Source organism: Lissotriton vulgaris, chromosome 7 (assembly GCF_964263255.1).
Source record: "Lissotriton vulgaris chromosome 7, aLisVul1.2, whole genome shotgun sequence".
Classification (NCBI taxonomy): Eukaryota; Metazoa; Chordata; class Amphibia; order Caudata; family Salamandridae; genus Lissotriton; species Lissotriton vulgaris.
The window spans coordinates 335,391,683-335,968,398 of NC_141695.1; the positions used below are offsets into that span (position 1 = coordinate 335,391,683).

General features: G+C 46.4%; 1 protein-coding gene across 4 annotated transcripts; it reads left to right on the forward strand.

The window, feature by feature from the left end:
• Positions 1-88,042: 88,042 nt before the first annotated feature.
• Positions 88,043-461,299, forward strand: LOC147701515 (kinesin-like protein KIF18B). 4 transcript variants are annotated; one of them, XM_086930193.1, is made up of 17 exons: positions 88,043-88,230; positions 124,630-124,982; positions 183,794-183,951; positions 184,436-184,540; positions 189,255-189,365; positions 189,881-190,078; positions 194,009-194,185; positions 194,817-194,891; positions 238,868-238,983; positions 240,278-240,440; positions 249,902-250,023; positions 289,609-289,895; positions 337,367-337,486; positions 370,033-370,642; positions 371,332-371,445; positions 424,503-424,597; positions 458,023-459,446. In XM_086930193.1, the coding sequence occupies exons 1-17, from the start codon at positions 88,139-88,141 to the stop codon at positions 458,151-458,153; spliced, it is 3,027 nt and encodes a 1,008-aa protein (XP_086786319.1). In that variant the 5' UTR covers positions 88,043-88,138; the 3' UTR covers positions 458,154-459,446. The 4 variants fall into 4 exon arrangements, with proteins under 4 accessions (XP_086786319.1, XP_086786320.1, XP_086786321.1 ...); XM_086930194.1 differs by lacking the exon at positions 88,043-88,230 and adding an exon at positions 88,255-88,362 and having other exon boundaries at positions 458,023-461,299; XM_086930195.1 differs by lacking the exon at positions 88,043-88,230 and adding an exon at positions 88,295-88,362 and having other exon boundaries at positions 124,633-124,982.
• The last annotated feature ends 115,417 nt before the right edge of the window (positions 461,300-576,716 follow it).

Genomic DNA, 576,716 nt, shown 5'->3' on the forward strand with positions numbered 1-576,716 from the left:
AGGATGGATGGATGATTGACAAGATTTCTGGGCAAATGGGTGTATAGATGAGTGAAAAGGAGGATGTTAAGATGGATGAGTGAAAGAATACATAGGTGAGTGAAAGGAAGGGTGAAGAGCAGGAAGAAAGGACGGTGGAAATGGTGAAAGGATAGACGAATGGACAGATGAGTGACTGGCTGAATGAAAGAGTAAGTGAAAGGATGGTTGAGAGGGTGAATGGTTGGATGGTTGAGTAAATGGATGGATGGTTGAAAGGATAAATGAGTGAGAGGGTAGATGGAGGGAGGGATGAGTGAAATGATGGATGGAAGGATAGATGATGAACAGGTTTGGAAATGGTTTAATTGGTTTGGGTATGGATGGGCACAGAGATTAAAGGACAGAATGAATGGTGAAAGACTGAATAATAGATGAAAGAATGAATGGGTACCACACACCTGGGTGACTCAAACCGAAACATGACGTCAGGCAGCAAGCGCAGAACTCGAAATTGAAATGCTCCGTCTGCCTCTCAAAAAGCAGTAACAAATTCCTTGTACAACGCCGTGGTACCACAAGAGACGTTTCACTGTTGTGCCACTGAGCGGCGCTGCTCTCATGCCACAGGGAAACTGCATGAGCAGCTCCCACCTGATGCATGAGGGCACAGCTCTGTGCAGACCTTCTGCAGGGAAAGGCGGGCAAGACAACATAACCTGAACTTGCAGACAACAGCCCCGACGTAACTCGAGTCACTTCGACCACAAATGTTTTTTCCTTTAAAATGTTGCACCTCTAAGAATATTGCGCCCGGGGCAACCACCCCTGTGGACCCATCCACTGTACGCCACTGCCTACCAGTATGGATGACATCTGACTCTTAAACCTTGTAGCTCTCAATGTCTTAAGTAACATTTCCTATACATTGACTTTAACATTTGTGAGTCATTGTCTCTATACAATATGTGTGTGATGTAACACACTTCGACAACCTGACATACATACTTCGGATGAGTAACTCTCAATTCAATTTAGATGCCATGCAAAGCCGCTTTGCATGGCTTTGAGTGACCTGAGTGGCCTCATAAATCATGACTAAGGCGATGCAGTACAAATCGCTGCGTCGCCTTACTCTGCACCCCGGAGGCATTCTATGGGCACTACAGTGGGTTTTCCGACGCTACATTAATGGAATTTAACACTGCCCCAGATTTTCAAAATCATGTAAACCTGGGGAAGCGCCAAAACCATATGCTTCACAAGATGACTCGTATTGAGGAGAAATATTTTCATTTCTCTTCATTATTTCCACTTTGAATCACATAGACAAAGGAAAACACTTATTACAATGTTTTTTTGCAGGAAGGTGCCCCTTCCTGCCCAAAACCAATCCTGCATGCACCATGGTGCAAGGTTGCATGCATTGACGTTAGGCTGAAGAAACAGCACCAGCGCAGGGTGACAGGCCAGGAATACCACATATTGCAAAAATATGATGCATTCCTACCCTTTCACTTTGGCATGGGGTAGCAAGGTGTCTTGTTGCACTGCCCTATGACAAAATCCCGTAAATAAGCTACCAAGAGGCAAGACAGTTGTCCTGTGCACCTCAAATTTGGGCTAGATTCTTAATAATTGTAACAGAGGAGGGAGGGAGAGAAAAGTGGATTCAGTCTCCCCGAATGCGTTTCTTAAACAAAGTGGAATCCACTTGGATAGTGATGGTGATCCCTACAGTGGTGGGGAGCACACAGTGTTGTTAAAATACCCCTCATACACCAACAGGCCCCTTGGTGTCATGCTTCATCATCGGGTCCTTCGCACCCCTCTACAGGATGCGGCGTGCTACGACTGACGGCTACGTGAGAGCACTATTCTTGGACTATGTGTGGGTGGGTGTGGGGAATTGAATGTACGTGAGTGGTGGGTTAAGTGATGGTTAAAAAATACCTGGCTCGTGGGGTGAAAAATAGACTTTGATTAAGCCCCCGGCTGGTATCATTAAAAGGGGTGCAGTGGGAGGTTGTTAGTGTATAATTATGTACATCAACCTCATATGTACGTCTACATAAACATGTTTTGGAGTGAAAAACTCCTTCTTCAGGACAGGGTTTGCACAAAGATCCCCATCTTACTCACATGGATGTAAATGTAAAAGTGTATTATACAAAAAGGAAGTGAACTATAGGTGATATGTACCTAATATGTAGTTCAAAGTCGTAGTCTCTCCTCACACAATTGGCGTATATTAAAGACCTGGAGGGAGAAAAAGCACATTAGATACTTGTTCTCACAATAATCAATTGCTATCTTGCAGGTTGCGGTGACCTTAGGAAAAAGTGAAAGGTTGCGGGTTCCTACATACATATATTATGCCTTAAGTGGTCGTGCACCCTGTAAAGTAAAGTGACAAAGACTGGACGAAACAGACATATAACATTAAAAAAAACACGTATTCGTTTTTTCCATTTCTGTGATATGTGGAGGGAAAAAAAAAAGGAAAGCGATTGCCTTACTTTTTTATATTGATTACAATGCTCCATGAGCCTTTTACGTGTATTGGGGGGTTTCCATCTGGCCCAATTTGTAGCGATCTGAAAATGTGAAAATAGGCCGTTTGAGTTCTCCTACTTACATAGTCCATCTTTTGCCCTCCTCTTTCAGGGTTTAGTTAACTCACGGTTATTCAGGAGACGATCTGTCCTCTTCCCCTCAACGCGGCTCCGCTGATAATGCCGCTGTGGGGAGAGGTGTGCCCTTATATACTGTCACAATGCACTTAAAATTGCCAATTGATTCGTAAATTGAAGGCGGATATATGCCCAAACAAGGGCTGCTCGGTACACTTGTGTCAATGTGTGCCGGTAATGCGCAAGTGCTCACTGTTTCAGTTCTGCGCATGCGCGGTAACAGTGTCCCGTGCAAGCGGTTGAGCGCATGTGCCGGACTGAGAAATTATTCTGAGCATGCGCGGCATGTGCGAAAACACTGTTTTCAGTTTTTCTGCAAGCGAGCATAGCTTTCTAATGCTAAATTGGATCGGGATAGTTGTGATCCAGCTAGGGAGGGTCCTACAAACTGGTGTGGCATCCGCAGTATTTGAAAATTGGTATCGATAGACTAGTTAACAAACTGAAGGATGTTATAATGGTTGTGGCCGAGTAAAAACTGGCCAAATAGGGTACTCATTAACATCAGCATGGATTAGTACATAAAAGAGGTATATTAAGAGTGTGATATAGATTCTGATTATTTGCTCCTCATTGCATTTTTAGTTAGAAATTTAGCGTAGTTGGCCCCATGGTATGGCATCATTGAGGCCTATTAAGTGTGTTCCCAAATGGAACACCCATCTCTGCTCTTTTTCAAGGAGGCCTGCTTCTGATGGTAACTGCTCAATAATGGTCCATTGTATGTCATTAGCGCAGTGTTGCTCCTTTAGGTAATGGGCTGCCATCTTTGTCTTAGTTTTTTTACTCCTGACATTGCTCTTGTGTTTGTTAATTCTCACTTTCACAGCCCTTGTGGTCATGCCCACATATTTCAAATTGCATGGGCAGGTAATTAGGTATGCTACGTTTTTACTGTTGCAATTCGTGAAATTGTGTTGCTCCCACTTACTACCATTCCTGAAAGTAAGGTCCTGGCTCTTTTTTGTGAGGTGGCAGTTGTTGCAGTTGCCAAAGGGATGGTGCCCTTGTATCCCCTGCAACCTAGGCTGTTGGCATGGTGTTATTTTTGGTCTGGTATGCACAAGGATGTCTTTGAGATTCTTTCCTCGTCTATGGGCAAAAAGTGGTTTCTCTAGATCGCGAGCCCCACTTGTCAGTATTCTCCAATGTTTATTTATCATTTTTGACACCTGGTCTGAGTGTGTGCTATATGTGGTGACACACACTGGCCTCTCGTGAATGTTTTATTTGGGTACCTTGTCTTCCAGGAGGGCCTCACGATTGTTATTTCATGCCCTCTTCATTGCGGCATTTATTACTCTGTCTGGACACTGTCTCTGTTGTAATTTTATCTTGAGATCTTGGGCTTGTGTCTTGTATTTGCCTATGTCGCTGCAATTACGGCGTAGGTGCAGGAACTGCCCATATGGTAGGTTTTCTCTGAGGTGGCGAGGGTGGAAACTGTCGAAACGCAATAGACAGTTCCTTGCCGTTGGTTTGAAGTGTGTCTCTGTTTTTAGGAACCCTGAGTCATGATAGATGTTCAGGTCGAGGAAGACCATTGGTTCATTGGACATAGAATGTGTGAACTTCAGGTATGCATTCTGATTATTCAGCCATGTTAGACAATCCCCAACTGTCTGGCTGTCCCCATTCCAGATGACCAAGACGTCATATATATATATCTTTTCCATGTTTTTATTCTGTTCCTGAAGGGGTTATTTTGATGGAGGATCATGGTGGACTCTAGATGATGGACATACTGTCCGGCCAGGCCACCGTTCTTGGTCAGTGCGGTGGAAATGCATTCCATGACTACCCCTTGCGGAGTTTGGTATCTCCCTGTTTTTGAATGGAGTACTTCCTCTATGATGAGGAGAGTCTCGTCGTGAGGCAAGCTGGTATAAAGACTCTCCACATCTAAACTAAGTAGCATTTGGGAGTCTGTATCAAAAGGATGGTCCCTCAGTAGCTGGAGTACAGCTTTGGTATCTTTCAGATACGTGTCTGTGGCCTGGACTAGTGGACGCAGAAAAGCGTCGGCAAACTTAGACAACGGTTCGAGGGTTGACATAATACCCGAGACAATCGGTCTACCAGGTGGGTTTTCAAGGTTCTTGTGTACTTTTGGTATGCTATAGAAGTAGGGTGTTCAAGGGTCCTTCTGTGTAAGGAATTTGGCCTCTTTTCTAGTAAGCCAATCATGTGCTAAAGCCTCTTCAACAATGGCCCCTATCTTGTTTCATATGTCATTTGCTTCACACAAGAATTCAATAGAAATTTGTAAACATTGTTTTTTTTAACTTTATTGAGCATTTTACACTTCATACAGTGGTACAAAGGATTATATGCAGTTAGCTTGGAGCAGAACATTAGGGATACTACAGTTTTAACAGGTATGTATGATCAATTACTAAGTCAGGTTATCAAATCAAATACGTGTAGTCGCTCCTTGCCCAAGTCATTTTATAGCGCAGGGTTGTTAGTACTTTCTGAACAAGTGGACCATCACCTGGTATTATCTTGTATAATCCAGCCATGCACGGATCGCACCAGTGTGCTCTATAATAACAAGCAGCATAAGCATTGGTCACATTTACCCAATGCCAATTGACACTATACCTCATGATTGCTGTGTGGGGGGACCTGTTGCTTCGTGGCCGAATAAGTTCTGAAAGGGCCCCATATATCCCTGTGCCTGGAGGAAGGAGGGGTGTGGTAGCATATAGTTCACTCTTCATGAACAGGAAGCCAGACTGCTAAGCCATTCCTTTGTCGAGGGCCAAGATTTCCCACCCCAATGAATAGCAACTTCTCTTTTGGCTAGCAATAGACTAATAGCAACACATTTTCAAATCTTGGGGGGAAATTGAGCAACGTACCATAAAAGGGCTATTTCTGGTAGGGGAACCTTAGGTACACTCACCATGCTGCTAATTGTGGAATGCACCGTCACCCAGTATGTGTGTATGCACATACAGGTCCATGCTAGGTGGGCGAAGTCTGCATGTGGGGCATTGCACTTTGGACAGTAATGGGGTGTGGTTGGATCTATTCTGTGGACCCTGGATGGGGTTATATATACCCTGAGCAAAAAGATAGATTGTTCATCACTGAACAACAGTAGGCCCATTGTTCATCTGTAATGGGGTTGCCTAAATCTGTCTCCCATGCACTTCGTATCTGGTTGTCCGCAACTGGAATAATTGCAGCACATGCCTTGTAGAGCTTTGATATAAGGTGTGCTCCTCATTCGCTCTCTATCACCATCGTTAGTGGAGGAAAGGATGGGGGCTCTAATGGAAAGGCAGGGATTATAGCTCGCATTGTTGAGCGTAGCCACAGAAGAACAAATCTGTCCATGAATGTTGTGTCAGGGAATTGGGATAGGTTGTCCTGATCAAAAACATGGCCTTCTGGAAACAAATCATCCATTTTGACAATATTGAATTTAACGCACGTTCGCTGTACAAGTTTTTCGCTCATGAGTGCGGAGGAATAAAGAAATGTGGTGTCAGTGAGTCGTCTTAGTTTCTCCCAAGCCCAACTGGTTGTCGACACCGTTTGGATGTCTTTGGGGCTCTGGGGAAGCCCCTGGGTAAGAAAGCAGCTAACGATTCTGGACTAACCAGATCCGATTCTGGGCATAGAAAGGGAATCCTGGCATCTGGGTGGTACCATGTTTGTGCAAAGTTACATTGGGCGACCAGGTAATATAGCCTCAAATCTGGGACACCATATCCTCCCCTTTCGCATGGAAGTGTCATAATTTGCCAATGAACCAGGGCCCCCTTGTCACCCCATACCAACCCTATTAGATGCAAACATAGAAGCAAAAAGAACCTATTGGTAAGGAGAATCAGGATATTATGGAATAAATATAAAAATTTAGGGAGAATGACCATCTTAATAAGTGCAACTCTCCCAGCCAAGGACAGAAGAACAGGGCCGGACTGGGAACCACAACCGGCCCTGGCAAATTGCTCGGCCCGCCCCCCTCCCCACTGGGGGGGTTGGAGGTGCCGCTGAGCTCTTTGCCGGGGCCGGTTTTCGGCCGATTTTGGTACAGGGCCGATTTTGCAGCTTTGCTGCAAAAACGGCCCTGTAACAAAAACGGCCCCCCAGGGGCCTAAAACCGGCCCCCACCTGAGCGGCGCACCGGGGGATTGCTCGGTGCCCGCTATGGCCAGTCCCGCCCTGCAGAAGAAGTTTGAGCCATTTGTCTACTTGAGCTTCGAGTGCATGAATCGCCTGCCCATAGTTGCAACAGATAATTTGGTCAGTGTCAAGATGTATATGAATTCCCAAATATTTGACCGAATCTGTGCACCACTCTAACGGGAACTCTAGATCCCAACGGACTGTACTTTCCGTAAGGGGGAAAATCACAGATTTGTGCCAGTTTATACCCAACCCAGAATATGCACCAAAACGCAATATCTCTCTTTTGAGAAGTTCTAGATTAACCTATGGGTTGCGGACATAGAGTATAGTGTTGTCCGCATATAACGACACTAACAGCAGACCGGTGCTGAACCCGCACCCTATATGTAGATGTTTTTCCTGGAAGTGCCGCATCAGCGGGTCCATAGCCAGAATAAATAACAGGGACGGCACCGGGCAGCCCTGCCTTGTCCCCCTTGAAAGGTTGAATGGACCCGACAGAGTGCTGTTCAGTCTTAGTCCGTTGGTGGGGTGGATGTACAATAGGGCTGTAGTGGCTATGAAACAGGCCGGCATCCCCATGTGTTGCATAATAGAGATAATGAAGGACCATTCGAGGGAGGCGAATGCCTTTTCGATGTCTAATAGAATTGCAGCTGCGGGGACCTCTGGGTTTTTTTTCTAGAAAAGTGGTAAATAAAGTACGCAAATTGAAAGGGGTAGAATGGTGGGGAATGAAACCCGACTGTGCTGGTGATAATATGGATTCCATTAATAGAGAGAGTCGACAGGAGAGCACCTTGGCCAGTATTTTGTAATCTAAGTTCAAGAGTGAAAGAGGACGATATGAGCCACAGAGGAGGAGGTCTTTCCCAGGCTTGGGGAGAAGAATGATAACCGCCTCCCCCAAAGTAAGAGGCAAGATCTGCGTTTCCAAGGCCTTGGTGTATACCTCCAGAAGTTGTGGAATTAGCAAATCTTTGAAGGCCTTATAGAAGGTCCCGTGAAGCCGTCTAGGCCAGCGGCCGATCTGGAGCGCAAGGCAGAGATTGCTTTGTCAATGTCAGCCTCCGCAATAGGTTTTGCGAGGAAGTCCTGCATGTACTTTTCCAGGTAGACAAGAGCGATCTCAGATAGGTAGCCTTCCTGCTCTGTCTGATCCCGTCCCAGTCTAGTGGTATATAATTGCTTAAAGTGCGTGAGAAACATCTTTTGTATGTCTAGCGTGTCTGTAACTAATTGCCTCAACTCTGTTTGCAACTTAGAGATATATGCATTGTGGTAGGGGGGTCTGATCATTTGGGCCAGTACCCTTCCCGGGCGTTCGCCCTCTCCATATTGTAAGGCATTTTGGTATTTCTCCATGAACAGGATCTCCCTCTCGGCCGTGTCTATGTAGTCGACAAGTAGTGTTATTTGTTGTTTATCTATTTCTGGGTCTGACCCTTGGAGCTGTGTGGAGTCCAGTGTCTTAAGTTCTTGTTCTAACCGGGCCAAGGTTCTACGCAAGTCACGAAGCACACCTGCATGTTTGGATATACATATTCCTCTTATATAGGCCTTAACGTCCTCCCACAGCTTTGCTGAGGTGTTAGCAGAGCCGGTATTTATTTCAAAATAGTCCTCTATCGCCTTTCGTAGATCGTGTTGAAATGCCTCATCATCTAACGCCCGACTAGGAAATCGCCACTGTCTCTCAAAGCCCTCAGGTCGTGGGACTTTTAACTGTAAGAGCACTGGGGAGTGGTCTGAATATGTTCGTGGGAGCATCTGAAGTGTTTGGTACCAACTAAGTACATCTGGGGATGCCAGCCAGTAGTCTATTTGGGTCCATGTGTCATGGGAGCTGGTGTAGTAAGTGTAATCGGCCTGATGGGGAGTGTGGGCGCGGAGGACATCTATTAAGGATAGCTGCTCTTTCAGTGTGGTCAGAGCCCTGCGAGTGCGCGGTTTGGGGTCTGGCGCTTTAGAAGTGCTATCTAGGGTTGGATCTGGAGCTATATTGAAATCCCCTCCTAATAGCAGTGTTACCAGGCCAAGTTGTACCAGCAGCGTAATCAAGGAGTAATAAAAATCAGGAGAGTCAATATTCGGACCATATATGCAGACCAATGCAATTTTGTGTCCCATCAACGCACCCAGCACAATTGTATACCTGCATTCGTTGTCGCATATCTCAGAATGTTTACTAAAGGGGATTCTCTTATGTATAAGAATGGCTGTTCCTCTGGCATAATTACTATAGTTAGCGAAATATCTATGTGTTCCCCAACGTGCAGCGCAGCGGGATTGATCACTTCTGGATAGGTGCGTTTCGTGCAGGAAAGCTATGTCCACCCCATGTCAGAGCAAATAATGTAGTACCTGTCTTCTTTTTCGAGTTTTATTTAGGCCCCGAATATTCCATGTCATCAAAGACAAGGCTGAGGGGCCGGAGTTGTGTCCTACCTGTGCCATAGTAGTACTAAAGGGAAGAACCGTCACTGGAATAATCGAGAATACCTATATCTTCTGACTGTATTGGACTGTGTAACTGCCACAATAACACTAAACAATAAATAATCCCCCCCGCGCCACCCCACCCACCCTCCCCTTCCAGAGAGGCAATACCCTAGCTATCAATTAATAGAAATGCACTAGTTAGAACACCAAGAATATGAACAGACCCCTTACAAAGTGCATTAAACTTTTGCTAAACATTTGCACGGTGATCACCACTTGGGGGGTGGCAACGCCCATGCCGCCATTAGGCAACTAAATGTAGAGTAGTATAAACTGTATCCCATTATCATCAATGAGCCACTTGTAGCAAGACCTGTATGAGAAATCAACCGTGTCCTTATCCTGAAAAAAGTTCCATGCTTGCGTCTGAGCCACTTTGCGGTGGAGAGAGCCTGTTGTCATCTTTAGAGCGGGAGTTGTTACCCTTGTACGTGCGACAGAACTCTAGCACCTCTTTGGGATTATCGAAGACACAGGTCCGACCATTTATTTCAACTCTTAACATGGCAGGGTATAACATGCCATATTTTAGTCCAAGGTTCCTCGGGGTTGCTTTGACTCCATTGTACTTCCGTCTGGCTTCCTGGACCATGATGGTGAAATCTGGGAAAAGCGATAGTTTTGAGCCCTGCCATATTGTTTCGCAATGTTCTCGCGACAGACGGAGCATCTCGTCTCGATCCCTAAAGTCACGATAGAGGCTATAATTGGTCTAGGTGGGCACCTCGGTTTGGGCCGAGGTCCCAACGATCGGTGCACGCGTTCAACCACAAAGCCCGATGTGAAGGAGTCTCTACCAAACAAATCTATTAATATTGATTCCACAAAAGTGTCCATGCGGCCAGTGGCTGTGGTTTTCGGGACCCCTAAAATGCGCATATTTTTTCGGTGACTGCGTGCCTCCAAATCCTAGTTCTTTATTGTGACATCTTTGAGGATAATTTAGACGCATTCTAGCTTCTTAAGCATTTGTGCTGTGCCATCTTCAAGGTCCGAAGTGAGGGATTCCACCAAGTCAAGCCGCCTATCGTGCACCTGCATCTTAGCTCCCATATCAGCTATATGTTTGTCCAGTGAGTCAAAGCGGACATCTAGCGCCTTAAAGCCCGCCCTCACCTCTAGTAGAACAGAGGCCATCTGGTTGGCGGGATTGTCAGGCGCGGCTGCCTTTTGCCCCCCTTCTGTCATGGTACCAGGGTCTTCTTGGGCAGACTCAGTGACGTTCTCGAAAGGGAGTAGACGTTGTTTTGGGTCTTTGCGGCCCATGCCGCAGTAGCGCCGCTGGAATGTGATGAAAAAAGGAAGGGGGACTAGTAGCAGGAGTGTAAAATAGTGCAGTCAGGCTAATCTCTGCAATTTAACAGGCTTTAGTAGTGTCCCTGCCACGCACACTGTGTCTGGAGTCACTGTAGGAGGCAGGATGACGCCATGCTGGTTTGAGGCCTAGTTGCAGAGGTCAGCACACAAGGTTGCAAATTTATCTTACTGGCATAGACACCTCCACTAAGCCAACGGTCTACAAGCTCCAGGATCGCAGGGCTGCCTTTGGGATGCTAATGCAGGAGCCACCGTGACTGTCACAGTTGAAGAGGCACAGAGAGACTGCATCAGATCTCAGGAGCTGTTGTGGAGTGTGGCGCCAACGTGGAGTGCACCTTCGAGAGGGGGGAGTATGGCTGGGGCATGGGCAGGCGCGGACTTAATATCATTCCGAGTGCCCCTACGGGCACTTGCTGCTATATCGAACTAGGCACCTCTAGACGGAAACACACTTTCCCTGTGCGCATCTGTGCAACGCTCGGGGGCAGCCCTCCACTGCTACCGCGGGAGGCTGACGGACTCGCGCCAGCACCCCGCCAACTCGTCTGCCGGTATGTTGCGGCCTAGCACCCTAACCCGCACCCCGCAAACTCACCGCTCTTCGCCGACCAGGGATCGCGCTGTGTTCGCCACTGCTCCTACGCCACACCCGGTCTTCCTCCGATGGTCAGGCTGCCGCCATGATGGATTACCCAGCCGGGCCGCCTCGGTATCACATCTGGTGTTTCCTTGATGCGTTTTCAGCGCTTTTGGGCTGTGTCGATTCAGGCACTTCTCCCATTCATTAAGCAGTCGAAGACATGGCCATTTGGTTGCACTGGATAGCGGGATAATGGTCGATAGCCTAGACAGTCGGTGGAGCTTCAGAGCCACATGGTCATCTTGGACTGCGGCTTGGCCACGCCCCTAATTTGTAAACATTGATATCAGTAAATAGATTCTCATTCTTCGAGCACTGTTGCAAATTATTTTCACAAATGTTATTGCTATTTAATACTCGGCTCAGCCCTGAACTGCCATGGCATTTATTCACTAAAATGGCAGCAATCGCTGTAGTGGCATCAAAGGTTGATCCCTTTGCCCATGCTAAGCTCCACAACAGCTACTTATTTGCTGCCCAGTGGCTAGGTAGAGGGACTGTAATACAAGAAATACATAAGACTTTTAAAGCTCTGTTTATTTTATGATCCTTTCACTTAGGTATGGGCTACTGAGTGCAGTTCGATGAGTGCCAAATGGAAAACTAGGTCAACAGCTCTTACCCTTGGTAATCCCAGATTAACACCCATCTGTGATGTGGGGGTATCATCTATAATCAAACCTGTGTGCTCAGTTACAATCCTTAATGTATGTTATTATAGCAAATCTTATCAAACATGGGTTGTGTTTCTTGCTAAATGACTATCCAAGCACTTCAAATTCAGAAATATTTGGTGGGAGTTGTCACAAAGAACCAAATAATATATATTCAACTTTCTTTGTGCTGTAGAGCTAGGATACGTGGCAGCTTCCCCCAAAGAGCTACAAAGCTGTTTACTATACTAACATCATATTCAGAAAATAACATAAAAGTATTGTGTGCAGGTAAATGCAGCATGAATAGAGCAGTAACTAAATAAATGTGCTTAAACTGCATTCTTTGCTTCCAACTTTCAAAATCTTCCTTTGGTAAAAGGATGGTGAAATATCTTGCAAAAGATTTTTTTAAGACTAGATAGGTTGACACAACTGTCCCAGAGAGTTTGGAGAGTACGATTTGCCAGAGATTGTGATGTAAAATAAAATCTGGTGTTTCACACTGCACCAGGTTTACTGGCCTAATGTGTATTAAAATAGAACATTTGTCATTCACTGTGATAAAATTCCTTGAGAGCCCCAAAATCATGTTATGCCGAGAATTATGTTACTGACCCTGTTTGCTTTAAAATGCACTATTTGCCACATGTAGTCTCAAAGAATGACTCCGTTTTTTACACACTACATCGAAAAAGCAGAGGAAGCCCCCCACAAATAACTTTGATTTAGCTCTTATGATGTCTCTGTCTCCACTAGTCCATGTGTTAGTCCCCCCGAAGTTTAAGTCTTGTTGCGCCCCTGTTGGTGGCCAATGATGTAATCTTGTATGATGAGATCATTGTTACAACACTAATATTAGTAACTCCCCATGATTTTCACTGAGTAGCTCTTATTACACAAATGGTTTGTGACCCCTGTTCAGGATAAACTCTATTTTCAGGGCTTAAGTTCAAGTATGCCTCTGATATCTAACGATGGAGAGGCGTTTCTTAAGTAATCAATATGGCTACCAGATGAGTTCTTCCAGTTACAGCGACATATAATGTGCAAAGTGATGATCTTGATATTCTTGATCGGGAACATGCCAAGAGACCTCATATAGATGCTGAAAATGAGAGTGACAGAATGGAACTATGACGTATGCTGTAGGTCGCTGAAATGCACTCTGATCTTCGAGTGCGCATTTGGACTACGTAGCTTCTGTTGGCGAAGAGGCAGACGACTCAGTTCAGGATAGTGTCACTTATTCCTATTTGTGAAGATAGAGCAGTTCAGTAGGGACAAATGATTGATCATATTAAATGTTATAAAGAAGGCAAGAACAAGGAGAGTGGTGTCATAGTTTTTAGTGAAGAGAATAGTGCCAGCTGCAATTTACGTGGTAGCTGTTTCTGTGCTACATGGTTAACCAGAACAGTCATTTAAGAGGGTGTTGGGCTTTGTTTGATCATGTTGATAACTAATGACTGCCTTCTGTTGGGACGGGAAGTCTCCTGCATGTCTCTGGAGAGAGTGTTTCCCCTGCCTTATGCTAATCTCCAAGCAAGTCACTCAAAAGCTACTGTATGGTTTCTAGATCCCTACCTCAGTGAGCATGACAATCATACATGTCCACTGAGGGTATCCCTGTTTACATGGATTGAGACCCCAGAGCTTGGCTCTGAGGACGAGGGGGCATGTCTAGTGCACCCCTATTTTTCAGAGAGTGGCTACTGCCCTCTTTATTAAGGCTGTGGTAGACTGACCGTGGTGGCAGCAATAAATCTCTAGTCAGGAGGGGTGAGTCCCTAGGCACCCTCCTTTCCAAGTCTGTGCAGTTTGCCATGCCTCTGGGCCTGTTACCTTTATCTACTTGATGTGTGTTTGAGAGTCCGTGGGTGTACTGGGGAAGAATGGTGATTTGAGTCAGTGTGAGGAATGCAAACTGTTCTGCTGGACATCCCAACTCCCCCGTGCCCCTCCCTATTTCCTTGGAAAGGCCTGGTGGGCTGGGGTAGACACTCAGCTCTTATCTGGATTTAGCTGCACTAACTCTGCGAAGAGGACCCTTCCCCACTGGTCAGGGCCTCCTGGGCTGGAGTTAATTAAAATTCCTCTTTAGGGAGTTGCACAGCCTGATACCAGGAAAGGAACTTGTGCATGCTTTACCCATGCATTGAACACGCCATGAATGGTTCGTGATTGGATGTGTATTCAGGATGCAAAAGTAGCAGACCCTCTGATTGGATGAGCCTATCAATCAGAGGTGATAAAAGTCTGACCTGAGTGGTCAGCTGTTGTTCAAGACTATGACTATGACTGAAGAGACGGCCACACCAGGTCCGTCTGAATATAGCCAGGCGCGACCCGCAGTGTGAAGGCTGGAGATAAGACTCTGTTCACTGCGTCTGGAACTAAGGCATCAGCAGCATGGGAAAAGATCAGCTGTTTCTGTGAGGCTTGGGGGAGCGTGCGCTTTTGACCAAGGAAATTACAGACAGCTGCCCAATGTGTGGAAAGGAAGCTTACAGCACATCAAAGGATTTGGTGTGGGAAGGAAGCTTGCAGCACATCAAGAAAAGCTGGTGGAAGGAAGCTTGTAGCACATCAAGAGAGCCAGAGAGGAGGAAGCTTGATTCTAGTCTTTGAAGGTGAGATCAAATCCCCTCTAAGCTCCTCCCTTGCGCTGTGGGAGCCAGTAAGAGCAATAGCTGGGAATAGAGGCCAGTAAAACAGGCACCCACATTTCTTTTTGTGATCTCTGAGGGTATCAGGGTGAACTGGCACTCTGTCCAGCCACTACCCTCCTACAGCTAAGCCAGTGGCTACTGGACTAGTGGGACTCCAGTTAACTGTTCCAAGACATCAGGCACCTATGGTTAGATCCCTGATACCACTAGAGCAGTGTCCTCACTCACGATGGGAGGGACTTCTGTTGCTTTGGGTGGGGGGCTATGGGGCTGATCAGGAACATTTGACTTCACATCACATGCTGAAACTATATCCTTTCAATCCAAAGATTGGTATCAAGGCTCTAGTGAATGAGAGCAGCCCTGTGTAATATGGTCTGTAATATGCAATGCTTATTGTGTGTTTTCATGATAACTGTGTTTTATAGTGCTTGGTGTCTAGGCGCTATAATACTGTTTGGGGTCCGAACTCTGTCCCAGAGGGTTGTAGAGACATCTGGTTTTCACTGTTTATCCTAGTTTCATGTGTAGCATAATTATCTTGTGTGTATTAAAGTACTTTTATTTTATAAAAAGTAAAGCACTGACTGGACATTGATTTTATCAGCTGGTGGTACGGTTTACACTGTATTCGGAATGTCTAACCCCACCTCATCTCCTTGAGTAAGCCTTGAACTGCTCTGTCTCGCTACCCTGAGAGAGTCAAGTGCTGGAGAGGAGTACTTGGTTATCCAGTTTTAGGTCCACTAGTACTGAGGCCCCAGGACACCAATGGGGGAACACTCCAGTTGATGCGATTGGAGCGCAGTTTCCCCTGAGTGCCCTGGTGCCCAGGCAGCCGGGTCTAACAACTACTAAATGATCTTGTATAGGAATAAGAATTGGGTAGTCCGAATTTTTACGGTACTTAAGAGGTTGAGATTGGCTTTCTTCAGTAAGGGGAGGATCTGGCTATTCTAGAGTGAATTGAGTGCCCCAAAGATTCAATAGACCATAAAGGTACAGGAAGAAAGCAAGTGAGATTCCTACTGTTGAAATCAGACATTCTCTCATGTAAAACAAAATACACTTCAGCCACTGATGCGCTGCATGCATTAAATAACATAATAATAATCCAGGACCAAAGAGACAGTCTTGCTATACTTAAAGCCAACTGGCAAACTCAGACAGAGAAGTATTATAGTTAGCAGAAGGCTGACTTACAACAGAGACTTCTTTGAAAAATAAAAGTCAAGCCGACAGACAGTTGCACCAACAGGAGCACCATGAAATTATCCAATCCATGTAGGAAAAGAGGGAGGAAACGGATGGCTTAAAGAGTCCAGCAGAGATCATAGAGCCAGATCCAGGCTTGGGCTGGACCCAGTGAAATATGCTGCATTTGTCCTGGTGTAGTTTGCTGACACTGCAATAAATCCAGCAGCACCTGCATGTTGTCTGCTTTCCATTCAGAACAACCTGAATGCGGTGAGGGGCTTTCTAATTTTCACTCCCAGCTGAGCTGAAAACAAATTCCTGATTTAAAGGTCCATCAGGCCTTCTTTTGTTGGAGCATCGTCTTGACTGGGAACTATCTGGAGTCTTACACATAGGTGCCATTACTATGGAGGGAAACAAAAGCAGACAGTTTATCAGTTCAAACCTACTTAAGAAAAACTTTAATTTGCAGGTAAGTTTTTGACTTTGTACAACCCCTGTATGTAAGAGATCTGCCTGCACTAAAAGAATTTTAGATGTATCTGTTTAATCACACAAGTAACAATTTTAACAGCACTTACTAATTTATATTTTCTTCACATTTTTCATACCTCTACTTGTCCCAATGTAGGGTATCAGAGCGCTTAACATCATATGCACACAATATAGAGATGTAATATCATACAAGTGTGTTAATGTCCAGTACTTTTACATAGAACAATGAGAGCGGTAAGTTGTAGGAGTTACAAATAATCCTTACCAGTAGGGATTATATGTAAAAAGTACCCAAAATCAGGATTTAAAATGTATGCAGTGGTTGGGAGTGACAGTACTAATAAGACTTTGGGCCCGAATTAGAGTCCTGAGTATGTGTTTTACTACGTCACAATGACAGACTAAAATACTCCATCACCCTGACGGAGTAACCATACTCCAAATTTAGAGCAGTCTTTTAACATTGGCAGCAACCGCCGTCACTGCAAGTCCTGTCTGTATTAAAAGTTTGATAGGTGCACTATCAAAACGACAGTACAGCCCATCAAAGTTTTAACACGTTGTTGTGTTTTTAAAACTTTTAACACATTTTGGGATTTTAGTTTTGAAAAAACAAATGACTCCTACCATGGTGTGGGAGTTATTTAAACGTTGTTACTGTCCCTTACCACTGCGTTTTTCATTGTGGTGATGGAAGAGGAAAAACTGGCCATTCGGCCTCCCATTCTAAACCGGGCGAATGGTCAAATTGCCAAACCTCCGATGGCCCTACTCCATGAACTTGTCTGAGGAGCATGTCAGTGGCGGAGACATCTGTAAAATCAGGTGGGTGGGTCTTCAGTTTTACAAAGAGGGTACTCCGTTGTGATTAAGTACCCTTTCCTGCTAAACTCTAAATCAGCTCCTTTATTACCACCCAAAGCGATTCTTTTTAGGAACTTTAGAATAAGAACAGATTGAGAAAAGAAAACCCAAAAAGATGCATGAAGCTTCCTTATTCCAGTTTGTAACTCACATTAGGATTGTAAATTATGAACTGCATCAAAAGGATGTGTCAAAAGCAGTAATCCATGAACTAGTTGAATAAATACAAATCTGTCATATGTAAGTTCATAATAAGCTTTGCAGCAGACACATTAACCTGCTATGCTGCTTTAGGAGTCCGAACTGTGACAAAACAAAACACAGATCTCTGCAGCAAGCACAATAGCCAGCAGAGTTATCTTACCTTTCTTCGGATTCCCTCAAAATGGTGGGTGCATAACAATCCCTGCAGCAAATGGATATTTAAAAATGCAGCCTCTTAGTGACAATGTGAATAAGCCAGAACAGATTACTTTGTCGTTTCTCTTTGTTGCTAATTTCTATATGGCGGGGTTAAAAAAATTATAAGTTGAGTGCCAGCCTCTGCTTATGAGGACTATGATGACTCAACCCCCCTTCCTGCCACACCTCAAACCCCAATTTATGGGTTTCCACTTCCCGTTCTATATTCTTAGGTCAAGCCTAGCGCAGCACATGCGCTGCTCTAGGAGAGGGCCTCTTGGAATCACTCCAGAATTTTAGAAAAGACGGCCTACAGCTTGCGGGAGTAAGCAGTGGTGGCGCGCAGGGTGCCATCTGTTTCCAATTAGCGCTGTCGCTTTCACTTTCGCGTGTCCCTTGTTTTATTAGTTATTTACCTCATCCGGGTCTAATGGTATTTATCAGGTGTGATAATTGCCCCCCCACACACACACATTCCTGTCCACTCATAATAATGGTCTTAGTTAATCTCCAAGTGAAGCACACGATCGTGTTCTCCCTCTGTCTGCTTCTCCTCCCAGTGGCCAATGAACGTTTAAAAGACTTAATTAAATCAAGTCAAAGTGCAAAAAGCAAGTAGAAAATGTTCTGTGGCTTTAAAGGAGGTAGAAATAAGCAAACCAGACAGGTCCCCCTGTTTCCTGTCTTCCAATGTGTCTCAATCTGTCAATGCCAGCACTACATAGGGATTTCATTCCCCTGACTCACCTGTCTGTGCGCCTTTGGTGAAATCCTCTAAGCTCACCGCTAGGGCTGCTCCCTCGATGGTGCCCGTGCCATGGTCTTCTGGCCTCGCCTCTCCGAGTGCCAAGGAAATGTTATTCCAGCTCCCGATGCAGCGCTTTGCCCTCCACAGCGCTAGGCAGATGCTCAAGCATGCGTCAGCTGAAGAGCCACAATAACAGCTGAGCCAGGCAGGCCAGCACCCTGGTGATGCCTGGGGAGTCCGAAAGCCTCCCGCGCCCTTTCCACTGCTTGGAATCACCCGTTGAAGGTCATGGCTCGCCCCACCTACCGCACTCTGCCCCAGCTGCTCGGTCCTCAGGCCTCCGTCTGCAAGAAATGGAAGAACCACCCTCGCACCGGGAGTGTTTGCTTAAGGAGCAACAGTGCAACATGGGCCCTGTTAACCATTAACCACTGGCATGGAGATCAAATTATGCTTGCCATGCCTGCTCGTTAAAATGCTTTTAACATAGGGTTGCAAATATTAATTAATTCTCCTGCACCTATTTTTTTCTTTTCTACCTCTTCTTTTCACCCCATTATAATTTTTTCAACCAAAAGGTCGATTCTCTTGAACTACTACATAAGGCCTGTTCGCTGGTACTTCTATTATTTTCAATCCCAGCACTGGGCAATTCGTTTGCAAAATGCAGAATTGTCTTACAAGACAGAAGTCTCTATTATGAATACAGCAGCAAACAGAACATCATTCCATAAAAACAGGAGGCAATGACCTTGTCTTTCTGAATGTCCATGTATACCATGAGCAAAAACAACAATTGATGGACAGAATGCAGAACAATGTCATACATTCACCCCAGTACAGAGATCTGGGCCTAAATCCATCGTTTTTTTGCACTTCACACCACCCCAGTTCAGACATGGCCATATGCAAATCAGCCTTGACCCTGTGCCTCATGGGAACAGTCCAGCCCGAACTGCCAAGCCATGTCTTTCCTGGACCGGAATCAAGCATCCTAGGACCGGTTTCTGGCTATCAGCCGTCTTCAGCCAGGATAGCTTGACTTCAGTGGTGTGGAGAGCATGGGGATCAGGTCTGAGCATACCCATCCCACTCGGGGTGACAAATGTAAGATCAACAATTGATGCACGGAATGCAGAACAATGTCATACATTCACCCCAGTACAGAGATCTGGGCCTAAATCCATCGTTTTTTGGCACTTCACACCACCCCAGTTCAGACATGGCCATATGCAAATCAGCCTTGACCCTGTGCCTCATGGGAACAGTCCAGCCTGAACTGCCAAGCCATGTCTTTCCTGGACCGGAATCAAGCATCCTAGGGACGGTTTCTGGCTATCAGCTGTCTTCAGCCAGGAAAGCTTGACTCCAGTGGTGTGGAGAGCATGGGACTCACATCTGAGCATACCCATCCCACTTGGGGTGGCAAATGCAAAAACAACAATTGATGGACAGAATGCAGAACAATGTCATACATTCACCCCAGTACAGAGATCTGGGCCTAAATCCATTGTTTTTTTGCACTCAACACCACCCCAGTTCAGACATGGCGATATGCAAATCAGCCTTGACCCTGTGATTCATGGGAACAGTCCAGCCCGAACTGCCAAGCCATGTCTTTCCTGGACCGGAATCAAGCATCCTAGGGACGGTTTCTGGATGTCAGCCGTCTTCAGCTAGGATAGCTTGACGCCAGAGGTGTGGAGAGCATGGGACTCACGTCTGAGCATTCCCATTCCACTCGGGGTGACAAATGCAAAAACAACAATTGATCGTCCAAATGCAGAACAATGTCATACATGCACCCCAGTACAGAGATCTGGGCCTAAATCCATCGTTTTTTGACCTCCACACCACCCCAATACAAACATTGCCATATGAAAATCAGCATTGACCCTGTGCCGCATGGGAACAGTCCAGCTCGAACTGCCAAGCCATGTCTTTCCTTGACCGGATTCAAGCCTCCTAGGGCCGGTTTCTGGCTATCAGCCGACTTCAGCCAGGATAGAGTGACTCCAGTGGTGTGCAGAGCATGGGGATCAGGTCTGAGCATACCCATCCCACTCCGGGTGACAAATGCAAAAACAACAATTGATGGACGGAATGCAGAACAATGTCATACATTCACCCCAGTACAGATATCTGGGCCTAAATCCATCGTTTTTTGCACTCCATACCACCCCAGTTCAGACATGGCCATATGCAAATCAGCCCTAACCCTGTGCCTCATGGGAACAGTCCAGCCGGAACTGCAAAGCCATGTCTTTCCTGGACCGGAATCAAGCATCCTAGTGACGGTTTCTGGCTAGCAGCCGTCTTCAGCCATGATAGCTTGACTCCAGTGGTGTGGAGAGCATGGGACTCATGTCTGAGCATACCCATCCCACTCGGGGTGACAAATGCAAAAACAACAATTGATGGACAGAATGCAGAATAATGTCATACATTCACCCCAGTACAGAGATCTGGGCCTAAATCCATTGTTTTTTTGCACTCCACACCACCCCAGTTCAGACATGGCGATATGCAAATCAGCCTTGACCCTGTGACTCATGGGAACAGTCCAGCCGGAACTGCCAAGCCATGTCTTTCCTGGACCGGAATCAAGCATCCTAGGACCGGTTTCTGGATATCAGCTGTCTTCAGCCAGGATAGCTTGACTCCAGAGGTGTGGAGAGCATGGGACTCACGTCTGAGCATACCCATTCCACTCGGGGTGACAAATGCAAAAACAACAATTGATCGTCCAAATGCAGAACAATGTCATACATTCATCACAGTACAGAGATTTGGGACTAAATCCATCGTTTTTTGCACTCCATACCACCCCAGTTCAGACATGGCCATATGCAAATCAGCCCTAACCCTGTGCCTCATGGGAACAGTCCAGCCGGAACTGCCAAGCCATGTCTTTCCTGGACCGGAATCAAACATCCTAGGACCGGTTTCTGGCTATCAGCCGTCTACAGCCAGGATAGCTTGACTCCAGTGGTGTGGAGAGCATGGGACTCACGTCTGAGCATACCCATCCCACTTGGGGTGACAAATGCAAAAACAACAATTGATGGACAGAATGTGGAGAGCATTGGACTCGAGTCTGAGCATACCCATCCCACTCGGGGTGACAAATGCTAAAACAACAATTGATGGACAGAATGCAGAACAAAGTCATACATTCACCCCAGTATAGAGATCTGGGTCTAAATCCATCGTTTTTTTGCACTCCACACCACCCCAGTTCAGACATGGCCATATGCAAATCAGCCTTGACCCTGTGCCTCATGGTAACAGTCCAGCCCGAACTGCCAAGCCATGTCTTTCCTGGACCGGAATCAAGCATCCCAGGACCGGTTTCTGGCTATGAGCCGTCTTTAGCCAGGATGGCTTGACTCCAGTGGTGTGGTGAGCATGGGACTCACGTCTGAGCATACCCATCCCGTTCGGGGGTGACAAATGCAAAAACAACAATTGATGAACGGAATGCAGAACAATCTCATACATTCACCTCAGTACAGAGACCTGGGCCTAAATCCATTGTTTTTTTGCACTCCACACCACCCCAGTTCAGACATGGCCATATACAAATCAGACTTGACCCTGTGCCTCATGGAAACAGTCCAGCCCGAACTGCAAAGCCATGTCTTTCATGGACCGGAATCAAGCATACTAGGACCGGTTTCTGGCTATCGGCTGTCTTCAGCCAGGATAGCTTGACTCCAGTGGTGTGGAGAGCATGGTACTCACGTCTGAGCATACCCATCCCACTCGGGGTGACAAATGCAAAAACAACAATTGATGGACAGAATGCAGAACAATGTCATACATGCACTCCAGTACAGAGATCAGGACCTATATCCATCGTTTTATTGCACTCCACACCACCCCAGTTCAGACATGGCCTTATGCAAATCAGCCTTGACCCTGTGCCTCATGGAAACAGTCCAGCCCGAACTGCCAAGCAATGTCTTTCCTGGACCAGAATCAAGCATCCTAGGACCAGTTTCTGGCTATCAGCCATCTCCAGCAAGAATAGCTTGACTCCAGTGGTGTGGAGAGCATGGGACTCACGTCTGAGCATACCCATCCCACTCGGGGTGACAAATTCAAAAACAACAATTGATGGACAGAATGTGGAGAGCATTGGACTCACGTCTGAGCATACCCATCCCACTCGGGGTGACAAATTCAAAAACAACAATTGATGGACAGAATGTGGAGAGCAAAGGACTCACGTCTGAGCATACCCATCCCACTCGGGGTGACAAATGCAAAAACAATTGATGGACAGAATGCAGAACAATGTCATACATTCACCCCAGTACAGAGACCTGGGCCTAAATCCATCGTTTTTTTGCACTCCACACCACCCCAGTTCACACATGACCATTTTCAAATCAGCCTTGACCCTGTGCCTCATGGGAACAGTCCAGCCCGAACTGCCAAGCCATGTCTTTCCTGGACCGGAATCAAGCATCCTAGGGCCGGTTTCTGGCGATCAGCCGTCTTCAGCCAGGATAGCTTGACTCCAGTGGTGTGGAGAGCATGGGACTCACGTCTGAGCATACCCGTCCCACTCGGGTTGACAAATGACGATGGCCATGTCTGAACTGGGGTGGTGAGAAGTGCAAAAAAACAATGGATTTAGGCCCAGATTTCTGTATTGAGTGCTGTGTTCTCCAAACCACTGGAGTCAAGCTATCCTGGCTGATGACGGCTGATAGCCAGAAACCGGTCCTAGGATGCTTGATTCCGGTCCAGGGAAGACATGGCTTGGCAGTTCGGGCTGGACTGTTCCCATGAGGCACAGGGTCAAGGCTGATTTGCATATGGTCATGTCTGAACTGGGGTGGTGTGGAGTGCAAAAAAACGATGGATTTAGGCCCAGATCTCTGTACTGGGGTGAATGTATGACATTGTTCTGCATTCTGTCCATCAACTGTTGTTTTTGCATATGTCACCCCGAGTGCGACGGGTATGCTCAGACGTGAATCCCGTGCTCTCCACACCACTGGAGTCAAGCTATCCTGGCTGATGACGGCTGATAGCCAGAAACCGGTCCTAGGATGCTTGATTCCGGTCCAGGGAAGACATGGCTTGGCAGTTCGGCTGGACTGTTCCCATGAGGCACAGGGTCAAGGCTGATTTGCATATGGCCATGTCTGAACTGGGGTGGTGTGGAGTGCAAAAAAACGATGGATTTAGGCCCAAACCTTTGTACTGGGGTGAATGTATGACATTGTTTTGCATTCTATCCACCAACTGTTGTTTTTGCATTTGTCACCAGAGTGGGACTGGTATGCTCAGACGTGAGTCCTGTGCGCTCCACACCACTGGAGTCAAGCTATCCTGGCTGATGACTACTGATAGCCAGAAACCAGTCCTAGGATGCTTGATTCCTGTCCAGGGAAGACATGGCTTGGCAGTTCGGGCTGGACTGTTCCCATGAGGCACAGGGTCAAGGCTGATTTGCATATGGCCATGTCTGAACTGGGGTGGTGTGGAGTGCAAAAAACAATGGATTTAGGTCTAGATCTCTGTACTGGGGTGAATGTATGACATTGTTCTGCATTATGTCCATCAACTGTTGTTTTTGCACATGTATACCATGAGTCACCAGCCAACGACCAATCATCTCTCCGTCCACTCATGAAGGCCCTCCTGCCTGCCGGCACTCTAATGCTTTTATGGAAATCCTAGGCTTCCTCCATTATTGTCAGCTGGCTGATATGTAGTTATATTGTTGTTTATGCTGTTGACTTCCTCGCAATATACATCCATGATGCCCGTAGGAGCACCTGCTGCTATGTGTTTCATATGATGCGTGTTGGAGTGGATGTGTTGTGCAGGAAGACAGTGTCCGCAACTGCGACTGAATTTTGGTGCACATTTTGAATAATTCCAATTCCAATTGCTGGAGTTTCCATGCTGGGTGCCACTAGATTTACAAGACATTAAATGTCTCCTTATTTTTATCTGTCAGTTGGTTCCCCTAGTCTTTCAGTGGTGTGTTATATGTAATATGCTTAAAGAAGCTTTCAGCCGACTCTCTTCATTCATTGGTCTGTTAGTGTGTCACGGCCACTTTTGTTCTGTCTACCAGGGCATGCAGCATTGGGATCAGGGTCAGCCCACTTTAGCCATTGGCTTACCTCTCTCTAAGCGATGACATTCTGCTCTTTCACATTCTGCACTTACGCACAAAAGTAATGCCCCTGTACAGTTTTGCCAAGTACATTCTCAAACATAAGAAAAGCCAAACGTCAGTAGCCGACTGGCTTTGCCAGTGCTTGTTTCAAGATGCCTCCAGCTGCAAGTCTTGGAGTTTCAGTCCAGTGCAATGATGTAAGGTGCTTGCTTGTCCACTCCGTGTCTGCGTGAAATTCTCCCAACTGCTGGTTTATAAGAGTTAGAATAGGCAATTGTGGTTGTAGGTTTCTAGTGCAGACAAAAAAAGCATGATGACAAGCAAACAATGTTATTTGGGGTTTTAAGACAGCAGGAGTTTTACAATATGCCTGTTCAAGCTCTAGATTGCATCAGTGGCACCAGGGCAGACCTCAAGTGGAATACTGTTATCCAGCAGAAGGTTCCAGTGGTGTAACGCAAAATGATGGGACGTCCCTGAAGAATGAGACGAGGGACCCTGCCATTTCCCGGATCGCACGGATATTCATTGGTCTTGGGCTCAATGGTGGCCCCCTAAATGGTTGTGCCCCTCTTAAGCTGCATGGGCCTGCTTGGGAAAGCAGCGTGGCTTCCCCAAGCGTTTAACTATTTCTTATTCTAAGCCATTGCATGCATTCTGAAAGGCATGCAATGGCATGGGTTAGTGGGTGAGGGGGCCCTCTCCAAAATAAGAAACCTTGGGCCATCCCCAGCACAGCATGGGCTGCAAGGGCCATCGTTACATCCCTGGAAGGTTCAGATATTTCCTCTCTCAAGATGAACAGTGGTTGTATGTTGTTTCAGAAGCAGAAAACAGATCTGAGCTGTTGCATTCTGTACAAAAGGGGCAGCTGAGGGCAAAAAGCAGCAGCGGCTCCTCTGCTATGGCGTAGGAGCGTCACCCCACTGCCTGCTATCAGTGCGCATGTGGGTTTAGCCGACCATCTCAGGCTGGCCAAACCCTCATGTGCACTGAGCTGGCTCTAACCTAAGCAGCATTCCCGGGTTGGAGACAGTAGGCAGAGGCTCCCAGTCTCCCTGGGAGCACACATCGAGGGGGCTCAGGCCAATCCTGAAGTTGCTCTCATGCATGAGAGCAGCTTCATAATTGGCTGCAGGGGAGGCTGGGAGCCTCTGCCTGCAGTGGAGCCACAAGAGGAGAAGAAGACCAGCGATGCTGCTGGCTGCAGGTAAGTTCTTTTTTGAGGTCGAGCCTAGAGCCAGGGCGCATGCGCTGCTCTGCGAAACTTATTGAAGCGGAGTAGGGAATAGAAGCCCCGCCCACTCTTCGCCAATATTTGCCATTGGCTTGTGTCGTTGTTCGTCCTAAATGCTGGCTTCTAATTCGTCAATAGGCTTGTTAGTTCCTCCTTAGTACCGCCTCCTCTTTATTTGTCACCTCCCATGGCGACTGGCCCCTGCACTTAAGTTGTTACACAGTACGTGTTATTTAGACTGTGAGCCCTATTTTCTTTAATGAGGTTCTCATACTACAGGCACGACATGCTTTGGTGCCTTCTTTACTCCCTCACTCCCTCCGGTTGTCGTGCCTTCTTCCCCCCGTCCTCCTTCCTGTTGTGCGTGCCTTCTCCCCGGCCCACCCTCCCGTTGTCTGTGTATTCTCCCCCTGCCCTCCCGTCGTCCGTTCCTTCCTGCCCCCGCCTGCTCTCCCGTTGTCCGTGCATTCTCCCCCCTGCCCTCCCTCGCTTCTGTTGTCTGTGCCTTCTCCCCCACCAGCCCTCCCAGCCATTGTCCGTGATGCCTACCATTTGCAATGGTATAGGTCCCACGTAAATGCAAGACCTATTGCATGGCAAATGCTTGTTTTTAGGTTGAAGTCTACCGGACAGCGCAGCTGCCTGGTTTGCTAAAAACATCTGGTGTCATTCAGAAAGGTTTCATGGGAATGTATTACGCCTGTTGCTTATCAATGACTTTCTGGTTTGTAACACATATTTTCTGGCTTATTATTTGTAGGCTCTATTTGTTTTAGGCTGTACAGGGGGAGTTTGTCTCTCCCAAGGAGCAGACTTTTCACATCAACTCCCCTTGCATTCCTCCTTTCTGTAAACAGACCTGTAAAGCTTGTTTCCATCTTGTCACATTTGCTGTGCATTCAAAGACAGAGGTCAAAGGCAGGCTCTGTCTTTGAGGGAGATTGGTGTTTACTTTTCTTTCTCCGACTTCAAAGTGAGAGGATTTATGTGACAGTCTTGCTTGATAATGGGGGTAGAAAAGTTTCTTTTTCTCTAGCACATAACATTTCAATCAATCAATCAATCATAGCACTACTTACCTTTGAGGGTCTCAAGGCGCTGTGGGAGGGGGGATGCTGCTACTGCTCGAGGTCTTGAGGAGTCTTCTGAAGGTGAGCAGGTCCTGGGTCAGTCGTAGGTGGGTGGGGAGGGTGTTCCAGGTCTTGGCGGTGAGGAAGGAGAAGGATCTGCCGCCGGAGGTTGTACGTTGGATGCGGGGGACAGCGGCAAGGCCGAGGTTGGCTGAGCGGAGCTGTCAGGTGGGGGTGTAGAAGCTGAGTCGGCCGTTGAGGTAGGCTGGTCCGGTGTTGTGTCTGCATGGGTGAGTAGCTTGAAGGTGATCCTCTTTTCGACGGGGAGCCAGTGTAGGTCTTTCAGGTGGGGGTTGATGTGGCTGTAGCGGGGGACATTGAGGATCAGTCGGGCAGATGCGTTTTGAATGTGTTGCAGTCGTCATAGGGGTTTGGCTGGGATACCTGCGTAGAGCTTGTTGCCTTAGTCCAGCCTGCTACTGACGAGGGCCGGGGTTACCGTTTTTCTTGTTTTGGTGGGGATCCACTTGTAGATTCTGCGGAGCATGTGGAGGGTGTTGTAGAAGGAGGAGGAGACTGCGTTGACCTGCTTTCACATGGAGAGGGTGGAGTTGAGGATGACCCCTAGGTTGCCTGAGTGGTCGGTGGATGTCGGTGATGTTCCCAGCACGGTTGACCACCAGGAGTCGTCCCAGGCCGAGGGGGTGGATCCGAGAATGAGGACCTCCGTTTTTTCTGAGTTCAGCTTCAGTCGGCTGTTCTTTATCCATTCGGCGACGGCCTTCTTTCCCTCGTGGAGGTTGGTTTTGGCGGTGTGCGGGTCTTTGGTGAGGGAGAGGAGGAGCTGGGTGTTGTCGGCGTATGATATGATGTTGAGATAGTGCTTGTGGGCGACATGGGTGAGGGGGGCCATGTAGACGTTGAACAGTGTCGGGCTGAGGGATGAGCCCTGGGGAACACCGCAGATGATGTCCGTGGCTTTGGAGCGGATGGGCGAGGAGGCGTACGCTTTGTTTACTGCCGCAGAGGAAGGAGGTGGTCCAGTTCAGGGCCTTCTCTTGGATTCCGGCTTCTTGGAGGCGTGTCTTTAGTGTGCGGTGGCAGACTGTGTCAAAGGCGGCTGACAGGTCCAGGAGGATGAGGGCTGATGTTTCACCGTTGTCTGATGTCTTCCGTGGTGGCGATGAGGGCTGTCTCGTTGCTGTAGTTTCTTCGGAATCCGGACTGGGATAAGTCTAGGATGTTGTTGTCCTCACGGTAGTGGGTCACTTGTGTGTTGACGACTTTCTCTATGATCTTCGTCGGGAACGGGAGCAGGGAGCTGGGCTGGAAGTTCTTGAGGTCCTTGGGGTCCGCCTTGGGTTTCTTGAGAAGGGCGTTGATCTCGGCGTGCTTCCAGCTTTCCGGGAATGTGGCTGTCTCGAGGGAGATGTTGATTACTTTCCGTAGTTGGGGTGCAATGGCTGCATCTGCTTTGTTGAGTATATGGTGTGGGCAGGGGTCTGAAGGGGATCCTGAGTGGATGGAGTTCATGATCTTGCGTGTTTCGTCGTCGTTGACGTTGGCCCAGGAGGTCAGGCGGTTGGTGCGGGAGATGTTTGCAGGGTTGGTGGAGTCTGGCGTTGTTGCAGCGGTCGTGGTGTTGAAGCTGTCGTGGATGTCAGCGATCTTACGGTGGAAGAAGGTGGCCAGCGAGTCGCAGTTCTTGTGAGGGAGGTATGTCGTTGGCGAGTTCATTCACGAAGCTAAAGAGCTCTTTGCTGTTGTGTGCATTGTTGTCCAGGTGATTTTTAAAGGAAGATCTCTTGGCTAATCTGTTGAGGTGGTGATGTCTGTGAGTGGCGACCTTCTGGGCTTTGTGGCTGTCCGGTGTTCGTTCATGTAGCCAGTTCTTCTCCAGTTTCCGGCATGCTCTCTTGGAGGTTTGGAGCTCTTCGCTGAACCAGTTTGCCTTTTTGCTGGTGCGGTTGTTGGACGGTTTCTTGAGCGGGGCGAGGGCGCAGTCGTTGATCCATTGTCTGAAGTTGCGGGTAGCGGAGTTCGGGTCGCAGGGGTCAGTGGGTGGGTTCTGAGCGAGGGTGGTTGTGGTAAATTTAAATTACCTATACTTAATTTATGCGGTAAAGTTCAATAAGAATAACTCAGTCAAAAATAAGAGGCAGAATCCGTGGCATCTGAGTTTTGTAAGGGTTTTATTCCTTAAAAAGGAATTGGTTCGAACCAGGTATCATGTTCCATCACCACAAGGGTTCAGGAAGGGAATGGACATGGACATGTACATGTACAATGCTTTAATAACAGAACATCATATATATAGTCAATGCATTACAGTAGAAATTGATGCAGAAGGCGTAACAGCTGAGAGAAACGAGATAAGAACACATGTACGTAACAGAAGGCGTGCATGAGGGCGTACACGGAGGTGTGTGCTAGACAACGTCACTTGAAACGTATCACAGGTGGGTGGATCCATAGAAGAATCCTGCAGTGTCAGCAGAAATATGTGGCAGAGATGCGCGCGCAGCAGCATGACGTGTGACTGACGTGGAACTGGAGGGTGAAGGGGACTTGACATTTAGCCCTACATGAGGAGACAGAAGTCTGGGGTGTCAGAACAACCTAATCCCAAATCATATCTAATATCTTGTGTTTGAGGAACTGCATTATCTAGAAGGAAAGGTCTCTCGGGCAGAGGCTATTCTATACTGACTGCTAGTGCGTGCATATGCAACTACGTGTCTACATGAGATGCGAGGGGCCATGGGCCTACCATGGTAACAGGAGGTATGAATTACTTGCATGGAGACAGTGAGGCCGGGCCCTTTGCTCTGCAGCTGGGAAGGATGTTTTCCTAAACTACTAGACAGGAATGTATTTTCGAGGAGCGGAGCAGATAACTTGAAGGCTGAATACAGTCTTGGCAGGCAAGCAGGCCGAGCCATGCACCGCTCACCGCCCAGGGAGTAAGGCAGAGGTCAGGAAGCAGCAGACTGTAGCTTTCAGAAACAGAAGTCAGAAAGGGCTCGATGGCAGGAATCAGGGCCTAACTCACCAGAGCTAGAAAACATGAAAAGTGCACCATGTAAAGACGTTGGCAAGGCACACTTAGGAACCGAATATCCGACCCATTCATGGTGGATCTGAAAGAGGACATGTTAACGTTGGACGCAAATGTATTTGCGTCTTCATAGCTGGAAGTGGAGGGAACATACATGTACTTGAAGCACGTACATGGAGTCGTTGGGGTCTACGATAGGGGACACAATTGATCATGAAAATTCATATTACCTCATTCCCTCCTTGTCCCCTACGGACCCTTCATGATATATCAATCCTCATTAATCTATCAATCTGTTCATGTAACATCATTTGCTCTTCTTTCTTCTTACGGTGTTTTGAATGAGGACTTGAATGAGGAATACATGATGTGGCGCACAAGCCGCAAATCGCTGGCCCACATTGCAGACATAGACAACAACTGAATACTATAAGAAGGGCAATACCTAGGAAGGATAGGACCTTCCATCCCCAGGCTGACAACACGCTCCAGAACCAACCGGACCAAGTCCAGGTGCCTGGGTTCTGGTGTATCTGACTTGCAATCTTGTGAAGACGGGTTATGGCTCTATAGACTGATGGCGCGTTTTCTGGAATGAAAACACAGCAGCTCGATCCGATGACTCTACAGGCTCCGCCCCTATCGGCCAGGATGACGTCAAGGACAAGACGATTTTGAAGAACAACAATCCGCATAGCAGACTGCTCCTCTGTTAAGTTACCTAGGGCGGAAGTAGTTTCCTTCACTACTGCTTCGAGGGTTCTGGTTAATTTACGTATCAATTTACTATTAAAGACAGCACCTAAGTAGGGAAAGAAACCTTTATTGAAGTCTGTGTATTGCTCCCATGCCGTTTCAGTGTAGTCGACAATCGGGAGATCTCTCTGTGGTCTATTGTGTACTAGATGGGTATCCCTATGATAATCAGGAGGGGCTAGGAAGACAAGTGGCAGAAGGAATGCAATGTAACAGGTGCCATCCCAATCTAGAGGTAAGCGTATATATGCGGTATGACCACAAATGAAGTAGGAATGACGGGAAGCTTTAAACGCAGACTTGCCCTTATCACTGAATTCGATCACAGTAGTACATTTACTATGACCCAGGTGTACTGAACCATTCTTTCTGACACATAATTCACCTTTGACTGGTAGTACGGACATAGCAGGCAAGACTGGTTCGGTTGCGGATTCAACATTCAGAATCATGAGGTTAAGTGTAAAGTTACCTAATCCATATACTTCATTTTCTAGATCAGTCACTGTCCTTTTTGGTAGACCCTCCTTGTCAGGGAAACATACTTTATGCAGAACTGTGTTCAGATTTCCCCATACCCAGTTGCCCTGGTAAACTACGGAATTGGAATCTAAAGAGTTCATTAAACTAAACCATGCCCCACAGGAACCATTGTGTGTGAACGGGTACGGGAAGAGGGGCAGAACTCCCTTGTATTTCTGATAGGGAGGGAGTCGGCCACATATCCAACAATTTGTAGCATTGCTGGTCTGATGGGAATGATGTAACATACTAATGAATGTGTTGTTGCGCAGCGCAAGTCGGTAAGATAACTCATGCGGGGGCAGTTCACTGAAAGAGTGCTCGGCAGTGACATTGAAAGAAGAATGTGCACGCTTGAGAATAGGGTAATATATATGCAACAGTACACTTGCAGCAATAATCAAAAGACTTAGAAAAAACATAATCAAAAGTGTCACTATACAATGGCTGCGAAGAGATTTACAATATTCACGTTTCTTGAGCTGTTTCTGTCTATCTCTCTCTCTGTTGGGGTCTAGGGGATACATGTCAGAAACTCGTCTAACCGATTCACCTAGGGGAGGACTTAAACAATTAAACTGTCTGACTTGCTAGACCTCAATTTTAATTTATATTCTTGAGAAGAAGTTTTCTCGGCCAAGGGGAGTTTTGAGTCAGTCTGTGGAGGAGGACAGGGCTGGGAGTTTAGATCTGGCGGTAGTCCATGGTATTTTTTGATATGACTCGAGTGAAGCCAGCCCTTGCGGCCCTCCACTTTTATCACTTGTCCTTGTGGTTAGAAGTACTAGTTTCGGTGCTTGCCAGCGGGGCTCCAGCGGACTTCTCCTGTCAAAGTTCCTTATAAAGACGAGGTCTCCCGGAACAACTTCGTGCGGTTTCACCTCGGTGTTGTCGGGAAAGGCTGCAGCAACCTGTGAACGACATGATTGTAGTGCAGACATCAAAGAAGCAAGGTAATCTGTCAGCATATTACAGTCAACATCAGTGATTTTGCGAGGCAGAGGCGTCCCCCACATATTCGGTGGCCTACCAAAGACCACCTCATACGTGGATAGCCCTGTTCTGGAGTGTGCAACCATTCTCATGTAAAAGAGTGCGACTGGCAAAGCTACTATCCAGTCGACACCTTTCTCTCTACAAATCTTGGCAAGACGAATCTTCAGAGTCTGATTATGACGCTCCACGAGGCCTGCTGCCTCGGGATGTCGGACACAATGGAACTTCCATTGAAAGCCGAGCAGGAGAGATACCTGCTTCATAAGCTCGGACGAGAATGGCTGACCGTTATCGGAGTATACGATGCGGGGCAAACCATATCTGGGGAAGAATTCACGAACCAGCTGCTTGGCAGTGGTCGGAGCAGTGTAATCTGGGACTGGATATGCTTCTGTCCAACGGGAGAGTGCACATACAACTACGAGGACATATTTGAATCCTCGACAACGTTCCATCTGGATATAATCCATCTGGAGGACTTCAAAAGGGTGATCGGGAGGATGAAATCCACCTTGCTCTACGGGAATGCTTTTACCTGGGTTGAACTGACAACAAATCATGCAAGTACGCACTTTCTGTTTGGCTGCTGCTCGTAAATGTTTATTGAACCAGAGGTGTTGAATACTGTCTAACATGGCTTTTTCTCCTAAATGTGCAGGACTGTGTACTGTGTTAATGATTACTTGGACCATAGAGTCAGGGAGAAACCATGTAGATTTTCCCTTCGTCATCCATCCCTGTTCTGTCTGGACCCCTCCTAGTTCAATCCATCTCTTGATTTCGTCTGGTGTAGCATGTGTCTGTATGTCAATTACATCTAGGGCGGGATCATTAACTGTCATGCAATGTGTCGGTGTCTGAACTATTGTCTTTGTCAGATCAGTTGCGTGAGTCTGAGTCTGAGCTGTAAACTTGGCTGTTCGGTCTGCCAGGTCGTTACCCTGGGAAATTGTATCAGTGACTTTCGTATGTGCCTTGCACTTCATGATGGATATTGCTGTAGGCAGATGTATTGCATCTAACAGAGTTTGAATGAGGGGGCCGTGTTGAATTTTGGCTCCGTGAGAGGTCAAGAAACCTCTCTCTCGCCACAGGACACCGAAGTCGTGTACGACTCCGAATGCATAACGTGAATCTGTGTATATGTTAACTCTCTTGTTCTTTGCTTGAATACAGGCTTGAGTCAGAGCGATGAGCTCTGCTGCTTGGGCTGACAGGGTGTCAATACAATTTGTTTCTATGACTTCAGTTTCTGTCGTGACTGCGTAGGCGGCCACTAATTCTCCTGTACTTGTTCTCATGCATGAACCATCCACATAAAGTGTCAGGTCGGGATCTGGTAATGCGGTATCTGTCAAGTCTTGTCTGGGTTTCGTCGTAATGGTAATAACTTCAATACAATCATGTGCCAATGGGTCTGTCTCACTTAATGGCAAAAGTGTAGCAGGGTTCAATGCATTGCAATGTCTGAGTTCTATGTGTGGTTGAAACAATGTCAATTCATAACCTGTCAGTCTTGTTATAGTCAAGTGCTGGGTCTGTGTTCGGTTTAAAAGAACTTCCACGGAGTGTGGAACTTGTACTGTCAATTGGTGTCCTAACACTATGGAATCACTTTGTCTGATTGCTAGAGCTGTTGCTGCTACTGATTTCAAGCACGCAGGCAGAGCCTGGGCTACTGGATCCAATGTACTAGAAAAATAAGCACACGGTTTGTGTGAACCTGCTTGATCTTGAGTATGTACTGACAATGCGGTACCTTCCCGTTCTGTGACAAAAAGTGTAAAAGGCTTGCTGTAACATGGTGTTGCTAAAACTGGTGCTTGGCATAAGGCTTTCTTTAAGTCGTCAAAAGCTTGTGTGTGTTCCTGAGTCCAAGGGAGGGCAGTTGATGTCGCTGCCTCCTGGGTTGTCAACTGTATGAGTGGTTTTGCTAGAAATGCATACTGAGGGATCCATTGTCTACAGTAAGAAGTGAGGCCTATAAAGGCTCGTACCTCCTTTTGTGTCTTGGGTTGTGACATGTTTACAATTAACTGGATGCGGTCAGGTGTTAGCTGTCTCCCCCCTTTGGACAGCAAGTGCCCAAGGTAAACCACTTGCTGAACACAGAATTGCAGCTTCGAAGGGGACACCTTGTGTCCCTTGTCAGCCAGGAAATGCAAAACCGTCAGTGACGCTTGCTCACATTCAGGTTCGCTGCGGGCGGTGATCAGTAGATCATCGACGTACTGTAACAGGGCAGTGTTGTCAGGCATGTGTATACTGTCTAGTTGTCTTTTCAGTGCTTGGCTGTAGATGCTGGGGCTTTCTGTGAATCCTTGAGGTGCGCGTGCAAATTTGAAGCTTCGACCATTTAAACAGAATCCGAAAAGGTATTGGCTTTCCGAATCAATGGGGACGCTAAAGAAGGCGTTCTTCAGATCAATTACAGTAAAGAACGTTGCTTCGGAATCAATGGCAGTCAATAGAGACGAGATATCTGGGACCACGGTATACTGTGGTACGATGCATTTATTCAATTCACGCGAATCGATAACTAATCGATAAACTGGGGGTGCATTTGGATCAGTACGTTTAAGAATTGGAATGATGGGGGAGTTACATAGATTCGAGTCGGTTTCTACAACCACTCCTTGTGCAATGAGCTCGTCAATGATTTTCAGTAAAGCCGCTACAGCATCTGGAGGTAACTTGTATTGTCGGATTCGTGGTAAGACTACTCCTGGCCTGAGTGTGACTCGATATGGTGTAATGTGCATACAACCTACATCAGTGGGGCCTTGGGCCCATAAATGTGCAGGAACATTCTGTAATCTGCGGTCAATATCTCTCAACACATAGTGACCCTTAAAGTCACGTAAGAACAATCTTACTCCTTCCGGAGAACAGCAAATAACAGCTCCTAGAGCTTTCAGTGTCTTGATACCTAACAAGTTTTCTGGACATGATTTCGTTAATAACAAATCTGTAGTGCGAGACAACGGACCAACTAAAAGAGGTACTGGTTTTGATACTTCATTTACAATAGGTTTGCCTGAAAATCCAACGGAAACATTCTGGGAGCCTGAGAGGGGTGCCCCTGGAACCTCGTCATGACTTATCATTGTTCTGCTTGCCCCTGTATCAATCAAAAACTTTCTATCTTTTCCTAACACTTGGCTATGTACGTAAGGACCCTCTTGATCTACAGGAACCTCAATAAGAGGCAAGCCAACTTTCCTCTCTAGGCTGTTTCATGTGTATCGCTGATAATCGGGATAATCTGTTTGTGCATACTGGTACATCTGTTGCGTTGCATGTTGTGTTGCGGCAATGGGCTGTGGCTGTGGTACTGCTACGGTCTGTACTGTCTGTTGCGGAGCTTGCATAGGCTGGATATTCGGTGATACTTGTTGTTGGACCTGGTCCTGTCTAGGAGGACGCGGTCTTTCTTTAGTTTTACCTGTAGCTATATTGTGTTTCAAAACTGCACAATCGTTTATATAGTGACCTGGCTGTTTACAATAGTTGCATATCCCTTTAACAGGAGCTGCTGAATTATTGGACTGTGTGATACCCTTTTTCTGACCGTCAGCTGGAACTGACTGAGCAACTAACATTTTCATTTTCGTGTCTTTCATACGTCTTTGTTCGTGATCATGTTCTTCTCTAATTCTGTTCTGGTGGTACTGTAACATTTGTAACATTTGTGAAGGCGTGTTTGCTTGCCATGTGCTCTCGACTTTCAGAACACGATTCTTAACTTGGGGCAGAGAATTTTCAACCAATTTGGATACAAAAAGGTGTGGATATGACTCACTACTTGGTTTCAGGCCACTATTAATAACAAAACATTTCTCAAATCGGGAATAAAAATCACTAGTGTCTTCATCGGGTTTCTGTTTACAGGCTGAGATTGCATCCCAGTCCTCCTTTTTCGTGGCTAACAAACGTGACAATACTTGTACTAGCAATCCTGGTAACGCTTTAGTTTTGTCCCCAAGCCCTAGGCCTGGGGTTCGAGTATTTTCTTCGTTTTCTAATGCAGCCCACTCAATCTTTTGCTCTCCCACCTCCCATTCTTTTTCTTTCAGTTTCTCGTAAATACCGGCAGGCAATAATACTTTCAGTATTTTCATAATGTCGGGATAGGTATAATCACCCATGAGTAACATGTCTTTTATTTCACGGTGGAAACCTGCTGGGTCTTTGTCATGACTAGGCACTAGTTTCTTCATTTCTAACAGTTCCATTTTAGTTATGGGCGTGTACACAAACACACGTCTAAAGGTATTATCATCATTCCTAACTGGATGCACTTCTCGCAAAGGATTCTGTCTGTCTATGTAATACATTTTTCTTTCTACGGGTGGAGCTGGAACAAACTGTGTATTCAGAAAAACACTATACCTGTGTCGATGTTCTAGAATTACTTTAATTAAGTCGGTACCTAGACCTCTCCATCTATTCGAGAGTAGCTCTATTAAAATATCGGGTAAGGGACCTGGATCGGAATGTTGGCCTTTAAACAGCGTAATGAGATGCTGAATCATGTATATTCCAGCTAATTTCTGTTCATCAGGGGAAAGATTCAGAAAGGTCTGCGCTAAGCCGTCATCACTATATTTATCAGAATTGTCAGCCCATTGTACTGCTGACCTGGCCAATTCTTGTTCATCCATGGAATCGAGTACATGGTACCCCATTCGTTCTTGAAGTATTTTATCGGTAGCCTGAAATAGATGTTCAGGGGTCTTTGAATTTGACATGGCAGCTTGAAAAAGTCTCTTACTTTCTGGACGTACCGGACGTATTGAATTATTAAAAGGTCTTCCCTTGCCTACATATGCTATCGTTTCTCTAGCTGGTAATTGTAATGCTCCTGTTGTCGTTTCTGGTTGTTCCTCCTCCTCCGAGGATTCATTTTTGTCTGTATCTATTTCTCTTTCAGGCTGTCTTCTTTCGTGTATTTTTAATACTGCTTTTCGGATCCTTCGGTACATGTTGTCTATACAACTCTGTTTATCATGTTTTCCGTCTGCTATATTCTGACCCCATTTATTAAGTGCAATCATTTCTTCCTTGTCTACACCAGGCCTATCTTGGTCTCTTATCAAGCAGTTTATGAAGAACCGTAATATCATACCTTGAGTGTCAACTTTCTGGTATGCCATGGCCTCGCCAATACTTTCAGGACCTTCCCCCGTTTGGACAAAATGATATATTCTGTCTAGATGATCAATCATTCCTGGTAGTAACATTAAATAGTTTGCAACTCGTCGTAGACGTACTGATGCTAGCATCATTCTGTCGTCTTTACCGGGTACTGGATCATATCTACAGTCTGTAAGAGGCTCTTTAAGTATGTCGTAACTCGCTGTTTGAGGTGTACGTTGTTGTGCTAAATCCCTATAAGTCAATCGATGTGTTTGTGGCGGCGTTTGAAAACCTCCTGCCGCACCTCCCGAGGTGCCAGGTCCAAAAGGATTTAGTGAGTGAATGCCAGGGATAATAGGTGCAGGAAGGGCTGGGGGAATAGGCGCAGGATGTGGAACGGGAGGAGTTTGTTGTTGCGGAAGTGGGTGTAGATTATCTCGGGGTGGGGTGCCGTCAGCGGGTGGTGCAGGGACACGTGGATTTGTATATGCGGGAGCTACGTCGTCTAAATAGGAAGAAAGGAATATGTCTTTTGTGGTCTTGTGACGTAATTTAGTCGGGAGCAATGGAGGGGGCAGATCCTTCGGTATTTCCGGAGTGGCTTTAGGTAAACCCTCGGCCAGGAGAGGATACATACCATTCATAAGAGTGTTTCGTTGTCGGTCTACTTGTTCTGCTTTTACTCGTATCCCCTCTTCAACTAATACGTTTTCTCGGGCTTTGTCTGAATCCTCTCTACTTTTCTCTGCTTTTCTGAGTGCTTTCTCCGTCCGTCTGTGTGCTTCCTTACGCCATAATTCAATGGCATCTTTCTGTGACTGTCTGGCTTTCTTTTTCCATAATGCTTCTTCTACTCTCATGATGCAATCGGCATCCCATGTCCCAGTAGCGGGCCATCTCTGATTCTCTGCTAAATCTTTGGTGTAATCCACCCACAAGTCGAGATATAATACAGCATCTAAGCCGTGTTTGTGGTACATAAAATGCCCTGGAGTGTCCCTAGGTGGAATGGGAACAGCTTCCTCTAGTATCCCTTTTCTAGTTCCTATCTGTCTTAGTTTAGAGAACAGCGGCATGTTTCAGCCGTGCTACTTGGTACTTGATACTTACTCGGACTTGGACACAATTAACACAATAAACACAATAATGTAGATCGAACAATCACTCATACCACGACATTAAAACACATTTAAACATTTTGAAAAACGAACAACAATAATTAGAATAAAACTAGCTACCTGCATACTCGATATACTGCTAAACAGTACAGATACACCGCTAAACAGTGCAGATCGGGTCTGTGTACCCAAACCCGTCTTGACCGGGCACAAACTAATGCACCCGTCTAGATGCGTCCCCAGCAACGGTACTCACCGGGAAGCACAGAACGGAAGGCCTCGGAAACTTGATACTGGACTGGACCGGACTAGACTCGACTCGACTCGTGACGTAGGTACTTCGGAACTTCGGAACTGGTGGGCCTCTGAACACCTCGGACTCTGCTCTCTCAGCTAGGCTCTGGTCGGGATCCTCCGCACTCCTCACCGCCTCGTCTGGGTGTCAATCGCAGCCTCAGTCACCTCCGTTGGCCTGAGGGAGATACAGGAAATCCTGCGGGTACGCGTAGTTGTCCGTCCGGCTGTGGCAGGGGACCGGGCCTGCAACGCACCGCCGGCGCGTGGGGTGGGGGAGGGGTCCCTGTTCGGGCGCCAATTATGTGGTAAATTTAAATTACCTATACTTAATTTATGCGGTAAAGTTCAATAAGAATAACTCATGTACAATGCTTTAATAACAGAACATCATATATATAGTCAATGCATTACAGTAGAAATTGATGCAGAAGGCGTAACAGCTGAGAGAAACGAGATAAGAACACATGTACGTAACAGAAGGCGTGCATGAGGGCGTACACGGAGGTGTGTGCTAGACAACGTCACTTGAAATGTATCACAGGTGGGTGGATCCATAGAAGAATCCTGCAGTGTCAGCAGAAATATGTGGCAGAGATGCGCGCGCAGCAGCATGACGTGTGACTGACGTGGAACTGGAGGGTGAAGGGGACTTGACATTTAGCCCTACATGAGGAGACAGAAGTCTGGGGTGTCAGAACAACCTAATCCCAAATCATATCTAATATCTTGTGTTTGAGGAACTGCATTATCTAGAAGGAAAGGTCTCTCGGGCAGAGGCTATTCTATACTGACTGCTAGTGCGTGCATATGCGACTACGTGTCTACATGAGATGCGAGAGGCCATGGGCCTACCATGGTAACAGGAGGTATGAATTACTTGCATGGAGACAGTGAGGCCGGGCCCTTTGCTCTGCAGCTGGGAAGGATGTTTTCCTAAACTACTAGACAGGAATGTATTTTCGAGGAGCGGAGCAGATAACTTGAAGGCTGAATACAGTCTTGGCAGGCAAGCAGGCCAAGCCATGCACCGCTCGCCGCCCAGGGAGTAAGGCAGAGGTCAGGAAGCAGCAGACTCTAGCTTTCAGAAACAGAAGTCAGAAAGGGCTCGATGGCAGGAATCAGGGCCTAACTCACCAGAGCTAGAAAACATGAAAAGTGCACCATGTAAAGACGTTGGCAAGGCACACTTAGGAACCGAATATCCGACCCATTCATGGTGGATCTGAAAGAGGACATGTTAACGTTGGACGCAAATGTATTTGCGTCTTCATAGCTGGAAGTGGAGGGAACATACGTGTACTTGAAGCACGTACATGGAGTCATTGGGGTCTACGATAGGGGACACAATTGATCATGAAAATTCATATTACCTCATGGTGACCAGCTGGTCTGCAGTGATTTTGCTCCAGTTGCGGCGGAGCAGCTGTTGGGTGCGGTGGTGCATGGTGGGCTTCTCGTAGGTGAAGTGGATGCAGCGGTGGTCGGTCCAGTGGAGTTCGGTGGTGTGGTCGAAGGAGACGTGGGGGCTAGCTGAGAAGATGGGGTCAAGCGTGTGTTTGGCAGCGTGGGTGGATGTGGTGACGAGTTGTCTGAGGCCGAGGTTGTCAATCGGGTGGCGGAGTTGGTGTCGTTGTTGTTCTCGAGGTGGAAGTTCAGGTCCCCGCGGAGGTGCAGTCCGTGGAGGCAAGAGCGTGGGTGCTGACGAGGTCAGCGATGGAGTCGCTGAACTTTGGTCGGGGTCTGTAGACAAGAGTTCCTCTGAGGGTGGTGTTGGGGTCAGTGTGGATCCGGAAGTGCAGGTGTTCCGCGGTGTCTTCGTCTGAGTGGGTGGAGACCTTGAGGGAGGATTTGTTAACAATGGCTATTCCTCCTCCAATTCTGTTGGTGCGGTCTCTGCGGGAGATCTTGAAGCCGTCCGGGATGGCTATGGCGATGTCAGGCGCTGAGCAGTCTCTCCACCAGGTCTCGGTCAGGAAGGCGACGTCTGGGGTAGAGGTGTCGAGCAGGTTCCAGAGCTCGATGGCGTGTCTGCGTGTGGAGCAGGTGTTCAGGAGTATGCAGCGGAGGTGGTTGTGTCCAGTCCTTGGTGGTTTGGTGGGTCTGTTGCAGGTGAAGCTGCAATTGTGGTAGGAGAAAGGTCCATAGGTGCATTTTGGGGCGGCCTGGAAGCGGGTGTGGGCTCGACCGGCGTTGAGTGTGTGGATAGTGCTGGCATCGTAGTGGAGTCTGGCGTTGTGGTGTTCGCGGGGGCCAGGGGTTCTGGGGCTGGGCGTGGACGGGCGCAGACGGGCTTGCCTCTGACGGGTACAGACGGGCTTGCCTTTGGCGCCCCAGCAGCGCGGCCGCGCAGCGGCAGGCATTTAAGGCGGGGAGGGAGGGAGGAGCAGCTGGGAGGCGGGGCGGCGAATGGATGGCGAGGGGGCGGGGCCGAAGGGGAGCAGCGGTGGGAGCGGGCAGCGGGGTACAGAAGAAGAAAAGGGGGGATGGGGAGGAGGCGAGTACGCAAGGGCAAAACAAGGGTCAAAATACACAAGACAGTGGGAACAGTAGAGCACAATCAATGGGGCACAGAACTGAAAAAATTATCTGTGCAAGTATTTCAGAATTAACAACACAAATTAAGCACATTTCTTATTGTTTTGGAAGTGTGCTGGAAACAAAAACTTTAACATGATCAAAACAAATCATTACACTAGGTGATACCATTTCCACACTTTATGGTATGTGCACTGTATAGTTTTATTAGTAGAACTGTATGTCTGCGCAAATGTAATGATCATTTAAATTGAAAATGCGTTGTCTGCGACACTCCTGCGGCACAGCCGGGAGCTTTGTTTGTGTGTGTGTTACAGAACGCTTTTATTTTAACTTTGAGCAAATTGCTTTTTAAAAATACCTAATCCTACCTCGTCTTGTGCTCCCTTGGGCATCTCTCTTCATCTTCTGACCCCGCGCAGCCGAGGTAAACGCTGCAGCGGGTGACCGATTATTCACATTTGCCGCCATTACCCAGCCTGACCTCAGGCCACGCCCACTCGCACTAGGCCACGCCCCCTTCGCCTACTTAAACGGACTGACTACGAGCCCGCCAGTAGATTGCGACACTCCTGAGGCACAGCCGGGAGCTTTGTTTGTGTGTGTGTTACAAAACGCTGTTATTTTAACTTTGAGCAAATTGCTTTTTAAAAATACCTAATCCTACCTCGTCTTGTGCTCCCTGGGCATCTCTCTTCATCTTCTCACCCCGCGCAGCCGAGGTAAACGCTGCCGCGGGTGACCGATTATTCACATTTGCCGCCATTACCCAGCCTGACCTCAGGCCACGCCCACTCGCACTAGGCCACGCCCCTAACACCGCCTATAAGTAATATGCTCTCCACGTACGCGCAGCGGACGGGCGCAGCGGGCGCGCCGTATGCGCGCCGAAGGCGCGCCTAAGGCAAGCCCGTCTGGGCCCAGCCGGCCCCAGGCCCAGTCACTATGCCCATTTCTCCAGCTGGCCGACTTACCTACCCCAGAGACAGGCTCCTTGCACTTAACCCCTCGAAAAACTCTAAGTGTAACTACACCTATTCAGGAGAAAAACCCTTTATTAACTGTGACCACTGCAATCCGGCGCCTACCGTTGCAGAATATCACGGCCTACAGCTCGGCCTTCTTAACTGCAGGTCCCTTCCTAAACACTCCCACGAAATTAACCTTCTGGTACACAACCATGCCATCGATATTCTGTTCCTCACGGAAACGTGGCTCACCCCCTGCTCTGATTCTGACATTGTCAACGCTCTACCACCTGGCTACCAAATACACTCTCAGAATAGACCCCTCGGCAGAGGAGGTGGCCTGGCAATAATCTACAGAGAGCGATTCTCCTGCAGAACCGATGACGGTAATATAGACGACTGCGAAAGTTGCCACTTTGCCCTACAGATATCCCCTGCAACCTCCCTTTCTGGTCTACTGATATACCGCCCGCCGGGAGCCCCAGCCAAATTCCCTAGCGCTCTTGCTGACACAGTCACCCAGATGGCAACCACTACTTCCAACTTTCTAATCCTGGGGGACTTGAACCTCCACCTACTAGACCCCAAGGACATAAATGCTTCCGAACTTCTCCTTGACCTCATGGCCTATGGCATCCGACTAGTGAATTCAGAGCCCACCCATGACAAAGGACACCTCCTGGACCCCATTTTCACCAACATCCCTGACCTCAAAACCCACACTCCTCTTCCCCTACCCTGGACAGACCATTTCCTTATACCCATTCACTGGCATCTCTTTGTCCCACCTACCCTTCCGTCTAAAACCCGGGTCACCGATCGTCGTTGGCACAAACTTTCGCCAGAAGAATGGGCCGCTACACTCAGGGCTACTCCTCCCCATCCGGCCTCCGACCCAGTCACTGCGGACAGTCAGTTCAACACCTGGCTCACCCACTCACTGGACGATCTCCTCCCTAAAACCACCAGTTTAAAACGAGTCAAAAGAGTGAACCCGGCTCCCTGGTACACTCCTGATCTTAACCATTTACGTAAGGAGTGCAAAAGAACAGAGCGCTCATGGAGAAAGGACAAATCCATAGGTAAAAAAGCTGCGTTTCGCACCTCCTTAAAAAACTACAAACTCGCCCTTCGCAATACCAAAAGCACATTCTTTGATGAAAGGATAAAAAACTCCTCCTGCTCCGCCAGGGAAACCTTTATCATTTTAAAAGAATTACTCAAAGTCCCAGAGCCGCAACCAGAGATACTTTAGACTCCAACACCTCTGAAGAGAAATGCCTCAATTTGGCCAAATTCTTTGACGAGAAAATTCAGAAAATTCTCGCCTCCCTACCTCCTGTCGACCTCAGTCTCATCGATGAGGGCTGCCCTAATTCGGACCCAGCCACTACCCACCTAAACTCTCTCGGCCCGGTAACTAGTGAAGAGGTTCTAACGACGCTAGCTACAATCAAAAGCGGCTCCCCTAGCGACCCGGTGCCCTTACGCATTCTAAAAAAAGTGGCCCCTACGATCGGCCCTCCTCTAACGGACCTCATTAATTCATCACTGCTCCAGGGAATAGTCCCCCCCAGCCGGAAAGCGGCCGTTGTAAAGGCGCTCCTTAAAAAACCTTCACTTGACCCCCTGGACATGGCCAACTATAGGCCAATCTCCCTCCTCCCTGGAATCAGTAAAATCACTGAAAAGCTAGTCAACAAAAAGCTTTCGCAGTTTCTAGAGTCCAACAACTTGCTCAGAAACTCGCAAACCGGATTCCACCCAGGTCAGGGCACGGACATTGCCCTGCTTGCGGCAGTGGAGGAGGCCAGAGTCATTTTGGACGCAGGAGGATCAGTGGCAGTGATCCTCCTGGACCTCAGTGCGGCCTTCGACACTGTTAACCACCAGGTCTTAATCCAGCGACTCAAAAACATCGGTGTGGATGGCACTGCCCTGGCCTGGTTCGCATCATTCCTAGACAATCGCTCTTTCTAGGTCTTGGAGAACGACTCCCGCTCTTCCGCAACCCCCCTCCAGTGTGGAGTGCCCCAGGGCTCGTCATTAAGCCCGACATTATTTAATGTCTACATGTCCCCACTGGAGGAGGTGGTCATCCCGTTCAGAATACAAATCATCAGCTATGCGGATGACACGCAATTAGTGGTGTCTCTATCACATCCCAACCAGGAACCATCTAACCTCCATAGCTGCCTATCAGAAATTCAGGGATGGATGAACTGTTCGTCGTTGAAACTCAACGGATCAAAAACAGATATCCTACTCCTTGGCCAAAAGGGCCTCTCCCTTCCCCCTAACATCTGGCCTCCCTGTTTGGGTGAACCTCCAGTCCCCAAAACCGAGATCAAGAGCCTGGGAATCTGGATAGAAAAAGATCTGTCCTTCAAGACCCAAGCCCAAAAAATCGCCGGGACTTGCTTCGGGCTCCTTAAATCTATCAGGAAAATTCTGCCCCTGCTCCCTCCTGTCTCCCAGAAATTGCTCATCCAAGGCCTCATCCTTTCTAGGCTGGACTATAGCAATGCCATCTATCTGGGTGCCCCCGAAGCAACCCTCAACAAACTGCAAAGGATCCAAAACGCAGCGGCCCGGATTCTTACCAAGACTCCGGCCAGATCATCGGCCAAGCCAGCTCTGAAGCATCTTCACTGGCTCCCAGTGAGAGAGCGAGTCAAATTTAAGGCTCTCTGCCTGTCCCACAAACTCTTGCAGGATAAAGGCCCCCCCATCCTCAAGAAATTCATCAGGCCCTACAAAGCCACAAGATCCCTTCGATCTGACCACAAACACCTTATCACCACTTTCAGAGTGAAGAGGGCACGCACTGGCGGAAGGCGTTTTTCTGTGAACGCAGCCCGCCTGTGGAATGCCCTCCCCCGTAATCTCAGGATGGAACCAGACTACCTCCGGTTCAGAAAACTTCTGAAAACTCACCTGTTCCCCTAATCTCCTCCCTTACGTCATCCTCTCGACTGTCCTGATCTTAGCGCTGGGATGCTTACGGGTTACTACGCGCTTTACAAAACCCTAAATAATAATAATAAATAAATAATGGTGCGCTACCACACCACGCATACTTCACTCAACATCACTCCACTCTACTCTGCACCACTCCACATCACTGCACTCTACCCTGTACCACACTGCTACAGTCTGCAGCACTGCACTCCACTGTGCACCACTCCACTCTATTCCACTTCACTCTACGCCTCTTGTATCATTACCACTCTACTCTATGCCAATGCACTCTAAGCCACTCTACTCTGCACCACAGTACTCTTCTCCACTGCCCTCTACACCAATCCAGTCTAGGCCACTCCACACTAATCTGCACAGCTGCCTTCAATACTACTCTATGCCACTCTGCAACACTAGACTCTTTGCCACTGCACTCTATCCCAAGGCTCTAAGCCAATGCGCTTTACTCACCCAACTCTACACCCCTTCACCCTATGACAATTCACTGTATGCCACTCTAATCTACTCTGCACCACTGCACTCTACACCACTTGGCTCTATGCCACTGCACTCTACCCTGCACCACTCCACTCTATGCCACTTGACTCTACTCTGGAACAATCTATTCTACGTCCCTGCAATCTACTCCATTACTTCAAATCACTATGTCAATGCACTCTATACAACTGCACTCTACATCACTGCAGTCTACTCCACACCACTCCCTCTACGCCACTCCTGTACTCTATGTTGAAGCACTCTAAGCCACTGCACTCTGCATCACTCCATTCTACTCCACTGCACTGTACTCCACTGTACGCTTCTGCACTCTCTGCTACTCTGATCTATGCCCTTCTACTCTGCAACACTCCACTCCACTATGCATCGCTCTAATCTATGCCACCGTATTCTAAACTCTGCATTGTCCGCCGCTAAATTCTATGCTTCTGCACACTATGCCATTGCACTGGCACTATACTCTGCAACATTCTACACCAATGGACCCTACATCAGTCCACTCTACTCTACACTACTTCACGCCACATACTCTACTCTGCAGCACTGCACACTATGCCACTGCTCTCTAATCTGCACAGCTGTACTTAATGCCATTGCACTCTACGCAACATCACTCACGGCCACTGCACACCACCACAGTCTACAACATTCTACTCTGCAACACTGCACTCTACGCCACTCTACTCTGCATCCCTTTCCTCTACGCCACCACACTCTGCAGCAGTATATTCTACTCTGCACCACTCTATGCCACTGCACCACTCCATTCTACGCCATTGCCACTGCACTCTACCATGCAACACTCTAATTCAGGGGTCACCAACCAGTAGCTTGTGAGCTACTGTAGCTCTCCAGCTACCTCAGAGTAGCTCACCTGTGTGCAGCCCAGCTTATTAAATTAGCAAGCTTTTGCTTGGTTGAATTAATATCCATATAAAAAAATTGAGATTATACAACACTAATAATATTATTAGCTCTCAATGCATTTCATTGAACATACGTTCTCAGTACAGAAAGGGTGGGAGACCCCCAGCTGCGGCCTGTGCAGGTAAGAGCGGTGGGGGCGGTTGGGAGTATTATCGACAGACGATGGCGAGGGAAAATTATATAATAAATACATTTTCACTCATCATCATCCATCAAAATCCCCCCCCCACCCTAGTCCCACCACTCTTACCTGCAAGAGCTGCGGCTGGAGACCCCTGCATCTAATGTACGCCACTGCATTCTACGATGCTGCATTGTACATCGCTGAATTCTGACGACGCACTTTATGCCATTGCACACTGCAATTCCACACCAATGCATTCAACACCAGTCCACTCTACTCAATGCCACTCCAATACACACCACTCACTGCCACTCCACTCAACAACACTTTACTCCACTCTTCGCCATTCCGTTCTACGACACTCCACGCCAATATCCTCTACGCTGCTAACTTGTAGCCATACTGAATAGCAGCCACATTGGTGTACAACATGACTAAACACACCGGCAAAGCCAATAGCTTTTTCAGAAGCGAGATTTCTTAGCTTTGCCAGTACTTGTTCAGTATTACAGCCACTCGCCCAGTGGATTTCTCCCTTTTTAGGTCTCGGTCTAGCGTACACTGCGCAGCAGTATCGCGCAGCCGAGATTTAATGTTTTCCTAGAGTGGCGCTTGAACCCGTCCCTCTTCTCCATTGGCTGGTTTCCTAAACGGAGGTCAGCCATTGGAGGAGAGGGGCGTCACTCCGTTGAAGTCTCGTCTTTTTGGGATAGAGGGGTGTGTTTTTTGTGTTCTTTCTCTCCCTGACGTCATAGGTCAAAAATGCACCCCATCACGCTGCCTGCACGCACAAGTCAGCTCTCTGATTGGTTGACAACTACCAAAAGACACTACCATTGGTGTTCGTGATTAACCAATCAGAGGGCCGACTGGCGCATGCAGGCAGCGTGAGCAGCTCTCCTCTCTTGTTTATGTTAAGACTTTCTATTCACAAGAACTATATGACACAAGTTTAGCAACCTTTTAAAGCTTCAGGGCACGACGCAATGATCGTAATTGGTGCGCGCACCCTAATGGAGCCGTGAAAAACTTTCATTTTCAATGATTTCATCTGTTCGGAAATGCCGAAAAATCAATATCGAGGCACGCGCTGGAACACAATGTCTTGCAAGTTTGCAGCCTATAATACGTATTGTTTTCTTTTGTTGGTTCTGCATGCAGTAGAGGTAGGGCGCTGTTTGCATCAGTAACGTAATCCATTAAAAACCGAACAGTGAGCAGAATCGGGCAGCGCGCATGAATTAGCACAGCTAAATTCATTAGCTACAAGCAGGCGGCGTTCATGCGTCACAGTGACTGTGCATGCGCCCTTTAAAATTAAGCTTGTGTCCAGTTAAGCGCTAGGAAGTTATGTACGTTTTCACTTGGGAACAAAAAAAATCATTTGTGCTTCTGAATGTAAAATGGACATCAACGGCGGTTAATGGGTATCCTGAAAACGATGGCAGGGAAGTAGTCCACTCCCACTGTACTGTGAATACACCTGGTGCTTAGCTGCCGAGGTTTTTGATTGCTAAGTGTGACATTTTCATTGCGACATTTTCATAGCGTAATTGTAACTATGAGTAACATTTCAACGACTTAGTGACACTTTTAGCACAGTCTATCCCTCATCTGGCACATGAGAGGGGGTGCACAGGGTCCCCTATTCACAAGAACTATATGACACAAGTCTAGCTAGTATTGCTGTAAATTTAATTTAACAAAAATGCTTCTATAGGAAGGGGCGGTTCTCTGGAGGGCAGGAGTAACTACCCCTGACCACCCAGGGACCCACCTTCTTCCGGAACGTTGCCGAGTGTTTGGAGGCCGACCCTCAGAGGGGAGGGTTAGGCATTTGTAGTTATACACAGCGAGTTCCCACCACCCCACAAGGAGACACCACACAGTTGTTTGATATCCAAAAGGGATCTTTATATCGCACTTAAACTCAGTTTATCAGTACACACAAGTCAATATACACTAAACGGATAGGGGGTGAGGATTTTCCTAGGTTCGTAGGGACAGTTCAGTCGGGATTGGCCTGGTAAGGAGGGGACAGTACTCACGATCCCTCAGGATAAGAGGAAAGTCTTCAGGGTCCTTAGCACAGGCTCTCAATCCTCGAACAACGGAGGAAGTCGGGGGTGATTGAATCAATGCGCTCCCCGGGTGAGGCTCTCAATCCTCGAGCCGGACACTACGCGGGGACCGACAGTTCGTGGCGGAGAAGGCTCCACCCTGAGCCCCGGCCTCCGATGCTATCCTTGTGCGAGGTTTGCCCCGGGTACGGTCCGCACTCCTTGGCCGGGGGAATACTTCTTGGCGAAGTGTGGCTGGGGGAATACTTCTTGGAGAAGTGTGGCTCAATGGTTAGAGCGGCATACTCTGATGCAGAGATCTAGCCCGGGACCAGGGTACAATTCCCCGCCTCAGCGGGTCTTGGGCTCAAACATTCCACAGACCTGATAATTCTGGCCTCGGTGCCTATTCCAATCATGGAGTCCCACTCTGCAACTCTGGGCAATAGCTTTCTTAATCTCCACAACGGCCCCCTCAACGCTAAGGATGCCTGGCCTCCACCTTGGGGGTGCCCAGGAGTGGACTCCTCACAGGGAAACCAGGATGGGCTCCACAGCGGTATTCGTACAAGCGCCTTGAGACCCTTGCGGGTGAGTAGTGCGCTATACAAGTATCAATTTACATTTTACATTTACATTTTTACCCTGAACGGCACGCAGTACACCAGAGGGTGCGTGCCGGAGTCCGCGGCGTACTCACTCCTGCTGAAGGGCCCTGAAGCGCACCAGCGGGTGCGTGCCGGAGTCCGCGGCGTACTCACTGCTGTTGAAGGGCCCTGAAGCGCACCAGCGGGTGCGTGCCGGAGTCTGTGACGTACTCACTGCTGTTGAAGGGCCCTAAGCGCACCAGCGGGTGCGTATCGGAGTATGCAGCGTACTTGCTGTTAAAGTGGGTTGAAGCGCACCAGCAGGTGCGGACCGGAGTACGTAGCGTACTTGCTGATAAAGCGGGTTGAAGCGCACCAGTAGGTGCGGACCGGAGTACGCAGCGTACTTTCCTTGGGGGTTCCAGGAGCCGCGACAGTGTCAGCAGGACTCTGAGGGTCCGTGTAGGGGCACACTCGTAGTGCCTGATGTAGGAGCCGTGACAGCATCAGCAGGGCTCTGCGTGTTCGTGTGGAGATTAAGCATGGGCGAATTTTGCGAATCTGGCGTTTGGGAATTTTGCGAATTTGTGAACTCGCAATCCGCAAAATCCGAGAATTCTCGCGAATTTTATTTTTTTTGTGTTCGCAAGGATTTCTGCCAGTTCGCAAGGATTTCAGACAGTTCGCGAGGGTTTTGTAACAGTTCGCAATCGCGAACTTACATGTCGGCTCGCAACGGTCACGATTATGTTGTTTCTACGTCTGGTTCATCATCATAGGTTCCCAGCACCCTCTGTTTCACCCCTGCCACCCTCTGTTTTACCCATGCCACCCTATGGTACATCAATGCCTTATGCCACCCTCTGGTTCATCATCACTGTAGATTATGGGGGGAAAAAGCAAGCACACCTGCCTGCTTCAACTGACATGAATTAATTTGGGGTTGATTTATTAATGTGTCACTATTTTAAAATTCCAGTCTGGCACCTGCATCCTTATCTGTAATTTGCTTTCTGTTGCAGTGCAATTTTTTTTCTCCAGGACCTTTGTGGCCTACTTGTAGCTATTCTATGAGCCTGCTGTGAGGGTCAGAGCAGGGTCATACAATTGTTGCAACTAGCAACTGAACAATTGTTGCAACTAGCAACTGAACTTTGGAGGGGCCCTTGTCAGGAAGCACTACAGGGAACGGTTACTAATGATGAGTTTGAACTTTTGAACCTGCTTTCACTTTTGCAAAACTCGTTTTTCTGCAGAGCAGCATTACAGCAACTTTAATGCCCCACCAAGCTTATATGAGAAAGTTGATTTCTAATCCAAAAGTTATCCAAAGAAAATCAAAAGGCCTCAAATCTAAAAAAGTGCAGGCAAATGTCAACCTGAGGAGTTATTCTGATAAAAATAATCATTTTCAGAAGGTCTATGCTGCTTGCTAGTAGATTTCTTGTGCGGAATTGCAATTTTTGTAATTTCGCGAGTGCGAGATTGTTGCTGCCCGCCGCACCTACATGTTCGCAATTGCGAACTTACACCGCAAAGAAAAAAAATCCGCTGCGTGCAAATTTGTGGATTTTGCGGGAAATTTGCGAATCTCGCGGATTGCAAATTTACCAAAAATCCGCAAAATCCGCGAGCGTAGCGGATTTTCCACCCATGCTTAGTGGAGATCTGCTGCCGCGTTGGGAAGGGCCCTCCAGTTATAGGGCTTCTCCTCTTTGAAGTCCTTTGATTAGCCGGTGGCTGCCTTGATGTCCTCCCCTCTTGGTCCGGGCTTGCTGCCAGATGGCCTCTGGCTCCTCTTCAGCTGGGGCAGGTTCCTCACACGGCCAGTGGGGAGCAGGGCCGGCCTCGGGGGAGACAGGACATTTGGCCGAAACTACTCCACCCCCCTTCATTAGCGCCGGTAGGCTAACACCGGCCCAGGAGATGACTTAGCCGGGGGTTTCTGGCCCTATGTTTCTGATGACCCGGGGCACGGTGGGGGTGAACGGGGGGTCAGGGGTCCTACAGGCTCAGGCTTTCCTCTGCTGGGGGGTGCTGTAGGTCTATGCTGCAGGGGTGAGGCCCGAAGGAGTTTGGCTGAGGGGAGGCAATTGATCCAGGGGCAAAGAGTGTAAGGCGACCCACGCCAAGGCTGCGAGGTCTAACACGCGTTCCCACCAGCTGAAAGGCAGGGAGATTTACCCATCCCCTTGGGGTTTCTCTTCACTGAGGCGGAAGAATCTAGACTGACCATCCGCGTTGGCGTGGTCGGTACCAGGGCGGTGCTTATGGTGAAGTCCATCCCCTGGAGGGTAATGGACCATCGCAACAGCTTTGGATTTTCTCCCCTCATCTGCATCAACCATCTGAGGGGGCGGTGGTCGGTTTGGACTCGGAAGTGAGTCCCGAACAGGTAGGGTCTCAGTTTCTTCAGGGCCCAAACCACCGCAAAGGCCTCCCGCTCGATGGTGCTCCATCTTTGTTCTCTGGGTAGAAGCCTCCGGCTAATGAAGGCGACTGGCTGGTCTATGCCCTCCTCATTCAGTTGGGAGAGAACTGCCCCTATGCTGTGCTCGGAGGCGTCAGTCTGGACAACAAATTCCCGGGAGTAGTCGGGGCCTGGAGTACTGGGGCGGTGCACATGGCTGACTTCAAGCGTCAAAAGCTTCCTGACAAGGGGGGGTCCAGTGCACCTTCTTAGGCTGTCTCTTAGAGGTCAATTATGTTAGGGGTCCCACTATGCTGCCATATCCTTTGATGAATCTCCGGTAGTAACCGGTGAGGCAGAGGAAGGCCCTCACCCCGGTCTGGGTCGTGGGGGGTTCCCAAGCCAAGATGGCGTCGACCTTGGGTTGGAGGGGCGCCACCTGGCCGCTCCCTACCTGATGCCCTAGGTAGACCACCGATCCTTGCCCAATCTGGCACTTACTGGCCTTGATGGTGAGCCCGGCCCAGCCCGGCGCAGGGCCATCAACACCTCCTAGAGGTGTCGCAAGGGTTCTCCCCAGTGGATGCTAAACACCGCAATGTCATCCAGGTAGGCGGCGCTGAACTCTTCCAGTCTCGCCAGTACCCGGTTGACCAGTCTCTGGAAGGTGGCAGGTGCGTTCTTCATCCCGAAGGGCATCACCTAGAATTGGTAGTGCCCATCAGGGTAGAGAAGGCGGATCTCTCCTTGGCCCCTTCTGTGAGGGCAATTTGCCAGTATCCGGAGGTGAGGTCGAAGGTGCTGAGGTAGCGGGCTGCTCCCAGGCGGTCAATTAGTTCATCCGCTCAGGGAATGGGGTGTGCATCTGTTCTAGTAACAGCACTGAGTCCACGGTAATCCACAGAGAACCTTAGTTCGGGAGTGGTACCGGGGGCGGCTGCTTTCGAGACCAGGACCACGGGGATGGCCCATGGGCTGTCAGAGGACTCCACTACCCCTAGGGCAAACATTTTGGAGACTTCCTCCTTGATGCAGGACCAGACTCTGTCTGGGACGCGGTAAGCTTTGTGCAGCACAGGGGGGCTGTCCCCTGTGTCTACATCATGGACACACCAATCAGTGACACGGGGGACCAGGGAAAATAGGTCTGCGAACTGCCGCAATAACTGGCGACAGTCTTCGTGCTGTTCCGAGGTCAGGGACAGGGAGAGGACCACTCCCTCTACGGAGCCATCCTTTTCCTTGGCACACAGGAGATCGGGTAGAGGCTCAGTCTCCTCTTCCACTCCATCAACGGTGGCTGGGAGCATGCTCACCTCGGACCGCTCAAAGTGGGGCTTGAGGCGGTTCACATGGAGGACCCTGAGAGGGTTCCTTGGGGACTGTACGTCGACGAGGTAGGTGACCTGTCTCTTGCGCTCCACTACCTTGAAGGGACCGGTCCATTTGTCCTGGAGAGCGCAAGGTTCTACTGGGGCCATCACCCATACCTGCTGACCAGGCTGAAACTCTACCAGAGTGGCATTCTGGTCATACCAGCGTTTCATTTCTTCCTGGCTAGCCTCTAGGTTGGCCTCCGCGAGTTCCCTGAATCTCCGAGTCTGATTCCTTAGGGTCAGAATGTATCGGAATACATCCTGGGGAGGGTTCCGGGGGGCGGTCTCCCAGCCCTCTTTGACCAGGCTTAGAGGTCCTCGGACGGGGTGCCCATAGAGCAGTTCGAAAGGGCTGAACCCCAAGGACTTCTGGGGAACTTCCCAGTAAGCGAACAGGAGACAGGGCAGGAGGATGTCCCACTTGCATCTGCGGGGCTCTTCGAGGCCCATGATCATTCCCTTGAGGGTCCGATTGAACCTCTCGACCAAACCATTGCCCTGGGGGTGGTATGGGGTAGTGAATTTGTAAGCGACCCCACACTCCTGCCACAGGGACTTCATGTATTTGAAAATTAAGTTGGTCCCCCTGTCGCTCACGACCTCCAGGGGGAATCCGACCCGGGAGAATATTCCCATCAGGGCCTACCCCACCACGGGGGCCATCACTGTTCGGAGGGGGATGGCCTCGGGGTACCTGATTGTGTAAATATTTATCAAGGACCCCCTGAGTACATGGAAATGAAGTTCCTAGACCAGGGAAAAGCAAATAATTTGATATGTATCAATCTAGGCAACAGAACGTAATAAGTGGTCGAAATGAACTGAGCTAAAACATAGGTTGTTTGTAAAAAAGGGGTAGTTCAATTTTATTCATAAATTCTTTTTAAAAAACACATTAAAATAATAATACATATTCACAAATTGTATGCGACATAATAAATCAACAATACACAGCAACACTTTAAGAGAGAAGGACAAATAATCCAACAAATGAAGGTTATATAAAATGAACACAGTTTTTAAGAGAGAAAGGTGTGGTTAAAATAATCTCTACGCGCGTTTCGGCGAACCAGCGCCTTCTTCTGGAGCAGCCACGATAGTATTTAAAAAACACGGAGTATATTAATGCTATTTGATGTTCTCAATCTGGATTATCTGTATAATGACTTTCTTTTCTTTGGTTAGGTGACGAAGATATTCTAGACCCTATTTTAGTTAAGGTTTGCAGATAGATATTCCATAGTCACACGATGTAATTTGTTTGTCTTGATTGTTGATTTTTGAATTTCTATATTTCCTTAAGTGAGGAGTGGGATTTCAGTTAGACCCGCCTGCCGGAGTTAAAATTTATGGCCACGATAATGAATATTTTTGTGGATCCCAAAAGATATAGTCCTCCTGATGTGGAGATAACAAATGGCGAGATTGCCTTTTTACTTGTGCTCAAGGAGCGATGGATTTCCTGTCCAATAGATATCAACAGGGCTCAGAGATTCCGGCGGCGGGACACGGGGGTTCTATGCTCCTTCCACGAAAGGTCTTTCGTGGAAGGAGCATAGAACCCCCGTGTCCCGCCGCCGGAATCTCTGAGCCCTGTTGATATCTATTGGACAGGGAGTTATTTTAAACCACTTTGAAATCCATCGCTCCTTGAGCACAAGTAAAAAGGCAATCTCGCCATTTGTTATCTCCACATCAGGAGGACTATATCTTTTGGGATCCACAAAAATATTCATTATCGTGGCCATAAATTTTAACTCCGGCAGGCGGGTCTAACTGAAATCCCACTCCTCACTTAAGGAAATATAGAAATTCAAAAATCAACAATCAAGACAAACAAATTACATCGTGTGACTATGGAATATCTATCTGCAAACCTTAACTAAAATAGGGTCTAGAATATCTTCGTCACCTAACCAAAGAAAAGAAAGTCATTATACAGATAATCCAGATTGAGAACATCAAATAGCATTAATATACTCCGTGTTTTTTAAATACTATCGTGGCTGCTCCAGAAGAAGGCGCTGGTTCGCCGAAACGCGCGTAGAGATTATTTTAACCACACCTTTCTCTCTTAAAAACTGTGTTCATTTTATATAACCTTCATTTGTTGGATTATTTGTCCTTCTCTCTTAAAGTGTTGCTGTGTATTGTTGATTTATTATGTCGCATACAATTTGTGAATATGTATTATTATTTTAATGTGTTTTTTAAAAAGAATTTATGAATAAAATTGAACTACCCCTTTTTTACAAACAACCTATGTTTTAGCTCAGTTCATTTCGACCACTTATTACGTTCTGTTGCCTAGATTGATACATATCAAATTAATTACTCGGGGTACCTGATGGCATGGTCCACCAAGACTAGGATAAATCTGTGGCCCAGGGCGGTCCGGGAATCCAGAGTTCCCACAATGTTGATCCCCACCCGTTCAAAGGGGGTACTGGCCACTGGGAAGTCCTGGAGGGGGGCCTTGCGCCTTCCTCCACTCTTCCCACTTGCCTGGCTGGTCTGGCAGGACTTGCAGTAGGTTTCTATGTTGTGGCGCATCCGGGGCCAAAAGAAATGGGTGACCAGCCGGTGGTAGGTTTTATCTTGCCCCAAGTGTCCTGCTAGTGGCACGTCATGAGCCAGACCCAGTATGAAGTCTCTGAAGCATAGGGGTACCACCAGCACACGGGCTGACCCTAGCTCAGCCGAGTTAGGCTCACTATAGAGGAGGCCATTTTCCCAGTAGATCCAGTGGGACCCGGACTGGTCGCAGGCCGCCTGGGCGGCGGCCTGCTGTCGCGCGCCTATGAGGGTGGGGCAGGTGGTCTGTTCCTGGCAGAAGGCCCACCCTCTTGTCGCCACTGGGTCAATACCGGTAGGTCCCCCAGTTCTGCAATCTGCTCGCCGGTAGGGCCCAAGGCATCCCCTTCAGTGTTGGCCTTCTCTAGGGGGGGTTGGACTGGGGGGGTCTGGTTACCCGTATTCCCCTTCTTCCCCACCTAAGGCGGGGCCCAGGCCGCTCTCTCGGCCTCTAACTCCTCGTGAGCACTCATCCTGGCGGCCATGGACCGCGTAGTGACGCGCACCCACTCGGGCAGTCCCATCATTTTCAGGTGAGCCTTCTCCTCCACCTGTCTCCACGGCGAATGCTCCAGATCGTTGCCCAGTACGCAATCGACAGGGATGGTGGGTCGGACTGCTACTTGCAAGGTGCCTGAAACTCCCCCCCACTCAAAGGGAATTTGGGCCATTTTGCAGAGACTCTCAAAATTGTCTGCCGAAAGGACGGGACAGATGACGTGAGGTACAATCTGCTCTGTATCCCTCCCTTCGCTCAGGAACCTCCCCCGCAACCCTGCCCTCCAATCCTTCTCGGGGACCCGGTGGGAGGTCATGGCTACCTCATAGGCTTTAAACCATTGTTGGATGTCATCGTTCCTATAGTATTCCTTTACTATGTCTTGGGGATGTGTACCTTGGCTTCTACAGGGGAAGGGGCCTCTCTGTTCCCTGGGGTCCAGGCTTCTTCACTCCTAGCCTTGAGCTCAATCTCCTTCAAGCTCCATTCATGCTCTAACTGGAGTTTCCTGCCCTCATGTTCCCGCTGTAGCTTCTTCTCTTCCAACTCCCCTTGTAACCTCAATTTCTCCATAGCTAACTTCCTCTTGGCTAGTTTGAGTTCCCCTTCAATTTTCAGCTTAGCTAGTTCTAACTCATGGGCTCTGCTTCTCTCTCAGTCTGTTAGCTCATCGGGGGTCAGGCCTCTCTCTGATGCGCTGTTACACGCAGGGGAGACAGCTCTCTCCTTCTCGGGGGCCCGGGTTTGTTCTGCTGCCCATCCCCAGCACTGTTCCCTTCTGCCTGGGGGGGGAACCCGGGACTCTACCCAGGCCCTTAGGGCCTTCTGTAAATCTTCTTTGGTGCTTAGGGCCATGGTCGGGGTTTGTAAGTCCTTGCAGAATTGTTTTAACTGCCTATGGGTGTAGTGTTCTAAGCGGTCTTCCTGGAAGGTCGGGTTCTCTGGGTGCCCGGTAAGACTCATAGTTGTCGAGGGGGGAGACGCTCCGTCCGTCAGTTTTGGAGCACGGGGGACAACTGAGGGTAGGCTCTCAACCTAAAGGCTATGTTCGGGTCTGTCCTTGCGGAGTAGTAGATCGGTCACTACTTGGGTGGACATTATGAAGGCTGCTGATTGGTCAACAGATTCTGTGTTTAAGACTTTTTACTTTAAGCCTGTTGCTACCGTTGCTTCTGTGGTGTTGAATGAGCTTTGAACAAGCATAATCGGAGCCTCCTGTCCTGAAATAGAATTCGAAATTTGCAAACATTCGTGACAAGAATTTTCAATTCCATTAAGGACTAGGAGGCGAGGATTATCCCACCCGTGGTTTATACATTGTGTTTTCTGACAAATGTTTATGCATTATTCTGTTACAACAGTATCTATTGCCTTGTCTTCTTTCCCACCCTTGTTTCGACATGTTCCTGTTTATACTGGACGTGTATTACGGCTTTGTGTCTTTTTTCAGGCTCTGACCCCAAATGATGTGTCTCCGGTGCGGCGTGGAAGTGCCTGTTTTCTTCTTTGAAGATGGTTCCTGTATTCTGCCTTCGGCTGTTGTGGTTTTGCACCTTCCGTCAATTTCCCTGGACTGGGGTTTGCTGTTGCATTGACTGTCTTGAACTGTTTGCTGTTTCCTGGATTCTCCTCACCAAAGAAAGAGGAAGTGGGATTGTCTACATGTTCATTTATAGTGCAGGACTCTATGGTTATCACCCAAGTGTTTCTGGGTAATGTGGTTTTTTACTTGGCTGCTGGGCATTTCAATAAAGAAATGAGACTGGCATAATCGGAGCCTCCTGTCCTGAAATAGAATTAGGTGGCGGCCATCTTAATAAGAGTGATAGATGTGATGGTGAGAAGAAAAAGGGGTAAACTATGCAACTGAACAATAGTGACGATCGCTGTTATGAACTTCAGTGTTACAATAAACAATCACATCGAGGTTAGCCCAGCGGTTCATAAATTTAAACAAGAGTACTTATATGCAGAGAATACATAAAATGTCCAACACAGTAAGAGTGAATTGTACAGTTAATTGTACTAATAACAGTAACATGAAAGGTAACGCTGTTAGTGACTCTCACAGTGCCCATAGGGACGTGAGATCATAAAAAACATGCTAGTTCAAATTTATCATTGAGCCCAAGTGGGGTCAGTGATTGCATGAACCATATCCAGTGAGTCTCGCGCTGGGATAAGAATTTACTCATGTCGCGAACCTGACGATGCTCAACTACTTCAAGCACACCGCATTTCAATTGAGCAATGTTGTGTCTCATGTTTCGCCAGTGTTGGGCAATGGGAGAAGAGGCAGTATTGGTTCTGATGAGGCTTTTGTGCTCAGTGATACAGGTTCGTAGAGCCCGTTCGGTTTTCCCTATATAGAACAAATCGTAGGGACATTTGATGAAATACACTATATGTTGACTATTCCATGTAGCATTAAATCTCAGGGGAATAGGTTTCCCCGACCTAGGGTGGTGGATGACTTTACCTGTGATAACGTTATTGCAGTTTGAGCAGTTCATGCAAGTCATCATTCCTTTGTGGACCATTGACATTTTGGGTGCTGGTTTGTTAAGTATTTCTTTCAAATTATGTGATCTTTTGTAAGCAAACATGGGGGGTTCAAGGAACATCCCTTTGAAGTCGGGTTCAGATTGTAATAATGCCCATCTCTCGAGTATAATGGACTTCATCATTTTGGACTGAGTGGAGTATGTAGAGACAAAAACCTCTCTTTGGGGTGAGTTAGGTTTGGTACGTTTTTTTTAAAAGGTCTTCTCGTTTCAAGGCCGAAGCTCTGGTGACTGTGTGGTCTATCACAGTGCTGGGGTACCCTCTTTGAAGATATTTCTGCTTGAAAGCATCAGTGGTCTGAATGCCAAGTGAAGGATTAGAGTTATTCCGCTTAATACGCAAAAATTGCAAAAAAGGCAAATGTTTACCATAACGCTTTGTGTGTGTTTTAATCATACAGAGCGTTCCGTAATTTTGAATTTACCAGAGCGTCCCGCTTTGCTCGATTGATGTACTCCATCTACTTTATCTCGAACACCATATGAATCCCAATCCTGGTCGGTAAGTTAGTCATGCACGATCAGACCCCCCACCTTATTCCTAAGCTTTTAACCCCTTCGATGCTGGTGACAAAGCCAGCTCATCATGGGCGTTACCTGCGCTGCGCGCATGACGAGCTGGCTTTGTCACATAAGGCTCTTTTTTGAAATTTCAGCGCACAGCGGGAAAACCCCATAGCGCTCATGTAGTTAAACAGCCACTATAGCATGTGTTAATTTTCTTCACAGTCACACCGACTAGCCCTTATGCGGCTGAGACTCCTCGTGAACTTCACCTTTTCACCCATTGTAATTTTGTGCCTTTGATTTAATATGGTAAGAACTCTTTTCATCCCAAACCACGTGCCATCATTTTTGACTCAACTCACCTGGTCATTTTCCACTTGGGGAACTTGGTTTCTTTTTTTCAAATACACATGCTTTCCTTAAAACTGCTTTCTCTTCTTTAGTTAAATCGGCTGTTTATCATGATCGCATGCATACTTGTTTTAAAACAGTTTATAAGTCTTCCAGCATCTCTGCTCTAAGTTTTTAGTTTTTTCGCTATAATAGGTATACACATTATATTGTTTATCATTGTTCTTTACAGATTCCCCCAAAGAAGGGCAATTGTTAATGCCCGAAATGCATTGGGATTTTTAATTTATATCGTGATGTCTACAGAACCTGTATACATTTGGAATTTGTGAAACCTTTAACAACTTCCATGAACTTTAAATTTTAATTAAACAAACATCAAACCAACGATTGAAGACTTCAGATTACAAGTTTTTCTAAATGTGTATTGGTATTTTGAGAATGAATGGCATTGATTATGTGTCACAATATGTTTTTGCGTAGTACACTCGTTTGAGTGACTTTAGCAGTGCACTAGGTTTCCCAGATATTTGTCTGGTAATTTACTTTTTGTATGTCTAAAGGCACGCAGGGCCTTTTTCCTGGTGCACTCAATTGATTACTTTACTTAACACCATCTCTGCTTATGGTTTCCCCTCCTGTGCTGGGTCCCGAGTTATTCCATTGTTCATGACGAGCTCAGCTCGTCATGAGCACAGCTCAACCGTGCCTCATGAGCTCGTCATGAGCATCGAAGGGGTTAAACTGTTTAACTTCAGGTAGAATTGATTCTTGTGTTAAAATTGAGTGCATTAAGGCTGTCTCTTCCTATTGTTCCTCTCCAGCTGGGGCAGGGTCCTCAGACGGCCAGCGGAAAGCGGGGGCGGCCTCGGGGGAGACAGGACATTTGGCCGAAACTACTCCACCCCCCTTCATTAGCGCCGGCAGGCTACCACCGGCCCAGGAGATGACTTATGTTTCTGATGGCCCGGGGCACGGTGGAGGTGGCCAGGGGTCCTACAGGCTCGGGCTTCCCTCCGCTGGGGGGTGCTGTAGGTCTATGCTGCGGGGGTGAGGCCCGAAGGAGTTTAGGTGGGGGGAGGGAGCTGATCCGGGGGCTTTAGGGGGAAAGAGTGTAAGGCGACCCACGCCAAGGCTGCGAGGTCTAACAGCTTCCCTAGCTCGTAGGGATTCGAGAGCTAATTCCTGCTTAGAACAAAGGCTATTAAGTGTCTCCGATTTCTCCACTTAATGAGGTTTTTTAATTGGCTTTCATTTTAATGCAGCTTTAAAGATCAAACCTCGTAAACCTTTTAATGCTTCAGGGCACGACGCAGAGATGGTAATGGGCGCGTGCGCCCTAATGGAGCAGTGAAAAACTTTCATTTTCAATTACTTCATCTGTTCGGAAATACCGAAAAATCAATATCGAGGCACGCGCTGGGACCCGATGTCTTGCAAGTTTGCAGCCTACAATACGTATTGTTTTCTTTCGTTGGCTCTGCATGCAGTAGAGGTGGGGCGCCGTTTGCAACTGTAACGTAATCCATTAAAAACCCAACAGTGAGCAGAATCGGGCAGCGCGCATGAATTAGCACAGCCAAATTCATGAGCTACAAGCAGGCGGCGTTCGCGCGTCACAGTGGTTGTACATGCGCCCTTTAAAATTAAGCTTGTGTCCAGTTGAGCGCTAGGAAGTAATGTACGTTTTCACTTGGGAACAAAAAAAATCATTTGTGCTTGTGAATGTAAAATGGACATCGACGGCGGTTAATGGGGATCCTGAAAACGATAGCAGGGAAGTAGTCCACTCCCACTGTTCTGTGAATACCCCTGGTGTTTAGCTGCTGACGATTGAAATTGCTATGTGTGACATTTTCATAGCGTAAGTGTAACTATGAGTGACATTTCAACGACTAAGTGACACTTTTAGCACCGTCTATCCCTCATCTGGTGCGTGAGAGGGTGTGCACAGGGTGCCCTACGGTGAGTTGTACCCCAGGTCTAGTGTGCGCGCAAAGTGCACTTGATATTGTGAGCTGGGCACGCACGAGGTTCTGAAGGCTGTATCCCTTGTTGGGTATGTAAGAGGGTGTGCACAGGGCACTGGAAGGTGTGAGGGGCTGTACACAAGCTTCTGGGGGGCTGTACTCCTCCTCTGGTGATGGGGAGGGTATGCACATAGCTTTAGATGGTGTGAGGAGGTTTTGCAGAAAGTCCTGGATGGCGTGTTGCTCACCTGTTGATTTGATTTGGGTGTTAAGTTGGTACTGGTTCCTTATTCAGTCCATGCCCCCTCGTTGGTTTGTTCCTTATCCAGTCCATCCCCCTTGTTGGTTTGCTCCTTTTTAGGTCGAGGGACCGGAAGTCCGGAGAATTATTGTTGTTTAGTGTGGCAGCTTAAACCTGCCTCTGTCCTCGTCTCTCGTCTCTCCTCCATTGGCTGGCTTCCTAAACGGAGGCCAGCCATTGGAGGAGAGAGCCGTCCCTCCAAAGAAGCTCCGTCTTTTTCGGATTTGGGGGCGTAAGTTTTGCTGTTCTTTAGACAGTGACGCTGTCTGCCACTCAAAACAGCAAAACACGTCCCCGAATCCGAAAATGGTCGGAAGCTTGTGGCCGCCATTTTGCTGTTCGTTAAAGATGAGGTAGGTCGCCTGCTCCCGCTGTCCTCGTTCCCGCCCCCTCCCGTTGTTCACTGCTCCCGCTGTCCTCGTTCCCGCCCCCTCCCGCTGTCCTCGTTCCCGCCCCCTCCCGCTGTTCGTGGCTCCCGCTGTCCTCGTGCCCACATCTTCTTGTGCTTTACTTTCATTCACTCATCATAATCATTTTACTATGTTCATATCTCATAATGTTACCTGTGGAAACTTTTCATGTATCTAGTTTTCGGTTTTTTCCAGGTGCTGTATTATATAGAACCTAAAAAAACGAAAACGAGATAATGTTGATGCCCGCGTTTCCTGTGACTCAGCTGTGCCTCGCGCTGCCTGCAGGGACAACTTCACTCCAATAACAAAGGAGCTCGCGGGACACCAGCACGCACGGGCTTCAAGGGGACGCTGCAAAACTACGGACAAAATGCAAACATGACCATCAAAGAGGTCCGCAGAGGCAGCGCGGCGTCCCCAGCCTCCCTGCGAGGAAACCTTTGAACTTCCATGAAAAGGGCACCCTCTGGTGCTGGCCATGCCGTGCTGAGGAGGGGTGTCCCGGCGAGAGCAGCATGTCCGTCCACTGGAAGAGCTGGCTTTCCAACGAGGGGGCAAAGCATCTGTTTTTGGTAAAGTGGTTTGTGAGTGGAGTTAAATTGGGCGAAGTTTCGGTTGTCTTGCTAGCTGCTTTATTTAAATAACTTGGGTGGCTGTGCTGGGGCACGCGCACCATTACACGGGGCGAAAATCTGAAATCTGCAAGTTTGCATTTGTGTCCGCTTTTCTGGTGCAGAGGTATCCATCCTCCTGCACGTCTAACATGCATTGTTGCCTGAGGCAACATACATGTTAGAGGCAACTTGCCTCTCCTCTGCCATGTACATCGGCATGGTTTTGTTTGGAAGTGGCCACTTCTTGAAACGTCGTATTTTTGGAAACTAGGATGATCACTTACATTTCAGCTTTGGTTGTCCAAACTGGGTACGAGTATACAAACAAATTAAGTGCCCCTGTCCTTTCTCTCAGTTGCCAAATGCTCCCGCATCAGGTCAGACCATAAGCATACTCTGAAAATGTAGCGCATCATCACGCATTTTATGTTGGTTCTTTTATTTGCCTAAACTAACAGTTAAACGCGAAACTACAAGCCCCAGAATGCATCTTTATCAGGGTTGTTATTTCGCTTTTAAGAGAGTGGCATTTCTTTAATACGCGTCTACAATGATGTAAGCAAATCCCCTAATACAAATATCTGGTTTGCTGCATTTTGGGACTTGAAGTTTCGTCCAACATTATAAGTACTGATCAACAGTCTCAAATTGCAAACTGTAGTGAATAAAAAATCCATAACTAGCAGAATGTGCCACTTGTAGCTTAACATTTAAATGGCTGATGTTAGTTATAAAATAAATGTGTTTTTTCATTTCCCCCTGGACACACTAGGGCTTGTTTTTTTTAATTGAACTGGATTAAGTTGCTTGCGCAGTTAAATGCTGTGCTTTATTTGGCCTCTTGTCACTTTTGTGGAACCGAAGAGTGAAACACGGTAAATTACCCCCTCCCCCTACTTCCTACCCCAAAACCAACTATTTGGGATTGTTGTATCTTCGCCACCTACTTTTCGGAGGCAGTTTGTATGGTCTTCGATTAAATTGCCAAGTTTGCATTTCTGAGCGTTCGATCCAATCTAGAACATTGCTGTTTGAAGAATAGTGCACGCTGGTGTAAATGTCTCAATAAACCGACTGCAACTGCCCAGCATTATAAAGGGTAGGAAACTGCTTAAAATATGTATTTTTTCTGTTCAGATTTCGTGTGACAAGACGTAGAACCTCGTAAAAACGAATCTTTTTCTGAGTGTAGAATGAATCACTAGAGCTGAGCTGAGCCGCTGGGGTCGGCTATAAGAGTTCGGCCCCCACCCCCATGTAAACTCGGCCTTCAACCCTTAGGAGGTTGTTAAATCCAGTACCTTTACATTGGAGCAAATAGTACCAATTGTTATTTAGCGCTTAGAAAAGGCACCGCTCGGTGTTTACCGCTATGTAAATAACACCCCATTGTTATGTGAAGGTTATTTGTCTGCAAATATGAACATATTGCGGATTCCTTGTGCTCTTTAACGATGCTGCATAGGAAGCACCGTTTAACACGACGCTGGTTCATCCAGCCGCGCCGCCTTTGAAGGAAGGACTCCAAACAAAAATGCGAGCAGTTGCATGTTTTTGATGTCTCTAATTCCTGGCTTTCCCGCTGTCTGTGAGAAAGGCAGGCCCGACCCCCTGCCTGGCTTGATTTAAACAGACCGGTGTGTTTTCTCCCCTTCATCCTCCCGTGAATAAAAGATAACCTGACAATTCCGTCAGGCGGAGCAGCCAGACGACGCCCAAGCAAACCAGCAGCACAGAAAGGAAAAAAGCTATAAAAAGAGAAGCTGTGCACAAAAAAGCTATTCTACTCGCCGAGCAGTCTGTGGATTTCTATTTGTGACTACCTTTTTTTTTATTAACAAAAAAATCTTTTTCTGCTCCTTTTGCGTGCGAATGATGGTGGATTTCGTTTAAGACATTTTTTGCAAGGCACACAATCACTCTCTATCTCACAACTTCACTCTCTCTCTCTAACTCGCTACATCACTACCTCACTCTCTCTCTTTCTATCTCACTAACTCACTTTCACTCTCTTTCACTACCTCACTCTCTCTCTGCTAATGCAATAGGTCTCGCATATGCAAGCAATTAAGCTATTGCCAATAGAAATGACAATGCCATTTATTTAGGGATACAAAAAAAAATGAGCAATGCCAATAGCTCTACCTATAATATTGCCGAGACCATTGCATTGTAAATGCTTGTTCCTTATTCAGTCCATGCCCCCTTGTTGGTTTGTTCCTTTTTCCTTATTCAGTCCATGCCCCCTTGTTGGTTTGTTCCTTTTTAGGTCTTGGACCATAGGCTGCGCTTGCGCAGTCTCGCTCCGAGATTTAATGTTTTTTAGTATAGGGGCTTGAACCCGCCCCTCTTCTCCATTGGCTGGCTTCCTAAACGGAGGCCAGTTATTGGAGGAGAGGGGCGTCACTCCGTTCAAGCCCCGTCTTTTTCGGATTCGGGGCGTGTTTTTTGCAGTTTTTAACTCTGTGACGTCATACGTCACTCAACAGCAAAAACCACGCCCCGAATGCGAAAATGTCGGCGCTTTTCTGACGCCATTTCTGCCCGACCGCCGCCGGAAGAAGTCGAGAAGCTGCTGAGTCCTCCGGTGAGCGCTTGCTGCCCTCCCCCCTCGTAGCTCATGCTTGCTGTCCTGCACCCCCCTTGTTGCTTGTGCTTGCTGTCCTGACCCCCCTCGTGGTTTGTGCTTGCTGTCCTGCCCCCCCCCTCGTTGCTTCTGCTTGATGTCCTGCCCCCTCCTCGTTGTTTGTGCTTGCTGTCCTTCCCCCTCGTTGATTGTGCTTGCTCCCCTGCCACCACCGTTGCTCATGCTTGCAGTCCTGCCCCCCCTCGTTGCTTGTGCTTGCTGCCCTGCCCCCTCTTGTTGCTTGTGCTTGCTCTCCTGCCCCCCTCGCTGCTTGTGCTTGCTGTCATGCCCCCTCGTTGCTCGTGCTTTGTGTCCTGCCCCCCCTCATTGCTTGTGCCTGCTCTCCTGCCCCCCACTCGCTGCTTGTGCTTGCTCTCCTGCCCCTCTCGTTGCTTGTGCTTGCTCTCCTGCCCCCCCTCGTTGCTTGTGCTTGCTGTCCTGTCCCCTTGTTGCTTGTGCTTGCTGTCCTGCCCCCTTGTTGCTTGCTCTCCTACCCCCTCGTTGCTTGTGCTTGCTGTCCTGCCCCCTCGTTGCTTGTGCTTGCTGTTCTTCCCCTTTGTTGCTTGTGCTTGCTCTCCTGCCCCCCCTCCCTGGTTGTGCTTGCTCTCCTGCCCCCCCTCGTTGTTTGTGCTTGCAGTCCTGCCCCCTCGTGCTTTCTGTCCTGCCCCCTCGTTGCTTGTGCTTGCAGTCCTGCCCCCCCCTCGTTGCTTGTGCTTGCTCTCCTGCCCCCCCCCCCACTTCCCCTCGTTGCTTGTGCTTGCTGTCCTGCCCCCTCGTAGTTTGTGCTTGTTGGAGCAGGTGATCTACCCGAGCAAACAAAGGGAAGTTACAGTGCGAGGGCAAAGAAGACCGGGCTGGAGACAAATCAGTGTTTACGACAGAGCAAAGCAGGCTGAAGGATATGAAGATTTTATGGGTTTCTGGCTTGATTGTGCCATACAGTTCAAAGCATCTATGACTTTGTGAAAGCACTTTAACTTTCTGGCATTGGGGTAAGTCAGCCATTAAAAGCCACACTTCTCACTCAGAGAAACACAAAAGTGTTGCTTTTTAGGTCGAAGCCTGCATTGCAGGGCATGGCCCTGCTGCAGGCAAAGAGATATTGTGAGCAGGGGATTTCAGTATGGCATGAAGCCACGCCCCTTTTTTCCATTGGCAGGCCTTTTGAAAACGGAGGCCTGCCATTGGAAAAAGCTCCTGTTTAGCAGATTTGTCTGCTCTGGATCCCACCTCTCGAGGACTCCATGGCCTGCCTTACGGTAGCACGGCAATATTTTCAGAAATATTGCCTTGGCAACCATGAGGCAGGTCAGGGAGTCCTGGAGGGGCGGGAATCAGTATCATGCGCTGCAAGTAACAATTATCACAGCATGAGACCCCACTTATCACAGCAGGTCAACAGGCGCCCCAGGCTGCTGGAGCACTCAACTATAATTAATGTGCAGTTGAGTGCTCCAGCAGTGTGGGGCGCCTCTCTGCATGCTGTGATAATTATCACTTTGGGGCCTCATGCTGTGATAATTAGGGCGGCATGCTCTATTTGCAGCACTGAACATTTTCAAAGAAGGCGAAGCAGCGACATTCATTGGAGACACTCACCCTCACGCCCTCACCCCCCTCACTCGCCCTCACCCCCTCACACCCCCTGACCCCTCACACACCTCCTCACCCTCACACCCCCTCACTCTCACACACCCTCACACACCCTCACCCTCCCACACCCTCTCACCCTCACACCCCCTCACCTTCACACACCCTCTCACCCTCACACCGCCTCACCCTCACACCCTCTCACCCTCACACCGCCTCACTCTCACACCCCCTCACCCTCACACCGCCTCACCCTCACACACCCTCACACACTCTCACCCTCACACCCCTCACATACCCTCACACACCCTCACTCACCCTCACACCCCCTCACCCTCACTCACCCTCACCCTCACACCCCTCACTCTCACATACCCTCACCCCCTCACCCTCACAGCCCCTCACCCCCTCTCACCCTCACACACCCTCACTCACTCTCACACCCTCACTCACTCACACCCTCACCCCCCCTCACCCTCACACCCCTCACCCTCTCACCCTCACACACCATCACCCTCAAAAACCCTCACCCTCACACACCCTCACCCCCCTCACCCTCACTTCCCTCACTCACACACACCCTCACATAACCTCACCCGCATAGCATAACAAAACATAGCATAGCATAACGAAACACAGCATAGCATAGCATAACAAACAAAAGCATAGGATAGCAAAAGCACAGCATAACATAACAAAGCATAGGATAGCAAAACAAAACATAGCATAACAAAACAAAACATAGCATAGCAAAACACAACAAAGCATAGCGTAGCATAACAAAACACAACAAAACATAGCATAGCATAACAAAATATAGCATAACAAAACAAAGCATAACATAACAAAGCATAGCAAAACAAAACATATCATAGGAAAACATAGCATAGCATAACATAACACAACAAAACATAGCAGAACAAAACATAGCATAACATAACATAAAACAAAGCATAGCATAACAAAACATAGCAAAACACAGCAAAACATAGCATAGCATAACAAAACAAACCATAGCATTACATAACAAAGAATAGCAAAACAAAACATAGCATAGTAAAGCAAAACATATCATAGCATATCATAACACAACAAAACAGCATAACATAACAAAACATAGCATAACATAACATAAAACAAAGCATAGCATAACAAAGCATAGCATAACAAAACATAGCAAAACACAACAAAATATAGCATAGCATAACTAAACACAACAAAACATAGCATACATAACACAGCATTGCAAAGCATAGCAAAACATAGCATAGCATACGAAAACACAACAAAACATAGCATAGCATAACAAAACAAAGCTTAGCATAACAAAACATAGTATAACAAAGCATAGCATAGCATAACAAAACATAGCATAGCAAAACAAAGCATAGCATAATAAAACACAACAAAACATAGCATAGCATAACAAATCATAGCAAAACACAACAAAACATAGCATAGCATAACAAAGCATAGGATAGCAAAACTAATCATAGCATAGCATAACATAACAAAACAAAGCATAGGAGAGCAAATCAAAGCATAGCATAGCATAACAAAACATAGCATAACATAACAAAACATAGCATAACAAAACACAACAACACATAGCAGAACAAAACATAGCATAACACAACAAAGCATAGCATAACAAAACAAAGCATAGCATAACAAAACAACAAAACACAACAAAACATAGCATAGCAGAACAACACACAACAAAACATAGCATACATAACAAAACATAGCATTGCAAAGCATAGCAAAACCTAGCATAGAATAACAAAACACAACAAAACATAGCATAGCATAACAAAATACAACATAGCATAGCATAACAAAACACAAGATAGGATAGCCTAACAAAACAACGCTTGGCATAGCATAACAAAACATAGCATAACAAAGCATAGCATAAAAAAGCATAGCATAACAAAGCATAGCATAAAAAAGCATAGCATAACAAAACATAGCATAGCACAACAAAGCATAGCATAATAAAACAAATCACAACAAACCATAGCATAGCATAACAAAACAAAGCATAGGATAGCAAAACTAAATGGAGCATAGCATAACAAAACAAAGCATAGGATAGCAAAACACACATAGCATAACATGACAAAACATAGCATAACAAAACACAACACATAGCATAACAAAACAGCAAAACACAACAAAACATAGCATAGCTTAACAAAACACAACAAAACATAGCACAGCAAAACAAAACATATAATAGCATAGCAAAACATAGCATATCAAACACAACAAAACATAGCATAGCATAACAAAACATAGCATAGCAAAACAAAGCATAGCATAATAAAACACAACATATAGCATAGCATAACAAAACATAGCATAGCATAACAAAACATAGCATAGCAAAACATAGCATAGCATAACAAAGCATAGCATAACAAAACATAGCATAGCAAAACAAAGCATAGCATAGCAAAACACAACAAAACATAGCATAGCATAACAAAGCATAGCATAGCAAAACACAACAAAACATAGCATAGCATAACAAAACAAAGCATAGGATAGCAAAGCATAGCATAATAAAACAAAGCATAACAAAACATTGCATAGCATAACAAAACATAGCATAGCAAAACAAAACACAACAACACATAGCATAACAAAACATAGCAAAACACAACAAAACATAGCATAGTATAACAAATCATAGCAAAACACAACAAAGCATTGCATAGCATAACAAAACAAAGCATAGGATAGCAAAACAAAGCATAGCATAGCATAACAAAACATAGCATAACATAACAAAACATAGCATAACACAACACAACAACACATAGCAGAACAAAACATAGCATAACATAAAGCATAGCATAACAAAACAAAGCATAGCATAACAAAACAACAAAACACAACAAAACATAGCATAGCATAACAACACACAACAAAACATAGCATACATAACAAAACATAGCATTGCAAAGCATAGCAAAACCTAGCATAGCATAACAAAACACAACAAAACATAGCATAGCATACCAAAATACAACATAACATAGCATAGCATAACAAAACACAAGATAGCATAGTCTAACAAAACAACGCTTGGCATAACATAACAAAACATAGCATAACAAAGCATAGCATAAAAAAGCATAGCATAACAAAGCATAGCATAACAAAGCATAGCATAACAAAACATAGCATAGCATAACACAAAATAGCATAACAAAGCATAGCATATCAAAACACAACAAAGCATAGCATAGCATAGCATAACAAAACACAACAAACCATAGCATAACAAAACAAAGCATAGGATAGCAAAACTAAACGGAGCACAGCATAACAAAACAAAGCATAGGATAGCAAAACAAACATAGCATAGCATAACAAAACATTGCATAACATGACAAAACAAAGCATAACAAAACACAACACATAGCATAACAAAACAGCAAAACACAACAAAACATAGCACAGCTTAACAAAACATAGCACAGCAAAACAAAACATATAATAGCATAGCAAAACATAGCATATCAAACACAACAAAACATAGCATAGCATAACAAAACATAGCATCGCAAAACAAAGCATAGCATAATAAAACACAACATATAGCATAGCATAACAAAACATAGCATAGCATAACAAAGCATAGCATAGCAAAACATAGCATAGCATAACAAAGCATAGCATAGCATAACAAAACATAGCATAGCAAAACAAAGCATAGCAAAACACAACAAAACTTAGCATAGCATAACAAAGCATAGCATAGCAAAACACAACAAAACATAGCATAGCATAACAAAACAAAGCATTGGATAGCAAAACATAGCATAGCATAGCATAACAAAACATAGCATAACATAACAAAACATAGCATAACAAAACACAACAACACATAGCAGAACAAAACATAGCATAACATAACAAAGCATAGCATAACAAAACAAAGCATAGCATAACAAAACAACAAAACACAACAAAACATAGCATAGCATAACACACAACAAAACATAGCATACATAACAAAACATAGCATTGCAAAGCATAGCAAAACCTAGCATAGCATAACAAAACACAACAAAACATAGCATAGCATACCAAAATACAACATAACATAGCATAGCATAACAAAACACAAGATAGCATAGTCTAACAAAACAACGCTTGGCATAGCATAACAAAACATAGCATAACAAAGCATAGCATAAAAAAGCATAGCATAACAAAGCATAGCATAACAAAGCATAGCATAACAAAACATAGCATAGCATAACACAAAATAGCATAACAAAGCATAGCATATCAAAACACAACAAAGCATAGCATAGCATAACAAAACACAACAAACCATAGCATAGCATAACAAAACAAAGCATAGGATAGCAAAACTAAACGGAGCACAGCATAACAAAACAAAGCATAGGATAGCAAAACAAACATAGCATAGCATAACAAAACATTGCATAACATGACAAAACATAGCATAACAAAACACAACACATAGCATAACAAAACAGCAAAACACAACAAAACATAGCACTGCTTAACAAAACACAACAAAACATAGCACAGCAAAACAAAACATATAATAGCATAGCAAAACATAGCATATCAAACACAACAAAACATAGCATAGCATAACAAAACATAGCATAGCAAAACAAAGCATAGCATAATAAAACACAACATATAGCATAGCATAACAAAACATAGCATAGCATAGCAAAACATAGCATAGCATAACAAAGCATAGCATAACAAAGCATAGCATAGCATAACAAAACATAGCATAGCAAAACAAAGCATAGCATAGCAAAACACAACAAAACATAGCATAGCATAACAAAGCATAGCATAGCAAAACACAACAAAACATAGCATAGCATAACAAAACAAAGCATAGGATAGCAAAACATAGCATAGCATAGCATAACAAAACATAGCATAGCAAAACACAACAACACATAGCAGAACAAAACATAGCATAACATAACAAAGCATAGCATAACAAAACAAAGCATAGCATAACAAAACAACAAAACATAGTATAGCATAACAACACACAACAAAACATAGCATACATAACAAAACATAGCATTGCAAAGCATAGCAAAACCTAGCATAGCATAACAAAACACAACAAAACATAGCATAGCATACCAAAATACAACATAACATAGCATAGCAAAACAAAACACAAGATAGCATAGTCTAACAAAACAACGCTTGGCATAGCATAACAAAGCATAGCATAAAAAAGCATAGCATAACAAAGCATAGCATAACAAAGCATAGCATAACAAAACATAGCATAGCATAACACAAAATAGCATAACAAAGCATAGCATATCAAAACACAACAAAGCATAGCATAGCATAGCATAACAAAACACAACAAACCATAGCATAGCATAACAAAACAAAGCATAGGATAGCAAAACTAAACGGAGCATAGCATAACAAAAGAAAGCATAGGATAGCAAAACAAGCATAGCATAGCATAACAAAACATTGCATAACATGACAAAACATAGCATAACAAAACACAATACATAGCATAACAAAACAGCAAAACACAACAAAACATAGCACAGCTTAACAAAACACAACAAAACATAGCATAGCAAAACATATAATAGCATAGCAAAACATAGCATATCAAACACAACAAAACATAGCATAGCATAGCATAACAAAACATAGCATAGCAAAACAAAGCATAGCATAATAAAACACAACATATAGCATAGCATAACAAAACATAGCATAGCATAACAAAGCATAGCATAGCAAAACATAGCATAGCATAACAAAGCATAGCATAACAAAGCATAGCATAGCATAACAAAACATAGCATAGCAAAACAAAGCATAGCATAGCAAAACAAAGCATAGCATAGCAAAACACAACAAAACATAGCATAGCATAACAAAGCATAGCATAGCAAAACACAACAAAACATAGCATAGCATAACAAAACAAAGCATAGGATAGCAAAACATAGCATAGCATAATAAAACAAAGCATAACAAAACATAGCATAGCAAAACAAAACACAACAACACATAGCATAACAAAACATAGCAAAACACAACAAAACATAGAATAGCATAACAAATCATAGCAAAACACAACAAAGCATTGCATAGCATAACAAAACAAAGCATAGGATAGCAAAAAGAATAGCATAGCATAACAAAACAAAGCATAGAATAGCAAAACAAAGCATAGAATAGCAAAACAAAGCATAGAATAGCAAAACAAAACATTGCATAGCATAACAAAACATAGCATAACATAACAAAACCTAGCATAGCATAACACAACACAACAACACATAGCATAACAAAACATAGCTAAACACAAGAAAACACAGCATAGCTTAACAAAACACAACAAAACATAGCATAACAAAACAAAACATATCATAGCCTAGCAAAACATAGCATAGCATACCAAACACAACAAAACATAGCATAGCATACCAAAATACAACATAACATAGCATAGCAAAACAAAACACAAGATAGCATAGTCTAACAAAACAACGCTTGGCATAGCATAACAAAGCATAGCATAAAAAAGCATAGCATAACAAAGCATAGCATAACAAACCATAGCATAGCATAACAAAACAAAGCATAGGATAGCAAAACTAAATGGAGCATAGCATAACAAAACAAAGCATAGGATAGCAAAACACACATAGCATAACATGACAAAACATAGCATAACAAAACACAACACATAGCATAACAAAACAGCAAAACACAACAAAACATAGCATAGCTTAACAAAACACAACAAAACATAGCACAGCAAAACAAAACATATAATAGCATAGCAAAACATAGCATATCAAACACAACAAAACATAGCATAGCATAACAAAACATAGCATAGCAAAACAAAGCATAGCATAATAAAACACAACATATAGCATAGCATAACAAAACATAGCATAGCATAACAAAACATAGCATAGCAAAACATAGCATAGCATAACAAAGCATAGCATAACAAAACATAGCATAGCAAAACAAAGCATAGCATAGCAAAACACAACAAAACATAGCATAGCATAACAAAGCATAGCATAGCAAAACACAACAAAACATAGCATAGCATAAGAAAACAAAGCATAGGATAGCAAAGCATAGCATATTAAAACAAAGCATAACAAAACATTGCATAGCATAACAAAACATAGCATAGCAAAACAAAACACAACAACACATAGCATAACAAAACATAGCAAAACACAACAAAACATAGCATAGTATAACAAATCATAGCAAAACACAACAAAGCATTGCATAGCATAACAAAACAAAGCATAGGATAGCAAAACAAAGCATAGCATAGCATAACAAAACATAGCATAACATAACAAAACATAGCATAACACAACACAACAACACATAGCAGAACAAAACATAGCATAACATAAAGCATAGCATAACAAAACAAAGCATAGCATAACAAAACAACAAAACACAACAAAACATAGCATAGCATAACAACACACAACAAAACATAGCATACATAACAAAACATAGCATTGCAAAGCATAGCAAAACCTAGCATAGCATAACAAAACACAACAAAACATAGCATAGCATACCAAAATACAACATAACATAGCATAGCATAACAAAACACAAGATAGCATAGTCTAACAAAACAACGCTTGGCATAACATAACAAAACATAGCATAACAAAGCATAGCATAAAAAAGCATAGCATAACAAAGCATAGCATAACAAAGCATAGCATAACAAAACATAGCATAGCATAACACAAAATAGCATAACAAAGCATAGCATATCAAAACACAACAAAGCATAGCATAGCATAGCATAACAAAACACAACAAACCATAGCATAACAAAACAAAGCATAGGATAGCAAAACTAAACGGAGCACTGCATAACAAAACAAAGCATAGGATAGCAAAACAAACATAGCATAGCATAACAAAACATTGCATAACATGACAAAACATAGCATAACAAAACACAACACATAGCATAACAAAACAGCAAAACACAACAAAACATAGCACAGCTTAACAAAACACAACAAAACATAGCACAGCAAAACAAAACATATAATAGCATAGCAAAACATAGCATATCAAACACAACAAAACATAGCATAGCATAACAAAACATAGCATCGCAAAACAAAGCATAGCATAATAAAACACAACATATAGCATAGCATAACAAAACATAGCATAGCATAACAAAGCATAGCATAGCAAAACATAGCATAGCATAACAAAGCATAGCATAGCATAACAAAACATAGCATAGCAAAACAAAGCATAGCAAAACACAACAAAACTTAGCATAGCATAACAAAGCATAGCATAGCAAAACACAACAAAACATAGCATAGCATAACAAAACAAAGCATTGGATAGCAAAACATAGCATAGCATAGCATAACAAAACATAGCATAACATAACAAAACATAGCATAACAAAACACAACAACACATAGCAGAACAAAACATAGCATAACATAACAAAGCATAGCATAACAAAACAAAGCATAGCATAACAAAACAACAAAACACAACAAAACATAGCATAGCATAACACACAACAAAACATAGCATACATAACAAAACATAGCATTGCAAAGCATAGCAAAACCTAGCATAGCATAACAAAACACAACAAAACATAGCATAGCATACCAAAATACAACATAACATAGCATAGCATAACAAAACACAAGATAGCATAGTCTAACAAAACAACGCTTGGCATAGCATAACAAAACATAGCATAACAAAGCATAGCATAAAAAAGCATAGCATAACAAAGCATAGCATAACAAAGCATAGCATAACAAAACATAGCATAGCATAACACAAAATAGCATAACAAAGCATAGCATATCAAAACACAACAAAGCATAGCATAGCATAACAAAACACAACAAACCATAGCATAGCATAACAAAACAAAGCATAGGATAGCAAAACTAAACGGAGCACAGCATAACAAAACAAAGCATAGGATAGCAAAACAAACATAGCATAGCATAACAAAACATTGCATAACATGACAAAACATAGCATAACAAAACACAACACATAGCATAACAAAACAGCAAAACACAACAAAACATAGCACTGCTTAACAAAACACAACAAAACATAGCACAGCAAAACAAAACATATAATAGCATAGCAAAACATAGCATATCAAACACAACAAAACATAGCATAGCATAACAAAACATAGCATAGCAAAACAAAGCATAGCATAATAAAACACAACATATAGCATAGCATAACAAAACATAGCATAGCATAGCAATACATAGCATAGCATAACAAAGCATAGCATAACAAAGCATAGCATAGCATAACAAAACATAGCATAGCAAAACAAAGCATAGCATAGCAAAACACAACAAAACATAGCATAGCATAACAAAGCATAGCATAGCAAAACACAACAAAACATAGCATAGCATAACAAAACAAAGCATAGGATAGCAAAACATAGCATAGCATAGCATAACAAAACATAGCATAGCAAAACACAACAACACATAGCAGAACAAAACATAGCATAACATAACAAAGCATAGCATAACAAAACAAAGCATAGCATAACAAAACAACAAAACATAGTATAGCATAACAACACACAACAAAACATAGCATACATAACAAAACATAGCATTGCAAAGCATAGCAAAACCTAGCATAGCATAACAAAACACAACAAAACATAGCATAGCATACCAAAATACAACATAACATAGCATAGCAAAACAAAACACAAGATAGCATAGTCTAACAAAACAACGCTTGGCATAGCATAACAAAGCATAGCATAAAAAAGCATAGCATAACAAAGCATAGCATAACAAAGCATAGCATAACAAAACATAGCATAGCATAACACAAAATAGCATAACAAAGCATAGCATATCAAAACACAACAAAGCATAGCATAGCATAGCATAACAAAACACAACAAACCATAGCATAGCATAACAAAACAAAGCATAGGATAGCAAAACTAAACGGAGCATAGCATAACAAAAGAAAGCATAGGATAGCAAAACAAGCATAGCATAGCATAACAAAACATTGCATAACATGACAAAACATAGCATAACAAAACACAATACATAGCATAACAAAACAGCAAAACACAACAAAACATAGCACAGCTTAACAAAACACAACAAAACATAGCATAGCAAAACATATAATAGCATAGCAAAACATAGCATATCAAACACAACAAAACATAGCATAGCATAGCATAACAAAACATAGCATAGCAAAACAAAGCATAGCATAATAAAACACAACATATAGCATAGCATAACAAAACATAGCATAGCATAACAAAGCATAGCATAGCAAAACATAGCATAGCATAACAAAGCATAGCATAACAAAGCATAGCATAGCATAACAAAACATAGCATAGCAAAACAAAGCATAGCATAGCAAAACAAAGCATAGCATAGCAAAACACAACAAAACATAGCATAGCATAACAAAGCATAGCATAGCAAAACACAACAAAACATAGCATAGCATAACAAAACAAAGCATAGGATAGCAAAACATAGCATAGCATAATAAAACAAAGCATAACAAAACATAGCATAGCAAAACAAAACACAACAACACATAGCATAACAAAACATAGCAAAACACAACAAAACATAGAATAGCATAACAAATCATAGCAAAACACAACAAAGCATTGCATAGCATAACAAAACAAAGCATAGGATAGCAAAAAGAATAGCATAGCATAACAAAACAAAGCATAGAATAGCAAAACAAAGCATAGAATAGCAAAACAAAGCATAGAATAGCAAAACAAAACATTGCATAGCATAACAAAACATAGCATAACATAACAAAACCTAGCATAGCATAACACAACACAACAACACATAGCATAACAAAACATAGCTAAACACAAGAAAACACAGCATAGCTTAACAAAACACAACAAAACATAGCATAACAAAACAAAACATATCATAGCCTAGCAAAACATAGCATAGCATACCAAACACAACAAAACATAGCATAGCATACCAAAATACAACATAACATAGCATAGCAAAACAAAACACAAGATAGCATAGTCTAACAAAACAACGCTTGGCATAGCATAACAAAGCATAGCATAAAAAAGCATAGCATAACAAAGCATAGCATAACAAAGCATAGCATAACAAAACATAGCATAGCATAACACAAAATAGCATAACAAAGCATAGCATATCAAAACACAACAAAGCATAGCATAGCATAGCATAACAAAACACAACAAACCATAGCATAGCATAACAAAACAAAGCATAGGATAGCAAAACTAAACGGAGCATAGCATAACACAACAAAACATAGCATAGCAAAACATATAATAGCATAAGAAAACATAGCATATCAAACACAACAAAACATAGCATAGCATAGCATAACAAAACATAGCATAGCAAAACAAAGCATAGCATAATAAAACACAACATATAGCATAGCATAACAAAACATAGCATAGCATAACAAAGCATAGCATAGCAAAACATAGCATAGCATAACAAAGCATAGCATAACAAAGCATAGCATAGCATAACAAAACATAGCATAGCAAAACAAAGCATAGCATAGCAAAACAAAGCATAGCATAGCAAAACACAACAAAACATAGCATAGCATAACAAAGCATAGCATAGCAAAACACAACAAAACATAGCATAGCATAACAAAACAAAGCATAGGATAGCAAAACATAGCATAGCATAATAAAACAAAGCATAACAAAACATAGCATAGCAAAACAAAACACAACAACACATAGCATAACAAAACATAGCAAAACACAACAAAACATAGAATAGCATAACAAATCATAGCAAAACACAACAAAGCATTGCATAGCATAACAAAACAAAGCATAGGATAGCAAAAAGAATAGCATAGCATAACAAAACAAAGCATAGAATAGCAAAACAAAGCATAGAATAGCAAAACAAAGCATAGAATAGCAAAACAAAGCATAGAATAGCAAAACAAAACATTGCATAGCATAACAAAACATAGCATAACATAACAAAACCTAGCATAGCATAACACAACACAACAACACATAGCATAACAAAACATAGCTAAACACAAGAAAACACAGCATAGCTTAACAAAACACAACAAAACATAGCATAACAAAACAAAACATATCATAGCCTAGCAAAACATAGCATAGCATACCAAACACAACAAAACATAGCATAGCATAACAAAATATAGCATAGCAAAACAAAGCATAACACACACAACCACAACCACACACACAACCGCACACACAACTATCTATTTATTTATCCATCTATCTATCTATCTATCTATCTATCTATCTATCTATCTCCCTCACTCTATCTGTCTATCGATCTATCACCCTCACTCTATCTGTCTATCGATCTATCGCCCTTACTCTATCTGTCTATCTATCTATCGCCCTCACTCTGTCTATCTATCGCCCTCACTCTATCTATCGCCCTCACTAAGATGGCCGCAGAACAGGAGCTCTAGGAAAGAGCTCCGGGATTAGGGATCACCAAATCTGGTATTAATCCCCGAAAAATCCCTGCAAAAAACCCTCTCTGCGACCTGGAACAGAACGTGTATAGAGCGTGTACATTACTGAGCGGGAGAAGGAAAGAAAACTACGAGATACGACTTGCAGACGACTAGCTCTCCATGACTGCAGGACTGCAGGACAGAGGTATATGGTGGACAGGAGCTGGACACGAAGAGTCCACAGCCAGCAACGGACACGAGAGAGACATCAGCAGCACCAACAATACAGCGCTTGGCACAGTGAGCTGCGCGGATCTGCCCCGCTACAGGAGAAGCTAGAAGCAGCGTCAGGAGCTTCGAGAGGACTACGGGCATGGTCTGGACACGGCAGACGGGGAGAGCAGATCGAGGCAGGAAGAGCGGGCTTGCGCAAATAAAGGTAGGGGCATCCTAACCCCTCCGCGTATCCCCCCCAGCCCCCCCCGCTCCCCCTCCTTTGGATCTTCCAAGCACAAGTAACGGGAGATAGGAAAAGTCTGATTTGGTCCGTCCCGCCTGATCTAACAATGGCGGCGAAAAACAGACAAATGAAATAAATACAGACCGCAATTATCGGAATTGTCATAAGGGACTAGATGCTACCAACCCCAACCAAGCAGCGCATGACTGGATGATCTAAATAGGAAAGACTCACCAATTATATAATCGGAGGAAAATAAGGTCTGGCTTGCCTGACCTTAAAATGGCGGACGTTTCTGACATCGTCAGGCATGAAACAAAGACTGCACCCAAATAAATACATCAGGCATAAGGAAAACACAAGAGGACAAAGAGGTGAAAGCGAAAAGGGACTTTGATTGCAACAACAACAAAGAAAGTCAATTGAGAGAGGACTACAAGCAAGCGAAAGAGAGAAGTGACTTCAGCTCTCACTGTGAAAGAGAGAAGAGACTTTCAGCTCTCACTCAGACAGAGTAACAAACGGCCATCTTGGAACTGGGAGCAACCTCATCAATAACAAAACATCCTCACACAAGATTCACATGCAAACAAGGAAAGAAAAAGAGGACAAAATGTGGTAATAAAGAAAAAAAAAGGGCTAAGATAGTAGCAGTTGGCAAAGAGAAATGAAAGAGATCAGGCAAAACAGTGGAAAGAGTAATGAGATCACAGCTATAATTTAAGAAAGATAATAAGGAGGTCTCAGAGAAACCTGGAAGGACAGAAACGAGAAACACTTAAAGATCTACACGAATGAAAGAACCATTATGTCGGTCAGGTACACAGAGCGTGAAGACATGAACGCGCAAGTAATAACATACCCACCCAAGATTTCTAAGAACGCGGCAAAAAAGGTCAAACACAACTTACTGAAGAAACATCCTGAACAACTGTTCTTGGACCCCTCGTTTAACACAGATAGGGGCATTATCATAAATGACCTGATATTCTTCACTAGAAGAACGGCGACCTGGCGTAATGTCGTGACAAAAAGACTAAATATTGAAAATATAACCAACATCCCACACGGCACAAAAATTAGGAGCAAACCTTCAGCATGGTGTAGAGCTGTCCTAAACATAACTATATACAAAAATGGAATTGTACTCATCCAAGCAGCTGACAGAGAGCTAGTAAAATTTGACAAAGTATTCTCATCGTGAAAAACAGAAGCAGAAAACTCAAGATCCCAGACACCTCGAACCCAACGAGTAGTCAATATAGTCCAGAACAGTTCTTCCAATACTGATGGCACACCAAACATAAACCTTCAAGATCCACCACAACCAACTCGCCAAGGAGAAAGACCTAATCATCAACAAAACATGACCCCACCTGATATCACGAATGACATAAACAACTCTGTCACCAGAGAAGCCAACCAAACGGGCTGCCGGAACGATCTAATCCCTAACACCGGAGATTTACCTGAAACTACGATGGCCATACCGGAGAAGGAGATTAAAAGGATAGGGTTATCTCCTAACCCTCGAAACAATGAGAAGAGCAAGGCACAAATAGAAATGCCGGTGCCGATACCGCATGACGCCACAACACCTGAAGAGGGGGGCTCAGTTCCGAGTGAGATCGCCTGTGAAGATAACTACAAAAAGAACAGGGCAGAGGTTATCAACATTCCCCAATCTCCCTCGAATGCGAATCTAGAGTCCATTAGACCTTTATCCACTAAAACACCCTCCTCAACTAATATCATAGGAAACAATGGAGACACCCCTAATAAAGTCAAGAATCATATCAAAAATAAGGATACAGCGGTAAGACCGGTAGCAATGAGAAGAGACCTGTCATGGAGGAGGGAAAAATGTAGAACGAATACAGCCAGGTCTATTTCACATAAGAAATCTGCCCGAACATTGAAAGAAGTCAATCAGCTCAAGAAACTAATATGCAACCTAGCACAAGACTCGATGAATGTCGCAAAGACAATTGAAAAAATCTGGGAGATGACGATGAATACGCACACGAAGGTCGGACAAATCCAGAATCTTATACTCCGACCCAACAGACCAAACAGGACCAATCCCTTAACAAATAAAGAAGCCCTGGCCTTACTTCAATCTTATGAACAACCGGCTCAGGGAAAGGAGGAGTATATCGAAATTGTACCTATTGACTCGAATAGAACGTCCAGAAACAATGACAGGAAAGCAATCCACCACAACTTACAACATATTCAGGTAACTACAATCGACACTGAAAATGAAAACCCTGTTAACTCACAGAAAGCCTTGAAATGCCTACTTCTTAACTGTTGTTCGGCAACTAAACATGCGTCAGATATAGCCGCCCTCATCATCAACAAGGAAATCGACTTGGCCATCCTTACGGAAACATGGCTCAATGAATCATCATCTCCTACCATTGATCTCCTAGTACCACCTCAATATAACATTGTCAGGTTAGACAGACCAAGGAAAGTGGGAGGAGGTATAGCGTGCATTCACCGGTCCGAGATTAAGGTCAACCAATTCCAATCTGACCCCATTGAATCCTGTGAATACCTTGGTCTTAACATAAGATCACTAAATAATCAAAGCTATAACCTGCATGCGTTCTACCACCCACCGGGAGAGAACACTAAGTTCACAGAGCAACTAATAGAGATTATAACTGCCGATTCTAACTCGGATGCCAACAACATATTCCTAGGAGACTTTACCCTCCACTGGGACGACGGCAATGATAAAATGGTGAACTCGATTAAAGACTTCCTCAATGAGCTAAACCTTACGCAAGCATGCACCCAGCCCACTCACTCACAAGGAGCGACTCTTGACTGGATTATTTCAAGAAACAAAGAGACTGCAATCCTTGCTATAGACCCGTGTGATTGGTCTGACCATCACGCCATAACATTCGCGATACTCACAATGAAAAAGGGTAAGACCGTGCAACCCCGCAGGTGCAAAAAACTGATTCGAGACACAAAAGAAGCCAATATTGAATTACTGGTGGAAAGATGTGAGAAAGACCTGAAGCCTCGTAACAACAGGCAGAATGTCAATGTCAACGAGCTGACGGATCATTACATAACCTCGATCAGTAATATAGTCAACGACACCTTGCCTCAAAAACTGAAAAATGTCTCAGAAAAACCAAAAAATCCTTGGTTTAATGAATCATTGAACGAAGACAGGCGAAAACTGAGAATGGCTGAAAGGAAATGGAGACAACATCCCTCCTCCCCTGAGCTGAAAGACCTCAGAAAAACGAGAAAACAATATAACAAAAAGATAATCAACACCAAAAAAGAATTTATAAGGGCTGAACTTGACAATGCCACAAACAGACCAAGAAAACTCTTCGAGATCCTAAAACAACAGTCTAATAAACTAGCCAAAACGTCTCAAGAGAGCTCGAAAACTCCCATAAGCTGCGAGGAGTTCTCTTCATTTTTCACAGAAAAAAACAAACTACTAGAAGGTGAGCTCACAAGTGCAGCAGCTAACCTCATGACCCTTCCCTCACCTATAAATGAGGCCAAGGCGACAACTGAAGGTCCTCATACAAAAAATAAGGCAAATTGGGACACATTTGAACTATACGACCAGGGAAAGATCGCCAAAACGCTAGCAGAACTCAGACCGAACAACCACTATCAAGACCCTCTACCAGCAAAATGTGTAAGAGAAATCAGCCACACCCTAATTCCTATCTGGACTGAGATAATAAATGCTTCACTTGCACAAGGGACCCTCCCTGACTGCCTAAAAACTGGGCAGGTAGTTCCCATCATCAAAAAACCGACAGCGGATGCAACAGACCCGAAGAACTATCGACCAGTGACCAACATCCCTCTACTTGCCAAACTTATTGAGAAATGCGTACAGGGCCAACTGAGTCAGCACATCGCTAAGTTCTCATTACTAGATGACTGCCAATCAGGCTTCAGAACTGGGCATAGTACTGAAACGGCGATCCTGCATATTGTTGATGATGCCTTACAAGCCCTAGACCAAAATCATGCGTGCCTACTGATCCTATTAGACTTATCATCAGCATTTGACACTGTAAATCACGAATTATTGATGACCAGGCTACGTGACAGGATGGGCTTATCTGGAAACGTACTGAATTGGTTTAACTCCTTCCTACAGAACAGGACACAACTATTCCTGGTCAACCAAGTAATCTCCTCCCCGTGCCCTAACGTAATAGGGGTCCCACAAGGCTCAACGTTATCCCCAGATCTATTCAACTTGTATGTTGAACCTCTCACGGAGATTCTTCGTAAATCACAGATCTCCTATCACATGTACGCAGACGACACGCAAATTTATATGAAGATCGCCTGTCGGGATGACATTGACCTAATGAATGAAACATTAAAGCGAGCGTTACAATGGCTAACAGCTAATCATCTAAAACTTAATGCCGACAAAACAGAATTCCTACTAATATCACCTGCAAGGAGTCAACCAGAGGTAAAAGATTGGACTAAATTGGTAACTGCTCTGAACTGTACTCCGACCCTAATTAACTCAGCTAAATCACTAGGAATTACGTTAGACGAGAACCTTGACATGAAAGACCACATCAACACAATGGCCAAGAGCGCCCGTCTCCACCTGAACTATCTAAGAAAACTGAAACCCTTTATCTCAGAAGCAGATCTAAAACTGGCTATCCAATCTCTAGTGATCTCGAGAATTGAATATGGCTGCACCACGTTAGCTGGCCTACCAAAAACATCCACTGCACCACTAAAAGCCTGTCTCAACGCTGCGGCAAAACTCATCACGGGAACGAGGAAATTCGATCACATATCTCCCCACTTAAAGGCACTAAACTGGCTACCCTACGAAGCGAGAATTAAAATGAAGATGGCCTGTATTACCCACAAAGCGGTTCACTACAGCACGCCTAGATATCTAGCCAAGAAAATTACGCTATCGGGAGGCAACAGACCAACGAGAAGCGCTAAGGAGTTGCTACTACGACCGGCCTTCTTCCGGAAGAAAAAGACCTATGACCGAGCATTCTCCGGAGCCGCCCCCAGAGTCTGGAATTCACTCCCCCCCAACATCAGGGTGATTCAAAACACTGTAAAATTCAAACGGGAACTTAAGAACCACTGGTGATGAGTAAATACCCTACATAGAGATACATACCGACCATTAATTTGAACACTCAAGACAAAGAAGATCGGACTCATCATGAATATTCTGAAGATCAATTAGACAATGACAATGAATCGATCAAACAGCGGCTACACACCTTAAGGTCACCTCATATATACGTAATCTCTACACTATATCTCACATCCATAATGATGTAATTCTCTACCCTACTTGGTTTATCTATTTAATCCTTGTCACAAGCCATACCTAGCCAACTCTTATTGCTGATTACTCAGGGAATTGCACTGATAATACTATGTAACCCTACCTCACCGAACCTGACGATATGACTGTGACACAAGCCAAGCCTATGCACCTCCTATGGCTAATATCACAGGCGTTAGGAATATATTTATTTAATCACCCCTGATAGCATATCGCCTACTACCTCATATATGTGTGTTTATCATAATTTACGACTATAATGACAATCTGTAATTTGTAATCTTTTTATGTTTCTATGTCAAGCGCTCTGATACCCACGGGTCTTGTCCGCGCTATACAAAACTCTATAAATAAATAAATAAAACTCTATCTATCTAATCGCCCTCACTCTATCTATCTGTCTATCTATCTATCGGCCTCACTCTATCTATCGCCCTCACTCTATCTATCGCTCTCACTCTATCTATCTATCGCCCTCACTCTATCTTGCTATTGCCCTCACTCTATCTATCTATCTATTGCCCTCACTATCTATCGCCCTCACTCTATCTATCTCCCTCACTCTATCTATCTATCTATCTATCTATCTATCTATCACCTTCACTCTATCGCCCTCACTCTATCTATCGCCCTCACTCTATCTATCTATCTATCTATCTATCTATCTATCCATCTATTTATCTTTTGCCCTCACTCTATCTATCGCCCTCACTCTATCTATCTATCGCCCTCACTCTATCTTGCTATCGCCCTCACTCTATCTTGCTATCGCCTTCACTCTATCTATCTATCTATTGCCCTCACTATCTATCACCCTCACTCTATCTATCTATCTATCGCCCTCACTATCTATCGCCCTCACTCTATCTATCTATCTATCATTCTATCTATCTATCATTCTATCTATCTAGATACTGATCGCCATCACTCTATCTATCTTTCTATCTATCGCCCACACTCTATCTATAGCCCTCCCTCTATCTATCTATCGCCCTCACTCTATCTATCGCCCTCACTCTATCTATCTATCTATCTATCTATCTATCTATCTATCTATCGCCCTCACTCTATCTATCTATCCCACTCACTCTATCTATCGCATCACCACAGCATTACTCAGCACCACTACAGCATCACTAAGGGGTACAACAACATCCCTATGCGCTACCACAGGATCATTGAATGCCACAGCATCACTAGTCGCCACCACAACATCACTCAGCGCCACCACAGCATCAATCTGTGCAACCATTCAACAACAACTGGGTCAAATATGTTCTCTCAATGTTTCAAGCTTTATTACAAATGTCACAAAAAGAGGTTAGTATTTCACTTCTGTTCTTGGATTTTCGTCACAATAAAATACACTAAACATATTCTTCACAAAAGTTATTTACAAAAGTTTAAGCTATTGCCATAGTAAATTACAATAACTTTTATTTAAGTATTAATTATTTAAAAAATTAAAAGCCATTGTTATTTGTAATATCAATACATCTAAGTCAGGTGAATACAACACATATTGCATTACAAATGCTATAGGTGTCACAAGTTATAACTATTGGCACTGTAAATGACAAAGCTATTATTTTTTCTATTTTCAAAAACAACACATAAATAAAAAATGTGTCATTTACAATACCAATAGCTCAAACTTTCCTAATGCGAGACCTTATGCATTGCAAATGCTTGTTCTCAACATTGAAAGCTGCAGAAGACCCAAATGTTTTTCTTGCTCGTGTACATACTGCTTTTGATCCATTTAATCAGTCGCTCGTTAAACATAAAATTATATTTTTTTTATATACATAGGAGGTTTGGTTGCAGTCTGCACTGTTGAAAATGGTGAATTCAGAAAAAAATCAACTGGTCTCTAGCTGTGAGAGACTACGGTGATTGCTTCTCACAACCCAACTATATAAATGGAGTACCGGGCTTCTAGTTTCCATCACCAGGGCAAAAATCGGCAAAGATCCGTATGCAACATACAACAAAGTCACTGCAACCTGTGTCAGTTTTGATCCAAAAAGAAACACGAACATGAGGCCATGTCGGCAAATACCATGATGAAGCTACCACGTGGCTAAGGAGGCTTGAGCTGCAGAGATTCATTTTAGCCCTTCTTAAAATGAAAAAGAAAAAAAAGCATTGGCATAGCCAATAGTTCTCGCCTTTGGGACCTTATAAGTGTTTTGCCTGCAACAGTTGATGTTATTGCACGAAGTATATTGTGCAGGATAACTAAACACTTATAAGGTCCCAAAGGCGAGACCTATTGGCTATGCCAATGCTTGTTATAAAGGAAGAAAGAGGGACGCCATTATCAGGCCCTACATCATTGCTTGTCAACACTGCGAGCCCCTGCAGAGTCCGCGATGAAGGTTCTCTTTCCTCTACGGCAGCGGGCACGGGGACATGACTCAAGCCAGCAATGAGAGAATGCTCTGCTACTAACCAAGTCGCAGGTTTGAAGGACTTGGCACAGCCTTAGATTACTCCAGGGAACGGCCCAAGAAAAACACAAAAATCGAGGGATAAATGCAACGCGTGAAAGAAGGTTACGCGTGGGAAAGCTGAACGCTCCCACAGACTGGGGGCGAACCTGTCCGGTACCACAATTGCCGATGATGGAAACTGTCGTAAAAGGCGGTAACGCACGGCTCCTCGCGGTGGACTCCGTATCCCGGCGTGCTGTTCGATGCATGTACAACCAATGGTAGGCGCGCGCCGCGAAGCCGCTGTGTTTTGAACCTTGGTAACCGGAAGAGACTGTGGCGGAGGGGAGCCGGGGCAAGGGGTGCTCCACGAAGTGTTAAGGCACTGCTGGGGAGGGAGGAACGACAGAACGGTAAGGGAACGTTTCAACATTGGAAGTAAAGGGTTAAAAAAGTCGAGTTAATAAAAAACCGGTGCGGGTAGTGGTAGGAGGGGACAGAAGAATATCAACAGAGTAAATGAGGTCTTTCGATTTTATAGTTGTCTGTCCTATTTAGACTATTCAACCAACTATATTGTTTATCTCGATAGGAGATCCCCATTCGACATTTGAGCGCAGCTCGATCTTCTGCCTAACAAGTGGCTCTGTGTCATATGTGACAGCCGGTTAATTACAGTACTAGCTTCTCCAGCAGAACAATGTTGAGGCCATATCTGGATCTATTTATGTCGCCTCTTACTGGGAACATTTAGTCTTAAAAGTCCTAGAAATAGGCAGACATATTCGCCCAAACACAAAACAAGCAACGGCATTATCCTTATGTCTGACTTACAGCTGAAAGCGTTTGGATGCTGCCATCCAGGCAGCCACTCATTGATCAGTGCATGCACCTAATAGGTTAGCATTACATCCATTCATCAACTCAATCTTGTATTTATCCATTTGGCCGGCCAGCCACCTCACCGGAAACACAAGTTTACCTAACAGTGATGGAGCATTTTTAGTTATTTACCAGATATATGGTTATTCCTTCTAGTCTATAAAGAGCGTGACAATAGGGTGACCAGATTCTCAAAACAACAAGCATTTGCAATGCAATAGGTCTCGCATTAGGCAAGTTTGAGCTATTGGTATTGTAAATGACACATTTTTTATTTTTGTGTTGGTTTTGAAAATAGCAAATTTAATAGCTTTGTCATTTACAATGCCAATAGTTCTAACGTTTGCAAATGTGACACCTATAGCATTTGTAATGCAATATGTGTTGTATTTATGTGACTTAGATGTATTGATATTTTAAATAACAATGGCTTTTACATTTTTTAATAATTAATACTTAAATAAAAGTTATTGTAATTTATAATAGCAATAGCTTAAACTTTTGTAAAAAAAATTGTGAAGATTATGTTAATTGTATTTTATTTTGACGAAAATCCAAGAACAGAAGTGAAATATTAACATCTTTTTATGACATTTGTAATAAAGCTTGAAACATTGAGAGAACATATTTGAACCAGTTATTGAATGGTTGCACAGATTGATGCGGTGGTGGCGCTGAGTGATATTGTGGTGGCAATGAGTGATGCTGTGGTGTTCATTGATGCTGTGGTAGCGCCTAGTGATGTTGTATTTCCCATGAGTGATGCTGTGGTGGTGCTGAGTGATACTGTGGCGAAGTGATAGATAGAGTGAAGGCGATAGATATATAGAGTGATGGCGATAGATAGATAGAGTGATGGTGATAGATAGAGTAAGTGCGCTAGATAGATAGAGTGTATTTATGTTGCATTGAGTAGTGTAAGTATGAGGTGTGTAATTATACGGCACTGAGTGGTATTATGTGAAGTGTATTTACGTTGCATTGAGAAGAGTAATTATATGGGGTGTTATTCGTGGCACTGAGTGGTAATATGGGGAGTGTATGTTGTATTCAGTAGAGTAATTATGTGGCACTGAGTGGTATTTGGAGTGTATGTTGCATTGAGTGCAGTGTAATTATGTAGCATATTATACGGCACTGAGTGGTATTATGTGAAGTGTATTTACGTTGCATTGAGAAGAGTAATTATATGGGGTGTAATTACGTGGCAGTGAGTGGTAATATGGGGAGTGTATGTTGCATTCAGTAGAGTGTACTTATGTGGCACTGAGTGGGATTTGGAGTGAATGTTGCATTGAGTGCAGTGTAATTATGTGGTGTGTAATTATGTGGCACTCAGTAGTATTTGGAGTGTATGTTGCATGGAGTGCAGTGTAAATATGTAATATGTAATTTTGTGGCACTGAGTCGTATTGTTTGGAGTGTATATGGCATTGAGTGCAGTGTAACTATGTAGCATATAATTATGTGGCACTGAGTGGTATTTGGAGTGTATGTTGCATTGAGAGCTGGGTAATTATGTGACAGCGCAGTGTGTGAGGCAACGCAGTGTGTGTGTGTGTGTGTGAGGCAGCGCAGTGTGTGTGTGTGAGGCAGTGCAGTGTGTGTGTGTGAGGCAGAGCAGTGTGTGTGAGGGAGGGCAGCGCAGTGTGTGTGAGGGAGGGCAGCGCAGTGTGTGTGAGGGAGGGCAGCGCAGTGTGTGTGAGGGAGGGCAGCGCAGTATGTGTGAGGCAGTGCAGTGTGTGTGAGGCAGCACAGTGTGTGTGAGGCAGCGCAGTGTGTGTGTAAGGCAGCGCAGTGTGTGTGTGAGGCAGCGCAGTGTGTGTGAGGCAGCGCAGTGTGTGTGAGGCAGCGCAGTGTGTGTGAGGCAGCGCAGTGTGTGTGTGAGGCAGCGCAGTGTGTGTGTGAGGCAGCGCAGTGTGTGTGTGAGGCAGCGCAGTGTGTGTGTGAGGCAGCGCAGTGTGTGTGTGAGGCAGCGCAGTGTGTGTGTGAGGCAGCGCAGTGTGTGTGTGAGGCAGCGCAGTGTGTGTGTGAGGCAGCGCAGTGTGTGTGTGAGGCAGCGCAGTGTGTGTGTGTGTGAGGCAGCGCAGTGTGTGTGTGTGTGAGGCAGCGCAGTGTGTGAGGCAGTGCAGTGTGTGTGTGTGTGTGAGGCAGCGCAGTGTGTGTCTGTGAGGCAGCGCAGTGTGTGTGTGAGGCAGCGCAGTGTGTGTGTGTGTGAGGCAGCGCAGTGTGTGTGAGGCAGCGCAGTGTGTGTGAGGCAGCGCAGTGTGTGTGAGGCAGGGCAGTGTGTGTGTGAGGCAGCGTAGTGTGTGTGTGTGAGGCAGCGCAGTTTGTGTGAGGCAGCGCAGTGTCCAATGTGTGGAAGGCCCTGGTTACTTCAGCATGAATGACGCATTTGCACTTCATAACAGCTAGATTTAGACTGGCACTGCAGGATTATAAACCCCTTGGAAGCCCTTGAATCGTCTGTACATCCAGTTCTAGGGTTACAAGACTCATTCTGTTGTTTTATTTATTTCCAATGCACGTGGCTGTTTTTAAATGTGATGGTGTTCTGCTTGGCCCAAAACATGGGCTTCAAACGTCTGGTCGCAGAGCGGTGCAGCCGCCTGCAGGCTGGAAGCACACGGCTTGACATGGAATGATTTACATTTAAACAAAAATAAAATTAATGAGTTTACATAAGTTACGACTGCCCTATATGAACACGGTGACAGAGACTGGAAAACAACTGCTTGATTGCTGGTAGGTAGAGAAATGCATTTATAGGAAAACGTGTTTATTTTCGATTTTTTGACAACATAATATATCAAAGTAATATAGATACACCTAGAAAACTGATTCTGCGCGAGCCACTGCCGCCGATTTTGCAGTTTCCTACCTAACCTTCGTAAATAGTGTATAGCCACCGGTTTTACCAATCAACGCAGTAGTGCTTATTTTATCAACTGAGGTAAGATGAAACTTTGCTTTACACATGTATACACACATATTGAGCTGCTTTCTATATATACATTGCATTACTTTAAATATTAGTTGTGATGTTTAACATATATATTGTGCTGCATTATATATACATACATAATATATTGCATCACATATAGTTTTGCAAAGCGTTTTGTAACACGTGCGACGCCTACACATTTTAGTGAGATAATGTTTATTATCGCATTGAAATGTAACGTTATGCAATTTTATAACGAAGCCTGTCATTGTGCCGTTATGGTGTGGCTTTCTTACTGCTGTGGGTGCTGACCGCCTGAATCCCAGCAGCAAACAGTTAACACCCGTGTTCAGCTTTTTGGGAGGCTACACAACGCTACAATATATCGAATATATGAACATCCGGATGTGTGGCATGCCGCGTCACATGATATCCGGCCGCCAGCAACTGACAGGAAGTTAGCAAGCCGTGTTACGTGAGTGAGCTGCAGGCTGCTTTAATTAGTGCTCACTATTCCTGATATAATGGCACCAGACGGTCGGACTGGCAGCAGGGAGATATCACAATTGTTTGGCCGCATAATGTGCATAATGCAGCTAAGTCAGGGTGAGTGAAAAAAGACAAATTGCCAGCAGCGTAACTTAGGTGTTACTATATGAAAGTTATTGCACGTAGACTTAATATGGCGCTTTACTTTTATTATTAAATACGGGCCTTTTTTACTAAACTGATTGTAACGCATGAGGCAACACAGCCTATTTGCCTGTAAGGGATTGTGTTTTAAGGCAAATATTGCATTTTTTTGTATTGTAACTATGCCGCATTTGACTTTAACTGGTGTTTTATTGAAGTACGGCTTTAACAAAGTGCGGGGTGAAGTGAAGAGAGAGGCTGTTTTTTAGTGTGGTAGCATTAAGTGTGTCAAATATCATAATTAGAAAACAATATTTAACAGCAAATGGGAGAGTATGCCGAGTAATATTAGATAGCAGCGCAGAGCTTTGCAGAAAGTCGCGCAATTTGAAAGAATTGATACGTTTTGTACATTTAAAGCGAACTGGGTTGGCAGCGGATAAGGATAGGGGGAGGGGGCAGTGTTGTGTAACAGTTGGTAAAAGAAAACAGCCTTCACTATTGCAAACTTATATTATTTTGAGCAAATGTGAGGCTTTTTGTAGGAGTAAATAAGTGTGGTATTTGGAGCCGGTGTGTTATTAATTACTGGAGGATGACAGTGAATAGTTAAAAAAGCAGGGACTAATTCTATGCAATAAAATGTTTAAGGCAGAAAATGGAAGTACAATAAGGACGATTAGCTAAAGCAAAGAGATATTCGGGAAAAATTGGTGAGTTTGTGCAAATCTAAAGCGTATTGTGTTAGCAGCGGAATCGTAGGAGAGAGAGAATGTTGCGTGACAGCAGTTAGTAAAGAAGAGCTTTTACTATTGCAGATTTATGTTATTTGAGCATATGTGAGGCTTTTTGTAGCAGTAAGTTAATGCTATGTGAGGAGTTTGGTGTTTTATATAATAACTGGAGAGCAAAAGCGAAGCGCCAAAAAGCGTGTAGTAATACGATGCAAAATAATGTTAAAAGCGGAGACATACATGGATATTATTTAAAACGCATTTGTATTTATATTTGCATTACAAATACATTATATCACCTAACAATACTTAAATGTTATTTCCAGTATTTTTATTTGCATAATGCAATGCACATATTTATTTATTTTAAAAATTTATAAAGCGCGGCGTATACCCGTGGGTGTCTTGGCGCTATACACCGCAAAGCGATTTGTAAAACAGCAGAGCGTGACAGGGAAGAAAGCATGTAATTGGACTTGAGAGTAAATAGCGGGCGCAACAAAAATAATATTTAAATATTTGCAAATGAATATAGAGTGTACAGGCCATGGCGACAAGAATGAGGAGAGGGTGGGGAGGATAGGAATGATTAGCTGTAGCGGAGAGCGAGTAAAAAAAGCGCAGTATTAAGTGGGAATTTAGAGTGAACAGAGTTCGCAGCGAAAGGGGTGTTGGAAAGGGGGGAGGGTAGGAATAGTAGCTTGAGGAGAAGAGCGGTGTGCAAAAAAAGGGATATAATTATTTGCAAGTATATATAGACTAGTAAGGTGTTATATGTTTACTACTGTAGAGTTATCATATATTTTACCAAATGCGAGGCTGTGTGCAAAAGTAATAAAGTTGTATGTAAAGTGTTGGTGTATTATATAGAATAAGTCCGTAGTGGAAATTAGGAGTGGAAAGCAGCTCAACGAAAATAGTATTTAATGCTTTGTAAATGTACATGTAACGGACCGGTGATGCGAACTGTGAAGAAAAGGGAGGGGGGGGGGGAGGGAGCAGGAGACGTTAGGTACAGCAGAGATGTTTGGGCAAAAGCGCTATATAGTTTTAAAAGTAAACATTGTCATGTATATTATTTAAAATGCATACACTTGTAAATTTGCATTACGTTACATAGCAATACATTAACATATTAAAAAATAATGTGTATGTTATTTTGTAGTATTTATTTTACATAATGCTTTGCACATACACTATGAAGATATGAGTAGTAAAATGGCAGTGAATAACAGAGATTGAAGGCTATGTACTGGTAGCTAGAGATAAAGAGATAGGCGCAAATAAAAGAATGTTAATATTTAGCAAATGTATATGTAGTGCACAGGGGGTGGCAACTGTGATAAAGAAGAAGTAGTAAAATGACAGTGTTTATAAGTAGTGGCAGCTGGAAGTAAAGAGAATGCGTAAATAATAGTATGTAATAGTTTCGTAATGGATGTATACGAAATAGGGTAGCAACAGGGAAGAAAAGAAGGGGAGAAGTGCAAGGTTAGTTGGAGCACGGTGCGAGAGGAAAAAAGAGCTATATAATGCGTTATTTTGAAGCGGAGAGGGGCCGGTGGGGAAGGGGGGGGGGGAGGGGAAAGGCGGAGCGGGAAGAAGTTAATGTAAAAATATATAAATAAGCTTACCTATTGCAATTGAAAAATCCCAAAACGCGAACGTCCAAATGCAGCTGAAAAATCCCTAAGAACTGTAAAGTACGAGGCAAAAGCTTGTTCTGGAAGACGGCAAGTAGCATGTGTTTAACATGGAGACAAGCTTGATGTTTAAGTACCTTTTGTTTACCATCAGATAGGAACGTTTAGGGCAATAAAATGCAAGATGCGCAGAGAGAAGAAACACATAGGGTTAGTGTGAAAATAGCTACAAGTGTGAAAAGGACTTGTCTGCTAAACGTCAATGGAAAGCAAAGGTTAAAGGTTAGCTATACAATAGATCTCCACATTTGCATGGCAAAATCTCCCCATCTGCATGGGGCCTACTTTACAAACGCAGACAACACGCCGGCAAGGTAATTTACTGTTTAACATGCAAACTTTACCATTTCAAGCATGTCGTCAAATAAAAGAAGCCACATTTATTCCCAGCAAGCGTTTTTCATTGACAGACAACACGCAGCAAGTTAATTTACTGTTTAACATGCAAACTTTACCATTTCAAGCATGTCATTAAATAAAAGAAGCCACATTTATTCCCAGCAAGCGTTCTTCATTGAAAGCCAGCCTTGACAAAAACAACACGACGTCTAGGTTAAACGTTAATACAAAAAAAAAGTTAAGGGGAAGCTTTAAAATAGGAGTTTCGTTTCTTCAAAATCTACCCAGTTACTGGGAAATGTATTGCAGACAACACGGCGGCGAGGACAGTGATTCAAAAGCACACCTTGTAACACAGCACCAGTATTACTCGAAAAAGATCTCCACATTTGCTTGGCAAAATCTCCACATTTGCATGGGGCCTACTTTACAAACGCAGACAAAACGACGGCAAGGTAATTTACTGTTTAACATGCAAACTTTACCATTTCAAGCATGTTGTTAAATAAAAGAAGCCACATTTATTCCCAGCAAGCGTTTTTCATTGACAGCCAGCCTAGACAAAAACAACACGACGTCTAAACTTTTATTAGTGATAATATGAAAATATGCACTCGGCATGGCAAGATCTCCACATTTGCATGGCGCCTACTTTACAAACACAGACAACACGCAGCAAGTTAATTTACTGTTTAACATGCAAACTTTACCATTTCAAGCATGTCATTAAATAAAAGAAGCCACATTTATTCCCAGCAAGCGTTCTTCATTGAAAGCCAGCCTAGACAAAAACAACACGACGTCTAGGTTAAACGTTAATACAAAAAAAAAGTTAAGGGGAAGCTTTAAAATAGGAGTTTCGTTTCTTCAAAATCTACCCAGTTACTGGGAAATGTATTGCAGACAACACGGCGGCGAGGACAGTGATTCAAAAGCACACCTTGTAACACAGCACCAGTATTACTCGAAAAAGATCTCCACATTTGCTTGGCAAAATCTCCACATTTGCATGGGGCCTACTTTACAAACGCAGACAAAACGACGGCAAGGTAATTTACTGTTTAACATGCAAACTTTACCATTTTAAGCATGTTGTTAAATAAAAGAAGCCACATTTATTCCCAGCAAGCGTTTTTCATTGACAGCCAGCCTAGACCAAAAGTATTGCAAGTTAATTTACTGTTTAACATGCAAATTTTACCATTTGAAGCATGTCGTTAAATAAAAGAAGCCACATTTATTAACAGCAAGCATTCTTCATTAAAAGCCAGCCTAGACAAAAACAACACGCCGACTTTAAAAACTTATGCATTTTATTACCAGTTAAAGATAGCATATTAAATAGTCACATGCTGAACTGTTATCACATTGCCGGCATTAATATTGCGCATTAAAAATAAAGCTAAACACAAGCATGTTATTAAATAAAATAAAACAACATTTATTTGCAGCAAGCGTTCTTCATTGAGAGCCAGGCTAGGCAAAAACGAAAGTAATGAAAAGTGAAACTGACACGAAGACTCCACACACGGCAAGCAGCGCGCTCCCGAGGTGAAATCTGACAGCCTCAAAGCGCGTGTCTGGTAACTGTCCACATTCCTAGGTACAGGCCCATACGGGCCACAATAGGTCTGAAGCAGACACCTTCAATGCTCACGCATTGAGGGTAGGTCTGCTCGACCTAAAAACGGGGACAGGTAATAGACATAGAAGTAGTACTATGTTTTGCAGTAACCATCAACATAATTGATTAGCTGCCAGACATAGAAAAAGGACTACGACAGCTCCCTCCACAGACCGAGATGAAGCATTACAGATAAATCTGAGGTCTATTATTGGCACCCCACCTTTATGCAGCAGCATTATTACTTTTTATTACAGTTACACTTTTAAGGACTATAGCATATAGTTGCAAAAAAAGAGAGCAAGGGTGCGCATGCTCAACCGGAACAATGACAAACAGGGACATTTCTGTGTTTAACAGGGACACTGTTTGAAAACAGGGACATTTGAGTCACTTGGAGAAAAGTGTCGGGACACGGGGACAATTCTCCAAAAAAGGGGACCGTCCTGGGAAAACGGGGACGTCTGGTCACCCTACGTGACAATACTGTTCTTAATGTATGATATTTAGTTTGTGAGGGCCGTGAGTGCTAATAATGTATGACTTCTAGTCTATGACGTGTGTAATACTGCTTCTGACAGTGTATGCCTGCAACTCTGATTGGTAGTGGAGTGTTGATAGTGCACCATGCTTCTACATGAGGGGTGTAAGAATGCTTCCAGTAATGTGTAACTGAATACTTATTTATTTAGTGCATTTTTATGGAGCGCGGACATTACCCCAAGGTATAAGAGCGCAGTACAATAGAGCCAGTTACGTTACAAGAGAACAGTGGAAACACAATAAAACATTACAAAGAAAAACAGGAGACTAAAAATGAAGGTTACATAGACACAATATCCAACAAAGCACGCAGGAGTGAGGAATGGCCAGGAAAAAAATGCAAATTTACAATGAGGAGTGAACTTCCAAGAGGAGCCTGAGCATGAAAGTATTCGTTCTGAATGTGTCTTTGAAAGAGGAGCGATTTGAGATCGGCTTTGACGATCCGGGTAGAGGAGGTGGCACGGAGCAATGGAGGAAGTGAGTTCCAGATTCTCACCGCATTGCCTGAGAAGGATTGTACAATCGATCTTTCCCTTTTGAAGACGGGGGGGAGAGGGGTTCAAGCATAAGCTTTTCCGCATTACGCGAGGATCGCGAGCCTCCGGACAATTTCAGTTTGTTTGCCAGGTAATGAAGGGAGGACGTGTGCAAGGCTTTATGCGTGATGCAGGCAGTTTTGTAGATCGATCTTGCCTCGGTCAGAAGCCATCGAAGAGAGGACAGGATAGGAGTGATGTGGTCACTTTGTATAGACCCTGTAATGAAGCGAGCTGCTGAATGGAGGATGGATTTGAGAGGGGCGAGGTGAGATTTAGGTAGGCCCGTCAGAAAAGAATTGCAATAATCCAGTCTTGAGAGAACCAGCGATTGTACCAAGGTTTTTATGTCTTTCTCCTGGAAAAACTGACGGATCCCCCACAGAAGTCGCAACTGGTATCGTGCCGTCTTGGCAATAGAGTTGCTGTGGGAGATTAGGTTAAGTCTTTTGTCGAGAATGACATCTAGGGATTTCGCGCTGTCGACAATGATGGGTTTGTTGTTGAGTAAGTTCAGCTGATCCATTCACGATTGAATGGGAGGAGGTGAGAGAGAGGTAGAAAGGAGTAGGAATTCAGTTTTGGCTGGATTTAAAATGAGTTGGTGAGCTAACAACCAGTTGGGAATGGAGTTGAGAGTAGAGTGGAAAAGTGAGAGATCGTGTGCGGAAGACACCTTGAGGTAGATTTAAGTGTCATCCTCATAAAGATGGTAATGGATCCCAGATTTGCTTAAGAGGTTCCCCAATGGTTCCAGGTAGAGATTAAACAAGGTGGGGGACAGGATAGAACCTTGAGGGACTCCTTGACTTACAGCCAATGGAGATGAAAGACTGTTCGCTATCTCAATCATATGGAATCTGTCCGAGAGGAAAGAGGCAAACCATTTCAGCACTGTACCATCCAATCCCATTCTCAGTTTAAGAGTGTTAAGGCGGGTGCTATGATTAACAGTGTCAATGGCTGCAGAGAGGACTAGAAGAATCAGAAGACGCGATTCCCCAGAGTCGAGTATATGCAGCGCATCATCAATCACTTGCAGCAGGGCTGTTTCAGTGCTGCAATTTTGGATGAAGCCAGATTGGAAAAACGTTGAGGAGATTATTGTCCGAAATATGTAGGACAAGTTGTTTCGCAACACATTTTTCGGTGATTTTTTAAAGAAAAGGGAGGTTGGTGATAGGGCGGAAGTTGTTGAGGTCGTTCGCATCAGAGGAGGTTTTTTTTTTAGAAGAGGGGTAACCTGACCTGATTTAAGGGCGACTGGGAGGGAGCCTTGACTAAGGAAGAGATTAACAAGCCTGCTCCAGTAAGAGAGAGTATGGGTGTAGAAATCGATGGCGAAGACGCTAGGGATGGGGTCAGAAGAATGTTTGGATGGTTTGATTTCGAGGATGCATTTGAGGAGTTCATCTTCCGAGATGACGTCAAAATGTTGCCAGGTGACTAAAGATTTCCGCTCCTCAAAGGGGCGACCTGATTCACCAGGGCTTTGACTTTTTCATCAAAGAAAATAGTGAAATCGTCTACTCTCTTTGTGGAGTCCTCTGGCTTAGTCGTTAGGGGAGAACAGTTAGAGTTTTTGATGAGGTCAAAATATTTTTTGGGTCTGTTTTTGGCTGAGTCGAGGAGGGATCTGAAATGTGATGCTTTTTATCGTGGAAGATGTGGTTGTGGTATTTAGAACTTGCTGAACGTAACAGAGAGAGATTGGAGGTGGAAGGAGATTTTCTCCAATGTTTCTCCAGGCTTTTAAGGTTTTTCCTTTTTATTGTAGAGAGCTTTATTGAACCAAGGTGATGAGGGTGTGGGTCTTTTCCTTTTGCTTTGGAGTGGAGCTACCCTGTCAATTTCGACAGCTAGGACTGAGAGGCACTCAGAAGTGACAACGTTGACATCCATGTTAGGGTGAATTCTAGGAAGTGACCGCATAGCAGAGTCACCACAAGTGTCAAGATCAATGTTTTTAGTGTTGCAGAACCAGGAAGTAGCTCTTTTAGGTTGATCTAGCGCTATAACATGCGAAAGATGGAATCGGAAGGGAACAAGGAAGTGGTCAGACCAGTCTACATGGATAGGGCGGCTGTAGTCAGCAGGTCTGCTTTGGATATAACAAGATCCAAAATTGAGCCTTTGGAAAGAGTGGTTTCCGAGCAATGTTGGAAGAGATCGTTAGCTGAGAGACAGGTGGGAAGCTTGTTGGCAGCCAAGTCTTCCAAAGAGCCCCAATGGAGATTAAGATCACCCAGGAAGATCTGCCTGTCACTTTGAAGAAATTGGTCTTGATGAAGTCAGTGAGTTCCTCCACAAAGGCAGAGCTGTTACCGGGCGGGTGGTAGATGGCATGGAATCTAAAGGGTGAGCCATGATGTATTTGCAGTTCTAGGGATAGGCATTCAAATGTACGTAAAAGGATGGTAGGGAAGGCTTTCATTTGAAGGGAATTCCTGAAGATGATAGCAACACCGCCCCCAATTTTGTCTGATCTGTCGTTTCTGAGGATAGAGTAGTCAGTGGGTACCAGAAGATCAAACAGAGTATGAGAGGAGTCATTAAACCAGGTCTCAGTGAGGAAGAACATGTCAAGATTCTGGAGTGTGATAATGTCCGAAATTTCCAATTTGTGTTTGATTGCAGATCTGCAGTTGTGGAGCAAGCAGTGTAGTTCTGATGCAACAGTTTTGGTGACAGGGTTGTTAGGGCTGTTAAGGGAGATCGGGATGAGATTCTTGAATGAGTGTGACCGGTACGAGGGAGGCTGGTAGGACAGAGGAGATGGTCTGAATAGTGAACTGGGTGGAATTCTTAGGAGAGGAAGGAGGAGGGGGGGTGACGCTGGTGGTCTTGTAGCTGGCTAGTAAGTTGGAGATGTCTGTAGAGGACAGACTGTGGTTGGCTTTATTGGGGCGAGGAAGCATGGAACTCCTCGGTAGGATATTAGGGAAGGGGGACAACTTGGTGCTTAAAAGAGAGATGGATGCTACAAGCTGAGAAATAGAAGAGATGAGAGAATCAAGTTTGTTTTCCAGGGAGAGGAGAGCTGAGCTGGGAGTGTTGGGTGGGACGATGGATAAGGGCGGGAGTGCAGAGGGTGAGAAGGGACAGGGAGGGCTAGGGGAACGGGATCAGGGAAGTGGTGCAGAGGGTGATTGAGGACGGGGAGGGATGGAGGAGTGGGAAACTGGAGGGAGAGCAGGGAGTGAGGGAGGACGGGGCAAGGTGGGGGAACGGGATAAGGGAGAAAGTGCAGAGAGAGGGAAGGGAGGGGTGGGGATTTGGGGAGCAAGAGCCGAAGGTGGGGGAAGGTGGTGAGCAATAGGAGTGGATGGTAAAACAGTGGTGGGAAGAGAAACATTTGTACTGGTGTTGAACAGAGGGGAGGAGTAGAGATCATCAATAGGAGTTGAAAGTTGAGGAGTAGGAGGGGGGTCGGATGAAGGCCAAAGGTAAGGGGATACGAGAGGAGAAGAGGCTGAACAGGGAGGGAGGACAGGTGTTAGATGAATGCCAAAGGTACGTGGAGAAGAGAGAAGGGTCTGAACAGGCAGGGGAAGGAGGGTGGTCCCAGGAAAGCAAGGAGTATGGGGAGAAGAGAGAGGATGGTGCTGGACAGGTACTGTAGGTTAAGAACGGCAGATAAAGGGGGACAGGGAACAGGTGGAATGGGGGATTGGGCTAGATGGAAACTGAGGGAATAAGGGACTGCAAGGTCAGAGGGAGAAACAAGGAAGGAATTGTCGAGGAGGGAGACATGGTTCGGTAGCAAAGGAAGAGGGAGGGGAGGTTGAAGAGAGAAAGAAGGTAGAAGAGAAGAATTTAGGGGACAAGGGACGGGGAAGAGCGGAAAGGGATGAGATGAGAGAGGTGAGGCATGGTTGGGAAGCAGAGAAAGAGGGAGGGGAGGTTGAAGAGAGAAGGAAGGTGTTTGAGAATGCTCCCATTAGTATGTGACTACTTGTCAGTGACTGGCACAAGAGTAAAGTCCGCATTTAGGGTGTTTCTCTTTTTCAGCATAAGGTCTTTAACAGTTCCTCATGTGCTTTCGTTAGAGCCGTGGCTAAAGAAGTTGTGTACTTATTTAACAATTTTTTACTCTTGAAACAATGCCACAACAATGCTTCTTAAGTGGAGTTCTCTTCGTCCACTTGATGGTCTGTTTACACTATGGTTGCCTAAAGAGTGCGGTGGGTATTTATGATCATGGTCTTCCTTTTTATTTACTTTTGAGAATGCTTGACCAGTGACCGATGGTCCCACTCACTCTCCTCCCCAATCCCTTTGTACGGAACGCTGCCCACACATCTTGTGCTAAACAAGTTGTATTTAATGTCATTACTTAACACTGGTTGTACCAGTGAACAGCCTCACCCTTCTCCAGACTTTCTGGTGCTTGCAGACTACACAGGGCCAACCTTCCTCTGCTCCCTGTGGGGCCTGAGAGTACCCCCTCCTACGGAAGTCTACATGGCCATCATATATCACGTTAGTTGTATGCAGCCCACGAGTCACCTGACTGCAAGGCATGTTCTGGAACACTACTGTAAATAACTTTATATGTATGTGTTCTAGATTGATCTCAAATCTGTGACACTAATGTATGTAAAACATTGCATTTACCAAACAGGAATGTAATATTTGTATGACACCTGCACTAACTTTGAATGCAGGTTCTGTGTAATCGAAGCACATGAGTTGATATTCATACAAGGCTGGATCTGTGTGTGATAACATGAACTCAATTTTGCGAATTCGTGATCCGCGGATTTGCGAATTCGCGATCCACAAATTCGCAAATTTTGCGGATTTTTGTTTTTTGCGTGTTCGCTGGGTTTTTTGCGTGTTCGCAGGGTTTTTTGCGTGTTCGCGGGGATTTTTGCATCTTCGCGAGCCGCTTGCATAGCGAAGTTACCCATGCAGTCGTTTATGGGAGAGGGAGAGAGAGATAGATAGATAGAAAGAGAGGGAAAGAGAGAGGGAGAGAGAGAACGAGAGAAAGAAAGAGAGGCCGGATCTCTGAAGGGCCAGATTCCTGAGTTGCCCCTACAGAACATACAGCTTTTTATTTTTAGCAAAATGCATATGAAAATTGTGCTGTAAAGGTCTCTTTTAGTTTAACCCCTCCTGACAACTCAAAATGGGTGTATTTGCCATCTTCTCCCTTCTTCCTGTTTTTAGGTCGAGCTAGCGAAGCGTAGCGATTGACCTTTTGCTGGCGTGTTAGGAGGAATGTGAGACAGCGTTCAGGCACGAGCCTCGCTGTCTCAGATTCCTCCTCGAGGGCGCGCACGGCACCACACACGCATGCGCATACACAGAGACACACAAGCGCCCATGCACGCACATACAGAGAACCCACCCCCGCCATCGCATACACACACGCGCGCACACACACACACACACACACTGCATACACACACGCTCCCCCCCTTACCTCACCAGAGACACACACACGTGCGCACACACACACACACACACGTGCGCACACATCCCCCTCACACCCCACTCACCAGGTTCTTCTTGCGTGTCCCTCGGCAGCCAGCGGGTCATTCCGGTTAACAGGCGGGGGCCGCGGGGCTCTCCACGAGCACGGGAGCCCCGCTAGCTAACACGGAAATCCTCCGGCGGGCACAGGAGCGCCTGCTTCCTGTTTTTGTCCGGCCCCGCCCCCGTCCCAACAAAGGTTGCCTGGCTTCCTGTTAAAGCCGGGCTGTGGCGGTGAGTTTGCTTGTTTTCTCATTGCGGACCTTTAATTTGAGGATGCAACGCGCAGGGGTGGGGAATTCATATCGCCCGACGCCCGAGACTTGTTGATTTCTGTCAAGGGCAAGAAGATTTAATGCCTATTTTGTCCCACGGACAACTAGACATTAAATCAAAGTAAACCGAGATTGCCCCATACTCTGTCACGCCCCACAGCTATCTGCTCCGTGTGTGGCCGGCAGTGTTCCATCAGATGCAACTCTCTCTGCAATTGTTTTTTTAGCTTCTGTATGCAGGCATAGATTTTGCGTATTACGAGTTCACACAAGAACAATCGTCTGCCTATGAGTGCTCAAGTCTCTCACTTGATTTCCTAATGCCATAGTTAGTAAGCGTGATAGCATGGGATGCCGAATACAGAATGCCCAATTTATTTTCCTTGTAGGCAAGCATTTTAAAAACATGCTTTTGTATTCTCCTAGCAGCTAATGTCGGTGTAGCTAGTGCCCTTTTGCTCTGCAAGTTTATGAAGTAGGGGAAAGAGGCGGTAAAAAGAGAACGAAACCGGGATGAGCAAGGAGCGGGATCTTTGAGAGCTTACTATCTGCCAGTATGTATGTATTTCTATTTTTTTACTAATTCAGGCACGAATCGCCCCCGAATGGTCCCTCACCCCTGCCTTTCCCTACCCTGTCGTGTGTGTCAGCCCGGGCTGATACTGCTTCTCGGGCACACAGTCTTTGAGCTTATCTCAGCCGCACCCGAGTACTTCGCAGGTCTTTAAAAAGACCGTTAACGAGGCTTAGTTGTTTTTTCACCCCTTCATGTGCACCTGCCTATTGCTAGAAGAATGATCCTCCGCCCCCCTCCCCTCCCCTCCCCTCGGAAATATAGCGCTAGTTGTGCCTCTGTACTAATCGCCACAATAATACAAGAGGCAATATAAAATGGGCTGAGGCACGGTAACTCATTTCCTCTGTGCATTTTGTTGTCCTTTTCCTCTTTCTCCTGTGATACTGCTGTCTAAAGAAATCGAAAGTGTGGTGAAGATTGCTCATGCAGGATAGTAAGTAAGTATTTACAAGCCTTATCTACTATTGTGCCTGGAAGCAGTCCTGTGCCAGTGGCACTGGAGAGGGCTGTCTCATCTGGCGTGCCGGGTCCCATTTGGCTCAGATTCTCTCCTTTTCCAGCCATGGGGGCCCTGCCAGGGTTGAAGCAGAGGCCTGTGGCTGTGCTTAAGGGGGCAGTGGAGTTAGACAGCGGCTCCATGTTCCAAGAGACCCAGATTTGCTGCCAGGAGGGCATAGACCTTCTAATTCAGGTGCTGAAAGGTGAGCTTGTGTTTGTGAGAGGCGCTGCCACGTTTTCAGTGTACCTAGGTATTACAGTTTCATATTTTCAGGGTATTTATATTTGACATTGTCTTCGTTTGTTTGAGTTATTCTTTTGGCTCTTTAAGCGACACACTTAGCCCAACATTTTGAAGGCCTTTTGCGTGATGTGGTGCTCATAGCTGCCGATTTTTCATGGTTTGTGTGACGTTTCAGTGTACTTATGAATGACAGTCTACTGACAAATGTTGGACACCTCGAGTGACATTTTATTGTGAGTAAACCGAATAACGAAGACCAAGTAACGAAATGCATATCCTAAATTACCCCTTTGGAGCAATTTACTTCAAAACACTGAAGTTGACAGTCTAGCCTACTAGGCATGTGTTGAAAAGAAAACAAGTAAAGAAAGTGAGGCTGTCTGACAGAGAAACGAATGCAGAATATTAGAATTGTATATAATTTACCATAATCAATGTATGAATATATTCAATTAAATTCGCAAAAATACTTTGCCATGATAAGGGTCAGGGCAGGATATTCTTTTTAGATCGGATTAGCATGATTCTTCAATGGTGTGAAAGAATACTTTAAAAAAAAAAAAAAAAGAAGCAACAATGTTTCATATAGTGCTTCATCTCACACTTTTGCCATTTCTAAGCACTGACAAAACACACAGCTGCTTTCTACAGGAGAATCATTGCTCCAGACTGTATCATTTAATTAACATACTTCCGAGTCAACACATGTAGTTTGCCCAACAGTAATACGGTCTCGCCTTTTCTCCATGCTCAGGGAAATGAGCTACAAAGGAAGCAGTAAGACCTTTTCCTACAATCCCACCTAAAATTAGGTGGTGTTTTCTTTCCACTTTCACCCAGGACACAGTTTTTGTCCGATCTTTGATATGAGCAAATATTTGGCTATGTACATGATGAGAATGGGCAGTGGAAAAAATTGTGAATACTCTTAAATGCATTATTTTGTGGATGTACACATACTTCCAAGGGCATTCCGACCCTGAAACACCCACAAAATATTCATTCACAAAAAAAGGTAGGAGTAAGTGAATCTTTTTTGAAGTGCACATATACACTTTGGGCCTAACAAACTGAAAAGCTGTGCTATTTGTGAACCGAAGTTGAAATAAGCATTGGCAAACTAGAGATCCTAAACAGCCAGAGACTAGGGGTATCCACTGTGTATCAAGGAGGACCAAACCCATGCTAGATTTTCAGAATTATCATAACATAAATAAATATTAATTTAATCTCCTGGGAACTAATTTAAAAAGTCAGTGGAAATGTTGAAAGTCTGGCCATGGAGTCTGGCCTCCCCTCACTGACCTATGCTGGACATCATTGCCCCCTAATCCAAAACTTCCTTGGAATCCTTCTCTCCTTCTGCAACATACATTTGTATTTCATGTACATTTGTAGAATGTCCTTCCTTGGAATAGGAAAGGAGTGGCTTCTTCCAACCTTTTTGGAAATCCGTGGATATCTTTGCAGGCTGTATCTCTGATACAGTTAGGATCAAGTTAGACAGATGTTATGCAAACCTTTCATGTTGGGAACTGCTTGTCAATAGGAAGTGCTTGGGTCTTTCTATAGTGGGTGTCTTTGTCTTCGCAGGGGTAGGTCTTCGGGGTGTGGTAGATTGTAAGTCTATACTTTAAGTGAGGTATGAGCCTATGCATCTGTAGCGTAGTAGGTTTCTGTGCAGTGGGTGTGTTTGTCTGTCCAGAAGTGTGTCCCAGCAGTTGGGTTGTGTGTATGTGCAGTGAGCATGTCAGTGAGGCAAGATGAAAGAGGACAAACCAATTAGACTGGAAACAGGCCAGACGTCTCGTGACAGACAACACCTCCCCAACTGCACAGAATTTCTCATCAATTTCTTTTTTACTGCAACACTGAGGTATTCCACCTTAATTTTGACTTCAGAATATCGTGCTACCAGATTATTATATACCAGATATTGAGGGTCAAATTTTGAGAAGATTATTGGTAAGTAAAGATTTACTATTCTTAACTCCAGACACTATATTTTGGTCCTCAATATTTTGGCAGCATGATGTTTCTGGAGTAGATATTTCCACATACAACCAACATGGATGGATGTGCAAATATGGTTCAGCTTGCGTTTTGGACCAGTATATCCAAACTGCCATACCTTAAGTCAGTGCAGCGTTTCACAATTTTAAAGAATGTTTTAGAGCAGTCGCAACTTGGATGGGTAAAAATTGATTAAAACTAAATTCTGACAAAACAGAATTTTGGTTTTTACCAAAATGGCCCCCATCAACTTCTATGTGGTGGCATGCCTAGCCTATCCTAATCATACCAGGTATGCTAGAAATTTGTGCATTATCTTTTACTCTACCCTCTCTTTTACATCGCAAATTAAACAGATTTCGTCTGTCTGTCTTTTGAAGATGAAAATGGTAAAGAAGTTTCTTGATCTGGTTCCTGAAGAGACTAGGAAAAAATTACGTCCCATCTGGACTACTTTAAATGTCTCTACCTTGGTCTTCCTGCATATTTGATACAGACTTTAGCTAATTCAAAATGCAGTGGCACAACTAATCAGGAGCGTTCTGAGGCGCCATCATATCTCTTCACATTTGAGACATCTGCACTTGCTTCCTATAGAATAGCATATCAACTTCAAAGCTCTAACGTGGTCTTTCAGAGCTTATCATGGTGAGGCCCCATGTTATCTGCTGAATAGACTGTCTCGGTATCATCCAAAGAGGGCACTTAGATCCAACAATAGTCATCTTCTACGGATTCCAAAATTTCTGAAGTCTCGTCGTGGTGGCAACCCCTTTACTGTGCACTCTGCAAAATTAAGGACAGTCTTCCTTTTCTGTTACGATTAATTGACACTGTCAGCTTTCATATGACAACTTAAAACCTGGCTATTTGACTCAGTTTAGTTTCTTGTTACTTTGGCCTGCCTTTACTGTCTGCTAGAGTGATGGGACGCTACCTTTAAAGCAGCTGTGCGCTTTAACAAGTGTCATTTGATTGATTTATTGAAGATAAATTATTGTTGTGTTTCAGTACTTAAGGAGAATTTCACTTTTCTCAGCAATAATGTTAAGTTTTCACTGTTCAGTTTTATTAAAACATAATTTCATCAATGGCTTTATGTCATCCCACAATATTGATTTGCGAATAGGTGGGACAAGTGGACTGTCTTACAGGACATGTAGATTTATTTAGCATTTTGCCCCATGGACAAGTAGATTATTTGAAAATGTCCACACCCCTGTTACGCGGGCCAGACACTGGCACTCATCAGATCCCTTCTGACTTTGCGGCAGCCTGCTCTCATGCCACGTGTTTTCCTGTGTTTGTCACAGCACGTCCTGTTCTCTGGGGCGAATGCCAATATTTCATATTACCGGAAGGTGCAGCAAGCGAAGCGAAATCTAAGCCAGGTCTCTTGGCAAAACTGCGGTTTTCTCTTAGGTCTAATGCCTTCTTAATGTGTCAGGTTTCATAAGTCAAAAATAATGATGTTTCCTCGCAAGGGGTCGTGTCTTCGTCGATCGTGATAGTCGGTGCTCACTGTACGTGGTGTTATTTCCTCTGCGACATCCCTCAACGCTCTGGGTCAGATTCTTTCTGCTTTAAAATGTGTGTCTGCCTTAGTTGAAGCATACTTTTTGCCCCACCGCATCTGTCATTTGCACAACATCACTGTAGGTCACGTGCTTGCTGCACTTTTAAAACAATGACCCAAAGAAGTCCTCCCACGAAGACAAGACGCTCCTGAAGAACAGCTACTTCACAGAAAGGTGGTGCAGTCATGGCATTGTGTCTGCTGTAAGAATCGAGCGCCCTCATTCAAAATAAACCATTTCATGTCCAAAAAGACATCATCTCACAAAACACTAACCCCATTACATGTAGGACAAGGCCGCACATGCTTTTATCGGTATGATAGGTGCAACATATTCCTACATGCATTATATCTAACCTTCGCACTTCTGTTTTCTTCCCATCTCACTCGCATTCATATTCATGCAAATCTACTTTCTCCGTCCTTTTTTTGTGACACTACAACATCCTGGCCTTTGTCACTTGCATCAGGTTGAGATTACTGTTTTCAAATTTAGGTAAATCCCTTTAATTATTTAGTGTTATAAATCTCTTCTTTGATCCGCTCAATTGATATTTGGTCATCTTCACTCAGGTTTCTGTTCTCAATATGTGTCACATTGCGTATCTTAGTTTTGCATTTTGTATCCTCCACAGTTAAAACCAAATCGATGAGTTCACCTAAAACGTTTCTCATTTGTTTTTATAGGTGCCTTGGTTTGGTCTTCTTTTTTACTGTCTACCACAAATGTTATTTTGGAATTATTTTACCGCTGTCATATTCCTGGACGGCCTATGCAGAATGTGTTTGAACACAGCTGCAGCCGAGACCAGACCAAAAGGCATTCTTTTAAACTGATAACATCCAAAGGGTGTAATTAATCCCTTAAATGGTCTGAACTCTTAGTGCAGTGGAACCACTCAATAGTGCTAAACAGAGTTGGACATTTTACCTATGATAACTTTTTGTTGTTGTAGGAAGGCACCTAGAGACCTGTATTTTATTATTAAATTCACTCAGGTCTATGCACAAACAACGCATCACTTTTATGGCTTCAGCATGGGTTGACATATAGAAGTTTATACGGGCTCAATGATATACAGCTTTTCAAATTTGGAAAACTCTTTGCCCACTTATATAAATAGAAATCTGTCTTTATAAACCATTCATACTAGCTCATTCTTAAGTGCTATTTCGTTAACAAATCCTTTTAATTTTGTCAATATTCCTCTTAGCACATACAGAAAAATCATTTGTTTCCACACTCATTTGGTTCTTCTTCAGTTTTACCATGTTCTTACATTTCCCCATTTGGATACAAGTAGGGGCCTGAGTGAAGGTGCTATTTATCACAGCTCATAAATAATGATATACCAGGTTACGTTAATTTACACGTGAGATGATTGTTGCCTATTACGAGTTTTGGGGGAATAACTCATGGATTTTGTGCCTTCACATCACTTAATGATGTGTGCGCTTCCCGGCTCAAGAGGTCCCAGTTGGTGTTCGTGACGGCGCCTCGCTCTTCGGGCTTTTAGATACTGCTCGTACCATGGAAACCGTAGAGGTAGACTAGAGGAATATACCAGCTGCGGCTTAAAGCCGGTCAGTCCCTCGGTTAAAGAGCAAGAACCGCAGATGCGACCTCCGAGACTTAAGAAGTGACAAGACAACCATGTCCTGGGTCCGGTAAGTAACTTCCGCCAGCCGCACAAGTGTATGGCCGGGATACCCGTCACCCCCTCCCAACACAATCCCCAAGGATGGGAAGACGGACACAGTTCTTGAACTTTTGGAAGGCGGGAGGGAGTTACCCTCCCGGCCGTATTTATTAAAATATGAAACAAAATTAAAACATTAAATTAACAGTTTCATATTATGTACAATTTTTCATTTACACATTACGATGCTTATTGGCTAACCTTAACACATCTCTAATACAAAGGTTCTCCTAGCCGATTCTAAAACATCCTGCAAATGCATATTCTCAAATTAAAATTGTACATCCTAACATTACGGGCCAACGGCAAGGTCGTAACCGGTGTCAGATCCCTAATACCAGAACTCCCCCCTCACTTGTGAGGGGCGGGCGCACAGAGGACTGTACCTCTGTGCCAACTTCCAATTTCCCTTGTCTTAGCGGGGGCCCCCTTACTTAACTCGACGCCATCGTAGTGGTCGTCCGAGGACTCGTGTGAGGTGTCTAGAAGGTAGCGTAGACCCCCCTCCCACCCCACACTGCTTACCACATCCGCCGTCGCGGATGTCCTGGCCCCGGGAAATTCCTAGGAGGGGCCAGTAGCCCCTCCTCCCCAGGGAGGGGCCTGTGACTGCCTTCCCTTTCGGCGGGCCCAACCTTAGAGGGTCCCGCCTCCCCGTGTGAGGGGCCAATGGCCGCCTCCCCCCGGGCGCTCCCATCCATAATGGGTGGCGCCCTACCTCTAGGGATCTTCCAATTACTGCTCACCGATCATGACCTTACCGCCCGACCAAAAATAAATACGACAGTTTTTGACCTAATGAGGCGGAATAAATGGTTATACTGGGGATTACACAATATAAACCTTTATCTACACAAATAACACATCTTTCACTAGGCTGTGATACTTCGCCTAAGAACATGCTAAACAGCAACCGTTTTATTGTCATAAGAAACAATCCAAACTTTATTAAGACAACCTGTAAAGAGATAATATCATCGTTAATCGACTTTATTGCAATACTAATCGTTGCCATAAGGGGCTGGTGGGTGGGTCAAAATTGGCTCCTTGTTCCGTCTAGGGCTCACGTGCAACAAGGAGGTGCAGCTTCCAAGCACAGGAACAAGGGGATGCTTCCTTGGATTGTTGCTCCTTTTATTCTTCCTCGGGAGGGCGTGTACTCTCCCCTTATCCGCCCACCGGGCGTGGCCAGCGGTGTAGGTGTCTAGGACAACCCCTCTTGGGCGGGAAAAAGGCGCGCCCCGGCTACGCCGCTTCGGGCATACCAGCCGAGACACGCCCCCCGCCCAAAATGGTTTCCCGGGGGGGTCAGGGCACCCTACCATACGTTCGGGGGGACCGAGTGGTCGCCCCTTTCCATATGGCCGGGATACCCGTCACCCCCTCCCAACACAATCCCCAAGGATGGGAAGACGGACACAGTTCTTTAACTTTTGGAAGGCGGGAGGGAGTTACCCTCCCGGCCGTATTTATTAAAATATGAAACAAAATTAAAACATTAAATTAACAGTTTCATATTATGTACAATTTTTCATTTACACATTACGATGCTTATTGGCTAACCTTAACACATCTCTAATACAAAGGTTCTCCTAGCCGATTCTAAAACATCCTGCAAATGCATATTCTCAAATTAAAATTGTACATCCTAACATTACGGGCCAACGGCAAGGTCGTAACCGGTGTCAGATCCCTAATACCAGAACTCCCCCCTCACTTGTGAGGGGCGGGCGCACAGAGGACTGTACCTCTGTGCCAACTTCCAATTTCCCTTTTCTTAGCGGGGGCCCCTTACTTAACTCGACGCCATCGTAGTGGTCGTCCGAGGACTCGTATGAGGTGTCTAGAAGGTAGCGTAGACCCCCCTCCCACCCCACACTGCTTACCACATCCGCCGTCGCGGATGTCCTGGCCCCGGGAAATTCCTAGGAGGGGCCCGTAGCCCCTCCTCCCCAGGGAGGGGCCTGTGACTGCCTTCCCTTTCGGCGGGCCCAACCTTAGAGGGTCCCGCCTCCCCGTGTGAGGGGCCAATGGCTGCCTCCCCCCGGGCGCTCCCATCCATAATGGGTGGCGCCCTACCTCTAGGGATCTTCCAATTACTGCTCACCGATCATGACCTTGCCGCCACAGGCCGGATAGTTGACCGGCTATCCGGACCCCCCACAACTCCTACTGAAGGTCATGGCTACTCAAACTCTTTAACCACGCTACGAAGTCTCCTATGAGTAAGACATTCCCCACCCGGGACAAATGAACCCCATCTTCAAGATACATGTCGTCCCCCTGAATACATCCATGTGGGATACAATGCAACTGGTTTGAACGAAACAACCTACTAAGTTTGTTATTGACTTTCTTTACCGATTTATTCAAAGCTGACACAGAGATGGCCCCCCGCCACACCTTCCGAGGAATCATGTGTGACCATGCAATCGTGCACCCCGCAACCCTTCTCGCCAGCCAACTCACGGTGGATAAAATTAACTCGAGCAGTACTCGTCGACCAGTGGTCACCAAATCATTGCCCCCAAGATGCACTATGATTACAGACGGCGGTGACCTCGTCCGCCCTAAAAGTCCCTCAATAAAACTTTGAAACTGGTCAATACAGAGCCCGCCCCTTCCGTGGAAGGTCACCCTGTACCCGTATTCCCCAGCCATGTGAATCATGTCACCTGCTTTGAATACGTCCGCGGCACGCCTCACGTATGAGTGGCCAACGACCCACACCACTCTTCCCTCAGCCGGTGATCTCTGACCGCTGGTCCCCAGGTGTCGGGTCAACTGCACAGTCCGCCCCGCAAAGCCTGCTCGCGAAACTGTAAACCAAACAGAAAACAAGAAGCGTGAGTGCATTACATTAGCTTCACAACATGTGCAACCGCACATACCTTTTATAACAATTCGAGGACCAACGTCCCAACTGTTTCACCTTTTCAACACTCAGACCCCTGGCTGTAGCCTCTGTAGCAGCCCCTATCCGGAAGGAATGGGTCCCAAAATCGCTCGGGTTCAAGCCCGCTGCCGCGATTGCCATTGCTAACACCCGCTGAAACTGAAACCTCGTCAGTGGGGTGGCGTCGGTGTGTCTCAGCAAGCTTCCCCCCCATGATGCCGCCCTCTGTGCTAAATATTCCTCCACACATTTTACCGGGCACCTGGGGGACCCTGGAATGCGCTGGACTACCACCCCGTCCCCGATCGCTCCCTGATCGGTTTTGGACCTAGCTATCGTGATTACCATGGTATCACCCTTGATTTGAATGTGTTCTCGACACAGTCCTCCCCCCGTATCCTGCTTGTTCCTCGCTACCAGTTCGCTTACCCGCATAGCCCCGTGGAATGCTAATGCAAAAGCGGCCCGGAACAGCACCGTCTCTGACTGAGATGAACATGTCGCAGGGAGTACGGTCATTAATAGGGACAACCTTGCTAGCCCAATCGGGCGCCTCTCGTCCACTCTACGACCCTCAAGGCGTCGCCACCCACGCAGTGCCTTCTTTACGAGAAAGGACGATGTGGGGTCCTGGATGCCATGCGCCTGCGCCATGAACGCAATGGCGGCCCGGTGTCTATTGGCTGTTGCCACTGAGCGGCCTGCCTGATGTAGTGATACCAGAAACTTCAGGACATACTCCTCCCGCCCCCAATGCTCCCCCCTAGCTGGACCCAAAAATGACCAATAGGAACGGAACGCTCCTTCGTATGCCGTCCTTGTCCTGGGTGCTAGACTCGCTCCCACGAGGTCTTGTAATCCGGGGCACCGAGTGACCAAAGAGCTTCGGGAAATGGTGCCGCCACCAAGTCCGCCGAGGGTAGATAACCCCTGAAAGCCTGCATATGGGAACGAGAGAGTGCATCAGCCGCCTGGTTCAATACACCAGGCACGTGTCTTGCCCTAAAATGGACGTTTAGTCTCATACACAGTAGGACAATTTCTTTCAGCAATCTCAAAATCAATCTGCAGCGTGCTGCCTGATTATTGATACATTCAACCACGGTCATGTTATCAGACCAGAACACCACTGTGCGATCACGAAACCAGCCCGGCCATGTTCTTAAGGCCACAAGAATGGGGAACAGCTCAAGAAACCCAATGTTCTCTGTGAGCCTACTATCGTGCCACCACGTCGGCCATGTTCGCGCCGACCATTGATTACCAAAGATGGCGCCAAATCCCACACTCCCCGCCGAGTCGGTCCATAAGCCCAGCTCCTCAGAGGAAGCTGGCGGCTTATTCCACATGACCCGGCCGTTGAAATCCGCCAGAAATGCCAACCATATGCGCATGTCCTGGCGAACCTCTGCGGACAGCCGTGTGCGGTGGTGCCCCTCTTTGAGACCAACCATGGCTAGTGCAATAGAGCGGGAAAAGGGGCGAGCCATCGGTATCACTCTAAGGGCAAAGTTAAGCTGACCCACTGATTGTTGCAACTGATGCTTCCCTGGTGCCAGTGGCACGCCAAATCGTTTCATGAGATTGCAAAATGCCATTAAAGCCAGCGCACAATCTGTGTCCCCGGCTGCCCCCAGAAACAGAAAATCATCAAGGTAATGCATAACCTGCGTAAAGCCTGTGGCTCTGGTGAACGCCCATTGCAAAAAGCTACTGAACTTCTCAAAATACGCACAAGCGATGGAGCAACCCATTGGCATACATTTATCCATGTAGTAACGTCCTTGAAACACAAAACCTAACAGACGCTGATCCTGTGGGTGTACCGGGAGCAACCGGAACGCTGACTCAATATCCGATTTAGCCATCAGCGCTCCGGGCCCCAGGCGATTCAACATGGCGACGGCATCATCGAAGGATGCGTATCGCACTGTACAAACTCCCGGGTCAATTGCATCATTCACCGAAAGACCCTTGGGAGCGGACAAGTTATGAATTAACCTAAACTCACCTGGGTCCTTCTTGGGGACTACTCCCAACGGTGAACAAATGAAGTTATTAACAGGCGGATGCCCATATGGTCCTGCAACACGGCCTCGGGCCACCTCCTTTGCAATCTTTGCCTGTACTACCGCCGTATTCTGTTGAACAGACAGTTGGTTCTTACACTGTGATTCCCCCCGAAAATCCCCCGCCGGGATGCGGAAACCATATGAGAAACCGTCTCGCAGCACCCCAGCGGAGACATGATCAGGGTACTCGTTCAGCCAAGGGATCATTGCCATGATGTCTACGGGAGTAGGTAGCGGTGCCCCTCGGCCGATATTAGACCTGTTTGGCACCTCCTCTACCCCCTGTATCACCGTTCCTGGCTCTGCATGAACTCTCGGGGTGTGAAGGTTGTCCGCACCCTGCACACTCATGCCTGAACTTGCATGTCCCTTGTGGCCTGGTGCACTTGCCTCTGTTAAAGCTCCAACAGACCCCTTTTCTACCCGAATTCCCATTACTCCTTGTGTGTTGATCACTGCTGGCGCCCGCTCGAAAGGGCGCCGCTGAATAATGGCGGGCGGACTCCGCCCCATTCCCGCCAAACGAAGACGACTTCGTCGTGTTCGGCATGACTTGCTTTTGCCAGGAAATGGAGTCGAAACAATCCCACGTCAGAGATGAGTCGTGCTCCTTAGCCTTGCGAAATTTGCTATCATAACCCAACCATTGATTACCTTCATACGTTTCATAAAATTCCATTATACGTGTCTGGTAACAAGCCAATTCAGGCAACAGTTCGGGCCTACATTCCCCCATGATTGCAGTGAACATTCCAAACGCCCTGGCCCAATTAGCGATCGTCTCATCCACCCTGAAACCCGCCATTTTTGCACGCCATACACTCGGGTGCAACAACTCCTTCTGACTTCGAATGTGCTCTATCTCATGGTGGTCAGTCAACAGGGAAAACATGTTTACGTATTTATCAGCCCAGATCGTTTCTTTCGTGGCCAACGGTATATGTTGGACTACCCTTTCCCTCCTTGAGGGTAACGATCCCTCCCTCGCCATTGGCAACGGCTGCTTACCCGAATTAGAAGCTGGTCCTGCTGTTGCAGTTGTCCCAACGCCAGACGCCGATTGTCCCGAGGGAACCTGAGGGGAAACAAGAGGACAAGGTGCCTTCGCAGCATCTCTCGATTGCCGCAACTGCTTCATTAGTAACCTGGCCTCCTCGGCCGTGTCTCCTGGCGCCACAGCACCTTCGGTGTTCTTGCCTAACCATGCCGCTAACTGGGCGGCCAACTCGGGAGGCATATCCCCCTCGTTAACGGGTGTAACTACCACAGGGATCGGCTGTCCCGCGTTCGGGATCGGAACTGGGGCCTCCACTGGACTGACCGGGCTCGCTGGAGGTGACTCTGGAACCGGAGCCTCCCCTCCTGTCGCCCTATTCCTGGCCCTTTTACTTCTCCCGGCAGGGACTACTCCTGGCAATGCTGGTCCGATGACTTTCTTCGGTCTGCCCGTACCATTCATTGCCGCCATCTGCTTTTTCATGTTCGCCATGTCTTTCACCAGCATGCGAAGTATCTGTTCGGTCCCGACCTTCTTTCCGACCCTTTTGCCAGGCATCGTTCTCCTATATCCGACACTTGCTGCTCTACGAGGCCCTGGATCCAAAGGTTCGGGGTCACTGAAAAGAGAAGCACAAAATTAAAAAGTTCTCAAAATTGGCTCCTTGTTCCGTCTAGGGCTCATGTGCAACGAGGAGGTGCAGCTTCCAAGCACAGGAACAAGAGGATGCTTCCTTGGATTGTTGCTCCTTTTATTCTTCCTTGGGAGGGCGTGTACTCTCCCCTTATCCGCCCACCGGGCGTGGCCAGCGGTGTAGGTGTCTAGGACAACCCCTCTTGGGCGGCCGCTTCGGGCATACCAGCCGAGACCCGCCCCCGCCCAAAATGGTTTCCCGGGGGGGTCAGGGCACCCTACCATACGTTCGGGGGGACCGAGTGGTCGCCCCTTTCCATATGACTGCTTAGAAAAGATTGGGGACAAAATAATATTTAACATTTCCAAGTGAACGTAATGATTTTCAGAATGTGTATGAATGAGTCCTTGTGTAATGTAACTGGTGCTTATGTAAAGCGCTCCAAACCCTCTGGGTCAAGTTAGCGCTGTACAAAACTGCAAAACAGACAATTGTATATAGTTTAGGTAATCAACCATAGCTGTCATGGTTACAGGGTCAATGCGTGATGTTATGTTAGTTTGTATGGTGTTATGTTATTTTATATGCCGAGTTATGTTGCATTACGCGCCATAGTACTCTGGGTTACGAAAAGGGCAATTTTGACGGATCTAAATAATTCCACAAAATACCTAAAGACTCAAAAAATCGAAATAAATCCTAATGTTAATTTGTTTTCCGGGCGGGTCTGAAAAGGACGTTGTCTTTAAAGCTGCCTGTCTTTTTTTATATTGTTTCATTAAGGGATTTATTCCATTCTAGCCCATACCATTAGACTTTAAAATTAACAGTAGCTTTCCGTTTTACCGATTTGTATTTGCCCTAACACTGGCAGCAAAAGCCAAAAGCAGCTTCCTGTAGCCCCCCCCTCCCCCACCACCTTCCTTTCTATGCCCTCTTGTGCCTACTCCCAGTGCCCCGTTCACCTGCTCTGCCCAGGTCCTTGCTCTCTCCAATGTTTTCCCCCCACCCTCTCCTCTGTCTCCCCCCCGCCCCCATTCCGGTTTTCCCATATAGGAGTGTGCCCGAAAATATTATTTTTTCCAAACTTATCGCTGCCTGGAAACCACTCTTGCCAGGGGCTATGGAGCAGGACTCACTAATACCCTCGGCCCGTGTGTGTTGTGGTGGAGGATCAGGCTCATTGGGTGTCTCTGTCGCAGCGAACTCTTTTCTTGTCTTTCTCTCTAACTTTCGTGAAGGAGGTGTGTCATTACTTAATGGTGTCTGCTGAGTTATAACTGCTCTCAATTGTGGAAAAGTGGTACTGTATGTGCGAGAACATGGGCTTAAGTTAAATGAAGTTGAGCAGCTGAAAGGGAGAGCAGGAGGTGCCCTGGCCAGTGATACCTAGCTATATGGTATATTGCATCTGAGTTTGATATGTTTTCAGTGTTCTGTTTAATGTGTTCTGTTAGTGGTGTTTGCTGCCTAAAAGAAAATTTGTGCCAGCCTCAACTTAAAAGTAATAGTAACAACCCTAACATCTTGAAAAGGGCATTGTCATTTACAATGCGAGAGTTTAAGCTATCGGCAGTGTAAATGACAATGCCATTGATTTATCTGTTTTCAAAACCAACACATAGATAAAAGGTTTGTCATTTACAATGCCAATAGCTCAAACATTTGCAAATGCGAGACCTATTGCATTGCAAATGCTTGTTTATATCTGTAAGTGCTTCCTGATGAGGTTTAATTCCTTGGACAGGTGGCTCGTTGCCTACTTGTAACTATTCTCTGACCCTGCTTCAAGGGTCAGAGCATGGTCAGAGAATAGTTGCAAGTAGGCAACGAGGCTCCAAGAAGCAATTAGCAGCAGGTGTCCAAGTTGAAGTTAATTTGTTTGTAACCCTTTTGTAAAAGGTTACAAAGAAATTAGGTTCAACTTTTGCACCTGCTGCTGTAACCCTTGCTTGGCTGAAAATTCGTCCCCGCTTATTCGCGGATTTTACCGCGATTTCGCGAGATTCGAGGATCGCGAAATCGCGGAAAATCCGCAAATTCGCCCGCGAAACGGATTTTACGCCCACCCTTAGTCAGGATGTCAGAAGGAAAGTTAATTGCATAAGATAGAGAGATAGGTGCAGTAGAGGAATACAAGTAGTAGACCTCAATTTTGTATGAGTTGGCATAAGCGGTCCTATTGCCATGAATTGGTGATTTGGGCTTGCAACAATCCAGCATGTTTAACTGCAGGTGGGGGTGAGAAATGGAAAAGTGAAACGTGTTTGGCTGCCATTGGTGTAGAGATTAGCAGATTTCCTTAAAGCAAGGAGCTCTTCAGTGGTGAATTCTAGGAGAAAAAAGTAGAGTAAGCAAAGGAGAGACAGACCCTGGGAGTAGATCGGGTGGCAGAGGTTGGAGGTAGAGTTGGGATTAATGCAGCAAGTAGCTGGTGAATTAGGATGAGTAGTATGAAGCAAAGTCATTCACAGAAAGCAATCACTGACAGGAGTGTATGGAGGAAACACTACCCCCAGCACGACCCCCTAAACTACCCAAACAACACTGCACTACCCTAAAACACTATCCGCAGCACGACCCCCCTACCCTACACAAACACCACTGAACTACCCTAAAACACTACCCCCTACACTACCCAAACACCACTGCACCACCCTAAACCAATACCCCCAGCACGACCCCCTACACTACCCAAACACCACTGCAATACCCTAAACCCTAACACTCCCCCCCTGCATGATGCCCTACACTACCCAAACACCACTGCACTATCCTATACCCTAAAACACTACCCCCAGCACGACCCCAAACATCACTGCACTACCCTAAACCCAGCACGACCACCTACACTACCCAAACACCACTGCACTACCCTAAAACACTACCACCAGCACGACCGCCTACACTACCCAAACACCGCTGCATTACCCTAAAACACTACCCCTGCATGATCCCCCTACACTACCCAAACACCACTGCACTACCCTAAACCCACCCCCAGCACGACCCCCTACACTACCCAAACACCACTGCACTACCCTAAACCACTATCCGCAGCACGATCCCCTACCCTACACAAACACCACTGCACTACCCTAAAACACTACCCCCTACACTACCCAAACACCGCTGCACTACCCTAAACCCTAACACCACTGCACGATCCTAAACCCTAAAACACTACCCCCAGCACGACCCCAAACATCACTGCACTACCCTAAACCCAGCACGACCGCCTACACTACCCAAACACCACTGCACTACCCTAAAACACTACCCCCAGCATGATCCCCTACACTACCCAAATACCACTGCACTACCCTAAACCCAGCCCCAGCACGACCCCCTACACTACCCAAACACCAGTGCACTACCCTGTTGTTGGACGGGGCCGGCGCGACATATCATCAGAAAACACAGCTAATGAAAAGCATCCTCCCGAAGTGTGGAGCAGTGCCATGAGAGGTCAACGAGTGTGTGTCCCACCGCAGTATGACCGTACCGTGCTTCACTATCTACAGGAGGACATTTACCGCTGCGGCGTGACCCATGTGCCGTCACCAGGGTACGGAGGCAGAAGCAGCATCCTTCGCAGGTCTTCTTGAATACCGTTGTGGCACTAATTGTACATTTTGGATCTAGGGAAATTTAACCTCGTTCCTGCCAGATATAAAGAGAAAATCCGATGTTATTCAGTGCCCTCGTTACCTTTTTTGTGGGTAGTGGTGCTTGTCACTTCGCTGCCTCACCGGTGCAGACGACTGGGCTCCCCCACCTTGTGTGCCATCTGCAGGGCCTCTGCCCTCAGATTACCGGTCCTGCCCTCAGATTACCGGTCCTGCCCTCAGATTACCGGTCCTGCCCTCAGATTACCGGTTCTGTTTCTGAACATAAACAGTTGCTTCCAAAGGACTTGAACACTTAGGTGGCAAAAATATTTGAGTGAATCTGTAAGAAGGAATGTGAAGCAAAATTAAACCTTACTCTAGCAATCAATGCAGAATTAATCCAAAGTCCTATATTAATAAATAAATGTATGGCCTATGTGCATGTTATAAAAAATGAATGTAATTAATTATCAGTTATGTTATTGCAGTACTTGAAACAATAGCGATTCAATTGTGTGTGTTAATCCACTGTTGCATAGTATAATGTCCATAAAGTGTCCATTTGCTTGTTTGAGTTGTTAGCAAGATGACACGTGGTTGCGGGTGGAGAAAAAAGCAGAGGGTGTCAAAAACAAGCTACACAGTACCAGTTTTAAAAGTCCCACAGATCAGGAAAGTCGGACAGAGTCATGACCTTGTGGCGGCCAAGGCTTCCTCAACGCAAGCCGGTATACTTTTGTTCGGATTTAAGCTGGGGTCTACCTTTTTGCCCAAGCATACAGTCTTGAGGTTGCACTTGCTCATCCATTAAATCAGAGCTTGACAAGCTGTGCTCTGACATCAGTGTGCTCTTTTGTGGAACAGCCATGGGCGTTACAGATGCTGTTATGCCAACAACTAGGCTCCTCTGAGGGCTCCCTCCCAAGCATGAAGTTCTCTTCCTAGCCCCGGAGACCACACACACCCTACCTCTTGTGATTTATCAAACTGCCATGTACTGCAGAAGCTGAAGGCTATGGACGTGGGAGCGCCTAAGTGACAAGGACATATCCCCTCCAGCCTGGGAACCAATAAAAGCTGCACTTTGTCACCACCAGGGTCGGACTGGGAATGCGGCAATCGGGCACTGGCCAAAACTCTAGTGTCTAAGGGTGATACGTGGGTCGTATTTTTTCAGGGCCCCTGCTTTTTTCCTGCCCTGCCAGGCCATAGCACTTCAGGCTATGGTGGGCAGGCGAGGGTGGTAACTGGTAAGTGTCATCATCGGCCTTACTGGGGGCCAAGTTTTGCTCCATTTGTTGGGCTATTCTTACTTCTGCCCCCATGGGGACGGCTAAACCCAGAAGCAGTGTCTTTCCCCGGCCCCTCCCCTGCCAGGCCATCACATTCAGGCAATGGTGGACCAGGGAGGATTGGAGTATGCAGGGGCCCCGCTTAGGTCCGCAATTCTCTGACTATGGGCCATATACATCTCATCCCCCCTTGGAGCAGGAGCAGCTGTGTCCTATTTCTTGACCCCTCCAATGCAAGGCCTTCACCCTGAGGCTATGGAGGGATCAGGAGGTTGTGAAGTAAGAGAATCCTTCCTGGAGGGTGTGTGCACTTGCATATGTGAAGCAACCTTTATTAAGCTTTTATTAACCTAAAAAGGAGGTGGCATTACAGCCAAACCTGCTAACTTGAAAGTGGGAAACCATCCTGTGATTCAGGGCGAATCACTTAATCTCCTAACACCGGAAGTAACAAGCATTTGCAATGCAATAGGTCTCGCATTTATGCGAGTTTGAGCTATTGACATTGCAAATAATGCCTTTTATTTTTGTTTTTGTTTCAAAAACATAAATAAAAGGCATTGTCATTTACAATGCCATTAGCTTAAACTCGGGTAACTGCGAGACCTATTGCATTACACATGCTTGTTGTTATATATGTTTTACAAGATCAGCCTTTCAGTTGCATGGTAGGACAGAAATCTATATATTATAGTACCAGTCCCTTACTGTAAAAGCAAGGAAGACAAAGCTTCTGGAGGGTTTGAGAGTGAGGTTCTTGCAAAAAGCAGCTCGAAAAGATGGTGACAAGCACTTCTTTATTTCACTGACTGTTCCTGTACGTCTGTGTATTATTCCTGTTCAGTGGCATAACCCGGTCACCTTGTAATATCCCTTTGAAAAATCATCTGCCTTATATGTGCCCTAGTCAAGTATTTTTTTACAGCAAAGTTATCTCAGAGATTACAGATTTTATAGGCTTATGCCAAAAGGGGTGCAGATATTTTTCATGTTTTTCTGTAGAGTTATTCATCAGGTTACAAGTATTTTATAGGCTGAGGTATCCTTCTGTTCCAGATACGTTCCATGAACTAGCTTCTGAGAGCATAATTATCATTTAGTATAAAAATATCTTACAGGCTAAGGTCTCAGTCTTAATAAGAAATGCTTTTGGAAAGCAAAGTAATGAAGACATTTACAGATAATCTTAGAGGATCAGAAATCTGGTAGCGAACCTGTCCTTTGGGTTACACAGATTTCACAAACTCTAACCTCTGATAGCTCACATACCCTCTGGTTCTGCAGATCCTCGGGTCATATAGGTCTTCGAAACTGAGGTCTCTGAACTAGCTACTAGGATTATCGAGCTCTTACAAATTAGGACTTTTGGCAGTAATGTTATATCTGTCACACAACACATATTAAACAATCCCTGGAATTCACACCTGGACAGTGTTTTAGATTGCTGACAGCCTTCGATGGTATGAGTAGATTTGGGTATACCCACCTATCCATTGAGGAGGTGATGGTGACTTTGAGAGCTAGGGTATCTATCCTGAACATGGACCTTGACTGAAAATTGTTAGATTTTGGTTAAATCACAGTGTTTCTATGAATAAAAGTGTAATTATGTGAAATGCATTGTAAATGTTGGATACACTTATGTAATTAAAACATGTAACATGCCCATTTCATTTTCGCTTGCCGTAAACACTCCTCTCGCCCCCTCATAATGTAAAGTGCTCCATTGCTACCCAGCTAGGTCTGTACTATTTAAATACTCATTGATACCTTGCCGTAAGCGTCTTCCACTGTATAAAATATGATGAAAATATCTCCTCTTTTCAGATGTTCAAGGGATCTGTTTCATGGTCTCTTCGACCCTTAATACGTCTACATAGGAGTGTTCTTGGCAATTTGGTCACCCTATATAAATAATGTACAAAGTTGTTTTATTCTTCGCTGATTCTCAGTGAATCTTTCCTATATTCCGAATTCATACTGTCTTCAATCTTACTCCTAATTATTGGAACTCCTTTCCACGTGTTTCACATATTCTAGGTTCCGAAGGCAATTGTTGATTAGACATTTGTGCACTAAATGTTGTATTTCATCTTGTAACCAGCTCCTAGTAAAGTGTTCTTATAGCACTCATTTTGGTCTTCTTTGCCTGCACGAAACTGCTGCATTAATAAGTAAAGCTGTAAAGAATTAGAGGCTCCCTCGAAGAATTCATAATATGACCATCTGCTCTTCCATCCAGATGTTCTTGAAAGAATCAACAAATGAGTAAAATGAAAAGTGGCTGCAGGCAACCAACATTCTGCAATAGAATAATTGAACAATTAAGTCGCAACTAAATGGAAACCCTAATCTACAGCTCAATTCAGACTAACTGAAACATCTTATATGCTACAGTCCTCCACACGACAACCAGATGTGGCTATGCTGGGCATAAATGGTAGCTCAAGAAGAGTGGGAAAAGTGCAGATTGCAAAACATCTCAAGATGATTTGTCCGTGTCAAAATCTGAAATCGTGCCGCTTACACCACATTGCCATCTGCCACTTCTCCAAGAAGTGCTTTGTAGTATGCTTAGAAAAGCCTGACAGCCCTACTTTGTGGTTAAGAAATGTTTCATTAAAAGTATTTGTTACTGCACAGAGGTACAGTGCTCTACCATGAGTAATTTAGCTTTAACTCTGGTGTCACCCAATTATTAATACTGCTCCGTGGATGTGCTGGTTGGCCAAAGTATGTATTTATCAATTTATCAGTACTGGAAGGGAATGCGCTTTAGAGACACTCAAGCCAAAATTGCTGTTGTGGTGCTTTAGTGGATTTGTAGATGGCATGTGACTAATTTTGCATTTGTCTCCCTCTCCTTTTCCCAGCAGCCGCAAAGTGTGTGGCTGTGTCATGGAGGCTCCTGAAGACTTGAACCCCTCAGAGGGAAACGTCTCTGTGGTGGTAAGGGTGCGGCCTCCTAATCATCGAGAGCAGGAGAGCAGTCAGCAGGCGGTGGTGCAAGTGGTGGATCGCAGCATGCTGGTGTTTGACCCAGAGGAGCCTGATCAAGCTTCAGTCTTTGCAGGACTGCGTAACCACGAAGGCCCAAAGCGCAAGTGCAAGGATTTGAAGTTCATGTTTGACCATGTATTTGGAGAGACATCCAGGCAGCAGGAGGTGTTCCAGCATACCACCCGGAATATTTTAGATGGAGTGTTGAATGGCTATAACTGCTCCGGTAGGTCCACTCTTTTATGTGACTTTATATGCAGATTATTTTATTACCTGGTGCGTGGGCCCTTGTGTGTTGCACTCTTCTGTGTGACTTGTAAACAGATTTTTTTTTTGTCCAGTGTTGGGACCTCTATAATTGATGGCTTATCCTTTAAATCTTATCACCATAGCGCTTAGTGTCCCGCTGTTTTTTCCTATTGTCCTATCCTTGTCTGTCTCTTAGCATTTCTCTTGTTTTGCACCCCTAACTACTCAACCGCATTATTGTCTGTGGTTTTGTATATGCCTTTTCTTCCTATGTTCCTCAGTGCATATACTATTTTCTTAAATATCTCTATATTAGGACTTTACAGGCGTTTTTTCCCAAAGAGATGAGACCAATCAGAAACTTAAAATATACACTGAAGTATTATGCACTAAAGATCATGTTAGAATATATTTTCTTCAAAATTCAACAAAATGTTTTTCTTTTATTATGCGCAAGAATTTCATCCTTGCACACAAGATGACTTCATTGCAGTGAGAATATTTATTAATAGAGTTTTGAACATGAACTGAAAAACATTCCTGCCCCTGCCCTGATGACAATACTATTGTAAACTAAGATGCAAAGCGGGAGTAATGCGTACCCTATGTCTGTGATTGATTCTTATTATACCTGGAGCAACTGTTTAGTCCATTAGATCAAACAAATGTGTTTTTTTACGCAGTACACATGATGAACTCGCACATTTCAAAGAAGTCTCCAATGTCGTAATGAAGAAAAAGGTGGTTCTATAGAAAACATTGTCCTAGAATTCAACAATTTGAGACAAGTCGATTGGTCATGAGCATTACAGTTAGGTTTATTAGACTATTCGAATCTCTAGACCTATAATTATGAATTTTTAAGTCCTGCTCCAGTTTTGTTCTGAAATCCTCTTGTTGGCATAACTGCACCACGAGTAGTCTTCTGGCCTCCCTCCCCCACACAGTCAAGAATACTTGTGGGTGCTAATGGGCATTCTATTGTGATTACTTGGATTTAGAAGAGGTACTCTAGGAGGTTCCTAGAGATCCAGTGAGGCCGCCAACCCTCCTCGCTGTCAAATCGGCAGAATTCCGGAGTTCAGATGAAGGGGATGACTTGTTTATATTCCAGAGAACCGTCCCATGCCTGAAATGAAGATGCTAGAAGGGGTGCCCCACTAGATCCAGAAAAGTGGTGTAAAGTGTATTAGGAAACTATGGAAAAATTGGTTGCAAGATCAACTTTAAAGACAAGTTCCCTGTGCACAATCACCAATCTATATAGACCGGTTGAACAACCTCTCAACTCTGGTTGCTCCATTGGCTGCTGTCTTCCAGCAGAAAATTTAAAGTCCTTGCTATTTCAAAGGTGTGTACATTTGTGGTAATCAGGTAGCCTTCTAAGGATTCCTACCTGTATGGTTTCTGGTTAATTTTTCCTGGCTATTATCGTTTGAATATGTTTATGGAAGTCGGGGAGTGCTGACTTATCTTTCACTGGGATGGTTATGGTTTGTGCGGGATGTTCGACCAGGCTGATCTCGATCAGAGTGTATGAAAAACCCAGTCCATGGGTAATATAGGAGTTTAAGGTTTAGAACAGTCAGTGAGGTGTAGAAGAAAAACAACACTTTACTCTGGTAATACCAGAATACATATTTATTTAAATATGGCTAGGAAGTGTGTTGATAGATGGAGAATATCACCCACCAGACTCCTCCAGAGACTGAAAACACAGGATATCTATTGATCGATATATATATATATATATATATATATATATATATATATATATATATATATCTCGATCGATCGATATCCACACAGAAAGATTACCCGTACGGAGGAGCCCAAAACAAGGTGAGTGATGCTTAAATCCATTTATTAGCTCAGAGGCTGCCAGCACGGAGTGTGAAAGCATTGCAGCAAAATGTACAGCCTTACGCGTTTCGGGCCAACGCTCTTTGTCAAAGGCTCAATCCACTATCACCCCCCAGCGTAATATCCATTAAATAATCAGCAGTACTTGTCCAAGTGGGCGTGGCCGTTTCGCACAGCCTTCTGGTACCTGTAGTTATGTTCCCCAAGTGAGGCGCTGTAAGATGAAAAAATACGGAACATTAAAGCCACAGTGGGTGCTCTGACTGTTTTCAAAACCACCATGTCAGCATGTGATAGTCTCTGGCAATCTCCTTGTTCCTGTTCACTAGCGCACGCTGGTTAGCGTTGCCTCAGGTCCGCTACTGCAGCTGGGCCTCCTCCACGACCGGGTCGGCCGTAATAATATCCACACAGAAAGGTTACCCATACGGAGGAGCCCAAAACAAGGTGAGTGATGCTTAAATCCATTTATTAGCTCAGAGGCTGCCAGCACGGAGTGTGACATGCTGACATGGTGGTTTTGAAAACAGTCCGAGCACCCACTGTGGCTTTAACTTTCTGTATTTTTTCATCTTGCATACTATTGTTTGGGCACATCTTCCAATTAGATTCGCATCGATTGCTGTGTAATTTAAGAAACATCATACAAAATTTAATTTCAGTTCTTCACATTAATCCCATAATGGGTCCTTCCAATTATGTATTTCATTACAGAAGAGTAATTCATTGCATAAATGCTAATTGTGCCATTGTATACCACCATGAATTGAAAGTAAACTTATTCAAGTGCCTAGTAAATAATAATAATAGTGCAATACCATAAAGTGAATAAGCAATAAATAACAATCATTTCATTATTCAGTTTGCCAGCAAAGCAACGTATCTTATGTGCAAAGTATTGTATGAATATAAAGTGCAAAGTGCAATCAGGGCAGTCAATTTAACATGTATATAATAACCAGGGTCAATCCTTAGATAAAACAATCATAAATATCAGAAGTATCAAAAATATATATATAAGTTCTATATAATGATTCTAAAACCCTATCCCTAATCTTAATAAATGTCAACAAAATTTTACTATCCTTAAATACATTTACACTATAAAATTCATAAGCTTTCATTTAATGGAACAGACAAATGTCCGAATGCATTTCTCCAAAACCATATCATTCATGTCATGTCAGGTCCTTCCTTAGTAATTATTTCATTCTAGTATTGCATCATTTAACCTATAAGTCTTAAAATGTGTTAGAGGAAGGTATGTAGGTCTTCACTAATATTAAGACCATTCGGATGTTTCGAATCAAATCTAAGAATATAAGATGTTTCCAACCTTCTTAGTTTGCATTCTTAATCCCCCCCCCCTCTTTGGGGATTGAGCCTTTGACAAAGAGCGTTGGCCCGAAACACGTAAGGCTGTACTTTTTGCTGCGATGCTTTAACACTCAGTGCTGGCAGCCTCTGAGCTAATAAATGGATTTAAGCATCACTCACCTTGTTTTGGGCTCCTCCGTAAGGGTAACCTTTCTGTGTGGATATATTTATATGTATATCTATCTATCTATCTATATCTCTATACTGTCAGACTCTGTAAAAACCGAGAATGCCATCTCCTTATCGCTTATGATGGTGGTCCGTGGAAAAGGGGGCGAGCCTTAGTACCAATACAAACGCTGACCCACTCCCAAGGATTCCAATGGAAACAGCAACTACGGACTCTCATATGCTTGAAAAGCAGTATTTTATTAAGCAAAAATACAGGCAACTCAACGCGTTTCGGGACCTAGTCCCTTGGTTTCGAGTGCCGTTAGTGCAATTACATTTGTTTAAATAAACAAACAGTTGAAATCGATGAGTTTGGTGGGAGTGTTCGACGTAGTTGCTGATCTCATCCTTGCAAACGTGAAGGGAGATGCAGTGAACTTTCAAGTAGCTAATGCTTTGGCTCTCGTTCCAGAGGGTGAGAAGCCACACAAATTGCCAAAGATGATTGCACAGGCTTCTAAAACCATTGGCCGCAATTGTTTTGGTGTTTAGCCGTTTCCTAAAATACCTCCACAAACGCAAACACAACAGAAGTTTCAGTCTGATAAAGACAAGTGTCCATTCTTTAAAAAAAAAAAAAATTGGAAAACTAAGAAACGGGGAAAGCAACAACAGAAACGAGAGTCACGTGCTACGTCACCAACACCCGAGTCTTCTCAGCACACTTATGATTTACGCGACTGTGCGAGAATTAGGTCTCCTGACAAGTTTCAGGTTCCTGATCAGTGTTCTCCTCGTTCTTTACAGGAAACCTCAGGCTTTCAAGCCGGTGGAGGTGAACGCCAGGATCACTGCAGAGGTCGGGGTACACCACTAGTACGTAATCAGCCTCGTTGGTCTGACAGCAAGGGAAAAGAAGACGACTTTCCTCGTCAACGTCCTCAGTTTCAGAAAAAGAAACTTGCAGGTTTAACAACGAGAGATGCAACAGGCGGTGAGAACCTGGCTCCTGAATAGAACATGGGCGGTGGCTCTGCTCGACAGAGCGGCAGAGGTTACCATAGTTCGGCAAGCACTGCTTTCATTTCTTGATGCGCAGCAACTGACACCTCAATTACAGTTGAAACGGCAGACACTCGAGTGGCTCCCCCTGACAGATTATATGATATACTTTTTCTTATTGAAGGTGACAAGGTGACATACAATGTGGTGTTAAAGGGATTTTTTAGGAAAATCTAACTTCTTCGGAGGACATTTTATTGGCGGAGGCAAATTGGCCCCCAAAGGGGAGGAGGTAATACTTCAAAGTTTTTCACATAGCGTTTCCAAGGAGCATGCAGATTCTTTTGCAGTAGAGTGGGCTTTGGTGCTTGCACCAGCACTGTACCGTACTCGTGGGCTGGGATAAAGATTGTCCACCGCATGAGATACCATTGCGGTCAATGCCACAGCCTCAACCCCAATATCCCCTCCGGCGGGAAGCTAAAGGCCCCATTTCTGACTCAGAGTATCAAGGAGTGATTGAGACCTGTGTGTCACCAATGAATGACCCTCTTTTTACCGTAACCAAACCCGATGGGTCTTACCACTTGGTATTGGATTACCGGCATGTGAACTCACATTGTTGCACTTTTGCGGTACAAAATACCCATAGTTCCGCTCTTGTAGACCGTCTTGTTAGTAAAAAATATAAAACTACACTTGCCATTTCCAATGGCTTTTTCAGTCACAATCTGTCCCCTGCATGAAATCAATGGGCCGCATTCACAGCCAGCGGAACACAAACACAATTTAGGCGATTAGCTATGGCAGTGGTTCCCAAACTTTTTTGACCTGTGGCTCCCTTAACCTGATCAGCAGTTGGCTGTGGCTCCCCACCATTTTTATACCGGTGGGAGGGTGGTATGTACCTCCTGTTATCTTCCTTAAAGTAATTGGGACGCATTCTTTCACTCATCCAACCATCCGTTCACTCATCCAGCCATCCGTTCTCTCATCCATCCACCCTTTCACTTCACTCATCTATCCATCCTTTTGTTCATCTACCCCTTTCACTAACTCATCAATCCTTACATTCACCCTTTCACTCATCCATTCACCATTTCACTTATCAATTCATCCATCCACCCATTCACTTGCCCATCATCTATCCTTTCACACACCCATCCACCAATTCACTCCCCCATCAGCTGCCCTTTCACTCATCCATCCATCCTTTCACACACCCATACACACTTTTACCCATCCATCTACCTTTCCACCCATACATCCATCTACTTACCTTTTCTCTCATCAGTAATCCATCCAGCCATTCAGACATTTCTTCACTTATTTAATCACCCACCTTTCCACATTATGAGCTGAGCCTTTGTCTGCAGAGTTGCAGGCAGACGAGGCCTATCAAGAACGAACTACAGCAAGGAGTGGGGTGCGGTGGGGGAGACTTCACTATGCCCCTGCACATAGGCAGACTGAAAACGTAGAAGTCATGAGTCATGCATGACGCACAGTGCCAGGGTGTGAGGTGACTGTAACATGGTGTTGTTTCCAGGGCTTTAAGCGGTGTAAAAAAAATGGGGGGTCTCTTCAAATGGGGTGTTGGATGTAATTAAGAGCGCAGTTTAAAACACCTAGGCTAAAAATCTGCGCTTAGCGTAGTGTTGCGCTCGACTGGTATTATGTTGTTTATTTAATTGCATCCAGATACATAATACAGCAAGTATCATTGCACCTCAACAAGCCAGGGCTATTGGCTTTGTCAATGGTTGCTAGTTCCTTAAAATAAAAAAGCAGCAACCATGGCATTGTTGAATATAATATTGAAAATACTTCAGTTCAAAAATCATGAGACAGTGAAAGAACGTTAACCTGTTCTTTCAAACTTATTTCACAGGCTTCTTTAAATGAAGTGTTCTCTAACATTGCAGCATGGGCGTTTTACTTTTTTTATCCAACAGAATGCCCTTCTGTACACTGAGGTAAGGAGGAGGCCACCACATGCTTGAACACCCCTGACTGCCCCATTGTCATTCAGTAAGTGGCAATCAGCCCCGTACAGAATTTTAATGGGCGGGAGGGGGTGCTCCTGGAGGAGTGCGAGGCGGCTCCAGCAGCGGGGGTGAGGCCTCTCACAGGGAGCAGCGCTGCTCTCTGTGATGGCCACAATTACAGATAAAAGGCGTAGGGCCGTTCGTGGAATTTACGGACAGTTGGTCACCCTAGCCGCGCGGCGCACCTGGCACCTCATTACGGCGCACTGGGGAGCGGCGGCGCACAGTTTGGGAACCATAGAGCTATGGGCTAGAAAAACAGCCCCGGAGTTTTCGCCACCCGTATTATATTTTTCTCACGGATGACGAATTATGGCCACTTCTTTGCCGCGTGGACCGCATCGTTATTTTGTTTGCGGACTACGGATACAAATTTAACTTTGCACAATCACACATTGCATGGTACACAGTATTGTTTCTGGGCTATAAGCTTAATACTGAAGGTAGAGGCTTGGCTTCTCACTTCCTGGAGAAATACGCACATTTGCGACCTCCTACAACCCTGAAAAAACTACAGTCTTTGCTGGGATTTTTTAAACTTCGGTCGTACATATATTCCTGAATATGTCCAGCGTCTCACAGCTTTTTATGCTTTGATACAACCTACTTTTTCAAAAGCCTGCTGGCTTCCAGAACATTCAGCTAATCTGCAATCATTACAGTCTGATCTTCTTGAATCTAAATACTTGTTAACACACACATCTGGTGATAAGAATTGTACCAGGCGTGGTGGGTTTCACTTACTTGACCTTTAATGAAGGTAACACAGTACCTATTGCTTACAAGTCACATTTGTACACTTCTGCCGAGTTGCGTTTTTCCATAGTTGAAAGTTGACAGCTGTGCAAATGGTGATCCTGAAGGAATGCGCACTGGCACAGGGGACACAAATTTTGGTGGTGACACCATACCCTGCACTTGAAGCAGTGACACAGGCGAGTGTACCTTACTCTAAAAGCTTTGCATCCATGTTGCATCCAATGGGCTACTACTCTGACGTCTCCAAATATCACGTATATCTTTGGCTCGTCTCATCAGACACAGGAGTTTTTGCAGGATGAATTTGTTGATCCTCCTCCACTTTCTTTACACCCGCCTGAGGAGTAAGATTGTATCATTTACATCGATGGTTCAGCGCAACCGGCCAACGGGTCTTAGCATGCTTATTCCGGGGCCTATTGTGGCAGGTTCTATAGTGAACGTTGAATTCAAGTTCAATGTTGTTCATACGCAGACACTAGGTGACTGTATCGCCCAATTGGCCGAGCTTCGCTCTTTGGTGCTAGCCCTTGAGTTAGCAGATCCTAATGTGAATTCTCTAATTGTAAGTGATTCCTATTACTGTGTTCAGTCTTTACATGACAACTTAATCTTTTGGTCTCAGAATGACTATCATGATTCCAAAGGCAACGCATTTAAGCATAAGATTTTTTGGGTTCAAGTGGCAGATCTTAAAGAACGCCTGCCTCTCACACAGGTGATTCACACTCTTGGCCACACGCGCGTGGGAGCACACGCTGTCGGTAACAGTTTGGCTGATGAAGCAGCTAAATCTGCAGTAGCCACGTGTTCAGTTGCAGCCGTTACAAGATCCGTGACTCAGATGGATAATGAAATTTTGGCAGCCATTGCTGCTACTGAGAAGGGTGGTAAGTACCCGCAAGGGTACCCTTCGAAGTGCTCTTATCATTTAAGTCCTGATCAAGTACCTTATGTAAGAATTGACTTTGGTGACAGGTTGATTCCGAACGCCGACCGCAGACTTTCTTTGATAACAGCCGTGCACGAAGGCGTGGCTTCGGCCCTTGCTGGCGTGTCTGCGGCTGTTTCAGTTTTGCAACAGCGTTACTGGAGCCGAGGTTTATATAAACAGACCCGTAATTGTGTACATTCTTGTGACATTTGTCAGCAGATCAAACCATCTACGGTTACACGTCCACCACAAAGTCAGCTCTGCATCTCTAATTAGCTTTTGGTTGTGTATATCTTTACCACTGCTGTCCTTTTTCTTCAGATACTGCTTATAAATACATCTTAGTTGCAGTTGGTTCGTGCACACACTTCGTGTGGGTTTGGCCACAACGCATTGCTGACGCTCGAAATGTCATCAGGGATTTGTGTGTCTTTGTGGGAATTTTCTCGTGGGGCACCTTCCATTCTGACCAAGGTCGGGCGTTCGCCTCTAGGGCGTACAAGGATTTAATGCGGTCTTTGGTGGTGCTGGTGAAATTTTCTTCTCCTTACAGGCCTGAGGGAAAATCAGTTGTGGAGCAAATGAATCGTGACTTAAAGTAATCCTTGACAACTAGAGTCTTAGGCACTGGCAGGAACTGGTTAGCCCACTTGTATGGCGTGCAACGTGCACTAAATTTCCCTAGAATATCTCTCGGTGGGCGGACCCCATACGAAAGGCTCTTTGGCATGAAAATGTTTGTGCCAGACCTTGATGGTCTAGACAGAGTGGCAGATGCTGCAACTTTTGACGTAGATAATCATTTTACTACTTACAAAAGACCTGTTTCTTGCAAAAGAACATTTACCCTCTGCCACTGATGCAACACTGCAGATTCCCGTAGATGGCTGGCTACCCAGAGTCTGAGATCCGGTCCGAGAGAAGGTGGAGAACAAAACCGATTCCAGTGCTTTATTTATTTATTTTATTTATTTTGAAAGTTTTATATAGCGCGAACAAGATCTTTGCAGATATCAGAGCGCTTTACAGAAAAGTAGCAAAATAGGGTAGGTACATGAAGGAGCATAGGCAATCAGATAAACAAATAGTACAAATCGGTGCAGAGTCTCAAATAGATCCAAAGTAAAAATGCAGGTGAATTTAGCCATGAGGATAGCTTTTACTTCTTTCTTAAAATATGCAGTGGTGGAGATAAGTCTGGTTTCTGGAGGGAGTATATTCCAGATCCTGGGTACCATTCCTGAAAAGGAGCGTTTATGTGTTTTTTCCTTCCGGAATCTTCAAGGTTTCAGAAGATTTTTTGTGCTTCTAGTGGTTCTTGAGCCACCAGATATTGTCAGCTTCTGAGCGAGGTAGCCGGGTGAGTTGTGCTTCCTGGTAGCAAAGATAACAGATACATCTCGGTGGACAATGTCAAGCTACCACATCTGGCCTATTTTGAATAGTATAATACCAGCTGCATCATGTCCAGCAATATCCAGGAATCCTGTGTTTGGTGCATCTGACACCACGCAATGTGACACTACCATCGAGATGGAATCCGTTACTAATCCTTTGATTATCCCACCAGCTTCCACTTGTAATGATGAAACTGAATATGCTTATCCTACAAGCGGGTCATTGCCTGGTTTGCAACCTAATACACTCAACAATAAAGGTTTCTCTTTTGACTTGACCTCCACCTCATCAATTGGCCCACCAAAATTCTATATTTTTGTTTCCTGGTTTAAACAGACATATTTGCTCCCTCCTTGGACATATATCTAGTTGGTAATGATCATAATTTTCCTGTTCATGTCCATTGGATTTGTGACAGTTTTTTTCCTTCTCATCAATGGTCACTACCTCCCAGAACGCTCTGCTGTTAAATTGGTTGATGGAACTTTGGCTCCGCACTCGTCTTTTCACATCATGAAGAGAGACCAGACTTTTGTTAACATCTCACCTGTACAGTCGCTGATGGCCTAGTTTGGGATACTGTGGTTTTCCAAATTCATGGTCCTACAGAGATTATTAGTGTACCAAATGTACTTCTTGTTTCTATGGGTGATGTAGTGAAACATGACATGCGTTCAGATGATTGAGATGTACAAGCCATACAATCTTTATTTTTAGATTTGAAATATTATGCTGCATTTGATGCTGAAGGTTTATATTTAAATACTGCAAACTATGCTGATTTGTATTGTTGCCAGCATTATGGACACCATTTTCTGCATAAAGCGAATAAATTTAGAAATGTTTTTAATTATACACAGTGGGAACATTGCCAGACGCCAGTGGAAGTCAGCTCAAAAACACTGTTAAATAAATGTACATATTTTACAGATTTTGATAGGTCCAAACCAGAGTCTTTCTATTTTAAATTGAACATTTCATCTGCTCCCAAGGTAATATTAACCCACACTAAATTATTATATTCCAATTCCTTTATCAATAAATTGTCAGTTGGTGGCTATGAGCAGTCGAAGGCTACACTTGATCTAAAATCTGTTTGGGGTTCTAGACCCTGGCCGGTTCAGAGCACAGCACCTTTACATCGCTCGTGCCTCATCCCTTCACAAATTCTTTTTTTGAATGAAGCCATTTATCAAACTACTTCTTTTGGTTTGGCTACTGCGAAACAGATGAATGTCCCTACCATTCCTGCTCTGGCAACATATCATAACTGGAGCAAGCATACCAATTATTCCAATGATGAATTGCAAGCATTGCTTGAAAATATGACATTTAATATCTCTAGTCTAGACCCGCTAGGGAGGATGGTTTGGAAGATAAGTTTTGATGCCTGCGAATTACGTTTCCATAATAAGCCCCATGCTACACACAGGATAGACCTGATCCTCGTTTTTCGAACACATATTCGGTTACCAGCTATTCTTTTGGAAAGTTATGTCAAAATTGGTGACAGCACTCATCTCTATCGTCTGTAAAACAACATTTCTCTTTGTTATCCAATAACATTGATTTGACCGACCTTTATAAAAGGACCTACTGGTCCTTGATCAAAAAGATTTATTTACGCAGCTTACAATGAAATATGGAAGCTATCTCAAATTGAAGCTGCTTCTCGTTTAAGGGCAATAGATCAAGCAAATCTAGAAAAAGTACTTGCTGTTGTTGACCATAGTATTAACACTCTGTCTTCCAGCATTTACACACTAGATAATATTGTTTTTCTGTTGTTGATATTGTACAAAGTGATGTGTCTGTGTTGTATCATAGTCAAAATCAATTGCGTTCAGTAATGCAGTTTGTATGGACTTTGCAGACTTTGAAAATGGGTAGAGTGCGATGGAATTATTTAAACACATCTGCATTGTTTTTGCCTATTAATTTGAAGACAAGCAGCAGTTTATGTCCATTAAAGATGCAACATACACTCTTTTACATATTGAAAATATAGTCCCTTTACCATTCTCAGTGGCTGAAACTGATTCGGCTGTCTGGCTCATCCACAGGGTAATCATTATACCATTCTCTTTGTTTAAATTTAGCTCCTGCATGAAACATTACCCACTTTGCCTCTATAAACTCTTAGGCAGCGCTTTCCTGCATGAAGTGTGGTCTTTGCCTTTCACATACAGATGCTTGCGGGATGACAAAGCGGTATACCTTACTTCGGAATCCTGTGACTGGTCAATGGATTGTTCCCTTGCTTGTAAGAACATAAAGTTACATGGGGCTTGCAACCTTCCAGCCCCACATCTTGCATGTATTTTAAAAGGTATTCAAGTGCCAGCTATAACGCCTACTTTTACTCTGCTGGCAAACGGTAGCTATCTACTTTTAAATAACGAGGGATGCTGTGGCATCCTGACTGGCATACCCTACATCGTGACCATCTCACAGCGCGTAGTTTGCTGTAAAAATGTGCTTTTCCCGCCCCCACATTGGAGGCTCGATACCTCGATCTGGCGTTCCATTCCAACCTTGAAGGCAGACTTCAATACGTTGAGCAGAATAAGAGCCCTATTGTCCCAAAAAGAGGTTTCCCTCACTTCTGCGCACGAGACCTTCGTGCTCCAGGTGGCGAACACCTGGACGGAGGTACAAGCTCTTCTCAATACTGACCTCTCACTACATTTCGGTGAATTAATTCATAACATTTTCATTGCTTCTCATACTGAAGGCCTGGCACATTTTTTAAAAAGTTGTGTGCTCTGGCCTTGTGACCTCCTTTCAAACTATATTTGGTATACCAGCTTTTATTCATTCTTTTTTTCCAGTGTCTTCAGAGGTTTACCACTTATACTTGCCTTAGATGCTGGAATCCTGCTGTTGATTTGCCTGCTTCGTAATGGCTGCTCCTCTTGTGGTCCTGCACGACCCTCGCCGCCTGCAAATGCTCTGTGACCGTATGCTTCAATGCTATGGTACACTGTCACTGGCAACACTCAGCATGGCTTCTGGATTATCTTTTCGATTTGCGTACTACACTTTCAGTTTTCACTTGGAATGTTCCTTTCAATGGGCATTGGATCTCTGCCTCTCCAATACGTCATCTCCAGACCCGGATTTCGACCTGTTGAGGAGCCTGTTGTGGCACTTGGGAAAAACCTTTCCAGAAGAGAAGAGCTGCGCTTGTCTGGTGATGTAAACCTTTGCATCTAGACTCGGAGGTATGGGGTCCCCCCTGACAAAGCCCAGAGGTCTTCTATAATTATAATTACCTAGCTCCTAGCACGGGGAGGGTGGTAAGGCACAGTAGTCCTTCTTCCACTATCTTTATAACATGATATCCCCGTTTGTATTTTATGGAATTATAACAATGCTCACTATATTGTGTTTATGGATTTTGCTGCTAGTATTAGCTTGTGTATTGCATTATAGAGCACGTTAGTTAAAATAAACATTTTAAACTATACTGTGTCTCTGATTACTCACTTTGTGGACAAGTATTAGAGTGTAAGCAAAAGAGTGTTCTTGTTCCCGCGATTCCTGAGAGGGACAGATTGACATGTTCTAGGATATCTAATCATTGTTAGCTTCGCTGTAGTACTCAGAACGAATGAGACACTATAGCTAGTCGGATTGGGGTTCTGGGCACTGAGGTGGGTTGTTGGTACACCACTATACACCGAGGTCCTGGTTTCCTGCACATAGTTCTGTATAGGTGCAGAATCCCTGCAACAGTTTATTGTACGGCATATAATTGGTCCATGAATGTAAACATTTTATTCATAATTTACAAATCTGCTGATTCAAATATCATCAGTGCTGCTAAAAAACACATGGAAATGGTAGCTGAAAGATTCCGTACAATTGTTTGTAAGATTTTTGAAAATAAAACCCTTTTATGTTGTGCAAATGATTCTTTATGGTAGGAGCAAAAATGGCAGATCCCACGTACTTTTTTTCATTAAAGTGCAGGTTACTATTAATGGGTTGTGTGGCTCGGTTTTAAAAGATTTCAAGTGAATGTCTCTGGATTTAATGGTTACTGTCCTCTTTAGTATCTGATTCAAATTTCTTTAGGATATATTGTAGACCCACAGTGGAAACATTTAGAGATCTGTTAATATGGTATTGTTGGATGGAGACCATAGGGTGTGTTTATTTTCCCTGCTCAAATTCTTGGCAGAGGTGATATTTGAAGGAACCCTTTTCTGCTTGTTTTAGTTTCAATCCGTACCTTAAAAGTGCTACATTTTGTCCCAGTGTTTGTGCCACTAATTTGAATTCCAATTCAATTTGGGCTCAGCTCACAGAGTTCATCAACCTAAATACTGATTTGAGGAGTTTAGTCTGTGCCTGGTTGATTCAGCTGTAAGATGTGCTTGGAAACCTAAACAACATGTTTGAGTTGAAAGGAACTTTGCATTTAATCCTTTGACTGACTAGTGGTGTTCGAGATGGGCCTGTCCGGCGTAGTCTTGGCAAGCTCAATTTATAGTCCTGTTACTTTGCTTCCTATCAACTGCATTGCCACTTATGCTGATCTAAGGTCTGAAATTCCACACCTAGGTATTTGTACGACATTGTACTGAAAATCAAGTGGGGGCCCAGCTGCGTTGGCATCTGCTCCAATTTTTGGGAGAAAGCAAGTACTTTGGGTTTGTATTGATTTATTTCAAGTTTGTTCGATATACATTAATTAAGCAGGCAGTTTAGTGTATGCTGGAGGTCTATGGTGGCATAGTCTAAAATGACTCTCTTTGGCAGCTTGTAGGATATGCAGCAGATGGCCATTTATTTTGGCTGAGGAGGCTCTTCAATTTACAACTGTTTGCTCTGTTGGCAACCAACAGGCTGAGCAGGATGCATCCTTGATTCAGTCCTTGGTTGACAAATACTTTTTTGGAACAGGTCCCATAAGCGGCCAATTTCACTTGGATACAATTGAATTTGTTCAATTTCGCCCAATCAAATCCTCTATGAATGCTGTGAGCATGCGTGAAGGAATCTACTCTTGTATATTGTTTTATGTAAAAACAAGGGTGACCATATTCTCTGTGGTTCCACTTTTTTCTCTGAACCCTATGTGAAACCAAGAAATCAAGTTGAATTTGTTGTCCTGCACCCAAAGATCTGCAAAAATCAGAAAATCAATCAGTTTTGTAGAGTGCGACTACTCACCTGTAAGGGTCTCAAGGTGCTGTAGGGGTGGAAGAGGGTCTGCTGTTCAGATCAAGAGCCAGGTCTTGAGGTTCTTCACAAATTGGGGCTGAGATGTTCATTGCCTTCAATGCAGAGGAAGGTAGATCAGGTCTTTGCAGTGTGGTAGATGAAGGATCTGCCTCCAGTGGTGGTCCTTTCAGACCTGATGGGCGGAGTGGAGATGTCTGGTGGGGCAGTGGAAGAAGAGGCAGTGGCTGAGGTATGCAGGTCCGGCTTTGTGGAGGGCTTAGTAGGCATGTGTGAGGCACTTGTAGATAATCCTTTTGTTGACCGGAGCCAGTGGAGGGGTCTCAGGTGGTCGGTGATGTGGCTGTGGCAAGGGATGTTCAGGATGAATCTGGCAGAGGCGTTTTGCAGCTTCTTTTGGAATTTTTTCGTGCAGCCCGCGTAGAGTGCGCTGCTGTAGTCGAGTCTGCTACTGACAAGTGTGTGGGTGACTGTTTTCCTTGTCCCTTTAGGAATCCACTAGAAGATAATTAAGAGCAGGCAGAGCTTGTGGAATCAGGAGGACTAGGTGGCGTTGATCTGGTGGTTCATAAAGAGCTAAGAGTCCAGGAGATGCTGAGGTTTTGTGCGTGGTCCGTGGGTGTGGAGGGGATTCGGAGCACTGTGGGCAACCAGGAGTCATCCCAGGCTGAGTGGTTGGGACCCAGGATGAAGACTTCGGTCTTGTCTGAGTTTCACTTGAGGCAACTGTCCTTAATCCAGGTGGCTACTGCCTTCATTCCACTGTGGAAGTTGTTCTTGGTGGCTGTGGGTTTGGCAGAGAGTGAGAGAATTAGCTGGGTGTCGTCTGCATAGGAGGTGATGTTCAGTCCGTGGAATCCTTGAAGTATAGTATTTGGCCCAAACACATAAAAGGGCTGTAATTCTATAGTTGGATGGGCCTTTCTGGTTCCTTTTTTATAGATTGGATGAATGTAGGATCCTTGCCTGGATGCAGGTATCGTAGAAGAAAGATAGGAATGTTAAAAAAAACCTCCCTGTGGCTACAGCCAGACAGTGCAATTTGTTTTGAAGATAATTGGTGGAACGCAATCAGGGGCTTCGTCTTTTCTATTTTTAATATTTATCCTAGATAGGAGCTGGTTTACCCAACTCAAGCCATGTAGGTCTTCCTTTATCTTTTCATTGACCAAGGCTTGTGGGTCCTCCTTTTTCTCTTCATTTGTCATTATTTCTACTGCAGTTGTTGGATAGTAATCAGTATTTGTTGGTGATACTTCCTTCTTGGAATGCATACTGTTGGATTAAGCTTGTGCCAGGGGAACTGATTCTTTGCAGAAGATTGGAGTCTGGTATTTTCTGTATTGCATCTTTCTCTACAGTTTACTTTTTAGGGCTCGCCTGCTGATGCGCTTCTGCGCATCGCTGGCGAAGCTCTATTACGGCTTATCCAGTGTTGAACCACCACTGGCGATTCCACTGGCGATTCCTTCAAGTGCATGTGCTTTTTAGGTCATTGCGCAAGCGCAAGCCCTATAAAGCGCGTGCACAATGCCACCAGCCGCCTGCCTGCCTGCCTCGCATTACCAGATCAAAGGCAGCCCAGCCCCCCTCCCACAAGCTTCTCAGCGTGTGCTCTGCCTCAGGCCGGCATTTCTCCTCCCCTCGGGCAAACAGATAGCCGCAATAACACCCTCCCTGCTCAGCTTTTTTCTCAATTTCTCCCGGTCTACACTTCCCATTAGGAGCCCTTCCTCCCCCCAGATAATCTATCTCCATAAGAGATAAGCAGCTCTTCCACCATCTCAAACCCGTATTAGTGCACGATTAATGAACCAACAGCGCCACAAAGACACCATTTGTTAAAGCAATGGACCTAGCGGCTCCTCACTATGCATGTTTTTACTTAGAAAATCAGCACAATGCAGCAGTGTGACATCAAGCCAGGTTCATCGACATCACTGCAAAAGTAAAGTTTTTATTCCCCATTTCCTCTTCAAGAAAGTGACTGCGCATCAGCCTCTACGGATCAGAAAGCGGAGCCCCTCCACTGACCGGGCTGCGAGTCAAATGGCCATGTTTCACAAATTATGGTTTTCGTGGTCTTATTCTGGAGTAGCCCTGTTGGCAAGAGAGGAAAGAGCAAGGCTCTGACAGTCAGTCCTCCTCTGCTTCATAGTATGCCGCGCCACTATAGTAAGTTGAACAATGGATATTATTTGACAGAAAGAGGCAACCTGCATCTATTCACGGAAATACATTGAGCAGTCTACATTTTTATTTTTTAAAGCTACATACAATGCACCATAACTATTCTAGGTCTACAAATGGAAATACATAACAAGCAACATTTTTATTTATTTTTAAGAGGTGCATACTTAAAAAAATGATTACAAAAATTAAACATCAACTAGTAATTAAAAAACCTAGCAATTAAGATATGCCACGTCAAATAATAACTTTTGTCGCCAATTAATTATCAGTGTCTGGAATGGATATGGTCACACCCTCACTCACCCTCAACCCCTCACCCTCACTCACCCTCAACCCCTCACCCTCACCCTCACTCACCCTCAACACCTCACCCTCAACCCCTCCCTCACGCTCACCCACCCTCACCCTCACTCACCCTCAACACCTCACCCTCAACACCTCACCCTCACTCACCCTCAACCCCTCACCCTCACTCACCCTCAACCCCTCACCCTCACTCACCCTCAACCCCTCACCCTCACTCACCCTCAACCCCTCACCCTCACTCACCCTCAACCCCTCACCCTCAACACCTCACTCACCCTCACGCTCACCCACCCTCACCCTCACTCACCCTCAACACCTCACCCTCACTCACCCTCAACCCCTCACCCTCAACCCCTCACTCACCCTCACTCACCCTCACTCTCACTCATCCTCTATCACCCTCAACCCCTCACCCTCACTCACCCTCAACCCCTCACCCTCACTCACCCTCAACCCCTCACCCTCATTCACCCTCAACCCCTCACCCTCATTCACCCTCACCCTCACTCACCCTCAACCCCTCACCCTCACTCACCCTCACTCACCCTCACTCACCCTCACCCTCACTCACCCTCACTCACCCTCAACACCTCACCCTCACCCTCACTCACCCTCACTCACCCTCAACACCTCACCCTCACTCACCCTCAACCCCTCACCCTCACTCACCCTCACCCTCACTCACCCTCACCCTCACTCACCCTCACTCACCCTCACCCTCACTCACCCTCAACCCCTCACCCTCACTCACCCTCACCCTCACTCACCCTCACCCTCACTCACCCTCACTCACCCTCAACCCCTCACCCTCACTCACCCTCAACCCCTCACCCTCACTCACCCTCAACCCCTCACCCTCACTCACCCTCAACCCCTCACCCTCACTCACCCTCAACCCCTCACCCTCACTCACCCTCAAACTCAACATACATACATACATACATACCCTCACTCACCCTCACTCACCCTCAACCACTCACCCTCACTCACCCTCAACCCCTCACCCTCACTCACCCTCACTCACCCTCAACACCTCACCCTCACCCTCACTCACCCTCACTCACCCTCACTCACCCGCACTCACCCGCACTCACCCTCACTCACCCTCACTCACCCTCACTCACCCTCACTCACCCTCACTCACCCTCACTCACCCTCACTCACCCTCACTCACCCTCACCCTCACTCACCCTCAACCCCTCACCCTCAACCCCTCACCCTCACTCACCCTCAACCCCTCACCCTCACCCTCACTCACCCTCAACCCCTCACTCACCCTCACTCTCACTCATCCTCAACCCCTCACCCTCACCCTCACTCATCCTCACTCACCCTCAACCCCTCACCCTCACCCACCCTCACCCACCCTCAACCCCTCACCCTCACCCACCCTCAACCCCTCACCCTAACTCACCCTCAACCCCTCACTCACCCTCAACCCCTCACCCTCACTCACCCTCAACCCCTCACCCTCACTCACCCTCACTCACCCTCACTCACCCTCACTCACCCTCACTCACCCTCACTCACCCTCACTCACCCTCACTCACCCTCACTCACCCTCACTCACCCTCACCCTCACTCACCCTCACCCTCACTCACCCTCACCCTCACTCACCCTCAACCCCTCACCCTCAACCCCTCACCCTCACTCACCCTCAACCCCTCACCCTCACTCACCCTCAACCCCTCACTCACCCTCACTCTCACTCATCCTCACTCACCCTCACTCTCACTCATCCTCACTCACCCTCACCCTCACTCTCACTCATCCTCACTCACCCTCACCCTCACTCTCACTCATCCTCACTCACCCTCACCCACCCTCACCCACCCTCAACCCCTCACCCTCACCCACCCTCAACCCCTCACCCTAACTCACCCTCAACCCCTCACCCTCACTCACCCTCAACCCCTCACCCTCACTCACCCTCACCCACCCTCACTCACCCTCACTCACCCTCACTCACTCACCCTCACTCACCCTCACTCACCCTCACTCACCCTCACTCACCCTCACTCACCCTCACTCACCCTCACTCACCCTCACTCACCCTCAACCCCTCAGCCTCACTCACCCTCAACCCCTCACCCACCCTCACTCACCCTCACTCACCCTCACTCACCCTCACTCACCCTCACCCTCACTCACCCTCACTCACCCTCACCCTCACTCACCCTCACCCTCACTCACCCTCACCCACCCTCACCCTCACTCACCCTCACCCACCCTCAACCCCTCATCCTCACTCACCCTCATCCTCACTCACCCTCAACCCCTCACCCTCACTCAACCTTAACCCCTCACCCTCACTCACCCTTAACCCCTCACCCTCACTCACCCTCACCCTCACTCCCCCTCAACCCCTCACCCTCACTCACCCTCACCCTCAACCCCTCACCCTCACTCACCCTCAACCCCTCATCCTCACCCTCACTCATCCTCACCCTCACTCACCCTCACTCATCCTCACCCTCACTCACCCTCACCCTCACTCACCCTCACCCTCACTCACCCTCACCCTCACTCACCCTCACTCACCCTCACTCACCCTCACTCACCCTCACTCACCCTCACTCACCCTCAACCCCTCACCCTCACTCACCCTCACTCAACCTCAACCCCTCACCCTCAATACCTCACCCTCACTCACCCTCACCCTCACTCACCCTCAACCCTTCAGCGTCACTCACCCTCAACCCCTCACCCTCACTCACCCTCACTCACCCTCACCCTCACTCACCCTCAACCCCTCACCCTCACTCACCCTAAAACCCTCACCCTCACTCACCCTCACTCACCCTCAACACCTCACCCTCACTCACCCTCAACCCCTCATCCTCACCCTCACTCACCCTCACTCACCCTCACCCTCACTCACCCTCACCCTCACTCACCCTCACCCTCACTCACCCTCACTCACCCTCACTCACCCTCAACCCCTCACCCACACCATCACTCACCCTCACTCACCCTCACACGCCCTCACTCACCCTCACTCACCCTCACCCTCACTCACCCTCACCCTCACTCACCCTCACCCTCACTCACTCACCCTCACTCACCCTCACTCACCCTCACTCACCCTCACTCACCCTCACTCACCCTCACTCACCCTCACTCACCCTCACTCACCCTCACTCACCCTCACTCACCCTCACTCACCCTCACTCACCCTCAACCTCACTCACCCTCACTCACCCTCACCCTCACCCACCCTCAACCCCTCACCCTCACTCACCCTCACTCACCCTCACCCTCACTCACCCTCACCCTCACTCACCCTCACCCTCACTCACCCTCAACCCCACACCCTCAATCCCTCACCCTCAGTCACCCTCACCCTCACCCACCCTCAACCCCTCACCCTCACTCACCCTCAACCCCCTCACCCTCACTCACCCTGAACCCCTCACCCACACCTTCACTCACCTTCACTCACCCTCACTCGCCCTCACTCGCCCTCACTCGCCCTCACTCGCCCTCACTCGCCCTCACTCGCCCTCACTCGCCCTCACTCGCCCTCACTCGCCCTCACTCGCCCTCACTCACCCTCACTCACCCTCACTCACCCTCAACACCTCACCCTCACTCACCCTCAACACCTCACCCTCACTCACCCTCAATGCCTCACCCTCACTCACCCTCAACACTTCACCCTCAAACCCTCACTCACCCTCACTCTAACTCACCCTCACTCACCCTCAACACCTCACCCTCACCCTCACTCACCCTCACCCACCCTCAACCCCTCACCCTAACTCACCCTCACCCTCACTCACCCTCAACCCCTCACCCTCACTCACCCTCAACCCCTCACCCTCACTCACCCTCAACACCTCATCCTCACCCTCACTCACCCTCACACTCACCCTCACCCACCCTCAACCTCACTCACCCTCACCCACCCTCAACCCCTCACCCTCACTCACCCTCACCCTCACTCACCCTCACTCACCCTCACTCACCCTCACTCACCCTCACCCTCACTCACCCTCACTCACCCTCAACCCCTCACCCTAACTCACCCTCACCCTCACTCACCCTCAACCCCTCACCCTCACTCACCCTCAACCCCTCACCCTCACTCACCCTCAACACCTCATCCTCACCCTCACTCACCCTCACACTCACCCTCACCCACCCTCACTCACCCTCACCCTCACTCACCCTCACTCACCCTCACTCACCCTCAACCTCACTCACCCTCACCCACCCTCAACCCCTCATCCTCATCCTCACTCACCCTCATCCCCACTCACCCTCAACCCCTCATCCTCACTCACCCTCAACCCCTCACCCTCACTCAACCTTAACCCCTCACCCTCACTCACCCTCAACCCCTCACCCACACCATCACTCACCCTCACTCACCCTCACTCACCCTCACACGCCCTCACTCACCCTCACTCACCCTCACCCTCACTCACCCTCACTCACCCTCACCCACCCTCAACCTCACTCACCCTCACCCACCCTCAACCCCTCACCCTCACTCACCCTCACCCTCACTCACCCTCACTCACCCTCAACCCCTCACCCTCAATCCCTCACCCTCAGTCACCCTCACCCTCACCCTCACTCACCCTCAACCCCTCACCCTTACTCACCCTCAACCCCCTCACCCTCACTCACCCTCAACCCCTCACCCACACCCTCACTCACCCTCACTCACCCTCACACGCCCTCACACGCCCTCACTCACCCTCACCCCACTCACCCTCACCCTCACTCACTCACCCTCACTCACCTTCAACCTCACTCACCCTCAACCTCACTCACCCTCACCCACCCTCACCCTCACCCACCCTCAACCCCTCACCCTCACTCACCCTCACCCTCACTCACCCTCACTCACCCTCACTCACCCTCACTCACCCTCACTCACCCTCACTCACCCTCACTCACCCTCACTCGCCCTCACTCACCCTCACTCGCCCTCACTCGCCCTCACTCGCCCTCACTCGCCCTCACTCGCCCTCACTCGCCCTCACTCGCCCTCACTCGCCCTCACTCGCCCTCACTCGCCCTCACTCGCCCTCACCCTCACTCACCCTCACCCTCACTCACCCTCAATGCCTCACCCTCACTCACCCTCAACACTTCACCCTCAACCCCTCACTCACCCTCACTCTAACTCACCCTCACTCTAACTCACCCTCACTCACCCTCAACACCTCACCCTCACCCTCACTCACCCTCACCCACCCTCAACCCCTCACCCTAACTCACCCTCACCCTCACTCACCCTCAACCCCTCAACCCCTCACCCTCACTCACCCTCAACCCCTCATCCTCACCCTCACTCACCCTCACTCACCCTCACCCACCCTCACTCACCCTCACCCTCACTCACCCTCACTCACCCTCACCCACCCTCACTCACCCTCACCCTCACTCACCCTCACCCACCCTCAACCCCTCATCCTCACTCACCCTCACTCACCCTCACCCTCACTCACCCTCACTCACCCTCACCCTCACTCACCCTCACTCACCCTCACCCTCACTCACCCTCACCCTCACTCACCCTCATCCCCACTCACCCTCAACCCCTCACCCTCACTCACCCTCACTCACCCTCACCCTCACTCACCCTCACCCTCACTCACCCTCAACCCCTCACCCACACCATCACTCACCCTCACTCACCCTCACTCACCCTCACACGCCCTCACTCACCCTCACTCACCCTCACCCTCACTCACCCTCACTCACCCTCACCCACCCTCAACCTCACTCACCCTCACCCACCCTCAACCCCTCACCCTCACTCACCCTCACCCTCACTCACCCTCACTCACCCTCAACCCCTCACCCTCAATCCCTCACCCTCAGTCACCCTCACCCTCACCCTCACTCACCCTCAACCCCTCACCCTTACTCACCCTCAACCCCCTCACCCTCACTCACCCTCAACCCCTCACCCACACCCTCACTCACCCTCACTCACCCTCACACGCCCTCACACGCCCTCACTCACCCTCACCCCACTCACCCTCACCCTCACTCACTCACCCTCACTCACCTTCAACCTCACTCACCCTCAACCTCACTCACCCTCACCCACCCTCACCCTCACCCACCCTCAACCCCTCACCCTCACTCACCCTCACCCTCACTCACCCTCACTCACCCTCACTCACCCTCACTCACCCTCACTCACCCTCACTCACCCTCACTCACCCTCACTCGCCCTCACTCACCCTCACTCGCCCTCACTCGCCCTCACTCGCCCTCACTCGCCCTCACTCGCCCTCACTCGCCCTCACTCACCCTCACTCACCCTCACTCACCCTCACTCACCCTCACTCACCCTCACTCACCCTCACTCACCCTCACTCACCCTCACTCACCCTCACTCACCCTCACTCACCCTCACCCCTCACTCACCCTCACCCTCACCCCTCACTCACCCTCACTCACCCTCACCCACCCTCAACCCCTCATCCTCACTCACCTTCATCCTCACTCACCCTCATCCTCACTCAACCTCAACCCCTCACCCTCACTCACCCTCAACACCTCACCCTCACCCTCAGTCACCCTCACTCACCCTCAACCCCTCACCCTCACTCACCCTCAACCCCTCACCCTCACTCACCCTCAACCCCTCACCCTCACTCACCCTCACTCACCCTCAACCCCTCACCCTCACTCACCCTCAACCCCTCACCCTCACCATCACTCACCCTCACTCACCCTCACTCACCCTCAACCCCTCACCCTCACCATCACTCACCCTCAACCCCTCAACCCCTCACCCACCCTCAACCCCTCATCCTCACCCTCACTCACCCTCACCCTCACTCACCCTCACCCTCACTCACCCTCACCCTCACTCACCCTCACCCTCACTCACCCTCACCCTCACTCACCCTCACCCACCCTCAACCCCTCATCCTCACTCACCCTCAACCCTTCATCCTCACTCACCCTCATCCCCACTCACCCTCAACCCCTCACTCACCCTCAACCCCTCACCCTCACTCACCCTCACCCTCACTCACCCTCACCCTCACTCACCCTCACCCTCACTCACCCTCAACCCCTCACCCTCACTCACCCTCAACCCCTCACCCTCACTCACCCTCAACCCCTCACCCTCACTCACCCTCAACCCCTCACCCTCACTCACCCTCACTCACATTCACCCTCACTCACCCTCACTCACCCTCACTCACCCTCACTCACCCTCACTCACCCTCACTCACCCTCACTCACCCTCACTCACCCTCACTCACCCTCACCCACCCTCAACCCCTCATCCTCACTCACCTTCATCCTCACTCACCCTCAACCCCTCATCCTCACTCACCTTCATCCTCACTCACCCTCAACCCCTCACCCTCACTCACCCTCAACACCTCACCCTCACTCACCCTCACTCACCCTCACTCACCCTCACTCACCCTCACTCACCCTCAACCCCTCACCCTCACTCACCCTCAACCCCTCACCCTCACTCACCCTCAACCCCTCACCCTCAACCCCTCACCCTCAACCCCTCACCCTCAACCCCTCACCCTCAACCCCTCACCCTCAACCCCTCACCCTCAACCCCTCACCCTCAACCCCTCACCCTCAACCCCTCACCCTCAACCCCTCACCCTCACTCACCCTCAACCCCTCACCCTCTCACCCTCAACCCCTCACCCTCACCCTCACTCACCCTCACTCACCCTCACTCACCCTCACTCACCCTCACTCACCCTCACTCACCCTCACTCACCCTCACTCACCCTCACTCTCACTCACCCTCACTCACCCTCACTCACCCTCACTCACCCTCACTCACCCTCACTCACCCTCACTCACCCTCACTCACCCTCACTCACCCTCACTCACCCTCACTCACCCTCAACCCCTCACTCACCCTCACTCACCCTCAACACCTCAGCCTCACCCTCACTCACCCTCAACACCTCAGCCTCACCCTCACTCACCCTCAACACCTCACCCTCACTCACTCTCAACCCCTCACCCTCACTCACCCTCACCCTCACTCACCCTCAACCCCTCACCCTCACTCACCCTCAACCCCTCATCCTCCCTCACCCTCAATTCCTCACCCTCCCTCACCCTCAACCCCTCACCCTCGACCCCTCCCCCTCAACCCCTCACCCTCACTCAGCCTCACTCACCCTCAACACCTCACCCTCACTCACCCTCAACACCTCACCCTCACTCACCCTCAACACCTCACCCTCAACCCCTCACCCTCACTCACCCTCACAACACATATTGTGTTACAATAGGTGTCACATTTGCAAAAGATAAAACTATTGGCATTGTAAATAACAAAGCTATTAATTCGCTATTTTCAAAACAAGCACATAAATAAAAAATGTGTCCTTTACAATACCAATAGCTCAAACTTTCCTAATGCAAGACCTATTGCATTGCTGTGCTTCTCTCCCCTGCTGCACTCTCCTGCTCTCTAGAGATGTGGCCTAACGACAAGAGCTGCCATCTAAGCCACGTAAATACAAAATATGTTGCATTCCAAATGCTATAGGTGTCACATTCGCAAAAGTTATAACTATTGGCATTGTAAATGACAAAGCCATCAATTTAGCAATTTTAAAAACCAACAAATAAATAACATATGTCATTTACAATACCAATAACTCCAACTTTTCTAATGCGAGACCTATTGCATTTCCAATGCTTGTTTTAGTATTGAAATGCAGTAAACTGAGTTTGACGTCGCCTATGATTATAAAATCAAAATATGTTCTTGATATGTAAAGATCTGATAGATATAAAATTAGCATGTTTACATTTTGCCGGTACTGCTTCTATTCTGGGTTAATGATTATAGTATCTGAAAGAGACACGTTAGTGATAGGTTCCTTACTTTAGAATATCCCCAGGAGTCAGACTGAATCGGAACGTTTTTTCGTCAGCAGTACCCCTGCGCGTCTGTAGGCGTCGTCGTACAGCTCCGGGTACGTCCCTGGTGTCGTAGTCGCAAAGATAACATCGCTGGAGCTATTTAGACGCGCCCACATGTGCTGACGTCAGATCTTTCTTTTTCCGTGCCAGCAAGCGCAGATCCGGAGAGAGCGGCACCTCCAGCCATTTTTTGACTGAGTGTTTTGGGACTTTTTGTCTCTGTTTTCAAGTATATATCAATCTACAGGTGCATAGGGATGCCCGGTTTTAATTCCTGTGCGGCCTGTCCCGCACAGGTGATGGACCCGCACCGTGAGTGTCTCTACGGCCTGGGGCGTGACCACGCCTCCGAGTCGTGCCCCCCTGCCGGGCAATGGCTCAGAAAACTTTGCAGGAGCGGTCTCGAAAGTGGCTGTAGGCCCGGGAGTCTGTTCCACGCCATTCAAGGTCCCGGTCCCGAGGGCGATCGAGAATCCGGCGCGCGGAACCATCACCATCATTTGAAGTCTGCGCACTCGGAAAAAAAGGCGAAGAAGCGTTGTCGCTCTTCGCCTTCCTCTAGCCGATCACGCGATGCGACTAAGGGTGCAGGTGGCGTTGCCCCTGTGGCTCCAGAGGAGCCTACGCCATTGCCGAGGGTCTACCCGCCTTTCCAGGTCCATCGGCGACTCCGGCCCAGCTGCAGGAGTTCCTGTCAGCCATGGCACGTGTCTTCGGACCGTCTGGCCCAGCCAGTGCGCCTTCGGGCCCGGCTGGGGGTCCTAGTTCTTTGCTATCTCCGGCATCGAGGGACCCTGTGGATCCAGGCCTGGATCCGCGTCCATGCCGGTTGGCCCTGTACGACCTCCATCGGCATCGATGCTGGCGCCGTCGAAGACCCGCCCAACGCCGTCCATGTCTTCCTCCCCGGTGTGGGATAGGTGCCGACACCGTTCAGGAATTTCTTTCCCTTTGTCCACCCACCTCTGTATGTTCCACCTGTTCCACAGGCTATGGAGGACGGTGAGGACTGGGAGGGGTCTGAGGACCCTCTCTCAGCTCAATGCGAGTTAGACCCAGACTGGGATGAGGATCCGGGGGATGCAGGTGACCAGGATTATGCTCTGGAACCTGGCGCACTGTCTCCTTCTACTGTGGCTACGAAGGAGCGTGGATCATATTCTATGGTGTTGCACTGGGCAGCCGAGGCTCTCCACCTCGAGCTCCCTACTGTGGCCGTCAGGACTAACCTCCAGACAGAGGTGCTTCGGCCAGCTTCTGCTTCTAAGGAGCCGCTGCTGTCCTTTAACGATGTACTCTCAGACGTTCCTTTGGGCACATGATCCATGCCCAACCCAGTGGGTCCTGTGGACAAGAACATAGCCCGACGCCATCGTCCTGGCGGCCCTGTTTTCCTCTCCCAACACCCCACCCCACCCCGAGAGCTTGGTTGTCCAAGCCTCTGCGTCCCCAAGCGCATTCCCTTCTGCACCCCTGTACAGGGAATCCAAGAAACTGGAGCAGTTTGGGAAGAAGATTTTTTTTTCTTCCACCAGTTCAGGCATGCGATCTGTGAACACCGCATCTGGGGCCGTTATTCTCATTCTGTGTGGGATACGGTTGCGCAACTGCTTCCTCAGTATTCAGGGGAGCCGCAGTGTCCAGGGGAGGCTCGGACAATACTTCTCAGGCTATTGCTGAGGGGAGAGACGCAGCCAAGTTCACCATCGGTTGTGGTCTTGACACTGCGATTTCAACGACAGTGGAGCTAGTGCGGTCATGCCTGGTTGAGGACGACTGGGTTTCTGGGGATGTCCAGAATACGTTGATGGACATGCCCTTTGTTGGCACTCGCCTGTTCGGCGATAAAGCAGATTGCGTGTTGGAACGTTACAAGGACTCACGGGCTACGGCCAAGTCCTTAGGCCTTTTGGTCACACGCACTCCTTCCGGTTCTGCTTTTTGCTCCTTTCATGGCCAAGGAAGGGACGCCCAAGCACATTAGTTTCAGAGCCACAGACTTGTGCAGCAACAGTCACAGCACAGCTGTAGACGTGGGACTGTAGTGTAGTTCCTAGTTTCCCACTAGGCCCTGCGCATTGGAATAACATAAACAGTAGTATCGACGTGGAACTGCGGATATTCCAGGCCTCCACTGACTATGCTAAACTTAATTGGGTGTGTTTCCAACTAGCTCAGAGGTCACTGGAAACTTTCTTCGCTGCATAGGAAGTGATCAGCTTCCCTGGCACAGACAAGAAGGGATTCAGCTTTCCAACAACCGTGCAACATGACAACTTTGCTCCTCAGATCAAGAGTCAATCTCTAGGGTCGTGTGAAACAATAGACAGGTATTTCACTCAGTCAGATTAGTGCAGTTTACTTTCACGGTATGTAGAGAATAGAGGGACGGGCGTTTGTCAATAAGGGGTTAACATTTATTGAACAGTCTTTCTTCTCGTACAAGAGAAATGTATTGCCACAATTGCAAGACTTGTTATTATAAAAAGTACGTACAGTAAGATAAGAATTGCGAAATAGAACTGTAAAAGCATTGATATGGTTTCTTAGCCATACAATGGTTTAAAAGTAATAAAACATATATACAGTCATATATACATTAGGCTAACATACTCAACTGGTGCTTCTAACTACGCCTACCCCAGTGTGCCTGACCTAAGCCTAACACGTGGAAGGGGAGTAAGTAAGTAGCTTTAAGTTAAGTTGGTTTTGCCAAGGTTTGCTTCAAGAATTCTCATCTAAGGGTTTAGTCAACACCATACCTCTGAATAGAATGATGGAAGTCTGGTATTTCCTTCAGGGGGCACTCAATATCCCAGTCACCCGCGAAGGCAGACCGGAAACGCTGGAGCTGGATTTCTCTGCAGGAGAAAGGCAGCGGCTCTCTTCAGCGCGTCGGGAGGAGTCAAGTCAAGTCAAGTCATAAAATTTATATAGCGCACTACATACCCAGAGGGTTTCAAGGCGCTTAGGAAGGGGAGGAGGTTTATTTGTCAAATATCCACGTTTTAAGCTGCTTTCTGAACGCTAGGTGATTCTGGGTGAGGCGAAGGTAAGCGGGGAGTGAGTTCCAAGTTTTGGCAGCCAGGTATGAGAAGGATCTGCCTCCCATGGTGGTCTTGTTGATGCGAGGTACAGTGGCGAAGGCTTGGCTGGAAGAGCGAAGTTGGCGGGAGGGGGTGTAGAAGGACAGTCGAGAATTGAGGCAATCTGGTCCGATGTCGTAGAGTGATTTGTGTGCGTGGGTAAGCAGTCGGAAAGTAATCCTCTTATTGACGGGTAGCCAGTGGAGGTCTTTAAGGTGACCAGAGATGTGTTCGTTGCGTGGGATGTCTAATATGAGCCTGGCTGAGGCGTTTTGGATTCGTTGTAGTTTCTTCTGGAGTTTAGCGGTGGTACCTGCGTAGAGGGTGTTTCCGTAGTCCAGTCGGCTTGTGACCAGAGCGTGGGTGACTGTTTTCCTTGTTTCGGAGGGGATCCAGCGAAAAGTTTTTCTGAGCATGCGGAGAATGTTAAAGCAGGAGGAGGATACGGCGCTGACTTGTTTGTTCATTGAGAGTGAAGAATCCAGGATGACGCCAAGGTTCCGTGCGTGGTCTGTCGGGATGGGTGCATTTCCGAGGGCTTCCGGCCACCAGGAGTCGTCCCATGCAGAGGGGGATTTACCTAAGATGAGGACTTCTGTTTTGTCCGAGTTAAGTTTCAGACGGCTTTGTTTCATCCATTCGGCGACTTCTTTCATTCCTTCGTGTAGGTTAGTTTTGGCGGTGCTGGGGTCCTTGGTGAGAGATAGGATCAGTTGAGTGTCATCCGCGTAAGAGATGATGTTGAGGTTGTGATGGCGGGCGATGGCCGCGAGGGGGCTCATGTATACGTTGAAGAGGGTGGGACTGAGTGAGGATCCTTGTGGTACGCCGCAGATGATTTCAGAGGCCTCGGACTTGAATGGTGGGAGGCGGACTCTCTGGGTTCTTCCGGTGAGGAACGAGGTGATCCATTTCAGTGCCTTTCCTTGGATTCCGATGTTTCTGAGGCGTTGTAGAAGGGTGCTGTGGCAGACTGTGTCGAAGGCTGCAGAGAGGTCGAGGAGGATGAGGGCGACTGTGTCTCCATTGTCTAGTAAAGTTCGAATGTCGTCTGTTGCTGCGATGAGGGCGGTCTCAGTGCTGTGTTTGGCTCGGAAGCCAGATTGTGAGGGGTCGAGTGATTTGTTGGCTTCGAGGAAGGCGGCGAGCTGGTTGTTGACAGCTTTCTCGATGACTTTGGCCGGGAATGGAAGAAGCGAGATGGGGCGGTAGTTTTTGAGTTCGGTGGGGTCTGCTGTTGGTTTTTTCAGAAGGGCGGTGAGTTCAGCGTGTTTCCAGTCTTCTGGGAAGGTAGCGGAGTTGAAGGAGCAGTTGATGACGTCTCGGAGGTGCGGAGCTATGATGGAGTCTGCTTTGTTGAAGATGTGGTGAGGGCATGGGTCTGTGGGGGATCCTGAGTGGATGGAGTTCATCAGGCGGATGGTGTCCTCAGTGGAGATTGGGTTCCAGGCGTTAAGGGTGTTAATGGGGGGAAGATGGTCAGCTGGCGGTAGGGTGGGTTGGCTTCTGGGTTGGTTGACAAAGCTGTTGTGGATGTCAGCAATCTTGTTGTGGAAAAAAGAGGCTAGGGAATCGCAGAGGGTTTGGGAGGGGGTGATGTCGTTGGAGTTGGTCGAGGGGTTGGAAAATTCCTTGACGATGTTGAAAAGTTCCTTGCTGTTGTGGGCGTTGTTGTCAAGTCGATCCTTGAATGCTGTTTTCTTGGCTTTTCGGATCATTTGGTGGTGGGTACGGATGACGCTTTTGAAGGCGTCCTTGTTGCTGGTGGATGGGTCTTTTTTCCAGGCCTTTTCAAGGGAGCGGCACAGTTTCTTGGACTTCTTGAGGTCATCGTTGAACCATGAGGCCTTCTTGGTGCCAAGTTTGTGTTGACGTTTTTCAGTGGTGCTAAGGTGTCGGCGGTGTTGGATAACCAAAGGGTGAGGTTGGAGGCGGCTTCGTTGGCGTTAGAAGAGAGGGCTGGGGAGGTTTGGAGGAGCGATGTGGAGATCTGCTCTGTGGTGATTTTGTTCCAGTTTCTTTGTAGAGTTGGTTTGAGGTGGATGATGGGTTTCGGCTTGTTGTAGGTGAAGTGAACGCAGCTGTGGTCAGTCCAGAAGAGATCCGTAGTGTGGCTGAAGGAGACATGGTTGCTGGAGGTGAAGATGGGGTCGAGAGTGTGACCTGCGATGTGGGTGGGGGAAGTGACCAGTTGTTTAAGTCCGAGGTTGGCGGTTATGCCAATATAGGGAATAAATGGATTTATAGCCGAATAGGGGCATAAGGTCGCAGTATCGATCAGGAACCTAGATAAACACGCAACACCCACTCCACGGGTTCATGTCCATCAAATTACTAAAACTAGAGCAATTAGATGCATGTGTAACATCGCCCACCCCAAAATACATAAATGCATTCAAAATAGGCGTATTTGTAATACATGAAATTTAGGTACTGTACGTTTTTTGAAGCATAGAAATCATTCAAAAATTATTGCATATGAAATCAACGAACAATTATGCAAAAAGAATTACACATGAAGTATCTCTGACAGAAGAAGGGCGAGATAAATCATCACATATAAATGCATTGTAATAACATGTGCTAGAGGCTGATGTAAGTTTGTTATGTCTCTAGATGTGTTTAGAAATAGAAGTGTGAAGCTTCTGTTCTCTAAGAATAGTTTTTACGTTAAGCAAAGAATTTGTTCGTGCCAAAAAAGGGTGAATATTAAAAATGTCCAATTCAAAAGAATTATTGCTTGAATGGGGAAAATAGTTCCAAAGCTTTTTGCAGTTTTTGTTGATCAAAACTGAAGGCCGAATTCAGAGTTCACGGGAACGCTGTGTGTCGGAAAGCTTCTCCAAAGTTATTGTTTCTGTACGGGTGAGAACATCGTATCAGACAGGCTCTCAAAGAATTGGTCTACAAAATCAGGTGACAGTTCAACCAAATTCGATAGTGCTGTAACTTGGCAGGTGTGAGAATGATTGCTGTCATCATAGTCAGGAGCAGCAATGCTCACAGAAGGTCGTACCTGGGTGATGCTGCTTTTGTCGCTTGCTCCACTGATACCACCTAGTCGTAGTACAGGAGTCTCAACGAATGCCGTCATCAGGATTGGTAGCCGCTGGGGACAACACAATGCGTGAGCCGTTATTGGACTGAGCAAAGTATCGACGTCCATTGGTACTGCTGATGGAAGTGAAAGACAGATGTCCAACACGCACTCATCTCCGCATAGCATACATCGTAGTACCGGTAAGATACAGTTCTGCCATATAGGTCTGAATGAAAGGAACCATGTCATGTTTAGATCTCTCAGCCTGGCCAATCCAAGGACGTTAGTTATCCTGTCCCGGTAGCGCATTGCTAGGATTGTCTCTTCCATTCCCATGGGAGCTATGTCTGAGTTTCGGCTTGCCATAACGAAGCAGGAGGGTCAAAAATAAAATCCCTGCTACAAGTCCCAAAAATAATGGTATGCCGCCAAAAACAGAGTGTACAAAATTAGGACCGATTCCCAAAATTGCCTGGAAGGGTGTTAGAAGTCCCGTAAAGACTGTCTTAAATATGCCTGGGATGCTTGTGGCACTAGACATGTTAAGAAGTTGGTCGAGCATTTGTACGAAATGCACGGGGCAATTTGTTGATAAAAGGTCATGAACTTCAGTAGCTGTCCTTGCAACTAGAAGATCATACGTCTCTTTTGATGACGTTATAGGCACTGTTGTCTGTAAAAGTACAGATTTCATTTTGCTTAATGTATCAATTCGTATAGAATAGAGATTCAGACGAGGCCAGATGGGAGTCACTGTGTCTGCAGGCCCACTCGGAAACAATGCTTGCATACAGCATTTGACCATGGATGTTACGCTTACTAGATAACTTTTCCCTGGCACGAGGCCACAACATCTGTGATCCGTTCTAAGAATGTAACTCCCGTTTGAAAGTTGCATAAAGAAGGGCTCTATCTGAGTTGCAGGTGTGACTAGCTGGTGGCATGAAAGGTTGTTAGAATTTCCATCACATGCTCCGTGTAAATTAATACCCTAACACAAAAGTATACCGCTTAGTGAATGTTTACAGTTGTCACCACTAAGAAATACATTTTTGTCGCTGTCACTATAGCAAGAATATGTGTATGGTAATTTCCATTCTGATTTTACATATCCTTTACCCAATTGTTCATACTGGCCAGCAGGTATGTACTCAAGGCATTTTTTAAATCGGAAAGTTGTTATCGGAATTGTGATAATTCTGTGTATTATCCATTCAATGACAGGACTCTCTGACATTGTCAATGGTAATCTCTCGAGTTTTTCGATGCTCAGGATTGTATAGTCTGCTCCTTTCTGTGCCAAACTGATCTGTTTATCAGTAAGGTTAAAAATGGATAATAATGACGTTGTGTTGATTAAACGCCAAGGCACATAGCCTGAACGAAGATTTTGCAGCGTCCAGCCTAATTCTATAATAGAACGCAATTGCGACTGGCCATGTTGTAACATTAGCAAGTCTCTGTCTATCACATCAAAGGCAGATGATACAATATTGTCCAACGAATATATTCTGGAAGACAGAGTCATTAACCCATTGTCTACTACAGAAAGTGATTTTTCTAAATTAATACGATCAATTTCTCGTATTTTTTCAGCAGTTTCAATTTGTTTGACTTTCCAAGCCTCGTTGTAAGCAGCCTAGATACTGGTCGCTATGAAACGCTTCTGACGCTGTTTGCGTGGTCCAAGAATGAAATCGCGCAAATCAGCACCATCTTTTAGTAAAGACAAGTGTTGCTTAATTTCAGCCAGTGTGGATGTTGTTAGCCATTCAAGGCAGAGTTTCCCTACACTGTATGTTGTTATTATCCCTGGATGTTGTCTCTGGGAGTATCTCGAGTCTAATCTGGTCATTTTTAACCCCTGTGTTTTATTCAGGAATCTATCTTGACAACTGTTTGTGTCAGTAGGCCAGATTAACCACTTTTTCCAATCAGGATGTGTTCTGTTGAAATGTAAAATTTGTGACACGTCTAACTCAATATCTGCAGTTACATTTTCAGGTATTGGCTTTGGTATAGACGGTGTTTTAAGGTCTTTGATCTTAGCTAGGCCAAGACAGGATGTTTGGTGTATTGTGTCATTTAAAAACATTTGTTCTGGTATCATGCAGGTTCTAAATAGTGCTTCAATGCCTTGCACCTGCCAATCTTTTGTACCCCAAATTGTTTTCGTTTCAATATTATTTTTCCAATAATCAAAACCAAATGTCATCATTTTGTCATAAAATGTTTCTGAATATATCAATTTAGAATTTGTCAGCATTGTTTTCATTCCTGTTTTATCTAACAGTTTGTAATAAAACGTTTCTGCATTACTGGTGTTAAACCCTGAGAAGTATTTGAATTTTTCAAAAAATGCTTTAGAACTGCTTTTAGGTGGTGTAGCACAATGTTCCCATTGATTATACATAAAAACATTTCTAGGCTGTGCAGATTTATGCAAATAGTGATCACCATAGTGTGTGTAACAGAATAACTGCTCATAACTAGATGAACCTTGTAAATAATCATGATCTGTGAATCTAGCTGACATTACTAAATCAGACATCATGTCATTAATACTGTTAAAGTCCCAATCATCAGAGAATGTACTCGGTGTTACAAAGTCACTTAAGGAAACCTTCAGTTGATGAGGATACTTCAGGATTTCGACGGGACCATATATCTCATAGTCAGTTTTCTCCCATACTACCCCACCAGGTATTGGAATTGCTGTGACATTTACTGTTGACAGTTCTCTTTTCTTCACGTGTGATGATCTGTGTGGTTTCAGGACTAGGTTGATGTTCTGACTTGCTGTGTCCATCGTAATATACTTTCCCTCAATGAATTTTCCCAAACACAATACCATGATGAGCCAAAGCAGGAGGAAAAATACACCTAGACCGAACCAGAACTCTAGCCAAGGGGAAATAAGGTAGATTTCCTTTAGTTGATGAAAGAGTTCCGTTGCTTTTTCTTTAAAAGTCTTTTTTGTTTCTGGCATCACTTCGGGGTCGTTTTGATATTCAGAGAAGTTGTCGAAGTTGATGAAATAACCAGAGGCAGTTCTGTCAATTGATGGGATTGTTCTTTCAATCTGTCTCTCAGTAGCAGATTCTGATGCCACATTAGTGTAGACTGGTGTTGTTTCTTGACGAACTGTTTCAATCTGTGTTTCAAGAGGCACGAGTTCCATGGCATTATTGCACAGTCCTTCATTGTGCACTGCAGGCTGATCGAATGTGATGAGTCTTTCAGTTTGAACCTCTTGGATTGTTGCAAGTTTGGGTATTCTGTTGTTTCTTGGGAGTCCACTGGGCCTACTGTTGATTATAGGCCACATGCTTGTGGTTTTACCAGGTCGATGGACACGACTCTGTTCTCCTTTTTACCAGCAAGGGGCGGTAGCACAACTGATCTTGTTCCGGTGACTGCCAAGACAGGTACTGCTTTTCTGTAAGAAGGCCCAAATTCCTTCTTCACCGCGATCTTTTCTCTGACTAGATCCGCAATCTTTGGAATCCAGACAGGCCTTGCTGGGGCTGTTGCTGGTGGTGCCTCGTCAGTGGTAGTTGGCTGTTGCTTTAACCTTATGTTGCTTAAGGATTTTCGTGTTTCATTCAGTTCCTGTAAAACAGCCAAACGATCTTTGATGTCAAAGTTTGTTGTTTCTTCTTGTACCACTGACATCTGACTATCGAGGTCCTGAATACGCATTCTAATTCCGAACAATAGTTCGTATGGGCTGAAACCTTTTAGAGAATTTCTTGGCATGTTGTTAAGACTAGTCTGGACACTTATTAAATGTTTGACCCACCCAGCGCCTGAACCTAATACCTTCGCTGTTATAGATTGCTTTATGTCCCGGTTTTTTCTTTCTACCACACTGTTCCCTTCCGGGGTATGACGGACAAGAATACCGCAACCCAATTCCCATGCTAGCCATGGCCTCCTTATAAGCTCGAGAGCTGAAAGCAGGACCCTGGTCAGAACGGAACGTGGTAATTGCGTATGTGCCGATAAAGACTCGCAAATCTTTTATAACCGTTCTAGCGTCAGCCGAGCGCTGGAGGCCTCATTTTTTAAGTGTGTTTAGCCTTAACTGTGTACAATGGGACGCGCTTCTCTTCTTTGATTGCGCAGATAGACCGCCTTATGCTGTCTAGAAGGGATCCTGAAACTACACTGGCCTGTTCATTACTGCGATCTCTATTGCAGTCTTCACAATTTTGAGCAAAACATTGGATATCTATGCTCATTTCTGGCCACCAGTACTCTGATTGTAATTCTTTCAGAGAAACCTTAATTGTTTGGTGTTTCAGACCCAACCCCATGTGTGCTTCCAGTAAGAGGAAGCCCCTCCTGCTCCTGTTTGGAATTACTCTGTCCCCCACTCCAGGGATTCGAGCAAAAGGAACGGAGTTTGCATCGATTATGTATGCATAATTGAGTGGATAGTTCACGGGTAGTGCTGCACAGTCGCCTGTTACGGTCGTTTTTACTGCCAGCATGGTTTCCCCGTCTATGTATTTATCTGTATGCTTTTTTGTGGCTACGGAAGCCGGTTTAGTTGCTTCCGCTGTGGCTGTATTAGCCAATGAATTCCCTGCAACGTGAACGCCATCATGTTGAAGACTCTGTGCGTGAATCACGTGAGTCTTTTGTAGTTCTTTGTGTAAAAGAGCTACCTGTTTCCAAAGCATTTTATGCTTTATTGTGGCACCTGTGTCATCTTTGTAGTCGTTTTCGATCCAACTCTGCAGTTTATTGTTGTAAGAATTGACGCAAAAATGAGAATCGCACACTATAAGTGTCGGGAATTCACGTTCTGCATTTTCGAGCGCCATCTTTAAAGATCTGATTTCAGTTCTCTGAACCGAACAGTTTCTTACAGATTCAGTTTTTGTTACTTTCGGTCTGAATTTACCGCACAGCCAACGACCTTTAATGATCGCAGATGCTGCATCGTAGGATTTTCTCTCTACGTTGAAATGCTGTACAAAGCTATCTGTATAGATTATACAGGCGTACTGTGGGAGAGGTAGAATTTCGATTGGCAGAGGATATTCTTCTTCATATTCTAAATCATTTAGTTCTTCAAATTGCGGGGCGAAATAGTATTTCACATCTTCCGCTCCTAGAGAATCTATACACTGTATCCATTTCGGATCCAGTGACACTGTAGGCAGGTTTACTGGGCTGAATAGCGCTTCGAAGGCGGATTCCGCTGTAAGGATATTAATCCGTTTGCCGTGTGCTAGTTCTCGTTCATTTGCTAATGCGATTTGCACTGCTTTCACAGTTCTTTCTGTGTGACTGATTGTTTCTTCTGCTTGTGTGTACAAGTGAGATTTAATTGAAAATGGTACCTTTTCTCTCTTATTAGAGGTTAGGTACGTGAATCCGCATCTTCTTGGGATGACTCGGATTACAAGATCGATCGTGTTGTCACGTGTATCTAATTTTGTTTTTGCTAACATGTCTGTTTGCAGTGATCTCAAAATTTCTGTGTGTTTTTGAGTCCAATTGATTTGTTTAAAATCAGGTTTTATTAGTTCGTAGAGAGGTTTAACCCTCTCTGCGTAATTTAGGATGTAAGTTCTTCCGAAATTCAGAAAACCTAGAATGGATTGTAAATTCTTCAGCGTTTTTGGAGCTTGGAGTTCAGCGCACTTCTCTAAGAAGTTGTCCGCTAGGCTTTTCCCTTCACTTGATAATTCGTACCCTAAGAATAGTACTGTCAGATGGGCAATTCGGGACTTTTTAAAGTTGAATTTGTAACCCTCTGCTGCGAACCCAAGTATAATGGTGTTCACTCTTTTCAAGTGAGTATCCAAGTCATCGTCTGTGAGATAAATATCATCTACGTAGGATAATGCCTCATCATCATATATATGTAGTAACTCTGTTACCCTAGCTGAGAATAGTCCTGGGCTGTTATTGAACCCCTGTGGGAGTCAACAGAATTTTTTCTGCGACCCAAATGCAGAGAAAGCGGTCAAATATCTGCTTTCTGGTGCAATGTTTTGACAAAAGAAACCATTAGATATGTCTAATGTAGTTTTGTATTTTTTCCTAACTATGTTATTCATTAGGGCTGCACTATGCGAGTTTTGTACTGCAAAAGTTTTGCAACATGTATTAAGATGTTTGTAGTCCAAAACTAGACGATATGAATTGTCTGGCTTGGAGACAGGAAACAAAGGATTGTTCATTTGAGAGGTGCATGTTTCAATCACCCCCTGGTATTCAAGTTGATCTAAGATCTCCCTGACCTGTTTTTTAGCTTCTTGCTTTATGGGATACTGCCGTTGGGCAGTTGGTTCACTTTTTAATTGGATTTTGTGAGGAGGAGAATCCTCATCCCATCCTACATGATTTTTATATAATGCAGGTGCCTGGGCTACTGCCCATTTCCTTGCATAGGTATATTTTTTGTGAATCGGAATGTGATTCGAGAAGGCAGGCATAATCACTTCTTCGCCACGAGGGCACTCCCTGACAAACTCCGGGGGCCAATCTTTTTCAGCTAACAGAATATCATAGCCTTTTGAGAGCTTATCCCAAAATAGACCCCTAATTTTCCTAGTCTTATCACCCTCTATACGCAATGTTATTTCGTATATTTTATGGGGCTCGCTAAGTCTGGTGTCGGCAGTTTCAACCTGAATGAATTCATTCGTGTCCACTGTCTCCAGATGACTCATCAAGATCTTGCGCGCTATACTGATTTCTGCTGCACTGTCCAACATTGTCAATGCCCACTCCCCGTTTTTCAACTGTGTCCTCAGTATTCTCGGCATGGTTGATTACTCTAATACTGGCTACCTTCTTTTTAGGAAATTGAGATTTCTTATTTTGAGCAGGTTCCTTGTCTTTGGACTTGGTGTGCTCTCGTGGGACTGACCGTCCTCTTCTTTCCGAATTCTGTGGAAAAGATCGAGAGGGACGTGTATCAATACTTTGATATCTATCAGGTTTTTTCAGATTATCCCTATTTCTAAGGTTATATCTTTTCTCAGAGGGCTCCCTCTGGGGAGACTGGCGTTCTCGAGTCGGAGTTGATTCCCTCCGTCGAGGAGACCTTCCTCTGGACTGGAAAACTTTTTCCTTGGGAGTGGATTGTTTATTTCCATCCCAGCTCTTTTTAGGAGTGTTTAAATTATTTTTAATAAATAATTTTTCAGGATTTTCGAGCAGTTGGGGTTTTACTGGTTTCCCACCCAAGCTGTCTCTACCTAATTCTTCATAGCATTTTTCTATGATTTTTGCAAGCTCAACAGGATCTTTTATATCGGTTTCCTTCAACTTCTGGCGGATCGCCACAGATGCTGCTTCTCCTTTTATGTTGGCTAATAATATAGCCGAGACCTGCTTGAAGTCTTTCAGTAATTTCATACCAAGATTTAAAGCGGGCTCTGGACCGAATTCATTTTGTATCTGTTTTAGCACTTCTGGTATTACCGCCATAGACGGAACACCGTGTGTTTTTGTGTAAATGGAAGCAAAGACTGTACCCCAAGTGTCGCAGTCCTCCACGTGTGGTGCGATTCCCATTGGAAGGCAGATGGTCAAGATTCTGTGTTTCTCTATAGGGGTAGTATCAGGAAATACTGCCTCTATTTGAGTGATTTTCTGTGCTAACCAGAAAGGAATTTGTTCCCGTTTTACGGGTGTTTTACCAAGACATGACTGTATGTTCTGTGGTGTAATTTTATTAGTGTTCCCCTGATGAGGGGTCAGCTGTGGTGTATTAACAGCTGGCTGGACTGTTGCAGTCCGCATTACATATTGGACTAATTGCCTATGTATTTTAATTAGTGTTTTTAGCTGTACTAACAGCTCTTCCTTAGACATTTTTACAATGTCAGGATGTGGTGTGTAGCTGGCTAGAACCGGCCACGTTGCTCCTGGTCTACCTAGTGGACCGAGCCTAGTTATGTGATCATTATGTTTTAGGGCGCCATTAAACCAGAGCAGGTGCTCTTGAAATTTAAGTGGAATTTCAATCTCCTCGAAAGGAGCGTACTCTTCCGGAGGTTTCTCTATTTTGTAATAGTGAAACTCTTTTGTTATAGCGTTTACTGCTGGAAAGTTTATCCATGAATAGAATACCTCTGTCTGCCGATACTCGTGAGCCTCTATCACGAAAATTACTTTACCACCTTGAGGTGTCAGTCCGTTTTCTATAAGTTTTAATGTTATAGATCTTCTTAAGTGGACGGGGATGTCGATAGCATCCGGGTCAGTCTGTAGGAGACTCGAGTCCTCCTCTATTAGTAGGGATGCCAGTCTAACTGCTTCCCTTTCTTCTTCACTGTCTGTCATTTTTTATAAATGCAGGCTTTGCAGAGTAGGTCTCCAAAGAGACAAAGATTAGGTGCACAATATTTTGGAACACTGTATCCTTCAACGTTGAATAAACCAGAGCTTTACATAGGAATCTCTTCCTACTGAGTTCGGGCGGATTTTAACCTTTCACCCACTCCAGACGTCTATTGGAGTATTTACGGGAGAAAGGGATGTGAAATATGCACGACTGAGTTACTCTAACGTCTTGCGTTAGTTTATCGCCTTACCAAACGTTTGGGCGCCATGTAGTGTAGTTCCTAGTTTCCCACTAGGCCCTGCGCATTGGAATAACATAAACAGTAGTATCGACGTGGAACTGCGGATATTCCAGGCCTCCACTGACTATGCTAAACTTAATTGGGTGTGTTACCAACTAGCTCAGAGGTCACTGGAAACTTTCTTCTCTGCATAGGAAGTGATCAGCTTCCCTGGCACAGACAAGAAGGGATTCAGCTTTCCAACAACCGTGCAACATGACAACTTTGCTCCTCAGATCAAGAGTCAATCTCTAGGGTCGTGTGAAACAATAGACAGGTATTTCACTCAGTCAGATTAGTGCAGTTTACTTTCACGGTATGTAGAGAATAGAGAGACGGGCGTTTGTCAATAAGGGGTTAACATTTATTGAACAGTCTTTCTTCTCGTACAAGAGAAATGTATTGCCACAATTGCAAGACTTGTTATTATAAAAAGTACGTACAGTAAGATAAGAATTGCGAAATAGAACTGTAAAAGCATTGATATGGTTTCTTAGCCATACAATGGTTTAAAAGTAATAAAACATATATACAGTCATATATACATTAGGCTAACATACTCAACTGGTGCTTCTAACTACGCCTACCCCAGTGTGCCTGACCTAAGCCTAACACGTGGAAGGGGAGTAAGTAAGTAGCTTTAAGTTAAGTTGGTTTTGCCAAGGTTTGCTTCAAGAATTCTCATCTAAGGGTTTAGTCAACACCATACCTCTGAATAGAATGATGGAAGTCTGGTATTTCCTTCAGGGGGCACTCAATATCCCAGTCACCCGCGAGGGCAGACCGGAAACGCTGGAGCTGGATTTCTCTGCAGGAGAAAGGCAGCGGCTCTTCAGTGCGTCGGGAGGAGGAGGCGGGGGACAGCGTCCGCGGCAGCTGGAATCTGCTGGATGTCTTCGCAGAGGGACGGCTGTTCAGCTCCTAAGCGTACTGCACCATCGTTCGCGCTTTAGCAGCGATAATGGTATCAGTAGCTTCACCACCAAGGAACAGCAGCAGCAATGGGATGCACACAGGGTGCACGGCAGCACGACAGCTTGCACAACAACACGACAGCTCATTGCTTAAGGCAACGTTGGTAATATTTATACCTGACAGGTGCCGGGTTTGACGCAAGTTTGCTGGACATAAGACGTCAATTAAAGATGTCACTAGGAAGTGATAGCTATCAGTTGCTCATTAGAGTTCCATTACTAATCAAAACACAGCAAGCGGGGATTTCCAGGTTTGCTGAGTTTTTATCTTGTTTAAGAACTCGGAGTGTTAATCTAGGAATATCAGATAGTGACTTCTGCTCTGTCATTGCACTAATTGGTTGCAAAGGAAGTGGCAGAGAACTATGCTGGAATGTGGCTCTGTTCGTGTGAGGCCAGAGATGACTTTCTGAAAATCGCACTTGAACGGTTATGCCAATATAGGGAATAAATGGATTTATAGCCGAATAGAGGCATAAGGTCGCAGTATCGATCAGGAACCTAGATAAACGCGCAACAGGACCTGCAGAGGCGGGTCGCTGGGCCAGCGTGCGGGTCAATCCACCACCCCTCCCTGCACCCACTGCCTCCAAACCTTCCTAGTCTGATATTTGAGGCCCTTCAGACGCCAGTGGGTGGCAGGATTCGCCATCACCACCACCCCTAGCGCACCCTCACATCGGACAAGTGGGATCTGCAACTTGTCCGAAGGGGCTACTCCCTCCCCTTTGAGACTACCCCTCCAGCCATGCCACCACAGTACCACCACATGTCGGGGGATCACTTGATACTTCTGCAGCAGGAAGTTATGGCCCTCTTGTCCAAGTTCAATTCAATTCAATTAATTTATATAGCGCGCTACATACCCAGAGGGTCTCAAGGCGCTTGGAGAAGGGTGGGGGATTACTTGTCGAATATCCAGGTTTTAAGTTGCTTTCTGAATGCTAGGTGGTTCTGAGTGAGGCGAAGGTGAATGGGAAGTGAGTTCCAGGTTTTAGCCGCCAGGTAGGAGAAGGATCTTCCTCCCATGGTGATTTTGTTGATGCGAGGTACAGCAGCAAGGGTTTGGTTGGAGGAGCGCAGCTGGCGGGAGGGGGTGTAGAAGGAAAGTCGTGTGTTGAGGCATTCGGGCCCAAGTTCGTAAAGTGCTTTGTGTGCGTGGGTTAGGAGGCGGAATGTTATCCTCTTATTGACGGGGAGCCAGTGGAGGTTTTTCAGGTGATCAGAAATGTGGTCGTTACGCGGGATGTCTAGTATGAGTCTGGCTGATGCGTTCTGGATGCGTTGGAGTTTTTTCTGAAGTTTTGCGGTGGTACCGGCGTATAGGGTGTTTCCGTAGTCCAGGCGGCTTGTAACCAGTGCGTGGGTGACCGTTTTTCTAGTTTCGGTGGGGATCCAGCGAAATGTTTTTTTGAGCATGCGAAGAATGTTGAAGCAAGATGAAGAAATGGCCTTGACTTGTCTGGTCATCGAGAGTGAGGAGTCCAGAATGACGCCCAGGTTCCGTGCGTGGTCTGTCGGGATGGGTGCTTTTCCAAGGGACTCTGGCCACCAAGAGTCGTCCCAGACAGAGGGGGAGGTACCTAAGATAAGGACTTCTGTTTTGTCGGAATTCAGTTTCAGACGGCTGTGCTTCATCCACTCGGCTACTTCTTTCATTCCTTCATGTAGGTTGGTTTTGGCGGTGTTAGGGTCTTTGGTGAGTGAGAGGATAAGTTGAGTGTCATCAGCGTAGGAGATGATGTTGAGGTTGTGTTGGCGTGCGATGGCCGCGAGGGGGCTCATGTATACGTTGAAGAGGGTGGGACTGAGTGAGGATCCTTGTGGCACGCCGCAAATGACTTCAGTGGCCTCTGACTTGAATGGTGGGAGGCGGACTCTCTGGGTTCTTCCGCAAGGAACGAGGTGATCCATTCCAGTGCTTTTCCCTGGATTCCGATGTTTCTGAGGCGTTGTATTAGGGTGCTATGACAGACTGTGTCGAAGGCTGCGGAGAGGTCGAGGAGGATGAGGGCGACTGTGTCTCCATTGTCCAGTAGAGTTCGAATGTCGTTTGTAGCTGCGATGAGGGCGGTCTCAGTGCTGTGTTTGGCTCGGAAGCCGGACTGTGAGGAGTCGAGGGATTTGTTGGTTTCGAGGAAGGCGGCGAGTTGGTTGTTGACAGCTTTCTCGATGACTTTGGCCGGGAATGGAAGGAGCGAGATGGGGCGGTAGTTTTTGAGTTCGGTGGGGTCAGCTGTGGGTTTTTTCAGAAGGGCGCTGAGTTCGGCGTGTTTCCAGCTTTCCGGGAAGGTGGCGGAGTTGAGGGAGCAGTTGATGACGTCTCGGAGGTGTGGTGCTATGATGGAATCTGCTTTGTTGAAGATGTGGTGAGGGCATGGGTCTGTGGGGGATCCTGAGTGGATGGAGTTCATCAGGCGGATGGTGTCCTCAGTGGAGATTGGATTCCATTCATTAAGGATGTTCAAGGGGGGTGAAGGTGCGGCAGAAAGTTGGGTGGGTTGGTCTCCGGGTTGGTTGTCGAAGCTGTTGTGGATGTCTGCGATTTTTGTTGTGGAAGAACGAAGCTAGGGAGTCGCAAAGGGTTTGAGAGGGAGTTCCGACGCCAGAAGTAGGTCATGGTTGTTACTCCCACTACTGCTTGGTTCCAAAGAAGGACAAGTGCCTGCGTCCTATCTTGGACCTTCGAGATGTCAATCGCTTCCTCCGAAAGAAGAAGTTCAAGATGCTCACACTTTCTCCGGTCTTGTCTGCCCTCGACCCGCAAGACTGGTTGGTAGCGTTGGACCTGCAGGTCGCTTATTTTCATATCCTCGTCCTGCCGGCCCACCAGCGTTACCTGCGATTCATGGTAGGGCAGGAGCATTTTCAGTTCACTGTGCTCCCCTTCGGCCTTACAAGCGCTCCTCGGATGTTCACGAAAGTGATGGCGGTGGTCGAAGCTCATCTGCGCAGATTAGGGGCTTCAGTCATCCCCTATCTCAGCGACTGGCTGTTGAAGGCGGGCTCGCCCCAGGCAGTCTTCTCCCACCCCCAGACTACGGCCGACCTCCTGCATTTGCTGGGGTTCTCCATCAACGTGCCGAAGTCGCACCTGATTCCCTCTCAGAAGCTCCTCTTCTTTGGATCGGTTCTGGACACAGCGCGGTTTCGGGTCTATCCCCTCGAACAGCGAGTCCGAGACATTCGGGCTATGATTCCAATCTTTCAGCCTTTGTCCCGGGTTTCGGTCAGGACGACCTTGAGGCTGCTGGGCCTCATGGCCTCCTGCATCCTGCTCACCAACCATGCCAGATGGCATATGCAGCTTCTGCAGTGGGACCAGAAGGTCCAGTGGGCGCAGCATCAGGGGAACCTGTCTGACTATGTCCGGATCACGGAGTGCACTGCACAACAATTGCAGTGATGTCTCACGAATCAGCATTGGGTCAGCGGCAGATCCCTCTCCCTTCCCCAACCGGTGCACAGTGGTGACGGATGCGTCCCTCCTGGGCTGGGGTGGCCACATGGGAGAGGCAGAGATCAGAGGCCTCTAGTCTCCGGCGGAGTCCAGGCTCCATATCAACCTTCTGGAGCTTCGGGCGATCCTTCTTGCACTGAAGGCATTCCTTCCCTCTGTCATGGGGAAAGTAGTGCCGGTGTTCACAGACAACACCACTGCCATGTGGTATTGCAACAAACTAGGTGGGTGGGGTCATGGACCGTATGTCAGGAGGCTCTGCGCCTCTGGACATGGCTGGAAAGTCAAGGCATTTCATTGACGGGTCAAAACCTGGCAGGTTCTTTGAACACCAGGGCGGACAAACTCAGCCGCTGGTGTCTGATAGATCACGAATGGCGTCTTCACTCTGAGGTGGTGCAAGGTCTCTTTCGACAGTGGGGAGATCCCTGATTAAATCTATTCGCCACTGAAGCAATGTCCGCTGTTCCGCTCGTTGGAATTTCCAAGACGACACTTGCTCGATGATGCTTTTCGTCGCGAATGGAGTGCAGTCTATTGGATGCCTTTTTGCCTATACCACTTCTGCCCAGAGTGCTGAAGAAGATCAGGCGCGACCGGACCCAAGTCATTCTTGTGGCACCGGACTGGGCTCGAAGAGTTTGGTATCCCGAGCTACTCAGTATGAGCGTGGATCACCCGACTGCCTCTTTGGGAGGATCTTCTGTCGCAGCAGCAGGGGACAGTCCTCCACCCGAACTTGTCCAGCCTCCACCTGCATGCATGGAGATTGCGTGGCAACAGTTGATTCCGTTTGACTTGCCTCCTGAAGTCTGTGATGTCATTCTGGCAGTCAGGCATCCCTCTACTAAATCGGTATACGCCTTCAGGTGGAACAAATTTGTGGCATGGTGCACAGCAAAGGCTTTGGATCCCCTTTCTATCCCTCTTTCACAGGTCATTTTGTTCCTTCTTTCTTTGGCCTGGCAGGGCTCTCCTCTGGGCACTATTAAGGGCTACCTTTCTGCAATCTCTGCCTTTCTCAAGCTTCCTGATGTTAATAGATTTCTCAAAGGCATTACTCACCTTTTCCCTCCTATTCCGTTTGTGATGCCGCAGAGGGACCTGAATCTGGTACTTACTTGTTTAATGTGCGCTCCTTTTGAGCCGCTTCACAACTGTCCTCTTCGTTTGTTGACTTTGAAGACTGCTTTCATGGTTGCCATCACCTCTGCTAGGTGTGTGAGTGAACTCCAGGCTCTTTCTTTTAAGCCTCCTTTTCTATTAGTTTATCCGGACAATGTTGTGCTTCGCACTCGTCCTTCCTTCTTGCTAAAAGTTGTCACTGCATTTCACATTGGGCAGACTATCACCGTGCCTACTTTCTTTCACCCTCCGCACCCTTCCAGAGAGGAACAGAGGTTCCACCGTCTGGACCCAAAACGTGCGCTTTCATTTTACTTAAATCGCACACAACAGTTCCGGGTGGATGACCAGCTCTTTGTTGGCTATGTAGGCGCCAAGAAAGGCCGGGCTGTACACAAGAGGACTATCTCCCACTGGGTTGTCTTGTGTATCAAAGCCTGTTATTCTCTGGCTGCAAAGGAACCTCCGTTGGTGTTGCGCACCCATTCTACCAGGGCGACAGCAGCTACTACTGCATTGGGATGTGGTGTCCCCCTGCAAGACATCTGTCAGGTAGCCACGTAGGCCTTGTTGCACACTTTTACCAAACATTATTCCCTTGACAGTCTAGTCTGGAGAGACAGCTTCTTTGGCCGTTCTGTTCTCTGTGACTTTCTGGTGTGATTTTTGTTCGCAGACCCACCACCATGGTTGGTATTGCTGGGGTATCTATTCTAAGGTAAGGAATCTATCACTAACGTGTCTCTTTCAGATGCACAAGTTACTTACTTGTGTAACGATATATCTGTAAGAGACATTAGTTAGTTATAGATTCTTTAAGGTCCCACCCATCCTCCCCGGTCTGCGAACTGATTTCTAGGGTTAAGGTCATCCCTTTCAGGGCCCTAGTTTCAATACACAAGTGGTCAGTATCTTGCATGGCTCTGCGTTTCTGGCGTGGAAAGTCGTGTACAGAACTGACATCAGCGCCCGTGGGCGTGTCGAAGTAGCTCCAGCGACTCCACCTCTGTGACTACGACGCCAGCGACGTACGCGAAGCCGTACTACGCCGCCTACCGACGCGCAGGGGTACTGCTGACGAAAAAACTTTCCGGATCCAGTCAGATGCCTGGGGATATTCTAAGGTAAGGAATCTATCAATAACTAATGTCTCTTACAGATATATCGTTACACAAGTAAGTAACTTGTACTTCTGGGTCATTGCATTGGTCAAGTGGAATTTAACTCCTATTAGTCAATAGTCGTATTGTCTAGTTTGTCAATTTATGTTGAGACTAGTTCCCATGAGGTTTGCCAGACCAGCTAGCGGTCTGCGTATTTGAGAAAATGTTGACGCTGACATGTGAAGTACTTCATAGCATGGCAGATATGGGGCTGCCATTTTCCATATCTCTTGCAGACCAATGATGTTGAAGATTGATATATAGGTCATTGGAAGACAAGCTAGTTCCAGGTGTCATGGGGGATGGGGTCCCAGGACAGTATAATCTTGGGGTGTGCAAAAGTTTACTTGGAAAGTGGACTCCATGCTCGCTCCATCCCCATCAAAATGTTTATGGTACAGGTTGTATCAACCTCCAGGGCCTTGGTCCTCCCAGAGGTAGAATATAAAAATCGAGGGAAGCACCATGTGCCTCTTTCTCCATCCAGTCCCTCCTGGGGGACCAGACTGCATCTCTTGACCTTTAAGGCCGATTCACACAATTTCTGGTGTTTGTTTGCTCCTAGTGGCCAGCCCTAGCCACCAAGAGCCTTCCCCTGGCCTCTAAGAGGGTTCTTTTTGCAGGGAGATGGGTATTCCGACTGCCTGATGCTGTTGTCCTGTTGGTGGGTGTGGCTACCACAGGCCCTCTTCCCTGCTGCACCCCCCATGTCCTACAGCCTCCTGGCTTCTTGCAAGGCACCTGTGTGAACAGAGCTTCAAGGGGAACAGTCCTGGGTCCACCAGCATGTTCATTCCTGTAACCATTTCTCGGGGCATAATGGTCCACTGCAGCTGACCCTGGAGAGAACCATCCTTGTTCTGGAGGTTAGCTGGAGTCAAATTCCATCCTTGCATAGGCATCAGATGGCTTCTCCTACCATGTGGCATCGTCTCTTACAGGTCTAGCGTCTTGTCATCTGTCTCTCACTTGTGCATGGGTTTTTAAGTGAGGGTGGAAAGTTCCAGAAGCCAGGCAACCCTGGCTAATCTAAGGTGCCACATCACTCCACCCTTATCTCAACTTCACATCAGTCTGGGGCATTCAAATCTGGTGACTTCAAGTTGTTTGTGGAAATGTTTCCTGAGAACCTCAGCTCTGCCCCTAGCTGACACAGTTGCCAGATCCCTTCAATTGAACACTATACATTTTTTCTGTACTATTTACTGAAACTCTGAACACTGATAACCATTGATTTATGTTTCATTTTTAAAAACATTGAAAAAACTGCAGCATGGTTCACAAATAAATAAAAACCGACAACAGAAAAGCTTAAACATACCTCACTACCCATTTACACTTATCAACACCTTTCTGTATTCTTATCTTATCGCTGTCTTTGGCCACACACATCAAAAATCAGCTGGATCATCTAGCCTCAAACTACTGAATTATCACACAGCATCCAACAGAGTTTCACTTATCGCTCTATACATAAAATGCTAAATGAGTCTGCAATGCAACTTACTATATAACTGAAGATTTCAGCACTCACTAGCCCCCGGTATATTTTACTGCCATCACTAATGGAAGGTAGGGAATAGGCATTCTACTTAGCAGGGCCAACTCTAAACCCACCATCTATCCATTGCCATTTATTTATGACTGGAATTCTATGCAGGAAACATTCTCCCCCCCCCCAACTTCCTCTTCCTATAAACACTTAAATCTCCAATTGGAAATCCCTCACCTGACTCCCAGCGTTATGTAACTTCTTCAACAGCGTTAGACCTTCAGTTCACACTTTCCACTACACATCTTCCCCTCCAATACCCCACATCCGCAACTATAGATTACACTATGCATCAAAATTCTCAAAACTAAAACAAGGTTATTAGTACAAAAAGGACACTACAAGCTGAGAGGACTTGCTTAAACACACTATCTGCTGCCCTTGACACCACTAAATCCTCATACTTTCAATCGCTCCAATTACATTTTGCCACCGGGCTCTGTTCCACATACCTACATATACCTCTGGCTTACAACACCAAGTGGATTGTGTAAGAATTTGGATTATTACTCAAGAGTGGGGTGACTACCCACCTCAAGGAACAATCACAACCCTCGTCAGGGTGGACTCTCAAAGTAACTAAATTAACCTGAGCTCAATCCCCCTAGTAGCTATGACACAGAGCAGACAGTCGTAACTCAGGGCAATGTGCAAAGTATTTAAGACCCCAAAGCAAATTAGAAAAATAGAGTAAAATGTAATAAACAAAATTACACAAAATGGCAAAAATGCAATAAGGATATTTGGAGATATGAGTTTTTAAAGTTTTAAGTAGTAATAGCGCCAAGAAGCATAAAGTACCAATGATAGTCAATGGTTGAAATAGCCTGGGAACTAGACGCAATTTGACTCTGAGCCGCCATAGAGCATGGGTCTGCTACACCAACTAGGTTCATCCTGGTCATCTTCTGACTTTAGTTGATTAAGTCCCAAAGAAGTACACATTAAAAGCCTCCCAGGACCTCCGGGGAGGCACTTGGAGATCCAGAGGGTATCCGGAATCTTGGTGTTACTGGTCAGCTACCCAGTTGCAAGAAAATGCCTATTGTAGCTTGTTTTGTTCCTTTAGCGTTAACAGGAGGACAGCCTTGTGCCTCTCGGAGTCCACTTCTTTGTCCTGGGTACGATAGAGAGCAGGTCTTTTCATTTCAGGGCCCTTTTCAGGTTGCGGACAGCAGGTTTTTCTCTTCCTCAGGTCCAGGAATGTATTGAAATGGGTGCCTGGAGGTCCCACATTTAGGACTGGCATGATCAAGTGAGTGGGAATGACTCCTGAACTCCCTTTTAATTAAGTGGAGTAAATGTTCCGTGGGCCAACCCTTCCCACTTTGGGCATGGGATTTGGGACTAGTGTTTGTGGGGGGAGTGTTATATTTATCCTGTTGTCCTCCCAATCGAACGCCAAATTGATTGTACCCCCAATTAACCCAGAGACAAATTTCTGGTAGAACAAAGTTGGGTGTTCCAGCAATGAGATCTTGCATACACAAGAATTGTTTGGCATCCTATTCTCTCCCCTTGAATTGGACCCCAAGTGTTATATGTAAAGTCCCAGCAGACTGGTCAAGCAGGATTTGACATTAATGTCAAAAGGTCCGCCGTGATAGGAGGTTGCCTGGCTGGGGCGGTGGGGGGAGGGGGAGGGGATGTCAGTGGTACAAAGGAAGGGCCCTGCCCGGGTGCCAGCTAAAATGTGCCTGTGACGGGTGTAGCCTCTTTGAAGTATGTCTCTAGTGTTGTATGTAAAACCCCAGCAGACCTGTCCAGCAGGATTTGACACTGTAATGCCAAAAGGGATGCCTACAGCCCCACCCTACATATTCTGCTAGGTTCCCATGAGTCATCTCTGCCCATTCAGGTCATCCTACTGTGTGCTCCTGGGAGGAAATTCACACCTATTCAAATGCCAATTACTGGCTGCCAGAAGTGGGAGAACAAATGCAAATCGAACGCCAGAGGCTATAGGCAGGGAAAGAGTAACTCTCTAAGTACATTTTCCCTAATAGTTATCAATAATCTAACCACTTTTAGTTTTTAGTAACTATTAAAATATTAGTTTAATTATTTTTCTGTCTTTTTTATAATTGAAGCATCATTGATTGTAATTCTGTAACCCAGTGTTTTCCTATCAAACAGCTAGCCTGCTACAGTGAAAATAGCTTTTGGGAAATTTTTGTCCAGTAGAACATGTTGAACATAAATACCATGCACCCTGTCTTATGAGCAATAAGTCCTACATGGGGTGACATAATTATTTTATAGGAAGCGTTTGACCTTTCTAGCGGGTTATTTTGACAGGTCTAATTTGCAGTTCAAAACTGCAACAGTTAGGCTACATATGGTAGGTTTACTGTCATGTTTGCATTTTTACTATAGTGACTAGCTCAAAGGGAGCTTCAGTCCGCTAGTGATATTTAACTTGCTGGCCCTGGAACCCTTACTAGGGACTTACGGTTGTTAAATATGCCAATCAGGGTTATACCAATTTCATTATGTTTAAAGGGGGCATACAGACGTTTTACTGCTGGTTAGCAGGGGTAAAGAACACAGAGTTCTACAGCCAGCAAAACAGCAAAGGCAAAAACAAGGGGTACACATACATTATGGTCCATTCCTACAGGTTTGCTCATTGCAAAGAATAGGTCCTTTTACACATAATTAATATTGAAATCAAACAATATGCCCCTATCTATAACAACCTATAACTCTACACACAAACTGAAATCTTTGTCTGCCAATCACATTTGTAGACAACACCTTAATCACCCTATGCCGCCTTCAAGTTCAGAGCCTTCTACCTGGTAAGCCCCTTCACTGAAACTCTATACTGTGATTTGTTTGACAGATTGACTCCAAGATTTCAAAATTGCACTGGAATGACATTTGCTGAAACTGAAAAAAAACAAGCTGGGTAATCGCCAACTCTGATTTAAGTTGAATGCTGCATATATGCTTTTTCTCTGCTTTTAATTAGTGATAGGAAAGGTTTCCAGTTATCTATTTCTCTAAGCTAAAAGAGCCTGCATAGATCTTTCTGCATCGACCTAGTATGCAAAGATCCCAACATTCATTACCTGTGTACCTGCATCAGTACTATATACATTTCTGATCTAAATGTCTTTGTCCTTATAAATAAATGCCTTGTCGTGTGCCTACTCCTACTAGCATGGAACATATGTTGGCTCCCTGCGACAGTGCAATGCCTTGCACTATCTGCAATTGCCTTGCTGGCAGAAGCGTTGTGGTGACACTTGCAACTTGTCACTAGTTGATAATGTCATCATCTTTTTCTGAAAGGGGAAGTGGGCACGGCGCACTACTAAGGTTTGTAGGCTCAAATTCAAAAGAGGAGTAATTGAGGTTTGTGGATTTCAAGGTGCTCCTACAGGTGACGCAACTGTTCCAGTGCGTCTGGAATTGTCAATGAGGGTAAATGCGCTACAGAAATGTAAAAACAATAATTGATGGACTGAATGTGGATCAATGTCACACACTCCCCCAGTCAAAAGATCTGGGCCCAAATCCATCGTTTTTTTGCACTCCACACCACCCTGGTTTAGACAATGGCGATATGCAAATCAGCTCTGACCCTGTTGCCCCATGGGAACAGTCCAGTCCGAACTACAAAAGCCATGTCCTTCCCAGAACGGAATCAAGCATCCGAGAGGGCACAGGGTCAGAGCTGATTTTCAGATCGCCATTGTCTAACCCAGGGTGGTGTGGAGTGCAAAAAAACTATTAATTGAGTACTCTATGTGAAACATCCAGTTTTAAGTCTTGGAAGTCTGATTGGTTATAAATTCGGTTATATATTTTATATCTTTTTCAGGTGGATAAGTATTTAGTGTCCGAATTGTCTAGATTGTTAAGGTCGGAGGGAAGGAGTACAATCCTGATATGTGATTTAACTAAGCTCTCACAAATCCCATGGAATGTGGCTTTTATTTTGTCAATTCTTTAAAGGGATCACTAGCTTACTGGCGTTTTAGCTAGTAAATGCAGTAACACTCCTCATTGAAATGTCGTTAGTCCATGTTCAACATCTGAGAAAAACGCAATACCATTAAAACCGGAAAGAACGTGTAAAAAAAAAAACTAATAGTGTCTGTTCCACAATGCACCACCCTTCTTGACAGGGCCTGCACCCTTCTGTCCTTAAGAGTCAGCAAGAGCCTAGCTTCCATAGCTCTTCAAACAACTTTACTGTCCCAGGGTTTAAAGACAAACTGATGCTCTATCTGGCAGATAGGAATCCTTTCAGCAACAGTACCAGTCCGCACCGTCTGAGGGATGAAATGCAAACTGGTTTTGAGGACAACCAATCCTTTCTTTCACGGACGTAAGTTGGGTGTGAGTGCAGCCACGTTTTTGTTTTCCAGCTTTTATTATTTGAGTTGGCCTATTGGCTGCTTTAGCTCCAAAGGAAGTTAGGTGTAATACTGGACAATGATGTGTGAACCACAGTTTGTCCCGATAAATTAGTTCTTTGCTTTCTGTTATGAGAGGACAGCGAGAGAGTAGGGAAACTTGTTGCGTCCTCATGATCACAACTTTTTTCATAAAATGGCAACAGGGCTTAAATAGCAAGAGTAAGGTCCTGGGGAAATCCAAATATTTTGGAGAAAATGCCTCACCCACTAGATAGTGGAATGTTTAATCATCTGTGCCTATCCACACCAGGGCGATCTTAACCAAAAATTGGAGTTCTTATAATAGTTGTTACTGGATTATAAAGCAGGGATCCAGTAGAAAATAGTAACAATGTGTCAGGGTATACCAGAGGAGATGCTCTTTATTATTTGGATACCTTTTGCCTGGATTAAAAAATATTAAAAAGGGGGAGGTTTGTGGGGTGTATGTGAGTTACAATGACTCAATTGCACCTGTTATATATATGCCAACATGTTTTGACCTGCATTTAAAGCCCATATGGGTCTGAGGCCTTCGTCAGGGCTGTCCACATCCCTGCCGGTCTACTCATTTGCACCATGTAGAGACATGAGGCCTAAGGCTGTTACCTGCTGGTAGAATCCTAATGGAGGAAACCATGTTTATGGGTTGCTCAGGACTCATGTGCTTTTGGAGGGAGGCTTGTTCCTGTTGTCACACTTTTTTTCAAGGAGGCCTGCCTGCCTCGCACTCCTATTATGTTCCAACGAGACCGCCAACGTTGAATGAGTTTTTTTTTTTTTTTTTTTTTTTTAACACTGTTGGGAAGCTACGAGTAAAATGACATGGTAGGTAACCAAAATCTAATATTTCCATTGATATTGCCCTGCCCATTTACTTAAATAGTGTAAATCTGCTATTTGTATTATTTTTCTTAAAGATAGCCTATTTAAATGTTTTAGTCCAGGTTACGCTTACACTCTGGCCTCTCTAGCCTACTACATAAACATGTGTTTTTCAGATGCAAGTGGTGGGTAATGTCTCCTTCAGTCTTGAAGGTATGCCTATTTAAACTGTGTGCATCTGTTCAAAACTTTTGTGCACAATTATAACTTTGGTAAGTGCCAAATACGTCTATTCAAAAACAAAAATGTTTTTCAGTTTTTGGGCAGAGCACTAGCAGCAGGAGCGCCTGGTGTGGTAAAAATATGGATTTATTACATTGATTTTGTTCATCAAGAGTCCTAGTGAAACTTGGATTTTGCCGAGTAGGTTTTATTTTTATGACCAGATCACTTTGGAAAGATGTGGATGGCCAGTGGCTTTGCAAATACATGGAGCCAATTGTTAGTTTGAGTCATATAAGACGCACAAAACTTTATCCAAAAATGCCATCCGGACATTATACTGAAAAATGAAATGAAAGTATTGAACCCATAGGGTTTTGAAGTGGAGTAGATTACATCATCATTAATATAGGAATATAATTCTCCTTGGTTACCAACGCAACTAAATATCAGTTGCAAGGTAGTTGGCTTTATTTCTTCTATTTAGGGGCCGATTCCTATCTGGGTCGGAAAGCTCTCCGACTGAGCCGGATACAGAGTGTTTTCTCACCTAACCGGACTTCTGCAGTCCGAGCGAGTACGATGCGGCTGCATGCTGCCGGACTCAGTTCGGTCAGACTCCCATATACACGTACATGGGCTCCCATTGACTGAATGGGTACGTATCGCACAAAGACGCCCCCTACAGTGGGTACACGTCGGTGCCATCCGCACCGTCCATGCCTGTGTTAGGGAGTCCCTTGGGTCTCCCCCTGTGTCCCAGTCGTAAGGCTGCGGATAATGGGGTGGTCCGACAGGGCCCCCAAAGGCAGCTTCCCGGACATTTTGCAAGCCGGAAACCTTGGCTTGATCTGACTGTCCGACTTGTGCATCGTACTGGCTCGTTCAGAATTTGTCTCCTTTGCACGGCACAGTTTGCCTACAGACGAGGCGTACGGAGCGGTTCGGACCCGGAAATGATTCGGTCGGCGATTTTTGCGTTTCTCGCATCGTACTTGCTCCCTCGTACAGCTCTACGAGTCGGGCGGTGAACACGCGTACGGCTCATACTTTTTACGGCCTGATCGCGTTGGGGGACCTTCCGAGCGAGATTGGAATCGACCCCTAAGTGTATTGAATTTTGTACCAAATAAATTAATGTTTATTTACAGTGTGTGTGGTATCACTGATAATAAAGATCGATAAAGCTAAAGAGCAACCAAGTATTCGACTGAAACATTCTTATTTCAGCATCTATATTCTAGTCATCAGGAGGGGAATAGATTTTTGAAAGCTTTCTCATACCTACATAAATCGCCGTTCTCTGTTTTTCCGTGAGCCCATTCTTGGGGATATGTTCAATTTGGCTAGTTTTCGCCTTTTTTGAACCTGCAGTGGCATTTTAAGCTTCAGTGAACTTCACTGAATAAGAATTTCTTGTTAGTTAATAGTTATAGCTTTGAACACTGATTCACAAGTGCAGCTACGTTCTTGTTGAAGGTGAAACACAAGCGAGTTTTGGCTGTAAACACTGTTTAGACTTTGTTATTTTCAGGACACACTGAAATATTGCAATTCACTGAAACCCTTCACAATACTGTCAGAGAAGGGTTCGACTTTAAGGGAATTATCTCACTTCCCCAAAAGCCTACTTCATCTCTTGAACCTGCTTTTGATAGAGCACCGTGTTGTTAATGATGAATCCAGATCACTTTCCCTTTTCTCTACTTCGACTTTTCCGTTTTTGAGTGGTATTTTGCACTGTACATGTCTTTGATCTTTACTTTCCCAGTCTTTGCATGAACATGTTCTGCTGTCTGCATCTTCACAAGTCTTCTGTTTGAGATTGTTCTGTGTGTATTTAGGTCTTTCCGTGAAGGCAGCACACACATGCTTTCACTTGGCATGATCTGAAAAATAAAATGATACAAAGGAGCTTTTAGCCTGCTTATTACTAACCACATGTTTGCATCATTGTCATTCTTCTTTTCCGCCTGCTATATCAGCAGCACTTGCAAGGCTTCATATCCTTTTCTTTGTCTCGAGCATGGAGCAAGTACAGATGGATTAATAATCTTAAATAGTGTCCGTACGGTGCTTCTGCTGTGATTGAGGTACAATTTCTTTTTTTGGCATTTTTATATAGCGCAAACTCAACCTGACCTAAAGGTATTGGAGCGCCTTACATGAGTCCCAATTACATTACAGATTCATGCTTATTTTTTTAGGCAGGGGAAATTAAGTGATTTGCCCTGAATCACATGATGTTGCGCCGACGCAGAGACTCTAATCTAGTTTTCCATTTCCAAAGTCAGCAGCTCTGCCCATAGCACTACATCCTTTTTCCATCTCCCAACTACTCCTTCTCCATTGGGTAGCTGCCTTTGGTTCGATCAGGGCTTTATCCTCTGAATTAATTTGCCCCTGCTTCCTTGTCGGTAATGCCGGGCAAAGTTCTTTTCCATGTAAAGGTGTGTCTGAATGTTGCACACTCTGGTAACAGTATATTTTGTTCCACAATGCTAGCCTAGAAAGCATTCACTTGTGCTCCTATCAGCCAACCACATGTAAGCATCCAGGCACGTTCATGGAGAGTGCGCTTTAAAGCTGCCATTCAGTGACATGGTAGGCACTGTAGAAACACCCAAACGCTTTTTGGTATTACGACTGGAATTAGCATGCATTTTTCAGCCAAACCATACAAGCGGCATCTGGGGTAGAGCATGTGCCCTCTTGTTCTCAATATAAACCCTTACAAATCAAGGTAAAAAGTGAGGGACTGAGGAGGGGGTGCAAGGTTGAGCTGCAAGTTCAAATCTGATGTCTCAAGTCATAAAGAATTGAAATTAATGTTATGTATCTCCGTGAAATTGCTATCTTTTCGTTTACCACCACTGATATTAGCAACACCGATGCATCTACTGTTGTGGTTGTCAAGAGCCTCCATGTCATCATGGATTTCATGTTTCTTCTACCCAATCAAAGTGAAATTCAGACTACATCTTTCAGAATGCATTGTGTTTTTAAATGAAAACCTAGGGCTGGTAACATGGTTTTACTCTGACTGGTATCTTGTACCAAATCTAGTACACTTATTAATAGGTGAGATAATTCTATATTATGTAAGTTATATTCACTGCTGGAACGTTTGTGAAACTTACGTGCTACAGGCTTGATGCCATGTTCAGTTTTCTCTGCCTGTCACCTTTTGAGGGTGATAAAGCGAGTATGATGATGGTAACACATGGTATTCATAGTGCCAAAACATATAGTAAAAACTCTATGCAAAACATTTTATAATAAGATCATTTGTATAGCGCTTGGCTACACCTAATCGGTGTGACCCTGCGCTGGACCAGAGATCACCTAGAGAAGGAACTGGGGAGCAGAGTACGTCAGGACCTGCTTAGAATTTAATATCATTACTGAAGAACCAGGTTTTCAGTTTCTTGCTAAAGTCCGTTTCAGAGGGGGAATCTCTGAGGGCAAAAGGAAGAGAATTCCATAATTTAGCACCTACATAGGCAAACGATCTTGCTCCCATTCTCGATTTCATATTCTTGGGGATAGTTGCCAGTTTCGCATCAGAGGATCTAAGGTTCCGGGTAGGTATGTAGGCTTGGATCAGAGAGTGGAGATAGCTGGGGCCTTGTTTATTTAGTATGCGACGACATATGCACAAGGCTTTGATTAGCATTACTATTCTAAATCATTCTACTTTGTTGAGCCTTACAGACACAAAAGACAGGATTTTGAGCCAGTGGTTTACATGTTACATATAAATGCCTACCACAGGCATCCAACGTGCTGAACTATCTCATATGCTTTATGATGGTACTCAGACCTACTTTGACGGTAGGAAGTTAACGTAGCTTTATTTTTACTTTGTTGCGCTGCTGTACAGCATGACTACAAAACATTGACAAAGCCAATAGCTCTCTTAGGCAACACCTGATGGCTTTGCTAGTGTTTGTTGTCTCTGAGGGTAGTCTTGTTTGGGTGTTTTAACTGTATTATATGTGTATTTATATGAATTGTTGTATATTCTGTTATGTTTGCAGTTTGAATGGGACTGTTTTCTTTAAGGGTGATTGCTTTTGTGTATACTACTCTCAAACACGACTACTTATCTTATCTACAGTCCCTAGTTTGTGCTGGTTTGTGATGCTCTTCATAGTGCAGTCACTCTTCAGTCTCCATCTATTACATCTGCTGATAAGTTTCATTATGCTGAGGCTCTTCATCCCATCATTGTGTGTGCTTTTTTTGTCCCTTGTAGTGTTTGCTTACGGAGCGACAGGCGCTGGCAAGACCCACACAATGCTGGGTACTGAGATGGACCCAGGTGTCATGTTCCTGACCATGGTTGAGTTGTACCGCCGAATCGAGGAAATCAAGGAAGAGAAACTCTGTGAGGTTCTAATCTCCTATCTGGAGGTATGTTAAGAGCTTCACCAATTTATGCAAACATTTTCCTTAAAAATTCAGACATGATTCCTTCAAACCGGAAACAATGAAGAGTTTTGGCAATTTTACTACTTGGGGTGATTGGGGGTTTCTGTGCTTTTTTGTGTGATACAGTGTTTGGATTTGGTTTTTCGCTCTTCTCAATTCCACCCAATTTCCCCCTCATAAAATATCTACCATTCTTCACATTGGGTGAGTGGAGGACAGAGAGAGAACACCAGATTAGCCTTTCACTCCCCGCTGGGTTGACTATTTGGATACTTCTTTTCTTTTTTCATTTGTGGGTATTCCCCTTTTTGGATGCTTCTTTTCTTGTTTTCACTTATGGGCATTCCCATATGCTTTCTTCATTCTGATACATGGATTCACTCATGAGTGGACGTCTGCCAGCTCCGCAATTCCTCTTGCAGTTTGTGGCTTCAGATAACTGATTCCTGCACTCTTTCGGTTTCAGGTATATAATGAACAGATCCAGGACTTGTTGCAGCCGAAGGGGTTCCTTGCCATTCGGGAAGACCCTCAAAAAGGGGTTGTTGTGCAAGGTCTTTCACTCCACCAGGTATGTTTTGATTGCTGTTAGGATGAGACTTCTGATTCGGTGCACTACAGAGAATGATTGTTGGTTGTGAGAGAGAGTTTGATAGCCACTTACTCTGTTTTCTGAGACTGTATGCATATGAAAGCAGTCTTGTGTACAGCAAAGTCAATAATCGCCCCATTGGATCGGTGCATTGGTTTGAGGTATAGTGAGTCACATTTCTGATGGATACGTCTAACTGCAGATACTTTACCTTGTGAATACCCCCAGGCTCTATATTGGATGTGAAGATTTGCCCTGCACTTTCCTTGTGCCCTAGTAGGTGGCATTGAGTGGCTATGCAACTGCCACATATAAACTCCACCCCTGCTTGTCAACATCAGTTCCTTTCTTTCCACCATTTTCGATGCAGATCCAGAGCTTGCTTCCTCATTTTTCTATCAGTGACAGAAAGTTCTGCGGCAAAAATGTGCCCATGTCCCCAAAATCCACATCCTCTGACTTCACACCAGACATGAGGTCCTCGGCGGTTCCCCGTGAGTTGACGTTGGTACCAAAGTTGCCAATGTCGGATGAAGAGATGATTGTTCGCGCAGACCTCCGAGACCTCAGCCAAAATCATGCCCCCCTCCACCTCAACCCATGCATGCTATGAAGGAGCTCTTCCTCTACCTCAGCGGTTCTCTGAAGCTGAACCAGATAATGGTGGTGGTGGTGGTGATGATTATTATTATTGAGGATGATGATGAAGGCAACAACTTATATTATTCCCAAATTTATGAGGAGAAATCCTTTATTTTTTGTTCTCCATGATGCCTCTGGTCTTGATACGTCCCCTGATACTGGCCTCAGCTCTCTACCTGAACCTTCCACGGAGGAATCTGCATCATTCCCCATGGTTACCAGGCAGGCTGCAGGAGTCCTTGAACTCCAACTTCCTTCAGTGGTGTTGGAAACTAATGTTTTGATGTAAGTTTTGCAGCCAGTGCAGACCTCCTCCGAGCACCTTTAATTGGCACTTGGGCAAAGCTTGGTTCTTGTCCTCCTGTAAACAGGTAAATCGCACAGTGACCTAGACTTGCAGCTTCTTTTCTCTTCCAATACCTCACCCTTTAAAGTTTTGTGGTGCAAGCCTCAATTAGCATTATTTACCTAACCTCTTCTCCTACCATGCTTCTGGGTAGGGAATCGAAGTTTATGGAGGCCTTTCGATAACCAATGCTCTCATGTGCCAGTTTAACCCTCAGGTCAGTTAGCTCAAGTTGCCTCTTAAGACTTTATTCGTACATGTTATGGGTTACAGTGAGAGAAATCGTGCCCCTGGTCCCAGAGAACCTAATGGAAAAAACGCTGGAAAGTAGGCCATCCTTTTGGGTTTAGACACCGCCAACTGTTTGGGTAGGGTGGTCAATACAAGCGCATTGGTTCAAACACTCTCTTGGGTAAGGTCCAAGGGCTTCGCTGATGGACATGCTGTTCAATGGCACCTGTCTTTTTGGAGACAAAGTGGAATCTGCCTTGGAGCGCTTTAGGGAAAGTAAAACAATGGTGATCTCCCTTGGCCTCTTTCAGCCTGTGTGGCAGTATCACCTAACCATACTGCCCCTTTCGAGGCTTCGGAAAGGACATACAGCAGAGACAACGCTTCAACACACCTCCCATCCTTTTATAGGGAGAGGTTTGAGATCTGGCCCACCAACGACCAGGTCCTCTGGTGCAATGTACCACCCAGTCCCCTGAACCTACGTGCCGCTGCTTCAAAACCCCTTAGTTTTCCCTCTGCAGCACACTGTCAAGCTGTTGGAGGTAGGACAAGTTATTACCTTCAAGGGTGGTAAAGCATTGCAAGGAACAGATGTGTGCTTCAAATTGTCAAGGATGGCTATTCCCTAACTTGCCTCTAAATGCCACCTCATCTGCCATCTTTACCACAGCAACTTTTGGAGGACCACTTGTCATCCTCCAAAAAGAATTTCAAGGCCTCTTGGACAAAAGGCCATAGAGTGTGATGGTACCCGAACAATTGACTGTGTTCTGGACCTTGGGTTGGATTTAAATTTTAGACCTTTTAAGACTGAACTTCTTCCTCAAGAAAGTCAAATTCAAGATGCTCACCCTGGTTCAAGTTCTGTCAGCCCTGGATCCAGTAGATTTGCGGTACGCCTATTTCACATCCCACAGATGCTACCTGTGAATCCAGTTGGACCACCAGTACTTTCAGTTCTCTATCCCCCCCCCCCCCCTTTGGCTTCACCAGTGCTCCACTGTTGATCACAAAAGTGAAGGTGGATTTTATAGTGCATCTTCGGAGGTTGGGAGTACCAGTTTTCCCATACATTGATGACTGGCTGCTCAAGGCAAGCTCCCCTCAGTTTTAGACAACCTCCATACAATGTCAAACCCCCTAACATCTTTGAAGTTCTTGAACAAGGTGCCAAAGTCAGCCTGATTGTTTGGCAGCTGCTCTGCTTCACCAGTGCCATTGTTGATATGGTGCAGTTTAAAACCTTCCCTCTGCCTCAATGAGTCCAAGACATTTGGGCTATAATGCTGATGTTTTCACCTTTGATCTGGATTTCGGTGAGAGCAGCCCTTATATTTCTTGGCCTCCTGGCCTTAGGCTTCCTGCTTGTGGACCACACCAGGTGGGATCTGTAGGCTCTGCAATGGATCTGAAGTTTCACTGGCCTCAGAACAAAGGAAACCTGTTGGATTCCAGCCAGGTGTCGGGGGAGATTGCAGAGGATCTGCAATGATGGCTGCTAGGTCACAATTGGACTGGTGGCAGACCCCTCTCACTACCTCACCCAGGCTAACGATAGTGACAGATGGATTGTTGCGGTCTTGGGGAGATCTAAATAAAACACGTCCCTGTTTAAGGATCTAAAGTATCACTATTAAACCACTACCGTCTGCTATAGTAAACATATAGGAGGCGGTAGGTAACAGTTACCTAGGAATGAGTAAAATAACAACCCAGGTTGAGTAGCAGAACGAATCCCAATACAAAACAAAATATCACATTATAATAAAAAATCCACAAAACGTCAGGGGAGCACTGTAAATTTCAATACAAAAGAAACATGGCTCTTATTAAAAAACATCAGATATTCATGGACCTGCTGCCCTGGCAAAACTACACTGGCTTCCTCTTAGACAGAGGATCCAATTTAAGGCCCTCTGTATAGTTTTTAGGGCTCTCCACGGGTGCGGCCCAGCCCCTCTAAGATCCAAGTTTGTTTGGTATGCCCCTACCAGACAGCTTCGCTCATCTGATAGTCGTTCCCAGATTTAGGAAGGTCCGAGCTGGTGGTAGATCCTTCCAGGTGACTGCCGCCAGACTCTGGAACTCTCTCCCCATCGAGATCAGGGCCACCAACGAACTTCTGCAGTTTAGGAAAAAGGTGAAAACCTGGCTTTTCCCTGGCTAGCCTTTTTCCCCCGGAATTGTTGATGTTCTGCCTCTATTTGGGTTCTGCTAGCGCCAGGATGCCTGCAATGGTGACAGCCGCGCTTTACAAATTCTTAAAATAATAAAATAAATTATTATTACAAAACAAGGCTTAGCCCTATACACAATACATGAACAACACAATATACAATTCATTCGTAGAAAAACCAATAAGGACGCAGCGTTTCGGTGCTTGTGAGGTTGTGACACCTTCTTCAGTACGGTTTTCTCTACAGGAAAGATACATGTATTAAAAATGCTAAATATACAGGCTCACTACTAATACTGACGTTAAGTGCTTTATAGGTAAAAACAATTCGGTCTAGGTATCTAAAAAACATTACATATCATTTATCATATATATGGAACCATTGATATAGAATGGAATAACATGTTACACCTAAAAAAACACAGCTACTTTTTGTAAACTAATTGCATCCTCTCATGTGTTTATGGTCTTTGCTGATATCACTTCCAACTAAAGTGACCAGTATCATATTAAAAATGTATCCATAACTTTAGACATATCGATGGCATAGGTAACACACATACCTCTAGTCTCTGGGGACCAGTCTTTAGTATTGTTTAAAAAGACAAAGCTGCTTAATCAATTGCGCTGTTGTCAATTCTTGATGTGAGTCTTTGAATAGTCCACCTATATCATAAAACACATAAATAGGGGAGGCCACCAGGGAGAGGTGGAGATCAGAGTACTTTGGTCTTTGGCAGATCTGTTGGATCTTTGGCAGATCTGTTGGATTTGCAGGCTATTTGCTTGGCACTACAAGCCTTCCTCCTGTCTATCAAAGGGGAAGGGTGCAGATCCTCACGGACAACACCACTTCCATGTGGTACTGCAAGAAGCAGGCTAGAGTGGGTTCATGGATTGTTTCAAGGGAGCTCTACGTCTCTGGTACGAGCTGAGTCTTCATGGCATCTTGGTCGTACAGCACATGGCAGGATCTTTAAATGCCAGGTCAGTGATTTATTTCTTAGAAGAACACGATGTTATTGTCTATGATTTGACCCCCATCAGCGTTTCATATGCTCATTCTATCATGTGACCTTCTTATTTTTGTATAGATCAAAACATCTCTGCAGTGGTTGAGGTCTTGTAACGATTGGAAGGATAGTTGAGGCTTAAGGATTGGCAAATTACAGACCTTCTTTTGACACATAGCAGGGCTTTGCTCACAGTGAAATTTCCCGACACATCTCAGATGCTCATTTAGCCTCCTCAGAGAACTGTATAGCTGCTGTCAATGCTGATCTGTTTACTTTTAGCCCGAGTCTGCTGAACAGCTGCTGCAGATGTTGGCCAATGGGAATAAGAACCGTACTCAGCATCCCACTGATGCTAACGCTACTTCTTCGCGATCGCATGCTGTATTTCAGGTGAGTGTTCCAACCAAAAGCATCATGGGGCGGCTTCCATGTGACTTTTGAGGACAAAAGATTTATAGAACACATTTTCTGTTTTTAGAAATATTTGATGTACTTCTAGGCAGAATCTGTGCATGGCTGTTAACTACTGAAAGAGTAAATGCTATACAAATTGCAGAATCTCAGTGTAAAATGGGACTTTATTAAAGATTCCTGATTCAAAGGAAGGTAGATGTCTGTTGGATTTCTGGTTACAACATTCCAGCACATATAGGGAAATTGCCTATTGAATCCAAGAAGGATTCAGATTACTGTAGTAAAAAAGGTTTATTAAGACCCATATGTAAATATAAACACTTTAGTGATAACTAGTGTAACCAATATGTCTGGCCACTTGCTGCTTACTACTTTTGCACTGAATATTGGATCTGGCCATTCACTGCAGATCCGCAGGAGTTCAAATTCTTGAATCCTTCATTGGGGTTTGTTCTATGTAGATTCTCAATTGCAACTTTGCTTTTCTGCAGATATACGTGAAGCAGCAGGATAGGGCAGCTGGCATTAACCGGGACCTGCGGGTGGCTAAGATGAGCCTCATTGACCTAGCTGGATCTGAGCGAGCCTCCTCCACCAATGCCAAGGGAGATCGTCAGCGGGAAGGTGCCAACATTAACCGATCTCTTCTGGCACTCATCAATGTTATTAATGCCCTAGCTGATGCCAAGGTAAGGCGACCTCTTTATCTAATTCCTCATCTTTTGGGCTGTTCTGGACATTATACAGACGTGAGATCAAGATCTCCCAGGAGTTAATATATATTGGTGGTTTTTGTATTGGTTTTTATTAACCTCCAAATAAAGAATTCATTCATTCATTCTCCCAAGAGTTGTGGAAAGAGACCAATATATACAAAGGGAGTCCTTTGCCAGACATGCTAGTCACATAGCCTGATTATTCCACTCCACAGATGTTTGTGTCATTGTGCCCTTGTTGAAGGCTTCTATGAATGCTAGAGGTAGTTGCTTTTTTATGTTTCACTGCATATTTAGATATGTACTGTTGGAACTGGGGTCACCAGTCCCCTAGGGTAGCATGACACAAGCGGGTAGGCATCCAAAAGCACATGTGTTAAGCGATCATGCAGCACACACTCACACTGAGACAGAAACCTGGGCACGCAATAAATGACTCCACTCCAGAGCTTGTATAAAAACAAGTGATTTGTATTAAGATAAATAATCAGATAGATAGATAGATAGATAGAGCAGGATCAGGGAAATCATAAATTCATTTAAAATACATATGTCTCAAAACTTGCAATCAATATTGGATGAATAAATATCCGTTCTGCAATAAATATTAAATATTGGATCAATAAATAGTTAAATACATTTTTAGTGGAACACAGGCCTGTCCTTCGCCTTGCTTCTTGACAGCACCTGTAAAAACACATTAAAGAAACAACCAAATGACATTGCATTTGTTCCTGCGGGTATTTCACCCATGTTTCACCAAACCCAAATAGGGGAATAAATAACTGTAGGTTTCAGTAAATATATGCAGCACTAAAGAGGCGAAAACATTTTACTAAGAATAAATATTCCATATAGCAAGGATGGGCATCCCTTTTGGAGAACTTCTCACTGGGCCCAGATAACCCTTGCATTAGCCAGCACTAACTAGGAGAAAACATTGCAAAATAAATAAATATCCCCTTGTGCAGGTTTAACTGTTGCCTTAATCAGGAATAACCCTTCTAGGTAACACTCCTAGTAAGAATAAGCATTAGGCAGTTCAACAGTTTAAAGAAAAACCTTCCCATTAGTTATGCATTAACATTTCATTCATGAAGTAACCTCTTCCCGCTGTAGGAATAAACAATTTGTTAAGTGTAGGTCAAACATTTCCTTAAATATGAAACATCATATTAGAGGCAACATTAGCTGTGCATAACTCTTCTCCCATATTAGGAGTAAAACATCTCTTAAATAAATGATGTATCATAACTGACTGTAGGTCAAAGTTATCATTCTCCTTACGCAGGGGAAAGACTTCCTGAAAAGTCAATGTAAAACATTTCATTACAAATAAATTTCCCTTCAAAACAAGAAGACACATTTCAAGAATCAACCCTAGGCAGGCCTGTCCTTTTAGAATTCAGGCTGCATTTCAATAGGGCAGCAGTAAAACAGCTTACTGTAAACCAGGCAACAGCTCATTAAAGATTGGCAATAATTCATGTAGCGGAAACAACATTTCAGTAAGAAGTTATAACCAACCCATTAGGCAGGAGGGAAGAACACTTCCTTAGAGATCAAGAATAAGCATTTCTTTACTCTTATAACTTTGGCTATGCCTATAAAACATTTCCTTGTACGCCCTTCCTTCAGAAATTACTCAGCATCAAATTTCCCATCAGACTCAATAAGCTCTGCATTAGGCTTAAACTGAGCATGGCATAAACCTATACCCCAGATAAGGGTTAACTTCATGTTACTGGATCCCCCACGTGTCTTTTAGGACCCTAGCCCCGTTCCAATACCTGAAGGGGTTAACTAGGGCCCAACCACAGTCTTATCTCGGAGCAAATGTCCAGACTGGGGTCCTTGATGGCTAATTAGGGCCAACAGGGCCCAGCAACAATTTTCCCCGAGGAGGGGCGAACTCGGGGCCTTCTCTGGCCTTCCGCCCACCTCCCCGGATTACCTTTTTCTTCGGCTCCTCAGGGAGCCCTTGCGGAGATTTCCAGGGTAGGGGGAGGGCTCCGACTCTCCGCGGTGCCCTCCGGCAGTGTGTTTTCTGGTTCCTGGGCCTCCCGAGCAGCACGGGGCCCAGGACCGCTCACGAGTGGTAGAGGGGAGGCGCGCCCGCAGCCGCGCAGCTTGCGGGGGCGTGTAGGCCTCCCTCTCAGCCGGCAGACAGGCAGCAATGACGGGGGCGCGGCCGGTGACGCGGCCGGCGTCCACCGCCACGTGACAGGGGTGATGAAGGCTTCAGGCCTCGCGCGGCCCTGAGAATTGTAGCGGCGGCCCTCTCCTCACACCGGGGGCCGCCGGGGAAACTCCTCACTCCACGGCCGGGCTGCGGCGGTGACCACGGCTCTCAGATGTGACGGCGGCCCTCTCCTGGCACCGAGGGCCGCCCGGGCAATTTCAACACATCGCTAGGCGCTACAGGTAAGCGCTTGGCAGCGCTCTTAGCGCTCGGTACAGGTCGCGCCTGAGGGGCACTTCTCGACGCTTTGGGGGCGACCCAATGGCAGGCAGAAGGGCGCTGAATACTGACAGCGCCTGAGGGCAAAATATAGCACTTCCTCAGATAGCAGGATGCCGGGGTCCAACACTCCTCAGAGGGGCATTTACAGCAGCTCTGTCAGATTGCAGCGCTGGGCAGTCCCTACAATAGCGCTTGGGAGACATGTATAGCGCTCCTCAGGGGCAAGTACCTCACAGCAGGTGAGCGCTTCTCAGGGGCAACAGTTCACAGCGCTTTACAAGCAGCTTGACAGGACAGGCAGTCTCTGATACAGCGCTTCATCCATAGTGGATTTAAAATAAAGGCAGCTCACAGGACAAGCCACACAGCAGTGGCATGTTAACGCAGGGACCCCAGGTGGCGTCAGGGGGCACAGGGAGCGACACAGCGCCAATACCTGGTGGGTTCCTCAAGCGTCCTGTGGTGTTTTGGTTTCTTCTTTGCGTGATGTTTCTTGCGCCCTTGTAAATAGAGGCTTAGTTTCTTGGTTCCTTGAAGGGGGGGTTAAGTTGCTGGCTGTCAATAAAATTCTCCTCAGCCAATCCCTTCAAGTGGTCCCTGGGGGTTCCCTTCCGCTGGGCTAGGTCAGGGGGGATTTACAGGAGTCCTCAATACTTGTAAGGCAGCACTCCAAGCCCTGTCACTTCCAGTATCATAGTCCCTGGCTAGGACCCTCAGCCTAAACTCCTGCGTAGGTTCCTCCCCCAGGTCTCCCCTCAGTCACTCTGACAGGAAAGTCTCCCTCCCTTTCCTTATATACTGCCAGTTGACAGTTGGTAGTGGCAGTTGGTGTCACCTCACCTCTTCCAGAAGGTTCCAGAGGCTTCCAGTAGGTTCCACCATTCTACCTGTGGGCAGGCTGGCAGGCTAAGTTGATACATTGTTTGGAGGGTTCCAGCCAGGCCCTGGCCACTAGAATGCGCCCACTACACCACACTGCAGCAGCAGTGGTCAGTGGCAGCCATGTTAGGGGTATAAGACACCTGCATCTTAACATCAGTTTCACAGTACACAGGGCTTTCCTCACTACACAAGGCCTATACATTGTTGTTACCATGAGGGCATTCTGTTTTAAAAGGGAAATAAAAGGCGAATTTTTTTGGGGGAAAGGGCCAAGTCTCACATGTACATTATGTGCAGAAAGCCTCGAGTTCATGCCATTATTCTGATACCGCGTAAGACGTGATACTAAAGACGCACACATTCAGCATTACATTCACTTTTGAATTTTTACTGCCTTTATTTTTATCTCTTACTCCATATTCACAGGTACCTGTGCTATCTCTCTATTGCACTTTTCCTATACTGCTTTGGTGCCATTTGGTCATGTTTTAACCACCTTAACTCCAGTCACTAAGATTACAACAGTATTTAGGATGATAACTACCCTGTCTTTATAGACTAAAAAGCCACACATTCCTTACCGGGACAGTAAGCTGACTCGTTTACTAAAGGATTCCATCGGGGGAAACTGTCGCACTGTGATGATTGCAGCGATCAGCCCATCCCACCTCAGCTACGATGATACCTACAACACACTGAAGTATGCCAACCGAGCCAAAGAGATCAAACTCTCGGTGAGTGTTATCAAATGTTATCTGAGCTCCCAAGCTTACACTCACACAGATCATACTGCTGTATTATTTGATTGCCATCAGCAGCGCTTTATCAATTAGTTCTCCCAATGGTCCAGCTATATCTTTATATTTGGCTCAATATCATTCACTGGCTTTCTGCTAAAGACATTGCCAGGTGAATGTGCTCAACCCAGACCAATGCCATATTGATGTGTTTACAAGTGCTCCATTTCTTATAAATAGGTTCCCTTCTGTGGTGCTTCCTCTTGACACATGAGGACAGCCTTATATTTACATTGGCCTTTCCCCCACTTGTTAATGATCCTCTAGCACATGCCACTCTTTGGAAATGTCTATTCTTCTGTAATGAAGGGACTTCTATTAAAGTTAGTGCTTTGCTGGACTCCTTTTGAATTTGTGTTTTGGTATTGGCCGTTTTGAAACGTGTGTGGTGGTGACATATATACTGTTGTTTAATAAACTGTTCTTTCTGTTTCCCATATTCTGTGATGGACATTTGGTACACAGCCTTTTGATCATTCACTATGGATTCCCTAGGTTGTATTTTAACGCCCTGCTTTTCATTCTTTACCTTCAATCTCTCAAATCTTTACCTCTCATATCTTTCCAGTTGAAGAGTAACGTGATCAGCCTTGATTGCCACATCAGTAAATATGCAGCCGTCTGTGAAGAGCTGAAAGCTGAGGTGGGTATCTGGTGAATGCAAGTGTGCACTGCCGTGGACTGCCACTCCCTGCCATGTCCAGTATTTGGATGTTTTTAGAAGCATACCAGTCATTTGGAAGTGTTTTAATAACCTGTTGAAATCTATGCTCTTGCCGAGAGGTAAATGTGCAGTGTCAAATATATGAGACTTGGGTGTTTAAGCAGCTCAACACTCGCAAGTGAGTGTTGGCAGCCGCATGTCAAAAACTGAGAGTATGATCAGGCTCAATATAGGGAAAATAGGAATTTAGGTGGTGGTTTAACGTAGAGGACAAGGGTATTGACAGCCCAGGGTAGCGGAATAGGGGATGTAAGCAGTGATACAATTGGTGCCATACAAGAAGTGTCAGACTGGTGAGGTTAGAATACTGCAGCAGAAAGTCCTAGCTTTTGTAACTTTCTCCCTCTCATCTAATTTCTGAGACCAGGGGCCAGATGTAGAAAGTTTTTTTCTGCTTGCAAACGGCCGATTAGCCCAGAAAAAAATAATTTTAAATGTACTAACCCCTATTTGTTATTCATTAAGCAATTATCGAATCGCATATAGGTTTTGCGATTCGGTGTTAGGAAGGGGCGTGTTTATGGCGTCCCTTCCTAATACCGAATTGTGGCGGTATGCAAGAATGTTTTGCGGGCAGAAATGAAATAGCAAATTATTTGCAGTTACAATCAACTTGAAATTGGTAGTAACCCATTCGTGAACAGCATGCGGTCCCCAAGGGACCCCTTTTCCCGTTGTGAATGTGGGGGCCAACAGTTTTAAAGAGCAGGCAGTGGTCCCATGGACCTCTGCCTACATTTAACAAGCATTTGCAATGCAATAGGTCTTGCATTTTTTAAACTTTGACCTATTGGTATTGTAATGACAATGTCTTTTAGTATTGCAGGTTTTTTAAAAACACATAAATACAAGGCATTGTCATTTACAATGCCGATAGCAAAAAATCTCGCAATTGCGAGAAATATTGCATTGCAAATGTTTGTTTATTCTGGTCACCCAAGATGGGCAGTACCACTTCCCGAAGGTCTGGTATTGGTATTTACCTAAGGACTTTTCTTTCCTCAAGGTGCTGCTTCTGTCCATTCCTGCAGCTCTGGTGGCTAAGTCTTAACAGAGAGATTACGTTTGGCTTGCAGAAGAAAATCTCAATAGTGGGAAACCGGACTCCTTTTATGTGGCTACATCTTAGCCTTGCCGTGTACTTTCACTGAACGTTCTTGAGTTGTAGAAAACATTGCACTATGTGCGCTCCCACATTGCAAACTAAACTACACACTTCAACAGGACAGACGTATTAGAAAAGGTTTTGAGAAATCAAATCCAACTTATTTCTTCCTGGTCCATCCACCTGTGAGTCCTCAAAAAGGAAAGTCCAGCTACAGTCATCAATATGGATCGCAATGTATTGAAAGCGAAAATTGATGTGTTGGCTCAGGAAGATTCTTTCATGAAAGGATATCCTTTGCAACAATAAATTTATAGTAAAGTTACAACAATGTGAATCTTCGTATTACATTAATGTGTTGTAAAGTCGGACATTAAAAAACAAGAAGCTAACAGGGAGATGCGGAATAGCCCCTCATGCACGCATTCAGTTGGAGGAAGAAAGATGCATCCAGTCAGCTAATAGCAGTACTGCAACACTCCTTAGCACACGTAAAATTACAATATAGCTTATATATGCCAGTGTTTCCACCAATTGTCACAATATAGTAGAGATGAGTTCTTGTCCTTGTAATTCAGTTTCAAATTTATTCACGTTCACTGGAAACTCTCACACAGCCAACACGTATTTCGTCGTTAAATGGTGATGTAACCCATGACTTTTTCAAGGCTGTACAGATTGAAAAGAAAAAACATTTCGCAATATGTATTTGTACTGCTATTTGGTCTTGGTTTAAAAGAATATATATGACATCACTACTTCTTGTGTTAAAGAAGTTGCCCACACCGTGATCTAATAACATAGTATAGTGACCAATGCGAGCGGTGGTGATATAGGTATTCAACAACTTTCGAATACGTGTAACTAAATTATCCACGCATGAATTTTTGTCTTGCTACACCACCCTTTTTCTGTAATCGTGACGACACCATCACCTTTGCACATCCGAATAGGATAAATAAATGGCACTTGGTCTCTCCATCTCATAATAGGCTCATAGACCGTCTGAATTTCTCAGAGGTACATTCTGTGTTACACCTATATTATGTCACAGGACACGTTTTCTACTTTATACCTGTATCACCACCGCTCGCATTGGTCACTATACTATGTTATTAGATCACGGTGTGGGCAACTTCTTTAACACAAGAAGTAGTGATGTCATATATATTCTTTTAAACCAAGACCAAATAGCAGTATAAATACATATTGCGAAATGTTTTTTCTTTTTAATCTGTACAGCCTTGAAAAAGTCGTGTGTTACATTCCCATTTAACGACGAAACACGTGTCGGCTTTGTGAGTTTCCAGCGAACAAGAATACATTTGAAACTGAATTACAAGGACAAGAACTCATCTCTACTATATTGTGACAAATGGTTGAAACACTGGCATATATAAGCTATATTGTAATTTTACATGTGCTAAGGAGTGTTGTAGTTCTGAGGCAGTAGCCAACTTTGGGGGGAATAGTGGTTCCCTTTACCTTGTAGCCCCGTCTAATAGCTTAGCACCAACCACACTGTGACATTTTTTAAGTGGCGCCAGGCTACCTATACCAAACCACTATCGAGTCCATTCAGCTAATAGCAGTAGGTTAAAAAATAATTCTTTTCTATGGTATTTGCACTCATGCCAACGGCTGAGGGTTGAACTCATAGCACTTGAAACTATGCGTTTGGTTGTGCAGTAGACATAAGAAGAGGGGGCGGAATGTTTAACCTATAATGTATCCCATTGTTAAGAACGTATGCTGTTTACCATATCTATACTACTATTATAAAGAGAGAACTTGCACCTTTTGGCCAGGTAAACTCGGGTACCACAGCGCCAATCTACACACCCGATACATCTATGAAAATGTCAGGGTGTGCAGATGGACATTGGCTATATAAATTAAAAAAAAAAAGTAAATAAAAAAAATTAAGTTTGTAAACAAAGTAGACCCCTGAAAGTAGCGCCGGCCGGGGCCTAGCGCTGGCCGCTCCGCGACGTGCGTGATGACGAAGGAGGAGGGCGGTGCAGTGACGAGCGGCTGTGCAGTGAGGAGCGGCGGCACAGGTAAGGAAAGGGAAAGTGAGACTGTGTGATGCAAATGTCGGAGCGCGAGTGAGTCGAGGCGGGAGGGGGGCGCGAGTGAGTCGGGCGGGAGGGGGGCGCGAGTGAGTGAGTGGGGCGGGGGGGGGCGCGAGTGAGTCTAGGCGGGAGGGGGCGCGAGTGAGTCTGGGTGGGAGGGGGGCGCGAGTGAGTCGGGGCGGGAGGGAGTCGGTGCGGGAAGGGGTCGGGCGGGAGCGGGTGTACTGCCCCCAGCCTCTTTCTGCCCCAGGCAACGCTGGGGCGGGCTGCTAGTTTGTAATAAGTTTGCCAAGCAAGGAAATTAACCTGCAACACTAGAATGCAAACTGCAATACACAGGGACCCACAAGGGTTATTCTATCCAGCTATTCGATGGAGGGCGGGGCTGGAGGGCTAAAAATGTTCTGCGCTATTAATTAATTTTTTAAAGGTTGCAAGTGACAGTGCAAGCTTCCTTTATGATACAGCAAAAATGACAAGCTTTCCAGAAACCGCTCTTCAAATACCGAGAAGACCTCTCTCCAGATACGGAGCAGATTTCAACACAACGACCTTCAAAATGAGAAGCAAGGGTTGAGTGCAGCCTTCAGCAAACTTCCGCTGCGGAAGCGCAGATACAAATACCGATCACCGCTTTGCACACACAAAAAAGCAGGGATAAAATGACCCCCATCAACAAGCAGTCTTCACTTTCTTCACCGTCTATTCATGGCAGTGACCACTAGATGGCAGTGAGTCAAAAAGCAATCCACCACATTAAAAATTAGTCTTCACTTTTCAAGCACTGCACTCGTGCTTGTGGCGCACCGCTGCTCGCTCCTGCAATGTTGATGCCGCCAGAAGCACGAGTGCAGTGCTTGAAAAGTGAAGACCGATGGCTAAAGGCCCTCCTGGAGCAGCGCATGCACGCTGCCTAGGCGAGACCTAAAAAATTAGAAGGCTGCTTTTCATTTTAATTTTTTTTATGCATCCTGTTTTCCTATAAGGAATACGGGCTATAAGAAAAACTGACTACATTACAAAAAAAAATTGCTTTATTTAAAAAGCATTCATCAATATGGCGGTCTGCTGACCCCAGCAGGCCATCATCCCCATGATTAGGAGTCATTCACAATGGGTGGCAAATTGCGACCTGCCTCATGAATATTGACGAGGCAGGTCCATTTGCTACCCACTGTGAATGAAACTCACTGTTGTACATAGCAGTTTGTGATTTCCTAATAGCGAATCGCTAAAATTTGTTATTCGGAAATCACAGACACATGATTTTGTACATCTGGCCTTAGCTCTCATGAAGAACCAGCATCTTGTGAAAATTTATCAGTGGGACTTTGCATGTCATATGTATTTACATGGTAGCCTTCTATTCATTTTTATAATTACCCCCTACCACTTAGCCCACATATTATTTCAAATCCAATATTTAGACCAAAATATGTAACTAGCAGTGGTGGCAGGCCAATGTAGCAAGATATTAGGCAGTCCATAGAAGTAAGAGATTGGCGCAACCCAGAGTTGAGTACAAGTGGTGGCAGCTTTCTGTATTTAATAGGAGTGGAGGCAGCCCAACCCAGTATGGTAGAAACAGTCCTGCATACAGCAATCAAGCATAACATTAAGTATATGCATGGGGTAATAGTTTGATGGAACAGCCGCACATAGGAAAATATTTGTTTTTTCTTTTCTAACTTGTTCCTTTATGCAGAACCATTTTGTTGCGGGTAAGTTCTAAAGAGTTCTGCTGGTTAAGTGTGATTAACTGTAGCAAATGCCATCAAGGAACAGGATCAATGGACGGATCATTTTCTGATCCCTTTTACCTGGGAAACGAAACGTGAAAGCAGCCCTCCCTCTAAGGTTGGTGCACCGGACAGACCATGGGCCAGGCTATCAGTGGAAAATTTCACTTGCAGCCTAGAAGCCTCACGTCCACCTCACGTTCACACGATCCTATCTCAGCAGACGCAGACCTCTGCAGGTGGATCTCCAACACTTTAGACGCTGTCCTTCCCATAAGATCGACCGGCATAAGGGAGAAAAGACTTCCCACCGCGCCATGGTATACATCTGAGCTAAGGGCTATGCGGAGGACATGCAAAAAATTTGAGCGCTCCTGGAGGAAGAACTGGGAGGAAGCCAGTAAAATGGAATATCGAACTGCAATGAGGAGGTACAAAACCGCCATCCGGCTGGCTAAAACTCAGTTTCTCGAGGAGAGAATTAACAATGCCTCTAACTCCTCTAGAGAAACTTTTCTGGTGGTCAAAGAACTCCTGAAAGTTCCTACACCCTCTGCCCCCACGGAGAACCTGGAGACCAAATGTAATAATCTGGCGGAATATTTTAACACAAAAATAGAAAAAATTCTTACCTCACTACCCCCGCCCAAGATTGGACCCGAGCGATGGGAGGAGGAGGGGTGCCCCCAGATAACTCTGGAATCGTTTGGACCAGTCAACAGGGATGAAGTCCTTAAAGCCCTATGTATCAGTGGCAGTGATCCTCCTGGACCTGAGTGCAGCGTTCGACACTGTGAATCACCAAGTGCTACTCCAGAGACTATCGGACGCCGGAGTGAGAGGGACAGCGCTAAACTGGCTTAGGTCATTCCTTAGCGAAAGATCTTTCCAGGTATGGGAAGGGGGCGCACGGTCGGCATCCACCCACCTCCATTGTGGTGTGCCTCAGGGCTCCTCTCTGAGTCCTACACTATTTAATGTGTATATGGCCCCCTTGGAGGAGGTGGTGGCTCCATTCAACATCAAGATCGTGAGCTACGTCGACGACACCCAATTGGTGTTCGCCCTCTCCCAATCCTTCGAGAACTCCCAGACACTCCATGCCTGCCTCTCACAGGTCCACTCCTGGATGGGGGACTCAGCACTCAAACTGAATGGGTCCAAAACTGAGATCATGGTGATGGGACCTAAAAATCCCTCCTTTCCCAGCTTAGCCTGGCCCAGTTGTCTAGGGTGTCTTCCGGAACCGAAGGATGAGATCAAGAGCTTGGGCATCTGGATGGAACAAGATCTCTCCCTCAGAACCCAGGCATCCAAACTGGCGGGTGTCTGCTTTGGTCTCCTCAGATCAGTACGCAAGTTACTGCCCCTCATCCCTTTTACATCGAGAAAGCTCCTGATCCAGGGTCTGATTATGTCCAGGCTGGATTTTAATAATGCGATTTACCTTGGGGCCCCTGAAAGCACTTTGAACAGACTCCAACAAGTTCAAAACGCGGCAGCACGAACACTCTATAACATACCCATGTCCTGCTCTGCTAAACCAGCACTGAGGGCACTACAATGGCTGCCAATACAGGAAAGAGTGAAATTTAAATCCCTATGCCTTGCACACAAAATCTTGCAAGGCAAAGGCCCTCCCATCCTTCAGAAGATGGTGACCCCGTACAAAGCGAGCAGAACTTTACGCTCAGACTGTCAACACCTGTCTGTCATCCCCAGGGTAAAAAAGGCCCACTCAGGAGGAAGGAGATTTTCAGTCAATGTTTCCACCCTCTGGAACGCCCTCCCCATAGGTTTGCGCGCGGAACCGTGTCTCTTGCGCGTCCGTAAACAACTTAAGACCCTCCTCTTCTGTTAAATTCTTCTTCGTTCCTGCTATTTCTGATGCTGGTGGGTGGCAAAAGTGCAGGGATGCTCCAGGGTAACCAGGCGCTATATAAAACCGATCTAATAATAATAATAATAACATCTGAACTGCAGGTAATTGCTTATGCTCGTTTTTTGCCCTGGGAAAGATGGTCCATACATTTGATTCTGAATAACGTGCTTCTCAAAAGGGATGGATACTAAACTTGAAACACTCTGGAAGTCATGTATATCACTTCGAAGTGGACTCTGCTTTGTCTGCCACCAGCACAATTAGCAATTTGTAAGGCTGATCTAAAAAAAATCTGTCCGGTTTCACAATATTATGGTAGTTAGGCTGAGATGACTTAAACTATTTTGGTGTAATGAAAGCTGTGTGGCAGTCTACTCCAAAATATTCTGTTTATTTGATCCAAAGGGGAATGAATAGACAAATCTTTTTCCAGAACATCTAAATTGTGCATTGGTTTTAGATTGGTGGAAAAAGGTCCCAAGACTCTAGGTTAAAAGGCTGTTTGTATGCTAGCTTATTGATACATCTGCGTATTGAAGGAGTTCAACTTCAGCCTGTTGCCATTCATTCTTAGCCAGTTTTTGTCATGTGGCTTTTAAAGTTCCTTGCTTTTTTTCTCTCAACCGCATTGCAATGGAGAAGTAATTAGTTATTGTACCCACATTTAAAAACTAAAACAAACCTTTCTGATGAGATCTGCCAAAGTTTTGATGGACATTTTGAAGAAAATATCTCCAGGGAACTCCACACATAAGATGCTTTGTGAGAAATCTGATGGCAGAAAAGGTAGTTTCTGATGGATACATCTGCCAGTGGATTCCTCACCTTGTGAATATGCCCTGCGCCAGCAGCATTCGGAAATTTTTGTAGCTCTCTACGCTGACGAGGACAACGTCACAGAGGCACGGCTCCGCTCGCAACCTCGCTGACGTCACCGGAGCCATAAGATAGACTCGTCGGCATCAAGACGTCAGTTCTCCTTTTTTACCGAGCCGTCGAGACGAACGGTTTTTTGGGACTCGCTGTAGTTTTATTGCTACTTTGTGTATTCTGGCTTGTAACCTGCTCTCTTTTGTTTCTCTTTTTTTAAAGATGTTGTTGAGGAAGTCAGGATTCAAGCCCTGCAGGGAGTGCGGTGGACATATGTCCATAACAGATCCTCAAGACAATTGTGTTTGGTGTTTGTCATCAGACCATGACGTCGAGGGTTGGGCTTGCTGCAGGAAAATGAACCCGAAGGCTCTGAAAGAAAGGGAAGCCAAGCTGTTCATGGCAAAGATGCGAAAGGAGACGAGGGACCAGAGGAGATCGAGGTCGAGACCCAGGTCGAGCTCGAAGTCGACGTCTGGTCTTGCTTCAAAACCCCAGAAGCACAAGAAGAAGAAGAAGAGACACGGCTCTCGACGCCTTTTGGATAAGGAAGAGGCTCAGAAGTCAACCTCGACAGACCATCGACATTGTTATGACTATATCTCCTTCTCCTTCTCCAGAAAGAGCGACTTCTCCTGTTGCTTCACCGGCGCAGTCGACTTCGCCGATTCCTTCTCCATCTCGGAGAAATTCTGCGGCTCAGGTTGAAGAGGTACCAGTAGCTGAAGAGCCGTCGACTTCATTGGATCCACCGTTGGTGCCGGCAGGCCTGAGTCCGGTAATGCCTGAGCGTATTCCAGCGAGTACTCTCCTTTTCCTGGACCAGGGCAAGACCAATCGCATTATCTTAATGCTATGTATGGTGTCTTTGCGAGGGCAATGTACCCCTCTGGTGCACCTTCGGGTCCCATGGGTCTTATGGCGTTTAATTTGGGGGTTCCTCAAGCCTATGCTCAGGCTTCCTTTATGCCTTTTCTTCATGCAACTCTGTCCTGGCATTTCCCGGCACCGAGGATGCCGATACCACCTTCTCCGGCGCCGTCAGCTCGACCTCGTTCAACTTAGTTTGTGCCCCCGGATCCGTGTTCGACACCGATTCCGAATCCATCGGAGCCGTGTACGACTCCGTCGGTGCCGGCCCCGAGGATAAGGTCCTGGCGGGATGCACAAAGGTTATTGGAAGAACAGCAATATAGGGAGGATGAGATGGATGAAGGTGAGCTTCAGGAGTCGGAGGACTTCTTTGAAGATTTCAAAGTGGCAAGTGGACTGGATATCTCTCCTCCTTCGGAGGTTCCCTCTAAGAATGTGGCTCCCTACCACACTGTGATAAGGAAGGCAGCTGATCTTTTAAGTCTTCAGCTCCCGACAGCGGAATTCAAATCCAATATTCTAACAGAGGTTCTCCATTCTCCTTCTGTTATAATAGAACTTTTGTTACCATCCAATGACGCCATCACTGAACCGGTTATGGAGGTTTGGCATAAGCCCTTTTCGGCTCCTGCAGTCTCAAGATCTGTTGCCAGGAGATACAGGGCGGCTCCAGGAGATCCGGAGTTTATTACTTCACATCCTTCACCTTAGAGCCTAGTTATTCAAGCTGCCTGTTTAAAGAAATCAGCTGGTGCTTTTCCGCAAGTTCCGGGTGACAGAGAGTCAAAAAGACTGCTGAAAAGGGGTTTTCTTCTGCGTCTATGGCCCTAAAGTCCACTAATGCTACCTGTATTTTGGGCCGGTACATTCATGCCTTAATGGATTCTGCTAAACTGCTAGCCCCAAAGTTATCGGAGGAGGACAGGAAGAATTTTGATGAGGTCTTGTCTGACACGCCGGCTGCCGCATGACAGGTGATCCAGAGTGGTCTTGATACTGCAGACTCTGTAGCCAGAATAATGGGCTTTTCAGTTGCATCGAGGAGGAGTGCCTGGCTTAAGTCGTCAGAGATCTCTCAGGATGTCCAGGCGACTCTTTTGGACCTCCCTTTTGATGGTTCTGGACTTTTTGGAAAGAAGGCAGATGCAGCTTTAGAAAGATTTAAGGACAGCAAGGCTACATCCAAGTCTCTGGGTCTGCAGACACAGCCTAGAGGTTCGTCTTATAGAAAGTACAGAGGCTTTGGGAGGCTTTTGGACCTACATCCAGCCTCAGCAGCAACAGCAGAGCACTAGGTCGTCAGCCCTCCTCCTCCTCCTCCTCTACCTCACCCCCTCTTATCACAGCAAAGCAGCCCTAGATCCACCATTCTGGATCATGTTGGTCCTGTGGGTGGTCGGCTTACTCATTTTCTGCAAGATTGGGAATTGGTTACTACAGACCTTTGGGTTCTCAATCTTGTGGAGAATGGGTATGCCCTTCCCTTTCGGGAATTCCCTCCAAATTACCCTCCTTGCCAAGGGTCTTGCTTGGAGGACCACCTTCTTCTCCTACAGGATGAAGTCCTAGCTTTATTAACAAGCATTTACAATGTAACGGTCTCACCTTTGCAAAATTTAGAGCTACTGGCATTGTACATGACAAACATTTTTATTTATGTGTTGGTTTTGAAAACAGATTAAAATTGTCATTGTCATTTACAATGCCATTAGCTTAATGTCTCACAAATGCGAGACCTATTGCATTTGCAATGCAATAGGTCGCGTATCTACGCGAGTTTGAGCTATTGACAATGCAAATAACAATGCGTTTATTTGTTTCAAAAACCAAAATATAAATAAAAGGTGAGACATGTATATATATATATATATGTATATATATATATATATATATATGAGATTGAGTAGTAGAGGGTGTGTAGTAGAGAATAGCAGATAGTAGTAGAGTGTGTGTAGTAGCGAGTGTGTGTAGGAGAGTAGTGGCGAGTGTGTAGTAGAGTAGTAGCGAGTGTGTAGTAGCGAGTGTGTAGTAGCAAGTGTGTGGTAGTGTGTGTAGTAGAGATTGTGTCTTATCTTGAAAAAAATAGACTAAATGTGCTTTGAAAATATGTCAGAGTGGAATATGATAGAGTATGATAAATTCTTCATTTGTCAGAGTAAACTTATTATCAGTCTGAGTTGGCGTTTGCAAATCACCTGCTGGTATAGTTCATAAATTTCTATTGGAATGTATGCACTGAAGTAGTTGGATGTGTATTCTTCTATCTATTTATCTATCTGTGTATCTGAGGTCATTTGAGATTTCAACTAGAGCAGTGCTTAAAGTAAAAGTAAACAATAATTTTTAAAGTAATTTACTATATGCCACCCCCATGCACCCCCTCAATCTGTCCTATTCTAAACCACTTACTTACTCTTATTGTCTAATCGGCTTATTATGCAAATGGATATAGCAAATACACTTCAAACCCTGTGTATTGCTATGCTTACGTTGTGTTGGTGCAGCTTGTGAGATATGGTCCACGCTCAAGCTACAGCTGTTCTGCTCGCACCTTTGTAGTGTTTTGAAATGTATTTTGTTATTTTTTAATGTGGGCCCGCGCTGGCAAGCTGAGCCGCGGGAGGACGAGCATATTTAAAATTAAACTTCGAACTTACCTACCGTTTCCGGACTCCTTTATTTACCACACAAAGATATATTTGCGAACTCAAATGGATAAAGTACAAACCCTTGGATACAAGTTTACGGCATTACCGTAGCGTGTGAACTTTCCCGAGCAGCTCTGCAGACAGCTTGTTTCCTTGTGTACTGCGACCCTCTTGTTTTGTTTATATTGTTCTGCCTTCAAGATCCCGCCGAAATAATTAGTGCAGGATTTTTTTCACTGGCTGCCTGAGCGCCTTTTCTATTTCCCTTTCGCGCATCCATTCATGCTTCCGATGAAAACCTGAGCACAATCACCCGTTCTGACCTGCTGTGCCCCAGAACATTCCGGCGCGCGGAGTCATGTCTAATCTGTTTATTATGCCAATGGATATAGCAAATACACTTAAAGCCCTGTGTATTGCTATGTTTATGTTGTGTTGGTGCAGCTTGTGAGATATGTTCCAAGCTCGAACTGCAGCTGTACTGCTCGCACCTTTGTAGCGTTTTGAAATTGATTTTGTTATTTTTTAATGTGGACCCGCGCTGGCAAGCTGAGCCGCGGGAGGACGAGCACATTTGAAATAAAGCTTCAAACTTACCTACCGTTTCCGGGCTCCTTTATTTACCACACAAAGATATATTGGCCAACTCAAATGGATAAAGTACAAACCCTTGGATTCAAGTTTATGGCATTACGGTACTGTGTAAACTTTCACGAGCAGCTCTGCGGACAGCTTGTTTCCTTGTGTACTGCGACCCTCTTGTCTTGTTTATATTGTTCTGCCTTCAAGATCCCGCCGAAATAATTTGTGCAGGATGTTTTGCACTGGCTGCCCGAGCGCCTTTTCTATTTCCCTTTCGCGGACCCATTCATGCTTCTGATGAAAAGCTGAGCACAATCACCCGTTCTTACCTGCTGTGCCCCAGAACATTCTGGTGCGCGGACTCTGCAGAGAAACTAGGCCGTCGCTCTGAATATAGCTCGTACCTACCATCAAGGAAAGGGCCGCTTTTGTATGGACACAGCCCTGTTATGTTGTTGCGTTTGAGTGCATACTTCATGTGATTTAAGAAAATTAAGACACCCATACTGATTGGAACAAGCGTGTGGCAGAAGGGGGGAGGTGCGCGCTGCAGCAGGGGGGAGGAGGGGAGGTGTGAGAGGGCTGAAAGGCAGAAATGTAAAAACAAGCGCCAGACTTCCTGCTAGCATAAAAGGTTCCTTATCTTCTTTATGGGGCCATCTGGACCCATAAAAAAGATGAGAAACCTTTTACGCCAGCAGTAAGTCAAGTAAGCCAGTCTGAAAAGGACGAGGCTTACAGAGAAAGAAGAACGTCACTAGGACCTCTTCTCCAGTGGCTGGCCACCGTTTAGGACGGCAGCCAATGGAGAAGAGGGGCGGGGGATAACCTTGCTAGTGAAAGTTCCTCTATCTCATTGTCTTGCCAGCTCGACTGCGCATGTGTGCAGTCTTTCGCAGGCCGAGACCTAAAAAAAAGGCGCGATAGAGGTGGTGCCAGAGCAGGAAATGGGTCAGGGATGCTACTCCCGGTATTTCCTGATACCCAAGAAGGATGGCAGGTTACGTCCAATCCTGGATCTCAGGATCTTGAATCTTTTTCTGAAGTAAGAAAAGTTAAAGATGCTCACCCTAGCGCAGGTTCTTCAAGCGTTGCAGCAAGAGGACTGGATGGTGTTGATCGACTTGCAAGACGCGTATTTCCATATCCCGATCCTGAAGTCACACAGGAAGTATCTCCGTTTCACTGTGGGGTCGTAACATTATCAGTTTGCGGTTCTCCCGTTTGGACTTACAATTGCACCTCAAGTCCTCACCAAGGTGATGACAGAGGTGGCAGCCCATCTCAGAAGATCGGGGATTCTAGTTTTCCCCTATCTGGACGACTGGCTGCTCAAAGCGGAGTCGCCAGAGAAGGTGCTTCATCATCTGCAAGTGATAACTCAGCTGTTGTACTAATTAGCTTTTTCGATAAACGTGCCCAAGTCTCACCGTTGCCCTCTCAGCGCAACCTGTTCATAGGTGCCGTACTGGACACTGCTGTTTGTCGAGCATTCCCTCCTCTGCATAGATTCTCGACATTCAGGAAATGATTCCTTTGTTTTACAATGGAGCGGTCGTTCCAGTCCTGAATGTCCTTCGCCTGCTCGGTCTATTTGCTTCCTGCATTCTGTTGGTCAATCATGCACTCTGGCACATGCGGGCGTTCCAGTGGTGCCTCCGCAGGCAGTGATATCAGCACAACGCAGATCTATCTTGGTGGAGCGTGGAAGGCAATCTGTCTCAAGGGAAAGCCCTTCCATCTACCTCCATCGATTGCCACAGTGATAACGGATGCATCCACCTTAGGGTGGAGTGCTCATCTGGGGGACCTGGAGATCAAGAGTCTCTGGTCTCCAGAGGAAAGGTTGCTTCACATCAACCTTCTGGAGTTACGGGCAATACGTTTGGCTCTCAAGGCCTTTCTCCCTGCCCTTCGCAGATTCAAGTCATAACGGACTACACTTCCGCGATATGGTATGTCAAGAAACAGGGAGGAGTAGGGTCGCATTGTCTTTGCAGAGAGGCTCTGCATCTCTGGTCCTGGGTTCAGGACCATAAGATTTGTCTGATGGCAAATCATCTGGCCGGAGTTCTAAACGTGCGTGCAGACAGTCTCAGTCGGCTGTTCTCAGCCGACCACGAGTGGAGGCTTCATCCGGAGGTGGTTCGTCACATCTTCCGGACGTGGGGAACTCCTTGGGTGGACCTGTTTGCCACTCACGAGAACGCTCACTGGCTGTCATTCTGCAGTCTCCAGTATCCGATGCGGGGAGCTTTGGGGGACGCGTTTCAGTTGAGTTGGGACTCGCAACTCCTTTACGTGTTTGCTCCCATACCCTTGATTCCTCGAGTTCTGAGGAAGATTCGTCCAGACCAGGCCCACGTCATATTGATCACCCCAGATTGGCCAAGAAGGGTGTGGTAAACAGATCTTCTCCACCTCTCCTCGTGCCCTTCGCTCTGTCTCCCTCTCAGGGCAGACCTCCTCTCGCAGTCGCAGGGGCAGGTTCTACACCCCCACCTCCAGACCTTACACCTTCATGCCTGGAGATTGAACGGGGCAACCTGAATTAATTTTCTCTTCCTTCTGACGTGTTGGACGTTATTTTGTCCGCCAGAAATCTCTCCACCAAGTCTATTTTATTCATATAGGTGGTCCAAATTTGTTAATTGGTGTGGGGAGAAGTCTATTGACCCTTTAAGTGCTCGCTTATCTGACATTTTTCAGTTTACTCTGTCTCTGGCCCAGCAGGGTTTTGCTGTAGCTACTGTGAAAGGCTATTTATCGGCTTTGTCTGCATTCCTTTGTGTGCCGGATCAGCCGTCCTTGTTTAAATCACCCATTGTGTTACAATTCATTAAGGGCCTTACCAACAAATATCCACCCACTCCTTTTATTGTGCTTCAATGGGACTTAAATCTTGTCTTAACCTACTTGATGGGTTCTCCCTTCAAGCCCTTACACAAGTGCCCCTTGAGGTTGTCGTTAAAAACTGTATTTCTTGTTGCTGTTACCTCTACAAGGAGGGTAAGTAAGCTTCAAGCTCTGAGTTCAAAACCCCCATTCTTGACTATTCATGCTGATAGAATGGTTCTCAGAACCAGGCCTGCTTTTCTGCCTAAGGTGGTAACTCCCTTACATCTGGGGCAGTCCATTACCCTTCCTTCCTTCTATCCTCCACCTCACCCTTCTAAGAAGGAGGAGCAGCTTCACCGCTTGGACCCTAAGAGGGCGGTGAGTTTCTGCCTTGATAGATCTAAAGACTATTGTGTGGATGACCCGCTCTTCGTGGGCTTTGCTGGCTGCAGGAAAGGCAGAGCGGTGCACAAGCGCATACTTTCCAGATGGATTGTCTTGTGCATCAAGATTTGTTACTCTTTGGCCGGTAAGGAACCTCCAGAGGTTTTAAGAGCTCATTCTACCAGGGCAAAGTCTTCTACATCTGCCTTATCTAGAGGTGTTCCTGTTGAGGACATTTGTAGAGCAGTGGGCCTCCCTCCACACTTTCGCGAAGCATTACTGCTTAGATTCCGAAGTGAGGAGGGATGGTCACTTTGAGCGCTCTGTCCTACAGGATTTCTTTTGTATAGAAGAGTGGACACCCTCCTCTGGAAGTGGGACTGCTGTGAAATTCTATTCACAAGGTGAGGAATCCACTGATAGATGTATCCATCAGAAGAACAAGTTACTTACCTTTGGTAACGCTTTTTCTGGTGGATACAGTATCTGCCTGTGGATTCCTCACTGACCCACCCGACTCCCTGTTGTCCACTCTTCTATACCTGCAAAGTGTTTATTTTATGATTGTATCTTTCAATGGAAATGTTGAATTGTTTTTGCTTTTTGCATTGATTTCACACTATGTGTGTTGGTTTGTGTACTGTGTATACTGTACCTATTTATGTCGGTCCATCCGTGTACCTCTGGGGCACGGAAAAAAAGGGCGGAACTGACGTCATCACGATGACGAGGCTCACTTATGGCCTCTGTGACGTCGTCTTCGTCGGAGTTGAGAGCTACAAAAATTTCCGAATGCTGCTGGCGCAGGGGATATTCACAAGGTGAGGAATCCACAGGCAGATACTGTATCCACCAGAAAAAGTGTTACCGAAGGTAAGTAACTTGTTCTATGGAGACATTATTCAAAACGATATTATGTGCTTCAGTGTTTCATTGTGACCTTTCAAATAACTGAATAACATGGGCTACATTAATATTGGAGAACATGGGTATTTTGGGGGCAAGCAACCAATTGTAGTTATTCAACAAATGTTCAAACTCTGATTCTGAGAGGATTTGACATTGAGTAACATCCCAGAACATGAACTACCTGTGGGGGCATCAGGATGTCCAGTCTGATCATCTGTTTCTTAGAGACAAAGTAATTAGATAAATGATTGCTTGAGCTTCACACATATGAAGGTAGAGTAGAGTAAAGACCGACCTTGAATATGTTCTTTACAGTTACAGTTTACTGTTAATGCTCAAATATTTGAATGAAGTCCTTTTTAGGTTGAGCCTGGGGAACGCAGCGCGAAGCGCTGCCGCTAACGAGAAGTTTTGGTTCGGAGTTTCCTCTCATGCGAGACAAGATATAAACATGCGCAATAGACGGACTGGCAATGTGGACGCGCGCGTGAACAGGAGATGTTCACGTGCGTAGAGCTCAGCTCGCTGCCTTTCTCCCCCTCCCTCCCTGTGTATGCGCACTCAGGACAGGAGATTTGCGCGCGCGCATCGCGCGCTTTCACTCCCTCCTCCCCTCCCACTGTCGGCTCCACGGAGAAAGCTTGTTAAATGAGAGATTAAATGCTGAGGGCCCGGACTCGGCTGTTTTCAGTTCTTGGACGCTGTGCATTCGTTGTCCTTAACCCGTTAACCGCGACGGTAATTCCACCGCGGTGCGGGCGTTTCCGTGCGCGGGTGGAATGCCGACGGCAACGCTTAAGGGGTTAAACGTGAGTGTTCAGACTTGTTATATATTGCAAACTTGGCCCAAATACATTGGAGCGCTTTACATGAGCACGAGATTACATTATACACAATTTTTTTTTTTTATTTTGTTATTTATTTAGGCAGCAAAGAGGCTAATTTATTTGCGCATAATCATAGGATGTTGAACCTATGCCGGGACTCTAACCCGAGTCCCCAGTTACTAAGCCGTCAGCTGGGGCCCGGGTACGTCTCCTCAACTTTTCCCAGCAGTGAGGTTCTTGGGTTAAACTCCGCCTCAGTTTTTGGAGCACATTTCCAATAAATTGTGGCAAGCAGTTTTCTAACAAATGCGGAGCCAGATTTAAAACACGTGATGTGCCTTTAATGGACGGCAGGCGTAGAAAGATTTTAGAAAATGATAACTCAATAACGAATATTTTGTTCGCTGAGGACACAAGACTCAGTAGCGTACAAGTCAGTGATTCGTGGGCCCTAGAACCACAATTTGGAATCTAAACTCCGGCAAGATACAGAGATCAGTGGGTCGCCACTGGGCCCCGTGCCACTGCACCTGTCGCATCAATGGCAACTCAGCCCCGGCAAAACTTTCCACTGCAAAGTGGCAATATTAACATAGAAGAGTTAAAAGAAAGGGTTGGGGGGGAAGCATAGAGAAATAAAAACTCTACAAGAAGTGTTGGGGGGGGGCAGCTAAGAAAGCATCAAAAGGACGTATGTGAGCCCTACCCCCCGCCTTTAAGGGGTCCCCCAGAGGATCGCACCCCCCTGTGAGCTAGCAACTATGGCCCTTCGGGGGTGGGGGGATCGGGGGTCACTTCACCGAGCCACGGGCTATGTTATGGTTTTTATGACTGACACTCCAATAACCCCCTTACCTGGGGAAGGGTCCCCCTTTTCTGGTGGCCCCCCGTTGTTAAAGGGGTCCTGTCCCTCTGGGTCCCAGTAGAAGCGGGTGAAGGTGCCCCTCGGCAGTGAGGGGGGATAGCCACATGGGCGCTCCGGCTCAGCCGGGGCCGGTGGCCTGGAGACAGAGGGAAGTCGGGGCTGCTCATGGTCCCAAGGGGGTCGGAGACACAGGTCTGAGAGAGAGAACCTACATCACAGCCCTCCCGGTGGCAGGGCTCTTACAGAGGTTCGGCTGGGACCCCTGCAGGCCTCTCCGGAGGGGGAGGGACGTGGGTGCACGGTGAGAGGGCTCGGTCCTCACTGGAAGTTTTAGGGGCACCGCACGTGAGTAGGGTGCGAGAGTTCAGCTCTCTCTGAGGTGATTTGGGGGGGGGGTATGTGTGCACGGTGAGAAGTTGCAGCATCTTTCGCAGGGTGAGCAGGATATGCTCTCAACACGCAGTTAGTACTTTATTACCCAGTTTTCACCCAAACTTGAACCCGGACTTTAATATTGATTAAAACATACTGTCTATTTTGGGGATTGGATAACAAACACTGAGCTTTACTATTTACAAACCATTTTCATCTGGTAATTAAGCACAGCTAGTGCCATGAATGTGAATCAAGACTCCAATTCCCAGAATGCAATAGGTTTAAAATAAAAGGCATGACTGGGGCACAGCATCTGCTGTGACATGGGGCACCTGTTCGTGTTTTCCCTTTGAAAGTAAAGCTGAGATCCTGGGTCAATGCATGAGTATTTCAAACAAGAACCGTTTTTTGACTTGCATTCTGGGACTTGTAGCTCTTGTTTGGGCTCACATAGACTCAAAACTATTAAGTTCCAGATTGTAAAAGGGAAACACAAAATCCGGACTGGATGGATAGTAAACCCTGAACTTGGGAAACGTTGGTGCTCTGTAAATGGGAGGACTCTTTTTCGGAGGTAAGACATGTAGGGTTGACTTGGTACCAAGGTCACCTTGCAATTAAGGCATCTGCTTGGGACTTATTGCGCATGTGCAAAATAGGCCACGAAGCCGGTTCTAATGACGAGCAGCACAGTGGCGCAGTCCTCCATGCAAGAGCGCTGATGGAGACGAGGGGCGCCTAATGCCCCGGGTTTGCTCGAGGGACCATGACGTTAGAGTGCTGTGACATTACGACAGTGCCATGTGCCTCTTCACAATACTGAGCTCCCAGAAGGGCTTTGTGAAGGGTATGTATGACATATTATCACTGGCATTCCACGTTTTCATTCATATGGTTTATTTTTTAAATATTTTGTACTGGTGTGTTAGTCCAATTGGTTCAGATGACCAGAACCAAAAATACAGCTCCCAGAATGCATCACCGTGTGAAATGGAAGCCAAGGCCTGGGAAAGTCAAGTCACATTGATATATGGTCTTCTGATAACCATATCTGGGATGTCTTTGTATGCTTCTGTCATAGTATCATTCACTCCGGGTGTCAACAAGCATTTGCAATACAATTGGTCTTGGGTTTAAGCTATTGGCATTGTAAATGATAATGCTGCCATTTATTTATATTTTAAAAACAAAAATAAAAGGCAGTGTTATTTGTAACATCAATAGCTCAAACCCGCGTAAATTCGAGACCTATTGCATTGCAAATGCTTGTTACTTACGGAAACGGCCCAATTCTGGGACTCGAGTGGCAACAAGAAAACAAGTTACTTACCTGTAACTTTAGTTCTCCAGTATTGGAATTTTTCATAGATTCACATGCCTGAATCATTCCCCGTCGTCGAGACGGGAGTCTCCGGTATATAAAAAAGCAGTGCTTAGTAGTGTAGCAAACTGAAAAGAGGGCTAGGCCCATTTTCCTTTTGCAACCCATAGCCTTTGTTATGTAAAAAAGGCCCAAACTTTTCCCTGAACCAATCAGAGCTCCTCGCCCTCTAGAACACTCCTGAGAGAACCTTCTGCCCCTCAGATTTTTCGCGCACTTGTGCAATTAAACTTCCTGTGCTAAATCCGAGGTGAGCCTCTCAGGGGAGGAGGGTGGGTGCATGTGAATCTATGAAAGATTCCAATACTGGAGAACTAAAGTTACAGGTAAGTAACTTGTTTTCTTACTCCAGTATTGGAACTTTCATAGATTCACATGCCTGAATCAGAATAGCGAGCAGTGAAAAAACAAAGCACATTTTTCTGATAAATTACATAATCATGCAATACCATTAGCAAATAAAGCATAATCTCATATATAAATAAATATACTTTTATAACAATGTGGCTTTGTAAACAAGAGAACGTATGGATGGAGGGATGCAAAAAAGGCTCACCGTTACTGGATGATATTCCGCAGTACCGCCTCTCCTACCGCCGCATCCTATTCTGCGGCTGCCTCCAAGCAGTAGGGCCTGGTGAAGGTGTGCGTAGATGCCCAGGTTGCTGCTCTGCAGATATCCTGGATTGGCACTCCTCCAAATAATGCAGCGGATGTGGCCACTGCCCTCGTGGAATGAGCACGGACTCGTGCATTCAAAGGCTTTCCAGCAGCTTGATGACAGTAGACAATTGCCCTGGAAATCCATCTGGCAATTCCCCTCTTTGACAGCGGGAAACCTTTCCTGGGTGCGCTGAAGGCGACGAACAACTGGGAAGACCTGCGAAACGCCTTAGTTTCTTTCAAGTAAAATGTCATACATCTCTGAACGTCCAGAGAGTGTAATACTCTTTCTGCCGCTGTTGCTGGATGCGGAAAGAAACACTTCAGCACCAATGGTTCGTTCAAATGAAAATCAGTTGGCACCTTTGGAATGAACTTTGGGTTTGTCCTGAGAATCATCTTATCCTCTTGAAATTGCAAGAAAGGCTCCTGAATCGTGAGCGCCTGTAGTTCACCTACTCTTCTCGCTGAAGTCAACACAATGAGAAGAGCCACTTTCCAGGACAAGAACTTCAGGTCTGCCCTGTGTATCGGTTCAAATTGTGGTTTCATCAATTGAGAGAGTACAATATTCAGATTCCATAATGGTGGTGGAGGCTTTACTGGTGTAAAGACTCTGAATATTCCTTTCATGAATTGTTTGATAATCCTTGAGGACCATAAAGATGGGCCTGACGATGACCTCCTGTAGCGGGATAACGCAGCCAAATGCACCTTGATGGAGGCGTGTGCTAATCCTGACTTCGCTAACTGCAGAATGTACGGTATAATCTGATGAGGCGCAGCAGTAAGAGGATGAACATCATGTCTCTTACACCACAGACAGAACCTCTTCAAGTTCAAGTTCAAGTTCAGGAATTTATATAGCGCACTACTCACCCAGAGGGTCTTAAGGCGCTTGGGGAGGGCGTTCATTATTTATCGAATAACCAGGGTTTAAGTTCTTTTCTGAAGGAGATGTGGTTCTGTGTAAGGCGGAGGTGAATGGGGAGTGAGTTCCAGGTCTTGGCCGCTAAGTAGGAGAAGGATCTGCCTCCCATGGTGGATCTTTGGATACGTGGAACTGCGGCGAGGCCTTGATTGGAGGATCTTAGTTGGCGGGTGGGTGTGTAGAAGGATAGTCGAGTGTTGAGGCTTTCGGGCCCTAGTTTGTAGAGGGCCTTGTGTGCGTGGGTGAGGAGACGGAATGTTATTCTCTTGTTGACGGGAAGCCAGTGGAGGTCTTTCAGGTGGCTGGAAATGTGATCTTGGCGAGGGATGTCCAAAATGAGTCTCTCTGATGCGTTTTGGATGCGTTGGAGTTTTTTCTGTAATTTGGCTGTAATTCCGGCGTATAGGGTGTTTCCGTAGTCTAGTCTACTCGTAACCAGTGCGTGGGTGATAGTCTTTCTTGTCTCGGCGGAGATCCAGTGGAAGACTTTTTTGAGCATAGGAAGTACGTTAAAGCAGGAGGATGAGACGGCGTTGACTTGTTTGGTCATCGAGAGTGAGGAGTCTAGGATGAAGCCAAGGTTACGTGCGTGGTCTGTGGGTATGGGTGCTGAGCCCAGATCCGAAGGCCACCATGAGTCGTCCCAAGCAGATGGGGATGATCCTAGGATGAGCACTTCCGTTTTGTCTGAGTTAAGTTTTAGGCGGCTGTTTTTCATCCATACGGCTACTTCTTTCATGCCTTTGTGAAGATTGGTTTTGGCGGTGTTGGGGTCTTTGGTGAGGGAAAGGATCAGCTGGGTGTCGTCAGCGTAGGAGATGATGTTAAGGTTGTGTTGACGCGCGATGGAAGCGAGTGGACTCATGTAAACGTTGAAAAGGGTGGGACTGAGTGATGATCCTTGTGGTACACCGCAGATGACTTCGGTGGCCTCTGATTTGAATGGGGGAAGTCGGACTCTTTGAGTTCTTCCAGCTAGGAACGAGATGATCCAGTCCAAGGCTTTTCCTTTTATGCCGATGTTGCTGAGGCGTTGTATGAGGGTGCTGTGACAGACAGTGTCGAAGGTGGCGGAGAGGTCGAGAAGAATGAGGGCCACTGTGTCTCCGTTGTCCAGTAGTATACGGATGTCGTCTGTTGCTGCGATGAGGGCGGTTTCGGTGCTGTTTGGCTCGAAAGCCGGACTGTGAGGGATCGAGGGAGTTGTTGGATTCGAGGAAGGTGGCGAGTTGGCCATTGACGGCTTTCTCGATGACTTTGGCCGGGAATGGGAGGAGGGATATGGGGCGGTAGTTTTTAAGTTCAGAGGGGTCTGCTGTGGATTTCTTCAGGAGGGCGCTGACTTCGGCATGTTTCCAGCTTTCTGGGAATGTAGCAGAGATGAAGGAGCAGTTGATGACATCACGGAAATGGGGTGCGATGATGGAGTCTGCTTTGTTGAAGATGTGGTGGGGACATGGGTCGGTTGGCGCGCCGGAGTGGATGGAATTCATTAGGCGGATGGTGTCTTCAGTGGTGATTGGGTTCCAGGCGCTGAGGTTGTTAGAGGTCGGTTTAGGATCTGAGGGGGGTGGAGAGGATTGTTCGTTGGAACTGTTTTCGAAGCTGTTTTGTATGTCGGCAATCTTGTTGTAGAAGAAGGAGGATAACGAATCGCAGAGGTCTTGGGAGGGAGTGATGTCGTTTGAGGCTGCGGTGGGGTTGGTGAATTCTTTGACGATGTTAAATAGTTCCTTGCTGTTATGGGCGTTGTTGTCGAGTCGATTCTTGAATGCTGATTTCTAGGTGAATCGAATTAGCTGGTGGTGTTTGCGGGTGGCTGCCTTGAAGGTGGTCATGTTGTCGGTGGTTGGGTTTTTTCTCCATGTTTTCTCGAGAGTACGGCATAGCTTCTTTGATTTCTTAAGGTCATCGTTGAACCAGGGGGCCTTTTTTCTGTCTTGTTTGGTGTGATGGTTTTTCAAGTGTGCTAGTTCGTCAGCGCTGTGAGTGATCCATTGTTTGAATGGCAGCTTGGTTTGGGTCCGATGAGAGGGTGGGTGGGTTTTGGTTGAGCGATGTGAGGAGTTGGTCGGTGGTGATTTTGTTCCATTTTCTTCGGGGAATAGGTTGTGGGGGGTTGTGGGTCGAGGTGGTTTTGTAGCTGAAGTGAACACAACTGTGGTCCGTCCAATGGAGAGCTGTGGTGCGATCGAAGGAGATGTGTTTGCTGGAGGTGAAAATTGGGTCGAGCGTATAGGAGATGTGTTTGCTGGAGGTGAAAATTGGGTCGAGCGTATGTCCGGCTACATGGGTGGGGGTGTCAACAAGTTGTTTGAGGCCGAGATTGGCCAGGTTGTCAAGAAGGGTGGTGGTGTTGCTGTCGTTTTTCTTTTCCAGGTGGAAGTTGAGGTCTCCCAGTAGAATGTAGTTCTCGGAGGCGAGGGCATGTGGGCTGATGAAGTCAGTGATGTCTTCGCTGAATAGTTTACGGGTTCCTGGAGGCCTGTAGATGAGGGTGCCTCTGAGTGTGGTCCTAGGGTCGGTGTGGATCTGGAAGTGGAGGTGTTCGGCGGTTGTAAGGTTGTCGTCGGAGCTGGTCGTGATTTTGATGGTGTTCTTATGGACGATGGCGATGCCTCCTCCAGTTTGAATGGAGCGGTCTTTTCGGATGATCTTGTAACTGTCCGGGATGGCTATGGCGATGTCGGGTGTTGATGATGCGTTCATCTATGTTTCAGTGACGAAGGCGACGTCCGGTGATGTAGTGTCCAGTAGATCCCAGAGTTCGGTGGCGTGTCTGTGGACCGAGCGGGTGTTCAGCAGGATGCACTTCAGGTGGTTAGAGTCAGAGCTGTGTTTGGAGTTAGTGGAAGTGGTATGGGTCTTGATGCTGGTAAATTTGCAGGAGTGGCAGGCGAAGGGTCCATGGGTGTGTCCTGGGGCAGCTACGCAGCATAGAGGTGTACGTCCTGGGTTAAGGGCTAGGAGGGTGGTGGCGTCATATTTTATGCTGTGGGGGAGTGCTTTGCGGGGACCAGGGGGTCTGGCGCTGGGCGCGGTCCAGGCGCGGACGGGCGTAGGCGGGCTTACCTTTGGCGCACCTTCGGCGCACATGGGGCGCTACCGCTGCGCGCAAAAGCATCTGTCATAAATTGATAGTGGGGGGGGAGGGGCGAGGGATGGTCAGCTGGGAGGCGGGAGCTGGGCGGAGATCTGGGCAGGCACAGAGGGAAGGCACAGAGATCAACAACAACAAGCACAAAATGGCCTCAGCCACACTCGAAAGCACAAATGGGGCACCGGGTGAAAAGCGGTAAAATCAGGCAGCAAATAGATAGTCAGGCTGCACAGCAATTTAAACAATCTAAGTTACAGCGTGGATAGGAAAAACACAAGCGCTACGATAATGCAATGCTCGGCAGCCTCTCAGGCAATCTGGCGCTACTGTTAACTTGCGGTTTCGAGGCAGAGCGAGGTGAAGAGGCAATAAGCTGGTCGGGTGGTGGGCAGAGCGGGAGGCAGCGTCTGGAGCGACCGTGTCTGTGTAGAGCAAGACCTCTTCCATTTCATCCTGTAAGTTCTGTTGGTACTCTCCGCTCTGGCCTTGGACAGGATGTCCTTACATTCTTGTGAGATGCTCAGATGACTAAACTCTCAGTGTTCAGGAGAAAAGCTGCTAATCGCAAGGATTTCGAGTCCGGATGGCGCACCTGCCCCTTGGACATTGTCAGAAGCGATGGAATCATGCGCAACCAAATTGGATGGTCCTCCGACTGTAGCAGCAGTTCAGTGAACCAGTGTTGTCTGGGCCACCACGGGGCTACTAGGATCAGTCTGCACGGCTCTTTCTTGATCTTCACCAGTACGCGGGGGAGAAGAGGAATTGGAGGAAAACCGTTGGCAAAGATGCCGGACCATGCCATGGAAAACGCATTCCCCCAAGATCCCCTCTGGGGAAGCCAGCTTGCGAAGTACTGGCATTTTCTGTTTTCCCTTGTAGTGAAGACGTCCACCGACGGTTTTCCCCATCTCCGAAAGACGCTGTCCAGGATTTCCTGGTTTAGCTCCTATTCGTGGCAGGACGATTTTAGCCTGCTGAGAGTGTCCGCTTTGATGTTTTGATCCCCCGGGAGGTGTTCTGCTATCAATTATATTTCCTGCTGAATAGCCCATTCCCAAATCTCCTGGGCTTCCTGAGACGGGGAGAGAGATCTTGTTCCCCCTTGCTTGTTTACATAATGCATCGCCGTGGTGTTGTCTGTTCTTACTAACACCGGCGCACCTTTTATCCTTGGCAGAAAAGCCAGTAATGCCAAGCGGATCGCCCTGAGCTCCAGCAGATTTATATGTAATTGCTGCTCCTCTGCTTGCCAACGGCCGCTGACCTGAAGGTCCTGAAGGAAAGCTCCCCATCCTTCCAATGATGCATCCGTTGTTACTACTAGCGGAGCTGCACTTGCTAGAAACGACAGTCCTTGAGACACATTTGCCTTTTGCGTCCACCACTCTGCTGCCTGTCGCATCACTGGTGTCACCCTTATTATATCGTCGAAGGATCCCTCCGCCTCACGCCATTGGAGATCGCTCTGTTCCTGCCATGGTCTCATCCTTAGCCTGCAGCAAGGTACCAGTGGAATACAAGAGGACATTGTGCCCAGCAAGGATTTGTACCTGGTGACTGAAAGAGACTTTCTTCTTATCAAGTCTTGAAAGAGGGACACAATCCTCAGTTGTCTTTCCTAGGAAGGAAACGCTTTTTTGCATTCCGTGTCCAATATTGCTCCCAGAAATGTAATCACTCTTGCTGGGTGGAGGTTCCACTTTCTCTCGTTTAAAGTCAATCCTAAATGGGTGAATAAGTCTATGCAAGCTTGTGTTGACGCTTTGGCTTGTGTCTTTGATGTTGCTTTGACTAACCAGTCGTCGAGGTAAGGAAATATTTGATGTATTTGCTTCCTCAACACAGCCACCACTGGAGCCAGGCATTTCGTGAAAACCATTGGCGCTGACTTCAAGCCGAATGGCAGTACCTTGAATTGGTAATATCTTCCGGCTACCCAGAACCGAAGGTACTGCCTGTGTGCAGGATGCATCGGCACGTAGAAATACGCGTCTTGTAGGTCCAATGTGGTCATATGATACCCTGGGTTTAACAACGGAAGGATGTCCTGTAGAGATACCATCCTGAAAGATTGTTTCTTGAGATAGGTGTTTAAGGATCTGAGATCCAGGATGGGGCGCCACTGGAGCTTGTTTTTCTTGATAAGAAAAAAACGGTAGTAAAACCCCCTGTTTTCCTGGGATTTCGGTACCGGTTCTATTGCTCCATTTTGGAGCATTGTCCGAATCTCCTGCCGGAGTTGATGCAGATGATTGGCTCTCTTCTGCATCGGTGGCGTACAAGGGGGTGTCTGAATAAATTCTAGGGTATGACCGAATTGAACTATTTTGAGGACCCATTGGTCCGTTGTTATTTTCCGCCAATTGTGTAGATAGTGAGCAATCTTTCCACCCAGGGGAGCATCTGACCGAGCCGGAAGATGGAGGTTGTCATTGCCTACGGGTGTTGTCCTTTCCTCAGCCACCACGTCCCCTAGGAGATGATTTTGTGTATCCTCCTGACTGACGCTGGTTATATTGCTGACGGTACAGCTGTGATGAGGACTGATAAGAAGACGAATATCTCCCCTGTTGGTATCCTCCTCTATACGAGGACTGTCCTCTACCCCTGGAGCCACGAAAAAGGGGTTTGCAGCGTGAATCTTTCTGGATTCACTATGCTGTGCATATTCCGCGGTCTTGTGGTTGGGTCCGGATTCGTAGTCTTTTCTTTTTTTTTTTTTTTTTTTTTTTTTTTTTTGTAGCCCTTGTGGGCGTCGGCGTCACACCTCCTCGGGTGCATTTCCGGTGACGTCGGCATGCTTCCTGCGGAAGCTCCCACTCTTGGGCGCCATCTTCAGATTCTTTTTTCCGCGGTCGGGTCTGGATCGTTCCCGTTGGGCTCCAGACATTTTTGGAGAAAGTACTGAAAAGAGTGGAAGTTGGAGGAGATATTGGAAGAAGACTAGAGAAGACTTCACAAAACATTGACGAAGAGGAAAGATCGTCGACGTCCACGCGCTCAGGGAGGCCTGAACGCACGAGGATGGACAACACGCCGTTCAAGTTCTGCCCTAACTGCAGACACAAGTACGCACAGAAAGACCAGCACCCGGTTTGCAACCTCTGCCTACTGGTAGAACACAGAAGCAAGGACTGTAACGCCTGCGCCGTCATCGCCCAGAAGACCCTCCGTGTGAGGAAGAGACAGAGGGTAGCACACGCCGCCCTCGGAGGAAAATCCCCGACGCCATCGCTGTACGAGCTGGGGATGTCCTCAGAGGAGGAGGACAACGCTGCCGTCGTAGAGACCGATTACAAGAAGACACCTGATAAGGTAGGAGACTCGACGTCCCACAAGAACACGAGAGACTCTGAGTCTCGAAAGCACGAGGCCAAGAGCCCGAAGGCGCCGACGCAGCGACATCTGCCGTCCGCGACCACGAGCAGGCCCAGCCGAGATGGCAAGCCACTTGCAGCGGAGAAAAGAGGTCGCCGCCGAGATGAGTGCCTTCACGATCCCACACAAGACCAAGCACGCCGTGCTAGATCTGGTCGAGGAGGAAGAGGAACATGTCGACGACCATGTGCCTAGCGACGAGATGGTCGACGACCGGGAAGCTGAAGAAAATCCCTACGAGGATTACAGCTACGAGGACGAAGAGGGCAGTAGAGTGGCCGCCGAGTCGGTCACCTCTGACCCACGTGAGGAGGATTACCTAGACGTCGACACCGAGAGCCCGGAGGAGGAGGTCGACTCATACCCCTCGAGACCCTCGCCGCCGGACGACATCGGGGCATGCAACTCGGCGATACAATCTGCCGCGACTGCATTCAAGTTAAAGCTTGACGAAGAAAAGCAGAAAGCAGACTTCCTGCTAGAGACATTGCTCCCAACACAAACACTTCCACTTCCTCCCAATGCTCGAGAGCGTCTTGGCGCAGGGAAAGGAAGCGTTCAAAGAGCCCGCAACATGCAAGGCGGTAACTCCCAGAACAGAGAAAAAATACAAACACTCCTCGAAGGACCCGGCCTACATTCGAGGGGAGGTCTCCGCTGACTCCATTATCACGGCCACAGCTAGGAAGAGGCAGAGCGTATCTACTACCTCTGGGCCACCGCCGGATAAGGAGAGCAAGAGGATGGATCTGGTGGGGAGAAGGATCGAGCGAAATGCCGCGACCCACTGGCGCATGGCTAATTCCAACGCCCTGTTAAACAGGCACATGTACCAGATCATGGAGGGGCTGGGGCACTTGGTGAAGGACCTACCCCAGGATGCCAGGCAGAAGGGCGAAAAATTGATCGAAGAAGGGAAGAACGCGGCAAATTCTTGCCTTAAGACGGCCCTGGACGGAGCAGACACCGCCAGCAGGCTAATGATGATGGGTGTCACGGAAAGGAGACACGCCTGGCTCAGGATCTCAGGGTTCAAACCCGAGGTACAACACAGTATCCTGAACACACCGTTCAACGGCGAAACACTTTTCGGAGCAACGGTTGACAACAAACTATGCCAACTCAAAAAAGATAACGAGACTGCAAGATCCATGGGGGCATTGCAGTTCAGAGGCAACAGAAGAGGCACCCCGGCGCGGAGGCCCCGCGGGAGAGGTGGAAACCAGCCAGGTACATCGCACCAGGCCTGCCAGCAGACGCACCAGGCAGACTCGCAGGCTCAGCAAGGTCACCAGAAGCAGTCCTGGCAATACCAACCAAGGGGTCAGTCCTTTCAAGGGAGAAATGGACGTGGCCAGAATAGAAGAGGGGGGCAGCAGCCCACCTCGAAGTGACTTCACACTCCCCCGGGTGCCCGACCACAGAAAAGATCCCAGGGGGCACAACGTATGAAGGGGTCAGGACAATCTAATGACCTACGACCACATGACACCAGTGGGAGGAAGATTAAAGTTCTATCTCCAGGAATGGAGAGAAATAACATCAGACAAATGGATCCTAAACATCATTCAATTCGGATACTGCTTGGAGTTGGAGAGAAAACCAACAAACAGAAAACCAAGGGGGAAGCCACCAGCAAAAGAACAGCTGGCGAGGCTTCAGGAAGAAGTGCAAGAACTTCTACAAAAAAAGGCCATAGAAAGAGTTCCCTTCAGGGAAAGGAACAAGGGAATATACTCAACGTACTTCCTAGTACCAAAGGTCGACGACAAAATGAGACCCATCCTAGACCTGAGGTTCCTCAACAAATTCATAAGAACACAAAAGTTCAAAATGACCTCCTTGCAGGAGGTGCTGCCGCAGTTGCAGGTCGGAGACTTCATGGTCACGATAGACCTCAAGGACGCCTACTTACACATACTGATGAACGAGAAGCACAAGCATATGCTCAGGTTCGCAATCGGAGGAGACCACTACCAGTTCACAACGCTGGCCTTCGGACTGAAATCAGCACCGAGGGTATTTACGAAGTGCCTCGCGGCAGTCGCAGCGCACTTACGAAGACAGGGGATACACGTATACCCTTACCTCGACGACTGGCTGGTGAAAGCAAACTCGTACCAGAAGTGCAAGCAGCATGCACATACAGTGACGAGCACACTCATAAACTTGGGGTTCTCCGTCCATTGGAAGAAATCATCAATGGAGCCGGAGCAAGTGAAGATCTTCCAGGGGGCAGAGATCAACACCTTACAGGGCAAAGTGTTCCCCAGCGAGAAGAGAGCAAGGGCACTGTTCAAGGAAACTCGCCTATACCGGAAGGGGCAAGCTCGGACAGCGAGGACTGCGAGCAAGATCATGGGGATGATGGCATCATGCATTCACCTAGTGCCGAATGTGCGGCTCCACATGAGACCCATGCAATAATGGCTGCAGGAACAATGGTCACAGGCTTCGGGCAGTTGGGAGGATCTTGTGGTGGTGACGCACGCAGTGCAGAAGGAGATGGCATGGTGGACCCTGGAGAACTTAACAAGGGGACAGCCTCTTACACTCCCAACTCCGACAGTGACCATCACCACGGACGCATCCCTGAAGGGATGGGGCGCTCAGATGGAGGAACTCAAGGTGAGGGGTCTTTGGACGCCAGCAGATGCGACAAAGCACATCAATTACCTAGAACTGAAGACAATCTTCCTTGCACTGAAAGCCTTCCAGACAAGACTGTACAGGCAGAGGGTGTTGCTGCAGACAGACAACACCACGGCGATGTTCTACATCAACAAGCAGGGTGGAACACAGTCAACAACGCTTTCGACGCTGGCGCAGGAGATATGGAGGTGGGCCATCCCTCTCCAGATAGACCTGCTAGCCATACACCTACCAGGGAAGGAGAACATTCAGGCAGACTGGCTGAGCAGACAGACCTCGGCATCCCACGAGTGGGAGCTCAATGCTCAGGAGACAAGGAGGCTGTTCAACAGGTGGGGAACACCATCAGTGGACCTGTTTGCAGCACGCCAGAATGCGAAATGCCGAAGCTTCGCATCCAGACAACACGAAGAAGGGTCCCTTGGGAATGCTCTATGGATAGATTGGTCCGGGAAATTTGCATACGCTTTTCCCCCGATACCACTGATACACAGAGTACTGAGCAAGTGCAGGGCGAGCACCATGACCCTGATACTGGTCGCGCCGCAGTGGGCGAGGCAGACATGGTACTCGCAGATCATGGAGATGGCGCAGTGTGCGCCCCACAGATTCAGCAGGAGAAAGGACCTGCTCTCCATGCAGAACGGAGAGGTGCTGCACCCAGAACCAGAGAGCATGAGCCTAGTAGCATGGCTCCTGAGGACATCGAATTCGCACATTTGAAACTGCCAGAGAGCACCCTCCGGGTCCTTCGGGAGGCACGAAGGCCAAGCACAAGGAAGTGCTATGTCGCAAAGTGGAAAAGGTTCACGATGTGGTGCAGGAGGGAGAGACTTCACAATAAAATGAAGAAAGACTCCACGGTGCTGAAGTACCTGACACACTTACTGGACAAAAAGCTCAGCTCGTCCTCCTTGAGAGTTCACCTGGCGGCTATAGTGGCATACACAAGGGGTGAGATGGACAGAAGCTTCTTCACATCACAAGTTGTAAAGAGGTTCCTTGAAGGAGCAAAAAGGATTGCACCACCCAAGCGGGTGCCACCACCGGCATGGAACTTAAACGTGGTCCTGACGGAACTCATGAAGGAGCCCTTCGAGCCGCTTCACAAGGCCTCTTTGAAGATGCTAACTATGAAAACTGCTTTCCTGGTTGCAATTACGTCCTTACGCAGAGTGAGCGAGCTGCTAACGCTACAGGAGCCCTACTTACAAATACACAATGACAGGGTGGTGATGAGGACCGACCCACACTTCATGCCGAAGGTGGTGTCCAGGTTCCACATGAACCAGTCCATACAGATACCGAGTTTTTTCCAAAAACCAACCACTAGCGCAGAGCGAGCTCTGCATACCCTGGATGCCAGAAGGGCGGTCATGCATTACATGGAAAGGACAAAAGGACACAGGAAAACGAAGCAGTTCTTTGTGTCGTTCGCCAACCGTTACATGGGCAAAGCAGTCACTAAGACCACTATTGCACGATGGATCGCGCAAACAATCCAACTCTGCCACAAAAGGGCAGGAGAAGAACTGGCAGAGGGGGCGCGCACCCACTCCACTAGGAAAAAGGGGGCTACAATAGCCTTCCTGGCCAATACACCCATACAAGACATATGCCTGGCGGCAACATGGGCTTCAGTGCACACATTCACGAGGCACTATTGCGTGGATGTTCAGATGAACAAGGAAGCACAAGTCGGACAAAGGGTGCTCCAGCATATATTCAGAAACCAGAGCTCATCTTCCACCCAGCCACCACGGAAATGAGAAACTGCTACGAAATCTATGCACAGCATAGTGAATCCAGAAAGATTCACGCTGCAAAACGAATAGTTTCTTACCTGTCGGTGTAGTTTTGCAGCTTGAAGATCTTTCTGGATTCACTAGCGAACCCACCCACCTCCGCCAGAAAGATGAGGCTGGAGAGAGAAGAGGTGGTCAAAAAAAAAAAAAAAAAAAAGGGAGATAGGAGGAGAAGAAGTAACACAATATAAGGACAAGTGGTAAATATATTATCACCTGAATAGAACATTGCCATTGCTTCGGAAAAGAAGGAAACACGGAAAAAAGAATCCGAAGATGGCGCCCAAGAGTGGGAGCTTCTGCAGGAAGCATGCCGACGTCACCGGAAATGCACCCGAGGAGGTGTGACGCCGACGCCCACAAGGGCTACAAAAAAAAAAAAGAAAAGACTACGAATCCGGACCCAACCACAAGACCGCGGAATATGCACAGAATAGTGAATCCAGAAAGATCTTCAAGCTGCAAAACTACACCGACAGGTAAGAAACTATTCGTTTTCCTGTACTGCAGAGTTCCCAGAGACTATGCGGTATCAGTATCCTTCTTGATACTTTCCAGGGTGTCATCTATATGTTTTCCAAATAATTCTTCTCCATTGAAAGGAAGGTCTAAGATTTTGTTCTGCACCTCCGGTCTAAATGCTGTTGCTCGCAGCCAACCTTGCCTGCGCAGAACCACCGCTCCTCCCAAGGATCTAAATGCTGTGGTCGCTATATCCATAGCGCAGTCTATGACTTCAGCCGAAGTCCTCTCTCCTTCCATGAGAATTTTCTTTGCCTCCTGCTTCTCTGGATCTGGCACCAGGTTAACATATGGAGACAGGTCACACCACATCTGCCTGTCATACCTCCCCAATATAGCCAGGGCATTAGCGGCTCTTACCAGCAGAGCAGACATTAAAGAAAAACGCTTCCCTGCGTTATCCAACCTTCTGCCCTCCTTGTCTGGAGGTGTTGCAATAGGAGCAGATGGGTTCCTGGATTTCTGTTGTGCCGCTTGCATGATAACAGAATCCGGTTTGGGATGACCCACAAGGCAAGATGGAGCATCGACCGGTGCTTTATACTTTTTATCCAGTCTGGCCAGAACTGGTGTTACCGTCGCTGGCGTCTCCATGACCAGATCCTTCCAGATATGAGACACTATAGGCAAAGATCGGTCGGATCTCCGATACGAATCTTTAAAGTCATATAGAAAACATTCTGTTTTTTCTTCTGTCATGGTCAGTGCAAACCTCTTAGTGGCTCTCTCCATTAAATTATGAAATCCACCAATGTCCTCCGGTGAAGAGTCCACTGGTCTCTGCGGAGGAGTTGCAGGTGATGGGGCGACATAGTCATGCCATTCTGCACTTGTTTCCGCAATTACACCATCTTCCTGTTCCTCATGTGAGGTATCGTGGTGTGTTGTCGGTGGTGGGGACCTAACAGTAGGTTCCGGCACAATTTCCCTCCTACGAATCGGAGTCCCTGGAACCGAGCGTTGACGCAGAGCCGACTACGGCCTGTGGAGCGACTGGAGTCGCTGGATATCTTTTTCTATAATCCTCCAACATGCCTTGGAGATCCCTCAACAAAGCGGATGGGACACTGGTCATCTCTTCTTCCAGCAAGTGAGACGGTAGCAATGGGGAGACCTTGCTTGGAGATGTAACCTCCGGTGTAATAGGTTTTTTCCCACGCCCCAACCTTTTTTCTGGTGTTTTTTCCATCGTCGACGAGATACCCATCGCCGTCGTCGACCAAGTCATCGTCGTCGACGCTACCGTCGACGTTGTAGTAACCGTCAACGCTGTCCTCGTCGACACTGCCGTCGTCGACACTGCCGGCCATCGTCGACGCCGCCGTCGACTGTGAAACCGTCGACGGTGAAATCGTCGACACTGTTTTCTCACCAGCCTTGTCCTTTTTGGTTGATGATGGAGGAGCTTTCGTCGTCGTCGATGGTCCTTTCTTAGTCGATGGTCCCGTCGACGGAGTTGATTTCTCCTCAGAAGGCGCAGAAGAAGATCGTTTGATGGTAATCTTGATCTTCTGAGGCGACTGTGGTGGATTTGAGGTGGCCTTTGTTCCTTTCACCTCACCAGCAGATCCCTTCTTCCCCTTAGATGAGACTGAAGGGGATTTTGAGGGACTGCGCCCTGAAGACCCTGGGGTGGTCTTTTTTAGGGCCTTCTCAGGTCTTTCCCCTGAGGAATGTGTCTGAGGAGATCTACTTCTCTTCTGAGATCTCGTAGATGCCACAGATTCCTCCTCACTCTCACTTGAGAGGATTTCCTTCCTGGCTTTGACTTTCTGAAGCCAGATAAGTAGCCTTCCGTCACGATCTTTCAATGTCTTATTAGAAAAGGTACGACGTACCTTACAATCTGCTGCCTTATGATCTGGATAGAGACAGTAGATGCAGTCCTTGTGAGGGTCATCTGTAAACAACCTCTTCTTGGAGCAGGTTGAACAAGCTCTAAATAATCCTTTCCCAGACATGGTTGAAGTAGAAACCTAAAAATCCAAGTCAAAATACTGTAGAAGTAAAGAGTTTGAGCAGAGCTCAAAGGAGACTCCCTAGCACAACGTGCGGTAGAAAAATCTGAGGGGCAGAAGGTTCTCTCAGGAGTGTTCTAAAGGGTGAGGAGCTCTGATTGGTTCAGGGAAAAGTTTGGGCCTTTTTTACATAACAAAGGCTATGGGTTGCAAAAGGGAAATGGGCCTAGGCCTCTTTTCAGTTTGCTACACTACTAAGCACTGCTTTTTTATATACCGAGACTCCCGTCTCGACGAATGGGAATGATTCAGGCATGTGAATCTATGAAAGTTCCAATACTTGAGTAATGTTTTTTCATATGTACAAAACACAAATTGTAAATCGGTAACAGAATCACAATTTGTGTGTAGTGATTCGGTATTTGGAAAAGGCGTGTTTTTCATCCCTTACAAATACCGAATTGGGGTGTTATGGGTATGTTTTGTAACTGAATCCGGTTGCAAAACATTATTGTTTACGGACACCAATGGGACCCCTTCACTTTTGTAAATGTCAAAACAAATATTTTTTAAGAGCAGGCAGTGGTACAAAGGTCCACTGCCTACTCTTAAAAAATGAAACGTTATTGAAAAGGCAATCACAGAAATGGTCGTTTGCTGACCCGAGCAAGCCCCCATCCATGTGATGTCTGAAGTTCTTAATGGGGGGACACTGCAACCTACCTCATTAATATGCATGAAGTAGTTTGATTTGCGACACACTAGGAATTGCTAAAGAAACTCCATGTGTTGCATACTTTGGGAATTTTTCAATTTCCTGTTTGCGATTTTCAGAAAATTGCTATTAGGTAATCGTTAATCCTAAAATGTGTACATTTGGCTCATAGAGATTAAACGGAAGTGAAAAAATGCCATATATCGAAAGTCAGAATACGATTCTCTCCTTGAAATGGGAACCAATACATAACCAGCATTTGCAATGCAAATAGGTCTCGCAATTGTGAAATTTTTACCTAAGTGCATTGTAAATGACAATACCTTTTATTTATGTGTTTAAAAAACACCTGCAATAATAAAAGGTATTGTAGTTTGCAATATCAATAGGTCACATTTTCTAAAATGTGAGACCTACCGCATTGCAAATGCTTGTTTCTGTCATCAGTTAAATAAGAGGTTGTCATTAACGTTCCTCTAGTCTATCTGGACTTGCCAGTTTGAGGATGCCTTTTCTTAGATTAGTTGCCATGTTCAGCTTGAAAGTCTCAAAATCTCAATTAAGAGTGCTCCGACATACTGCAAAGAACTATTGGAGGTCTGATCCAGTCCGGGTTTTTGCAGAGCGAGCTCACCAGAGGCAGCAGGGGCAGGAGTTGACGCAGCAGGTAGCCGGTAGCGGGATAGCCGAAACCCACAAACTGAGATACCGCGAGCCACACAGGCAGGGGTGCCACATCAGAAGTGCCACAGTGAGGACGAGGTTTAACTGGTCCGCATCTGTGTGGGAGTGTTGCGGAGGTGCGAAGGGGCCGCGGTAAGCTGGTGAGCCGCGAGTCCTGTGAACTGTGATTCACGGACCGCGAACCCTGTGAACTGAAGTAGGAATATTGCTTGGTGATCGCAGAGACTGCACTTGAGGCCGCAGCGCGGGGGCTGAGGAACTGCAGGAGGCTGGGAACTGCGCGGGGGATACAGCAGCCCTTGCCCAGCGGCCCCTACCAGGAGAGTGAAGCCCCTGCCAAGCCTTGCTGAGTACAGTGCTGTGTGTGTGGAGCAGGAGCTAGGAGCCAGAGACTCTTTCAGCACCGTGGTTAAGCCCATCCCAGTGCCAATTTTGACCGGGTTAGGCCTAAGTACAAGGCACAAGTTCTGCAAGCAACCCCGGGTGAAGCACGAGCCGAGCGGCTGAACCCTTGGGGTTGCAGGAACCAATTGCCATTTGCCGTTTCTTGCCCACGTAGCCCCCCCTGGCACTAGCTCCGGGGACTTCCTCAAGGCGCTGTGTGGTGCTGAGTTGTCCTTAAGGGGGAGGGGGGAGGGGGGGACTTCTCACGGCAAGTTAAGCGGAGAGTGTGGGGCACAAAGGGTTGCAGGCGGGCAGGGTGCTCAGTCGATGCCGCGTTGAGCTGGTGCTGGTGTTGCATTGGTGTGAGCAGTGTCCCGCACAAAACGCACACAGCGCCCTTCCACTACTACCGTTCTACCATGGCCACGGCAGACAGGTCTCCAACGGGAACAGCAGAGGCAGGCTAGCTCCACGGCAAGCGGACAAAGCGGCGAGAGTAAGCTGAGATAGCATCCAAGAGGTCCTTGCTCAATCACCACCCTTGGCCCTTCGCAATCTCACACCTGCGTTCATATTTCCCCTGCTCCCTCTCACCTTATCTCATCATCGCTGTCTTTATCATCCACTACCATCTACTGCACCAGAAACAGCTAAATTGGCATAGAGTGGTACATAGCTGAGCCGCTGAGCAGGTTAATAACAAGGGAAAAGGAAAATGAAGAGAACAGGGGAAAAAAAAGAAAAAAAATATGAGTAATGAGGTCGAGGAAGTCAAGGAACTATACGGCTCCCGTTAATCCCCCTAAAAGAATGAGGAGAGTAAAGAAAAATCTCAAGAAAGACCTAATGAAGATCAGTAACGAAGACATGGGCACAGACGAGGGAAGGAACGGAGACGAGGAGGTAGAACATCCTTCGATTTCCCCTCTGCTTACAAGCCCCAAATGTCCGTCATACATTAAGGCGAGAGGGACCGTAAATGCATTCCCAGTGAATAAATCCGCCTTTGTACCTAAAATGTATACAAAGTTCTCATTTATTAAAGACGTCCGCTCTGCCTAAATAGTCGCAACACAAGTGATCTGCCAATCTCACTACAACCAAGTAAGGCAAGCAAGGTAACTCCCCTGATGCAAGAATCACAGATCGGGTCGGAAAGGGATCCAGCTGACCTCAGAGAAGGGAGGAACAACGCAGAAGAGGCTGCACTTTCAAGCAAAGAAGAGCGAACAAGGGACGAGAAAGGAGGGCCTCATGGAGTCAAACCGTGCAGGATCAGGGACATAGACAGGAGTTGGCAGACTCAAGTCCAAAGATAAACCCGAATAGCTGCGGGCACGAAGGCATAAAGGAGAGCAAAAAAGAGGACAAAGATGCGATCGTAAGTCCCAACTTTGCTCTAACAAAAAATTGGAAGAGGAGCCCCACACGTCTTAATTTCCACATAGACGAAGAATCCTTCGAATCCTTAGACCTCACAATGGGCGGACAAGGACCGCCCGGAAACCCTGAGAGACAAGAGGTATCAGAAAAGGGATCAGAGGAAGCAGAAACCTGGGGGCCCAGGTACCTCACTTTGCAGGGCGATGCGCAAAATAGCGAACACATGCAGTATGGAGACTTATCAACGCAAACAGAACCGGCACTCTGCAAAGACACATTGACAATGCCAGAGGACAGGCTGGCGACGCAAGAACTTGAGAAGGAGGGTAGCCACAATACAGACAGACATGGAAGAAGTGAGGCAATCAAATACCATACCTATACAGGAAGCCAGAGCACAGGGACAGTATACATCTCAAACAAATGACCAACAATCTGAGAAACAACAGGAGCAAGGCAAGCTAGGAAGTGCCTCAAGACAAACTGAAAGCGATCCCCCTAGCCCATCCACTTCAGCTAATATACCATCTGTACCATCAGGTCAACGATTCTGAAACCTCGTATCTTACCCCAGAGGAGTGGGAAGAACTGGTAGCATCTTACCCGACGGCCACTATGGGGGAACTGCCAGGAGGGACCAACAGTGAAAATAATGCAAACTCTGGGAAGGAAGCACCGAAAGCAAAAGAAGACAATTGGACATCGCTTTTGCACACAATGCAATTATCGGTAAACACCACACAATACCAGTCAGACAAGATGGATCTACAACTTTCTGTCCGCAATTCCCTGTCAATATTTGTCGCTAACATTGACAGTAAGTTAGCAGAGTTGAACAACTTGGTTAAAAGGGCTCAAGCAGAGACCCAAGTCATACAACCTAACTGTTCCTGCATAACAATTGTGGATAAACTGGTAATACTTCCAGCGGCAATGGACAATCTCCTCTCTGATATCAGGGAGGTCGTAAAAAACTACTGATCAGTCAGTTCTGCCAAGAAGAGAGACTAAATCAGTATTCCGCTGCTAGCAGGAACTCAGTCAACGCAGGAGAGTCCAAAGACGACCCAAGAACTACAGTCGATCAGGGAAATTACAGATGTAAAGAAGACAACGCTCAGCAGTAGTCAGCAAAATGAAGGAACCCATCCTCCATTAAATATAAACAGTGTCATCAGGTGAAAACTTGCAAAAAGAAACCACACTGGAACTTTTCCAACCTGGAAAACAACGAAGAAAGCCGAAAAGGAAGGGACGAAACCAAAAGAAAAATACAACAGCAATAGCTTGGGGCAAGGGCAACACTAGTGTGAATGTGACACCTGACTTGCCACAAGACAGGCTGACTGAGCTGAGAGATGACACAGAATTGGAATACAATCCACATGAAACTGGAAACCAGGAAGGGAGGAAAAAAGCCGAAAGAAAACCGCCTCAAGAATGAAAGCCTATTATCTGACCCCTCATAAAAAGCAAGAAAGACACCCTCGAGGGAGCCCTCAAACGGCGGTAATTGCGGCAAGCTCTACCGGACTAGAAGTAATGCACAAGATTGAAATGAGCGCACAAAGGCATGCAAAAGCAAATGAGGAACCTATTATTGTGCACAATAGCCCAACACCAGATAAGGGGCAAATAGGCACCGCCACAATAGTCTTTCACCCGGAGTACAAATCCAGGGGCATAATGGATACTCTAAATAGAGGGAATATATTACGCCTATTGAAAACTATTGATAGTCTTAAAAATATATCCTCTAGTGATCTGGAGTCAGTAGAATTTATAGAGCTGTCGGGACACTCAAGAGCAGAAGCAACTAGAACAGTATTTCCTGAGAGACTGCTAAAAGAACAAGCAAAGTTCGACTCGTGGGGAATAAAACTTCAACTATTTTTAAAACCAAGACATCCAGAACCTCTGACCCTTGACAACCAGCAAAAGAAAGAGAACGGGCTGCCCAATTCGAACTCATTATTAAGAGGGGCTCGGAGCAAAACCCCTGAGAACTTAGCTCACCGAGAACAGTCTAATAAGAGACCACCTACCAATTGTAACCCAACTTTGCAAAATTGGAGTTAGCTATCCAGGACCCTAAACGTCAAAGTCAAAAATCAATGACAAAGTAAAGCTAAAGCAGGGAACACTCTTAATGTCTTTAATCTGTGCTCCTGGAACATCAACGGCCTAGGAGACATGTTCTCGGACTCAGAACTAAACATCTACTTGCAAAGATTTGATATCATTACACTGTAAGAAACCTAGACTGATACTCCACCAGCACTGTCTGGCTATAATCTGAACTTTCTGCCGCCTACACAGAGCTCATTGTTTGGCCACAAGAAGGGAGGCCTTGCCACATACAGCTCACTAAATTCCATTGTTGCAGTAGTACCCTCGGCTTAGAAGCTAGCCCCTCCGAATGCAATGCAAACACTGCGATTGACATCTTGTGAGCAGAACAAAAAAGAGGACACAGTCCTAATAAACCTCTATCTACACCTCTGGGAAAAAACCAAGGGAGCACAGGAGCTGAAGGAAGAACTCCTAAAATTAATAGAAACTGAGAAAACAAACCGCCTGATCATAAGCGGGGACTTTAACTTAAATATGCTCAGCAACTCAGCCTCAAACACCAACCACCCCTTTGCTTGGGAGCTAAGCCACCAAGACAACACCTTGGTGAGGCAGAAGCTCAAACAGCCAGGAGACTCCTGGCAAAACGAGAAGAGCTGGGCCTCCGGGCACTCAACAGCAGATTTTCAGGGGACTGCCCCAAGCAGCTACATTTCACAGCACTAAAGCTAGCTCTACAATTGATTTTACATTCCTCTCTCGCAGACTGTATCAAAGGGCAAGAGATTTCCACTTTGGCTGTATGGAATACAGTGACCACCTCCCTCAGGAAACCATGATCGAGGCTCTAACAATATTAGGCCCTCCCACCGTCAACAGTTCAGGCTCAGAATATTCAATAAATGAAAGGCGGATAAAGTGCAAAACTAATGACCCACAAAGTATTTTATCTCGAGCGACACAAGCGTTAGGAGAGGCACAATTAGCAACTACAGACTTAATCGAGAGTTGGGAGTTGTTTACAAAAACTCTACCAGACAAAGTCGAAGCACAAAAAAACGTAAGGACTGACTGAATGGCCAAAGCCTTGAAACACAAGAACTATCACAATTTTAGAAAAGATACCTAGCTAAAAAAGTTAAAGTCCTAGATTAAGCATAGTCTCCGAAGAGTAAGGACAGACCCTGCCCCATGTCAAGTGCTGAGACAGTTAAAAGATACAAACAGGAAACTGATATGGCGACTTAAAAAAAGAAGCTGACTAGCCCTTTTGGGGAAAACTCCTATACGATGCCAAAACGAATAATAGTGCGCAGTTGTGGCAAAAGATTAACAGTCTGATCAGTGAGCGAAGCTAGGGGATTGAATCCTATGCCACTGAAGAGGCTTGGATAACCTTCCTTGGCATACATCTGAATGAAGCCCATGAATCGTGGAAAGAATCACTCAACCCCAAAAACATCTGAAGCGTGGATATCACAATACAAAGAAGCTCTTGCACAAAACGAGAAATTCCCAATTACGAACACACAGATATGTAAAAGAATCTCAAAAGGGAGACGCGAGGGCGCACCAGGTCCAAATGGTATTCCCCCAATCGTGTTTAAATACTGGGCTGTTTTTTTCAAACCAATGTTTGAAAAAATCTTGCAGACCTCAACAATCCCACGATCCTGGAGGGGAGCAATTATCTCCCCGATTTTCAAAAAAGGAGACCGGAACGACCCAAGAAGCTATTGTCTTATAGCCTTACTTGATAACGAGGAAAAATACTACGCAGGCCTCTTACTCCAGGAGCTATAATCTAGGGTGGAAGATACAACAGCAATCCCTCACAACCAAACCGGCTTTCGCAAAAACATGGGGACAACCACTAATATACTAGCCCTATCGCTTTTGATTGATTCAGCATTTGTGGCAAAACAACCTTTATACCTGTGCTACATTGACTATAGTTCTGCCTTTGACCATGTTAATAGAAACATGCTGTGGCAAAAACTAAAGAAAATGAAAATTACCCCGCTCCTGTTGAGCCAATTCATTCTTTTGCTCAGTAATACCTGGGTTCAGGTTAAACGAGGTGCAGGTGAATTTTTGTCAGGAAAGATCCCTATAAGTACAGGGGTAAAACAAGGATGCATACTTGCACCAGCATTATTTAATCTTTTTATGGCTGAATTGTCAACCTTGCTGAATGAAAGTAACTCTCATGCACCCAAGTGAGGGGGCACACAGTTGTCCAACTTATTTTATGCGGATGACTTGGTGCTGATCAGCTGGACTCAGATAGGCCTACAGCGACTGTTGGATATCACTTTGCAACATTCCAAAACAAACAAACTCAGTATTAATCAAGAAAAAACTAAAGTCATGTGCATCACTAATCGTAAAAAGAAACCAACGAACAACTGGTTCCTGGACTCAAGGAATCTGGACGTTACAAGTAAATATAGATATTTAGGGGTCATTCTAGACTCTAATGGGAGCTTTAAGCCACAATGCGAGAAAATACAAAAAAAAAGGACTAATGACGGCAGTATCTCTAAGGAACCTAAAAAATAAGATCACCGGACCAAGCCTCCTTACTCTAATGAAGGTGATTCAGGCAAAACTGATTCCATCTATCACATGTGGAAGCGAAGTGATGAGAGGAAGGGACGCTGAAATGGTAGATGGCACAGTAACAACAGCACTGTGTATGATTTTTGGTTTGCGAGGTACACCCCACCCGCGTAGATTAGACTCGAATTTGGGCTCGCAAAGGAAGAGCTGGCCCGTAAAGGAGTATACTTAAAAAGCTGGTATAAAATAAGCAGGGGAGAAGCAAACACACTTAACGCTCTCCTTTGGAAGGAACTGCAAAGTAAAGAAAACTGCCCCGCAAGGCTTTTCTTGGAGGATGCAATTAAACACCTGGGGGTCTGTCAACTAAGGGATCTGCAAGGGCCCTTGGCGGGCTTTAGAAAAGTAGTAAATAACATCGTCAAAAAATAATCTCTCCTGCAGGACAAGGGCCTACTGGCGGAGCGAGCATATGCCTGGCTAACAATACAGTCTTACACCAAACTTAGGCCACAAATATATCTTCAGACCAGCTTCACCAAAAAAAACAAAAGAGAAGTTTCTGAAATTCCACTTAGGACTATTGCCTTCTACAGACCACATGGCCCCTTGGCTGAGTCCCTCAATGTCATCAAAGTGCCGCATTTTGTGGCAACGGCAAAGAAAACATCTTACACCTTATTACCATCTGTAAGGATCTGCTACAAGATCGCCAGAACCTTCTGAGATCACTTTTCAACAAAAAACTAATAAGGTCATGCAGGCTAGCGGTCCTGTAATGCTTCTCGGGTGACGAAGTCCAATTGAGCTGCCGACTGGTAAAATACCTTGAAGTCGCAGAGGCCCGTCCTCACAAAAAGAAAGAACAAACAGAAAAAGCCAAATTAGCCTGGCTGTAGAGCAGAAGCCAGCAACACAACCTGAATGAAGAAGGAACGGCTCTCATATTAGCAAAAATCAGGAAGGACAGTGACGGAACCCAGTGCAACATTTGTATCCTCAAAGCCCAAAAAATCGGTTGATAATGAGTGCCCAGCTGGCATTCAGGAGCCCACCGGGCTATATCTCTACAAAGCACAAGCTTACAGGGAGTATAACTTCTTGTTACCCAGGCAGATTATGGACTACAATAATCAACTGTATTTTGAAGGGGAAAGCAGGTCAGCCCAACCATGCAAAGCCCTTCAATGGTATGATAGAAGTGACTTAGCTTTGGGCCAATCTTATATCCTGCCTGTTTCTTAACAGTTTTAGCTTCAGCACCTTTTAATTGCAGCTTTTGTTACAGTTTATCACAGTATTAAAGCAAATTTGTATGGCTAGAAACATGAAACCGTTTTTATTGACAATAGTTTGTAATGGTTTTAATTAACTGTACAATAAAGTATCACCTTACCTTAAATTAAGAGTGTGAAATAGGAGTGTTAGTAACCTGAAATTGGTGAATTGGGGGTAACTGCTGCTCAATGTTGGTGAAATGGAGTACAGGCAGCCCTACACAGATTAGCGGTAATGACAGTTCCACAAAAGAGTTCAGACTATCCAGTGTAGATTAGGGTTGCACAAGCAAACATCAGCTTACAACTGAGAGGAAGGCCCAGAAGTTCAGTTCGCCCTTAAAACAAAATCTACAGAAAAGGTACTGCTCATCATTGAGTTTTTGTTGTACTATTCATTGTAGTATCTGTGGTTTTGGACTGAGTGATCCCGACAGTCTTTGTGTTTTCAGGTGGCTGAACTGCGCCAGAGACTGCAAACCTATGAGCTTGTTGGTGTAGAAATCCATGAAGAACATGCATGTATTGTGCCAGAGGAGACAGGCCTTCAGGAGCGAGTACTCTGTAGGTAAGCACCACCAACCACTTTCAGCTGCTCATTTTCCCCTTTAATTTTAAAGTGCACTATGAATCAGCTTTTGAATGCCTTGCTAATGCATGAAATGAAATACCTTAACTGGACGCTCTCAAGTCCCTTGTGAAAAATAGCAGTATTGCATATGCTGCCAGCCCAGAACCATTTGGTTGGCAACAGTAATTTATATTGGAATTGGTGAGGGTCCCTTAGGTGAGACTAGTAATGCACAGGTACATAAGACTTGAAGCCTAGAGGTAGGATCTATGTTTACCTGGTTCAGACAGTGTGAGGATTTCTTGGGTAATATCTATAATGACCATGTAAAGGACAGATGCAGAAAATATGATGGATATTGGTGGTGGTACAAAAGTTAGAAAGGGTCCTCTCTCTCGGAATCAAGTTGTTAAAGGTTCGGGAAATGGCTGTATACAGGTACCTGGTCACTGTGCGAGTAGGTGTGTACCCAGCTGAGTCTACAAATGCAGGTCTGTTTCTAAAACCAAGCAATACAGTCAACTCTCTAGACACAAGGACTGACATCTCAGCTCGGCTGAAATCCTTGGAGGCTGCAGGTTTAGAAGTGTTTAACAACAATGAACACCGTATGCTGTAATGCTGCTCCAGTGCCAGGGAGCCGACCTATTTCTCATTCTGTCTGCAGCAATTTCTAGTTGTAAAAGTCACACTGAGCAGAGGTGGCGGTCAGTATGGAGAGAAGGACGAATATATGTATTTTGCCCTTTCAAAACTTCATTCCTTTATTGTGAAAACATTTATTGATGCAATTTGAGGTTTTACTGTATGGAATTTCGTTTCTTTGCAGAGCAATTACGTTCTGGTTCCAGGTTTACGTAGTTTGTGTTTGTTTCTTTTCATTAGTCTGAGGGGGGACTGGTTTCTTGTTTTCAAATGTGGGGACCTGGTCCTGTCTGCATCTGGGGCTTTTCAGTTGGATTACTATATATTAGCCTTGGGTTGTGAATATCCAGTTTTGCATTGCTATTGGCGGGTGGGGAACGTTCTCTAGTCACTGTTGTGTAACATTAATTTACATTTTAATTGATTACCATCTTTACTTCTGGGATAAAAGAGATGAAGGGTAATTATCCTGATGTACATAGGAGCGGTAGGCAGGTAAAATGATCTACTGTATTTTCTTATATTCTGATAAAGTGCTGATTATTTTAATTTATTTCAGAAGTTTAAATGATCATCCTGTGCATTTTTTTTGACCTCATTCTATGTTTGTATTCATTGTGTCTGTTTTTTCTGCCCCTCTGCTCAGTCTTGACGAGTGCTCTCGAGATATACAAGTCACTCAGGAAGCAGAAGGCGTGACACACGAGGTAGCAGGTACCTGCGTAAGGGAATTTAGCACTCAAACATCAGCCCGAAAGTGTGACCAGAAGCCTGACTGGTTAACAGTGGATGTGAAAAAGGCAGAACAGGTATGATTGCTTTGTCCTTTTGGCAAATGCAGCGGGTGCTGCAGGCGCCAGATATTTTGTTTGTAAATGGTGTTTTTGGGTCCTCTGCCTTGAGGTGGTTGCCATTAAGGATGAGTACTATGGGCTTGGGATATTCCAGTTTTATTGGGAAATATACAGTTGTTTACCACTAGTGTTAAATGGTGATCAGTACTAATGCACGTTAATTGGATAACCATCATACACCCTCTTGACACTTGACTCTACTGGAGTAGTGAATTCAAATGGTCAAGGCTTAATGTAAGAGTGGCAGGTTTTCACTTTCATATGTAGCCTGACACTGGAAACTGAATCCCCAGCTACTGCTATAACGTCTGTGAATAATAACATTTCGTGCACAAAGAGGTAACATAGGGGACGTTCTTAACTACTATAGAGGAAAGAATTGAAATTTGCCTAGCTTACGTAACGGTAAGTTTCAATTCTATTAAGGACACGGAGGCGAGGATTATGCTATATCTTCCTTCGCTTTATTAACATAAAGTCTCCACAGCAGCTTAGGAAAAGATATATAATAATAACCAAAAATGCTTTAAACATAAAGCATTGACGGAATGTTCAACAAATCAAACAACAACTCCCAAGAGTCTCTTTGTATAATGATAGTCCATAGTCCTTCCACTCTGTCCATCACCACTATAAATCCGGACTTCCCATCTTCTTCCTCCTCTTTCTTCGCGCAGATCACGCTTAAGCCTCATTGGTCCTGTTTAGCACCCTCGTTGCCTGTCGAAAAAGAAACAGCATCAGCGAGGTGGTCCAGGAATGCGACAACAAGGCGAGGAGCATTCAGTGACTGTTACAGTACCGACAACGTAAAGGAAAACGCTTTACTTACTGCCATACGGGTGGGAAGAGACACCACTGTAGCCTGGGTGGGATAATCCTCGCCTCCGTGTCCTTAATAGAATTGAAACTTACCGTTACGTAAGCTAGGCAAATTTCGATTCTATGTCAGGACCGGAGGCTTCAGATTATGCTAGTTCAAAGCTTACTTACCACCAACTGGGCCAAATCCACCACCGGCTTAAAATAAAACCTCTTAAAGGTGGAATCCGAGGACCAATCCGCCGCTCGCATCAGGTCCTCCAAACGAGCACCCACTGAGAATGCCTTAGAGGCCATGGCCCCCCTGGCGGAGTGTGCTCCAAAGAGAGAAGTATTGATGCCCGCTTCTTGCATGACCCACCGCACCCACCGAGCAATAGTGGGCGAGGAGACAGCTTTGTGTGGCTTCCGCAGGGCAATCAATAACTGACGCTCGCCCGGAGGGCGTAACTCCAAGGTCAGGTCCTCATATGCTTTGAGGCATTGCACAACACACAACTTAGGAGTGTCAAGAAAAGCTGGATATGAAATGGACCGCGACGACGTTTTAGTGCGTCGGCCCACGCTAAAAGTAACCCCATCCGGGGAAAAAATGTGTGCAGAGACAGCCAGCGCGCGCACATCAGAGACGAGTCTACAAGAAACCAAACATAACAACATGGCCAACTTCGCCGACAGCTCCTTAAGAGACAGATAGGAATTGGCCGGCCAAGACCAGAACAAATTCAGAACCAAATTGACGTCCCAAAGGACGGAGTACCTGGGTTCAGGAGGCAACGCGAGCTGACAAACAAAAGGGTGTTCCCCTACTGGATGGCCATTGATGTTGTCGTGGCCTGCCGAAATCGCCGATCGGATAGCATTGATCGTTCTATAGGCCAAGCCCTTGTCGGCTAAATGCGCCAGGAAATTCAGCACGGGAACGAGGCCTGCGACCAAGGGATCCAAACCCCTTCGTAAACACCAACGCATCCACTTAAGCCAAGCGGATCTGTAACGCTTCGTCGTACTATCGGCCCATGCTTTGGAGAGCAAGTGCTCAGCCGACCCCGAAAGGCCCGGGAGCGTCCAGCGTCTCCTGAGAGCCTCCACGCCATGAGGCGGAGAGAGTTCTGCGTGACGAGGGGATGGGGTTCCCGATCCGGATTTGTCAGGAGCAGAGGAAACAGGGGGAGTAGGATTGGAAAATCCCAAGAAAGTTCCAGAAGAACCGGAAACCACACTTGAGACCTCCAGAGTGGTGTAACCAACACCAGCTCCGCTCCCTGGCGGCGAATTTGGGCCGCCGCTCGCATGATCATGGAGAACGGGGGAAACGCAAACGGCTGTTCCCGACTCCAATCCTGCAGAAAGGCGTCCGTGGCCTCCGCTAGAGGGTCCGGCCTCCAGCTGAAAAAACGCGGCAGCTGGTGGTCGAGACGGGACGCAAAGAGATCCACCGAAAAGGGACCCCAGAGAGCTTGCAGCCATCGGAAGACCTCCGAATCCAGTTTCCACTGGCTGGCGTCCCTGAGATGTCTGGAGTGCCAATCCGCCACCTGGTTGGATTGACCCGGCAGATACTCCGCCATCACCGCAATGTGACGAGACAGGCAATAATCCCAGAAGTCCTTCGCCAGGTCCGCCAATGCGCAGGAGCGAGGGCCTCCTAGATGGTTCACATAACGAACCGCCAAAATATTGTCCATCCGTAGCAGGACACAGGCCTTGACCGAATCCTTGGTCCAACAACGAACTGCGAAGGAGCCCGCCAGGAGCTCCAAACAATTGATATGCAATCGTTGTTCTTCTGAAGACCAGGCGCCGCCGGTGGAAAAATCCCCGCACCTGGTCGGACTCTATGACCAGGTCCGGAGCTGAACCGAAGATTGCCCGACCATTCCATGCCTCCATGTGAGACAGCCACCATGACATTTCCTCCTTAACTTCGTCCGTGAGGGGGACCCACTGATCGTAACTCATCCCACGGCCCAGATGTTGCGCCTTCAGACGTTGGAGAGCCCTGTAGTGCAGTGGGCCTGGGAAAATCGCCTGGATGGAGGACGAGAGAAGACCCACCACCTTGGCGATATGTCGCAGGGACGTACGATCCCTCGCGATCGTCTGCCGAAGCAGGTGTTGTATCTTTGTGACCTTCCGACCCGGAAGGCTCAAGACCGCCTGCACCGAGTCCACCACAAAACCTAAAAAGGTGATCTTCTGAGTGGGAACCAAAACCGGCTTGGAGCCGTTGACCACAAACCCCAGTCTCTGGAGCAGACCGACAGCTTGTCGCAGCTGGCCCGCCAACACCTCCGGGCACTGCCCCATGAGGAGGATGTCGTCCAAGTATACTAACATACGGACCCCTTGACTTCTGAGAAACTCCACTACCGGGTGGAGAACCTTCGTGAAGCACCACGGGGCCGATGAAAGACCGAACGGCAGCGCCGTGAATTCGAACACCTTGCCGTCCCACAGAAATTGTAGGAAACGACAATGAGGGGGGTGGATGGGGACGACCAAGTAGGCGTCCTTGAGGTCCAGTCTCACCATCCAATCCCGAGGGAGGAGCACGTCTCGAAGGAGGTGGATACCCTCCATTTTGAAATGTCGATAGACCAACCACCCATTGAATTCCTTGAGATTGATCACAGGTCGCTTGCCCCCATCCGTCTTGTCTACTAAAAAGACGTTGCTGAGGAACCCGTGTGGGTGGCGCGTTGATAGGCGGATGGCCCCCTTGCGCAGCAAGTCTGAGACCTCCCCGTCTATCAACCGCGCGTCGGACACCGAAAAGACCATTGGGCGCGGGGGCCTCGCTTGCGTGGGCTGGCCGTAAAATTCTATGTGGAAACCTCGTACAGTTTGCAAGACCCAAGCGTCGGCAGTGAGCAATTCCCACTCCCCGTAAAAGCTTGCCAGCCGCCCCCCCATAGGAACTTGATCCAAACAAAGGGCACTTACCGGGGGCATTTCCCTGTCCGGAGTTCTTCTTGAACCCTCTGCCGCCGAAGCGTTGCCCTCTGGTGGGGTAGAAGTTGGTATGGTTGGCAGAGGTCTGGTATTGACCTCTTCCGGAGCCTTGTCCTTTATTGTTGGTCTGCTGGCCACGGCCGATCGCGCGGCCCCTACCGCGACCGGCCCCTCCGGAGAAACACTGGTGAAACACCCTCTTAATGCTGGACTGGGCCTTATCCAGCGACGTGAACGTGTTCACGAATTTGCCCAGTTCCCTGATGAAGGGTTCGCCGAAGAGGCCCCCCTGGGCCACAGCACCCGCCTCCGACGAGGCCAGGTCCCCCAATTTTGGGTCCAATTTGATCAGGAGCGAACGCCGCCTCTCCGTCGACAGGGCACAGTTGGCGTTACCCAAGAACACTATCACCCTCTGGGCCCAATTCGAAAGCACCTCCGGGGAAATGACGGTGCCATTCCCCCTAGCCTCCTCCGCCATATCGAGGATCTTCGTGGCGGGCCCAACTGCATCTAACAATTTGTCCTGGCAGGCCCGCCAGGACCGATCGATCCCCTTCCTGGGGTCCTTCATAAATTTCGCCAGGAAGGTGGCCATCTTGGGATCCAATTCCGGGGTCATGGCAACTTTCCCTTCCAAAGTTGGCCGAGGGCACTCCCCACGCAGGCAACCCCTCGCCTCCTTCTCCAGGGGCTTGCGCAGCCTGCCCGCTACAAATTTCGCCACCGTCTCCCCCGGTGTCCAGGCCGCGGAGCGGGGATGGACGATCTCGTCCGGGTCCAGCATGCCCGACTCATCTCGAGGCATCTCCTTGGCAGAGGGTGCCGGAAGCCAAGATCTGGTCGACTCCCCGTCGTCGTCGGTGTCCGGAGAGTCGTATACCGGAGAGGCGGGGGCCGTAGACCCGTCCCCCGAAGCGCTAGGATCCACCAAGGGCGCAGGGGGCACCGCCGTTGCTTTTGCCAGGAAGGCGTCCCGAAGACGCTCAAACGCGCCCCTGTCCACACCTTGGGCCTCCGATGACGGCCCCTCCTTACAAGGCCTCTTCGGGGCGGGTGGCAACCCGCCGGACGTCCCCGGGAGATCGGGGATCGGGGGCACATGCGCCGATGCCAGCTTCGCGCATTCTTCCACGATGCGGGCGGAAAGGCGGTCTTCCATGGGGCCTACCACCTCCGTCACGCAGCGGTAAATCGAATTGTCCACCGCTTGGTAGAATTCGTCGTCCTGCAGATAGGGGTAAGGCTCCTCCTCGTATTCCCCTTCCATCCTTGAACCAAGGGCAAATCTGGGGCACCCTGTAGGGCGGCAGTCGAGATAAACTCGGATATGGGCAGGCCAACCGGCTGCGATCACGTTTCTTGGCCAACTGATGTGGCAGGTGGGCTGCACCAACCCCCAGGCGCGCAGACCCTCCTCGCCGGGACCGGGTCTTCGCACCCCTCAAGCGCGCTAAGCCACACTTTGAATCAAGAGGTGCACAAAGGACACCCGAAGGCGGATCACGCGGTCAGAGCCGCAATACAGACCTCAACGGGGCGTCAGAAGCAGGAAAGTACAGACCCGGGGCACCAGGTGTCAGAGGGTACGCGAGGGCTGGCTCCTGCGCAAGCAGACTCCACGGCGCGGCTCCTGGCACTTCGGAGGCGCGCCGCAGGGTCGGCGAGACGACAGGCCGCCCCCTGGCGGTCTACTCACGCACCGCACACAAGTGGGAAAGAAAAAGGTCGCGTAGGAACGAAGAACGTTCCCGCGACCGGGGACTCTGTAAGGGAATAAACCATGCAGTGAGTCCCCCAACGATCGTACACAATACAATCAGCAATATCGAAAACGGAAAAAACATGAAAAGCACTTATCTGGCTGCGGGAGCAGCGAAGAAAGAGGAGGAAGAAGATGGGAAGTCCGGATTTATAGTGGTGATGGACAGAGTGGAAGGACTATGGACTATCATTATACAAAGAGACTCTTGGGAGTTGTTGTTTGATTTGTTGAACATTCCGTCAATGCTTTATGTTTAAAGCCTTTTTGGTTATTATTATATATCTTTTCTTAAGCTGCTGTGGAGACTTTATGTTAATAAAGCGAAGGAAGATATAGCATAATCTGAAGCCTCCGGTCCTGACATAGAATTAGAAACGTATCAGGAGGATGTAATCAGAACAGATACCAGTGTTTGTATACTAGCCTCAATAGAGCAGAAGCATGAAAGTGAATAAAGTAATATATCCAGAATTCATTGATATGTGTGGGCCTTCACTCCAGTAAGTTTCAATGTCTGGTAGGATGCAAGGCTGAGCAACTCAGTGGGTTGGAGACCCAGCGAATAAGCTCCAAAACTTTACTCTTAAAGCCCACTACACAACCTGTAATTGGGTCCACACCAAATACAACAAAGTTCAAAATGGCAACTGCTAGTTCACATAAAATCTTGGCTGCAATTAGCAAGGTTACTGAAGCTTCAGTAGTCCGTTTCTGGTACCCATTCTGGTCTCCTGTCTAAGTATGTGGACCTGGTTCATACACAGTCATTTCCCATGGAAGGTATCACACTTCGGGGGCCCATGTCTTGGGAAGCGCCCATTTACCGTCTAGGTCTTCTGTATCTCATGTTACCCTTATGCACGCCCTGTAAGGAGTGTGGGCTTCGATGTAGTGCAAGAGCCCTACGTAAGACTCTGTGGCCTTGAAATCTCAAAGGCAAGCCACATGGTTCTTAATTAGTTCTGTAGTAGACAAAACAGCTGCAGCCAATGAGGCACGGCACAGATGCCTAAAGTGAAGAAATAAATTCTCTGGCCTCGATGTGGTCAAAGAGACCCTTCCAGAGTCAAGATTTGTGCAAACTCACTAAATTTTCATTTCCCGAAAATATACCTTCAGGTCCTTGGCCGTAGGTCAGGCTTGTTACTTCTAGGGAGGTTTTGGCCAACTGATTTGCGAAAGGTCGTTATGACTTACAGATGCTCACAGAGCTGGCTCTTATCAAATCCACTGAGGAGGTGAGAGAAGCACTGGACAGAGGAGGCAAGGCAATTCTGATCTTATTAGATCTGTCAGCAGCCTTTGACACGGTCCATCAAAAGGTCTTGATGGGCCGGTTGTCGGAAATTGGGGTTCAAGGAGCGGCGTGGGACCTTATGCGGACGTTCCTATCGGAACCAATGGACCTAGACAATCATAGGTCAAAGCCTTTCTCCCTCCCCTGCGGGGTACCACAAGGATCATCATTGAGCCCGACTCTTTTTAATATATATGTGATCTCCTTCGCAACTTTGATTAGATTATATGGCTTTCAGATAAGTTCATGTGCAGACGACACACAAATAGTGTTATCAATCTCTCATGGTCAGGAGAAGGAAACTAGGGCTCGCTTTCACAATTGCATGATGGCCATCTCCGGCTGGATGACGGCCAATTGCTTGAAATTAAACTCTGGCAAAACAGAGGTCCTTTTATCTGGAAACAACCCCAATATCTGGACGCCAGAGTGGTGGCCAGACGAGCTGGGTACTTGCCCATCGCCCACCAGGAAAGCAAACAATTTGGGGGTGATTAAGGACAATAAACTCTTGTATGGCGACCACGTGAGCATGGTGGTCTTGGCCTGTTTCCTAATCCTTAGGAAAATAAGGAAAATAAAGTTCTTTCTCCCCAAGAGCAGTCACAGCCCCTATTATGCCAAGGATCGACTACTATAACAGTCTTCTGCTAAATACTCAAAAAAAGCATATCAATAGACTGCAAATCACGCAAAATGCTGCAGCAAGATTAGTCACAGGCACTCCCAAATTTGTCTCTGTAAAGAAAGAACTGGCTCAACCTTATTGGCTCCCCTGGAGGCTAAGAGTATGTTTTAAGGCCCTTTGCTTGGCCTTCAAAGCCCTCAATGTAATTGGCCCTAAACATCTGAGGCAGAAATTTAAGTGGTATGGGCCTATTAGAAATCTTCGGTCCACAGGAGCCAAACTAGTTGTAACCCCTCCGATCAAAAAGGCCAGCTGGGGAGGCAGAAGTTTAATCACTGGCCCCTCCAAAGCTTGAAACGAGCTTCCACTCTACCTGAGGAACTCTCCAGGTCTCCTCTCATTCAGGATGGGGCTGAAAACATGGCTCCTCACTCAATAATTTCTCTCTTTAGGACCTCCAGCAGACATGAGCAGCGCCAGGCCACCCCAGGGTAACTTTGCGCTATATAAGCTCCATTAACATAGTCTCCCCCTAAGCTGATCACAGTAATGGGATTTTCTGAAGTCTAAAATTTGTTGCCAGTGTCTAAAGAATGATGGACCCTATTCAGATTTATTGTCTCAGTGCTGGTGCAAGAGAGTCACTTTTCGAAGTTCAAAGTGCTTGATCTAGGTGTCAGTACTTACTTTTAGGGTACTGGTGGAAAGAAAGGTACAGATTGGCTAGTTTGAATTAACAACAAACATCGAATTCCTGATCCTGCCTTGTATTCAAGGAGCAGGTTTACGCAATTGAGAGACTGACTGTAACAGGGCATCTCCCAATCAGTTGCATCATTGCCTCAACTAGAGGACTGATGATGGTAATTCTCCTGACTGCAGAGCCACCTGTCGCCTGCCTTATGTAAATCAGTACAGCTCCTCAAGGCAATAATTGGTCTGGAGTTGCTCGTATTCCCTTCTAGAGGGGGCCTTGCCTGGGAGTTCGGGATGTACTCACTTACTCGGTCAGGGAACTCCAGCCTCTGACAATTTATAAATGCAGTAACTTTGCTTTCACTGCACAACCTTTCCAGAGCATTATTGTTTGTATTCTGCCCAGACAATCCATAGTTTTTCATATTTATTTTTATAGTATTACCTGGTTTCTCCTACCGCTATGTCTTAGGATCCAACTTTGAAAAATTAGAATTTTGTGGTACTCTATTACACGTTTATAGATGAAGAAGGTGCCTGTTAAAAGTATTTGTCAGGAGAAATTTTTTTTGGGTATAGGTTTACCTGTAAATTATTCATTCCTACCGATCATTGTTATTCGGGTCTCTTGGTGATGGTTCAGAAATAGTTCTCGTCTTTGTTTAGCTGCTGAAGTATCACAGAAATAAAAGGAGTGACCTGTACGTAGATCAGATTTGCAGATCAGACTTATTGTCCTATGACAGGGGTTTTGGGGATGCACTGGCTTGCACCTCAACTTCTCAGTAGGTAAGCTAGTGCACAAACTCATCTGTTATTGTGGGTGTTCACTGGGAAGACGCTTGAGAAACTGTCACCCAGTTGCACTGTATGGGAAACACTTCTGTAAGCATCTGAGCTCCTATTTATTAGATTAGAAAACTCACATTAATAGACTAATGTGCCTACTTTAAAATCAACATGGGGAATGAGGCTGAGAGCATTGTTCTTTCAGTAGAGACATACTAGATCCTTGTGAGTAACAAGTTTTACATTATTGTCTAGAAATCAAAAAGTCTTTAAAGTACGTTGGACTGACAGTGCACGATAGAAAAGAAAAGTGCTAAGTGAAACATGGAAGGAATAAAGAATCCGAAAAATCTTTTACTATGAAATGTGAGCTTTAGAAATCTATCAACCAGTGGTCTATTTGTGACTCTTTCCCCATTATCGTGTTTTTACCAAATCTGCTCTCTTCAACGCTTTGATATTAGGATCGCCAACAAACACCAAAATATTGCCACAGGCTAAGGCCACGAAATGCTGCACGTCAACGAGAAGCCCTGCACAAGAGTCACTCTGAGCACAAGCCACAGAATGAGGACCGGATTGAGAGGCAAGTCATTCTTCATTCTGTGAGTCTGAATAGGGTAAAGGGTAAAGAGCACGTAAAGTCTTTTGATGATACTGAGTTGCATGGACAAAGCTGAAGTGAGAAAGATTGGTTCTCCTGTATTGGGTTATCTTTCATAGATTCACATGCTTGAATCATTCCCCGTCGCCAAATTGGGAGTCCCACGGTACATGAAAATCAGTAAGTAATGATTAACATTGAAGTCGGCTTGGCTCCTGAACACTATGAGTTTGCCAGTCTAGCCATCCTGGACGATTGTCGGGAAATCCTTGCGAATGCTAGCGCTCAGTCTACTATAAAGTCTTACAAGCTCAAATGGAAAAGATTCTGTCATTGCCGTTCACGCTCCGAGGCACATCCTATCCAGTCACCACCACTGCAGTTACTACCTTTTTATCCTACAACTGGCAAAGTCTGGTCTCTCTCATTTATCCATTAAGGTTTTCCTTGCTGCAAAATCCAGATTTCGGCGGCTTAATGGGTCACAGTCACTTTGTTCTTCAAGAATCATGAAACAATTTCTAAAAGGCTTGTTTAGGATGTTCCCACCAATAAGGCGGCCATCTCCGCTTTGGCATCTCAACATTGTGTTGGCTAAACTTATTAAATGGCCATTTGAACGCATTCAAAGTGCGACCTAAAATATATTGCATAGAAAAAGTCTCTTCTACTGGCTCTTACGTCAGCTAGACGAGTAAGACACATACAAGCTTTCACTATTCGTCACCCTTTCCTTCAGTTTACAAGAGACTCTGTTATACTTTGTACAAATCCTACTTTTATCCCTAAGGTCTCATCGGATTTTCATTTAAATGACCCAGTCATCTTAAAGACTTTTTTCCGAAATCCGCAAACACCAGCGTAAAGTTCATTACACTCCTTGCATCTCAAGAGATGTATAAAATTCTATTTGCAGAAGACGGCCAGCATCCGCAAAACTGAACAACTGTTTGTGGCATATGGGAATCTCCGGAAGGGATATCCTGTTACTAAACAGACTATAGCGTGTTGGATATCAGCAGCTATACAGTTATGCCTCCAACAAGCAGGCAAACTACTGTCTTCAACAGCGAAAGCTCACTCTGCGAGAGCTGTTTCCTCTTCTACAGCTCTCTGTGCCGGTGTGCCTATATAACAGATTAGCAAAGCAGCAACCTGGTCCAGCAGGCACACATTGCAAGGTATTACTGTTTGGAAGCCACAGGCAACGCTTACACAGCTGTAGGACAATTGGTTCTACGTAATCGTTTTCATTAAGGAGAGCCTTTCTCCTTCCCACCTTCCTTTATGGTTCGACTATTCCTATTATTTTGTTAACTATAGAATTAAGGTTGTTTTGTTTATACATTATTATTTACACTATAATATTTAAATACATATGTGCATGTAGATATGTATATAGTCACTGAATCAATTTGGCTGTGCACAAGGGTACTATACTCAGAATACATATGTATATATTATATCTAATACTGTGCACATTTGGAAAAGCCAAATGAAGCAGAAATGGTACTTTACCGCTGATACAATTGCAATGTACTCTGTAATAATGTCTCACTTAATGCTGCGATCTATGATCACTCCTTACAGAGGCTAAACTGATATGCAGATGCTTGATGCATTAAGAAATTGTAAATATGTAAATAGAATTGTATAAACTACTAATCCCACAATGCCACATGGAGGCAAAAATTGAATAAATACTAGAAACACATGATTGGTCACTTACCGTGAACAAAGCCGAGGTTAGGCTGAAACGCTTTGGTTTGAGTGCAATAAGTCTCATTAAATTAAGCTAAAATCCTAAGTCTCGAGTTCCGCGTCCTTGGTTTCAAAAGTGAATAGTGTATTTTTGATGCATTTTGCTACTTACATGGGTTACATATTTTTTTTCTGCATGTCAAGAGGGCGAATTCGCAGACTACTGGTGACGCTCCTCCCCCAGACAAAGAGTCCAAGATCTTTGAGGCATCAGGCAAACGCATTGCTGCACAGGCAGCGAACATCTGGAGGATCTCTAACACTCAAGCCCTGCTTGCACGTTATGATAGGGCCCATTATGACACATTAGAGGCCATCCTGCAACACTTGCCTGACCAATACAAGGAGGCGGGGGAGATGCTCATTCAGGAGGGTAAACTCATTACAAATGCATCCATCAAATGTGCCCTAGATGTGGCAGACACTGCCTCCAGGGCTATCAATACAAGTGTGTTACTTAGACGCCATGCCTGGCTTCGAATTTCGGGGTTCAAACCCGAGATACAAACCACAATATTGGGTCAAACAGTGAATCCTGACCATCTGTTCGGCCCTGAGGTGGATGCCTCCCTAGAAAAGATGAAAAAAGATACAGAAACTGCCAAGTCTATGGGGGCTTTACAAAGTCAGCAGTTTCGGGGTGGTTCCTTTCGCCGCTCCAATTCAAGAGGCACCTCGAGGGGCCAGGCATCCCAGTCCACGCAATACTATAAGGGTAACACCCAGTCCTCGTATAACAACAACAAGGGCAGGGGTGGCTACAGAGGCAATAATATCAAAGGCAGGGGACGTGGAAACAATGCCTCCAGGTCCACCACCACCAACAAGCAGTGACGTCTTGTCACTTCCCCCCGATCACACGACACCTGTCGGGGGGAGACTCCAGCAGTTCCTGCCGGCGTGGAGGTCCATCACCACGGACAGGTGGGTGAGGTCTCTTATCCAGTACGGGTACTGTCTAGAACTTACGTCCATTCCACCGGACATACCGCCAAGAAGCCGTGCTATGTCCGACGAGCACTTGACCTTGTTGCAGCAAGAAGTTCTGGTCATGCTGCAAAAAGGGGCGATAGAGCTCGTTCCATTGCAAGAACGGGGAACGGGGGTTTACTCCCTGTATTTTCTGATCCCCAAAAAGGACGGATCACTCAGGCCGATCCTGGACCTCAGGCCCCTGAACTGGTACATCAACTCGGAGCACTTCCATATGCTCACATTGCAGCAGGTGCTTCCCCTGCTTCAACAGGGGGACTTCCTAACAACGCTGGATCTGAAGGATGCCTATTTTCATATTCCCCTGCATCCTTCCCACAGAAAGTATCTCAGATTCACGATCTTAGACCAGCATTACCAGTTCAGAGTCCTGCCGTTCGGGGTCACCACGGCACCGAGAGTATTTACGAAATGCCTAGCGACTGTGGCGGCGCATCTCCGTCGCCAGCACGTCCATGTCTTTCCATACCTAGACGACTGGCTTATTCAGGCAAAGACGGAACAGCAGTGCGTAGACCACGTGTCACGCACCATTCACCTCCTGCACTATCTGGGATTCTCTCTGAACTACCCAAAGTCCCATCTCCAGCCCGCCCACGTGCGACAGTATCTGGGCGCGACAATCGACACTCTGGCAGCCACTGCGCAGCCGAGTTCAGTGAGAATCGCCAGTATCCAGGCGCTGATCCAACGATTCAGACCCCAACACTCGCTTCCAGCGAAGGTGTTCATGCAGTTGATAGGCATGATGGCCTCCTGCATCTCCATTGTCCCGCACGCGAGACTACATATGCGTCCGCTTCAGGAGTGCCTGGCACGTCAGTGGACTCAGGCTCATGGGCAACTGACAGACCTAGTGTTGGTGAGCGGTCGGGCATACAACTCTCTGCATTGGTGGAATCCACAAAACCTTTGCAAGGGCCGACCATTCCAAGAGCCTGTCCCACAGATCATCCTGACGACGGACGCCTCTCTCCAGGGATGGGGAGCGCATGTACTCCACTACACTGTGCAGGGACTATGGACACTTCAGCAAAGGAAGATGCACATCAATGTGTTGGAACTGATGGCAATCTTCATGGCCTTAAAGGCGTTCAAAGTACATCTGTGCAACAAGGTCGTGTTGATCCGGACGGACAACATGACGGCCATGTACTACATCCAGAAGCAGGGAGGTACACACTCTCCACAGCTGTCTCATCTGGCTCAGAGCATGTGAAAGTGGGCCATTCAGAGGAACATCTTCCTCATGGCAGAGCATCTCCCGGGCAAGGACAATCAAATGGCGGATCTGCTCAGCAGGCACAGCCATCAGATGCACGAGTGGGAGATACATCCATCAGTACTCCAACCGTACTTCCAAAGGTGGGGTCATCCAGAGATAGACCTGTTCGCCACAAAGGAGAACGCAAAATGCCAAAGCTTCGCCGCCAGATTCCCACACCCCCAATCACAGGGCAATGCGATGTGGATGAACTGGTCAGGCAGATTTGCGTACGCTTTTCCCCCAGCACCTCTGATACCGCTGGTGGCACGCAAGCTCAGGCAACACTCGATGACGCTCATCCTGGTTGCTCCAACGTGGGCTCGCCAACCATGGTACACCACGTTTCTGGAACTCTCCGTGGTACCGCATCAAAGGCTTCATCTCACTCCCAGCCTTCTGACGCAGAGCCATGGCGACATTCAGCACCCAGATCCGCAACAGCTCAACCTGGCGATCTGGCTCCTGAAGTCCTAGAGTTTGGCTACCTCAATCTTCCTCCCGATTGCATGGACATCATTCGGGAGGCAAGGAAGCCCACTACTAGAGCTTGTTATGCGGCTAAATGGAAGAGGTTTGTCATCTACTGTGTGGACCACAGCATTGACCCGCTAGACGCTTCCATTCAAAACATCATATGTTACCTCTTTCACCTGTATCGTAGTAATCTAGCTTACTCTTCCATCCGCATTCACCTGTCGGCTATGGCAGCATACCTCCAGAATAGGCAGCACCTGTCACTCTTTAAGGTCCCTGCTATCAAGGCTTTTCTGGAAGGACTCAAAAGGGTCATTCCACCAAGGACTCCACCAGCTCCAGAATGGAACCTCAATGTGGTTCTTACAAGGCTGATGGGTCCTCCCTTTGAGCCACTGCACTCTTGTGAGCTCCAGTTTTTAACTTGGAAGGTTGCGTTCTTAGTAGCAATCACATCGCTACGGAGGGTTAGCGAACTGCAGGCGCTCACCATCCAAGAACCTTTCTTCCCGGTACATGCTAACAGGGTGGTGCTCCGCACTAACCCTAAGTTCTTACCCAAAGTGGTCTCACAGTTTCACATAAACCAAACAATTGAATTGCCGGTGTTTTTCCAAAACCCAGAGACGCTGGCGGAGCGTATGCTCCACACCCTTGATGTGAAGAGGGCCTTGATGTACTATGTGGACAGGACAAAAGATTTCCGCAAAACCAAACAACTTTTTGTTGCTTTTGCCACACAACACAAGGGAAATGCAATCTCCAAAGCAGGAATCGCTAGATGGATAGTAAAGTGCATTCAGATCTGCTACGCTAAAGCTAAGCGCACTCTCACTATCCCACCGAGGGCCCACTCCACTAGGAAGTTGGGGGCCTCTATGGCTTTCTTAGGTAACATTCCCTTAGAAGACATCTGTAGAGCAGCCACATGGTCTACCACTCATACTTTCACTAAGCACTACTGTGTAGACGTGCATTCCAAACAACAGGCAGCTGTTGGTCAGGCTGTTCTAAAAACGCTTTTTCAGACTGCTGCAGCTGGGACGGGCGGCCGCCGCTAATGGAGGGACTGCTATGTATTCTATGCACAGATATGAATTCAGCAGCCCACATGCCTCGAACTGCAAATGCTACTTACCAGTATGCATCTGTTCTTGGCATGTAGGGCTGCTGACATTCATATCGCCCACCCTCCTCCCCGGCGCCTGTAGCAGCTGCAGTATGTATTCATATACACACATATGCTCATAGCATGGTCATCACTCACTTTCTTCACTCCATCTCTGCCAATGGCTAAAAACAATCTGGGGATGGAGGCGATGCCCATGCGCACTGTAGTCCAGGGGAGGAGCCACCTATCTCGTGATACTTCGAAGACTCTTCCAGGACAACAATGTGCAATCATCCGGACCCAACACTAGGTGGCGGACTATGCACAGATATGAATGTCAGCAGCCCTACATGCCAAGAACAGATGCATACTGGTAAGTAGCATTTGCATTATTGTGCTGTTTGGCCTTTCTTCTTGGTTTTCTCACTCTGTTTTTGTCGAAGATGCCTGCCTTATTCGAAAAATGCCCGGAGTGCTCCAGGAAAAAGGCCAGGTCGGACCACCATGAGGTGTGTATCCTCTGCCTTCCAGCTTCTCATGTTCCAGAGGAGTGTGCTATCTGCCAAGGCTTCTCTGGAAGGACCCTGAGGGAAAGGAAGAAGATCAGACTTCAGGATCTCGAGGAAAGGAGACTGAAGGCTCAAGGTGGGTCTGGAGGGGCTTCTTCTGCCCATGCTGAGGCCCCTGGGGGGCTCCCCAGGGGCAGGAAGACCAGCAAACGTCACCATTCTCCGCCGGGGTCCATTGCGCCCACTATGGCGTCGAGAGGAATGACTGCGGTCTGTTCCCCTTCGTCGGAGATGAAACGACGTCGAGGATCGGCGTCGAGGGATGTTACCAGACCTTCGCAGTCTCCGGTGTCTGTGTCTTCGTCGTCCTCTTCCGCGTCTATGTCGAGCGATCGGCATCGACGAGCCCGGCGTCGGCGCTCGCCGTCGAGGCGATACCGCCGTTCGCCGTCGGCGAAGAGGAGGCGGGCGTCGTCGGTGAGTTCCTCGCCGTCAAGATCACCGTCGAAGGCCAGGTCGCCGTCGAGGCACAGGAAGTCGCCGTCGAGGCGCATGAGGTCGCCGTCGAGGCGCATGAGGTCGCCGTCGAGGCACCAAGGTTCGACGTCGAGGCGCAAGAGGTCTCCGTCGAGGCAAGGAAGGTCGCCGTCGAGGCGCCGAAGGCGTTCGACGCCGAGGAAGAGACGCTCGGCGTCCAGGGGCAGACGCTCGCCGTATGGTTGCCGTTCTTCGACGCTGAAAAGAGGTGGAGACAGACCTGACGCCGTGGGAGGTTCGCCTACGTCCCAGGCTGGAAAGGAAGGGGGTTCACCGCGCTCGGTGTATTCCGAGGTATATACCCCGTCGGGGAAGATGACTCCCCCCTCCTCCGTTACCGAGGGGTCCCCGTCTGAGGACACCTACACCGCCTCCATTGCCTCCACCGCAACCTGGATCTGGGTTACCTGAGGTGCCACCTCCGGTTCCTCCGAGGTCGACCTCTTTGCCTAAGTTTCCGACGCCTCCGAAGGGTACGCCTAAACCTAAGGCTACGTCAAAACCTAAATCACCTGTTCCTGTGGACCCGGTTGACCGTCCTCTGCAGGGGAGGTCCCGTTCATGCTCCGGACGGAGAGGAAGATCAAGGAGTCGCCATAGATCCTCCACCAAATCAAGGCGTCGCCATAGGAGGAGGGGGTCCAGGTCACGCACGGACTCCTACAGGACCCATACTTCCTACTCGCCGACCTTATCGGACTCTCCAGAGACCAGGATCTCTCCAGTGGACGACATTGCCACGTTCCAGGAGGTTCTCCTGAGGGGGGTTGTGAAGTTAGGTATCACGGTGACGGCTCCAACACCTTCGACGTCCGTGATATTCGAGACGCTTCACAAGAAGCACTTGTCTCGCCCTCTTCTGCCTCTGGTGCCTGGCCTGAAGGAACCTGCGGAGGAGCTGTTCCTCACGCCAGCGGTGGTAAAGGCCGCTCCGTCCAGGCTTCTGAAGTACAGGGCCCCGGATTCGGACCCTGCATTCCTGAGAATGGATCCGGTACCGGATTCGGTGATTGTGACGGCGGCCAGAAAATTACACTCTACCTCCCCGTCATCCACTGTGCCACCAGATAAGGAGAGTCGGTGGATCGACTCAGCAGGAAGGAAAGCGTGTGAGACCGCTTTCGCAGCCATGAAAGCTGCCAGCGATACAGCCCTGCTAGGCCGTTACAACCGGGCGCTGTGGGACTCCCTTCAACAGTTCGTGGAACTGCTTCCGAGAGACAAGAGGGAGGACTTCCAGGAGATCCTCAAGGAAGGGATGCTGGTTTCAAACCAGGTGATCAGTGCAGCGGCGGACACCTCCCTGTTGGCCGCACATGGTTACTGCCATGGAATCAACCAGCGGCGGCACGCCTGGCTTCGGCTCACGTCACTCAAGCCGGAGGCCCAGCAACGGGTGGCCAATCTGCCCTTTTCCGGAGAGACCCTTTTCGGTAAACACGCAGATGATGAGATGGCCCGCATGAAGGCGGAGGCAGAGACCCTAACGGCTGTGGGCTTGGAGAAGCCCAGAGAGAAGAAATCCTTCAGGCCTTTCCAGAGGCGCTACTGCGCACAGGGAAGAGGACGAGGGCAGTCTTTGGGACAGCAGCAGCAACAACAGCAGCAGTTCCGGAGACCCTTCCAGAAACGTCAGAAGGGTAGAGGGGGACAACAGTCCTCTACCGCGAACAAGGGCCCGGCCGGGTCTCGACCCTGAGCGGTTACTTCCCCGTCATCCGTTACCTGCTCCGGTGGGGGGGGAGCGTTCAATTTTTTCTGGCAGAGTGGAGAAAAATTACTCGGGACAAGTGGGTGCTGAATATTGTTTGCAATGGATACAGTCTTCGATTCCTCAGCCCTCCTCCAGCGATCCCTCCGGTCAGCTCGCAGTATCAACTGCGCGAGCTCCAGGCGGAGGCCGATATCCTGTTAAGGAAAAGGGCGATAGAAGACGTACCTCTGTCTCAAAGAGGAAGAGGTCTGTACTCCGGTTCTTTCTGGTTCGCAAGAAGGACAAAAACGAGTTCAGGCCCATTCTGGACTTGCGGTAGGCAAACAAGTGGATTCGCAGAGAAAAGTTTCGCATGCTGTCGTTGCATCAGATTTATCCTCAGTTGCAACAGGGGGACTGGCTTTGTGCCATAGCCCTACAGGATGCGTACTTCCACGTGCCCATCGCGTACAAACACAGGAAGTTTCTGCGATTTCAAGTCGGCACTGACCATTACCAATACACAGTGCTGCCTTTCGGGCTGAAATCTGCGCCCAGGACTTTCTCGAAGTGCATGGCAGTGGTAGCGGCACACCTCAAGAAGAACAAGGTGTTTGTCTACCCGTACCTGGACGATTGGTTGATCAAGGCCTCCTCCTTCTCGGAAGCTCAAGCAGACTTCCAGAAGACGTGCGTTCTCTTGAACAAGTTGGGGTTGCACATCAACATGTCCAAGTCTGTCCCGATCCCGGTCCAATGCATTCAATACTTGGGAGCCACCATCAATACGCTGTCAGCAAGCGTGTCTCCTTCGGAGGAGCGACGGCGATCGATCCTTCGGAAGGCTCAGGCTCTTATGACCGCTCCATCTACAACAGTGAGGACGGTGTCTTCTCTACTGGGTTCGATGGCCTCTGGTATCTTCCTCACTCCTCATGCACGACTACACATGAGACCTCTGCAGGAGTGCTTGAAGGACCAATGGGACCAGAGGAGAGGATCTTGGGACGACAGGATACGACTGTCTCTGCATGCTCTTCAGTCTCTGAAGTAGTGGTGTTCAGCGGAGAATCTCCTCAGAGGGGTTCCCTTCCACAAGGACATTCCTATTCAGACTATCGTGACGGATGCTTCTCTCCAGGGCTGGGGAGCGCATTCGGGAGACTTACAGATCCAAGGCACGTGGTCTCAGACAGAGTCCACGTATCACATCAATTTCCTGGAATTCAGAGCTGTTCACTTGGCACTGAAGGCCTTTCATCCATCCTTCCAGACCAACTCTCTGATTGTACAGACGGACAATACGACCACGATGTATTACCTCAACAAGCAGGGGGGGGGTCGAGATCGCGCACCCTGTCTCGGGAGGCGCAGACGATCTGGCGCTGGCTTCTGGCCAGGGGATTGACGATAACGGCTACCCATCTGCCAGGTGTGCAGAATGCTCAGGCGGACGCACTGAGCAGACTGATTCAGGAAAACCACGAATGGGTCATAAACAACGACGTACTAGGAGAAGTCTTCGAAAGGTGGGGGACTCCAGACGTAGATCTGTTCGCCACCGCCGAAAACAGCAAATGCTGAGACTTCGCCTCCAGGTACTACCAGCAAGGGACGCTGGGGAATGCACTCTGGATCAACTGGTCGAACAGCTTTGTTTACGCTTTTCCGCCCATTCCCCTGATTCCAGCGGTGCTCATCAAGCTGTCCCGGTCCAGGGCACGGATGATCCTGATTGCCCCGGAATGGCCCAGACAGTGGTGATTCACGGACCTTCTACACCGGTCCCTCCTTCCACACATGCGGTTGCCGTGCAGGCCGGACCTTCTCACGAAGTTCGGGGGGCAGATGTTGCACCCCAACCTCTCGTCCTTGAGTTTGGCGGCATGGCTCCTGAGATAGTGCAATATGGCCATTTAAATCTGCCCGAAGATTGCATGGACATACTGAAGGAGTCTAAGAGACCTTCCACTCGGACGTCCTACGCTTACAAGTGGAAGAGGTTTTGTATCTGGTGTGTGTCCAGGAACTTTGACCCAACGACATGCAAGGAAGATGTCATCCTTCCTTACCTTCTGCATTTGGCGCGGTCTGGCCTTAATGTTCATTCCATTAAGGTTCATCTCGCTGCCTTGACTGCCTACAGGAAAAGCCCTTCACAGACTTCCTTCTTCCAGATCCCTGTGATCAAAGACTTTTTGGAAGGCTTGAAGAAAGTGTTCCCTCTTGTCAGGCTTCCTTCGCCTTCATGGGAATTGAATGTGGTGCTGTCCAGTTTGAAGAAGGAGCCTTTTGAACCCATTCATAAGGCTTCATTGCAGCACCTGTCCTGGAAGGCGGCGTTCCTCGTGGCCATTACATCGGCCCGCAGGGTGAGTGAAATTCAGGCGTTGTGTTGTAATGAACCTTATACTGTATTTCATGCTGCTAAGGTTGTTATGCGTACTCACCCTAAATTTCTTCCCAAGGTTATTTCTGACTTTCATGTCAACCAAACTATAACTTTTCCTACGTTTTTTCAGAATCCTTCATCTCCAGCGGAAAGGTCTTTGCATTCCCTGGATGTTAGGAGGGTGTTGAAATTTTATCTGGATAAGACCAAAGGTATTCGTAGGTCAGACCAATTGTTTATCAATTATGGATCGGTCAGGACGGGTCTTGCGACCTCTAAGCAATCCATCTCTAGGTGGATTGTGTCCTGCATACAACTAAGTTACCAGAAAGCTAATAAGACCATAGGAGGTAAGCCTGAAGCTCATTCCACCAGGGGCAAAGCTGCCACAACCGCCTTGCTCCGTAATGTGCGGATTGCAGAAATTTGCAAGGCCGCCACTTGGAAGTCAGTTCATACCTTTGCTAAGCATTACTGTCTGGACACTGATGCCAGGGCGGATGCTTAGGTTGGACAGGCTTCGCTCCGGAATTTGTTCGCACAATAGTGGTATTGGTTTCTTTTCCCCCCCGCCACTTTGGTGTGGGGATGGGCTTGCCATTCTATTCACTAGATTATGACTATACACAGAGATCCCCTACTACAGAAGGAGTAGTTTCTTTTCTGTAACTCCAGTTCTGTAGTAGGGGTATCTCTGTTATAGTCATAAGCGCCCGCCCTCCTCCCCGGTGGAGACAGATATTTATGTAAGGAATGCTTAAGGTCTGGCGTGTTACGCCTTCAAAAAAGAACTGAAAGTAAGAGGGACCTGCAGGGCATTCTGGGATACTGTGAAGTTCTGGAAAGTTCTCTTAAAGGCACAGTATCCTATTCTGAGCCACATAATGGCAGGCTAATGGGCTTGTCTGTCCATGTCTTCCTCTCTATCATCCAGAGGGGTTTTTGCCTAAGGCAAGGGAAATCTGGACAGGCTTTGCTGTTTTGTGGATTTTTGGTGGAATTTCTAGCTGAAGTACTGGACAGTGTAGCCTGTTATAGGCTGCATTATATGTCTTTAAATTCTCTCTTAAGTGTCTGTGCAGTTCTGCATTTTTTCGACACTTTAAGAGATTATTTTTGATTGCTCCGGGGTCCACGCACATGGGCGGGACTATTCACTAGATTATGACTATAACAGAGATACCCCTACTACAGAACTGGAGTTACAGAAAAGAAACTACTCCTTTCGTTTGAGGCAAAGAGATGGTCGACGTCGTAGTTGTGGCGACGGAAGCTTTCAATGACTAGGACGTGGTCAATGACTTAGTCGGCAGTTTATCTTTCTAAGTTGACAAAATCATCTCCGGTAGAGACCTAGAAGTTGTCTTTACCTTAGAGGAGGCCATAGAAGGAGTAGACTGCACGGAGTGACCCTTGTGAGAGGCAGACTCCTTTTTAGAAGAGGAATGCTGGTCATCTGATTTCACAGAACGTTGATGTGTCTTAAGCACCTTCACAGTATTAGGCGAGACCAATTCCACCTCACTTGTCCTCTTTTTAGAAGCAGTAGTTTTGAGAGCGGAATCACTTTGGTCATCATAGAGGGGATTGTCTTTGGACTTCAACGTCCGTAGCCACAGAAGAAGGCTTCCATCTCTATCGCTCAAAGTTTTTTGAGAGAAAGTTCTGCAGATTTTACAGTCTCTCACCTGGTGATCAGGGTGAAGACAGTAAATACACTTCTTGTCAGGATCATCGGAGTGTAGTCTGAACTTCCAACAGGTGTGTAACACAAAAAGCACAGGGGGTCTACCAGCTTAATTATGAGGCTGCACTGTCATTCAGAGTCACCAGGATCTCGGGGTGTATATATCACATGAAGACAGCGTATTTCAATAGAAGGGTGAGCATAGGTTATTCATACATGGTTGACAAATCCAATGCAGTTAGCAAAGGGTTCGCATCAAATTGACTCAATGATCAGTCCTATCATTTGGCCAAACCCTGGTGCATGTCAGGCTCGTCCCCTGATCATTGGGACATCAAACACCGCACCATTTGTTGCTGGTTAAGGATTTGGTCTACCAACATAAACGAACCGTCCTTGATGGCTGATCTTTGATGGTAAAGTAAACAACAGTGCAACAGGAAATATAGTGACTTTAAAATAGGATGGAGTGCCATCCTACTAATAACTTTATTATACGGACGAGACATGCCTCCTAATTAAAAAACCAGAAAAGTGCAAGAGACAGTCAACAAATATCTGTCTAGTACCGGGCCAACATGTTTCTGCGTAACGGTATTTAATCCCTAGGCATTCGTCAGGGCCTCTGTTCTTTCAATAGTTGCACTCCTAGTAGCGAAACAAAGGAAACACCACCATCACCAAAGAAAAAGAGTAAAATATGGTAAAAAATGGTTGAATACGGTACAACCTGTAACAACCGAAGACATTAACCCTCCATATCAATTGGGAAATATGAATTCTGTGGAGGAAAATGTATAATCATTAATTGTAAATTTGCTGTGTCAGTCACATATACATTGTGTATCACCAAAAATAATTAAAGAAAGTAATATGTTTATGCTCACCCTTAATGGTAGGGGAGTGGACCTCACCTCACCTGGACCGTGCTCAGGTTGTACGAGGCCCGCACTACATAGATATAGGAAGTGAAACAGAAATAGAGCACCATTTTTTTTTTTTTTTTTTTTTTTAAATATATCTTTTATTCAGTGCAAAGGAAAAAAAAACAAGCAGGTGTCATACAGAGTCTTGATGTACTAAGGTTCAGTAGTTAAAGAAATGCATGCATAGATCGTGAAGCAGTTCGTAAAGTACATTGCAGCAGTGCGCAGATAAAACCAACATTTAAACATTGCGTGTTCATGCTGTCTCTGTTGTTGTAGCTCGTTTAGTGAACAAAATCAATAAGAGCGTAAGGGGGAACGGATATCGAACTTGGAGTCATGTGGCGTGTGGTGTTACGGGCAGTGGGAACTGCAGTGGGGGGGGGGCAAGGAAGGAGAGGGGGGGGGTCCGGTGGTGGTGTGGTTAGTGTCTGCTCTGGCAAATCCGGGAGCTATAATGGCGATGCTGGAGGGTGGCCGTGGTTGTGGCGTGCTGGTGGGGCAGGGGGGGGAAAGAGGGGGAGTCTAGGTGTCAGGTGTGTGGGCGTCATGCCTGTTGTGCGCCGTGTCCGGTGCATGGTGGTCATCCCTGTGTTCCCCGTCCGGGGGTGTCAGCCTCTCTGGAGTCTCTGGCGTCTGGAGCCCACTATGGAAGGAGCGGAGCATGTCGTCCCAGAGTGTCGCTATGGGGTATTTACGCAGCCCCGCCGTCTCCTCATTATGCAGGGATATGCTCTCCGCTTTCGCCCAGTTATCTAGTGAAGTGTGCCAGTGTTCCGTCGCAGGTGGTGCCGCCCGCTTCCAGTGCTTTGTGATGAGTCTTTTCGCCGTAATGAGGCCAAGATCCCAGAAGCGGGAAGGCACCTTGTTTAGTTTGGTCCTATGGAAGAGGCCTAGCAGGCATGCTTCCCACGAGGACGGGATCTGCATCGCCGTACAGTGCTTCAGCAGAGTTAGTATCGACTGCCAGTATGCTTGAAGCTGGGGACATTACCACAGCATATGGAGGAGGTCTGCTCCCACCGTGTCACATCTCGGGCATTTGGCCTCTGTGCCTGGGAAATATGAGTTTATCTTGTCTGGGGATAGGTATGCACGGTGTAGGACATAAAATTGGATCTGTGTGAAGCGTGCATTACGGGGAATGTTGCGGGGACCCGAAAGTATCGCCGCCCATTCCTTGTCTGTCCATGCCTTCCCCCTGTCTGCCGCCCATTTATCCCGCAGGGGTTGCAATGTGATTTGCGTATGCGAGAGCAGTGCCTGTGTCAGCCAGTGCACCACATGTGTCCCGTTGCCCATCACGTGCATGCACTGGATTAGCTGGTGCGTGGGCGGTTCGTCAGCGATGGTCCCCCATTTCTGCGAGAGCGTCCTCAGTATTGAGGCATGTTGCAGGAATTGTCCCGCAGGTAGTCCCGTGTCAGCAGCCAGCGTCTCGAAGGAGAGTAGAGCGCCATCTGCGTACAAATCCGTCATTGTTTCTATGCCTGCGTGTGTCCACTGCTCCAGCGCCGCCTCCGTCACTACTGACGTGGCTTTGGGGGTGCCCAGGAGTGGCAACGCTGGCGCGTATGGTGTGGTGGTTCTAGTGAGACGTAAACATCTATCATAGCATTTCGTGGCCACAGCGACATGCAGTTGCGAGTGTTTCCTAGGGCTCGTCAGTGGGTGGAATAGGGTAAGTATCTGCAGTGGGGAGAGGACGTCTGTGGCCGTAGCCGTGTCCTCGAGATTCCTGCCCGAGATCCAGGCCACTGCCCATTGCACCTGTGCAGCGAGATAATAGAGCTCCAGGTTCGGGACTGCCATGCCGCCCTCAGTGACCGGGTTGTATAGTTTCGTCAGTGCTACCCTCGGTCTACCTGTGTTCCAGATCAGATCTCTGAGCATGGACTCCAGTTCCCTGAATATACGGACAGGGATGTATAGCGGGAGGTTGGCAAAATAGTACAGGAGCCTGGGGAGTATTATCATTTTTGTTAAGGTTACTCTGCTTGGCACATTGATGGGGAGGGTTTTCCAGAAGGCGATCTGTGTTCTGACGGACGTTATGGCCCGTGTCAGATTGCCGTCCAAAATGTCTGGGGGGGTCCTATACACGTGTATACCCAGGTACTTGAACGTGGTTTGATACCATGGCAGTCGTTCATTATTAATGTGGAGTACAGGGTCCGGGTCGTCAGGAGTGAACGAGTATGCCCCCGATTTGGCCCAGTTGACTTTGAGGCCCGACATTAATTCGAACGTGCGGAAGATGTCCGACAGTTCCAGCGGCACATTGTCTAGGTCTTTGATGTACAAAAGCAAATCGTCCGCATATAGCGACACGACATGTGTGCCGTCAGTTAGCGGGATGCCCCATCGTGCTCCGCTGATGCGCAGTCGTTCAGCCAGGGGCTCGATCGCCAGGGAAAATAATAATGGGGAGAGTGGGCAGCCTTGTCTGGTGCCTCTTCTGACAGCGATAGACTCGGATATCAGTTTCCCAGTGCGCACTCTAACCTCAGGCCTCCCATATAGCAAGCCCACCAGTTCTATAAAGTCATCACCCAGGTCAAACTTACGCAGCACTGCCACTAGATAGGGCCATTCGACAGAGTCGAACGCCTTCTCCAGGTCCAGCACTAGGCAGCCCGATCTCGGCCACCTCTGGACTGCATACTCCTGTACTCGAAACAGCCTCCGAATGTTGTGGGAGGTGCACCTTGTTGGGACAAACCCATTTTGGTCCTTGTGTACTAGGGCCGGCACCAGGGCCGCCAGTCTGCGGGCCAGTGTTGATGCCAGGATCTTGTAGTCCGTGTTGAGTAGGGCTAGCGGCCTGTATGACCCGAGGAGTGTCTCTTCCCTACCTGGTTTGAGAAGCGATACCAACATTGCTTCGTTCATGGATGCTGGTAAGGATGAGCTGTCTAGAGCCGCCGAATACGTTCTGAGCAGCTCAGGGATGAGGACGTCTGAGTATGCTTTGTAATATTCTGCAGGCAGCCCGTCCGGGCCAGGGGTTTTTCCATTTGAGAGGGCAAATATGGCATCACGCAGTTCTTCCGCCACCAACGGCGATCCAAGATCGTCACGTTGGTTGTCAGTTGGGGTGGGGAGCGTGATGTCCTCTAAGTATGCCTGGATGTCTGGTTGTGGGTTGCCCATTTGTGACCGGTATAGTGTCTTATAGTGTGTCACGAAGGCAGCATGTATGTCCGCCTGGGTGTACACCACTATGTCAGCAGTCGGTCTTATGGCAGTCACTGGGGTAGAGCGGTCTTCTCGTCGTATCAGCCAGGCCAGCAGTTTGCCGGGCTTGTCGCCGTAGCGGTGTGTGCGTGCCGAGTGTGCAGTGAAATTGATCTGTTTCAGTCTGCCTATCAGTCTGTCGTGTTCCGTCCTCGCCTCGAGCAGCCCTACACTATCCCCACCTGCCGCTTCTTGTTCTTTTTGCAGCAAATCCCCTTCCAACCGCTTCAGGTCTGCCTCCAGCTGTCGGCGGGCGTGTGCCTGAGTGCCGAGGCATAGCCCCCTTAGTACTACTTTGAACGCGTCCCACTCTAGCTGGGGTGTGGAAGCAGTGTTGTTGTTATCTTCAAAGTGCTGTGCTGTTTGCGCCCCTATCGAGGTTCTGAATGCGCCGTCAAGCAAGAGGTCTGGTTGTAGTCTCCAGGTGGGGATTGGTGGTCTTGGTTGTTCCCAGGCGATTGTCATGAGGTGTGGATTGTGGTCCGAATGTGTGCGGCCTAAGTACTGTGTATCTCTGATCGCCGGCAGCAGATCTCTAGAGACCATGTACCTATCTAGGCGTACATGTAAGTCGTGCGCTCCTGAGTGGAAGGAGTAGACCCTGGTGTCTGGGTTGTGGCTGCGCCATGCGTCCCGCAGGTCCCATTGCACGGACCAGTCCAGGAGGGCTCGCGCTGCGTGATGAGCAGGGGAATTGGGCAGTGGAGGACGGGAGCGATCCAGAGAAGGGTCTAGTGTGCAATTATAATCCCCGCCCAGTACCCACTGTATGCCATGCCATGGTGCCAGGGTGTTAGATAGCTGTGCTAGGAAGTCTTGTGTCCCCGTATTGGGTGCATAGATCGAAGCTAACACTATTGGGTTCCCGTCGATCCTGCCTCGGACCGCTACGTGTCTCCCCCCAGGGTCCACTAAGGTGTCCTGTGCTGTCCATGGGGTGCCCGGGCGTATCCACACCAGTGCCCCCCTAGCATAGGAGGAGTGATGTGTGGCATAGAGGTGACCTCTCCATCTGCGGCGTAGAGTGGTGACTTCTGTTTCGCAGAGGTGCGTTTCCTGTAAGAGGGCAATCTGCACGTTGTGGCGTTTGAGATATGAGTATATTTGGTACCGCCTGGACGGTGTGTGCATCCCTCTCGCATTCCATGTACATATATTGATCACAGACATTGCATTATATTAACGGTCTCCCCAGAGCGGCCTTCCCGCCCCACCTCCAGCTCGCCCACTGTTTGTAAGGAGTGTTCACTGTCCCGCACGCCATTGTAATACTGTAAAGGGGGAAAATAGGCAATTAACATGGCCAATAAAACAGATAGCCAGTGAACAACGCAAACATGCGAAATACCAAAAGGTCGGTGGGCAAACGTGCTCCCGTCCATGCTCTCTAGGAGAGTAACAAAGTCTAGTTCAATTCTGGGGGTAGCTGTGCAGTGCTAGCAGCAGCGGCTGGTTAAGTGTTCTTAGAGTCATCATATAGGGGTCGCTCCCCTTCCCGGGGGGTGTATGGAAGCCTATCCGGCCACATTCTCAAGAGTCATGGGTACAAAATAGACTTTTAATGCCATACATTACGTGTCTTGATCAGCGTGCGGCAGGGCAGGTGGCCGCAGGAGTAGGGAGTCGGCTGGTCAGTGTCCGCTGGAGCATCATCAGGGCCAGCTGTAGATCACAGATTTCCAGGGGTCTCGCCGAGTCGGGTTGGCTCAGATTTGATCCGCAATCTCCTCGCTGATGGCCTTTCGAGCGCCCGTGTGGGATGCACAGTGGATATGTCCTAGGAGCCAGTTAGCTGATGTAGTCTGATGTTTGGGGTGTGACGTCCGGTCCAGGATCCGTCACAGGTGAGTCCGACATTCCATATATTGCTTCGTCGTCGCTTGGGGGGTCCTGTGTCAGAAATAGAGCACCATAAAGCAAAATATGAAGCTTTTTGTAATGCCCAACATCATTCCTGTGGGACAATTCCCCTATATCTAGAGGCCAACATTTGAGAAAATGTATCCCTCAAACTCTGTGTGCCCAGCCTCAAAGCATCTCAAAAATACCTTCCAACACCAATCTATTCTCATACAGATTAGTAACCTTGATCTTAGTGGGACCTGTAGTAGGCTACTAACTCTTTCAGCAGCATTGAAAATGGCTACGATTTCCATACTTATATGCATATGACTCTCACACACTATGACCCCTGTAGACTCACCTTTCCGTCGGTACCTCAAGCTCCCATCTGAGTCTTGGGGGGAGGCACTGACTTGTAGATGGTCTTGTCATTCATAGTTTCCCGGGGGGGTGTTGGTTTGGTATCCCTCCGCCTAAGTATTCTGAAATGCGACCTTGCAGCACTGTTAGATTTCACCCCAGGACCCCCTGTGTTTTTTGTCTTAGGCCGGAGATTTAATGAGTCTGAGTAGCGGCGAAGGTCCCGCCTCCGTGCCCCATCTCTCCTTCATTGGCTGGCTTCCTAAACGGAGGCCAGCCATTGGAGGAGAGATGCGTCACTCCAAACAAGCTCCGTCCTTTTCGGATTTGGGGGCGTAATTATTGATGTTCTTTAGACAGTGACGTTGTCCGTCACTCAGAACATCAAAACCACGCCCCCAAATCCAAAAAAATCTCGGAGCTTGTGTCCGCCATTTTCGATCCTTCGCAGTGAAGGTAAGATCGTGGCTGTTTCCCTCCGTGCCTTCTTCCCCCTGTCTGTTTCCCGCCCCCCTCCCGCTCTCCGTGTATTTTCGCTGTCCGTGTGTGTGTTTCCCGCCCCCTGTTTGTTTCCCGCCCCCCTCCCGCTCTCCGTGTATTTTTGCTGTCCGTGTGTGTGTTTCCCGCCCCCCTCCCGCTCGTGTGTGCATTTCAGAGCAGATACCCGCATCATGGTAGGAGTTATGATAATGCTTGTTTATTTCTCGTCTGCCGGTGAGGATCGTCATGGTCTCGTTCCCCATTTTCAATGAGCTTTTGTTAGGATTTCTAGCCCCTTCCCTACAGCGCCCTCCTATGCACGTCAGCCTGTTTCGAGCATCCACCCGCCTTTCAGCCAGACACACTTCCGTTTTCCTCCAGACCAGGGTAAGAGCGTCTGCGTGCAAAGATGTTCGGAGTCGCCCGCAAAAATTAAACTGTGATGTCCGACCTATCCCTGGAGGCTCCTGTTGCTAGGCAGGTCTTACACTCCCGGTCCCGGGAGGGTGGAGAGGGTAAAATTACGGGTCAGTCTGCATAACGAGTGGGGATTATGGGTGCGGCCAGAGTGTGAGAGTTCAGTGGGCCTCCGTGAAGGTAATGTGTCTGAGGGCAAGAAAGGGCGAGGGTACAGCGCCGAGTGAGGGAGAGCGCAGCTTCGAGGAGCGCAATGTGACCGAATTAAAGCGTTGAGGGGGGCAGCGGGCATCAAGCGGGGGTGAGGGGAAATGTGAGGGTAAACAACAGGATCACAGGGAGAGAAGGGAGCGCGGCCACCCTACCTCACTGGCATATCCGCACCCCCATGACTCCTCAAAGCACCACTGTCCCGTCCGAACCCCCCCCACACCCCTCCTCATCGGGCCCGCACGGCCTTACCTCTTCTCACTCTCTAATGTCACTGCCCCCCCCACCCCTCCCTTCACCCCGCCTCGACAACCCACGCTGTACCGGAAGGCTTTCTATCACCTCCGTCGCCTCTTTAAACCACCCCTCAGCTGTACCCTAACCCCTATTAGCGCGGCCACCCCTCCTCACCTCACTGGCATATCCGCACCCCCGTGACCCCTCAAAGCACCACTGTCCCGTCCGACCAGGGTAAGAGCGGCTGGGTGCAAAGATGTTCGGAGTCGCCCGCAAAAATTAAACTGATGTCCGACCTATCCCTGGAGGCTCCTGTTGCTAGGCCGGTCTTACACTCCCGGGAGGGTGGAGAGGGTAAAATTACGGGTCAGTCTGCATAACGAGTGGGGATTATGGGTGCGGCCAGAGTGTGAGAGTTCAGTGGGGCTCCGTGTTGGTAATGCGTCTGAGGGCAAGAAAGGGCAAGGGTACAGCGCCGAGTGAGGGAGAGCACAGCTTCGAGGAGCGCAATGTGACCGAATTAAAGCGTTGAGGGGGGCAGCGGGCATCAAGCGGGGGTGAAGGGAAATGTGAGGGTATACAACAGGATCACAGGGAGAGAGGGGAGAGAAGGGAGCGCGGCCACCCTACCTCACTGGTATATCCGCACCCCCATGACCCCTCAAAGCACAACTGTCCCGTCCGAACCCCCCCCCCCCACACCACACCACACCCCTCCTCACCGGGCCCGCACGGCCTTACCTCTTCTCACTCTCTAATGTCACTGCCCCCCCTCCCTCCACCTCACCCCCTCCTCACCTCACCCCGCCTCGACAACCCACGCTGTACCGTAAGGCTTTCTATCACCCCCGTCGCCTCTTTATACCACCCCTCAGCTGTACCCCACCCCCTAAGCCCCACTAGCGCGGCCACCCCTCCTCACTGGCATATTCGCACCCCCGTGACCCCAAAAGCACCACTGTCCTATTTGACTTAATGTGAGTATCTTGGAGCCCTCGCAGCGACCAGGCCCTCCTGGGCCTACGTTGGGCCCCCATGGCCTGGCGCGTCCGGACAGTGCAGTGCGTCTGTGTCTGGAGCGGGCTGGAGTCTGCGGACATGAGTGGGCTGGGCAGCGACTGCGAGGCCACTAAGCGCTCTCCAGCGAGACCGTTAGATAGGACCGGATCTTCCAGTGTTCGGTGAAAGGAGTTGTGTGACTCTTTCAGATGACTTACACTTTTGTGTGTGTGTGTGTGCGTGCGTGCGTGTGAGGAGGGCATGTGTTTCTTCACGGCCGCGATGACCATGTGGTACCGTGTGGTTATAGCTACTCTAGGCCAGGCTGTCTCTGATATTGAAACGGACAGTGTGAGATTTACTCGGGAAGGTGGACAGTGTGTCAGATACTTAGGCTGGAGTGCAGTGTGTCAGTTACCCGGGAGCGAGGGAAAGTGTCCGTTTCCGGGTGAAAGGGACGGTGTGTCAGTTACCGGGTGGGACAGTGTATCGGTTATCCGGAGGGAGGGACAGTGCGTGAGTGACCTGGGATTCAGGGACAGCATGCCTGATACGGGGGTGTGCTATGGGCGGTCGGTGGGGTGCGCCCGGTACCTGGGAGAAGAGAAGGAAGGCGGGCAGTGTTTGCGTTATATCACGGTGGGCACTGTGTGCCTGCTGTTTGGGGAGGACAGTTTGTGTGTCACAAGGAGGTGACTGCGCGGTGTGTCTGTTACCTTGGAGGGAGGGACAGTGTGTGTCAGTTACCGGGAGGGAGAGACAGTGTCAGGTACCGGGTCGGAGGGACAGTGTGTCAGTAGCTGGGAGCGAGGGACAGTGTCAGTTACGGGGTGGAAGGGACAGTGTGTCAGTTACCAGGAGGGAGCGACAGTGTGTGAGTGACCTAGGATTCAGGGACAGCGTGCCTGATAGGGGGTGTGCTATGAGCTGGGCGGGAAGAGAGGGAATATGGGCAGTGTTTGTTATATCATGGGAGTGAGGGACTGTGTGCCTGCTGTTTGGAGAGGGCAGTTTGTATGTCACGTGTAGGGGGTTGCGCGGTGTGTCTGTTACTTGGGAGGGAGGCGGGAGGGACAGTTTGCCAGTTACTTAGCGGGGCCTGGACAGTATCTGGGAAGGAGGGTCCGTGCGCCTAGTGGGGAGGGAGGGTTTTTGTCGGTTCTAAGGAGGGCCTGGACATTGTATCTGTAATAGGGGGTGGGGGGCGCGGGGCGCGGGAAGTTCTGCAGTGTGTGTAATATGGCGGAGAGGACCCGCTGCCCGGTGAAAGCAGTGTAGCTGGTACAAGGGTTAGCAATGTGTCTGTTATTGCTAGGAGGTAGTGTGTTAGTAGTACAGGGCTGTCCAGCGTAGGCGCAAGAGGGCTTGATCTACGCCTGATAACCACGGACTATAGACATTGTTGCATTTACCATAGACTATAGTTATTTGACTTTATGTGAGTATCTTGGAGCCCTCGCAGCGACCAGGCCCTCCTGGGCCTACGTTGGGCCCCCATGGCCTGGCGCGTCCGGACAGTGCAGTGCGTCTGTGTCTGGAGCGGGCTGGAGTCTGCGGACATCACATATGCAAAAAAAAAGCTAATGCCAATAGAAATGACAATGCCATTTATTTAGGGATACAAAAAAGATAAAAAATGAGCAATACCAATAGCTCTACCTATAATATTGCCGAGACCATTGCATTGTAAATGCTTGTGTTATACATATAGTAGGAGCGGGGGATAATAATCAGGTACGGGTCTTTAAACTATATATCCCTTGGACCCCCTTTAAACTGTTTTGTTGTTGTTTTTTCCTCCAACAGGTGTCACAATGCCTAAATAGAGACCTTTGTGTAGAAGACATGCTGATCAGCATAAAAAAGCTGTTCAGTAGACCAAAAGGGAAAGTACTGAGCAGAGCTCTGGGAGACTCCCTTCACACGATGTGCGGTAGAAAATCTGAGAGCCTGGAGCCTCTTTAGAGAGGGTTCTAGAGGGTGCTGTCACCTGATTGGCTGGAATTTGGAATATTCCTCATGACTAGGACGAGATGTAAAAGTGAATGTTTTTTCTCCATTAACTTCAATGTTAGTCATTTGTTACTGCTCTTAATATACTGTGGGACTCCCACTTCGATTACAGGGAATGGTTCAAACATGTGAATCTATGAAAGGTACCAATACTGGAGAACCACAGTTTACAGGTAAGTATCCATCCCTTAAAATTATGGGAGTGGTATGCCTGTAAACTGGGGATATCCTGATCTAGGAGTGATTGATTTTTAAACAATTAAATTATCTTGTACATAGTGCACCTAGACCTACTGGTATTAAGGCACATATCAGTGAAATATTTCCAAACAGACCTAACCCAGTGGTCTATTTGGAAAGCTTGGAGTGGGGAAGTTGAAAGATTCAGCAAAACGTGAAACATTGCTTGTATAACTTGATATGTTGTGCATAGATCCATTGCAAAGTGAGTGTAGGTATTTTTGAAGAGTTGGGCCTTGAGCTGTATACAGAGGTTGATGACTGGGCTGTGGTTTCTGATATCAGTGGACAAAGAGTCACATCTGGTAACGAAGATGGCTGTACCAGAAATTTACAGTTTTTTGTTATTCAATGATTTAAAATGTGGGAATTTAAAAAGGGCTTTGCAGGTCCAGTAAATGGACCTGCAAAACCTAACCCACCCAGACTGTGCCACAATGACGCAGCCTCCTACTCAAGCCCTCTGTGACAATCTTGCAGCATTCTTCATTAATAAAATCAACACCATCATTCACAATTTGAAGACCCCCCCCCCTCGCTGGGATGTTCCAACAGCCCGGGAGCTAGCACCAGCATCCAGGACTTGACGCCCTTAGGCTCCATCCCTACGGCTAGGTTACGGGAATTCCCCCCTATTTCTGAATCCGAGTTTGAAAGACTGGCGCTCGGAATTACCTCGGGTTCCCCGCTTGACCCCCTGCCTCCAAAAATTTGGAAATGCTTCGGAACAGAACTCTTCGGCACTTTGCGCCAAATATGCAACCAGTCTTTGCACTGTGGATATGTTCCAACTCCTTGGAAACAGGCGCTCGTCACCCCGCTCCTGAAAAAGCCCTCCTTGAGCCCTGATTGTCTATCAAACTACCGACCCATCTCCCTCCTGCCATTTCCAGGGAAAGTCGCCGAACGATGGGTCAGCTCCTGTCTCTCCACTCACCTGGAGCAGAACAACTTCCTGGATGATCTCCAATTCGGTTTCCGTCCAGCCCACGGTACCGAAACAGCTGTCTTGACAGCCATGGAAGATCTTCGCATGCGTGCAGACAGGGGCCAGCCAGTAGCATTGATACTGCTGGACTTGTCTGCCGCATTCGATACGGTCAACCACAGGACGCTGTTGGAGAGACTCGGTGAGGCAGGTGTGGATGGCACGGCTCTGCTATGGTTTCATTCCTATCTGCGGGACAGGAGACAGGCTGTCTCCCTCCCCCCATTCCAATCCGCATTCGCACCTGTACCCCAGGGAGTTCCCCAGGGCTCCTCCATCAGTCCCATCCTTTTTAACGTGTATCTCAAACCTTTGATCACGTTAATTAAGTCGTTCAGGATAAAAACGATCAACTACGCTGACGACACCCAGCTCATATGGCTGAGATACCCGCCACCCCCTCTCAACACAATCCCCAAAAGGAAGGGAAACCGGAAACTGTTCTTAAAGTTTTTGGATGTGGGATGGAGTGACCATCCCGGCCGTATTTATTAAAACAAAAGATTAAAACATTAAACGTTTTCATGTTATGTACAATTTCATTATCACATTACGATGTTTGGCTAACCTTAACATAATCTCTAATACAGAGGTTCTCCTAGCCGAACTAGCATCCTACAAAACATTCTCTAAGAATACTGAAATTGTACATCCTAACGTTTAAGGGCCAACGGCAAGGTCATAACCGGTGTCAAGATCCCTAACCAGACTTACCCCTCCCACTTAGGAGGGGCGATGGCACAGGGGCTTACCACAAGTGCAACTACTAACAATTTCCCTTGACTTGACGGGGGCACTTAAGACTCGACGCCATTTAAAGGTCGTTCGAACACTTGTGTGTGGTATCTAGAAGGTATCGTTGACCTCTCCCCACCCCACACAACTTACCGCATCTGCCGTCGCAGATGACACTAGCCCCGGGAAATTCCCCAGGAGGGGGCTGTAACCCCTCCTACAAAGGAAGGGGCCTTGACCGCCTTTCCTTTACTTCCGGCGACCCGCCCTTAGACGGGACCGCCTCCCCACTGAGGGGCCAATGGCCACCTCTCCCGAGCGCTCCCATCCGTGTTGGGTGACGCCCACTCATAGGGATCTACCAATTAGTGCTCACCGATCATGACCTTACCGCCTACCAAAAAATAAATACGACAGTTCTTCAACCTATGAAAACATTGGTCGCTACGACCGAAGGAACATGCTAAAAATGCAACATCACATCAAATCACTTTAATCATAACAACCTAAACGATATTCACCATCTTTATTAACTACAAACTGCTACTGTTATAGCCTGTAAACGAAACGGAAAAACAAACTTATCAATTCACTTTATTGCACAACAACTTTGCTGTCCTCAGGGGCTGGTGGGTGGGTCAAAATTGGCTCTTCGTTCCGTCCCGAGCTCACGTGTAGCGAGGAGGTGCAGCTTCGGAGCACAAGAACAAGAGGACGTCTTCTGGTCTTGCGCCTTCTTTTATCCGTCTTCAGGGCGGGCGAAAACCCGCCCCTGCCCGCCCCGGGGGCGTGGCTGGCTGCGTCGGTGTCTAGGCCAGCCCACTCTAGGGCGGGAAAAGGCGCGCCCCGGCTACGCCGCTTCGGGCATACCAGCCGAGACGCGCCTCCCGCCCAAAAATGGCTTCCCGGGGGGATCGAGGCACTCATCCATACGTTCGGGGGGACCGAGTGGTCGCCCCTTTCCATATGGCTGAGATACCCGCCACCCCCTCTCAACACAATCCCCAAAAGGAAGGGAAACCGGAAACTGTTCTTAAAGTTTTTGGATGTGGGATGGAGTGACCATCCCGGCCGTATTTATTAAAACAAAAGATTAAAACATTAAACGTTTTCATGTTATGTACAATTTCATTATCACATTACGATGTTTGGCTAACCTTAACATAATCTCTAATACAGAGGTTCTCCTAGCCGAACTAGCATCCTACAAAACATTCTCTAAGAATACTGAAATTGTACATCCTAACGTTTAAGGGCCAACGGCAAGGTCATAACCGGTGTCAAGATCCCTAACCAGACTTACCCCTCCCACTTAGGAGGGGCGATGGCACAGGGGCTTACCACAAGTGCAACTACTAACAATTTCCCTTGACTTGACGGGGGCACTTAAGACTCGACGCCATTTAAAGGTCGTTCGAACACTTGTGTGTGGTATCTAGAAGGTATCGTTGACCTCTCCCCACCCCACACAACTTACCGCATCTGCCGTCGCAGATGACACTAGCCCCGGGAAATTCCCCAGGAGGGGGCTGTAACCCCTCCTACAAAGGAAGGGGCCTTGACCGCCTTTCCTTTACTTCCGGCGACCCGCCCTTAGACGGGACCGCCTCCCCACTGAGGGGCCAATGGCCACCTCTCCCGAGCGCTCCCATCCGTGTTGGGTGACGCCCACTCATAGGGATCTACCAATTAGTGCTCACCGATCATGACCTTACCGCCACAGGTCCGGATAGTTGACCGGCTATCCGGACCCCCCACAAAACTCCTACCTAAAGGTCATGTTCCAAAGATTTTAACCAGGCTAGGAAGTCTCCTATGAGTAACTCATTCCCCGCCCTCGACAAATGCACACCATCCCCCAGATACATACTGTCATCATTAATACAATTATGCGAGATCGAATGCAATGCCTTGGAACGGAACAACCTACTCACTTTGTTATTCAATTTTCTAACCGAATGATTCAAAGCAGGGATCGAGATAGCCCCCCGCCACACTTTTCGTGGGATCATATGAGACCATGCGATTAGGCACCCCGGAACTCTCCTCGCTAACCAACTTACCGTGGAAAGCATAGCCTCCAGGAGAAGTCGTCTACCGGCGGTGACCAAATCATTGCCCCCCAAATGCACTATGACTATGGACGGCGGTGACCTCATCCGCTCTAACAAGCCCTCAAAAAATTCCTGAAACTGGTCAATACAGAGACCGCCCCTTCCGTAGAAGGACACTCTGTACCCGTATTCCTCAGGTACGTGAACCATGTCACCTGCTTTGAATACGTCTGCAGCCCGTCTCACGTATGAGTGGCCCACGACCCAAACCTCCTTCCTCACAGCCGGTGACGTGCGACCGCTGACCTGGTGTTGGGTCGGCTGCTCAGTCTGCCCTGCCGCGTAGGCTTGCGCAACTGAAAACAAACAAAAACAAGAGGCGTGAGTACATGATTACAGTTTCACAACATGTGCAATCGCACGTACCTCTTATAACAATTGGAGGACCAGCGCCCCACACGTTTCACTTGTTCTACATTAAGACCTCTGGCTGTAGCTTCAGTGGCAGCCCCTATACGAAAGGAGTGGGTCCCAAATTCGCCCGGGTCCAAGCCCGCTGCAGCAATGGACATTGCAAGCACCCGTTGAAACTGAAACCTCGTCAGCGGGGTGGCGTCTGCATGCCTCAACAATGTCCCTCCCCATGATGCCACCCTTCGTGCTAGGTAATCTTCTAAGCACTGTACCGGACACATGGATGAGTCGAGGTTCCTGCGGATGATCGTGCAGTCCCCTCTCCCATCTTGGTCAGTCTTGGACCTGAGAAAGGAGACAATCATCGCATCACCCCTGATCTGGACATGCTCCCTGCACAAGCCCCCCGTCACGTCCCGTTTGTTCCTTGCAACCAGCTCACTAACTCTCATAGCCCCGTGAAATGCCAGCGTAAATGCAGTCCGGAACAAACAGGTCTCGAACGGGGACGAGCATGTGTTCGGGAGCGTGACCAGTAACTGGGACAACCTGTCTAGACCTATCGGTCGTCGTACATCTACTCTGCGACCCTCTAGACGTTGCCACCCACGTAGCGCTTTTTGTACCGTGAAAGACGCTGTTGGGTCCAGGATGCCATGGGCCCTGGCAACAAAGGAAATGGCGGCACGATGCCTTTGGGCCGTAGCCACCGATTTCCCAGCCCTACGTAAGGACATCAGAAAAAGTACTACCAACTCCTCCTGACCCCAAAGTCCTCCTCTCTCTGCCCCCAAAAAGGCTAAATAGGCCTGGAACGCCCCTTCATATGCCTTCCTTGTCCTGGGTGCTAGACTCTCTCCCACGAGGTGACGAAGTTCGGGGCACCGAGAGACCAGAGAGCTTCGGGGAAGGGTGCCGGCTCCGGGTCCGCTGAAGGAAGGAAACCCGAGAAAGCCTGCATGTGAAAACGAGACAGTGCATCAGCAGCCTGATTCATCACCCCTGGGACATGTTTTGCTCTGAATACTACGTTCAGTTGCATACACAGTAAGACAATTTCTTTGAGGAGCCTCAAAATCAACTTACAACGGGCTGCCTGACTATTGATGCATTCTACCACGGTCATATTGTCGGACCAGAACACAACAGAATGATCTCTGAACCCTTCTGGCCAGGTTCTCAGGGCCACCAGAATGGGAAATAGTTCGAGGAAAGCGATGTTACTTGTCAGCCCCTTCTCGTGCCACCATAGGGGCCACTTTTGTGCCGACCATTTTGTGCCGAAGATGGCGCCAAAACCTACGCTTCCTGCTGAGTCTGTCCATAGCCCAAGCTCTTCAGAGGAGACGGCTGGCTTGTTCCAGACGACCCGGCCATTGAAGTCCGCCAAGAATGCCAACCAAATCCGCATGTCCTGGCGGACCTCGGCCGATAACCTTGTGCGATGATGACCCTCCTTTAAGCCAACCATCGCTTGGGCAATTGAGCGGGAAAAGGGGCGAGCCATTGGTATCACCCTCAAGGCAAAGTTCAACTTTCCCACTAACTGTTGCAACTGATGCAGTGTAACTTTGGATGCCTTTAAACATACTTGGAGGGCTGCCCTGAATTTCGACACTTTGCTAGCTGGTAAACGGAAGCACCCCTCCCTTGAGTCCAACTCGATCCCCAAAAACTCGAGGCAAGTCGTGGGACCCATAGTTTTACCTGGTGCCAATGGCACGCCAAGATGATCCATTAACACACAGAATTCAGCTAAGGCCCGGGCACATTCGGAAGTACCGGCGGGGCCAAGGAACAGAAAATCGTCAAGGTAGTGCATTACATTTCGGAAACCCGTTTTCTTAGTGAACACCCATTGCAGGAAAGTACTGAATTGCTCAAAGTAAGCACATGATATAGAGCATCCCATTGGCATACACCTATCCATGTAAAATGACCCCTGAAACCCGAATCCCAGAAGACGCTGATCGTCTGGGTGTACCGGAAGCAACCGGAACGCTGATTCGATATCAGATTTCGCCATCAACGTCCCGTGCCCCAGGCGATTCAAGATGGCTACCGCCTCATCAAAAGATGCGTATCGCACCGAACAAACTTCTGGCTCAATTGCGTCGTTCACCGAAAGACCATATGGAGAAGATAGATTATGAATCAAACGAAACTCACCCGGGTCCTTCTTGGGGACCACCCCTAACGGAGAACAAACGAAATCCGGTACCGGGGGCTCACTAAACGGGCCGGCGACCCGTCCCCGGCTAACCTCTTTCTGAATTTTTTCTTGCACTACAGATGCATGTTGTAAAACGGAAAGTTGATTTTTGCACATCCCTACACCCTGAAAGTCCCCTACCGGGATGCGGAAACCATGTGTAAAACCGTTCCGCAGCACCCCGGCAGAAGTGCGATCCGGGTATTCGCTGAGCCAGGGAATCATTGCCAAGGTATCAATCGGGGTTGGTAAAGGCGCCCCTCGGCCTAGCTTAGACCTGTTTGGCGCCTCCCTTACCCCCATTCTCACTCGTTCTGGCTCTGCACGATGACTCAGGATGGGACGACCCACACGTACTACACTCATGTTTGAATTTACACGATCCCGGAGGCCTGGTACACTTCCCCTTGTTAAAATTAAAACAGAAACCCTTTCTCCCTGTATTGCCTGCGGGCCTCGACTGGTCGTCGGTGCTCGTACTTGGTCGAAAGGGCGTCCCCACATTTTGGCGGGAGTAATCAACAACAGTGCTCCCGACCAATGGCATTCTTAACATTCCCGATTCTTTCATCTTATCCCATGTTAAAGAATCGTAACAATCCCAAGTCAAACCCTTGTTATGTTCCTTTTCTTTCCTGAACAAATTGTCATAACAAAACCAATGGTTACCTTGATACGCTGTCGAGTAACCCATAATTCGTGATTGATAAACGGGAAACTCAGGAAGCAACTCGGGCCTACGTTCCCCCAAAATTGATGTGAAAATACCCCATGCATTGCCCCAGTTGCCAATGTTCTCATTTACCTTAAAGGCGGCCATCTTTGCGCGCCAAACACTCGGATGCATTAAGTCCTTCTGACTTTTTACATGTTCCACATCATAATGATCAACAAGCAGGGAAAAAATATTCACGTACTCCCCCGCCCAGATCTTTTCCTTTATAGCTAAAGGCACATGTTGTCCTAATCTCTCTCTACGAGAGGGTGCTGACTCGTCCCTTGCAATCGGCAATGGCCGCTTACCTGCACCGGACGCAGCTTCTGCCGCTTGCGGCTTGTCTATCCCCGCCAACGGCGTAGCCACTCTAGCTGCCTCTTTCTTCTCACGAAGCCCTTTTATCAGCGCCTGTGCTTCGGCAGCCGTGGCGCCATCACTACTATCCCCCAACCATGCTGCTAGCTGTGCTGCCAGCTCGGGGGGCATGTCTTCCTTGGATGTCGGGGTGACGACAACGGGGATTGGATTCCCCTCCATCGGTACTGGGGTCGGCGCCTCGAGCGGGGCAGAGGGAACCGGGACGGCCCCACCGGCTGGAACCTTTCTCGGCCTCTTAGGTCTCCCTCCAGCCGGCGGGGTGCCCGAACCCTCCTCCCCATCTCGCTCCGCCAACCGTTTCTTTATGTCGGACACTTCTTTGCAAAGGGCCCGCACCATCTGATCGGTCGTCATTCTTTTTGCGCCTTTCTTGGGCATCTCTCCGAGGAAGTATCTAGAAGACAAAGAAAAAGATCAAAACGCTCAAAATTGGCTCTTCGTTCCGTCCCGAGCTCACGTGTAGCGAGGAGGTGCAGCTTCGGAGCACAAGAACAAGAGGACGTCTTCTGGTCTTGCGCCTTCTTTTATCCGTCTTCAGGGCGGGCGAAAACCCGCCCCTGCCCGCCCCGGGGGCGTGGCTGGCTGCGTCGGTGTCTAGGCCAGCCCACTCTAGGGCGGGAAAAGGCGCGCCCCGGCTACGCCGCTTCGGGCATACCAGCCGAGACGCGCCTCCCGCCCAAAAATGGCTTCCCGGGGGGATCGAGGCACTCATCCATACGTTCGGGGGGACCGAGTGGTCGCCCCTTTCCATTCTCTCATGGGAGGGAGAAGACTCCATCCCCTTAACTTCCTTCCACGACTGCTTAAGAGAGACGGCTGGGTGGTTGCACAGGAACTCCCTACAATTTAACTCCTCCAAAACAGAGGTTCTGTTTTGCGCTGGTAACAACATACCTCGCCAGTTCCCGAGTGATTTCTGGCCTCCAGAGACAAGGGACAAACCCCAGCCAGTTACCTCGGTCCGCAACCTGGGAGCCATGCTCCATAACAAGCTGAGTATGGAAACCCAGGTCGCTAAAACAGTGGGGATCTGCTCAGCTCTTCTACGTTCCCTGCGTAAAATTATGCCACTCCTCCCTGCACAAGCTCGGGCGTTGATAGTCAGGTGCACTATTCTCAGTCGCCTCGACTATTGCAACGCACTGCTCCTTGAGTCTCCAGTTACGCTGCTAGACCGGCTTGAAAGAATTCAGTCAGCCGCTGCCAAGCTAGCTCTTGGTTGGACGAGGAGATCTTCGGCCACAGCGGCCCTAGCCGAGCTGCATTGGCTACCTTTGAAGCAGCGTGTGGCTTTCAAATCCCTCTGCATTGTCTTTAAGGCTCTGCACGGACTCGGGCCCAGACCTCTGCAAGCTCTGTTCCTGTGGTACACACCGACCAGAGACCTGCGATCGTCCTCGGGCTGTCTGGTAAAAGTGCCCAGATACAACAAAGCCAGAACCGGGGGCAGATCTTTCAGGGTCGCAGCGGCCAAATTATGGAACAGACTGCCCATCGACATACGCCAAATCTCACAACTCCTTCCTTTTCGGAAACGGATCAAGACCTGGCTATTCCCCTAAATCTTCCCGCTTGCCATTCACTTTGGTTTCTCCTCAGTAGAGTATTCTCCAGCGCCAGGAAGCCTGCAAGGTATCAGCTGCGCTATACAAATACTCAAAATAAATAAATAAATAAAATGAGGTGACTTGGGGTGCCACACGTATGCCTGGCAGCTGCTAGTGGGTGGGTGTGACACCTAGTTGGTGGGGGTGACTTATGGGCAGTCACGAACCTGCCCACTTTTCATAGCAGTTTCTATTTAGCCAATTTTAACAATCTCCAGGTGCCCGACTATCAAAATCCAAGATGAGGAAAGCCTTCTCCCCCTAGTACAAAGCCTTTGTGCCCACCCAGAAGTGTGACAGGGTAATGAGCAGTCTCCTCATCTGTGGTCACTCAAACCGGTTCTGGGGGTAGCTTTCTTCCCACTTGGTTTGGTGCCAGCCTGACTAGGGAAGTAAAAGGTGGGCCTTTCCAAGTGCCATCTAACATTTGCTTGTGATGGAGCAGGCTCCTTTGAAGTTAAGTTCCTGGACCCTCCCCACCTGGTCTTTGGGCCACACGAAGAAAACAACCCCCCACTACCAGGCCAATCTGTGCTCTGGAATGTTTTCACACATCGTTCACACCTAATTCCATCTAGGGACAGACTGGGCTGCTGCTGGAAAGCTTATGCAATTTAGCCTCTAGCAGCTTCAGGCAGTGTAAAGGTAAATTTCTAAAAGTTGCATTTCAAATGTATTTAATAAAAATATGACTTCACTAGATTACATCTTTAGTAAATTTAAAATTCAGTCTTTGACCAGAGTCTGAAGCTGGTCTATATAATCTATGCTATGCCTTTTCCTATGTGCCCTCTACAGAATCACCAGTGACAATGTTGTTTTGGGCCTGGTCATTGGGTCAACATGCCATTTCTAATATATCACTTATCTGATAGAGACTATTAAGTGTTCGTCGGAAGAGCAACAGGCCCCTCATTCGTCGGCTCCTTCTGACTTCCAGGTCTGGCCCTTGCCCACCCCGCTTGGCCTCGGGGACGGCCACCTTAGTTTGCAGCCGTCGCCCACGGAGGAGCTGCTTTCCCTGCCGCGGGGCCCTACGGAGGCGGATGCGGCCTACGCTTACTTGGTGTCCACGGCTGTGGGCATCCTGCGTAAGGGTGACCCGGTGGCTCATTTTCCGGCGGACCATCTATTGGAGGTCCTCCACCAAAGCTCTGGTGGGAGGGAGATCTATCTCCCCTTTGAAGGTTCCCTCCTTTCTTCTTTGACAGGGGCTTGGAGGCGTCCTGCCTCAGTGGACCCAGAGCCTCAGCATCTTCTGCACCGGCATCTCCCTGCGCCGCGTGCCTTTCCCTCCACCCCTCGGCCTCCATTCCTCTTTTGCGGACTTCTTTTCCCTCCCTGCCTCCACTGTTGACTCCGCCGTCCCGGGAGGCCTGCTGGCTGGACTCTTGGGGGCGCAACATGTACCCCTCAAACAGCGCTGCCCTGCGGGCTCTGAACACCTTGTGTGTGCTGGCTCGGGCCTCCTCTTGTTTGTGGGACTCTGCTGAATCTCTAGGATCTGCGGTGTCCCCGGAGGGTGGGCAAATGGACTTGAGGCATCATATGTTGGATGGGCGGGAGCTGGCGGCGTTTATTGTCCGCTCCGCCCTGGACATCTCAGAGGTGTTTGGCCGGGCCATGGCTTCCTCGGTCGCTCTCCGTTGCCATGCTTGGCTTTGGGATGGAGTATTCCCTGAGAATATTCGGGAGCGACTCATTGATCTTCCGTTTGATGGCAGCCTGTTGTTCCATGCCCCGGCCGACTCCGCCATCCAGAGGCTCTTGGCAGGGCTCCGTCCTCCTCCTCTTCCTCGTTATCCTCCTCCGTCCCCTCCTCATTGATTCCTGAGTCGGGTTGATTCTGGGCCTTCTTAGGCCGGTTGTTCTGGCTGTGGAGTGCGTTTTCTGGCCATTTGGTCCTTCTTGGGACTTTGGCATTGTTGGCTGCTGGACGGCCCCTTTGTTGATTATGTGTATGTGTTGGAATTGTTGCGCAGACTTGACCCTGAGATTAGGCCTTCTGCTTGCTTGGGCTGCTTGTCAAGCCTTTTGCGGGGGTGTTTTTTCCCCGTTTCTCTTTTGTTAGTTCCTCTGCTGCGGAAGTTCTTCCAAAAAGGGCTCCCATGTTGGGACTTTTCGTACCCTATGTCATATGGCTTGCACTCTGCTGGAGGATTCTGGTTGCCTTCGGGTGCCTGTTCTCCATGGCATTTGTGTAGATTGCTTTTGTTCCTTGAGCTCATGTGCGCGGCCACTCGTAGTGGTGTGTCCGGGCATTTCCTCCTTTCCCTGATCCTGTCCTGAGGTCTGGGACGCTCTTGTGTTCTCCCTTGCCAGGCGCCGCCTACTCGGCCTTCCTGGGGCCTCGGGCTGTTCTTCTTGCTTCTGTCGGCTTGACTGACGGTGCTGTTCATGCGTGCAGGCTGCTCTCCAACTGGAGTGGGTGCGCCTTCTTTTCCCTCGGTTCCTTGGGCCCTCTAGGCTTCTTCTTCAGATTTTCCTGTCTTGGTCTTGGGCGGATGTTATGATGCCTTGTGGGGGAGTGGGATGCTTCGACCTGTCCACCCTTGCTTCTTGTTCCTTTGCTGTGAGTGTACGAGCCTCTTCAACCTTCTTTTCCCTCCTATATCCCCTTGGGGTCGGTAGGGTTCTGCTTGTGGGGGTTCCCCTTGCCTGGCAGGGTCGGGGTTCTCCTAGTCCACAGATCTGGTCCCCTAGGGAGCCCTCTGTTCTGTATTGGCTGGTGGGGTCCTTTTGCAGACCCTCCTTCCCAGGGGGTATTGCTAGGGTATCTATACTACGTGAAGGAATCTGCAGCAAGTAGTCTCTATCAGAGATATGAGTTACTTACCTTCGGTAACGGTGTATCTGGTAAAGACTATTCCAGCCGCAGATTCCTTCATGGCCCGCCCTTCCTCCCCTATTCTGCGAGGATCCTTTGGTTGGTCTTCGGTACTTGCCTCCCGGTGGGGGTCTGTGTCTCCTGTGAGTGCCTTCCTTGTTCTTGACGGGTGGCTCCGACTGGGGGCGGTTCATTCCTCCATGGTTCTTGGAGGATGGGGTTCCGGTGCTCCGGTGCCCTGCTGCTCTGGCTACCCCAGGTTTGAGGGAGATTGCTTCTATCCCTGTCCCTCCCTCCCTCCCTCCCTCCTTCCCTCCCTCCCTCCCTTCCAGTGCTATCCCCTGATTAAGGGTCATCTGGCCATGTCTTGCCTTGTCCCTTATGGGTGGTTGCCCTCTATGTTTGGGTGGTTTGCAGGGTTGTTGTCCCTGTCTGTCTTGGGACTGGTCCCCTTTTTAGGTTTTGCCTAGCCAATGCGTACGAAGTACGCATGCGCTAGGAAAAACTTAATGATATCTGTGTGTGGGGACTGGACCGTCCCCACTCTCGCATTGGCTAGCTCCATAAATGGAGGCTAGCCATTGGGAGAAGGCTCTGTCCGTCAATCTCGGACCAGATTCGGGGGCGTTCCCGAGAATTTTTGGCTTTTGGCTACGTCACGCTACGTCAGCCGAAAGCCGGGAACGCCCCCGAATCTGGTCCGGCATTGCCGGCACCCGCCCTCATTGCAGTTGCCTTTGCCGATCGTCCTTTGTCGATTTTTCGGACCCCCCCACCTCACTTGCGCCGAGGTGTCCAAGTAAAGAAAAAAACATTTGTGCACACAAGACCCAGCATTGTCCCTTTGTTTCCCACCGCGGCCCCCGAAGCCGAAGGAAGCAGCCGTCTGCCTCCAGCCAGGGCCGCGCTGGGATTGGCCCAGCCGGCCGAGCCTCCGCCGCGTCATCGGGAGGAGGAGGAGGAGTGGAGAGCAGAAAGCAGCCTGCATCGTTTGGTGACAACCTGTACTAATGTGTGCTCTTGTTTTGATGTTTGCCTTTAATAATATTTAGAATGTGCTTTCATCTTAGGTCTGATAGAACCTTTGTACAGCGTGGATTCTTACTTTGTCAATTAACGTGGTTGGAGAGAGAAGGATCACGTTTCATCTGGTTTCGTTTAAGGTTTCTCTACCCGTTGGGGTTGCTTTATCACGACACAACCCTACTCTGAAGTTATAACACTGACTGAAAGCTATTAGCCTAAAAAATGCGAGTGTGACTTTAATACTGTCTTCATTTGTTTTTGCAACCAGGTGCACAAACTTCTTGCAGACTGTGCTTGCACTAACCTAAGCCACCACAAACAGGTCAGGCGGAAGTGTTCGGTATAAACACAGCACAGGTCAGGGATATTTTGTCACTGAATGCCCTGCCCTTTCCCACCTATGGCAGCGCGGTGACGCGCCTGGGGGGCGTGGTCGGGCGCTGAGGGCGAAACCTGGTGCACGGGGCACGGTGCAGGAGGGCGGTGACGCCAGGCATGGGGCGGGGTGGCGCGCGGCTGGGTTTCCAATGGCCTGAAGTTGGTGTGTGTCGGCAAGCTAGAATCTGAAGTCTGGTCATAGCGGAGGAAGACTGGGGCAGCTGGGAGACTCCCCGCATTTTGCAGAGCCTCAGGGGCAAGATATGTGAGTGTGCCCGGGATGGGAGAGGGGTATCTTTGGCTGAGGTGCGGGATGGAGGCATTGTAGTAGTCCCAGCGCAAATGGGGACGTGACTGGCCAGCGGGGGAACAATGTGCCCCGTGTCAGCGCCCCCATGTGCCGCCAATATTTGCTCACCCTTTCCTCCCCCAAAGGAGTGTAACGCGGCCCTCCGACCACCGGTGGGTGCTTCGGTGGAGGGACCAGGCAGAGGTGCAGCCAGGTACTGGGAGAAGGTGGGGGCACTTCCTGCCAGCGCCTGGCACAACTCGCGCCCTCAAATGCAACTCCTAACAATTCCTTACTTTAGCACTGCCCCTTTACGACTGTCCACCTTTCAAAGGCGCGCCAGTATCGTGGTGTTAGTTCATTTTTTTTATTATTAGTCTCTTTTGCATTCAATTTGACCGTTTTACCAATGCTGTTAACTTTTGGCTTACAGTTGATGTTCTCGTGCCACATTTGTGGAATTATACATTTAATACGTTCTCGTATTAGAGGGCTTGTTCCGTTTACCAGTCTTTGTTCTTTCCAGTCAGCTGCATCATGTCGCATTCACTCACTGCCCCCTCTTAATTGATCTGCCCTGAGAGCACAACTGACGTATGCATATTGTTACTAATTTGATAAAGTATACAAGCTGTGTGCACGCGAGGATGGCAGTGTCGCCTCATTCTATTAGATGTTTGGTGTACTGGTCCACCTCCATCATGGAGTACTTTCATTTCAATTTATGAGGGACTATTTTACAAGTAAGCAGTACACCCACTCATACAAAAAGAGTTTGAGGTTTACTTTCACAGGCAGGCTTTACAAACAAGTGTCTGTTCAGATTTCAGGGCATTCGAGTCTTATTGCTGTTCTGAATATGGGGAGGTTTTAGTTGATGTATGGGTGTGTGTTGGGGGGGCTCTCTGTAGGTGTTTGTGGGTGTCATTTGCGAAAGCTAAAGCTAGTGGCATTGCAAATGACAATGCCATTTATTTATGTTAAAAAAAAACATAAATAAAAATGTCAAGAGCATTGCCAATAGCTCAAACTTTAACAAAGGCAAAACCATTGCATTGTAAATGCTTGTTCTGGATGAGAGTGGTAGGTTTACTACAGGCACCATGACTTTACGCTTGTTCCTTGCCTCTGGGGCACGGGAGTGGGACACAATTCCCATGCTTCCACAGTTTTTTATCTGGTGATTCCAAGTTGTGGTGTAGAAAAGTTCTTCGAAGAAAACTGACGTAGGTGCGCCGGGGCGGGTCTTATGTGACCTCGCTGACGTGACGTGCGCCGACGATGCCTGGGCGGAGTCTCTTAATGTTGCCCCCCCCGCGGCGCGCAGGGATGCTGTGGCCAAAAAAATATAAGTTTCTGGATCCAGTCTCTCACCTGGGGATAATTCTACGTGAAGGAATCTGCGGCTAGAATCGTCTTTACCAGATACACAGTTACCGAAGGTAAGTAACTCGTACTTCTATCTTAAATATTATGCCACTAACTTGTCGGCAGCAAGGTGCGCTTAAAGGTGACTTCAAAGTCAGTTTTGATTTGGGGGAGGGGCGGTTGGAGCACTAATACTGGGACCCTGTATGAGTTCGAAATTACCAGAAAGCGAGTCCCAACAGCAAAGTAAACTGGCGGTGACCACCCAGAAAGAGGTCACTTTTAAAGTAAGGTTTCATTAGTCATATGCATTAGCAATCAGTATACATTGGAATTACTCATTCCATAGATGTTTGACATTGAAACATTTAACTAAAAGCACTTCACATACATATATTTTGATGCACTTGCACCGATGAGAAGATCAACAGTGGACAAGTTTATGTCATCAAAGCCTTGAATATCAAGCATTTGAATATTTGGTAGAGCTCCCACAGTAATTTTCAGTTTAATTCCAAAGAGACTGGTTCCAGCTGTAAAACCATAGAGACTGTTAAACTAGAGGATGTTCTCTCATCCCCAACATGAGTAGCCTAAAAATAGCCATGAACCTCCCAAAAAAGGGACAAACTCTGAACATAAGCTCTCAAGATGATGATCCCCCCCCTTCTCACACCCTAGTGCAGCTCTCCCCTGCAGCATGTGCTGCCCAAGAGCTCAAGTTTAGAAACACCAGCGGAGTAGTACATATTTTCATTCAGTAGTGGTATTGATTGTGAGAGTGTTTTCATATCGGTGGACCCCTGTCCTGTAATAGTCACCTGTCCTTATTCCTGTTCATGAGTGTAAATAATTATAACCATGACGTGAATATTAGAAGTTATTTCATTCGAAGTCTTGATTGATGATCAAAGCCTAAAAAAGGATACACAGTTGTGGATGGTAGGCTGAACACATATAAACATCTTCCAAAATCTAGAGTTTGCTGAGTGGTTACAAAGGGACTTATAGAAATAGTTGCGGTGCAAGAATTTGTATCTTGATTCCTGTTCTGCATGTTGATGCTAATGGACTTTTGCTTCCATGATTGAATTTTGGTTTATTCACAAACTACTATCAGTAAACAAGCAGTTTTCATCTGTTATCCATATTTTTACTGTGATTGACATCTCCAATCCCCTCTTTCAGGCTGTTGTGCGCTCTACTGCGATTAGTCCGGAGACAGCAGAGGGCACTTGAGTCTGCAAACTTACATACGCCAGAGATGAAAGCGGAATTTGAAGTTCTGGAGCAGCTAATGCAGAGGGAGAATAGAGCACTGCTGAGGGTTGAAGACATAGGGCAGCACCCTGAGAAGATAAAGCAGACGCTGCAGCAGACCTCCAAAGAGAATGGACAGCTTTTTGATAAGAGTGGGGTGGAGACTATGTTGGAGACACTGCCCCCTTTGACGGCCCAGCTGCCTTTGAAGAGAGGTAAGCTAGTTCTATGGTGACAAAACAGGCAAGGTGGATGATTGAGTTAAATGCTTATCTCTGACAACTGCTTGGACCTGCGGTCACAGGTTTAAATTCTAGCAGGGCCAACTCCGCCTTCTGTCCTTCCAAGATTTGTTAATGGAGTGCCATTGAATCTTGCAATAATAACCCCTATAATTAACTGTGCTTAGTGAGAACAAAAACTTTGGTATGAATACCATGTAAACAAATTATGCCCAGCATGAGAAGCTGAGTTCCAGCAAAGTGACCAAACTCTTATTCAGCCTGCAGATATCAAAAAGAAATTCTAACTGTGCAGTGTGTGGAACACCTTCCTCTTTGAAGGGCACCCTAGAGCTTGGTGTGCAGGGATCCTTTGTCACAGAGATGGAGAACTGATTGATGCTCAGAGGACAAAATCTTCTATATATTTACTTAGGCTTCCTTCTGTGCAGAAACAGTTTGTGCTCAGTAGTCTGACTGATGCACAAGGCCCTTTTTTAGGGCTCGCCTTTCCTATTCCGCAGGAATAGGAAAAAGAGCCCTAATGCAGCTAAACCACTACTTAAGGCCAAGGGCCCTCCCCAAAAGCGGATTTTGGGAAGTGCACGCCTAGTGCACGAGCTTGCCTGAGCCTTCTGCCTATCAGCCTGCCAGTTCTCCTCCCCTAATTATTCACTTCACTTATTCACGGCCGCAGGCCGTGACTCTGGCTCTTCAAAGGCTCTGCTCCCGGCCCCCCCCCCCCGCCTGTACTTCACGGCGACCAGGCCGTGCACCTGTCGCTTCGTCTGCTTGTCTTCTGTCCCTTAATCTCCCCGTGACTCCCCCCTCACCTCTTCCACTCCACTGCTTCAGGCCCCCACCATTTGCTCAGGACATTGCTTGTTTTTTTTAACTTGTCATTGATCGGCGTGAATGTGATTCGGTTTTCAAAGGCAGTAGCTCAGCTCTCCTGTATTACAGCTGGTTCGCACCTCCAGCTGTCACCCCCTCCCTCCACTCCACAACCAGGCTCCATTTCAAAGGCAGCCAATTACTGTTTGCAACTTTCCACCGTACCGAAAGATTACTCTGCTGTGCAGCAGAAAGAGATTAGGTAATATGAAGTACAAATCTGACTACTTGCTGACGAGCTGCTCTTAGCCAGTGCCAAATAACTTGTTTTTAGTGAGTGAAACGGCCCCTCAGTGCTGTGATGTTAGTGTGGAAAGGTCTAACGAAGGGGACTGCACCACCACTTCTCGAGCAGTATGCAGAGCCTTTACTAAGCTTGGGATATTCCTGTCGGTCTTTAAAAGGCAGCCCTGAGCTTGGGATATAGCAGGCTCTGGCTCAATATTTAAATGATCAGCGCACAGAAACACATGTTTAAGCAATGTACATAGGGCACAGCATAATGTCTGCGTGCATGTGTGTGTGTGAAGGGTGGGGTCATATAAACATTTTGCATATTAAGGCTAATTTTATTCACTAAAAATCACTTAAGCAGAGAAGAGACTCCTAAACTATTATATGTAGATGTCAATTATGAAAAGGTCACCACTTGTCACCTTGCTAACCTTTGCGGCTCAGCATCAATTATTAACAAAGACCAGATCAATGACGAAAATATCCCGCTCTGAGTCCCGGCTTCACAGAGCGGGGAAAGCTTGTACACGCAATATAGAATCAGGCAAACACGACTCACAAATACGCTCTGAAAACCGTCCTCTAAACATGTGCTCTGACAGCAACACTTGGAAAATAGGATTATGTGAACAGTAGCCTAACCTAACAAAAGCCAATAGCTCAGCTCTCCTGTAATACAGCTGGTTCGCACCTCCAGCTGTCACCCCTCCCTCCCTCCACTCCACAGCCAGGCTCCGTTTCAATGGCAGCCAATTACTGTTTGCATCTTTCCGCGGTACCGAAAGAGACATGCAAACACACATAGACACACGCGCGCTCTCTCTCTCTCGTTGCCTCCCCACCCTCTCTTTCACACCGTGATTCATATAGGCACAAAACACAGACTCAAATACGGACAGCCACAAATCAGTGCAAACAGATGATAAACACAAAATGAAAGATAAAGACACGAAATGCACAAGGAAAAATAAATAATCACAGGGCAATGTAAATAGGTGATACACACACACATACTCGAAATAAGCAAACAAACTGAAATAGGCAGTGACAGAACAGAATGTAGCTGGCTTCAATATTTGTCACCCCATCCAACCCCCCTCCCGCACCCTTCCTTCCAAGCATCCAGCATGTCTATGTTGGCACTGACACAAGCTCATATCATAGCTCATGTGCAACAGTGTTTGAGGGGTATTTTGATATTTCCTAGACAATGTAATAACGTTTCACTTTGTGCCTCCATCGGTTCTTGGGGTCCAAGAAGACCATATACACACAGCTCACATACCTCTAATTAAACCCTTTCTCAAGTCCACAGACGCAGCAGTGCACTGTACAATAATTACACGCAGGAGGCAGGGCAGCCGAGAGTGCACGTTTCTCATGCATGCAGGGAACTCATAGCATCAGTTTCACTCACAGGGTACTGAGGTACACTCTCACACAAGAGGTAACGTTCTCTGTCTTCACTTGCCAGGGGAGAAGTACCTACTCACAGCACCACTCTGCACCACCAAAGCACCACCACTCAGCACCACCAAAGCACCACCACTCGGCACCACCACAGCATCGCTCAGCACCACCACAGCATCACTCAGCACCACCACAGCATCACTCAGCACCACCACAGCATCACTCAGCACCACCACAGCATCACTCAGCACCACCACAGCACCATTCAGCAGCACCATTCACCACCACTCAGCGCAACCACATCATCACTCAGCGCAACCACATCATCACTCAGCGCAACCACAGCATCACTCAGCGCAACCGCAGCTTCACTGGTTCAAATATGTTCTCTCAATGTTTCAAGCTTTATTACAAATGTTACAAAAAGATGTTAATATTTCACTTCTGTTCTTGGATTTTCGTCACAATAAAATACACTGAACATAATCTTCACTAAAGTTATTTACAAACGTTTAAGCTATTCACATTATAAATTACAATCACTTTTATTTAAGTATTAATTATTTTAAAAAATTAAAAGCCATTGTTATTTGTAATAACAATACATCTAAGTCACGTAAATACAAAACATGTTGCATTACAATGCTATGTGTCCCATTTGCGAAAGTTATAACTATTGGCATTGTAAATGACAAAGCTATTAATTTTGATATTTTCAAAAATAACACATAAATAAAAAAAATTGTCATTTACAAGACCAATAGCTCAATCTTTCCTAATGCGAGACCTATTGCATTGCAAATGCTTGTCTACACATATTACTAGCATACTCTATGCAGAGACCTTTCTTCCATAGACTGTACATACATGGATTGTGCCCATTTATTGATCTACAAGAACTGTCTGGTGCACAGAACTGATGCAGTGAAGAGCAGATTTTGCAGCACCCATGTACAATTGGCCCCGTTTCCCAGGCTGAGAAGCACATAAGAGTCCATTACAAATCCGTCTTGAAGAAGGAGATGTTGTGGTTCATAGCATGGATGTGGGCAGTCATTGAGTGTTTATGAAGCAGGGTCTGGGTCCATTTCATTATAGATAACAAGCTGGGAGTCGTTTCAATTAGCTACAGCTTTGGCTGCTTTGCTTTTGTTAGTGCCCTTAGGGGGAAGAAAACCTTTAAAGATCTAACAAGGCCTTTTAAAACCCAAAGTGGTTTTCCTATAAAAGCTGGATACACGCAACATGTGCAAGTGTTCTCCATCTCCTACGCATTCCGTCCGTCACACTCGCCACCAGCACTAAACAGTTTTTTGCTGCTGTTTAAGATTCCTATTAAATGGAGAGGTTCCTTGGCTGATATTGTATCCCGTTTAAAAGGTCCATCCCAACCCTCTCTCCATACCCCTAACACCGTCCTCTAGTCCTCTGATGAAATAGGTGAATTTTATGATAACTGGTTATGATTTCTTTAAAGAATGGATGAGTTCAGCAGTCATCTTCCACATTCTCCTTTGGTTCTTTCCTAGCAGGCTTGAACACTTCGTGACAGCCTCTCTAAACCCCACACCCAGAGCTTATCCCTGCACCTTTTTTCTTTTCTTTTTTGTTTACTTTCTCGGACATTCCTAATGAATTTAGTGACAATGTTTGTTCCTCTCATTGTTTAGAGCCTCTGCAACCCCTATTGTTGCTGCTAAATCCTCCCACCGCACCTTCTTTCTTTGCCAAGTAAGAGTATTGTCTGCTTCTTATTATTTCAGAGTACTGCATTCCTTGGAACTAACCAAGTTTAAGAGATGCAGTTCGAGTTCTGAGTAAGCACCAATAGGTGGAATTGTGTGGGAGTTGTGCATAGAGAGTGAAGATTGAGCTATGTCAGTTAGTTGTTTTGCCTTCCTGATGAAGTCGCAAATGTTATCTTATTGCCCAGGAAGACTAAATCATCTGCACATGCTGGTGTTCTAAGTTTGTGCAGTGGTGCGAGTCAGAAGGCATCCTCCCCTTTAAATTACACCTGTCAGACTTCTTACGATTTGCAGTGTTCCTTGCTCACCAGGGCCTGGCAGAGGCTATAGGTAAGAGCTATTTGGCAACCATGTCTGCTTTCATGTGTCTACCCAATCAACCTTCCTTGTTTAGATCGCCGCAAGTTGCTTGTTTTCTGAAAGGTTTACATTACTTGTTCTCCCACTTAGTTCATTGATCCTTGGTGAGATTTGAACTTTATTGACTTTTTTCATGGCATCTCCATTCAAGCAGATGCACAGTTGTCTACTTTGACTCCTTCATTTGAAAAACATTGTATTGGTGGTGATTACTTATACTCTTTGGCATGTAGAACTTAAGACTTTATCATTCCTTCCCCCCTTCACAGTTTTCTAATCTAATAAGGTGGTTCTTCTCACCTACCCATCTTATCCAAGGTGATTTCTACGTTTCATTAGGCACAAACTATTAATTGTCTGTCTTTCTTCCCTCTGCCATATCCAACCAAGAAAGAGAAATGTCTGTATGTGCTGGATCCCAGGTGTACGGCGCCATATTACATCAGCTGAAAATAGCACAACAAAGCAGATGACCCGCTTTTTATGTGCTTTACTAGAGCTAAAAGGGCCAGCGGTGACTAAGTGAACTATGCATCAGGTCGTCCTTTATATCTAGATCGGCTATGCCCTGGTCAAGTAAGATTTTCGAGATGGTATTTTTACTCATTACTATAGGGTCATGGCTGCTTCCATGGTCCTTTGCAGTGGCATGGTTGTAGATATCGGTCTGGCAGCTATGTTGTTGTTCTTAGATATTTTTTCAAAGCAGTATTGCCTCACATCTGATGCATTCAGTAATGAGTACTTGCCTGAGCTGTGTTACATGACTACCTTGACTCCCTCCCCCCTCCATTAGGGTTTGTCTTTGGACCTCATTCATAAGGTGAGGAATGTATGGGAAGGTGTATCTTCTGTGTACAGAAGAAAAAGTTACTTACCAGAAATTGTGCTTCTGGTGGATAAATAATTTTCCTGCAGATTCCTCACTGTCCTCCCTCCTACCAATAGGCTAGTTCTGTGACAAAAAAAATGCCAAGAAATGTAAACATGTAAAAATGTAAACATGTTAAGTGCCATATTTGTCACTGCCATGACACTCCTGGGTCCTCCCCAAACTCCTTGATGGAGGGTGGAAGCAATATCAGGAACTTGCATCTGTGCACCGTTTGGTGGCTGATATACTCCAGTGACATTCAGAGGCAGTGTTGTGCCTGGTGGCGAGTGGCACTGCCTTGAGGTGCTGGACAGTCATTGCTAGGGGAAAACGTTTTCAGGACCAGTCTAAAGCCTAGAAGACGTATTTACAAGGTGAGGAATCTGCAGGAAGATTATGGATTCACTGCAAATAGTGTTACAGAAGGTAAGTAACTTTTTCTTCTTGGTACCTGCCAAATGTATATTAGTGGGTGCACATTGTCAGCTTGTTCAATAAAATCACATCTCAGTAGGTGTTTTCTTTTAATTAAAGCCAGTTGCCATCCTTACTCACAACAAATGTCTCAGTCTTGTATTAACACTAGTGATGTCCATAGCTCTTGCTTTGTTCTGTCCCAGTGTTCATTCACTTATGTCTTCTTTTGAAGCTATGTGGATGGATAACAAAAGCATGTAGGTGGTGTCTGGGCTATTTATGATAAAATCATAGTAAAGCATTTTTCTTAATTGTAAGGAAGCAGGGAGATTAAGGAAGTTCCATCTAGTTGATGTGGCGCTCCTGGCTTGCTGTATCTGCATCCTGGGAAAGTAATTGTGTCCCCAGATCTGCTACTCCCAGAAAGAGAACTACAATTTTGAAATGTTTGTCTTACTGGTATGACTGCCTTTTACTATAATAGTGCTGATGCTCAATTGTAAGGTTGAAGGCTCTGTTGGATCAGCATGATAGAAAACAAACTAAAAGAGTGTGTGTGTTGTAAGATGATGAGCTTGATGGCACAAGATCGCCTTTGTGGCAATTTAAATATAAAATCGCTTTGATGGTTGAAACAAGATATAACCTTCATGAGGGCAGGTTCAGTATTAAATCATCTTGATGACAGATTCTGTATATTATCACCTCTGTGATGGATGCAGACTAGGCTCTCCGTGATGAAGAAGCCATGTGTTGCTTTGATATTGGAGCCAATATAAGATCTCCACGATGGTGGACCCTGTAGATGGAAACCAAAAACATGGAATGCTTGAATTAATCTCCCATCGATAATTGTTTGCCTACTGTGCATCCCCAGAAAAAAGACCCTATTGTAAATCACTCTCGGTCCTACTCCTATAGGATAAGTCCTCAGATCACCTTAATAATAGTAAAACCAGTGTAATATCTCCTCCGTGGTGGATTCAGTGTAAGATCTCCTTGATAACTTGTCTGTTTATAAGATTGATTGGATTTTGAAGCCCCTATAAGAACACCCTAAGAAGAGTTACAGTATATTAGTGAATCCAGTATATGGTCTCATTGGTTGTGGACTTAGCCATTGTTCTACATCACTGAATTTTATTGATTTATGTGCTTTAAATCAATCCGTTAAGTATTCTGGAAGTCTTTCGCGCATTAACAAAGACATTTTAAAAATAAAATATTTTAGCTCTTCCACATCATTTGGACTCATTCTCACCCCTCCTTAGCCTTCTCGTGGATCGGCCTGAAGACTAAAAATATCCTCAAACACCCCCACTTTTCCCTAAGTCTATGATGGATTTCTTTCACCATATACCAAGTGAGGGAGTCCTCGGTTGAGCTCTGGTTAAAATATTCCCTTTGGAAGAAAAATAATAATTGCTTTACTGGGCACTACAGGCTAGCAGATCATTTCTATATGTCTCTCTTGTGCTGGTGTCTAGAAGTTGGTTTTTAGAGTTATAAATGGAGAAAAAGCTGCCCGTTATCTTTTATGCACCATAAAATTGTAACAAAGAAACATTACTAAGAAGAATTTTCACGCTCCATATGAGTACTGTCTTTTTTCAGGGTCTGAAGTCTTAGATTATGTAATATACTAAGGTTTGTTTCACCGGCCCTTAATCTTGCAAGCATTTTTCCCCGAAGTTTTTTGCATAACACCAGCGTAGACCATGTGCGCCCACTGCTCTTACCTCTGGGAAAGGCTGCTATTTTCAAATTTAAAGCCCTAAGCATAAGTACTATAAATCTCACTCTGTTTTATTTCGTTTTAGATTCCGAATGGATTTTCCCGATTCATGCCCTTATATAGGTACAATTCACGTTGCCCTTATATAGGCATAGAAATGGAGCTATTATTTAGGCATAGCCCATGCAGCCCATACATACATACATACATGAATGAATGAAAGCAGTCTTATAACACGCGTACTTAGCCCGTGGGCATCAAGGCTACTTCCATCCGTTCACCAAACGTCACAACGATTTCTTGGAAAACCAGCTTAAGCCTTTGGTACTTCCCCTTGCTTGAATATTGATTTCTCCAACAACTCTGTTAATTTTACAATGAACATCTATTCCTTATGGGTTCATTCATGACGTTCATATGCCCGACTTTACGTCAAACATGGCATTCCTAAACACCTTCAAGTTATAAATATACCTTCACTTCCTATGACAAAGCAGGGTGGTTCGGAGCAATTCGATGACCTACTTGCCCGACGCAGCTTGCTACAGCAAGTGCCGAAGGAAGCCGACTCTCCAGCTGACGCACTGATCAGGAAGCTGCCCTCCTCTGCTGAGTAATCCAGCACCAGTATTTCTGACTTCTCTTGCGGGTGTTGGGAAATCGAATCCCGAGACACAGATACCAGACCTCCTTCATTCTAAGGTATGGAGCTGATTAGAACCTAGAGAAACCTTTGGTAGATTCTTGGCACAAACTAAACCTATGCTAAAGACCATACTTCTTCCCTTGTATTAGACCTAGGTTAGGTACATTAGAGTAGGCTTATTTTAGAAGTACCAATTGAGTATTTTAGTCTGTGTTTATGTATGCATTTTTATATGGTTTAGAAACCATACAATGCTATTACAGTATTATTTCATAATACTATTGCCGCTGTACGCATTATACTTTGCATTGTGTCTAACGATTGTAGCAGTTCCCCTCTCTTGCATGAGAAAGAAGACTGTTCAATAAACCTTTTATTGAAAACGTCCATCTCACTATTTATCTGCAAACCTTGTAGAAACGAAGCATGCACGATTGACTGAGTGAAATACTTAACTATTGTTTCCACGAGTCTGAAGATAGTTATTCCAGTCCTAGGGAAACAAAGTTGTCATGTTATGCGGTTGTCAAACTAATCCCTTCTTGTGAATTCGAGAAAGTTTCTAGTGACCTCTGAGCTAGCTGGCACTCACAATTAAGTTTAGTATATTCGATAGAGACCTACTTGTAGGAGAGTAGGGTCTGCAATCCTATGATCACCCAGATTTTTTGCTTTTGTTTCACTGGTTTACGACTTTCTCTGGCTGTGGGCCTGCCAATCAGACCCACAGCCTGGCTGTTCTCTTTCTAAATTACGATATGTACCCTAGGTGCATTTACCAATTGGTACTGGGCCACCTTATCAGACCCCGTAACGCAGGGCATAGGTGTACCCAGGGCCGCCAGGGGCTGCAGCATGTATTATGCCACCCCTGGCTGGCCTCCTAAATTTGACACAACTGGCTGCATGACAGCTGGGGCAAAGTCGTGTAATCACCCTTTGCTTTAGGTATAGTAGCTCTATATCTAACCATACAATGGACACCCGAGCTCCTATCAGTCACTCCTATGGCAGGCCTTGACAATCCTGAAGGCAGAGTGCGTGGGCTCGTGTGAACTAGGTTCTGGCCCGAGCCGAGCCCGGTTGCAGCTTGCGGAATCAAGACCCAATGGCTGTTCCATGATAACGCGTACCACATCGGTAACTTCGGTGTCGCGTTATCCAGGCATGTCGAGTAAGGTGTCATACGAATCGGGATGCTGCCCTCTCACCAATTCTGGCGACGAGGTTAGCATTCCGCCCTTCTAGAGGGACACGACATGTACGTAACTGTGAACCCCGGTTAAAGTTAACTAAAGCCTCAGCTCCACAAAATGGATGCTGCCACCACAGACACGAGTCTGACCTCCTGCTGCTGGGAGTCCTTCCAGCGAGGAGCACTTGGACAAAGGGTTTCCTGTCGAGGGCGGTGTTCGCACCGTCCCAGACAGGGTTTGTGTATTCTGGGTAGGTAGGGCTTTTGCGAGAAGGTGACTGCGGAGTGGCACCCCGGTGCTCACTACGCATCTGCCGGTCAGAACCAGTTCCAGGGGCGCCAGCCCTGGCCTGGGGAAAGTCCGGCAGGGGAGAGGGGTGTAACTACCCCCCTTCCTGGTCCCACCCTTAGGGCAGGACCTAGTCATGTACCCACCCCTTTCTTTAGAATAAAGGCCGGAGCGGGGACCCTTCCAAATTAGATCATCTTTGAATCAAGAACTACTTTCTACGAAAGGACATTCGAGACTCTTCTCAAGATTTCTCCCTTGTGACTAAGGAGTAGTCACCCTGCATCAGCGGGCACCATCTAAGAACTCTGCGGTTTGCTGTAAGTCCTTCCTCAAGGAATCCGACGGCCCAGCTCGACGAGAACCGGCTTCCCTGGCACCTCTGACCTCTACCCACGTCATCAGCTCAGCTGTGATCTGTGGGTGCGACGAGACCTCGAGGGACCGGCCATCATCAGAACCTGCACGCTCTTAACCAGCACGACCATCAAAGCAATTCTTTGGTGAGTGCTCTGGGGTCCGAGAAGCCCCGACCCTGAGCCGCTCCAGCACCGAAGTGCAGTCTCCCAGCATCTCCACGATCTGCGTGGGGCCCTTCTGCTCGCTGCTCAGCACGTTGTCTGGTCACTAGCCGCTGGCTTGTGCCCTTCCTTGACGACGACCGACAAACAACTCTGCTGATCTGGTTGCTCCAGATCGGCCCTTGCTCCCTTTTCCGAGAGGAGCACCCCGGACCCTCCTGGTCCATTCAAGACGCCATCTTAGGCCTACCACGTGGCCCTGAGATCTGCCAAGGCTTGTTGCCCCAATCCTGGGCCCAGCGACGCCGACAGCATCATCCTTCGTGGGACAGCTCGCACCTCCATCCTGGTCGCCGACAACGCCTCCTGGTCCGTGAGACTGCAGAGCCTAGCGTCGCCCACTCACCTGGTCGAGGTGACGGCCAACCGGTGCCCTCCTGGTACCCTCTGACTACTGGCTAGTAGTACGAACTTGGTCCCCTCTGCTTTCAGGTATCAACGATCTCTGATCCAGGCTTGGATCTCTACGAACTATTCATCACTGGTCGCCGGCCAGCAACTTCTTTTCTTCCGGCTCCTGGCTCGTCAGCGAAGACCCCCGACGCCTGTAAGACTTGTGCAGCCGCAGCCCTCGTGGCTAGGTAACTTCGGCATTTCGGTGCCTGCATAGCCTCCTTACTCTAGGGTCCTGAGTCCCTCGCTTCCGACTTGCCTTATCGGGTCCGCCCGAGACCACTAAACTTTCCGTGTCTCCGGACACTTGTTTTAATTGTGCACTTGAAGTATTTTCCTAAGAGATTTGGTTTGTGCTTAGTACCCTGTCCTCATAAAGAGTGCAGGGCTGTTGTGATTCTTAATAAATATACTGTTTATTTTCATAACACTTGTGTGGTGTCCTTTCACTTGGTGTTCAAGGGGTATGTGATGGTATAACAGCTGGCTTAACACGCCCTCTCGAGTCTTTAGCCTTAGACTGTAGCAGGGTTTCCGTTCTCCCACAGAACTGTGCATAGAGATCTAGAACCTCAGTGAGTTAGGATGATCCACAAACTCATCTCAGTGTCAGAAATCTCTTTACCTAGCTAGCTACAGTGTCTCATGGATCATTATGGAATGATCCATGTCTTAGACAAACCAGAACATGATCTTTAGAATACCTCAGGAGTCGTGGAACACATGAACACTCTTTCGTTAGATAATCATTTCAAACCAAAACTGAGAGTCAAAGAACACAAGTGCAAGTTTGAAATATTTATTATTCAATGCAAAGTTCTCAAACGCAGTATCTTGTATAATACCAAAATGCAGATTATAAAAATCAGAGTCAGCAGCATAGTCACTAATCCATAGTAAGCAAAAGGTGCTAGCATGTTATAATGCAATTTCTATAGAAATCTATATCACCTATATTTCGCGCACCCTATCTAGCATATTATATTATATCTAAGAAGGTCTCATTCGGGCTTTAGCAGGGCGGCCCCATACCTCTCAATGTCAGTAGGAGCAGTTCACATCAACAGCTACCAGCTCTCTTCATGCGCAGCACCAAGTGTCTACGTTCATTCCGTGTAACTCTATCTTAAACCCGCGTAGAGCCCAAAATGTTGGCATCAACATTATTTGTGTTATGTCTAATGTGGTGCGAGGATCAAGCCTCCCAGCAACCTTGTGTTAGGTTAATTTCAGAGTGTGCAGCTCTCAGTGTGCAGACAGTTGTACCAAGTGTACCAGGCAAAGCTGATAGCATAGAAATAACATATTATTCTCAAATAAACCACCTCACCGCTTCTAGGGTGAAGGCGACAACAACCAGTATGTGTCGTGTGCAAAACTGAAGCCGAAGGAAAAAAGGCTGTTTAAACGTGTAATGCACTCATGCTAACTTAACGCAATATATGTAACGAAGTATCCATATGACACCCCCCCATTGGTCCGAGCACCGTCAAACATAAGGGAAAAGGCAATATTAAATCACATTCAAAAATTGAAAGCAAAGTTCAATAATCTCAAGCTAAAATAAGCTAAAAATATGTATGAATGAATATGTATGAATGCCTACAGTGGCCTCAAGTCTAAAAATAAAAACAAAACTTTCGAACCAAAAGTTATTCGCCAGGTCTCAAAATATGAAAGTAGGACCAGGCCGCATCAATCCAAATGTCTGTAAGAGAAAAAACAAGGCACTCATCCGATATCCAAAGTCATGTGCCACAATGACGTAATCCTCAGCGACATCACGTGATTGAACTCTCCATCAGCTGAACACACTCCATCTCTCCAAGTCAGTGAGGGGAAAGTCATATTTCACAACAAAGCACTCCTCCCAGGCATGTCATGAATGGAAAGTATATGCAAAGAAAGTTGCAACAGCCTCCAGCATGAAATCACTGCCATCATCCGAAAACAGTTCTGCAATCCAATTTAGCAACGGGAAAGAACATACGTGCTCCTCCAGCATCGGATCCTCATGTAACGTCAGAGGACAACTCGGTGGGTTCACCAGATCGCTGTGTGTCAGAAAGGCATCCGCCGCTGCAGAGATCTCCCATTGGCCCAGAACTCCATTTATTGCTGCCAAGGCCATAACTCTCTCGCCAGAACAGATCAACTCATGAGCCACCACGGGACGCATTAGCTGATCAAAATCGACGTCAGGAGCAGTCCTCAAGCATAGGCACAAATCAATGGCCCAATCTAACTCGCAGCTCAGGCAGTGAAACACAGGTTGGACACACGTGAAGTCGGTGAACCGAAATGACAATCTATAGGCCGTGCTTAATGCTGCAAGCGGCAATGTTCCATAGTAATTGAGCATTCGATTACGGCACAGTGTCAGGAGGCGTTGAACGGCGTCTTGTGCAGGATGGGCATCCATGTTTTATGAAGAAAAACACCAACAGAATGCCTGCGGCTACAGCCAGTAACACAGGTAGTCCACCAAACAAACTCGAAAAAATAGTGTGGAAAAACGTGGGAATGATACCAAAAACCTTTTCAAACGTAGTCACGAGGCCACTGCTGACTAACTTGAAAAAATGTGCAAGGCCAGTCGTTGAAGAAGCATTAAATATCTGGTGTACCAGCTCGCAGAAATGAAACGGCAAATCAGTATTTAAAAGCGCCTGCACCTCTGTGCGGGTGTTGGCTATGTGAAGGACATAAGTTTCCCGGGCCGAACTCAGGGTCACTTCTTTTTGAGACAAAAGGGCCCTTATTCTGCTTAAACCATTGAATTTTGCTTCCAAGGTTGGAATCCGTGGCCAGATGGAGACATCTGAAGAACCATGCGTGGGTGGGTATAGAACATTCTTGCAGCACACTACACGCTCTGATACAGTTACCACATATGCCACACCAATTAATAAACCACAACATAATTCGTTGTTTAAAAGCAAATAACTACCATTGGCTAATAAAGTGAATGTGGGAACCACTGCTGGAACTGGCGTGCCTTTTAAAACACATGCTAAATTTGGTCGGTCCTGATTACAAGAACCGTGTAACTGAATGTGTCTGCATATTAATGAACGGTCAGGTGACTGTGTGCATTCCTCACCATTAAGATTCACTTCTTTCCCATCCTTCAGACATCTGTATGTGTATGGTAATGACCATGCCTCATGCAGGAATGCATTGCCTAGTGGTTCATATCGTCCTATAGCAATATACCGCATACAGTTAGTAAATTTATATAAAGGAAATGGTAATGTAATTAAACCATGAATAAGCCACGTGGCAGTAGTGGTTTCAGCTACAGAGAAAGGTAAGGATTCTAGCTTCTCAATATGTAACATAGAAAATGATGCATCACGCATTGAAAGCATGCGCTGTTTTTCAGTAAGATTAAAAGGGGCGAAAAGGGATGAAACGTTCAATGAGGTCCAGGGAACTCGACCAGCCTTAATTGTCTGTAGAGTCCAGGCAAACTGCATTACAGAACGCAATTGATTTTGACCATGGTATAACGTGGACACTTCATCATGTACAATATCAACAACAGAAGAAACAATATTATCCAATGTGTAAATTCTGGAAGAAAGTGTGTTAATACTGTTATCGACCACTGCAAGCACTTTTTCCAAATTGGCTTGATCAATAGCCCTCAGGCGTTTAGCTGCTTCGACTTGTGAAAACTTCCAAATTTCATTGTAAACAGCATAAATAAAGCGTTTAGACCTACCCATAGTCGGGCCTTTTATAAAATCATTTAGCTCTATGTTCTCATTCAACTGGGACAGATGCAGTTTAACTGCAGCTAAAGTGGAATGTTGTAACCAGTTCTGACACAATTTGCCTACTGAATAAGTTGTAACAGTGTGATCTGTGTCAAACCTGGGATCTGGCCTGATGCGTGTAAAACCTTCAGACAAACCCAAAAAACGACGTTGGCAAGAATCAGAGCTTCTTTGCCATAAAAGCCATCCATCTGGATCAAAACTGGAAATATTAAAGGAGGAATTCTGCAAAAGTGCTTGTATCTCACTTATGGATAATGTAGTGAAATTACTCCAACCTGAATATTCTTCCAAATCAGGGATAGTAGGCGTATTTAATTTTTTAGATGTAGCCAATCCAAAACATGTTGTTTGGGAAACAGTCGAATTTAAAAACAACATGTGATTCGGGATGAGACATGCACGATGCAAAGCCTCAGTGCCTTGTACCTGCCAATCTTTGGTACCCCAAACCGATTTAAGGTCAATAGCATCCTTCCATAACTCATAGCCATCCACAGATAACCTTTCTAGAAAGGACTTTGAATACAACAATTTTGTGTCAGTTAGCCTAACTTTGGGCATGAATTTCTGGTTCACTTTAAAATAAAACGACTCAGGATTTGATTGATTAAAATCTGTAAAGTAAGAATATTTCCCCAGTAACGTACTTGAGCTCCCCTGTAAAGGAGTAGGGCAATGTTCCCACTGAGTGTAATTCACAGGAACCCTCCTGGAACTTGTCTTGTGCAAGAAATGATTGCCATAATGTTGGTAACAAAACAAATCACCATAATTGACAGAATCTAAATATAAATCCTCATCATCAAAGGCCGCATAATATTTTAAATCAGAGAACAATGTTTCTACGGCCTGAAGATCCCAATCATCAGAATGAATATTTTGCTTAATCACATCTCCCATGTTTACTCTAAGCACATTAGGAACATTAATAACTTCTGTGGGGCCATGTATCTGAAACCTAACCGCATCCCACACAATCCCATCAAGGACAGGCCAAGCAGTAATCTTTACAGTTTTCAAGTCTCTCTTTAGTCTGTGTGCGGAATGTGAGGAGGAGAGAGGGGCCAATGTTCCATTAAGGTACCGAATTCCTGTTCTTTCTTTTACATAATGGGCATCAATCAGACGGAAAAAATAATACACAAAACCAATCGACATAAAAAGATAAAATGAAAATAGTATCAGCCAAATGTATGTCCAAGGTGGAACTAAAAAATGTTTTTTAAACAACGTGGCATATTTTGCAATAGTCGATGGTTTCTTTGAAAGTTCCGAATTAGAGTCCAAAGAGAATCTGGACTGGTTAGCCAAACGAGCTTGTATATCGGACATAGATAACTCAGCAGGTTCTGCATAGGTCAGCTCATCAATGTTAGTAATAGGAATAGTATTTAATAAAGGACTTGATATAGCAGGCATCTCGAGGGACACCTCCTGATCTGCACCAGATGTAATAGCCAGCACAGAGTTCCTCACCATGGAAGGACAGGATACAGCCGGTGTCATGCTATGAAGAATCGGCCACCCTGTGTGTCTTGACATTGTCAATAGAAATAAATCTGTTTTCTTTACGACCTGGAAGTGGTGGTAAAATGACTGTTCGTGTGCCCTTCACTCCAAGGACTCGAACCGGCGCTCTATATGAGGGACCAAACTCTTTCTTGTTATCGATCTTCTCTCGAACCAGTTCTCCAACTTGGGGTAGCCAGCCAACTACCGGGATCTGCAACGCATCATCCGACGTGGAGGGCAAGTGTTCCTTTGCAAGACTGTCTCTGGTCTTTTGTAGATCCTGTAAAACATTGCAATGTTCATCTACGTCAAAGGCCGTGGCCTGGGCCTGGCAGTCTGCACCATCAAGGTCAGGGACGTACATCTTGATACCAAAGAGCATTTCGTATGGGGTCCGCCCACCCAGAGACCTTCTAGGGAGATTATTAAGCGCACGCTGCACGCCATAGAGGTGGGTCAGCCAGTTTCTACCAGTGCCTATAACACGGGCTGTCAAAGATTGCTTTAAGTCGCGGTTCATTCTTTCTACTACAGAATTGCCCTCAGGCCTGTAGGGACTTGAAAACTTCACCTGTACTCCCAACGCAACCATAGCATCCTTATACGCCTTAGAGGCGAAAGCCGGACCCTGGTCCGAATGGAAAGCACCACAAGCAAAGATTCCCACAAAGACACGCAAATCCTTAATGACAGTTCGTGAATCAGCGCTTCGATGCGGCCATACCCATACAAAGCGTGTGCATGAGTCAACTGCTACTAAGATGTATTTATACGCAGTATCAGAAGAAAAAGGACCGCAGTGATCCAAATAAACACATCCAAGTGGTTTATTAGAGATGTACAACTGTGTCTGAGGCGGACGCGCAGCAGTAGAAGGCTTGATCTGCTGACAAATGTCACACATAAGGACATAATCGCGCGTCTGTTTGTACAGTCCCCGCCACCAGAACCTCTGTTGTAGCTGAGATACAGTGGCTGAGACGCCCGCATGCGCAGACGCCACACCTTCATGAGCCGCTGTAATCAGAGAAGCTCTGCGATCCGAGTTGGGAACTAGACGCTCTCCAACTTCAGGAATTTTCACATAAGGAACCTTATCGGGACTTAAGTGGTATGTGTACTTCAAAGGGAACCCCGCAGGATATTTACCTCCCTTCGCCGTGGCAGCAACAGCCGCCAAGATGTCATCATCTATTTTGCTTTTGGACCTTGTGACTGCTGCAACTAAGTATTTTGATACCGCTGACTTCGCTGCTTCATCAGCAAGCGAGTTGCCAACAGCGTGGACTCCCACGCGCTGGTGGCCGAGAGTATGAATCACAAACACGAGCGGCAGCTTTTCTTTAAGTTCCGCCACCCGGACCCAGATCATTTTATGTTTTATTGTGCTACCCTTGGAATCACGAAAATCATTCTGAATCCAAAAGAACAAGTTCTCATTGTAAGACTGGACACAGTAGTAAGAATCACTTACGATTAAAGTCGTCACACTAGGATCTGCGTACTCTAATTGTGCGGTGCAGTCTCCAAGCGTCTGCGTGTGCACGACACTGGACTTGAACTCATCGTTCACCATGGCACCGACCACAATGGCGCAAGCGGAAACGTAGGCATGTTTAGAGCCATGCGCAACCTGCGCCGAACCATCCGTGTAAATGATACAATGGAAATCCTCCAACGGCCGCATTGCTAAAGGAGCAGGATGAACAAATTCATACTGTAAATACTCCTGCGACCGTAAAGCGGCGTCAAAAATAAACGTGACATCCTGAGATGTCAAGGATGTAGCCCACTGAATCCACCGAGGGTGCAAAGCTTTAGAATTAGGTACACTGGCTTTCGTGACCGCCTCCAATGCAGGACACGGGGTAACAACCAACATGCGCTTTCCCTGCGACAGGGCACGTTCTTTAAGAATTGCCATCTGCACAGCCGTTAAAACTTTCTCCACAGTGGAAAAACGCAGTTCAGCCGAAGTGTACAAGTGTGACTTGTAAGCAATAGGTACAGTATCCCCCTCATTAAAAGTCAGGTACGTGAAACCCACCGTCCCAGGGATAATTCTTATCACCAGGTTAGTCTGGTTATCACGGGTCTGTAAGTAGTCAGAAGTGAGCAAATCAGCCTGCAAAGACTGCAGAATGGCTGAATGCTCAGGCAGCCAGCATGATTTGGAAAAAGATGGTTGTACCAAGGCATATAAAGGCTTGATACGCTGGGCATATTCCGGAATGTACGTCCTTCCGAAATTTAAAAAACCCAGTAAAGACTGCAATTTTTTCAGCGTTGTCGGAGAGCGCAACTGCGCGCACTTCTCCAGGAAGTGAGGAGCCAATCCCTTTCCTTCATGGTTAAGTTCATAACCAAGAAACAACACTGTGTACTCCGCAATGTGAGATTTTGCAAAGTTAAACTTGTAACCCATGTCTGCAAAGTTACAAATTATGCTGTTTACTCGACACAGATGCACCCAAAGCTCGTCGTCTGTGAGATAAATGTCATCCACATACGAACATGCAACTGGATCGAATCTCTCTAAAAGAGAGACTATGCGGGCGGAAAACACTCCAGGACTATTTTTATATCCCATTGGGAGTCGTTTAAACATTTTTTGTACGCCGCCGCACGTAAAACTGGTCCATTGGGAACTTAGACCATCTAATCTATGTGCATAAAAACCATTGGAAATGTCAAGCGTGGTTTTGAACCGTTTACGCTCAAGACTATTCACTAGGGCAGAGCCGTGAGTATTCTGTACTGCACAGTTACGGCAATGCGAGTTCAAATGCCGGTAATCCAAAACTAGACGATACGAGCCGTCAGGCTTGTTAACAGTAAAAAGGGGATTATTCATCGGTGACACACACGTTTCAATTACACCTTGATATTCCAATTGTTCAAGGATAGCCGCGACCGAAGCTTTAGCTTCACGCCGTATGGGATACTGGGGTTGTGGCTGAGGCTGCGACCGCAATGGAATCTCATGGCTAGGGGACAATTTATCCCAGCCACACTGATTCCGGTACACAGCCGGCGCAAGCGCCAGAGCCCACTCTTCTGCAAAATGCAGCGCTTCCACTCTTGGCACAGTGTGCGCGAAACTGGGGAGGATTACCTCCTCCCCTCGCGGAGCTGCGAGAACAAAAGGTGGGGGCCAGTCAGCCTCCGAAAGCAAAATGTCATATGTATCCGAAAGATTCTCCCAAAATACCCCTTTTACAGTTCGCTGCATGTCACCTTCAATTAACAGGACAATTTCAAAAAGTCTTTCAGGGGGAGCAACATGTGTATCAGCTGTTTCAATTACAACATAAGTGTCAGTCGCTGTCACCTTCAACAGTGGACGGAGGGCCTCTCTCACTATGGTAATCTCCGCCGCGCTGTCCAGCAAGGTCAGAGCCCACGTCAGATTCCGAAGCCGCGTTCTCACTATCTGGGGCATATCGATACGCCGTTAAGGCTGCGACTTTCTTCTTGGCAAACTGCGGTCTCTTTGGCGTAGAGTCGTCCCGCTGATCCCCTTCACTTCGTGTGCGGGGCTGGCCACGTCCTTGCTGACCACCCCTGCCCCTGCCGCCCCCTCCACCACCGGTTGACGGAGCCGATGAGTCCTGAAAGGAACGAGGAGAGCGTTGGTCAGATGCCTGATATCTGTCAGGCGATTTAATCGTAGCGCGATCGCGCAATTCATAAACTCGCTCTGACTGCGCAGGTTGTGAAGGCGCCGGACTCGAGACCTGTGTCTGTTGTTGTTGTTGCTTACCCTGATTCTGTTTTTTAGGCCAATTTTGTTTTTTGGACCTGGGCTGTCCACCTGTTTCCGAAGACTGCCCCTGGGGCTGCTTCTTTTCTTTTTCAAGAAAAACCTTCGCACCCTTAGAATTGCGGCCAACCATTTTATAAGCCGCCACAATTATTCTTGCCAGCTGACGGGGTTTCTCGGCATCGGGAATTAACGCCAGACCATTGGCCACTTGAAAGTTCACTGCATCCCCTTTTACATTGGCAAGGATAATACCGCAAACTGTCTCAAATGAACCGTTCAGGCGCATACCCAACTCAACCGCCGACTCAGGTCCGTGATCATCCTGAACACGTTTGAGGATCGCAGACAGGTTCGACACTGACGGTGTGCCAAAGCACCGCGAGTAAACCGCTGCAAAAGTCTTACCCCATGTCTCACAGTCAACAAGTTCCGGGGCTAAATCTTTTGGTAAACTAAGCGTAAGAATCCGGTGTTTTTCACCCGGAGTCGTATTAGGAAACACAGCCTCCAGCTGGTCGAATTTCTCGGCAAGCCAGTAAGGAAAATCATCCTTATTGTCTGGCTTTCTGCCCATAACGGAATTCACCAAGACAGGACTGATTTTCAAACCAGCCTGTTCTGCCCGAAGCTGCGCACCTGCGGGGGCTGCGCCATGAATATTACGTCCAATGTAATGAACAAGCGCTCTAATCACTCCAACCGCGACCTCATGAAGACGCCGCAGGTCAGCTACATTACAAGTGCTGCGATTAGGATGAGGAGTAAATCCACCCAAAGCGGGCCAATTTGTGCCCGGAATGGATAAGGGACCTAACCTCGGAGCCGTTAAAGAATGGGGTAGGGCGCCACCAAACCAAACTCCGTGCTGCCAAGCGTCTATAGGTACTTCCAGTGCTCTGTACGGAGCATAAGCCGCCGGTACATCCGTGGCAGTGTATGAATGGTAGACACCCGAATTAGCGTCCACTTCCGGAAATGTCACCCAGGAATAAAACAATTCGTACGGGTACGCATGTTCCGCACTCACTACTAGAACCACAGCCAAGCCTTCCGCGGGTACATTATAACCCCGCAAGTGGTCGCGAACCGCGACGCGGCTATGCTGCGCTATTTCCACTGCCATGTTAGCACAGGAAGAAGAAAAAAAGACAAAGAACACTTTATAGCACAACTGGGTAGTGATTCAAAGAAACCTTTTTTAGAAGAATTCAAGCTTGAAAAGACCTATTTCAAAAACAGGTAGGTTTTCCGACACCGCCGTTTACCGGAAACGGGAATGAAGGCGTCAAGGTATGAATGATATACTACTCGAGTGTCATGAAATACGGCCAACCAATCCGTTGGGCGCCATGTAGCAGGGTTTCCGTTCTCCCACAGAACTGTGCATAGAGATCTAGAACCTCAGTGAGTTAGGATGATCCAAAAACTCATCTCAGTGTCAGAAATCTCTTTACCTAGCTAGCTACAGTGTCTCATGGATCATTATGGAATGATCCATGTCTTAGACAAACCAGAACATGATCTTTAGAATACCTCAGGAGTCGTGGAACACATGAACACTCTTTCGTTAGATAATCATTTCAAACCAAAACTGAGAGTCAAAGAACACAAGTGCAAGTTTGAAATATTTATTATTCAATGCAAAGTTCTCAAACGCAGTATCTTGTATAATACCAAAATGCAGATTATAAAAATCAGAGTCAGCAGCATAGTCACTAATCCATAGTAAGCAAAAGGTGCTAGCATGTTATAATGCAATTTCTATAGAAATCTATATCACCTATATTTCGCGCACCCTATCTAGCATATTATATTATATCTAAGAAGGTCTCATTCGGGCTTTAGCAGGGCGGCCCCATACCTCTCAATGTCAGTAGGAGCAGTTCACATCAACAGCTACCAGCTCTCTTCATGCGCAGCACCAAGTGTCTACGTTCATTCCGTGTAACTCTATCTTAAACCCGCGTAGAGCCCAAAATGTTGGCATCAACATTATTTGTGTTATGTCTAATGTGGTGCGAGGATCAAGCCTCCCAGCAACCTTGTGTTAGGTTAATTTCAGAGTGTGCAGCTCTCAGTGTGCAGACAGTTGTACCAAGTGTACCAGGCAAAGCTGATAGCATAGAAATAACATATTATTCTCAAATAAACCACCTCACCGCTTCTAGGGTGAAGGCGACAACAACCAGTATGTGTCGTGTGCAAAACTGAAGCCGAAGGAAAAAAGACTGTTTAAACGTGTAATGCACTCATGCTAACTTAACGCAATATATGTAACGAAGTATCCATATGACAAGACTGCTCGTATCCACGCTACTAGGATAGCTGGTCTATAGGTTGACTTACAACCAAACACCATAAGGGTCGTTTGGAACGATACATAGCGGTCGCTAGAATAGCGAACGCTGCATATCGGGCCAACTTCTCACACTACTGACCTAAGTCCTATGTCGTATCTATAGGATATATTATTCCAATGCTCAGAGCCTATTGGGAATATTGGAACTACACTACAACTCAATGGAAAATTATACATTTAGAGTGAAACTCCTCTCTAGCCTGGATCGCAAGAGGTCTTTCCCTTCAACTTTTAGGAATGGATCCTGGAAGCATTTGGGGAAGTTGTCAATATGCCTGTAAAGTAAGAAGTGCTTATATCTAACTCATCCAACCTTACCATTGAAATCTACAAAATCAGTCAAACCCAGCGCCTCTAACATTAGTGCCTTTCTGACTACTACGCACAGAATATATAGGCAACAGTTTTGCAACAAAATAGGCTGTTCTCGTGCCTCTTCCCTATGCATTTCCTCTTCTAGATCCTTTTTTTAGGACCACTCTACTATGGCCCATGCACAAACTCCGTGTTCTTTCTATATAAATGCAGCATTGGCCAGGATGAAGAGGTTTTGGAATTCCTCCTGCCATCTGTTGAAAAAAGAGGTTTGTATATTTACCCACATTTGAGTCTGATGCTAGGCTTCAGATTCTCCTCCACTTTGTTGGGTCTCTTCCTAGTCCTTCTTTGACCTATTCTGTCTGCTCAACCATCACTGGTGATTTCAGTGTCGCTGCCCTCAAACACCTGCACAAGACCAAATGTTTTTCTAGTATTTCCTCAACTGGTAATCTGAAAATCTGGATTCTAGTGGATATAAGAATGATCAAGCCAAACGTCTTGATCAACATAACACCGTTGGCCCCAATCTAAACTCATATATCACCAATTAAAACATATTAAGTTTACTGGCAACCTTTCTCTCAGTAAACAAGGTGATAATTCCTACAGTGACATTTCCTCTGTATGCAAGGAAAACAGGACTTAACACCGATATTCTCTAGTTCCCTGGGTATTCGTGGCCGAAACATACAAGGATGATCTGCTTTGAGGAGAGCTTTCCTGATCGGATGTAGCTGGTGAGGACTGTGGCAGGGCAGAGTATTTTCAGTATAGGACTGGATTTTTACTCTTCAAGTCGACCATACCCTCCTTCACTTTTGCAATGTTTCTCTAATGTCACTAAAAATCCTTCCTAGTTCCTTTAAGAAAGATCCAATTTATAGGGACTTCCTTCAACCTGGGTGGGCCCAGTGGCGTGTCTCCCACTGAATTAGGGGCATTGCACAATCAATCACATTTTTCTCCTCTATATTCCACCTTCTCCTCCAGGCTGCATCTTTCCTGAAACTTCAGGAGCTAATGGCCTTTTGAACTTTACTATTGACATATCATCCTCTAGGTGTGGGCTCTACAGTGAGCCATATGGTCTTTCAGGAGAACTTTCATCATGGGAAGTGTGGCCAGTTGATATTGTAGTGACGGAAGCAGTCTAGATACCAATTCAATATCTTGGAGTTCAAAGTCATCAGAGTTCACTGCTAGAATGCCTGTTTTCTTCAAGAAGTGGTTCAGGTCCTGACTGACACCACCACAACCATGCACTTCCTGACCAGAATGGAGAGTGCTCACTCTCCATGTACAGAGGCTATCCGGACATGCCTGAATTACAGAATTTACATCCTGTCAACCACCTTAGTACTAAAAAGTCCAATATGGTGGGTGGGAGCAGTCTGCATTCTCTCATGTGAGAGCTAGTCCGGAAGGTTGCGTATACCATTTTTGTGATTTTGCAGCACAATTCTTTTCTGGATTCACATGCTGTGCATTATTCTGCCATCTAGTAGTTGGGTCCGGAATTGTTTTATTTTGTTTCCCTTTTTGTTGGTGGTGGTCAACGTACTATCATTTGGTCGCCATTTTCAGGTTTTTGTTTTCCGCTGTTTGGTCTGGATAGATACTGAAGGTGCTCCAAACTCTGTAGAGGAGAATCAATGAATAGCAGGAAAACATCTATGAAAATCTACAGTACAGCGTTTCCAGGTACCGGACTTCGAATCAAGGTGCCGGAGGGTGACAAGAGGGGAAAGAAAAACCTCATTGACGACCGGAGAACAATGTGCGTGCAGGTGGCTCCCTGTGCGTGTTGATGGACAAAACACCATTCAAATGTCGGCCGAATTGCCATCACAAGTTCGCCCAGATGGACCAACATCCTGGTGGCAACCTCTCCTTAGCATTAGATCATCAAATTGAAGATTACTAAGAGTGTTCGGCGTTCACCCCGAAAACCCTTAGTGTAAGGAAGAGGGAACTATAAAATGCAGGTTCAGAAGGCAGCACCATCGCAATAGGACCTGTGCCTCTCCAGCGAGGAGGAGGGCAATGTCGCAGAAGGGGACACAGAGATGGACATCAAAGTCATCAAGGTCGAAAATAAAGCTACGAGAGAGGTAAAAGAACTATTTTTGTCGAAGAAACTAGATGAGTCTTGAAAAAACGGCTCAAGGGCCTCAAAGGAAGCCTAGGCGTCAAAGCACTCCATGTCCGCAGCTACGTCCCAAGAAAAACATACCATAGGACCCTTAGGCAAGGACTCTGTAGTCACAAAGACCCTTGCAATATCCAAATCGCCGAGAAACGGTAAAGGAAAGGGACACATCAGCATTGAAACAAGAGAGGTCGGAATCTGAAAAGCATGACCCAGTGTCGGGTATCAAGGCAAGGCGTCTTTTACTGCGAAAAGAAAGGCTGAAAGTCTCAATGTCGAAACACAATCATTAGAGATCGAGAAGAATAGGATAAGGCTTGAAGTCGAAATGGCGAGTATTTTACTGTGAAAGATGAATTTCGACAAAAGCTTGAAACAATTCATGACACCACTAAAGACCTCGACGGAGATCGAGAAAAGCGGTGAGGATTTAGAGCCTCCCTTAACCCCAGAACCTCTAGAGTACCAGGAAGAGGAGTTCTTTTTCGAAGAAGAACAGAATAGGATCAGAAACCTCCAAGGTCCAAGAGGTGCATTAGCAAGATCTCGAGACAGATTCCCCAGAAGAGGCTGTCGACACCTATCCCTCGAGGCCTTCTCCACCAGACAATATTGGTATGTACAATTGAATCATTTAAAAAGCAGCCGATACCAATGGAGTACAACTCTAGGAGAAAAAAACCTTAGTCATGTTTTTTGCTGGAAACTCTAATGCCTACACAATCAAGGAACCCATTCCTTCCTATGCTGCCAAGTGTGCTAGACCACGGAAAGTAGGTATTTAAGGAGTCTGCCGCATGTAAGGCAGTCACGCCCTAAGTACAAACACTCCTCCAAGGATCCTAATTACATCATGGGGGTCAGTGATTGCAGACACCATCATAACAGCTATGGCCAGGAAGAGGGCAAATGTATCAAGTACTACTGGGCCACCACCAGATAAGGAAAGCAAGAGTATGGACCTCATGGGCAGGATGGTCGAGAGAAGTGTGGTGAACCAATTGCGCATCACCGATTCTAATGCTTTGCTCAACTGACACACATACTACCACTGGAAGGAGATAGGTGACCTACTAAAGTACCTACCAGAACAATACCAGAAGAGAGCAATCCACTTAGAGGAGGGAAGAATATAGCTAATACCTGCTTATAATCAGCCCTAGATGCCGCAGAAACATTAACAAGGCACATGATGATAGATATCACAGAAAGAAGACATGCATGGCTACGAATCTCAGGATTCAAGCGAGAGGTGCAGAACAACATACTGAATGCAACTTTCAATGGGGTAACAGCTCTTTGGAGGACGACACGCTAAACCAATTAAAAAAGGACAATGAGACAGCAAGACCTATAGGGGCTCTACAATTCAGAGGTGGCATGCGTAGAGGAACAAACCCCTCAAGAAGGCCAGCGGGTAGGGGGGACCATCACCTCACAATCTTGCATCAAACATATCAACAAGCTTACAAGGTTGGCAATGCCAGCAAGGAAAACAGTCCTTTTGAGGACGCCGCCGTTGAAAAGGTCTACAAAATGGAAGTGTGTGGGGGACAACCGAATGACTGCACTGCGAACACAATACACACTCCAAAAAGCTCATTATGCTCCCGCAAAGGGAGCATAATGACAAAAGACAAACACAAGCAACAAGTTCCTCCAACATTCTACACCAGTACGAGGCAGGCTAAAAAACACTTCACTTCAGACAAGTGGATCGTGAACATAATACAATACGGTTACTACATAGAACAAATCAAATTCCCTCCAAACAGAGGTCCAAGGGTGAAAGTACATTCCAGGGGAAACCACTCGGCTACTTCAAGAAGAATAAGAACTTCGGGCAAAGGAAGCAATAGAGCTAGTGCCACACAGAGAAATAAACAAGGGAAAATACTCCACATATTTCCTAATTCTAAAGCTAGACTGAACACTGTGCCCTATCTTAGATCTGAGGTACCTAAGCAAATTTATAAAGTTTCAAAGGTTCAAGATGACAACCCTGCAGGAGGTGATACCACAGCTACAAAAATTATACTACATTGCTGTAATAGACTTAAAGGACACCTATTTGCACATCTCCATAAAAACAAGCTAAAAAAAATCTCTTAAGATTTGTGATCAACAAAACACACTGCCAATTCAAGGTGCTAGCTTTCGGTTTAAAGTCAGCACCAAGGGTATTCACAAAGTGCCTGGCAGCAGTGGCCGCTTACCTAAGAAGGCAGGGAATCCATGTGTACCTGTACTTAGACGACTGGCTAGTAAGGGCAAACTCGTACAGAGCCTGCAAACAACATATGCATCAGGTAATAGAGATACTATACATGCTCTGGTTCTCCATAAATCTGCCCCAGAGCCAGAACAGGAGAAGGTGTTCTTGGGGGCGCAGTCTTGGACAAGGTGTTTCCAAGCAAAAAATGAACAACAGCCCTACTGAAGGAAACATAGCTATACCAGAAGGGGCAAGCTCTGACATTGAGGCCAGTGAGTGTTACGACAGCCACTCGCCTTATTCCAGTTTGTTGCTCCCTTGATTACTGTTCCCGAAACCCACTGGATATTACAAGAATGGCAATCAGTCTCAAAATTGCCAACCCTATAATCTCAAGGGGGATTGGATAGAGAAACAAGAAACAGGGTGTCTTCTTACTTCTGCGGATTATCAGAGACAAGTCTCTCTGGAGGCTGGAAAGATGGGGTATGTCTCTTTTCTGGAAATACTTTTATCTCTTCACTAGAAGTATCTTGTGGATAATATTTGTCCTACAACAATTATGCAGCAGAAAAACTATGTTAATCAAGCATTCATTAAAAGAACTCCATTATTCTTCGCCAAATATATATGCATGTATTTTTAGGTCTTGCATAGGCAGCGCATGCTGCCTGTACGAGGCATCAAGTAATCAGTATTACTAGTCAAACACCACCCATTGCGTTTCTCTTTGTTTTGTCACTTGCCATTGGTGAAATCTGGCATTGTTGTTATTATCTTGCTTATTGTTGGCTGGAGATCCGATACCTCACTTCCGTTTTCTTCTGTTTCTAGAGGAAGCAGCATTGATCAACTACAGTTAACTTACTCTGCTGGCTCTTATCTTTTTATGTAGGGACTACTTTTTTTCTTTGCTGCTCGCATTTCCACATCTGGCAGCTTCCTGCCCTCACCCGACGCCTTGCTTTAAATTGCTATTCGGCGCCTGTCTCTGTCCCTCCCCCACCAAATGCAGCATGTCTAATGCTGTTTCAAATATTTATGAAGTGTGCTGTTTGACTTCAAGTGCACACACGCTGTTTTAGTCAATTGCTTTCCGTTCCATTATTCGCCGCCCTCCACCCTCCGAACACAGACAAAGCAGATGCAGTCCTCCATTGGTCCGCCCATTCTCCAAGCAAGCGTACTGCACATTGGCAGACACAAATGTCGGACATCGGCAATCTGAACTGGACCTTGCCAATGCTTGTTATCTTCGCTCCGGAACCACTCACGTATCCTTAGATCAGAGTTCTTCAATCTGTGGGGCGCGACACCGTCTCAGGGGGGGCGCGCACTCCACCCATAAATCTCACCTTTGTCTCACCAGCAGGCTGAGGCGCACCTAGAGTCAAATTTCGGGAGAGGAGTTTTATTTTGATTCTTCAAGCAAACGGCAGAGTGGGGCTTCAGGGGCCCTAAGGAGGGGTGAAAACCATCAAAGCCTCATTAACATGCAAAAGGTCTTTTAATGACCTGTGAGGTACTCTGGTGCAGCTGTGCGGGGAAACTGTCTCAGCCCGGGCTGACACTCAGGGGGTGTCAGCCCGGACTCTCGGACTCTGAATTTTCATAAGAGAAGTCAATGGGCTATTGTCCTACTTTCAGTGTTACTGACATTCGTGGGGTACCAGCAATGACACAGCCATCATTGGTGCAGCAGGTGCAGTGATACTCCAATTATGGCTATCTTTTACTACCCAATGAGGCGGCAGGGTGCCCTGGTTTCTTGTTTGCATTGGTGTCTATGGAACCATAGCAGCACCAGTGAGTTTTGGCTGCAGCAGCGTCTGAGATCTTCAAGTTTAGTAACAGTGTGGCTTTGGCCTGCAGTCATTGTCTCGGACTATGGGGTTTAATGACAGAGGTGGTATCAGCCTGGGGGCCTGGAAATGGAATGCTGAGCTGGAGCCCTATCAGGTAGACCACTCCTCGCCCCAGCATCACATGTGCTGTAGGGTTATGTTTTACAGACCTCAGCAGCCAAGACACCCTGTTTGTAGAAGTAGGACATCCTGGGAGAATGCAAACTGCAAAAACAACCTATATACACAGCAGCGTATATAAACTGCAGGACCATCTGCTTGGTCAACACAATAACACAGGTTTGGATAAAAGGCTACTTACTGGCTTGAATATGTTGGTGCACACCAGCTGATTAAATGGGCCTTTCCTATTTTTGACTCCAGATTTACAATCAATGGGTACAACGAATGGGCCAGCACTTCCAGACTTCTCATCCTATCAGAAAACGAGCAGTCAGCGAGCATATTAAAAAGGTGCATCAGCTTCTCACTGGAAATGCCTCAGTAAGCCCTATACTTGCAAAGAGCAATAAGGATTTTACTCCACTCACGAAATTCTTTATATGTCTTGCTTGACAGCGTAGCTAGCTGTGAGACCTATTGGTTTTTTTTTTTTTTTTTTTTTTTTAAACCTTTATTTACGAATGCACAATACACAGCGTCTGCCTACAACCCCGCAGGGCCGGCCGCTATGACATAAACAGGCTGAGTGAAAAGTAGATTATGAGACAGCACGCTGCCGAAGCAATCCTTCAAGTCCACATTATCGGGTAGAGCATAGTATCATATAAGTAGGATAAGAAAGGTTTAATTTTATGTTTTTGTCGAGAAGAACAACAACACACAAACACATGGTATCATAGTGGCAAGGGTCGCTGGGGGTGGGGGGGGGAAAGTGACGCGGTAAAAAGGACTCTGGCAAGGGGGGGGTGAGCACGAGCGGGAAAACAAAACATGTAGTAAAATTGGGGGAGGAACGTAAATCATGGCGAGGAGGGGAGAGGGACCTCATAGTCAAGCGGAGGGGAGGAGATATCACCACGATAGGTGTTCCACGGAGCCCAAACTCTGGACCACTTCCCTGGACGCCCCCGAGCCTCATACACAGTCTTCTCTCGGAACATGGACCAGTCCATGTTCTCTTTCCAGGCACTGAGCAATGGTAATCTAGGGGAGCCCCAGAGCTGCGCGATGTCCCTCTTTGCGACCATATTGCCCAGGGTAACCCAAAGTGTCTGGGCAGCATTACAATCAGACGGTTCCCACACATTCAACAGACAACGTCGTGCTTCGGGAAGCAGTGGGATCCCAGTGACACGACTCATAACATCATGCACCCTGGACCAATACGCTGCGATCATCGGGCATTCCCACAGAACATGAAGAAAGGTACCATCCATCCCACACCCACGCCTGCATCGTCCATCCGAAACCAAACCCATTCGCACCAGACGCACTCCAGTCAGATACACACGGTGAAGGACCTTCAACTGGACAAAGCGAAGCCGTGCCGGAATAGCCACCTCCTTAGGGGAGGACACAGCTGACTGCCAGTCCTCGTCGTCTAATTCAAGTCCGTCAGCCGTCCAGGCAGCCCGGAGCTTCTCGAGTTGGTCAGCTCTGTTGTTAATAAGCTTTTTGTAGATTAAGGAGATGGTACTATCCGGGACGTGGCCGTCTAGAACTCGATCCTCCAAGGGGGAGGACTGTGGAATGTCGGTGCCAGGTGGAAAGACGGAAGACAAGGCGTGCCTCACTTGCATGTACCGAAAGTGCTCTCTATCATCAAGCCGGTATTCCAATTTCAACGACTCAAAGGACTTAACCGCGCCCCGTGCCCATAGGTCCTCCACCGTGCTGATCCCAATCATGTCCCATTTCTCAAACCCTTTTGTCTTCCACAGGTTGCCCAACCGTTCCGAATCATACAGTGGCGTCTTACGTGTCAGCCTACCACCCCAGCCCGTGGCCACGGTAGCGTCCCTCCATGCCCGCACTGCACATTTCGTCGGGCCCGTAAGGAGTCGAAGGGGTGCCTTTGAATACAGAGCCCTATTAAAATTGCCACCGGGCAACGATAGCTTATCCAAGGCAAAGGCGGGGGCGGGCTCCGGAGCATAGGTCGCATGGTTGATAGCGCTCAGGTGCGAGGCCCAGTAGTACCGTCTAATATCCGGCAAAGCAATACCCCCATCATACCAGGAGAGCGTGAGCTTGGACAAGGCAATGCGGGCACGGCCATCCCAAATCAGTTGTCGCTGTAAACTCTCGACTTCACGGAAGTAGCGAGCTGGAACAGGGTCGAAAAAATTTTATAGGGCGTAAAGAAATCGGGGGAGCGACATCATTTTAAAGAGAGCCGCCCGGCCCAATGGAGATAGAGGCAAATCGCGCCAACGTCGAACGTCTTGCTTAAGTCTACGGAGCGGAGCATACAAATTTCGCTCATAGCGGACCGATGAGGTCATGGATACATAGATCCCCAAATACTTAAAGCCGTCGGCCGCTACCAGAATGGGAAACCTGCGGGGCAGAGGCGGTAGAGTACCAGCTATAACGTAAACACAGGACTTGGTCCAGTTAATGATGAGTCCCGAGTTCCTACCGAAGGACGTGAGAGCGTCGAAAAGAACGTTAAGCGACTTCTGAGGGGAAGTGAGATAAAGGAGGATATCATCCGCGTACAAGGAGACACGATCCTCAAGGTCTGGGGACCATCGGATCCCTTTAATAGAGGGTTCCCACCGGAGCCATGCGGCAAGGGGTTCGAGCGCCATTGCGAATAGAAGCGGAGAGAGCGGACAGCCCTGACGTGTGCCACGGCCTAAGGGAAAGGGGTCCGAGCATCTACCATTCACCGCGACCTGGGCAAGTGGCCGTTCGTAGAGGAGCTTGACCCATGCGATGAATTTAGGGCCAAAGCCAAATTTAGCGAGGGCCGCCCATAGGTAGGGCCATTCGATAGTGTCAAAAGCCATTGTGGCGTCCAGGGAGGCGACCACTGCCGGCTCGGCGAGAATTGGAGCTCTCGCGAGAACGCTGTGGAGTCTACGCAGATTGAGGGCCGTGTTCCTATGGGGGATGAAACCGGATTGATCCGGATGGATCAGGTCGCAAATCACCTTAAGCAACCGATTGGCCAGTACCTTGGCAAGGATTTTGGGTTCCGCGTTAAGGAGGGAAATAGGGCGGTACGAGGCGCAGCGGTCACGAGGTTTGCCGTCCTTATAAATGACGACTATGGTAGCGAGGCGCTGCTCAAGGGGGAGGCATCCAGCCTCAACCGCCTCGAGAAACATGTGACGCAGGTGGGCGGCCATCTTGTCGGGACAAAGTTTGTAAAGTTCAATGGGGAGTCCATTGGGGCCCATCGCCTTTCCCGAGCGCAAGGATCGGATAGCGAGGGCAATCTCATCAACCGTAAAAGGGGCCTCCAGGGCAAGACAGTCCTCATCCGACACAGTGGGTAGGGCAATATCACGCAACAGTAGCCTGGAATCAGCCTCATCTCGATCACTAACAGGCGTGTAAACCGTCCGGAAATGGTCCACAAAGCAATCAACAATTTCACCCGGATCAGAGACACTCTCACCAGATTCACGAACAATGACCGGTACAACTCGACTCGCACGTTCAGTCTTATCCAGCCACGCAAGGAGCTTGCTAGCCTTGTCACCCACATCATACAGTCGGCCTAGTTGATTCGCTCGCAACAGTTTAGCAGCATCCGTGACACAGGCTTTATAGTCTGCTTGCTTCAATTCCAGAGTGTGCAGCAGTGCAGGCGTGTCATTCCCACCCAGCTCACTTTCAAGCGCAGTAATTTCGGTTTCAAGAGCCACAACAGCCTCCCTCTTCACCCTACGCTCTGCGGCAATAAATGATAGGGCGGAACCCCTAATAACAGTCTTGAAGGCCTCCCAAAGAACAGTGGGGGAAGTGACCGAGCCCACATTCTCAGCGAAATAGCAATCTAATGCCTTTATCAAATCTGAGCGGAGCCGGGGGTTTCGGAAATGCCAGGAAGGAATCGGGGGGACCCTGTTGCCAAGTAGACCGCCCACAGAAATCGTAATCAGCAAGGGGGAGTGGTCCGAGATACCCCGGGGAAGATGTCGCATCTCCCAAACAGTGGACAGTGTGGAGGCCAACATAAAAAAATAATCGATACGGGAGAGACTACCATGTGCACCAGAGTGAAAAGTGTATTGCTGGAGTGTGGGGTGTAGTGAGCGCCAGACATCTACCAAGCCAAAAGTATCAGCCATCTCACTGAGCCACATCTGGGACTGCAACAATACCCTAGGGGGAAGTCGGTCACATTCACCGGACATTACAGAATTGAAGTCTCCGCCCAGGATCAACAATCCGTCCGGAAGCCCAAGGAGAGTCCTGCCAAGATCGGCATAAGTGGTAGCCTGCAGTCCCGGGGGGATATAGACAACAACAAACACGATCTGTTTACCCTCCCACCTCCCAGAAACAGCAGCATACCGCCCACGGTCATCAAGGATAACATCGTCAATAGCAAGAGCAAGGGAAGACTTTATCATGATACCCACACCCCGGGAACCTGAAGTGAAACCAGCATGTGCAACCAGGCGGTAACCCCGGCGGTCTAAGGCCTTGCAAGCATTTCCAATCAAGTGGGTCTCCTGAAGGAATACAACATCTGGGGAGTGGCGCCTCAAGAATTGCAGTACAATGCCCCGCTTGATCCTATCACCCAATCCGTTTACGTTCCAAGAAAGAACCCGCATTTCACCCCCCCCCATTGCGACAAAGACATTCCACCCCCACCCTCCAGCAGAACCCACGGATCAAAGTCATTGCAAAATGTGAAATACCATGAAAACCAAGACAGAACAAACTAAACGAAACACAACCCAGTCCCCAGAAACCAACCCCCAAACCGAAACCCGTTACAACACCCCCCTCCCTGCACCCCTGCTGACTAAAAAGCCACCCCCAACTGCAGTGTGCCTGTCGCCCCATATTATCTACACAAAGAACCCCCCGAGGAGGAAGGGAGAAATCACCCGTTCCCGCACCGCCACGGGCAGTACCATAAAGCACGAAGTTAATTTACACAGTACAATGTATAGTCTCAATCAGAACCTCTGGGGCCCCATATTACTCCTGGGCCGTTGCACCACCTTCAGCACCACCAGGGCCTCCACTTCCAGAGTCATCTGCCGGCAAAGAGTCCAACCAGTCGGCAGCACGTTCAGGCTGATCAAAAAAGTAGGCACGTTCTCGAAATTCGATCCGTAGTCGGGCCGGAAACAGCATGGCATATTTCAAGCCCCGATCTCTCAAACGACGCTTCACTCCAAGGAAACCTGATCTTTGTCGCTGCACTTGGGGAGTGAAATCAGGATAGATGGAGACAGAGTTATTGTCGTATTTCAAAGGGCCGTGCTTACGGGCGGCCTGGAGGATAGCGTCTCTGTCCCGGTAGTGAAAAAGTCTCGCAATGATAGGCCTCGGTGGGTTTCCTGGCTTCACTTGTCCTCCTGGAAAACGATAGGCGCGCTCTACGGTAAATAACTTACTGAGCCCTGCCGGAGCAAGTTGAGCGACAATAAGTTCCTCGACCAACAGGTCGGTCGATACAGCACCATCACATTCCGGCACTCAGACTAGGCGTATGTTGTTCCGCCTGGCCCTGTTGTCATAGTCCTCCATCCGCTTGAGCAGCAAATCGTGCGAGGCACGCAGATTACCAATCTCAGACTGCGCCTCAGCCATGTCCGTCACCAGACTCGACGTTTTAAGATCCAGAGCCTTCACCCGCTCATTTGTTTTGGCTAAGTCGGCCCGAATAAGAGTTACATCCACCGCCACCGTGTCTATTTTGGACACTACGGCTTCGAATTGCTGACTCATATCGGCCTTAAGTCCAGTGATGGCAGCCAAAAGATCTTGGAGCGATACTTCCGAAGGGGACGGCATGTCCGTTGGAAGTCCTTCAGTACCCACACTCGTGACCCCGGGGGAGCCTCTCGGCTGGGTGTAGCGTTCGATCATATTAGACTGGATCGATCCCCCCCGGGTTGCAGCCTTCCGGCGTTTTTCGGCCTCCGCTTTCGTTGCCATCTCGCAGTCAATGTTGGCCAAGTAACCAGGAGAAACGGCGAAAAGGAGGAAAAGTCCCGAAACTCCCACGTGCCAGTGAAGTGAGAGTATCGCGGCCTCCGTGCCAGTCCTACGGAGGAAAGTGTGGGCTGTGAGGGCAGCAGGCGAAGGCAGAGTAGGAGGAGACAAGAACAATGAGGCTGGAAACCGAAAGTGAAAGCAGTACACCTCCGGTGGGCCAGATGCCAGGCAGCCGTTGTTGTTCAATTACGGGTCGGCCACAGTAGGTAGCCGAGTCCCCGGTCGCGCCCGTGGGCAGGCCAAAAAGTTGCAGATGTCAGAAAAATGGTCCCCAGGGTCCGTTTTCGACCAAAAAAGGATCGTTAGTATCAGTGAAGATATCGCAGCAAAAGCCCGTCAAAATGACCAGGATAGGTGAAGGATAGATTAGGAAGGGCGGCGCGGGTCTCGGGAGCTCTCTGCTCACGCGACCATCTTGGATGCCCGCGTAGCTCCTCCCCCGTGAGACCTATTGTTAATAATTCTTTACAATATACATAATGTGGGCTGTGGCTCGGTCCAGAAGACTATTACTCTCTCACCTGATGAAACTGGCAGTTTGTTGTATCATTCACCTTGTATGGAGTGCTTGCCTTGTAATACATGAGTGGCCATTGTACTTCTCAATAGTACACTTAATTAGCACACATTGAATTATTTAACTCATAAATGCATTGTATATAGAAAACGCATTTTTGTATTTTTCACTGTAGCAGTTTTTTTTTAACGTTGTACTCAGGAGTCAACTGCACTCCAGACTTTTGCCTTTGCTTGTTTTGAACCCGGGCTGACACACAGGGGGTCGGGGGAGGGGCTGTTGCAATTTCAACCGAGCAAACCATGTTAATTCCTACAGCTGAAATGCTATGTATGGATAACGACACAGCGCGAATCACAGCACATAACCTCAGCAGTGAAAGGACAACCTTTAACCCTCGAAGCCTTGGGCCTCTGGAAACCCTTCTCTCAGCCACCCTCTGAAACTCTGGATTCTTGGAAGTTCTTAGCTCCCTGCCCACCTTATGCTCCCAACTCTAGGAGATACACACAGTGCGCAAACTACTACCCTGGACACTTAGACGTATAAAACAGCACACAAGAGCAAACACACCAAAGAAATACAACTGTTGATGCACATTGCCCCGTAACGGGAGCAGAACAGTAACGAGCAAACAAAAGGGGGTAATGCCAACAGGATCAGTCACTGAGGCAGGACAGTGCGCATGCGCAGTACACCCTGAACACTGCACTATCCGCGGCCCAGAATTATTTTCCATGTCAGAGGGAAGCCCGCACACATAGGTAAGCGTTCTTCCCCGCGTGCCACATGACACACCCGCACCTCGGATTCTAACGCGGCTTTTGGAAAAAAAAACGCGTAGCGCAAAAATAACCCCCGCACGCATGTGGTTAAATTACAGATGTGTACATCTCAAGTTGTACAGTGCTACCTTTGTTGAAAATGATAATAGGCTGAGTTGGCCCTGCCGTGATTCTGAGCTGTGATTAACACGTTATGCCGGGATTTCAACAACAGGAGTATATTTCACAGCAGCATCTATACTATGGAGAGAGGAGAGTGGCGACACATGGGAAAGGTGTCTCTGTTAAATGGCAGGCTTAGGGGCCTTCAGCAATTGAATTCTACAATTAAACTACATTTTGTGCTCCGTTAAATCTGTGGATTTTGCACAAACCACTGCATGCATTAGTGGTTCCAGCAAGTTCATTCTAAGGAGCAACGGGACGGGCTCCGCTCACAAACAGATGTGAATCATGAGTGGCACCGCTGGCAGCAGGAAAAGCGTCCTTCATTCACACGGTACACTGGTGTGACAGTCTCCAGCAGTGGAAGCTTGCTGCACAGACCCACACCAGATACAGCAGCACTGCTTTCCTTATACTGGAAACTGTGACAGACTTTCCTCACACACAGGGACAGGAGCAGTGTAAACATTCTCACAAGTACAGAGCAAGAACAGAAAGGGAGCCGTGCACTATAGCCTCACAACCCGAGAAAAGGCAAAGTACATGCATCAGCACTGCAAGCTTCCCCCACACAAACAGAGAAGGGATTACTTAGTGTTGCGACAACAGTACATTTATTCCTCTTGCATGCAGCACAGATATGATACAGCCTGCGGCAGGACAACCTTCCTTCACACTCAGAGAACAGTCCAAACTCTCTTCAAATACATATACATCGTGGAACATAGGGGAAGCAGAGCAAGCGTCCCCCATATGAACGGAGCTGGGATTCCAGGGGTGTGGCAACAGCAGTACTAGTATCCTTCATGTATGCAGCGCAGATATGAAACAGACTGCAGCAGGTCAAGCTTCCTTCACACTCAGTGAACATTACAAGCTCTCCCCAAATATATGTACATCATGGAGCATTGGTTAGCAGTGCAAACTTCCCCCACACGAACGGGAAAGGTGATATAGCGAGATGAGGTTCATTGTTGGTGAGTGGTAGTGAGGGAATTCATGGAGAAGGAGGAAACTCATTGTTTTGGACATTATTTGCGAGATAAGGCCCGGGATATGCAGGCGGCGGTCGATTATGTAGTGTACCAGATTGCAGAAATTCCTGTCAGGTGGTGGGGGGGGGGGGCGACATTTAAAATAATTCAGCTGGGGGGGCTCAACCTTCAAAAGTTTGAAGACCTCTGCCTTAGATGCCCCTCCTCGAGCTGTAAACTGCAAATGTTTCCTAGTAAAACAGGACATAGCACAGTGCTGTCACGGGAAGTGGACATCAAAGATGGACAAGTGTACGTGCCTGTCTGCGATGAAATAAATGTAAACATATTTGCATGTAATCAGAGTCCAGCCCCCTTTGCAGAGCCAGCTACCCCGGGCTGGTACCTCGCCTTCCCAAATGGAGCATATGTTTGCCCACTCCCCAGGACCCGTGCAGCTGGCTCACCCCTGCAGGGGAGGCCTGGCGTGTGAGGAGGCTGGCGGGCACAGGATGAAAACGCCCAGAGTGCGCTATGCCAACCCTGCGTGGCATCCCCCAGCCCGAGGGACATCCAGGGCCTTTATGTACGGTGGTCACACCCACCGAGCAGGGGACACGGCTTCTGTAAAGGATTATGCGTGTGCAGTGATGTGTGTGCCAGCCTCTTACTTGCTGTTATATATGAATTTCACATTGATGCGGCGCCTTAAATCCATGGATACCACATATGGCACTACTGCTTACAAAGTGGGCAGTGGCAGTGGTAAACATTGGCACACCGGCTCCGTGATAAATAGAATATTGACCCTACTGTGACACTGATGAAGACATAAACAGAAAAGAACACTTGTTTTGATAACCGGCCTGGTTTCACAATAGTTTAAGGCGCCCCTCGCGTTCAATAATTTGATCACACCTGAATCCATTCATATCTAAGAATTAGAACATTTCACAAACACAGTAAAATAACAAATAGAAAGATAAAATAGCTTTACTTATAGTGGTATCAACATTAAATCCTTATTAACATTATTAATAGCAATAATAATTATTGCAGTCCTATAATTATTATATTGCGGTTAGTATTTTACTTGTTATTATTACTGTTGTCTTTTTTTCTTAGTACTTTTTTTTTGTCTCATATCATTGGCATGCTACTCTATATTTTCAGCTAATAGGCAAATCTTTTTTCCCACCATTCTCTCTCTCTCCACTTTGATTATCTTCCATTCTCTTTGCCTACCTCACCATCTTCTTCCATGACAACTTTTCTCCTTCTTTCTTGCCGTCCCACTGCGCTCTCTCTCTCTTTGTCTCTCTCTCTTTGTCTCTGTGTCTCTCTCTCTCTTTCCCTCTCTTTTTCTCTTTCTCTCTCCCTCTTTTTCTCTCTCTCCCTCTTTTTCTCTTTCTGTTTCTTTCTTTCTCTCCCACTCTTTCTCTCCCTCCCTCTCTTTCTTACCCTCGCTCTTTCCTCTTTCTTTCCCTCGCTCTCTCCTCTTTCTTTCCCTCTCTACCCCTCTCTCCTCTTCTTTCCCTCTGTTTCTCTCCCTCTCTCTTTCTGTCCCTTTCTTTCTGTCTCTCTCTCTGTCTCTCTCTCCTTCTCTCCCCCTCTCTCTCCCTCTCGTTCCTTCCCTCTTTCTCTCCCTCCCGACTCGCTTCTTCCATGATGACTTTTCTTCATCTTTCTTGCCGTCCCACTGCGCTTTCTCTCTCCTCCCCTCTCCCTCCCTCTTTCTTTTACTCTTTCGCTTTCTCTACCTCTCCCTTTCTCTCTGTCTCCCTCTCTTTTTCTCCGTCTCTGCCCCTTTCTCTCTCCCTCTCTTTCTCTTTATCTCCCTCTCCCTCTTTCTCTCCCTCTCTCTCTTTCTTTCTCTCTCTCTCATTCTCTGTTTCTCTTTCTCTCTCTCTATTTCTCTCTCCCACTCTCGCTTTCTTTCCCCATCTCTTTCCCTCTCCCTTTGTCTCTCCCCCTCTCTCTCTCCCTCTTTCTCTCCATTTCTTTCTCTCTCTCTCTCTCTACTCTCTCTCCCCAATCTTTCTTTTTCTCTCTCCCCTCTCGCTCTCTCCCTCTCTTTTTCTGTCCCTCTGTCTCTCGCTCTCTCCCCTCTCTTTCTTTCGCTCTTTCTCTCTCTCACACACACACTCTTTTCCCCCAGATCCATATATTTGTAACCACATCTTAAAATTAAGGTGGTGTGATAGGTGGCTCCGCACCCCTGAGGCAAACTAAGGCCATTACTACCCGCCAAACAAGTTTGTGCAAACCCTGCAAACCAGTTTCAGGCAGGGGAAAAGCAAGACTACAAGAGAATCGAAGAACTGCAAGACTGGACCGATGCAGCACGAAGATATCGCTCCCCGAAACCCCCGAGACCCTGCGATGGTGTAGACCCCAAAATGGTGCCCAGCGCGTAAACGGGAGGAGAAGCCACAGCTACCAAACAGAGTAATCGCGGAAAGGAGAGAAGGGAGCCGCACTAGAACACCCCCAACGAGCTCCCCAGGTACAGCGACCAGTACGAACGGAGGGTAACAGGAGGTGAGCGGGGGCATGGTGCTTTGCGAAGCGGAGGAGCGGCTGGGCAAATAGAATACGGCGCAACAGCAAACAAAAGCAGGGGTCTGCAGAGGGAGCCAGCAAGCGGCTAATGGTGGCTATTGGTAGCGGTCTCCACAACTTACCAAGCACCCATTTGACAACGGAAAACGGCAACTGAGACGAAACCGAAACCACCGCCGCTCATGGGGGCCGCCATTACCGGAAGTGTAGTGGCGAATAAACAGAGGCTGGAAATGGTGCACGCCTAGTAGGACGTGCATGGACCGCAACCGCTGCATGAACCGCACGAACCGAAAACACCGCAATCACCGCAACCGCGATCAGAGACACCACCTGAGAGCGGCGGCTGATAGACGCGAGGGCACAGAGGAGCTGAGGCACGATAGCACATGACGAGGGTGAGGCGGGCGCAAAGGGAGTGCGTGAGTGCGGAGTAGAGGCAGGAAAGCAAAAGAACCGCAAGAGAGCGCAAACGCCGCAACTGTAACCTCCCCTCCAGCAGGTGCGCAGAAAAGCAAAGAGGAGCACTCGAACACACAAGCGCACAGGCAGGGGGAGAAGAAGCAAGTGGCCAACAGGCACCACTCGGCACCCACCAACTAAGAGGGGGAAAGCGGTGGCAAGGTGATAGTGCGCAACCACACACCGCATGCGCGCAAGAAGCGATGCGCCAACCAGCCCACTCCTGAGCCCTCAAGCCCTTGCGAGTAAGAACAGCTAAGGCCAACTATGTGGGGCCCGTCACCCGCGAGCAGACGGGGCCTAAAGGACAACAAGATACCAGAGGGGTCAAAGGAGAACACCCAGCGCAACACCAGCCGCACACCCACTCAAGCATCGCAAGGCAGACGGCCCAAAGCCGCGGCCGCGAACGAGACAAAGCACACGCTGGCAGGACTCAAAGCCAAGACCAGAACAAGGCACATTAGAGAGCCAAGCAGATACAGATCACAAGGATCCTACGCCTCAACATCAAAAGCAACTCTAGCAAGTACACCAGCAGTGACCCAAAGGGGAGGGCGACTAGGCAATATTCTGTCACGAAGAGGCATCGGAACTATGGCGAACAATGAGGGGAAAATAGTTGGGGACCAAAAGAAGCCCAAAATAGACAATCCAGGATCCCCAATGAAAACCAAAGGCGAAACAGCCACCCTAGAGACCATCCTAAAGAGAATTAACGAAGGGAATGAGGTGGCGAAGGAAACAAAGCTAAAGGTGGAGAACATGCTACTTGAGCTGGCTGCGATGAGAGCTGACCTTCACAAAACCAACATAAGAATGGAAGCTGCAGAAGGACGAATTAGCTCGGTGGAAGATGCAACCAAGGACAATATCAAGGCCATAGCAGAATGCCAGAGGGCCACGAAGGCAATACAGAGACAGCTAGCTGAGCAAGACGACAGGGCCAGAAGAGGCAATGCAAGGATCCTGGGCTTGCCGGAGGGGGCAGAGGACAAACGGGCTGTGTGCAGCCATGCTTGAGGCGATGATCCCCAAACTCACAGGCATCAATTTTGGAAGGCAGTTCGAGGTACAAAAGCCTATAGGGTGCCGGCAGGGAAACCAACGACGAGCAAAGGACCAAGACCAATCATATGTAACCCTCTGAGAGCGTGCCAAACTGATGCCATTTTTGCTTTCGCTAGGAAAAATCAGAACCTAACATGGGCAGGCTCCAAGATCGTTCTGACCCAAGACTACTCAAAGCCGCCGGTCGAGATCAGGAAGGGGTTTCTGGCCCTCAGAGAAACCCTGCGAAAAAGAGGCGCCAGCTTCAGCTTCGTTGGTCCGGCCCGGTTCAAAGTCACGGACAAGTGGTGTTTGAAAACCCAGGAGACCTAAGACGGTACCTGCAGGGTACACCAGCCGAGGAGATGGAAGAAACAAAAAGCCCCGGCGCAGCGAAAAGAAGCGCCTCTCCCGACGTGACCGGACAATCAGAGTAAGGCACACCACATGCAACAGGACAAAATGTCTACCTCAAATAACCAAGTGACATATGAACTTGAACTTCGACCACCAGGAGAAAGGACTAGCATCATATGCCTGGTAAAATCTACCTCGACCCAGACAAAAGAGCAAGTTGGCGAAGTGCAGGAATGGGTAGGAAACGACGCTTACCACGCTTACGAGCTCGCTCAAACCTACCTCTGGACTGTGAAGGATTGCGATAGGGGAGTCTGATACCGAAATGTAACAATGGGCCAAAAGAGAACTACTGAAACCGACTGTGCATTTTTTCAACTTTCAAGGCCCCGCCAAATAAAGAACACAAACTTTACCTCAGGGACGATGCGGTGCAAAGGAACTTTTTTGTCGCACACCCACTCAGCAAGTAAGGGGGTTAGGGGGGAGGAGAGGGCAGGGGAGAATGGGGGCAGCGGGGAGCGCATACATGGGGTTACTTTTTTCTCTACTACTCTTTCTCTATAACTTCCACATCTACATCTAGGAGCAACAAGCGCAGGCGTAAGCACAGGCACCTACAAGCAACACAAGCACCAATCAATGAAACATATCCCACAATCACTACACATACTACGTATAGCTAGCTATAAGAAGGAAAGTACCAACCACCTTCCAGTTAGGTAATAGCCTGCAGAGTGGATAGATTTGAAGTGAGAAAGAAAGTAGAAAAGCCACTTCAATCTAGATGTACACCCTAAATATGTGTTGAAATTCTGTTTGGAGCCAAATGAGGATTATTTGGCAAATCTATTGTTGTTTGAGAGAACTTAACTGAATATACGTTTTATTGTATGCCTCTTTTTTTACAGAATGATTATTTACTTATGTTGAGACGACCTTATTGTAGCGTGAGGCAACTGTAAAATTTAGAGGTGATATATTACCCTTACCATGATTATTTTCTTGGTTTTGGGTTCTGACTTTCAACACATGGTTTTGGGTTCTGACTTTCAACACATCTGATGATATACAAAGAAAAAGCAAGAAATAAAATTACAAGGACTATTTACTCTGGAATTTTGACTTTTTTGACATTGACTTTGAGAATTTGTACATGCAAATTCCACTCTTGAGGATAAGAGTTACTTGCCAGAATTCTGCTTGAATTACAAACGTGAACTGTAGGTGTGTGCTCAGAGGATATTGTATATATTGTCGTTCCCTTTGGGAACTAGTGATGTAGGATACGCATCATTTCTCTAGAGGCACCATAATAATATTGCTATCTGTTCAGTATTTTGTACCCGGATATTAGGGGTTGTGCGCCCACAGTTTGGTTGGTATCCTTAATAGAGAACACTTGGCCAACATATATGGCCCAAACACTGACGATAAACCCTTCTGGGATGGAGTGGGAGCGCAACTGCACACCCTACCACTAGATGACCTTCTTGTAGTTGCTGGCGATATGAACTAGGTCCTAGACCCAGCGATTGACCAACACCCCCACAGACCGAGCCCAGCCACACACACAGGCAACATCCTGAGGAACCTGTGCTCCAAACTTAGCCTGAAGGACCCGTGGCGTCTAAGTAACCCAGACGCTAGAGAATATACCTTTTACTCCAACCCACACAACTCCTACAGCCGAATAGACTACATCCTCATGTCGGAAACACACACCCACCTCATAGACCACACGGAAATTGGCCCGAGGACAATTTCAGATCACTCGCATATAAGCCTAGCCTTATCAGGAAAGCACAACGAAAAACCAAATCGAAGATGGCGTTTTGATGACAATCTGCTCACCAACATCTCTGCGAAAGCAAAGATAGAAGCGGCTATAAAAGAGTACATAACAATAAACGACACCCCAGAGACAGACAGAGAAATGCTATGGGACGCTTTGAAAGCCACCATCAGGGGGACCGTTATGACAATCAAGGGCAGGCTGAACAAGGAAAGAAAAAAAAAAATTGCAGACCTAGAAAAAGAAACTAAAAATCTAGAGAACGGCCACATAGCCAACCTAGAAGATAAGAACACCCTTACATGCCTGACTAAACGGAAGTACGAACTCAACAGAATACTGAGCGAGAGAGCAGGGACCTGGATCAATAAATGCAAATCTATTAACCTGTGTACTGCAAACAAAGCAGGGAAAAACCTAGCATCCTACCTTAAGGGGAGACAGAAACAGCACTCGATTGGGGCCATTAAAGACAGCCACAACAAGTCACAGACTGCAAACAAGGACATTCTGGAAGTCTTCAGAGACTTCTACGAGGGACTATACACGAGAGACGAAACACTAAAAGATGATGGGGGCAAAGAACTACTAGGTAGCATATCTACACCAACGCTACGAAAAAAGGAATGAGACATCCTCGAGCTAACTATAACGGAGGACGAAATAGGGAAAGCCACGGCAAGCCTGAAAGACAACAAGGCACCAGGGCCAGACGGATTCACGGACGTATTTTACAAGCAGTACCTACACATTCTCAAACCAACCATGCAAGAAGTATTCACGAAGTGTGTCCAGAATGGACGCATGACACAGTCAATGGCGGAAGCAAACATAATAGTTATACCAAAGGAAGGTAAGGACACCAACCAGGCAAAGAATTTTAGACCAATCTCACTCATAAACGTAGACTGTAAAATCTACGCAAAAATACTAGCAACCAGACTCCATGCATACCTACTGAAGCTTATACACAGCTCCCAAGTAGGCTACCTTAAAAACTGTATGTCCCATGACAACACAAGGCTACTATGCCACATAATTAACCATTCCTCCAAAAGCAGCAACGCAGCTGTCATGATAGCCTTAGACGCGGAGAAAGCTTTTGACAGGGTGTCATGGCCATACCTAGACCAATGCATGGGGAAATTTGGGCTAGGACCCAACTATAGGAAGATGGTAATGGCTCTCTACAATGACCCGAAAGCACGGGTGGTTGTAAACGGAGGCACATCAGAAATACTTCACCTAGGTTGGGGGACCAGACAAGGGTGCCCGCTCTTACCAGCTCTATTCCTGCTAGCGATAGAACCACTATTAACCATGATCAGAACCAACAAAGACATAGCAGGAATACCGGTAGAGGAAGAAACTTTTAAGCTAGCGGCATACGCGGATGACGTACTAATAGTCACATAAGACCCAGAGAGATCCATCAAAGCGATGATGGACACGATAGAACAATACGCCCAGGTCTCGGGGTACAAACTGAACAGAGACAAATCGGAATGCAAACCGCTGAACGTACACACAACAAAAACGGTGTTAGGCACGTCCGGCCTAACATGGCAACAGAAGCCCATAAAATATTTAGGCCTCCTCTTCGAGAGGGACCTAAAGGCCACACTGGAACATAACGAGCAAGCCACTCTCAAGAAAATTAAGGAAAGAGTAGAAGGGTGGTCTCCCAAATTCACAACGTGGTGGGGGGAGAGTGGAAACGATTAAAATGATGCTGACACCAATGGTTAATTACATGTTGTGCATGCTGCCACTAATAAACAAGGAAGACTTCCACAAAAGACTTGACAAAATGCTGAACAACTTTCTGTGGAAGGAGAAAAAGCCCAGAATAAGCCTACACAAGCTTAGATTGTCAAAAGACCTGGGGGGCCTTAACTTAACCAATTTCAAAAGATTCCAGGTAGCGTGCATAGCCAGACAGGGGCTCCACTGGCTCGACCCAAGACCGGATTACACCCCTGCATGGCTTTCACTGGAGCGGGGATTACTAAAAGGCATGAACCCAGTCACTCTTCTTACCGCCACCAGACACCCGGCGATCAAGGACAACCCCGTCCTAAAGAATACAAAAACAGCGCTCCTAAGCGTGGACAAACTGATGGCAACAAGCATAAGGAAAAGTCAATTCGAGTCCATCTGGCACAACCCCCAATAAAGTACAGGGATAAGACTCTGAACATGAACTCATGGTATAGACACGGAATCTCCACTGCCAATGACCTTCAGAAACAAGGCACGCACCTAACTTTTGACACCCTCAGGGAAGAGCACAACCTACAGAGCATAGAACTATACAACTTCCTGAAGATCAAGGTAGCAATAAGGAAGGCAAACCTTAACGGTCTAACACCATCACTCATACAACACGCCGCCAAACTCAACACACTAGGTCACCAAGTGGCACACCTTTACAAAGCCCTATGCCCCAAATCCACCAAACTCAATGACAAAGTCACACATTTTCTGGGTACAATAGCAGGTAGGGTGCTAAGTGAGGACGAGAGAGCAGAGCTATGGAGATCCACCTCTAGGAAAAAGGTAACGGCTAAACCAGACCAAATTCTGTCTAGTGCATAAGGCCTACTGGACACCAGCCCGCCTAGCAGGCATGGGAATCCGAGAGAGCGACTCCTGCTGGAACTGCGGCAAGGGGAAGGGAGACCTAGAACACCTACTCTTTAGCTGCTCTAAGGTTAGGGAATTCTGGGACAAAATTGGAACGCTAATTAACGAGATCACAGGGGTAACCATACACATAGACTTCCACAGCCTGGTACTGGGTTTCACTTCCCCAGCAATCACGACTATAGAAGACCGCGACCTAATTGACCTACTACTGACTGCGGCAGTCAAAATGGTCCTACGTAACTGTAAAGACACAGCGAAAGCCACGCCAAAAGCATAGCTTAACTGGATCACCTACCTACGAGGGGCTGACAACATTACAGCGACACACTCACCGAAAACACACAGGCAGTCGAATATGTGGGGCTCCCTAGATAACTACCTATCATCGCATAAACCACCATAGGCGGCAAAGCTGGACAATCAGCGAAGCGGCTCACCTAGCCAGTCTCTGTGCGCACAACAAGAATGTAACCTGCATCGCTCCTTTCTGTTCTCCTGCTCGACCTTTCTCTATCTCCTATCCTCCGGGGCGTGGGACCAAGGATGTCAACCAAGCAAAGCGAAGGGGCGGCAGACAACATCGGAAAACTGAACTTGGAAGACTGGCAATCGGACTAACGCCAATAAGGCTGGAAGCTGGCAGCGAACTTTTTGTTTCTCTGACTAGTTTTTCCTTAAGCATCACACAAGTAAATTAAAAACATATATTCCTTAGTTGTTCAACATTAAAATATGGTGTATTATTCCTTTCTGACATACCTTTAATTGTCTTGTTAGAGGTATCAACGAGAGATATCGAACGTCGCTAAAACTACAAAATAATAAACATAAAAGCTCCAAAAAATAGTAGATGCAATATAAATTGTGTCAAATATAATCACCCCAGAATATCTCTGATTCGAATAGTAACATAGTCGTGATTATAACAATTGGCAACAAAGTTCAATGGCTCTCAAGGAGTTAATGAAAAGGGCACTACAGTTTTTAGTTCTGAGGATATTAGACGCAAGGAAATCAGCCGATTTCTTGTTTTTTTAATGAATAAATACTTTTGTGCTTGAACGCTCTTTCAATGTCATTTGAAATAAACTGAGCGTTAATGAACATTCTTGCAATGTCAATTAAAATAAACTGACCAATAATGAAAGTCTTACCGTTTCTTCTTATTGGCACCGAGATGCTTTAAACTAAAGTAATATTTGTTACCGTTCATTCCCAAGGGTTGCCAGGCAACAGGATAACCGCTTTCTTTTTCTCTTTCAGGTTACAGGAAGACACGCCGGAGGACAGGATTCACTGGTGCACCAAGACCGGAACTCCATACTAGGCAGAAAATATCTCAGGATGCGCGTCGCAGCAGCACGGAATCTGGGCTGGAATCAGGTGAGTTTCTGCATCGGCAACGAGGTGAAGCAACTCTGGACGAGCGGGTGCCGTTTAAATACTCTCGGCACTCCGCTCGTTCATTGTAAGCATGTGCACACGTGTTAACTGTTTTTACGCTTGATTCCAATGCTCGGTTGGAATCTCTTTATGCTAATGTCATGCACACATGTTTTCTTAAGGAAACGTTTGGCACTTCTAAAATGTGCTTTCCTTTCTGGGTTTTTTCCAGTACAATCTTTTCATGCAAACTTAACTCTTTTCAGACTTTCAGGATTTTACAATGATTATTTTTGCAAAGGAACACAGCTATCATTATTCAAAAGTTATCGGTGCACAATGTATAAGACAATCCAGAATACTCATCAAGAACAGTGGATTAGTTCTAATAATATACTTTACACAATGATTTTAAATTGCGTAACCACCCAAGATCTTAAGGAACCACGGATACGTTTCTTTCATTCATAACAGTGAGGGCAGTGGGGAAGCTGCTTGGGAAGATGGCCTCATGCATTCACTTAATCCCCATCATTCGGCTACACACGAGACCCAACAATGGCTTAAAGCGCAATTGTCACAAGCAACAGGGAGTTGGGAAGATCTGGTGGTTGTCACACAAAGTATACAGGAGGAGATAGCATGGTGGAACAAGACAAACATATCACAAGGGAGACCTTTTACACAACCAACTCCAACACTGACCATAACTACAGATGCCTCCCAGATGGGATGGGGAGCTCACATGAACAACCTCAAAGTAAGGAGAGTGTGGACAGTGCAGGATGCAATACAACTCAACATCCTGGAATTAAAAACCGTGTTCCTAGTTTTAAAAGCCTTTAAGAAATAGCTTTATTGGAAGACGATTCTGATTATAAACAGACACCACAACCACCATGTTCTACATAAGCCAGGGGGAAGACTTTCAACTCTAGCGCAACTACTGTGGAGATGGGCAATCCCACGAGAGATGAACATGGTAGCAATACACCTATCGGGGAAGGACAATGTAGAAGTGGATAGACTATGCTATGCAGGCAAGCTTCTTGGTCCCACAAGTGGGAGCTAACTCAATCCAAACTCAATAAGCTCTTTCACAAATGGGGGACTCCAGAAGGCGACCTCTTTGCAACACGCCACAATGCCATATGCCAACAATTTACATCCAGGCTACCATGCAAACAATCCCTAGGTAATGCACAATGGTTAGACTGGTGAGGGATATTTGCTGAGGCTCCCCCCGATACCACTACTGCATAGGGGGACCAACAAATGCCCGCAATGGGCAAGACAGACCTGATTCTCAGCAAAAATGAAGATATCGCAGGGGTCAATTCACAAATTTCCAAAGAGACAAGACTTGTTAACAATGCAAGAGGGAAAGGTGCTCCACCCAGAACCGGAGACCTTAAGCTTCGCAGCATGGCTTCTGAGGACTTCGAGTTTAGGCACCTAAAGCTACCAGAAAGCACCATGCCAATGATAAGGGAGGTAAGAAAGCCGACCACTAGGAAATGTTTTATGGCAAAATGGAAAAGATACTCTATGGTGCCTCAACGAAGGGCTTTTCAAAAAGAACATAAAAGAAAGGACAGTGCTAAAGTACTTAACACTTCTACTGCACAGTATAGCTAACCTACCCGTCGCTAAAGGCTCACCTAGCAGCAATTGTAGCATATGCAAGGGGCCACACAGGGAAGAGCTTCTTCACTTCACAAGTGGTTAAAAGGTTCCTAGAAGGGGCCAAAAGAATTGCACTCCCAAAGAGGGTGCCTGCACCCACATGGAATCTAAATATGGTACTCTCTCAACTAATGAAAGCACCCTTTGAGTCATTACACAAGGCAACACCACAAATAATCACACTGAAAACTGCCTTTTTAATTGCAATAACATCACTACGTAGTGATTAAGTGAGTTGCAGGTAGTAATGTTACAGGAACCCTACTTCTAAATAAATAAAGACTGAATCGTCATGAAAACAGATCCACACTTCATGCCACAGGTGATCTCACAATTCCACTTAAATCAAACCATACAGATACCAAGTTTCTTCCAAAATCCAAAGACTTAGGCAGAAAGAGCATTGCCCACTACGCTAGAAGACCAGTGAGGTATTACATGGAAAAAATGCAGAAAGACAAAACAACTTTGTATCATTTGCAAACAGTTTCCTTGGGAAACCAGTAACCAAGAACACAATCATAAGATGGATAGCACAAACCATACAATTGTGCCACAAACAGGGAGGAGAAACATTACAAAGGGCCCATTCAGCAAGAAAGAAAGGAGCAATTATCGTCTTATCTAGTCAACACACCACTTCAAGACTTCTTCATGGCAGCAATATGGTCTTCAGTGCACATGTTCTCAAGGCACTATTGCATGGACATCCAAATAAATATGGAAGCACAATTAGGGCAAAAGGTCTTGCAACACCTATTCACAAACCAACGCTCATCTTAATCCAGCCACCACAGTACTAACAAACCGCAACAAACTCTATGCACAGCATGTGAATCCAGAAAAGATTCATGCTGCTAAACGTTTAGTTTCTTACCTGTCGCTGTAGTTTTGCAGCTTGAAGAATTTTCTGTATTAACTAGCGAACCCACCCTCCTCCGCCAAAGAAAATGAGAGGGAATGAAAAGAATAACAAAAAGAATCCAAAGAAGGGAGCTTCCGGTGGAAACACGACAACGTCGCAAGAGGATACCAAATGGTAGTATGTCAACACCCACCAACAACAACAAAAACAAGCATTTGCCTTGCAATAGGTCTCGCATTTCAAGAGATTAAGCTATTGGCATTGTAAATTTCAATTCCTTCTATTTATCTGTTTTGCTAATTAACAAACCCATACCTGAAAACAGAAATCCCCATAAGTGAATGACTTCTGGAAAACGTTTCAGCAGGAAATGGTTTTGCACCATCTCAAGATAGAAACTCTGCTGATGCCATTTAAGTAAAAAGTGAGGAGTGTTCTATGATCCATTGCCAAGTCAAATTCTGAAGTGGTTGCCTCTAGGTCGATACAGAAGACATACCTGAAAAACTTTCCAAAGCCAATCGGTCCTCTTCAATGACTCCTGTAGCAAAAGATCACAAAGATTATCTATCCAATGCACCAGTATACTGACTCGATCAACAAGATCTGAGATGATCTACCCCCGATGTACTACAAATAAGATCTTTGATGATGAACCCTTGAGGCACTGACATACTTTCCAGATCAAAGAGGTTCTGAGGTGATCTACCCTTGATACTCTGTCTGAATCAAAGGAAATCTGATATGATCGACCCCCGATGCACTGAAATACTCTCTGGATTATGAACGATCTGAGATAATCAGCCCCTGGTGCACTGACATACTGTGCCAATTAAAGAAGATTTGGCATCATACAATCAAATGCACGGATGCATCCTCCGGTTCAGAGGAGAGCCTCAAACTACGCACCTGCAAAAGAGGCACCACAACAACTTCTATGTCCTTTTCTCTAGGCAAAGACAGGCATGTGTCCAGCTCAACAAAGAGGACAATGCAATTAACATTTGTAGTAAGTGATCTCTAGTGATTGGAGGGGGCTGACTTTAGGGACAGGCAGAAGCCGTCTCAAGGGACTGGGGGAAGAAGTCTCAAGGGTCTTGAGGACGCTATCTCAAGGTAATGCAGCGAGCAGTCTCAAGGTGTTCTTCCTCAATTTATATTGCTCATCAGCGTTCATTTATAATGTGCCAGAATTCAACAGGAATACACTTTCAAACTGATTCCGTCTTCAGCGCAACATTATTCGCGCCTTTGTCACCAGTGACAAATGAGGCCATTTGGCCTCATGGTGAAGAACATTATTACACCTCCATTAAACGTAATCTTGGATATTTTTTTCCAATTCATACATTTTACTTTAACAGATCCAGGCATTACAACCACTAAAATAAATGATAAATTGCACTACCGTAAACAGTGGATTAGTTTCTACCCAAGATGCTGCAGTGTCTAGAAGTATAAAGTAAAGCGTCACCTTATTGCCCTGGAAGCATTGATCGATTTTAAATAGCATTGGGGGGAATAGTCTCCACTTCTACTTCAAATGCCTTCTCTAGGAAAGCTGCAATCCCATCTCTTAACGCCTGTAATCTTGAACATGAGCAAAACACATCTGCCAAAATCAGCTTGTCCCTCACCACAACGGAGACACTTATTATCAGGTCTCTTTCTCCAGCGAAACATCTTGGCCGGGGTATAGTGCAGACTTAACACCATCATGTAATGTTGGCTCTTCAGACCTGCAGTTAGTAAAACTTCCAAGCTCAACTCCAACAACTTCGGCAGACCTATATCTGTAATCCCCAGTCTAATCTCCCATCTTTCTGCTTGATAGTGTAAATTATCTACCACTGTATCAATCAAAACTTTGTATATTTCCCGGCTCCAAGGTACCTTAGTGCCCTTTATAAGCTCCAGGAGTGAAGTTTGAACGCCGAAAGTTGATTATTGCCGAGCGTTAGTATAAAATCCTTGCCCTGTATATAATTAAAAAAACATTGCTGTGACAGATTGAATTGCAACTGAAAGACAGCAAATAAGAGCTCATTGTGGTTAAAAAGATCAACCAGCCTTACAACCCATGCCCTACAAACATTATCGTGAAATATAGATGGGAAAATAGATGACCTCCATAGGGAGTATATTTATTATACTTGGTATCCCAGTTTTAGCTCCGAGTGATTCCCATATTTTAAAGGCCGCAATGATGGTTTTGAATTTAACTTTATGATAGTAGCTGTACTCCATTTTTCTGAGAAATCATCTCTTGGCTGCTGCCCCTTGGGTCAATTCATATATTGATCGTAGCTCTGGCCGAGCTGCAGTGATTTTCTCTTGTGGTAATAAGGAGCCCCATATGCTGTAAAAGTGATGCCCAGTAATATCTAAAATTATGTACCTGTGGAGAAGTGTGGCTCACTGGTTAGAGCAGGCAGACCCTGAGGCAGAGGTCAGACCCGGGACCAGGGTTCAATTCCCGATGCGGCAGGGTCTTGAGCTCAAATGTCCATGGACTTGATAATTCTCGCTTCGGTGCCTGACCTAATCATGGGTTCACACTCTGCAACTCTGGGCATTAAGCTTGCTTAATCTCCACAACGCCCCCCCCCCCACCCCCCCCCCCCCCCGGCGGGATGCCTAGCTTTCACCTTGGGGATGCCCTGTAGGGGCTATCTCACAGGGAAAAGCCAGGACGGGTTCCCAAGGCAAGCGCGGAGATACCCCTTCGGGGGTCGATTCAGGCACTATATAAGAAACATAATAATAATAATAATAAACACGTAGTGATAGATTCCTTTCTGTAAAATTACCCTCAGGCGTCCGACTGGATCCGCAAAGGTTTTATCAGCAGTACCCCTGTGCGTCGGGAGACATCATTGTTCAGCTCCACGTGCATCGTTGGCGCCGGGATCACGTCGCTGGAGCTACTTCTACGCGCGTTGACGTCAGTTCTTTCTTTTTCCGTGCCAGCAAGAGTAGATCCGGGGAGAGCTAGTACCCCCACTCACAATTTTATGACTGATTTTTTCGTGACCTTTGTCTCATTTTCTCGAGTCGATCAACTCCTGACGTAGGGATGCCCGGCTTCAAGAACTGTGGGGACTGTCACCGCATGATGTCGGTGACGGACCCACACCGCGAGGGTCTCTACTGCCTGGGGCGCGACCACAATTGCAAGTCGTGCCCGACTGCCGGCCCATGGTGCCAAGACTTTCCGGGAGCGGTCCCGAAAGTTGCTGGAAATCCGTCAGTCGGGTCTGTGCCGCTCAAGGTCCTGGTCCCGAGGGAGGTCGAGGTACCGGTCACGGAGCTTTCTCCATCATTCTTCTGGATCGAAGTCTTCTCACTCGGGTCAGGTAAGTCGAAGCATTCCGAAAAGAAGTCGAAGAAGCTCCGTCGCTCTTTGGCTTCCCCTCGCCCATCGCGCATTGTGGCTGAGGGTGTGGGATGTGCCACCTCTACAGCTCAGGTGGAGCCTGCGACATAGCCGCTGGCCTACCCACCTTTTCCGGGTTCGTCAGCGACACCTGCTCAGGTGCAAGAGTTTCTTGCTGCATAGCCCGACTCTTTGGGCTGTCTGGCCGCACCGGTGTGCCTACGCGCCCCGCAGGCCCGACTGGGCACTGCAGGACCCCCTGGGATCTGGGATTGGACCCCTGTCGACGACGGTTGACCTAATAACACCTCCACCGACGTCGACCTCCCCGGCACCCCCACCACCACCGACGTTGCCCGCTCCTCGGGACGAGGTCGTCCCCAGGTTCAGCCCTGAACCGGACACGTGCCGGATCGGCACTGATTCAGACACCGATGGGGCCCTTTTTGCCCTATATCCTTCCTCCGTATTTTCAGCCTATTCCACAGATTTCCGAGGAAGGGGAGGACTGGGAGGGGTCTGAGGACCCTCTTTCACAGGAGTGTGCATATGATCCGGACTGGGCAGAGAATTTGGGGGATGCCAGTGGACTTGATACCTCACCTGACCATGGCATGCTGTCTCCTCCTACCGTGGCTATGGAGGAGGGAGCTAGTTACGCAGTGGTGTTGCGTAGGGCAGCCAAGGCCCTTCACCTCGTACTCCCTACGATGGCTGTCAGGACTAACCTCCTTACAGAAGTGCTCCAGCCAGCGGCAACCTTTTTGGAGCCCTTGCTGCCCTTTAATGAAACACTGTAAAACTTGTAAACTTGGGGATTTATAGAGCGCAATTGTTGCCCGAGGGCGTCCAAGCGCTGGGATAACCGCGAACTACAGAGAACAAGGAGGAGGAACCGCAGTTAGCAAGCAGATGTGAATAAGTAGGTCTTCAGTTGCTTGCGGAACATAGTGAGGTTCTGAGTGGCTCTGAGATGGAGTGGCAGAGTGTTCCAAGCCTTGGAAGCGTTGTAAGTGAACGTCCTTCCGCCGGTTCTAACTCTCTTTATTCTTGGGACCACTGCCAAGAGAGTCTGGCTGGAACGAAGACTTCGATTTGGGATGTACTGGGTGACCAGATCACGGACGATGATGGGTCCCATGTCCCAGAAGGCTTGATGGGCTATGCATAGCGCTTTGAACAGAACTCTCTGCCGAACCGGTAGCCAGTGAAGGCTAGTCATTCCGGTCCTCACTGAGTGTCTGCGAGGGATTTTGAGTAGAAGGCGAGCTGCGCAGTTCTGTACAGTCTGTAGCCTGCGAAGGGTGTATCCTGGTGCGCCTAGATAAAGTACATTGTTAAAATCAAGGCGTGAGTGAATGAGACCTTGGATGGCTGCCTGTTTGGCTTCCATAGGAAGAAGAGGAAAGATTTTATTTAGCACTCTCATAATGCCAAAACAGGTGGCTGAAAGCTTTGTGGCTTGGACATTGAAAGCCAGAGAACTGTCCAGCCACACTCCGAGGCTTTTGATGGTGCTTTTTGGGGTTGGGGGGGGGGGGGGGGTCCTAGGCATGGTGGCCATAGGGAGGAGGTAAGTGTCGGTTCTGAGGGTCCTAAGAGCATCAGCTCAGTTTTGTCTCCGTTTTGTCTCTGTTCAGTTTCAGGGATGATGACGACATCCAGTTCCTCACTTCCTCCAGGCATTCTCTAAGCCCGCCTGGCGCAGTTCGGGAAGCCTCCTGCGCCAGTGAGACCACCAGCTGCGTGTCGTCCGCATATGAGATGATCTTGACTCCAAATGGGCGGACGACACCAGCCAGCGGTCTCATATATAGGTTGAATAGAGCGGGGCTCAGAGAGGAGCCCTGAGGAACTCCACAATTCAGCGGTCTGCTGGAAGACACGGAATCGCCATCAAAAACCCTGAAAGATCTGTTCCCCAGAAAGGATTCAAACCATGCCCAGGCTTTATCCTTAATCCCCACACAGGACAGGCGGCTCAGTAAGGTGGCATGACTGACCGTGTCAAATGCCGCGCTTAGATCAAGGAGGATCACTGCCACTGATCCTCCCTGATCCAAGATTTTCCTCGTTTCCTCTATGACCATGAGGAGGGCGGTCTCTGTCCCGTGCTTAGGTCTGAAACCCGTCTGAGTAGGATCCAGTATGTGATGGTCCTCTAGAAAGTTCACTAACTGTTGGTTCACATATTTCTCCAAAACCTTGCTCAACCAAGGGAGCAGAGAAATAGGGCGATAGTTAGCCAGGTCAGACGGGTCCAGATTGGGTTTCTTGATCAATGACTTAAAGATGGCCTGCTTCCAGATGGTTGGAACAGTGCCAGAGGAGATGGAAGAGTTTAGTACCTCTCTAATGACGGGCAAAGTGGTATGGGAAGCTGCCATTAGGATATCAGGAGGGGCAGGATCGGCCGGAGAACCTGATTTGACACTGAGGGCTAGTGATTCTAGAGTGGAGAGGTTTAGTGGGGGGAAGTGGGTTAAGCTGTATGGAGTGGAGGGGTTTGGCGGGCTAGGGAGGTTATTAGGTTGATTAGATGAGCCAATGTTTGGGGAGGAGAATGTTGAGTAGATTTTGTTAATTTTCTGATAAAAGAACTCGCCAATGTCATTACATTGGGTGACAGATTTCTCGACATGCATCTGACTTTCTTTTGGGCACCTGGTCTAGGCCCAACACTGGGGCTCTTGTGGATAGGAACTTGGCCCGACGCCATTGCCTGTCACTTGGCGACCCCCTCTGTCTCTCCCAACACCCCACCCCAGAGAGCTTGGTTGTCCAAGCCTCTACTTTCCAGTGCGCGTTCCTTTCCGCCCCTCCGGATAGGGAATCCAAGAAGCTGGAGCAGCTTGGCAAGAAGCTGGAGCAGCTTGGCTAGAAGCTGTTTTCATCTGCCAGCTTAGGGCTGCGGTCTGTGAACAATGCATGCCTCTTGGGCCGTTATTCCCACTCTCTGTGGGACGTGGTTGCGCAGATGCTTCCTAACTGTCCGGTGGAGGCCCAGACAGTCCTCTCCCACGCTATTGCTCCTGGGAGAGATGCAGCTAAGTTCACCATACGTTGTGGACTAGACACCGCCGACTCACTGGGCAGATCAATTTCCACAACGGTGGCGCTAAGGCGCCACACCTGGCTGAGAACCACTGGCTTCTCAGGGGATGTCCAGAACACTCTGATGGACATGCCCTTTGATGGCATTTGCCTCTTTGGCAAAAAAGCGGGCAGTGCGTTGGAGCGCTTTGAGGATTCCCAGGCTACGGTCAAGTCCTTGGGCCTGTCGGCCACTCTGCCTCCTCCGCCTTCTGCTTTTTGCTCCTTTCTTGGCCTCGGAAGGGGTGCCCCACCACGTTCGCTGAGCCACAGGCCACCGCAACAACAGCATCAGCGTTGCCGCGGACGTTGGAGCCGTTGGTGATTCAGGGGGCCAGCGGGCAGGTCAATTCACCTCCAACCCCACAACTTCCACTGCAAAGCCTTCCTAGTCCCGAATTTCAGGCCCTTCAAACGCCAGTGGGCGGCAGAATTGGCTTTCATCTCCCCCACTGGCGCAACATCACCTTGGACAAGTGGGGGGTGCAAATTGTCTGAAGGGGCTACTCCCTCCCCTTCGAGACCACCCCTCCAGCCATGCCGGAACGTCAATCGCTTGCTCCAGAAGGAGAAGTTCAAGATGTTCACACTTGCTCAGGTCTTGTCTGCCCTAGACCTGCAAGACTGGATGGTATTTTTGGACTTGCAGGACGCTTATTTTCATATCCTCGTCCTTCCGGCCCACTGGTGGTTCACGGTAGGCCACGAGCACTTTCAGTTTACCGTGCTCCCCTTCGGCCTTACCACCCCTCGGGTGTTCACGAAGATGATGGCAGCTCACCTGCGCAGATCGGGGTTTCAGTCTTCCCCTATCTCGACAACATCGTTGTTGAAGGCGGGCTCGCCCCAGACAGACTACGGACGACCTTCTGCATTTGCTGGGGTTATCCATCAACGTTTTAAACTCGCACCTGATTCCCTCACAGAAGCTCCTCTTCATTGGAGCGGTTCTGGACTCTGCGCAGTTTTGGGTTTATCCTCCCGAACAGCAAGTCTGGGATATTCCGGCTATTATTCCGATCTTTCAGCCTCTATCCCAGGTTTTGGTCAGGATGACCCTCCGGCTTCTGGTCCTGATGACCTCCTGCATTCTGCTAGTGGATCATGCCAGATGGCATATGCGGGCTCTGCAGTGTGACCTGAATATCCAGTGGGCACAGCATCAGGGCAACCTGTCCGATCACATCCAGATCTCGGAGTGCACTGCACGACAATTGCAGTGGTGGCTCCCGAATCGCAATTGGGTCAATGGCAGATCCCTCTCCCTTCCCCAACCGGAACTCACAGTTGTGACGGACCCATCCCTTCTGGAATGGGGCGCCCACATGGGAGAGGTGGATATCAGAGGCCTCTGGTCTCCCGCGGAGTCCCGGCTCCATATCATCAAACGTCTGGAGCTTCGGGCGATCCGACTTGCACTGAAGGCATTCCTTCCCTCTGTTGTGGGAGAGTAGTGCAGGTGTTCACAGACAATACCACCGCCATGCGGTACTGCAACAAACAGGGCAGGGTGGGGTAGTGGACCCTATGTCAGGAGGCTCTGCTCCTCTGGGCATGGCAGGAACATCAGGGCATACCCCTGTTGGTTCAAGACCTGGCAGGTTCTCTGAACGCCGGGCGGACAAACTAAGCCGTTGGTGCATGATGGCTCACGAATGGCGTCTGAACTCGGATGTGGCGTAAGGTCTCTTTCAGCAGTGGGGAGAACCTTGGTTAGATCTATTTGCCACCGAAGAGATCGCGCAATGTCATCAGTTCTGCGCTTTGGAATTTCCAAGGCGGCAATCGCTAGGTAACGCTTTTCATCGCAAGTGGAGTTGCGGTCTACTATTCGCCTATACCACTTCTACCCAGAGTGAATTGAATTGAATTGAAATGAAATTTATAACGCGCAACTAAGCCCGTAGGCATCAAGGCGCCTAACAAAGAAAATCAAAAAAGGCAGAACCAGAGCTAAGGATAGGCTATGGCAAATAGTCACGTCTTAAGGGCCTTTCTAAAGGCTTGCTTTGAGGGAAGGGTTTTAATATCAGACGGCAGAGAGTTCCACAACCTTGGAGCCAAAGTTGAAAAGGCTCTGCCACCCCACCTAGCTCTGCGGACACGGGGGATTGATAGCAAAAATTTATTGGCCGAGCGCAGGGATCTGGAGGGGGTATATGGATTTAACAGATCCCTTAGGCCTCCTAACTTGTTCGTGGCCAGGGCCCCATAGATCAAACAAAGGGACTTAAAAGAAATCCTCGCCTCAATTGGAAGCCAATGCAGTGCTTTCCTGGCAGCCGTGGCAGAGGCCCGCCTAGGAAGATCTAGCACAAACTTCGCGGCGGCATTCTGCACCATTTGGAGTCGCATTATCAGACTCTTGTTAATGCCAAGGTATAAGGCATTACAGTAATCTAGTCTTGAGCCTATTAAGGCAATTACAATTTGCTTTCTGGCTTGAGGGGACAGGTAATGTTTTATCTTCCTCAGGATGTTTATTATGCCCCATCAGGTGGAAATAGTCCTACTTACTTGCTGACCCAACCCCAAAGAAGGGTCAATCATGACTCCTACGTTCCTAGCCAAGGCGGTGGGTGTAGGGCACACTCCCAAAGATGAAGGCCACCATTCCGGCGACCAAATGTCCTCCTTACCTCCGAACACCAGAATTTCTGTCTTCTCGCCATTGAGCTTCAATGAATTGCAAATCATCCATTGAGCCACTGTCTCCATGCAGTGTCTAAAATTGGAGGCAGCCTTTCGGCTGCCTCCAATTTTAGACACTGCATGGAGACAGTGGCTCAATTGGGCGAGAGACATCAATATCTGCGTGTCGTCTGCATAGGAGACTACCTCCATCCCGTAAGATCTAATAAGCCTGGCAAGTGGGGTCACATAGATGTTGACAAGGGTCGGACTTAATGCCGACCCCTGAGGGACCCCACACTGCACAGGAAGGGATGGAGATAGGAACTCCCCCAGCTTAACTCTCTGTTCCCTCTGGCTGAGGAAGGAGGTCAGCAAACTAAGTGCAGGCCCCTCAACCCCTATCTCCCTCAGGCGAGATGTTAACACTGAGGGAGACAGGGTATCAAACGCAGCCGTAAGATCTAGCAGGATAAGGAGAGTGGTCTGGCCCTTATCCACTCTAGTGCGGATGTTATCAAGCACCGTGGTAAGGGCCGACTCCGTACTATGCTCTCTCCGAAATCCATGCTGCGAGTGATATAAAAGGCCAGAGGTTTCCAGGAAGGCAGCAAGATGCTGGTTGAGATGAGTTTCCAACATCTTTGCTGGGGCTGGGAGCAGCGAAATGGGGCGGAAGTTTTTGAGAATGCCCGGGTCCAATGTAGGCTTTTTTAACAGTGGTTTGACCACTGCTCTTTTCCATTGTAGCTGGAAGGTCCCATCTCTCATTTCCCTGTTCATGATCTCTAATAGCAGGGGCAGGAGAGTCTCCTTGCATTGTTTAAGAAGTTTCAAGGGGCAAGGGTTTAAAGGAGACCCCGACCTGGTCTTTAAAAGGAGAACTTCAAGTTCCTGCAAGGAGAGGGGTGGGAAGCTGGAAAAACACCCTGATGGTACCTCCTCGGAGGATGTTAGTGGAGGGACAGAAAAGCTCGGAGAGGAAGATAGTGCCGACCTCTGAGATTCTAAAGCCGAATAAATGTCCACAATTTTAGATTGAAAAAATTGTGCAACATCGTTACAGAGCCGCTGTGAGCTAACCACAGGGTCCGGCACCTTCAATGAAGTGAGCGTGTCTACGATCTTAAACAGCTCTTTCGGCGAGGAGAGTGAGGAAGTCAGAGAGGTGAAATACTCTTGTTTAGTCCTTTTCACCTCTGTATTGTACTCCTTTAGGAGGGTTTTGCGACTATCCCTCTCTCGCAGATCCCAGCTAGTCCTCCAGAGGCGTTCCTGTCTTCGAACTCCCTGCCTAAGGAGTCTTAATGATTCCGAGAACTACCGTGCCGATGGGCTTTTCCTCGCGGAATAACGGAGTGAGGCAGGGGCCAGTTCATCAATGGCGGTTATGATAGCAGTATCCAACCTGTCTACTGCATTCCCTACGTCCTCCTCTGAGGTGATCATCCGACTGGGCAATCTAGGGGCGAGCATATCATTGGTAATGCTTTTGAGGTTACGCCTCAATTCCATTTTACTTGGCTCATTCCCCTTACTCTTGAGTCGGGATCGTTAATTCTAAAGGGATCGCAAAATGGTCCGACTAAGAGAGAGGGATGGGAGTCCCGATGGTTAGCCGGGGGTCTTTGGAAAAGACCCCATCCAGCAAATGGCCTGCTTGATGGGTGGGATCATTGACTAGCTGTTTCATCCCGCATCCGCAGAAAATATCCAATAGGGATCGAGTATCCTTTAACTCCAGATTTTCCAAATGGAAATTTATGTCCCCCAGGACAGTAAAATGCTCACAGCCAAAGTGTGGCTCTAAAATGGTGAGCATGTGATGACCAAAATCTGTCCTGGTCCCCGGTGGCCTATAAATGAGGAGGCCCGTGAACGGAACTGCATATGATCCGTTGATAGAAAACTGGAGGGCCTGAAAGGAATTTTGCGGTGTGGAGAGTGGGATAGTATGGCAGGAAAAGCAGTCTCTGTAAAGGATGCCCAGCCTCCCCCCCCCCAACACGTCCCACTCTGTCCTCCCTCACCAGCGAATAACCATCCGGTACTGCCTCAACCAAATCAGGTCCCGAAGAGTCCTTGGCCCACGTTTCTGTGATGAAGACCCAGGCGGGTTGTCTGGACAAGACGAAATCCTTAAATGCGAGATTATTCTTAATCAAAGACCTCGCGTTTATGAGAAACCCCTTATCGTTCCTCATCATGAATCCTGATTTCGGATTTGAACCTACCGGTGTGACGACCGCAATGGGAGCCGGCACCGTAAAAGTAGGCCGGAAGCAGTGACAGCCTGGGGGGGTTAAAAGCGACTCTGGGGCGTACCTATGATGGCAAGGCAGTGTGGGAGGCTTGAGAGTCAGCAGGTCCTGCCAGGAATAGCTGATCTCAGTAAACTCACCGTCAGCATGTCCAGTCTCCCAGCCATCCAGCCCGTCCTTAGCGCGGACGGGCGCAGACGGGCTGGACTCTGGCGTGACTCCGGCGTTACTGCGGCACACACGCCGCGCGCACACGTTGCGCGCTTGCATGACTCGTCTATACAGGGCTCTAGCGAGTCAGCCTGACTGCTAGAGCGCTCCCTGGACTGGCGATCCTACCTACCCCCAAGATAGCGCCTATGATAGCAGAAAGCGCAAAACTTGCTTGAATAGACCCGCTGAAGCCGCGGTGGATGGCCCAATTATGGTGCAAGTGAGTGGGATGAATTAAAAACAGGGGCAAAGTGCTTTAAAAATATATTACATAAACAGACAAAAACTGGAGACTTTAAAATTACAAAGCGCCTGAATACCACAGCGCAGCGCGTAGCAAGGTAAGCCTTAACAGGCAGACCCACTTTCAACTGTCCCTTTTGTAGAGTGCTGAAGAAGATCAAGCATGACCGGGCCCAATTTATTCTTGTGGCTCCGGACTGGGCTCGAAGAGTATGGTATCCTGAGCTACTCAGCATGGCGATCAATTCCCCCCTCCCCCTGCCTCTTTGAGATGATCTTCTGTCACAGCAGCAGGGGAGGATTCTTTGCCCGAACCTGTCCAGACTCTACCTCCTTGCGTGGAGATTAAGCGGCGGCAGTTGGCGTCTTTCGACCTGCCTCCTGAAGTCTGTGATGTTATCTTGGCAGCCAGGCGTACCTCCACTGAAACGATCTGCGCCTGCAGGTGGATTAAATTTGTGGCATGGTGCACAGCAAAGACTGTGGATTCCCTTTCTGTCCCTCTTTCAGAGGTCCCTTTTATTTCTCCTCTCTTTGGCCCAGCAGGGCTCTGCTCTGGGCACTATTAAGGGCTATCTCTCAGCCATTTCAACCTCCTTATTGCTTCCAGATCAGCCTTCCCTTTTCAAGTCCCCAGTTGTAAATAGATTCTTAAAAGGCGTTACTCCTCTTTTCCCTCCTGTTTCTTCCTTAATGTCCCAGTGGGACTAGAACCTAGTTCTGATGTATCTGATGTGTGCTCCTTTTGAGTCACTTTCACAACTGTCCCCTTCTTCTTTTCACTTTAAAGATTGCTTTCCTGGTTGCCATCACCTCTGCCAGAAGAGTGAGTGAGCTCCAGGCTCTTTCTTCTAAACCTCCTTTTCTCTCTGTCCATCCGGGCAAAGTTGTTCTGAGAACTCATCCATCTTTTCTGCCAAAGGTTGTCACTGCCTTTCACATTAGGCAGACCATCACTTTGCCCACCTTCTTTCCGCCTCCGCATCCTTCTGAAGAGGAAGAGAGGCTCCACTGTCTGGACCCAAAACGTGCGCTCTCATTCTACCTTAACCGCACCCAACAGTTCCAGGTGGATGACCAGCTTTTTGTTGGCTACGTGGGAGCAAGAAAGGTCGGGCCATCCATGCACAAGCGAACCATCTCTTGATGGGTCGTTCTGTGCGTTAAGGCTTGTTGTTCTTTGGCTAAAAAGGAGCCTGCAGTGGGGCTACGCGCCCATTCTCCCAGGGCGACGGCAGCCACTACTGCTTTGGGATGGGGAGTTCTCTTGTGTCAGGCAGCCACGTGGGCCTCACTGCACACATTTACCAAGCATTACTGCCTGGATAGCCAAGTCAGCAAAGATGGCTTTTTTGGCCGTTCTGTTCTCCAGAACTTCCTGGTGTGGTCTTGGTTTGCAGACCCACCACCGTGGTTAGTATTGCTGGGGTATCTATTCTACGGTAAGGAATCTATCACTACGTGTTTCTTTCACATCCACAAGTTACTTACCTTCGGTAATGATATATCTGTAAGAAACAGTAGTACTGATAGATTCCTTACCACCCCACCCATCCTCCCCGTCCTGCAAGCTGATTTCTAGGGTTAAGGACACCCCTTTCAAGGCCTAGTTTTATGGCACCTGTGGTCAGCTTTCTGCATGGCTCTGCGTTCCTGGCACGAAAAGTCGTGTTCAGAACTGACGTCAGCGCATGTGTCTAAGTAGCTCCAGCGACTTCATCCCAGCGCCAACAACGCACGCGGAGCCGCACGACGACGCCTACCGACGAGCAGGGATACCGCTGAAGAAAACTTTCCGGATCCAGTCTGACGCCTGGGGTTAATTCTATGGTAAGGAATCTATCACAACAAATGTTTCTTACAGATATATCGTTACCGAAGGTAAGTAACCTGTGCATTGCCCAGCCACCTCTGTTTCTGTAAAGCACAGACATCTTAGGGATCGCCTCACTCTTGTACCACCAGACAGTTAGAATAAATTGCTTCAATTATTTTCAACCAGTGCTTTTCTACCTTAAGTGGTATTGCCCTGAATATGTACAAGAGTATGGTAATTTTCTACTACATTGCATCAACTAGCTAATGTTAAATGTAGGCTGTTTATTCTTCTTAAGTCTTGCTTGGCTTTCGTCAGTATTGGTGTATAATTTATACCTGTGATTTGGTCCACTTCCGTCCTGATCCTAACCCCTAAATATGTTGCACTTTCTACTCACCAATTATCACTCAATACATTGTCGTTGGTACAGACTATCTGGCTTGTCCCTTCATTCAGAAGGTAACCAGAAAATGCCTTAAATAATTTGGCTTTCTTTTCTAATTCAGTCAGGGTGTTTGCCAACTCCGGGGTAAGCACTGCAATGTCATCAGCATATGCCAAGATTTTCGTGTCCATCCCCCGTTTACTCATTGGCTTTATCACTTCATTTTCCGTTAGTCTGTTGATGAAGACGTCCATTTATACGGCAAATAGAAAGAGTGAACATGGGCATCCCTGTTGGGTCCCTCTTATGATCAATAGTTTTTTGATTCAACCCCCATTATTTGATGTCTAGAAGATGGCTTGTGGTTTAATGCCTTTATAGCTTTAAGTCATGGCCAAGCCCCTTACGCCTGAGTATTAACCATCGGTATTCCCACAGCACTCCGTCAAAGGCTTTCTCCTCGTGGAGCAGGATCGGAGCCATTGGCTCCTCAGTCACTGTCGCTACATCAAACAATTGCTCGCCTTACAAGATCTGTTGTTCCCCACCCAGGTATAAACCCATGTTGCCAGAGGGGAAACAATTTGGCTATGATCCTGCCCATCCGTGACTCCCAGGATTTTTAAATAGTTTTGATTGCTATTGATTAGCAAATTAGGTATAGAGGTTCGTAGGAGGCTTCCCCATCTCTATAAAGACCACAATATTAATACACCCCCATGAAGCGGAGGTAACCCAGTTATGTTTAGAAAAATATCGGTCATGTCTCTGCCAGGTACTGTGAAGGACGTTACATAAAATTCTTTTGATATTTCATCTGGCCTGCCGCTTTACCAAATGCTAGATAGTATAAAGCTAATCTGATTTCATTGGGAATAAAAGCAGTCTCCAGGGATTCACGATCTTCCCTCTCAAGCCGCTTTATTATTATTTTATCAAGAAAGACTTCCAACCGATCTAGTAGGGGAAATGTGCCTTCTTGGTAAAGTTCTTCATAATACCCCTTGAATACTCTGGTGATAGCCTTGGGTGTGCTAGCCAGCCCCCTTCCCTGTCTAGTATGGAATCAATACACCAGTTTGTTTTGGTCTGTCTTGTACGAAGGGCCAATAATCTCCCAACGCTCTGTCATACTCAAAGCTTTCAGCCCTGTGAGTCCGCTGGTTTTAGGTCTCGCGACCTGCGGTGCACTGCGTAGTAGTGCTCACGTAAGTCGCGTGAGCTTTAGTAGGTAAAAAAAGGGGATTGTGAGCTGACCTAGGAATTGCACACGCTTGTGCATGTGCGTTTCCTTTTCAGTTCCCCCATTAGCCTTTGCGTGCGTCTTATTGTAAAAGACTGCACGCAATTGGCCCGAAGCACACGCATAGCTTCTCCCATAACCTATTGGTGTCTATTACGCTCACCAAGCGCGTAATAGACACCAATAGGCTGTGCAAGGAGCTATGATTGTGCCCACACACACGTGACGTGCGCGCCACTTGTTCAAGGGTGAGCGAGCATTCCTGGGCAAAACTGCAGGAAGTGTTAAGACGTTATGACGTTAGGCGTGGCTGTGCGTGAACTCCGCATCATGGGCAAACCTCGTGTGGTGATGTTCACCTGGCGCAAGGGATTTGCTTCTAGAATTAGGAACTGACGATTTATCGAAATAAACTAAACTGCGCTGGTTTCCTTTGATGGGGAATCTGGCGTCTTTCAGGTCACACCTTTTTGAGTGTAACATTTGAACTAGATTTTGTCGGGAGTTTAGTGTCGCATTGCAACGTTTGTGTAGCGCTTCATGATCTTTAGATGTTCACGAAGCACTCAGATTTGCATTGGAATCAGTGACGTGCTGGCGTTGTGGATGAGGTGATGAGCAGTGTGAAAATATATACCTACCACTTAAGAGCTATAATCTAGTTATTTTCATGGGAGAAAAGCCGGAATTCTAGGTGGTTGTAGAGTATTCTCAATCCAGCAGAAAGCGATTTTTGTATTTCTTCTGTTTGAACAGAGGAGTTTCCTCCAGTGTGGTATGTTTTTGAAGCAAAGGGGGTGCGGTTTAAAGCCGAGATTGACAAGCTCTCATGAACGCTACATCCATGTCAGTAGGCTAGCCAAATCGGTCAGCCCTTCATGCTGAGATGTGTGTACCCTGCACATTCTGAAACCCAAGCTCGGCAGACTCGGTGTTTCATCCTTCCACGTTCAATTACCAGAGTATCAATGCCTTATGTACTAATAAGGCCACCAGTTTAAATATTGAGAGACAGTTCAGTTTATGTGGAAAGCAGTAGAAGTGTTAATAATAATTGGTCATATTTGCAGTTGAACTGAAGGTACGAGTGGCCGTGCAGGCAGGCAGGCAGAAGGGAAAGAGGTGTAAATCGCCGAAACACGTCCTGATTACTTGAGTTTCGTTAAAAGGCGCGAAACTCTCTGTGCCAGTCTGACGTGGCGCTAAGCAGACTAACTTAAAATATTTGTCCCGAATCTGACTTTAATAAAAATGAGAGGAACTGTTAACATAGGGCGGTTAACGGGCTGGCTAGCTACCAGAGGCTCCCCTGCCCCTCAGGGCGCCCTCCTTGTTATATTTATTTATCACAATTACGTGGCAGAGATCTTTAACAGATAAAGTTTTTTCCCTTCCGCTTTGGGGAAGTGGTGGCAGCTGTAAAATGATCACGTGTCTCTTTTGTCGGTTCTCACGCTAGCACCTATCGTTCACTTCAGTCTGTTTACCAGGAAAGGCACAGTTTTGGAGTGCCAGGCTGGAGAGAGGCCAGGGTGTGTGATAACACGCACTTTCCAAAGTCCGCTTTTTGTGTTTTACTGACACACAGATTACTTCACCTAATGCTGACTGACATCTCGGTTCCCTTAAATTACACCTGCTCTCATACCAAGCTACGCTGGACAAAAAAGCCAAATTGTTTGTGTGCATTGTAGCTCGCCGATTCTTTTATTACATGCACAATTTCCCTTTTTTTCTGATGGACACTGTTTCTGTATCCTAAGGGGCGTGTACATCCCGATGTGCTGCAAAATAAGTTAGAATCCTAGCTGTGGTGCAAATTGTGCACTAAGGGGTTGTGTGCGTGCATGGGCGTATGTGTGCATCTGTGTGTGCTTGCCTGTGTATTTGAAAGCATCTTTGTGTGTGTGTGTGTTTGCCTGTGTATGTGAAAGCATCTGAGTCTGGGGATGTGTGCGTCCCTATGTGTGTATGCCTGTATATGTGTGCGTGCGTACCTGGGACTGTGTGTGCATGCCTGGGCGTGTGTGCGCATCTGTGTGTGTGTGCATGCCTGTGTATGTTTACCTGTGTATGTGAAAGCATCTGTGTGGGTTTGCCTGTACTTCTGTAATGGCGGCAGTCCTCTGCTTTTCAAATTCATCGTTCTCTCCGACAGGCTTGGTTGCATTTGTAACTTGGAGGGTCTTCCTACGATCCAGCTCTCTGCTGTCCACTTGTTGTTAGGTCTCGCTTCTCAATGCGCATGCGCATTGAGCGAGACTATAGGCGCTTAAACAAGGTTTACCCAAGGTTTACCTAGACTGGCGATTTGATGCTGTGCCCGTGCCTGTGCCCGTGCGCTTTTAGGCCAATGGGCAAGCGCATTGACCTAAAATGCGCGTGCACATCATCAAATCGCCATCTGTTCCCTGCTGCTTCACACTCGGCCGTGTCTCTCCCTCATCGCCGGCCCCGCCCCCTGCTGCGGCCGTGTCGCATTTCTCCTCCCCCCCTCCCCACAGCAATGCACTCCGTCTTGTTTGTTGCAGTCTGTCTTCCTTTAGTCTCTCCCTATCCCTCTTACTTCACCTCTTTCTCTACCCTTCCCTCTGCCTCACCATCTCTTCTTTCCCTCTCGATTTCCCGTGTTTCCTCCTTTCCCCCGCCTCACTCTCTTCACTATATGTCTCACTCCTTTCTTTCTCCCCTTTATCTATTTTTTCCGTTCTCTACTTCTCTCTGTCCCTTACCTCTGAGTTATCCGCTCTCCCCTTTCTCTCACCGCATACCCCTTCCCTCCCTCCACTCGTCTGTTCTCTCCCTGCCCCCTCGGTTTCTCCACCTGAGCTTCTGGTGGTCTCTTTTTAAGGTCTCTCCTCCCGAGGGGCACAGCCCTTGCCTTGCCCTGCTATTGCCATTCTACACACCTTTCCCCCAGGGGCCACAGAGGCCTGCCTGCCCCCTTCCCAGGGGCCCGCATTAACACTCCTGACACAAGTAACTCTTGCCATTAGAAGTGTGGCCTGGGCGGGGGCCGCTGGGCACAGCTGGCACAGATGTTTCCGTCGAGGCACAGGTGAGACAGTCACACCTCAGCCCACTCAACACCTCGGGCTGTTACTTGCCTGTGTGCAGGTGGACACGAGCCCTCCGAGCCAAGCCCTTAAGTGTGGATGTGGGGAAGGGATGCACTTGTATTGTAATGTGGTGGAATATCACACCAGGGGAGGTCACCGGTTGGAGAGTTTCTATTCTGTTTGACTGATAGTGCTCAGAATCCCCCCTCCCTAAAACCTGCCAGAGTCTGAAAAAAACAGTGTGCTTCGTGAGGGGCTTTGCTCTTCCTCCAGTTTCAAGCTACTGACTGCCGTGCCCTCGCTAGCATGTGAGACACCGGCCCGTTCGGGAAGTGTCTCCAGTAGAATCCGCCCTTGGCCTTAGAATAGTCACAGAGGGATCTGACCCTACTGCTCCTTCCATGTATCACAGGTCGTGGGAAACATGTAGTGCAGTCTTTTCAGGGTCATACTCCGTTGGTACATTATTTTATAAGCTGCATTTCTTTGTGTAATATTCCTTTATGTCCAGCAGAAAGTACAATCAAAAAGTCACTCCTCATCGGATAAGTCTCTTTTCACATCCCCCTCCCAACTCTCCGGATGCGCCCACTTTTGTCTCATTTCACTTGATTGGGCGTTTCCCTGCTTTTGCACCCATGTCTCTAATCGCGAGAGCTCTCAGGTAGCTGCAGCTACATTGATAAGATAAAGAGCCCCCATCGCCGCTCTCCCCGCTCCGCCCCCTGCTGTCGCATTTCTCCTCCCCCCTCCCCACAGCAATGCCCTCTTAGAGTAGAACCTCCAGACGTAAGCTTTACAAAAAGAATGTTTTAACGGCTAAACTTTTCAGAATGAATTTCAAAGTAAGACTCACAACAACACAGGCAGCAACTCGGAAGGTACTGCACAAGAGCCTAAACATCTGGCATGCTGCCCTAGAACAGTTCTTCAGCTCAGACGTTTAGTCTAACGCTGTTTAGTGTTCATGTGATGACATGCGGTGCTCTCAAGAACTCATAAAGAAAAGGGGTTTCTCCGTCTCTTTTGGTCATAGAAGCACAAACCGAAATGCAGGCTCAACAAGAACATCTGATTGAAGAGATCACCTTTAAGACTGGTAGAATGCAGACCACTAAAACAATCATAACAGCACTAAAGGCTGCTTCACCAGCATCACAACTGCTGAAAAGTGAACTTGTACACCCAAACCCTGCAATTCCATTTCAACAGGGTCTTGGCTAGGTCCAATCTTACTATGGACAACACTGGCTAGCCAAACTAAGATATGAAACAGATGGGTAACAAAAAGTGATTTGCGTTGTAATAGTTAATACAACACCCTGTACAGAGCATAAAATTTGGCTCCGCAAATCACAGTGCTTAGGATGCTGCATTTATTTAAAGCTATTCACTTCTTGTTAAATTCAGGGTGAATCCTGGGAGTGAAGCACCCAGAGGGTGTTTGTCTGTTACACTTAAGAGCGGGAAGGCAGAGTTCAGATAGTGAGTTATTCTATATGTTTGTTCATTGTTATGCAACTCGGTTATACTCTGTAGAATAAGTTAAAAAAATATATAAGTTTGAATCACAGCATCATGTGGCTCGCACAGTCAGAAGGCAATAAGCTGAAAATCACCTAAAAATTATCATCACTAGACAGAGATTCTAAGTAAATTTAAAACATCTCAGAGGCTGCACCAAAGGAGTTGAAGGACTTATTATCTTCAAGTGTTGATGACTGTCTTCTTTATGCCCAACTAAGCAGTTGGGAGCAGTAAGTTCTCCAACACGGGACCTTTCAGAGATTCCCCTGCTGCACTCTCCTGCTCTCTAGAGATGTGGCCTAACGACCAGAGCTGCCATCTAAGTCACATAAATACAAAACATGTTGCATTCCAAATGCTATAGGTGTCACATTCGCAAAAGTTATAACTATTGGCATTGTAAATGACAAAGCTATCAATTTAGCTATTTTAAAAAGCAACCAATAAATAAAATATTTGTCATTTACAAGACCAATAGCTCCAACTTTTCTAATGCGAGACCTATTGCATTTCCAATGCTTGTTTTGTATTGCTTTTGTTTGAAAGAACATTTACTGGTCAATGTGTGAAAGCTCATTACACCCTGGAATCATAGCTATCAGCTTGCCTTGCATCGAGAGCTTTTGAAAGTTTGTAGACTTCAATCTAGTTTAAATTTTAAAAAGATCTGTATTCTCCATGCTCATAAAAAGAATGTATTAACGCTCACCACAAATCCTCAATGGATATTTGTTAATCACCTATCCGCCAAAGACCGGATATACAAGGTTATTCTTTTATGATTTTTTTTTTTTTTTAGAAATATCATGGCTCTTAGATCAGCTGTGTTCTGTTTATTAACGGAAAGTATGAGCAGTTTGCCACTTCAAAAACTGTATGCAGCCTCCCGCGATGCTCAGTTAAGTCTGTTTCTGCTGGAGGGCGGAGACTTCATACAGTCAGGCCTGCAGCCACTGGGGCAGTAATAGTTTTTTATTCAAATTAGGCCCTAGTCAGAGCCAGAGATCCCTTGGATGCTGTCGGATCTCCATCCTCCCTCCCACAGTTGTCCTGGCAGGCTAGCACCTGGAAACAGAGCCCAGCCTTACAAGCATCATCACCATCCCACAGCACCCGCTCTCAACATTTCACAGCGTGTCCACTCAGTTCAGGCAAACATGCCATGCCGACAGACTACACTTTTTAATATTAACCAAATGTGGTATATTACGTAAATAGTTTTGAAAAAAATTAAGTAAACAGAATTTAGTGTGTAAGATCTTACGGGGTGGCCCTTGGCGTTGACTCATTTGTGCGGTGAATTATGCAGTACATGGGATGACGAGGAGCGCATCTGGGACTCAACATCTATTTTTGCAAGTTCCCTGGAATCGCTCTTTAAAAGATGTGTAACTGTGCTTCGGTGTCTATCTCTGTCTCTCACGCTGTGTTTTTGTCTGCATGTCTGTCTGTGTCTCTGCCTGTGTGTCTCTGTCTGTTTGTCTCTGTGTCTGTGTGTGTCTCTTTGTGTCTGTCTCTGTCTCTGTGTGTCTGTCTCTGTGTCTCTGTCTGTCTTTGTGTTTTTGTCTGTGTCTCGGACCCTGTGTCTGTGTCTCTGTGTGTGTCTGTCTATGCGTCTCTGTCTGTATGTCTGTGTATCTCTGTCTGTGTGTCTCTGTCAGCATCCCGTTAGGCGCATGGTTACTCACAAACTTTCTCTCGGGGGGGGGGCGGGGGGGGGCGCATTTACAAGGTGGTTTGTGGCCAAGGGTGGCAACGGTGGGGGCAGGGTCAAGGGGGGCGGGGCTAGAGACAAAAAAAAGCTTGTGATCAAGAGGTTGAACACAAGCCCCTGCAGTGGAGCATTAGTCCACTGTGCCACCACACCCAGCATACACACGGCTGTCTATATGTGTGTCTCTGTCTGTCTGTGTGTCTCTGTCTGTCTGTGTGTCTCTGTCTGTCTGTGTGTCTCTGTCTGTCTGTGTGTCTCTGTCTGTGTGTCTCTGTCTGTCTGTGTGTCTCTGTCTGTCTGTGTGTCTCTGTCTGTCTGTGTGTCTCTGTCTGTTTGTATGTCTCTGTCTGTCTTTGTCTGTCTGTGTGTCTTTGTCTGTCTGTGTGTCTTTGTCTGTCTGTGTGTCTTTGTCTGTCTGTCTGTCTTTGTCTGTCTGTGTGTCTTTGTCTGTCTGTGTGTCTTTGTCTGTCTGTGTGTCTCTGTCTGTCTGTGTGTCTCGGTCTGTCTGTGTGTCTCGGTCTGTCTGTGTGTCTCTGTCTGTGTGTCTCTCTCTGTCTGTGTGTCTCTCTCTGTCTGTGTGTCTCTCTCTGTCTGTGTGTCTCTCTCTGTCTGTGTGTCTCTCTCTGTCTGTGTGTCTCTCTCTGTCTGTGTGTCTCTCTCTGTCTGTGTGTCTCTCTCTGTCTGTGTGTCTCTCTCTGTCTGTGTGTCTCTCTCTGTCTGTGAGTCTCTCTGTCTGTGTGTCTCTCTCTGTCTATGTGTCTGTCTGTGTGTCTCTCTCTGTCTGTGTGTCTCTCTCTGTCTGTGTGTCTCTGTCTGTGTGTCTCTGTGTGTGTCTGTCTGTGTGTCTTTGTATGTGTCACTGTATCTCTGTGTACCTCTGCGTCTCTGCCTGTGTCTGTCTGTGTGCCTCTGTGTTTGTCTGTGTCTCTGCCTGTGTGTCTCACTTTGTGTCCACCTGTGTGTCTCTGCCCGTGGGTCTCTGCCCGTGTCTGTCCGTGTGTCTCTGTCTGTGTGTCTCTGTCTGTGTGTCTCTGTCTGTGTGTCTCTGTCTGTGTGCCTCTGTCTGGGTGCCTCTGTCTGGGTGCCTCTGTCTGGGTGCCTCTGTCTGGGTGCCTCTGTCTGGGTGCCTCTGTCTGGGTGCCTCTGTCTGTGCCTCTGTCTGTGTCTCTCAGTGTGTGTGTCTGTGTCTGTGTGTCTGTCTTTGTGTCTGTCTCTGACCTATTGGTGTTGCAATATTTAGCATTGCCAATAACTCAAACTTTAATAATGCGAGCCCTTTTGCATTGTAAATGCTTGTTCTATATGTGGCCTGCTATGGTGGCTATTAATCCTAGCTTTAGTCACAGTGATATTTTGCAGCAGCTCGGGATAATTCCGCTTCGCCATGATCAGCCTCATATGTTGTGCATTGAGTTCAGAAATTTCGAAATAAAACGCCTGTCTCATTAACCTGCTGTCTCTGATTGTGAAAACTAAAGCTGGTGGTCTCACCCCTAATTCCAGCTTTTAGTGAGTCTCACACTGCATCATCAGAGACACTATTTCTGTTGATTGCCAGGAACTCAGAAAGCCATTTCTCTTGTGCTGAATATAACTGGTGTTAAGGAGTAATTTCCTGTCAAATGTCCGGCGCTGCAGTGTCCTGTTAGCCCTCATCAGCGATCTCCATAATCATGTGGTTACGGTCTGCAAAGACACGAGGGAGTCTCTTAATACCTAGATTTGACAATTCATTCAATTGTATGACAATATTTCTCGTATTTTTTATAAATATCACCACCCCTGACTCCTCCGCCCTTCTCCCCTCCTCCTAGACACCTCCCACCCCCCTACCCCACCCACCCATGTGAAGCTTTCAGACTTGGGGTGGTCTGGTAGATGACTTGTACAACCCCATCTAGAGCCGGAGCTTATTTTTACACCAATATGATTACATCAGCGTGATTTCACCGTAACTGAATAACCACAACAAAATGAAATAACCGAAACGGAAAACAGAAAAAAAGCCAAGCAGAGAGTGAGACCAGTAGACAAAATGTAGAGCACAGGAACCCTTTCCCCCCCTCCTTCTCTTTATTGATAAGGGAGAATATTCCATTCTAGAACGACCCTGATCAATCTTTGGGGTCTATATGGACCAAAACCAAAAATCTGAAAATAATCAAAGATCAACCACCAAAGTCTCCATATCTTGAGCCCTGAAGAGATGTATCAGATCCGATTATATATATATATATATATATATATATATATATATATATATATATATATATATATATATATATATATATATATATATATATATATATATATATATATATATATATAATCTGTTATTTATATTGCAACAGCCAATTAAATAATATTCCCCCAAAATTCTTTGGCCTTAATTTCAGAGGTAAACATGTAAATACGACGTTGCCGGTCAAATTCTTCCAGCTTCCATTGTGTGTCCCTAAGCTGAGCCTCGGGGGGCTCTGCTTGCCCCTTGACAATTGCCACATCCATCTCTGCTGCCGTCACCCGTCTTCCAGTGTGGTCATCCTCTGATATCTCAGAGCAGGTTTTAGCAACTTTTCGGATTGCTCCCTGCAGCCTCCTGGTTGCGGCCTGCCCTGTGACCATCAACTCTGTCTCATCTCTATGTCCCATGACCGTTTTTCTAACAAAGACGGAGTTCCTCTTCAAATATTAAAATAGCATAAATAGGCATTTATCTGCAAATATGTAGAAACCACAATGATGTAAATGCTGGTCTCTCGACACCTCCTCCAAGAATCTAAGTGAGGAAATTAGATTTTACACCAATCAGATAAGGCAATGAACATACTACCCTCAGATAAAGAAACCGAGATGCTGACGTAAAAGAAGTGTTTTTTTTATTTTTCACGCCTGCCGAATATCCGTAAAACCAAGGAACATAATTGAGATTTGCTAAGGTTCTTCACCTAGATCATGAACAAGGTTTTTGGTACTAAAACAACATTTTTGGACCCCATGGGAATGCTGGTCCTATTGTGGAGTAGCCATGTGCACGGTTTTTCTAAAGATTAGCCAGGAGCTGGAGTTGGCTAAAGCAGGTGGAGTCCGCAATCTTCAGGATGTCACTGGTTTGGAGGCTTCCAAGGTTGCTTTTCATAATGCTACTTAAGGGATGTAGGTCACGATAGCAATGAAACAGTATGAACCTGCAAGAATATTCATTCCACAATAGAGACCACTAGTGAATGTTCAAGATGAGTATTTGTAGGGAAGTGTAGATTTACTATAGTTAACTCCACATCTATTCACCTCAAAGATCTGGTGCTAGCCTATACTGCGAAGTTGACCCCTTACATTGGGATTCCCCACCCTACTAATGGTGCATTCAGACTACACGTTGCTTGTTCAAATTGCCTTGAACTGGGTGATCACATGTATGAAGCGTACTCAGTATAGCAGAGGTAAATAAGTGTAAATAGGGCTACAGCGCACTGTTGTCCCCCACACCCTTCACACTCATATTGCCTTGGATGGCCAGGATAAAACTCAAAGATCCTTTATGAGGAAAGCAGCACTCGTGGCATAAGGCACATCCTCATACATATACTATATGCAGGGGGCAAGGTTTATTATCTTACAATCACGCAAGTTATTGTATATGCGTTAAAACTGCAAAAGGGGTTGAGAAGACCCTGAATTGTCGCAGTAGGGTCACAGAGATGTAAACACCTTGGATTCGATGTCGCATAGAACTCCCATCGATGGGATTAGGACACTTCCTGCGCCTGCCCTGTTCTGTGATGTAGGTTTCAAAACCCACATTACTCTTCAACTATGTGGTGCAGCAACCAAGTCCTACAACATCTGCAGGAAGGAGGAACTAAAAGTCTGATGTGTACATCAACCGCCAACCAACATTGAGCTTGAACCGCCATCTAGGCACTGGGAGCTCAGGGCCTCTGATTCTGAAGCTCCACAGAAACGCAGCAGGACTCTGTGCTCACTTTATTACCCCCCATAAACCTTCCTTGTTGCAGAAAGCGGTATAATACTGGTGGGCACCTACTGTATTACGCGCCATTCGACCTAAAAAAGAGGCGCACAGCTGTGTTGCACTAGCCAAGCTCTTCACGATCAGGCCCACGCCCCAGAACCACAGCGAACTTAATTAGGTGCCCCTAAACAAACACTGAGGATGGCCTGCACTGGGACGCCAACGCTCCTGGGCAGTGCCGCTGCTTCTACTTAGACCAGATTTTATATCGCTCTTCATACTGGTACTAATGTGTTTTAAGTGCTTCCTTTAATGGACGATACAACATGTGACTTTCCTATTATTTCCCAGGAATGCCAGGATCACACAGTTTTGATAAGCAAGTGGGGATGTGTGCACAGCTAACATCCTACCCGCTAGAGGACGCCTGCTTCTGACTGCTGCACATTGCATCCGTTCCTCTCAGTGCCCTCAAGAGGTTTAATGTACATCTGGAAGAGCACGTGCGTTGCAAAAGTCTGTTGGGAAGGCATTTTACTACTCTGGAAACTGCACACAAACTGTGACCAACAAACGTCAATGACATCACGTAAGATGCACAAACACCTGCCCAACGGAGAACACCAAAAAGTTTTACTGCCCTCGGGACCACCAAGGCATTGTCACGTGCGGTGAAACTGCTGTATAGCTCAGTGGATGAATGTACCAACTGCAGAGATACACGTGTAACTTTACTGATCCCCGGCAATGGCGGATAGAATCTTTCATCCCCCTGTAGTCGTTAAGATGTGGGTGCAAAGAAGCTGAAACTGCGCTCGAAAGTGCTATAACAAGCACATTCTTAGGTTTGAGCCAACGCCCAATGAAATGTGAAAGCTTCCCAAGTTCAGAAGGTCGTGTCTACCAAAAACAAGCATTTGCAATGCAATAGGACTCTCATTTAAGTAAGACCTATAGCATTGGAAACTGAAGTACAGGTGGAGGAGTGCAGGCGGGCGCGAGAAGGCACGACCGGGAGTGTGCGGGGAGGCCCCAAGAAGTCACGGACTGCGGGAGGAGGGTGGGGGGAGGAACGGGAAGAAAATAGTGTTCGGAGTAAGGGGCCAATAGACATGGAAGGATACAGATGAAGACATGCCTCTTGATTTTAGGCGGCAATAAAGATCTTTGGGGACTACAACATTGGCCTCACCAAATGGATGCCCCTCCCACACCTTCTCAATCTGTCCGTAACCTGGGCACTATAATAGATGATCAGTTGACTATGCGTCAACAAGCAATTAAGGTTGCGTCAATGTGTTTTACCATTCTAAAATGGTTAAAAAAGATCCTATGGATGCTGCCTTCTACAACTCAGAAATCGGTTGTCCAGGCCCTAATTATATCAAGATTAGATTACGGAAATATCCTGTACTTCGGGGAAAACAAGGATGTAATCCATAGGCTACAAGTGGTCCAAAATTCGGCAGCCAGACTCCTATGTCAGCTACCTTGAATAGCTTCCATTTCCAAATCACTCCGGGACCTACACTGGCTAAGAATTGATAATCGTTCTAAATTCAAAGCCTTGTGCTATATGCACAAAATCAATGTTGGCACAGCCCCCCATTATCTGAGCACTCTGATTCACAAATACAAGCCAACTCGTGCCCTCAGATCCTCAAAGCAAGCCAAATTTGTGACCCCTAGATTTAAACTGACCCGTATAGGAGGCCGCTCCTTCTCTTCGCTCGCTCCTGCTCTGTGAAATTCTATGCCTCTCTCACTTTCCTTGGAACAAAACTATATCAAATTTAGGAAAGGCATTAAACCATGGCTATTTAATATATAGTTTTGTCTCTCTGGTTGCTCTGCTGCTTAGCTTGTGTCCGTAGGCGCCGGGAAACCTGCGGGTAGCTGTTGCGCCATATAAATTTAAATATAATAATATTAATAATGGGGAGGGACTAACAAGCCTAAAACCAATCATAAAGCAGCATTCAGGACCTAAGCCAATGAAAAAGATGGGTGCAGAGTGGGTGGAGCGTCCACAAAGCTTCAACGCTATACTGAATACTGCATGCCTCGCAAAGCGCAGCGCATGTGCAGCGCATGCGCAGCAACGCTAGGCTCAACCTAAACAGGAAAAGGAAACTAAATACAACAATTCCAGACCCAACCGCTAGATGGCAGAATAATGCACAGCATCTGAATCCAAAAAATTATTCAAGCTGCAAAACTACACCAACAGGTAAGAAACTATACGTTTCATGTGTCTTTTTCCCATCCACATCTTTTTTAATCTTGCCACTACCCCAATTTTTTATAAAATCGCAATCCGTTGGAGCTAGGAGGCAGTTTTAAGCACAGTCTGAGTCACGGTTCCCACAATGTCAAAGGTGTGAGGGTCAATTCCTCCCGGTTGAATGCAGACCTGATGATGATGCTAATGGTCATCAGTACGTCGGTGTGATAAGATAACATGACGTCAACTGTACATAACTGTTGAGGTTCCCACAAGAAACTATGTTTGAGATCCCTCAATGTGACCGTGTGTTTTCCGACTCGCCTTGATTTTTGTTGATATTTTTAGGGAAGCTGAGTTGGATGACTGATAGCTTAGCTTCTCTCTCCCCCCTCATTATTTGCATCAAGATGTGTTAAGAGCTGATGGAGTAAAAGGTCACTTCTGCACCTCAAGCATTTGTTATTTTTGTTGATGTTTGTGCGACGTCAACCTCATTCTCTATTCCCCTTTTCGCTAGTTGATGTCTTTAAAGAGAGATTATTTTGGCTGACCGGTCCTACACAACATTCTTGTTTGCTCACTAACTTATTTAAGTCTAATTTTGTTCAATTATTTCTTTGAAAGTCTTAGAAGAGGAATCTTCAGGCTAATATGTCCACAGATCAACGTCAACCTCTCCACTTGAATAACTGAGCTCAAAATACCTCTTACGTTGTACACATAGACAATTAATTCTCTGTCCATTGCGGTGCATGGAAATGGAACATAGGTATGGATTCACAAGTTGCCCAATAAATATACTCAACATCACTTCTCACTCACTATTCATGCTCCTTTTCATAGACAGTCACGGTGAAGTCCTCTTAAGCCCTTCGAGGCTATTGACGAGCTGGGCTCGTCATCGCGCTTACCTGTCCTGCGCGGATGACAAGGCCAGCTCGTCACGTAACGCGGTAATTTCGAATCTGCCGTGCACAGCGGGAAAAGCCGCCGCAGCGATGCGGTTAATGACCTCTGTTCTCTGGAGGATAATTTATAAGAAGAGGAATCTATAGAAAGAATGTGTATATTTCAGAAAACCTGTAACAGAAATCATGTGCGTTGTTTTTCACCTGCAGTGGGATGTTTCCTAGATTTATGCTATTGTCTCTTTGATTAGACTAAAGTATTGTGAGCCATTGGATTCAAGCTAGCCTGGCTGACGAGGGGTGATACCCCAAGACCAGTCCCAGGGTGCTTATTTCCGGTCCTGGGAGAACCTCCCATGGTAGTTTGGGCTGGATTGTTCTTATGAGGAGCAGGGTTGAGACTGATTTGCATATGGCTGGGTCCAAACTGGGGTGGGGTGGTGTGGGGTGCAAAGGAACGATTGATTGAAACCAGATCTTTGGGACTGGGGTGAGCGTTTGTATTGTTAAGCATTCCGTCCATTATTTGTTCTTTTTGCTTTTGTTGCCCTAAAGTACTTTTACTGTAAATGCTGTTCGAATCTAACCTGGGGGCCCTGTTCACAGAAATGAGGCCAGTCCACTTAGTGATGCAAAAGAAAAAACACCTCAGATTATATAACATTATATAATGTGACAGTATTGACTACAGATTTATGGTTGCCTTTACCATTCCTAATAATATACTATGGAATATATACTCACAATGGGGAATATTCAAAGCGTGTGGATATGTGAACGATACTAGTCTTGGATATTTGTAGTTGCACAGAACAAACTTTTATTTTCTTAGATGCTGGGTCCCCTATATAATCAAAATGATTTTCCTTGTTCACTTACAACATTCATTGATTTTGGATCTGCACATTTGAGGAGTCTGTGACTGCTCCATTCAAGCTATCTGTGTGACCTGCTCCAACACTGGTCAGAACGCTGTTCAAGCCATATCTGGAAATTGATCTTGATGTGGAATTTCCTTTTTTGGATTTGGTACTGTGATGCACATTTAGTGCACAACCATATCTAGTGGTTCACATCTCTTGTAAGGTTTGAACTTCCACCTCACCCTTCCCCCGATTGCAACAACGGCTTTTGTTAATCTTGAATGTACTGCACAGTATCCTTTGTGAATGGACAATGGGGAGATCAGGAGCGAGGTTACGTATTTCTTCCTTCAGGGAGAACTTATCATGCAAGGTTTGAACACCATCACACAATACAAATAATGTTTTGGGTTATATTGGTCAATACACCTTTTTTTACTCTTTGCTAAATTTTCAGAGCCAAACGAAGTGGCCGTGATCACTACAGCTGTGGTGAGACCATTGCTGAAGCGCGGCCGAAGGGAGATTCTGCCTGACTGCAGCCCTACTCTAGATTCTCCATTTGTGCCGGTGAAGAAGAGGAGAATGTGTGATGGAAGCCCCTCATCCAAGGTGGGCCCTGCAGTTTCAACACCTGAGGGGCAGCTGAAGCAACAGAGAAAGTCTTTAATTCCAGGCCGAGGTCGTGGATCCATGAATAGAGCACTTACAGCCTTGCCAATTGACTCTTCCAGCAATGGCTCTGCAACGCTCATACTGCCCGACAGCCCCTCAAAAAAGACATCGCTCTGTACACCAAAGTACACATCCGGTGGCTCTCCAAAGAACTGTCCTGCTGGAGTCACTAAAGGTCGCCTGCCTCTAACCACGTCAGCGATTCAGAACTGTGCCTCAGTCCAGAAAGCCCCACTGCCAATAAGGGACTTGAACACTACCTTTGACCTCTCTGAAGAAGGCTGGTCATCCTCATTAATGGATAAGACTGTGATCCTTGGCCCCTCAGCTTTCCCTGGCTGGGAAAACATTGTCTGCAACTTGGGGCAGGCTGATGGTTGTACACGACACAGGTATGTGACTGGCTATGTATTTGTTAACTGCTTGTGATTCCAAGTCCCTTTAGTATGCTGTGTTTGGGAGGTGGCCTGGGCTAACCTGTCTTAGAGTGAGTTATGAGGAGAGTGTTGTAACCTCTTCAGTTTTGCCTCTAGACTGAGGAATCACAGCAGGAAGTGAAGCAGTCTGTGTCTGGCCTATCCAGGTTTCCTGATCTAGAGTAAAGTATGAAAATGATTGTACCTTTCTTTTAAGTTTTGTGCTACAGAGATATGTGAGGCGGAGTATGCCTAGCTTTATGAGCGAACAACTGAGAAACATAAATGCGAAACTATGTTCCTAACCCTTCAACCTCAACTTACCTCTCCTCTAATGAGGATGAATATTCAGAGTCTAGTTTCTGAAAGCTTACTTGATCCACAGCTCTGGGTAAGGTTGAGTGTACTTGGCCCTTTCAGCTCTTGTGTCCTAGAGCAATGTGAGAATAAGAATGATCAGCTATGTTGTCCTGAGTTGCAAGTTGTAAGATAATGTTATTTTTGTAATATGGCTTGCATTTTGCATACATGTTATCTTTTGTAGATTGCAGTTGGAGTTGGTCAGTAGATTCTGTAACAGTATTTTTCCTTTTTCTTTTCCATCTTCACTTGTCGACCCCATTACTGCAATCTCTACTACCCTTACACTTGGTTTTGGGGCAAAGGCCTGAGGTTGCAATTTTCACAATGAAGGGTCCATCCGTCTCAAGAAGCAGTGCCCCACCGCCACCGTCTACTGTCAAGAAATCAGGTGCACAGCGAAGACGGCGATCAATTAGGTGAGTCTAGCAATAATGGGGGCAGGTTGACAGGTTAAAGAACTTAACTTCCCTTTCCCAACTTCTCTGTTTTCACTCTTCTTCCAATGCACCTTCCCGGGGCAGCGCAGACTCACTGTCATACTTGTTACCACCAGTTACCACAAAAGAGTAGTATAGATTGGTAGGCGCTGAGGTGAGCTTTTGCTTCAACTTCTATAATGTTGTCTGCATAGGTATGTGTAACTCCAACAAATGATGGACGAAATGCTGAATGATTCAAACATTCTCTCCCAGTTGAGATCTGGGTTCAAATCCATTGTTCTTTTGCCCACTAAGCCACCCCAGTTTGGACCCAGCCATATGCAAATCAGTCTTGACCCCGTGCCTCATGGGAACAGTCCAGACCAAACTGCCAAGCCACATTCCTCCCTGGACCGGAAACAAGCGTCAAGACTGGAAAGGCTAGGTGAGCAAAAAAACGACTGATTAGGCCCAGATCTCTGTACTGCGGTGAATGTATGACATTGTTCTGCATTCTGTCCATCAATTGTTTTTTTTGCATTTGTTGTCCCGAGTAGGACGGAAATGCCCAGACGTGGGTCTCCTGCTATCCATGCCACTGCTGTCAAGCTATCCTGGCTGATGAGAGGTGAAACTCCGAAATCTGTCCTAGGATGCTTGCTTCCAGTCCAGGGAGGACCTGGCCTGGCGGTTCGGGCTGGAATGTTCCCATTGGGCGCAGAGTCAATTTGGCGCAGAGTCAAGACTGATTTGCATATGGCTGGGTCCAAACTGGAAAGGCATGGTGAACAAAAACGATGGATTTAGGCCCAGATCTTTGTACTGGGGTGAATGTATGACATTGTTCTGCATTCTGTTCAATTGTTCTTTTTGCGTCTGCATAGATATAGTTGCTTTCTGGAAGTTAGAGGAGTTTGTAGACACGAAATAAAAAGCTTCTTATAACTCATATGTCACAGATGAACTACCATTGATGTCAGCTGCCAAAATAGCATGTACATGTCTAACATATATTATTTTGGTGTATTATAAAGTAAACCAATAAGCATTTTCATCAACTTCACTGAGTTTGCTTTGGGATGTTGCTTGGCTGGAGTAAGTGCTTAATACATTATAGCTTATGCACCTTGCAAAGGGAGGGCCTGGTCCTGCTGGGTTCTTCACTTTTCGGTGGGGGGTGGCAGGGGGGGGGGGGGGGATCTATTTTCGCTTGATGAGTGTGGAAAGGTTGAAACCATTGTAGTCCGTTTAGTTGGGAAAAGTTTCCCCAATCGTGTTTAGGCCTATTGGTGCTTTCAGCTGTTGGACAAGAGAATTTCATAGGACACTACCTTGATATGTGATTTGGTAGAATTGAAAGAGGGACCTGGATGTTAAATGTATTTGTCTGTTTAAGGTAATGCTCTTTTTGTTTGGTCAACCCTAAGTTTTTCGACCGATGCTGCATGGTTTTCCGACTCAGAGTGCACTGAGACCTGCTAACCAGGCCTTAGTGCTAGTGCCTTGCCCCTAAAGAGTATGTCGAATTGGCTATACCCAATTGAAAATGGCTAATTTACCTATAAGTCCCTCATAAATGGTACCATGGTACACAAGGCATACAAGTTAGATGGGTACCTCGGGGCTTGCAGCACTGATTGTGCCACCCTGGAGGTGTCCCAAGTAAAAAAAGTCCCCCAGTCCGCCACTGCAGACTTGTAGAGCAGTTGTCACTGCTAGCCCCAACTTTGCCATTGAGTGCAATGGCAAAGCCACCACTTCCCCTGGACGTGTGTGCAAGTCACATCTCTGGCCCTAACGGCAGAGCATGACACAGGCAGGACATGAACTTTACATGTCCTGACAGTAAAACATGTGAAACTACTGATTTTACTGTGGAAAAACGTGGTCACCCTATTGGCGAGTACAGGGTTGCATGCTGACCCATCAGCTAGGCTCACACACAAGTGGGCATTCCAAGGTATAAAATGAAGCCCAACCTATATCTCAAGTCGAATTCAATGTAACTGTTGCAGTGTGCAGCTTTGGGAAAGCTGCCACTTTATGCCTTTAAAACTCTGGTGCCTTCCCATCCCATATGGAGCCTGCTCCATGAGACAGCCTTCTGCTTCCTGGAGAGACACGCTCAGGAAGGAGAACAGTGAGGTACTGCAGGCCAGGGAGGTATCATCTTCCTCCTGTAGGAAGCTACTTGGGTGTTAGTACCAAAAGGCAGGCTTGAAAGGTGAATCCGCCTTTGCAGGGCAGATGTGTAACAATAGGAGGAAGGGCTGCTCCATTGCTGAGGTAGACCAGCTGGCACAGGAAGCAGATAGGGGAAACCAGCTGCCAAACCGGTTTCCCCTAGGGGCATGTAGCCCTGAGGTAGCCACGCCCTGGGGTGGGCTACTGAGGTCTGTACACAATTAGAATGGTCTCGCCATTTTGGGAAAGGGCAGAATTGCGCATCCTGGTATATACAAATGCCACACTCCACAGGAAGTGGTTTCCAGCTGGGAGGAAATCTGGTAGACCATTGGCTACCAATTGCATCCTGCTCTGAAAGCACTTTCTGAGCTTTAAGAGGGCACCCCTGGCACCCAGACCTCAGATCTCAGATCTCGACCAACTGAAAAAGGACCGAAGAATGACTGCCCTGCTGCACCAAGGGACTAGCAAAGAGAGGCTGCACGGACAAGGACTGCAGCTGCTGCACCTGGTGGTTAGCGAAGAGAAGGGCTGTGCCTGCCGTGTCCTGCTCAAGGAGAAGCTTGCTTGGGCAAGTTAGTAGTCCAAAGTCTTTAGCTCACTACCACGACCCTATGCACAGAGTTTCACCTAAGTTTGCAGAACACTGGAGGGCTGTCGGAGAATTGCTGGGATCCTAAGAGGGTAAGTTATCGACTCGGGAAGGATTGGCCTATAATCGCGACAACGGGCACGTGGTAGTCCACTGGCAACTGGACTTCGGCCAGACCAGCGAGGACTTCGTAGGACATCAACCCTGTCACCAGGTCCCCCTCACCATCCTTGTGAACCGAGGAATCACTGCTGGAGTGCATCATATCCATAGGCATTCATTGGAACATGGATAAAGTGCCTGAAACTGCTTAAGGGCTACTTCTTCTGTGAAGGCCTGAACCCCTTGTTTGGCTGGGCCCTCTAACTAGCTTCCTGCCAGAGTTGGTCGCCCCAGGTACTTGTAACTGACCTCATTTACACTTATCTAAGCTTTGCTTAGAACAGTGTCTTAAGTGTTCAATTCATTGACTTTGGCAAGGCTTGTTCACGATTGAGTGAAATTGCTTGTAAAATCTATATCTTCAACCTGCAGATTCCTTACTTTTGGATTTCTGAGGCTAGATCCGGAAACTTTTGCTCGAGCAATACTCCTTGCGTGTGGCAAATTCAGCTCGCCTATATAAGCGCCACTCGGGTCTTTTCTTTCTGCGCAAGTTAAGCATCAATCCTGGAAGAGCAAACCCGATGTCACTTTTTGACAGCCCTTTTTTCAGCTTTAGTCGACTTTGGAAAAAAAATGTCCATGTGTGAGGATGCCTTTGAGGAAGACCGGGTTTAAACCTTGCGGTGCCTGTCACCGCATGATGTTGGTTACCAACCCCCAATTAGTCTGTCACTGGTGTCTCGACTGCGACCACGACTGGAAGTCTTTTTCGGACTGTCTTGCTATGGCGCCGAAGGCCTTGCGGGAGCAGGTTATGAACTTCCTTGCATCCTGGCAATCGACACGATCCAGCAAGACTTCGCGGAACTCCCAATCGAAGAAGAGGAGGTTGCTGGGCTACTCCGGAGCCTAAAGTCCTCTTCGTCCCACTTGAGGTCCTTGGGATACTCCGGGAAGAGGCACAAGAAGTAGTCCAAGCGGACTAAATCTTCACTTCGACTGTCATCCGGCGACGAATGAAGTAAGGAGCACCGACGCTCTAGGCACGGTTCTGCGGAACCAGGGTCTACTTTGTACCTCTCTTTCTGTGAGCCGGAGCGACTCCCGCTCAATTTAAAGAGTTTTACGAGGTTATGCACCGTGTATTTGAGCGGGCCGACAGCTCTGGTGTGCCCTCTGGCACCGCGGATCGGATGGGGCCCCATCGGATTCGGCGCCATCCACTCCGCTCATGGCACCGATGGGGCCTCAGGGATACGATCCCGGATCTGGGATGACGCTAGTCATGCCATTACGACCTTCGCTGGCGTCGGACCCGAACTTTGTGCCATTGGCGCCCACTGGCGGTGCCAGCCCCATCCTTATCCCTAACGACATGGAGCCAGAACAACATCACTCGGCAACGACTCTGACGCCGATTGAACCCAGGGGTTCTATGTATTCACCTGAACATTTTAATTATGTTTTGGGCTCGGGAGAGGATTGGGAAGGGTCTATGGACACTTTAGAACATCATGATGCTGCAGAGCAGATGGACTGGTATGGGGAACGTGTAGTGTCCAGTTGACTGGACACTTCCCCAAACATTGGCATGCTCTCTCCGCCATCTGTAGCTACGGAGGAGGTATCTTATGTCATCTATGTCCAACCTCATCTGTCCTAAGTGCCACTTACTACTTGGCCCGAGATCGATATCCAAGGTCTGCGTGACATCTTAGGGAAGGTTAAATCTGGTTCACCTACTGACCCCCTCCCGATCTCAATGCTCAGACTCCTGGACACTCCTCTACTTGCCGTTTTATGTCAAACCTTAAATTTATCCCTTTCCACGGCCACGGTCCCGCCATCCTGGAAACATGCCATGGTCTCGCCCCTTCTTAAGAAACCATCGGCTGACCCCAAAATCCTGGCAAACTTCCGTCCAATATCCCTCCTGCCTGTTCTCTCCAAAATCTTGGAGAAGCATGTCCATGAACACCTCGCAAGATTCGCGGGGGCAAACGTCATCCTGCACCCTTCCCAATCGGGTTTCCGCACCGGATTCTCGACGGAGACTACACTACTTGGAGTTGTGGAAAATCTTCGCCTACTGGTCGACAAGGGGAACTCAGCTGCGCAGATTCTACTCGATCTCAGCGCAGCGTTTGACACCATCTCCCACAACATACTGCTCGCTTCCCGCTCCAACATGGGCATAAAAGGAAAGGCACTAGACTGGATTGCATCTTTCCTGACCCTCAGGACATTTCAAATCTCTTCCAGTAATGCGGCATCCAATGTCCATTTCTCCCCGTACGGAGTGCCACAGGGATCAGTATTACGCCTCCTGCTTTTTAACCTTTATGCAGCCCCGCTAGCCCAGATCGCCGAATCAGCTGATCTTAATATGTTCACATACGCTGACGATTCTCAAATCGTCTTCTCCCTCTCAAACGATAACCATGACTTCCCTTCGCGCCTACAGACAGGCCTTAGGAACATCTCCACCTGGATGAACAAAAACATGCTTAAACTAAATGGAAGCAAAACCGAGGTCTTGATGGTAGGTCCCAATCAAAACCTCTGGAATTCCAGACACTGGCCATCCGAAATGGGCCCCCTGCCAACTCCATCGCATAAAGTCCTTAATCTAGGCATTACCATTGACAACGGCCTAACCATGGAGCCCCAGGTTAACAATCTCACAGCTACCTGCTTCACAATCCTGAGATGGCTCAGAAAAATCATATGGATGCTCCCGGACGACACTCAAAAGACAGTGATCAACGCACTAATTACCTCCCGTTTAGACTATGGTAATGTCCTTTATCTAGGGGCATCTCAGGCAGTCATGAGGCACATCCAACTGGTACAGAATGCTGCAGCCAGACTGCTTTGTAAATGCAACAGGAGAGATCGCATGTCCAGTCACCTAAAGGCGCTCCACTGGCTAAAAATCGACAACAGGGTCAAATTTAAAACTCTCAGCCTCATGCATAGGATAAAGTGGGGTAATGCACCCAGATATCTTCAAACCCTCGTACACACCTACACGCCTGCCCGATGCCTGAGATCTGCCACTCAAGGTCTTTTATGTGTCCTGTTAGACGGGGACCCGGAGGGTCGTCCGAGCAAGGGGGGAGAGGCCTCCTGGCGAGGACCCTCTCCTGTAATCGTACAGACGAGCAACTTCCCCCCCCACAGATGGACACCACACAAAGATAGATTATGTACACGTTTATAGGTATTCTTAGGCAGGGTAACTTGACGATACAGCAGGACCAGGATACGATGATCCCGTCAATTCTAGTCTCTTTGGGGAAGGGGGTAGCGGGACAGTCTCAGTACCGGTCCGGTACAGGGGTAGCGGGTGTGGAGCTCACAATCCTCGAGCTGGAGGGTTCGCAAATAGGGGCCGCGGCAGCGCCAGCAGGCCTTCAAGGATAGTTCACGATGAGGATGAGCCGCGGCAGCGCCAGCAGGCCTTCAAGATGGTTCACGAAGAGGATGAGCCGCGGCAGCGCCAGCAGGCCTTCACGGATAGTTCACGATGGGGATGAGCCGCGGCAGCGCCAGCAGGCCTTCAAGATGGTTCACGAAGAGGATGAGCCGCGGCAGCGCCAGCAGGCCTTCACGGATAGTTCACGATGAGGATGAGCCGTGGCAGCGCCAGCAGGCCTTCAAGATGGTTCACGAAGTGGATGAGCCGCGGCAGCGCCAGCAGGCCTTCAAGATGGTTCACGAAGTGGATGAGCCGCGGCAGCGCCAGCAGGCCTTCACGGATAGTTCACGAAGAGGAGCCGCGGCAGCGCCAGCAGGCCTCCAAGGATGAGTTTGTCTCGGTGTCTCTCGACTCCAGGATACAACTGCCTTCCTGCTCTGGAGCTTCCCCAGTTATAGGCCTGGCGCCCTTTGATGTCCGGACCCTCGCACTTGGAGGTCGGGGGGTCCGGGATGAGGGAGTCCAGACACCCAGCAGGGGGGTGGAGCCAGCGCCCAGGGAGGCTGGGGGCGATCGAAACCTGGCGGAGGGGAGCCATCGACACTCCTTCTCCCATTGACCCGCCAAGTGGTCTCTTTACCCCCTGGGTGGATGGTGGTGCCTCGATGTCGGGGCTTGGCTGGGCCTGAGGCTGAGGTCGACCCGAGGCCACGAGGCCTGGTCGTGTAGGGTCCAAGATGGCGGCTGGGCCGGAGACGGTGGTTCGGGAAGGGACCCGGGCCAGCCGAGAATGTTATGATCAGGAGCCAATGTTCCGTCGGGGACGAGCTGGGTGTTGACCCGGCGGGCTGCAGTTGTGGTTCTTGTCCGGGGGAACAGGGGTAGCAGGGGTCCGCGACCCGCCCTGCGGGGAGGGGTCGGGCCCGCCACGAGGCCTGTCCAACATGTCCCTAAAACATACCGTGCGAGGATGGGAGGTAGATCCTTCTCTCTCCTAGGCCTGAAGCTTTGGAACTCCCTCCCGCAATCTCTCCGTCTAGAAACTCTGTACACCCATTTCCGTAAAGCCATTAAGACCTGGCTTTTCAACCAGTGACCTGTTCCGGTTTTCCTCCTGTAACTCTTTCCTGCCTCTCTGGTTCAGTATCTGTTATAGCGCCGGGAAACCCTTTTTGGGTAGCTGTCGCGCTCAACAAGCCCAATAAATAAATAAAATAAATAAATAAATGGTGGTCAAGAGGGCAGCCTAGGTCTTCGTACTAGAGTTGTCGTCTGTGCATGTCAGGACTAATCTCCTGACCGAAGTGCTTCTGCCTAGGGCTTCCACCGCTGAACCCTTTTTTCCCTTCAATGAAGCACTTACTTATTTCCTTCTAGGCACGTGGTCCAAGCTTAGCACAGGGGCTCCTGTGAATAGGACAGTTCCACGCTGCCATTGCCCGGCTCCGGGCGACCCAAAGTTCCTCAGCCAGCGTCCCTCCCCTGAAAGCTTGGTGGTGCAGGGCACGTTCCCTTTCACCCCTCCTGATAGGGAACCCAAGAGACTTGAATTACTTGGAAAGATGATGTTTTCTCCCTCCAGCCTGGCTTTGCGATCGGTGAATACTGCATGCATAATGAATTTGTTTGCCATAATCTGTTTAAGTTCTTAAAAAGCTTTTTGAAGCTGTTTTAAAATAGAAGTACTATCCGAAGATTTTACCTTATCAAATTCTATTTAATGCTGTTTGAGTAGGTGGTTGAAATTTGCTACTGTACCATCTTGTAGTGAGTCTAAAAAGCAAAAGTGTTTTAGCTAAGCATTTGTATGAGTATCTAAAATTATTTTAATTCTGTATTTGTTGATCTCAGTTGAGGTCTGGATCAAATAAAATTTTACTGAGGAGGGCATACTTATTGGGCGGTTTCTCCCTTTGTCTTTGGGAGACGGTTGCGCAAGTGCTGCCACAAGTCCCGAAGGAGGCACAGGCTGTGCTCTCCCAGGCGATTAAGAATGGGAGAGATGCAGAAAAATTCATCATAAGGCGGTGTTGCACTGACACAACTGATTCACTGGGCAGAGCGATTTCATTGACAGTCTCCTTGCGATGCCACGCTTGGCTTAGAACAATTGTCGTGTCTGGCGATGTCCAGGCAAACTTGAGGGACATGCCATTTGATGGATCATGTCTTTTTTGGGAGAAGGCAGACTCAGCCCTTGTGCGGTTCAAGGACTCTCGAACTATGGCCAGATCCATGGGCCTCTTTACTCCTGGTGGATCTCCAGTCTAGCTTTCACCCCTATTGTGGCAACAGAAGGGGTTTCCAGACACTGTTCTGCGCAGACTTCCCAAGTTGTGCTGGTACTTGGACGCGGTTCCTTCTGACCAAGGAATGTAAGCCAGAAGTTGTCTGCCACCCTGCCCTCAGCAGCTGCAGCTTCCAAGCACTTCTAGTTTGATTCTGCAAAAACATGCCACTCCAGTGTTGGATTTTCACATCCCTATCCTGCCAGGTCACAGGTGTTACCTGCGGTTCAAGGTAGGCCACAAGCATTTTAATTTTATTGTGCTCCCCTTCGGCCTTACCAGCGCCCCCTCGGGTGTTCACCAAGGTGATGGCCGCAGCTCATCTACGCAGGTTAGGGGCGGGGTGTCAGTCTTCCCTACCTTGGCGACATGCTGTTGAAGGCGTCCTTGCCCCAGGCTGTCATCTCCCACCTTCAGACTATAGAGATCCTCCTGCATTCGCTGGGGTTCTCTTTAAACGTGCCGAAGTCACACCGGACTCCTTCTCATACAATCCCCTTAATGGGGCTGTTCTGGACACAGTGCAGTTTGGGGCCTATCCTCCTGAGCAGCCAGTCCAGGATATTCAGGTTATGATTCAGATGTTTCGGCCTCTATCCTGGATTTTGGTGTGACTGAGATAGTTGGGCCTCGTGGCCTCCTGCATTCTGTTGGTAAACCATGTCAGGTGGCGTATGCAGGCTAAGCAGTGGAACCTGAAGTTCCAGTGGGCACTGCATCAGGGTAATCTTACCGACGTGGGTCAGAACTCGGAAGGACCTGTGAGAGATCTGCAGTGGGGCTTAACGAACAGTGATTGGGTCAATGGCAAACCCCTCTCCCTTCCCCAACCAGATCTCACAGTTGTGATAGATGCGGATGGGGTAGCCATCTGGGAGAGGTGAAGTTCAGGGGACACTGGCCTCCGGTGAAGTCGGGACTCCACATCAATTTGTTGGAACTTTGAGCGATTAGGTTGGCATTGAAAGCATTTCTTCCCTCTGTCAAGAGTAAGTTTGTGCAGGTTTTCACGGACAACACCACCGTTATGTGGTACTTCAACAAGCAGGGCGGGCTGGGGTTGTGAACCCTTAGTCGAGAGGTCCTGCCTCTCTAGACATGGCTGGAACAGCAGGGCATAACCCTGGTCGTTCAACATCTGGCAGGTTCTCTGAACGCCAGAGCGGACTAACTCAGCCATCGATACCGAACGGATCACAAATGCCATCTCCAGTCAGAGGTGTGCAAGGTCTATTTCAGCAATGGGGAGAACCTTGTTTAGATCTGTTCTCCCCCCAAGAGAATGCACAGTGTCAGCAAAACTGAGTTGGAGTTTCCAAGGTGCCTATCGCTCTGCGATGCCTGTCGTTGTGAGGAGAGTTCAGGCCTGCTGTACGCCTTTCCGCTCATACCACTCCTGCCCGAGGTTCTGAAGAAGATCCAGAATGACGGGGCCCAAGCCATTCTTGTGGCTCCGGACTGGGCGAGGAGAGTCTTGTATCCAGAGCTTCTGAAAATGGGAATCGATCCTCCGATCAGGCTACCCCTTTGGAAGGATTTTCTGTCAAAGTAGCTGGGGAGGGTCCTTCACCCGAACCTGTCAACTCTTCGCCTCCATGCGTAGAGACTGAGCGGCGACAGTTGTTGGCTTTTGACCTTCCTCCTAAAGTATGCAATGTTATTTTGGCAGCCAGACGGCCTTTCACTAAGACTGTATATGCCTGCCGTTGACCCTCTTTCTACTTCTCTTTTACTGTTCTTCTTTTTACTCTTACCCTTGCCCAGCAAAGCTCTGCGTTGGGTACTCCTAAGGGTTATCTTTCTGCTCTATCATTTTTTTGTGGCTGCCAGACCGACCCTCTCTCTCTAGGTCTCAGTTTGTTAAAAGGTTTTTGAAGGGGCTGGCACACTTGTTTCCGCCTGTGCCCTTTGTTGTGCCACAGTAGGATCTTAATTTGGTCCTCACTTTTCTTGTGTGATCCCTTCGAGCCTTGACTCAACTATCCCCTCTGACTGCTCACCATCAAGACAGCCTTTCTAGTGGCGATAACATCTGCCCAGAGGGTGAGAGTTGCAAGTGCTATCTTGTATGCCTCCCTACATAATGTCCTTTCCAGATAAAGTGGTGCTTTTCACCCGTGCATCATTTTTGCCGAAGGTGGTGACCCTATTCCACACGGGTTAGTCTATCATGCTGCTCACATTCTTTACTCCCCCGCATACCTCTAAGGAAGAAGAGCGCCTCCACCGACTGGACCCAAAAAGAGCGTTGACGTTCTAATTTGATCAAACAAAAGAGTTCTGGATGGACTACCAACTCTTTGTGGGGTAAGTGGGAGCTAAGAACCGTGGACAGTGCAGAAAAGCACCATTTCTCACTAGGTCATTCTCTCTATTGAGATATCCTATGCCCTGGCTAAGAAGCAGCCCATTCCACCAGGGGAAAGGCTGCGACTACGGCCTTGGCTCTGGGTGTTTCAGTCCTGGACATTTGTCAGGCAGCAACGTGGACATCTTTGCACACGTTTGCCAAGCACTACTGCCTGGACAGTCAGGTCCGCAGAGACGGACATTTTGCCTGTTCGGTCCTGTAGGACTTCCTAGTGTGAGGAGTATTCCGCAACCCACAGCCCGGAGAGTATGGTTTAGGTATCTAATACAAAAGAAAGGAATCTGCCTGTAGAAGTCTCTATCAGATGAACAAGTTACTTACCTTTGGTAACACATTATCTGGTAGAGACGATCTAGCTACAGATTCCTTACAGGACCACCCAAGCCTCCCCTCCCTTTCAGGGCCCTAGTTTTGCACACGTTTTCATCAGTTACTTCGTGGCTTTGCGCTTCTGGCATGGAAAAATCGAAAAGTACTGACGGCCACGTGCCTGGGTGGGACCTTTATAGTTGGCTGTGACATCATAACCAACGGCATCACGTGGAGCCGAATGGAGCCACCCAATGGAGCACAAAAGAGGTATCGCTTGAGCAAAAGTTTCCAGATACAGCCCGAGGCCTGGTAAATTCAAAAGTAAGGAATCTGCAACTAGAATTTTACTCCAGTATTGGAACTTTCATAGATTCCCATTGCTTGTAGGGAGTCTCCTTAGAGCTCTGCTCTAACTTCTACTTGAGGTACTATTTAAGCAGTTTTTTGACAGGATTTCTTTCAGCTTTACTATGGCTGATAAGGAAAAGAAGAGCCTTTTCAGGCCTTGTGCCACTTGTGGCAAAAAACAACTTTATACTGAGGATAAACATAAGGACTGTATATACTGTTTATACCCCGACCACAAGGCAGAGGGTTGTAAGATATGCAGGATGATGTCTGTGAAGACCCTCAGTGATCGTGAAGGAAGGTTACTTATTTGGCTCAGGAAATTGGAAAGGAAGGAGGTAGTGGTATCTAGTGACGAGGAAGATGCCAGATCATCATCTTCTAAGACATCTTTGAAGAGGGGTGGATCATCTGTGGAGGTTTCATCTGAACCCCCCTCAAAGGCTATGCGTGGGACCTCTGATAGGTCTGGCAAGCCCGGGCCTAGCGAATCTCCTCACAAGAGTGTAAAGGAGAGGGAAAGGCAAGCACCTCAGGTGCAGAAGGCAAAACTGGATGAGAGCTCGGCTGGGCCTTCACATCAGGAGAAAGTTTCTAAGTCCTTCAAAAAACCAACTGTAGAGGCCTCAACAGTGGTCAAAAAGGCTCTAAAGCCTCTGTGGTGACTTTGTCTCCACAGTCGTCGACGAGCCATCCAGCGAGGACGACGAGGACTTCGACGTCGATGCCGTCGACGAAGACTGGGTCGACGACGATGACTACGTCGACGGTTACCACCTCGTCGACGAAGACCATTCCGTCGACGATGACTATTCCGTCGACGGTGGCAATCTCGTCGACGACGAGCCCGTCGACGATGACAGTTCCGTCGACGATGATGAATCCGTCGACGATGACGAGCCCGTCGACGATGACGATCCCGTCGACGGTGAAGGTACTTTCGTCGACGGTCCCGTCGACGACGGTTCAAAATATGGAGATGGTGGATTCGTTTATGACGCCGTCGATGGCAGGTGCTAGAGAAGGCACCAGGAAGAAGAGGATAACTCCGGATATGACTTCACCTAGAAAGGTGCCATCATTACCTCCAGCCCTGTTGTTGGACGAAGAGGATTACTCGGAGGAGGAGAATGATATGTATGAGGATGCATACAGTCCATCTCAGTTGAATCTAAAATACCATGATTCTGACCAAGATGAGGAGTATTATTATCGCAGGAGCAGCAACCACAAAAACAGTGTCGCATACCAGGAAACCCAGGCACAGCAGGGCACGGTGACAATGCCTATGAGTCTTTTGACAGACTTAAGAGCAATGCTGGAGGAGTATAGGAGCAGACAAGGGTCGCGACCAGTGGAAGGTCAAGCGCAGGTTCAGCCACAGGTGGTGGCAGCTAAGTCTGTACCTCCTTCACAGGGGGAAGAGGAGAGGGAATGTCCTCGGCAGACACAAGTCCAAGTAGATACCTCTGATGAGGATGAAGCAGGTGACAACCAGGATCAGGATCCTGATAACGAATGGAACCAGTATATAGCTCCGGATCCGGCTTCTCCAGTGCCGGACCCGGTAGATTCACCTCCGGCTGATGTGGGAGGTTTCTTCAGTTTGATGGAAAGAGCCACGGCACGCTTTAAGCTAACCATGCCTGCAACATCTACGGGTTGTTTCTTGTATGATTTTAAAGAGGCATACCGTAAGACAGTGCGTTCGATTCCCATTGTAGAGCACATATGGAAGGAAGGAAAGAAGGTGATGCAGTCCCCAGCGACGGTCATTCCAACTCTTCCACGCTTGGAGAAAAAATATAAAGCTCCTGATGACAGTCCCGCCTGCTTGATTGAACAACCTAGACCAGACTCGGTCATATCGCAGGCGGCGCAGAAGAAATCACGGAATCCTTCGGCCACCCTCACAACTCCACCAGACAAGGAGGGTAGAAGGTTAGACAACGCTGGGAAGCGTTTTTCGTCTATGGCTAGCTTGTTGGTCAGAGCGGCCAATGCCTTGGCGATTCTAGCAAGATACGACCGCCAGATGTGGAGTGATGTGGCACACTATGTAGACCTTCTAGCGGATGACCCTAAAGCTGAAGCACAGAAACTTCTAGAAGAGGGACAACGTTCTTCATCGGAAATGATTGACTGCGCGATGGACATCGCCACCATTTCTTTCCGTGCTCTGGGCAGCGCGGCGGTTCTTCGGCGACAGGGGTGGCTACGAGCGACTTACTTCCGACCAGAGGTCCAGAATAGGATTCTGGACTTGCCCTTTGATGGGGACATGTTATTTGGAAAACATGTCGATGAGACCCTACAGGGAATAAAGAAGGATACAGAGACAGCAAGGGCTCTTGGAAACCTACAATATAGAAAGACACCGTTCCGTGGAGCAAGAGGAAGAGGCTTCACTTCACCAAGAGGAGGCTATCAGCAGCAACGGTACTCGCAGCAGTCGCAGTCGTACAGACCTCAGTACGGCAATCAATATTATCAGCGACAGTCACAATCTCAATCGTTCTCTCGTCAGAACGCTCGTGGACGACAAGGGCGTCAGGGCAAAGACGCTGGCAAGCGTCAATAGCGGCCTCCTGACTCTGCCAACTGTTCCTCCGCTTCTGGGATCTCCAGTGGGCGGCAGGATATCACTACATCTGAGCAGCTGGGAAGAAATAACATCGGATCAGTGGGTATTGAACATCATCCGACATGGGCATACGCTAGAATTCCAGGAATTTCCACCTACAAGAGCTCCCCACGCCACTACTTCAAAACATCTAAACCTTCTGCAATTGGAAGTTCAACAAATGCTTCAGAAGGGGGCGATCCAACGTGTTCCCCTATCACAAAGAGGAGAAGGTTTCTATTCAAGATTTTTTCTGATCCGCAAAACGAAACAAAAGTGGCGTCCGATCCTGGACTTAAGGGAGCTCAACACCTATCTCGTGAAGCTGTCGTTTCGGATGATTTCACTCCAGGACATATTGCGCCTCTTGAATCCAGGCGACTTCATGGCTACATTAGACCTGGAAGATGCCTATTTTCATATCCCGATCCAGTATAAACAATATAAATATGTTTATCCTCAGTATAAAGTCGTTTTTTGCCACAAGTGGCACAAGGCCTGAAAAGGCTCTTCTTTTCCTTATCAGCCATAGTAAAGCTGAAGAAATCCTGTCAAAAAACTGCTTAAATAGTACCTCAAGTAGAAGTTAGAGCAGAGCTCTAAGGAGACTCCCTACAAGCAATGGGAATCTATGAAAGTTACCAATACTGGAGAACTAAAGTTACAGGTAAGTAACTTGTTTCTTCTAGCAGATAATGCGTTACTGAAGGTAAGTAACTTGTTCATCTCCAGAACCCTCGTGTGGATCTTGTTCGTTCTAGTGTTTAAATTCTTATAAAAATGTGTCAATTTTTATAAATTGACGTCGGATCTCTTGAGTGTTGTCGATTTTTTTTCAATTGTTTTGGTGTTGTTTAAATGCTTAACACTTGTTCCTCTGTAAGCCTTGCTGCTCAGTGCAACAGTTACCCTGGATAGATCTGGGGGTTTAACACAAAACCATTAGGCCCTAAGGGGGTTGGTAAGTGTATTACAGTGTGTTTGCACAACTACACCATATAATACACCCTATTTCCTCACAGTCAGCTAAAGTAGCAGCCAATTGAAAGATTACTTTTTTTTTAAAAACAAACTTTATAGAGCATCTGGCCGCGCTTGGGAGACTGATAAAATATGGATTTGTAGGTCATCCAGAAATTTGGGAACGGCTTAACATAAATTGCTAGCTATTCCTTAAATCTGTAAAGTGACTTTCCCCATGCGACAAGGAAAAAATGGGCATCTTCTATGAGACTTTGCAAGGTAACTTTAATGTATCTCTTCATGGAACAGCTTAAATGTTACTGGTCAAATAATGAAGCTGACGACCACAGCACTGAGACCCCAAGGGATCCAGGGACTGAGTATAACTCATACTACAGAGTAGTTTGTAACCCTATCAATAGTTTGCTCACATTGGAGAGACTAAGACCTAAGAGAGATTTTACATATATTAATCAGTCTTCCAATTGAAACTCCTATGCTCATTACCCGTAAGGCTAAAGAACACTCCAGCACAAGGGCATGTCAAATGATAAACTTTTGACCATTTTAATTCTGAATTTCTACATGAGATTATGTTGATATCATAACCCGCATCATATACATTCTGGAGGCCATATTAAAGCCTGTAGGACTTCCTGACACAGCGTGCTGTGACATAACCTTGTGTTTTCCTTTTCTCATTAGTGATATTTGTATGTAAAAGTTATCTAGAAGTATTTACATTTAATAGGTATTTGTATTGTATGCACATTTTCCTATGATCTGGATCCGGAAAGTTTTCCTCCGCAGTAACCCTGCATGTCGGTAGGCATCGTTGTGCGGCTCCGCGTACGTTGCTTACTTCGTAGTCGCCGAGATGACGTCGCTGGAGCTACTTAAATGCGCCCAAGCACGCTGACGTCAGTTCTTTCTTTTTCCTCGCCAGCAAGCGCGGAGAGAGCGGTACACCCAGTCAATTTTTAATGGAGTTATTTTTGGGACTTTTGTCTCTTTTTTGAGTCTTTGACCTCTGGTGTATAGGGATGCCCACTTTTAAGTCTTGTGCAGCTTGTCCCCGCACGATGTCAGTGACTGACCCACACCGTGAGTGTCTCTACTGTCTGGGGTGCGACCACGACTCCGAGTCATGCCCCGAAATGCCAGGCCATGGCTCCGAAAACTTTGGGGGAGGGATCTCGAAAGTTGCTAGAGGCCAGGGAGTCGGTGTGAAGAATGACACCAGGAAATCCTTGTGGGTAATAACGGGAGTTTATTGAGATAAGAGACACGGCTGCGTGTCTCAAATAAATGGGGCCAGAGAGCAACTGCCTGTCATGGAATCTGACGGAGCAGATTCCATGACATCGCAGGACACTCTAAGACGCGTCACCACACATCTCCCCTTTTCAAATGAAAAGAAGAATAAACAACATTACAGCAAGTAGGCAAAGACAAGTACTTGTACTAAAAACAATAATACAAATAATTCAACTAAAGGTCAAATACTGGCTTTCCTTTCTTCTAATGGAAAGAAAAAAAAAACAATTAATCACAAACAAAATCTTCTACTTTTTTTGGCACAAATTTTGTACGCAAACTCTTCCTCACACTTACTTCTTCAATTTTTCCATTACTAACATTGTAGTGATCATTAAAATGCTTGAAGTTAACATAACTAGAACTAGGATCAATCGCTAAGCGAGAAATGTTCCACCAATTCCCATCAGACAATTTGGCAGCATTCCTTCTTAAATATACAATTTGCAATGGTGTTATAAATTCAGAGTAGCCTTTCCCAACAAGACAAGGATTTTTGACCCGAACCCAATTTCCTAATTCCAGTTTCGTCTTCTTGGGATCTTGGACAATTCTCTTTGCGCTGGAAACATCTGAATTAAACTTAGCTACCTCCCAAGAATTGCCGATATCGACATTTTTGTAAAAGTCAGAGAACATCCAAGAAGGACACAGTTCAGTGTTGGCTCTTCTTCCTCGCATTAACTCAAACGGAGTTTTAGTTGTGACACTGTGGGGTGTTGTTCTGTAGCTCCAAATCAACTCCTTTAGGGTCAATTCCACATCCATATTACATTTCAAGGAAGACTGAATACATTCTACTAAAACCTTATTAAAACGTTCTACTTTGCCATTGCTTTGCGGACTGTACAATGGTGTTTTGATGTGTTTGATATTGCATTTTTCTAAGAAAAGTTGCATCTCACAAGAAATAAACTGTACACCATTGTCAGTAAGTATTTCACTTGGGATACCTTCCCTCGCAAACACATCCTTAAAAAATTTGATGACATTTTTTGTTGTTGGTTCCATTACACCTCTAACTTCAACCCACCTAGAAAGGTGGTCAATTAAGACAATAAAATATCTCATGTGGTTAGGTAAAATATGGTACGGCCCCAGGAAGTCTACCCCAACTCGCTGCCAAGCTCTTTCAGGACACACAGTGGGACAATCAATATCTTTTTCTGTTTTCAATACTTTGTCACTAAGCATGCACTTTCTACAATCACGTATATACAAATCAATTTCTTGGTCCATTTTAGGCCACCAAAAATGGTCTCTTATTTTCCTCTTAGTAGAAGTAGCACCTAAATGGCCACAATGTGCTAAATTAATAATCTGTTCATGGAAACAGGTGGGTGGAATAAGCTTATCACCACGCATTAATTTATTGCATTCTAACGATAATTCATCAGATACTTTCCAAAAACTTTGTAACTTATCATCCAGGCTTTTCTCTTTTGGCCAACCTGAGACCACCATTTTTAGGACCTGTTTTAAGACAGAATCATTTTGTAGCTCTTGAATCCATTCACTCTCATCCTTGCAAATATTTGAATCACCAATGAAAGCAATAAAGCACTCCTCTATTTCCGACTCCCAATCATACTCGTCACAATCACTAATGGGTAGTCTCGAGAGACAATCGGGTCTTGAATTTTTCCCTCCTGGGATGTATTCTACAGAAAAACAAAACTCTAAAAGTCTTGCTGAAAGTCTGGCTATACGTGCAGTAGTATGTCTTAATTTTTCCCAGATAAAATTTCTACTAAAGGTCGATGGTCTGTCCTTAAAACAAATGGTCTCCCCCACAAGTAAGCCCTAAATTTTTCCACACTCCACACACATGCCAATAATTCTTTTTCTATAACGGAATATTTCCGTTCGGGAGGACGTAATGTCCTGGAAGCAAAACCCACAGTGGTTTCATGATTATTTATAGACTGAGTTAATACAGCACCTAAACCGTATTCAGAAGCATCAACAGTCGCACAAGTTTTCCTTCCTTCTACAAACGGTTGTAGTGCTGGTGCTGAAGTGACATCTTTTTTAATTTGTTCAAATGTCTGTTGACATAACTCAGACCAAACACATTTTTCTCCTTTCTTGAGTAAAATTTTAAAACATTCTGTGATGCTTGCAAAATTACGCATAAATTTGGCGTAAAATTCACACAACCCTAGGAAGGACAAAAGTTGATCTCTATTCTGAGGTGCAGGAGCATCTACAATGCTTTTCACAAGACTTGGTCTAGGCTTGATACCTTCCTCAGAAAATACGTGTCCAAGATATTCGATTTCTTTTGTCTTAAAGATACATTTATCTTTCCTTAAAGTCACACCTCTTTTCTCTAAGGTCCCTAAGACATCAATTAAAGCAAGATCATGTTCATTTTCATTGTTGGCAAAAATCAAAATGTCATCTTGGAAGATTGCCACATGATTATTGCCAACAAACATTTCTGACATGAGTCTCTGAAAAACTGCTGCAGCAGATGCAATGCCAAAGGGCATGCGGCAAAATTGAAACACACCATCTGGAGTTACAAATGCGGTCAAGTGTCTAGAACTTTTTTCTAGTTCAACTTGGTGGTAGGCTGCTCTTAGATCCAGCTTGCTAAACCATTTGGCTGGACCTACTTTAGTTATTAAGTCCTCTATTCTGGGCAAGGGATAGTTGTCTACCCAAATCGCCTCATTTACGCTCCTTATATCAACACACATGCGTAATTCCCCATTCTTTTTCTTCGCTAGAACAATGGGGGAGAACCACAAGGTTCCATCCGTTTTCTCGATGATACCCTGTGAACACATATCATTAAGCATGGTAGAGAGGTCACTTCTCACGCTTAATGGTATGTTCCGTAATTTATTTTTCACCGTAATAACATCATTTTTTACTTTAATACGATAATTGAAATCTGAAATTTTTCCCAGTTTATCGTTCAAAACGTTTGAAAACTTTTTTCCCAGAATTTTTCTTCATTGGTTACTAGACTTATTCTTTTTTTTCCCAAATGAAATGGGTTGTTCTAACCCTGGTCTAATTGTGATACCAAATTCAGCTTGGTGAATGAGACCTAGCACATTTATTCCTTTTCTTGCAACGTAAACTTTGCCATGTATTAACTCATTCAATACTTGTATGTTTGACCAAAAGAACCCAATAAGATCTACTTTGCTTCCTTCAAACTGCACTGTGGAAATGTCTGGAGGAAACAAAACTTTATCATGCCAGTTCTTATCAAAAATGTCCTTTGAAATAATGGTTATGCGTGCACCAGTATCAACCAATAACTGTATAGCATGCCCTTCAATCGAGACATTGAGATTTGGATCGATTACAAGGTCATCATCATTAGAATTGACACATCTTACACCCAAAAGCAATTCTTGATTGTTTTCAGGATTTTCTTCATCAAAATTATTTCCAAAATCATTCAAAAACACCGAACATTAAATGGTTTGCCAGATCTACACATTTTCATAAAATGGCCAAATTTTCCACATTTTTTACATTGTTGTCTTATAGCTGGACAGAATTTGAATGATGAGACATGAGAAGGAGAACCACATCTAAAGCAAAATGTTCTTTGAAATTGTTGACTACTTGAACTAGGCTTGACGAACTTTTGTTGTGGATTCTTGATGAAATTTTGTTGTGGATTCTTTTCCGAGTTTGATTTATTGATAACTGCTCCTGAAATTGATGTTTTGGATAATGAGTCTTCCAATACCTTAGCATCAATAGAAGAACCTTCGATACTCTTTGCTAAATCTATTGCTTTATCTAAAGTTGGATTCTTACAGGCGAGAAGTCTTTGTTGGATATTTTTAGAATGACATCTAGCTACTAGTTGGTCACGAATTAATTCTCCAGTAAAATTGTCAAAGTCACATTTTGATGCCAACATTTTAAGTGCCGTGACATAAGTGTCTATGCTTTCATTAGGCTGTTGTGCTCTTGTGAAAAATTTGTATCTATGTACAACCATATTTTTGGTTTTCGTAAAATATTTGTCTAATTGTGCAACAGCTGTTTCGAACTCATCCAAATCCTCGCTCTCTGCAGGTACGTGTTCAGGTAAGTGGTCAAATACATTTTGTCCTTCTACTCCAAGATGATAGTACATTAGATTTTTCCGTCTTTCAGGTCTGAAATTTTTGTGCATCAAATGCACCTAGATAAGCTTTAAACGATCTTAACCATAAGTTCCACTCTAAGGGTGGATCCCCAGTTTCTTGTAGAAAAGGTGCTGGTGCTTGAACACTTTGCATTTCGTCCATACAATATTTGTGTTCAAAATTAGGTTTTGACTGTGTTGTTTTTTTATTTTTTTTTAACTGTTAAACTGCTGATAAAATTTGCACTTCTGTATTTTTTGAGTCTCTTACTTTTCTAATGGATTTAATTTAAACATTAAAATACTTTTTTAAATATGAGATTTAAAAAAAAAATGAAGGAAAATAACTCTTGAACAAATGAACTGGGGTTCTGGTTCTATTTGTTGCTTATTTCACTTTGTTTATCCCAATGGTATCCCAGAATGCAATGGAAAAAGAGACGCTGTCTTCTATTTCTATTTCTATTTACATTTACATTTACATTTCTTAGTTTTGTTGGTTACCCAAAATGCACTGGGATTCGTCAACTGTATGGCAATGGAGCTGCTTCTAAGAAGGTTCTTGTTTTCATTTTTTTTTTTTTTAAATGAATGATTGATTCTTCATTACTCTGTTGTGCTCGCGCTGAAGTGCTTGAGTAATCTGCTAATCGTATTTTCGTTAACGTGGTCTGTTTGTGGAGACTCGCGCTGACGGTAAAGACTTGCAGAGGTTCGCGCTGACGGCAGGAGCTTGTGCTGTAGGCAGGGCTCGTGCTGATGGCTCGCGCTGCTAATTCGATTTCCTGCCGTTCGCAAACTCGCACTTGCATAGACTCGCACAACTCGCGCCGCTTTCAGCTGCGGGATTTAAACTGAATGTATTGCGAAAAAGAAAATAATGACACTGCGCTGCTTTAAATGTTCGGCATAAATAGGAATGGTCTCACCGCTGAGAAATGATTTCACTGCTCCTTTGGCCCCTCGTAATGTTCCTTCTTGAATCTTTTTTCATTCGGCTTTTCACTCGTCCGTTCTTCTATGTTGGTTCACTCAATGTGAACTTGGGGGTTCTTCCCATCAACGTCGCCAATGTGAAGAATGATACCAGGAAATCCTTGTAGGTAATAACGGGAGTTTATTGAGATAAGAGACACAGCTGCGTGTCTCAACTAAATGGGGCCAGAGAGCAACTGCCTGTCATGGAATCTGACGGGGCAGATTCCATGACATCGCAGGACACTCTAAGGCGCGTCACCACAGTCGGCTCCGCACCGCTCACCACCACCATCGTTCGATAAAGTCTTCGCACTCAGAGTGAGGTAAGGCGAAGCACAAGAAGTCGAAGAAGCATTGTTGCTCTTCACCTTCCCTTAGCCTGTCGCGCAACACAGCTGAGGGTGCGGGTGGTGCCACCCCGTGGCTCCTGCGGAGCCTGCGCAGTTGCAGACGGCCTACCCACCCTTCCCGGGTCTGTTGGCGACTCCGGCCTAGCTACAGGACCTTCTGTCAGCCATGGCCCGCCTTTTTGGCCCATAGGGCCCTGCTTTTTTTGTTTTTGACAATTCTACAGGTCATTGGACCCCTTGAGTGGACGGTGACTATAGGTCACATCCAGAGAGTGGCACTACCAGTATTGTTTGGTAAGATTGGAGCCCCTTAGTTCGGTCCTGATGAAAGCCACGTACCCGTAGGGACTTTTGGCTGAAACATGTTGATCTATTTCTCAATATTCACATAGCGGTGACGGGTTGATTGTTTTCTTATTCACCGCACCTTTGATTTTAGACGCCACACAGTTTCCTTACTGAATTAAGTCGCATGTGGGAACTGTGATGGCTTTTTAAACTCACCTTTTCCTTTGGGCCCCCACTCACTTTAGAAAGTGCATCCCTGTCACCAGGTGTATGCCCGCCCTCCACCAAACGGGCTTTTTGGAGGGCGAGGACTGGCAGATGATGAAGCATGGCACCTGGTGGTGTGTGATGCCAGTCTAGCACTTTTTGTGAGATGCCCTTGTCACTACTCGGCACTTCACATTGACTTGGTCGTATTCTAGAAGTGGTCTCTATTTGTGACATATGGTTTGACTGGAGGCTGGCCATCTTCTAGCGCCCTATTGCCTCGTGTTCCCTCCTCGGGTCATGACCTGAGCTTCCTTGTGCTCTCCTCAATTATTGATCTGACCCAGGTGGGACTTCAAGAAAATGGGAAAGTTTAAGTAAGTTATGTTATGTTATGTTATTGCGTGTTTTGTATAGCGCTCAGCTACTTAGAAGAGTGTCCCGGCGCTTCTAACCTGATGCGGAGCGAGGCAGGCAGAGGAAGACCAGATATACTGAATGAAGAGCCAAGACTTCAGATCTTTCCTAAAAGCTAACAATGTGCCAGTCTTTCTCGGAGTGATAGGCAAGGAATTCCACAGTTGTGGTGCCATGCGTCTGAAAGAACGGCCTCCAATACGGGCACGCCGAATACCAGGAACGGCGGCCAAGGCTTGTGACGCTGACCTCAGTGATCTAGATGGCTGGTAAAAAGTCAGCCGCTTACTAATCTACTTTGCACCAGTTCCGTGGAGAGCTTTAAAAGCCAGTGTCATTGTCTTAAAAACAATACGCTTCCCAATCGGAAGCCAATGTAGAGTTTTCAAGAGTTCTTTAGCTCTGGATCTCCGATGAAGGTCAGCGATGGCGCGTGCAGCGGAATTTTGGACTATTTGGAGACGCGATAAAAGGTACTCCGGGAGTCCGAGATATAACGCGTTTGCATAGTCCAAGCGAGAGCCTATTAAAGCTTGCACCGTGATCTTTCTGTGGGCGAAGGACAGCAGCGGAAGAAATTTCCTCAACATCTTAAGAATGCCGAAGCATTTACCAGCTAGGCCAAGAATCTGGGGCTTCAGAGTGAGACCGTTATCAATTACCACTCCTAGGTTCTTGGCCAAGGTAGAAGCGGCAGAAGGAGGAAACATGGCCGCAGGCCACCAGACCTTCCAACTAGGATCCGAAAGACAGCCGAAAAAAAGCACCTCATGTTTATCCGGGTTGCATTTAAGGCTGTTGGACTGGAACCAATTGAACACAGCCTCGAGGCAGCCTTTGATGCTCTCTCCATCTAAATCCCACCCCTCTTACAAGAGAAGAGGAGCTGGGTGTCATCCGCATGAGAAACGATCTGGGCACCGTATGACTCTGCCAGTGCTGCCAAGGGGGTCATAAAGATGTTAAAAAGAGTCGGGCTCAAAATTGAGCCCTGAGGCACTCCCACCTCCAATGGCGGCACCATGGCAGAGTACGGTGGGGCCCAGACCGTTTGGCGGCGGTTCACTAGAAAGGACTCGAACCAGTTGAACACCGTCCCCCGGAGTCCGATCTCACTGAGTCTAGCGAGGAGACCTCCGTGGGGGACGGTGTCAAAAGCCACCGAAAGATCCAGCATTACCAGCATCGCCTTTCCCCCTGAATCCAAAACCTCCCTGATGGCCTCCGTAACTTCCAATAGAGCCGTCTCCGTGCTCATATTGGAGCGGAAGCCGGACTGGGTGTTATGAAAGATGTTGTTAGTCTCGAGGAAGTTGGAGAGGGAACAGTGGACATGCTTCTCCACGACCTTGGCAAATGCTGGAAGCAGAGAGATGGGCCTGTAATTAATGTGTAACAAGGGGTCAAGAACTTGATTTTATTCGCAAAGAAATCTGCAAGTTGAAAGACCCAAGCTTCGGAAAGAGAGCAGGTAGGCGTGCTCGTAGTGGGGGACATAAATTCCTTGACGATGGAAAATATTTCTTTGCTAGTGTTCAGAGCTGCTTCAAATCTTCCTGCTAGGTAGGCTTTCTTTTCTGCAATAATGTCACTGTGGTATAATTTGATAGATTCTTTATAAGCCAATTTGGCACTGATGTCATACTTGCGGCGCCACTCCCTTTCGGCTTTCTTACGGCTCCTGTGTGGCGAATGATCTTACCATCAATATGGATCAGACAAAAATAAAAAAATTCGGCTCTAAATAAAAACCATATAAGTGGTTTTTGGGGCATAATCATGTGGATGTGGCAACCTAGTAAAAGTATCTGGGGATGATAAATTGCTGTGTTGGGATATTTGACCATTGCCTACAACTGGAGCGCTAGTTAAATTTAAAAATGACTTTACTGCTTCTAAAGCTAGGGTCCCGACACAATGTTTATATGTTTATAATTTGTGCAGTGTGGCATGGTCACGTTGAATATATTCCTTTGACTATTATGAGAGTTGATCATGTGTTAAATAATTGTTACATGCATTTTTGAGGCAATTAAAAAGAAAATTCCTTTTGAGGCCACCGCGAGAAAGGCAGAGGCATAGATAACACTGAAATAAATTGTGATATTGAGATCAAATTTACTTTTTACACTGAACAAATGATTGCAGTAGAAGAAATTGGCTGAATATGGTCTGACCAAGAAGTAGTTAAATTAAGATTCCGCAGGCAGTCCCCATTATAATTGCAAGTCCAAGCAGCAAAAATAGCAGCAGATGGTGGAAAGTGGATGGTCTAGGTCTTATTGATAACTGATTGGCTGCCAGTGTAACACAATGTTTTGTCTTTTCCCCCAGATGTTTGTGGAAAATAGTTTTTGATGATTGGGTGCTTTATCTTTGCAGCTGAAAAACGTAACCACAGAACAATTAGTTGTAACTGAGAAGAGAAAGTCTGGGAGCACTGTGTCCTGCTGACATGGAGTGAAACAGTAGCGCTACCCAACGGGAGCTTCAGTAGTGGCAGATTCTTTATTATTCGTTAGAATGTTGGCTTCTTAAGCCGAAGTGTTATAGTTATTGCTCATGGGTTACTACTTAGATCAGGCCATGATTCTGATTTCAGTGTTGTGGGCTGGGATACCCAACAAGGTGATAGAGCTACTGTTATGTTGCTTATTTGGCTGTCAGCATGAAGTTAACCTTTTCGATGCTGATGACGGAACCGCTCCGTCATCAGCCGCGGTAGCGCTGTGCTGATGACGGAGTGGTTACGTCATGGCCTGCTCGCCACGCCTTCGCGGCGCGGATCCTGCGCTGGACGTTCCATTGTCACCAGCATGGGCGCGCGGCCGCCCCGCCTCCTTAGCGCTGCGGCGAAATAGGTGCCGCAGCGAAGGTGTTAATTGCACACATGGAATGAGACTGTCAGAATGATGCAATTAGAAAGAACAAAGCTGGAGCCTAGTTTGAGAAATGGCGGTTGTGCCTTTGCTCCACTCTAAAGTGGTATAAGTGCCAAGGTAAATGCTCGAAAAAACTGTTGGGGTTACCTAAGGATGCCATGAGCCCGACCGTAAGACTTGAAGTTGACCTACAGGCCTGGAGGGCCCGATTCACAGAATGAACTTAAGACTAAATCCTAAACTTACTACTATTTGGTATTCACACAAAGTGAACTTACTACTTTCGGGATTCACAGAATGAACTTACTACTTTCGGTAGTCACAGAATAGATTTAGGACTACTAACTTTACGTCCGCACTCGGGCCGTAAATTCTGGCCCGGAGGCGGAGTTTCCGGCTTGGGGGCGGAGCTTAGGGCCCGGAAGCAGAGCTTGCGGCTTGGAGGCGGAGCTTCCGGCTCAGAGGTGGGTATTTAGCCATGGATGAAATCTCCACCTCTGGGCCAGAAGCTCCGCCTCCAAGCCGCAAGCTCCGCCTCCGGGCTGTACGCTCCGCCCCCAAGCCGGAAACTCCGCCTCCGGGCCGGAATTTACGGCCCGAGTGCGGATGTAAAGTTAGTAGTCTTAAATCTATTCTGTGAATACCGAAAGTAGTAAGTTCATTCTGTGAATCCCGAAAGTAGTAAGTTCACTCTGTGAATCCCGAAAGTAGTAAGTGCATTCTGTGAATACCAAGTAGTAGTAAGTTTAAGATTTAGTCTTAAGTTCATTTTGTGAATCGGGCCCGGAATGTTTTAGCTTATAAATCCACTCTGCGCTTATTGGACAAACTTTGGGTTGCGGAGGAACCAACATTTCAGACTTCTGTGCCTAAGAAGTAGCAATCAGTGATTTAAAATTGGCAGCAGGGTGTAGGATTAGATTAGTAAATATAGGGTCAGATGTACAAAGGTTCCTTTTTGCATTTTCTAAATAGCGATTCTCAAGAAATCGCGATTTAGGAAATGCAACTTGTATATACCCTACGATTCCCTAATAGCCATTCCTAAAGCGTAGGAGTCGCAATTAGTACATTGATTTTAGGAAATCCTAAACCATTTGTTTCTATGGGCCTGAAGTCAATTTGTGATTTCTAACAGGTAGAAATTGCAACAGATTTCGTTCCTTTCTACATATAAGGCAATTTAACATGTCTTTCCAGGCCGAAATTGCGATTCTGTCCTTTAAGAAATGCTAAATGGCTTCGTAAATCTGGGCCATAGAAACTAAACAGTAAATTGCAACTTTAAAGGTTATGGGGTCACATCAATCCTCGAAGGGGGATTTGAAATAAGCTTGTATGAGGGAATCAAGATTTGCTAACATAGATTATTTATCAAGAAAACCCCAGCAGGTTATATATTGAAACCTTGGCAGATCCTACGGATGTAAAAATGTACATCCTTATTTTCTAATCCCCACCTACGCTTGTTACTGAAATTTTGAATAACCTTGAACTTTCGGTTCTTAAATTATGAAAAATGTGATACCCTTTTTGATAGCGTTGATCATTGTACTTGTGTTTTATGGTTCAACAATTTTCATGTATGTTTATTAGTAGACTGGCTGCATTTTTGTAGAAATAAGTTTTTTGTTTTTTTAAACCGATCTTTTTAAAATGTAAGATTCAACATCTTAGTCAGACGACCTCCCAACTCTTAAACATTGAGTTTTTTGTTGTGACCTGTGCTTTGGGAAGACTTTTAAAGATCATACTTGCATAGGCATTTAACATTTTGGTGTTTACATTATTTTATTATTGTATATGCTGTTTTATTTATTTAGTTTTATAGACCAGTCTAAATAAACTTATGTTTGCTACTACCTAATAAACGATCATGTACACTTACAAAGAGTAAGCCCAAAACATTCCATTTAGGTCCAGGAGAGGGATAATTAGTCGCAAACAAAAATTTCAAACTTAACCTGAATTGCTTCTTTAGCATGTATCAAGTAAGCGATGTATGAAACAAAGTTTTGAACAATTTCAAAAATGCATTACATCTATTTTTATCAACAAGAACATCCACTAAATATTTTACATGTAATTCTATTTAATTCCTTTTTTTGTTTTATTTAACATTAATAAACATTAATTATTGCTTCAATACAACCTGTCCTCATTCACACCAGCACTCAAAGTGACTCATACCCATTATAAAAACATAGGTTTCCGGATCATAGACCTAGAACACAATCCCAGCTTGTGGTTAAGTGTTGCACAGAAAAAGAGAAAACTCCCACAAGTTAGCTCTTCCCTGGTAAACCAGACTGTTAAACAAGTTGTGCCAAAGATCACTTATTTGATACGTGATTAGAGCCATACTGGTTATTTGTGTTTGTTTTTGACATTCTAAGTTATCAACTGGACATTAGTAAACTGTTGGGACCAAGTCAGCATGTAACATATAGAAAAAAAGTTCTTGAAAGCTCATCTGATACACATCTACTTTGAGAGAGAGGAAAAACAAGAGTCAATCAATCATTTGTAAAGTGCACTACATGCCTGGGGGGAGGGGGTCGCTACTGATCGAACAGCCAGGTCTTGAGTATCCTCCTGAAGGTCAGCAGGTCTTGGGTCTGTCTAAGGCTCAGTGCGAGGGTGTTCATGTCTTGGCAGCGAGGTGGGAAAATGATCTCCCACCGGTGGTTGTTCTTCGGATGCGCGGGACGGTGACGAGTGAGAGGGCGGCGAAGCCTAGGTGGCGGTTGGGGATGTAGAAGGAGAGCCGTCTGTTGAGGTAGGCTGGGCCGGTCTTGTGGAGCGCCTTGTGGGTGAGGAGCTTGAAGGATATCCTCTTGTTGACGTGGAGCCAGTGCAGGTTTCTCAGGTGGGAGGTGATGTGGCCGTGGCGTGGTATGTCAAGGATCAGTCGTGCCGTGCCGAGGCGATTTGGTCGTTTGATGAGCTTGGTTGGGGCTTCCGCGTAGAGGGCGTTTCCATAGTCGAGTCTGCTGCTGACGAGGGCCTGGGTGACTGTCTTTCTTGTATCTGTCGGGATCCATCTGTAGACCTTACAGAGGGTGTTGAAGCAGGAGGAGGAGACGGTGTTGACTTGCTTGGTCATTGAGAGCGTTGAGTCGAGGATGATTCCCAGGTTGCGTGCGTGGTCGGTAGGTGCCTGTGCTTCCCCCAGTGCCGTCCGCCACCAGGAGTCGTCCCAGGCTGAAGGGTTGGAGCCGAGGATGAGGACCTCAGTCTTGTCTGATTTCAGCTTCAGACAGCTGGTCTTCATCCAGTCGGCGACGGCCCTTATTCCTTTGTGGAGGTTGGCTTTGGCGGTGAAGGGGTCCTTGGTGAGGTAGAGGATCAGCTGAGTGTCGTCGGCGTAGTAGATTATGTTGAGGTCGTGCTGTCGGAATACGTGTGCGAGCGTGGCCATGTAAATGTTAAACAGCTGAGGGATGATCCGTGGGGTTCGCCGGAGATGATCTCGGAGGCTTTGTAACGGAATGGGGGAGGTGAACGCTCTGCGTTCTGCTGCAGAGGAAGGATGTGGTCCAATCCAGAGCCTTGTCTTGGATCCCTGCGTCGTGGAGGCATGCTCGTAGTGTGCGGTGGCAGACGGTGTTGAAGAAACTGTACGCACCAGAGGGTTTTTAAACATGCACTCACTGCCAAGCATATAGGAATTGAAAGAACACCAAGATCTTCCATTGGAAAAATTGGATGAAAAAAAGACATTAGGAAGTTTCTGACATGCAATAGCCGACGTGTAGCCTACGTTTTGACATGCCCTTGTGAATTGACTGACACATTTATGAGGTACAACATACACTTTGGAAAAACTTCTATCTGAACATACATAGGCAATTAGAAACCAAGATTTCAGTTATGCAATGTCCAAACACTATGACATGACACATGGGAATGAACCAAAAACTCTGTTTCTATGCCATTGATGAAATATCAAAAACCGAGAGAGGAGGAGACTGAGATGTAAGATAAAATCTAAATATATCTTAAGGCTTTTAATGGACCATCTATAGTGTCTAAATACGAATAAATAACTCAATATAAAGCTAGAATAAGTTGGTATGACAAAAATTATAAGAATTTAAGCTCTGCATTCACTACTGCTCATTAAAGACTTTCAACTAATGTGAAAGTTAATTTTGTAACTATATTTTGTTTACAATTGTGAGTCAAATATTCAGCCCATTGGAGGGCGTCAGTTTTGAATTCCTGAATTAGCTATGTGGTGCAATACATTGTAACAGTTGTGCACTTCAATTCCCACAATTCACTGGGTGAGGCCACGACTTGAAAGGCAGAAGCATAGATAACACTGAAATAAATCGTGATATTGAGATTAAATTTACTTTTTACACGGAACAAATGATTGCAGTAGAAGAAATTGGCTGCATATGGTCTGACCAAGAAGTAGTTTAATTTAGATTCCGCAGGCAGTCCCCATTATAATTGCAAGTCCAAGCAGCAAAAATAGCAGCAGATAAATGGTGGGAAGTGGATGGTCTGGGCCTTATTGATAGCTGATTGGCTGCCAGTGTAACACAATGTTTTGTGTTTTCCCCCAAATGTTTGTGGAAATAGTTTTTGATGATTGGGTGCTGTATCTTTGCAGCAGAAAAAACTTAACCACAGAACAATGATTTGCAACTGAGAAGAGAAAGTCTGGGAGCACTGTGTCCAGCTGACATGGAGTGAAACAGTATCTCTACCCAACGGGAGCTTCAGTAGTGGCAGGTTCTTTATTATTCGTTAGAATGTTGGCTTCCTAAGCCAAAGTGTTATAGTTAGCTCATGGGTTACCACTTAGATCAAGCCATGATTCTAATTTCAGTCTTGTGGGTTGGGATACCCAACAAGGTGATAGATCTACATTTACATGTTATGTTGCTTATTTAGCGGTCAGCATGAAGTGAAATGTAGAGATGGAATGAGACTGTCCGAATGATGCAGCTAGAAAGAACAAAGCTGGAGCCCAGTTTGAGAAATGGTGGTTCTCTTGGTGATAGGCCAGATCTGCTGGTTGAAAGGCCACTAAGCATTAGATGCAACAACTAGGATTTCTTAAATAGTAAATTACTTCTTACCGTCTCCTTGTGACAGCTCCGCTTTAGAGACAACCGTATTCAATTTGTAGAAAATCACAAAAGTTCAATATGCTTCAGACTGTGTCTCCAGGGTAAGGTGTGACGTTCACAAAAATAACATCTCCGGTTCATTCAAGGAGGCAAAATAGTTTCTTAACATTCTTTTTTCAAGATGTAAGTTGCTAACCTGACAAAAATGCCATAGAACAAGTCCTGCATGAAATACATCTGGGCTGGATATACTTTTTAGCACAGGGGACTGACTCTCCCAGCAGTAGTCAGGACCAGTGTTTTTGTTCTATCTACAGCTATTTTCTACTTTGTTCTGTCTTGTGCTGTCTTTAAATATTAACCAGTTTAGCATACCCTGATTCACTTTTTAAACATTTTATTTAAACATTAGCATTTTTTCACCAAGTACATATAGTGAAGCCTATTACTGAAGTTGTAAAAATACTGTTAGCATATGTGGTACAGCAGGTTACCCAAAGAAAGAAAAGGATATGTACGATAAACAAGAGACTTACATGAAGGGAAAATTATGAAAGACATGACAGACCTCAAAAAAAGCAATTAAGTGCATTAGGGGCTATACAGTGATACAAAGATGTGACAAATATAACAAGTGGCAAAAGGACATGTAGTTAATCTGTTGTTTCATCACCCGTAGAATCAAATAATTCTGCGGTGGCATCCAAATATCTCTATGAGAATCGGAATCGGAAGAGCAGTCGTCGAGTATCGCCGCTGCTTGTTGCCGCCACCGCTGCTGTTGCTTCATGATCCGCGGCCTGACTGTTTGGCCTTTGGGCATTCCGGTATGTACTCCGGTGTGCCTTTTGGGGTCTGTTGCCGGAGTTCTGCTCGGTTTTGCCCAGTCTTGGGGCCTGGAGCTGCCGCTTTTGTCATCCTTGGCACCCTTGCGTCTCAGGTCTCCTTCCGCCTCTGTCTCCTGCCCGGCACTGCTTGACCTACTTGCTGCGGTCCAGATTCCGTTGCTGCTCCAGTCCGGGTGGCTGGGGCTGTGGACTTGCCCTGGGTCGAGCAGCGTGCCAAGAACTGAGAGCAGTGTGTACAGTTACCTGTGTGTTCGGACGCCGGTACAGTTGCCGCAGAAACGCTAGGTGGTACTGCAGGCTTGCAGAACAACCGGATTGCAGGACTGCAAGGAGGAAGGAGCAGGCAAGGAGCGGGAGATCAGATGGGCTGCTGCTACTGCTACTGCTACTGGAGGATGCTTGGGCACCCCTGTGGATCTCCAGTATAGGCAGCTTGCAGTAAGGCGCTAGCAGGCAGCATTGGAACCTGGTGGGGCAAGGGAAGGGTTTACCAATAGAAAAAAAAAGCTAAGGCTAGGCCATCCTGCCTTGCTCACACTACAGCTGACTACAGCTGACTACAGCTGAGAAAGACAGTCTGAGGAAGCGAAGAAGGCCACCTCATTCCATCAAATAATTATCCCAACCTTAAAGATCCTTGAAATCAGTTCTGCACAATAAGGGAATAGTCGGTGGAACACTATAGTTGGAATTGACTCAGTGAATCTTTTCCGCATTGTGTATACTTGTGTATACTTACCGGTGGATAGTATTTTTCCACACTATTGCACACATCATGGCATACAGGAAAATCTGGACTCTTTATTAATCTGAGCAAGGTAGCCTCTAGAAATGCGCTCAGGAAAAGAAAGAACTGTGGGTACTCCTAAAAAAACGTGTTCGAAAAAATCAAGCACCTAAAGTGCTAAAAAAGGCAAGAGCTAAAGCTCAAACTAAGGGGGTGAATCAGACTCTAATCTCTCCAATAGCTAGGATGCTTGAAAGATCTACAAATATCCCCCATAAATTTTATTTTATTAGAGATCCTACAACAGTACTCATGTCAATGCAACATGAACCAGAATTGAAAACTCTACCGACTCCAATGGAGCCAACAAATGAGTCGAAAGAGAACTTAGTTTTACCCGATGAAGATAAGGAAGATTGGGTCTTCGACCAATCTAAATGCAAGGAAGGGAAAGAACAAGAAGGACAAAGCAATGTACACATTGAGGAAAGTGATTTACAACAGCTAGCAAACCCTCTGAATCAAATAATTTCGCAAGAAATGATATGTAGAGAGGGGGAGAAGACAAGGATGCTCGTAATAACAAAGGACTGTGTCAAATTGATAAGAAGAAGAATACGTACTATGGAGGAATTCCGCTTCCAATAGAAGTGAAAGCTGATATTAGGAAAAAAAAGGACGAAGTAGTCAAGGAACAAACACTGGATTCTCAATGAGGATAAAATTGGTCTTATATTAGGAAATCGTCAAGAAAGCCCTACCGGATCAATTAAATTGGAGTACGGCACAACCGGGCAAATAAACGAGGGCGGTGAAAATACCACAGTACAAAGATGTGAAACCCGAGAAATTTTAGAACAGGTCGCTAGTAAACAAACAAATAAACTAGTTAGAACAAACAGTCTTTTAGGAAGCAACAAATACCCTTTAACCGCAAATAATTTGCCACAAATCAGTCCAGTGGTTTAACGCCAAAACACTTACCTGAAGCCATACATAAAGAAAGCAGTCAAGATGATAACAATAGCCCCTCAAATTGTAAGGAACTATACATGGCCAAAAAAACAAAAAAAATAGAAAATCAGGATCCAGGAAATATTTGGGATATATTTTATCAAAACATTAGTACTGTCCCTTGAAGCGTTGACAGCGCAATCAAACAAAATGGATATTGAAATAGACCTACTGGGAGTCATGGCCAATGAATTCGCCGGGATTGAGAATAAATTGGCTGACTTGAACAATCTCATAATAAAAGCACATAGGGAAGTTGCACCTTACATTCAGTGCACATGTGCTCCAATAATTAACAAACTAGTAACCATTCCAGGGATTGTAAATACAATCCTTGAGGACGTTGAAGTTATTGTTTGTACAAGAAAATGGATTACCACAAGGAGGATGGATATATTCCTAATACAAGGGAACCGATTCTAGTAGATAAAGCGGAGCAACTGAAAAATTGAATACCAAGGATGCTAGTATATCAAGTATGGCAATACAACCGAATCTAAAGCAAGACAAAAATAACACAAATGGTAATAAATTATTGTTGGATTCTCCACAAGGATTCAATAAAGAAGGCTCGAAAGGCGACGACTCAGTAGTCTTTGAAATAACAAAAAGACAGAGAAAAAAGCTACGTAAAGCAAGAAATAAGGCAAAAAGGGAAAGTTAGCCTAAAAATTATACTAAATTAGTTACACCAAAAGAAATAGGAACAACAGTAGAAACCAAAACGGCTTTAAAATCAAACTTAATTGAAGTAGGAGGAAACCTAACGAAAACAACAATAGATAGCAAAACTACTAGGACGAAATCCTCAGACGCTAAACTAACTAGCGATGGAAAAGAAAAATATTATATTTTTTCCAAACCAATGAATCCTCGAAGCAATCAAAAATTGACCAGATCAAATATAAGTACAGTAGTTGAAAACTTCAACCAAAGATTGTCTGTTCTTGGAGTAGAACCACAAAGGGTACATGAAGAAGAAGCTAAACGCGAAACCAACGGAAACGGTTGTGTAATAAAAGATCTTACTTTCCTGTGACATTCAAAGTGAACAAACTAAAAGTATGACAAAAGAAATGACGCCATGGAACACACCGGAATTCAGAATAACAGTGCATAATCAGAATGCCATGTGAAATCATAAAGGCCCAGCAACCCACTACCTAACCGAGCAAGAAAATAAAATCACTCAATCTTGCTATGAATACAAACCAAAAAAAAGATATTCCTGTGGGAAATGAAGTGGGGACTGATAGAACAATTGATAATTCTCGGAATACAAAAGAAATAACCCTAGTAATTGAAAGAAGTGGTCGGAATAGGAGGATCACCTATGATGAAAACGGAACAACGGAGGGCACAAAAAGTCACACTAGGCTTTTAAAAAATAAGACTTCCCAAATTATTCTCAAACCTCTTTATGAATCAAGAGGATCACATGACATCTTTATTAGAGGAAATATCCTCCGACTAATAAACTATACCATCACTTAAGAAGATAACATCTGAAGATATTGAATGTGTAGGTTTTCAGTCAAACCCTGAAGGAAGACTTCCATTAACATTGGTTACAGTAACCACTGGGCCTATAGCAGACTTGATCTTGAAAGAGTACGGAACCTTCCATAGTTGGGAGATACAAATTAGCACACTGCTACCCAAGGTGTATCCAACGCCATTTTTAACTAGAGAAAGTCCATTAAAACAATCACAACGTGAAAAAACCAACCCTGTCTTTTCCATACTAAAAAATCCCCTGGGCAAAACAAATCCGGATGGAAAAGAAGGGTTTAACACATTAAAGAGAGAAAACTGAAACGGAGTGAATGAAAAATGGATCACGACAGCCTTGCACGGTAGTGAGGAGAATTAACAAATTTCATCACAGACAGTTCAACAGATCCAGAGCATAGACACTACGATAATAAATATTTGCTCATGGAATATAAATGGGATTTGTTTAAAAAACGAATCGATTCTCAAATACACGGATTATCAAATAACAACCAAATAGTACTATTGCAGGAAACGTGGGCCACGGAACCATTCATTTTAAAACACTACAAGGGATACTTTGAGACTGCAATCAATTATCAGAAATGTGGTCGCCCTCGTGGTGCTCTAGCAATATTTGTATGGATTGATCTGGAAGTAAAACATGATCATATTCAGACAAATAATCCAAATCTGCTTGCGATGAAACTACGATATAAAGCCAGTAAAAAAGGGTATTCAAAACTCTAATCTTGGCCAACATATATATACCGCCAAAACAGACCTCCAAGAAAGAGATGTGCGCTGTTCTTAATAATTTCCTATTGAATCAAATCTTGGAAGAGCCCTTAGCGGATTACATGGTAACAGGGGACTTTAATACAAACTTGTTAATATCCTTCGCGCGGGACATCTTTGTTCAGTCACAAAATCAACAATGGGAAATCCCGAAACCAATAATGGAACCAAGAACAGTTAATAAACAAACTAGTATGGGGAGAAAACTTGTAATGGTCATGGAAGCACTGGGACTTAGAATATTGAATGGTAGATTTTCAAAGGACAGTCCACCCGCTTGTTCATTCCACTCATGCAACGGTAATTCACTGTGTCCTTTCAACAAAGTGAAAATTTACCGTCTGAAAAGAGTCCTGGACAGTGATCACAGTCGACAAACTATCGAGATAAAATTATCCCGTCCAAAATCTCAAAAATATCAAATAATGCAAGGCCAGACCTGCACCACCAATATCGGAAACTCGTATGGAAACTCCATAATGCTGAGGAGACTATGGCAAAGGCGAAAATTCTAGTTGAAGAATGGTTTAAGGAAACAAAGATGAGAACAGTAATAGACCAATGGGAAACATTTACAGAGAAAGTAGTGAGTTATAACGAACAAACATTGTGTGTAGAAAGAAAAGAAAAAAGGTCCAGAGTGAAACAAGCGAATCCAACATTTACCTCCCATATACTGTAAGGAAACTGAGACGCACACAAAATAGATTAATGAAACCGGTTATTAAGTTTCTGTTTAATGATGAACTACGGGTATTATTAAAAAACACAAATTACAATCTGAGGAAAGTATTATGGAATGAAAAGAATAAAGCCAGGCAAGATCTATTAACAAAAATCTTCCATGCAAGTTCTTGCATGTATGTCGTTACAACGCATGCTTTTTCCACGCATGCCTTTTCAACGCAGGTTTTACAATGCAAGTCGTTACAACGGCTTGCGTTGGGGGGCGCTGGATAGTGAATAGTTTAATTTACTATTCCAACTCCAGTCCCCGTGGATAGTAGGGAAGGTTTTGGATAGTAAATTAAACTATTCCCTATCCTACAGCGCCCTCCAGCGCAAGTCGTTGTAACGACTTGTGTTGTAATTCCTGCGTTGTAAAGGTACTGCGCGGAAAAAGTTTCGTTGTAAAGGATGTTTCCCAAGTTCTTTCACTGATTCACGGAAGTTCAGGAAATTGGTTAACAGTCAAGCAAGACCAAATAAACAGGCTGTAGGATCTTTTCTAACCGAAGAAGAATGGGTGACGTTTCTTTTAAAACATCTAAACATAGAAACCTCAAGAAATAAACAATGCACTAATAGGGAAGAGAGGATAAAAGATGATCCGGAAAGCGATTGCGAAATTCATATAACCAACTCACAGGTGACGAAATTGATTAAGAAACAGAAGGATGGGGCCCCTGGTCCCAATGGCATTCCATTCACGTTATACAAGGAAGCACCAGAAATTTGGTCTATTTACCTGACCGATGTCTTTCTTGAGGAGGTTTGGGGTGGATTGATTTCAAAATCATGGAAAGGTTTGTTAATAACACCAATTTATAAGAAAGGAAAGTGGCAAATGCCGGAAAACTATCTGCTAATTACCTTACAAGACACATATGCAAAATAGTTTGCCGGGATTTTATTGGTGCTTTTAACAGATTGGGCAAAGGAGAACCAGATATTGCCCCCGAATCAAACAGGCTTCATTAAAGGCCTTGGAACATCGACAAATATACTAACATTATCGGTATTAATTGAAAAGGCACTATTTGGAAGACAACCATTATATCTTTGTTTTGTAGATTTCAAATCTGCTTTTGATTGTGTTGACAGAGTTCTTTTGTGGGCTAAATTAAAAAACCAAGGAATACCGGATAGTTTGCTAAAAATGATCAGGCTTCTACACTCCGAAACCTGGGTTAGGGTATGGCCGGGATGCCCGCCACCCCCTCCCAACACCAATTCCCCAAAGGGAGGAGACAGACGCTGGTTTGAGCTTTTGGAAGGCGGGGGGAGTTACCCCCCCGGCCGTATTTATTATAATATGAAACAAAATTTAAAACATTAAATTAAAACGTTTCATGAATTATGTACAATTTTACTTTCGTTACATTTTGATGAAGACATGTTCTTTGGCTAACCTTAACAGCTCTCTAATACAAAGGTTTCCTAGCCGAGTCTAGCATCCTGAAAATGTATACATTCTAAATTAAAATTGTACATCCTAGCATTAAGGGCCAACGGCAAGGTCTTAACCGGTGTCAGATCCCTACTACCAAACTCCCGCCCTCACGGTGTGAGTGGCGCATGCGCAGAGGACTTTACCCTCGTTGCCAACTGTAACTTCCCTTGTCGTGGGGGCCCTCTCTCACTCGACGCCATCTTAAAGGTCGTCCGAGTCCCCGTGTGAGGTATCTGTAAGAAGGACAGCGTGGACCCCCCCTTCCCCACACTCTCTTCCGCCGTCGCGGATATCCGGCCCCCGGGAAACTCGTAGGAGGGGCATCTAGCCGTCTCCCCCCTGGGAGGGGCCTATGGCCGTCTCCCTCTAGGCGACCCATCCGTAGTGGGTGCCGCCTACCCGTGGGAGGGGCCAATGGCCGCCTCCCCCCGGGCGCTCCCATCCATTCTGGGTAGCGCCCCCCCTAGGGACCTTGAAATTACTGCTCACCGATCATGACCTTACCGCCCGACCAAAAAATAAATACGACAGTTGTTTTACCTACTAAGGGAAGAAAATTCACCTAACGTGAAACAGCTTGATGATTCATCAACTTTTCATTTCTACAAAGGGAAAAAAGGTCCTAAAGCACAAGACAATTACCTTACTTGATACCTTCCTTTACTTTCTACAAAGGAAGAAAGGCCTATAGACATTTATTCAATGCTGAAACAACTTGACTGCATCTCTTTAATACACTCTGATATCATCAACAAATCACTTTATTTAAAAACATTGCAATCGGGACTGGTGGGTGGGTCAAAATTGCAGCTTGTTCCGTCGAGGGCTCACGAGCAACGAGTGGTGCAGCCTTCAGAGCACTGAAACAAGAGGACGCTTCTTCGGATTCCCGATCTTTTATCCGTCTGCGGGAGGGCGGGGACCCTCCTCAGGTACGCCCACGGGGCGCGGTCTTCCGGGTGGGTGTCTAGGACAACCCCTTCTGGGCGGGAAATGCGTGCTCCGGCTATGCCGCTTTGGGCATACCAGCCGAACCACGCCCCCCCCGCCCAAAATGGTTTCCGGGGGGATCGGGGCACCCATCCATACGTTCGGGGGGACCGAGTGGTCTTCCCTTTCCATTAGGATTGGTGATGGAAGCATACTAACTAAGGAAATTCCTACAACAAGTGGTCTTAAACAAGGGTGCGTTTTTGCCCCCTTACTTTTTAACGTATTTTTAGCAGATCTTTCTATTATGTTGAACGAAATCAATGCACACCCTCCTAGTTTATCACACAAACCGATATCCAATTTGTTGTATGCTGATGACGTCATACTCCTAAGTCATACCAAAACTGGAATGCAACGATTAATTGATAATATTTTTAAGTATTCAAAAGCAAACAGGTTGGTAATAAACAAAGCCAAGACCAAGGTAATGGTCATTACAAAAAATGTACGACTTAAATTTAAACACAAATGGTTTTTGGAAGTCAAAGAACTGGAACAAGTTGCTATTTACAAATACCTTGGTGTTATCTTCAATGATAATGGAAACTTCCTGTCACAAAAACAGGACATTACAAGGAAAGCAAATACCCTTGTTGCGGCATTTAGAACCATTCAGAAAACCATAGGAGACCTGCCCTATTACCCTCTCCTAAAAATAATTGCTGCAAAACTACTCCCTACCTTAACATACGGTAGTGAGGTAATGAATGGAAAAGATGATGAGATCATGAACATTGCTGTCGCTAATGTATACAGAATTTTATTTTCTCTGCCAAAAAATGCCTCACAAGCACAGGTTCGGCTGGAATTTGGGCTAAATAATCAACTATATGCAAGGAAATGTCATCTACTGAAAACTTGAAACAGAATAAAAAATGATCAGCATAATCAAATGTCTCGCTTTTTGTGGCAAGAAGTAAAAAATAACAAATGTATATGTTTGCGTCTATTTAAATAAATCGATAGACTAATTTGGTATAACATCAATTTGGAATACCACTATTACACAAGAAAGCTTCAAAAAAACGATAAACAAGCTTACCAACAATCTTTCCTTGATAAAGGATAAAGATATATCAGTGAAAAGAAATCACGCAGGGCCAATCGTAAACGGATTTGAAATAAAAAAGGTACAAAAATATTTAGAAACATCGTGGACCAAGAAAAACAAACAGATTTTTATCAAAGCTAGATTCGGTTGTTTGCCAGGGCTATGTCACTTACTACTATTTAAGAGATCAGAAGTAGAAAACCTATGTCGGCTTTATAAATTAGGCCATGAAAATATTATGCATTTACTGTGCCTCTGCCCGGATCTGGACAATGAAAGAAAAACTACTCTTAAGAGACTGTTTAATATACGAGGTGTAAGGATATGTAGGCAAGCACTGACCGCATGTTTAAATCCTGAAGACTTACTGATGAACTCAACGTTTGTGAAATTTGTACGAGCTGTGGTAAGTAAATTGCAATCTTTTATCTGAGTGATTTATGGATTGAGCCACTATGTGTAAGACAAAAGAGAAAAATGTTATATGATCAATGGTTTTACAACTTAGCATGTATGAAATATAATCAAGTCTTTGGGTACAAATTGGAATGATTGATTGCTTTTATAATTTTAAACTTTTGCTTGATATTTTAGCTATTTTTGTAAGATTTTAATTAATTGTGACGGGGTCAAGAGGAATCGGCAACAGGCGGGTCTTAGTTTTAACAGGTTTTATTGTGTTGTACAAGTGGTCTGTACACTTCTTCCTTAAAGACGTATTACGTCGTGGAGATCTACTTCTACTCGGCCTCCTGTGGTGGCGTTCAGATGGATCGAGTCGTTGAAACACCTCCGGACTCCGTCGAGGCTTTACGTCTGGGTCCGTTTTGGCTCTCGGATTAAACAGACAGAAATAGTCTTTCGTGAGAGGGGTGCTTTACATATATATACGTGAAGGGGAAAGGGAGTGAGGACACATTAACCTGTGTAACACTCTTTGCGTCGGACTACTGGAAGTGCAGGATAGTGCTCGAGGAAAGGTACACCAGGTCAAGGAGGGATCAGGGTTGATTAGGCGAACTGCCCTTACGTCCCACCCAGTTCCGGATAGTATTGCATACCTGAGTTAGCCACACACCTCCCCTGGGTGTGTGGCGGGGCGAATCGTAAAGTCGTTGGCCTCCTGGCTTCTCGTCCGTTCTTGAGGTCACAGCTTCCTCACACTCCGGGTCTTTCTTTCCTTTTGCCTCCACGTCCGTACTCCTCCACTCCTCGTCAGCTTCTCTCCACACGTCTTCTTCTCTCCGGGTGAACAAGCGCACCTGGTGCTGGCGTTCCTCCGTATAAGACGTCTCCGCCTCACCATACAGCCCGCCCATTCCTCTGCTGTCTCCTCGTTAAAGGGCCAGTGTCTCTCCTCGCTCTCTTGCGTGCTGTCTGTGGTCTCGATGTTCTGTGAAGGGTAGAAGAGGGGTGTTGAAGGGGAAACAGTGTCCTGCAATGTCTCTTTAATGTATACGGGGTCATCCTGTACTGTCACTCTGTTAGATTAATCAAACAAAATAAAATAAACTTGAAACTTGACTGGCTGTAGGGAAGCATACAGTTCACAATTAATGTCCCAGAAGGACAAGTCTTCCAGCTAGGCTGCCACTGTGAGTTTTCCAATTAAGGGAATTGTGTTTAGCTGAAAGATGCGATCATCACACAAGTCCATAACATGTGGGGGAAGTCTACATGATCCACCTGACATTCCGGGCACATATGGGATCTATTATGGTCAAATTTTGCCAGTGCATCGGGGGTAGTGTAGGCTCTGTGGAGATATTCATAATGTAATATCTTATGCAGTTGATTGCTTGAAACGAGTTTAGTTTGCAAACAGCAGTAATACCAAATCTTGTCTGAAATAGAGGCACTCAAGTCATATTTCCACGCTGCCCTGGCTCTCTGCTCCGACAGGCTTTAATTGTAAGGAAATATGATAAAGTTTAGAGACTAGATGGCTACTGTCTGTAGACATTATCATTGATGTAAGTGAAAAGAATTCTTTGGGTTCAATCAGGTATGCAGGTAGCACTACCCGTAATGTTCTGTGTAATCAAAAAATGTAAATCAATCCATAGTAGACTATTGTCCTTCCTTACCCACCGTGGAGCTGGGCTTGAGCACACCATATAAACAAGTCATCCACAACCCGCAATTCGTGTGCAGCGAGAGTGCGCTGTACTAGTTGCTTACGAGTGAGTGGGAGCCAAGGGTTGTTTATAAGTGGGATGTGCGGGTAATAGAGAGCATCCACACCAAGATAGCGTAAAAGTTTAAACCATGCCCAACTAGTAGTGGCAAGCATCTGTATTATAATGGAAGTCCTTGGGGCAGTATGTTAGCAAGTGGGAGATGCAGTAGTTGCGCTCTTTCGGGTTTAATGAATGGCAACCAGGCATCTAGGTGATAGAAGTAGTAAGCGTAATGCACTTGGGCTACGTAGAAATAAAGTTGGAGGTCAGGGACTCCAAATCAGCTGTGGCCATAGGGGAGTTTGAGGACTTCCCAGCAAATGCGAGGCTGGGAGCCGGGGATCTATACAAGTCACATGAGCAACCCATGCAGAGAGGTTAAAAAGCGATTAGTGAGGACAATGGGAATATTTAAAAAAAGATAAAGCTAGACAACACAACCATTTTAATGATTGCTATATGTCCAGCAATGCCCAATGGGATACACCTTTCCACCTGTGTTTCAAGTTTTGCTAAAGCAGGCCCATAGTTGCGATGGTTAACCTCGGACTGCTCCCTGTGGATATAAATGCCCAGATAACTGGCAGAATGTGTGCACTACTGCAGGGGAAAATCAAGGTCACAAGGCACAGGGGCAGCCCCGAGTGGGAATAACTCTGACTTACTCCAGTTCCTATGCAGACCAGATAAAACCCTGAATCGCTGGTGGAGTGGAGGTAAATTGACTGCGGGGGTCACGAACGAACAACATTATGTTGTCCGCATAAAGGGAAGCTAATAGTGTCCCATGTGGAAATCTAAGGCACTTATAGAGATGTTTTTCCTGCAGACTAAAGGGTCTATGGTGATTATAAATAGGAGGAGAGAAAGTGGGCAACCAAGCCGGGTACCACACATTAAGCTCCGACCGGGCCACCCAGTCGACCCCGGTCGTCTGTCCTTCCTCTAAGAGTGTCGGATATGGGAACTCCGGTTGATTTGCCCAGTCGACCCCGGACTGATGCCTTTGGCCGAGTCCGGGAGCTCCGGACAGCTCACCCAGTCGGCCCCAGCCGACTGGCTCTGTTTGCACCTTGGGAGCCCTGGGTGTGGGAGCTCCGGTGGGTCTGCCCAGTCGACCCCAGACGGTTGGTGATGACCTGGGTCTGGGAGCTCCGGACAGCCCATCCAGTCGACCCCAGCTCAATGCCCCTGACCTTAGCTTGGGAGCTCCGGTTACCCCCTCCAGTCGACCCCAACTAAGGTTTTTTCCTTCCCCTTCCTTCAAGGAATTCTGTAAGGTGGCACATACGGTGTCCTCGGGGTCCCCGCTCGACCCACTGCCCCCCAAATTCTGGAAGGCTTTCCACGCAGATCTTTTCTTGCCTTTGTACTCAATCTGTCTCCAATCTTTGGAGTCGGCATCGGTACCAGAATGCTGGAAATTAGCAGTAGTGTCACCTCTGCTTAAAAAGCCCACTTTGGACCCTGCCTGTCTGTCCAACTACAGGCCTATTTCCTTGCTCCCTTTTCTGATCAAGATTCTGGGAAAATGGGTGACTCGTTCACTCTCAGGTTTCCTGGAGAACATCGGCTGTTTCGATGAGGACCAGTTTGGCTTCCGCCCCGGACACGGGACGGAGTCCGCGCTGGTGACCGTGTTGGACAATCTTCGTTCGCGTGTCGACAGTGGTCGGGCAGCCTTCTTAGTGCTGCTCGACTTGTCGGCCGCGTTCGACACGGTCTGCCATCGGACCCTTGTCAGGAGACTGGAGGAGTGCGGGGTCATTGAGGGGGCAAGAGATTGGCCGACATCCTATCTTGGTGGCAGGCAACAGTTGGTCTCACTTCCACCATTCAGCTCTGAGCCAAGGAGTGTAGGACAGGGGGTCCCACAGGGCTCGGCCATCAGCCCTATACTCTTTAACTTGTACCTCCGTCCCTTAGTCCAGCTAATAAAATCTTTCGGTGTCTCGGCATTTAATTATGCCGATGACACCCAGCTGGTCTTTTCTTTGGAAGGGAATAATGCGGTCTCTCTGGATACTTTCCATCGCTGCATGGCAGCCACAGCAGACTGGCTACGAGCTAATTCCCTACAATTTAATAGCTCCAAGACGGAGGTACTCCATTGTTCCATCGACCGGATTCCGCGGGCACTCCCAGAGAACTTTTGGCCTAGTACCTTCCTTGAGCCAGTACTGGCGGCGGAATCAGCCCGTAATTTGGGGGTGATTTTTGGCCCTAACCTACAGCTTGACGTACACGTCAATAAAACCACTTCTACGTGTATGATGCTGCTGCGCATGCTGCGCAAGGTTTTGCCCCTTCTCCCCGCTCAAGCAAGGCCGGAAGTAGTTCGTGGGACCATATTAAGTCGCCTCGACTACTGCAATGGGCTTCTTTTGGAGGCCCCAAAAAATCTGACCGGTAAGCTACAGCGGGTGCAAAACATGGCCGCCAAACTGGCTCTCTCTCGCCCTAGGTCCAGCTCCTCCACTCTTGCTTTAAGAGACCTACACTGGCTCCCGGTTCATCTGCGGGTACAATATAAAGCTGCGTGTCTTGTGTTTAAAGCTGTTCACCAACAGGGCCCCATTCCTATGCAAAAGATGTTTGCATGGTACTCTGCTTCGCGGCCCCTCCGCTCTTCTTCGGCGCATCTTCTTGTAGTTCCGAGGTTTCACAGAGTGAGGATGGGGGGCCGCTCCTTTAGTGTCGCAGCGGCCAAACTTTGGAACTCCCTGCCTCTCTGTCTGAGAAGCCACAAGGACTACTTTTCTTTTAGAAAAGCGTTAAAAACCCACCTGTTCCCATAAATAGCCTGAGTTGTGGAAGTTCTATGGTTTTTTTGATCAAAGCGCCAGGATGCCCTCTGGGTGACAGGTCTTGCGCTCTACAAATATACTAAATAAATAAATAAATAAATAAGGAGAAGGGTTCTGTGAGTGTACCATTGAGGCGCAACCGGGCCTGCTTGGTATAACAGACAAATTAATTTGCAAAAGCCATTGAGCATGCACAGTTTTGTCAGTTGCAAAAAAGTTCATTTGATGGACAGAATGCTGATTAATGTCAAACGTTCACCCCAGTACAGAGATCTGGGCCTAAATCCATCGTTTTTTTGCTCCCCATGCCATTCCAGTTTAGACCCAGCCATATGCAAATCAGGCTTGACCCTGTTTCCCAGCCAAGCCTGAACTGCCAGGCCAGGTCCTCCCTTGATTGGAAACAAGCATCCTGGGACCGGTTTCGGGACATACCTGTCCCACTCTGGGTGACAAATGCAAAAAGAAGAATTGATGGACAGAAGGCTGATTAATATCAAACATTCACCACAGTACAGAAATCTGGACCTAAACCCATCGTTTGGCATGGAGAAAAGACCATTCGAGCAAATTGAATGCCTTTTTGGCATCTAATAGCTCAGCTACCGAGGGAACGGTGGCGGATATTTTTTTGCTTCCCATGCCATTAGACCCAGCCATATGCAAATCCGTCTTGACCCTGTTCCATGGAAACAGTCCAGCCCAAACTGCAATGCCAGGTCCTCCCTGGGCTGGAAACAAGCATCCTGGGACCGATTTCGTGGCATCACCCCTTATCAGCCAGGCTAGCTTGACTCAAGTGGCATGGAGAGCAGGGCACCCACGTCTGGGCATACCCGTCCCACTCTGGGTGACAAATGCAAAAAGAACAATTGATCAGAGAGCTGGGCCTAAATCCATAGTGTCTCATGGAGAAAAGACCATTTGAGCAAATTGAATGCCTTTTTGGCATCTAATAGCGCAACTACCATGGGGAAGGTAGCGGATATTTGGTTGATCACTGCAGATAAGGTGCAGAGGTTGATTGAAGTGGAACAGTGTTGTACCATGCCAGATTGCATGAGGAAAATGATACAATCCATTAATGAAGAAAGGCGGATAGCTAAAACCTTGGCCAGTATTTTAGTTTCAAAATTTAAAAGGTACAATGGACGGTACATGGAGCACTGGAAAGGAGGCCTGTTCGGCTTAAGCAGAATCATAATGACAGCTTCCCAAAGTGTGGGGGGAGGGAGCCACATTCAAGAGATTCAGCATAAATATCTAATAAATGAGTTTATAGTCTTTGTAAAAGTCGCCAGTGAACTCATCAGAGGGCCATGGATCCGCTCAAGTCCTCAATGGCATGTGAGACTTACTCACATGTGATGGGGGAGGCAAGGAATTACTGTTGACCGGCTTTGATCCACACCATGGTAATTGCAGTCTAGTTGGTCAGTGCCTCTTCACTGGCACCCGGGCGATAAGTGTAAAGTGCCTTATAGTAATCAGTAAAGTCTGCCAGAATGGAAGTTTCCTCAGTGCTATCCGGTCGCTCAAGTGAGTTACATATGTGGCATGGTAAGAGGGACGAAGCAGACGAGCCCATGATCAGCGGGGGATGTTCAGTCTCACCATACCGATACACTCTTGCATATTTTCCGGGAAGGCAACCTCGCATTGGGCGAGGTCATGGAACTTGTGCATTAATTTTGATCTATCATGGAGCTGATGGGTGGGTGACTCCGCCGTCAGTAGAGTCTAGTGCCTGGAGCTTTTCCTCTATCTTAGCAAGCACAGATAATATGAAGCACCCCAGCATGCTTTTTAGATACACACTCCTCTTGCATAGGGCTTGAAGGCATCCCACAGAGTAGAGGGGCTCTCGACAGAACCAATGTTAATGGGAATAAATTAAATAATAGCCTCCCGAACAGAGTGAAAGACTGTCATATAGTGCGCTAGAAGGAAATTGTCATTGCCGAACCATAGGGACATTTACAAGTGTGTGTAATGTGAGTACCACAGGAGCATGAACCACCAGCGTGCAGGAGAAGTATGCAATAGTGTGTAACCATAAAAGAGCGCCTTAGAACATGCACCAATGAGTAATGCGAGTCCACACGTTGAACTGGACAGAGTAAAAAGTATACTCTCGCTGTCTCAGAAATTTATGTTACCATGCGTCTGACAAATGAAATGTACCAAGAAGGTCTGTGAAGATCGTTAAAGAATGAGGCTGCACAATAGCTGTAGAACTAGTGGAGTAAAGCTCTGGTTGCCAAATAAGGTTTAGGTCACCGCCCAATAACTCAGCCAATACCGCCCAACTGGTATTGGCTGAGTTAGAAAGATTAGTGCTCAAAGAAATCGGGGGAGTCAGTGTTTGTATATACATTGACTAGTAACACTATTCGACCTGCCAACTCCTTCCATTACAAACCAGTCTCGACTAGCGGGGTCCGAGGCAGGCCAAATCAGCTGACATGGGACACTACTATGTAGCAAGATGCACACCCCACTTGAGTAGGAACTATAGTGAGAAAAATGGCAACTCGTACCCCAGGAGGATGCTTACCCACAGTCCAGTCTGGGAGCCAAGTGCGTCTCCTGAAGGAATCCTGGAGTGGTGTAATTAAGAGAGGACCCGTTTCCCCTTTTGAGGATTGTTCAAACCTCTAAAATTACATGACATGCAGGACAGTGGAAACTCCATGTCTCTACTAGTGGCTGTGGCATAATGTTTAAGAACAGTATTACATATGACTAAAGCTTGCAATGGTAAATCTAGTGCGCACCATGGCAATAGCAAGGCTTCAACAAGTGGTAAAACAAAAAAAAAGTACCCCCCCCCCCTCTACTACTCCATTCAAAACATAGGCTGGAGAACCCAAATAGCCCCAAGAGAAAGCAAAAGTACAAACATAGTGGTGTACACCATGGAGGGGTGACAACACCCTGATGAGCAAAGCCCTGAAGGAACAATAATTGGCAAGTCATTGAACAGGTGAGCAATTTGAGAAGAGATAGCATGGCAAAATACAATGTACTGCATAATCAAATGGAGTGTGGAAGAACAATATAACAGTCACCAATCGGAAGTTGATCATATTTATAAATCAACAAATTGCGTAGGTCAAGTTACAAGGAGTGTGTCCCAGGCGTCAGGTAAGCAGAAGCTGCAGCAACCAGGACTAGTGCTGGGTGGGTGTTCGCCAGAAGCGTGCTTCTTGCAGAACCTTTCAGCATCCGCATGAGTGTTGAAAATGTGGTGTCGGCCATCAAGTACCACCCAGAGATGTGCAGGATAGAACATCCCATAGTTTAGCCCCATCTTTTGGAGAGTGCGTTTAACATCAATACATTTGTGACTGGCCTCTTGAAACAATGGAGTATACTTGGGATAAATTGAAATTGTAGATTCTTGCTATTGCAGCGAACCCTTGTCCCGAACCATTTGTAGTGCGCTGTAGCGATTGCAAAAATGTAGGAGCCTGGCAATATTCTGTTTGGGCGACGCCCCAGAGACTGGCCTGTGATCAAGTATTTGGTGTGCTTTTTCGACCTCAAAAGTATCAGTGAAGGACTTCCTGTCAAAAAGCCAAGAGGTGTTCCACAAAGACATCCATTTGTCACATGTTGGTGGATTCCAATGTGCCAGCTATACGAATATTACTACGACGAGATCTCGCCTCCAAATCCTTGTTATTAGCTGCAGTTGTCTTGAAAATCAGCTCCACTCGCTCAAGGTGCCTCATTGTGTCAGAATTGCCGTCCTCAATCTCTAAGATTCTGTGCCCTGCACCATCAAGCCTCCAACTATGACGATTGAGCCATTCAGACATTGCATCGAAACGTCGGGTTAGGTTGTTAAATCTAGAGTCAATGGACTTAAAACCGGCTCAAAATGTGGCCATAATTGCGGCTGTGCCATCTGATGAAGGTTCAGACATTGTATGTTCCGAGGCACTAGGTAAATCAGAGGGCGTGTGTTTATAGTGCAGGGTTCTAGCTGGTTCGCGAGGATAAGCTGTTTTTGCCTGGGGTCTCCATGTCCCATTGTAATATGTGCACTGTTTCTGCCAAGGAAAGAGCGCTGGAACAAACTGTAGTAATGGACGGCTTGTAAAGGAGCAGCCAAGCACAAGTATGCAGAGGGAAATACCTGAGTCATAAAAAAACAGTTTAAATAGATTCACACTTGCCACACCACTTATACACACACCGCCTCACACCAGTGGGATGAGAATGGACAAAAAGGATATAATCAAAAAACAAATCTAAAAAGGATACACATTTATTCACAGATCATCGGTACCATATAAATCACAGAACACAATCAATTTAATAAAAATCTCACAGTCTCTGAAACTGTGCAAAAATATTAAAAACATAAACAAAACACATAAGGCTTAAAACCCAACCACATTTGTACGTAGTACTATTCAAAGTATTAAAAGTTGGGAACAAAGAAAGGAAAAATGCTTCCTATATCCAGAAAGGAAACCACTATATCAGACATAGATCAATTGTAACCACAGTGGATATTTATGCAGAGGGAAATTGCCAGGCAGCAGATGCACAGGTGGCAGCAGGAGGCACAGTAAATAATGGCACTGGATGAAGTTGGGCTCAGCAAAAGGCAGAGCATCCAAAGTCAGATTGGAAATATGGTGCAGACAACACAAAAGGGATCGCGTCGCAAAGCTGAGTAAAAAAATGCAGAGATTTGCTGGGTCAGTCGGCATCACCAGGGGTGAAAAGTTGTCAGTAATCGGGAAATGAGAGACTGCCCCAACTCCAGAGTCACATAATCAGGCACCCCAGCCCGCACCGACGATGTAGCCAAGGACCAGTCTCAAGATGCCAAGCAGGCAAGATAGCAAGCGGGAGGCAAGTCCGTTCTCAGGCCCCAACAGTGGCAACGTTGGAATCGGCTAGCAACGTCTTCTACATCCAGCAGTTGGAGGCAAAGGGAGGGAGCAAGAGATCAGTGTAGCATGGCAATGTAGCTTACTGCGGCCTATTCACTGCTGTCATGTTCACACACAGACAGGCAGGTCCTAACCTCTATGGAGGGCCGCCACCCGATGATGGCAGACACAAATCTTATCCCAAGGGCCCGAAATGACTCCGGCAGGCCACTGTGTCAATCGGGCCTGGCAGGGAGCTCCGGTAGCAAAGCGGGCCCGGAGCACCCCAGGCGGGAGCCGCACCCCGGGATCCCTCCGGGTGTTTGCCTGCAGTGGCTCTTCTTGCCACGACGGAGGTGGGACCCAACCAAGAGTTCCGCTGCAGATGGTGCTCAGTCCAGCAACCCCATGATGCATTCTCCGGCCGTGGCCACCAGACACGCTGTGGCCCCGCCTTCAGGCTAGCCTGCAGGGTCTTTAAAGGCGGACAAATGCAGGATGGAGTCCTCGGCTAGTCATGGCCCCGTGAATTACAACCTCAGCAGCAGTGGACAATGTCGTGCTGGAGTGATGTGCCCATAATTGACTTGTGGGATGTTCAATGGAGTGAAAATTGCAGGCAGTGCTTGGCGGAGCTTCAATGCTGTGCGGCTATCTAGGTCGCCGGCTTGGCCACGCCCCTACCCTGATTGCTAATTTATCTCGGGGCAGTGGCTGCTCACCTACATAGCAATGGGATGCATATTTTTGTGTTACCAAATCCGCTCCTCAAAGATCCAGCACATCCATCAGCATAGGAATCCAAGGCAAAGAGAAAGGAGTTATCTTTTGGCCCTAAATATTTAACTGCTTTACTCTTGAGCTGTTTTTGAACGGCTCAGGCAAAAAAATGTCTTTAAAGGCCAAGTATCCATCTCTTTTGGTCTAGTAAAGTTTCCTACTAGAGTTAGTTAGTGTTGTAGGACAATGAAGCCATTTTTATGGGACATGTGTCTTTAACTTCACATGTATTTCAAATTATAAGAGCCTTAACAAATGTTGGGATTATCAGTAGTAGACGAAACAAGAAAACTACGAAAAAATCAATCAGGCAGCAAAATAACAGTGCTGATGAAAATAAACAGAGAATACCAGACAGTCTTGAATATTAGAAGCTCTTTCTTGAGTCAGTTGTCCAAATTAAATGTCTGACAAAATATCGACAGACAAAAAATCGAACTACAATAATATCGACACAGAAATATCGAAGACAAAAATATTGAAGTCATATCTACAAAAAGGTAAGTACAAAAATATAGGAAAAAAAATATCTGTCAAAAATATCGATGTTAAAAATATAGTTTTTTTAAATGGTTTAAAAATAATGTAAAAATTTGTAAATAATACACAATTAAAAAATATATAGATATAAATATTAAAACATATTAAAAAAATAATGAATACATATAATATTAAAATTAATTAAACATTACATATAAATTAATATATATTCTTACTCCACATATTACAACATTAGGGAAAGAGTTGGATAGTGTCAGGGTAAAAGTTGCTATTCCCACTCCAGAGAGTGCAACAGTAGGGAAAGCGCTGGATAGCGTAGGGGTAAAAATTACTATTCCCACTCCAGTGATTGCAACAGTAGGGACACACGCTGGATAGCGTAGGGGTAAAATTTACTATTCCCACTCCAGTGAGTGCAACAGTAGGGAAAGCTCTGGATAGCGTAGGGGTGAAAATTACTATTCCAACTCCAGAGTGCAACAGTAGGGAAAGTGTTGGATAGCGTAAAGGTAAAAATTACTATACCCACTCCAGTGAGTGCAACAGTAGGGAAAGCGATGGATAGCATAGGGGCAAAAATTACTATTCCCACTCCAGAGAGTGCAACAGGAGTGAAAGCGTTGGATAGCGAAGGGTTAAAAATTAGTATTCCAACTCCAGTGAGTGCAACAGTAGGGAAAGTGTTGGATAGCGTAGGGGTAATAATTACTATTCCCACCCCAGTGAGTGCAATAGTAGGGAAAGTGTTGGATAGCATAGGAGTTAAATCAACATACTTATCAAATCAATTATAATTAATATAATTTAAAATTAACCAACTAATAAAAAGTAATTACCATTTAATAATTAACAATAAATGTATCAATAACAATAAATAAAAACATTAATTGATTAATTATATTTAAATTTCTTCCCACCCTATTCCCCTATGCACCCACAACCCGCTACACATTAAAAATAACAAACTTTATATTAATTGATAAATTAATTATTACCAATTAATTTACAATAAATTAATTAACATTAACTACAAATTAATATACATTACTTATAATTAACAACATTATAAATTAACCAATTAATACATACTAATTACTAATTAATAATTAGCAATAAATTAACATTCAATAACAATAAATAAAAACATTAATTAATTATAATTAAATTACTTCCCACCCTATTCCCCTATAAACTCACAACCCGCTCTATACTTCGATATTAAATAAATCAATATTACTTACCTTGCAGTCGATATTCTGGTCAACGATATTCTTGACTTCGATATTCTGTCCCTCCGATATTAAAAACTTGATATTAGTGTAGGTCGATATTAAAATGTCGAAATTTTGACTGCTCACCATCCAAATTATCTTAACGTGTTCAAATACAAGAGCTAGATGGTTTGCCTTACTTCTAATTGATACTACTTCTCACGGATACCTCATCATATAAATACCCCAGGGTGCCAGGTTAGATCCTGAAAACTGCCATTAAATGGATCCCTACTGTCACCAGCTGTTGCCACACAACTCCAGTCGTGGCTCTGACCACTTCTGAACATGAGCACATTTGTGTTTTTTGCATACTTAACTGATGAATGTCTGTAGCTCTTCTTTGATTTGTAGTAAATTTCTTCACTCCATTAAGTTTTATATCTCAAACCCTTCCCTCTTTATCTACACATTTCCATTAAAGGTCAGGGCATCAGTCATACTGTATCCTCCGTCTAATTTTATTCAGTCACATTCATGAAGCAATCACCCCAGTACTATGACGGGCAGTTCGGTAGCTTGAATATCTATACCTTTCCTGAACCTAGGATGATTTTGATGTAATGTATGGGGCCGAAAGGAAATTAATTTCTCTTATTTCTCGTTGAGGAATACCCCTGGAAGTGGGTATCCGCTGCTGTTTACTGTTCTCTCCACTAACCTGTTGATCATTTCTTCAAACAGCATAACAACCTCAAAGTCCATCGGTGGTCCATATAGCCAGAGCCGCATCGCCAGACTCCACAGCAGTACAGTGAAAAAAGCTAATACCATAGTAGGTAAGTGATGCCTGTGCACCATCTCAGTCGGTGCATGTTTATACATTCCTCCCCGTTCAAAATCTACCCTCCTTTTGATTCTAGCAACCAACCAACATGCCTCATTCAAATGCTCAAACATCAGTCTCCCACACCACTTGAATTTGTAACAGGGTATTCGAGATAAACTGCTGAATAGGCCAGAATGAACACACCTAGAAATCGCCCCTTGTGGCTGACTCTGTGAAAACAAGCAGGCAGCTTGAAGGTAGAAACAAATGTACACATCCTCTCTCTAACTTTGTAACTTCCCCACACTGTGATAGTGACCAATTTGTCCAGAGTTGGATTTTTTTAGTTTCAACTGCTATATGATTATTATTCTCCGTCAGACAGAGAATCCTCCAGTAAAAACACAATGACCTATTGAGCAGAATCTCTATTGACTATTCACTTTTTCTCTTACTGTTCTGCAGGGATCCCCTCCTTCGAGGACATCCCTTGCTCATAGGCTGTCCGGTTTTAGGTTTAAACCTATAATAACTGATAAAACCCCACTGAAAGAGAAATAGCCCTCACTAGTGAAAACATAAAAACACTGAAAAAACACCTGCATAACCACAAACTAAATGCTATTCAAAGAAAAGGAAAAATAGAGTGACAGTCATTTTTTTCCTTCATGAATGTGACTTTGTTATTCAAGATAGCAGTAAGAAAGACTGGGCTAACATTATTCTGCTTGAGTTTTGTTGTTTAGGGATGCCAAAAATATTGTTTCTTCTTCCTGTTTCTTTTTTCAGTTTTGTGGTCTTTGGTCTAAAGCTGCAGGATTTAGAAGCATGTTTTAGGTCTTGTTTAATTATTTTTATAAACTGTAGAGAGCCAGGAAATATCAAAACCATATTTAATATTTTGGCTAGGTTTGATTATTTCACTGCTAGGTAAAATGGCTGGTTTCATAAGACTCTTCCTTAATATGTGTCATCACATTTACCCACAGAGAATGGGTAAAAACCCTTAATACATTAGCCCCTAGTTTCTAGTGTGTCAGTATTGCTAGTAGGTGAATTGCCAACACATCAGGCTTTAAACTTTCAATGCAAGGTATAGTGACAAGTATATGTGAAAACAGCGCTATCGCCAAGCATCTGGGATAGTGGTGAAAACATTACACCAGACTTTTGGAAAATATTGAACGCAGTGTCACTTGGAATGCTCTGCAAAAAATGTTCTTTCCACGTTCAACAAAGATTGGAGTGATATTGTATGTATGTGCAGTGATTTAACAAAGGACATTAAAAAGTTGTGTGATGACCTGTCAAAATTGATACCTGAGCTGAAGTGCTTCCCTGTAAGAAACCCTTGCCCCTTGTTAGATTGTATGCTGAAAACTTCTTTACAATTTTCAGGGTTAAAGAGGAATACTATTGACTTTTTATTCCATTCTGGTGCACGGTTTTCTTATGCACAGGAACTAAAACCTAAATATTTCTCATTTTGTGCTTTTTGTGGCATCAAATAAAGAGTCATCCCAACTGTTTCCCATAGCTGATGGTTCTCAGTCCAAGGGGTTATGAATGCTATATTATCCATGAGCCAACAGTTTACAGAATTTCTGCTGAGTGATGATGCCAAAGGCAAGAAATGTGAGGATCATTGGTACTGAAAGTGATGTCAAAAAAAGTACACTAGTGCGTTCTTTACAGGAAAAAATAACTGTTGTTGTGGACATAATAAAAAAACTAGAGTCTGGAAAAAAAACCTTGTCTGCAATGTGTTCAGCATAATTGGTGTAGATGTGAAACATCTCCTTGAGAGTAGGGTGACACCTTTAGTGACTTTGGTACTGCAACATGTTCCATGTTAGAGTGCTTGCCACTTGGGAAGCAAAGCAGTGTTAAAGAGCAATTCAGGAACTTTTATTTTACAAGGTATGAGAAATGGCTTGCAATGATGCATAGAAATGTCCCTTCACCAACCATGGAATTTGAAGTCAATGGAACCTTACTGTGGTACTCTCTACAAGTTCTAGATCTCTTACATAAAGGGGAATCTCCTCTGTAGTTTCAAAAGGTCTTCTTCATTTTTGACTACTTCAATAACCCTGAGGGCATAAGCCTCCAGTTCAATACAAATGTTGCAGAACCTTCCCTGAGAATCGCAATCTTCAAATACACCAGTATTGGCATGGAAAGCTATGTCAGTGGCCAGAGTTAACAAATTGTGTACTGGCTATTTTGGCATTGCCCGTCTCAAGTGCCAATGTTGAGAGGGCCTTTTCACAGAAGTTTACATGGGAAGGAAAGAGCGAGCGCACATGAACAAAGACTCACTGACAAAGTATTGTATGGTGTACCACAATAAGTTTAATTTGCAAAAATCTATTTGGACCTCATATACACTATACATACACTGAATCTATACCATGCACTATTAGTGCAGAAAGCAAGCAATAAAACACCGGAAAAACACGGTTTCTGTTGTTTTTAATGGCACGAAAATATGTAACCACAAATAATCACTGTTTTTTAAAGATATTGAAATCACTTGAAAACAATGAAAAAATCCCACCAGAATTTACCAAAAATAGAAACTGAAAACAGGAAAGCCTACTCATATTCTTACAGCAAATAATAATACATGGGAGTCCTCCAAGAGCTATGCACTGTTCATCTGTATTTATTGTTCTTGTGTTACAACTTAGCAGACACCATCTACTCAAGTGAGTTGAACAAACTGGGATTATTCAATTTCTCCTGAAGTGTTTTAATTCTCCTTTCCTCTCTCTTCAATTTCACACTCCTCTCCAGCTCTTACACAAAATGTTTCCAATGTTTGGCTATCGTATCAGTGCTGAAACAAAATTGATCACCACACAAATCCCGCATAGCGAGTGCACAACACTGTGGTAGGTTCCAATTTATCCATAAGCCCCATGTAAGTTTATGTTGCACAGGGGTCTGTCCAATGCCTTTCTCTGAGTTTTCCTCTTCATCAGCTCTGTTTGGCACATTACTGCAATCTTTGGTTCCTCTGATCACCTCAGCAGTGATGATACAGAAATCAGCCTTCCACTCTCCAACTGCCTCACATGCCCTGGTTCCATTACATTGACCTGAAGTAAACCGAAATCTTAAACACTGGTAATTACTCTAGTCTACATCCTAGTCCATAGTTTTTTTTTTGCCTATCAGGTCACCTCATCTTAGAACCAACTGTATGATTCTGCTCCAGTATGAACAGTCCATCCTGAACTGCCAAGCCAGGCCAACTTATATTTCCAGACGTGGCTTCCATGCTCACTGTGTACTAGAGCTCAAGCTATACCTTACCAAAGAGACCAAGTAGAAGGGAGCCTTGCCTGGCAGTTTGGACAGACTGTTCCCATCAGGAGCAGAGTCGGTACTGGCAAGTGTAAGGTGGGCCTTTGTCTAGAGTGGTGGATGTAATGAAATGCGACCCAAGCAATTGCCAGTGGCTGAGATTATTTCAAGCATTCCATCCATTACCTTGTTGTTCCATTATGTTGATGTCATTGAAAGCAAAAGTAATTTACATTCTTGGCTCCAACTCTTACATTTCTCTTTTCCTAACTTGCTTCAATAGATTCCCCAGTCCTTGTCCTCCGTGAGAAAACTTGATGTAAAGTTTAGCTCAGCGACTTTACTTTAGGCACAGCTTTCAGCTACTTAATATTATTAATATTTATTTTTCCTTTCAGAACATCAATCACTAATTACAGTGATGAGCCAGATGGACTAATGCACAATAGTATACACCTCAAAATGTGCATTTATTTATGTCAAGAATTCTATTCAACATCCAAGACACTCACCTGTCTCATGCAGGCTTATTCTGGTCCAAGCATCTGGAGCAAGTTTACATTCCTCCAAGCTCTCATCTACTCACATACCACATTTCAGTCCACACCTCACTCTGTACACTCACAACCTCCTTAGGCCCCCTGACCAATCCTGTGGAATGTCCTTCGCAGTTAAATCTGAGCTGGCCGCTCATTTCTATAGTTCAGTTCCTCAAAAATCACATTTTGCCTCTTGAAAATATTGTCTGCTAACAAGTCTTCTTTTTCTCTGTTGTAACCCTGGCTACTTTCACAATCCTATTTTATTGTATCTGTCAATGTAAATTTGTATACTTCTTAAACAAATTATCTTGTATCGACAGACTGTTTTAAAATGCAAGGTTTCCTGTTTTGAAACCAGATCACAACTACAGGGTTCTGGGGAAAATCCTTATGCCAGCCCTTTGAAACTGATAGCAAATGATCAATCAAATATAATCTAAATCTACTCAGTAAAAACAGTAAGGAGAGGGAGTTCCTAGATCTAAATAAGTTTCATGGGTGGGCGAAGTTAATAACAATGTGAGATCTTAAAGACCACACCAGTTCTGCTGATGAAACAATTCTGTGACAATTCTATTAATACAAAGGAACCAAGGGATTCTATTAGATCTGTTCAAAGCAAAACAATCTCTGATTACCATGTGGTTCAATTCTGCTTCAGGTTTAAGTCCTACCGAAATCCACTGTATCAAGGGGTGCCTTCTCAGTAAATCTGTAAGAAAATCCACACCCGAATCTCCATTAGCTATAAAACTAGCATTGCCGTTTGCAAGAAATAATAGTTTGTTTAAAAACATATTTTCTACAGTTTGGAGAGGAGAAACATCAACATCCCGCCAGATGTCACTTCCATAAGAGGCAACAGAAACACATTTTGCTTTGTGAATCTTAAGGATTGCTGCTAATGGTCTATTACCAAGTCTGGATGCAAAAACGATGATGGAAGAGATTGATCTTGTGAATGTCCTTGATCAGGGTTCTCCAAAGTCGGTCCTAGAGGGCCGGATCCATGCAATATTTTGAATATAACTGCATTCATCTAAATGGGGATATATGAGACACTCCAATTTCGTCATTCGATTGTTAATTTGCAATAATAAACAGCACACCACAGAGGGATTCATTCTCTGTCTTTGTTTCTTTCTGTCTTTGATAAATGTAACTGTAATTCAACCGTCGACGCGTTTCGGTGGATTAAATCAATCTGACCACCTTCATCAGGACAAACGTATAATTCAATATTCTGCTTTCCGTTTAAATTTTTTTTTTCATAAAACTGGGTCCAACGGATTCAGTTATCGTCCGTATTTAGATGAGGCCGATAGTTCAAGGATGACTTTCCTTATCTACTAGATACCACTGTGTGAGTTCTATTAATAAAGGATACTCCTGTCAGGGTTCAGCAATCCCTCTTTGCCCGCGCACCTATTTTGATCTACAAAATTTGAGAGTCTCGTTATATTCCTTTCCAGGGGGTTGTTTGAAGTTTTATGATTTATAAAAGTGCAATATATTATGTTTTTTATGGTATATTGAATGTATTTTGGAACATTCTTAATTGTATGTTTTTATCAAATCACTGTGGGATTTTTATTATATATTTCTATAATTGCCTTGACATCCTGAGTTAGTGTGTTTTCTTGATGAAGTGTTGGTGATTGTGTATGACTTGTGCATATAACTGAATGTGTATGTGTGTTTAATGAAGTATCTCAAAATGGAGAATACATTTTTGACTTTTCAGTCTGTTGGTGCTCTGTCCCTTTTGAGTAGGGGGCCCACACCTTGTTTTTCAAGGTTCTGGAATCAAGCCAATGTACAACTTGTTTTTCAACTGAGAACAGTTTTCTAGTGAAACAGATCTAAGCTGAGGACTGTTTGCCAATACAAAAACAAATAGAGTAGCATCAGGTGTTACGTCCAGGGCCCCAGCAAAATGGAGGTTACTAGATAGCGATTGCTACATGAGCCACCTGATTGAAGAAAGCAGACAAATTACCCTTTTAGATATATATCTGATAGATACTACTAGCTGCAGATTCCTTAACGTACAATTATCCCCAGGCGTGAGACTGGATCCAGAAAACATTTTGCCAAAGCATCCCTGAGGGGGGGGTGGCAGGAGGGGGGAGGGGTCCCTTGCCTCACACGGGGACTTCCGCTGAGTCACCGGCGGTTTCGGCTTCAGATCGAAGGAGGATGGTGTCGTCGAGGAGCGGTCATCCGGGGCCCTCCTCTTCGGCGCCTGGCGTCCCTGCCTCATCGCAAATCCCTACGGGGCTCCCTGTGGCGTCGCAGGAGGCTGCCGGGACTCCGGGCTTGCCCCCGAATCCCCCTCGGTCCTCTGAGCAGGCAGCTGCCTCACCAGAGGTCGAGCCAGCACTGTTTCGGCACCGGGAGCCTTCCTTCCCGACTCCGGTGGAGTCTCGGGTGGAGGCAGAGACCTGGGGTGCTTTCCCAAGTCCCTCTCGGTCCTCGACATGGACGGTTGCCCCGTCTGGGCCGAGCCAGCGCCTTTTTGGTGCCGCTTCCTTGCCGTTCTGGCGCCGACCCCGCCCCATCCTCCTGGAGAGCATGTGGTGGCAGAAGTCGACTCTGCGCCACGAGTACCCACTCCAGCGCCGATCGACGTTGATCAGGCGCTGGTGGCGGACTCCACGGAGCCGTGCTGGCGTCGGGTTCTTGATTCGTCCCCTGAGATCTCGTCTTCTCCAGAGGTCTGCCATCTGTTGTTGTGTTCCTCCCCGGAGACAGGGCGCCGTATTGTTGCCTTTTCACCGGCATCTTCCAGGGAGGGCTCCTCGCTGTCCCCATGGCCTAAATCCTCGAACTCTTCTTTTTGTGGCTCGCGGATTGCTTTTCCACCGGCCTCTCCGCCTTTCACTGGGGCCCCTCTGGTTCCCCATTCATCTGTGGATCCCCCACTATTCCGGGGCTGGCCACTTCCCCCTGGACATGGGGACGGGCGGCTCAGTCTGCATCCGTCGCCTACAGAGGAATTACTTTCTCCTCCGCGGCGCCCTACTGAGGCTAGTTTTGCCTTTGCTCGGGTTATTTCCACAGCCGCTGGTATTCTGCGGATGAGTGAACCTGTCACTCCGTTTCCTACGGACAACTTTTTGGAAGTTCTCCACCAGGGCTCTGGTGGATGGAGAGTTCTTCCTTACCTCTGAAGCGTCACTCCACAATTCTCTTATGGGGGTTTGGGGGCGCCCTGCCATGGGTGATCCGGTGCCTCAGGCGCTTCTGCATCGTCACCGCCTTGCTCCGCATGGCCCTGTCTGTCTTTCTTTCCACCCTTCTACTCAAGGGTCTCTTCTGTGGAATGCCTTTCCGTGTCTCCCTGTGGTGTTTCCTCCGTCTCTGGAGGCCCTGTGGTTGAATTCATGGGGGCCTAATGTCTTCGCTTAGTCTAGGGCTGCCTTGTGGGCGCTTAACACCTTGTGTGTGTTGACCAGGGCTACTTCCAGTCTGTGGGACTCTGTGGAGTTCCTTCTTTCTCATGTCTCTCATGAGGGTGCCCATGCTGATCTGTGAGGCCATGTGTTGGATGGCAGGGAGTTGGCTGCATTTATTCTTCGTGCGGCCTTAGATGTTGCTGATGCTCTCGGCCGTGCTATTGCCACTTCTGTGGCTCTCTGTCGCCATGCTTGGCTACGTGATGCTGTTTTTCCTGAAAATATCAGGGAACGTCTGGTTAACAGGGGTCCTTCTGGCGAATACTCTTTGCTGCGCCGGGAAAACCCTGCCATGGGTAGCTGTGCGCATTAAAAATTTAATTTAATAATAATAATGATAACACTCATGCAGACTCTGCCATTCAGCGTCTTCTTGCGGGCCTCCGTCCTTCTCCTCAATAGGCTGTTTTTTGTTGTTGTTTTTTTGTGCTTTTGATCCCCCGGGATTTGCTGTGGGGTGTTCTCCCACCTGCTCCTGGACTCTGGTGTTTGGAGTGCCCATTACACTTTCTGTGAGAGGTGCTGTGCCCTCAGGGTCCCTTGGTTGGCCCGCTTCTTTAGTTGGCTGCTGGTTCAGCCCCCATTGTTTGGCAAGAGTATACTTTTTGACTGCTTTCTAAACCTTCTGTGGTTTCTGCTGCAGATTTATAGTTTGTTCTCTGATGGAGGAGTTCTTCCCTAAGAGTGGTTCCCATACTTTCTTGGGACATATCCTACCCTAAGTGGGTATTGTAGCTATTGGATAGCCCTGTCTTACACTGGGAGGGTGTGGACTCCTCCTTGCAGGTTCCTCCCCCTTCCTGGTGTTGCTGTATGCCGTTGTTGCATTTTCTTGGACAGCTGCGGCATTGTGCTGCGGTATTTTGCCCTTTGTCTGCCATTCGGCTTGGTCCTCTATCTGGTGTTCCGGAAGGGTTATTTTCCTGTGTTGACGGCTTGGTTCGTCTTACTTGTTTCTCTTCTTGTTTCCTGGCTGGTTGTTTGTTGGCACCTAGCTGTGCCCGCCTGGATGTTGTGTTCTGGACGTTTAGTTTAATGACACTTGTTGGCGTCCAGCTGCGCCAGCCTGTTCTTCTGGTCTACGGCCAGGGGCCTTGGAATGGGGCCTGGCGCCCCTGCTTCTTCTTTTGCGGGAGCCTTGTGAGACTATGTATTTCTTCTCCCACCTGCCTTATTGCTGAGGCGCTGTTCTGTCTTGCCTATTGACTTCCAGATGGGATGGATTCGGCTGCCCTCTTCCCTGGGTGTATTACCGGTGGAGGGCTCTTGTTCTCGTTTCGACTCTTCTAATTGGAGTCTCTGGGTTGCTATTCTTCCGTGGTCCTTCTCTGCGTTGCCTTCCGGTGGAGGTCTCTGGTACATTGGCTGTTGACCTCCTTTCGTACTGCCTTTGCCCAGGGCTTCCGGTTGAGGTCCCTGGTACTTTGGCTGCTGGCCTCCTTTCGTATTGCCTGTACCTGGGGCTTCCGGTGGAGGTCCCTGGTACATTGGCTGCTGGCTTCCTTTCGTATTGCCCTTCCTTCTCCTGTTTGGTGAGGGATGGGCTGCCTCTTATCATTATGAAAACTCCCCTGTGGGGCAGCGTTCTCCGCGATGTTGATGTTCTGGTCTGCTTAGGGAGTGCTTAGGGAGAAGGGGGGGGGGGGGCTGGGCTCTTCCCCTGTCCCTGTGGCTCATCCCCTGTTGGGGTGAACTGGGCTATTTTCCCTGTCACTGTGATTGTCCCCGGGTGGGGTCGTGGGTTCGCCTGAGCTGGAGAGGTCCTCTCGCAGAACCTCCTTCCCCTTGGGTATAGCTAGGGTATCTATTCTACGTTAAGGAATCTGCAGCTAGTAGTCTCTATCAGAGGTACAAGTTACTTACCTTCGGGAACGGTGTATCTGGTAGATTCTAGCTGCAGATGCCTTCACGACCCGCCTTTCCTCCCCGTTCTACGAGAGCCCTTCTTGATCTTCTACACTCAACTGCCTCAGGGTTGGTGTCTTTTGCAAATGTCTTTTCTTACTCCCTCCTCAGGGGGATGCTTGCCTTGTTGTTGCCCCCTTCTTTCCTTCTGGTGCTTGGTTGATGAATTCATGGGTACTTTTGTGCCCCTGCACCCTGGTCACCAGTGTGGGGTTCGCTCGTGCTCTTCCTTCTTTGTTGCTTGCACCTCTGACTCTCGGTAGTCCTTGGGGTTGAAATAACTTAGTTGGGTTCGACCCTCAGATTTTCGGGAGACTTTCTCCCTGTTGATGTTGTCGGAGGTTGAATGGTTGTTGCTCTCTGTTCTGACCTAGGTGCCCTTTACTGTTCCGGGTGGTGGCTGTAGACTTCTTGGTCTGGTGTGTATTCTGGATGGTGCTGTTCCTCACCTTTCGTTTCTTTCCCTTCTGTTTAGCTGGGTTTTTCGCACACTGTTCCAGTATTCTCTCAGTTTTGTTTGTGATGGCTCCGCGTTGTGCACAGAAAAGTTCTCCAAATGAAACTGACGTAGGCGCGCCGGGTGGGACTTAAGTATCCTTGCTGAAGTCACAAACACGGACGTGGTCAGGACGGAGTCACAAGGTGCCGTCCCGTTTCCCCCCGACGCGCAGGGATGCTGTGGCAAAATGTTTTCCGGATCCAGTCTCACGTCTGGGGATAATTCTACGTTACCTCTACCAGATACACCGTTACCGAAGGTAAGTAACTTGTACATTAGTTCCCATGGGTAATAGCAGAAGATCCAGAGGAAACAAATAAAGGTTTATCCAACAGCCAAGGTGATTTTTTACACCCAGATATCCCTAAGGAAGCAGTTTCCTGTACCATTTGAGAGCCCCTTCTAACACTCAGAGGCTGAAAGGAAGGCAAGTGAATTACTGCTAAATACAGTCTGATTAGTGATGGTATTTAGATACTTGTAATTCAAGGACTGAACCTTCGATTTTAGTCAGCCACTGCAAACTAATATCCAAGGAGCTTGATATTAAGTTATTAACCTCTTCTCCGCGGGACAAATTCCGCCGCGGTGCGAGAGGGGGTGGGGTTGGGCGTGGCGCTCCCGTACTCAGCATGGCTTGCAGCCGTCATAAACCACGGTGGCGTGTGCTCATGATGGCCGGGAGCCGTCTGAACTCCGCCCACTGATTAATTCTCTTGCACAGGCGGGAATTAATACTGCGTGGGCAGAGCTGCAACGTTTAGACAGCTCGCGGCTGTCATGAGCACACGCCTACTTTGACTCATGACGCCCGGGAGCACTCAAGGAGGTAAGATATTGAGAAACCTATCCAACCTAGAACCAAAATTATTAGATAATCAGAAAATAGGTTCCTCTTCCACTGCCAAAGACTTGCGGGTCAACAACAACAACAACATTTGTAGAGCGCACTACATACCTGTGAGGTCTCAAGGCGCTGGGAGGGGGGGGGCAGCGGTACTGATTGGACAGCCAGGTCTTGAGTAGCCTCCTGAAAGTGAGCAGGTCTTCGGTCTGTCGTAGGTTCAGTGGGCCGGTCTTGGTGGCGAGGTGGGAGAAGGACCTCCTGCCTATGGTTTTCCTTCGGAAGCGCGGGATGGTGGCGAGTGCAAGGTCGGCAGAGCGAAGCTGGCGGTTGGGGGTGTAGAAAGAAAGTCATTTGTTGAGGTAGGCTGGGCCGGTCTTGTGGAGTGCCTTTTGTTCGTGGAGGAGGAGCTTGAAGGATATCCTCTTGTTGGCGGGTAGCCAGTGCAGGTTTCTCAGGTGGGAGGTGATGTGGCTGTGGCGTGGTAGGTCAAGGATCAGTTGTGCCGAGGCGTTTTGGATGCGTTGCAGTTGTTTGAGCTTGGTCGGGGCTCCTGCGTAGAGGGCGATTCCGTGGTCGAGTCTGCTACTAACGAGGGCCTGGGTGACTGTTCTTCTGTGTTTCTGTCGGGATCCACCTGTAGATTTTGCGGAGCATGCGGAGGGTGTTGAAACAGGAGGAGGAGATGGCGTTGACTTGCTTGGTCATGGAGAGTGTTGAGTCGAAGATGATTCCTAGGTTGCATGTGTGGTCAGTGGGTGCTGATGTTGCCCCCAGTGCCGTCGGCAACCAGGAGTCCTCCCAGGCTGAGGGGTTGGAGCAGAGGATGAGGACTTCCGTTTTGTCAGTGTTCAGCTTCAGTCGGCTGGTCTTCATCCAGTTGGCGACTGCCTTCATTCCTTCGTGGAGGTTGGCTTTGGCGGTGATGGGGTCCTTGGTGAGGGAGAGGATCAGTTGAGTGTCGTCGGCGTAGGAGATTATGTTGAGGTTGTGCTGTCGGGCGACGTGTGCAAGCGGGGCCATGTAAATGTTGAACAGTGTCGGGCTGAGGGAGGAGCCCTGGGGTACACCGCAGTTGATCTTGGAGGCTACGGATCAGAGTGGGGGAGGCGGATGCTCTAGGTTCTGCTTGAGAGGAAGGAGGTGGTCCATTCTAGGGCTCTGTCACGGATCCCTAAGGCGTGTGCGATGGCAAACTGTGTTGAAGACGGCGGAGAGGTCCAGAAGGATGAGGGCTGCTGTCTCACCGTTGTCCAGCAGTTTTCTGATGTCGTCGGTGACAGCGATGAGGGTAGTCTCGGTGCTGTGGTTGCTGCGAAATCCTGAATGGGAAGGGTCCAGGATTCTGTTTTCTTCGAGGTATTTGGTTAGCTGTCTGTTGACGACCTTCTCGATGACCTTGGCGGGGAACAGGAGCAGAGAGATGGGCCGGAAGTTCTTGAGATCTTTAGGGTCAGCCTTTGGTTTTTTGAGTAGGGCGTTGATCTTGGCGGGTTTCCAGCTTTCTGGGAAGATCGCGGTCTTGAAGGAGAGATTGATGACGTTGCGCAGGTGCGGTGCGATGAAGCTGCTGGCTTTGTTGAAGATATGGTGCGGAAATGGGTCTGAAGGGGAGCCGGAGTAGATTGTGCTCATGGTCTTCATGGTGTTATCGATGCTCACGCTGGTCCAGGCTAGCAGGGGATCTCCTGGAGAGATTGGATCTCCTGGAGAGATTGTTGTGTTGCTGTCTGTTGGGGCTGCCTCAGTGTTGAAGTTGTTGTGGATGTCTGCTATCCTGCCGTGGAATAAAGTGGCGGGGAGTTACACAGGGCTAGCGACGTCAGGATGTCGTTGGTGTTGGAACTGGGGTTGGAGAGTTCCTTCACGATGTTAAAGAGCTCCTTGCTATTGTGTGTGTTGTCGTCGAGACAGTCCTTGAAGGAGGTCCTCTTGGCCATCCTGATGAGGTGGTGGTTGCGGGTGGCGTACTTGTAGGCTGCCTGGCTGTCCGGGGTCTGTTCGCTGTGCCATTTCTTCTCTATCTTTCGGCAGGCTCGCTTTGAGGCTAGGCGTTCTGGGGTGAACCAGCTGGCCCTCTTATTGGTATCTCTGTGGGGTGATTTCTTCAGCGGGGCGAGGGTGTTGGTGCAGTCGTTGTTCCGGCGTCTGAGGTTGCGGCAGCTTAGTCGTTGCTGGAGGGTTCAGTGAGTGGGCTGAGAGTGAGGTTTGCGTGAAGTTTGTCTTCAGTGATTTTTCTCCAGCAACGGCGGGGGATCTGTTGGGTGCGGTGGTGTATTGTGGAATTCTGTAAGGAGAAGTAGATGCAGCGGTGGTCGGTTCAGAGAAGTTCGGTGGTGTGGCCGAAGGCAACGTGGGGGCTTGCAGAGAAGATGGGGTCAGCTTGTGGCCTGCGGAGTGGGTGGGCGTTGTGACGAGTTGTCTCAGTCCAAGGTTGGCAAGGTTATCGATCAGGGATGTCGAGTTGCTGCTGTTGTTGTTCTCCAGGTGAAAGTTCAGGTCTCCAAGGAGGATGTAGTCGGTGGAGGTCAGGGTGTGCATGCTGATGAAGTCGGCAATGGAGTCGCTGAACGGGGGAGGGGTTCCGGGGGGTCTGTAGACGAGGATGCCTCTGAGGGTGGAGTTGGGGTCTGTGTGGATCTGGAAATGCAGGTTTTCGGTGGAGCTGAGAGTGTCGTTGGTGCTGGTCGAGACCCTGATGCTGTTCTTGTGGACGATGGCGATTCCTCCTTCAACTCAGTTGGTGCGGTCTCTGCGGGTGATCATGTAGGCAGCAGGGATGGCTATGGCTGGTGCGGAGGAGTCGTTCATCCAGGCAAATGCGCAAACAAAAAAAAAGGGGAGGAAACAGCCATTGAATACCTCCCCTCCAGGTCTCCGTTACCGGCCTCATGGTTGCCATGGCAATATATCTAAAAATATTGTCGTGCTACCGTAAGGCAGGTCATGGAGTCCTCGAGAGGCTGGATCCAGAGCAGACAAATCTGCTAAACAGGAGCTGTTTTCCAAAGGCAGGCCTCCGTTTCCAGAGGCCTGCCAATGGAAAAAGGGGCGTGGCTTCACGCCATACTGAAATCCCCTTCTCACAATATCTCTTTGCCTGCAGCAGGGCATGCCCTGCAATGCAGGCTTCGACCTAAAAAAACTGTGGCAAAACAATGGCAGTGAGGGGGAGACAGAGGCAATAACGGGCACAAGATACAAATCTAGAGTCTACCACTGGCCACCAGGGATGGCGTGCAGGTGGTAACCTGCGGGTGGAGGAGGGCCTCGACTTTCAGCAGCGGCCGAGCACACAGGAGGAGCTGTGTGGTGGGGGAGCGAAAGCGAACTACCAGCAGATCAAGGGTCTAGATCTAGTTGAACATTTTGATTCAAGCTCAGTTCACTTTCTTTTTTTTGCCATAAGTGTGGGGTTAGTAGGTTCATGAAGCATTGTTTGATACACCTCGGCTTCAGTAGTCTACAAATTGCTCCCCTGGGTCGGCACAGGCTTAGATGAAATGGGCTCTGGTGGAAGATCTGTAATAACTACCTCCTTATTTGTGCTCACATGCAGATCATCATGGGCATTTAACCCTAATTCCACCTTCATTGTTGAGTGTGTCCTTAATAGCACCCACAGCGAAGGTTTCTGTACTCGATAAAGAATAATGAAACGTAATAGGAGTTGTTGGATACTTCTAACCACAGATTCCTCAATTTAGGAATATTCCCAGAAGCCAAACTACACCTGTAGAACTTTTCAGCAATGCCAAAACGAGAAGGTGCAGGTGACACAGGTGGCTCCGCAGTGACTCTGTACCGCTCTGGGAGTGATAAAGCAGAGGCACATATAAGCCCCACCCCTTTCTTAAACTGCCTCTTTTTTTGTATGTTTCAGCTGTGCTGTCATACACGAAGCATAGAACAAATTCTGAGACTGTGTACTGATTCCTAACTTGCCATTCCATAGAACACAGTGGTGGTTAGGTAGAGGTAGGGGGAACTATGAGGAATCTTTGGTGAGACGAGTATTCACCAGAAAAAACGTTACCCAAAGTAAGTGGCCTGTTGGTCAAACGTCTAAATCTAACTGTCAATTCTTCATCTTTAGAATAGAGACCAAAACAGTACATCCCACAGGAGGAGGGTTTGAGGAGTGGATTCAGACCAAAATGTCATGTAGATCTGAGCAGGTGGGGTGACCCTCCTGCCTGACCAGATTGTCAAGGTATTAGAGTTTTATGAACATATGTACTGAGTCCCTGACTAGAATGCGTATCCCTTCCGCCAAAGCTGTTTAGCGACCTTTGTCCTGATGGAGCGGGCACACAGGCTTCAAGAGCTGCTTCTTAGCCAGTGTATAGCAGATTTGATGCAGAGGACCAGCCACCCAAACAGGGTCCTCGTTTGCAATGCCTTACTTTTCTTTTAAGGAAAAGACAAGGGAGGTCCCCTTATAATCTGAGACAGGGGGAGCATGTAGAGAACAAAATAGGTCCCTAACAACAGTGATGGTTAATCACAGGCGTAAACAATTCTGCTGGTCAGAGAGCTACCAATTTGAGAAGACATTACAGTTAAACAGTATCATAAGGTCAACATTATAATTTTTTTTAAATTAAAAAAGGGTCATATATTGGCATTAGGTATTTATTAAATACAATTGTATATACAATATCATATAAAAACATTTCATTAAAAATACATCATTATGCTGGCCCCTGATTTGCCACCTGTTAAAAGTGCTGCGGCCTCCCTGCAACCAGTATACAGCTTCCGGGTCAGGATACTGTATCCTGATCTCTCTTCAAGATTTTAAATCGTAATGATCTTAATTGGCAGATGTGTTAGTCAAATAGAAGTCTAATATCATCTTCACTGTGGTTAGAAAACTGTCCTGAAGAAGGTGTGTATTCACGTACTCACCGAAACGCTGCCTCGACAACTGTTTTCTCATAATGATGTATTTTTAATGAGTGTTTTTATGATATTGTATATATAATTGTATTTAATAAACACCTAATGCCAATATATTACTTTTTTTGATCTTTTTGAATTTTTTTATTTTTTTTATTGTAATGTTGACTTTATGATACTGTTTAACTGTAATGTTTTCTCAAATTGGTAGCTCTCTGACCATCACCTCCCCTGTGAACACCTCCAGCGCCAACCGCCTGACCTCCTGGTCCAACGTCAACGACAACGAGACACGCAAGGTCATGAACTCCATCCACTCAGGATCTCCGTCTGACCCCTGCCCACGCCACATATTCAACAAAGCCGACGCAGCCATCGCACCCCAACTACGGAAGGTCATCAACATGTCCTTCGAAACAGCGACATTCCCGGAAAGCTAGAAGCACGCCAAAATAAACGCCCTCCTCAAGAAGCCCAAAGCGGACCCCAAGGACCTCAAGAACTTCCGGCCCATCTCCCTGCTCCCAAGACCCCCTACCCCCTCCGTACCCAGAGGGCGTCAGATGCAATCAGATGGCCGAATTTTTCTCCGCGAAAATCGAGAAAATCCTGACCTCACTCCCCATCCCCACTTCCTCTCACTCTGCTACTCCACCACCCCTCCACCCAGAGGCTCCACACCTACGAGCCTTTACTCAGATCACCACGGAGACTTTCTTAGCTACCCTGCAAACTGTGAAAAGTGGCTCTCCATCTGACCCAGCTCCCATCAGTAAGTTAAAACTGGTAGCCCCCACTATAGCCCCAACCATCACCAACCTCATTAATGCCTCCTTTAAAGAGGGCTCCGTTCCAGCCAACTGGAAGAAAGCTACCGTCAAAGCTCTCCTGAAAAAACCCCACCTAGACCCCACGGACCCCTCCAACTTCAGACCCATCTCGCTCCTCCCCGGGATCAGCAAAGTGGCCGAACGGATAGCAAACCAGCAACTTTCCAATTTTCTGGAGACGAATCATCTACTACGTGACTCTCAGACCGGTTTTAGACCGGGGCAAGGCACCGACACTGCCCTATTGGCAGTGGTCGAAGAGGCGAGAAGCATCATAGACGCAGGAGGATCAGTGGCAGTGATCCTCCTCGACCTGAGCGCCGCCTTTGACACGGTGGACCACTCTATCCTGGTCCACCGGTTAAGTCTAGTTGGAATCACCGACTCTGCCCTTGCCTGGATTAAATCCTTCCTGGAGGAAAGAACCTTTCAGGTGTCAGATGGCACCGCCTCGTCCAAGGCTCTACCCATGCAGTGTGGGGTTCCTCAGGGCTCCTCCCTGAGCCCCACACTTTTTAACGTTTATATGTCCCCCCTTGAGGACATTATCACCCCCTTCGGCGTCAAAACAGTAATGTACGCTGACGACACACAGCTGGTGGTTTCCATCAACCAATCAAACACCAGCCTAGATAATCTCTCCAGGTGTCTAGAAAGAGTCTCCCAATGGATGTGTGACTCTCGACTTAAACTGAATGGAGACAAATCGGAGATCCTTCTCCTAGGTAATCCAAACAAACTCCCAACAAACCTCTCCTGGCCACTCACCCAACCCCAAAAACCGAGGTCAAAAGTCTAGGCATATGGCTCGACCAGGACCTTAATTTTAAAACCCAGGCCAGAAAAACCTCAGGGACCTGCTGTGGCCTTATCCGCATGTCCCGAAAGATCCTCCACCTGATCCCCTTCCAATCCAGGAAGCTACTGATGCAGGGGTTGGTTAACTCCAGGTTAGACTATGGTAACGTCTTGTACCTGGGAGCCCCGGCATCAGTCGTTCAGAGACTGCAGGTGGCTCAGAACGCGGCAGCTCGAATCCTAACGGGAACCAAAGCAAGATGCTTGGCGAAACCAGCTCTCAAAAGCCTTCACTGGCTTCCAGTGAAGGAGCAAATTACCTTCAAAACGCTGTGCATCTCACACAAGATAATGCACGACAAAGGCCCCCCAATCCTCAGACCCCTGATGAAACCCCACCAGTCCATCAAAAACCTAAGATCTGACTCTCTCGCCCTTGCCAGCATCCCTAGAATAAAAAAGTCAAGATCTGGCGGCCGCTTGTTTGCCTAAAACGCACCAAAACTATGGAACACCCTCCCAGAAGCCATGAGGAGAAAACACAACCTCCTCTCCTTTCGGAAACAATTAAAAACCTGGCTCTTCCCTTAACCCTCTTCCTTACCGTCCCCCTCCCCTCTGGAATACTTGGTCTTGTTAACGCTGGGATGCCCGAGGGTAGCTATGCGCTCTACAAATCCCCACTCAAACTCAAACTCCCGTTCCCGGCAAAGGTCATCGAGAAAATCGTCAACATGCAACTGGCCTGCCACCTCGAAGACAACATCATCTTGGACCCGTCCCAGTCCGGATTCAGCACCGAGACAGCCCTCATCGCCGCCACGACGACATCAGGCGCCAACTAGACAACGGCAAAACATCAGCCCTCATCCTCCTGGACCGGTCAGCCGCCTTCGCCTCCTAGAAGCCGGAATCCAAGAGAAGGCTCTTGACTGGACCACGTCCTTCCTCTCCGGCAGATCCCAGAGCGTCCGCCTCCCACCCATCCGATCCAAAGCCACCGACCTTATCTACGGCGTCCCCAGGGCTCATCCCTCAGCCCAACGATGTTCGTCTACATGACCCCGCTCGCACAAGTGGCCCGCCATCACGACCTCAACATCATCTCCTATGCTGACGACACCTAGCTCATCCTCTCCCTCACTAAGGACCCACACACCGCCAAAACCATCCTCCACGAAGGAATGAAGGCAGTTGCCGATTGGATGAGGAGCAGCCCTCTGAAGCTGAACTCTGACTAGACGGAGGTCCTCATCCTCGGACCCACCCCCTCAGCCTGGGACGACTCCTGGTGGCCGACCACACTGGGAACAGCACCAACACCCACCGACCATGCACGCAATCTAGAATTCATCCTCTACTCCTCCCTCTCCATGTCTAAGCAGGTCAACGCCGTCTCCTCCTCCTGCTACAACACCCTCCACATGCTCCGCAGGATCTACGAGTGGATCCTGACTGAAAGAAGAACCGTGACACAGGCCCTCGTCAGCAGCAGACTAGACTACGGCAACGCACTCTACTCAGGAATCCCAGCCAAACACCTACGACGACTACAATGCATCCAAAACGCCTCCGCCCAACTGATCGTCAACGTCTCCCGCCGCAGGGACATCACCCCCCACCTGAGAGACCTACACTAGCTCCCCGTCGACAAGAGGATCACCTTCAAGCTCCTCACCCACACACACAAAGCAATCCACAACGCGGGACCAGCCTACCTGAACAGCAAACTCAGCTTCCACACCCTCACCCGCCAGCTCCGCTCCGCCAGCCTCGCCCTCGCCGCTGTCCCCCGCATCCAATGACGACCTCCGGCAGCAGATCTTCTCCTACCTCACCGTCAAGACCTGGAACACCCTCCCTACCCACATACGGCAGACCCTAGACCTACTAGCCTTCAGAAAACTCCTCAAGACCTGGCTCTTCGAGCAGTAGCAGCACCCCCCTCCCCTCAGCACCTTGGGACCCTCACGGGTAAGTAGCACGCTTTACAAGTACTCTGATCGATTGATCAGCATTGTTTAAGCCTGTGATTAACCATCACTGTTGTTAGGGACCTATTTTGTTTTTACTTTTCTTTTAGCCAGAAAACCCCACAAACCACTGATCATCCATGCATTGTGCAGTCGATTTAAAAGATCATCGCCATCTGGATTGATCATGTATTTATGTGAAATCCACACAACTGTGCGATCCAGTTTCTCTAGAGCTTTGAATTGGTTCTGCTCATCAATCCCACTAACTGTTCAAATGGCAAGACTGGCTACAAGCCATCTAAATGAAAGGGTTGCCGATGCACTCAAAACACAGTGATTAGATTGTTAAGTAACAATACAACAAAATTTTAGCAACATAAATGACAGAAGTAATCCAAAAGAACTCCAATGAAGGGTAACTCGTGGAGTCTTTATTGCAGTATACAGCCAGCCGACACGTGTTTCATCGCACTCGCGATTCCTCAGGGCTAGATGGCTGTGTCAAAGTCAGAAGGTCGCTCAGCTGGTGATAATTCCGACCCAGCCGGGCCCTTGACCGATGATACTCGGTATGAGTGTATACGATGACGAGTAATACCCCAGGCTGTGTAAAGCTCTGGAGCGACGTGTAGCGCTTTCTGACCTCCGAGCTGTGTTCCTGTTTGGTATCCCGTTGTTTTGGAGCCATACCCGGCATTAAAACGAGGATCGAACCAATTAATAGAACAGTACCCTGTTCGACGTTTCCTACAACATTGGAGCTATTAAATACGGAGACCTCCGAGCCTTAAAGAAACGGCTATAGTACTAACATTTACAGAATCGTGAATTTTACTCGTCATCGTATACACTCATACCGAGTATCATCGGTCAAGGGCCCGGCTGGGTCGGAATTATCACCAGCTGAGCGACCTTCTGACTTTGACACAGCCATCTAGCTCTGAGGAATCGCGAGTGCGATGAAACACGTGTCGGCTGGCTGTATACTGCAATAAAGACTCCACGAGTTACCCTTCATTGGAGTTCTTTTGGATTACTTCAGTCATTTATGTTGCTAAAATGTTGTTGTATTGTTACTTAACAATCTAATCACTGTGTTTTGAGTGCATCGGCAACCCTTTCAGTTAGATAAGTGGCAATTTGTCTACTCAATCCGAGTGGTTTAAGGTTTGTCCACTCGCCGATCTGCACCTGTAACAATATCATTTTGTAACCATTGTGCGCATGAACAGGGAGTGCACCCAAGTCTAAACTGATTAAAAAGCCTTCAGATTTCATTACAAGCCATCTAAAGTTGGCTGCGAAGGCAGCTGCAGGATGAAAATTGTGCGCATCATTTATTCAAGGACTGTCTCTCTCATCTTGAGAATTACAGCCAAATAACTCAACCCTGGCATCTTCTTGATCATATCTGCAACAGCTATTGTTCCAAAAAGAAGAGATGCAGCTTCCATCAGGTTTGGCCTGCACTGTACTTGTGCTGTGTTTGGCAAAACTATTGAATTTAATATATCTTCAAAGGGGGCTCTTATCAGTTCTCATAGCCGAATTACTGTGTTCATTCACTTTTTTGTGGAACTCTTTTTTGGTTAACTTCCCCGTGACTGCACAGATTTACAATACTTTTGATAGGATAGGATAGGATAAAACTTGTAAAGCGCTCTTATACCAATAGTTGTCAAGGCGCTGTACCGGAACAAGAGGACCAGCAGAGGAGAGGTGGCCAATAAAAAGATACCAAGATGTAAAGAGCCAAATTTCCGATGTTTTTTAAAGGCCAAAAAAGAATCCGCATCTAAAATATAGTTAGACAGGAAGTTTCATAGTTTGGCGGCCGCTACCGAAAAGGAGCGACCACCCATCTAGTCCTACAGTTGCCTCCCCGGAATGTACCATTGAAAAAGAGACTTCAGATGGGAGGGGCCCTTGTAATGCAGGGCCTTAAAGAAGCACAAAGCCTTAAAAACAATGCGTTTTCTAACAGTAAGCCAATGTAGGGAACAAATCCCCTCCCTGGCAGAGTGCCGCTTGGGGCAGATCAGAATGAGACGAGCCGCCGCCTTCTGTACCACCTGCAATTTAAGGGAGGCACAGTTCTAAAGCTGTTCACACTGTTTGTGTTATTCAATGTCAAGTTAAGAGCACTTCCCACGGAAGTATGCTGAAATGCTTGCTTTTTATTACTTAGTTGTGTAAAACAGATGCTCTAGCCTTAGAAAATTTGTGGCACTGCCTGTTCTTGCCTCAGGATCTTTCTTTGCACTTTTTAGGCATTATCGGATTGATCTTGTAAAATGTAATCTACTTGGTCATTATGAACAAATTCTGAATGTTGTAATAAACATTGCACGTTAAAAATAATGTTAACATACAAGAGCTATGTTATATTATACAACTAACAGGCAGCCAAAGTGCAGTTACCTTGCAGAAAGCAGGGTCGTGATTTGAATGGTGTAGTAGAACTGGGTCAAAAAGTTGTCAGAACTCCTCTAAACACATAATATTGCTATAGTGACTGGTAGTGACAAGTGATGACCGTGCTATACAGAGATAGTAGGGAATAACATATTAACATACACATATACAAAACATAAATTATCATCAGTCCATTTTGGATTCAATTGTCACAACAAACTAAATTATTTTTCTTTCTTGTTTTGTAACTTTTCATTGACGGATTGATATAAACAACGTCGACGTTTCGACCCTAAGATGTGGTGCAGAATTAATTGCATCCAAAACGGGTCTTCATCAGGAAACGTCAACGTTTATATATCTCTGTATAGCACAGTCATCACTTGTCACTGCCAGTCACTAAAGCACTCCACTTTGTATGTGATTGTATATCACGTTTGTCTCGGATAGCCATTTGTATATTTGATTGATACATGCAAGATACTTATAATAAGAAAAATCTTTCAAATTGAAGAAGTGTGTTGTGTCTTTACACATTGTACATTCAATGTCTCTTTGTGAAATATGTAAAGAATATTTATATGTATAGCAAAGCAAAGAAATTGCTCTATACCCGACAGAACCAATATTTTTTGTTTGACTTTAGGACCCAGGTTCTGAGGGTAACTGGGATACTCCATTATAATTAACAATTTTACTACTAAACAGGCAGTCACATGTGCAGTTATCTGCAGGTTCAGTGCCACCAGGGCCAAAAGTGGTCGAAACTCCTTCAAACACCAGATTGTGCTATATTTGGCTACTAAATAAGCAGTCACAAGGGCAGTTGCCTTGCAGGCACTAGGGTCATGATTTAATGGAGCTGCAGATGCAGTGGCACTGGGCATAAAAGTTATCAGAACTCCTCTAAACACATAATATTGCTATATTTGACTACTTAACAGGCAGTCACAAAAGCTGTTCTGTAGTAGGGGATCTCTGTGCATAGTCATAATCTAGTGAATAGTCCCGCCCATGTGCGTGGATCCCGGAGCAATCAAAAATAATCTCTTAAATTGTTAAAAAATGCAGAACTGCAAAGACACTTAAGAGAGAATTTAAAGACAGATAATGCAGCCTATATCCACAGGCTACACTGTCAAGTACTTCAACTAGAAATTCCACCAAAAATCCACACGAACAGCACAGCCTGCCCAGTTTCCTCCATAGAGAAACTTGCCTCTACCAGCAAAAGCCTCTGGAATGATAGAGAGGAAGGTATGGACAGACAAGCCCCATAGGCTGCTTTCCAGAACTTCTCCCAGTATCCCAGAATGCACAGCATGTCCCTTTTACTTTCAGTTCTTTTTTCCGGCTCCTGCAAGCAGGACCCTGGAGCATTGAGCTCTCCCTTTTTTTAAGGGTTTCTTGTTGATTTTTCACTTTTTCAAGTTCTTTAGGTGATTTTCTAAAGTACTTTGGTGCTTTTCTTCCTGTTTATCCTTTGGTGCACTCGTTGATTGTCAATATGCCTGCATTATTTGACAAATGTCCTGAGTGCTCCTGGAAGGAGGCCAAAGTGGATCCACACGAGGTGTGTATCATCTGCCTTCCCTCTTCTCATGTCCCACAGGAGTGTGACATTTCTCAAGGCTTTTCTGGCAGGACCCTGAGGGATAGAATGAAGATCAGGCTTCAGGGCCTGGAGGACAGAAGGCTGAAGGCGCAAGATGGGTCTGGAGGGGCTTCCTCTGCCCATGCTGAGGCCTCTGGGGGGCTCCCCATGGGCAGGGAGACCAGCAAGCGTCCCCATTCTCAGTCTGTGTCGATTGCACCGACTACGGCGTCGAGAAGGATGACTGCAGTCTGTTGCCCGTCTCCAGAGGGCTCTGGGTCGAAACGACATCGACGTTCAGCATCGAGGGAACTGAACAGACAGTCATCGAGATCTCCTGTGACTATTTCGTCGTCGTCCTCGACGTCGAGAGGCCCGGCATCGGCGCTCGCCGTCGAGGCGACTTCGCCGTGGGCGAAGAGGAGAAGGTCGCCGTCGAGGGGATCCTTGACGTCGAGGAGAAGATCGTCGTCGAGGTGAAGATCGCCGTCGAGGCGAAGGAGGTCGCCGTCGAGGCGAAGGCATTCGCCGTCGAGGGAGAGACGGTCGCCGACGTGGAAAAGACTCTCGTCGTCGAGGGGCCGACACTCGCCATCCAGGGGCCGACACTCTCCGTCCGGTCGCTGTTCTTCGACGCCGAGAAGGCGCGGAAGGAGTTCTGCCGCCAGGAGTCAGTCTAGCAGGCGCCAGGTGCCTATGAGAGACTCGCCAAGTTCCCAGCCTGGAAAGGAAGGCGGGTCACTGGGTTCGGTATACTCCGCTGTGTAGCCATTTGTATATTTGACTGATACATGCAAGTACTTATAATAAGAAACATCTTTCAAATTGAAGAAGTGTGTTGTGTCTTTACACATTGTACATTCAATGTCTCTTTGTGAAGTACATAAAGAATATTTATATGTATAGCAAAGCAAAGAAATTGCTCTATACCCGACAGAACCAAAATTTTTTGTTTGACTTTAGGACCCAGGTTCTGAGGGTTACTGGGATACCCCATTATAATTAACAATTTTACTACTAAACAGGCAGTCACAAGTGCAGTTATCTGCAGGTTCAGTGCCACCAGGGCCAAAAGTGGTCAGAACTCCTTCAAACACCAGATTGTGCTATATTTGGCTACTAAATAAGCAGTCACAAGGGCAGTTACCATGCAGGCACTAGGGTCATGATTTAATGGAGCAGCAGGTGCAGTGGCACTGGGCATAAAAGTTATCAGAACTCCTCTAAACACATAATATTGCTATATTTGACTACTTAACAGGCAGTCACAAAAGCTGTTCTGTAGTAGGGGATCTCTGTGTATAGTCATAATCTAGTGAATAGTCCCGCCAATGTGCGTGGACCCCGGAGCAATCAAAAATAATCTCTTAAATTGTCAAAAAATGCAGAACTGCAAAGACACTGAAGAGAGAATTTAAAGACAGATAATGCAGCCTATATCCACAGGCTACACTGTCCAGTACTTCAACTAGAAATTCCACCAAAAATCCACACGAACAGCACAGCCTGCCCAGTTTCCTCCATAGAGAAACTTGCCTCTACCAGCAAAAGCCTCTGGAATGATAGAGAGGAAGGTATGGACAGACAAGCCCCATAGGCTGCCATTATGTGGCTCAAACAGGATACGGTGCCTTTAAGAGAACTTTCCAGAACTTCTCCCAGTATCCCAGAATGCACAGCAGGTCCCTTTTACTTTCAGTTCTTTTTTCCGACTTCTGCAAGCAGGACCCTGGAGAAATTGAGCTCTCCCTTTTTTTAAGGGTTTCTTGTTGATTTTTTCACTTTTTCAAGTTCTTTAAGTGATTTTCTAAAGTACTTTGGTGCTTTTCTTCCTGTTTATCCTTTGGTGCACTCTTTGATTGTCAATATGCCTGCATTATTTCACAAATGTCCAGAGTGCTCCAGGAAGGAGGCCAAATCGGATCCACACGAGGTGTGTATCCTCTGCCTTCCCTCTTCTCATGTCCCACAGGAGTGTGGCATTTGTCAGGGCTTTTCTGGCAGGACCCTGAGGGATAGAATGAAGATCAGACTTCAGGGCCTGGAGGACAGAAGGCTGAAGGCGCAAGGTGGGTCTGGAGGGGCTTCCTCTGCCCATGCTGAGGCCTCTGGGGGGCCCCCCAGGGGCAGGAAGACCAGCAAGTGTCCCCATTCTCCGTCTGTGTCGATTGCACTGACTACGGCGTCGAGAGGGATGACTGCAGTCTGTTCCCCATCTCCCCAGGGCTCTGGGTCGAAGCGACGTCGACGTTCGGCATCGAGGGAACTGAACAGACCGCCGTCGAGATCTCCTGTGACGATTTTGTCGTCCTCGTCGGAGTCGTCGTCGAGTAATTGACGTCGAGAGGCCCGGCGTCGGCGCTCGCCGTCGAGGCGACACCGCCTTTCGCCGTCGGCGAAGAGGAGAAGGTCGTCGTCGAGGGGATCCTTGACGTCGAGGAGAAGATAGTCATCGAGGCGAAGGAGGTCGCCGTCGAGGCGAAGGAGGTCGCCTTCGAGGCAAAGGAGGTCGCCGTCGAGGCAAAGGCATTCGCCGTCGAGGGAGAAACGGTCGCCGTCGAGTAAAAGACGCTCGTCGTTGAGGGGCCAACGCTTGCCGTCCGGTCGCCGTTCTTAGACGCAAAGAAGGCGCAGAAGGAGTTCTGGCACCAGGAGTCAGTCTAGCTGGCGCCAGGTGCCTATGAGAGAATCGCCAAGGTCCCAGCCTGGAAAGGAAGGCGGGTCACCAGGTTCGGTGTACTGCGTGGTGTATACCCCTTCTAGGCTGAGGTCGGTTACGCCCCCTCCTTCCTTCACCGAGGGGACTTCCTCTGCGGGCTCCCACTCCGCCTCCGCTCCCGCCACTTCCACGGCATCCTCAATCTCTACCGCAACCTCAGCTGCCGGCAGACAAGCCGCCTCCGATTCCTCCGAGGTCGGCCTCACTGCCCCGATATCCGACTCCTCCCAAGGGGACCCCTCGGCCGAGGGCCCCAGCCAAGCCAAAGTCGCCCATCCCGGAGGAACCGGCAGATCGACCGAAGCCAAGGAGGTCGCGATCACGCTCCAGCCGGAGAGGGAGATCGAGGAGTCGTCATAGATCCTCCACCAGGTCAAGAAGGCGCCATAGGAGGCGCGGGTCATGGTCCCGCACGAACTCTTCCAGGACCTATTCGCCGACTTTGTCGGAATCCCCATGGACGAGAGTGTCTCCTGTGGACGACATCAGCACTTTCCAGGATGTTCTCCTGAGGGGTGCAGCGAAATTGGGAATCACGGTGACGGCTCCAACACCCACGACGTACCTTACTCATCGGCCGCAGTGGGAGCGCTTCCGCCACAGCCTTCAGCTACAGCGTGCCTCAGCGCGTCTCTGCTTTTACGGGGCTCTGCATGAGGGGCACTGTTTTCACTGAGGCAACACCAAACGCCATAATGCCATAACGTCAAGTGGCCAACGGCAGGATAGGACGTTGTTCTTGCTGTTGGACTCCCTGTTAGAGAACATAGATCGATTTTCCACCTCTGTATCGCTCAATCTCTTTGCCTCAATCCAGCAGACCAGGTGGAGAGGCAGCCATTCTGCTTTGACGAACAGCCATAGAGAAACTGGAACCAGCAACAGAAAGTGGGTGGAGCATAGGGTGAGTCGAGCGGTGCTTAGCGGCTACGTGTGTGGGCCACGTCTGCCTCCATTCCCAGTTTCACTCCCTCCGTTCATTGGCAATAATCTCTGTTGTTTGTCTTCCTGATACTCATCTTCCAGAAGAATGCAAGTTCTATCAGAAGATAGAAAACACTTAAAGACTTAGAGAACATCAGGCTCATGTCAAAGAAGAAGAGTAAAGGTGTAAATCTGTCTCCTTTAAGTCTAAAGACCTTGGAGAAGGTGCTTATTCTATCTTGGCTCCTGCTTCTGTCTCTGACAACAACCTTAGTGGGAAAAAAATATTACATCGCCACAAACGCTGCCATTCCTGGTAAGCAGTCTGATGTCAAGGTCAAGTAAAACAGCCACCTGCTCCCTGAGCTGGTTTCCTATCAAGAGATTAAACAACTAACATACCAGAACACTCAATGTTGAGGGATATGCATATGCCCCTAAAGTGTCATAATTCTATTCCGCTGACCGCGCCTAGCAGATAGTGCAGGAGCCACTATCTTCAAAACCTGTGCCTCAGACTGGTTCTCAAGTGCCTCTGGCTCTGCCTTCTCCATTGGCTCCAGTCCATTCAACCCCGCTAGGTGTATCCATCAACCTAGCAGCCCTGTCTCACCTACCAGAAGATGGCCCTTGGTCTGCTTGGCACCATTCTCACTGTTGAATCTCATAGATTTAGACCCTGTCATAGTACACTTATACCAAGGAGACACCATACTCTGAGAAAGACTATACTCTTCAGTGTCTTACCTATTTAAGATACAACTCCTGAAACAACTTCCACATTGTATGTCTTTTCCACCGGACTGTATTTACCTATACTTTGAGACATACCGCCAGCAAGGATTTCACCAGTCAGTGAATGTCATAGCCCCATTCCGGGGGCCTTGGGGCGAACACTTGCATGGGTAGTGGGTGCTGAGTTTGGGCCTGAGGTAGATCTCAAGCAGCAAGGTCAGACTAGCCAGAAGCACCACACCAACACCACAGCTTCCTAGACTGATTTTGGAGCAGCTATGCTTGCCTGTTGAACAGTGCTAGTACTTATGGCAATGCTGTGCTGCCATAAGTACGGAGGCCCAGCAGCGGGTGGCCAATCTGCCCTTATCCGGGGAGACCCTATTCGGAAAACACGCAGATGATGAGATGGCCCGCGTGAAGGCGGAGGCGGAGACCCTTACGGCTGTGGGCTTGGAGAAGCCCAAAGAGAAGAAAGCCTTCAGGCCTTTCCAGATGCGCTACGGCGCACAAGGAAGAGGACGTGAGCAGTCTTCGGGACAGCAGCAGCAACAACAGCAGCAGTTCCGGAGACCCTTCCAGAAACGTCAGAAGGGTAGAGAGGGACAGCAGTCCTCTACCGCGAACAAGGGCCCGGCCGGGTCTCGACCCGGAGCGGTTACTTCCCCTTCATCCGTTACCCGCTCCGGTGGGGGGGAGCGTTCAATTTTTTCTGGCAGAGTGGAGAAAAATTACTCAGGACAAGTGGGTGCTGAATATTGTTTGCAATGGATACAGTCTTCAGTTCATCAGCCCTCCTCCAGCGATCCCTCCGGTCAGCTCACAGTATCAACTGCACGAGCTCCAGGCGGAGGCCGATATCCTGTTAAGGAAAAGGGCGATAGAAGACGTACCTCTGTCTCAAAGAGGAAGAGGTCTGTGCTCCCGGTTCTTCCTGGTTCGCAAGAAGGACAAGAACGAGTTCAGGCCCATTCTGGACTTGCGGCAGGCAAACAAGTGGATTCGCAGAGAAAAGTTTCGCATGCTGTCGTTGCCTCAGATTTTTCCTCAGTTGCAGCAGGGGGACTGGCTTTGTGCCATAGACCTACAGGATGCGTACTTCCACGTACCCATCGCGTACAAACACAGGAAGTTTCTGCGATTTCAAGTCGGCACCAACCATTATCAATACACAGTGCTGCCATTCGGGCTGAAATCCGCGCCCAGGACATTCTCGAAGTGCATGGCAGTGGTAGCGGCACACCTCAGGAAGAACAAGGTGTTTGTCTACCCGTACCTGGACGATTGGTTGATCAAGGCCTCCTCCATCTCGGAAGCTCAAGCAGACTTCCAGAAGACATGCGTTCTCTTGAACAAGTTGGGGTTGCACATCAACATGTCCAAGTCTGTCCCGACTCCGGTCCAGTGCATTCAGTACTTGGGGGCCACCATCAATACGCTGTCAGCAAGCGTGTCTCCTTCGGAGGAGCGACGGCGATCGATCCTTCGGAAGGCTCAGGCTCTTATGACCGCTCCATCTACAACAGTGAGGACGGTGTCTTCTTTACTGGGGTCGATGGCCTCTTGTATCTTCCTCACTCGTCATGCACGACTACACATGAGACCTCTGCAGGAGTGCTTGGAGGACCAATGGGACCAGAGGAAAGGATCTTGGGACGACAAGATACGACTGTCTCTGCATGCTCTTCAGTCTCTGAAGTGGTGGTGTTCAGCGGAGAATCTCCTCAGAGGGGTTCCCTTCCACAAGGACATTCCTACTCGGACTAACGTGACGGATGCCTCTCTCCACGGCTGGGGAGCGCATTCGGGAGACTTACAGATTCAAGGAACCTGGTCTCCGATGGAGTCCGCGTATCACATCAATTTCCTGGAACTTAGAGCTATGCACTTGGCACTGAAGGCCTTTCATCCGTCCTTCCAGACCAACTCTCTGCTTGTACAGACGGACAACACAACCACGATGTATTACCTCAACAAACTGGGGGGCTCGAGATCGCGCACCCTGTCTCGGGAGGCGCAGACGATCTGGCACTGGCTTCTGGCCAGAGGATTGACGATAACGGCTACCCATCTACCGGGTGTGCAGAATGTGCAGGCAGACGCACTGAGCAGACTGATTCAGGAAAACCACGAATGGGTCATAAACGACGAAGTACTAGGAGTAGTCTTCGAAAGGTGAGGGACTCCAGACGTAGATCTGTTCGCCACTGCCGAAAACAGCAAATGCCGAGACTTCGCCTCCAGGTACTACCAGCAAGGGACGCTGGGGAATGCACTCTGGATCAACTGGTCGAACAGCTTTGTTTACGCTTTTCCGCCCATTCCCCTGATTCCAGCGGTGCTCATCAAGCTGTCCCGGTCCAGGGCATGGATGATCCTGATTGCCCCCGGAATGGCCCAGGCAGTGGTGGTTCACGGACCTTCTCCACCGGTCTCTCCTTCCGCACATACGGCTGCCGTGCAGCCGGACCTTCTCACGAAGTTCAGGGGGCAGATGTTGCACCCCAACCTCTCGTCCTTAAGTTTGGCGGCATGGCTCCTGAGATACTGCAATATGGCCATTTGAATCTGCCCGAAGATTGCATGGACATACTGAAGGAGTCTAAGCGACCTTCCACTCGGACTTCTTATGCTTACAAGTGGAAGAGGTTTTGTATCTGGTGTTCCCTGCTGTCAGGCTTCCTTCACCTTCATGGGAATTGAATGTGGTGCTGTCCGGTTTGATGAAGGAGCCTTTTGAACCCATTCATATGGCTTTGTTGCAGCAGCTGTCCTGGAAGGCGGCGTTCCTCGTGGCCATCACATCGGCCCGCAGGGTGAGTGAAATTCAGGCTTTGTATTGCAATGAACCTTATACTGTATTTCATGCTGCTAAGGTTGTTATGCGTACTCACCCTAAATTTCTTCCCAAGGTTATTTCTGATTTTCATGTCAACCAGACCATAACTTTGCCTACGTTTTTTCAGAACCCTTCATCTCCAGCGGAAAGGTCTCTACATTCCCTGGATGTTAGGAGAGTGTTGAAATTTTATCTGGATAAGACCAAAGGTATTCGTAGGTCAGACCAATTGTTTATCAATTATGGATCGGTCAGGACGGGTCTTGCGACCTCTAAGCAGTCCATCTCTAGGTGGATTGTGTCCTGCATACAACTGTGTTACCAGAAAGCTAATAAGACCGTAGGAGGTAAGCCTAAGGCTCATTCCACTAGGGGCAAGGCTGCCACGACAGCCTTGCTCCGTAATGTGCCGATTGCAGAAAATTGCAAGGCCGCCACTTGGAAGTCGGTTCATACCTTTGCTAAGCATTACTGTCTGGACACTGATGCCAGGGCAGATGCTCAGGTTGGACAGGCTTCGCTGCGGAATTTGTTTGCACAGTAGTGGTGTTGGTTTCTTTTCTCCACCGCCGCTTTGGTGTGGGGGATGGGCTTGCCATTCTATTCACTAGATTATGACTATACACAGAGATCCCCTACTACAGAAGGAGTAGTTTCTTTTCTGTAACTCCAGTTCTGTAGTTGGGGTATCTCTGTTATAGTCACAAGCGCCCGCTCTCCTCCCCGGTGGAGAGATATTCATGTAAGGAATGCTGCAGGTCTGGCGTGTTACGCCTTCAAAAAGAACTGAAAGTAAAGGGGACCTGCAGTGCATTCTGGGATACTGTGAAGTTCTGGAAAGTTCTCTTAAAGGCACAGTATCCTGTTTTGAGCCACATAATGGCAGCCTATGGGGCTTGTCTGTTCATGTATTCCTCTATCATTCCAGAGGGTTTTTGCTGAAGGCAAGGGAAATCTGGACAGGCTTTGCTGTTTGTGGATTTTTGGTGGAATTTCTAGTTGAAGTACTGGACAGTGTAGCCTTTTTATAGGCTGCATTATATGTCTTTAAATTCTCTCTTAAGTGTCTGTGCAGTTCTGCATTTTTTCGTCACTTTAAGAAATTATTTTTGATTGCTCCGGGGTCCACGCACATGGGCGGGACTATTCACTAGATTATGACTATAACAGAGATACCCCTACTACAGAACTGGAGTTACAGAAAAGAAACTACTCCTTACTTTTACAAAAAGTCACGCATCTGACCAGGCGTGGCTCTTTTTGGTTTTTAAATGTGGGCATTTGCATTGTTTTCAGTGCAAGCCACCTCCACCAAGTGGGCATGGCTATATCTTTCAGCTGTAGAGAGTAGTGTAATGGAAACACATTTGATTAAAGGAAGTGCAGAGATCAGAAAGCGAGCTATAGATGGGTCAGAGGTTGCGAGGCTGTTTGTTTATCAGAGACGGGAAGGGGGTTTATGCACAGATGAAGCTGTCAGGTCCCGGACCTGGAGGAAATAGGAGCAAATGAGAGGTGGGGACTGGGGGTGACAAGGGATGTGGCAATTGGCACTGAAACTATTCTGTATGGTCCCATTATTTGGCACTGGCGGACTCGGAGGAGGTCCATCATGGATTCATGGGGTAAGTCATGAGGCGGTGACACCATGACTTACTCACACTGGATGACACCAACCCTAGTGACGCCGCAGGCCTGCTAAGAGGCACATCTCCGGACTCTGGAAACCTAAGAGTAGGCTTCCTGCTGGCAACATTTTTTTTGAGGCACATAGATTACCCCGAATGGGATAACATCAGTACAATCTGTAAGTACCTATTCGCACAGTGACGGCGTCACAGCATTTGATCCCTTGTAATCAAAAGAGGCCGCAGCGGCCTCTTTGTCCTGCTGGGAGAGCGTGGAGCCTGCGGCTTCTGCTACAGGCAGGTTGACAGCATCATAGTATCTCGTGTTCCTCATCCCAGGTGCTCACACCTGCTAGTAATGGTTTGTTACTAGTTTCTGTATTAAGTACCACATGGCAGACGATGTATTTCAACAAGTCAACGTCATCATAAGATGACAAAATAAATACATCTGATTTGAGGGGGTTCGGATTCCACAAAAGAGTTGGTCGGGTGGTATGAAATATTTCAGACTTTTTCCTGGGTTTGCCCACTCTTCATTGACACACATCTTTCTACAGAGCCGTGGTAGGTTGCGGCATCAGCTGTTGCACTGCTCTGTGCTTACCTTCAGTCTTAGCCAAGCAAGCGTTAGGTAGGAGGCAGAGACCGGTTTGCATCTCCCCTTTCAAATCGACGACTAGGCTTCAGAAGAGGCAACGAGTTGGATCAATACAAGTAATGAAAACTCAAGTGATGGAAGAGGTTAAGGGTTTTGTTAATAGCATCACCATCAGAACAAAAATGCTATTTTATATGACAACTCAAATAGCAGAATTGCAATGTAAATATTCCAAAAATGTCCCCATCCCTTAGCACTGCCAGTAGTACCGCCCCCATAAGCCACATCTCAGGTGAGTACCTGCACTTTTTTTCCATTTAAAGCACTGTTGAGGGTCAAGAGATGAAGGAGTGGAATGTGTGCTCAGTTTTGGGCACAATCATAAGGTAAAGGGATATAATACAATCTGAGCCCATTAACTCTCTGTATGCCCTGCAGCACCTGAAAATGTTTGCTTAGATAGTATTCCAAGCAGGATTCTAACGCTATACAAACGAACTGGAGAACCTGTCACTAAATGTGCATGATCAGATACCGGTGAGGCGAGCTTCCTTACAGCATGTATTCCAGCCTCTAAAGTTTGCATCCTGTTTAGCTGCATTGCCCGTTCGTTGAGCTTTCTTTTAAGAAAAAGGTTTGTGAAAGTTTTTTTCTTGTCATTTTAATTATTCTAGTGATATTTTCTAATTAAGATAATGTTTTATTTTTTAAACAAAATTTGGTTAACGCAGGTTAGGATACCTTCGTACCACCAAAGGACAAGCCCTGCAAGCCACTATACCTTTATTGAGGAAAAGTTTTCATCATGGCTGTCTTTATTGAATGAAGAAACCTGTTCCTCTCTCCTTATCACCATTTGTACTTGTCCGCCATTGATTGTATTTTATTCCCTGACACTTCTCCTCTGTTTCCAGAACGCCCGTCCTGCAGCCCCCGCTGGCAGACTGACCGGAAGACCAGAAAAGGAGCAGTTGTGTTCGGGAGGACCCTGTCCATCATCCCAGCCAGTAAATCGCTTCAGTTCGCACAGGCCAAATCATCCTGAGCCCGGATCTTCCCATATATGAACCATGCTAGCTGAAAGGGAATCCACTCCTTTGTTGCATTTCCGTAGACAAACAGAGCCTCATACCGCAGGATGAAACCCTCCATCTAAACGTTGGTGCTGCAGCTTGAAGTGTTCTATCCTCCCGTGGCACTTGTGATCTGGACTGCGCAGTGGCAACACCCTGGTTGCTTTTGGATGCTCGGCTGTTACATGTTTCTCATCAGGGATGTATCCTGCAGTGTCATCTCACTGATCTGTATGATCTTGTTAGTGTGTCCAAGACGTAGTCAATCCCCTTGATAGCTTCCACTGTTGGCAGGTGAAAGTGAAAACACGTGGCTCCCTCTTGTCTCTTTTTTTTTTCCACAAACATTTTTGAGATTGTAGTGTCGACCCTCTGTTGTCCGCTTCAGTCCAAGGACGAGTTAGTGGCCTCTTAGGCTCCACAACTTTATTATCTGTGCCAAGACCACCACAACTTTATTATCTGTGCAATGACTCTTCTCAGAAGTCTCATAGTGCGCCTACAAGCAGCGACTCTTGCCAGCAGACCTGCTTTTGTTTAGGACAGAGGGGACACTTACTCCATGGAGACGTGGGATGTATTTGGATCAGTATTACTCCTTGAGCTCAAAGGGACTCTTCCCTCTAGAGTAGTATTCCGTGTTTGGATCTGGAGAAATCTTTGGCTCGGTGTTAGGCGAGAGTTAAAGGATTTTTATAACATGTTCTTTGTATTCTGGTTTAAAAAACGTTTCCCCCTCGCAGGGACTCTAAAAGCTGGCGCGCATGGCCCTGCTAGAGAGATGTGTGGTGTGCGAGGTGCCCTAAGTCTGTCACTCTTATGTAGGCTAGACATGCATCCTGCCCAAAAACGAAGCTGCCTTGATTGAAGATTGAATACACTTGTAGGTCCGTAAAACTGCCCCTGCTGCTACGGTATGAGCATGGGTGACTGGGGTGCAAACGCAGGAAGACGAAGGGACTTGGTGCAGCGCCACCCTCTTCGGTGGCCCGCTCCCCCTGCAGTTTACCACTACATAACCCATTTGTGGGTGGAATTTGCTCTCTACAGCTGTAAGGTATTCAGAACGAAAGTGTGATTTTTGTTGTTTCATCCAGGCCGCCAGGGATTGGTTTCTTTCACTAGACCGGCTGGGGCCATGTTGCCTGCATGAATTTTTTTGTATCCTTTTTATTCTCCATACGAGTGTGGATTAATGGAAGGCAGATGCTCTCAACTGTAATGAAACTGGTCTAGAAAATAAAGATCGTTTGGATTTTTATTGCTCTTTTGCTTTTATGGTTTCGTATTTTTATTTCACCACCTTCCTCTGATCTGTTTCCTGGCAGCAGTTTTTTACATCTATAACATGAACATTGCCCACTCTAAAATAAAAAGTACACTTTTAAGAACATTTCCCATCTAAAATGCCAATTTTAAGAACAATACTAATTTAAAAAGAGCTGTTCGAAGAGCGTTTCCCCGCTCTAAATATTAGCATTTTACAAACACTTCCTCCCTAAGAGCTGACCCTGTGTAAGAGCATTCCGCATCTAAAAATAAGTAAGAGCATTTCCTTCTTTAAAAATGATCTGCGTTGCACATTACCTCTCTTAAAAAGAGCAGCCTTTGAAATTCCAACTATGTTGTGAATGTTCTCCCTTCCTGCACGTACTACCGAGCCACAGATATTCCCGCCGGCCATTACACCTCACGCCCTCCGTTCACCTGCAGGGTGCGCCCGAGCCAAGCGGAAGGGGACATTCCGGACAGCCCTTATACCTCCAGTCAGATGTGCGCTATGCAAACGCAGTTACAACCCGGAAAATCTATTAAATTGTTCGCTCTGGCATACTTAATGCCTGTGTATTTTGACAGTTGTATTGTTCTAATTTGCATCTAAAATGCACATCTTCAATAACACTTGGTAATCTCCCACACCTGAAAAGAACTTCCTCGAGATAAACCCCCCTTGCATAAAGTCTGTCCTCTAGCATGCTGTCAGCAGACCAGTTTATCCCGGGCGTTTTATACCTAACTAGTTATTGAAAGCGCTCGTCAGTGACAGTTCAAGGGCGGTGCATTCCAGCCCCCAGACCACTGCCTTCCGGCTGTTTCTAGAATGTGCTGCTCCGAGCCCGGTGGCTTCCGTTGACTAAACCTACCCGGTGTGGAATCTTATGGGGAATATCGGCTTATTTGAAGCCTGTACCGTCGCTGTGCGAGAGTCTTGGAACACTTTGAACGACACAATTCTTATATTTAAAATACAAGAGTCAGGCCTTTTGTTTGAGCTTTTAGGCGGTTTGAGCTTTTAGGCGGTTTGAGCTTTTATCCATTTGTGTGCAGGTTGCCCCTCATCGGAGAAGGAACTCTGAATACCGTGCCTTCCATTTATACTGTCCCATTTATACCAGTGCACTGTTTTGTAGTTTTTAAAAAGCTGTATTTCCTTAATCCTTCCATCATGTTCTTTGAACCCTTTTACTTGTTTGACAGTGACGTTTTGACTTTACGTATATTGATTTTGATGGCTGGTCTAACATTTCCTGTTTTCAATCAAACCTCGTAGATTTCCCTTTTACGAGCAATCATATTTTTGGGTCCAGAAGTAGATTAGTCTCTGGAAAGCATTACAAGACAAAGAAACTGCGAAAGTAATGGGAGTGCTCCAGACAGTGAGAGGAGGAACACATAAAAAGGCGGACCTTCTGATAGAAGCGAACAGGGCAGACCTATTTATGTTTTCTTAACGAAATCTACTACATAATTCCCAGCCCCACATCGTATTTATTTTGTAATGAATTATGATTTCTTTCTTTCCTGTACATGTTAAAGTAACTGTTTTTGTGCAAGTTTATACTCCAGTTTTCTTTATGGGACAGGAGTTTATCTACATAACTTTACTTATCTCAGTCTGGCGTACTATCGGTCTGCATAGGGACTTTGGCATTTCACAAGGGGTAGTAAGAGCTATTCAAATGCTACAGTACAATATGGATGTGATCTCGCATGCAAATATTGTGATTTATTTATTCAGTTTTACATCCACTGATTGCAGGCTGACAATATTCACCACAATTCACCTCATCCCGCTGTATTCCTATGTTTGTATGACAAATGTACACAGATTTAAAAATGGTGATTGTCCTCTGTCGTTATTTTGTATCAAATGACCTTCTTCTCGCACTCCATCCTCTGCATACATTGCTCACTCTGAATGTAACCTTCTCCGAGTCGCATGCCTGTCTGCCTTAATATCTCCGCACCGCACAGGTCATAAACTCTCCTTCTTTATAACCATATTCCTACAACCTAACCATAACTAATCTCCTGTAGCCAATCTATTCATCCCACCAACCATTTGTCTGAACTCGTTAATGATCACATCAAAATCCTAATAATTTTATCTGCCACAAAGAAATTGGATTAAATACTTGGAGTGGTTTCTTTAAGAGTTTAAGCTTAACTTCTATAACCAACAATAATCAATATTCACTGGATTAACCACTAACTTTGAGTTTCGGAGCAGCATGCTATCCTACGTAAAGCTCTTCAATGCCTCTTCAGGGGCAGTAAGCCTTATATAAATACAATTACAATATTATATTTTAATTTCTTTAGAAGCATGGTATCTAGGCATGGTTGTGGCATGGTGAATATGATGCAGTCGTGAATGCCGTTGTGTTCTAATCACCGTCCTTGATACTTCCAGGCATAACTTTTACAGAGGGTAATTTATTCAATTATTCAAAGGGTCACTCTTGAAGTGAAAGATGAATTCATTGTAGCAGGCAGGAGCATTTCAGACAGCTATTGTGGTACTTGGTCCAGTGTCATGGATACATGTATCGGTATAATAATAATAGTAACATTTCTAAAGTGCTTGGTTACGCCATCTCGGCGTGTCCCCGCACTAGGTGAGAGGAAGAAGACAGGAACGCCAGCAAGCTGACTTATCGTTATACCATGAACAGGTGGGTTTTTAGCAGCTTTCTGAACTTGGTTTCCGACCATTCTAGCCTCAGCTGGAGCAGCAGTTTATTCCAACTCGGAGCAGCTAGAAACCGGAAGGAACGGCCACCCATTCTGTAGGGTGAGGCATGGTTGGCAGCTAAGAAGATAATAGCTTGAGGTATATTACAAATAAGACCTGTTTACCTGAGGACATGTTTGGGTCGGGTGGCATTCGTTTGACTAGGTGCTGGTGTTAAGAGGGTATGGTGATGTGGGTTGTCTGTTCTATTATCCTCAGTATAGCGTAAATGGACTTTCAGAGGAAGAGACCATTTAATGGTGGAATGCTTCAATTGAGTTCCTCTGATATCCTCAGTCTTAGGGGGATGTTGCTAGGAGGCATCAATTGAATATAATTTCCGCATTATGCGCTAAATATTTTGGCACAAGGCCTCTGCACCCTCGATCTTGAGGATTCTTTAATAATTAGGGTTGGTGTCAGAAGGTGAAGGAGGTAGGAGCTTTGAGTATCTGAGGTATTGGTTCCTGTTGAGAAAGGGAAAGTATGCTTGTTGTTTGGGGGTGGAGGGGGGTCATGCTTGGTGTTGTAGAGCTTGATAAGGTGAATTGATATTGGAGAGTGCTTGAATTTGAGGGAAGGCTTAAAACATTCTCTTGAATACCAATTATTGGGAAGGGGGCAGTATCTTCTGACAGTTCTGATGAGATAGACCGCATAGTACTTTGAGGGCAAGCATTTCGGCGTTCAGATCTAAAACCTTTCATAATGCATGATTCAATTGTTGCTTTTAGAGATTTGTCGAAATTTAGCATTCTCATGCATATTAAGGAACGTCTTCACTGGTATATGCAAAACTTCCCATGGTGGAGTACCCTCTTGTCTCTATAGTGTTCTAGCTGTTGGTTGCTCTTGAGATTGCTGCAGCAGTACATATTTCTTTGAAACTGGATCTCTAGGGCTAGGGCAGGATCAGAGTCCGGTTTATTTAGATTGTTTACCTACTGTAATATTGGGAGTAGCTAAGTCCTGGGTCTAAAGCACCCATGTTTTGCACAGATAAAGTACTTCAGTGCGCCAGAATCAAGGCTGTTAGTGTGCTGGCTACATTTCTGCTGTTGAGGGGACAGTGATCTTGCACTGACTTTAAGTAAACAAGAATGTCATCATAAAGGCAAGCTTTCTCATCAACACCTCCTATGCCTCCTAATAAATGGGAAAAACGAGCTTTGATCATGAACCTGAGGTGGTCAACCTATGCCCAGACTTCAGTAACCCATATCATAACACTGATGGAGTACTAAAGAAAGAAACTATAGGTAAACCAGAAAGGATTCGGCACTTGGCTGTTCAAGAGAAAGGAGTAACTTCTGCATTTTCTGCTTTAGCCTCCTCTTGGCCGTCCTATTTATGTTTCTGCTTCCATGTAGCTTGCTCCATTTCACCTACCGGTACTGAGCTGATCTAAGGGGCTAGGCAGCAGTACACTAGAGTACCAACACTGCAAGCAAGGTACAGGTCTTTTCCACAACTACACCTCTTTTAGGTGCACAGGCTTCATAAAGTCAACTTGCTTCCAATGTTTTGTATTCCATCCTAAGTAAAATAGTTGTTACTTGGAGAAATATAAAATTGTTTTATAGGGCAGGCAGAGTGGACAAACTAGGAATGACTACATTAGTTACTGCTTCCTTTCTTGTAAAAAGAGCATGCAAGATAGTTCTGGGAAGTGAGTTTGGCACACAAAATCTCTTGAGCTCATTTAGGGCTGCTATTACAGCCCCATGATTCATTATATGCATCGAGTGTGCAGGATATTACACAGTGGCAGTTGGTGTATGTAAGTAGCCAGACCATATTCCACCAAGTGAGCCAGGAATTCTTCAGCGAGATTTCTCCCACTAAAATATTTTGAAAGATGGGTCCAAAATTTGCATTTGCCAGCACAATTTCCAAATAAATTGGCTAAAAATAGATTTTGCATTCAATTTTGAAGGGACATTAATGCAGTGTTTCAACACTTTCATGGTATGCCAAACAAGTCTTATCCTCTCCAGTAGCATTTGTAGAAGAGAACCATATTAAAACTGGTAACCAGGATGTATTTTCTGTTCAATTTTCATTTTTTTAAATGCTTAAAAGCCATAGTTAGTAGATAATTCAGATCTGGATTTACAATCTGGCATGGCACTCTTTCTTTCATTTTATTGTTTTATTAGATGTTAGCTTGCCCAGAATAGGTATTCAAAATGTGAATAGCAGGCAGAATGCCAAATTCCCTGAAGCATTCAGCTACTCACTCACCCTCATTCAAAGGATCAGAGACTTAAAAAGTCTTTGAAGTTGAAGTAAAGGGGAGTCCAGGTAATGTGGAGCAGCATCTGTCTAAGTCTCTAGCCAAAATTTAACGAGGCCCAGACGTTCTTGAAGAAAAGGCTCAGGGCGATCAAAGGAAACTTGGAAGGCATGGATCACAAATTGTTGTTTTCCAATAGACTAAAGAAGGTTGAAGAAAGCTTATTGTTGCAGAAGCTATTTGTCAGTAGAAAAAAGAGACTGATGTAGCTTTTAAGATGTTACAATGTAAAACTGAGGATATGGACAGCAGGGGACGTCTGTCTAATTTTCTTTTAGTAGGAATGCCAGAGGGGGTGGAGGATAAATAAAAGCTGGAAGAAGTTTAAGCAACTGCAAAAACAACAATTGATGGACAGAATTCAGATCAATGTCATACATTCACCCCAGTACAGAGATCTGGGCCTAAATCCATCGTTTTTTTGCACTCCACCCCACCCCAGTTCAGACATGGCCATATGCAAATCAGCCTTGACCCTGTGCCGCATGGGAACAGTCCAGCCCGAACTGCCAAGCCATGTCTTTCCTGGACCGGAATCAAGCATCCTAGGACCGTTTTTTGGCTATCAGCCGTCTTCAGCCAGGATAGCTTGACTCCAGTGGTGTGGAGAGCATGGGACTCACGTCTGAGCATACCCATCCCACTCGGGGTGACAAATGCAAAAACAACAATTGATGGACAGAATGAGAATGTATGACCTTGTTCTGCATTCTGTCCATCAATTGTTGTTTTTGCAGAAGTTTAAGCAACTCCAGAGCTTGAGACTTTATCGGTAAATGCTGGTGCACAATGATCTGATTAGTGCAAGGTCCCTATAGGTGCTCCACCTGAGAGCCACACAAGAGGACCCAACTTGTACTGCTGATGCCTACCTACAGGACTTTAGAATTAAACAGATCATTCAGGAAAACATAAAAGAACCTAAGGTAGCCAGTGCACCTTCAGGGTGGATAATTGATGCAGGTATGTAAAAAGTGCCCTTTTATTGTCTCAGTTATGAGTTGTCTGTACAAGGTACAAGTCAAGCCCTCTGACTTCCTGTAGGAAAATGCCTTTATTTGTATGGCCATCCCCACATTTTTCTCCAGTGCTGATGGTTTTGACTCTGAAAGTGCACCTGAGCCTGCTAACGAGGCCCCAGTGCCCTCGATCTAAAATATGATACATGCAAATTGATGACCCCAATTACCAAGGACTTAAACCCCTTATACGCCCCTAGTAAGTGGTACCAATAGTACCCAGGGCATGTGATTTAAAGGGGTTGCCAGGGCCTGAAGCACTGATTGTGCCGCCCTGAGTGACCCAAGTTAAAAGATGACATCTGTCCTGCTATTGCAGACTGTATGAGCAGTGCAAACTGCTTAAACTCGACGTTGCCCTCACCATGAGTGGCAAGGTCACCACACTATCCTTAATATATGCCATTCACCCCTAAGGTAGGCCTCCTGAGCCCAGGAAGCAGGGAGCATTATATTAAAGGTGTGGACATATAAGTTCAAGCTTATATGTCCCTATAATAAAATAATAAAAGTGTTAAAGGGGCCATAGGATAACATGAGCCAGCACCTGGGCACCTCAGGTTGCCATTTCTATTTTGGTCCCATTGGAAAATGTCATGTTTGGAATCAAACAACTTGCCTCATCAAACCCTACTTTTTCCCAAAGTCAGATTTAATCTGGCATTCACCCAGGCTTTTCTACCTTCGAGGTTGCCCTGATTGCCCCAAACCTTTCCTTTGCCCCAGCTTTCAGCCTGCAGCTGCTGCCACCAAGACAGGGATCTGAATCCCCTGCCAGGAGGTGTGAACGTTCCCAGGAATCAGAAACAGGCCTGCATGTGTGGTAGGTGACACCTCCCTCCCAGACAGGATAGCTAGTGAAGTAGCATATCAGAGCGGTGAGCTTCAAAGCTCTCACCACTTCTGATTTGCAAGTAGGCTTCCTCAAAGAGGAGGAAACAGCAACCCCCCTGCCCCAGGCTCATCTGCAACCTGGACAAGCAGGAAAATTTGATAGAGGTGTACTCCCCCAGAAGGCTAGCAACACCCCTACGGTGGGGGTACCTCGTCTGTACAGCCAAAGAAGGCTTCTGCCAATTTTTGAGAGTTGCAGAATAGAGGCTTCTGGGTAGAAAAGGTGACACATCTACCCGGATGTGCACACCACTGGGGCGGATTAGCCACTGGGGCTAGTAACCCATTGACTACTAGCTCCCACATCCCTACATCTAGAATTTAAGGGGCTTCCCTGGCATTAGAACCTCAGATCTGATTGACTTGCAACAACGGACTAAGAGCCCAGAGTCGGCGACTTCAGGACCTGCACAAAGAAAAGGCGCCACAAAATGCCCCTGTGGCAGTCACCCTGCAACTGTACGACTGTGACTCGTCCTGGGCCAGAGCTTGGTTCCAAAGGCCAGAGGAACCACTCTGGAAATCAAAGGCAGTGCCAGAACTCCCATGGACTAGAGATACTAGGCCCCTGCAACCTTCAGGCACGAACCACATTCCCCAGTCCAAATAATCAATGGCCATCGGGCCCGCCGAGAGAATCACCCTAAAGTAACTGGTCTAGTGCATTATAGGAAACACATTCCTAACTACCAGCAAGTTTCAGGTGGCTACCATGTTTTCCAGGACATCAAAAAGACCAAAGGCAGAACTTGCTGTTACCGAGGCGATGTTGTTGGCTAGCCTGGCTACTTCTAACTTTACCTGACGCTGTGCTTCAAGGAAACCCTGCACCATCTTCAACTCAATGCCTCATGGCAACGTTGTCCACAGTTTGCATCCCCTTCTTCACCAGCAACGTCTAACCGGCATAAAACACCTGTGACTTCCATCTTCAGCACCCAGATCACCAGGACCACTCTGCACTCGATCCCTATGAGCCAAGTAAAAAGTTAATTGACTGTGCGAGCCTGGTCCTGCGACGCACCTCACCTTAACTCCTACCGGTTTCCACGGAACTCGATCAGCTAAGGATAGTTTGTCACTAGTTAATTTCCCCAATGATCGCAGCTGTAATGTTTTGCAGTAGTGAAATTTCAGCACTGATTTATTTTTTCCTTAAAAATCTATAACTCCAGTTATATTCATCAGATTGCGCTTGTTTTGGTGTCTACATGTGTATATAAAAATCTGCTTTATTTCTATATTTTGGTGATTGAATTCCTTTGGAGTCATGTCAATTACTGGATTCTGAACAGGGTTTTGGGGTAGCAGGTAAGTGGCGCTCAGGCAGGTAGCTTTAACTGGAGATAATTGAGTGGTGAAGAAAAGTGTGGTGCCGCCAGAACAGGGGGAGACCCGAAACCCCTGAATGAGCGAGGAGCTAAAAGCCCAACTCTCAGCAAAATTGAACAAAGACCTGGGCACACATATTATGATCAACAGTTGATACAAAATTTGTAAATATGATATTGTCGTCACCGGTGGTTTTCTTATAGGTTTTTGTGTGAAGATGTTCATAGGAAAAACAACACCAGCCGACACGTGTTTCGTCAACAGGTCGGAAGAGTAAATCCGAGATCGGATTTACTCTTTCCGACAAGACGAGCACAGCACCGGCTGGGGTCTGCAGTCTGCATTCACAGGCTCCGCATTTGTCACGGACGTACCCGCCCGCCTGACAACTCTTACCTGACTATTTTTTCACAGCTACCCTGTTACCCGCTCTCCAGGTTGGAATTATCACCGGAATTTCGATACCACTTCCACGCCTCCCAAGCCCTGAAGAGTCACAGGCACTGACCTGTTGACGAAACACGTGTCGGCTGGCGTTTTTCCTATGAACATCTTCATATAAAAACCTATAAGAAAACCACTGTTGTCGACAATATCATATTTACAAATTTTGTATCCACTGTTGATCATGATATTTATGCCCAGGTCTTTGTTCAATTTCATGTCAATTACTATTCGTCCATGTTGGTACTCTGAAATGCTTAACACATGTTCCTCTAGTAAAGCCCGACTTCTCTGTGCCACACAACCAGGACTGAGCTAGGGATTTATTATTGTGAATCCAAGGACCTATTTGGGGTAACGTGAGATCATTACACAGTGAAGCCTAATCCGCCTCACTGAATAATTATCCACTTTCCTACACTTCTATAAATATCTCTATAATCGGATTGTACAAGATGTAACAGAATTGTACTAGAAATGCTATGTGGATATATCAGATCTGAGATACTGGTAAATACAGAGATTTGGTATGAGCGGTTGGTAGATGTTTTTTTACTTGAAGAGTGGAGCACGGTTAAGGTTTGATACGGTCTGCTAAGAGCTCTTTCGATGTCTGAAAATTGGAGTTATGGTGAATGACTTGTAGATAGAGGGGCATTTTGAGTGCTCATGAATGTGGTATGTCTTGAGATCACAGTAGAAGTCGGAACAGATTTGCAGGACGAGCTCTCTGTCAATGTCTCAAACCTTTGAAATGTAGAGATATTGACACTGTGAATCTATTTAATAGATTTAATTATAAAGTGAAAACTGTCAAATCTGACTGGGTGAATTGTAATTTTTTCATGATCTTCATTATGCAGCAGTATTAAAATTCAGATCCAGTTTATACAGCACTTTGCCAATAAATAATAGACAATATGCCATGTAATTCCTTATGTTGTGACTGAAGGCTATATACTGTGATAATATTAAAAATGTTTACAGACAACCATCCTTACACCTACCTCTTCTATCCACCGTCCTCACTCACAAATCTTGTCATATCATCTTGAGTTATGCCTAGTTACACTTTTAGCTGTCTGCCAAAATCATGTAATCATAAAAAACATTAGAAAGCAGAAATGGGTTTTGGTTCAACCCCTCTGTTGATTCTCTTCATTATGGGCATTTGATTGTGCAGCAGTTGTGCTTGCCCTCTTGCCTGCTGGCACGTGTAGACTCTGCAGTGGAATCTTCGTCTTTAGTGGGTCCAACCCTGGAAATGCCTCTCTCCAACAAATACGCATATCAAAATTGGCACCCTAAGACCTTAATTGTGCTGTTTCAGAGAGGGGCGGCAGTGGTACAGAATACAACCACGCAGGAACCTCCCTGTTGTTGTCCTTAGAAGTCCGAGATATATGAACAGTGCTACCACAGACTGCACCCCTGCTGCTAAGAGGTGCTAATGAGTCAACTGCAAGACAGATGACTTCTACAACATATTATTAATACCTGGAGCACAGAGACCTGTAAAAAGAGATGTAGGCATTGATCGTATAGAGCGAAAAGAATACATATATTCATAATATCAGTAAAAAAACATTATTTTCGGGCAATAACACAATTGTGTTTGAAGGCTCCTACATTGATGCATATGTGCAGCAAACGCTGTTGCTGCACACCAACAACCCTGAGCAAGTCTTTTCAGATAAAACACGTGTTGACTGTGCTTTTCTCATCTACATTTATTATCTCCGCTACACTGACTACATCTTGTGGATAAATAGCAACTTTGAAGGCCCATGTTCACTATTGTAATTGCATTTATATAGCGCTTACTACCCCTGATGAGGCGTCAAAGCATTTATTCGGCGAGTAGCATGCTACTATAGAACCCATAAAGGATTAATGGTGAATTAGTATTGTGAAATATCAAAGTAATTTGAGTGGTTGATATGTTACCTAGTTTTGCAGCGTGAATCTTTCTGGATTCACTATGCTGTGCATTATTCCGCGGTCTAGTGGTTTGGTCCGGAATCGTAGTCTTTTCTTTCTTTTTTTTTTTCGTAGCCCAGGTGGGTGTCGACGTCCCACCTTTTGGTGTACTTCATGTGACGTCGGCACGCTTGCTGCAGAAGCTCCCACCTTTGGGCGCCATCTTCAGATTCTTTTTTCCGTCGTTGGGTCTGGATCGTTCCAGAGGGGCTCCAGAGTTTTGGAGGAAAGAAGACGCAGAGAAGTCAAATTTTGCACGGAAAAGACTGAGAAGACGACGAGGAACAACACCATCGAGCCGGGACGACGAAGGAGAAGGAGAACTTCGAGAACTGCGACTTCCAACGGAGAATGCGCACACAGGGGCCCCCCTGAGAGCAAGAAACGGACAAGACACCTTTTAAATTCTGCCGTAACTGCCACCACAAATACGCGCAGAAGGACCAGCACCCGGTTTGTAACCTCTGCCTACCGGTCGACCACGAGAGCAAGGAATGCAACGCCTGCTCCGCCGTCACACAGAAGACTTTCCGGGTTAGAGAGCGACAGAGCAGAGCCAACTACAACATACAAGGCAAGGGACAACCACCGTCCCATCGAGACCTGGGGCTCTCGAGCAACGAGGAGGACAACGTTGCCGGAGAAGACGACGACTACACGGCCGTAAAGACCGATAAGAAGACTTCTAAAGAGGTAGGAGAGTCGACTACCCCTAAGCCCCCGACAGACCCTCGAAAGTCTGAGTCAGACTCTCGAAAAACAGAGTCTAAGTCCTCGAAGGGAGCACTGGCGCCGAACATCTCGACGGCCGCAGCTGCATCCAAGGACAAACAGCCCAGCGGATCCTTCGAAAAGGACTCCCAGGCGGCGAAGACCGGCGAAAAGTCAAGGTCGTCGAAGCACGTCTGTAGGAAGGTGGATATCTGACTATGGTTGCCCCCAACTTTTTTCCTGGTGTTTTGCTGGTTTTTCGACTTAGTTGACCTGGGACCCTGCTATTCAGGGCCCCAGGCTTACTGCTCTCTCTGTAAAAATGGATTCCATGTACTCTAGGTACATATCTAATTGGATACTGAATCACCTTATCAGTCCCTGTACAGCATACCTTAGGTATCCAGGGCATAGGTGTACCCAGGGCATACCAGGGGCTGAAGCATGTATTATGCCACCCCTGGCTGGCCATCCAAATCTGACACAACTGGCTGCACGACAGCTGGGGCAAGGTGGTGTAATCACCCTTTGCTTTAGATATAGTATTCCTATATCTAACCCTAAAATGGACACATATATTCCTATCAGTCACTCCTATGGCAGGCCTTATCAATCCTAAAGGCAGAGTGCTTGGAATCATGTGAGATGGTGCTCTGGCATGAGCTGAGCCCGTTTGCAGCTTGCGGAACCAAGTCCTAATAGCTGTTCCATGATAACGCGTACCATATACTCTTACGTGCATTATAATCCTCGCGGTTATTTGCTATCGTTGGTATCGCTTTATCAAAACATGTCGAGTAAGGTGTCATACGAATTGGAATACTAACCCCTCGCCAATTCTGGCGATGGGGTTAGCATTCCACCCTTCTAGAGGGACACGACATGTATGTAACTGTGAACCCCGGTTAAAGCTAACTCGAGCCTCAGCATCACAAAATGGATGCTGCCACCACAGACACAAGTCTGACCTCCTCCTGCTGCTGGGAGTCCTTCCAGCGAGGAGAGCTTGGACAAAGGGTTTCCTGTCAGGGGCGGTGCTAGCACCATCCCAGACAGTGTTTTGTGTGTCCCAGGTAGGCAGGGCTGAGAGGAAGGTGACTGCAAGTGGCACCCCGGTGCTCACTGTGCATATGCTGGCTCAAACCAGTTCCAGGGGCACACCAGCCCCTGAGCTGGGGAAAGTCCGGACAAGGGAGAGGGGTGTAACCACCCCCCCTCCTGGTCCCACCCATGGGCAGGACCTAGTCGCGTGCCAGCCCCTTTTCTTAGGATAAAGGTAGGAGCGGGCCCCCTTCCCAAATTAGATAATTCTGAATCTTGAACTACTTTCCACGAAAGGAACTCTTGACTTTTTCTGAAGACTCTCCCTTGTGGCTAAGGAGTAGCCACCCTGCACCCGCAGGCACCATCTAAGCATCGCGGTTTGCTGTAAGTCCATCCTCCGGATCAAGACTGCCCAGCTCGACGAGACCCGGATTCCCTGGCATCTCTGACCTCTACCTGCATCATCAGCCCAGCTGAGATTTGTGGGTGTGACGAGACCTGAGGGACCGGCCATCTTCAAAACTGCACGACGCTTAACCAGCACGACCGCCGAGGGATCCTCGAGTGAGTGCTTTGGGGATTGAGAAGCCCCAACCCTGAGTAGCTCCAGCACCGAAGTCCAGCCCCCCAGCATCCACGAGATCTGCGTGGGGCCCTTCTGCTCTTTGCTGCTCACCGCGTTGTCCGGTCACTTGCCTGCTGGCTAGTGGCCCTCCTGACGACGTACCACGACGATTTCACCGCTGGTCTGGTTGCTCCAGACTGGCCCCTGCTCCCATCCAAAAGAGGAGCACCCCGGACCCTCCTGGTCCACTCCAGACGCCATCTTGACTCCACCGCATGGGCTTGCCTTTGCCAAGGTTTGTTGCCCCAATCCTGGGACCGGCATCGCCGACAGCAGACACCTTCGTGGGACAGCTCGCACCTCCAGCCTGGTGGCCGACAACGCCTCCTAGCCCGTGTGACTGCAGAATCCAGCGTCGCCCACTCACCTGGTCGAGGTGACTTCATCCGGTGCCATCCTGGTGCCCGCACAATCACTGGCTAGTGATTAAGAACGGAGTCCCCTCTGCTTTCAGGCCGTCTCCATCACCGATCCAGGCTTGGATCACATTGAACATCTTCACTGGTCGCCTGCCAGCAACTTCTTCTTTCAGGCTCCATAGACTACAACGAGGATTCCCAACATCTTTTGAACCCTATGCAGCCGCAGCCCCTGGGCTAGGTAACCCGAGCATTTCGGTGCTCCAACGTAGGTTCACTATCTAAGTGTCCAGATCCTTTTTCGTTTTTAGTCTATCTAGTCGGATTCGTCCGATAACAGTAACTTTGTAAATACTAGCCTCCATAGACTTTGTCCCGCATCTCGCGTGAGAATGCACTCTGCACCCGATCTCCCTAGGCCTCCTGCTCCTAACCTTAGGGTTCAGTGGTGTAGTCCTAGCGATCCTGAAGCCACTGGATCTTGTTACTTACCTGCCAGTATTTCGCATTCCACTTTTAGTGTATATGGTTTTTCGTGCCCCTCGGGCATTTGTGTAAATTGTGCAACTTGAAGTATTTTCTTAAGAGTTTTGTATTGTGCTTAGCGTCCGGACTCATAAAGAGTTTAGGGTAGACTTGTTATAAATAAATATCCTGTATTTTCATAACAACTTGTGTGGTGTCCTTTCACGTGGTGTTCAAGGGGTATATGTGATGGTATAACAGCTGGCTTAACACACCCTCTAGAGTTTAGCCTAAAGACTGCTCTTGTCCATGCTACTAGGATAGCTGGTCTATAAGGTTGACTTACAACCAATCATCAATAAGGGTCGTTTGGTATGATACACAGTGATCACTAGAATAGTGAGCACTATATATCAAGCCAACTTCTCACAACGTCCCCGAAAAGGAACGTTCGACTTCAAAAGAAAAGGACCCAAAGGTCGCTTCGGCGCCGACTAAGGACCCAAAACCCATTTCGACGTATACGTCAAAGAGATCAGCCGAACCGTTCGACGCCGAGCAGGCCGCCAAAATGGAGAGAAAGAAAAGACTGCTCAAGGCCGAAATGGATATTATCCTGCAAAGAAAGAAGGAGTTCGACGAAAAGATGAAGAGGTTCGCGATTCCGTCGAAGCTAAAGACGGTGATCGTTGAATTAGAAGAGGAGGAGGACTTCGACGCCGAAGAGCCACCGAAAAGTCCCGGAACCAGGACCATCCAGAGGAAGAAGCCTTCTACTACGAGGAAGAGGGTGACTACGATCAGCGGACGATCCTCGGGGACTCAGGACCTGGAGTGGCAGGACCTCAACACCGAAAGCCCAGAAGAGTCCGTGGACACGTACCCTTCGAGGCCTTCGCCGCCAGATGACATTGGGGTCTACATTATGGTCATCAAGAACGCGGCAACAGCTTTTTGAGTCAAGCTAGATGCAGAAAAACCGAAAGCAGACTTCCTCTTGGAGACCCTGCTCCCCACACAAACTAGGAGCCAGTACCTCCCCATTCTTGAGTGTCATGGCCCAGGGGAAGGAGGCGTTCAAGGAACCGGCAACATGCAGGTCAGTTACGCCTAGGAAGGAGAAGAAATATAAACACTCCTCTAAGGATCCTCCCTACATCTGAGGATGAGTTACTGCGGACTCCATTATTGTGGCGACCGCCAGGAAAAGGGCAAATGTGCCAACAATATCAGGGCCACCATAAAGACAAGGAAAGCAAGAGGATGGACCTAACGGGAAGGAAGATAGAAAGAAATGCATCGATGCACTGGCGCATGGCAAACTCAAACGCCCTGCTGAACAGGCACCAGTACCAAATTCTGGACGAGATCGGACAGCTGATCAAGCACCTCCCAGATGAGTACCAACAAAGAGCTTCACACCTGGTGGAAGAAGGGAAAAATGTGGCAAATTCTTGCCTCAAAACAGCCTTGGATGGAGCCGACACGTCCAGCTGGCTGATGATGTTGGGAATCACGGAGAGAAGGCAGGCCTGGCTCAGGATCTCAGGCTTCAAACCAGAGGTGTAGCACAACATTCTAAGCACCCCGTTCAATGGGTAAACACTGTTTGGGGCGATGGTCGATGAAAAGCTCACCCAGCTCAAAAAAGAAAACGAAACTGCAAGGTCCATGGGGGCCTTACTATTCAGAGGGATGAAAAGAGGTACTCCGTCGCGGAGCCCGAACGGAAGAGGGGGAAAACAGCCAGGAACATCACACCAGGCTTTCCAACAGTCCCACCAGGGCGACAGCCAAACACAACAAGGACATCAAAAACAAACCTGGCACCACCAGCAAAGGGTCCAGTCCTTAAGCGGTAGGGCGATCGGACGTGGACGTGGAGGGGGCCAACAACCCACCTCTAAGTGACTCCGTCACGCAATGCGTGCCCACCCACGCAACTCCTCCCAGGGTGGAGCACAAGAAGACCAACCAGGGTTACACAGACAAAACCTCAATGAACATGTAACACCAGTAGGAAGCAGGCTAAGTTATTTCTTCTGGGAGTGGAAGAAGATAACACAGAAAAATGGATACTTAACATCATACAGTTCGGATACTGCATAGAACTGGAAAAGACACAGCCAAACAGGAAACCAAAAAGAAAGGCGCAGTCAGAAAAGGAGCTAGAGCTACTTCAAAAGGAAGCGAAGGAACTCCTCCAAAAGGAGGCCATCAAACCAGTACCATACAGAGAAAGGAACAAGGGATTGTACTCAACCTACTTCCTGGTACCAAAGGTGGACGAAACACTGAGACCCATCCTGGACCTAAGATTCCTAAACAAGTGCATAAAAACACAAAAGTTCAAGATGACATCCCTATAAGAGGTCATTCCTTAGATAAGGGACGGAGAATTCATGGCCACCATAGACTTCAAAGATGCCTACCTGCACATCTCAATGAACAGGCAGCACAAGCACACTGGTGGACCTGGGATTATCCATTCACTGGGGGAAATCCTCAATGGAACCAGAGCAAGTAAAACTCTTCCTAGGAGCACAGATCGACACCATACAGAGCAGAGTGTTCCCCAGCGACAAGAGAACACCGGCCCTGCTGAAGGAGACACGCCTCTACCAGAAGGGGCGAGCTCTGACAGTGAGGACAGCGAGCAAGATTATGGGCGTGATGGCCTCCTGCATACATCTGGTCCCAAATGTACGGCTCCACATGAGACCATTCCAGGAATGGATGCAAGAACAATGGTCACAAGCTACAGGAAGTTGGGAAGATCTAGTGGTTGTAGCACACGCAGTGCAGGAGGAGATGTCGTGGTGGAACAAGGAGAACATAACAGAAGGGAAGCCTTTAACACCACCGACCCCAACGGTGACCTTCACCACAGATGCATCCCAGAAGGGATGGGGAGCACACATGAGCGAGCTCAGGGTGAGGGGTCTGTGGACTCCAGCGGATGCGGTCAAGCACATCAACTACCTGGAACTAAAGACAGTGTTCCTCGCCCTGAAAGCCTTCCAGACAAAACTATAACCAGAGAGTGTTCATCCAGACAGACAACACAACAACGATGTTCTACATCAACAAGCAGGGAGGAACACAATCAGCCCCGCTATCGAACCTAGCACAGGAGATATGGAGATGGGCCATTCCACTAAAAATAGACCTGCTAGCCATACACCTACCAGGTAAGGACAATGTGGAAGCAGACTGGCTCAGCAGACAGACATCGGCATCCCACGAGTAGGAGCTCAATACACAGGAAACGCAAAGGCTATTCAGAAGGCGGGGAACACAGACAATAGACCTAATTGCAACACGCCAGAATGCAAAATGCTGAAACTTCGCATCCAGGCAACCAATGGAAGGATCCCTGGGCAATACCCTATGGATAAGCTGGTCGAAAACATTTGCTTACGCTTTTCCCCCGAAACCACTGATACACAGAGTACTCAACAAGTGCAGAACCAGCAACATGACTTCGATCCTGGTGGTACCCCAGGCAGACCTGGTACTCGCAGATAATGGAAATGGCACAGGGTGCACCCCACAAGTTTGGGAAAAGGAAAGACTTACTCTCCATGCAAAACGGAGAAGTACTACACCCAGAGCCAGAGAGCCTAAGCCTAGCAGCATGGCTCCTGAAGACATAGAATTTGCACACCTGAAGTTATCTAAGAGCACCCTGCGGGTTCTACGAGAGGCAAGGAGACCTAGCACACGAAGGTGCTAGGTGGCAAAATGGAAGAGGTTTACACAATGGTGCAGCAAGAAAAAGCTACACAAGAAGATGTGACAAGGGAATCAACGGTGCTAAGATATCTCACACACCTGCTGAAGGCAAAACGAAGTTCATCCTCACTAAGAGTACACCTAGCTGCGATAGTAGCCTTCACAAGAGGAGAAACAGGGAAGAGCTTCTTTACATCACCGATAGTGACAAAGAGGATCGCACTACCGAAGAGGATACCGCTGCCGGCATGGAACCTCAATTTAGTTCTAACAGAGCTCATGAAAGCGCCCTTTGAACCCATTCTTAAGGCCTCCCTACAAATGCTAACAGTGAAAACAGCCTTCTTGGTGGCAATCACCTCGCTGCACAGGGTGAGCGAACTACAGGCTCGAACGCTACAAGAACCCTACATCCAAATACATAATGATAGGGTCGTGATGAGAACTGACCCACACTTTATGCCAAAGGTGGTGCCAAGGTTCCACATCAACCAGACAGTACGAATACCAAGCTTCTTTCAGAAACCGGACACAAGTGCAGATAGGGCACTGCACACTCTGGAAGCTAGAAGGGCAGTAATGCACTACATAGAAAGAACCAAGGAACACAGGAAGACAAAACAGTTCTTTGTGTCCTTCGCAAGCAGTTTCCTGGGTAGACCAGTAACAAAGGGAAGCATCGCACGATGGATCGCACACACTATACAATTCTGCCACAGAAAGGCAGACCAAGAACTAACAGAAGGGGCACGGGCCCACTCTACCAGGAAAAAAGGGGCAACGATAGCCTTCCTGGCTAACACACCCATTCAAGACACATGCCTGGCGGCAACATGGGCTTCAGTGCACACGTTCACTAAGCACTACTGTGTGGATATACAAATGAACAAGGAAGCACAAGTAGGACAGAAGGTGCTTCAACATATATTCAACAACCAACGCTTATCTTCCACCCAGCCGCCACAAACTTAACAAACCGCTACGAAGTCTATGCACAGCATAGTGAATCCAGAAAGATTCATACTGCAAAATGAATAGTTTCTTACCTGTCGGTGTAGTTTTGCAGCTTGAAGATCTTTCTGGATTCACTAGCGAACCCACCCACCTCCACCAGAAAGATAAGGCTGGAGAAGCAGGTGGTAATACAAGGACAATACAGAAGCAGACACCTTGAAGGACAAAGCGGATAAATCACTTACTTGAAAAGAAATACAGAACATTGCCAAAGGATTCGCAAACAGAACACAAAACAAGAAAAAAAATCTGAAGATGGCGCCCAAAGGAGGGAGCTTCCGCTGAAAGCGTGCCAACGTCACAGGAAGTACACCAAAAGGTAGGACGTCGATGCCCACCTGGGCTACGAAAAAAAAAAGAAAAAGAAAAGACTACGATTCCGGACCCAACCACTAGATCGCGGAATAATGCACAGCATAGTGAATCCAGAAAGATCTTCAAGCTGCAAAACTACACCGACAGGTAAGAAACTATTCGTTATTTGAATTGGGAAGGATAGTGGAGGGATAGAAGAGGGAAAAAGTGTTTGCATTTATATAGTGCTTGCTGCCACTGATGGCGCGTTGAAGTGCCTTTTCGGCAAGTAGCACGCTTCTCCGCAACCCATAAAGCATTAGTGGTGAGTTAGTAAAGTGAAATATAAACGTAATTTGACTGGTGGATATGTTAGTCAGTTATTTGGATTGATAAGGAAAGCAAAGGGATAGAAGATGAGAAAAGGCATGCATTTATTTATTCATAAAGTTTTGTATAGTACGAATATGACCCAAGTGGGTATCAGAGCGCTTCACAATTTTGGGTAGGTAGGATACAATATTGGGAAGAAAACATTTGTTCATATATGGTATGACATCTCTAATGACATCCACTAAGTGTTTCTAAAAAGTTTAAATGTTTTATATTTTTATATATTTATATATATATACATATATATATATATACACACACATACACACACACACACACACACACACACCAAGGTGTTTTAAAGAATGAGTGGGTATATGAGTGTCTGAATTATATATATATATATATATATATATATATATATACATATATATATATATATGTATGTATTACCTACTGGCGGTCGACAGTAGGTATATATAGTTAGGATTGTTTTGAATAGGGATTTCGCAACATTCTATGTTGAATAACTTTGGCGTTGATGGACGGAATTGGCTGAAATTTTCCTTAAAATGGCACATTTACGCTCCGCTCCTTCCTTGAAAGTTTGGGGGGATTCGTGAAGCGGGGGCCGAGAAAAAAGGGGGCTCCCAAAACGTGTTTTCCCCATGTTAATTTCCATAGGGCGGTCGAACTCACTTTTAGCCCGAACGGCTGAATTGATTTCCACCAAACTTGGCAAAATTGTAGGGACTGTTAGCCCGATGTGCCTTTGCTAGGTCTCAAGATATGTGCTCCAGTGGATTTTGAGTAATTAAGGTTAAAAAAAATATATATATCTGTGACAGCTCTCCGGTGAGCGCCCCGGTGCGCGCACCGGGCGCGTAACGGAACTTCGCGAGGAGAAGCGGATTGGCTCTCCTGTGTCTGTCAACATTCCAAACAGTCCGGAGCGGCCGCCATCTTGTGTCTCGGCAGGATAGAGGCGCAAGAGGTGGCAAAAACAAAGGGTGAAATGACCGAAAGGGGGCAGGGTAGACCCCCCTGATCCCCTAGGTTTGATGTGGGGGCTATAAAAGGGCCCAGCGGGGCAAAAAAATAATAATTATTTTTACGATTTTTGTGGAGGGGGCACCCGGTACGCGCACCGGGGAGCGCACCGGGAAGCGCACAAAAGAGAAAAAAGAATGCCAGAGTTTAAAATTTTTAGCAATATTTTATAAATGGGAGGTAGTTCTGAAAAGAACTTTTTTTTATTCTTTTTGTTGTTTTATATTTTTTTTATTTTTTTTCTGAACATTTTTTTTGTATTTTTGAACAATTTTATATTTTTTTGTGTTTTTTAAGGGAACAAACAAAAAACAGGGAATTGGAAATGGCTCAACAGGAGCAAAATAAAAGAAAAGAATTACTGCTTCCTTTTCTTGCTGCATTGGTGGTTGTCCACAGCATTATTTATTAAGGTGACACTAAGTTCACCATAACATAATGTTTTGCCACAGAAAATGCAAACTATTTTTATGGTGCCAAATTTTTGTTGTATATTTGGCACCATTTGGCGTCCTTCAGGACCAGAAAGTGAGTCTTCAGTAGAGGAGGTGCTGGCCACAGTGAGTTGGTTGTTCTGAAGTTCCTGTACTTCAGCCTGGGCTAAGTTATTGGGATGCCACCTCTCCATGTGGCGGATCATGGTAAAATTACCAAATTAATATTTTATTTGGGGATTGCCCCTGGAGAGGACTCTGCCACAAATTAGACAGGTGACTTTGGGAGCGTTCACCTTTTTCAGGCCTTCAGGGAATGAAAAGAATTGTCAAATAAAGTGCACTTTAACATGCCTTTGCCTTGGTTCTTCAGGCAGGAAGCGCCTTGGTTGTTCCTCCTCCTCCTCCTCTTCTTCCTCCTCTTCTTCTTCTCCTCTAAGGAACTGTGGTGGTGGACCTTCTTTTCTTGGTGTTGGTGGTGGGGGTGCACCAGCTGCAGCTACAAGTGATGCCATTGCACTGATCAAAAATAGCTCTTGCTCTCTCAATGAAGAAAGTTAGAAAGAGGAAAAAAGGAGGGGGCTTTCATCATTTGGAGAAAAAAAATGATGAGAACCAATGAAAAGTGTTATTTTCAGGTCACATGGCCCGATGCGCTTACGTTACGCGCTCCAGCGCGCTTACGTTATGCGCACCGGGCCGCGCCGCAGAGCGCGTCCGGGTGCGTTTACGCAGCGCGTCACAAGACGCATCGCGCGGCAACGTGATATGTCGCGCTTACGCGACGTGCCATAAGACGCATCACACGGCTACGCGATACGTCACGCTTACGCGACGCGTCACGATGTTGTTTTCGATCGCGGCAATAGCGCTAACGCTTACATACATAGAAAATATAGTATACATTATAAAGAAGAATATATATTACAGCTATAGATATTTGCTATTAAAAAACCATTGAAATTCACTGAAAAAAACCATAGGTTTGAGACCATTTAGTTAGGAATTAGCATTACAAAACCTTGAAAATTCACTGAAAAAACCGTAGGTTTGAGACCATATATAGTTAAGAATTAGCATTTTCAAAACCTTATTTTACTCATACAAAACCATTGAAATTCGCATATATAGTTAGTTGGACTAACTATATTTCGCGCACCCGCAATACACTGCTGATGATGTCACATATTACATCATTCATGACATGGTCAGTGACTTCACTGATGACATCTCAAATGACATCACTGATGACATCATTCATGTGATAATACGATGAACCTCTTCACACTCTAATATAAGCTTTGATACACAAAGTGTATACAGACATTCACTCACTTTCACTCATCCATGGAGTTACTCACACACCTAGTCAGTTATGCAAAGAATCAATCACACTTCCATTTTCTCAACTATACAGTTATACATACAACACCTTACTTATTCAAACATATACTAACATATACTTACTCTCTAATACAATCACTGATACAAGTTCACAATGATCCATACAGGAACTGGCACAATCACTGGCTCTCATGTATAGTCATTTATATATGTCAACTGTCACATGCATTGTGTTTTACATATGTACTTACTTGGACATGTAGCACCGAGATATCAATTCACTCACCAATACACCCATGCAGACAGTCAACCGCCCATACAGGTGTTTCCACATGCACTCTTGAACACATACATCTTGTGGATCATCTGCTCACACATCTATGCACAGAATCACACACCTCCCAGCCACCCACACACATACTCATTATCTCATACAAATACTTGGGCAACCAATCAATAACACATATAGCCACTCCTGTAGCTACTGATCAACAAATGCAACAGGTTATACAACAACAAACATAATGATACACACATTCAGACAGTTTAGTCACTAACCCATGCATTCAGAAAGACACATTTAATCACTCACTCCTACAGTCAGTCACGCACCTACTTAATCTTTCATCCAGACACTTATACATCCACTCATTCTTCAATATGTAAAACATATTTAAACTTCACAGAAACATACGGTCACCGGATGATGTCATCAGTGATGTCATTTGAGATGTCATCAGTGATGTCATCAGTGATGTCACTGACCATGTCATGAATGATGTAATATGTGACATCATCAGCAGTGGATTGCGGGTGCGCGAAATATAGTTAGCCCAACTAACTATATATGCGAATTTCAATGGTTTTGTATGAGTAAAATAAGGTTTTGTAAATGCTAATTCTTAACTATATATGGTCTCAAACCTATGGTTTTTTCAGTGAATATATATATATGTATGTATGTATATGTGTATATATATATGTGTATATATATCTCAAGGTGTTTTGAAGAATGAGTGGGTATATGAGTATCTGAATTGATGATTTAAGGGTGCATGACTGACTGTATAAGTGAGTGATTAAACGTGTCTTAATACATGGATGACTGACTAATCTTTATGAATGTCTGTATCAGTCTGTCAGTTGGTGTGTAAGTGGCTGCTTGGGTTGGTGAGTAGCTATAGGAGTGTCTATATGGGTTTTTGATTGGTTGGCTGAGTACCTGAATGGGGTTTTCAGTGTCTATGTGGGTGGGTTATGTGTGACTCCCTGCATGGATGTGTGAGTGGGTGATTCACTGGGTGTATGGGTTCAAGAGTGTGTCTGTGAGGGGCTGTATGGCTGGGTGAGTGTGTGTTTAGCTGTGGTGGTGAGTGAATAGATGGCTCAGTGGTACATGTGTGAGTAAATATATATGTGAAAAGCCGAATATGTGAGTGTTGTAGTATATAAATGATTACATGTGAGAGTGAGTGACTGTCAGAGTGGATGTATCGATGAGTATGTGATTGTATAAGAGAGTAAGTATGTGTATGTAGCTGTATAAATAAGTGAGGTGTTGTGTGTGTAACTGTGTAGGTGAGTAAATGGGAGTGATTGATACTTTGCAAGACTGACTAGCTGTGTGAGTAACTATGGGTGAGTGGTAGTGTGTGAGTGTCTGTATGGGTGTATGAGTACAAATGATAGGGGCTGTATTGATGAGGGATTGCATGTATGAGGGAGTGGATGTATGTGTAGACCTAGGAATCAAGTGAGTGGGTATGTATTAACTGAAGTTGAAGTTAAAGGATTTTATATAGTGCTCTACTACCAGGCGGTTTCTTGGCGCTGCAGATGGAAACTAAGGCTGAGGAAGGAAGGGGGTGAGAATCAAAAAGTATAGGCAGAAGAAAAAAGATGGGTTTTCAAAGCAGCCCGAAAGTCCAGGTAGGAGGGAATGGACCTAATTGTCAGAGGAAGTGAGTTCCAAAAGAGGAGAGCAAGTGTCGAGAACCTGGAGCCACCCGATTTCTTCTTACGAAATCGGGGGACAAGGAGAAGGAACTGGGTGGAAGACCGAAGATTTCTAGCAGGAACATATGCAGTGATCTTAGACCTAATGAAAGCAGGAGCAGTGCCAGCTAGAGACATAAAGGTCAGACATCCCAGCTTGAAGAGTGAGCGCTCCTTGATGGGGAGCCTATGGAGAGCCTTGAGCAGAGGGGTGGTGTGACTAGATTTAGGGAGTCTAAAGATGAGGCGAGCCGCTTGGTTTTGGATGAGCTGCAGGCGACGGCATTTATAGGCTGGGATGCCCACATAAAGGGCATTGCCATAATCTAGGCGGGAAAGAATCATTGCTGAGACAACGAGTTTAAGGGCTTCAATCGAGAAGTAATGTGAGACTTTACGGATGGTTCTGAGGGACAAGAAGCAAGAGGAGACTACTGAGCTTATCTGGGGCGCAAAGAGAGATCCTGGCTGACTTTGATGCCAAGGGTTCTAACGGAGGCAGAGGGAGATGGGGGAACCAAGGATGGGGGGGCCAAAAAGCAGAGGACCAGGGGTTAGAGGGACCACCGATAAGAAGCAGCTCTGTCTTATCGGGGCTCAATGTAAGTTGATTGAGGTTCATCCAATTGTAGATGAAAGTAAGACTGGTATCGGTGTGTCTATGGTTTCGAGAACGGCAGTCTGTATTTTAGAGTGGGTGTATCAAAGTTTATATTAGGCTGTGAGGAGGTGCATCAGATTATCACGTGAATGAAGTAATCAGTGATGTCATTTGAGACGTCATCAGTGGTGTCCCTGACCGTGTCATGAGTGATATAATATGTGATGTCATCAGCAGTGCATTGCTGGGGCGCAAGTTATAGTTAGCTCAACAAACTATAATGTCTGAATTTCTCTGGTTTTGTACGAGTGAAATGTACAACTAACTATAACGTCCCTGAAAATTGTGGTTTTCTCAGTGAATTTCTAAGTTTTTTTAATGCTAATTTCTAACAATGCCTACATATGTAGGACATGTGCAGAAAGAGGAAGAAATGTGCAGAAATAAGCATGAGCAGTGCAGAAAGAGGCGAGAGGTGCAGAAAGAAGAACAAAGGTGCAGAGAAAGGGAACAGGGGTGCAAAAGAGGAACGAAGGGTGCAGAAAGAAGCAACAGAAGTGCAGATAGAAGCAACAGAGGTGCAAAAAGAGGCAAGAGACACGTAGAAAGAAGGAAGATGGGTGCAGAAAGAGGCAAGAGGGGTACAGAAAGAAGCAAGAGGGGTGCAGAAAGAATCAAGAGGGGTGCAGAAAGAGGCAAGAGTGGTGCAGAAAAAGCAAGAGAGGTGCAGAAAAGCAAGAGAAGTGCACAAAGAAGCAACAGATGCAGAAAGGGGAAGTCGGGTGAAGAAAGAGACAGGGATACAGAAAGAAACAAATGAAGTGCAGAAAAAAGGAACGAAGGTGCAGAAAGAGGCAAGAGGAGTGCAGAAAGAAACAAACAAGCACTGGCGTTGCCAATAGGTCTCGCAGTAGGAAAGTTTGAGCTATTGGTTGTGTAAATGACAAAGCCCTTTATGTATTCTAAATGATAACAGTGAAAGGCATTGTTATTTGCCATTGTAATAGTTCCACCTGTCGTACTGCACGATCAATTGGCAACGTGAGTGTTGTTCGTGTGTGAGTGGCGTTGTGTGTGTGAGTGGCGTTGCGTGTGTGAGTGGCGTTGCGTGTGTGAGTGGCGTTGCGTGTGTGAGTGGCGTTGCGTGTGTGAGTGGCGTTGCGTGTGTGAGTGGCGTTGCGTGTGTGAGTGGCGTTGCGTGTGTGAGTGGCGTTGCGTGTGTGAGTGGCGTTGCGTGTGTGAGTGGCGTTGCGTGTGTGAGTGGCGTTGCGTGTGTGAGAGGTGTTGCCTGTGTGTGAGGCGTTGGCTGTGTGATTTGTGTTGCCTGTGTGAGTGGCGTTGCCTGTGTGAGTGGCGTTGCCTGTGTGAGTGGCGTTGCATGTGGCAGTGGCGTTGCATGTGTGCGTAGTTGAGTGGTGTTGCGTTGTTTAGTGGCGTTGCATGTGTGAGTGGTGTTGCATGTGTGAGTGGCGTTGCATGTGTGAGTGGCGTTGCGTAGTTGAGTGTCGTTGCGTAGTTGAGTGTCGTTGCGTAGTTGAGTGGTGTTGCGTTGTTTAGTGGCGTTGCATGTGTGAGTGGTGTTGCATGTGTGAGTGTCGTTGCGTAGTTGAGTGGCGTTGCATAGTTGAGTGGCGTTGCATAGTTGAGTGGCGTTGCATAGTTGAGTGGCATTGCGTAGTTGAGTGGCGTTGCGTAGTTGAGTGTCTTTTAGTAGATGAGTGGCGTTGCGTAGATGAGGGTGAGGTGTTGAGGGTGAGTAAGGATGAGTGAGAGTGAGGGTGAGTGAGGTGTTGAGGGTGAGTGAGGAGTTGAGGGTGAGTGAGGTGTTGAGGGTGAGTGATGGTGAGGTGTTGAGGGTGAGGTGTTGAGGGTGATTGAGGTGTTGAGGGTGAGTGCGGGTGAGGAGTTGAGGTGGAGGCGTTGAGGGTGAGTGAGGGTGAGTGTGAGGTATTGTCATTGAGTGTGAGTGTGAGTGAGGGGGTGTGAGGGTGATGGGGTGTGATGGTGAGGGTGTGTGAGCGTGAGGGTGTGTGAGTCTGAGTGTGAGTTATTGTCATTGAGTGTGTGTGAGTGTGAGTGAGGGGGTGTGAGTGTGTGAGTGTGAGGGTGAGGAGTTGAGGGTGAGTGCGTGTGAGGGTGACTGTGGAGTTGAGGGTGAGTGAGGTGTTTGAGGGTGAGTGAGGATGAGTGAGGAGTGAGTGTGAGTTAGGGTGAGGGGTTGAGGGTGGGTGAGGGGTTGAGGGTGAGTGAGGATGAGTGAGGATGAGTGAGGATGAGTGAGGGTGAGTGAGGGTGAGTGAGGATGAGTGAGGATGAGTGAGGATGAGTGAGGGTGAGTGAGGGTGAGTGAGGGGTTGAGGGTGCATGCTATTTAGAAAACAAAAATATGCTATTCCCTCAAAGTTATTACTAGCAAAATACTGGTAGTACGTGTGAGTGAAAACCGCAAGTGTAGTTTGCACAAAGCTCTAAAATAGCACTGGAAACAAAGAAAACAAGTGAAAGCAAGTTACGGTACCATAAAGTGGGTTTGAACTTTCATTTAATGTTCTTCCCGAAATGTGCTCCAGGCAACACGTTAATCTCTTTGTACGCCGTGTTTGTGCTGCACATTTGGAGGCTTAACAAAAACATGCTAGTTGGGGCAGAGCAACTCCATCGCTGCCGTACCAAAATGGTTAAAGGGACTGTAAGAAGGGGCGGTGCAAGGAAAACAAACTGCGACGTGCTGAAGGAGACTGTAAATAAAAAAAATTCTAATGAAAAGAAGCGGGACAGGTATAAATTACAACAAACTGTTGTCCAGCACCACAGCATTTATATTGGAAATACTGTGCTTCTGTCAGACGGTGGTCAGAGGGCGGAAACAGCAGGGGTCCCGGACAAAAAAACAAGCGTTAAGAGCGGCCGGGAAACTGAAAGCACGGCCGGCCAGCCATGATTAATTAGGGGAGGAGAAGCCGCTGAGCGCACGCTGGGCGAAGCCCTTTGATGTGCTGGTGGCAAGAAAGTGCATCATTTTCGAAGAACTGCCGCTTTAAATATGTGACTACATAAAGGATGAAGGCGGAAAAGAAAGTTCTCTCTTTCTGACTTCGGCTCCAGGTGGCGTTAGAGTCTTACACTTGTATATGCAACTGTTAAAGTAAATGGCAGAAATAAAACAATTATCTCGCATCTATACAGAGCTGAACTTTCTAATTTGCGAAAAGTCTCCTAGAAGCCAGACGTGCCGTGTAGTACAGATACTTGGAGAGGTCGCTGCCATTGGGAGATAAGAAAAGCTGACTGTATTTATAGACTACAGTGCAGATGATAGCTAGTGCTTAGCTCAAAATAAATGTTTTATTTTTCAAAAAGATCTTTTAAAACTTAGAATGTCGGGATTTACATGGTAATTACGCATGCTTGAAGTTCAAAATGTATTACGGAAAAGTCACGATTTTTATTGTTTATTGAATCAAAAGTTCCACTTTATGCGCCGTGGCCTGAATGATAAAAGGCACGAGACGAGTCGACCTCGCAAGCGTTTTACGCTCTGTGAACTCCAGGTTATATAAAAGTTACCAGCATACACTGCGGTTTCTCAGGATAAACAAACACCAAAACTGTTGTCTGAACATCCAGACACTGTAGAACTCATGAATAAACCTCCCCTCGAAAGCCGCATATCTCAGACATACAACTATTCCAGACCTTTCCGTTAAAATGGAGGGGATTTGTTGAGACAAATATATCAGTAAACAACCTGGGAAGCCAAAACGAGCACTCGGACAGGAGAAACGCGACGTGCACCAGAAACAAACAAAAAAAAAATGAAACGCCGGATGGGGGCGGGAAAGCCTGGTGGGAGGCGTGAATGCGCGAGGGGAGGCAGGCGGATTGGGAGAGAAGCCTGATGGGGCGGGAGAGCCTGGTGGGTGGGCGTGAATGAGGGGAGGACTGGGCTGGGCTTGCATGCGGATTGGGAGAGAAGCCTGATGGGGGCGGGAGAGCCTGGTGGGTGGGCGTGAATGAGGGGAGGACTGGGCTGGGCTTGCATGCGGATTGGGAGAGAAGCCTGATGGGGGCGGGAGAGCCTGGTGGGTGGGCGTGAATGAGGGGAGGACTGGGCTGGGCTTGCATGCGATGCGCGTGCATGTTGACGGGCACTGCATGAAAACCGCGGGCTGAAAGCCCTGGCGTTGCGTGTGTGAGTGGCGTTGCGTGTGTGAGTGGCGTTGCGTGTGTGAGTGGCGTTGCGTGTGTGAGTGGCGTTGCGTGTGTGAGTGGCGTTGCGTGTGTGAGTGGCGTTGCGTGTGTGAGTGGCGTTGCGTGTGTGAGTGGCGTTGCGTGTGTGAGTGGCGTTGCGTGTGTGAGAGGTGTTGCCTGTGTGTGAGGCGTTGGCTGTGTGATTTGTGTTGCCTGTGTGAGTGGCGTTGCCTGTGTGAGTGGCGTTGCCTGTGTGAGTGGCGTTGCATGTGGCAGTGGCGTTGCATGTGGCAGTGGCGTTGCATGTGTGCGTAGTTGAGTGGTGTTGCGTTGTTTAGTGGCGTTGCATGTGTGAGTGGTGTTGCATGTGTGAGTGGCGTTGCATGTGTGAGTGGCGTTGCGTAGTTGAGTGTCGTTGCGTAGTTGAGTGTCGTTGCGTAGTTGAGTGGTGTTGCGTTGTTTAGTGGCGTTGCATGTGTGAGTGGTGTTGCATGTGTGAGTGTCGTTGCGTAGTTGAGTGGCGTTGCATAGTTGAGTGGCGTTGTATAGTGGAGTGGCGTTGCATAGTTGAGTGGCATTGCGTAGTTGAGTGGCGTTGCGTAGTTGAGTGTCTTTTAGTAGATGAGTGGCGTTGCGTAGATGAGGGTGAGGTGTTGAGGGTGAGTAAGGATGAGTGAGAGTGAGGGTGAGTGAGGTGTTGAGGGTGAGTGAGGAGTTGAGAGTGAGTGAGGTGTTGAGGGTGAGTGATGGTGAGGTGTTGAGGGTGAGGTGTTGAGGGTGATTGAGGTGTTGAGGGTGAGTGCGGGTGAGGAGTTGAGGTGGAGGCGTTGAGGGTGAGTGAGGGTGAGTGTGAGGTATTGTCATTGAGTGTGAGTGTGAGTGAGGGGGTGTGAGGGTGATGGGGTGTGATGGTGAGGGTGTGTGAGCGTGAGGGTGTGTGAGTCTGAGTGTGAGTTATTGTCATTGAGTGTGTGTGAGTGTGAGTGAGGGGGTGTGAGTGTGTGAGTGGCGCTGCGTGTGTGAGTGGCGTTGCGTGTGTGAGTGGCGTTGCGTGTGTGAGTGGCGTTGCGTGTGTGAGTGGCGTTGCATGTGTGAGTGGCGTTGCATGTGTGCGTAGTTGAGTGGCGTTGCATGTGTGCGTAGTTGAGTGGCGTTGCATGTGTGCGTAGTTGAGTGGCGTTGCGTAGTTGAGTGGCGTTGCGTAGTTGAGCGGCGTTGCGTAGTTGCGCGGCGTTGCGTAGTTGCGCGGCGTTGCGTAGTTGCGCGGCGTTGCGTAGTTGCGCGGCGTTGCGTAGTTGCGCGGCGTTGCGTAGTTGCGTGGCGTTGCGTAGTTGCGCGGCGTTGCGTAGTTGCGCGGCGTTGCGTAGTTGCGCGGCGTTGCGTAGTTGAGCGGCGTTGCGTAGTTGAGCGGCGTTGCGTAGTTGAGCGGCGTTGCGTAGTTGAGCGGCGTTGCGTAGTTGAGCGGCGTTGCGTAGTTGAGCGGCGTTGCGTAGTTGAGCGGCGTTGCGTAGTTGAGCGGCGTTGCGTAGTTGAGCGGCGTTGCGTAGTTGAGCGGCGTTGCGTAGTTGAGCGGCGTTGCGTAGTTGAGCGGCGTTGCGTAGTTGCGCGGCGTTGCGTAGTTGCGTGGCGTTGCGTAGTTGCGTGGCGTTGCGTAGTTGCGTGGCGTTGCGTAGTTGCGTGGCGTTGCGTAGTTGAGTGGCGTGGCGTAGTTGAGTGGCGTTGCGTAGTTGAGTGGCGTTGCGGCGTTGCGTAGTTGCGTGGCGTTGCGTAGTTGCGTGGCGTTGCGTAGTTGCGTGGCGTTGCGTAGTTGCGTGGTGTTGCGTAGTTGCGTGGCGTTGCGTAGTTGCGTGGCGTTGCGTAGTTGCGTGGCGTTGCATGTGTGAGTGGCGTTGCATGTGTGAGTGGCGTTGCATGTGTGAGTGGCGTTGCATGTGTGAGTGGCGTTGCATGTGTGAGTGGCGTTGCATGTGTGAGTGGCGTTGCATGTGTGCGTAGTTGAGTGGCGTTGCGTAGTTGAGTGGCGTTGCGTAGTTGAGTGGCGTTGCGTAGTTGAGTGGCGTTGCGTAGTTGAGTGGCGTTGCGTAGTTGAGTGGCGTTGCGTAGTTGAGTGGCGTTGCGTAGTTGAGTGGCGTTGCGTAGTTGAGTGGCGTTGCGTAGTTGAGTGGCGTTGCGTAGTTGAGTGGCGTTGCGTAGTTGAGTGGCGTGGCGTAGTTGAGTGGCGTGGCGTAGTTTATTGGCGTTGCGTAGTTGAGCGGCGTTGCGTAGTTGAGCGGCGTTGCGTAGTTGAGCGGCGTTGCGTAGTTGAGCGGCGTTGCGTAGTTGAGCGGCGTTGCGTAGTTGAGCGGCGTTGCGTAGTTGAGCGGCGTTGCGTAGTTGAGCGGCGTTGCATGTGTGAGTGGCGTTGCATGTGTGAGTGGCGTTGCATGTGTGAGTGGCGTTGCATGTGTGAGTGGCGTTGCGTAGTTGCGTGGCATTGCGGCGTTGCGTAGTTGAGCGGCGTTGCGTAGTTGAGCGGCGTTGCGTAGTTGAGTGGCGTTGCGTAGTTGAGTGGCGTTGCGTAGTTGAGTGGCGTTGCGTAGTTGCGTAGTTGCGTGGCGTTGCGTAGTTGCGTGGCGTTGCGTAGTTGCGTGGCGTTGCGTAGTTGCGTGGCGTTGCGTAGTTGCGTGGTGTTGCGTGGTTGAGTGGTGTTGCGTGGTTGAGTGGTGTTGCGTGGTTGAGTGGCGTTGCGTGGTTGAGTGGCGTTGCATGTGTCAGAGGCTAAATGTAGCACAGGGAGACCTCCAGTGGTAAGACAATCAAAAACAACTTAGAAAACATTTGACAGTATGAAGAGATCAAACTCATGAACAAGCGTGATACACCTCAGCTAAAAATCATGATAAATAACAACACACATTAGAAGTGAAACTGCAAGTACAGAAGGACCAGCTTTGCTTGTTTAAAACTCCCACTTCAGGCAGATGAGTGTAATGTGTAAAGCGTCTTGTGCACATGAGCAGATCGGAGTCTGGAAGCAAATACAAAGAAGAGGAATGACTGAGGCGCATTGGTGTGAAGCACATCAAAGGGCTTCTCCTCCCCTAATTAGCCGTTCTGGGGAAACTGAAAGTACGGCCGGCCTGCGGCCGGCCATGAATAATTAGGGGAGGAGAAGCCCTTTGATGTGCTGGGCTGGCTGGCCCTGAATGCGCGTGCATGTTATCACGTGGTTCACGGGCACTGCAAGAAAACCGCGGCTGAAAGCCCTTTGGTTTGAAGAGAAAATAGCCGACTTGAATTCTCCCCATTTCCCATTCCTGCGGAATGGTAAAGGCTCGACCTAAAAAATTCTAATGAAAAGAAGCGGGACAGGTATAAATTACAACAAACTGTTGTCCAGCACCACAGCATTTATATTGGAAATACTGTGCTTCTGTCAGACGGTGGTCAGAGGGCGGAAACAGCAGGGGTCCCGGACAAAAAAACAAGCGTTAAGAGCGGCCGGGAAACTGAAAGCACGGCCGGCCAGCCATGATTAATTAGGGGAGGAGAAGCCGCTGAGCGCACGCTGGGCGAAGCCCTTTGATGTGCTGGTGGCAAGAAAGTGCATCATTTTCGAAGAACTGCCGCTTTAAATATGTGACTACATAAAGGATGAAGGCGGAAAAGAAAGTTCTCTCTTTCTGACTTAGGCTCCAGGTGGCGTTAGAGTCTTACACTTGTATATGCAACTGTTAAAGTAAATGGCAGAAATAAAACAATTATCTCGCATCTATACAGAGCTGAACTTTCTAATTTGCGAAAAGTCTCCTAGAAGCCAGACGTGCCGTGTAGTACAGATACTTGGAGAGGTCGCTGCCATTGGGAGATAAGAAAAGCTGACTGTATTTATAGACTACAGTGCAGATGATAGCTAGTGCTTAGCTCAAAATAAATGTTTTATTTTTCAAAAAGATCTTTTAAAACTTAGAATGTCGGGATTTACATGGTAATTACGCATGCTTGAAGTTCAAAATGTATTACGGAAAAGTCACGATTTTTATTGTTTATTGAATCAAAAGTTCCACTTTATGCGCCGTGGCCTGAATGATAAAAGGCACGAGACGAGTCGACCTCGCAAGCGTTTTACGCTCTGTGAACTCCAGGTTATATAAAAGTTACCAGCATACACTGCGGTTTCTCAGGATAAACAAACACCAAAACTGTTGTCTGAACATCCAGACACTGTAGAACTCATGAATAAACCTCCCCTCGAAAGCCGCATATCTCAGACATACAACTATTCCAGACCTTTCCGTTAAAATGGAGGGGATTTGTTGAGACAAATATATCAGTAAACAACCTGGGAAGCCAAAACGAGCACTCGGACAGGAGAAACGCGACGTGCACCAGAAACAAACAAAAAAAAAATGAAACGCCGGATGGGGGCGGGAAAGCCTGGTGGGAGGCGTGAATGCGCAAGGGGAGGCAGGCGGATTGGGAGAGAAGCCTGATGGGGCGGGAGAGCCTGGTGGGTGGGCGTGAATGAGGGGAGGACTGGGCTGGGCTTGCATGCGGATTGGGAGAGAAGCCTGATGGGGGCGGGAGAGCCTGGTGGGTGGGCGTGAATGAGGGGAGGACTGGGCTGGGCTTGCATGCGGATTGGGAGAGAAGCCTGATGGGGGCGGGAGAGCCTGGTGGGTGGGCGTGAATGAGGGGAGGACTGGGCTGGGCTTGCATGCGATGCGCGTGCATGTTGACGGGCACTGCATGAAAACCGCGGGCTGAAAGCCCTTTGGTTTGACGAGAAAATAGCCGACTTGAATTCTCCCCATTTCCCATTCCTGCGGAATGGTAAAGGCTCGACCTAAAAAGTGCAGAGAGCAAGAATAGAGGTGCAGGAAGAGGCAAGAAAATTGCAGAAAGAAGCAAGAAAATTGCAGAAATAAACAAAAGAAGTACAGAAAGAAGAAACTGAGGTGCAGAATGAGATGAGGGGAGCAGAAAGCGGGAAGAGGAGTACAGAAAGAAGCAGCAGAAGCAGAAAGGGGGAGGAGGGGTTGAGAAAGAGGCAGGAGGGTTGCAGAAAGAGGCACAAGAAGTGCAGAAAGAGGCAACGGAGATGCAAAAAGTGGGGAGGAGACTGACGAGGGATACAGAAAAAAGCAAGAGTTGCTGAAAGAAGTAACAGGTGCAGAAAGAGGCTGAGAGGTGCAGTAAGAGACAAGAGAAGTGCAGAAAGAGGCAAGAGAGGAGCAGGCAGAGGCAAGAGAGCAACAAGAAGAGGCAAGAGAGGAGCAGAAAGAGCCAAGAGAAGTGAAGAAAGGTGCAAGAGACTGCAGAAACAGGCAAGGGATGCAGAAAGGGGCGAGAGAATGGTGCAGATAGAGGCAAGAGGAATGCAGAAAGAACAGAGCTGCAGAAAGAGGCAAGAGAAGTGCAGAAAGAAACAGGTACACAAGGGGCAAGAGATGTGCAGAAAGAGGCAAGAGGGTGCAGAAAGAAGCAACAGAGGTCCAGAAAGAAGCAAGATAAGTGATGAAAGTAACAGAGTTGCAGAAACATGCAAAAGAAGTGCAGTAAGAGGCAAGAGAAGTGATAAAACAGACGAGAGTTGCAGAAAGAAACAAGAAAGGCACAGAAAAAAGGAAAGGAAGTGCAGAAACAGGCAAGAAAGTTGCAGATGCGTATAAGGAACTTTGACCGCTAGGAAAAGGAGACTTTACTATGGTAGGGTTGCAGACTTGGAGGAAAAAATGTGTAAACTAGAGGCGGGCTTGGTAAACTTGGGTAGTAGGGGGCCTAATGAAACGCTCCTACAAGATCTCACTAATTTGAAGGCTGATCTCGTGGGAGTTCGGAGAGAGAGAGTTAAGGACAAGTGGGATGTTAGCCAGCTTGCTCATTTTTAGTATGGTGAGGGCTGTAGTAAGCTGTTAGCATAGAAGACAAAGACAGACCAAGTTCAAAACTTGATTAAAGAAGTAAAGAATGAGGAGACGGGTCTGATTACTACAGATAATAAAGGAATAGCTGCAGCTTTCTATGCATATTTTGGGAAGGTCTATAAGGAAGATATGACAGTTGAAGATCAAGCGGTTCAGAGATGGGTGGAACTTATGGACCCTTTATCGGTTGAGCTGAAGGAGGTTTTGAACCAAGAGATTTCTGAGAGGGAGGTTGAAGAGGTTGTGAGGGGGGAAAAGAGGTAAGGCACCGGGGCCAGACGGCCTCTCTGCTGATGTTTATAAACCGTTGGCTGAAATTTTAACACCGATTATGTGTCAGCTGTTTAATGAGATTTTTTTTGGGTGACTCTTCTTTGCCCCCCTCCTGGAATGAGGCAAATATAACGCTACTACTTAATACTGGGAAATCACCAAAGAGTGTTGAATCATACAGGCCCATTTCCCTATTAAACACTGATTATAAGTTTTTTGCTAAAATTATTGCAGGGAGGCTGAGTGGTGTCATTCCACAGTTAGTTCATGAGGACCAAAAGGGTTTCATCAGGGGCAGACAGTTGAAAGAGCTGACCTTTTCCTTATTGCTGCTATAGATATGGCCTCTGTTTATGATCTTCCCTTGGTGGTCATTGCTTTAGATGCAGCCAAGGGGTTTGATCGAGTTAACTGGGTATACTTGCACACTTAACCTGGGATTACATTTTAGTAAATCTGTATCAGCTATATATCATGCCCCGACAGCAAGACTGTTAGTGAACGGGATGCTGACCCAGCAAGTCTCAATCATTCGGAGCATCAGGCAAGGGTGCCCGTTGTCACCACTTTTATTTTATTATGGGCTTTTTTGTTTAAAAACTGCAGAATGTTGATGGACATTCCGACTAATACAGTAATTGTAAAATGTTTGAAGCAATGCTGAAGAAGCAAGATTATAATGAAAATGGTTTTATGTACAAATTCGCAGATCCGAAATTTTTCAAAAAGGTCAGGTTAAAGGTGTTGAGACTTGGCAGAGACTTGGTTTAGAATCAGGAGGGCTTTAAAAATTCCTTATTATCGCCAGATGGCTTCGATTTGGGATGCGCTGGTCTCTCCAATATGATCTAGGGACTTGTTGGCTCACCCACTATAGGAGATTGGCCTTCAGAGATGGAAGCAGCTATTCCCGGATGGAAAATTAATTTCCTGGGGGCATTGCGAGGAGGATTGTGGTCACAGTTTCTCCAGATTCAGAGTTGGGCGGCAGTATCGGGTGATCAAATTGGATTTTACAACGAGCTGGAGGAGAAGCTTTTTTCTAACAGTGTATTCAAGAAAGAAATTGCTTATGGTACTATCTGATGTTGGAAATGGAGAATGGCCCCTTCAAGTTACCGGAGACCTTTTGGGGAGACTGCTTGCCGGAGATCGCTACGGAAGACCAATGGCAAGTAACAATGTCTATCTTTATAAAATAGTAAAACCTGCAAATTTAAGGAGAAATCATTCTTTCAAGATGCATAGGGCGTATTGGTCCCCGCGAAGACTCCCCAAATTTGGCTCAGGTGGCGTGGTGGTGTGTCCCAAGTGCAAAAGCCCTAATGAAGATGATCTGCACATTTTTCTGCATTGCCTAAAGATTCAGGCTTTTTGGGAGGCAGCGAGTAGATGTTTGTTGAGTGCTCTAGGGCTGCAGATCAAGGTAAGCCTGGAGTTAGTCATATCTGGAAGACTTAAGCTGCTAGGTAAGGGCACAGATGATAATGCAAAGCTTATTATTTATCCTATACTCTTGGCATGAAGAGAGATATGTAAATTATGGGTCTCTCCGGTCTCGCCAACAGGATTTGACTGGGTACGGGCTATGAGATTCATTGCAAAATTGGATATTTCGGATCAGACAAGGAAGAGAAATACATTTTGAACTCCTTTTTTGGCACGTTTTGGGTGAGGGTAGGCTATTACGGTGTTTTAAAAGGTGTAAGTCCACTGATTAAGCCTTAGTCTGCCTCGGCTGGAGAGAGTCTTCCTGGTCACTGGGAAGATCTGGGGTAAATGTTGATGCGCTGTGGAAAGAGGCTTCCCGTCCCGTTCCATCAATAGGTTTTTGCCCGGAGGGGAGGCTCTACTCTAAAAAGCGTTTGGTCTGCCCCTTTCTCTACATCAAGTAAAGGAGGTTGGATAATCCCAGGGTGGGTGCATTGAGTTTTGGGCGGTGAAAAGGCAAATGAGGGTTAAAAAATAAATGAAATGTAAAAAAGTTGCAGAAACAGGCAAGAGAGGAACAGAAAAAGGGAGCAGGTATGCAAAAAGAGGGACGAAGGGTGCATACAGAGGCAACAGAAGTGCAAAAAGAAGCAACAGAGGTGCGAAAAGAGGCAAGAGAGGCGCAGAAAGAAGCAACAGGTGCAGAAAGAAGCAACAGGTGCAAAAAGAAGCATAGAGAAGTGCAGAAAGAAGCAAGAGAAGTGCATATAGAAGTAACGGATACAAAAAGGTGAAGTCGGTGGAGAAACACAAGAGGGATACAGAAAGAATGGACAGATCTGTTCCTGAGGCTCAGCCGGGAACTAACACACACTCACATTTATTTTTAACCTTTCTGTTGCATTTTAGACTTGGGGGGCTTGTGTGTTTTATGCTCTTGCCTCAGCCGACTTTGGGCACTGATACCACAGCGTGTGTTAGAATCAGATTCAACAGCGTGTGTGAGTAATACTTTGCTTTACCTGACTCCACGCTGGATCTTGGGCGCTGCTTCTAGCGCGGCCGCCATCTTGGGGGAAGTAGGTTGGCACGCTAGTGTTTTGCATCAGGTGACCTTAAAAGGTCGGACATTTCACCGCCGCTTCAGATCTGTTCCTGAGGCTCAGCCGGGAACTTGCACACACGCACATTTATTTTTAACCTTTCTGTTTGGAAATCTTTTTTGTCTGTAACAGTGTGAATGACAACTACTGTTGCATTTTAGACTTGGGGGCTTGTGTGTTTTATGCTCTTGCCTCAGCCGACTTTGGGCACTGATACCACAGCGTGTGTTAGAATCAGATTCAACAGCGTGTGTGAGTAATACTTTGCTTTACCTGATTCCACGCTGGATTTTGAGCGCTGCTTCTAGCGCGACCGCCATCTTGGGGGAAGTAGGTTGGCACACTAGTGTTTTGCTTCAGGTGACCTGCCCTCCCCCTATATGACTAGCATGCCTCCGAGGACGTGCAGGGGACGAGAGCAGCGGGCGCGCCGGAGGTGCGCCAGAGGTAAGCCTGTCTGCGCCCGTCCGCGTCCCGGAGGCGCCAGGGCCCACCACCGCTATTGCACCTTTAACCCCCACCTCGGGAAACACACATAGTGATGACTCCGCAACTCTTTGCAGTTTTAGGGGAAATACTGGCTGTGATTGCCCGAGCCTTTGTGTGAACCCTCCACTGATGTTTTACATTGTGCGCGATGCGGATGAACAGTTGGTACCGCACCCCTCAGACTGGCCATTGTTTGTGTGACTAATCCCTCTAATCTATCACGGACCAAGGGTAGGCCCCTTTCCTGTATGCTTCTTAACACTCGATCTGTGGGCAAACCTGCCCTAGATCTCTTCAACCTTTTAACAGAGTATAAGCCGGCATGCCTCTATCTAACAGAGACCTGGCTCGGCGATGCTTCAAGCCCTGATATTACTACTGCCCTTCCTTCGAACTATTATATGGTGAGGAAAGACCGTGCTCTTGGTATGGGCGGGGTAGTGGCCATTGTGGTAGATAGGCGATACTCCTGCTCAGTGGTTGAGACAGAGGCTATTGCGAGAGTGGAGTCACTTGGCTTTTGTCTCTTTCTCCTCTCACCAGTCGTGTGCTGGTTTTTTGGTGTACAGGCCGCCGGGTTACCTCAGCTCCTTCTATGAAGACCTTCATCTGGCTATGTCCCCATTGATTATGAAATATAAGAACTACTTACTTCTTGGAGATTTTAATATCCATATGGATGATGCGGAGGCTGCAGATTCCTTGAAACTCCAGGATGTAACTAGCACTTTTGGTCTTTCCCGATATATTTTTTCTGCCACCCATAACAAAGGTCATAATCTGGACCAGATATACTCTTCTCTTCCTATTATGTCCTTTCCTCCGGTACCCCTGATCTGGTCGGACCACTACCCGCTAAACTTTGATATACCTAATATCTCTAAGACAACTAGTAGCGGTGTAGACTTTCAGTCTACGGTTTTCCCCCCCATCATCGGGTTACGGCTGATATGTTGTAGCGCTCCCCTACTATGCATCCTTGCCTACTCACGGGTAAGTTGGAAAATGATCAAGCCATCTTTCAGTCATGGCTTCTTCAGCGCTTTCATGAGTTAGCACCCATTCCCACTCAGCCCAAATCTGGCCGACGTACATCGGCTCCATGGTTTACTCCTGCACTCCATGAGATTAGAAGAAGCTGCAAGAAGGCCGAAAGAGTATGGCGTCGTAGTTATGATGAAGCATCCAAAGTAACGTATAAAGTCCTCATCAAGCACTATCATAAAGCTATTGTCGCTGAGAAGAAAGTACACTTCGCTAGAAGAATCGATTCAGCGAGTAACATTAGTAAAGAAATCTTTAGAATCGTTAAGGAGTTCACCTCCCCTGCGGCCTTAATTTCTAAACCGTCTCCATCTGAACCTTGGGTTAAGCAATTGGCAAATTTTTTTCTCGAACAAGATCTTGAGCATTCAGGCCTCTTTCTTGCCTGATATTCCCACGAATGAGCCTCCTTCAATGTCGTCTGGAATATATCCCCCCCTGACAATCAGTGTTCCTTCCCTGATAATCACATGCTTACAACCTTTCCCACTCTATCTATCCAATTGTCATTGGATTTGTTACTAAAATTGAAGTCCGGCTCCCCATCGGATCCTTGTCCGGCTAAAATTTTAGCCAAAATGGCCCATGTTATCAACCCTTTGGTTAATTTGATTCTTAATGCCTCTCTTGAAACCGGTACCGTCCCTAGTACATGGAAAAAGGCGCACATTGTCCCACTGCTAAAAAAACCCTTTAGAGCACTGCAATTATAGACCGATCTCGTGGATCCCCGCTCTGGCGAAAATAGCTGAAAAGCACGTACATTCCACTCTCTCCAGCTTCCTCGAAGCTCGAGATATCCTGCACCCTACTCAGTCTGGCTTCCGCTCATATTTGAGCACTGAGACAGCTTTATTGGAAGTAACTGAGTCTATCAAAGAGGTTATGGACAGTGGTGGGAAGGCGATGCTGGTGCTACTGGACTTGTCGGCGGCCTTTGATACCGTCCCTCACTGCTGTCTTCTTTCAAGACTCCAGGAGATTGGACTGAGAGGGACGGTATTCAATTGTTTCAAGTCCTTTCTGACCGACCGCCAACAACTGATCTGGGCCCCCCTTTCTCAGCCGCTGTTCCTCCTTTGGCCGTAGGAGTACCTCAGGGGTCGGTGTTGAGCTTCATTTTTTTTAATGTTTATCTTTCTCCCTTGGCTGAATTGGTTGAATCACATGGAGCTCGTATTGTGTCGTATGCCGACGACACGCAGCTCCTTTTTACCTGCGACTGAGTTTGTCGGCATTTCTATCAGGAGGTGCCTTTTGGCCGTTTTTTCCTGGTTTCAAGAGAACCAGTTAAAATGCAACTCTGACAAGTCCGAGATTATTTTCTTTGGCTGTCCTCCTGATGCCCACTGGAAGTCTTGGTGGCCGGCCGATATGCATCCTCCTGCATCACCCACGTCAGTGGCAAAGAACTTAGGTATAAAGATTGACACTGGTTTAACTTTTAAGCCCCAGATTCTTAGCCTAGTTGGCCAATGTTTTGCCATGTTGCTTACTCTTAGGAAATTTCTTCCTTTCCTATCTCATAGTCATGGGAGAATTACAGTCCAGGCAATGATTGGTTCCAGGCTCGGTTACTCTAACATACTATATCTGGGCCTTCCAGAGTACCTTCTTGCACGCCTCCAGACAGTTCAGAATTCAGCAGCGAGGGCCATTTTTGGCCTTAGCCGCAGGGCTCACACCTCAGCTCTCCTCGATTCACTTCACTGGCTGCCGGTGCGGAAGCCTATTCATTTTAAAACTCTGACCATGGCCTTCAAATCATTGCACGGTATTGGTGCTGTATACTTAAGGAAAAGAGTTAAATTCTATCTTCCTTCTAGATCTCTTCGTTAGGCCTCACAAGCTCTGGCCATTATTCCAACCATCAAACGTGCTCGCATTGGTGAACGTTCCTACAGATTGCTGGCCCCTCAACTCTGGAACAAACTTCCCTTGTCTCTAAGGAAGCTAGACAGTCTGCTATCCTTCCGGAAAGAACTTAAGACTTGGCTCTTTGGCTTATAGTCGTCTATGTTCCTGGCCTGTCCTCAACAGATCTGTATAGCGCTGGGACACTGCCCGAGTAGCCATGCGCTCTACAAGACACCCACTTAACATAACATAACAGATGCTGAAAGAGGGAAGAACAGTGTGAAAGCATGAGGGGTGCAGAAAGAGGCAAGAGGAGTGCAGAAAGAGGCACACCCGGTACAGAAAGAAGCAATAGAGATGCAGAAAGTGAAAAGTGGGGAGGAGAAAGAGGGATACAAAAAAGCAAGAGTTGCAGAATAGAGAATAGAAGTCCAGAAAGAAGGAACAGGTGCAGAAAGGAAGGAGGGGGGCGGAAAGAGGGATACAGAAAGAGGCACACGGTTTGCAGAAAGAAGGGACAGAGGTGCAGAAAGGAGCAACAGATGCAAAAAGGGGGAGGCGGGTGGAGAAAGAGGAAGGAGGGGTGCAGAAAGAAGCAATAGTGGTATAAAAAGAGGCAAGAGGAGTGCAGAAAGGCACAAGAGGTACAGAAAGAAGCAAGAAAGGGGCATAAAGAAGCAATAGAGACGCAGAAAGTGGGGAGGAGAAAGGATACAGAGAGAAGCAAGAGTTGCGGAAAGAAACAAAAGAAGTGCTGAAAGAAGGAACCTGTGCAGAAAGGCAGGAGGGAGGCAGAAAGGGGGAAGAGGGTTACAGAAAGAGGCATGACGGGTACAGAAATAACCAAGAGAGACGCAGAAAGAAGCAACAGAGATGCAGGAAGTGGGGTGGCGAAAGAGGTAAGAGGGATACAGAAAGAAACGAGAAGTGCAGAAAGAAGGAACAGAGGTGCAGAAAGGCACGAGGGGTGCAGAAAGAAGCAAGAGGCATGCAGAACGAAAAAAGTGCAGAAACAAGGAACAAAGGTAGTGAAAGAGGCAACAGGGGTGAAGAAAGATGGAAGGGGGTACAAAAAGAAGCAACCAAGGTACGAAAAGATGCAAGAGGGGTGCAGAAAGAAGCAAGAGATATGAAGAAAGAAATAAAAGTGCAGAAAAAGGGAAGAAGGGTGCAGAAAAAAGCACGAGTGGTGTAAAAAGAAGCAAGAGTAGTATAGAAGGAAGCAGCAGAGGTGCAGAAAGAGGCACAAGGTTTGTAGAAAGAAGCAACAGATGCAGAACGGGGGTGGAGAGATAAAGAAAGAGGCAGGAGGGATGCAGAAAGAAGCAACAGGTACAGAAAGAGGCGAGAGGAGTACAGAAAGAGATGAGAGGAGTACAGAAAGAGGCACAAGGGGTACAAAAAGAAGTAAGAGAAGTGCATAACGAAGTAATAGAGATGCAGAAAGTGTGAAGTGGATAGGAGAAAGGCAAGAGGGATACAGAAATAAGCAAAAGTTGCAGAAAGAAATAAGTGCAGAAAGAAGAAACAGAGGTGCAGAAAGAGGCACAAGGGTTGCAGAAAGAAGCAACAGAGATGCAGAAAGGGGGAGGAGAGGTGGAGGAAGGAGGGGTGTAGAATAAAGCAATAGAGGTGCAAAAAGAGGCAAGAGGAGTGCAGAAAGGCAAGAGAAGGGCATAAAGAAGCATTGGAGATGCAGAAAGTGTGGAGGAGAAAGAGGGATAAAGAAAGTAGCAAGAGAGTTGCAGAAAGAAACAAAAACAAGTGCTGAAACAAGGACAGGTGCAGAAAGAGGCATGATGGGTACAGAAAGAAGCAAGAGAGATTAAAAAAAGCAAGAGAAATGTAGAAAGAAGCAACAGATGCGGGAAGTGGGGTGGAGAAAGAGGCAAGAGGGATACAGAAAGAAGCAAAAGAAGTGCAGAAAGAAGGAACAGAGGTGCAGAAAGGCACGAGGGGTGCAGAAAGAAGCAAGAGGCATGCGGAACGAAAAAAGTGCAGAAATAAGGAGCAAAGGTGACGAAAGAGGCAACAGGGGTGAAGAAAGACGGAAGAGGGGTACAAAAAGAAGCAACCAAGGTACAGAAAGAGGCAAGAGGGGTGCAAGAATAGGGAAGAGGGTTGCAGAAAGAAACAAAAGAAGTATAGAAAGATGGAACAGAGGAACAGAAAGGCACGAGGGGTGCAGAAAGAAAAAAGTGCAGGAACAAGGAACAGAGGTGTTGAAAGAGGCAATGGGAGAAGAGAGACAGAAGAGGGGTGCAGAAAGAAGCTACCGAGGTACAGAAAGAGGCAAGAGGGGTGCAAAAAAAGGGAAGAAGGGTGCAGAAAGAAGCAAGAGATATGCAGAAAGAAACAAAAGTGCAGAAAGCAGGAACAGAGGTGCAAAAGAAGGAAGAAGGGTGAAGAAAGAATCAAGAGAAGTGCACAAAGGATCAAGAGAAGTGCATAAAGAAGTAATAGAGATGCAGAAAGTGGGGAGGAGAAAGGCAAGAGGATATAGAAATAAGCAAGAGTTGCAGAAATAAACAAAAGAAGTGAAGAAAAGAACAGAGGTGCAGAAAGAGGCAGGAGAGGTGCAGAAATAGGCACAAGGGTTGCAGAAAGAAGCAATAAAGATGCAGAAAGGGGGTAGAGGGGTGGAGAAAAGGGAAGGATGGGTACAGAAAAAAGCAACAGAGGTACAGAAAGAGGCAAGAGGAGTGCAGAAAGAGGCACAAGGGGTACAGAAAGAAGCAAGAGAAGGGCATAAAGAGGCAATAGAGATGCAGAAAGTGGGGAGGAGAAAGGGATACAGAAAGTGGAGAGTTGCAGAAAGAAACAAAAAAGTACTGAAAGAAGGAACAGGTGCAGAAAGGCGGGAGGGGTGCAGAAAGAGGGAACTGGGGTTCAGAAAGTGACATGAGGGGTACGGAAAGAAGCAAGAGATGCAAAAAAAAGGAAGTGGGGTGGAGAAAGAGGCAAGAGGTATACAGAATTAAGCGAGAGGTGCAGAAAGAAACAAAAGAAGAACAGAAAGATGGAATAGAGGTGCGGTAAGGCATGAGGGGTGAAGAAAGAAGCAAGAGAGTTGCAGAAAGAATAAAGAAGTGCAGGAACAAGGAACAGAGGTGGCGAAAGAGGCAACAGGTGAAGAAAGACAGAAGAGGGGTGCAGAAAGAAGCAACCGAAATACAGAAAGAGGCAAGAGGGGTGCAGAAAGAAGCAAGAGATATGCTGCAAGAAACAAAAGAAGTGCAGAAAGCAGGAACGAACAGAGGTGCAGAAAGAAGCAAGAGTAGTGAAGAAAGAAGCAACAGAGGTGCAGAAACAGGCACAGGGGTTGCAGAAAGAAGGGACAGAAGTGCAGAAAGGGGGTGTAGGGGTGGAGAAAGAGGCGGGAGGGGTGCAGAACGAAGCAAGAGGTACAGAAAGAAGCTAGAAAAGTTCATAAAGAAGTAATAAAGATGCAGAAAATGGGGAGGATAAAGGCAAGGGGGATATAGAAAGAAGCAAGAGAGTTGCAGAAAGAAAGGAAAGAGGTGCAGAAAGAGGCAGGAGAGATGCAGAAAGAGGCAGGAGAGGAGCAGAAAGTGGTAAGTGAGGTGCAAAAAGAGGCAAGAGAGATACACAAAGACGCAAGAAACTGCAGAAACAGGCAAGAGAGTAGTAGAAAAAGGCGAAAGAGGTGAGAGAAGGGTGCAGAAAGAGGCAACAGAAGTGCATAAAGAAGCAACAGAGGTGCAGAAACAGGCAATGGAAGTGTTGAAAAAGCAACAGGTGCAAAATGGGGCAAGAGATTTGAGGGAAGAGGGGTGCAGAAAGAAGCAGAGGTCCAGAAATAGCAAGAGAAGTGATAACACAGACGAGAGTTGCAGAAAGAAACAAGAAAGACAGAAAAAAGGAAGAGAAGTGTAGAAAGAGGCAGGAGAGGTGCAGAAAGCGGCAGAAAGAGGCAAGATATGTACTGAAAGAAGCAACAGGTGCAGAAGGAGACAGAACTGCAAAAAGAGGCAAGGAGAGGTGCAGAAACAGGCAAGAGAGGTGCAGATAAAGGGAACAGGGATGCAAAAGAGGCAAGAGGAGTGCAGAAAGAAGCAAGAGAAGTGCAGAAAGAAGCAATAGAGGTGCAGAAAGAAGCGACAGATGCAAAAAGATTCAAGAGGTACAGAAAGAAGGAAGGGGGTACAGAAAGAGGCAAGAGGGTTGCAGAAAGATGCAATAGGGATACAGAAAGAGGCAAGAGTGGTACAGAAAAAAGTAAGAGAAGTGCATATAGAAGCAACAGATGCAGAAAGGGGGAAGTCGGGTGGAGAAAGAGACAAGAAGGATATAGATAGAAACCAAGGAAGTGCAGAAAGAAGGAACAAAGGTGCCGAAAGAGTTGAGGTATGCAGAAAGAGGGAAGAACCGTGTGAAAGGCACGAGGGGTGCAGAAAGAAGGAACAGGTGCAGAAAGAAGCAAAAAAAGTACAAAAAGAAGTACAGAAAGAGATGAGGGGAACAGAAAGAAGAACAGAGATGCAGAAAGGGGGAGGAGGGGTGGAGAAAGAGGCAGGAGGAGTGCAAAAAGATGCAAGAGAGGTGCAGAAAGAAGCAACAGAGGTACAGTAGGGAGTTCAGAAAGAGGCACGGGGATACAGAAAGAAGCAAGAGAGGTACAGAAAGAAGCAAGAGAAGTACAGAAAGTGGGAAGTGGGGAGGAGAAAGAGGGATACAGAAAGAAACAAGAGAGTTGCAGAAAGAAGCAAGATAAATGTAGAAAGAAGCAACAGAGATGTGGGAAGTGGGGTGAGGAAAGGAAAAGAGGGATACAGAATGAAACGAGGTGGAGAAAGAAACAAAGGAAGTACAGAAAGATGGAACAGAGGTGTAGAAAGGGGAAGGAGGGGTAGGGAAAGAGGCAGGAGTGCAGAAAGAAGCAACAGAGGTACAGAAAGAGGCTAGAGTAGTGCAGAAAGAAGCACGAGCGGTACAGAAAGAAGAGGTGCCAAACGAAGCAAGAGAAGTGCATAAAGATTCAATAGAGATGCAGAAATTGGGAAGTTGGAAGGAGTAAGAGGGATACAGAAAGTTGAAAGTTGAAAATATTTATAGAGCGCACTCTGACCAATCGGCTTCCTGGCGCTGAGTAATTGACAGAGGCGGATGAGTGAAGCAGCAGGGGCTTACTGGGTGACAAAGGCTTGAGCAAACTGATGAGTTTTGAGTGCCTTACGTAAAGGTAGATACTCAGAAATGGACCTGATGATGAGAGGAAGGCTATTCCAGAAACGGGGGGCAAGAGTGGAAAACCTGGTGCTCTGGACTTTCGGAAGCGGGGAACGCTGAGAAGAAGGTGGCTAGAAGATCGGAGGTCACGGCAGGGGAGATAGTGGGTGTTCATGGAGTTGATGAAGATAGGCGCCGTACGGGTCCGGGCCATGAACACTATGCAGCGTATCTTGAAGAGAGTTTGCTGCAAGATGGGTAGCCAATGAAGGGATTTAATGGAGTGGTGTGTGTGGTGGTACCTGGGAAGTCGGTGAACGAGACGAGCGGCCTGATTTTGGATGATCTGGAGGCGTCGCAGCTCGTAGGGGGGGGTACTCATGTACAAGCAGTTCCCGTAGTCCAAGAGTGAGAGAATCCTGGCCAGAACAATGGTTTTAAGTGCGTCGAGGGAAATGAAGAGAGAAATCTTTCGGATAACCCTGAGGGACAAAAAGCAGGAAGAGACAACAGAGTTGACCTGGGGGCGCATGGAGAGGTCCTGGCTAATTTTGATTCCCAAGGTTTTTACAGAATCAGAGGGAACCAGGGGGGACCAAGGATGGAAGGCCAGAAGGTAGAGGTCCAAGGGCTGGTTGAGCCGCCCGTCAGGACAACCTCTGTTTTGTCCGGGTTAAGCTTGAGGTGGTTTTGATTCATCCAGTCAGAAATAAAAATAAGTGTGGTCTGGAATTTAAGGAGGGAATCCGAGGGAGAGGAAAGATCAAAAACAAGCTGAAGGTCATCTGTGTAATTGTACACGGAGACCTCCATGTTGAGGAGGGAAATAATAAGGGGATAGATATAGAGATTAAAAAGAAGAGGGGTGAGGGAAGAACCCTGGGGGACCCCGCAGGACACCAAACGAGGGGGGGCAGAGAAGCCAGAGAGGCGGACAACTTGTGACCGGCCTTAGAGGAAGGAGGCAATCCAGGCGAAAACAGTACCCTGAATGCCCGCTGCCCTGACACGGTCGAGGAGGATGGAGTGGTCGACCGTGTCAAACACAGCAAACAAATCAAGGAGCACTAAGGCTTGGGGAGAGTTGGAATCCGCCTTGCTCTTCAATTCGTCCAAGACAGACAAAACCACAGTTTCGGTAGAATGGACCGGACGGAAGCCTGCTTGATGAGAGGCCAAGAGATGATTGTCCACGATGTAGGTTGATAGGCAAGAGGTGACGTGGCTCTCTAGGATCTTGGCTAAATAAGGAAGGAGGGAAATGGGCCTGAAATTAGCAGGGAGAGAGGGGTCTGAACCGGGTTTTTTAAAAATGGGAATGACTGTGGCCGTTTTAAAGGAGAGCAGGACTATACCCTGGGAGATAGATGCATTGAGGAGGGATAAGGGGGGATCGGGGCAGCCAGAGAATAGCTCCCTTAGAATGCGAGCCGGTCCGCAGTCGCAGGGGACCCTGACTTGACCTTCCTAAGCAGGGCAAGAAAGGATTCCTCCGAGATAGGAGAAAAATGATTCAAAGAGGAAGTCAAAGGAGGAAGGGAAGGAGGGGGAAGGGGAGAAGATGGCGAAGAGATATTTCGTTTGATGTTAGCAATCGTCTCAAGGAAAAAGTAGTTCAAAAAGAGACAAAGGGTTTGGGAAGGGACAGGGTTGGGGTTGACTCTGTCGGAGGCAGCCAGATTGTGGACGATGGAAAAAATCTCCTTGGATTTGTTGGTTGCTAGTAGGATTTTTTTTGAGAAGTATTCTGATTTTGCTGAAAGAATAGCTCTTTTATAATTTTTTTAAGAGGGACCTGTGTCGATCTCTCAAGAGGGGGCAGTAATTGCTCCTCCACTGGCGCTCAGACTGTCTAAGAGCCAATTTGAGGGCCTTAATATCACTAGAGAACCATTTGTTGGCTGCGTGGCGATGACAGGCCTTGACCCTCCTGAGGGGTGCAACCAGGGTGCAGGAGGTGGACAGCCAGGTGTTAACGGTGTCGACTTGGAGGTCGAGAGACAAATAAGATAAATCAGGAGGAGAGGTAGCCAAGGAACAGTGAAGAGACTTAAAGTCCACCCTGTTCCAGTTCCGTGCTAGGACATTTTAAGGCAGAGGGGGCTGGTTGGTAACTGCAAGATCAATGGAAAAGGAGATAAGCGAATGGTCCGACCAGGTGCAAGGAAGGATGGTGACAGGAGAGATAGCCTGGTTGACCGACCATATCTGGTCAAGGATATGACCATGGATATGGGTGGGGGCGTGAATGTGGGAAGGGAAATTAAAACAGCGAAGAGAGTCAGAGAAGTCTTTAGAGGTCTGATCATCCCTGGGGTCTCCAGGCCAATAATTAAAATCGCCCAATAGAAGAACTGACGAGTTATTGACCACAAGGGTGGCCAGCAGCTCCTGGAGAGCAGGTGCAAAGTGGGACATCCTTTGGGAGGGCGATATACGAGAACTATAGTGAGGGGTGACAAAAGGTTCACCGAGCGGGCGACTAGCATGTCGACATGAGGTATAGGGGGATGGTAATTGTAATTGTTGTGTCTTGTAAAGCGCACTGCTACCCGGAGGCCTCGTAGCGCTATAGACCGCTGGGGAACCCGTCCTGGCTTTCCCTGTGAGATAGTCCCTCCTGGGGGTCTCCAAGGTGAAACCAGGCATCCCCGGCGTTTGTGTGGGGCCGTTGTGGAGATGAGGCAAGCTAATGCCCAGAGTTGCCGAGTGTGATCCCTGGTCGGAGTAGGCACCGATGCGAGAATTATCAGTCCGCTGATCCTGGTCCAAGACCCTGCCGCGTCGGGAATCGAACCCTGGTCCCGGGCCGTTCTCTGCACTCGGGTCTGCCGCCTCTAACCAGTGAGCCACACCTCTCCACTCTCCACTGGGATGGGACAAGGGTTGGAACTGAAGGTTAGACCGGATGATCTTAGCCACACCCCTGCCAACTTTCCCATCTGGGCGGTCAGCCCGGAGGGCATAGTAGGAGTCGGGGAGCGCAGCTAGAACATCTGGCAGGGAATCGGCAGAAAACCAAGTTTCCGTGAGGAACAAAAGATCGGGGGACTCAGTGTCGAGAAAGAAGCAAGAGGAGTGCAGAAAGACGCATAAGGATTACAGAAAGAAGGAACAGGTGCAGAAAGTGGGAGGAGGGGTGGAGAAAGAGAAAGGAGGGGTGCAGAAAGATGCAACAGGTACAGAAAAAAGCAATAGTGGTACAGAAAGAGCAAGTGGAGTGCGAATAGAAGCAAGAGGTGCAGAAAAAAGCAAGAAAGTGGCATAAAGAAGCAATAGAGATTCCAGAAAGTGGGGAGGAGAAAGATGGATACAGAAAGAAGCAAGAGAGTTGCAGAAAGAAACAAAAGAAGTGCTGATAGAAGGAACATGTGCAGAGAGGCAGAAAGGGGAAGGAGGGTACAGAAAGAGGCATGAGGAGTATAGAAAGAAGCAAGAGAGACGCAGAAAGAAGCAATTGAAATGCAGAAAGAAGCAACAGACATGCAGGAAGTGGGGTGGAGAAAGAGGCAAGAAGGATACAGAAAAACAAACGAAGTGCAGAAAGATGGAACAGAGGTGCAGAAAGAAGCAAGAGGCATGCAGAAAGAAAAATAAGTACAGAAACGAGGAACAAAGGTGGCGAAAGAGGCAACTGGTGAAGAAAGACGGAAGAGGGGTACAGAAAGAAGCAACCAAGGTGCAGAAAGAGGCAAGAGGGGTGTACAAATAGGGAAGAAGGGTGCAGAAAAAAGCACAAGTGGTGCAGAAAGAGACACAAGGGTTGCAGAAAGGAAGGAAAGAGGCGCAGAAAGAAGCAACAGATGCAGAAAGGGGGTGGAGGGTGGAGAAAGAGGCAGGAGGGATACAGAAAGAGGCACAAGAGGTGCAGAAAGAAGCAAGAGAAGTGCATAAAGAAGTAATAGAGATGCAGAAAGTGGGAAGTGGGGAGGAGAAAGGCAAGAGGGATACAGAAATAAACAAAAGTGCAGAAAGAAGAAACAGGTGCAGAAAGAGGCAAGAGAAGTACAGAAAGGCAAGAGAAGTGCAGAAAGAGGCAAGAGAGGAGCAGAAAGAGGCAAGAGAAGTACAGAAAGAGGCAAGAGTGGTACAGAAAGATGCAAGAGACTGCAGAAACAGGCAAGCGAGTAGTAGAAACAGGCAAGAGAGGTGCAGAAAGATGCAAGAGGAGTGTAGAATGAGGCAAGAGAAGAGCAGAAAGTGGTAAGTGAGGTGCAGAAAGAGGCAAGAGAAGTACAAAAAGAGGCAAGAGAAGTACAGAAAGAGGCAAGAGTGGTACAGAAAGAGGCAAGAGTGGTACAGAAAGATGCAAGAGACTGCAGAAACAGGCAAGAGAGTAGTAGAAACAGGCAAGAGGTGCAGAAAGAGGCAACAGGAGTGCAGAAAGAAGCAACAGGAGTGCAGAAAGAAGCAACAGAAATGCAGAAAGAAGCAACAGGTGCAGAAAGAAGCAACAGAGGTGCAGAAAGAGGCAAGGGGGGTACGGAAAGAAGCAAGAGAAGTGATAAAACAGACGAGAGTTGCAGAAAGAAACAAGAAAAGGCACAGAAAAAGGGAAGAGAAGTGCAGAAAGAAGCAAGACAGGTGCAGAAAGAGGCAGGTGAGGTGCTGAAAGAGGCAAGAGAAGTGCTGAAAGAGGCAAGAGATGTACTGAAAGAAGCAACAGGTGCAGACGGAGACAAGAGAACTGCAGAAAGAGGCCAGAGACTTGCAGAAACAGGTAAGAGAGGGGCAGATAAAAGGAACAGGGGTGCAAAAAGAGGCAAGAGGAGTGCAGAAAGAGGCACAAGGGGTACATAAAGAAGCAAGAGAAGGGCATAAAGAAGCAATAGAGATTGAAAAAAGTGGGGAGGAGAAAGAAGGATACAGAAAGTAGCAAGAGTTGCAGAAAGAAACGCAAAAATTGGTGAAAGAAGAAACCGGTGCGGAAAGGCAGGAGGGGTGCAGAAAGAGGCAAGAGTGCAGAAAGAGGCATGAGGGGTACAGGAAGAAGCAAGAGAGATGCAAAAAGAAGCAAGAGAAATGCAGAAAGAAGCAACAAATGAAGGAAGTGGGGTGGAGAAAGAGGCAAGAGGGATACAGAATGAAACAAGAGGTACAGAAAAAAACAAAAGAAGTACAGAAATATGGAACAGACGTGCAGAAAGGCATGTGGGGTGCAGAAGAAGCAAGAGTTGCAGAAAGAAAAAAGTGCAGAAACGAGGAACAGAGGTGGTGAAAGAGGCAACAGGGGTTGAAGAAAGACAGAAGAGGGGTGCAGAAAGAAGCAACCGAGGTACAGAAAGAGGCAAAAGGGGTGCAAAAAGAGGCAAGAGCGGTGCAGAAAGCGAGAGATATGTAGAAAGAAACAAAAGAAGTGCAGAAAGCAGGAACAGAGGTGCAAAAACAGGGAAGAAGGGTGCAGAAAGAAACAAGAGTGGTGCAGGAAGAAGCAAGAGTAGCGAAGAAAAGCAACAGAGGTGCAGAAAGAGGCACAAGGGTTGCAGAAAGAAGGGACAGAGGTGCAGAAAGAAGTAACATGCAGAAAGGGGAGGGTGGGGTGGAGAAAGAGGCAGGAGGGTGCAGAAAGAAGCAAGAAAAATGCAGAAAGAAGAAATAAAGATGCAGAAAGTGGGAAGTAGGGAGGAGAAAGGCAAGGGGATACAGAAAGAAATAAGAGTTGCAGAAAGGAACAAAAGAAGTGCAGAGAGAAAGAACAGAGCTGCATAAAGAAGCAGGTGAGGTGTAGAAAGAGGCAAGAGAAGTGCAGATAGAGGCAAGAGAGGTACAGAAAGATGCAAGAGAGGGCAGAAACATGCAAGAGAGTAGTAGAAACAGGCAAGAGAGGTGAAGAAAGAGACAAGAGAGGTGCAGAAAGAAGCAACAGGTGCAAAAAGGGGCAAGAGAAGTGTAGAAAGAAGCAACAGGTGCAAAAAGGGGGAAGAGATGTGAGGGAAGAGTGGTGCAGAAAGAAGCAAGAGAAGTGATAAAACAGACACGTTGCATAAAGAAACAAGAAAGGCGCAGAAAAAAGGAAGAGAAGTGAAGAAAGAAGCAAGACAGGTGCAGAAAGAGGCAAGAGAGGTGCAGATAAAGGGAACAGGGGTGCAAAAAGAGGCAAGAGGAGTGCAGAAAGAAGCAAGAGAAGTGCATAGAGAAGGAACAGAGGTAAAGAAAGAAGCAACCGATGCAAAAAGAGGCAAGAGAGGTGCAGAAAGAAGGAAGAGGGGTACAGAAAGAGGCAAGGGGGGTACAGAAAGAGGCAAGAGGGTTGCAGAAAGATGCAAGAGGGGTGCAGAAAGATGCAAGAGCGTGCAGAAAGATTCAAGAGGGGTGCAGAAAGAAGCAACAGCGGTGCAGAAAGAAGCAAAAGAAGTACATATAGAAGCAACAGAGATGCTGAAAGGGGGAAGTCGGTGGAGAAAGAGAGAAGAGGGATACAGAAAAAAAACAAAGAAGTGCAGAAAGAAGGAACAGGTCCAGAAAGAGGCGAGGGGTGTAGAAAGAGGGAAGAACAGTGTGAAAGGCACAAGGGGTGCAGAAAGAGGAACAGGTGCAGAAAGAGGCCAGAGGAGTGCAAAAAGAGGGGTGCAGAAAGAAGCAAGAAAAGTACAGAAAGAAACCAAAGAAGTGCAGAAACATGCAACATAGGTGCAGAAAGAGATAAGAAGGGAACAGAAAGAAGGGACAGAGGTGCAGAAAGAAGCAACAGAGATGCAGGAAGGGGGAGGAGGGGTGGTGACAGATGCAGAAAAAGCACCAGAGGTACAGAAAGAGGCAAGAGTGCAGAAAGAGGCACGAGGGATACAGAAAGAAGAGAGAGAGGTGCAGAAAGAAGCAAGAGAAGTCCATAAAGAAGCAATAGAGATGCAGAAAGTGGGGAAGAGAAAGAGGGATACAGAAAGACGCAAGAGAGTTGCAGAAAGAGGCACGAGGAGTACATAAAGAAGCAAGAGAGATGCAGAAAGAAGCAAGAGAAATGCAGAAAGAAGCAACAGAGGGTGGAGAAACAGGAAAAGAGGGATTCAGAAAGAAACAAGAGAGATGCAGTAAGAAAAAAAGTGCAGAAAGAAGGAACAGAGGTGCAGAAAGAGGCAAAAGGGGTGCAGAAAGATTGAAGAAGGCTGTGAAAGGCATGAGGGTTTCAGAAAAAACAGATCTGCAGAAAGAAACAAAAGAAGTGCAGAAAGAGGGAAGAGAGGTACAGAAAGAAGCACAAGTGGTGCAAAAAGAAGCAAGAGAGGTGCAGAAAGAAGCAACAGGTGCAGAAAGAGGCAAGAGGGGTGCAGAAAGATGCACAAGGGATTCTGAAAGAAGCAGGAGATATGCAGCAAGAAACAAAATGAGTGCAGAAAGAGACAACAGAGGTGCAGGAAGAAACAAGAGAGGTGTAGAAAGAGGCAAGAGGGATGCAGAAAGTAGCAAGAGAAGTGCAGAAAGAGGTAAGAGAAGTGTAGAAAGAGGCAAGAGAGGTACAGAAAGAGGGAAGAACGGTGCAGAAAGAAGCAAGAGAGGTGCAGAAAGAAGCAACAGGTGCAGAAAGAGGCAAGGGGGTGAAGAACGATGCACAAGGGATGCTGAAAGAAGCAAGAGATCTGCAGCAAGAAACAAAATGAGTGCAGAAAGATGCAACCGGGGTGAAGGAAGAGGGGTGCAGAAAGAAGCAAGAGAGGTGTAGAAAGAGGCAAGAGGGGTGCAGAAAGTAGCAAGAGATGTACAGCAAGAAACAAACAAAGTGCAAAAAGAAAGAACAGAGGTGCAGAAAGAGAGAAGAAGGGTGCAGGAAGAAGGAACCGGAGGGAAGAAGGGTGCAGAAAGTAGGAATAGGGGTGCAGAAAGAAGTAGGAGAGGAGCATTAAGAGGGAAGAGGGGTATAGAATGAGGCACAAGGGTGGCAGAAAGAAGGGAAAGATGTGCAGAAAGAAGTAACAGATGTTCAGAAAGAGGAATGAGGGATAGAAAAACGCAAGCGAAGTGCAGAAAGAGGCAAGGATTGCAGAAAGAAGGGACAGAGATGCGGAAAGGGCAAGGAGGGGTGGAAAAGGAGGCAAGAGAGGTACAGTAAGAAGCAACAGAGGTACAGAAAGAGGCAAGCGGCGTGCAGAAAGAGGTACGAGGGGTGCAGGAAAAAGCAAGAGAGGTGCAGAAAGAAGCAAGAGCGGTGCAGAAAGAAGACAGAGAAGTACATAAAGAATCAAAAGACATGCAGAAAGTGGTGAGGAGAAAGGCAAGAGGGACACAGAAAGAAGCAAGAGAGTTGCAGAAATTAGGAACAGAAGTGCAGAAAGAGGCAAGAAAAGTATAGAAAGAGGCAAGAGAAGAGCAAGAGAAAGGCAAGAGAGGAGCAGAGAGAGGCCAGAGAGGAGCAGAAAGAGGTAAGTGAGATACAGAAAGAAGCAAGAGAAGTGCAGAAAGAGGCAATAGAGGTGCAGAAAGATTCAAGAGGGGTGTAGAAAGAAGCAACAGAGGTGCAGAAAGAAGCGAAAGAAGTGCTTATAGAAGCAACAGAGATGCCGAAAGGGGGAAGTCGGGTGGAGAAAGAGACAAGAGGGATACAGAAAATAAACAAAGAAGTGAAGAAAGAAGGAACAGAGGTGCAGAAAGAGGCGAGGGGTGCAGAAAGAAGCAACAGAAGTGCAAAAAGAAGCAACTGGTGCAGAAAGAGGCAAGAGGGGCGCAGAAAGAAGCAACAGAGGTGCAGAAAGAAGCAAGAGAAGTGATGAAAGTGACAAGAGAGTTGCAGAAACAGGCAAAAGAAGTGCAGAAAAAGGCCAGAGAAGTGCAGAAAGAAGCAACAGCGGTGCAAAAAGAGGCGAGAGGTGCAGAAAGAAGGAGTAGGGGTGCAGAAAGAAGCAAGAGGGTTTCAGAAAGATGCTAGAGGGTACAGAAAGAAGCAGCATAGGTGCTGAAAGAAGCACAAGAGGTTCAGAAAGAGGGATGAGGGGTGGAAAAAGAGGCAAGAGAGGTGCAGAAAGAAGCAACAGAGATGCAAAAAGGGGTAACAGGGTGTGGAGAAAGTGGCGAGAGGGGTGCAGAAAGAAACCAAAGAGGAGCAGAAAGAAGGAACAGGGTTGCAGAAAGAGGCAAGATGACTACACAAAGAGGCACAAGGGGTGCAGAAAGAAGGAACAATGGTGCAGAAAGAGGCAGGAGTTGTTCAGAAAGAAGCAGGAGGTACAGAAAGAGGAAAGAGGGGTGGAGAAAGAGGCAAGAGAGGTGCAGAAAGAAGCAACAGAGGTACAGAAAGAGGCAAGCGGCATGCAGAAAAGCATGAGTGGTGCAGAAAAAAGCAACAGAGGTACAGAAAGAGGCAAGCGGCATGCAGAAAGGCATGAGGGGTGCAGAAAAAAGCAAGAGGGTGCAGAAAGAAGCAAGAGCGGTGCAGAAAGAAGAAGAACATAAAGAAGCAATAGACATGCAGAAAGTGGGGAGGAGAAAGGCGAGAGGGATACAGAAAGAAGCAAGAGAGTTGCAGAAAAAAGGAACAGAAGTTCAGAAAGAGGCAGTAGGTGCAGAAAGGCAAGAAAAGTGTAGACAGAGGCAAGAGAAGAGCAGAAAGAGGCAAGAGAGGAGCAGATCTAGGCCAGAGAGGAGCAGAAAGAGGTAAGTGAGATACAGAAAGAGGCAAGAGCAGTACAGAAAGAGGCAATAGAGGTACAGAAAGATTCAAGAGGGGTGCAGAAAGAAGCAAAAGAAGTGCTTATAGAAGCAAGAGATGCCAAAAGGGGGAAGTCGGTGGAGAAAGAGACAAGGGGGATACAGAAAATAAACAAAAAAGTGCAGAAAGAAGGAACAGGGGTGCAGAAAGAGGCGAGGGGTGCAGAAAGAGGCAAGAGGAATGCAGAAAGAAGCAACAGAAGTGCAAAAAGAAGAAACAGGTGCAGAAAGAGGCAAGAGGGGCGCAGAGAGACACGGGTGCAGAAAGAAGCAACAGAGGTGCAGAAAGAAGCAAGAGAAGTGATGAAAGTGACAAGAGAGTTGCAGAAACAGGCAACAGAAGTGCAGAAAGAGGCCAGAGAAGTGCACAAAGAAGCAACAGTGGTGCAAAATGAGTCAAGAGAGAGGCAGAAAGAAGGAAGAGGGGTGCAAAAAGAAGCAAGAGGGTTGCAGAAAGATGCTAGAGGGTGCAGAAAGAAGCAACATAGGTGCTGAAAGAAGCACCAGAGGTTCAGAAAGAGGGATGAGGGGTGGAAAAAGAGGCAAGAGAGGTGCAGAAAGAAGCAACAGAGCTGCAAAAAAGGGGTAACAGTGGGTGGAGAAAGTGGCGAGCCGGGTGCAGAAAGAAACAAAAGAGGAGCAGAAAGAAGGAACAGGGGTGCAAAAATAGGCAAGAGGAGTGTACAAAGAGGCACACGGGGTGCATAAAGAAGGAACAAAGGTGCATAAAGAAGCTAGAGAGGTGCAGAAAGAAGCAAGAGGTGCAGAAAAAACAAAAGAAGTGCAGAAAGAGGCATGCGGGGTACAGAACATAGGTGCAGAAAGAGGCAGGAGGGGTGCAGAAAGAAGCAGGAAAGGTGCAGAAAGACACAAGAGGGGTGGAGAAAGAGGCAAGAGAAGTGCAGAAAGAAGGAACAGAGATGCAAAAAGGGGAAACAGAGTGGAGAAAGTGGCGAGATGGGTGCAGAAAAACAAAAAGGAGCAGAAAAAAGGGACAAGGGTGCAAAAAGAGGCACAATGGGTGCAGAAAGAAGCAACAGATGCGGGAAGAGGGGTGGAGAAAAAGGCAAGAAGTGCAGAAAGAAGCAAGTAGCGCAGAAAGAAGCAAGAGGGGTGCAGAAAGAAGCAAGAGAGGTGCAGGAAAAAACAAAAGAAGCGCAGAAAGAAAGAAGAGAGGTGACGAAAGACGCAAGTGGGGTGGAGAAATAGGCAGGAGAAATTCAGAAAGAGGAAGAGGGGTACAGTAAGAAGGAACAGGTGCAGAAAGAGGCAAGAGGTGTGCAGAAAGGCAAGATAACTGCAGATAAAAAGAAAGGTGCAGAAAGAAGCAACAGAAATGCAGAAAGAGGGAAGAGAAAGAAGCACGAGTGGCTTGCACACCAATAGTACCAATTTAACACCCACATTTAGCAATAAGTAACATGTGACCATTCTAGATTTACAAAGGACCTTCCACCACACTGTAACACTTGCCACTGCATTTTTTAGTAAGGTTTGAGCTAGAAACAAGGCTTTTTTGCTCAAATCTGCAGCAGCTGATGGATGCTGTGGCTAATGCGAAAAATGTATAATTGTGTGAAAGTTGGTGCGGTCAAACAGTTGCATAATTCCAGTGACTCTGCTCATACCTCAGACTAGGTCCAGAAGTGCATCCACTGATAAAGAGGGGGCCCCTGAATAAGATATAGGTAGAGAACAACACAGGAAATCAGTAATACAATCAAAAAGCAAGTTCTCTACCTGTACAAATATAAACATGGAATAAGTCACTGATTTCTCAAAAAAAAACAACAACGCAGGCCAAAAATTCTGATCACACCACACAAGAATTAATAAAGTTTATCAAAAGATTTGTTATTATTAATTGTTACGTTGTCAGTTTTTTAAATATGTAGACCAGTAAGGTATTCATGAAGCACATCCCACGACACATTAACTCAAATCATCAAACATTCAAATTCATAACCACACATACTCACACGTCCAACAATATCAGGCATCCAATAATACAATATTTATACACAAATGAGCGGTTCCCCCAGAGACAAGAGTTACTCAGAGGGTGTAGTCAACCTCACACAAAATAAGAGAGTAACTCGGTAGAGAGTAAAGAATGAGGACATGCAAATTAACTAGTCAGTCAAAAAATAAATGCAATTTATATCCATAAGATGATCATTATTTCTCAAAGAAGGGGTAAGCGTCAAGGAACGGATATAGCTTCCAGATATAATGGACGTGTGGGTCCCTAAAGAGAAGAAAAAGAGATAAAAAAGAGAGATAAGGAATGGGGAGGCCAAAAGTATTGAGCTCCTCCAGGACGAGACTCAGATTAAAATGGAAAAAAGGCTACAGGTGTAAGCGTCTCACCCTGGATAAGGGAGAAGAATCAGCAGCAGCAGCATTTCAACCAGCAAAATCCTCTTTTTCTTCTCTTTAAGGACCCACACATTCATTATATCAGGACGCTTTTCCCAATACTTGACGATTTGCATATGCTGGATGACCCTTATTTCGCTTTGATTATCGGCAGGACTGCTTCTACTTCCTGCTGATTCTAAGCAGCTTTACACTTTCCTATGATTTACAGGACCCCGTATGTCTGCCTCCGGGGTCCAGCACTTCAGCCCGCTATATTAACCGTTTGGTAAGTTGTACCACACCTTTGGTGACCCCTGTATTATACAAATATTCTGTCTATTATTAGACTTACTTGGCGTTGCGGAGTTGTTTTTTTGTACCGATCCAGGTCTTGCTACTATCATGCTCTCGCTGGCTTTCCCTGGGTTATCATCTGGTTGCCCAACTTTTCTTCCAGGTACCTAAGTTTAATATGCTTACTGCCATCATTTATTTATTCTTTCTTTTGTTTCTATTATCTATTGTTTGTTTTTCTAATTTTCACTCTAGTTATCTGTTAACTTTATCAGATCTGAGACTTCTACGATTTCTTCATTTTTGCGTTTCTCCTTTTCCTACAACTATATTTTGTCTTCTTTTATTAGAAAGGCGTGAGACCCCAATCTTCTTGAAAATAGACTATATGCAGTGGTGATATTAAATGACTGGATTATATAAATTTTTTATTCTGTATCTTACTTGTTTAATTTTTGTATCATGTAATCTTCTATGCAATTGATAGATGGACATTAAGTGTATCAATATTGTTCGTTGTTTGTTCTAGGCATGTCCCATCACTAATCTGTTTGGTTTATGTTCCCTGAGGAAAGTGAGACCCACATTGGGGTCAACACCAAAGCGCATCGGCGCTGGATTAGCAACGTGGAGCTTTATGATTCAAATTTCCCCCTTCTTTGAGAAATATTTATTGTCTTATAGATATAAATTGCATTTATAATTTGACTGACTAGTTCATTTTCATGTTCATATTCTTTACTCTCTGCCAAGTTACTCTCTTATTTTGTGTAAGGTGGACTACACCCTCTGAGTAACTCTTGTCTCAGGGGGAACCGCTCATTTGTGAATAAATATTGTATTATTGGATGCCTGATATTGTCTGACGTGTTAGTATGTGTGGTTATGAATTTGGATGTTTGATGATTTGAGTGAATGTGTTGTGAGGTGTGCTTCATGAATACCTTATTGTTCTACATATTTAAAAAAATGACGAAGTTACAATAATAACAAATCTTTTGAGAAACTTTATTAATTTATGTGTGGTGTGATCACAATTTTTGGCCTGCGTTGTTAGTTTTATTTTGAGAAATCAGTGACGTATTGCACAATTATATTTGTACAAGTAGAGAACTTGCTTTTCAATTGTATTACTAGGTCCAGAAGTGCTCCTCAGTGATTCCTTCTTTTTTTGTCTCATTAAGTTCATAGTATAGCTTCTATGGAAAAGAGTAAGACTAAACCTGAGGTTACCACTCAACAACACATAATCCCCCTCTACATAATTCCTATACACTAAATACCACATACTTTCTATCCACATAATTTCACTGCACATCATACCACATAATTCCAATACAAACAACTTACATCCACTTCACTCCCAAAAAAATGGGTAAAAAACTTTTACATTTACAATACCAATAGCTCTATCTCTTGCAAATGCAAGACATATTAAATTATAAAGGCTTCTTTAACTGGTAGTCACATTTGCAGAGTGGTGGAGAAAAGGGGCTGGGCCTCCAACCAGCGCTCAGGAATTCTGCTGCTTAGGACTTACAGGAGGTACCAGGAGGGCTTCTTGGCCCACAAAGTCCCTCAGGAGTAAAGTTGACTTCATCCCCCCAACCAGTACTGTGCCAGGAGGCGTGTTTGCAGAGTGGTGGAGAGAGGGGCGGTGGCCTCCGAAGACCTCTGCAACCCCACTGTGTGGGACTTAGTGGAGGTAACTGGAGGGGTAGGTGGTTCCCAAGGACATCCTTGGGGGCCAACTACCCCTCCTATTACCTCCAGTAAGTCCCACTCAGTAGCATTGCTAAGTTCTCATAGCAGGCCACGCCCCCTTTCCCCACCACTCTGCAAACGTGCTCCCTGGCATGCTCTTGGATTGGGATTAAAGTCCACTTCACTGCTGGGGGTTCCTATGGGCTAACTAGCCTACCTGATGCCTCCAGTATGCTCCAGATAGTGGGATTGCTGAAGGTGGACACATGCCACAACCCCTTTTGTCCACTGCTGCTCGGGGGATGAAGTCCACTTCAATCCTGAGGTCCTCAGGACGCATGAGGACCTCATTGCCCCACCAGCAGTGCACCAAGAGGTGTGTTTGCAGAGCAGTATAAAAAGGGTGTGGCCTCGGACCACCTCTCGGCAATCCTACTGTGTGGGGATTACTGGAGATACCTGGTGGTCTAGTTGGCCCCTAAGGACCCTTAGAATTTAAGGGGACTTAATCCCCCAATTCAGAACGCGCCAGGAGGCGCGTTTGCACAGTGGTGCAGGGAGGGAGTGGGGCATCCGGCAAGATGCCAGCTTTTCTTCAAAAAATATATTTTTAGAAGGGAGGCTATGCGCCCCCCCTTTTAGTATTTTTCGGGTTCTGGGGATCCCATCACCCAGGGCCTGAGCATTATTTTCTTTAAAAAAAAAAACAGGAAAGGGGCTGCGTGGCCCACCCTTCCCTGGGCTACTTCTGGCCCCAGGATGCCCGCAGGGTTGCAGTGCGCTTTACAAATACCAAATATAATAAATCCCCTGGGTCCTGGCCTCGTTTTTTAAATGTATTTAATTTTCCCGGGAAGGGGGGCCCTCCTCCCCTGGGGCCAGCCCTCAATGTTGGGGACTGCAGGGAGAGCTCCAATGCCTCCGCAGTCCGAGCTGGCTCACGCCTCCTGCGGGAGCTGGCATTGCTTTTGGGCAAGGGGAGCTGATGACATGCACCTCCATTTGCCCAAAAGCAATTCTGCTTTGCTTCTTGGAAGCTATAGCAGATTTCCTGCTCTCACTTCCTAAAAGCAAAGTAGTGTTTGCTATGACAGGACGGGAGGATTGGAGTGTTGGCAGTCAATCAGACTGAAGCACATGATTGGGAGGGTTCGCGAATCCTCCTCAACCCTCAGATATCGATATTTTTTATTTTTACATTTCTCAGAAACTACTAAACAGATGTATACCATTTAAATTAAAGAGTGCACTCTGGACCAAGAGCTACCTCTCTGCCAAATTTGGTGTAATTCCGTTCTGCAGTTCAGGCTGTAGCCGCGACAAAAGTTCCTATGGAAATTAACATAGAGAAAATGTGTTATGGGACCCCCCTCTTTTCTCGGCCCCCGCTTGACGAATCACCCCAAAACCTTCAACACAGGAGCTGACCGGAGCCAACCATTAGTTTTGAAAATTTCACGAAGATTCGTCAAACGGTGCTAAAGATATTGTCATATCAAAAAACGATTTTCCTATGGAAACTAGGTCCTAACTATAACTGCCTACTGGCGACTGCCAGTAGGACATATATATATATATATATATATATACATATATATATATATCTCCGAAATTGCACCAGCAAGATAAGGCCACACACATCTGCAGGTGAAGGTAAACAACCTTTATTTTCTCGATAACAGTCAGCTTCTCATTCCGTTAGTGTTTCTTCTAGGCTTGAAGCGTCTCAAAGATTTTGTTTCTCTCTTCAGAAGCTGTGCTTGCAAACTGGTATATTGTGTGCTTTTCCCACATTTCCCTACATTCTTTCAATTTATAGTCCTGGCCTCAGGTGTGCCACATTAAGCTATCACTGTTGCATGCAGGTATCTGTAGTTCAAATTTCTGCACCATTCACACCCTCGAGTGGGTCCGATTTTACTCACATTATTATGAAGACCATTGAAAGCACCCATTGAGTTCACAAATGGAACTCTGCCTGTTTTGTTGAAAGATGACCTGCAGCGCCACCTCCACTCAGAGACGATTCTCCCCGAGTGGCCCCTTAATTTGTTTTTATGGATGGTGCGTCGCCTTATCTTGCTGGTGCAATTTCGGTGTTATATATATACATATATATATAGTAATTTAATAGTGAAGCAATTGTAGAGGAATAGATCTTATTTATGCAGTCACTTATATACCTGTTAAAAACATAGAATAATGTAACTATGAGTAATATGTACATTTGTTATGCAGAGCTAATGAATATCTTATTTGTTTTAAATATAACTATTCTACATGTTTATACAAAGCAATACACATATATAGGTACATGTCTATAGTACAAATAAAATGCTTATATACAGAGGGATATGCTGTATATTTCTATTTGCGTATGGTGGTTATGTGGGAAAGAGCCAATTCTTGTATAGTTTTCTGAAGATAAGGTGGTTATCCGTGGATCTTATGTTGGGGGTAAATCAATCAATACATTTATAGAGCGCGCTACTCACCCGCAAGGGTCTCAAGGCGCTGAGGGGGGGGGGGGGGCGCTACTGCTCGAATAGCCAGGTCTTGAGGTGTTTTCTGAAGGTGAGATGGTCCTTGGTCAGTCGTAGGTGAGCAGGGAGGGAGTTCCATGTCTTGGTGGCTAGGTAGGAGAATGATCGTCCTCCGGGGGTGGCTCTGCGGATCCGTGGGGCGGTTGCGAGGGCGAGGCTGGCAGAGCGGAGCTGGCGGGTGGGAGAGTAGAACGAGAGGTGGTTGTTGAAGTATTCGGGGCCCATGTCGTGGAGTGCTTGTGTGTATGGGTGAGGAGCCTGAACGTGATCCTCTTGCTAACAGGGAGCCAGTGCAGGTTTTTCAGGTGGGCCGATATGTGGCTGTGGCGAGGTACATCGAGGATGAGTCGTGCGGAGGTGTTCTGTATTCGCTGCAGTCGTTTCTGAAGTTTGGCTGTGGTTCCTGCGTAAAGGGCATTCCCGTAGTCCAGTTGGCTGGTGACGAGGGCCTGCGTGATAGTCTTTCTGGTTTCTGTGGGGATCCACCGGAAGATATTTTGGAGCATGTGCAGGGTGTTGAAGCAGGAGGATGAGATGGCATTGACTTGTTTGGTCATCGTGAGCGAGGAGTCCAGAATGAATCCCAGGTTGCGTGGTCCGTGGGTGACGGTGCGGTGCCCAGCGCAGTGGGCCATCAGGAGTCGTCCCAGGCGGATGGGGATTGTCCGAGGATGAGGACCTCCGTTTTGTCTGAGTTCAGTTTCAACCGACTGAGCTTCATCCATTCTGCGACTTCCTTCATTCCTTCCTGGAGGTTGGATTTTGGCGGTGGTTGGGTCTTTGGTGAGGGAGAGTATCAGCTGGGTGTCGTCGGCGTAGGAGATGATGTTGAGGTTGTGTTTGCGTGCGAAGGCAGCGAGGGGGCTCATGTAGATATTGAAGAGGGTTGGCCTGAGCAAGGAGCCTTGGGGTACGCCGCAGATGATCCGGTAAAGAGTTCCATAATTTGGCTGCTTGAACAGAGAACGATGTGCCACCCATGTTTTTTCTGTACCTTGGGAGTTTGAGGCGAGGTGCCACTCTACAGCGGAGATTCCTTTGTTGAATGTGTTTGGTGATTTTATTCCTGATGAAAAGCGGTCCTGCTCCATATATCACTTTGTGGCTGATACAAAGCAGCTTGAACGTGGATCTTCTGCAACCGGTAACAAATGCAGGGCTTTCAAAGCAGTGGAGATGTGGTCTTGCAGGTTTATATGTAAGAGTAGTCTTGCAGCCGAGTTTTGAATCTGTTGTAGTCTTCTCATGGTTGTTAAAGGTGATCCGTGGTAGAGGATATTGGCGTAATTGAGTTTGGGCAGACCAAGGGAGATGGTAGCCTGGACCTTGTGTGGAAATCGCAAATGGAGGAAGATTCGTCGCAGAGTTTTTATAGTAACAGCTTGATCTTGCTAGTTTGTCCACTTGGGCATTCATTGATAGCTTGGAGTCCATGGTCATTCTGAGGTTTCTTACTTCCTTCGATACGTTAGGCAGTGTTCCCAGATCATCAGGCTACGCGGCGAGCAGGTCATAATGTTTCCAATTTCCACATGTGAGAATTTCTGTTTTGGAAGCATTCAGTTTGAGATGGCTCCACGTCATCCATTGATTCACGGCTCAAGACAACTCAAAATCGACGAGGTTCCAATGTCTTTGGGTCATTCCAGTTGAAGGAGCATCATCTGTATAGTTATAGCACGTGCAGTGTAATTGAATGATCAATGTCGGGAATGACTTCATGTAGATGTTGAAAAGCATTGGCAAGATGATAGAGCCTTGAGGGACCCCTGCTTTCGTGAAGAACTGGTTGGACGAGAAAGTTGGGGTATGGATGACATTAGTTCTGTTGCGAAGGTAGGATGCGATCTAGTCTAGAGCAGTCCCCTCTTTGCTGGCTGTGTATAGTATTTGTATCAGTGTCATGGTCAACCGTGTCATAGGCAGCCAAGAAGTCCAAAAGAAGTAGCACAGCAACCCCGCTGTGATGTGTTCTGAAGCTCATCCCAGATGACAAGGAGGGCAGATTCTGTGCCTCTTCCTGGACGGACTCACGTTTGGAAGCCTGAGAGTATGGCATTATCTTCAATGAATTGTCACATCTGGGTGAACACTGCTCTGTCTATCAGTTTGCCCAGGAAAGGTCCATTTGTAATCGGTCTGTAGTTGTCAGGGTTCAGTGGGTCTAAGTTTGTTTTCTTCAGTAATGGGAGTTAAGGAGTTGTTGATGATTCTTCTTACTGTAGTGACAGCAGAGGTTGTTAAAAGAATTGTCTTGAAGGTTTGCAGTGGAAACAGGCCAGAAGGGCTGCCGGCAGGCCTGCTTGCTTTGACCAGGTCCATAAATGAATTGTGTGAAATGTGTTGAAAGGAACGGAGAGGCTGGGTTAGACTCTTCTTGGATTGATGTTTTGCAAAAGGGTCAGAGCTGGTGCTTTGTCTTTGTTTTAAGTATGATTCCAATGTGTTTGCTTTGGCTGTGTAATGATTATCTAGTTTGTGAAATATTGAGTAATGAGATGAGCTCCTAGGCGATTTGGTTTACGAAATTCATTGATAATTTTGTAGAGTTCTTTATTAGCACATTTAGCATTTTAAATCCTGACTGACCAGTATCTTTTCTTAGCTTTTTTGATAGCTCACTTGTATAATCTGTTTATTTTTCTGTCGGAGAAGTTTGTCTTGATTGGTGTTTGTTCTGAACCAGGTACATTGCAGCTTTCTAATTTGTTGGTTTTATCTCTTTTATCTCTGTATTTCTCCAAGGTACTTGTTTTCTGTCGTTCTGTTGTGTGGTTTTTAATGGCATTAGGATATTGAAAGCTTCCTCTAGCCACTCATATAGTTTTTTAACAGAATTAATTGTTTCTGGATCTGTACTGGATGTTAGTTGTGTTTCTAAGTATTCCAAACTGGGTTTGGTCCACGGTCGATAGGTGTATGCACGTAAGGTGGTTTTAGGTCCATTGTGAGAAAGCGCATTAAGACCCACCTACCAAACCCCAACTTGCCTTCCTGTTTTACCGCCGTGGTCTCCGTTCTTCCCGGGTCCTGATGACCATAGCAAGGGCTGGAAAATAAATCCAATATAAAGAACGGACTATACTTCGGTTACACAGGGCGGATCTGCATCATCACAACAGACAGGCCAATTAAGGTGTGGGGGTGTATTGCAGAAGGCCTAATCAGCTGTCATAGAAGGTGAGAAAAGGTGAACAGGAAACAAATGAGGGCCACCGCCAGGAAAGAAGCGATCGGGAAAAACACCACCGGGGAAGAAGTCATCAGTGAAGCAGTCTCTGATAAGGAGATCATTGGGAGAGATGCCACTGAGGAAGACGCCACTGGGGAGGACACCACCACAGAAGACGCTGAAGCCGGGGAATCTACAGACTTGTGGAGCGAGGAGCTCCACAAGGGGAGCTGTCCCCAGAGGAAGGACAAGAATAGCCGCAACTCTGAAGAGTTGTGGCAAGAGGTGGTACGTAATCCAGAAGAGGGTAAAGGTTGGGCGGTGGGTCGAGAAACAGAGCTGTTCCTACTTCTCTATTACATGTTTTTCTGGTAAACCCCTTCATAAAGCGCACGGGAGAGAATGTAAGGAAACCACTAATTAGGTTGTGATGAGAGTCTGAAAACTGGGTACATAACTAAGAACTCCCAGTAGTATTAATCATATATATATATTCAATTTTTTTCCTTTGCTCTTTTTTACCCTTGCACAATTTCCTTACTTGCGTGTGGTGAAAGGTTAGCACGCCAAGCCGCCACAAGTATACTTACCGCTCCTTTTTTACCTTGTTCTATGCCCCCTGCAAGCCTTCTAGGACTCCCTCCAGAGGACATGAACGCCTAGAAGTAACCAGGGAAGAGGAATAAGTGAAAACTACTACTTTCTTTAAGTCTTGTGTGGAAAAGAGCTCCTACTTAGGTACACTACGTTCTTATTTTGAAAGAAAGAAGAGACCAGAGAAAAGGAATAAGTGAAGGAACTACTGCTTCCTTTAGGTCCTGTGTGGAAAAGAACTCCTTATGTACATAACGTTATTTTGAAAGAACGCCCTTGTATATCTTAAATCAACCTTTGGAATAATACGGCCCAATATTACACCAATACGGCCTCCTTGCTTCTGTTACCGCCCGTCCTTCCCGCAGGTGGTGTCAGAAGTGCGATGGGAGAAATGGAGGCCGCTGTAATCAAAATGGTGGAAGGACAAGAAAGGTTTGAGAAAATCATGGAGAGATTACTGGTGGTAGCTGAGGCAGACCGAGAAAAACTGCAAAAGACCCTAACGGAACAAGGTCAGACACAAGAAACAGTAATAGGGACGCTGGCAGAGGCGCTTGGACAACCATGAGGCCACACAACCCTGCCCTTGGTAGTAATACAAAAATATGTTCCTGGGGAGGAACCAGATTTCTTCTTCGCTAATTTTGAGAGAATGGCCAGAGCCGCCATGTGGCCTGAAGATAAATTGGGACAGTATCTGGGCCCTCTTCTGGCCCTAGACCTCCAGTCAGCCTACCAGGCGGCCAATCCCCTTGGTACAACCCAATATGATGAAATAAAGAGGAGCATTCTGGAACGCATGGGTATACATGAAGAAACATATAGAATTAGGCTAAGACAGATCAAATAAGGACCACAGGAAACTCCCAGAGCATTATACCACAGGAAAAGCGATATGGCCGAGAGATGGCTCACACTTCTAACCTCTTCTAAAGAAGAAATAATGGAGAAGATATATTTAGAGCAGTTTCTCACTTCCTTACTTCCTCCCATACAACGGTGGGTCCGTCAGCATGCACACCTCACTTTAGAAGCGGCCGTAGAGATAGCCACAGCTTTTAACAGAGCGCAGGAACTGCAAAAGGGACGGGAAGAAGGTTCCTGAAAACATCCCGGAGGGGCACAGTCTAAAGCTGCTACGCCCCTAAACACCTGGTAACCCGATACCCTAACCCTCATCCCAGGACCTTTGCCTACACCCGCTCGACCACCTGCCCATCAGGGATCCCAATGCTTTCAATGTCTGACTTTTGGCCATATGGCTCGCGCAGGCCCATAGAGAGAAGAACCCATTGATGTGGGGTATACCCGGGCCCTCTACTGCTCTACGAATAAAGACGCCCTCCCATGTCAACGAAAAATGATGGTTAATGGGGAACCAAAGGAAGCCCTAATTGACACAAGGTATTTACAAAGCATTATGAGACAGCAAGCTATTCCCAAGGGGCTTCCTCGTACAAATGGAGTAGTTAAAATATGCGCCCATGGGGATAACAAGAAATATCCCCTGGCAGAAGTATCCATCCAGCATCAACTCTCCTCCCCCATACCCTTGAGGGTAGGCCTGATCCTCAAATTGCCCGAACCAATAGTCCTAGGCAATGATTACCCCCATATAGAAAGCCTACTTTGCGAGAATTAAAAGGAAGGAGCCGAATGGAGAAAAACAGCACCTTTTTCAAACGCCATGGACTCTGACTGGACCATAGATAAAGACCGGAAAGGCAGAACGCTGAGAAGAAAAGAGAAGAAGGGTTGGACTCAATTGGTCTTAACCAACACTGGAGGTGAACTGTGGAATCACAATAGGATCTTTCATTCTGCCCAACAGGAAGAACTAACTCTCCAAGAAGCATGGAAATAGCCCACATAACAGGAAAACCCTCAACAAGTAGGTCCTCAGTTTTTTGTACAAAGATTATTATACCGAAAGGGAGGGAAAGACATGCCAATCCAGCTGTTAGTACCTCAGCCTTTCCGGGAAAAAGTTCTGTTTTTAGCACATAGCCATCATTTTGGGGAACATTTTGGAGCAGACAAAACTGAGAAAGCCATTCTGAACAGGTTTTATTCTCCTCGAATATATCAACAGGTTAGAAAATATTGTACGGAGTGCCCTGTCTACCAGAAGAACAGCCGATATATTCCCCCCCGCCCCCGAGTCCCTTTGAGGCCCCTCCCTATAATTGATGAACTTTTTGCCAGGGTAGGGATGGATATACTTGGTCCTTTCCTCCCCTCATGTAGTGGGTATCGTTATGTATTAGTCCTGGTTACAACCAATTCAGGAAGTATTCTCTCTAGTACCGGGTAGGACAACAATCGTAGAACATGAGATACATACCCTCCCAGGGAGAAAAGTTTGCTTGCACCCTTACCATATTCCAGAAGCAAGAATGCAAGCAATAGAAAATAAAGTCCAACAGATGTTAGAACTAGGGATCATAGAATCATCCGAAAAGTGAATGGAGTTCCCCGATAGTAATAATACCAAAACCGGATGGATCAATTAGATTCTGCATCGACATTCGGAAAGTTAATAAAATATCTCAGTTCGATGCCTATCCCCTCCCCGGGGTTGATGAAATGATAAAAAGGCTAGGGAAAGCGCAATACATCAGTACATTAGACCTATGTAAAGTATACTGGCAAGTGCCACTAAGAGAACAAGATAGAGAGAAAACCGCCTTCTCTGCACCTGGGGGTTTGTATCAGTTTAGGGTGCTACCACTTGGACTGCATGGCACACCAGCTATGTTTCAAAGGCTTATGAACATAGTACTACAACCCTGCAAAGTCTATGCTACTGCCTTCATAGACGATATAATCATCTATAGCAATTCCTGGAAAGAACACCTAAACCACCTAACTAGAGTTATTCAAGCCTTAAGGGAAAGTGGGCTGATTATTAACCCTGCCAAAAGTCACTTGACCGCAAAGTCCGTAAAATACTTGGGATACCTTTTAGGGGAAGGTTAAATAAAACCCCAAGAAGAAAAGGTCACCGCAATTTCTCAGATACCTTTTCAGAAGTCCAGAAAATACCTCAGAGCCTTCTTAGGCTTGTTAGGATACTATAGAAGGTTTAACCCACATTTTTCACACCTAGCCTCTCCCTTAACCGACCTACTCAAAAGGAATTTACAGACCGAAAAACATCTTCAACATCCTTCACAAACAAAAGTACAGGCCTTTCAGCACCTAAAACAGACCATAACTTCAAAGCCATTTCTAATAAGTCCCAACTATAATAAGACATTCTTACTATAAACCGATGACTCAGAAAGCGGCGTTGGGGCCGTTTTGTCACAGACTGATGACACAAACCAAGAAAGACCAATCATATATATTAGTCGAAAACTCTTTCCTCGAGAGACAAGATATGTGCTCATAGAAAAAGATGCACTAGCCATTAAATGGGCTATTGATTCCCTCCAACACTATCTAGAAGGAAAGAAGTTCTTACAATACACTCACCATGCCCCTCTAGAATGGCTATCTCGAAACAAGGGACACAACCAAAGAATATTACGATGGTTCTTAACACTGCAACCCTTCCGCTTTACTATCCTCCATAGAAAAGGAAAAGAACAGGCCAGCGTAGATCAGCCGTCACAGAAGGAGGAGAAAAGGAGAACAGGAAACAAACGAGGAACACCACTGGGAAAGAAGCGATTGGGTAGAACGCCACCAAGGAAGAAGTCATTGGGGGAAGCAGTCGCTGATAAGGAGACGACCGGAAGAGACGCCACCGAGGAAGAAGCCTCAGGGGAGGACACCACCACAGAAGAAGCTGGGAAAGCTACAGACGTGTGGAGCGAGGAGTGGTGTTCCCCAGAGGATGCGCAAAAAACGCCGCAACTCAGGAGAGTTGCGGCGAGAGGCGGTACGTAATCCAGAAGTGGGTAAAGGTTGGGCGATGGGTCGAGAAACAGAGCTGTTCCTACTTCTCTACTACATTTTACGGTCCTTATGTTTTTCTGGTAAACCACATTGTCCCACTACTCAAATGCCCGCCCTCCCTCCCTTTCATAAAGAGCACTGGAGAGAATCCTAGTAAACCACTAATTAGGCTGTGATGAGAGTCTGAAAATTGGGTACATTACTAAGAACTCCCAGTAGTATTATATATATATATATATATATATATCCAACCAGAATAGTTGCCTGCTGTAGAAAACGCCACTCACACAGGTGAACTTGCCAAACTTTGTTTATTGCAGGAAGCAACACGAGACCTGGGACTGGCACACATGATAAACTAATCCCTCCCACGCATTTCATGTTAAAAACACTTCTTCAGGGGCTCTGGGACCAAAAGTCAATGGTGAGGCACTTTGGGGCGGCAACCTTAATGTTTCAATTACTCCGCCTCAGTGGGCGTGGCCGAGACAACGGCCTGCTGGTAATTGTGGTGCTTTTCGTTCTCCTACAGTGAGTGGCATCAAACATTGCTTTTCAATTTCAAAAGTATTATCCAAGTGGATTTGTGGCCCAATTTAAAGTCAATCGTATTGCTCACTTTATCCCACAAAAAACGGCACCTGTGTCCATAAGCAAGTCCGCCGTTTGACGAGCTCGCTGGGGTACTGGGACAGCACCGGGGTGTCTTCCGCGGCTCAGGCAAAGCCACTTAACATCCAACCAAAATAGTTGCCTGCTGTAGAAAACGCCACTCACACAGGTGAACTTGCCAATCTTTGTTTATTGCTGGAAGCAACACGAGACCTGGGATTGGCACACACGATAAACGAATCCCTCCCAACGCGTTTCATGTTTAAAACACTTCTTCAGGGCCTCTGGGACCAAAAGTCAATGGTGCCGTTTTTTGTGGGATAAAGCAAGCAGCACGATTGACTTTGAATTGGACCACAAATCCATTTGGATAATACTTTTAAAATTGAAAAGCAATGTTTGATGCCGCTCAACTCACTGTAAGAGAATGACAAGCACCACAATTACCAGCAGGCTGTTGTCTCAGCCACGCCCACTGAGGCGGAGTAATTGGAACATTAAGGTTGCCGCCCCAAAGTGCCTCACCATTGACTTGTGGTCCTAGAGCCCCTGAAGAAGTGTTTTTAACATGAAACGCGTTGGGAGGGATTCGTTTATCGTGTGTGCCAGTCCCAGGTCTCGTGTTGCTTCCTGCAATAAACAAAAATTGGCAAGTTCACCTGTGTGAGTGGCGTTTTCTACAGCAGGCAACTATTCTGGTTGGATGTTAAGCGGCTTTACCTGAGCCGTGGAAGACACCCCGGTGCTAACCCAGTACCCCAGCGAGCTCGCCAAACGGCGGACTCGCTTATGGACACAGGTGCCGTTTTTTGTGGGATAAAGCAAGGAGCACAATTGACTTTGAATTGGGCCACAAATCCACTTGGATAATACTTTTGAAATTGAAAAGCAATGTTTGATGCCACTCACTGTAGGAGAACGACAAGCACCACAATTACCAGCAGGCCGTTGTCTCGGCCACGCCCACTTAGGCGGAGTAATTGAAACATTAAGGTTGCCGCCCCAAAGTGCCTCACCATTGACTTTTAGTCCCAGAGCCCCTGAAGAAGTGTTTTTAACATGAAACGCGTTGGGAGGGATTCGTTTATCGTGTGTGCCAGTCCCAGGTCTCGTGTTGCTTCCTGCAATAAACAAAGATTGGCAAGTTCACCTGTGTGAGTGGCGTTTTCTAGAGCAGGCAACTATTCTGGTTAAATGTTAAGCGGCTTTACCTGAGCCGCGGAAGACACCCGGGTGCTGTCCCAGTACCCCAGCAACTAATCTGGTTGGATATATATATATATATATATATATATATATATATATATTTCATTGAAAAAAAACATAGGTTTCAGGGGTGTTAGCGTTAACTGGACATTTCACTCATACAAAACCATTGAAATTCCTCAGTTATAGTTAGTTGTACTAACTGTAACTCTCGCGCCCGCAATCCACTGGTGGGGATTTCACATATTACATCATTCATGACATGGTCAGTGACATCACGGATGACACCACTAATGACATCATCCAGTGAATGTGGTTTGTTTTTTTATTTTAATATGTATTATATATACACCAATCTGTATTGAAGTATCATTGGATATATAAATATCTGGATAGAGGATTTAATAGCAGTGTGATTGATTGTTTACTTGAGTAATTTATAGTGTCTCACTAAATATATTGGATAGCGACTAAACTGTATGAATATCTGTATTACTTGGTCAGTTGTTCTGTAAACTACTGCGCCAGTTGGTTACTAGCTACGTGAAAGTCTATATTAGTTATTGATTAGTTAACTGATTATTTGTAATGGAGGGTGATTGTGTGTGTGATTCGGTGGGGGATCTAGGACTGCCCAAAGATATGTGAATAGTTAAATCAGTACGTATATGAGGTTAAGACTACGTGTTATAATAGTTGTTTGGATGAGTGAATATCTTTATGGGTATGGTGATGAGCAAAAACATTTCTCAATGATACGTGTCCAGCAAAGTAGAAAAAATAAAAGACAGTGTATGTGACAGTTGTTGTATATAAATAAGTGTACATAAAACTCATTGATAGCATGAGTGACTGTATAGATAACTGTATACTTGTAATAGTGATTTCATAACACAGTAAGTATGAGTTACTATATATATATGAATAAATGAAGTGCTATTTGTATAAGTGTGTAGATGAGTAAATGTAAATAGGATACATTGTTTGCAAAAGTGCGTAGGATGACTGCATAACTGAATAGGATGTTTGCTGCTGTGTAATTTCAATATAAGTGTATAAGCATATTTGATAGTGTCCTATTGATCATTGACAACATGTATGAGTGAATCTATAGGTAATTGATTAGATGTGTGTGTAGATCTAGGAATCACTGAGTGGGTTTTTAGATACTTATATTGCTGTGTCAATGGATTCAAATATGGTACTCTGTATTTTACAGTGAGTGATTAAAGATTATAAGATTATAGTAGTGTATGATGAGGTGTATCTGATTGTCACATGGATGATGTCATCAGTGATGTCACTGACCATGTCATGAATGATGTAATATGCGACATCATCACCAGTGGATTGCGGGCGCGAGAGTTACAGTTAGTACAACTAGCTAGAACAGAGGAATTTCAGTGGTTTTGTATGAGTGAAATGTCTAGATAATTATTGTGTACCATTTTAGGACCCTATTGTAATTTTTCCGATTCATGCCCTTATATAGGTATAAATCGCTATTTCCTTATATAGGCGTAAGAATCATAACCATATTTAGACATAGCTCATGCAGTCCAGATACGGCAGGGCTACTTCCACTAGTTCCGAAAATCTACAATGATTTCTTTGGAAAACTCTGCTTCAGCAGCTAGGGACTTCCCCTTGCTCGAGAACTGACTTGTCCAAGAACTCATGGAATTTTCAAAGAACTGAGACTCTTTTATGACGTTGTTATGTCCACCTCTACGTCAAACTCTGCAACTTCAAGGTATAAATATGCCCACACTTGCCTTAGCAAACACACAGTGGTTTGGAGCAGTTCGACTATCTACTTGCCCGACGCATCCTGCTACTGCAAGTGCTGAAGGAACCCCGACCCTCCAGCAGACGCTCTGAGAGAGACGCTGTCTTTTCTCCTGCCAAGAAATCCAGCTCCAGTGTATCTAAGTTACCCTTGCGGGTTGTTGGGAAATCAAGTCCTGAGTCTGACCTTCTTTCCAAATCAAGGTACGGAGCTAATTAGACCCTAAGAGAAATCTTGGACAGATTCTTGGCAAAAGAATACTATATTTATTCTACACCTGACTTACTTCTTCCCTCATACTAAGCTTAGGTACATTGGGGTAGGCGTATTTTAGAAGCACCAGTTGAGTACTTTTAGCCTCCATTATTTATGGTTTAGGAACCATACAATGTACGTATGTATGTATTTATTGCTTGTTAAGCGCAACAATGCTCTTACAGTATTATTTTATGCTACTCTTTTTACTGTCTGCATTATATTTTGCAACCAGTTTTACGATTGTAGGAGTTAATTTCTTATGCTTGAGAAAGAAGACTGTTCAATAAATCCTTTTATTGAAAACGCCCGTCTATCTATTTTCCCTGCACCTCTGGTGAAACGAAGCATACACGACTGACTGAGTAAAATATCTATTGTTTCCACGACTCTGAAGATCAGTTTTATCTTAAGGAAACAAAGTTGTCATGTTTATGCAGTTGTCAGAAACTAATCCCTTCTTGTTTATTCGAGAAAGTTTCTAGTGACCTCTGAGTTGCTGGCACTCATAATTAAGTCTAATATATTCGATAGAGACCTAGTAGACATAAGTCCTACGTCACATCTATAGGATATATTATTCCAATGTGCAGAGCCTATTGGGAATATAGGAACTACACTACATGTTTGGTAAGGCACTAATTTAACGCTAGATACTAGAATAACTCAGTTGTGCTTTTCACAGAGACCTTTTTTTCCCGTAAAATACTCCCAATAGACGTCTGGAGTGGGTGAAAGGATAAAAAAATCTGCCATAACTGACTAGGACAAAAATCCTATGTATTCGTTTTGGTTTTGTTCAACGTTGAAGAATACAGTGTTCCAAAATATTGTGCACCTTATCTTTGTTTGCTTGAAACTTGCTCTGCAACTTTCATTAAACAATGTTGGTTAACGACGACAACAACGCAACCGGTGGAGCTGCAGCAGCAGCCCAACCAGGTTTAGACATTACAGATTTTAATGAAGACGACGCGGATGCTACAATCATCCCGGAAAACCTAAGGAAAACAATAGCTATAAACCTTATAGAAAATGGCCTATCACCGAGAGGTGGTAGGGTTTTATTTGTCCTAGAGGCACACGAATATCGGCAGACAGAGGTATTCTATTAATGGATTATCTATCCACAAGCAAATCCAAAAACACATGTGTTCCACTTCTATAACATGGAGGAACCTCCAGCGGAATCCTTTCCTTTCGAGGACTTTGAAATTCCACTAACTTACCAATAGCATCAGCTCTGGTTTAAAGGCGCCCTACAACATCAAAATCACATTACCAGGCTCGGTCCATTAGGTAGACCAGGAGCAACATGGCCGGCACTAGCCAGCTATACACCACATCCTGCCATTGAACAAATGATAGGTCCAGAGCTATTAGCTCAGCTAAAACAATTAATCAAAATACATAGACAATTGGTACAAGTTGTCATGCGGACTCGAACAGTCCAACCTGCTATAAGAACTCCACAGCACACCCCTCATCAGGGGAACACAAACAAAATCACAACATAGACTATACAGTCAGTCAACGGTAAGTTGCCCGCAAAAAGTGAACAAATTCCATTCTGGTTAGCCCAGAAAATTACTCAAATAGAGGTAGTATTTCCCGATAGTACACCTCATGAGAAACACAGGTTTCTAACAATCTGTTTACCAATGGGGATAGCACCACACGTGGAGGACTGTGACACTTGGGGTACAGTCTTTGCTTCAATCTACACAAAAACACATGGTTACCCGTCTATGGCGGTAATACCAGACGTCCTGAGACAGATTCAAATTGAATATGGACCAGAACCAGCCTTGAATCTTGGTATAAAATTACTGAAAGATTTCAAACAGGTCTCAGCTATTTTATTAGCTAACATTAAAGGTGAAGCAGCATACGAGGCAAGTGGCAAAAAATTAAAAGAACTCGATATTACTGAGAAACTGTATGAACTTGCCAGAATTATTGAAAAATCCTATGAAGAACTAGGAAACAATAGTTTGGGAGGGAAACCTGTAAAGCCCGAACTAACAGAAAATCCTGAAAAAGTTTTTATCAAAAATAATCTAACTACTCCTAAAAAGAAATGGGAAAATAGTTGACAGTCACTTCCTAAAGAGAAGCGCCCTCAGTCCAGAGGTAGATCTCCTCAAAAGGAGCACTCTGAAAAGAGGTATAACCTCAGAAATAGGGATCATTTGAGAAAACTTGATAGATATCAAGATACTGATACACGTTCCTCTCGTACCTTTCAGATTTCTTTGCAGAAATCAGAAAGAAGAGGAAGATCAGAACACAAGGAAGAACGCGTGAAGTCCAAGGACGATCAACACGTTCCAAAAAATAAGAAAACTCAAATCTCCAAAAAGAAGGTAGCAAGTATTAAAATCAGACATGCCAAGGTTCTTGAGGGCACAACTCAAGAATGGTGAGTGGGGCCAGACAATGCTGGACAGCGCAGCAGAGGTCACCATAGCTCGCAAGATCCTGAGAAATCATCTGGAGACAGTGGATATGAATCAATACATTCAGGTTGAAACTGCCGACATCAGGGTTAGTGTACCCCATAAGTTATATGAAGTAACACTCCGGATAGAGGGGGACATAACTAGGAAAATAAAAGCACTCTTTTGGGAAAAACTATCAAAGGGTTATGACATCCTTCTGGCTGAACAAGACTGGCCACCATAATTTGTCAGGGAGTGCCCACATGGCGAAGAGATTATTATGCCAGCCTTCTCTAATCATATTCCTATTCATAAAAAATACACCTATGCTAGAAAATGGGCTGTGGCATTATGTAAAATCATGTGGGATGGGATGAGGACTCTCCTCACCATAACATCCAGTTAAAAAAATCAACCTACTGCTCAGAGGCATTATCCAGTAAAGCAGGAAGCTAAAAAACAAGTCAGGGAGATCTTAGATCAACTTGAATACCAGGGGGTGATTGAAACATGCACCTCATCAATGAACTATCCTTTGTTTCCTGTCTCCAAACCAGACGAAACATATTGTCTAGTTTTGGATTACAGACATTTAAACTCTTGTTGCAAAACTTTTGCAGTACAAAATGCACACAGTGCAGCACTGATGAATAACATGGTGCGCAAGAAATATAAAACCACATTAGATATTTCAAACGGTTTCTTCTGTCAAAATATCGCACCAGAAAGCAGGTATTTGACCGCTTTCTCAATAATGAGGACACCGCGTCAATTTTGCCGTACCCCCCCAAGGATTCAAGAATAGTCCAAGGTTATTGTCAGCTAGACTAACAGTTGCTACAAATGTATGATGCATTATCTTATGTCGATGACATCTATCTTACAGACGATGACTTGGATGTGCACTTTAAAAGAGTGAACACCATAATACTTGGGTTCGCTTCTGAAGGGTACAAGTTCAATTTAAAAAAGTCAAGAATTGACCACCTCATTGTCATTTTCTTAGGATACGAACTTTCAAGTGAAGGCAAAGGCCTGGCAGCCAACTATTTAGAAAAGTGTGCGCTGCTCCAACCTCCAAAAACGCTGAAAAACTTAGTCCATTCTAGGTTTCCTGAATTTCGGAAGATTTAATTCTAAATTACGCAGAAAGGGTAGAACCTCTCTATGAATTAATCAAACCTGATTTCAAACAAACTAATTGGACTCAGAAACACACAGAAATTCTGCATTCAGTGCAAACAGACATGTTAGCAACAAAACATTTACAAACACGTGACAATGTACCCAACCTTGTAATCCGAATCATCCCAGGGAGATGTGGATTCACATACCTAACCTTTAATGAAGGTGAAATGGTTCCAATAGCTTACAAATCACACTTGTACACACAAGCTGAAATGAAATTCACTTCAACAGAAAAGATTCTGACAGCGGTTTAAACTGCAGTGGCAAAAGAGAGAGCCCTCGCACAGGGTAAACGCATAAAAGTCGTTACTCCTGCACCTGCCTTATAGGCAGTGACAAAGGCAAGCATTCCAAATGCAAAAGCCTTACAACCAAGATGGATACAATGGGTTAATTCTCTTGCTGCAACAGACGTTGAGTATGTTTTTGACCCTTACTTGAAGACACAAGAATTTCTTCAATACGAACAAGAATGTCCTCTGCCCACTGAAATTCTGCCTCTAGAACATTACGACTGTATAATATATACAGACGGATCAGCACAGCCCGCAATTGGGGGTAAACAAGCTTATAGTTCTGCATGCGCAATTGTTAAAGGTCGCTGGCGCGATGGTAAATTCCGACCTATGTTTACAAAAACTCAATCCCTAGGAAACTGTACAGCTCAGCGAGCTGAACTACAGGCTTTCAAGATGGCGCTTGAAAATACTGATCGCAAATTCCCCACACTCATAGTGTGCGATTCGTATTACCTCGTCCAGTCTTACAATGAATATCTGCAGAACTGGGTTCAAAATGGATTTAAAGACGCAAAAGGGGGCACAATCAAGCATCCAATGCTTTGGGAACAAGTAGTTCTATTACAGAAAGAACTACAAAAGACTCACATAATCCATACACTGAGTCATCAGCGTGATGGCATTCACGTTGAAGGGAATTCATTGGCCGGCTTCCATAGCTGCAATCACTCGTTCAAAAATAGACAGCGAAATAATGCAAGCTGTCACTGCTTCAATAAAAGACAGTAGTAAAACATTACGAAATGGCTTTCCACTCAAGTACTCGTATATAACTGATGTGAATAATGTTCCGTATGCTCGAATCCCTGGAGTGGGGGGGGATAGAGTAATCCCAAACATGGAATATAGATTTGGACTAATTTTAGCAGCACATGAAGGGCTTGCCTCTGCACACCCAGGTGTTTCTGCCACAGTTTCATTATTAAAACAGCGATACTGGTGGCCGCGCATGAGGAAACAGACCAAAAACTATGTTTTGGAGTGTGAAATCAGAGAGAAAATGAAAATTTCAACAGTGAAACGCCAGGCGCAGACGCCCCTTCTAATTTCAGGTAAACCATTAGCGTGCGTTTACCTGGACCACTGCGGTCCCTTACAGAGGGATGGCAACTATAAATATATCCTGGTTGCAGTAGATTCCTGCTAGAGATTCATTTGGATGCGGCCTCAGCGCTCGGCTGACGCCCGAACTGTTGTAAAAGATTTGCGAGTATTTATCGACACATACACAATCGGCACGCTACATTCTGACCAGGGTCCTGCGTTTAGCTCCAAGAATTACAAGGAGGCCATGGTCAATTTGGTTGTTGCATTGCGATTTTCGAGTCCATTCCATCCTGAGGGAAATTCGGTTGTGGAGAAAAAAAAACGTGATATAAAGCAATCTATAACAGCTAGGGTTTCAGGTTTGGGTGATGGGTGGGTCAAACATCTAATAAGTGTCCAACGTAGTCTTAATAACCTGCCGAGAAATTCTCTGGGTGGAATGACTCCATATGAAATCCTTGTTGGTACTAGAATGTTGGTTGAACACCTCGATTGTCATACTCCATTGGTGGAACAAAAACTCTTTGATATCATAGATAGTTTGGCTGTTTTACAGGACTTAAATGAAACAAGAAGAAGTCTAAGCAACACCAGCGAAAAGCCAATGACCACTGAAGAAAAACCACCTGTCCCAGCAAGACCTGTCTGGATTCCAAAGATTGGGGGTCTGGTCAGAAAAAAAAGCGGACAAGAAGGAATTTTGGCCTTCTTACAGAAAACCGGTACCTATACTAGCAGTCCACGGATCAAGAACAGTGTTACTGCCACCCCTTGCTGGAAGAAAGGAGAACCGGTCTGTATCAATTGACCTGGTAACACCACACCATGTGGCCGATAATAAGTAGTAGGCCCAGTGGACTCCCAAGATGTAGCATACGACCAAATCTTTCTACTTTCCAAGAGGTTCAAACTAAAAGACTCATCACCTTTGAAGATTCTGCAGTGAGAAAAGAAGGACTATGCAACAAAGCCATGGAACTTGTGCCTCTTGAAACACAAATAACAGTTCGTCAAGAAACTCCTGTCGGCCGGAGGAGGGTGACATCCCCGAGAGTTCCCCTTTGGAGGACAGGGTGTTGGACGGGCATATGCCTGATAGCGCCATCTCGCTGTCCTACAAGAAACTAATCAACGTTCAGGTGGACCTCCTCCAGCGCTTGCGAGAACTGTGGGTGGCCGATGGGCTGGAACTGGACGACGAGGACTGGCAGAGTGCTGTGTCCTCCCCTAAGGAGGTAGCCATTTCCTCGCGTCTGAGATTGGTCCAGTTTAAAATCCTTCACCGAGTATATATGACCGGCCCCAGGCTTGTGCACATGGGCTTCTCGCCGGATGGCCTCTGCCGCCGTGGCTGCGGAGCCCTTGCCACCTTTCTTCATATACTGTGGGAGTGCCCCGTTATTGCCCCTTATTGGGAGAGGGTTCATAGAGTGATGCGGGAGGTGACTGGAGTGGAGTTAGCGGCGGAGGCGCGCAGGTGCCTCCTGAATGTTTGGGAGCCTAATGACTATGATACGGCGCAGACCCGATGGGCCACACTGGGCAATATGGTCGCTAAACGGGACATAGCGCAGAGGTGGGGCTCCAATGTGGCCCCCCTGGTGGTACAATGGAAGGCCAACATGGACTGGTGTATGTTGCGCGAAAAGACTGTGTATACTGCCAGGGGGCGGCCTCAGACGTGGAATAAGGTATGGGGTGCCTGGAATGCCTATAGAGGGGACTTGTGTTTCCCACCTGAACCGTTGCCACGAGATGAACGCTTGTCACCATAGACGTTGACGACAGCTATGTTACTCTTGTACTGATTCTCCTGTTCTTCCCTCCCCCCCCCCGCTTTTGCTACATTCTGTCTCAGTTCTTTCTACGACTTCTCCAGCTCCTTCCGCCTCCTACCGACTAGTGGTCTTCTTCATCTCCATTGCCTTTTTCGCGCCCTTGGGCGCTTTGTTTAAGTTTTTGTTTAAAAATAATAAAACAACCTGCATTGTCCTGACAAGAATCGCTAGGCACTATGACCGTTCTATACTATGCTGCCTTGCCTCCGGGATGTTAGGCTGAATAGCTGTGTGCTTTTTACAATAAAGGTTTTAAAAATTAAAAAAAAAAAAAAAAAGAAACTCCTGTCTACAATGATGTAGCATCTGACAATACGAATATGTCAAGGGAACAAGCAGCTCCAGCGATTTCAAATAATCCAGATGCGATACCAACAATTGACAGAACTGCCTCTGGCTATTTCATCAACTTTGATATGTTTTCTGAGGATCCAAGTGAGCCAGAAACCATGCCAGCAAATAAAACTTTCAAGGAACAATTAACGGAACTTTGTCACCAGCTTGCAAATACATATCTAGTTTCACCATGGGTTACATTTTGGATTGTGTTAGGTGTACTTATTCTCCTGCTATGGCTCATTCTTGTTTTAAGTTTGGGAAAGCTGATAGATGGAAAATATAGTAAAATGGACACAGCAAGTAAGACCATCAACTTGCTCCTGAAGCCACACAAATCATCTCATCGTGAACAACGAGACCTGTCATCAGTGAACATCACAGCGGTTTCTCTACCTGGTGGAATAGCATGGAATACAACTGATTATGACATTTATGGCCCTGTCGAGCTGCTGAAAATTCCACACCAACTTAAGGTTTCCTTGAGTGATTTTGTTTCGCCTAGCACATTTTCTGATGATTGGGACTTTGAGACTCTTAATAACATGATGGCAGACTTAGAAATGTCAGCAAAATTTACAAATCATGATTACTTAGAAGGTTCATCAGATTATGAACAAATGTATTGTTTTAATCATTTTGGTCACCATTATTTGCACAAATCTGCAAACCCTAGAAATGTTTTAAGTTATAATCAATGGGAACATTGTCCGACGCCACCGAAGGGTAGCTCTAAAACATTCTATAGAAAATTTCCATACTTTTCACGGTTCAATATCACAAATCCAGAAACATTTTACTTTAGAAATGTTAATAAGACAGGCATGAAAAGTATGTTGACACATACTAAACCGATTTATTCTGCGGCCTTTTATGCTCAATTGTCCACATTAGGCTTTGAATTTTGGAAAGACAACATTGAAACAAAAACTGTTTGGTGCACAAAAGACTGGCAGGTACAAGGTTTAGAAGCATTGTTCAGAGCCTGCATCATCCCATCACAAAAGCTGTTCTTAAATGAGACTGTACAACAGACATCTTGTCTTGGCCTGGCTAAGATAAAAGATTTAAACAAACCGTTCATACCTAAGCCCACACCTGATAGTAATAGAACTACAGATGAGGAGGTAGACGTAAATTATATTTTACAACAAAACAGAAGTAATCCTGAATGGTTAATCTGGTTGATAGACACGAATATCTGTCAAGATAGATTCCTGAACGAGACACAAGGGTTTACAGTAACTCGGCCAGATCCAAGATATGTCCAGAGACAACATCCAGGGATAATAACAACTTACAGTGTAGGAAAACTATGCCTTGAGTGGCTGCAGAAATCCACACTTCCAGAAATAAACCAACACTTATCTTTGCTTAAAGATGGCGTTGACCTACGAGAATTCTTACTTGGACCTCGTAAACCACGTCATAAATGTTTCATACACCATCTATGCCGGTATATACGCTGCTTACAATGAAGCTTGGAAATTCACGCAAATGGAAACAGCGGAAAGAATACGAGAAATTGATCGTATTAATTTAGAGAAAGCACTCTCTGTAGTTGACAATGGGTTAACAACTCTGTCGTCCAGAATTTATTCTTTGGACAGCATTGTATCCTCTGCCATAGACATAATGGAACAGGACTTGCTAATGTTACAACATGGCCAGTCTCAATTACGTTCTATAATGCTGTTAGGCTGGACGTTACAAAACATTTGTTCTGGCTATGTGCCTTGGCATCTAATCAACACCACGTCATTGTTTACTGTATTTAACCTTACAGATAAACAATTCTCTTTGGCACTGAGGGGAGCAGACTATACGGTGCTGAGCATAGAAAAACTGGAGAGATTACAATTGACCGTTTCTGAGAAACCATCAGTTGAATGGATAATACATGGCACCATCACGATACCAGTGACGATATTCCAGTTTCAGTATTGCTTAAAACACATTCCACGGAATACTTCCTTGGAACAATTTTAACCGTATCTACAAACTAACACAGTTTATATACGTTGCTATGAGATGGTCTCAAATTTTTTTCTGTAACTAAGAGCCGTTTCATAAATGTAATCTCATGATTGATTGGGTTAGCATTTCCCATATTACAATGACATCATTTCCTTTTTAATGCGTACTATGCAAATGCTCACTTTTCCGTGTGCAACCATTTCAAATGCATTTTATATGAATTTTTGGGGGTTGCTCTAGATTATATGTTTTAGTGCTTGTTCTTAGATGAACATGATAACATGGAGTGGGTGTTGTGTACCATTTTAGGACCCTACTGTAATTGTCCCAATTCAGCGCTGCGAGGCCTCCGGGCAGTTATGCGCTATATAAGTGGAATTTTTCATTTCATTCATTTCATTTCATGCCATTATATAGGTATAAATCGCTATGTCCTTACATAGGCATAAGAATCATAACCATATTTAGACATAGCTCATGCAGTCCAAATACGACAGGGCTGCTTCCACTAGTTCCGAAAATCTACAACGATTTCTTGGACAACTCGGCTTTAGCAGCTAGGGACTTCCCCTTGCTCGAGAACTGACTTGTCCAAGAACTCATGGAGTTTTCAAAGAACTGAGACTCTTTTATGACGTTATTATTATGTCCACCTTTACATCAAACTTGGCAACTTCAAGGTATAATTATGCCCACACTTGCCTTAGCAAACACACGGTGGTTTGGAGCAGTTCGACTATCTACTTGCCCGACGCATCTTGCTACTGCAAGTGCCAAAGGAAGCCGACCCTCCAGCAGGCGGGCTGAGGGAGACGCTGTCCTTTCTCCTTCCGAGAAATCAAGCTCCAGTGTTTCCAAGCTACCCTTGCGGGTTGTTGGGAAATCGAGTCCTGAGCCTGACCTTCTTCTTTCCAAATCAAGGTACGGAGCCGATTAGACCCTAAGAGAAATCTTGGACAGATTCTTGGCAAAAGAATACTATATTTATTCTACACCTCACTTACCTCTTCCCTCGAACTAAGCTTAGGTACATCGGGGTAGGCGTATTTTAAAAGCACCAGTTGAGTACTTTTAGCCTCTTGTATTTATGTATGTATTTATTTATGGTTTAGGAACCATACAATGTGCTTACAGTATTATTTTATTCACTCTTTTTACTGTATGCATTATATTTTGCAACCAGTTTTACGATTGTAGCAGTTCATTTCTTATGCTTGAGAAAGAAGACTGTTCAATCAATCCTTTTATTGAAAACCCCCGTCTATCTATTTTCTCTGCACCTCTGGTGAAACGAAGCATGCACGATTGACTGAGTAAAATATCTATCTATTGTTTCAGCGACTCTAAAGATCAGTTTTATCTTGGGGAAACAAAGTTTTCATGTTTATGCGGTTGTCAGAAACTAATCCCTTCTTGTTTATTCGAGAAAGTTTCTAGTGACCTCTGAGTTAGCAGGCTCTCACAATTAAGTCTAATATATTCGATAGAGACCTAGTAGACATAAGTCCTACGTCACATCTATAGGCTATATTATTCCAATGCGCAGAGCCTATTGGGAATATAGGAACTACACTACACTAGAACACCCCTGAAACCTATGTTTTTTAATGACTTTCTAAGGTTTTTTAAATGATAATTCCTAACTATAACCTGCCTAAAAACTATGGTTCTTTCAGTGAATTTCAAAGGTTTTTTAAATGACAAATCCTACTTATAATGTTGAGCACTTCCCCATATTTTCAACAAGAAACAAAATCTGCAATGCTACCTAAAAAATCAGGCAATAGTTCCACCTACCACTAACAAATTAACATCAACATTTAACTAATGTAAGAACGTCGACTATGTACTGCGTGAATTACATCCAACTCACACCCATATTTAAAGAGCAATATGTGATAGAGGTTCTAATTATACACTTCCGACACCCAACAAAATCACAATACCCAGCGCCACCACCACCCCCCCCAAACCCCTGGACCCCACCCCCTACTACCTCAGAGGTAGCGCAAAACAGGACAACGGACCTTTCCAAAATAATATATCCCCTCAACAGCACACTAGCTCACTGTACAGAGATGTGACAACCAAGTATGTATAAGGGAAAGAACTCAAACATCAACAATAATGTACACCACACCAAGACTACTGGTAAAATACTGTACACAATTCACTATACAAACCAAAAACTTTTCCGTGTGTAGATATACCATTGATACTTGTACTGTACTGAATAGTGGACGCAACCATATTATCTCAGACACTGAGGAATATTTCGGTCATGTAGCTGTGTTGTCTCCCCCACCTTGAAGCAGAAGCAGAGTAGGCTGGTCCAAAGTACGCAACGTCAGCGTAAGACTATAAATAATTAGCCTACGCCTTGGGCGTGGTTCACTTCTGCAGAGAAAAGAGACTCCACCACAGTGAAGGTCCTCACCCTGCCACGTGGCTGCCGCCATGACCACGTGCGTCCTCGATACAGGCCCATTGCAAACTCAGCACCACAGCACCGCAGACTTATATCTGTATTAACTACTGTCTTCCATCTACACTGCGGACAGCAGGGTTTACAACTTGAATTCAGCTTTGGATCTAAATTTGTTGTCCGTATCTGTGCTGAGTACTGCCATCAATCTACACTGCGGTCAGTAGAATTGACAACTTGATACCAGTTGCGCATCAGCACTACAGAAAACATTTAATTCAGTCTCAATTTATTAAAGCAGAGACAATTGTACTATGTCCTCAGATTTTGTTAAAGTTTGAACAGTAGGAATTCAGCCTTCATTTATTTAATGCAGAGACAATTGTACTATGTCTTTGGATTTTGTTTACATAAGTGACAAAAAGCATTCCTCCATGTCTGTGTCAACAACTGCCTTCAATCTATACTGCTGACAACAGGGTTCACAACTTGAATTCAGCTTTCCATCTACACTACGGACCGCATTCAAGTTAGCTTTGATTTATGTAAGGCAGAGACAATTTTGTTAATGGATACCACAAAAACATTCCTCAATGTCTGTACTAAGTACTGCCTTCAATGGAACACTGAGGTCAACAGAGTTGACCACTTGATACTAGAAGCACATCAGCACTACAGACAACATTGAATTAATTCTCAATTTATTTAAGGCAGAGACAATTCTACTGTGTCGCCAGATTTTGTTAACTGTGACAAAAAACATTTGTCTGTTTCTGTAGACTACTGCTATAAATGTAGTCTGCGGATAGCAGGGTTCACAACTTGAATTCAGCTTTCCATCCACACTAAGGACAGTAGGAAATGCAGCCTTGATTTATGTAATGCAGAGACACGTCTAATGTATGTGTTCAGATTTTCTTTTACATAAGTCACAAAAATCATTCGTCGAGATCTGTGCTGACAACTGCCTTCGATGTACATTGTAAGGGCTAACTATTCAGGTGGAATGGCGATTGCACATGACTCATTCCAATATCCAAGAGACATTGTACAGTGCGACTCGCCCGAACCACGAATCATAGCAGGGTGCGCACATGCTGAGTTCATGTACCACTAACTCACTGCACCACAAGTCATCTCCACGTGGCCTTAAGACAGAATTCACCAGGCAAAAAACATTGCTCCCAGTGCGGCCTTCCCAGACCACGCATCATCGCAGGTTCCATACACGCTCGGTGCCAAAGGTAACAGTCACTCACTGCACCATAAATCATCGCCACATGGTCGTATTTAGGCAGAATTTAATAGAGAAAAGACATTGGTCCGAATGCGGCCCTCCCTTTACCGCTCATTATCGCAGGGTACGTACAAGCTCAGCGCCAAAGATACTACTAACTCAGTGCACCATAAATCATCGCAAAGAAGAGTGAACAGTTTTATGTCCGCAATGAGGCCCACTATCACTTTTAAATGGAATTCATGCAGAATTCAATCGACAAAAGACATTACTTCAATTACTGTGCCTCCCTCCCGACCACGCATCATCGCAGGAACGTACACGCTAAGCGCCAATGGTACTACTAACTCAGTGCACCAAAAATCATCGCCACATGGCCTACTAAGGCAGAATTCACAAGACAAAAAACATTACTATCAGTACGGCCTTCCCGGACCACGCATCATTGCAAGCTCCACAGAACCTTGTTGTTTCATGTGCCACTAACTCAGTGAACCACTTATCATAGCTGGCTGCACACACACCAAATTACCTATACTGTGCAGCTCTACCCAATGCCACTTGGCGTGAGCTCTTCCTAACCGCTGCCTCCTGCCTGCACTGCGGTCATCAGAGCTCACAATTAATTACACTGTTGATTTATTATTTGCAGAGTACAATACCAAACTAAGAATAACATTTATCAAACCCTATACAATATCCCTTTATTATGCTTCCTTTAAGAACTTCTTTTATATCATTATAGATTCAGTCGAATAATAAAATTCATGCTGCAAGTGCAAAGGTAGACTTAATGATAGTCTTCACTGTGGATAGCATAGGTCACAATTTGAACCTCACTTTTTCTTCATTGGAAATCTGAATTTCTTTTTTGGAGACACAAATGGCCACACCACTGGAAGAATCATCTGATACAGATCATTTAGTTGCTGAAAAATTGATAACCATTGATGGCACTTTTTCCCTCCCCTCAAAGTACATGCAATCCAGTATGCATCAGTCAATGCTTTGAGTGCAGCCTGTTCAGACCACGCATCATCACAGGGTGAGCACACGCTAAACACCAGACGTACCACTAACTCAGTACACCATAAATAATTGCCACGTGCCCTTGTTGAGGCAAAATTCAATAGTCAAAACACATTTTTACTAGTGCGGTGTGCCTGAACCACGCATCATCGCAGGCTCCACACAAACCGCCCCTACCTCAGTGCACCATAACTCATGAACTCTTTACAATGGAATCTTCTGTGTATTATTTCACATACAGTACTCCTACCTTTGTACAGCAGAAGTCATAAACTGTTTATGATTAAATATCTGTGTATGATATCCTGATTACTATTCTACTTGTTACCAAAAACAACGTAATAAAATGGAGTCGAGCACACGTGCCCGTACCCACTTAAACTATCTATTTGTGTATTGATTATGTTTGTAAAATGCTGCTCCTGCGCCCTACCACATTATATTGTGCTATAAATACTGTATGCAACCATCTTACCTGTGATAGTAAGTGTGGGCTATATCAGCAATTTACATGAGCACCGTATTGACAGTACATTTTCAGGCACGCATACATTGTCATTACTCTACAATAACAGGATGTGCATGCAACTCCGAGCCTCTAACACAGATTTCCAGCACCAAGTTCTACAGTGTACCTGAATAACCACATACATATATATATTAGCTGCCCTTCCTGTGCCAAAAACAGCAACTTAAACCTTTCACTACTACAGCTACATCACTCCACTGAATGTACAACAAACGTTCGTAATCACAGAAATGCATCATGTCCACCATCTGCTATGTATGAAACTATGGATGAATATAGTCAGTGATACCCCGTACCTTCCATGTTGGCCAAGTTGTGGAACTTCACAGATATAATGACACATTTGCGTTTAAGAGCCGGGTGACGTCAGCACTACAAAACGGACACCTGAATCACTTGATTTTTCATATAGCAAATGATGGAATCACGCCCATAGATCCGGAATCATGGTTCAGAGCCTCGCACAGCACTGCCATACGTCAGTCCAGCCCACTCCGCTTATGCTTCCAGGAAAAAATAAAAACAAAACATTGCCCAGATTTCCATTGTACTGATTTCTTACTTCCAGGTCTAGTTGTCAGATCGGCACACACACATTCCCTCATGGCTGATATACACCCACACCACACCCATCCAGCACATGCGTCACTACACACGTGACCCTACCAATAAAAATACGGGGCGCACGTGCTCTACGCCATTTTAGAGTTCCTCCCATCGCAAGCGCTGTGATGGCCCATCCTGGTGGTTCCGACACCTTATGTTATTATTATTATTATTATTATTGAGAGGCTTATAAAGCGCACGGCTACCCCCAACGGGGGTGTCCCGGCGCTGTAGACTGCAAGCTAGAAAGGAATGATGCTACTTATGAGATAGTGAACAACCAAGTTTTCAGTTTGCTTCGGAACAATGATTCAGAGGAGATAAACCTAAGATCCAGTGGGAGGCTGTTCCAGAGTTTAGCGGTTATTACGCCGAACGCTCTGCCACCACTTCTAGCACGACGAAAACTGGGCACCACTAGGAGGCGAAGGCTATTCGATCTCAGAGACCTGACAGACTGGGACAGTTTAAGCCTCTTTCTCAAATATCTTGGGCCCAACCCATTGAGGGCACGGAAAGCAAAAATCAAAGCCTTGAACTGAATGCGACGGGCAATGGGAAGCCAATGCAGCTTCCTCCGATATGATGCAACCGAGTGGCGAAAAGGAATATTGCCAATCAGTCTAGCCGCAGCATTTTGTACTATTTGTAAGCTTTCAATTTGGTACAAGGGGGCGCCAGCATAGAGACTGTTGGCATAATCTAGATGCGATGTAATCAGGGCATGAATAATGGTTTTGCGGGAATCAAGTGGGAGGTTTGGAAAGATCTTCCTGATCATACGCAGTTTGCCAAAGCAAGCTGCTGTGACCTTGTTAATTTGTGATTTGCAGGATAGTGCATTATCAAATTGAAAGCCCAGATTTCGAGCTGTCTGGACTGGGATCGGAGGAGGATTAAGTACAGTCGGCCACCACTGAATGGCAGGCAGCACGGTTTTCTGATTAAAAAATAGAACCTCCGTTTTATCGGTATTAAGTCTAAGATGATTCGAGGTCATCCAAGAGCAGATATTGCTGAGGCAGTGGCGAAAATTAATAAAATTGGTGTCAGAGTGATCTCTAAATGAGAACACAAGCTGAGTATCATCAGCATAGGAGATCACTCTGACCCCCCAAGATTCCACCACCTTTGCAAGCGGTGCGAGATAGACATTGAAAAACAAAGGGCTCAAGGCAGAACTCTAAGGCACTCCGCAAAGTAGAGGTTTACCCTCTGATTCAAAAGGTCGAAGAAAGACCTTCTGGGTCCGACCTGTAAGGAAAGATCTAATCCAAGTCAACCCAGTACCTCCAATTGCAGTCTGGCCTAATCTCGTGAGATACTGTGTCGAAAGCGGCGGATAAGTCTAGGAGGACCAACTTGGCCTCCTCGCCCCTATCCACACACTCACGAATTGTCTCCGATACCTCTAAAAGAGCGGTCTCTGTACTAAAGCCTGTTCTAAATCCAGACTGCGAGTCATGTAACAATTGGTTGGCTTCTAAATAGTCCGCCAATTGTTTCTGGGCAGCCTTCTCCAGGATTTTTGCCGGCTTAGGAAGGAGAGAAATTGGTCGGTAATTACAGCATTGCGTGGGATCCGCATCTGCTTTCTTCAAAATAGGGACTAACATTGCCTGTTTCCATGCAGTCGGAATTGACCAGGACATAACGAAGAATTCCAAATAGAGAGGAGTGGGCTGATCAATAAAGGGGCAAGATTACTCATCACCTTAGCAGGGACAGGACCTAAAGGAGACCCTGATTTGCATTGGACAAGCAGACTTAAGGCAGTCTCAGTAGTAAGCTCCTTAAAAGACTTCAGCAAAACTTTCTGAGAATCAGGGTCACTGGGAAGAGGGGGGGCCATAACAGGATTGAATGAGGATGTTAGATTAATAATTTTTTCCTGAAAGTAGTCCGATAGCGAATTACATAGTACCTGGCTAGGGGAGCTCTGAAAGATCATGGCGGGCGGGTTAACAAAGTCCTTGACAATATTAAAATGTAGGCCCAAAACACCAAGTAGGGGGGCCCACCACTACGTGCGTGGCCTCTTTGGTCACTGAGTTAGTGGTAACGCAAGGACTGAGCGGGTGAGGAACCTGCGATGCTGATAGGAGCACGAGTATGTCGTTAGCCATAGCAATATCAAGACTCAGCACCATATGTCATACTTCTTAGTGGCAGAGTGGGACAGCATGATGTAGAAGGTGTCCTGTCCACGAAAAGGTGAGCAGTGAGGCCTAGGTGTGCAGCGGAGGGAGTCAATGGGGTGCAGCAGACTAGATACAAAAAGGCCACGCAGCGATTTAGGCGTACGCACTCCTATGTACCGTATCTTATTGCATTTATATCTTTTTTTCCAATAGCAGGAACGTTTTTATAATCTGTCAAATGTCCGACGCTCATGATGATCGAAAGCACGTGCTTCACTTCGCACCACATGCTTTCACAACAACATAAAAACATTACTACTATAGTAATTTAAAAAAAATCTAAGCCTATTAAAACAAGTTAGAACTGTACAAATAGTTGTTTTTAAATGTGGGAGGGAAGGTATCTAAAAAGGCGATGTAATTCTACTCCACATTAACATAGAAACAAATGCCAATCATAACATCTTTCTTTTACTATCTTTTAGATGTAGAGCTTCAGGGTGTATTATGTCCCGGCACGTGGTGAAAAACACACTGATGACAGAAAGCTGAGCTGCAAATATTCTTTGCAGTCACTCTCTCACTTCCTTTCTCCTTTGATAAAGAAATGACACAAAATGTTAACTTCCTTTTTATCTTACAGGTTGTGTTTCACAAATTGGCGTCATCCCCCCAAACACCTCCAAAGCTCTACGTTTGTGCATTATGCGATGATGCGTGGCCATCGTAACAACGTCTGAAAAGGCTGCTTCGACAGGTGGTGCACAAGGTGAGCAAAGAAGCTGTTTCCGAAACAAGTCATCTGTGGACAGAGAGAGTGGGTAGTGTACAGCAGCTTCATTAGTAGGAATGTACAATTACCTCCAAGCTGTGAGTAGATAGGTTACAACAGTCTGGGGGGCAGATTTACAAGACCCTTGTGCCACTTTTATTTCACTTTAACATGGGAAAAGTGGTGCAAGGAGCTTGTAAATCTGCCTCTGCAAGAAAAAGCACTCACCTCCGGACTCTACAAGGCAATGGGATGCAACAGTCTAGGTATGCAATATTGAAAACTCACTACTATGCAGCGGGAGTGCATGGGATATACTACTTTGGAAGAGAACCGTGCATAGACACCGCCTTACAGTGGAAGTTGATGAAATACATTATCCTTAGTGTACAAATAAATAAAGCAAACATGTACTTGTGCAGTTGTATGTACTATGCTATTACAAACTCTATATATTATTTTTCAGATCACTAAACTGGAGGGTGCACTATGAACCAGCACATGCTTGGACACAAAACGAAGGCAAAAGGTGAGCTACGAAGATTTTATCCAGTATTAAGTGCTCCATGTATAACTTTCTCTCTCACACATTTAATGTTGTTTTCTCTCTCTCTCTCTCTCTCTCTCTCTCTCTCTCTCTCTCTCTCTCTCTCTCTCTCTCTCTCTCTCACACTCACATTGTTCCTCTTTCTTTTTTAAAGTTATGGACGGTGCTGTCCACTCTGCCGATATAAAAATCAAGGCTGAATTTATTACTCTCCAGTGTAGAACCAAAGCTGAGTTCAAGTTGTGAACTCTGTTGGTCACAGTGTTTACAGAAGGTAAGCAGAGCAGCCTAGATACACAATGCCTCCGATTAAATTTGTTACAAATAAAGGGGCTTATTTACTATCCCTTTTTCGCCACTTTTCCGTCACTTTTAACATGAGAAAAGTAACGCAAAAGTGTTGCAAGGGGCGTGTAAATAAGCCCCAAAGAATATTGGCCTGCATAATGACGTGATCTCTCACCTAATTCTGTATCATCTCTGAATCATTTTAAAGACCTGTTATCCATACTGTAAATTTGACGCAGTAGGCACTTGCTTACAGACACCTCTTGAACGCAGGCCTATAAGAGAGGAGGAATGTATCAGGCACACTGCAGACGTGCAAAATAAAAAATATTGGTAAGTATTTCCTTAACTTGTAATGTTTGACCTCATTTAGTCACATCGATCTAATTTTGAACACTCATTTTCATTTTTGTTTTGCAGATTACCTACCCTACTTCTATTGGAGTCCATATCACATTTTGTTTATTAAATTGTTTTGTTAAAGTTATATTTCTAGTTATTTATTATATTGTTATCTTTAAGTTACATTTCCAGTTATTTATTGTTGTATCAATAAGTTATTTAAAAAAGTATATACGTCTTCTTTTTCTGACATTTCACTGTTATTTAGTGTGGTAATAATACAGTTAGAAAACATTTAAAAATAGAAATTATATTTATAACTAGAAGTATGATACTAAGGCTAACTCTTTACCAGAGTCTATAGCTACGACTAACGGTTCCTATGGAAAACATTTAAAACTCCAGCACAGTAACTGTTTCGATTAGCCACATAGTGTGGTGAACCTCTAAACTATGTGCTCACTTAAGTCTTCCATGAAAACTGTTACTATGGTAACAAGCAGTAACCTGTTTGGGGGTAGGGTTGAAAGGTACTGGCTGTACAGAAACCGTTATATTTACCCAGGATCCTCTACATGACCGAAAGGAAAGCAAAGTAAAACAGAACACTGTGTACTAGATTTACAACCCCCTTGCGCCACTTTTGCGTCACTTTTCCCATCTTAAAAGTGATGCAATAGTAACGCAATGAACTTGTAAATCTGCCCCTATGGACATTACAAGCAAAAGAAATATACAACTCATTCAATTCTTTATCGATCACCATTAGACAATGTTGCTACATGATTCCAATGCACTTCAATAAATACTTTGTGCCCAGTTAAATGGGAGAAGAGATTGTCGATATTAAAAAACTTAGTGGCATATTTACAAATAGGGAGTTAAAATTGTCGCCGCTTTAAAGGCTGCAAACTACGACAAAAACGCCGAAAATGGACATCAAAATCCTTTATCTTACCGGAAGATTGTCTCAACATTGCTGTTTGCTGGGGGGGGCTCCAATGTCCCCGCTGCAAAATTAGAAGTGGGTGGGCCTCAACGACCCCCTCAAGTCCCGGGAACCAACACCTCCTGGGCTTTGTGTATTGTGGGAGGGAGGCTGTGTGGCCCTCCATCTGGAGCCCTCGAGGGCCCTGGGGACCTCCACCCCCCAGGGCCGGGTCCTGCAGTGTCCTGGGGGGCCTACCCCGTGGATCCACCGCACCCATAGATATATATATGCTTATAACTGTAATTTTCTCAGGAACTACTGAACAGATTGACACCATTTAAGCAAAAGGCACTAGTCTGAACTGAGGACTACATATCTGCCAAATTTGGCATAATTCCGTTCAGCAGTTCGGGCTGTAGCTGTGGCTAAAGGTCCTGTGTACTTTGTGGAATTAAGCCTTTGAAGAAGGAATCATTTCGAAACGCGTCGGCTGCCTGAGACTTGATTGTTGGTGTGTGGATCTACACCGTGACTTCAGTGCTTCCCGAACCTGTAGGGAACTTGGAGCTTTCATTGACACGCGGCAACCCAGCCGTTAGGGGAGGCACCACCGCACGAAGACAGCGGGCCAGCGAGCTGAATATCATGTCCAGTTCTAATGGAGCCATGGCACCTGTAATTGACCACGCACGCCTCGGGGCCCATTGGAGGGTCTTTTAAAATAATTCCGCAAACACCCTGTACATAGTGGACTACGTATCCCAGAATACCTACAGCCTATCAGGAGGCAACTAATGGCAGCCTATCAGGAGGCAATTAATGGAATGGAATAAAGGTGTGGTCTTAACTAACACGGTGTACTTAGTGGAATTAAGCCTTTGAAGAAGGAATCATTTCGAAACGCGTCGGCTGCCTAAGACGTGATTGTTGGTGTGTGAATGTACACCGTGACTTGAGTGCTTCCCGAACCTGTGGGGAACTTGGAGCGTTCATTGACACACGGCAACCCAGCCGTTAGGGGAGGCACCACCGCACGAAGACAGCGGGCCAGCGAGCTGAATATCATGTCCAGTTCTAATGGAGCCATGGCACCTATAATTGACCACGCACGCCTCGGGCCCATTGGAGGGTCTTTTAAAATAATTCCGCCAACACCCTGCACATAGTGGACTACGTATCCCAGAATACCTACAGCCTATTAGGAGGCAACTAATGTCAGCCTAGCAGGAGGCAATTAATGGAATGGAATAAAGGTGTGGTCTTAACTAACACTGTGTACTTTGTTGAATTAAGCCTTTGAAGAAGGAATCATTTCGAAACTGCGTCGGCTGCCTGAGACATGATTGTTGGTGTGTGGATGTACACCGTGACTTGAGTGCTCCCGAACCTGTGGGGAACTTGGAGCTTTCGTATATATATCTATATATATATATATATCCAATTACCGCTCCGGCGCCTGCGACCACCAATGGAGAGAAACACGGACTCACGAATCAGTTTACACTGCTGGTTGCAATGACTTTATTTCATTACAAAATAGTGCGAGATGTCGGGCAAGATGACGCGTTTCGGCTAGCGTGTAGCCTTGCTCACATAAACTCGCTGCTCAAACAGTTCAACTTAAATACATTAATTAACTGTGCTCAGGTGATTGTTGAAACTACACAAATAATAAAAAGCGAAAACATACTGTGTTGTGGACTACAAATCTGTTTTCTAACCACATAATGCCTGCATGAATGCATTAATATCCCATCTGTGATTGGAATGGATATTTACATTATATCAAGTAATTTGCAAACATTATCAGTCCAAATAAATGTTTGACCACTTAGAAAACGACAGCTAGCGTTGTCTGAAGGATTGCGTCTCTCTGAATTATCTGTGCCAATACAGTTAGTCTGAACATCATATCAAGTCCAAAATAAGACGATGATTCTGTGGTGTTGACCTACAGAGTAAAACATAAATTTACATGAACCAAACGAAAATGTGCATATAATATTGTTCAAATAGAGATACTGCATACGAACATTTTTAGGTTCATGACTTTCCATTTCTGTTATCAGACCAAACAAATATCAATAAAAAAACGGAGACAAAGACAACTGCATATAGTCCCATGCTGTGAGCATAACAACAACAATATTTGTGTTTAAATTACAGTGATACTAAAGTGCAAAATTATGTTACGTGTAGTTACATAAAATTCATTCTAATGAACAGAATACTTGAACCAGATAGTGTCATACAAACACTAAAATAAACTGGGTGAGAAGGAACAGCTCCAAAAAGGAAACTATTGAAGAACATTTTGAATGGGGCAATTCTGTATGTATCAAAATATAGGGATTGAATGTCAAGACTTGATTTACAGATTGGGTAGGTTATACCAGAATACAACACATTTAAATATGTAGCAGGGAAATCAGGTTTCAGGAAGTGAGTCCCATGAACATATCACAATAATCAAACGTATCAGATAGGTAGTGAATTTGTACAAACTGTGCTACATCATATCGTTACGGATACCACATTAAGTTCTATACCAAAGTAAGCAGATTCAACTGAGTTGTCATACTGGGACCAATAGTACAATAGGAAGTGGTGAATATCTTCACAGATGTTTAATCCATTCGGTGTTTTACTATTAAGTTTCAGAATGTACTTGGTCTCTAGTTGTCGCAGCCTTTTCTCACGATCCCCACCTCGCTTACTTAAGGGTACATTATTAATTACAAAATATTGTAACATATTTAAGTTCCCACTGTGCTGTTCGTTAATGTGGCGTGCCACTGGATACGTAACATCTGAGTTAACAGTGGCCCTCAAATGTTGCAGTATTCGTTGATGGACTGGGAGCTTTGTGCTCCCAACATAGCGGAGTCCACAGCCACATTGAAGCACATAGACCGCATGGTCTGTACGACATGTATAGTGTCCCTTAAGTTTGGTTGGCAATTCAGAGAAACCATCAACATATGTTTTGGTGTTGACACCAAACTTACATGCCCGGTATGTATTGCATTTAAAGAAACCTATACTTGCTGTAAGCCAGTTCTTACTGATGTCCTGCTCAGGACTGGTTCTTACTAGATCACTGCGCATAGATCTGGCTTTGCGGTAAGTGTAGTCAGGTTTACTGGCCAAAGTTTGGGCCAAGACAGTATCAGTCAGGACAATTGGCCATTTCGCGTATATAATAATACATATATTCACTGAAAAAAAACATAGGTTTCAGCCACGTTATAGTTGGGAATTAGCATTTAAAAAACCTTAGAAATTCACTGAAAAACCATAGATTTCACACATGTAATAGTTAGCTGGACGTTTCACTCATACAAAAGCATTGAAATTCCCCCGTTATAGTTAGTTAAGCTAACTATAACTCGCGCGCCCGCAATGCACTGCTGATAACGTCACATATTACATCACTCATGACATGGTCAGTGACATCACTCATGACATCACTCATGAGATAATCCGTGTTGGTAGACACAGTACTGCAGAGACACAAATCCAGGGCCCAGTCGAAATCGTAGCTCAGGCAATGGAAGACCGGTTGAACGCATGTGAAAAAGGAAAATCGAAACGATAATCCATGAGCTGCACTCAATGTAACCAGAGGCAGCGCTCCGTAATAACTAAGCATTCGGTTGCGGAGCAGCAACAGCCGGGACATATTGTCGTGTGCTGCAGATGTGCATCCATATTTAAGTAAACAAATTAATAAAAGCACACCAGCAACTAATGCGAGTATTAAGAGGAATTCACCAAAGATGCTGGAAAACATCAAATGAAAAAATACTGAGAAGACACCAAATATACTTTGAAAAGAAGTCATAAGGCCACTGCTTCTAACTTTAAAAAAGTTAGGTAACCCCGTAGTCAATGACGCATTAACGATACTCTGATTTAACTCCCCAAAATACAGAGGCACGTCTGTAGTTAATAAATCATACACTTCTGTGCGGGTGTTTGCTACATGAAGGACAAATGTTTCTCTAGCAGATGTAAGAGCCACCTCTTTTTGAGACAATAGCGCTCTTATACTGCTCATTTGGTTGACTCTTCTTTCAAGGTCGGAATCGACGGCCAGATGGAAACATCCAGCTTCCTATGCAGAGGAGTAAACACAACTTTTCTATAGCAAACCACACGCTCAGTTGCCGTAATCATGTAACCAATGCCTGCTAACATTGCACAACAATCTGCTTTATTTCAAATTCAATAACTCAAGTTTCCAGTAAACTGAACATTGGTATGATAGCAGGTGTTGGAGTGCCTTTCAAAACTCAGGCCAAATTAGGCGCATCTTGATTACAAGAGCCATGCAACTGTATGTGTCTACAAATAAAGGAGGGATCTGGTGCTATTGTGCAATCCTCGCCATTCACATAGACTTCTTTTCCCTCCCTCAGGCACCTATATGTAAATGATAATAACCAAGCTTCATGCAGATAAGCACTGCCTAAAGATCCATATATGTCTATTGCATAGTATTTCATGCAAACCTCAAATTTAAACAGGCTAAAAAGTAACGTTATGATACCCTGGATAAGCCGCACAGCTGAATCGGATCTCCAATGAGTGACCACTTCTAACCATTCTCATAGCGCGCCCTGTGCTCTGATTTGACAGTGAGAGAGTGATCGTACCATAGTTTGTACTGCTAATCATTCTCAGCATACACTACGAATACGCTTTCACGTTGCACGTCGCATCAAAGCTTCCGTGTGACATCATGTACAGCGCCCCGTACACAAAGACCCAAATGTTTTTAATTGTTTAAAAACATATATTTATGTGTTTATTGAGCATACTAACAGAAGACATTATCTAGGATAATTTTGAAAACATTTTTTTAAAGTTCCAATAATCCTATATTACTTTTAAAAGAAATTACACAAATCGCAGTGAAACGTCATGCGTACTCGCATCGTAAGAGCATCGTAATCACAGCGTACGCAAAGCCATGTGACTTTAAAAGAAGAGATTTGATTGGTTCATAACACTTCCTATTACAACTGTTGAAACTTCCGTCCCATTTTAATAATTCTACTTTAACTTTCTAAGAAGAAGCATCTCTTCTGAGAATCTTGTCAAATAGAACGAAGTTTACCATAATAACAGCAATTGACTCATCTTCCAGCCATTCTTCAGAGGAATATTTAATTCCTAACGAACCTCCAAAGAAGAGGAAAGAAGCTCTAATTTGGCAGTTTTTTGCTTTTCCAGATGTGCAAAAAAAGGTTAATGAACCAAAAGTAACCTGTAAAATTTTCCAAACTCTTACAAGGGGTGATCCATCTACAAAATACTCCTTTGGCACAGCAAATATGGAGTGACACATGAAGAACTTACACCCCAACAACTTTGCTCGAGCTGCAACATGGAGGTTGAAGGACAACCCACCTGCTGCTGCACCAAGCACATCAACTGCTGCACCAACATTTTCAGCAAGCAGTCCACACCCACAAAAACATCCTGATTTTGCTCGTTAAAATTCTATACATTTATTGCAATAAACTTTTATGTTCTAGGAAACAGTCTATTGACCTGATAAAACGCAGGAAGCAGAAGCATCGCTGTCCTCGACATTACTTTTTTTTTTCATTCTTTTGTTCCAGGTGGACACTTCCAAGCCCCCCATTATAGGAAAAATGAAAAAATGACCCCGGGATTTGCACCCCCTCCCCCCCCTGGAATAAAACCAACTTCTAGTTTTTTTCCTTATCCACCGCGTACGAGTACAATACGCGTACAACGTGTTTTTTTTTATTTAAAAAAAAAAATTGTGCCTAAAGATCCATGTGGCGCCCCCTGAGCAGGACTAGAGGGTCAACATGTTTATACCCTGCCCCCTTTCCTTATTTTTCAACTTTGTTTTACTGTTTTCTTGTGACTCGGTGTTACCGAGGCACAAGATGGCTGCCAACACTTCCTGGTTTGGAGTGTTGACAGACAGTTGACATCCAATCAGCATGCAGCTCGTGCTCGTAATTGTACGGATTTCGGTACGCGTGCTGTACTTCGTCTCTAGATATCGCTATGATTTTACTTTTGATTTTCTCAGGAACTACTGAACGGATTTACATCATTTAACAAAAAGCACAATCTGCGAACCGAACTCTACCTCTCTGCCTCTCTGCGAAATTATTTATGTCCACAATTGTGCCCATCCAGGGCTATATAAAATGGTAATTTCTAAGTAGAAATAGTAGGGTATTGCACCTCTACAGTCTTAACATGGAAGACCGTGATTTTCGATTGTATATACTTTCTTTCTTCACGCTATATTTGCATGTTTAAAGATGGCGACTAACTTGCCAAATGTACAGTCTTCTTTCTATGTTGATGGCTATCACATCGAAGTTGTATCTATGTTCTTTAAAAAGAATGGCGGCGCGTTCTGTGTTGCAATTGACAAAGGCTAAGCGCCGAAACGCGTCTTGTCTGCGCTGGGTTGCTAATAAAAATTTGTTGGCACAGATACCACCCCCTGTGAGTGCTGTTTCCTTGTTCACATTGAACACTGAGGAAGTTTGGGAGCAGGCATTTATTCGGCGGGCACACCCCCGCATGGAGAAGCACCCACTCGAGTGTGCAGCAGGCTGGTGGTTTGTGGAGCAGTTATATATATATGTGTATGTATATGTATGTATATATATGTATTCCGAATTACCATATCAACGCCAGGTAGGACGCCAAAGATTCGCAGGACACGGACCAGTTAAGTGCATATTATTTATTCAAAGCAGAGCATGCTGCATGACGTTCGGCTCCTTGGAGCCTTGCTCACATGACAACTTCCCTCATACAATTGCTCATTTTTAAAGTGCTAGTGACTGATTTGATTGACACCACGTGACGTGAGATTCGCATGGACATGGAAGAAATACTTGCAAATGGATACATTCAATTGTAAAGCACATTTCATTGATAAGTTAAAGCTTCCCTATTCGTAATAAAATACTGGTAAAATACCCACACCATTGAATATCACAAATGGGTAAAAGTAAATGTACATCTATCAAAATATCCTAGCAGTCAATGACAGATTACCTCGTCTTGTTAAAATAGTCTATTTCGTGCAATTAGTCGCAATATGTGCAAAATACGCATTGTAAACTTTTTCATACCACAAAACCCATTATGGTCGTCAAGGATATGGATGCATTTCATGCTGTGCAATTTAGCAAGTTGTGCAAAATCGCATTAAAAGATTTTATATAAATGTGCAAAATGCGCAAATATAAAATAGACTTTCATCTTATTTTCATGGACAAATGCCTCAATCTAGGTTTGCTTAAAATGTACAACAGTATTTACCTAGAAAAGCAGTGCGAGATCTGTATTTATGCAATAATCAGGCTGACAGATGTACACATACTGCTGTTGACCATAATACATTCAGTTCCTCCCACCAACTAGAATGAATATAGTCTAACTAATATACGTGCTTGGTATGTTGTTTATTCATAACAAGTCCTATGCCTGTGTCATTACTTGAACATCATATAAAGTGAAATATAAACAAGTACTCAACCCAATTGTAATATTAAAATCTATTGTGTATTCATAAAAAATCTAATCTAATCAATCGTAGCTGCAGCTACACGTAAAAAGCTGACATGTATATAAATATATATGTATATGGAGCAAGTCATAGTGGTCAATAATCTCAATTGCTATCACGGTCAAATACCAGGTGGACCCCAGCCGGGGAACCAAAGTGTCATATCAGAACAGTCTGAGACTAACCGCATAATGCCAGGAAAATATAATTCATCTAAATGGTGTGCCAAATGACTGTGTAGGCTAAAAAACATCAAACTGATGGCAGCTATAAAATTCAGGATCTAAAAATAAACTGCCAATCATTGATCAAAATTACATCATCCTTATGGTAGGCATGTGTGCATGTCCTCCGTTATGTTGAGACCACCTGGTGTCTTGGTGTCCAACTGCAATATATACCGGGTTTCCAGTCTTTCCAATTTGCCCTCCCTGTCACCTCCTCGTCGACTGGCCTTAACTGAGTCGATAACATAGTACTTTAAGCTGATGTCATTGCTCTGATGGTAGTCACGAAAATGGTGTGCTATCGGGTACGTATTATCTTGGTTCGTTATCACTCTTAGATGTTGCAGCACACACTTGTGTACAGCTAATTTGGTGCTGCCAACATAGCTCAACGGACAGGGACACTCTGAAACATATTTGGCAAATTCAGTTTTGCAAGTTAGGACCTGTGAAACCGTCCCAGTAAAACTTCCTATTAACCCCATGAGTATAAGACTTGCAGGTTTTACACCGGAAGAACCCACTGTTATTGTGGAGCCAAGTTGTTCTCTCTAGGGTCTCAGGGCAGGTATCAACCACCTGATCTCTAAGAGATGGCGCTTTACTGAAAGTAATCGTTGCTCAGTTCGGGAAGGTGGATCCTATCACTATGTCATTAACAACAATCGGCCAATTTCTGTTGATTATATTATATATGGCCTTGTGCTGTTTACTGTATCCAGTAATGATTCTAAAAGTTTTATTATCTTTTAGATTGGGGTCACCATCATTAGTCAGTGCCATCTCATTATGACTGTTGTCTTCATTGTATTTTTTTAATAGATCCTGTCTATTCGGTACCATAGACTTAATCCGGGCTCCCTCAATAAGTTGTGCAGAATAGCCACGTTGTAAGAATCTTTCCCTGCTTGCTGATTGGGCTGCCTCTAAGTCAATTGAATTACTGCAGATCCTTCTTATGCGTAGCATTTCCCCATAGGGGATGCTTGCAATTAGATGGGACGGATGGGCACTGCTCGCATGCAGAATGCTGTTCCCAGCTGTGCTTTTGCAGTAAAGTTTGGTTTCTTGTTTGCCATTTAAAACAAATACTACTGTGTCGAGAAAGGTGACCGATTCCTGACTTATATATGTATATTGTGATATGGTTACTATGTTTCTATATATTGTGTTAAGTTAGCATGAGTTTATTAAATTTTTAAACGCCATATTTTCTTTCGGCTTCAGTTTGCACACGACACCTAATTGTTATGGTAGCTTTCAACCTAGACGAAAGATGTGATTTATTTGAGAATAATATGTTATTGCTCTGATATCAGTCGTGCTTGGTACACTTAGTACAAATGTCTGCACACTGAGAACTGCACCCTCTAAGAATAACCTAACACAAGGTTGCTGAAGGCCTGATCCTCGCACCACATTAGACATAACACAAATAATGTTGCTGCCAACATTGGGCTCTACGCGGGTTTAAGATAGAGTTACAGGGAATGAATCAACACACTTGATGCTTCGCATGCAGAGAGCTGGTAGCTGTTGATGTGATCTACTCCTACTGAGAATTAGAGGTATGGGCCTGCCCAGCTAGAACCCAAATGAGACCTTCTTAGATATAATATAATATGCTAAATAGGGTGCGCGAAATATAGGTGATACAGAATTCTATAGATTTTTGCATCATAACATGCTATCACCTTTTGCTTATTATGGATTAGTGACTATGCTGCTAACTCTGATTTTTATAATATGTATGTTGATATTATACAAGATACTGCGTTTGAGAACTTTGCATTGAAAAATAAACATTTCAAACTTGCACGTGTGTTCTTTGCCTCCCAGTTTCGGTTTGTAATGATTATATAACGAAAGAGTGTTCATGTGTTCCACGATACCTGAGGGTACCCTAAGTTCATGTTCTGGATTGTCTAAGTCATTGGGAAGTAATTACTACCGATGAGACACTGTAGCTAGCTTGGTAAGGGGATTTCTGAAACAAAGGTGAGTTTTGGGTCACCCTAACTCACCCAGGTTCTAGATCTCTGTGCACAGTTCTGTGGGAGAACGGAAACCCTGCTACATGGCGCCCATACGTTGTTGGCCTTATATCATGACACTCGAGTAGTATATCATTCAAACCTTAACACCTACATTCCCGTTTCCGGAAAACGGCAGTGTCGGAAAAACCTACCTATTTTTGAAATAGGTCTTTTTCAAGCTTGATTCTATCTAAAAACAGTTTCTTTGAATTACTACCCAGTTGTGCTACAAAGTAATCTTTGTTTTTTCACTTTCCTGTGCTGACATGGCACAAGCCGTGGACATCCCGCCGCATAGTCGCATTGCGGTGCGTGACCATTTGCGGGCTTATAATGTACCTATGGAAGGCTTGGCTGTTGTTCTGGTGGTGAGTGCGGAACATGCTTACCCGTACGAACTGTTTTATTCGTGGGTGACATTTCTGGCGGTGAACGCTAATTCTGGTGTTTTCCACTCCTACACTGATACGGCTGTACCGGCTGCGTATGCTCCGTACAGAGCACTGGAGGTTCCTATTGACGCTTGGCAGCATGGAGTTTGGTTTGGTGGCGCCCTACCACACGCTTTAACCGCTCCGAGGTCTGGTCCTTTGTCCATTCCGGACCCGCCTTGGCCCGCTTTGGCTGGATTCACTCCTCACCCTAATCGAGCCACTTGTGGCATAGCTGATCTGCGGCAACTTCATGAAGTCGCAGTGGCAGTGATTAGAGCGCTTGTTCATTACACTAGCCGTAATGTTCAAGACGTAGCCCCTAGGGGTGCACAGCTTCGTGCAGAACAGGCTGGTTTGAAAATCAATCCTGTCATGGTGAATTCCGTGATGGGCAAAAAGCCGCAGGACAAGGATGATTTTCCGTTCTGGCTTGCAGAGAAATTCGGCCAGCTAGAAGCTGTGTTTCCTAATACGAATCCCGGTGATAAGCACCGGATTCTTACACTAAGTTTACCGAAAGATTTGGCACCTGAACTTGTTGACTGTGAGACCTGGGGTAAGACTTTTGCAGCGGTCTATTCGAGGTGCTATGGCACCCCGTCTGTGACCAATCTGGGTGCGGTCCTTAAACGTGTTCAGGATGAACACGGACCGGAGTCGGCGGTCGAATTGGGTATGCGCCTGTGTGGCTCCTTTGATGTAGTTTGCCATCTGATCCTTGCAAATGTCAAGGGAGATGCAGTGAACTTTCAGGTTGCTAACGCTTTGGCGTTGATTCCCGAGGCCGAAAGACCCCGTCAGTTGGCAAGGATAATTGTGGCTGCTTATAAAACGGTTGGCCGCAATGGGAAGGGGCTTAAGGCTTTTCCTGATAAGGAGAAAAAGCAGCCCCAGGGTCAGTCTTCGGAAACTGGTGGTCAACCTAAGTCCAAAAAACAGAATTGGCCTAAAAAGCAGAATCAGGGTAAGCAATAACAACAACAAACACAGGTTTCTGCTCCTGCGTCTCCGTTGCCTGCGCAGTCGGATCGTGCTTATGATTTGCGCGACCGCGCGATGATTAAATCGCCTGAGAGGTTTCAGGCTTCTGACCAACGCTCTCCTCGTTCCTTTCAGGACTCATCGGCTCCGTCAACCGGTGGTGGAGGGGGCAGCAGGGGCCGGGGTGGCCAGCAAGGACGTGGTCAGCCCCGCCTGCATAACGGTGGAGAGCAGCAGGAAGGCGCTACGCCCAAGAGACCACAGTTTGCCACGAAGAAAGTCGCCGCCCTGACAGCGCATCGTTATGCCCCAGATAGTGAGAACGCGGCTTCGGAATCTGACGTGGGCTCTGACCTTGCTGGACAGCGCAGCGGAGATTACCATAGTGAGAGAGGCCCTCCGTCCACTGTTGAAGGTGACAGCGACTGACACTTATGTTGTGATTGAAACTGCTGATACGCATGTTGCTCCCCCTGAACGTCTTTTTGAAATTGTCCTGTTAATTGAAGGTGACATGCAGCGAACTGTAAAAGGGGTATTTTGGGAAAATCTTCCGTCTACGTATGACATTTTGCTTTCGGAGGCTGACTGGCCCCCACCTTTTGTTCTCGCAGCTCCGCGAGGGGAGGAGGTGATCCTCCCCAGTTTCGCGCACACTATATCGAGAGTGGAAGCGCTGCATTTTGCAGAAGAGTGGGCTCTGGCGCTTGCGCCGGCTGTGTACCGCAATCAGTGTGGCTGGGATAAATTGTCTCCAAGCCACGAGATTCCTTTACGGTCTCAGCCGCAGCCTCAACCTCAATATCCCATACGGCGTGAAGCCAAAGCTTCAGTCGCGGCTATCCTTGAACAATTGGAATATCAAGGTGTAATTGAAACATGTGTGTCACCGATGAATAACCCCCTTTTTACTGTAAACAAGCCGGACGGCTCATATCGTTTGGTTTTGGATTATAGGCATTTGAACTCGCATTGCCATAACTGTGCAGTACAGAATACTCATGGCTCTGCGTTAGTGAATAGTCTTGAGCGTAAACGGTTTAAAACCACGCTTGACATTTCCAATGGTTTTTATGCCCATAGATTAGATGGTCTAAGTTCCCAATGGACCAGTTTTACATGCGGCGGTGTGCAAAAAATGTTTCGGGGTCTCCCAATGGGCTATAAGAACAGTCCTGGAGTATTCTCCGCCCGCATTGTCTCTCTTCTGGAGGGCATCGACCCGGCTGCTTGTTCGTATGTGGATGACATTTATCTCACAGACGACGATCTTTGGGAGCATCTGTGTCGAGTAAATAGCATAATTTGTAACTTTGCTGACATTGGTTACAAGTTTAACTTTGCAAAGTCGCACATTGCAGAGTACACAGTGTTGTTTCTCGGTTACGAGCTTAACAACGAGGGAAAAGGGTTAGCACCTCACTTCCTGGAGAAATGCGCACAATTGCGCTCTCCGACAACGCTGAAAAAATTATAATCTCTACTGGGCTTCTTGAATTTCGGGAGGACTTACATTCCGGAATATATTCCCAGCGTATCAAGCCTTTATATGCTTTGATACAACCATCTTTTTCCAAATCTTGCTGGCTGCCTGAGCATTCAGCGATTCTGCAGTCTTTGCAGGCTGATTTGCTCGCTTCTGAATACTTACAGACTCGTGATAACCAGACCAACCTGGTGATAAGAATTATCCTGGGGGCAGTGGGTTTCACCTGCCTGACTTTTAATGAAGGAGATACAGTACCTATTGCTTACAAGTCACACTTGTACACTTCGGCTGAATTGCGTTTTTCCACTGTGGAGAAAGTTTTAACTGCAGTACAGATGGCAATTCTTAAGGAACGTGCCCTGTCACAAGTAAAATGCATGTTGGTTGTTACCCCGTGTCCTGCCTTAGAGGCAGTTAGAAAAACCAGTGTACCTAATTCCAAAGCTTTGCACCCTAGGTGGATTCAGTGGGCTGCATCCTTGACGTCCCAGGATGTCACGTTTATTTTTGACGCCACTTTACGGTCGCAGGAGTATTTACAGTATGAGTTTGTTCATCCTGCTCCTTTAGCAATACGGCCGTTGGAGGATTTCCATTGCATCATTTACACTGATGGTTCGGCGCAGGTTGCGCATGGCTCTAAACATGCCTACGTTTCCGCATGCGCCATTGTGGTCGGTGCCATGGTGAACGACGAGTTCAAGTCCAGTGTCGTGCACACGCAGACGCTTGGGGACTGCACCGCACAATTAGCAGAGCTTGGTGCTCTGATGCTTGCATTGGAGTACGCAGATCCAAGTGTGACGACTTTGATCGTAAGTGACTCTTACTACTGTGTCCAGTCTTACAATGAAAACTTGTTCTTTTGGATTCAGAATGAATTTCGTGATTTCAAAGGTAGCACAATAAAACATAAAATGATCTGGGTCCGAGTGGCGGAACTTAAAGAGAAGTTGCCACTCGTGTTTGTGATTCATACTCTCGGCCATCAGCGCGTGGGGGTCCACGCTGTTGGCAATTCGCTTACTGATGAAGCAGCGAAGTCAGCGGTATCAAAATACTTAGTTGCAGCAGTCACGAGGTCCAAAAGCAAAATAGATGATGACATCTTGGCAGCTGTTGCTGCAACAGAGAAGGGAAGTAAATATCCTGCGGGGTTCCCTTCTAAATACACATACCACTTAAGTCCCGATAGGGTTCCTTATGTGAAAATTCCTGATGTTGGTGAACGTCCAGTTCCCAACTCGGATCGCAGGGCTACTTTGATTGCAGCGGCTCATGAAGGAGTGGCGTCTGCGCATGCGGGCGTCTCAGCCACTGTAACCCAGCTACAACAAGGGTTCAGGTGGCGGGGACTGTACAAACAGACGCGCGATTATGTCCTTCAATGTGACATTTGCCAGCAGATTAAACCTTCAACTGCTGCGCGTCCGCCACAGACACAGTTGTACATCTCTAATAAACCGCTTGGATGCGTTTATGTGGATCACTGCGGTCCTTTTTCTTCTGATACTGCATACAAATACATCTTAGTAGCAGTAGATTCATGCACACGCTTTGTGTGGGTATGGCCACATCAGAGCGCTGATTCACGTACTGTCATTAAGGATTTGCGAGTCTTTGTGGGAATTTTTGCCTGTGGTACCTTCCATTCGGATCAGGGTCCGGCTTTCGCCTTTAAGGCGTATAAGGATGCTATGGTTTCATTGGGGGTCCAAGTCAAGTTTTCGAGTCCCTACAGGCCCGAGGGCAATAGTGTAGTTGAACGAATGAACCGCAACTTAAAGCAATCTTTGACAGCTCGAGTTATAGGCACTGGCAGAAACTGGCTGGCCCACCTCAATGGCGTGCAGCGTGCGCTTAATAATCTCCCTAGAAGGTCTCTGGGTGGGCGGACCCCGAACGAAATGCTCTTTGGTATCAAGATGTATGTCCCTGACCTCGATAGGATAGACTGCAAGGCCCAGGCCACGGCCTTTGACGTAGATGAACATTGCAATGTTTTACAGAATCTACAAAAGACCAGAGACAGTCTTGCAAAGGAACATTTGCCCTCCACATCGGATGATGCGCTGCAGATCCCGGTAGTTGGCTGGCTACCCCAAGTTGGAGAACTGGTTCGAGAGAAGATCGATAACAAGAAAGAGTTTGGTCCCTCATATCGTGCACCGGTTCGAGTTCTTGGAGTGAATGGCACAAGAACAGTCATTTTACCACCACTTCCAGGTCGTAAGGAAAACAGATTTATTTCTATTGACAATGTCAAGACACACAGGGCGGCCGATTCTTCATAGCATGACACCGGCTGTATCCTGTCCTTCCATGGTGAGGCACTCTGTGCTGGCTATTACATCTGGTGCAGAACAGGAGGTGTCCCTCGAGATGCCTGCCATATCCAGTCCTTTATTAAATACTATTCCTGTTACTAACATTGATGAGTTGAACTACACCTATCCTGCTGATTTATCGATGCCTGATTTGCAGACTCGTTTGGCCGACCAGTCCAGATTCTCTTTTGACTCTGTTTCGGAACCTTCAAAGAAACCCTCAACTATTGCAAAATATGCCACGTTGTTTAAAAAACATTTTTTGATTCCCCCTTGGACATACATTTGGTTGATCCTATTTTCATTTTACCTTTTTATGTCAATTGGTTTTGTGTTTTATTTTTTCCGCCTGATCGATGGTCACTACGTTAAAGAAAGAACAGGAATTCGGTACCTTAATGGAACATTGGCCCCTCTTTCCTCTTCACATTCAGCGCACAGACTGAAACGAAACTTAAATACAGTTAACATTACTGCTTGGCCTGTCCTTGATGGGATTGTGTGGGATGCGGTTAGATTTCAAATACATGGGCCCACTGAAGTGATTAATGTTCCGAATGTGCTTAGAGTAAACATGGGAGATGTTATTAAACAAGATATACGTTCTGATGATTGGGATGTCTAGGCCGTAGAGGCATTATTTTCTGATTTGAAATACTATGCGGCTTTTGATGCTGAAGACTTATATTTAGATTCTATTAATTATGGTGACTTGTTTTGCTTCCAACATTATGGTAATCATTTTCTCCATAAGACAAATTCCAGGAGAGTTACTGTGAATTACACGCAATGGGGGCACTGCCCAGCTCCTTTAATTGGAAGCTCCAGTACATTTCTGAAAAGATACAGATATTTTACAGATTTCAATCAATCAAATCCTGAGTCCTTTTATTTCAGAATGACAGAAAAGTCCATGTCCAAAGTTAGACTTACCGATACAAAGTTGCTGTATTCGAAGTCCTTTCTAGACAGATTGGCTTTAGATGGCTACGAGTTCTGGAAAGCAATAATTGACCTTAAATCGGTTTGGGGTACCAAAGATTGGCAGGTACAAGGCACTGAGGCTTTGCACCGTGCATGTCTCATCCCGAATCACATGTTGTTTCTAAATTCTACTGTTTCCCAAACAACATGCTTTGGATTGGCTACTTCTAAAAAATTAAATACACCAATTATCCCCGAATTAGAAGAATATTCAGGATGGGGTAATTTTTCAGATTTGTCTATTAATGAGATACAGTCTCTGTTACACAATTCGTCCTTTAATGTATCCAGTTTGGATCCAAAAGGTTGGCTGTTGTGGCAAAAGAGTTCTGATTCTTGCCAACGTCGATTCCTGGGGTTGGCTGAAGGGTTCACACAAGTACGACCAGATCCCCGTTTTGAAACTGAATATACTGTCACCACTTACTCTGTGGGGAAACTGTGTCAGAATTGGTTGCAACATTCCACATTAGCTGCAGTTAAGCTACATCTATCTCAATTAACTGAAAATGTGGATTTAAATGATTTCATAAAAGGCCCGGCTAAGGGTAGATCTAAACGGTGGATTTATGCTGTTTACAATGAAATTTGGAAGGTGTCTCAAATTGAGGCTGCTAAGCGCCTACGGGCAATTGACCAAGCAAATTTGGAAAAGGTACTTGCAGTGGTCGATAACAGTATTAACACGCCTTCTTCCCGAATTTACACATTAAACAATATTGTTTCTTCTGTTGTTGACATTGTGCATGATGAAGAGTCCGTATTATATCATGGTCAAAATCAATTGCGTTCTGTTATGCAGTTTGCCTGGACACTACAGACTCTGAAGTCTGGTCGAGTGCCTTGGAGTTATATGAACGTCTCATCATTATTTGCCCCGTTTAATTTGACTGACAAGCAGCGCATGCTTTCCATGCGAGATGCATCATTTTCTATGTTACACATTGAGAAGTTAGAATCTTTGCCTTTCTCTGTGGCTGAGGTTACTGCTGCTGCATGGCTTATCCATGGTATTATTACCTTGCCTTTTGCTATGTATAAATTTACTAATTGTATGCGATATATTGCTATAGGGCGATATGAACCATTAGGAAGTGCTTTCCTCCATGAGACATGGTCCTTACCGTACACATATAGATGTCTTAAGGAGGGAAATGAAGTGAATCTGAATGGTGAGGAATGTACACAGTCGCCTGACCGCTCACTAATATGCAGACACATCCAGTTGCATGGTTCTTGTAATCAGGACAAGCCTAATTTAGCCTGTGTTTTGAAAGGCTCACCGGTCCCTGCAATAGTTCCCACATTCACTTTATTGTCTAACGGTAGTTATTTACTTTTGAATAACGAAATGTGTTGTGGGTTAATGGTCGGTATCGCCTATGTGGTTACTGTATCAGAACGCGTGGTGTGTTGCAAGAACGTGTTATATCCACCCATGCATGGGAATGCAGATGTTTCTATTTGGCCCGAAAACCAACCTTGGGAGCGAAGTTCAATGGTTTGAGCCGAATAAGAGCACTATTGTCTCAAAAAGAAGTGGCCCTGAGTTCGGCCCGCGAAACTTATGTCCTTCACATAGCTAACACACGCACAGAGGTGCAGGCACTTTTAAATACTGATTTGCCGTTTCATTTCTGCGAGCTGGTTCATCAGATCTTCAATGCCTCCTCCACGACTGGCCTAGCACATTTTTTAAAATTGGTTAGCAGTGGTCTCGTGACAACGTTTGAAAAAGTATTTGGTATTATCCCTGCGGTTTTTCATTCTATATTCGCAAGCCTGTTTGGCGGATTCCCTGTTTTGCTGGCTTTGGCTGCAGGAGTTCTGGTGATATTTTGCTTTATAAAACATGGATGCCCATCCTGCGCAAGGAAACGCTCAGCCCCTACTGATGCAGTTTTGCAACCGGATGCTTGAATACTATGGCTCCTTACCGCTTGCGACTTTAAGCACAGCGTTTGGATTATCGTTTCGATTTTCCTATTTCACATGTGTCCAGCCTGTGTTTCATTGCCTGAGCTGTGATTTCGACTGGGCCATTGATTTGTGTCTCTGCTTACCGACTTCTCCTGACGTCGATTTTGATCAGCTGATGAGCCCCGTAGTTGCTCACGAGTTGGTTTGTTCTGGCGAAAGGGTTATGGCTTTGGCAGCGATGCATGGACTAATGGGTCAGTGGGACATATTCGCAGCGGCGCATGACTTTCTGGCACATAGCGTTCTCGAGAACCCACTGAGTTGTCCTCTGATGTTGCTAGAGGATTTGGTGCTGGAGGAGCACGTATGTTCTTTCCCATTGCTTAATTGGATGGCTAAACTGTTTTCGGATGATGACAGTGATTTCATGTTGGAAGCTGTAGCTACCTATTTTGCATATTCATTCAACCCATGAGTGACTTTGAAGACTTTCATTATTATGGCACGTGACTTTTTAGTAATTCTGAATGGTGCCTTTTTTATTACGAACATTCGACTTTCATATGTTCTAGGCCTATGAAATGGGAGTAGGCCTTAAGTTCGAATTTTTTATATTTTTTGGTGTGGCCACTATAGGCATTCATACATATTTTAGTTATATACATTTACATACATTTAGCTTGGCTCAATATTGTTGAACTCTGCTTTCATGTTTTGCCTCTCATAAAGTATTGGCTTATATTTTCTCCCTTTTTTAACCGTCCTCGGATCATTGGGGGGGTGTCATATGGTTACTATGTTTCTATATATTGTGTTAAGTTAGCATGAGTTTATTAAATGTTTAAACGCCACATTTTCTTTCGGCTTCAGTTTGCACACGACACCTAATTGTTATGGTAGCTTTCAACCTAGACGAAAGATGTGATTTATTTGAGAATAATATGTTATTGCTCTGATATCAGTCGTGCTTGGTACACTTAGTACAAATGTCTGCACACTGAGAACTGCACTCTCTAAGAATAACCTAACACAAGGTTGCTGAAGGCCTGATCCTCGCACCACATTAGACATAACACAAATAATGTTGCTGCCAACATTGGGCTCTACGCGGGTTTAAGATAGAGTTACAGGGAATGAATCAACACACTTGAAGCTTCGCATGCAGAGAGCTGGTAGCTGTTGATGTGATCTACTCCTACTGAGAATTAGAGGTATGGGCCCGCCCAGCTAGAACTCAAATGAGACCTTCTTAGATATAATATAATATGCTAAATAGGGTGCGCGAAATATAGGTGATACAGAATCCTATAGATTTTTGCATCATAACATGCTATCACCTTTTGCTTATTATGGATTAGTGACTATGCTGCTAACTCTGATTTTTATAATATGTATGTTGATATTATACAAGATACTGCGTTTGGAAAGGGGCGACCACTCGGTCCCCCCGAACGTATGGCAGAGTACCACGATCCCCCCGGGAAGCCATCTTGGGCGGGAGGCGAGTCTCGGCTGGTATGCCCGAAGCGGCGTAGCCGGGGCGCGCCTTTTCCCGCCCTAGAGTGGGTTGGCCTAGACACTGACGCGGCTGGCCACGCCCTAGGGGCAGGCAGGGGCGGGTTTACGCCCGCCCTGAAGACGGATAAAAGGAGAAGCAAGATCCGAAGGCATCCTCTTGTTCCTGTGCTCTGAAGCTGCACCTCCTCGCTGCACGTGAGCTCGAGACGGAACGAAGAGCCAATTTTGAGCGTTGTAATCTTTCTTGTTTATTTTCCAGATACTCTGTTGGAGAATGCCAAAGAAGGCGGGAAAGCGCATGACTACTGACCAGATGCTGCGCGTTCTTATGAAGGAGATGACTGAATTAAAGAGGCGAATGGATGAAAACGAGGAAGGGGGACCGAAACGTCCTTTGGCGGGAGCAGCCCCTGGAGGGAAAAACAAAAGGCCCAGGAGAGGGAGAGCCGTGGAAGATATCCCGGGCCCCAGTACCCCGCTAGAGGCACCCACCCCCGTGCCGGAGGGAGGGAATCCGATTCCCGTGGTGGTCACCCCCGTGTCCGGGGACGATATGCCGCCCGAGCTGGCAACACAATTAGCAGCGTGGTTGGGTAAAGATAGTGAGGGCGCCACGGCTGTCGACGCGCAGGTGCTGATGAAGCAACTGCGTGAGTCACGGGAAGCAGCAAAGGTATCCACGCCGGCTGCGGCAGTAGAGAAGCCACAGGGAACAGGTTCGGTCGCGGAGACACCGTCCGGTTCAGGTAAGCGGCCATTGCCGATTGCAAGGGATGAGTCAGCACCTTCTCGTAGGGAAAGGGTGGGTCAGCATGTTCCCTTGGCTATTAAGGAGAAGATATGGGCGGGGGAATATGTAAACATTTTCTCGCTACTTACTGATCACTATGAGATGGAGCATGTTAAGGGCCAGAAGGATCTCATGCATCCGAGTGTTTGGCGCGCAAAAATGGCCGCCTTTAAGGTGAACGAAAACATTGGCAATTGGGGCAAAGCGTGGGGGGTCTTTACATCGATCTTGGGGGAACGAAGGCCCGATCTGCTACACGAATTGCCGATTTATCAGTCACGAATCATGGGGTACTCGGTATCACATGAGGGTAATCATTGGTTCTGCTATGATAATCTGTTTAGAAAGGCTAAAGAACATGATAAAAACTTAACTTGGGATTGTTATGATTCTGTGTCTTGGGATAAAATGAAGGAGACTGGTATGTTGACAGTGCCATTGGTAGGGAGCAACGTTGGCGAATCCTCCCGCCAGTATGCGGGGACGCCCTTTCGATCAGGTGCGGGTATCGACAATCACTCGAGGCCTGCCGGAAATACAGGAAAAAGGGGGGTTTGTTGGAACTTCAACAGGGGTAAATGTACCAGGCCCCAGGGATTGTGCAAATTTAGACACGAATGTAGTGGGTGTGGGCAATCATCCCATCCTGAGTCCACGTGCAGAGCCAAAACGGGTGATAATGGGGGGAGGGGGGGCGCCAAACAGGTCTAACATAGTCCGAGGGGCGCCTTTACCTTCCCCGATTGATACTCTGGCGATGATCCCCTGGCTCAGTGAATACCCGGATCGTACTTCTGCTGGGGTGTTGCGGAACGGGTTTTCTTATGGTTTCCGCATCCCAGTGGGGGACTTTCAAGGTGTGGAGAACTGTAAAAATCAGCAATCGGTCTTGCAGCATACGACCGTGGTACAGGATAAAATCCGGAAGGAGGTGAATCGAGGTCGAGTCGCCGGCCCGTTTACTGTACCCCCGGTTCCTAACTTTCTTTGTTCCCCTTTAAGTGTGGTCCCTAAGAAGGACCCGGGTGAGTTTCGGCTGATACATAATTTATCAGCCCCACGTGGTCTTTCCGTGAACGAAGCGATAGACCCGGAAGTGTGTTCGGTGCGGTACGCATCCTTCGATGAGGCCGTAGCCATTTTGAATCGCCTGGGGCCCGGGGCGCTGATGGCAAAGTCTGATATCGAGTCAGCGTTCCGGTTGCTCCCGGTACATCCAGCCGATCAGCGGCTCCTAGGTTTCATGTTTCAGGGTCATTATTACATGGATAGGTGTATGCCGATGGGGTGCTCTATATCTTGTGCCTATTTCGAAAAATTCAGTAGTTTTCTACAATGGGTCTTCACAAAGAAGACGGGTTCCAACATGTGATGCATTACCTTGATGATTTTTTGTTCCTGGGGCCAGCTGGGGATCCGGAATGTGGGCAGGCTTTGGCTCAATTTTGTGTTTTAATGAATCAGTTTGGCGTGCCATTGGCACCAGGTAAGACGGTGGGGCCTTCCACTTGCCTCGAGTTTCTGGGGATCGAGTTGGACTCCGATGAAGGTTGTTTTCGTTTACCTGCCGAAAAAGTGTCAAAGTTCAGGACATCCCTGCAAATATGTATAAATGGATCCAAGGTCAAGCTGCATCAGTTACAGCAGCTAGTTGGGCAGTTGAATTTTGCCCTGAGGGTTATACCAATGGCCCGCCCCTTTTCTCGTTCGATTGCTCAAGCCATGGTTGGCCTAAAGGAGGGCCATCATCGCACGAGGCTCTCGGCTGAGGTCCGCCAGGACATGCACATTTGGTTGGCATTCCTGGCGGATTTCAATGGTCGAGTCGTCTGGAACAAACCAGCCGTGTCCTCTGATGAGCTGGGGCTGTGGACGGATTCGGCAGGGAGTATAGGTTTTGGTGCCATCTTCGGCACAAGATGGTCTGCACAAAAGTGGCCGACATGGTGGCATGACAGTGGGCTGACAAGTAACATTGCTTTCCTGGAACTTTTCCCCATTTTAGTGGCCCTGAGAACTTGGCCCGAGGGGTTCATGGATCACTCTGTGGTATTCTGGTCTGACAATATGACCGTGGTCGAGTGTATCAATAGCCAGGCAGCACGATGCAAATGGATTTTGAGACTACTCAAAGAAATTGTTTTACTGTGTATGCAATTGAATGTGTTATTCAAAGCAAGACATGTCCCAGGGGTAATGAACCAGGCAGCTGATGCACTGTCTCGTTTTCGTATGCAGGCTTTCTGGGGTTTTCTTCCCACAGCGGACCCGGAGCCGGCACCCTTTCCCGAAGCTCTCTGGTCTCTCGGTGCCCCGAACTTCGTAACCTCGTGGGAGAGAGTCTAGCCCCCAGGACGAGGAAGGCATATGAAGGGGCGTTCCAGTCCTATTTGGCCTTTTTGGGGACTGATAGAGAGGAGCTTTGGGGCCAGGAAGAGTGGGTGGTGAATTTTCTGATGTCCTTACATCAGGTCGGGAAATCGGTGGCCACGGCTCAGAGGCATCGGGCTGCCATTTCCTTTGTTGCTAGGGCTCACGGGATCCTTGACCCGACAGCGTCATTCGTGGTACAGAAAGCGCTACGGGGGTGGCAACGCCTTGAGGGTCGCAGAGTAGATGAGAGGCGCCCGATAGGTTTAGATAGGCTGGCCCAGTTACTATCCAGACTCCCTGCTACGTGTTCATCTCAGTTTGAGACAGTGTTATTCCGAGCCGCTTATACGCTGGCATTCCATGG

Coding starts and splice junctions, on each gene's coding strand:
- LOC147701515 (XM_086930193.1), top strand. CDS start 88,139: ATGATGGAAACTGTCGTAAAAGGCGGTAACGCACGGCTCCTCGCGGTG. Junction 190,079..194,008: donor ATGCCCTAGCTGATGCCAAG/GTAAGGCGACCT, acceptor CTGTCTTTATAG/ACTAAAAAGCCACACATTCC. Junction 424,598..458,022: donor AAAAGCTAATACCATAGTAG/GTAAGTGATGCC, acceptor CTCTGTTTCCAG/AACGCCCGTCCTGCAGCCCC.